At 45.3% G+C, this 576,716-nt stretch overlaps 1 protein-coding gene across 10 annotated transcripts; it reads right to left on the bottom strand.

The window, feature by feature from the left end:
* Nucleotides 1–78,639: 78,639 nt before the first annotated feature.
* On the bottom strand, nt 78,640–348,689 carry PCMTD1 (protein-L-isoaspartate (D-aspartate) O-methyltransferase domain containing 1). 10 transcript variants are annotated; one of them, XM_069220145.1, is made up of 9 exons: nt 348,514–348,689; nt 325,913–325,976; nt 322,415–322,522; nt 310,802–310,905; nt 241,857–242,291; nt 171,630–171,732; nt 162,226–162,397; nt 134,209–134,332; nt 78,640–81,375 (listed from the first exon to the last, which is right to left on the bottom strand). In XM_069220145.1, exons 5-9 carry the CDS (start codon nt 242,161–242,163, stop codon nt 81,005–81,007), a joined length of 1,077 nt encoding a protein of 358 aa, XP_069076246.1. In that variant the 5' UTR covers nt 242,164–242,291; nt 310,802–310,905; nt 322,415–322,522; nt 325,913–325,976; nt 348,514–348,689; the 3' UTR covers nt 78,640–81,004. The 10 variants fall into 10 exon arrangements, with proteins under 10 accessions (XP_069076246.1, XP_069076247.1, XP_069076251.1 ...); XM_069220146.1 differs by having other exon boundaries at nt 325,904–325,976; XM_069220150.1 differs by lacking the exon at nt 325,913–325,976.
* Nucleotides 348,690–576,716: the final 228,027 nt, after the last annotated feature.

Raw genomic sequence — 576,716 nt, forward strand, 5'->3', positions numbered from 1 at the left:
GACAGGCGGCTACCATTTAACATATCCAATGTATAATGTGTGTGAAAGTTTGTGCGTCATGGGTGACATATGCTGGCTTGCGGCCACATCAACATAGTCTATGGTGCACGACATTTAACCAACTCTCTCCTGTTCCCAGGTACGATATAAGGTTGAGGAGGTGGAATGTACTGTGTACAGGCCCCTAGTTGACCTTGCCCCCCTAGAGGAGGGTCACATCATCCAGACCTATCATCTGAACTGTATGACCTTAATGGAACTAGTGGCTCAGTTGGAGCCAGATCTGTTGCCTGCTATTCACAATCCCAATGCCATACGTCCCGCAGTGCAGGTGTTGTCATTCCTCCGCTACCTTGCCTCAGGCTTCTTCTAGGTCACAGTGAGCTTCACAAGTGGGATGTTGCAGCCCATGTTCAGCAACGTCCTGAGGGATGTACTATCTGCCCTCATAAAACATATAGCCAGCTACATCGGGTTCCCCGAATTGCAGATTTGTCCACTGTAGGAGGCTGGCCTGGTTTGTAGTGGGTACCTTGGGTACTTACACCATATACCAGGTCCAGTTATCTCTTATTAGTGAAATGTAGTAGTATTCTAGCAGCTTAGGCTGATAGAGGTAGCTGACCTAGAAGAGGGTGCAAAAGAAGAGTCCCCAGTTGGACAAAGACTACAGAAATGCACTAAAGGAAGATGGCTGCTTGTTCTTGCGTGTTGCAATGGATGTCCCACGATGAGATGTTGGATGCAGGCGAGTTTCGGCACTGGATTCGTCCAATTAGCCTTGGTTCAAGCAAAGTTGCAGATTGCGTTAAAGTGGCGCTGCCTGCACCGAGGAGGGACCTGGGGGCCTGAACTTGGACTGAGGAGGCAGAAGGGGCTCCCAACACTGGAGGGAACCCAGAGATGACCAGGCAGCACCCATGGAAGTCCCAGGACATGGGGAAAAAGAAATGACAAATTGCGGTTGGTGCAGCACTACAAAAGAAGGTCCCACGCCACCGGAGGACAACTCAGCGAGTTGAGAGTCGCAGGATAGAGTACTCGAGACCTGGGCCAGGCTGTGCACGAAGGATTCTTGCAAATAGTGCACAGAGGCCTCAGGAGGTGAAGATGATGCGATGCACAGGGGTACTGTCGCTAACGGGGAAGGCAAGCTCTTACCTTCTCCAAATCTGGACAGCAGGACCTTCAGACAGTCTATGTCGAAGGGGTCCACCTCCTGTGTTCCAAGGAGCACGCTCATCACCAGTGGAGGAGTGCAAGAGAACCGGTCGTCGACTTAGAAGGTGCCTGCAAGAGTGGGGAAGTGACTCCGTCACTCCACGGGAGATTTCTTCGGTTCTTCTGGTGCAGGGTGAAGACAGGGAGTCCCCAGAGCGTGCACACCATGGACACTGTTGCAGTTGCTGGCTGAAGTTGCAGAGAAAAAGTAGCCCTTCTGGATACTTTGTTGCTGTTACAGCAGTTCCAGGAGCAGTCTGCAGTCGTTCCAAGGTTAGAGGATGAAGTAGTAGTTGCAGAGGATTCCTGAAGGAAACATGCAAGCAGAATCTGAAGAGAAACCCACAGGAGGGGCCCTAAATAGCCCTGAGAGGGGGATTGGCTACCTTATCAGGTATGGACCCATCAGGAGGGGTCCCTGATGTCACCTGCTGCCACTGGCCACTCAGAGGCCTCCAGAGTGTCCCCACACCTTGGAAAAGAAGATGGCTGAAGTCTGGGATACACTGGAGGAGCTCTGGGCACTACACAGCGGAGTGGTCACTCCGCTTTCCTTTGTTCAGTTTCGCGCCAGAGCAGGGACTGGGAGTCCCTGAACTGCTCTAAACTTGCTTATGCAAGGAGGGCACCATCTGTGCCCTTCAAAGCATTTCCAGAGGCTGGGGGAGGCTACCCCTCCCCAGCCTGTAACACCTATTTCTAAAGGGAGAGGGTGTAACACCCACCTCCCAAAGGAAATGCTTTGTTCTGCCTACCTGGGACTGAGCTGAACCCCGTCTGTGAGGTGGCAGCAGCTGTAGCCTCATTCCAAGCCTCAGAGAGCTGGTTTGGCAGTACTGGGGGTCCATGGGTTGCATGGAATTGGCTCCCCAATCCCAGATCTGGAATGGGGGGACAATTCCATGATCTTAGGACACCTTACATGGCCATGTCCGGAGTTACCATTGTGAAGTTACATATAGGTATTGACCTACATGTAGTGCACTCATGTAATGACGCCCCCGCACTCACAAAGTACAGGGAATTGGCCCTGGACTGTAAAGAGGCACCTTTGCTAGTGCAAGGGCACCCTCACACTCAGTAACTTTGCACCTAGCCTTCAGTAAATGAAGGTTAGATATCTATGTGACTTATAAGTTACTTAAGTGCAGTGAAAATGGCTGTAAAGTAGTGTGTGCACTATTTCACGCACGCTGCAGTGGCAGGCCTGTGAAAGGGTTTGTCCGAGCTCCTTATGGATGGCAAAAGAAATGCTGCAGCCCTTAAGAATCTCCTGGAACCCTAATGCCCTGGGTACCTAGGTACCATATACTAGGGACTTATAAGGGGGGTCCAGTGTGCCAATTGAAATTGGTAAATTAAGTCACTAGCCTATAGTGACAAAGTTAAAAACAGAGAAAGCATTAGCACTGAGGTTCTGATTAGCAGAGCCTCAGTGACTCAGTTGAGCACTATTCACAACACACACATTAGGCCACAAACTATGCGCATTGGGGTCCTAACCAGCAGGATCCCAGTGAGACAGGCAAAAACATACTGACATACAGGTAAAAATGGGGTAACATGTCAAGAAAGATGGTACTTTCCTACATCTACTGTCAAGGCTGTGTTCTGCGATGTGATACACATCCCACATGTCTTTGGGGCCGTTGATGGCACCCGCATTGCCCTGGTGCCACCTAGGAGGAATGAACAGGTGTACAGAAACTGCAAAAATGTTAATTCAGTCAATGTGCAGGTGGTGTGTCTCGCAGACCAGTACATCTCCCAGGTAAAGGCCAAGTACCCTGGCTCTGTGCATGATTCCTACATCCTGCGGAACAGCAGCATCCCACACATGATGGCACCACTCCAGTGGAACCAGGCCTTGCTCATCGGTAAGTACACCTGCATACGTGTGCTCCTCAGCTCACTGCACCCTTGTGTCCCTGCCCTATTGCCCTCACGGTCTTGACATGGCTCTTCCATCTATGCACACAGGTGACTCTGGCTATCCCAACCTGTCCTGGCTCCTGACACCCGTGAGCTGTAAAACTTCAGCTGCAGAGGACTGTTACATTGAGGCCCACGGTCGTACCAGATGGGTCATTGAGAGATTCTTCAGCCTGCGGAAGGCCAGGATCCGCTGTTTGCATGTCTCAGTGGGTGCCCTGCTCTTCAACCCACAGTAGGTGTGCCAGATCATTGTGACCTGCTCCATGCTGCACAATCTGGCCCTGAGGCATCACATCCCATTGCTGGATGCAGAAGAGGGTGTAGCTGTGCCATGGCTGATGAAGGGGATATGGGGAGTGAGGAAGAGGAGGATGATGAGGATGCAGGCGACTCCATGGAGAAGCTGATTCAACATTACTTCCGCTGAGATGCAGGTATCTGAACACTGTGTGGTATGTGTCCATACAACTGTCTGCCTTGTCCCTGATGCCACCTGTTGTCTGTGACCACTGACGGTATTGGTTGCAGCTCTGTCTCTGAGTGGGTTGGGGGTGTCACATGTGCCCATGACTGAGGTAGTCACAGTGTACAGGTCAGGCCTATGGTCAGGCAGGTGTTGTCCTGGTGCACTAGTGCCATCAATGTGTATGTAGAATGTTCCCTGAGTTGCCAGTACAAGTGCTACGTGTATGCCACACACGGATGTTGCATCTGTGCAGCATCCATCCTCGGAGTCAACATTGGGTGGCAGTGCTACATTGTTGTTGGTGGCAGTGGGTATGGTGCCTGGTCTGGCGCTGGGTGCAGTGAGGGTGGGACCATTAGGTTGGTATGTGTTGTATATGTCTGTTGGTACTGGCCATAAGGTTGTGGACCTGACTAGCAAATCTGCTTTGGATACCTGTTCCTACAGTGCATTTGTGTGGAGTTGGCATCTGTGACTCCTACAATGATTGTTGTTCCTGTCTTGCTTTCCTTTCAGGACAATGTTGTGGTGTTCCGTGGTCCCTGCCTGGGCTGTTGCCTACGTTGACACATATCTCCAGCCACTGCCTGCTCCACATTAGACATCCCGGCATTTTGCTCTTCCTCTGTCACCCTCCCATGAATGTGCTGGGTGATGGGTTGCCACTTGTACACATATTGGCAGTTCCATTCATACACATGGCAAGTAAACATGTAGACATGGACTGTGCTCAATTGTCATTTATTTGGGATGTACAAGTGTGAGGGGTAATGGGTGGGTTCATGGCGGCAGAGATCATCAGAATGCTAAGGCCAGCTGTAGGTAGTCCAGGTCCAGTCTGCTGGCCATGGGTAGACGGAGACATGTGAGTGCACAGTTGACAGGGTGTCACAGTCACAAACAAGGGAAAATGTTCAGGCGGGGGTCAATTCCTGGTCGTGGTCTGGGCATCATGTCCAGCTGAGTGTCTACTTGGACATCCTCACTTGCGTGGGGGATCCTCAGCTACAGAGGTAGGGGTGCTGGTGTCCTGGAAGTCCTGTGGTGGGGCCTCCATGCCACTGACGTGGAGGGCTGTGATGGGATGTGGCCAGTGGTCAGGGCCTGCTTGTGGGCAGTGGACAGTGGTCAGGTCCTTGAACAGCCCTACTATGGAGGCCATGGTGGTATTGTGGGCCTGCCACTTTTGCATTGCCTCCTGATGGTTTTGCCCCGGCAGACACAGGGTCTCCTGCACGGTAGCCAGAATCTGGGCCACTGTGTCCTGGGTGTGCTGGTATACACCCAGGACTTGCTTGAGGCCCTCCTGGGCAGTCAGTTGGTGTGGCTGTCCCGACCCCGGGCCACAGTTTCCCTCACAATACCCCTGCCCCCCTGTGCCCCTGGCACAGTGTGCTCACTCCCAGTAGCAGCAGGGCTGTCATTGTCTGGGGTGGGTGCCCTTGACTGTGGCCGCTGTACTATGGGCACATCTCTGATTAATGGGTTCCTGGGGCACAGGTTTGGGGTTCAGGGTCTGGCTGTGGTGTTGTTGCCACATGGGTAGGGTCTTCCTGTGTGTCCAGGATATGTGTGCCGTTGGTGGACTGTCCAGTGGCCCCAGATGGCCCAGGCAAGTCGTCCTCATCCAGACATCCAGTGGGGCCTTCATCCTGGGAAGGGGTGTCTGAGCCTGGCATCCTCAGGGTGTCAGTCGCAGGGGTACCTGTAGATGGATACGGTAGATGTTAGTTGTGTGACTGTTGTTGTTATGTCCCTGTTGTGATTCATGCAGTGGCACGACTTGCTTTCCAGTGATAGCAATCACAGCTGCTGCACTGTAGACTTTGGTTTGGATTGGATTGTGGGAGCTGTGGTTCTTCACATTGTGGTTGATATCCGTGCATTCGGGGTGTGTGAGTAAGGATGCTGGGAGTGGGGTGGGGTGGCGTGGCATGCAGAGGAAGGGTGTGGGTGTTTGGGATGGGGCAATGGGGTGGGTTGCAGTGGGTTGGAGAATGGTGTGGAGGTAGATTGGCATGGGTGGTTGGTGCTTGGGGGGTATTGCTGACTTACCAGTGTTGAGCCCTCTACTGATGCATGTCAGGCCCTATACATAATGTCAGGACCTTCTCCTCCCAGGTTGGCAACTGAAGGGGAGGAGGTGGGGGGTCATCGGCAGTCTACTTACTGGCTATCCTCTGCTTGGACACCAAGAAACAGACCTTCCGCTGAGGTTGTTCCACCTGTTACTGATGTCCTCCCTTCTGCATGGGTATGTGCCGACTGCATTGACCCTGTTGATGATCCTCTGCCATAACTCTGTTTTCTTGGCTATGGATGCTTGTTGTACCTGAGTTCCCATGAGCTGTGGTTCTACTGTGATAATCTCGTCCACCATAACCTGAACATGAACTCATTGTCGGTGAACCATGGGGGCTTCTGGCATGACATGTTGTGGGGGGGCATATGTTGTGCGTGTCAGGTGCAGTACGGGGTGTGTGATGGTGTGGGGGTGTTTGGCAGTGTGTGCTGGTAGGCTGTGGTGTTGATTTGTGCAATGTGTGCTGTGTGATATTTGTTTGCTGTATTTGGGGTGTGCTTAGTCTCTTGTGTAGCTGTGGCTGCTCGTATTTGTTGCAACAGCTTGTTTGGGTGGGGTTTATATGGTGGCGTGGTCAGGTGTGCATGGTGTGTGTGTATGGTTATCAGGTGTGGGACAACTGAACTGGCCAATGTGGTGTTGGCTACTTTCCGCAGTGCCTTTGAGTTCCACAGCAGGGCGAACCGCTCTCGGTGTCCGCCGTGCATGTTCTGCTGCTGTACTGGATTTTGATTCATAATGTGATGGGAATGGTGTTGGCATGGAGGGGCTGGCAATTGATCAGTCACTCTTTTGGCGTGGGTCGGCCTGGCAGTGTTTGTTTTGTGTCTGTATTTGGGCAGTTTGTGTTTAGTGACTCGTAATCGGGCGATCGCTATACCGCCACTGCTGCCAGTATGGTGGCACCATTTCGCATGGCGGTTGCCCGAAAACTGCCAAAATCTTAATGAGAGCCATAGGGCCTGATTACAACTTTGGAGGAGGTGTTAATCCGTCCCAAAAGTGACGGTAAAGTGATGGGCCTGATTACAACTTTGGAGGAGGTGTTAATCCGTCCCAAAAGTGACAGTAAAGTGACGGATATACCACCAGCCATATTACGAGTCCATTATATCCTATGGAACTCGTAATACGGCTGGTGGTATATCCATCACATTTGGGACGGATTAACACCTCCTCCAAAGTTGTAATCAGGCCCATAATCTGGAGAGGAGCTATAGTATCCTTATCTGATGAGTCTTCAAGGTGAAAATTAAAGTAACTTAAGACCGTAAAATCTGAGACCAGAATATTAGCTTCAACCAGGCTGCTGAGCTCCTGGGCAAAAGCAGCTCAAGGACCAGCTGGACAATAGATGAGCATGCCTTTAGAAGTCTGTATAGAAGAGGGAGTTATACATAAAGCCAAAGCTCCGCAGGTCAATGAAAGAACAGGATTGCATCGGGCCCCTAGTTCCAAGTCATAAGTGACAGCCAGACCGCCACATCACTTCCCATATCTGTTGTGTTGAAAAATGGCAAAGTCTGCTAGAAGGGCCACCTGAAGATCATACCATATAGCGGGGTCAGCCCAGGTTTCGGTAACAAAGGCCAGTGCAGTTTTGTAGGTCTCCATCACCAAGAGAAATTCAATGGAATGTTTTACTAGGGAGCAAGTATTAACAAAAAGGCAGTTTAACGTTTTCTTAAGTTTGCTCAGCTGTACAGGTGACAAAGAAGATTCAGTAACCAAGGTGGTGAGAAGGCACTGAGCAAGAGTGAGGAGCCAATGAAATTGGTGGCCACAGTGCTGACAAATAATAATGTCTGGAACAGTACAGGTTCTAAGCACAAGCTTAGCACAGCCGCTATGTTTGCCTGCATGAAATGACGGAAGGGCCTTGAAGGAGTAAATCATTGTTTGGTCCATATCCAAGTTGAAGGTGGCAGCGGGACTGGCACTTTGCGCAATCCAGGTGCTGATGGGCACAGACAGAACTGCTTTAGATGCGTGTTTGGCACACCATTGGTGCACTCGCTGCGCAGACGTACTCTCCTGCCTTTAATATCATCCGCCATAAGTGGGTGGCGTGGCCGGAGGCATGAAACAAATCGCTCTGTAGCACAACATCAATTAAGACGAGGTGGGTAACTAAAAACCGAGCTGGGGTCCAGAAGCCCCTGAATCCTGTCACAGCGTCCCCTGTGATAAGTTACTACTGGAAAAATAAAGTGAGGATAAAACATAAGTGAGAAAGTGAAAATCATAAACGTAGTAAAATGAGGAAAGTAACCTCATAATATGGCTGCCATGCAGAAGGGAACCAGGCACCTCCCAAAAAGTGGCAGCAAGCTGCCTACAAGGAAAAAAAAGTTGAAACACTCATGGAACCATCAGGTATGCAGACGCGCCCACCTGCCCTAATATTTTCTGCCATAAACGGGGGGGGTTGCTGGGAAACGTGGAACAAATCACTTTGCAGCGTGACATCAATTAAAACAAGGTTGGTAACTAAAAACAGAACCGGGGTCCAGCAGCCCCTGAAACCTCTCAAAGGCTCCCTTGTGATAGGTTACTACTGGAAAAATAAAGTGAGGACAAAACATAAGTGAGAAAGTGAAAATCATAAACTGAGTAAAATGAGGCAAACAACGCCGTAATATGGCAGCCGTGCAGAAGGGAGCCAGGCACCTCCCAAAAAGTGGCAGCAAAGTGCCTACAAGGAAAAGAAAGCTGGAACTCACAGAGCCATCAGGAATGCAGATGTGCTCTTCTGCCCTTAACCCCTTTGCTGCCAGGCCTTTTCCCCCTCCCGTGCCAAGACTTTTTTTGGCTATTTGGGGAAGTTCGCGCTTAGGCCCTCATAACTTTTTGTTCACATAAGCTACCCATGCCAAATTTGCGCCCTTTTTTTCCAACATCCTAGGGATTCTAGAGGTACCCAGACTTTGTGGGTTCCCCAGAAGGAGGCCAAGAAATTAGCCAAAATACAGTGAAAATTTCGTTTTTTTCAAAAAAATGGGAAAAAGGGGCTGCAGAAGAAGGCTTGTGTTTTTTTCCCTGAAAATGGCATGAACAAAGGGTTTGCAGTGCTACAATCACCAGCTTCCCAGCTTTCAGGAACAGGCAGACTTGAATCAGAAAACCCAATTTTTCAACACAATTTTGCCATTTTACTGGGACATACCCCATTTTTACGATTTTTTGTGCTTTCAGCCTCCTTCCAGTCAGTGACAGAAATGGGCATGAAACCGATGCTGGATCCCAGAAACCGAAACATTTCCGAAAAGTAGACAAAATTCTGAATTCCTGAACGCTGTTTTCCCCCGCTGGCCCAGCAGAACACTCCAAATTTGGTTGGCAAAAGACCTCCATTACTGGCGCCCTTTTCCCTTCAGCGGCTTTGGCAGTCCTGTGAAAGGACCGCCTAAGTCGTAATGAGGCCCTAAGTGTATATTAGTATTTGGTACTTTTGTGCATGTGTGAGAGCTCTTTTCAGTCATATTTTCACTATGAGCTTTGTCAAAACCTTGCAAGGCCTAATTAACATGTTTTTTTGTTGTATGAAAGTTTAAAAAGTTCAACTTTAATAACAAGCATTCTTCCTTCAGTGGACATGCAGCCACTCCTTGTGCTTACCGTACTTACAGCTCAGAGGTGGGTACAACCACTTGATACTATTAGCGAGGAGGAAGAATCCATCACCAGCAGAGCTAGTGTGCCCACCAGAAGAGTAACCGGATCGGTCTCCAAGAGATTCTGGGTGAAGGCTGAACCATCACCTGGCCGGGGATGGGGTGGGAAGGAGAGTAGTGGATGTGGGCACCAACAGCCGGAGGGAAGAAGTTATTGGTTCTCCCCCTGGCCTTCAGCAAGATCAAGCTATGGTGTCCCAAGAGCAATCCCCAACATCATCTGGGAGTTACCCCAGCCCTTCCTTAATTCCATTCCTTCAGGGCTTTCAGAGGCAGTGCCTGCATCACCTCCTCCTCCCAGAGTTCACCCACTAGAACTTGAGTCGAGGGACACTTAAGCCCCCGAGCCCCTCTTGTGCTGCCCAATCCATCTCCAAGAATATACATCAGTGGTGCTTTTAAGGAGCTCATGACACAAACTCTAGAGGTTCCTGAAGCACTCTCCTGGTATATATCTGAGACTTAATTAGGAGAGGCTGAAAGCTCCAAGAGACTCTGGGTAGCTACAAACTTTATGTGGCAACATTGACAGGAGCTCTTTTGTCTTATTTACCTTCCCAGCCTGACCCACCTCTTGTAGTTCAATATTCCAGTTCATCTCTCATCCCTGCTTCACCTGCTACCCTTCTGTTTCATTTTTCCTATGGGGTGCATGGTCCTGTCACAACCAGCTAATTTACACCTGTCAGATTAGTATCTCCATATTATGTCTAAAATGGAGAGTGAAGATGGCCAGTGAATTTTGCCCCTAAGAAAGAAACCTGAGTTGAACACATCTTCTTACTTAGGGGGTCTGACTTTATTTTTAATAGTGGACTCTTGAGTTTGGACCGTTTATGGGCTTCTTTTTTTCCCCTTTGCATATAGGCTGATTACCTTGATGCTTCTTGATGTGTGTTTATTAATTGCCCAACTCCTTCCAAGTTAGCATTTCCCCCTCTGAGGTAATTCTATCTATCTATCTATCTATCTATCTATCTATCTATCTATCTATCTATCTATCTATCTTACCTAGTGGTACTTGCCACTAGGTAGTTATAATTAGGAGCTAGTTTCCATAGGAAGAGCCTTTTTTTTGCCTATAACTTTTTTGTCATTTGATGAAGCTTCACCATATTTTCAAAAAACTTATACTTTTGCTTAGTTCATCTTCTGTCTTGAAAGTTTGTGGGTGATCTGTGAAGCGGGGCGAGAAAAAGAGGGGGTCCCAAAACACATTTTCCTCATTCATTTTTCCATAGGACCTTTAGACACACCTACAGCCCAAACTGCTGAACAGAATGACACCAAATTTGGTCACGCTTTTAGTGGTTTGGTGTAAATCCACCTAGTAGTTTCAGAGTAATTTAAGGCCAAAAAATAATGGGCTTCAAATGCCAGAAAATGTTTTTTTATGTTTCCCGAGATCTGCTGATCAACCTGTAAGGCCCAGAGCAGCCCCGGTGTAAAGCCACTGGTGGATCCACGAATCTCATGAAAAGTCAGAAAAAGAACACTCTATATTCTGACCGAGACACTCTCACACACACAGAGACACTCACACCCAGTCTGACATCCATGCAGACACTGCCACACCCACTCTCACTGTTACATCCTCTGACACATCTACAAAGACACTCTTACACTCACTCTCATACTCAGAGAGACACTCTCACACCCACCCTCACATCAAGGTAGACACTGTCACACTCCCTGTCACACCCAGACAGAGACTTCCACACTCAGGGGGTTATTCCAACTTTGGAGGAGGTGGTAATCCGTCCCAAATGTGACGGATTTACCACCAGCCGTATTACGAGTTCCATAGGATATAATGGACTTGTAATACGGCTGGTGGTATATCTGTCACTTTACCGTCACTTTTGGGACGGATTACCACTTCCTCCAAAGTTGGAATAACCCCCTCAGTCTCATACTAACATAGACACTTTCACATGTAGTGTCAAACCCAAAGACACGCTCTGACACGCACCCTCACACCCAGACAGCTACTCCCACACCCAGTCTGACATACAAGACGCTGTGGCACCCACTCTCACACCTACAAAGATGCTGTTACATCTGCTGTCACATCTACACAGACACTCTCACACTCACTCTCAGAGAGACACTGTCACACCCACCCTCACATCCAGGGAGACACTATTACACTCCCTCTCACACACAGAGACGCTTATGCTCTGTTACTTTGGACCTCGTGAATAGATAAGTAATTGGATTCAAGCTGCGGATTTTTGCTTATTTGGCTCTTTACAACAAGGAGAAGATGTATGGACACTCGAGATATGGACACTAATACTTTATTTACACGTAGTGCCTTGGAATATTTGTGTTGTTCTTTGATATTCTCTCAGGAGAAATTTGGAGGAGTTGGGAGGACCCCCCTTCCAGGAGCACCGTGTCAATATTGGTTCAATTATGAATTAAGGGTGTAGTTGCTGTGAGCGCCATCCCTATATTTCTTTTTCTCCCCTCTTTTTAGACCCACTATAAGCCAGGCCAGCCTCCTACAGACAGCTACTCTCACACTCAGAGAGACAGTCTCACACCTAATGTCCACTAAAGATAAGACTTGTACACTCAGTCTTACATTGAGGCAGACACTCAAGAGCAGAGTTTGACATGAAAGGATACTCTTAGACACAGTCTCACAGCCAGATGACATTCTCACACATATTAACGACAGAGAGAAACAGTCAGTGGCAAAGGGTCTGGGGTAATATGTGAACACTAATGTGTATAAAGGAGTGAGGGTAGGAGTTCCCTGGCCACATAGGTTCACATAAATATTGCTTATTGATTAAAATGTGTGTAGAATATTGAACATTTATTTGTTTTCTTTTTGGAGATCAGACATTTGAAAAAAATAAGTATATAGAAACAGATATATATGTATAATATAAATGCATAATGGATTGGCTCTGAAAAGAGACTTTGGCCCTCATTACGACCCTGGTGGTGAGTGATAAGGTGGCGGTAATACCTCCAACAGGCTGGCGGTAACTACCGCCAAATTATGACCATGGCGGTGACAACTCCCATAAACAGCCAATGTACCGCACCAACCGCCAGGATAGAAACAACATTCACCACAGCTGTAGCCGCCAACAGCCAGGCGGGAGACAAAGTACTGCCCACCATATTATGACACTGCAAACCACCACCTTTTCCGGGGCAGTACCAATTCCATCAAAAGCATGGTGGAAACACATCACTGAAGAGAACTGACTCACCATCGGAGACACAGGAAAGAACAAAGCCGCCATGGAACCCAAACTGCAAGTTTTCCTGAGGATCTTCTACGTTATGCTCCACCTGGAACACCAACGCCGAAGAAGACGACAACGGTGAGTACAGCCACCTAGCACACAAAGGAGAGAGGGAGGAAAACAAGAGTGACACACACAAGCAGGACACACACCCAACACACACACACCATACACACAACCAGCAGCACACGAAAAACTATTTGCACCCAATACATGGCAGAATAATCCAAGGACAACAGGAATGCACCAAAATGAATGTATTAATTCCAACAGCTAATAAATATAGAATTGTCAATGAAACAGATATAAACACATGTATACAAAGGGACACTGCCCAGTCCAATGTTCAAAGGTCCCACATGTCCACAGGGCACAGTCTAAGGCCCAATTCAAATCCTGGCTTCGTCCGGATAGAACAGTTTGCAAGTGGGCAGGCACCTCAGGGAGAAGGGGAGGGGGGGCACCTCAGCCAGATTCTGGAACAAGTCCACTGGTTCTGGATGGGGCAACATACCCATTGTTCTGTCCTGGAGAGTGCAAGGCCACAGTCTCTCAGGTGGGTGACCTTCCCACTGGTTCTGGATGGGGCAACATGCCCAATGCTCTGTCCTGGGGAGTGCAAGGCCACAGTCTCTCAGGTGGGTGACTTGCCCACTGGTTCTGGAGGGGGCAACATGCCCATTGCTCTGTCCTGGGGAGTGCAAGGCCACAGTCTCTCAGGTGGGTGACTTGCTTACTGGTTATGGAGGGGTCCCTCGTACAGCAACCCCTGGAGGGTAGCCTACATGGCGTCCGCTGGTGGTGATGGCTGCGGTGTGGTGGCAGATGGAGGTGCCTCCAGGGCAGCCTCTGCAGTTAGTGTTGGCTGCAATGTGGTGACGGATGGAGGTGCCTCCTGGGCTGCTTCTGCAGATGGTGATGATTGCAGTATGGTGGCAGATGGAGGTGCCTCGTGGGCAACCTCTGCAGTTGGTGATGGCTGCACTTCCTCAGCTGGTGGTGGGGGTCCGTGACCACTGGTGGTGGAGGTGTCACCCTGACAGCCTCCACTGGAGTAGAGGGCTTTGTCCCATCCATGACATGGGGCGTAGATTCCTTACCCTTCCTGGCAGGGTGGATGGCTCCTTCCCCTTCTTGCCTGGAGGTGCAGGCTCTTTCCCCTTCTTGCCAGGAGTTGTGGTATCCTTACCACCTCGAGTAGGTGGTGCCACCACTGTCCCCGTGGACTGTTTGGCTGAGGTGCTGGGCTGGGTCTTTGGTATCCTGATCATACGGGCAGGATGGGGAGGGAAGAAGTCAGGTTGGGCAAGGAAAAGCTTTTTTAGGGCTGGTGAGGCGGGGGAGGGAGGAGTGATGGGAGTGGAGGTAGAGGGAGTGGTTATAGGAGGTGTATGTCTGCTGGATTTGGGTGCAGATGCATGGGCTGTATGGTGATGTGAGGTGGATGGCTGTTGGGTGTGTGAGTGCTTGCGTTTGTGTCCTTTAGGAAGGGGGACAGAGTGTGGGAGAGGACACTCGTGCATGGCTGTTGTGGAGGTGTCTGCTACTGAGGTGTGTGTGCTGCTTGGTGTGGTGATGCTGGTGGTAGATGTTGATGTAGTGCATGCAGGTGTGAGTGTGGACATGACTGGGAGGGAGGTGGAGGAGGAGGAGGGGAGACAGTGGAGGCAGTGGATGTTGTTGTGTCTGCAACTGGATGGTGTTTGCATGAGTGCTTGTGGGATGAAGTGTGGTGCTTGTGTTTGCCTTTGCCACTCTTGGGTGTTGTCTTGTGTGCATGCTCATCTGAATGTGTGCCTGGGAAGGGTTGAGGTTGAGGTGAATGGGACTGGAAAGTGGTAGTAGGAGGGGGGACAATGGCTGCTATCAGAGAGGAGGCCAGAGCCTGAATCGATCTCTGTTGGGGTGTCAAACCACTGTGAATGCCCTCCAGAAATGCATTGCATTGCTACATCTGCGATGCCAGCCCCTGGATAGCATTCACACTGGTTGACTGCCCTACAGAGATTAATCTCAGGAGGTCAATAGCCTCATCACTTAGGGTAGCAGGGCTTACTGGGGCAGGGCCTGAGGTGCCTGGGGCGAAGGAGATGCCCACCCTCCTGGGTGAGCGGACACGAGCAACTCACTTAGGGGCTACTTGGAGGGCGGTGCTGGTATGGGTGTGGTGGCTGTACCTGCTGCTGGGGAGGTCACAGAGGTGTCTGCCACCACCATTGAGCTTCCATCGGAGGAGTTATCTGAGTCTGTGTTGTCACCTCCAGTCTATGCCGTGGTGCTCCCCTTGCCCTCTGTCCCATGGGTTCCCTAAGCGTTGGTGGACTCTGCCTCCTGGGTCCTGTGGGATGCAGCTTCTTCTGTCACCGGTGCCCCTGCTCCTCTGCCAGATGATGCTAATGCACACAAGGACAGGATGACAAAACAAGAAAGGGGGGGAGAGACAAAGGATACACTGGGTCACTGACTGCACCAACACCACAGTTGTCATACACAGCACGTCACACACAGGGAACAGGCTTAAGCACTATGCATTGCACTACCAGTGATATGGCTAGTTACTAAGGCAAGATGAGGGCCACACACCGCCAACTGCAGCACTCCTGGGACCCATGATGCCCTGCCTGAAATGGACTGCTAACAAGCTAGGTTACCTGTATTTGCCATACACCCATTACCCTTAAGATGACCCACGCTGCAATGTCTGGCCTGGCCTAGGGGCACCAACTAACAAACATCCACCAGCCGGATAACCCCCCACCTGCCAAAATATGTAATGATACCCACTGTACTCGCCCCCTTGTGGCTTCTGTGATTCCCTCAAGGACCCATCCAGCTCAGGGTAGGCCACCGCCAGTATGCAGGCCATCAGGGGGGTCAGGGTCCGACAGGCACCCCTTCCTCGTTGGGAGGCCATCCCCAGCTGGGCCTCCGCGGTATTCTGTGCCCAGCATCGCAGGTCCCCCCAACGTTTCTGAAAGTGGGTGCTTCGCCTGCCATAGGCCCCCATGGTCCACACGTCCTTGGCGATGACACGCCATATTCCCTTCTTTTGATGGGCGCCGACCTGAAGAGACAATACAGACAGGAGAACCCCATTAAACAAACAGTCCAGCTTGTCACACAAATGGCCCACATACCCGTTTCCATCACCATTGGCTGACATATCACCCAGAGCGCACCATGTACACCGCTACAAGACATTTCCCCTACCCCCCCTACACGATGCTTGCACGCACATCTCCATGCATCCTTCCCACATGCATCGTACCCAAAGTGTACTCACTTGTTGGTCTGGAGGCCCATACAGCAGTCCGTACTGGGGGAGGACCCCATCCACCAGTCGCTCCAACTCCTCCGAAGTGAAGGCAGGGGCCCTTTCCCCGGTTACATGGGCCATGGTAGGTTCCAGACACAGGTCACAGCAGCGCATGCAGTGTAGGTGTTCTCCTGTTAAAGGTCAGGAAACAAGTGAGGAATCAGATTGAAAATGGCGGTCACGTCCACGGCGGTGTACACCGTCACCGCCGGCACAGACCCCCATTGGCCACTGTACTCCACAGAGCCCCATATTATCCAATGAGGAATTGCACGGCGGTCCAAGACTGCCTTCCGCCACAATGCCCAACGTTGGTGGAATTGCCTCACTTTCCCCTGTCCCTACATACAGGACAGGCTGTCGTCATTTCAGGGGGGGAAAGAGTAAACAATAACTTTGTGACAGATTAGATTGGCACATACCTCGCCATTAACACTGTCCCATTTCATAAGTACACCATGTAGACTGCAGTTGCTGTTCCATTGTTCCAATTGTGACAGCCTACTCAGTCTTGTGTCCCTTAGATACCTACCGCTGTGGATGAATAGGAGGTGGGGACATACCCCCTTGTACAGACCCCTGGTGGACTACACCTATAGACTGGACAGGGCCACAATCACAGAGCAGTGTGCCGATTGGGGCCAGACCTGATCTCATTTATCCATCATCCAATTGAGATCCCCCCTCTTGTGTAAGTGCTATCAGTGCTCCATTTCTTGGAAACTGGTTCCTTCCAAGTGACGGTGGGCTTGGCAGCAGGAATGTCACAGCCAATGTTCTCAATCGTGCTGGCAAGAGTGTTGTCTGCCCTGGTAAAACACATGTGCAGCTACATTTCTTTCCCCCAGGTGGAAGAATTGGCCACTGTGAAGGCCGGATTCTATGCAATGGGACATACCCCAAATATTATTGGGGAGATTGACGGTACAAATATTGCGTTTGTTCCCCCCGACAGAATGAACAGGTGTTCAGGAATCGGAAGAGTTTCCACTAAATAAATGTGCAGATGGTGTGCCTGGCGGACCAGTACATCTCCCATGTCAATGCTAAGTATCCTGGGTCAGTGCATGATGCCTTTGTTCTGAGGAATAGCAGCATCCCAAATGTGATGGCCCAACTATAGAGGTACAGGGTGTGGCTAATAGGTGAGCCCACTGTATGTTAGTGTATGCCTCTGGTGTTAACCTCATAGGATTGTATGAGGCTAAATGTGCTCCCTCAATACTTGCAGGTGACTTTCTACCTATTGTAGGTGCTAACCCCTGTGAGGAATGATAGGACAGGGACTGAGGAACGTTGTAATGAGGTACATGGGCGAACCAGACGGATGATTGAGAGAACCTTCGGCCTCCTGAAGGCCAGGTTGAGGTGCCTCCATCTAACAGGTGGATCTCTGTGCTACTCACCCGAGAAGGTCTGCCAGATAGTAGTGGCATGCTGCATGTAGCACAACCTAGCCCTCAGATGCCACGTACCTTTTCTGCAGGAGGAGGAGACTGGAGATGCCCCTGTGTCAGCAGTAGACCCTGAGAATAGTGAGGATGAAGAGGCTGAGGACAACAGAACATCAGTTATCTGTCAGTACTTCCAATGACACACAGGTGAGACAGTGAAACTGCACATTTCTATGACTATTGGTGTATTCTGTGTGGCTGTAGCATGATGGTATGAACTTCTTTTTTATCTCAACTTACTGTCACCTATGATTTGTCATTTTACAGATGTTGGTGATATATCAACTGTGTACTGAAGTGCTGACTTCAGCCAGCTACAGGTCATTATTTCTACGCTCTCACAATGTACAGTCCATTTGCAATGGAAGTGTCTGTTTCCATAAATACACATTTTCAAAACATAAAATACTAGTTGTCAAGTTGTGTTCAAGGGTGTTTATTGTAGTGCTAAAAAATTGAGGGGAAGTGCAATGCAATGGGGTGATGATGGAGGAAATTCCCGGGTGTTGTTCCTGTCTGTTTGTAGCACAGGTGCAGTGTCCAAGGGGCCATTGGAAGAGGAGCAACGGCAGTTCAAAGTGGACAAGGTGACTGAGTGGGACAAGAGGGGGACAATCAGGAGAGTCTCATTTCCTGGCGGGGGTCTTGGCAATCGTCTCTGGCTTCGGTCTGGGTTGCAGGGAAAATTTGTGGGGTGGTTCACCTTTTTCAGGGGGAGGGATGCTGGTGTCCTGTGGCGGGGCTTCCTGCCCTCTAGCTTCAGCGGAAGTGGAGGGCTGGTCAATAGACTGGCTAGTGGCAGGGGCCCGCTGGTGTGCTGTTGCCACCCTCATGATGTTGGCCATGTCTGCCAGCACCCCTGCTATGGAGATCAGGGTGGTGTTAAGGGCCTGCAAGTCCTCCCTGATCCCCTGATACTGTCCCTACGGAAGCCTGTTCTCCTGCATTTTGTCAAGGATCTGCCCCATTGTGTCCTGTGAATGTTGGTAGGTTCCCAGGATCTCGGAGAGTGCCTCTTGGAGAGTCGGTTCCCTGGTCCTGTCCTCCCCTGGGCGCACAGCAGTCCTCCCAGTGCCCCGGATGGCCTGTGCCTCTGTCCCCTTAACGGTGCGCACACTGCCACTGACACCAGGTCCCTGATTGTCTTGGGGGTGAGGTGTGGCCTGGGGTCCCTGTAGAGGTGGGCACACTGATGATTGATGTGTCCTGGGGACAGAGGTGTGGATACGCTGGGTGGGTGCTGTGGTGTTAGATACTGAAGGGGGAGGCTCTGTGGTGGTCTGTGAGTGGGCTTGGGTGACCGGCTTCCAGTAGTCCCTGATGGGCCAGGTAGGTCATCCAGATCCTGAAGTCGAGAGGTACTGTCATCAGTTAGGGCATCTTCTGTTGGGGGACTGGATAGTCGTGGCACCTCCTGTCCACTGGCATTGGCTGGGGTACTGGTGGGGATGTAAGTGATATATTATGCTTCATGTGTGTGACATATTGTACATCCCTGGCTTCCCCTCTATCGTTGGTGTTGCCCTGACACCTTTTGCTTGTGTTTGGTGATGTATTGTGGGATTGTTGGTTTCCCTATGCTGTGCATGCTATGGTGATGGGTGTCCATGCAGGGCTGGGAGGGCAGCCCATGCATTTGTATAGCATGCTGGGCTTGGCATTGGTGTTAGTTTTATGTGTAGGTGCAGTATGTGGGATGGGGAGGAGTGATGGGAGTGAGGGATAGGGTGTGAGATGGCATGCAGGTATAGGGGGTGATAAGTGGTAATTGTTGACTTACCAGTATCCAGCCCTGCGGCTACTCTTGTGAGACCCTCAGGATGCAGTATTGCCAAGACTTGCTCCTCCCATGCTGTGAGCTGTGGGGGAGGAGATGCGGGTCCACCGCCAGTCCTCTGTATGGCGATCCAGTGCCCTGCTGCTATGGAATGTACCTTCTCCCGTAGGTCGTTCCAACTCTTTCTGGTGTGGTCCCTTGTTCTTGGGTGCTGTTCCACAGCATTCACCCTGTCCACCATTCTCCGCCATAGCTACATCTTCCTTGCAATGGATATCTGCTGTACCTGTGCCCCAAACAGCTGTGGCTCTACCCTGACAATTTCCTCCACCATGACCCTTAACTCCTCATCAGTGAAACAGGGGTGACTTTGTGGGGATATGGGTGTTGTGTGGTGTGTGTTGGTGAGAGTGTGTTGAGTAATGCGGTGGGGTGTGTGATGTGGGGTGTGTGAGGGATGCATGGGTGTAAGTGGTGTGTGTGTCTAGTTGTTGCAGTGGCCTTGGTGTCAGTCTGGTGGCAATGATTTGTATTCGTATAGGGTTGAGGGTAATGTGGATGTTTGTGTTATAGTAGTGTGGGTGTGGTGTGTGTACGAGTGTCAGGTGTGTATTTTTAGTATTGGCCAATGTAGAGTTGTTTTGTATTTGGGTGTCCATTCTGAGCATAGTGGAATGTACAGCCAACGGTTTACCGCTGTTGAATGTCCGTCGTGGTATTTGTGGGACCTCCACATTTTCACTGACCTTTGGGGTGGTAGATTTGTGTATGTGGCTGTATACTGTCGGACTGGTGTGTGTGAGTCATAATATGGCGAACGGATATTCGCCACCGCAATGGTATGTTGACGGATGTCACCGTGGCGGCAAGTGGCATTTACTGCCTATGTCATAATAAGGGCCTTTGTGTTTTTGATGTGTAGGTGATTGCTACATATGATAGAGGATGCAGTCTCTGAAGTTATGCAGGAACACCTTGCTGCCTTTCTCCTGTTAGGTGAACTTCATCATTTCTGTATATGCCCTCAATATCAAATCATAAGGTGTTGTGGTATATTGAAAGCATGTTATGACCCCTGAGGAATGCAGAAACAGTTTTATTAACATGTTTCCTAGATTTGTCTATTTGTGGGCAGAATTGAGTTGACCAGTTCCACTTCTACTTTTTGCAAATTTTGAAAAAACCAGGGCAGTGTGCAGGAAGAGTATCATTAATTTTCCAAATGTATCCTTCATTAGGATGTCCAAACCAAACTCCTGTGACTGCACCTAGGTCACTGCCACTGGACAATCATAAGGTCTGGATGTTGGCAATACTTAACGGTTTCAACCAAAGGAAGTAATTGATGCAGTTGAATTTAACTCTCTCTGGCCAATCCAAGTAATATCCACATTAGTCAAACCTAGGTCCCTGCCAATACCACTTCTTTTTGCACTCTTTCTGGCCCAAAACACAAAGCAGTGTCCCACAATCCACACTCTGAGCATATTGGAGGTAATTTGGAGAAGCACACAGAAGATGGCAGCAGCTGAATGAGGTTGGTTTGAAATTCAATTTAGTTAAGGAGGAGGTTAGTGGGTACAGAGTGGAAGAAGAGATTCAATTGGCTGTTGTAGATATGTTTTTTGGTGAAGGTAGGTATTGAGGTTATATAAATTGTGAGTATATGTTGGATTGCCTTTACAAAAATTGGAAAACAGCAAAAGTAGCTGTGATGTGTTCATTGTGAAAGATTCAACCACACCTCTAAAGATGGCTTAACAATAAGCATGCTCTATTCAGAAACTGTTATTAACTTGTGATATGCTGCAGCAGAATATTGTGGACTGTGTAACCATGGTAACAGAGCTACAGGAGCTACATGCATGAGAGTAGCAAAAGAAATACTAGACTGTGCCTTTGTTTTACAATATATAGAGGCAATAATTATTTAAAATGTTCATCCAGTGTCATGATTTGGTTTTGTGTCATAAAAAGTGTTTATATGGATGTGTATTTCTTTATAAGATCAAAAATGATTTCTTAACTTCCCCGTGGACCTCACAGATCTACCAGCAAATTTACACAGGGGTTGTGCTGAACGCCGCGGTCGATCAGCGGATCCGATGAAACTCCTTCCGTATTGGGCAACTTTTGAGGAGTACTGCAAAGGGAGAACTATTGAAACCAGTCACAAGTTGTAGAACAGTATATTAACATGAAAGGGAGATTGTGATTGGTTTAGTGATTGAGTAACCTTAAAAGCAAAGTTGAAGAGGTTGCCATTACTGGTTACCTACTATGAGAGTGGACTTCCATTCTTGTGGTTGGTTTTTTGAACATTTTCCAGTGAGAAGAAATTCTAACTCATACTCAAAGAGAAACATATAGTACAACAAAGACAATCATCAGGTATGTGTAGTGAAATTTACTTTACTATACAAAGTATTAGTAAATTAACAAATTAATATTAGGTGAAAGAAAGTGAGCAGTGCGTTAACAAAATGCTATAAAAGATATAAATACTAGGTTTGTGATTTATGTAAAGAAATTATTCAATATAACACACAGGTATTTTGCTGAACTTGGTTAAGAGTTATAAATGTTTCCAGTTTCGTTCAGTATATTAATCTGATCCCTGATGTATGTTGAAACTATTATGGACAATGCACTGATGATTAATTTAATGATTAAAAATCTTCTATTGAGTTTAAAAAAAAGTTATGCATTTGTCTATGCAGAAATGGGTATGTAAATACAATGCTGAATTAATGCAGAGAGTCAGACATGTATTGAGAGATGATAGAGGTTATTTTACTATCAGTTAGACATGGATATGAGTGAATTATATTACTTGAAAATCTAGAAAAAAGATTTGGTGAGAACACCTTGAACTGTTTTTTTTTTGCTGTAGAAAGTGAAGGAGTCAGATATACTGTATGTAGGCTGAAGACGAGGTTCTCACATCTATAGAAGAGAAAAAAAAATTTAAGCTTTATTGTCGTAAACCTGCACTTTCTATGTTAAGGTATACATACAGTCTCTGATGCATAAGGCTGAGCAGATACAAAATAATACAAATATAAAAGGAGGCTCATAATCACACATAAACAACCACTTGTATATTAATGTGACTTTAAAGTATGTAGACTGCAGTAAGAGATGTATTTGGGATGTAATATAGTGAATGCAATATGTAATTTTCAATATTGATAATATTGATTATTGTTTATATAAATTGTGGTTTAAATATGGTTTAGGCTACTAGTTGTGACCCTAGGCACCCAGTTGTATTTTTAAGTTCACTTGGTATTAAAATATGTGTTTAAGTAGGTTTATACAGTGCTTTGTGAGGAAACTCGCCCTTCACATGAGATGCATGTAGAATATAGAAGAGTGTGTATTTTTATTAAAAGATGAAACATGACTTCCTGAGTTTTACTGAATAAGATGAAAGGTTGCAGAGGGCTATGCCCAGGTATATATAAACTCTACTAAAACATATGGTACGTATATAGCTAATATAAAAAAAATAAACAGTTGTGTCATATCTAGTGAAACAGTGAGAAAGTCACCTTTATATTCACCAATGCATACACTATCATATTGAGCCATACAACAAGGGTCAAATAAATAGGTTCACTAACAGAATGAGGAACAGACTGATGCATACAGTGACATATCTAGGCACGGACTGATCTGTACACTGACACACCTATGCACACTGTGATGTATAGACTAACATACCCCAAATGTATAGTAATCAGTAGAGTGACACATCCGAGCATGCACTGTTGCATGCACTGATACCCAGGTGGACACTGATGCATTGACTGAGACACCCAGGTACACTGTAATGCATACACTGGAATACCCAGGTGACAGTGATCTGTACACTGACACATCCAGAGACACACTGATATATACACTGAGACACTTAGGTATGCAGTAATACATATAGTGACACATCCAGACACACACTCTTACATATACTAAGGCTCCCAGGAATGCAATTATACATGTACTGACAGATCCAGGCACTCATTGGTGCATGCACTGACACACCCAGGTGCACGCTGATTCATTCAAAAGAAACAATCAGGTGTACACTGATGTATATAGTGAGATATCCAGGCACAGAGAGATGCATAGAGTGATACTTAGACACCTAGGAGCACAGTGATGCATACAATACCACACACAGGCACACACCAATGCATACACTGCTACACTCATGCAAATATATGGATATACTGGGACACTTAGGTGCACACTGATATTTAGAGGTATACAGCTAGGCACACACTAAAACATACACTGAGGGACATATTGATGCATACACTGAGACAGATAGGTAGGCACTAATGGATGAGACACCCAGGTATACAGGTATACACAGACTGATACACCCAGCCACATGCTGATGTACATACTGATCCACCCAGACCTAAATACTGTCAAACATCTTGAGAGAAATGTATACATACAGTGAGAGAGAAAGGTAGGGAAATATGCATGAAGTGACACATCAGGCAGGACATCGATCCATATCGTAAAGCTTTGAAGAAGATAGTGATACATATAGTGACATGAACAAGGTAACAATTATAAACACTGTGACACAGTCAAACACACAGTGTTACATTGACTGGTAAATCATGCTGAAAGTCTTGCATTCACTGAATCGATAATACACAAACTAAGATATGGCCCTCATTACAAATCTGGCGGACTTCTGACTGCCAGACTTGTGGTGACGGGCCGGTGAAGACCGTCACATTACGAGTGTGGCGGTTTGGCCTTTGTCAAACCGCCACATCCCTGCTGCTACCGCCAGGCGGGTCGGACCGCCGGACCGGAGATCAGCATCTCCGACCCAACAGTCCACTGAAGACCGCCGGCAGTATTACAAGTAGCACCGCTGCAAAAACCCTGGCGGAAAAGCTGCTGGTGACAGGAAATTACTTTCCTGTCACCGGCAGATGACTCCCCGAAATCCCCCCACAACTACAATACCCTGACCCCACCTTCCATGTCAGAACCCCACTCCCCATCCCCCTACTATGTCAGCACCCCCTTCCCCACCCCCCTTCCATGTCAGCACACCCTCCCCTGACCCTCCCCGCATACACACACACCCACACGCACCCCACATTCAATCATTCACCAACACTTACAAACACGCATTAACACACACGCATATATACACTCATTCACTTTTGCACCAACAGACATGCATTCATACAACCATTCCAGCATGCACTCACTTCAACAATCATACATGCATTCAAACATACATTCAAACTCCCATACACACACACATTCATACACACACGCATGCAAGCTTACATTCACACATGCACACAAAACACCCCGACCCCCTGCTCTCCTTACTCAGCTCCCCACCCCCCAGCAGATACGCACACATTCACAACACTCACATGCACACATTCACAGCACTCCACCTTTCCCCCATCCACACATCCACGCACACAATCACAACACCCTCCCCCACCTTCCCCCCTTCCCCTGTCAGATGATTACCTTACCTGTTGCATTGAGGTGGTCGTTCTGGAGGGAATGGGTCCTAGCACTTCCACCGCCGCCAGGGCCCACAGGACACAGCCACGCCATATTTCATATCGAAATCCAGCGTGCGGAGTCCTGTTGGCGTGGCAGTGACGGCAGTGGAACCGCCATTACGACTGCTGGAGGTTTTCCACCTGACGACTAGCGGAAAGCCGCCAGCAGTCGTAATATGGCAGTATACCCCACTGAAGTCACAATCACCACCATAGTCTCACAGATACAGTTACAAATTGATGTTGTGTACGTTTGTAAATTTACTATCAAATAAACTTTGTATTAGAAAATGCTGTTCTTAACTTTTTTCCATATGGGTAATTGTATACTTTATTTGGTTCCCAGGTTTTGATTTCTCCCTGAGTAAGAAGATTCACAATGCCCAACAAAAGAGAAACAAGGTAAAAAAAAACAACTGTACTACCTACTTAAAACTGACATAAAAAAATAAGGTGTAAAATGTGGAGAAGAAGAGAATATACACTGTATTTGTTCTAAAAACAAATATGCAGTAAAATGCAAAATGATAGAAAGACGTTAGTTAAAAGTGAAATTTGGAATTTAGTAATAAACTGGAATGGATGGATGTTATAAGACTTAGGAAATCCAATAAGAAGCCACAGACTTTCAAAGAGCAACAATGTAAGAAGTTGAGAGTAATTTTTTTTCGAAACTGAGTAATTTTAAATTTGTGGAAGAAGACGAAGAAGCATAAGAGGAGAAGTGCTAGTATAAAACAAAAGCATCATATTGAGAATGTAATTGAGAAAGAATTTGTTGTAAACAGGAAACATTTAATTTTTATATTGAATAGGATGAAAACACTAGATAAAACAGTCATCCCCATGAGGAAAAGAAGTTTAAGAAAGAGAATTATTAACAAAACTAATTTTTGCAAACTTTTTAAAGGTGAATGGATGCACACATTAATACAGAACCATTTTTAATGGAGAGAGTTATTTACAGAAGAATACGTCAGTAAATACAGTTGACACAACTGGTCATTGTTATGAAGTAAAAGATGGTAATCATGTAGAAAAAAGAACAGATAGTTGCTAGGAATGTAGATGAAATGATAGCTGAATAACTACAAGGAAAACATAAACAGACTCCTGTGTACAAGTGAAAGTATTAAGTATTTGTATTGTCTGTTAGGAATCAATCAATACATTGAAAACATTTTTAAGAGAAGTTTCATGGAGAAGTCTGAAACAAAAAATGTAAATGCTTCAAGAAATAGATCCTTGAGAGTTAGAAAATACACTAACTTACAAGAGCACTGATTAGCATGTCTTTCAAAGAAAGTGTGTCAAAGTACTTTTCATCACTTTCGAGTGCTACCTGTGCATCATTCAAGAATGTTAAATTTGGCAAGGAGACTATATTATGTTAAGACTCCAGCTCTAGGTTTAGGAGATATGAATAGGCTCTTTTACATGGTATTATAGCAGAGGTCATGAAAGTTTCTGAAGACATTCAGTTCCGTTTCTTTGGACCTGAAGAAGAGAATAGGGAGAATAACCAGGTACTGACTGCAGCTGTAGAGGAAATAGACACAGAAACTAAAATTGAAAAATTTAATAAAAGAAAAGAAACAGACAAGTTCAATTCAGTGTGTTCTGAGAAACCAGAGTATGTTTGTGGTTCTTGTTGACGTATTCACTTCAAAAAATAAACTCATTATGTAGACGTATTTTCTAAAACTGAAGAAGACGATAATAATAAGTGGCAGGAATTTGGTGCGTATCCATTTGTAGAAGAAAGCTTTGATTTAGGTTAGCTAGTTATGACAAGTTACAAGAGAAGAAACTGCCAGCTAGAGCAATTCATAACAAATTAGGGTTGGTACCCATGCCACATGAACTTAATCAATTAAATTTGTATGAATCAATTGTAATACACTGTACATCCATTTCAAGCTATTGTTTGAATGGAGCCAAAAACAGGGAAACTGCCATCAACAGAACTACAAAAAGGTTTAAAGTAAAGAGTAGTGTATTTACCTCTAGATTTTTTAAAAAAAATAATGATACTGGGGGTGTTGAAAAAGATGTAAATGAACCACTGATTATTCAAGTAAATGGAGTTCCCACGAAAAGTAAAACAATCTGGCAAGAATTAATAGATGTCAATAATGTTAAAAAAGCTACAATTTATTTGACAGAAAATACTAATGTTGATATTACTGGAGATGTAACCTGTGGTGAAGATAAAGTAGCACAATCTAGTGGACAGATTGAAAGAGTAGACAAGCAGAAGTCATAAGAAATATATGAACACTATAGTATTCATCTACTACATTCCAAAGATGTTGTAGGGGATTCTATTGATTTGTTTCAAATGAATCAAGCTAGAAGGAGTGTCTAGGGAAAATGGTTTAGAGGCTCGTTGCTTTCTACACCTATTTCCTACAGGAGTGCGCGGCCGTTATGATGACCGACATGTACAAATACCAGCAGCTGAGCACAGCTCAACAAGGCTAAATTCAGAGTATCCTAGTTTTCGACTACATTTTCCTTTGACATCTGTTATTTGAGAGTGATTTTTGATATGCTGTTAACTATATTCTTAAGACTGGAGTAAATCTCCAAAATCTTTCTGAAGAGAATTTGTAGACAAGATACAAGGAAAAGATGAAAATTTAGAGTACAACTTAATTTGATGGCTTGTCAGCATGACACTATAGAGTACTGGTACCATCATCGTGGAGAAGTCAAATTTATGGTATGCAATCTAGGTCTTCTTACTTCGTTTTTAATACTTAGTTGTGCAGAGTATGCATGGGATGATTTACTAACATTTCAAAGAGTAGCAAACTCTAACATAAAGGATACCCATTTGAAGACAGCAGGAGAACTTTATTCTTTGGATCCTGCTAACTTTTGTAGATATTCAAATTACAAGTTTCAAGCTAGGCTGGCTTTCATTTGCAATAAAACAAATCCTCCTCTTGGAGAAGTTTCAGATTTATCTTGGAGAAAAGAATACCAAGCAAGAGGAGCTCCTCATATACACATGCTGTTATGGATAAAGGGTGCCCAAAATTTTGAAATTTACACTGATGTCTGTGTTCTGTCTTTTATAGAGACATGTGCCATTCCATATGACAATAACAATAAACATTCAAGACAGGAAGTTCTACCTTTCCAAACACATAAGTGTAGCTAATATTGTCACCAAAGATACAGAAGCAAAGGAAAGTTTGATACTAGATGGGGTTTTGGATTTCAGTAAGGCACACCATGACAAGAAAACCACCAAAAAATACATATAATCTGAAAAGAGCAGAGGCTTCCAAATAGATTAATAATTATAATCCTGTCATCCAGGAATGTAAATATTGACAGTTTGTTGCTGACAATTCAATTGTGGTTGCTCGCTATGTCACTTCATACATCATTAAGTCAGAGAAAACAGAGGTGAAGGAAACATAGGAAGACATATCTGAAGAAAAGTCTCTATCAAAGAAATTATACAGTTTCATCTTGAAAAATGCTGTCACACAGAGAGATAAGCTTGTATGAGTGCTGTGATAGATTGAATTCAGCTAGCTTGTTCTCAAAGTCTAGAGAAATTGTTTGGGTTAGCCTAGGCCCTGCCAACAGGCGAAACAGAGTTTTGAAATCTTATCCAGAAACTCAGTACTTAGCAAAATTTGATCCAGAGAGTGCAGATATTCTGTAAACAAATATGTTAGACACACACTATCCAAAAAAGTGGACACCTTGAGAATATGTGTCTTTATGAAACTCTGCAACACTATAGGTACAGAAGTAATGTTTCAGAAAACCTTTATGAAGGCAAGTATAGTGTAGCTGGTTGTGATGGCTATTTAGTTTGGCATGCAAAGGGTAACTTAATTAACCATAGAAAACTTACTTGTCAAACTGCTGAAAAAAGGGAATTGTTCTACTTGGCACTTCTCCAGATATCCAAATCTTGGCGAACTGAAACAGAGCTACTTGGACAATTTGATTGCTATAAAAACTCTTTCAATGCTGTGAAATACACTATTCAGTGTCCAATATTTCCAAGCTATCTGAAAATGTTAAATGAAAAAATTGAATAAGAAGAAACAATTGCTACTGAGATTTCAAAGGAAAGTTCACAAAGCAGCCAAAGTTCTGCACCTCTTAGTCAAGATCCTCTTAGACAGCCAGTAATAGAAAACGAAGCAGCTGCCATAGCAAAGAATAAAGTGGAGACAACAATGAAGCAAGTAAGAGAAGAAAATGTTACGTTGGAAGAGTTAGTAGGCCAACCCAATAATCAGCAGAAAGAAGTATATATGAAGTCAAAGAAAAAATAGACCTGGGTTACTGCATGAATAGAATCAATGAAGCTGTTCAGGTTTTAAACCAATTCTTTTGTATGTCAGTGGGCAGGTGGGCGCTGGAAAAAGCTTTCTAAAACAAGTTCTAACCACATAGCTACAGAAGTCTACAGACTCCATTTTGCCATGTGTAGTAAGGCTCCTACTGGATTAACTGCATGCAATATACAAGAAATTACCTTGCATCATCTACTAATGCTCCCTGTTGAACACAACAATAAACTTGCATACCAAAAGTTATCTGGTGAAACTTGCCACACAGGTTCCAGGCTTTTGAAGGAACTAAAGCTTATAATTATCGATGAGGTGAGCATGGTCTCAAACTTAATGCTTGCCTTTGTGCATTTGAGAATGCAACAGATATGAACGACTGACTATGATGTGCTCTTCGATGGAAAGCATATGATTGTTTTTGGTGATTTACTACAAGTTACTCTGTGAAAGGACAACCTATATTTAAGACTCTATCACATGAAGAAACTCATTTTTCTTTAGGAAGTATTGGAAATGTAATCATTTGGATACATTTAAAATATGAGAAACTGATTACAAACATGCATCAAGCATCAGAAAAGCAATATGGAAGTATTTTGAAGGAAATTAAACTTGGAAAACTGTCAAATCAAATCAGATCAGATCAGGATTTATAGAGCGCTGCTACTCAGCCATAAGGGTCTCAAGGCACTGAGGGGGTTTGTCCTATGTGCTTCAGTTGAAGCGGTAGGATGGTGACTGCCTGAGTTGCAGGGGAGGGTGTTCCAGATCTTTGCCGTGAGGTAGGCGAAGGCTCTTCGTCCAGCCGAGGTCTTCTGTAGATGGAGTACAGTGGCTAGTGCCTGTTGAGTGTAGCAGAGAGGTTTGGTGGGGAGTAGAAGGTGATGTGGTGGTTGAGGTAGATGGGTCCTAGGTTGTGGAGGGCCTTGTATGCGTGGATGAGGTTTTTGAAGTTTGTTCTTCTCTCAATAAGAAGCCAGTGGGGGTCTTTTAGATGATTGGTGATGTGTTTGTGACAGGGAACATCAAGGATGAGTCTGGTAGAGGTGTTTTGCATATGCTGTAGTTTCCTCTGGGTGGTGCTGGTGTAGAGGTCATTGCCATAGTTGAGTCTGCTGGTAACTAGGGCATGGGTTACTGTTCTGCGGCAGTCCTTTGGGATCCATTTGCAGATCTTCCGGAGAAGTCGGAGTGTGTGAAAACAGGAGGATGTGACTGAGTTGACTTGGCAGGTCATGGTAAGTGATGAATCCAGGATGAAACCGAGGTTGCGTGCATGGTTTGTTGGGGTTCAGGGGGTTTCGGGGTTGGCTGGCCACCAGAAGTCGTCCCAAGTTGATGTGGAGGGTCCCAGGATGAGGATCTCCATCTTGTTGGAGTTGAGCTTGAGGCAGCTGTCCTTCATCCAGGTGGCAACAGCTTCCATTCCGTTGTGGAAATTCTTCTTTGCAGTTGTGGGCTTTTCGGTCAGTGAGATGATTAGCTGGGAATCGGAATAGAAGACGATGTTCAGTCTGTGGTTTCTGCCAATGGATGCGAGCAGGGCCATGTAGATGTTGAAGAGTTTGGGGCTCGGGAAGGAATCCTATGGAACTCCACAGCTGATCTCCGTATGTTCTGACGGGTAAGTAAGGAGTCTGACTCTCTTGTGTTCTGCCAGACAGGAAGGAGCGTATATGTTGAAGGTCCTTTCCGCAGATGCCAGCTGCGTGGAGTCTGGAACAAAGGGTAAGGTGTGAAACCGTGTTGAAGGCGGCCGATAGGATGAGGGCTGGTGTATAGCCACGGTCAAGGAGTGAGCGGATGTCATCTGTGGTGGCACGGAGGGCAGTCTCCATGCTGTGGTTGCTCCTGAAACCTGATTGGGAGATGTCCAGGATGTTGTATTCCATGTTAGCTTTGTTGATAATGTGGTGGGGACAGGGCTCAGCAAGGGCTCAGTAGTGGATGCTGCTCATGATGGAGCGGGTCTCGTCCGTGGTGAGGGTGGTCAGGCGGGGAATCTAACGATTTGGAGGGTTGATGCTGGGGGGCTGTCGGAGGGCTAGGAGGGTCTTGGGGCTCAAAGCTGTTATATATGTCTTTGATTTTTCAGTGGCATACGTTGGCTGGTCTGTCACAGAGAGCCTGACATGGGGGATGTTTGCCATTTCTGATTGGGGTTTGGCAAACTCTTTGACTACAGCAAAGAGCTCCTTGATATTGTGAGCAGTGGTGCTGATACGGTCCTGCAGGGCGGCTTTCCTGGTGGCTCTGATGAGGTGGTGGTGGGATTTATTGGCAACTTTGAAGCCCTTGAAGTTTTCCAGGGACTTGCTGTTTCTCCATCTTTTCTCTAGCCATCTGCAAGTCTGCCTGGACTCTTTCAGTGTGGAGGGAGTTGCAGCTGAGGAGCTCCCAGTTGGTGTTTGATGGCTCAGTGGCTGGAGGGTAAAGTACTTGGCGCAGAGTGAGGGTGTGGTTGCAACAGAGGCAGGAGAATGGTTCAGGGGTGTCTCTGGATGATGCAAAATGGCAGGCGTCGGAGCATCCTGTGTTCAGTGTGTGGAGAGTCTCTGCACTGTAGCAATGGAAGGTTGGAGGACCAGGGTTCGTTTGGCTGGGTGCAAACAGGCATAGGTGGGCTTGTCTTGGCATGGCCACCATTAAGAAGGGGAGGGAGGCAGGACGGTCCAGTAAGCTGGGAGGTGGAAGGTGGAAGGGTAGGAAAGCGATTAATGGGAAGGGAGGGGGTGGGGCGGCAGCAGCAGCAGGAAACAGAACGTGGGGAGAGTGAAAGGCTAAAAGGAGAGAGAAAGAGATAAGAAATAAAAAGAAAAGAAAAAATAAAGATAACAGGAAAATAGGCAAAAGTAAAAGTGACAGCAAGATATTTACATACAGATGGCTACTAGGCCACCAGGGATGAGGCACAGATTGGAGCCCGAGGGTGGGGGTGGGCCTCTAACTTAGAGTCAGGCATGCTCTCACTTTGAATGGAGAAGAGGCAACAGCAGCAGCAACAGGTGGAGCTGCGCAGAACAGATCGAGCAGACACTGACTAGGAGGTCAGAGGAGTTACCCTCTCAGTGCGCAACATCCACCATTAAGAAGGGAAGGGATGTGGGCGGGTCATGTCAGCTGGGAGGTGGGAGGGAGGGAAAGAGCTTGGCAGTGAGGAAGGAGGGTGAGCCACAGAAAGGGGCGGAGCCGCAGTGTCAACTGCTAGGCTAATGTCGTTGTTAATGCACTGTTCTGCTTACCTACTCTGGTCCATGAACTTAAAGAGATAAGGGAAAAACAAGTATGCTCTGCCCCGTTGACTTTGTTAGAAGGGTTGTGCAGTGATAGAACAAAAACATACTCTACATCTTGTATTATAGATATTGTAGATATGTGCCCTGGATCTGTACACTTTAGACAAAAAAACTCAAGACTATGCACAATCATTTTTGATGGTCCTATTAGGTATTTTAGAAGAAGAGATGGTACCCATTGATGACCTGTTTGGACTAAGTTACCCATGGCCGCATGACTGTGAAAATTGTTCCTTTTGTTCAACAACAGAAATAGATTCAGAATGATTTATCTACTTAACTCTAACAGATTCTAAAACTGTCAGTTTTGAAAAGTTGTTTAAAGATGCTTTACAAAATAATACATGCATGAAATGCAACTCAGACCTCCTTTCAAGTTTGAACATAAGAAAAACTGGGAATTACATCATCTTAATGCTATAACAATGCCAAGCAGATGGAACTAAATTGGAAACTCAAATCACACATTTTAAAGCAGGACAAATCTCAATGTCTAGCAACATATTGTCTGCAAAGCCCTTATTTTCCATGAGGGAGTAATTGTTACATCTGGCCATTATGTCATTTACATAAAGAATACAAATAGATGGACTGGAGTGTAATGGTAATAAGCTTACATTTAAGCAGAGATTACCATATAAATTGCCAAATTCTTACCTTATGTTTCTTCAGCGAAAGTTCTAAGGAGGATTAATACTGGAGAAATAGAACAGTACATGTATGGGGCTTTCAATAGTAGAACATAAGACATCATACGGCCTCACAAGGGTGTAGGAAGCTGGACTGGTGTATGGTGTGTATCTATGGTACGTAAACCTTACACCAGGTCCAGGGATACCCTCTTAGTGAATTGTAGGCAGTGTCTAGAAGCCAGGCTCTCTAGAGGTATCTGTGGATGAGCAGCCAAGGCTTATATAGGAGACATGCAAAGCTCAGGCAATAGCACAGAAGTCACACAACACCAACACACATGAAAGAAAACACTCAGTTGTACAAAAATAAAGGTACTTTATTTTTGGAACAAATCACCACAAAATACTAGATAGGTGACCTGCCCTTAGGAGGTAATAATACACTCAATATATACATTAGCATTCAGAAACAGTCATAGAAAAGGTTAGAAAACGGTGCAAATAGCAATAACTAAGAGTGACCCTAGGGGACGCACAAAACATATACTAAATAAATGGAATGCAAACAAGTTACCCCCACCTAGGTAAGTGAAATGTGTAGAGGGGAGCTTGGAGTACGAGAAAACCACAGAGGTATGTAACACAGTACCCCCAGAGACCAGGAATGCAGGAGTAAAACACTGGATTTTACCCAAACCACCCAAAAGGAGGAAAAGAAGAAAAAGAAGAAACCCAGAGAAGACTGCAAGAAAACCAGCAGTGGATTCCGGAAGAAAGAATACCTGTGGACAGAGGAAACCAAGCCCAAGAGTCACAGTGGAGTCCAGGAGGAGTAGGAGGTACTACAAATCCAACTGTGGATGCAGGAGTTGGTCGACAGTGATGAAGAACAAGTCAGCACTGCAGCCCTGGAGCCAGAGAAGCACTCTTGATGGATGTAGAAGATGTCCCACGCCAGGAGGAAGATAGTAGATGGGTGTTGGTGCAGGATTTCCACCAACAAGCCTTGGCAAAGGCAAACTCGCAGTCAGTGGAAAAGAGGTGCTGCCGTGGACCAGCAAGGCCCAGGGGGACTTGACAGGAGGGGGAGTCACATAGGACCCTCAGCATTGCAGAGAGTCCACAGGAGCAGAAGCAGCACCTACAGGAGTCCCACGGGACAGGGACACAGGAGTCATGGAAGGAGCCCATGCAGCACTACAAAAGTGGATCCCATGCTGCAGAAGAACCATGCAGGAGGCTGTGCTTTGCAGAATGGAGTGCTCAGAGCTGGAGCTACACGTCGCCTGAAGATCTCTTCAAGGAGATACAAACAAGCCTTTGCAGCTGCAAGAGACATGGTGCACAAGGGTACTGTTCTGCTGGGGAATGCAAAGGCTCACCTCCACCGAAGTTGGACAGCTGGCAGAGAGGACCAAGAGGACTACTCCAAAATGCCACCCGTGATGCAGGATGAAAGCAGCTCAGCAGGAGAGGAGATCCACGCAGCCAGTCATCGCTTGTAGGAGCCTGCAGTTGCAGGGGAGTGATTCCTTCACTCCAAGGGAGATTCCTTCTTCTTCTTGTGCAGGCTGAAGAGTTGCAGTCTTCTGAGTTGCAGTCTACGGGCCAATCTCCCTCCTCCCATTCCCAGCCAAAGTAATCGAGAAAATCATGAACAGCCAACTATCCTGATTCATGGAAGACAGCAAGGCTCTCGACATCTCCCAATCTGGATTCCGCAAACACCACAGCACCGAGACTGCACTCATCGCTGCCACAGACGACATCAGGACCATGCTCGACAAAGGAGAAACAGCAGCACTCATCCTCCTGGACCTCTCCGCAGCCTTCGACACGGTCTGTCACCACACTCTCCGCACACGCCTCCATAATGCCGGAATCCACGACAAAGCACTCAACTGGATCTCATCATTCCTTACAGGCAGAAGCCAGAGAGTCCACCATCCACCATTCATATCAGAAGCCTCCAGTATCATCTGCGGCGTCCCCCAAGGCTCATCTCTCAGCCCCACCCTTTTCAACGTGTACATGGCCCCACTCGTCAACATCGCACGAACACTACACATCAAGATAATTTCCTACGCAGACGACACTCAGCTAATCCTCTCCCTCACAAAAGACCCTACAGCTGCAAAAAACAACCTCCACAACAGACTCCAAGCCATCGCCAGCTGGATGGAAGCAAGCCACCTCAAACTAAACACAGACAAGACAGAGGTCCTCATCTTCGGAGTAAACCCCTCAGCATGGAACAACTCCTGGTGGCCCACCTCCCTAGGATCAGCACCACCCCCCACCACCCACGCACGCAACCTGGGATTCATCCTGGATTCCACACTCAGCATGACTCAGCAGGTCAACGACATCTCCTCTTCTTGCTACAACACCCTGCGGAAAATCTTCAAGTGGATTCCCGTCGAAACCAGGAAAACTGTCACCCACGCCCTGGTCAGCAGCCGACTGGACTACGGAAACGCCCTATATGCAGACACAACAACCAAACTCCAAACAAAGCTGCAAAGAATCCAGAACGCATCTGCCCGACTCATTCTGGACGTCCCTCGCCACCACCACATCACCCCCCACCTCAGAGACTTACACTGACTAAAAATACCAAAGAGGATCACCTTCAAACTCCTCGACAACACACACATGGCTCTCCACAACACAGGCCCAACCTACCTCGATTAAATACTCACTTTCCACACCCCCACCCGCAACCTCCGCTCCGCCAGCCTCACCCTTGCCTCCGTTCCCCACATCCGCCGCACCACTGCCGGAGGAAGAGCCTTTTCCCACCTGGCTGCCAAGACTTGGAACTCCCTACCGCTCCACCTTCTCCAGACCCAAGACCTCCTAACTTTAAGGAAACACCTTAAGACATGGCTATACGACCAGTAGCTTCCCCCCCCAGAGCCTTGAGACCCTAAAGAGTGATTAGTGCGCTTTATAAATCTCATGATTGATTGATTGATTGAGGATGCACGGCGAGGGAAATGTTGCAAAGCTGGCAGGAACCCTGGAAACAATGTTGCTAAAGAGTCCTTTCTTCTTGAAAGCAGCTTGGGTCCCGGGAGGTTTCAGTCACGGTCCCGAAGGCCAGAAGTCATAGCAGAGGTTGCAGAGGAGTCCTGCTAGAATCTTGCAAGCCGAATCTGAGGACCTACCCAAAAGAGAGACCCTGAATAGCCCTGAAAGGGGGATTGGTCACCTAACCAGGTAAGCACCTATCAGAACGGGGTTCTGACGTCACCTGCCTGGACTGGCCAATCGGATGCCCCTAAAGTTCCTTACTAGCCTTGGAAACAAGATGGCAGAACCCAGGGACCCTCTGGAGGAGCTCTGGACACCTACCCTTGGATATGATAGACAGGGGAATGGTCACTTCCCCTTTGCATTGTCCAGTTTTGCGCCAGAGCAGGAACTGGGTGTCTCTGAACCGGTGTGGACTGGTTTATGCACAGAGGGCACAAAATGTGCCCTTCAAAGCAAACCAGTGGTTTGGGGAACCACCCCTCCCAAGTCAGTCACACCTATTTTCAAAGGGAGAGGGCGTTACCTCCCTCTCCCAAAGCAAATCCTTTGTTCTGCCCTCCTGGACTTGATCAGATCCAGCAGCAGGAGGGCAGAAACCTGTAGGTGGGGTGGCAGCAGCTGGACTGACCGCAAAACCCTGTAAGACTGGTTGTAGCAATGCTGGGGGGCCTCTAAGGAGCCCCCAGCGTGCATGGAATCATACTTCCAACACTTGCAACAGTATTGGGGTATGATTCCGACATGTTTGATACCAAACATGACCAAGTTCGGAGTTACCATTATGTAGCTGGACATAGGTAGTGATCTATGTCTAGTACACACGTAAAATGCCTTCCCGGCACTCGCAAAGTTCAGGAAAATGGATCTGGAGTTTGTTCGGGAACCTCTGCTAGAGCACGGATGCCCTCACATACAGGTACCTGCACCATGCCCTCTGGAATGAGAGGGTCTACCATAGGAGTGGCATAGTGACCTGGTGTAGTGATCTATAGTGAAAACGTGTGCATGCACCTGTTTCACACAGGCTCAATGATAGGCCTGCAGAACCCTTTGCATGGCCCCCTCTATGGATGGCAGAATAACTGCTGCAGCCCATAGGGATCCCCTGGAACCCCAATGCCCTAGGTACCATATACTAGGTACTTACATGGGGGGACCAGTATGCCAATTGTGGGAAGAAAACGTTAGTAGCAACCAAATTTAGAGGAGAGAGCATAATCACTGGGGTCCTGGTTAGTAGGATCCCAGTGAACACAGTCAAACATACTGACAACAGGCAGAAAATGGGGGTAACCATGCCAAGAAAGAGGGCACTTTCCTACAAAGGGTGATATATTTCTAAGGAATTCTAAATGTAGAAATGTCTTCATATTGGATGGAAATTAGAGACATAGGCCCTCATTACAACCCTGACGGTCGGTGTTAAAGCAACGGTAATACCGCCAACAGGCCGGCGGAAAAAAAGAATGGAATCACGACAATGGTGGAAACCGCCAACATAGACAGCCACTTTAACACTCCGACAGCCACAGCGGTAGAAACAAACACCGCGGCGGTAACCGACAACAGACAGGCAGAACACAAGGTTCCGCCCACTGTATTACAACATGCCTATCCACCACCTTTTCCGGGTCAGTACCAATGCCATCAAAAGGACAGCGGAAACAGGACTTGGAACGGAAACTACTCACCTTTCGACACTTTACGAACAACCAAGACGCCATGGAGCCCGAGTTACAGGTCCTGCCCATGCTGGTCTACCTCCTCTTGTATCAGGAGCAGAAAAGACGCCGGCGACGACCGTGGTGAGTACTGCACCTAGCACACAGGGGAGGGAAAAGAGAGTGACACAAACACGCAACACCCCCACCCCCACCCTCACCCACAACACCATACACACAAATATATGCAGCAACATTACATATACACCCCATCACCCCCTGGAAGAACGCAAGGACAAAATGAAATGATTGTAACAAGTGTAAACATTGAAATATCAGATAGGCCAAATTCAAATATCTGTATATACAAATATGTACACCAACTACACAAGTCCAGATATTAATGAAATCATTGTCCGTGGATCAGTGTCCCAAAATGCATGGGCAAAGCCCACCCAAGATACCTGACTCGAAACGGAGAGAACACTTCAGGGGCATCAGATGGAAGATAAACAGGCACCTCAGGGGGAGGGGGGCACCTCAGCCGGATGAACGGACGATGCCACTGCTCCACTCGGGGGCTCCATGTGCCCACTGATTGGTCCTGGGGATTGCAAAGCCACAGTCTCTCAATTCTCTCCTGTGGGTGATTTGCCCACTACTTTATCCTGGGGAGTGCAAAGCCACAGTCTCTCAAGTCTCTCCATTGGGTGGGTTGCCCACTGCTTTATCCTGGGGAGTGCAAAGCCACAGTCTCTCAAGTCTCTCCAGTGGGTGGTTTGCCCACTGGTTTTCCTGGGGAGTGCAAAGCCACAGTCTCTCAAGTCTCTCCAGTGGGTGGTTTCCCCACTGCTTTATCCTGGGGAGTGCTAAGCCACAGTCTCACAAGTGGATAACAGTCTCCACTGGTTCTGGAGGGGGCATTGTGCTCACAGTGCTTCATCCTGCGAAGGACTGAGGTAGTGGATGTCTTTCTCCACTTGTTCTGGAGGGGCCTTTGTGCCCAGAGTGCTTCACATGCAGTGTGGCAGGTCCCATTCCCTCACCTGGGTGTGTGTGGCACAAGATTGCCTGGCAACAGGTAACATGATACTCAATGGAGGCAGAGACACACTCCACCCTGCTGCGACTTCGCCTGCCACCTGCAGGTACAAACAGTGCCGGGAGTCATGCCTCATGTACGCTGGGCAGGGTCAAGGACGTCTCCTGCAGCCTCGGACGGCTAGCCACTGGGGATGATTGCCATGTCAGCTGTGTCGGCACTGTCTGAGCACGTCGCGGGGCTGGTGGAGGTAGTTGCAGCGGTGTCTGTGGTGGAGGTGCTAGCGGTGGTGCATGTGTCTGCACCTGTTGAGGGACACAGCAGGACGTCTCCTGCAGCCTCGGACGGCTGCCCACTGGGGATGATGCTGGGGACTTTTGCTGAGGCAGCAGACCTGCAGGTGGCAGTGCAGGTGGCGGTGTCCAGCACCGTACAGGTTGATGTTGTGGTTGACAGAAGAGGTGACTCTGGTCCCTCAGCCGGAGCCTCCGTGTCCTGTCCTGACCTGCTCTTCAGCCTGTGTTCCTTCCCTACCGTTGACGTCGCTGCTGGTGCCCTGCTACTGTCCCCTTTTGGCTCGGAGGAGCCCTTGCTTGCTGGTAGGTGCGGCTTCTCCCTCCAGCATGTGGGCACCTTCTTCACCTTGGCAGGTGGTGTAATGGCCTGCTCCTTGGCCTCGCTATCTGGCACACTGGCAGCACTAATGGGTGCCGCCCGCAATGTGACCGGACTTGCCGAGACCACTGTGCTGGAGGATTTGGTAGCTGAGGTGATGGGCTGGGACCTGGAAAGCCTGGCCCTAGGGGAAGGACGGAGGGGGAGGTGCAGGGAAGAGGTCAAAGTTTGCGAGGAAGAGTTTCTTAGACACACTGAGACGGGAAGATGGAAGGGGTTTGGGAGTGGAGGAAGAGGTAGTGGTTGTAGGAGGTGTACTTCTGCTGAATTTGGGTGAAGTTGCATGGGACGGAGGCTGTTGTGGGGTGGATGGCTGTTGGGTGGGAGTGTGCCTGCGTTTGTGTACTTTGGGAGGAGGGCTCACAGACACACTGGGAGAGGACACAGAGGATGTGTGAATGGTAGTGGGGGTGGTGATTGCACGTGTGCGGTGTGTGGTGATGGGCGTGCTGGTGATGAAGGTAGTGGATGAAGATGTAGTGCATGCAGGTGTGAGTGGAGATGAGACAGGGAGGGAGGAGGAGGACGTGGAGGAGGGGGGAGACAGTGGAGACATTGGATGTTGGTGTGTCTGCATGGGGATGGTGCTTGTGTGAGTGCCTGTGGGATGTGTGGTGCTTATGTTTGCCATGTCCACTCTTGTGTGTTGATGTGTGTGCATGCTGGTCTGATGGTGTGCTTCGGATAGGCTGAGGTACAGGGGATTGGGTCTGGGTAGAGGAAGTTGGAGGAGGAGGCTGGACACAGGGACAATGACTGCCATCAGTGCTGAGGCCAGAGCCTGAAATGCACTCTGTTGGTCCGCCACGCCAGAATGAATGCCCTCCAGGTATGCAATTGTTTGCTGCAAATGCCTCTCAATACCCTGGATGGCATTCAAAATGGTTGATTGCCCAACAGTGAGGGATCTCAGGAGGTCAATAGCCTCCTCACTGAGGGGAGCAGGGCTGGCTGGGGCAGGGGCTGAGGTGCCTGGGGTGAAGGAGATACCCACCCCCCTGGGTGAGCGGGCATGGAAAACCCGATGAGGGGCTGCTGGGAGTTGCAGTGCTGGTAGGGGGTGACAGCTGTACCTGTTGGTGCGGTGGGCACAGAGGTGCCCGCCACCGCAAGGTAGCTCCCATCAGAGGAGGAGTCGCTGTCGCTGGTGTCTGCTCCTGTCCCCGTCGTGGAGCTCCCCTCGCCCTCCGTCCCACTGGTGCCTTCTGACTCCGTTACTTCACCCTCCAGGGCCATGTGGGATGCAGCTCTCTCCTGCTCCGGTGCCACTGCTCCTCCGCCAGATGATGCTAATGCACACAAGGAGAGGGTGACAAAACAAAAAGGGGGGGAAGACAGAAGAGACACATGGTCAATGCCTGCAACACCACTACTGTTGGCGGACACAACACACAGGGAGCAGCCCTATGCACCAAGCTATGCACTGACAGGGCAGGGGAAAAGCCCATGCTCATAGGGGACTCTGTCGAGAACTATTTTATGCACAGCTGGAATCCCTACGAGCCTGACTAGGTGTAGAGGGCAAATACCACCTTTGGGGTTGGACTGGGACTGAGGCTGCAAATTGATGGATCTACCTTTGTGCATCTGCCCTGGCCTAACGGAACCCACAGCCCACCTCACCCACCCAGACACCTCGTAAAGCACACAGAGTCAGCTGAATGAGAGTGTACTCACCCCCTTGTGGCTGCTGTGATGCCCTCAGGTGCCCATCCAACTCCGGATATGCCACCGCCAGGATCCAGTACATCATGGGGGTCATGGTGCGACGGGCACCCCTTCCGCGTTGGGAGGCCATACCCAGCTGGGCCTCCGCCATCTTCTTGGTCCACCGGCGCAGCTCCTCCCATCTTTTCCGGCAGTGGGTGCTCCATCTCTGGTAGACCCCCAGGGTCTGCACTTCCTTGGCGATGGTACGCCAAATACGCTTCTTCTGGTGGGCGCTGACCTAGAGTAAAAGTGAAGTGAAAATGGATGTTATTCCCCCGTACATTTCTTCTCACACATTGGCCAAAAACCTCCCACCCTGGCCCAGAAATACATACACACACCATCCTCACATGCTGGCCTGTCCCCCCGTCTCTTCCATCCACGACACTCCATACAATCATGTGCCATCCACCATGTACACAGTTTACTCACCTGTCTGTCTGGAGGACTGCACAGTTGCGTGTACTGGGGGAGGACCCCATCCATTAGTCTGTCCAACTCCTCTGAAGTGAAGGCAGGGGCCCTTTCCGCAGACACTGTAGCCATTGTCGCTTCCAGACACAGGTCACAGCAGCACTTGCAGTGTAGGTCCTCTCCTGTTGAAGGTCAGGTATCAAGTGATTGAACAGATAGAAAATGGCGGTCACGTCCGCGGCGGTGCGTACCATCACTACCGGCGTACATAGTCATTGGCTCCTGGGACCCATAGGGCCCAATGATAACCAATGCTGAATTGCACCGCAGTCTTCGACCGCCTTCCGCGACGGTGTACAACGCCAGCGCAGTTACCTCATTTCCCCTTGTCCCACCTTACAAATCAGGCAGCCGCCATTTTAAGGGGCCACATGGCAGGCCAAATAACTGCATCACACCTATTTAGGCCAGGAATACGGACAGACAAAGGCACATAGAGAAATGTTAACGTTTGTGCTAAACAGCCTTGTGAAACCTATGTGTTGTATGACCCTCTTCTCACCGTTCTCCTCCATAGGGCATGTCCGCTGGTGCAGGTGATGAGATGGCAGCATCCTCCAGTGTACAGACCCCTGGTGGACCTGTCGACAATGGAAGACAGACACATACTTATCACTTACAGACTTGATCGTGCAACAATCCAGGAACTGTGTGCCCAGTTGGAGCCTGACCTGATGTCAGCTATCTGCCATCCCACAGGAATACCCCCTCTTGTGCAGGTCCTGTCAGTACTCCATTTCCTGGCCAGTGGGTCTTTTCAAACAACAGTAGCCATGGCATCAGGGATGTCCCAGCCAATGTTCTCTAACGTGTTGTCCAGAGTGTTATCTGCCCTGCTGAAACACATGTGCAGCTACATCGTTTTCCCTCAGGTGGAGGATCTGCCGACAGTGAAAGGTGACTTTTATGCCCTGGGACATATCCCCCACATCATTGGTGCCATTTATGGTACACATGTGGCTTTTGTCCCCCTCCCCCGCAGGAATAAACAGGTGTACAGAAACCAGAAAAGCTACAATTCTATGAATGTGCAGATGGTGTGTTTGGCAGACCAGTACATCTCCCATGTGAATGCCAAGTATCCAGGCTCAGTGCACGACGTTTACATTTTGAGGAATAGCAGCATCCCTTATGTGATGGGGCAACTCCAGAGGCACTGTGTGTGGCTAATAGGTGAACCTAAAGTCCACACAGTTTCATTTGCTGTCTGGGTATGGGAGATTCCCTAATGTTTGGAGGATGTCTAACAGTTGTCCCTCAATATTTGCAGGTGACTCTGGTTACCCCAACCTGTCATATCTACTGACCCCAGTGAGGAATCCCAGGACAAGGGCAGAGGAACGCTACAATGAGGCACATGGACGAACTAGGAGGATAATAGAGTGCACCTTCGGCCTCCTGAAGGCCAGATTCCAGTGCCTCCATCTGACAGGTGGTTCCCTATACTACTTACCAAAAAAGGTGTGGCAGATCATCGTGGACTGCTGTATGTTGCACATTCTGGCTTTGCAACACCAGGTGCCTTTTCTGCAGGAAGATGAGCCTGATGGTGGCCTTGTGGCAGCTGTGGAGCCAGTGGACAGTGAAGAAGAGGAGGCAGAAGAAGAAGATGTTGACAACCGAAACAACATCATCATGCAATACTTCCAGTGAGACACAGGTAAGAGGGTGGAACTGCTTCCCACTTCTCATACTATTGTAGAACCTAGCATGAATCTGCCTTTTTACCTATGTCTATGGACCCTGACCTGTCACTTTGGCTTTCCATATCACAAATCTGGGTCCAACTTTGTGCCCTCTGCTATGTTTACTGCTGGCCTACAGCTGTGTAACACTGGTAAGTGAACAAGTACATTGACATTGCTATATTCCAGAGATGTTGCAATTACACATTTGTGAAAGCACAGACTGACTCCAGATTATTTTATGATTCAAGGGTGTTTATTTCTGTGCTAATAAGTGGAGGTGGGTGTGCAATGGATTGGGGTAATGGTGGAGGATTGTCCATGGCAGAGTCCAGTCTCTTGGTCTCACAGGTGCATTGTCCAATGGGGCACAGGAAGGGGAGCAATGGCAGTTTAAGGTGGACAGGGTGACAAACTGGTACAGAAGGGTGACATTCAGGAGGATCTTATTTCTTGGCGGGGGTCTTGGCATCGTTCTCTGTCTTTGTCCTGGATCTCAGGGACCATTTGCTGGTGTGGTGGTCCTGTGTCAGTGCCTCCTGACCATTGACCCCAGGTCCCTGATTTTCTTGGGTCGGTGGGTTTGCCTGGGTTCCCTGTAGTGGTGGACACACTGCTGATTGACGTGTCCTGGGGACAGAGGTATGGGCCCACTGGGCTGGTGTTTACAGAGGGGGGAAGCTCTGTAGTGGCCTGTGACTGTGTCAGTGGAACCGACTGTCCCGAGGTCCCCGATGGGCCGGGCTGGTCATCTAGATCCAGTTGGAGAGAGCTGCTGTCATCACTGTGGGCCTCTTCTGTTGGTGGTGTGGACATGTGTGGACCCTCCTGTCCGGTGACGTTGGGTAGGAGTCCTGCTTGGGTATAAAAGGATGTTTATTACATCTGTGTGTGCCATGGTGTGCAATGGGTGGGTGACCGTGTACCCAAGTGCTTGCATTCCTGTGTGGGACCTTGTGTGATGGTGTTTTAGGGGGGTGTATGGGTATGTGCAGTGGCCATGCTTTGGTGATGGGTGTCCATGCTTTGGTGTTGCATGCAGGGCTTGGTGTTGGGATGGGTGGTTTGTGATAGTGGGACATTTGTGAGGAGCTGGAGTGATGGGGGTGAGGGTGATGGTGGGGGTATGTGATGGCATGCAGGTAGGGTGGGGGATGTAATAGTTAAGATTTGTCTTACCAGAGTCCATTCCTCCATCTACTCCTACGAGGATCCTCAGGATGCAGAATTGCCAAGACCTGCTCCTCGCATGTTGTTAGTTGTGGGGCAGGAGGTGGCGGTCCGCCGCCAGTCCGCTGAACTGCAAGGTGGTGTCTTGAGACCACGAAACGCACCTTCCCCCGTAGGTCGTTCCACCTCTTCCTGATGTCATCCCGATTTCTTGGGTGCTGTCCCACTGCGTTGACCCTGTCCACTATTCTTCGCCGTAGCTTCATCTTCCTAGCTATGGAGGTGTGCTGCATCTGTGATCCGAATAGCTGTGGCTCTACCTGGGTGATTTCCTCCACCATGACCCTGAGCTCATCCTCAGAGAACCTGGGGTGTCTTTGCCGTGCCATGGGGTGGTGTGGGTGAGGGGTGATGTGTGGGGTGGTGTGTGTAGTGATAAGTGGGGGGATATTTAGTGGTGTGTTGTGTGAGGTGCGTGGAAGTTCTGTGGGTGATGGTATTGTGTGCCTGTGGATGCTTGGTAGTTGTTTGTGGTGTCTCTCTCTGGCCTTCCCTCGGTAATTGTGGTCATAGGGGTTTGTGGGTGATGCGGGTGTGTGTTTTATATTGTAATAGGTGTGTGGGAGTGGTGTGTGTATGTGTATCAGGTGTGTGTGTTTCGAATTGTCCAATGTGGCTGTGTTTTGTAAAAGTGTGCGTATTTTGAGCACGCCGGTGTTTACCGCATGGATTCGTGTGTGCGTGATAGTGTAGCCATATTTCTGTTGGCGTGACGGTGTCGGTTTTGTTATCATCAGTTTATCACTGACCTTTGGTGTGGCGGACTTGTGTGGGTGTCTGAATTCCGAGCTGTGGGTCATAATAGCTGTAGCGGATTTCCGCAGCTGCAGCGGTGTGTTGGCGGTCTTCTGTACGGCGGTAATCGGCTTTTACTGCCAATGTTGTAATGACCCCCTAAAGGTGAAAACAGCCATTAGAAGTCTATAGCGGTAAAAAGGTTACTGGAGGTTGTGAAGGACTGGTACAAATCCAAAATCCAGGCCTACCACAGTGGAGGGGAGGACGGTCGCAGAACCCATGTAGGGTCTACTAGACAGTACCTTTGTTTGGGTAATGAGTTGATGGTGAGGACATGATGAGTCCTTATTTCTGCAGCACATCGGGTGACGCATTATCATCGGGCTCTGTAGAAGTAGATATGCTCTTGCGGGCTGTGCACAGTGTTGTTGTTGGATTTTGCAGTACGTGAAGTTGCTGTCATCGGGTAGCTGCTGTGTCGCTGCTGGAGATGTGTCTTTTTTTCTGTCGCACTTGGGGTAATACATTGCTTTTGGATGTTTGTAGCTAGAGAACCCACTTCTGAGGCTCAGAACTATGGAGGGGCACCTCAGGCACGGGTGGGACTCACAGATGTCAGAGTCCAGCAGCACCAGGAGATTTGCAAGCAGTCTTTGATATCCCTGAGAGGCCAGAAGAACAGGGGGCAAGTCAACAAGCCCTTGGGTACTCTTGGATTCAAGGATGTGTTAATATTGGACAAGTCGATGTACACCATGATACAATCACATATACCAACAGAATCACATCACTATTAGCTAGTCCACTGACAAGAACTCTCAATCAATCCAGACTCCAAGATACATAGTCAGGCAGGCTCTGAAACCTAGGCCTGAGGTAACTGACTAACAGGTCACAGGTGGGGCAGCCCGTAGCCAGCAAATAAATGCCCAAACAGAACACTCAAGATTTGTCCCACAGATAGGCGCAGCAACACCACAATGGTCTGAGGAGATTGGCCCCAATAAACGGCACAGGGTCAGAAGGATACACGCATTCCCAAACACCATAAAAGTCAAATGCCACACACTGTTAGGAACATTTAGCCAATCAGACACAACACACACTGTAAACACAGTGATCACATGTTCCTCAGTCCGGACATCTGGACATGTTACTCACTGGCCCTCACTGTGTCCACGTCAGATCAAGTCCGACCTGCATATGTTATCAGGACCTTATTTATGACTCCAAGACAACCGTTCACATTCTTCACCTCAAAAGGAATGTTGTAGTTACTTTATGTAACTCAGAGAAATATTTTTAAAACACACTCAGATGTATTGTACAATGAGAGGCAGTCCTCAGGCCCCGTTTCCGTAAGTGCTCTACCGACCATAATGTTCAATTAAATGAATCGTGCCTGTTTTGCAAAACGTCTCCAGTCTTTCCTTTTTTTCCCAAGGTAAATTCACAATTGAACAATAGATGTGGAGAATAAGTCTAGTCCTTCTCAATGCAGGACAGGAGCAGCAGCAGCAGGCAAACTTAGCAGAGAAAACAGCAAAGAGGCTGTCCTTCCTACAGCACAGCACACAGCAATTGTACGCCAACACAGCAATGCAGTTGCAGAGTGGCAGTTCCTCCTAGCAGCACATAAGTTCTTTTTCCTAGTAGTGTGTCCTTGATTCCAGTAGAAGATCTGATTTAGTGGGGTTTGGGGTCCAATATTTATACTGTGTTGCCATGGAGCTGGATGGGGGATATACTTCCAGGCTTTTTTCTCAGGTCCACAAGATCCCTGTCCTGCCATCACGGGCTCCAGACACTCTACAGAGAGTTATGCAGCACTTTATGTGATGAGAGACACAGCCCTATTCAGTTGTGAGGCAGTGCTAAGCTCTGCCTCTCCCCATCTAGCCAGTTAATGGCACATGAGCCTGGTGTTCACAAGTGTGCATAGGAAGTCTACAGATAGAAATAATTCCTTACTGATCAGTATTTGCCATCCTCCATCATTAAAACAACTTCTTCCACTGTCAGAATTCCTTCGTATTAGGAGGATTACCACAGAAAATGAAGTTTTTAAGAAAAATACTGACTATGTATGCATCCAAGTTTAAGCAACATGGTTATCCTGATCATGCGGTAAGCCAAGCAATGAGAAAAGTGCAAACCATGGACTGTTTCTCGATGTTACAACATAAAACCACTAAGCAATCTTCGAGAGAGGTATTTGTTTCACAATTTTCCACAACATCCGCTATCATAAAATGCATCATTTGTAAATGTTGGGAAATACTCCAAACTGAACCTGATTTCAAGGGTCTGTTTGCTAATAAACAGTTTTTTTGGGTATATACATTTAAAAAATGTGAAGGAGAATTTATCCTCTCCTACTCAAAAGGTTGACATATTGCATAAAGAGATGAACAGTTGTCTCTTTTGCATACACTGTAATAATGTGATTGAAGATAGGTCAACAGGTATGAGTGCCTCATACAACATATTGCAACACATCAAATTTGATTTACACTAATAAATGTCTTTTTGGTCGCCTTTATGTAGGTAAGACAGAGCAGAAAATAAAGATTGGTATGACAGAACATAAAAGCAGGATTAGAAACAAGAATAGAAACTGGTGCTTGGTGTTTCATTGGCTTGACCACAACCACAGTACTGCTCAATTAAGGTTTATAGTGTTGGAAGCAGTAACGTTGAATCTGCACAGCAACAGCTACAGATGTTTATCTCAACAAGAGACCTTTTGGATCAAATATTTAAATGGGCTGAACAATAAATTAGAGACGTCTTACTTCCTTTAGTGGTTTTCCACACAGTCATATATTCTCTTTAACAAAAGTGGCACAGTTGTCCTCTCATTCATTCATTGTTGTCAAGTCTGCATTGGGCAGTCATTCTACCAAACCATCTCTATCATGAGTACTTATCTTATAGACCTGAATATTAAACTTTTTGGGTAAGTCCATTCTTTTTGTTTATACATTGCATGTACACATTACTAATATGTGTTGTACATTTACGCCGGAAAAATGCTTGTTTTTTTATGTTCTTTCGCAGTTTGTTATTTTGTATTACTATATGGCAATTTTTTTTTGTTATTGCTGTTTCTCATCAATCGTTTTGCTTTTTTGCAATGTGTTGTATATGTTACACAGAAAATGTTCACATGTATTTTGTCATTTATTGGTGTACACTGGGTTACATCTACTTGTCATGTATTTTTTGTTGCTACAAACAGTATGTCACATTTATTATGATTTTTCAGACCAATTGCACTCTGGTTATCGCAATTACAAATACACAACAACTTTGGATCTGTTTCTTTCTTCCCCTGTGCACCATGGGAATTCATGTTCTAGTCACAGCGTCACATTCTTTTTTCTGTTTCATTGACAGATAGGCTACAGACATCTGAGTTAAACGCTAAGCATTACTTCAGGTTAGAGTTCACTTGGGGGTCATTAATTTGGCTGTGTTTATAGCAGCAGTCAGCTCTTTTAAGGTACGTCGAGTTATTGTATGTTTCAGCTTGTTGAGTTGAGCATTTGTTGCATGTTAGCGGGCGTTGGCCCCTTACGTTTATGGCACTTATTTTCAGTGTTCCTCTTCGCCTGATCCTCCAGCTGGGACACAAGGGCTTTTATTCTAGAGTACTCCCTGTTATCCTCCAGGGTTGAATTCCCAGAGCATGTATATTGAAGCAAAGAAGTAATTCAGTGAGCGTTGGTGTCTTTTTTAATTTTTAAGATTGGTACATTTTAGCCGGTTTTCTAGCACCATGGGAACTGGCACTTGCTTGCTCAGGTTCAACTGACTGGGTTTTCACTTGGTATGTGCACAGATTTGGTTGTCTTGAAATTTCTTGTTTGTGCTTTCCCACTATTGATATACTCTACAGTCAGCACACATGTTTCAACATGATTTTCATGTGTGATTGGGAGAACAAACCACTTGAGATACTTGTAAATATTGGGGCACAAGAGGGGAGTAAATCAGGTTGGGGACTAGGATGTTTGGATTTTATATTGTATGTGGTCATTTGGACAGACAATGCATGTTGAGGTGAACACTCTTGGTCTTCGTAGTACCTCTAGTTGGTTTGCCTGGACACTAGTCACTATTATTCATTTGAATGCCATTGTTGGACTGGTGTGTACACAAATTCAAGATTCTACAATTCTTTTCGCAACTACGCAGACGAAGGGTTCATCTTGAATTTCTTTGCATTCCATATAACATCACAAGCGATTTTTGCACCAACACAAGCTCAAGTGTGAAATAACATTTGGATTGTACGTTCTTTGAACTATTGTACATGTCAGAATCAAAAGGAGGGTTTAAAAAATATGAGAAATTGGGAACTTTGCTAAACAGGTGGAATCTAATTTCTCAATTCACGAGACCTAGGGGATCATAGCAGTGCTTTCTGGGACTAGTATACCATGTTAGGTGCACCAGCATTATTGTGAAATTCTGCACAGACACAGGCAGTATCTGTTCCAGCAATGCACACAGTATTGTTTTAACTTGTCAATGTTTTCCTCAAAATATAAGTCTGAGTGCACAATATCATAATATTTGTAAAGTGGGTATACTTGTCAGGTTGAAATGCAGTTTAAAACTGCACACACAGGGTCTGCAGTCGCAGGCCTGAGACATGTTTGAAAGGCTACTGTAGTGGGTGGCACAATCCGTGCTGCTGGCTCACTAGTAGTATTTAATTTACAGGCCCAGTTTTTCACTACAAAGACATATAAAACTTAAAGCTTCATGTCCTACCTTTTACTTATATAGCATCCTACCCTATGGGCTACTTATGGCCTATCTTAGGGGTGGCCTATATGTAATAAAATGGGAGTTTAAGGCTTGCCAAGGGGTTTTAAATGCCATGTCTGAAGTGGTAGTAAAACTGCACACACAGACTCTGCAGTTGCAGGCCTGAGACATGTTTGAAAGGCTTCTGTAGTGGGTGGCACAATCAGTGCTGCAGGCCCACTAGTACCAATTAATTTACAGCTCTTGGCTACATATAGTGCACTTTACTAGGGACATATAAGTAAATGAAATAAGCCATTGTGGATAAGCCAAAGGTACCATGTTTTAGAGAACAGAGCACCTGCACTTCAGCACTGCTCAGCTGTCGTAAAGTGTCCAAAATCCTACAAACCAGAAAAATGAGTCAGAAAAACAATAAGAAGGCGGCAAAATGTCGGGGGACGACCCTGCAGAAAGGGCCATTTTCAACAACTCAATGCTATCCTTTGCAGCATTGAAAGATTCTTTGTGGCAGTCAAACTCTGAGTAATTCAGATTGAGAATGCCAAGGTTTCAACAGTTGTGGAAGTGCCAAATAGAAACACTCTCTTATCTCCGGAGTTTGGCAACTAAGTTTTCTGTGGTTAATTAGAGTGCCTTTCATGTGTCGTACCAAACACCCATTGCAACTAACTACCACAAATGTACCTTCATCTACATTTTCTGTTAGATTGTTTCTATATCTGAAGTGAACTTGAAAGATTTCATAAAGACGCATATTTTCAAAATGTGGCGTCCTTTATGGATAGTAAGTGTCCTTCATGTTTGTTTGGACAATGTCTGTACTTTCCGGGTCAAATTCCTCAAGGTACTGAATTTCTAGAAAAAACTTCTACACTCTATTTTACGTATATGCCAGACCTAGACTAACCCAAACAATTCCTCTTAACTTTGAGTATAAACTAGATGAACTTAAAGGATCATAGCACCAAAAAGATCCAATTTCTCTAAGTGAAAGGATCTTCAAAGTGACGCCGCACAATTTCTGGGTTACAGACTTTTCAGCAGAAATCTCCTCCCACATATCTTTCATCTCATTTTCTTAGATTTTGTTATGTATGAAGACACATAACAAGCAACAGCTATGGAGTTGTCTGCCACAAATTGAATATCCATATTGGCTTTCCACATTTTCAGAATGACAGGATTGTAGTCATCAATATATTTGGAAGCCTCTGTTCTTCTCAGATTGTGTGTGTTTTGTGGTGATTTTCGAGTAAGTATATGTCTCACGACAGACAAAAACTGTCCTCTCTTCCTTTGAAAATTACAGGTCTTGGAAATCCAAAACAAGACTTTCTGTAAAATGTTCCTTTTGCTCTAATTCCAATGACCGTATTTTCCACATATATGTGATTGAAAGCACACAACATGCTGTCTTAGGCCTTTTTCATCACTGTCTTTTAGGATAGTACATGTAACATACTATTCTATGAAAAAAGGTACAGCATGATCTGTGTCAGTTACTTTAGCTTGTTTCATCTGATAAAGATCAATGGCATCCCCCATAACGTCTTTTGAATGCAGTGGATGGATACTGTAGTGTTCATATATTTTTTTTACATTTACTTCTATTCACTATTTCAATCTGTCCACTTGAAGGTAACATTTCATTCTCCATACAATTTAAATCTGCAACATCTACATCTTTGTAATAAACATTTTGTTTTAGGTATAATGTAGTTTTTGGACCTTATTTACATCCACTAGTTCTTGTCAGAAATACTTGTTTTTTGTGGGTACACCATTCACTAGAATTATAAGTGGTTCATCTATATCTCTTTCTACACCTACAGTTTCAATATTGCATTTAAAATCTAAAGGTAAGTACACAACTCTACCTTTAAGGCCTTTCTGTAGCTCAGATGGTGGTAATTTCCCAGAGGGTCTCTGGGTTGCTGAGAGCCCCCTCTGGCTCCCCCTCCATACAAACTATTACTTGAAAAGGGTGAATAGATTGTATTGGTATTGTTTCATAAATATCTAAATGTCCTCTGGAAATTGAAACAACTCTAACTGGTTAGGTAATGCTCTGGCAGGCATTTTGTTGTTCTATAATTTATCATAGCAATACTTACATATAATGTCCTGTGTTGACAATCAAAGCTTTCCTCCACAAATAAATACATAGCAAATTCTAGCCACTGATCTCCGTTTTCTTGTTCAGTTTTTGAGAACAAATCAACATTTCGAGTTTGGCTTTTATAGTGGGTGAGTCGACAACAAATACAAACACAGTTTGGTTTCACAGCAGAAACCACATTAAACTTTTGAATTTGTTGTGCAAAGTTATCAGTATTAATATCTGTGTTCTGTTCCTCTACACCTGGACATACCAACTACTCATTCACTCTGCACTCCTCTTCAGGACCAAAGAATAGTAACTGAACATATTCACACACATTTTCTACTCAGAGTGTAACATACAACAGTGCTTCAAAGTAAAGTCTCCTGAATACATCTTGCATTTCAGAATGATTAACAGCCAACATTCGAAAATGATGAAAGGTGCTTGTATACAATTTCTTGGATAGATAAGCCCAGTGAATGCCCTTGCAAATTACTATCATTCCTTTTTCTGTATGGATCTAATTCTTGCAACATTGCGATTTTCTACGTCACACTTCTATCTGCAAATTGCCATAGAAAATGTCTTAATATATCAATTGATTCCTGGGCAACACTACAAATACTGATACAGTCATGTCTACGCCTCGTCAACTATCCCTTCCTCTAAATTTCTAGGAACCATCACCTCTTTTGCAATGGCAGTACCATCTTTTACCTCATAGCATCGACCAGTAGTTTTACCTGCATGCACTAATGTGTTCTTTTGTAAATAACTTTCTTAATTATAGAAAGGCTGTGTGCTAGACTTGTGCTTCCATTCACCTTTAAAAATGTTATAAAAAATATTTTTATTAATAAGCTTTTTGGAGCTTTTTCTCTACATAGACTATACTGTTTTATCCAGTATTCTTATTTTGTTCAGTATCAAGGTAAATAGTTTCAGCTTCACAGCAAATGTTCCATCAACTATACTCTCAATATATTATTTTTTTACAGGGCTGCACTTCTACTACATTTCATGTTTCACATGAAATTCTGACCTACTCAGTTTCAAATCATTCTCCTTCTTATTTCTTTAAATTGTTTGTCTCCTTGTCAAACTACCTGTTTTCTTAACACATTTTTACTTTCAATATCATTTACTCCTAGTCCTTTGAGTTGATTTCAAACCTCACTTTTTATTTGCAACTTTTCCATATTTTGCATTTTTCCACATGTTATTTTAAGAAACTCATTAGTGTAGTGGGTACCTGTTTTGCTTCACTAATGACCGAGCTGAAACACTCATGCACTGACCAAAAACTCTGGAATGTGCTTCTTAGTCTAAAGAAGACATTTATTAATTCACTTCGCAAGGTTCATAAAGGAAATTAACATGCTGAAAACACACATTTAAAAATGGTCACAGCAATTAAATGAAAACATGTACAAATGATTCTCCACTGCAATATACATAGCAAATATATGTATCTATATTATAATGCAAAGCAAATAATTAGTTCAAAAATATGCATCACCATGAGGCACGGGCACATCTGCTTCATCTCCCTCCTATCAGCCTAAGATTGCCAGATCCCAGAATCAATCATGGAGAGAGAGAGATCAATTATCCTCACGGGAAGGATGACACACCTCAGCGTCCTGAGCATGTCTGAGATCTGAATCACGCCCCGGTCCATCTGGTCTCGGCCTCTTATACTTTGAACAAACAAGAGAGGGAAATTCTAGAAACTCCCTCCTCATAAGTTTATTATTAAAAAAAATGCTGATTACTTTAGGCCAGCTTTGAAAAGAACATGTTGGGACTCGGCCAAAATCCCAAGGTGCCCCTAATCAGAACAAAACCATTCCCTGCCTTCCTAGTACGTTCTTATCAGCCTAAGCCCTTGGTGGGAAAAGAACATGCAGCCACGCAAAATAAAAACATCAGCACATTGTAAAAATTGAGCATGGAAAATTACTTGCAGCTTTTAACGTGGCGGTGGCTAATGCTAAAATAAAGTCAATAGGCAAAATGAAACTGGTGGTCACTAATGTGACGGTGTGCTGCTAGGTTAATTGCAACGTGGAGTTAGTGGTCAAAACACAAATATCATAACAGTACCTAAGGTACTTACACTTTATTCCAGGTCCAGTTATCCCTTATTAATGAAATGTAGGCAGTGTCTATAAGCCAGGCTCTCTAGGGGTAGCTGTAGCTGAGCAGTCAACGCTTATCTAGGAGACATGAAAAGCTCATGCAATACCACGGTAGTCACACAGTACTCACACACATGAAAGAAAATAATCAGTGTTACAAAAATAAAGGCACTTTATTTTGGTGAAACAAATGCCAAAAATACCATAGCGAGTATACTCCCTCAGGAGGTATATAATACACAAATTATAGACACTAGTATGCAGAAATAGCTGTAAAAACAGTTAGAAAACAGTGCAAATAGTGAAAATCACAATAGTTAGAAATGGGCCTGGGGGAGACAAACCATATACTAAGAAAGTGGAATGCGAATATCAGTTTCCCACCTAGGGAAGCAAAATGTGTAAAGGGGCACTGAGAATATTAGAAAACACCAAAGGTAAGTAATAGAACCCACCACTGAGCTCAGGAAAGCAGGAGTAAATCACAGTAACTTTCCTAGAACACACAAGAACCCGAGAAAGAAGATATTGCAAGAACCAGAAGAGACACCAACAGTGGATTCTTGGACCTGAAGGCCTGTGGAAAAAGGGGACCAAGTCCAAGAAGCACTAAAGAGTCCAGGGAGAACAGGAGCCCCTGATAACCTGGATGAAGGTGCAAAAGAGGAACCACCAGTGAAGAACAACAGTCAGAACTGCACCCCAGAAGACGGATGCGGGTTCCTGTTTGGTGCAGAAGATGTCCCACGCTGGATGGATGATTGCAGTCTGGTTTGGGTCACTGGATTCCATCAGCAAGCCTTGGCACACGCAAAAAATGGCGCTGCACAGGACCAGAAGGGACCTGGTGGACTTTACCCAAGACCAGGCAGCATGCACAGGAGTCCCACCGCATGGGGACAAAGAAGGTGCAAAAGAGGCCCATGCAGCACTACTGGAGAACCACACAGGAAGCTGTGTGTCACAGGATAGAGTGCTGGGGGCCGGAGCTGCACAGTGCATGAAGGACTTCATGGAAGGATGCCAACAAGCCTTGGTAACTGCAAAACACGCAGTGCACGGGGGTACTGTCTTGCGTGAGGAGGCAAGCTCTTACTTCCACCAAAGATGGACAGTAGGAAGTCAGGACCGTCGGTACCACTTCAGCCCATCACCCGTAAGGCAGGATCCACACAGCTCATCAGGAGAGGGGACTCTCGCCGCCAGTCGTCGTTGCAGAGAGGTGCCTGCTGAAGCAGGGGAGTGACTCCTTCACTCCAAGGGAGATTTCTTTGTTCTTCCAGTGAAGGCTGAAGACAAGCTGTCCTCTGAGGATGCACAACCAGGAAACTGTTGTAGTTGCTGGCAGGACCTGAAGATACAATGTTGCAGAAGTCATCTTTGCTTCTTTGTTGCTGTTTGTAGAGTTCCTGGAGGGTCCAGATACAGGTTCCTCTGTAAGAAGGTGAAGTAAAGGATGCAGAGGATTCCTGCTGGAGTCTTGCAAATAAAATCTAAAGAACCACCCAAGAGAGAGACCCTAAATAGCCCTGAAAGGGGGATTGGTCAGCTAAACAGGTAAACACCTATCAGGGGAGGGCTCTGAAGCATCTGCTGGCACTGGCCTCTCAGATGCTCCCAGAGTTCCCTGCCAACTTGGAACCCAAGATGGCAAAACCCAGGGACCCCCTGGAGGAGCTCTGAGCACCAACCCTGGGGTGGTGATGGACAGAGGAGTGGTCATTCCCCTTTCCGTTGTTCAGTTTTGCACCAGAGCAGGCAATGGGGGTCCCTGAACCAGTGTAGACTGGATTATGCAAGTAGGGCACCAAATGTGCCCTTCAAAGCATTTCCAGTGGCTTGGGGAGGCTACCCCTCCCAAGCCTATAACTCCTATTTCCAAAAGGAGAGGGTGTAACACCCTTCTCCCAAAGGAAATACTTTGTTCTATTTTCCTGGGATTGAGCTGCTCAAGCAAAAGGGGAGCAGAAACCTGTCTGAGAGGTGGCAACAGCTGGGGCTGCCTGGAAAACCTCAGAAGGCTGGAATGGCAATACTGGGAGTCCTCTAAGGAGTCTCCAGAGTACATGGAGTCATACAACCAATGCTTGGAAAAGCCTTGGGGTATGATTCGGACATGTTTGATACCAAACATGCCTATGTTCGGAGTTACCATGATGTAGCTGGACATAATTCACGTGTAACTGGATAAAGGATATGTCCTCTGCCCTTTATCTAGTTACACACGTAAAATGGCATCCCTCCACTCACGAAGTCTGGGAAAATGGTCCTGGAGGTCGCGGGGGCAACTCTGCTAGTGCAGGGGTGCCCTCACACACAGGTATTCTGCACACTACTCTCAGGGCTGGAGGGCCTGCTCTAGGGGTGACGTGTAAGTGACCTGGTGCAATGTAAATGGCAGTGAAAGGGTGCATGCACCTTTTTATACAGGCTGCAATGACAGTCCTGTAGACACCTTTGCATGGACTACCTATGGGTGGCAGTAGATATGCTGCAGCCCATAGGGATCCCCTAGAACTCCAATTCCCTGGGTGCCTACATACCATATACTAGGGACTTATAGGGGGGAACCAGTATGCCAATTGTGGGTGAAATACTGGATTAGCAATATGCAATAACCATAATTTAAGGGCGAGAGCATAACTACTGGGGTCTTGATTAGCAAGATTTCAGTAGACACAGTCAAACACACTGACAAACAGGCCAAAAGTGGGGGTAAGCAAGCTAGAAAGAGGCTACTTTCGTACATCTTACCAGCAATTCTTTTTTCCAAGCGCATTCCCACATCATGTTCCTTTTAATTCTGAGTTTTAAGCAGATAGTAATGTTTCTTGTTTTTTCCTTGTCTCTTTTCTGCCATCATAAATTCATCTCAATAAACACAAGTAGATATCGAGAAAGCAAATAAAGAATAAATGTATGTTTACAGTACATAGTACTACATTATATACTATAAGTGAGTAAGTAGCTACAAAAGTGGTTGTCTCACTGCATAACTGGTTATATAAGTCTCTCAGTATGGATGTATAAATGTGTATATGAGTTACTGTATGGAGGATTGACTAGGTGTGTCAGTACTTGAGTCAGTGTATCAGTGCTTACCTGAGTGTGTGACTGGATGTGTAACATACTATGTTGTTGTGTACCTGGCTATCTTATTACATCTTTGGGTCTCTAAATGGCTATGTAAGTGACCTCGTATATGGTAAGGTTCTTTGTGTTGATTACCATCCTCTCACTGCAAAGTCCTCATGTCTGAGACGTGTTACAGCTGCTGTGGGCACCGTATTTATGGGGCGTATGGCCGTACAGCTCTGCCATGCAACGTAGGTGGAGTTTTTGCTGAACTTTGCACTCCAAGCGGAGCACAGAGTCGCAAAATCTCAGTAAATGTCACCGGCGGAGTGGAGTTTGCCACCCACCCCTAGTTTTGGGCCAGAGAGAGATTGCTATAAAGAGTAGTATTGACAATGACTTGGGTATACCTAATGCAGACATTACTTGGGTTGGCCCGAGAGGGTTAATGTGCAATCATTTGCTGCCTTTGGGTGAAAGCATTATGGATTGCCAACATTCAGACCTCATGATTATGCACTGTGGTGGCAATGACCTAGGCAAGTTACTAGGGCAGGACTGGAAATTAATGAAGGATGCCTTTGGTAAATTAATGGCACTTTTCCAACATACTGCCTTCGTGTTCACCAACATTTGCCAAAGGCAGAAGTGGAAGTGGTCAAACAAATTCTGTCCAGAGATAGACAAATCCAGAAAACATGTCAAAAACAGTTTTGGCATTCCACAGAGACCACAACATGGACTCTTTATACCACAACAATTTACCTTTTGATACAGACAAAATATATAGAAACAATGCAGTTAATTTAAACAGTGAAAGGCAACAGAGTGTTCCTCAACAACTTGAATGACTGCATCCTGTTATGTTTGTAATAATCATCTACACAGCATAAAAACAAAGGCTCTTTTCAGGGACAACTCTATTTCCAAACTCTACTTTAATTTTGGATTTGTGGATCTGTCACAGATACCAAACCAAATCACGCATTCATCACAAAATTAGTAATACATTTCAAATCCACAATGAATCTGCGGATCCCTCCTTAATCCAAACTATTAATGCAAAACACCAACACAACTGTAGATATTTGTATTACCTACTGGTGGTTGCCAGCAGTTAGCTATAGTTAGGACCTAGTTTCCATAGGAAAATAATTTTTTGTTTTGCCAATAACGTTGACTCCCTTTGGCAAATCTTCACAAAGTTTTTTAAACTAGTTTGCCAATCACTTCAGGTGAAGTCTTGAAAGTTTTGGGTTCATCCATCAAGCAGGGGCCGAGTAAAAAAGGGGGGGTTCCAAAACACGTTTTCCCCTATGCAATTTCCCATGCAATTTTGAACAGGACTACAGCCCAAAACGCTCCATGGAATTACACCAAATTTGGCAGAAACCTAGGTCTTGGTTCACAAAATGTCACCTGCACTTGTTATTTTTTCAGCCCCTGATTAGGCCTCGTCCCAGGAGCATGCCTTAATTAAAGATAAGGGAAAGGGGTGCATGCAGCTCCCCTCCCCAAGGGCAGTTTACCCCAGGGACCACCAACCCCTAGGGTAGAGTTGTATAATTTAAAAGGGGGTAGGGGGAGTTACAAGGCTCCCCCACCTCAGGCCCACCTCAGGACCATCATCTCCCCAATGCTGGTCATATAAAAAAGAGGGGGGGCCGTGTGGACTGCTCTCGGAGTTCCAAAACTACCCCAGTGACCACTACCTTCTGGGAGCAACAAAGTACTCAAAAAGAGGCAGAGGTGCAGCGTGGCAACCCTCACGGGCAATATTTGACCCAGGGGGCCAGCACCTCTCGAAGGCATGGCAACTTTCACCCAGAGGACCACCACCTCCTTGGCTGGCCCTGTGCAAACTAAAGAAAGGGGGGCATGCAGTCCCCCCTCCTACAGCCATTAATGGCCCTGAGGACCGCCAACCCCCAGGGTCGGCTCCTTACCTCCCAAAGGGGCCTAATATAGCTCAACAATATGAACTCATCAGCTCCAGCCACACATATGACTAGTTTTCAGAAAGTTAGCTGCTGAGCCCAGGGCCTTGTAGACGGTGTTTCCAAGTTAAGTCCAGAACCAGCAGATATGGAGATAAGATTCAGGTTGGATTGATATTGTCAATCTATGTAAGTTATCATGACCATAAATGTATATACATGGGAGAAACACATCATGAAATACATCTTTAAACATTTTATATACTAACAAAAAAGAGTTAGTGAAAGGACAAATGATTAGATATTAAAGTTAAAAAGATAAACTCCCAGTCTTACCTGATGGCCAGATGGTGTCTAAGATGTCCCTGATGTCCAAGTTGAGGATGTTTTGAAGGTTGACACTAAGAGCTGTTGTATGACTGAAGCTGACAGGAGATAGAGACATACATGGGGTTAAGTCACTGTATATCAAAGAAGATACTAGGTACATGGTTTACTACCCATTTTGAGAGGCACACACACACTGCTATTCTGTTAATTAAAACAAGACAACACTATTGCCAAATTTCAGGGCAAATTTAGATGTGAATGAAAATATGTATAATAGACTGACATTTTGAGAATTTTGCCAGCAGGGAAGTGTGAAAAATACAATTGGTTATCCTGTCAGTAATAAATAAAGATACAAAGTCCTTCAGGTAAAGAAGCAGAGATTGAACTTGCTAGTGTATACCATTCACCTGCTGTGTGGTGAGAGTCCCAATGTTGTAGCACTGTTAGGAGCAGAGGTTAATGTTGTGGCAGGTTTGGATGAGACAAAAACATAGGCACTTCAAACTTAAAAATAAAAGTGTTATTATAGATTAGTATACTAGTATACATAAAAAGCTTAGATGTGATTAGAATTCATTATGGATAAAAAGAAGTGAGAACAATCCACTAATCTAACTGTTATTGGGCCTGTTACCATAAGGTTATATCTGTCTGTAAAGAATTACGCTATTACGCCAGCATATAGCACATTTTTAAAAATAACCTATGCACACAACAACATCAGGTACAATACGTGGCCAAAGATAAGCTAGGAGACATTGCACACAACCATTACTCTACAATAAAGGCAATAAGAATCTCTGTCTAAAAGGAGCATAAAACCAATAAAAAAATAAAAGAGCAAAATGAAATAATATCTGTGGAGAAACCCCATCAAACGGGCAGATCTGAATAGATTTTGGATCATACTGTACGAGCAGGAAGCACACATTACATCTAATTGAACCTAGACAGAAACGAGTAATGAGTACCCTTTCCCAAACATTTTGAACCACTAAAAGATACACCTCAGGGCAGCCTGCATCTTCAACAATAAAAAAATCCTTCATGAAGGCTTCATTAGTTCCCCAACCTCCTATTTCTTCTCATCATTTTACTAAATTTCTCCTTCACCAAACGCTCATCAGCACATTTTAAATGTTGTGGGGCATTAGAGATCTCAGGGCGGCCAAAAAGCATGGCAGACTGTTTAATATAAGCTAATCAAGGGATAGCCAAACCTTGATCACAAGCCTGGCAATCATGGATCACCTCCCTATTCAGGGAGGCACAATCATTTTTCCACAGAGAGATCCATAAAAGGAGAGGCGCAATCTTAGTAGTTTCACCCACAAACTCCAAGTTCAATTCCCCATTCAGACAATACCCAGAAGTATTTGGCCCGACTCCGAGTAGCCTTCTGCAAAAATTATATTGTTCTTTTTGGGGAGCCGAGTAGCCGCAAATTGAGGTCCCATACGAAAGGACCTGGAGGCATTTGCACATACGCCTCAAGCAATGGTAATATAGGCTTGTTTCCCACCCTGGCTGTGAAATCAAAAGTGGCACCTACTGCAGCATTAAACTGTGCACACCGCCTAGCAATACAGGACACCCACAAACCTTTATTGTCAAAAGACACTTCAAGACATAGAAACTCGTACACACAACTAAATTGTTGGTCAGTTAATTGCCACAACCCTATGCTCAGTGGTTTACCACACCATAAAATGGGTTTTACTAATATTGACCTCCAAGTCTGGGTCAGACATTCAGTCCACATAAGCATTGACCGCAACACAGCGGCCATTCATAGTACGGGCCGATAGCATCACATCATCCGCAAGGATGGCACATTCAATCCATTAATTTTGGGGACATCCTTGCATCCATCTACTAAAAAATTGTGCAAGCCATTCGTATACAAAATAAACAGGATTGGAGCAAGAATACAACCCTGTCTCACTCACCTATTTAGATTAAAAGGCTCTGTGAATCTCGTACCTCACAGAAGCATTAGTTCCAGAATGGAGGTATTGCAAAAACTTGCTGATTGGGCTCTCCAGACCCATCGTAGATAACAACCCCCATAGTTTCCTATAATTTACCTTATCAAAGGCACTGCTAAGATCCATAAAAGCAAGCTAAAGGGTACCCCCCTTCGCACATGTGCATTTGCCAATCAACAAGAGTAAATTCAAACACTGTTCCTGAGTCCCCAGCCCTTCCCTAAACGCATACTGCACCCTACTCATTAAATCGTGCACTCTCACCCACTCCTCAATGCACCCTAAGACAATGCGGCCCATGATTTTCACATGAGAGTCTATGAGTGAGATAGGGCGAAAGGAGTTGGGGATCACTGCAATTACCCTTTTTAAACACTGGAACAATGCGGGTGGATTTCCAAGAGGGGGGATTCCTGCACTCATTGCCTCATTCAAAACATTCACAATAATAGGTGTCCACAACTGCAAGTTATAGATCCATAGGAATCACATCTGGCCTGGGCGCTTTGTGCCTCGGACTCTCCTGCAGGGTGACAACCACCTCCTCCAAGGTGAATCTAATGGAAAGGCTTGGGCGAGGGTCCTCAAAATCAGCCACTTCTTCGCCAAGGCTCTCTACTGAATAGACACTATGAAAAGGACTCACACACAAATCAGGTGGAATTTTACAGCCCATCCCCTCAGATGTACCTGTCTCAAGGATGCCTCTATTCATAATCTTCCAGGATAAGCCTGAATTCTTAGTGCGCCACGCAAACTCCAACTCCTCCCATGCCTGATCTTTAAGCTGCTGCTTCCTCACCTTCAATGCAAGATTATACTGTGCCCTCATACTACTCGCACATACCTTATCTCTAGGCTGCATTTTCAAAGCCCTCTGCAGGGTTTGCCTTAGCACACAACAAGTTTTGTCAAACCAAACGTCCTGATACTTAGAAGAGGACACTGCGTTAATATTCAGACTAGATCTAATGGAGACATTTGTTATAGCAGTAGCCACAATCATATCTACTGCTAAGGGGGTTTCTACCAGGAGAGTCCCTACTATCAAATTAAGGTTGCTGCTCACCAAGCTCATGACCATCTTTGGGATGTTAACCTCCCACCAACAGATCCTACGTACCTGCTCTTTTGCTCTGTGGCCAACTGGATCTATAACTGCCAGTAAACGCCTGTTGCAAGGGAAATTCAGAGAAATTGTAAGGGGGTTGTGGTCACTATTATTCTGCTTTAGAACCCCCCTGCTGGACCAGGTTGCGCACTGGGGCAGCCACAAAAACATAATCAATTATAGAACCCACACCCCTACCCACAAAGGTGTTGGCCGGCCAGAAAGGGTCCCCAGGTCAAAGATAGTAGACAGCCCCATCTTTGGCAGCCCCTAAATAGGGGTCCTACCCCTAGCCTCCTGCTGACCCTTACAGATAAAAAACCTGTACTCCCGCTCAAAAGGATTATCAACAGTGATATGACCACCAATCTTAGCATTAAAATCCCTGGCCACAATCACATGAAATTTGTTTAAATAGGCCTCCATCCTCCCTTTTAATATCTGCAACACAGAAAACAAACGGATTCCCACGATGCATTATAAACATTTACAAAGAGAACATTATACCTATTGGGAAAAAAACACAAATGACGGGAATTCCCTGATGACTACATCTAATGTGATAAACTCTGTAGATCTTGGAAATACAGACCAAAGTGACTAGGTCCCCCCTAGAGCAATGGCTTGGCATATGCACAGCAGGAAACTCATCCCATTCCGCGGTCTCCTCTGACCTTGTCTCTTTGAGTAGGATAAAATCAAAACTAGAGATAAACCCTACCCATTGCGTGTCTTGTAGCTTAGCATCATACCCAGCCACATTCCAAGAAATTAAAGAAGACAGAGGCGACACCTCTCTCACATCAGGAACATTAGGAATTAAAGGTATGGATCTCGTTATATCCGTCTGGTGATTCCCCACCTGAACGGAAACGCTCACCCGTCTTACCAGTCAGTCAATGCCCACTAAATCTGAAAGGGCTGGGAGTCTATTGCTCAAGTTAAGCGGAGGCAAGCTGTCCCGCAAACTGGAAACACCATGGGCACAAGACCATGCTGTTCTTCAGCAGCTCACTGCATTCACATGAGTCTGGAGATAGTGGAGGTGCATTTGTGAGGATTTCCACATAGGGAACACAATCTCCAAACGGGGGTAGACGGCACCAAGAGCTGAGCTCAAATTCCATCACCCCTCCACCTGCTCTGGTATATGAATAGTTTCCTGGACATTCCTGCTTGAAAGTCTCTGCACAAGTCTGCCCCCACCCCTTAAGCGTATAGAATTTTCTGGGGTCGCCACCACATGTCAGTGAAAAAGATTTCCCTTATTAGTATGAAGTCCCTGAGAAGGCTGGCAGCACATGCCCTCCTGAGAAGCCAAGGTAATCCCCCAAGGAATTTCCTTCACCGGGATCGGGCAATGACACACAGGCTCCAAAGTATCACACACTTGGGCTGAACAGACCCCTACACTTGAGGAAAACAAAGAAACTGCTGATTCTAACGCCTGCAAATTTTCCTGTAAGGGCATCAAGCAGGATTTAATCAGTTCTTTAAAATTTACCCATTAAGTTGTCAGCCCAAAAAACTTGGTTCTGCTCAGTACAAACACCCTCCTGGGTACAAGTGTGGATCGTTGAGTCAGAGGGTGCAGCTTTAGGATTTTTCCCAGTTTTTTTCAGTGCCTTTTTCCTCTCATTGGGAGAGCTGCTACAGCAGGGGGGGGGGGGGAGAAATCGGAAAGAAGTCCACTATCCAGGAGATGCCCACTCACACTTGTGACTCCATCTGCCAGAGGGGGCCTTGATATATCAGCCTTTGTCACTGCTGGCATACTATCTTTCACGTCAGTGATCACAGAAACCTCTGCATGGGTGGATGCTCGTTGCCAATCACGCAATTCCATTGAAAGACATCTCTCAACCAGGACTATTTCCTTCGATACTACCCCCACTGCATGGTCCAAGAGAGAATCAAGCGTGGAGTTAATCGGCTCCCTGCCCCCTGCTGCTTGGTCTCCACATGTGTCCTCTTCTTGCCATTTCTGAGCCACCTAAACCTCCTGACAGTGAACTAGAAAAAGACTTACACTCGGGTGGCCCTTCAAGCAACCCACCTTCAACTTAACATTTAAAAAACAAGGGGGAGGCACCACTCATCCCATATGGCCAAACCAATGCAAAGGTCCACTGGCAATCAAATCTTCAAGGGAAGGGGCCAGCACAGCCACTGCCGGCTGTGGACGGGCCCGCTCTTGGCCCAGTCTTTGCCCGGGCACTTCCTGTGCCACGGTGTACCCGCCTGCCTTGAGCGTCACCGGCTGCCTGAGCGGAATTCTGGGAAATGCAGTCCTTGCAGTCTGTCCAGCCCAAAACCGCTGACGACAATATTTTCATACATGAACAAAGTTGCATCACCTCTGTTAGATTTCTGCGTCATGAACTTGCCATCAACACCAGCATGTAGTTACATGGTCAGGCAGGCTGTGCAACCCACGATGAAGGTTAATGACCGACAGGTCAGAGATTGGGGGTAACACTTAAGTGTCAGCCAAATGCACATGAAAGGAAAACTTAGATCAGATCCCACAGATAGGCAGCAACACTACAAAAGTCCCCAGAGATTGACCCCAATAAACCGCACATGGCCAGGGGGATCCATGCATTCCCTAAACACCATAAAGTTAGATGTCACATTTAGTTAGATACACTTAGTCAATCAGGACACAAAACATGAGGTGACCATGCACCCCTCGGGCCGGACATCTGGACACTTACTCGCTGGCGCACAGTGTCCACGCCAGTTCGAGACTCACCTGCATTTCCAATCTGGAATGAACTTTTTCCTAGGATTGTGATTCTACTTGTATTTGTTTGTTAAATGTGTATTTTGATGCATCTGTGATTAACTCTGCGCTCTTTAGATATACAAATCCACATTTGTATATTCTCCAACACCAGATTAGATCCGTTAACCCCTTGTGTATGTGCTGCTACTGGAGCAGGTCCAGTAATATCCTTGTACATATTTCCTGTCACCAGAGTGAAATTCAGAAATCTATACAAACAGAAAAGTAGTAACTTAGAAAAAGAAAACCCTATAAAAATCGAAAATTAAAAAACATATAAATTAAAAATTTCCCTACAAAACATAAAGCTATATGAGTAACTATCAACTAAAGTACTACCTAAATTCCACCATGGAATCTCCTTTAGAGCACATGCAGAGTACATTCCCCACTCAGGCTACAAAGCTTAGCAAGTTCTGCCATGAGTTACACACACATACATACCAAGATGCACAGGTTCCAATATCCAAAAGAGAGAGCTTTCAACACCAACATCATTGAACACACGAGAACATGCGTACAAGCAAAATACACAGAGCAAAAGAAAGACAAAAGGGAAGGTAGAACTACTGGCCATCTTTAGGAAGTACAGGCCAATAGCATTGGCCCACCGGTGGCAAGCAAGGGGCACACGCCTCCCCCGCCATATGTGGGATCCTTTGAACCAGAAGACATAGCGACTATGGAAAACTGCATCCAGCAAGGAGTGGGAGATCCTAAGTGGCACTTACCTTATATGCCGAAGTGTCTGGGGAGATGGGAATGCTACGTAGAGGGAAAACCAGTGGAGACGATTAAAAAAGGGGCATATGCCCGCAACTACAAGAGGGCGCATCAGGGACCATCTGTGTGCCATGGGCTCATATGGACAAAGAGAGGCTACTAGCCAAACTGCCACTATTGTTCGATGGAGCCAGATGTTGACCAGCTTGGAGCATGATGGGCCACATTTAAATCATACAGGCACCAGATATAGACTGACATGAGGTAAGTATTCCCTGACTGCCCAGATGTAGGTGAGTTGATGGAACCATGAAACCTGGGTAGATCATAACAGGCTTCCTAGACAGGATGAAGGAACAAAAGGGATAGGAGACCGGACAGTCATGGACAGATACGTGCCCACAAGTTGTTTTCTTTCAAAACATCCTCAAAAAGGAGTTGCCCACCGAGATACAAATTGGTTTGGGTAGCTTAAAAGGGCTACACACTAAAACCTGGCGAGAGATACAGGTGCACATACTGTATTTCCACAAAAGGAAACAGGAAAAGTAGGAGAAACAGGAGCAGCCCCAGAGGGACAACGCTAAGTTGATCCAACAAAAGGTAAGAAAGACTGCCCTTGAGGATGCCTTGTTGGCCACAAGCATGAAAATAGCACCATTTATTAAAGCATTCCACCGCAGGACCCCTGAGGGTTCCAAAATAGCTACAGTGACGGAAACCAGAGTGGTTGGAAGTAGCCAACCCCCATACAGTGCTACTACTGCCAAAGAATGGGCCACATGGCTGACAGGTGCTGACTAAAGGCACACCATACACAGAAGTCAATGAGCCAAGGCCAGGCCCTGCTCCCATCCACAGAATCAGGCCCAAGGAAACATAACCGCACCTTATATTCAGACACATGGAAACCAGTCCACTACCGTGCTACCACAGCAGGGGTCAGTTAGCTGGACCAGCACATGGCAACAGCAGTCACAGCCACGGAACCCAGCCCAGCATGGGCCAGAGCCACAGCCATAGCAGGGAGGGGTAGCTGTTTGGGGAAGCAATGCCTTCATCCAGTGTGCAGTAAGCCTTAGTACCCCAGAACAAAACACACATTCTGCACATACCTGAACAGAATTCACCACAGTAAAACTTAAGAGGAAAACTCAAAGTTGCTGTGTGGCTGTTGACCGGGTGTCCTCCTTATAATCAGCTATCTAGGTCTGCTGTATGGCTGTTGATCGGGAATCCTCACCAAAGTTCACCATTTAGGGTGACTGTGAAAGCCTAGTCCCCACTCTGCTGCTAGTCCTATGGGGCCAGGCTAACTGACCATGCTCCAGGGGAAGGGCAGTCTGACGGGGAGGGGCAGGGTGGCTTCCCAACTGCTGCTCAAAAGGCAGGTACCCAAAGTCCTCGAATCCCTAATCAAATGGGACGGGTTCCTATTACCAAGTTAAAAGGTCCCATTCTTGGGCCCCCAGACCGGACCAAAGTGTCTTTTTGCCCCAACAACAATAGTGCCTCCAATGTCCCCTAGCCAAATGGGGGGCCCCCTTTTTGTTCCAAAACTAAGCTGTCCTCCAGTGTTGGGAGCCAGACTCCCCATTCATTCAGGGTAGCCAAGACCACTTAATGCTCACTGCAAATACATGGGTTTCCAGCGGTGCACCGCAAAGCATCAAATCAGTAGAAATAGAGTTCACCAGGACATTCAGCCACCCCTGTCCATTCCTGTAATGCGGGCAAACTCCGAGTCCCTGGCCTAGCCCCAGACTCTCGACCCTGCGAGGTCTTTTCCCTCCTTCTTACCCACAGCAGCCAGGAACTGTAGGCCCAAAAAGACATGGTCTGAGGGAGGGGGGTTTGCAGGAAGGGAGTCCAAAAACATGCATTGCAGCTCTTAGCAGAGTACAATGTGAGAGTAAACTCAGCCCCAAAACTGGTCTAGCAATAGGATGATATGCATGGCCTCACACTGTTTGAAGAGGGCAACAGTCCCAATATTGCACTCTGCAAATCAGACACACCAGGGACACAGAGCCTCACTCCAACCCCTACTAGTACACAACAATGAAAATCAAAAGGTCTGGGGAAACGCCCAAGAGCCCAAAGGAAGCATAGAGAAAAGGGCTTACTTAGGACACCTAGCGCCACTTGAGAGGGTCACGTAGCATGCCACATGCTGGGACCAGATGGGTGCACAAGGGACCGTTGGGAGCGTTGTGATAGCAGACCAACATTCAGTGTGATACAGCTCCTCTTTTACATCCCCCTCACATGTGTAGGCTAGAAACACAACCCCACACCGATGACACCCCCATGCACACACCAGGGAGCTAGCGGGCTGGCAATGCCAACATAGCACCAACTAAAAGTTAAAAACTACCTGTATACAAGAGCATACTGTTCAAATGTATACTTATAACCTACATTTGCTAAAAAGGGTTTGGGTAGAAATAAATTGTTATTAGTAAAGTCAACCCTAATCACTGTATTAAGTTCTGAATATTGAGCTTATGCTTCCCATGACAAAGCACTCTTACAAAATGCCTACCAATATGGATGATGTGTGAATCCTACACCTTGTACTCCTCTTTGTCAACATTTTGTATACACTGATTTACAAATGCATGATTCATTGTCTGTGGGTGTGTGTGTGTGTGTGAGAGATGTAAAGAGCTCCAACACCCTATGCTGGTAAGAGAGGCACTATAAAGCAAAAAAAAATACACACAAGAGAGGGGCTATGGAGAGATGAGAGGCACTATTAATGGGTGAGGAAATCATTGAAGAACCCCAATAAAGACTGCTGTATTCTGGTGCACTATATGGTCATCATTTATTATGCTTTAAAAACTAATACTATTGAATATATAACGAAAAATGTGTTGTAGAATGCACTGTTGTTGCCAATTTTTTCAAATTTTTCTTGAGGGAGGGACCACTTATAGTGCTCAGGCTTGCTCGCTATTCACCCTGTGGCGGCAGGTTTGACAAAAGTTGCCAGGGCTGCTTTGGGTTCCCAGTCCAACCCTGGTTTCTCTCTTTAATGCAATATTCTTGAACTACAAAAAAGACTGCCATGCATATGTTCCGTTTCTCCACGCCAACTTGGATCAGGTTAGTTTATGCCCCTTATGCTTCTACTACTGTTATTAAACATGCAGAATAGTCCTACGTAGTTTATTATAAGGTAAATTGTGTAGGTCCTATTTAATGTGTTAGACTTGCCATCCTTGGCGTGGTCTCACCTGTCTTTTTTGCCTCTGCTGCCCATGTTTTGAATGTATGCTGGACTCTGTTTTTTCTGTTTTTGGTACTCTGGGCACTTTACCACTGCTGACCAGTGCTAAAGTGCAAGTGTTCTCTGTGTGAATTCAATGTGTAACTGGCTTTTCCATGATTGGCACATTTGATTTACCAGTAAGTCCCTAGTAAAGTGCACTAGAGGTACGCGGGCCTGTAAATCAAATGCTGCTAGTGAGCCTGCGTGCACTGGGTAGCCCTGTAACCATCTCAGACCTGTCACTGTAGTGTCTGTGTGTGCAGTGTTAAACTGTCAATTCGACCTGGCAAGTGTATCCACTTGTCAGGCCCAAACCGTCCCTTTTTATACATGTAAGGCACCCTAGGGTAAGCCCTAGGTAGCCCCATGGGCAGAGGGGGCAGTGAATGTTAAAGGTGGGACATGTAGTGATGTGTTTTATAAGTCCCAACAGTGAAATACTACCAGATTTGTTTTTCACTGTTGCAAGGCCTATCTCTCACATAGGTTAACATGGGGGCTGCCTTTAAATAACTTTTATGTGCAGTCTCCCTTTGGGAGCAGATGGAGCTATGGATATGGGGTCTCTGAACTCACAATTTAAAAATGCGTCTTTTGGTAAAGTTGGTTTTCAAATTGTCTGTTTGAAAATTCCACTTTTTTAAAGTGGGCATGTTCTTGCTTAGACCATTCTGTGACACTGCCTGCTTGTGTATTTCCTGTCTGGGTCAGACTGACAGTTGGGCTGGTTGTGAATCTCCACTAGACAGTGACACAGAGGGAGCTGGTGTGTAGCCTGCATATCCTGATGGGCCATCTGGGCTAGAAGGAAGGAGTGGTCACTTACACCTGAACGGGCTGTGCCTGCCCTCACAATGCAGTCTCCAACCCCCTGGAGTGTGTCTGTGGCCAGGCCTGGGCAAAGCAGGATCTTGTGAACCACAGAGACTTTCCTTTGAAGTCTGCCCACTTTAAAGGCAGAAACGGGTATAAATAGTGGACCCAAAACCCCAGATTTTCAGATTACTTCTGGAACCAATAGGAACTCATGCCAAGGAGAAGAGCTGAAAAAGGAGTACTGCTCCTTTGCTTGTGACTGTGCTTTGCTGGTTCGGCCTTTAGTTGCTGCTTCTGCCTGAAAGAGGACAGAGATTGGACTTTTTGGTATATTCCTGCCTGTGAAGAATCTCCAAGGGCTTGGACTGAGCTTGCCTCATGTTTTGAAGTCTCAGGGCCATCAAAGACTTCCTGTGCCAGCACCTGGACTCCCTGCTGAGACTCCTGCCCTGCCAAGGGGTGCCCTATCCAGTCCCTGGGCCCTTAAGAGGTGAAACTGATCGAAAAAGGACTGAAATCCACACACAGGCAGCTGTTCGCGTAAAATTTCAACGCACCACCTGCAACGCAGCTGTAAATACGATGCGCCACCCGCCTCGCAGCTGAAATCGAAGGGCCACCAGCATCGCAGCTGGCAAGTCACTGCACCACCTGCATATTGGCTTTAGAAATGCCGCAACACCCCCTGGGCCATTAGGTGTTATATATCAATATATAGGCATAAGCAGAAGAACCTCACAATTTGCCTTGCATCTCCTAAACCTCTTAGCAGATTTTCACCAAAACAAGAAACAAGCAAGCACTGTGAGATATGAAACTCATGGCAAAAAAAATAACCACCATCCTTTCAGTGATTACAAACATATGTCAAGAGAAAAATCTCCAATCGAAAATCCCATTATACTAGCGATAAAAAATGATTTCGATCCCACTTAAAAACATTGGAACCATTCTCTAATCTCTGTCAACTTTGGCAATATCTAGGTTACCTTCTGATACATTATTTTTCCAACATTTGGAGCAGATCGGTCAAAGAGGTGCAGATGCACAAACACCCCTATATATATCTATATATAATCTATCTAAATATATATTCACCTATACATCTATATATATTTATTTACTTTTAGGTGACCTTAGGCTCCTATAATAAAGGATGTATGGCTTCCATTCTGGTGAAAGGAGAGGATCTAAGAATCTAAGCCCATCCTCTAAGAAAACTACTTAAATGGTAACAATGAATGAGAGGAGGTGAAGAGAACAGAAAAAAAGAGCAAACAGATCCAAGTAAGTGAAGGCCTGATTCCTGTAATCAAGAAAAATACCAAAAGACATAACATGCCAGAACGTACGTAGTTTGACAAACAAATTTACAAGTCCAAAGTCCTCCTCAAGAGTAAAATAAGAAGCTGCTGACTGTTCCACGACAATCAATACAGTAAACCTGTTTTGGTTAGCTATATTTGAAGGAAAAGTCAAAATGAAACACCATTCTGGCATGATTCAATTATGTGATTTTTAATATGAACATCTATAGTTGTACAGTAAATCCACAACAGATTTGGCTTGTCTCAGTTCTTTGTACAGACAGAAGTGAACACACATGCTGATGGCTGAGTGGATGCATATTTCATAAATGAATTCTGCATAGATTCTTTACAAAAAGGACCAAGAGCAAGTAATCATAAACATTAACACATACATTACTTTGTTTTATTGCAATACTGTCCCAATTCATGGTTAATAAATGCAGGATAAGTATTACATTATAATTTGCTTTAATAATTCTATATTTTCAAGTCAACAATGTAAAATGGAACATGAAAATTCATATTTTGAAAGACAACAGTTTTTGTAAAAAAAAATCTCACTTAGGCATTAGGAAAACAAAACATCTTCCATTTTACCATACATGCAGTAGAATTAATGAAACTTCAAGAAAGTAATTCTTCAAAATTATCTCATACAAAAGATCTCCTAGAAGAAACCATAAAACTCTTTAAGCTACCTGGGAAAGTAACATTGTAAGTCAACATACATGCTGCTTAGGTAGTGAAAATCATGAATCTTTATGAACTTTAGGTATCCTACCCTTTACAATAAAACAGCTGTATCAAAAGTATTTTAAGTAATAATGGCCACAGTTCTTTATATCAAACAGACCTTATTCTGAACAGCATCTTCAAATTTGCTTGCGGAATAACCGCCATAAAAGTAGTCAGCTGTGACTCTTTATTGATTCGGAATTTACCTTTCTCCAAGATCGGGGTGAAGTTGCTGAACAGCATATAAACTGAAGAAATAAAATTCACTCTATAAGTGAAATGAGTCCTGAAAACATGTTTAATTCAAAAGGACATAGATGAAAAACTACCCATGACAGCCATATAATTTAAAGCCATTATGTAGAATCTCCTGACTCTACCTATACTATGATAAAAATGCACTGGGCATTTTTGAAATCTTTAAACACAACATATTCAGAGCTTTGAACTACCAACTATGTGTAAAGGTAAAAAACAGCATTAACTTCACCTGGGGACTAAAGTGTGGTATTAGGCCAATGTACAATTTATGTTTGTTAAATGAGTTACTTACCTGTCATAAACAATCCACAACTTCATTAGCCTTATACTTTTGGTCAAATATCCATTGCAGTGAAGTGAAGAATCATGGTTAATTCTCACAAAAGCTGTACAGATTACTTGACTTCATTCAGGCTACTAATAATCATCTGTGTAAATATAGAAAAGCTAAGAAGTCAAATGTTGCTAAGTTATTATAGCATATGTCAAGTTGTAGATCAGAATGAGGATGACATGAATCTATGGAAGATGCCTAAGATAGAGAAATATTGTAATGCTAAGTAATGCTTTCTACTCCTCCATGGTGAGATCTATTGATTAACATGATTGTTAGAATTAAATGCAAGTTAGTAAATGCAGAACAGGATAATGTCACTATAGGAATAGATCTTCACCTGAACAGGTTTTTGAGAATGTATTTTGCTGTGACCAAGGAAACTGCTTTCAAAAGGGGCAGGAGGATTTAAAAGTATGTTTGTGAATTACAACAAAAAGGATAGAATCCTTATGAACAAATACATTACTGTAATGGTGCCGTCGCTTGTACTTTAAACCCTAGAATGATATGGAATTAGCTGATTGTCTTTCTGGTAATAACGTCTTTAAAACATCTAAACTTTAATCAACCAGTATTTTTAGTTACTTTCCTTGAATTGTTTGGCCACAAAGAAATATATACTTTGTTTGACTTGACAAATTTAAAAATACTTCTCATTTGAAGCAGCAAAAATCAAGAAGGTCAACTTGAAGACAGAATTTTTGATTAACATAAAACCTTGCTGATGACAGAAGTCGATGTAAGTAGTAGTTTAGGAATACAGCAAAGCAACTTTTTCGTGAATAGAAAAAACAACAAAAAATCACCTTTCCAGTAAGTAATGTGACGGTGTATGTGTGCCTGGACTGAAAAATAAGACGTTTTGAAAGCAATGCCCTAATAATGTTCCTTTAGGACATTCAACAAAACATTACACATCAGTACCTTAAAACCAAACTTTTGACTATGCCTAGCTTAACAGACCATTGCAGCTAACATATGGACTGCAGTGTAAATATAATGAACATACAAGTGGGATGAATATCTCACAAACTCGCTGTAATAGATGAAAATCGATAGAACAGTATAAAAGGCTGAATAATTGCCAAATAAAGCTTTAACAGTGTTAAGGAACATACATTTGCATTTTCTGGACACACACACCCACACACACTGATCATTTTGTCTGCAAAGAAAATACCTCTAGTTCCCCTCATTAAGCAAGCACTGTCTATCAAGTACTTTCAAGTGAGGTGTCTAACATAATAGGAGGAAGGTACATTGTGGGTCCCAGTTGCTCTAGTTTGCTCCACAAACATCTGGCACAATACACATTCAAGTATGCATTAACTCATAAGTTCACACAATATATTGGAAGAAAAAGGTGGATAAATATTAACTATTCTTCAAAATAGCATTAAAGTGTGATCCAGTATTTAGTCACAAGAATTTGTAGCTTTAGTATTTTCATGCATCGGTAGACTTGTACAGTTTATAAATGGTACATGAAAAATCTTGGTTTAGATGCTAATTATTGCATTTCAATGTTAGTACTGTAAAGTATTCAGTATATATTTTAGTTTTCTGCTGGGAAGGTCAAATCTGTGGTGCATATTAGTCCAACTTGTGCATGATGTACTTCACTGTTATTGAATATTATCATAATAAGTGCAAGAGTAATAAACATTACCATTCACTAACTTGAAAAAGAGCAGGACAAACACCTGCCTACAGGAAGCTTTGAAAGCATACTCCCTAAATTGAGTAGCTTTCATACCACACACAGTCTTCAATGCAAAGGAGGCAATGTGAAATCAATGTGGCTTGTGCACCTCTTCAGCCAACCTGGTTGATTTTTTTTGTAGAACTTTTTAGGGGCCATGCTGGAGCTAGAAGCATGAACTGTACAATGAACATGCTTAGATTGCAGTGATAGGCAAGCAGTGCATGAGTATGGTCCATGGAGGGATGGGGCCTGGGGAAGATATCACCACTGCTTGAAGTGAGACAAATGTACATCAAGTCAAGAACCTGCATCCCAAGACATGCTTGGTGCTCATCAAACTCAGTGGGACCTGGCTGGCTTCCACCTAATAAATGAACCAAAGGAGACAAACATGCAAAGGTGCAGAAGAGATAAGATGTGTCATCCCTCAGGAATGGGGAGTAATGGCATAGTAATAATTAGATTTTTTTTTGCTCACCTCCCCCTACATCTTACCCCCTATTAGTTAGACATCCTGACAATTCAAATATGTTTTTACGTTTCATGTTTCATTAGGAGTATGGTAACTAATCACAACTGGGAATTGCTTTCTAAGCGTTTGATTCACACATGATGCGTTGATACATTGGACCATGTTTTATAGCATCTTAGTGACACAATCCACTATTCTTGCTAGGAGCTGGAGTATTTGGCATAAATTGGACTACTACAAAACATTTCACCAATCCTAGAAGGGAAATTATGGTTGATCTGTTTACTCCGCCTGACCCCCTAGCTTAATTGACAAACAGAAACAGTGGAATTACTGAGTTTTATAAGACAAATTTGAAGTGTGCTTTTCCAGTGCAGACCACCCTCAATTTCTTTCCCTTGTTGCTTTGGACGTTTGATTCTCATTAGTTTTATGAAATATTTCTATGCCCCTAAGCACTTAGGCCATTTTTACACTGTATTTTTCAGGGGTATCAACTGGCTTCTGGATAGCAAAAGAGATGAAAAGTCACAAAACTATGCGAATGCTGAAATCTCGACACTAGTCAAATGTCAGTGGAGCACTATTCACATGCTAGAAGAGTAAACTAATAAGTGTCTTCAGCTAGGCAGGTGTCAGGTAGATAGTTGAAACGGAGAAAAAACAAGACTGGTACATAGCCTTAAACCAATAACTGTATGAATCATCAAGGGACTTTAATATTATGCCTTTTGAGAACATTTCAGCTTTCTCACTTATTGGTCTGTTTGTATCCATTTTGCACACTTGAAATGTATTTTGTGTGACAATGATAAAAGCTCTTTTGTCTTATTTATGAAACTTCTAGGTTAACAAACCATTTTACTTGTCATCAGTGCTCACGCCTTGGAGCGTAGCTGAATTCTACAGCAGTTGCTCTCCCTTGGCCTTCCTTTGTGCTGCTTGTATAATATCAGTTTTCTTACCAATTCATCCCTATTTTGTTTCTATTGGCTCTACCAATTTCCTATTCTGTTGAGCATCTGGTCGATATAAGTTATACTATTTGTTGTAGTCTTTTGCACAACTGAGGTACTGTAACTGTATTGGCTCCCTTGTGACTATTGTGCCACCTAATTCAAACTTGTCTCCTAATGATTATGGGTGTTTGAAAGTCACATAAGACCTCTCTGAACAAAGTAGAATGAAAGTTTAAGACACTGAAAGACAATCTGTTGAATTCTGTGGTCTGAGGAATGCACTAAAATGTTGGCAAGATGCACTTTTACCTCCACCTGCCCAGTGTGTGCCATCATATCTGTTCCATTCTCCAATCATGCTCCTTCCTGTGCCCACTGTCAAGGAGGCTGGGAATCACAGACCTACAACAGAATAGAACATTTAATATTTTCTTAGCCATTTACGATTATGATGCACGTTTTACATGCCTTGTTTAATTGTTTTCATATTTTTGTCATGGTAAATTGCTAGTGGGTTTCCCCCTGTAAATGTTCAATTATAAGCTAGTTGGTCAAAAAATGTGGATACAAAATGAAAAAAAAGAACAATTGGCTCTCATATGTGCAAACATGTCTTAAGAGAAAAGCATCTATCTCTATTGAGTTACATTTTATGCAATATCTTTAATAGATGCTTAATTTAACTATTCTCATATCCCTGAAAAGCAGCCATCCTGATAGGCTGATGTGTAACTAGAAAGATGTCAAAAAAGTTAAACTTAGTAGTCTTTTTGAAGTTTACCATTTCAATGAAAATACTGAATAATTGATACCATATACTGGATAATTTAATGTAATATAAAAGGAGAAGCTATTTTATTACTAAAAGTTTCCAGTAAGCATCTTTAAAAAAAAAAAAAAAAAAAGAGAATGTACCTATGTTAAGAAGCAAATCAGTTTATCACTGATGTTCCTGTCACCCTCACAGTTTGCAGCAGTTGGTAATCTCAAGAGCCTGAACTAGCCAGTTATATCAGTAACGCAAAACTTCTAAAAGCCCTAGTCTAAAAAGGTGTATTGCTTTAAGGGATAGTAAGAGCAAGAGAAGATATTACTTGTGATTTACTTACTGGAATGTAGAGGGCAGCTTTTGCCAAGAAAGTTTTAGCCTACAATCTGTTTATTTGGCATTCAGCACTCTAATTTCCAATGGATTTATTTGAAACATTTAAAATGGACCTTTGGCTTTTTTTTTATCATAACCAGAGTAGTTCAGTACATCCTTTTAAAAACTACTATTTACAGAACTAATACTAGCATTTTTCTGACTCAGAGGATAACAATTACATCTGAGTAGAGGTTGGTGGTTTGGTCCTCACATATAACGTTGCTTACAGTGGAGGAGTAGATGTAAGTCTTGTATTCCTTTCCGAGGTTGTGTAATGCCTTTAGACTCATTTTACCAAAGTAGGGGCTTGGGAAGGTCAACTCATGTATTTCTTTCTATTCCAGAATGTTTTTTTGGAACCTGACTTTTTCCTTGCCCAGGACACACAGTTATAATGGAAATTTGGACATGCTCATAAACAACTCTTTTTTTGGAGGGACTGCTGCAAGCTTCCAGAGAAACCTTTTTTTCTATTACTTTTTCCAGAGCATTATCAAAAGGATTACGAATTAGTGCGCAACCCTGAAATATCAAATTCGCTCCTTACAAATGTGCCTGGGGTTAATTTTTGGTCATCTGGAAAACATCTGTAACATGTTCTATTTTGCTGAAACTGTCTCTTAGTGTACAAACATGGCATTATGATTTGCAATGCCATACCGTAAAGAAGTCACAGAGGACATTTTATTGACATAGTCCAACTTCCTATTTTCCCTCAGAGGGGTAAGGGTCAGAAGAAAGTGAAGGAGCAGATCTGCAGTTTACAAAAAAAATAATTTGGCACATGTTTTCAATTACATACATAGGTGTCAAGTTTGGGAGCATGCACGCCTGTGACAACATCTGTTGACACAAGGGGGCTCTGTAAAATGCCGGCAGATGATCATTAGAAGAGGGCTTCAGGGAAGCAAAGTAGACTTCAATAAGAGATTGAGTCATACGACCATGGCAAGTTCCTGGAGGTTCCTAGTAAAACTATTGATTAGGTTTTGTTTCATAGTCTGAAAACCTGTTTCTGGAACATTTCTCTGGTGACACGGCAACAATAGACATCAACTTTGTGTTAGCTCCAACATCAAAAGCCTCAAAGGTGAAGACGACTTCAGAGGCACATGTTGTCAGGAGGGCAGCAACTGTGTCAGGATAGTTGCTACCCTGAGTGCTTAATTAAGTTCATGTATCAATGTGTATTTAGACATCAGATGTTCAGGAGTCTGTTTGAACATTAATGGTTTAGAAGGAAAGCTAAAGGGAGAGAGAGACTTTGTGAGTCAGTCAATAAAATGGGTCATTTCTAAATGTCTTATAAATCTGTTTGCTTAAATGGAGTATATGTATAGAAAGATTTGCACAGGAAGTAAGTCCACCAAGGTTGATCAAAAGTTTTTCATCCTTTATTTAACAAACAAAAATCATGGAAAATACTGTATATAAATAGGATCTGAAAAGAAGAATCATTTATGTTTGTAGTGAAGGTCCTTGAGGCACCTATTTGGCATCTAAATGTCTAAGCAGAAAAAAAACCCACATAGATACAATCATCCTTAATCCATTCAAAAGCCAAATGTTTAATTCTTCTAGTCAGACAGTCTTGAACCAACAGTCTTGGTAACATACAAGATTGCATCTTTCTTATGTGGAAATTCTCAATTGACTACCATTTCAGGGAGCAATTGATATAAGTAGGCTTCATGACAACTAAGATTGAATTTTCTGAAATAGAACACAGGAGAAATTGGCAGTAAAAAAGAAAAATTAAAATTGCGGCACTGATTAAAAATACAATAAACAAGAATAGAATATAAAGTGCCATTTGGCCACCAATTGAAATAGTAGTCTTTTTTACTTCTAGTAAAAAGAACTTGAAAGTTCAGACTCACAATAATTGTCAAAGCACGCACTTTGAAAAGAAAAACAAGGTCATGTGATTAACAGCCTACAAATAGTCTTGCAAGAATATTAATGCAATGTGACAAGGAGTGGGAAGGGTACAGACTAGTTCTATTATAGTCTATCCAATATGATAGGAGTCTACTCGAAGCCATCGGCTGTAGAACATTATTTTTCATGATAGAGCTTCAAGATCCTTACAGTGGCACAAAATGAATTCTACGTCTAAGATAAAAGGTGTAAGCCTTTTTCCAGATTATGGCTTGTTATTGCTTTAATCTAAGAATTTGACACTGAATGTGACAGCATTTTACACTTAAATTGTGCTGGTGATTACTGTACCGCAAAAGGAATGTCTTTTGCCACTGTTCCATTTAGAAAGTATTTTCATTTGGAAATCAACAGAATGTCAGGCCAAATGCCAACCATACTTTTATTTCACTAAAGTGTAAAAATACCAGCCAATTAGGCATGACAAAGCACACATAAAAGTATATAAATAAAAAGAAGCGTCACAAAAATTACAGGACCAGTGTGATTGGAAAAAGTGGTTGCCAAAGAACTGATGAGCACTGTGACCGTTCCTCATCAAAATAATGTTATACCCTTTACTTATCTTTCAAGTACAATTGTATATACATAAGATTTAACATCAAACCTTTTCAGTGCTAAGACAGATTGCCCCTAATAAAAGAAAATGGGTCAGTTCAGTTCAGTCTTAACAAAGGAAACATATTTTAATTAAGTACGAAACCCATCCACTAAAGTGCATCTGAAAATACCTTAGTAAGTGCTGCTTCTACAGTTGCCCATGAAAAACAAAACATGGTTATTACCTGAATCAAATTCTATCTTATTGAAGTAGCAAATATATTTATCACTGAATAACTCTCAAATTTAAACAGGTATTCACAAAGTGCAGTGCGTACGACATGGGGGAGGGGAGCTTCAAATTTTGGCGAGAAACACTGAGGTTTAAAGGGGACGGGGAGAGAAAGTTAGAGTTTCTGAAATACCTTTCTTTAGGCTTCTATTTCAAGAATCTCATCCTATTTTCATGGAGAGCTCATTAGACTATACAAATACTTCTTCAGGACTACGGCACAGTCAAATGTTAAAGCATCGCAAACCAAATGTATTGAACTGCTACAAAAAAGTTGAATTGCTTTTATCACCAACTAGATCAGTTGCTGCTGGTATTGTTAATGAATTCATGTAACCAAATAGGGTTGATGCAAGTAGTGCTACCTTATTCTTTTTTAAGGGACTTAATTATTCAGAATAAACAACTTAGTAATGTCAGACTATATCCCCATAGAACTATAGCACTTGGGTATTCCTTACAATACCTCAATACATGACATAGAATTGAGGAGCACAACACAACCATATCAAAAAGAACAGAAAAGCTATGCCCACAATATCAGAATATATATGGTTTGCATGTGTAATGCTTTCCCAGTGTTAAGAAATGCAGACAGTGTTAATTCAAGTTCATTCATCCCTCAACCAGCCTTACGTACAAAACATTTGGAAATTTGACTTGCCTTTTACCAGTACCTATCTACTGTAAATCAAAAAAGATGTTCCATGCGCAAGTTTGGTTAATGTCACATACCAAATCAAGTTGTTTCTGTAAGTTAAAACAATGTTAGTCATTGCTCAAGACCCAAAAGAACACTAGGACTTTTGAGATTTGAGTCTATATGCAACCAAGAAAGGATATATAAGATTGTTTGTAGTTTGAACACCAGTGAAATCTGCTGAGCTAAATTATTTCCTGATAAATGCTACATTTTCATTAAGGAATGAAACATCAAAAGGCATCAGTTTCTAATTCAGGCACGTTATTTGTCTCTGTAGTATGTCAGGTATGCCTTTAAAGATTCTGGTAGAGGCAGACTCATAATTTTTTCTCTGAGTAAATTCAGCGGTGATTCCTCTGGCTTCAAGGTTTCACTGTGTTCTTTTTCCTCTTCCTCTTTGTTATCCTCCTCCATCTTTTCATCATCATCACTGTCCAGCGGTTGGGGAATGAGCTGATTTCCTACAAACACATAGGTGCTAATTCTACGTCTACGACACCTTCTTCGCTTTCGTTTTGGTGGTGCTTTCTGAGGGATACCCTTGGCCTGCATTTCTTCATTAATGAAGTTTCTTAATGTACGCCGGATGTAGATTCGGGCCAAGTCTTGCAGATTTCTGACAGCACATTCAGCTGAAATAAAGAACAGATGTATTATTTTACTAGTCCATACAGATGTTAAATGTAATTTTAGTGCATTCTTAACTTTGCATTTATGTAATGTTGGTGCGCAAAATATATTTGAAAGATATTGGTACACCTTCTGCACCACTCAATTTCACAGAATAGGATAGCTATTAGGCTAAGTTCATTAAGTGTGCCCTACTGTAATCATAATGTGTTACCAAAACAAAACACTAGTTCTCATGACACACCGGCACAAAACATTGTAATCAACCCAATTTGACAATACTACTGTGTAAAAGTATATTTGCCAAAGCTGAAGAAAGGTGACCCTGCCCCTTCAAGCCATGCCACTTTGAGCCTTGATACAGTCATCCAACACTGAGTAATATATATTATTTAAACCCGATATCCCACCAGTTAAAGAAGATGAATATTTCTGTTTTATGACAGATCCACCATCCTGCAACTTTGTGTTAAACTTCCCTCTAAGTTACCATGATCAGGAGACAATGTTTCAGGAATTGACACCAGCATTTGACCCAGAAGTCCCATTTAAACATGAAATTGCTGTTGACACCCCTTTCCCTTCAGAGCTGCATTAGTCTAAGGTACTCCTTAGCGGGAAGACTTGCTTATGGAGGACATTCAAATTTGCCACAGATTTACAACTCAAAAAAACAGTAAATTATGAAATAGTGAATGAGGTATGCTAATAATCCACTAACCACACCCAACTGCCTTTGGGCTAAGTTCCATTTACATGGATGTCAGGAGATGAGAATTCCAAAAGCAAGTAGTACCATTCCGTTGTCTTCATATAGTTTCCCTTTGAATCTGCACACTCATATTTTAGACTTTAGGGAAAAGAAAAATAGAGTTGGAATAAAAAAGTGACAACTCTTTCTCTAAACATTTAACTACTGGTGTGTATTTGAATACCAATAATTATGATTAACACCTCTGCTGGACGCACTGTTAACATCTGGTGTGACTAGCACGTCACAAGTTCGACTCACGGCATGGTAAACAGAATTTCACCCTGCAGATTTTGATAAACTGAATCCTACTCGTTAGAAATGGGTTCTCTGGTTGGTAGTCAGTTGGTACTCTGTCCAAGCAGGGACCTTCACTCTAGTCGGGGCAAGGGAGATACACACTTAGATAACCCCTGCTCATCCCCTTGGTAGCTTGGCACAAGGAGTCAGGCTTATCTCAAAGGCAATGTGCAAAGTATTTGTACCAACATGCACATTAATACATTGAAAGCACTACAAAATGGACACCACACCAGTGTACAAAAATGGGCAATAGTTATCTAAATCAAACAAGATCGAAATGACAAAAATACAACACAAAGAAGTCAAGATATGCATTTTTAAAAGAAAAACAGTATTTTTCACTGGCAGAGGTCCCTCTTGAATTCAGAAGTAATCTGTCTTTTAAGTGGGTAAACTTCAATGGAAAGTCTCTGTTGTTCACAAGATCCTGCCTTGTCCAGGACTGGCTCCAGACTCACACCAGGGTGTTGGAGACTGCATTGTATGAGGGCAGGCACAGCCTATTCAGGTGTATGGGACCACTCCTCCCTCCACCCTAGCTCAGATGGCCCATCAGGATATGCAGGCTACACCCCAGCTCCCCTTGTGTCACTGTCTAGAGGGGATTCACAACCAGCCCAACTTTCAGCCTGACCCAGACAGGGAATACACAAGCAGGCAGAGTCACAGAATGGTTTAAGCAAGAAAATGCCCACTATTTAAAAGTGGCATTTTCAAACTGACAATTTAAAAACAAAAACTTTACTAAAATATGTATTTTTAAATTGTGAGTTCAGAGACACCAAAGTCCATATTTTATCTGCGCCCAAAGGGAAACTGCACTTAAAAAATATTTAAAGGCAGCCCCTATGTTAAACTATGAGAGAGATAGGCCTTTGAACAGTGAAACCCTAATTTGGCATGTTAGGACATGTAAAACACATGAGTACATGTCCCACCTTTAACATGCACTGCACCCTGTGCATGGAGCTACCTAGGGCCTACCTTAGGGGTGCCTTACATGTATAAAAAGGGATGGCTTGGGCCTGGCAAGTGGGTACACTTGCCATGTCAAACTGGCAGGTTAAAACTGCACACACAGACACTGCAGTGGCAGGTCTGAGCTATGTTTACAGGGCTACCCATGTGGGTGGCACAACCAGTGCTGCAGACCCACTAGTAGCATTTGATTTACAGGCCCTAGGCACCTCTAGTGCACTGTACTAGGGGCTTACTATTAAATCAAATGTGTCAATCATAGAAAAGCCAATTACACATACATTTTACCCAGGGAGCATTTGCACTTTAGCACTGGTCAGCAGTGGTAAAGTGCCCAGGGTACCAAAAACAGCAAAAACAGAGTCCAGCACACAGTCAAAACATGGGAAACAGAGGCAAAACGACAGAGGGGACCACACCAAGGATGCCAGGTCTAACACTACTGAATAGCAAAATAGTAACACTGCACTAAGAAACACCTACATTATGATACAAAAGTATGTGTGAGGGTACTGGGTATTTCAATGTATGACAATGTGGGTATTTTGGATTAGCTGTTTCCAAGTCAGCATGTTCTCTACATTCAGCATATAACAGGTAACCTGAGAGTCAACATCCTCAGTGAGAGGTATTTGGTCGAAGTGCTTGCTCTGATGTCATCTAAGAGAGAAAGAGGGACAACCTGTGTGAGCAACATGACAGATCCTTTATTTATAGCTAGATCTGTCATTCCTGATCAAAGAACATTTTGTTTTGCTCATAACTTTAGTGTAATTTGATAAATCTGCATAAAACTAGTTGAAGTTAAATACAGTATTTCACTTCGGCTTAAACATTATTATTATTTTTTTTCAAACAAACGTTCTATTAAAGCACTTTTCAGCAGAAAGCATTATAGATCTTAATCATCTATGGATTATCGCCCATTACACAACAAACCATATTCAAAGAGGAAGACCCAAAAGTACAAACTCAAACTATATAACCCTCAGGCAGGGGTGTGCAGAATGAGTAAAAATGCTAAAACAAAAAACATCAAGAACAAATCAACAGTCCTGTATTCTCCAGGTGTATCAATGAGTTGCAACATCACAAAGCGACATAGGATAATCTCACACGTATTGTAGGTATAGGACCTTCCCAGATTTCTCTGGCCTCTAATCAATCACAAGCTGCTCTTAGATGGATTAAACACAAATCGCTGAGCTCAATTTCAATTTGGCCAGGAACAATAGTGAGACTTCAAATTTATGAGAAATTGTATCTTGTTTAATATTCTACAGTTTCTCTCTCTTTTTTATGAGGCACTTGACTAAACGCAGGAAAAAAAAACAGCTAATTTACTTTGTGTTTCTGGTCCTTCCAGCTACTCTACTCATTGTATCTCTCTGAGCCGGATCCCCCAGCTCAACCATTGGCGTTCCAGCACTAGTTGCCCTTGTCTGTGGGTCTCTAGTTTGAATCCTTACTTCCTTCCACATGTCAAGTTGTACCTTCAGGTCATCTCTAAGATCTGCATCCTAAAAAATGAGTGACATCTCTCATATATACACCCTTCAGCAGAGACAGCATGCACAAGAGTTTCACAGCTCTTGAAAACTTATCTAGACTCTCCACTGCCTTCTCCCACCGCAACACCAATGTGACTGCACAATCTTAAAAGTCTTCACATGACGGCGTGGCCTCCCTCTGGGACCTCACTTTGCATTTTAGACACTGAAGTCTCTAATATATGTCCAGGACCTGTTTCTCCTTCCGAATAGCTTTGCCCTCATCTCGTTCAGCTTCAACTCCAAAGACCTTCCTGTTTATCAATGTAGGTTCATCTTTCATCTCCTGCACTAGATGGCATTGCAGGGATTCCATCTGACACAGAGGTCACACAGTGGTTTCAATCTTCCTCCACATCTTAAGTGTGGCCACCGGTAGAGAAATAGCATGCTTTAAAAACAAATATTTTACCCTTATATGTTGTTCATTTTCCATTGAGGCAATGCTTCCAGAGGTGGTGTTTAGGCCCTGGGCAGGAAGGCAGATGAGCCCCAGAAGCATTACTGTTTTCTCAGGTTCAGAGTAAAACATACCTGAGGTCATCCAGTGGAGGGCAGCCCAATGGTCCCTTTGCCTATTCTGATAATACCTTGCCCAGCAAACACTGGGTAACAGCCCACACCATGAAGGACTGTTGCGGTGCAAACTGCAATTTTACAAAAATAAAAAAAGAGCAGAAAAGGAGGAAACTCAGGGCAGGGGATCACCTCATAAGCTCTCACAGCGCTAGAGAAAGAAGCACCCTAGAAGCCAGAGGGGCCCTCACAAATGTGCACGTCTCTCTTGGTGCCCTAGGAAGGGGCACCATCAAAATCAATCAATGTTTGTGGTGCTGCCAGGAGTGCAGTAATCCCCACAAGTACCCTCACAAAGTTTCCCCGAAGTCTCTCAATGGGCTTACATTTATGTCCGGGAAGACATCTGCTTTACTGTCAAGCACTGCTGGAGCTTGAGCATTTGCCCATAAGCTTTGGAGTTAAGGGAACTCCTGATGGTGAGTACTATTTTGCAGCATTTTAAATGTAAGAGAAAGACATGCACACATTTTGTTGAACGTTGCAATTATTTATTGATAACCTTTTTTGGCAGTCGTAGAAATGCTATACTGACAATGACAAAGTGAACAATAAGACATTACATGCTCTAATGAAGGTCATTGTAAGGCAGTACCATCCTTAGTGATTTTAATGATGTAGCATTGTCTTGTGACATATTTCTGTTCCTAATAATGTGGTGACACCCTCACAAAGCCACAAGATTGTTGTGTAGAGTTTTTCATTTTTTATTTGTGTTGTTGGATCATTAGATAATTCATTTTGCTTGGGTAGACACTGCAGATTCGGGCCCATTTTTGGGGAAAACATTTTTTTAAATGGCAGGTCTGTTGCAGTGATAATGTAATATTTCGGAACCATGGGACATATATACTTTCTTTAGGTGTCACAACATAGTATTATGGAGGTCAACTAGTCCTATAGAGACAGAAAATAACTCCTCAGAGCAACCCTTCTGCCACTTTCCAAAATGGCAGCTATAATAGATGAAGCAGAGACGTATAAAGAAATTAAACAAATAATAATGTTTTTTAATCCTTTTATGTATACACCAAAGAATGTTTATGATCTGAATATGAAAAAAATAATGTTATCACTCCTGTTTTTGATACACTTTCATAGTTCACTATATATATTTTGGCAATCGCTTGTGGTACATTTGCAGGAATGTTGAGCATTTGAACAGAGCATATCAACAGGGAAATCTTTTTGTAGCATAAGTTTTGCAAGTACGTGTACGTGTAAATTCTGTGGGTAGAGGCTTTAGAAATTTTGCAGGATTTATTACCTCATCAATATCTTCCCAACCAAATTCTCACAGTTCTTCGTCCACATGTGCATGATCCAAAACATTTACGCGTCATCTGATCAAGTACAATGTTCTTTTAATGTGTCCTCGCACAGAATATGATGTCGGTGAAACATATGTATGCAGGCACCAACTCCTCACTGACCATCATTTCACTTGCAATAATTGGAAATTCGGTTTTCACTGAAGCATCAGTAATGTTTTGGTGAGTTAAAATCTCCAAGTTCAACTTGTTCGATGTTGATGACCAGAATTTATCAAGTTGCACAGGTATAAGTATCAATTTTTTTGATGCAGGCAAGGTCAATTGTTCTACCTGCAGACATTCATCTGATTTTCTCACATTCTTTGACAGAAAGTCAATGTGCAGTTCCTACAAGGTGTGCTCTGAACGACTTTTCCAAAAATTTGCATGGATGAAATCTTGACCATTCGCAACTGTGACATATAGGCGGTCATTCCAACCGCGGCGGGCGGCGAATGACCGCACCGCGGTCAAAAGACCGCGGCGGTCATTCTGGCTTTCCCGCTGGGCCGGCGGGCGACCGCCAAAAGGCCGCCCGCCGGCCCAGCGGGAAAGACCCAGCAACGATGAAGCCGGCGGAGTTGCTGGGGTGCGACGGGTGCAGTGGCACCCGTCGCGATTTTCAGTGTCTGCAAAGCAGACACTGACAATCATTATGGGGCCCTGTTAGGGGGCCCCTGCACTGCCCATGCCAGTGGCATGGGCAGTGCAGGGGCCCCCAGTCACCCGTTCCCGCCATCCTGTTCCTGGCGGTAAAAACCGCCAGGAACGGGATGGCGGGAAGGGGGTCGGAATCCCCATGGCGGCGCTGCTTGCAGCGCCGCCATGGAGGATTCCCTGGGCCAGGGGAAAACCGGCGGCAAACCGCCGGTTCCCCTTTTCTGACCGCGGCTTTACCACCGCGGTCAGAATGGCCCAGGAAGCACCGCCAGCCTGTTGGCGGTGCTTCCGCGGTCCCCGGCCCTGGCGGTCATGGACCGCCAGGGTCGGAATGACCCCCATAGTCCACAACAACAGCAGTTTTCAATGAGGACTCATTTTTTAATTTAAATTCTTCAGGTAAAAGTTTTTTTTCGAGCTCTTCTATTACATTGTGCTTCACTGGTTTGGTTGCAGCATCTCCATGAAATAAGACATTTGTTGAAAGAAGATTATGCAACAGAGTGCCCTTAATAAATTCACCTTTCTAATGTTACATCCATGGACATAACTCTTAATATGGCAATTAAATCATGGAAATTTAGGTTTAGTGATGTCAAATATATTTTTCTCTTTTAATACATATCTCTCCTGCTTCAGTTCTGCTCATAGTTTTGGTCCATGTTGTAGGACTTCTAGTAGTTTGTATCTTTATATCATTATCCACATATTGGTTTGTCATGAAGTTGTTTAGCCGCACAGGGTCAGTCATTTTAAAGGGGTTTCTTTGCTGCTGCATGAAATGAAGGCTGTCAGCATGCTTATTAAATTGCTCCTCTCTTTCCCACAAGTTCATGGTGAGGAACATTTTCATGATGGTCCATTAATTTTGAACTTGTCCTCTCTCTGAAAACATTGCAAATAAAAAAGGACTTCATGGTAAACTAGATGCCTTTGAGCAACATATTCACTTTTACGTGCCTGACCAACAATTTCCTTGGAACTTTGTCTGTCCCAGTTTCATATCTGGAGCCACAGCATTGAACCTTCCCTCTCTGTCTTTTACCACAAAATGTCTTTGGATGCATTTTCTCTAGAGGTATGGTTTTTCCACCTCTAGCTTCTTCACTCTTTCCCAAACACCAAGACCCATATCTGAGGTAGTTTACACAATCAAAATCACAAAACATAGTAATAAGTGGCTCCACAGTCTTCATGTGCAGCTCCCAATCACCTTCCTGATCATCATGCACCAAGTTTTCACTAGAGCCTTAAATATTTCCCCAATATCTGCATAGTTCAGATTTTTCTTCACATTCTTTGACAAACTATGCAAATTTGGTTTTCAGGTTTTGGTTTTCTCATTTTGAACTGAGTGTACTGAATATTGCCTGGCTTTGCATTGTCTTTTGAATGAAATGCACCCTGTGCCTTGTTCACTTCTGAGATAAAATATACAAAACCTAATGTGTCATTTTTGCTCCAGAAAGCATTCCAACGCAATGTTTCTACAGCCTCAGATATGAAGAGCATACCTTGTAACGAACAAACATAACGAGTTCCGCTCAATAGACTTGACAATTTTGCTTCCAAAGATTTTACCCTCAATAAGTAAATTGTCTATGCCACATCCACTGATATAATTTGCTGCATACCACAACGTAATTTTTGTCATGTGGAAAACGCCCATCACTGGATAAAGATCATCAAATTCTACTAGATTGTTCATAAAAATGTCAGCTACAATAGAGAAAAACCCTTCAAAGTAGAAAATTAACAGGATAGGCTGGTACTCAAGCTGAGCACGCACATTTTACAATTTTGTTTTAAAGCTGTGTATACTGTTGCGTAGTTTGTGACTAGAGATGGTATTACTAGTAAAAACCCAACCTTCTTCAGTGGGACGGTATTCCCAGCCCATGGAGGAACTGGCTTTTCTTCATTCTTCAGTCCGCACCAAATAAGCAATATGATAAATTCAATTGTATCAGCTTTGTGGACCACAGCATCAAGTAGAAGAAGATCCAGGTCCTTAGCCCACTTCGAAACTTTCTGGTAGGCTCAGGTGTATTGATGGCTTATAGTGATTTTGCACAAGTTGGCAAGGCCGTTGGGTTATAGGTTTTGCAGCTTTGTTTGTTTATGTCTACAGCTAACACAGCTTGTTTTCCAGTAGCTACTTCATTGATACAGTCTTGAAAAATCCCCATGGCAGTATTATGTGTGCTGGATGTTCCAGACAAAGAACAACTGTCTTCAAAATCACAATTGTCAAGAGCAGCAATTGTGAAGCCTTTCCTGGTAAAGTGACTTGGAAGTGGTGAGCTTTTGCTTTCACAAGATTTTAAAGAACAAGCTGCTAACGAGTTCCTGCTCCATACTATGTCATTATAACTTGTTGATACACCAATCCCTTATCATTTAAGTGATTAACTCTCTACTTTTGCATTTGTCATAGATTGTGTGGACAGTCATCATGTGTAGCAGAGTTTTCTTTTTGCCGTGATGTAATTCATAAAACATGATTTGGAAGAGACAGTATATTTGCATAGCATAATCCTGTCGGTTCATGGGATTGTCTCAATTTTTTCGCGTATATCTTCAAAGCCATCTTCAATGTTGACAGCTTCTGTTCTGAACTCAAGAAATTTAGTTTGTAACAGTTTTGCTTCGCTGTTATTAAATAATGATGTAAAAAATGTTAAGAGAAGAGGCATTCTTCTTGACTCCAATGATTTGTGAAGCGCTGGCGCATCACAAAATTTGTAATCAAGTCTAAAATCTAAATCTTTCAGGACATTTCCTAAAATGGTTCCTGAGGATTTTACTGCATCCTGTGATTTTATTTTAGCAGGAAGAACTTCAGGAGTAAACTCAGCTGAAAATACCGTAAGTGGCTCATTTGTTTTGTTAGACTGACAGAAATGAATTTTGTCACTGTACATTCTCAGCAGATAAATCTTAATTTCATTATTATGGATCAATACAGTTTCATCAATGTTGACCATTATTTCTCTGATCTCATTGAATGTGAACCTGTAGCCAACACTCAGGAGTGGCTTTAAAACTTAATTAGCTTTTTCAAAGAGTGCAAACTTAACGGAAAGCTAGCAGTTCCAAATCTGCTGGGAGCTCACTGCACATTCATATTTTTTAAAGTATGCATGCATGCAGTTCAGATGGGAATCAAAATATGCTGAAAATACATTCACCTCGCTGTTTAGATCAGCTACTTGACTGAACACTTCAGCTTGGAAGAAACTAGCTCCAGATAAAAACATGCTTGACCTTTGAGACTCACATACTTTATTCCTTTGTCAATCCCTTTGGCCCTTGTTCTGGCAAAGCCACAGGTAACACATTGAAGATCCTCTGCTTTCTGATCAGTTGTTTCAGGTGGATGTGGGGTAGCCATTGATCTTCTAAGTGGATGGGCATTGGGTTCGATTGTTGTCACTTTATTAGAAGACTCGGATTCTTGTTGTGATTCACCTGTTTCTGCTATCTTTTAAGAGTTTTTCCAGGCTTTTTTTCCATTTTATACGACTTGTAGCACTTGTTGTTACAACAATAAAATATTTGATCCTCTTCACCCATCAGTTCCAATCTCTTGAGAACTTCGTTTTGCTGTATTTCTGCAGCATCTCAAACTCTCTTCTGCACAGCACATATTTCTTTGTTGAAGGAGTCCTCAGATTTTGTAGTCAGCAACATTCTGCAAGGAGGTAAAGCTCCTCTGCTACCACCAGCTTTGCTCATGTTTATGAATTTTAATCAATGGAAAGCCCCATACAAAAACAATATTAAAATAAATAACCAATACGATGGCTAAAGCACACCGTTATAGTGCTGCCTTTTTTAAATGGCAAAAAGGTTGCTCTGATGAGTTATCTTCTGTCTCTATAAGACTACTTGACCCCAAAAACGTATGTTTTGACACCAAAATGAAATATATAGGTCTCATGGTTCCTGAAACATTACATCATCATTGCAACACATTAACCATTTTTTTAAATGTCATCCAGAAAAATATTTTCCCGGACTAGCAATGTCTACTCAAGGTAAATTACTTCTCTAATGATACAAGTACACAAATCAAAAATGAAATTCTGTAGACAAACTTTTTTATGGCGGGCCAGGATTAATTTCATTGTGTCTAGTGCATATGGGAGGCATTTTGGTTAAAGGGTTCAGGGCTTTCTAGGGCTTTAAACTGTTAGGAGGATGCCACCAGAGGTGCTTCCACCTGGCATCATGCATATCTTTTAAATAAATATATAGCATTGAGTAATGTGTTTAACAGTATACTTTTACTTTTCATAAGTAAAAGCACTGCACAGAAAATGATTTATTGGGGGCTGCATCCCGAAAGACTAGGGTACTAGACCACACCAACCCCACTAAGGAGTCTTCAAGTGCAACAGAGTGGTACTTGGTTCCCTATAGATGAAAAGTTGGGGACATATCTTTGCAAAAGATACATCTCTCGCAACTAATAACCCACTTTCTTACAATAAAGAGTAATCCACCTGAATATTCTCAGCTTTGACAAGCAAAATCCTTTGTTTGTTTGATCTGTTTTCCTAAACTTTTACCTCTGGTCATTGTAAAATTGTAAATGTCTTAACATCTAGTAAGCTCATTCAGCTGCTATGAATGGTAGCAGGGAAAATGGCTGCAAACTAATTTTGCATGCAGTCAAAACTTTTAGGCTAAACCCTGGATTGGTTGACAAGGGTACCCTGTTTTTGGCTTGAATTTCTCCAAATCTTCATGCTGATATTAAAGCCAGATGTTTTCCTTGATAACATCTGCCAGGACACTATGGGGGTCATTACGACATTACGACCCTGGCTGTCAGTGGTAAAGCGGCGGTAAGACCGCAAACAGGCCAGCGGGAAAAAAAAATGGAATTATGACTGCGGCGGTTACCGCCGTGGTCATCCGCCACTTCACCATTCCGACTAACATGGCAGTGAAGACCGCTGGGCTGGAGATTGCGGTCTCCAGCCCAGCGGTCGTCACTAGACAGCCGACGGTATCAGGACCATGCATACCGCCATGGAATTCTTTCCCTGGCACTGATAGGGATCTCCTCCACCCCCGCTACCCCACAAATCCTCTCCCCACACCACCCACACCCCTGCCACCCCCCAAAGGTGGCACAACCCCCCTCCCCACCCCGAACATGCACATATACACACCCCTACACGCACACACCCCGAACATGCACATATACACACCACTACACGCACACACCGCCAACATGCACATATACACACCCCTAAACGCACACATACACCCCGACAACACATACCCGCACTCATACAAACAGACATGTACACCGTCCGACCTGCACACATTTCCCATACACACAACACCCCCGCACGCATACACTCACTCACTCACCCCCTCTACACTCTCACACACACACCTCCATGCACGCACACAACACACAACACCCCCCCAACCCCCTTCCCTAACGGACGATTAACTTACCTTGTCCGTTGATCCTCCGGGAGGGGACGGGATCCATGGGGGCAGCTCTGCCACCAGAACACCGTCACCAGAACACCGTCACCAGAACACCGCCACACCGAATCATGGGATGTGATTCAGTGGGTGGTGTTCTGTTGACGTGGTGGTGGAGGTTGAGCAACCTCCACTTTCCCGCCGTCCGCCAGTATGGCGGCTTTCCATACGAAAAAGGACGGCGAGCTGCCAGCGGTCATAATACGCGGCGCGGAAGACCGCCACCACTGGCGGTCTTCAGCACGGCGGTACCTCGGCGGTCTTGCGAAAAGACCGCTGAGGTCGTAATGACCACCTCTATGTATTGGTTCAAATGGCTCTCTGACGACCATACTTAATTCCTATGCGGTGTACTTGTGCACAAGTGCGCAAAAGACCTTGCATTCATTCTATTACTACTCAAATGGAAAACCTGAGTTCTTAGGTCTCCTGAAAAAGCTGCCAATTGATCCTTAGCAGATAAACAACACAACTCCTCTTCTGTTAGACCAGTGATTCTCAAACATTTTCGAACTATTACCCACTTTTTAGAATGACAAACTTCCAGGACCCACCTACTTTAATGGACATGGAGAAAGGCAATTTTTTAGTATTACTAACGTTTTGTGTGGTAGAGCATTGTCATTTACAGATAGCACATTTTCTACTGAAATGGGCAAACTTTGCACAGACATACAGCTTTACTGCTAGAACTATAATTGGGAAGAAACTCTGGGTGCTTTAAGGATGTTTCTATAAGAAAGTGGCATTTTAAAGGCCCAAACCTTAGGTCTACAAAAGCTGGGCACACAAGTATTGAGACACTAAGCTTTGACACAAACACTGACTCTGGGCATGATTTAGAGTTTGGCAGACGGGTTACTCCGTCACAAACGTGACAGATATCCCGTTCGCCGTATCACGATCTCCATAAGCTATAACAGGATCGTAATACTGCAGACAGGATATCTGTCAAATTTGTGACAGAGTAACCCCCTTCACCAAACTCAAAATCAGGCGCTCTGTTTCCTGGATAACAAAAAAGGGGTATGAACTGAAAGGTCCCAAAGGTCTTTGAACCAGAACTGTTTCACACATATGATGCTATTATGATTACTCTGCCAGGTTCTCTCTTCATTTTCTGCAGGACCCAGGGGATGAGCAGTATCAGGGGTGAAAGAGTAAATACATTTCCCTAACCAGGGATCCTAAAGTGCTTCCCCGATCAAGCTAGCTGCAAGGTTTCGACATTTAGTGTTGGTCGACATTGCCAATAGATCTAATTAGGGTTTGACCCACTACTGGAATAATATACCATAATTGAGTTGAACTCTCAAATCATGGCAGCCTACATATTTCCTTGCCTAGGGTGTCTGTTGTCTCTTTCTGCAAGTCAGGAGCATGTTCCACAGGCAACTTGATGTTGAGCTGCAAGAAGCAATGTCATCGTTTATGTGATTCCCTCAACAACTATTTGGATTTCCCTCCCTTGTTCTTGGATTTAATATAACATTGTCATGTTGTCCATTCTCATCTTGACATCCATTTGCTTTATGGGGGGTACAAATGAGTTCAATACAAGTCTCATCACTCTCAAAACTAGCACATTTATGTATAGCTTTTGCTTCCTATAGACCATAGTCCTCTTGCCAAAAGGTTCTTCAAGTGTGCCCCCAACATTTCATAGAGGAGTCTATTGTCAAATGGAAGTAAAGTATGACCTTGTTGTAAGAAACTGGGTTACTAGTTGTGCAGGATATGAGGCCTGCACAGGTAATAGGTCCACAATCATTTGCCTACTGGGGACCAAGTATCCAAATGTAGCACTGGACTCTACAGGTAGCGAAGCAGATCAGTCCAAGGACTACTCAGGGGAGCTAGTGTGAGCAGGCAATCTCCATCCACTGGAAAGCAACAAGAACACTCACTAAATGATTGTCCAGTCAGTGCTTTTCACAAAATCACAACCTCCGCCCCCACTTTTAGCAGACCTTGGAGCTGCTCTTTTGTTGTGTTGGTAGGGGCAGAATTCATCACCCTTACTGCCTCAGGGCCCCAGGAGGGGTCCTTGTAACTAGCTGCACCTGTTTGGGAGAAGCGATATAAAGCACAACTGTGTTCAGTGCTGTTTGGGACCTGGGAGATTCTCTTTCATTGTGCTGCAGGGGCAAACTTCATCACCTATTCTGCCTCAGGAGACAGCCCTTGTAACTAGCTGCATCTGTCTGGGAGAAGTGCTATAATGCATGACTGTGCTCACTGCTGCGTTGGACACGCCTAGGAGAATGCCCGGATGAAGACTATGCCAAGAGTCAGCCCATCTGCGACCCTCAGTGGCCCGATGAGACTGGACTGGGCCCACTCTCTTGGTCGTGGTTTTTATTTCAGATCTGCTTTTGTATGTATTTTCTGGGTTCCCCTGAGTTGTACTGACTATACAGCACCTGACTGGGTCTTGCCTTTTGAAGCAAGTTGATATTCACTCACAGGAACACTGTGCTTGGACTTACCCTTCTGTACCCTCAGATTTGCACCTCCTGCTGTCTTGGTCTATAGTTCTCAACAAACTTGTGCATTGTACTCTTAATCTAATTAAACCCGAGAGCATTACTGGATGCAGTGGGTAAAAGGAAAAAAGGAAGGATGGAATCACTTAGCAGGCAACGGATGCAAAACATACAACTATTGAATCTTCCCTTGCCAGAACACTTGGAGTAATTTCAAAAGAAACTGACTTGGCAGAGCGTCGCTTGTCTCTAGGCCTTGCTGGATCGATTGGACCCTTGGGGGTTGCAGATGGGGATACCAACAAGTCAGCAGTGATTCAGCTTGGGGATGTGAATCAGATTAGGGAGCAGGAAGAACTTGAGAGGCTCAGCCTCAGCCTTATTGTGGCCCCAGATGGGCATTCCCCCCCCCCGTCCTCCCCCATGCTAGTCGTAGCACCATCTCTCATGGCCCCCCTTCCTTGGCATGTTCACCTGCTGCAAAAAACACAAATGGAGAAGAGGGTTGGCTGCCAAAGTCAACACAATTATATTAGGCTCGGTTAATGGCATCGTAACTACCACTGCTCCTCCTTATGATGATACTCTCTGGGCTGCAAAAATTGGTGAACTCTAAAAGATTTACTGTCACCACTTTGGGAAAATTGGCAAGTTAAAGGGAGAAATTTGGAAAATTGCTACTCTATGTCAGAACCTAGAAAACCTTATTGTTAGGGGCCTCTTCTTTTGACCTTGGGTGTTAATACTGCCTTAACTTCTGGATCTGTCCGACCTAGCTCCAGGACACTCTCTGAGGGTCTGAGTCCTGCTGTGGCCATATCTGCATCAGCCACAGTGTGAACAGTGGTTAGCTCAGTAGCACCCAGTGAATCTGCCCTTCAAGAGTCTCATGTGTCTCAGGGGCATGGCTTGATGCAAAGGAAAATGGCTGCTTTTGCCAGAGCTCCATCTCCTCACCACCGCATTCCCTCTCAAAGAATGAGCTACACACATCAATGACTTATTGCAATACCGGGGATAGGAACCGGAAAATGAAGAGCTTGTTACTAGATCCTCGAAAGCCTTCCTTAATTCATCTACGGCTCAAGTAGCCTGGCATTTCCCCTGCAAACCAGTTTCCGGTAATGAGACACAGCCCACCATGACTTAGGATCGTTAATTGACTGGCATCATCCCTGCCAACGAGGCAAAGCCCAGCAGAATACAGGACCGTTGCAACCAATGCACCACAACCTCTGACAATATCTCTCAGAAAACACAAGTAGCTTGCAGCATATGCACCATCAACACCATTGACGGCCGCTACAGGCTATAGAGGGTTGAAAGGTTATGAGCTCCAGATTGCGATCAGTATTGAGAGCAAAGAACACTCTAAGTGGCCTAATACCCCCACCACGTTAGGCGGTGAGTACAAACGCGCTTTGACTCGGGCCTCATGGTAAAATACTTTGTACTACCAGTAACTCTACATTGGGTGTTCGCCATTTGCCTGGTTGAACTGTCTATTACCATTTGACATGTGTTCCACCATCTGTTGTTACTTACTGATATTTTTTATTGATGAACTACCTTAAACATTTTTGGTCAATGTTGCCAGACAGCATTGTTGGTTTCCTCACCATGTACGTTCTTCAGGCTAGGTCTTGAAGCTGCGCTCAAATTTTAACGATGGCACCCTTTCTTCTAGCTGAAATCACATTGTCTTTATTATGTAAAATGGCACCAATAGTCTCTTATGCTACAGCACATAAAAGTAGCCCATTTACTCATAAACAAGTATACAGTGCGCGTCCTGGAGATGGTCAGTCTCCTCATTTGGGTCCCAAGTATTTCCTATACCTGGTAGGGAGAGTGAGGAGTAGGGTGGGTGGGAGAGTTTTGGGTTAGGAAGTAGGTGAGTTCCAATTCTTTTGCTCTGTCTGTTTTCCTGTTTCTGTCCTCTTTCCCTCATCAAGATTGCTTCAATACTCTACATAAACTCGGATGGATCCTCTGTCGCAAAGGAGACCATTTAGGGCTCATAGGACTTGTGGGAGAAGGCCAAACCTGCCTCATGATGCACTCCTTAAGAAGAACTACAAAAAACAGTATACAATAACATATCAACCCACGCAACCCCATGTCAAAAAGTTACACTTTACACATCTTATCTCTCAACAAGAAAAGGGTGAACCACCCTGTCAAGAGGAGGGAAATCATTGAAGATATTTACAAATTCAAAAAAGATCTGATCCCCCTACTAAAATCTAAACTCTTCTCCTCAAACACATCCTCCTTTAAAGCTCCTTGATTTTCTGAAGAGTTAGGTTCACCTGCGGTGAAAAACAAAAAATGGGATGCTCACCATCATTCCTAAAAAACCTTGCACCACAGTCCTGGATACACTCTCTGACCAAAACAGGAGATGGATACTCAACAAGTTATCTAAATATGGTAAATAATTCAACTTTCTGAATTTGTATGTCTGAAACAGCAATGTCACCAACTTCTGAAGACAAATGGAAGACTTAGTAGCTGATCTCCCAAATGACCAATGCCTGATAATAGGGGGAGACTTTAACCTCCCCTTTGATTTAATCAATCAATCAATCAATCACAACATTTGTAGAGCGCACTACGTACCCGTTAGGGTTTCAAGGCGCTGAAAGGGGGGGGGGGGGGACTGCTGCTACTGGTCGAACAGCCAGGTCTTAAGTCTCCTGAAGGTGAGAAGGTCCTGGGTCTGCCGCAGGGAGGTCGGGAGGGTGTTCTAGGTCTTGGCGGCAAGGTAGGAGAAGGATCTGCCACTGGAGGTCTTGCGCTGGATGCGGGGAACGATGGCAAGGGCGAGGTTGGCGGAGCGGAGTTGGCGGGAGGGGACGTAGAAGTTGAGTCTGTTGTTCAGGTAGGCTGGTCCGGCGTTGTGGAGTGCTTTGTGAGCGTGGGTGAGGAGCTTGAAGGTGATCCTCTTGTCCACGGGAGCCAGTGGAGGTCTTTCAGGTGGTGGGAGATGTGGCAGCGGCGGGGTACGTCGAGGACCAGTCGGGCGGAGGCGTTTTGGATGCGTTGGAGGCGTCGGATGTCTTTTGCTGGGATGCCTGTGTAGAGTGCGTTGCCGTAGTCTAGTCTGCTGCTGACGAGGGCCTGGGTCACCGTTCTTCTGGTTTCTGTCGGGATCCATTTGTAGATTCTACGGAGCATGCGGAGGGTGTTGTAGCAGGAGGAGGAAACTGCGTTGACCTGCTTGGACATGGTGAGGGCGGAGTCGAGGACGAAACCCAGGTTGCGTGCGTGGTTGGCTGGCGTTGGTGGGGGTCCCAGCGCGGTGGGCCACCAGGAGTCGTCCCAGGCTGAGGGGGTGCATCCGAGGATGAGGACCTCCATCTTGTCGGAGTTCAACTTCAGGCGGCTATTTCTCATCCACTCGGCGATGGACTTCATTCCCTCGTGGAGGTTGGCTTTGGCGGTGTGTGGGTCTTTGGTGAGGGAGAGGATGAGCTGGGTGTCGTCGGCGTAAGAGAGAATGTTGAGGTTGTGCTGACGGGCCAGTTGTGTGAGGGCGGCCATGTAGATGCTGAACAGCGTCGAGCTTAGTGAGGAGCTTTGGGGTACGCCGCAGATGATGATGGTGGCTTCGGAGCGGAAGGGTGGGAGTCGGACTCTCTGGGTTCTGCCGGAGAGGAATGAGGAGATCCAGTTGAGGGCTTTTTCTTGTATTCCGGCTTCGTGGAGGCGTGTTAATAGGGTGCGGTGGCAAACCGTGTCGAAGGCTGCGGATAGGTCCAGGAGGATGAGGGCTGATGTTTCGCCGTTGTCCATTTGCTGTCTGATGTCATCTGTGGCGGCGAGGAGAGCAGTCTCGGTGCTGTAGTTACGTCTAAAACCGGACTGGGAGGGGTCCAGGATGGAGTTGTCCTCGAGGTGGTGGGTAAGCTGAGCGTTGACGATCTTATTGGTGACCTTCGCCAGGAAGGGGAGGAGGGAGATCGGACGGAAGTTTTTGAGGTCGTTGGGGTCTGCCTTGGGTTTCTTGAGGAGGGCGTGGATTTCGGCGTGCTTCCAGGTTTCTGGGAAAGTTGCGGTTTCGAAGGATAGGTTGATGACCTTTCGAAGTTGGGGGGCAATGGTGGAGTCGGCTTTGTTGTAAACGTGGTGGGGGCATGGGTCTGAAGGGGATCCTGAGTGGATGGAGTTCATGATCTTGCAAGTTTCAGTGTCGTCTACGTGGGTCCAGGCGGTCAGGCGGTTGGTGCAGGTGGAGTTGTCGGGGGTGGGGTCTGAAGGAGGCGTGGTGTTGAGGCTGTCGTGGATGTTGGCGATCTTCTGATAGAAGAAGGTGGACAGGGCATCGCAGAGTTCTTGGGATGGTGGGATGTCGTTGACGTTGGCGCTGGGGTTGAAGAGCTCTTTCACGATGCAGAAGAGTTCTTTGCTGTCGTGTGGGTTGTTGTTCAGGCGTTCTGTGAAGTGGGATCGTTTGGCGAGTCTGATTAACTGGTGGTGCTTGCGGGTGGCCTCCTTGTGGGCTGCAAGGCTGTCGGGTGTGTGTTCGAGGAGCCATTTCTTCTTTAGTTTCTGGCAGACGTGTTTGGAGGTGAGGAGTTAGTCAGTGAACCAGGCGGCTTTTTTCTTTTCTTGGTTGTCGGTGGACCTCTTGAGTGGTGCGAGGGTGTTGGCGCAGTCGTTGATCCACTGTCGTAGGTTGAGTGCGGAGGTGTCTGGGTCGGTGGAGTCGGTGGGCGGGTTCTGGGCGAGGGTGCTGGTCAGCTGGTCTTCGGTGACTTTGCTCCAGCGGCGGTGTGGTGGAAGTTGGGTGCGGTGGTGTTCGATGAGCTTCTTGAATGTGAAGTGGATGCAGTGGTGGTCGGTCCAGTGAAGTTAGGTGGTGTGGTTAAAGGTGACGTGGTTGCTTGCGGAGAAGATGGGATCAAGCGTGTGGCCGGCGATGTGGGTGGGTGTGTTGACCAGTTGTCTGAGGCCGAGGTTGGAGAGGTTGTCGATCAGAGATGTGGTGTTGGCGTCGTTGTTGTTCTCCAAGTGGAAATTGAGGTCTCCAAGGAGGATGTAGTCCGTAGAGGTGAGCGCGTGGGTGCTTGTGAGGTCGGCGATGGAGTCGCTGAAGGGTGCTCGTGGTCCTGGGGGTCGGTAGATGAGCGTTCCCCTGAGGGTGGTGTTGGGGTCAGTGTGGATCCGGAAGTGTAGGTGTTCGGCGGTCTTGAGGGTGTCATCCATGTGGGTGTGGATTTTGAGAGTGGATTTGTGGGCAATGGCTATTCCTCCTCCGATTCCGTTGAGGAGATCCCTTCTGGTGATCTTGTAGCCATCCGGGATGGCTATGGCGATGTCAGGTGCTGAGGAGTCGTTCCACCAGGTTTCGGTCAGGAAGGCTACGTCTGGGGCGGTGGTGTCGAGGAGGTCCCAGAGCTCGATGGCGTGCTTGCGTGCGGAGCGTGTGTTGAGGAGTATGCAGTGGAGGTGGTTTGTTGCGGTTGTTGCAGTTTTCCTTGTTCTGTCGCAGGTGAAGTTGCAGGCAAGGCAGGAGAATAGTCCCTTGGTGTTCTTTGGAGATGACTGGAAGCATGTTGTGGAGCGGCCGGGGTTGAGGACGATGAGTTGGTTGGCCGAGTAGTGGCACTGGTGGTGCGGGGTGGCGCTGGGTGCAGTCCAGGCACGGACAGGCGCAGACGGGCTTGCCTCCGGCGCGCCAGCGGCGCTCCCGCTGCGCGGACGCGCAGCACCAGCCATTAAAAAAGGGAGGGGGGAGGGGGAGGGAGGAGCAGCTGGGAGGCGGGAGGGAGCGGCGAATGGGGGCATGAGGGGGGCGGGCCGCAGGGAGGCAGCGGCAGGGAAAAGCGGCAAGGGAGAGCGCACAAGGGGCGAAAAGCGGTTACAACAGTCTAAAAAGGCACAAATGGAAGCAAAAAAGCAAGGCACAGAATACAGAATACAGTCACAAATACGGTGAAAACGGCACAATGCACACGAGTCTAGCGACGCTTACCAGAAGCCCACTAGACACCAGGGATGAGGCGCAGGGGATGCCTGCGGGTGGAGGAGGGCCTCGAACACGCTCGCAGCAGCGTGGGCGGGGGTCAGGGACACGGACACAGCAAAGTGGTGCTGCGGACGTGGGGGTGCGAGCTCTTGACCGAAATCACTGACCGTAGCTCCAGGGCTAACTATAGACTGACTACCTCACACAAAATACTCCATAAAATATGCTCTAACCTTTCCTAGTAGACACATGGCACATTCAACACCCAGGTGCAAGTGATTACATCTTTTTCTCTGCACCCCATCAATCATTTACCAGAACAGACCACATCCTAGTATCAAGCACTATGGGTAGCATGATCACCCACTCTACCACAGAACCTAGAGTGATTTCTGACCACTTGGCCATAACAGCATCCCTGACTGGGTACCATCCACCCCCAAAGGTAAATCGTGGAGACTCAATGAAGACATCTTGCAAGACAGACACCACCTAGATACGATCTGACAAGTCATTACATTTTTTTTCTCCATAAAATACTTCTGGAAAATCCCACCCTAATAATCATTGGCAACAGCGCACACATTAATAAAGAGGCTAATGCTCAGCCACAGAAGCTAGAAAACTAAATATAATTACTTGAAATTAAGCATTACTCAACAAAAGGCAGAACCCTGCTAGATGCTATAAATAGGAAAAAGTATGAGTACAATAAACCCTTAAGTACCTGCGCTGGTCAATAGGTGCCGAAATTCAACTCATTAAAATTATGTACAGGTAATACAGCTGGGAAACCTTTAGCCCAATATCTAAAAAACAAACAAATCACTCAGATTGTGAACTATTTATTACCCATGTCACGTATCCTTTGTTCAGATGACTTCAATGTTAACTTAGACCGCCATCTTAATACATTTCTGTGGGTCTCTAAAAAGCTGCGTATTTCCCTAAAAAAACTATGCCTACGGAAACATTTAGGAGGCAACAATTTGGCTGACTTCAAGAGATACCAAGTGGCTTTCCCGGCAACCCAAGGAGCAAAATGGTTCAGCAACTGGTTTCATACCCCCTTGGCTCTCACTAGAACGATCCCTAACAGATAATCTTCCATCACCATGCCTCTTAACAATCAACAAAGATCATTCCTTTCTCAATAATGTTACCCTAAATCATACAAGATGCACCCTCCTCGATGCTCACCTCTCTGACATAAAAATCAGACACTCACTACAAGCCTTCATTTGGTTCAACAAAGACATCAAATCCGACTCTAACGCCACCTCGGCCCACATATGGAATTCAACAGGAATCTCCATGATAGGTGTTCTTGGTGCTAGCGCTCACCCCCTATCGTTCTGTGATATTTCATTAAAATTTAACATACCTTCCTCCAACTTGTATGACTTCCTTAAAATACAAGTTGCAATATCTAAGCATGGAGCATTACCTTTCCAACCCGCATCACTACCAATACTACTCTCCAAGTACAAGAGAGGTGGCCATGTGGCATCACAGATCTATGCCAAGCTTAACCCTACATCCACCTCCACGAATCCTTAAAACAGAAATCGAGAATGAGTGGTCACAGCACAGGGTGGTGTACAAAAGCTTCTGGAGATCAGGTGGCTGAAACTCCAAAAATAACTCCTAATCTTGCCCAGAGTAAATTTTTCATCTTACACAGGGCATACTTCATATACATCGACTCACTACACTAGGCCTCTTAGACAACAGTAAAAGCTGGAGCTGCAACTCGTCCCATGCCGACCTTTGACAAATGTTATACGACTGCCCCCTCTTAGTGAACTTCTGCACTCAAGTCAATGAAACTATTGATACCATCTTCCAAGCAAAATTCCCAAGGAATTTCTCGTTTTCGATCCGCAGAGTATATCAGCTTCATATTGTATGAATCAATAATAACTCTTCTTGGCTGACCTCCTATATACCACAGCACACAAATCCATCCTCTCATCATGGAAAGACAACGTCTCCTATAATGCTTGGTGGGAATGGCTCAGATACACTAGAGGGGCACATGCAATTTTCTCCACCCAATATCAATGGATTTCAGAGAATAAGACACTATGGAACAATCTTGCCCGATAGCTGGAATTAATTGACTCCCCCCTCTAAATGTATATTACGACTTCTGAAGTGACGTGCTAGTCAATCATCTCCACACTGTCCATCATTAGTCTCGACGTAACCTCTATCCAAGGCGAGGCGATCACCTCTTTATCCCTTCCCCGTCTCTCCCCTCTCCTCCTTCCCACTACTTTTTTCTATCTTCTGTTAATTCTCATACTTGTTGGATTTTTCTTTCCCAACGGTTGTGCATAGTATAATCTACAGCTAACTGCATTACATATACCTATGTAAGAATCCATGATTTTAACATGACTAATGCAAGTCATTCATACTCTACTTGTGGAATGTTATATTACCACTGTTGATGTACCAACATTTGTAAAATCTGTTTCTCTAAAAAGAGTTTAAAAAAAAAGAAGAAAAAAAAAAAAAAGAGTCCCACATGTCTTGTACCACATTGTGGCCAATTATTGACCTTCCTCCCACCTGCTGCACCCTATAATGTAGTTTTGGTCAGTGTCTTCTCCCCCCCACCCCGGTGAAGGACCCCACTCTAGAGACCTTTGATCAGTTTCGCAAAAAAGTGTTTCACTGGTTTCGCAGTCGCTCTGCATTTGATCCTGGGAACCACCAGAACATCTTTATGGTATGTTGTGTGGCATGGATTGGGTCTTCCACCAAATGCAATTCAAAGGGACTGTGTTATCATTAATTTTAGAGAACCTGCTCTAGCTAAAAGAATTCTCACTTCAGGGCTCCAGGGTCGAATTGCGGCAATAATATCAATATTTTACAGTTTTTTTTTGTTTTTTTAAGACCTTCTCACTTGTCCCGTAATCCTCCCTCATCATTGGACTTGGTTGGAAATAGAGCTCTGGAAGATCAACTCTTCCTATCTGAATTAAACGAGCTAGACAGCCTTTGCCTGAACCTTAGGATCCCATTTAGGAATCTCAACCTGGTTATTCTAGTAGGTGTGGGCGTAGCGGTTCTACTGTAGGTTGTAATGTCATTGCCTCACCATAGGTTACTTCTTTTGTTACATCGCAGGCTCCCTCAGAGGCCATGTGTATGGAGCCACCGTATTTGTCTGCAAATGGGCATAGAGAATCTATGCATAGGTGTAACCTGGGGCGAGGGACTGGCCTCTGTGGGAGTACTGCCCTCTAATTTATTATCTGTTATTAGTTGGAATGTGGCAGGTCTTAAATCTTAAAGATAAAGTATTGAATCCCAATTGGGTTTCCTTTATCTGCAAATATGACCTGGAAGACATGCAGGAGACCTGGGCTACTTTGGGATTCTTGTAATATTGTATGCAGGGGCTTCACATGTTACTCAACCTCTGCAGTGGTTTCCTCGCATGAGAGGGCTTGGGGAGGGCTTGCCATATGGGTAAACTTGAACCTCAGGGTGGAGGTTTTAAGGGGTTACATTGCTAGACAATTGTTTTAAGCTCTGCTTATTAAGGGCAAGCTCAGTGCTTTCTGTTTTTATTAGGTTAATTTTTATAGCAAAGATATTTTTAGTCCTTTTTACAGCCTGTTTGATGGTCTTTTGGATTTTATTATGGGTTTAGAACCACTGGGAGGGCAATTTTTTCCAGACGTGGCTCATGTTATATGGGACTTTTAATGCTAAACTGGGGGATGGACCAGAGCAGTTTGTTTGATTTCAGCCACCAGTGCCCATGGAGATGCAAGGGTGCAGGAGCAGAGGAGATTGATCGCCATGTTGGATCTGGAGGATGGTCTACAGTTCTTTCAGGGCACTGGGTCCCGCAAGCCCACATTTAGGGGAGGAGGGCAGGGGTCTGTAATAGACTACATATATGCCTCAATGGCAACTGCCTCAGTGGTGTCTTGCCGGGGAGGTAGTTGAAAACCAATAGGGTGATTACAATGTCCTCTCAACTGTAAATGCCTTCCCTTTGCATAAATATAACCATCGTCCAGAGTAGGATCATATCAATAAGCATTCTAGGGATGGGCTAAGAGTAGTGTGGCTCTTTAAGCAGCCTGAGGCCACATTGGGTGCTTTACTTCAAAGGGATTAGTTGGTCTTTAAGGATTTTCTAAGTAGTGCCTCAGGTGATAATCTCACAGATTGCTTTCAGTTAATTTGCAATTCTATTAGGGGCCACTTGTTGAAACCTGCCATCCCAGTGCCTGAAAATCCCTGTTGCTTCAGGCCCTGACGGGATTCTCATGGACTTATTTAAATGTAATCTTGACCTATGGCCTTCTTTTGTTGATAAACCTCTTTAATAATTCTTTGTGTACCTGGATCCTGGTGTCCTGGACCCATTCCACCATAGTGCCTTTCTTTAATAAGGGGGACAGAGGCCCCGCTATGTGTTATAGACCAATCTCTCTTATTGACACTTCAGTGGAGATCCTGGTGAGGGTCATTTTCATTCGCCTTTAGGAGTGGGCCAATGACAATAATATTCTGTTTCCCTAACAGTACAGCTTTTGCCCAGGGCTAGTTACAGTGCAGCAGTGCTTGAACTTACATCTGATAGTGAGCAAATATACTACAGCGGTACGGCCAAGCTGGAGAACTCTCTGAGGTCTTTTCCTTAGCTAGTGGGGTGCAGCAGGGATGTGTTTTGGCACCACTTGGTATTCATTACTTACATTAATGACCTTTAAACTCAGTTATCTGCCTCAACCAAGATGTTCTTAGGATTGAAAACTCTCCTGTTCTAGCATTATTATACGCTGATGATGAGGTATTAATGGCCAGCACTCCCCATGCTCTGCATTTCCTGGTTGACACATTTGTCAGTTTTATAGGTAATCTTGACATGAAGGCGACCTTTGGAAAATCCCTTACAACGGCCTGAGACCCGGGCTGGAAAGAACCTGTTTTCCCAGGGGATGCAAGAGCAACATTTAGGTTTGGAGCACAATTTGTGTTGCAAACAATTCCTGGCAATTGCAGGTTACCACCTCAGCAATGAAACTGGGAAGAATGGCAGGTTCTCTATCAAATCTTTCGTGAAAGGGTGATAGGGGCACTGACTTCCCATTTTTAAATATCTACAGCCTGCAATGTGTCCCCATAGTCACCTATGAGGCAGGGGTGTGGGGCTATAATAATTCTTCCACCAGACAGGCTGGGGAAAATAGGATTTGTAGGCGATTATTGAATATGCTGCTCTCCAGTTCTAATTTTATTCTGCACTCTGAGCACCATCTGGACTACATTTCTGACCTTGACCTTATTAGGCTGGCCCCTCTACTGCTGTGGGTGAGTGTATTGTCCACTAATAATGCTGCTTTTAATAAAAAGGCTGTACGCGATTGCTTCAGTCAGGACAAGGTCTTGTCTGTTTGGTGGTTATACTAAATACACAAGTTCCTTGTGGGCATAGGTCTGGGAGAGCTGTTAGTTGTGCGAGAGTCCATTTATAAGGCTGACAAGAGGAGGATTAGGCCCTGTTTTGAAGAGATGACTATCCCAAAGAACCGATGATGCTCTACAACAGAATTCTGTACGTAATTTTGTAATCACCCTCTCTATATGGAGAACCTGCCCCAAATTTAACCATGGAGCTCACACGTTGGGAGAGGTTACTTCTTTTCCACTTCAGGTCATGCGCAGTGTGGCTGCCCCTGTGCTTTCCTGAAGGGGATAAGGTGTGGGAACAAGCTGCCCCCTTGTGATGGGATGGCAGCATAGTCATTGTTGCAGGTCACTTTTTTTGTAGGTTTTATAATAATCCTTATGTTAAGCATATTGTGAAACCGATGGCTTTTAACAAGTGTACAGCTTTGCTGTACTTACAGTTGCTAGGTAACCAGCAGATTTGTTTTAGTGTTTCTCCCTCAATCACAGTTGGATGTCCATGGAGGGGTAGTTGCTTTCAGATGCTCAGAGGGTTGTGTTCTTTTAACAGCTGTCAATGATATGGTTGGGCAGCTGCATTATGAATTTATATGCAATGTGATGACTTGTTTTGTCTATTTTGTTTTAAATTATTTTTGTATATTTTTATCTATAATGTTGTTTTGTATTACTTTTATCCTGTTTTTTATCGTCTTTTCAAAGATCGAATAAAGATTTACTGAACTATACAAAATGCAACATCACAACATAAGGAGGTGCCATTTAAGATAAAAACAGATCTATTACCTTTGTCACTGGGGTCTCCACAACACCACAGAAGGCAAGCCTATTGACTGTGTCAAAAGGTCACCAAATTAAAATAAATGGGATAATCACAGATAAGAATTCAACCAGTAAATACAATGGCCTCACTAAACATGCATGTATGCATTCACTCTCAAGCATTGAATTGTTCACCTACATTAGTTGTAAATAAAGTATCTGTATTCAAAACATTAAATGCTTCTTTCTTTTACCAAAACAGCCACATAATGCAGCCATAGGGCCAAGCACTAGCAGCCCTTGTTTTCCTAAGCTAAAGAGAATCAAGCCCCAGCTCTGGGAATGCGTGAAGTATGGTGAAAAGTCGTCTCCCCAGGTTATGTGTTCTAGGACTTGAGAGACATGGGATTAGTTTCCCGAATATATCCTGGGAGGAGGTGGCTGCTGCAGCCCCAGCAGCACATACATTTTACAATGATGATGAATCGTTAGGGGAGTGTAGTGAGCCCACTCCCACGCTGGCCAGCCTGCTCCCTACCCAGCCAACACTCTTCCTTCCTGGTGCAGGAGCCGACGTCAGTTTCCCCACTCGCACTCTCACAGATGGGGATGGGTTGCTGCTGTGTTCTGTCTTCACACTCCCCCCATTCATGGGCACAGAAAGCAGAAGGCAGCATCAGCATTTGGTGTAGTGTCTACATTGCAATGAGCCACAGGGAGTGCTGTCTCCAGGACAGTAAGAGCCTCTGGGGAGGAGACCCCATGCATGCCCCCTTCCCATATGAAATATGTATATAGGTTTTTGCCGACTCCTGGGGGCTAGGCCCTCCATAGGCAGAGGACTACACGCTCATTAGGGCATTAGATACATGTAAATAGGCAAATCTTCTAGGATACATAACTCGGTCCCCACTGCGCAGATTTTGAAGATCTTTGTCCCACTGTACTTCGGGTGGTGACCCCTACCCACCAGGACCATTTGCAAACAGCCCTCCTAGCCTCCAACAGACACACTGTTTGGGGAGCTGGTTCAACTGGCTCCCTGTCCAATCTTCTCTCCTGGTTCCTTTTCTACCTATCCTGCTGGATGGGGCATCTTGCACAGCCTCTTCACTCAGAGACAACAGGCCACCTTCTCATGCCTCAGAGCCACCTGACTGTTTTGCAGGGTACTTGGAGTGGCAGTTGAGACAAGAACATTCTACAACTGACCTCAGGAGGATGAGGGGCCAGCACCACTGGCCCTAAAGAGACCCATCTAGTCCTGGGGGGTCAGCTTCAGACATTCCTTAGTCCATCAGGGGGCTTGTCTTTCCTGCTGTCCATTATTCTAGTGTCTGTGCCATTCAGGTCTGAGATCTTGCTCGCTGTCTCTCCCTTGTGCAGGCGGTTTTAAGTGTGGGTAGTAAACTCTAGACGCCAGACACCCGGTCCAATCGTAGGCAGGGGGTAGCTAGTGAATCCTAAAAGTGGTGGGGTGAAAAGTTCCAATTCAAATTGAACGAGCAAGCATGCAAATCTGAAATGAAGGAGGATTGTGAAGGGGGTTTTCTGTTGACAAACACACAAATACACAGTAGCGGCTGCTGCCAGGAAGGGGTAGAGACGGGACTGCACGAGGGGCATGGGGTGTGGGGGGCACTGTGTGGCGTGGGGGGCGCCTGGGGAAACGGGGGTGCAATAAAAAATAAAAAAAACTTATCTGCTGCCTTTGTGTTTTGCCGCTCCAGCTGCCTCTTGTCTTCTTCCTCCCTCCTTACCCAATACCGTTGCTTCTCTCATGCTGTTAGCAGCATGAGAGAAGTGGTGCGATGGGCCTGAGCAGGCAGAAATGCCACTCATGGAGAGAGAGGGACACTATGCTTGATCTCCACCTGGCTGTGCAACACAGCTGGGTGGAGAGTTTTGAGTGTGCATATCAGTTTGGCCTCGGACGGCCTGCCAAACTGACATGTGCACTTAGAGGCACCTCACCACTCCTCCTCCACTTGTTGATGTGGAGGATGCTGGCTCCAATCCACCCTACGAAAGTGGAAAAATAAAGGGATAATAAAATAATTGTTATTATCCCTTTATTTTTCTGCTTTCAGTAGCGGGGTGACGCTTCTTCACCATAGCGGAGGGGCCGCCCATGCAAATACATCACTAGGAGTTGGCTTCTTTCACAAAGTCAAAGGGTTTAGCTGTGAAGCCCAGGATACAGCCACAGGCCAGCCTTTAAAAGAATTTAAACTAGTTTTAGAAATAATTCATCATTTCACCTAAGAACCACAGGGGAGAAAGTTTGAAAATTGCACAGAGAACACACACTTTAATTTCATACGATTCCTTCCAAAGTACCTGTAATCAAAGAAAGCTAAAACACCGTATAGTATCTGTAGTTATACTGCAAGTTTTTTTTATGACGAGTTGAGTGAGTCGGTTTGGTTCGATTTATAAAAACATGACAGAATAGCAATGCAAATCTGGCAAAATATGTGCATGTAAGTATAGGTTTTTTTAACTCAAAAGGGGCTCGTAAATGTGACAATCTTAATAGTATCTCCATGAAAGGAAATGAGGGTCAAATAAACAGATTTGTTTTACAATTCCCTATTTGTGAAAAACAGTGAATGATTCAGAAACAGGTTGTCACAAATATGTACCTGCTCTAGAAATCATTATTTAGTGATTTCCAAATAGCGTTTCATCATTTGTGAATGGGTATTAGTTGCAAATTGCTGATCAGCAATTTGAAAACCCAAAATTAAAACTGAGGAAGTGGCTCATGATGATGACAATACGGGCAGGAAGAAAGTGACATCTAAAACTAAATAGCCTGGGAGAGGACTGTGCAGAGTTGTTGTGAGCCCACAAAGAGGTAATGGGCTTTCAAAATGGCTATGCAGGAAGAAGAATGGGCCAGCAAAAATGAAAAAAAAATAAGTTTAGTGATGCAGAACTGATGATATTAGTAGAAGAGAGTGGGTCTAATTATTACAAGCTCTTCAGAAAATCATCTTTCACAGTCCCTGAAACAACTAAGGGGTATATGGCAAAAGATGCAAAAAAGAATTAAAGCGGTTGGAGTAACCAGAAGAAGCAGCCGTGGAATCCTGGTACAATATACACAATACCATACTAAGAAGAGGGTTGCGAGCAGGTATCAGTTGGCAGTCCCAACAGTCCATTATCACAGCAATCACCAACCCCAGTGGAGGAAGCAAGAGAGGAAAATATGTTACTTATCTGTAATCGCACTTCTCCAGTATTAGTATCTTTCATAGATTCACATGCTTGAATCATTCCCCATCGAAGTAGGAGTTTCACAGTAGCTTAATAAATCAGTATATATATATGTATATCACTATCATAGGCTACAATGGCGAAGAAAAGGTCAGCTTAATAGCCTATCCATGTCTTTCTTTTAAAAAAAGAACCACATTTGAACTATAACCAATCAGGTGACAGCACCCTCTAGAACACTCCCAACAGAGGCTGAGTCCCTCAGATTTTCAAGCACAAGTGGGAACAGATAATCCCAAACTATAAGGGGAGCCTCTCTGGGGAGGAGGGTGGGTCAGATGCGAATCTATGAAAGATACCAATACTGGAGAACTGAAGTTACAGGTAAGTAACTTATTTTCTTCACCAGTATTGGATCTTTCATAAATTCACATGCTTGAATCAGAATAGCAAGCAGTTACTGTATTTGATAGTATTAGCTCAAATAGTGGATGGTGAGTAGCAAATATATACATTACATCATTTATTTATATATATATATATACACACACACACACACACACACACACACACACACACACACACCATAAATTAAAATCTGCATGAATACATAAACAAATGGAATAAAAAGAGACTACCCTTAATGAAATAAGTGGTATAGTAAAGCTAATGCAAATGATGTATGATTGCACTGTGCCGATTCCAGGTAATAATGCAGCATGAATTATCTGCACACTTTTCCAAGTCGCATCACAACATTTCTTCTCCAGAGGTACTAATGCAAACAAAGTAGTTGAAGTAGAACTGCCACAGTTGAATGCACCCTACTTTTCTCAAGTGAGGGGATTGCTAGTCTTTTAGTGGCAGAACTGGATTGCAACTGAAACTCATTCAGCAATGGTTGCAATTGTCTCTGGAGCACCCTTACGAGTGTGACAAACGGAGTCCAACAGTTGGTCAGTTCACATGAGTTGTTTAATGCGATGTAAGTAGAAATTTTAGATATCACTTGATACCTACAGTATGAATAGACCTCTCAGCTGGTGATGTTGAATTCAGGAGAAAAGTCTGAAATATTATAGGTTCATTGAGGCAAAACCTGAAGGAACTATCGGAATAAATCTGTGAATTGGTTCAGAGAAGTACTAAATTGCCTGTCAGGCACAAGAAGGCTTTTGAGTTGGGAAAGCCTGCATCTCCTCTACCCTACTTTTCTGGGTGAGCGCTAATAACAAGACAACCTTCCATGTGAGATATGAGGTGTGCTCTGTGAATGGGCTCGAATGAACCCTTCATGAGTTGAAATAAAAGTATGTTCAGGTGCCAGCCTGAGATAGCATCACATTCTGTAGGAAAACACTGAATAAATCTTTTATGAACTGTTTGATGATTCTGCAAGATTAGAGGGAGAAAATGTAATGAACAGCTATATCCTGTTATTGCTATAAGTTGTACCTTAATGGACGCATGTACCAACTGTGACTGATCTGGTGAGAGGAGATAGGAAACGTATTTGCCAGATAATGTTAGTAGGGGATGTAGGTTTGATTTTCTAGCGCTACAGACAGAAATGTTTCCATTAATATTTTTATGTCTTTATCCTGGCCTCCTCCTTGAATTGGAGAGAATACACCTGCAGACTTGAGGAATATTGAGATCTTTGAATTGATGGAATTTTAGAGCTGTGAGCCTAAGAGGAGAGAAGTCAGGTCAGGATGAAGTGCCTGGCCTTAGTTTATCGTCAAAGGTTTAAACGAACAAATGCTGTGCTAGCCACCTGGGGCTATCAGGACAAGAGAACACTACTTTGCTTTCCTCTTGGTGGGGATCTTTGTTATTAAACGTACTGGGAAAAAAGGTAGGTATAGATCCTGGACCATCTGTCGAAAGGCCTTACTCCAAGATCCTGGATGTGGTTGGCAACTTACATTGAACTGGCATTTAAAGGTTTTGTTTGTTGCAAAGGGATGTAGAGCCAGTTTGCCTACAAAGAGAAGATCATATTTAGAGCCGAATTATCAAATTCCCCCTCTTGGAGGCTGTTTCTGGTTTTGTTTAGCATGTCTGCTATGAGATTTCTAGTGCAGAGAAAATGTTCAGCCCAAAGAGTTATCCTGTGTGTCATTAGCCGACTCCAGCTTTCCTGGTCTTCCTTGGACAGCGCCAAAGATCTTGTGCTGCTTTGTTTATTCACGTATTGCATGACGGTTTTATTGTCCTTGCGAACTAACATTGAAGATTGCTACATTGGCAGGGAGGTTTGGAGCCCAAACAGATGGCTTTGAGATCTAGGAGAGTGATATGTATGCTCTTCTGGAGCAGAGACCACTTTACTCGAATTAGAGGTTCTGTAGATCACTGCCCCAGCTTTTAAAGCGAAGCATTTGTAGCCTGAGACTACCAGACTAGATCTTCCATCATACCTATGTGAAAATTCACCAGGCACTCAAATAATTGATTTGATTGAACCTATTGTTTTTGTAGCTGCTTCTGTAAGACATTAATTTTCAGGTGTACAGGAGGAATCATATTGATCGCTAAGGACCTGACGGGCAAAAGCTAATTGAACAGACAGTATCTTCTTTGACGGAGGAGTAGATTAACTCTGAAAATTCACAAAGAGACAGTTTTTGAAACACCTTTAGGCAAGCCTCTGTGGCCTTGGACGCTTGAAATGCCATTGGTGCTTTTATCAATGAGTTGTTGAAGCTGAGGAAACCCTTCCTAAAAAAAGCTGATCTGAAGCCAAATGGAAGAACTGTGAGGAGTGGGCGGGAATGCAAAAAATATAAATCCTGTGCTGAAGGACACCATATAAACGGATTGTTTCTGGAAATACTTGTTAATTTCTGGAGGTGTGTGATGGATGGACACTTCTCTGTTTTCTGGTTTATGAAGCAAAACCAACAATAGAAGCCTATTCCTTTCTGAGCATGTGGGCATTCGATATGGAACCTTTGGTTGGCATAGCACTTCCTTCTGAAGGAGATGGCGGATTCTGGGTGAACTTCAACGACGTGAACTATGTGACGAGATCCAGGACTTATTTGTCCAATGCTATTTTCTGCCATAGATTACAACATTTTTGGGACAGTTTTTTCCACTGGATGGTGTAATCAGCGCCAGAATGTTGTCACTGTAGGTAAGCTAGCTTAAGGGCTACTAAGAGGTTTGCTAAGTCAGATACTTATCAATCGATAGGTGTCTTCTTTGGGTCCCTCTAAAGATTGTTTCATTCAAAATTGTAATGCCCCAAAAGATCATGCAGTGTCAAGAGTCAGCCTTGACTGCTTGCATGGAGTTGTCAAAGTGCTTGGCAAATAGAGCGTTGGCATGGTACTATAAAACTCTTAGATATATTTGTACCTCAGATTTTAAATGTTGTGGCCTTGAACTATCGCATCCAAGGACCACTGAACCTGCCAGTTGTGGGAATCCTACTGAAGCTTTATCTATAGCACAATCTATGATAACATCTCACCCCCTACAGCTGCTTTTATTTTTTCCATCTTCCGGCAAATATTTTATTTATGTGCCCATGTCTGACCACATCTGGTGGCTAAACCTGCCCCGAATTGCCAGTGGATTGGTAGCCCATACAGTAGTCTGGACCTAGATGAGAACGTGTCCTTGCTGCTAAGGCAGAATTATGAATGACCGGATTTTCCATGATTGTAATTCCTCCTGGATATACCAGCAATTGGAATAGGTTTTACAGCTTTCCTATTTAAAATCAAAGAAAATAATTTCTTGTTTGCTACAGGAAGCTGTAAGTGTTTGGCTGCTCGCTCCTAAGAGTATGGAAACCACCAAAATTGATCTGGTGGGGGGAATCCACCAGTTGCGGGTGTAGTATGCTTTGAAGTTTTAGTACTAGAGGTACATGGACCTGACTCATGCTATGCAGTTGGAGGCAGAGTGATGTAATTGCTCCGTATGTTGCCCCTCTATATATTGACTGTTGAGGACATGCTCATATTGGTACCTTAAGGCTTCACACTAAATTATCCTGAATTATATGTGTTTTGTTCTTGTTGATAATTACATGTTTTCGTCTTAATTTGTATTGTGATCAAGTTGAATGAGGCGGATGTAAATGACTAGGCTGATGTTTGTTGTTGATGAGGCCTTCACCACACATGAGTCCGTCGCAGAGGATGCAGTCATAGACAAGGCCGTCTTCGACAGAGCATACAGAGACGAGGCTGTCATAGCTGTGGTTCCTCTGGCTAGGTCATTGTAGGCTAGGCCGTTGTAGCAGACAACCATCAGAAGAGGCTGTAGCAGAGGAACATTGTAGATGAGACGGTCATGGGTGACTATCATAGATGAGGCCGTCATATATGGCCGTCGTAAACGACCATCCTAGATGAGGTTGTCATAGACAACCATCGTCGATGAGGCTGCTGTAGACGACCATCATAGATGATGCTGCCATCATATATAAGGCTGTCGTAGACGGCCATCATAGATGAGGCTGCCGTAGACAGCCATCATAGATGAGGCTGCCGTAGACAGCCATCATAGATGGGGCTGTTGTAGACAGCCATCATAGATGAGGCTGTCATATACCACCATCATAGATGAGGCTGTCATATACAACCTTCATAGATGAGGCTGTCATATACAACCTTCATAGATGAGGCTGTCGTGGATGACTGTCATAGATGACCATCGTAGGCAACCATCAAAGATTAAGCTGTTGTAGGCGACCGTCGTAGATGAGGCCAGTGCAGGCGACCGTCGTAGATGAGGCCAGTGCAGACTACCAGCGTAGATGAGGTCATCACAGACTACCATCGCAGATGGGGCCATCGCAGACGACCATCGTAGATGGGGCCATCGCAGACGACCATCGTAGATGGGGCCATCGCAGACGACCATCGTAGATGGGGCCATCGCAGACGACCATCGTAGATGAGGCCTTCGTTGACCACCACCGTAGACAGTCGTCGACGGCCAATGTAGACGGCCGTCATCGATAGCCAATGTAGAAGCCCGTCGTCGACGCCCAATGTAGACGCCCGTCATCGACGCCCAATGTAGATGCCCGTCATCGACGACCACTCAAGATGACTGTCGTAGACGATCACTCTAGACGACTGTCGTAGACGATCACTCTAGACGACTGTCGTAGACGATCACTCTAGACGACTGTCGTAGACGATCACTCTAGACGACTGTCGTAGACGACCACTCTAGACGACTGTCGTAGACGACCACTCTAGACGACTGTCGTAGACGACCACTCTAGACGACTGTCGTAGACGACCACTCTAGACGACTGTCTACTCTAGATGACTGTCGTAAACAATCACTGTAGATGACTGTCGTAGACGACCACTGTAGATGACCGACGTAGATGACGGTCATAGCTGAGGCCGTAGTAGATGACCACCGTAGATGAGGCCCTTTGCAGATGAGGCCATCATAGACCACTGTAGATGATATCGTAGATGAGGCAACAGTAAATGAGGCCCTTCGTAGATAAGGCCATCCTAGACGATGCCCTTCGTAGATGAGGCCATCATTGACAAGATAATACTAGTAGACATGGTCATCAACTACATCATCCTAGTTCCTGTTAATAATGGTTTTACAGGTGGTTTTTAGCAGTCCCATTGTAAGGTTAAAGGATCTCTCTAATGTAAGTTAAAGAGGGAATTGAGGGTCTTTTTCCATTTTTTTTCTCTCTGTGAGAAGTGCCTTATGAAGACTCATGGTAAGTCTTTTTATGGCATTTCTGTACCCCTTCTGGGGAGCCTGGAGCAACGTCCCCCTCTGACCTCTCCTGTGAGGTGAAGGAATCCTCACTGTCCTCATTATTAGTGACAGATTTAAGATTCTGTAATCCCAAAAATTGACTCATCTCTCAGAACATGACAGTTTTTGAGGAAAAGGTTAGACATCTTTATGTAGTCGTTTACCTTGTTTTCTGCTACTCTGACATATTAGTGCCAGAGTCACAGAATTGAAACAGGAAATATAATCTTGGATGATCCAAAAAGAAGTAAAAGCTGAAGAACTGAGCAGAGCTCAAAGAGACTCCCTTCACACGATGTGCGGTAGAAAATCTGAGGGACTCAGCCTCTGTTGGGAGTGTTCTAGAGGGTGCTGTTGCCTGACTGGTTATAGTTCAAGTTTGGTCCTTTTAAAAAAAAAAAAAAAAACATGGATAGGCTATTAAACTAACTTTTTCATTGCCATTGTAGCCTATGATAGTGATATATATATATATCTATATATATATAGTTTGCTTTATTACGTTACTGTGGGACTCCCACTTCGACGACAGGGAATGAATCAAGCATGTAAATCTATGAAAGATCCAATACTGGAGAATTTACATTTGCAACCGAGGCAACTGGAATCAACAATATCTACACCATTATACTGCCACCAGCAGGTAACTATTTGCACTATAGTGTACTTTTTACACCCTGTATGTATTAGAAGCATGAGTTGCAGATTAACCGCTGATTTTTATATTCCATTTCCTATAATTCAGGATATCATTGCAAAATACTAAGGCAAATATAGTTCTGTTTTTGGAGAAAAAAAAATCAAAATCAAGTCCTATGCTCACTATGCCACTAGATTCAAGCTAGCCTGGATAATGAGGGGTGATACTCCAAAACTGGTCCCAAGATGCTTGTTTCTGGTCCAGGGAGGACCTGGCCTGGCAGTCTGGGCTGGACTGCTCTCACGGGGAGCAGGTCAAGACTGATTTGAATATAGCTGGATCCAATCTAGGGTGGAATGGTGAGCAAAAAAAAAAAAAACTATCAATTTAACCCAGATCTATGACTGGGGGTGAATGTATGACAATTTTCCACATTCCATCATCATCTTTTTTGTGTTAAAAGTGACTAGTGCATCAGTACTGATTAATATTCAAATGGCCTCCAGCACTATTAGTACCCATGCAGAGGAAGGTAAGGAGTAAATAGTGTCCGACAGTCAAAGTTTGAAGTGAAAAAGATCTCACAGTTGGGAACTATTTGAGCAAGGTATTTTATATACTGTACTAAGAGGATTCACAAGGAAGAAAGAAACATTAGACAGCCATTACATTATTAATTAACTTTTTGTTTCATTTTAGATGTTTAAAATACTTTGTTTTGTGGGTTTCTGTCAGCAACCATACATTGTTTCATTTTTCTTTTTTCAGCTGTTACACCTGAAAAAAGGGCATTATTTTGTTAAAAGAGAAAATATAATCATATAATATCTGTCAAAATAAAGATGCTGTTTCTTATCTCTGAAGTGGTTTCGTGTGATTTCTTTCTTGTGTTGCCTTTCCTCAGCAGCCATTGCTTCATCCTGATGTGGATGGGGTGGTGAAGTAAAACTATTCTACTTGTGGTATGGAATGCAGACTGCAGAGCCCCTCCATTCTTTTGCAGACATCAAAGTTGTCTTTCAAGAACGTCAATTGTGGGTTCGATAACTGAATGGTTGTATCTGTGTTACGGTGCACACTGTTTCAATGGGAGTATGTGTGCATGAGTGTAAAAAGTATCAACTATGTTAAAGCATATGCACTGTCACCTGAAATGGTAAAGTACCACATATTGTAATTATATGATCAAGAAGTGTCTATATTGTAACCTACCCAATAAGTAGTTGTCTCCAAAATTCCCTTTGGAAAGATAGCTACAGGATCCACAGAGGGAACATGTGTGAATTGTGGGTACTCCCAGAGTATATAGCAACTAGATATGTGATTAAATAACCAGATTAAGATGCAACTGCAATGCTGAGCGAATGTATATTTTCCTAGCTTTTTCAGATAAATAGGTGTGACTGGATATTCTGGAAAATTCTACATCAAGGAAATGATGGAAAACCCTTGAGTGTGCACTATACAACATTATTTCTGCTCTTAGAGCAAAGTCCTGATAGCTTTGAGATACTAGATGGTGCTGTGAACATAATACTGGGCCATGGGGGGGTATAGAGATATTCTTTGAGTGTTCGGGATTATTAGTGGTTACAGCTCACCAATAAAGTCCAGTAGAATCTGGTTAATAAGGCTATACTTATCCTAGGTATCCTGCTCTGTCTCATCAAACGTTGCGATTCTAACACAAAAAAAACTTTCATTGCAACTCCTTCTTCTCGACTGCATTGCCAATAGACTCATCGTTCTGGCCATCACACACAGTGCTGCCGTTATGAATAGAAAAACCATTGGCTTCTCCATTGTAGTTTGTACTTGGTTATCACATGTAAATTAGGAAGTGCAAAATGACTATTTTGTACTTTTCTCAATTTGTACATGGTTGGTACATAACTCTTGCGATCAGGTAAAACCAAATACAAAATTAGTATTAGGAGGAAAAAACAACACATTACTTACTTTTGTTAAAGCCTGGTCTGTCAGACTCTTTCTAGCTGCAGATTCCTTACCTTAAGAATTATTCCTAGGTTTGAGACTGAACTCAGGAATTATTTTGTGAGCAGTACTCTGGCATCGGTAGGTGGCTTCGATCGGCTTCATATGGCATCATTGGCACCAGAAGTGCATGCGCAGTGCCTATATAGGCACTACCCCGGAGTGCTGGTGTCAGTTTCTTTTCACAGCTTTCTAAACCAGGAGCACGCAGTCATTAAGAACACTGGTCAATGGTGTGTGATTTATAAATATAATTATACATATCTAAAAATACGTGCACAGAGCAGGGATGATGGGTGAGTCAGTAATAAATCTCTACAACATAAGGCATTATTGGCGGTAAGTAACTTGTTTATCTGATAGAGACTTCCAGCCGCAGATTTCGTACCTTAGAATAGATACTCAAACAATACTTTCCCAGTGGAGGGTCTGTGAACATGATTTAGACCAGAAAGTCCTGGAGGACATAAGAAGCAAAGTACCCATCTCGACAGACCTGACCGTCCAAGCAGTAGTGCTTGGTGAACGTGTGCAGCGAAGCCCTATTTGCTGCCTGGAAGATGTCCAGGCCTGGAACTCCATGTGATAATGCAATGGTTGAAGCTGTTGCTCTGGTGGAATGAGCACGCAAACCTCCTTGGGGTTGCTTCTTGGCCAATGTGTAGCAGACCTTAATGCAAAATACAATCCAACGGGAGAGGGCTCATTTCTGCATGGCCTTTCCCAGCTTGGCTGTGACATATCCCACAAAGGGTGGGTCATCCAACAGGAACAATATTGTGAGACAACATAGAATCACAACGCTTTCTGGGTCCAGCTAGTGGAGATTCATCTTCCTTAGAGGGATGAGGCGGAAAGTAAAAGTAAGGCAAGTGTTTGTCTGGCCTACATGGAGCAGTGTGAATAACTTCGTTAACAAGGCTGCTTGAGTCTGAACAAAAAGTTTGTCTGGAAAGAAAGACATATGACAGCTAAGATAAAAGCAAATGCAGTTCATTGATCCTCTGGACAGATGTAATGGATACCAGAAAGGCTGTCTTGATGGTGAAGGGCCTAAGAGGGCAGGTTTGAAATGGCTCAAAAGGAGCATGTTAGCGAGATAAGAACCAAGTTAAAGTCCCATTGAAGCATAACAAAGGGAGCCTGAGGAAAAAGTGCCTCAGACCTTTAAGGAACCTATTTACTGGGACTTAAAGGAGGAAGGCAGCCACATAAAAGTGGATATGGCAGATAAATAACCCTTCAACATGTCAAATGCAGGGCCTAGGTAAGGGTAAACAAAAGAACTTAGGAAAGGGATGCCTATAAAGGATCAAGATGTTTGGCTGTGTACCATGCCACAAACCTGTTCAACTAGCCAGCATATATCATAACAGCATAACAGACTTTGGGCAGAAGGTCGAAAGCTGTCAACTGTCACTGCTCAATCTCCATGCATTGAAGGCAGAGCACTGACAGGTTGAGGTTGAGAACCCTCCCCTGTTGCTGTGACAGAAGATCCTCTTAAAAGGGCAGCTTGATCGGAGGACCGATGGATGTGCTCAAATGCTCAGGATACCTGACTCTCCGAGCCCAGACCAGAGCCACAAAGACGACTTGGACCTATGCATTTCTTATCTTCTTGAGAACTCTGGGAAGGAGTGGTATGGGCAGAAAGGAGTACAAGATGCTGAAGCTCCACACGAGACAAAAAGCATCTCAGAGCAAGAGCCCACTTAGGAACTCCAAAACACAGAACTGCCAGCATTGGGTGTTTTCGGCAATGGCAAACAGATTTGGCCAAGGCTCTCCCCACTGCTAAAAGAGACACTGTCCCACCTCTGGTTGGAGATGCCATTTGTGATCCACAAGGTATCTTTGGCTGAGTTTGTCTGCTCCAAAGTTCAGCGAGCATGCCAATTATTGAACCATCAGGGAAATACCCTGATGTTTTAGCCATGTCCATAGGCTCAGGGCCTCTTGAACCAGGATCAATGACACCACTCTGTCTGTTGCAGTACCACATGGCGGTGGTGTTGTCCTTAAACACCTGCACAAGCCTTACCTTGGTGGAGGGTAGAAAGGCTTTCAATGTCAACTGGATCACATAGAGCTTCAACAGGTTAGTATGAAGTCTGGATTCCTCCGGAGACCAGACTCCTTGGATCTCCACTTCTTCCAAAGGGCTGCCTCATCCCATGAGTGATGCATCTGTCACCACCGTCAGATCTGTTTGGGGAAGGAGGAGGAACCTGCCACTGACTCAATTGCAGTCTGTCAGCCAGCACTGCAGATCCTATGCAGTGCCCTACAAGATTTGGAATATGTCAGAGAGATTTGCCTGATGCTGTGCCCACTGGCACTTCAGGTCCCACAGCAGGCTCAGTGTATGCCAATGGGGACGCTTCACTAGCAGGAGGCCATGAGGCCAGCAGCTTCATAGTCAGTCTCACTAAAAACTAGGATAAAGGCTAAGACTGAAATATCGGTATAATAGCCTGAATATCCTGAACTCATTGTTCAGGAGGATAAGCCTGCAATTCCATTGTGTCCAGAACATCTCCTATCAAAGGGAGCATCTGATAAAGGATCAGGTGTGACTTTGGCTCCAGCAAGTGCAGGAGGTACGCAATAGTCTGGAGATGGGAGGCGACGGCCTGAGGACACCAAAGTGTTTGTGGCCTTCCCTGGCCCGAAGTTAACATCTTTGGGGAGGCAGGGCGGGAATGTGGTTTTATGCATCATGCAAGTCCAAAGCTACGATTCAGTCTCCCAGATTCAGGGTAGGTAGGACCTGAGCAAGTGTGAGCACTATGAATTTTACCTTTATCACTGTCACTTCCTGGAAGAGTAAAGAGATGTTGTCCTCCCTCAGCTTGTCGCAAGTAGGTGGCATGAGCGAAGAGGTAGTCACAAAGGGGAGGGGGCAGCTCCTTTGGACAGTCCAGAGAACTCAGTGGTCAGATCCTACCGACTTCCAGTGGTGCAGGGGATGGCATATCCTGCCTCCACTGGAATCCCATGATGGAAAGAGGGCAAACTAAACAAATGTGTAGGCTGTGGCTGCTGGGGGGGGAGGGGGTGGTGGAATGGCCTTAACTTTGGCAACCTGTCACCCGAGGTTTTTGGGTACCGCGTCCTCTGCCACGCAGGGGCTTGGAAGCCTGTGGACTGTAGTGGCTGGGCGAGTAGAGACCCAGCTCGAAGCCCATTCCGTGGCCACAAAAGGAGCAAAAGGTAGTCTGGGTTGGTGAGGGACCACAGAAAGTTCTAAGGACCTACCCGTAGCCCTGCTGCCCTTGAAGTGCTCCATCACTGAGAATGCCTTTTTTCTGAAAAGAGACAGGAGCCATCAAAGCACACGTCTATGAGTGAGGTGTGGACATTTACCAAAAATTCAACTATGTGTGGCACCTAAAGGATGTTGGGTGAGGAAGTTGGGCCCCCTGGCGCGGGCCGATGGCGGCAGGCAATTGATCAATTCACAGAAATCCCTGTGCAAGGCTTGGACTACGCCCAGAATAGGAGGTCCTTGATGGTTTCAGTAAACGGGAAAAGCAGTTTGGGTGGGATCATTCCCAGATGAAGCCCCCGCATCAAGACATTCCCCAGATACTCACACCAGGTCCTCAGTGACATCTGGGGGCTGGTATTTATCAGGGTCCTGTGGCTCCTCCCAATCATCTCCAAGTTGTAGCCCTTATAGGAATAGGAGAGGAAGTAAATCCTCCAGTCTGCACCAAAGTCAGCATCGAATACCCCCATCTGGCTCCATGTTTGAGTTGCAGATTATTATGGGGATGGCGCTGCCGGGGGACGTTGGCGATGGAATCAGTGCTGAGAAAGGTCAAAGTGGCTCAACCAGCATTAGTCTAGATCTGTCCATGGATTCAAGGGACCCGGCTTGTTTCAGGGGCAAACTTGCTGGCATAAATACAGTAGGTGCCCCTTCTCTCTTCTTATGTTTGTGGGACTTACCGGAACGCATCAACAACTTCCAGTGATACGGTGAGTGTTTGGAACGGCTTTGCAACCAATCCTGGGACCTTAATCTTGACCGGGATCGAGATCGTTCATTCATGCATTTAGCAGCAAGAAGCCTGAGGGAGCACTATCTCAAGGTTTTGGGGTGCATGGTGCAACAGTCAATGCAGGTCTCAGCGTCGTGGTTGTGCTCGAGGCACCAAAGGCCGAGAAGGTGTGGATGCATCACCAACATTTGTTGGTGACAGGCGCCACAGGGCTTGAAGCCAGCTGTCCTAGTAGACATCCTTGTCACACCAGGAGAAAATGCCTCAAAATATTTGTAATGGGTTCTTTATCCCGAAACAAATAAAGGGGATATTGGAATAATTGACAGGCGCAGAAGGTGAGGGTTTAGCCAATTTATTCTTGCTTTGGTTGTAAGGATGGAGCTTTTTTTATCCCATGTTTCTTGTTCACAAGGATAACGCACTTGTAGTCCAAAGAAATTAACAAAGTTTCCTTTTTCTTCTCTTTCAGGGTTTTGGTGATAGTCCATAAGTGACCGGTCCAGCTTTGGGAAGGTCTCCGATCTTCCTATACGTCAGTGGGCCAGGCTCTCAAAAAAAATAGAAGAAGGACAACAACACAGGTAAGTGGGATATATATATTGTCAGTATATAGGGTTAGTAGGGTGGTGGGGGAATAGGTATGAGTGACGGAAAGTGAGGGTATAACTGTCCTTTAGTTTGTGGTTTTCCCTATAGGTGTTCTCAGACATTTCCTTCTTTGCAGAAATCCTCTGGCTGTCGGTTTCTTTGTGAGGTTAGATTTACTTTACTTTAGGGCTCTCTGTCATATAGTCTCCCCTTCCCTGCAGGACCTCCCTCTCTTTCCCTTATCCCCCCCTATTCCTAATAACCACCCTCTCGCGAACCCCCAGCTGTGGTACGAACGTACCTGAGGTGGCCACGCCCCTCCAGGGACGCGGCCGGCACTTTGGCAGTCTCCCGGCTTTTCTCTGACGGGGGCGGGAGGGCCCCGGTGCTTCTCTCTCTCCTGCGGATCTCCCGATCCTTCGACGGGCTCCTTCCTCTCCGTCCTCGGTGTCCGGGTTTCCTTTTCTTCGGGTCGCGCTTGCCGAGCGTCTTCCTCCGTCTCTCTCTCTCCTTTTCCTTTTGGTCCGTCTTTTCTTTCGGTCGTCGTCCAGACGCCGAAGGCGTCTGACGTCATAGGCTTGCGTTGCTCTCGAGTGTGTCGGGCCCCATCGATGGCGGCCGTCACAATATTTTGAGGACCGGCGTCCGGAGACGTCCGGTTACACATCCCCTCCCTTGAATGGGGCTGTTCGAGACCCAAAGGTCCTGGGAACCGGGACAAATAGTCAGCCTGTCCCATAAGATCACCAGGGAGATGGCAAACCTGGAAGGAGAAAGGTTGAAGCTCCATAAACCATCTCAATATGCGACTGTTAGTATCTTTATATCTCGAGAGCCAGGTGAGGGGAGCGTGATCCGTATATAATAGAAAGGATCTTCCTAGGAGGTAGTATTGGAGGCTTTCAATCGCCCACTTGATGGCGAGACATTCTCATTCTATAATGGGATATTTTTGCTCCCTGGGAAAAAGTTTACGACTAATAAAGACCACGGGGTGACTAATATCTCTCTCATCTTTCTGAAAAAGTACGGCCCCCAGACCCACGTCTGAGGCATCCGTTTGGAGGTGAAATGGGATAGTGAAGTCAGGACATTTTAAAATTGGTTGGGTAGTGAGATATCTTTGCAGGGTATGGTAACTATGGGATTGTCCTGGGTTTAAATTCGTGATATTTTTGGGTTGGCCTTTCCTCAGGAGATCGGTTAGGGGAGCGGCCACGGTGGAATAATGGGGTATAAATCTTCGATAGTACCCTACCAAGCCTAAGAATGACCGGACCTCCTTTTTCGTTGTGGGTGTATCTATCCGTAGGATGGCTTCAACTTTATTCATTTGTGGTCTAAGTATACCTTTCCCTATATGATATCCTAGATAAGAGATCTCATTGAATGCCAACCGGCTTTTGGAGGCGTTGGCTGTTAATCCAGCCCCTCGTAACGCTGTAAAGATTTTGTTTAAATGTGCCAAGTGGTCTTCCCAAGTCTTGCTGTGAATAACGATATCATCCAGATACGCGGCAGCGTACCTGGTATGAGGTCGTAGAATGGTGTCGATGAGACGCTGGAAGGTGGCGGGTGCCCCATGTAACCCGAAAGGGAGAACATTAAAATGATATAGCCCAGAGGGAGTAGAGAAAGCCGTTTTCTCTTTATCTTCTGGCGTCAAAGGAATCTGCCAGTAACCTTTGGTCAAGTCGAGTGTAGACATGTACTTAGCTTTTCCCAACTTCTCTAAGAGTTCGTCCACCCTTGGAAGGGGATATGTGTCAAACTGGGATATAGAATTGACTCGTCTAAAGTCAATACAGAAACGTATAGACCCATCGGGCTTTGGCACTAATACCACCGGTGAACACCAGGGACTCTGGGAAGGCTCTATAATGCCTAGGTCTAACATCTTTTCTATTTCGGTTTCTACCAGGATCTTTCTCGCTTCAGGGATACGATATGGCCTTAAGCGTATGACCTTGCCAGGTGGGGTTATGATTTGATGATGCACCAACTTGGTCCTGCCTGGTATCGAGGAGAACACATGGGCATGATCATGGAGGAGCTGGGTTAATTGCTCACTCTGTTGGATCGAGATTTCACTATTTATGGGAGGCATCTCCTTTCCGCTAGGCTGCTCAGTGGGACACCACCCTATCTCCAATTCCTTAACGGTGTTAACTAGGCATCCCCTGGTGGGTTCTCCCTGTGGTTCTTCCCACTTTTTTAATAGATTGACATGAAAGATCTGTGACCGGTTGGAACTGTCTGTGAGCTGGATCTTATAGGTCACGGGTGTTACTACCCCTATTACTTTATAGGGTCCCTGCCACTTTGCCAGCAACTTGTTGTCTGAACTGGGGAGAAGCACTAACACCTTATCACCTAAGGTAAAGGTCCTTAATTGAGTATTCCTGTCGTAATATCTTTTCTGCTTTTCTTGAGCCTTCTCCATATGTTCCCTCACGTTTTCCCACACATTTTGGATGTTGGTTTTTAACTCCTGGGTATATTCTAAGAGGGATTTTTCTCCATCCTCCTCCTCCCATAACTCTGCAGCCATATCTAACAAGGTCCTGGGCTGTCGTCCGAACAATAATTCAAATGGACTATGGCCCGTGGATGCTTGCTCATGGGTCCTGATAGCGTATAACACTAATGGGAGTTTTCTATCCCAGTCCTTACCTGTCTCTGAAATAGATTTCTTTAGTAGAGTTTTCAGAGTGCGGTTATACCTTTCCACCAAACCATCCGTTTGAGGATGATAAACCGCTGTTCGCAACTGTTTGATCCCCAGAAGTTGACATATTTGTGACATCAAGTTAGACATGAACTGGGTACCTTGGTCTGTTAAGATTTCTCGGGGAAAACCTATTCGAGAGAAGAACCCTATCATTGCATGGGCTACGCTCTTGGAGTTAATACTGCTGAGTGGGATGGCTTCTGGGTATCTGGTGGCATAATCTACCAATACTAGTATATAACGGTATCCTCTGGAAGAAGGTAGGAGAGGGCCTACAATGTCCATTCCTATTCTTGAAAAAGGGATGTCTATAATGGGAAGCGGTTGCAAGGGAGCTCTTCTTTTGGGACCCGGATCAATCATTTGGCATTTAGGACATTGCTGACAGAATCTCCTAATTTGTGAAAAGACCCCCGGCCAGTAGAACTTCCTCAACAGATATTCTTCCGTTTTCTCTCTTCCATAGTGACCCCCCCCGGCTGGCTATGGGCTAGGTGTAGGACTTGTGGTCTATAAGGTTCGGGGACTAATAGCTGCTTCTTTTCTTCTCGGTTGTTACCAGTGACACGGTATAATAGATTTTTGATTATGGTAAAAGAAGGGCTTTTGTCTTGGGGGTTCCGGGGTCGTGCGCTTTTCCAGGCATGGATCAAACTCGGATCTTCTCTTTGACAACTACGGAATGGGGGAAGGTCAGTAAGGGTAAGGACCTTTGTAATTACCCTAGTTGGACTCATGTTTCCTTGGGCGTAGACTTTTCTGGTTTCTCTTTTTTCTTTTCGGGAGGGTCTGTATCTAACCACCGGTGGTGTTATAGGCGTACTAGAAAAAGGAGCTCTTTTCCACCATGTACTCATGTCTTCAGAGTCTTTTGTACTGTCAAGAAGTTCCGAAAAGTCAGGGAAGTCGGTTCCTATGATAGCTTCTTCGACTAGCCTTTCCACCACCCCCATCCTTATGGGGACTTCTTTTCCATCCCAGGACAGGGTTGTCCAGATTAGGGGGTATTCTTTTGTATCTCCATGAATACAACATATGGATACCGTAAGTCCTGAAGTAAAAGGGGGGCTTTCCAGTAAATCAGCACGAATTACAGACTGACTGCAACCTGAGTCAATGAGTGCCACTGTGGTTCTTCCATTGACAACAAGTCTCTTCTTGTATCGGGTTTCCTTTCCGCCTGTATAGAAGACTCTCCCCCTAGTGACTCCTATTTCCATCGGTTCTGATTTTTCCGTTTTCAGCGTGCAAACCCCGGCGATATGTCCCCACTCTCCACAGCTAAAACACTGTGGTTGTTGCATATAGGATCTTTCTAATCCTCGCAATTTTCCCGGATCCTCGGTTGGTTTCCGCCCCAGGGATGGGGAGGGTCCGGGGTTCTGTCGGATGGGGTTAAGTGTTGGCCGTACGGGAGGGATTTTGAACTCGAGGGAGCGGTGAAAGGCACAAGCTAATTCAATAGTGGTGTTAGTATCTGGACTTGGGTGTTGCTTGATCCAATTACGGGTATTGGTAGGTAAGGCGTCTAGATATTGTTCTAAGAGAACAACCTCAATGATATCCTCCCTATTGGTCCCAATGGGACCTAGCCACTTGAGTCCCAAGTCCTTAATCCGGAAATACAGGGCCCGGGGATTCTCTGAGGGTCCCCATTTGGCTTTCCTGAACCGGACCCGGTAATGTTCGGTATCAAACCCCACTCGCTCTAGGATACTCTATTTAATATCCTGATAGGGTGTCGTTCCGCCTGGGTTTACCGCTTGATACGCCGCTTGGAGAGTTCCTGTTAATAACGGGGCGATATATTGGCCCCACCTATCCTGGGGCCAGGTGGCCGAAGTAGCAACCCGCTCGAAATTGGTGAAAAAGGCATCCGGGTCTTCGCCTTCCTGATATCGCTGCAGGACCGAACTGGGTACGTTCGGATGCACCCGGGTGGCGGCAATAGTGTCCGTGAGGTTTTTGATTGCAGTCTCATGGACCAACTGATTGTTGGCCATGATAGTGGCCTGACTTCTAAGAGCGCTTTGTAGGGCCTCCCTTTCCACTTTAGCCTCCTTCTGTTGCTCTTCCCACACTACTTGTAGATGCCTCTGCCCTGCGGCTAGCTGCTGCATCATCTCTGATAGGGTGGGTGTACCCTCCATCGTTTTAGGTTACCTGTCGTTGTTCCAATATCCCACTTCTGACACCACTGTAATGGGTTCTTTATCCCGAAACAAATAAAGGGGATATTGGAATAATTGACAGGCGCAGAAGGTGAGGGTTTAGCCAATTTATTCTTGCTTTGGTTGTAAGGATGGAGCTTTTTTTATCCCATGTTTCTTGTTCACAAGGATAACGCACTTGTAGTCCAAAGAAATTAACAAAGTTTCCTTTTTCTTCTCTTTCAGGGTTTTGGTGATAGTCCATAAGTGACCGGTCCAGCTTTGGGAAGGTCTCCGATCTTCCTCTACGTCAGTGGGCCAGGCTCTCAAAAAAAATAGAAGAAGGACAACAACACAGGTAAGTGGGATATATATATTGTCAGTATATAGGGTTAGTAGGGTGGTGGGGGAATAGGTATGAGTGACGGAAAGTGAGGGTATAACTGTCCTTTAGTTTGTGGTTTTCCCTATAGGTGTTCTCAGACATTTCCTTCTTTGCAGAAATCCTCTGGCTGTCGGTTTCTTTGTGAGGTTAGATTTACTTTACTTTAGGGCTCTCTGTCATATAGTCTCCCCTTCCCTGCAGGACCTCCCTCTCTTTCCCTTATCCCCCCCTATTCCTAATAACCACCCTCTCGCGAACCCCCAGCTGTGGTACGAACGTACCTGAGGTGGCCACGCCCCTCCAGGGACGCGGCCGGCACTTTGGCAGTCTCCCGGCTTTTCTCTGACGGGGGCGGGAGGGCCCCGGTGCTTCTCTCTCTCCTGCGGATCTCCCGATCCTTCGACGGGCTCCTTCCTCTCCATCCTCGGTGTCCGGGTTTCCTTTTCTTCGGGTCGCGCTTGCCGAGCGTCTTCCTCCATCTCTCTCTCCTTTTCCTTTTGGTCCGTCTTTTCTTTCGGTCGTCGTCCAGACGCCGAAGGCGTCTGACGTCATAGGCTTGCGTCGCTCTCGAGTGTGTCGGGCCCCATCGATGGCGGCCGTCACAATATTTTGAGGACCGGCGTCCGGAGACGTCCGGTTACAATATTGTTGATAAACTCCGCCCAAAAAACTCATTCAAAAAGTGACTGGATGTAGTTCCTTACTAGATTTGCGCTGACTGGCACAGAAAGTAAATAATTGATGTCAGCATGCTGTGCATGTCACTTTCGGTGCAGATGCTACTGCTGCTGCCACCACACAGAGCCTAAAAATGCCACCTACAGGTGCACATGGGTACTGCTCACAAAAACAAAATATGGATCCAGTCTGACACCTGCGAATAACTCTATGGTAAGGACTCTGTGGCTGGATGTCTCTATCAGATATAGCGATTTATTAGTTTTTTCAGTCAGTGTGCAAAAACAAGAACTGAACCTTCATAATTCCATAATATATTCCAATGTGCACAGTTAGGGGTCGCAAATCAGTTTCCAAAAGAAATTATGTTTTAGACCTAGACTGATAAATAGCTCTAGACTAATCTATAAATGATTTCAGAATCCCTTATGTTTCTCTCCTAACTTCTTGATATGTCATTTCTATGTTTCCTTTTGTGGTCTACCTTATAGTATTGTTAATTTTCCATTTATATCCTAACTTATTTCGAAAGCTACGTTGCCTACTGGACATATTCCTCTGACAACTAAAGAATATTCTAATAGACTTGTAGGCAATGTTCTTTTGTGAAGACTATCCTGGAAATGTTTATACTGTATAAAACAAGAGCATCACCTTCAGTGAACTGTTCAAACCTAACAAAGCTATCATCCCTAAACCAGTTTAATCTGGGACTCTTGTGCTAGAGAGTGACCACCAACAGTCCAACTTTTGATATGGAATCTTGGGTGGTCATTGGCTCACAATATCCTCTGGAAATGAAGAGGGTGCTAGCTGTGCTCAAACCACTCCTACAATATGGGGCTGTAACCTGTGTGGTAACAGTCCTCAAGCTCACTAGCAGGGACACACAGGGTAAATGGGCTCGGGGAAAAGCATTTAGGGTTAAAAATGATGGATACATTTGAAAAGCACTAATTCAAATAATAATTATTGTATTTAGGTTCAGTATGACAAATAAGTTACTTCCCTTCGTAGATCGTCTTTCTGGTAGAGATTTTATCTAACCACAGTTTCCTCACCTTTTAAATATTCCTAAGGCATCAAACTGAAACTTTTGAGCAGTATCTCTGCATGCCAGTTAGTGGCACCATGCAGCTCTGCACTGACTTTGTTCTGCTCTGGAAAGGACATGCGGGCCAATAAATGTGCCACTCCCATGCGCTGACATCAGTTGCTTTGGAGGGTGTGTGTGCTCCCAGGAGTCCCAACAGCAAAAGAGAGCAGATTCCTAGACTTGGGATCTTTCTATGGACAGCATCCAGTACACAGAACAGGGAGAGTTGGTGAAGAATCTGTGGTTGCACAACCTTTACCGGAAAGAGCATTACCACAGGTAGGTAATTTGTTTTTCCCACAGAGACTTCTAACAGCAGATACCCCACCTTTTAAGTAGATACCAAAGAAGTACCTTTTTTGATGTCGGTCTGAGCATTTACTCAAATCAAAAAGTCAGAGCAGGTAAGTGGTCTCTCTTGGTGAATCTGGCCATCCAGACAGTAGTGCTCATGAAAGTATGGAGCTGCCTAGCAGATGTCTGGGACAGAAACTCCAGGTGCTAGCGCTCTGGTAGCAGCTTAGTCCACGTAAAATTAAATTGCAAACCTTCCAGAGGTTGGTTTTTGGCCAGTGCATAACAGATCTTAATGCAGAGCATGCTCCAGCTAGAGAGGATCCTTTTCTGCATGGCTTAGCGTTTCTTCACTTCCGTGTACCCCAAAGGGCTGATTATGCACGGAGTGGTCTATGGTACGATGTAAAATCTCAGTGTTCTTTTGGGGGCCAAGCAATGGAGTCTCTTCTCCTTAAAGGGGTGAGGTGCAGAACAGAAATTAATTAATGTGATGGTTGGACTGAGGTGGAACAGCATTTCTCATTTTTGATGAAAGTATGACAGAGTTTGAGAACCAGTTTGCCTGGGAAGAAGGTGAGGTATGGTGGATTGCCTCACAGAGCTTGAAGAATACTTACACGCCATGCCGATATTATGGTAAAGAGGAACACCATCTTTAGGGTGAGAAGCCACAAAGAGCAGCAAATATGTGAGGCCCAAGTTAAGGTTACAATGTGGCATGAGAAAGGAAGAGGAAAAAAACTTACGTTTTAGACTTTTCAAAACATGTATCATGATCCGGAACTGCCGAAAGGTACACTGGGCCCAGAACAAAGCCTTGTCAGGGCAAAACGTTAAATAACTTTGCCTGGAGGTGGTCAATATGCCAAGTGCTGCATAAAGCCACAAATGTATCCCAACAACAGGCTTTTACTATCTTTGTCCAGGGATGCCTGGCAATCAAGATAACATGAACCAACTTCGGAGGAAGGTCGAAGGTGTTCAGCTGTCACTGCTTAATTTGCAAGCATGAAGGTGGAGACTGTGTGGGCTCGGGTGCATGACACTGCTCTATTGCTGTGACAACAGATCCTCAAGGAGAAACAGCCTATTCAAAGGACAGATGCTCATGCCCATGAGCTCTCAATTTACTCTCCATGCCCAAACTGAGACTTGGGGAACGCTGGGTGGAAGGACATTTGTGGCTCCTCTCAGATTCCAGAACTTTCTGTCACCGAAATGTGAGGAAAATGTGTTTTTTTAGCCAAATTTTGAGGTTTGCAAAGGATTCTGGGTAACAGAACCTGGTCAGAGCCCCACAAGTCACCCCATCTTGGATTCCTCTAGGTCTCTAGTATTCAGAAATGTGCTGGTTTGGAAGGTTTCCCTAGGTGCCGGCTGAGCTAGGGGCCAAAATCTACAGGTAGGTACTTTGCAAAAAACACCTCTGTTTTCTGTCAAAAAATGGGATGTGTCCACGTTGTGTTTTGGGTCATTTCCTGTCACAGGCGCTATTTCTACCCACACAAGTGAGGTATAATTTTTATCGGGAGACATGGGGGAATATAGAATAGCAAAACAAGTTTTATTGCCCCTTGTCTTTCTCTACATTTTTTCCTTCCAAATATAAGAGAGTGTGTAAAAAAGACGTCTATTTGAGAAATGTCCTGTAATTCACATGCTAGTATGGGCATCCCGGAATTCAGAGATGTGCAAGTAACCTCTGCTCCTCAACACCTTATCTTGTGCCCATTTTGGAAATACAAAGGTTTTCTTGCTAGCTATTTTTTACTCTTTATATTTCAGCAAATGAATTGCTGTATACCCGGTATAGAATGAAAACCCAAAGCAGGGTGCAGGTCATTTATTGGCTCTGGGTACCTAGAGTTCTTGATGAACCTACAAGCCCTATATATCCCCGCAACCAGAAGAGCCCAGCAGACGTAACGGTATATTGCTTTAAAAAAACTGACATTGCAGGAAAAAGTTACAGAGTAAAACGTGGAGAAAAATTTCAGATTTTTTCACCTCAATTTCATTTTTTTTTTTTTTCAGTTGTTATTTTCTGTAGGAAACCCTTGTAGGATCTACGCAAATTACCCCTTGCTGAATTCAGAATGTAGTCTACTTTTCAGAAATGTTTCGGTTTCTCGGATCCAGCATTGATTTCATGCCCATTTCTGTCACTGACTGAAAGGAGACTGAAAGCACAAAAAATCGTAAAAATGGGGTATGTCCCAGTAAAATGGCAAAATTGTGTTGAAAAATTGGGTTTTCTGATTCTGGGAAGCTGGTGATTTTAGCACTGCAAACCCTTTTTTGATGCCATTTTCAGGGGAAAAACCACAAGCCTTCTTCTGCAGTCCCTTTTTCCCATATTTTTTTTAAAAAAAACTAAATTTTCACTGTATTTTGGCTAATTTCTTTGCCTTCTTCTGGGGAACCCATAAAGTCTGGGTACCTCTGGAATCCCTAGGATGTTGGAAAAAAAGGACGCAAATTTGGCGTGGGTAGCTTATGTGAAAAAAATGTTATGAGGGCCTAAGCGCGAACTGCCCCAAATAGCCAAAAAAAGGCTCGGCACAGGAGGGGGAAAAGGCCTGGCAGCGAAGGGGTTAAGTAAATTTATAATTGCAAACAACACTATTAAAATGTTAAGAAGTCGCATTTCAGACCCAAAAAGAGAACGGTTACAAAGCAGAACCAAGTCAGAGAGGTAAGGACTGCTTCCGGGGATACAGTTTATAATAGAGGTATTTTTATTGCAGCACTTTCTGCGGCCTTTGGTCTATTTTTAAACATGATCACGTTATCTAAAATATTGTAAAAAGGTTCAAGACATTACATTTCGAGTACAAGGTTACAAGTAGAAAAAAAGCAGACTTGTATAGAATTATTACGATTATTACAATACATTTGATTTATTAGGACTACAATTTATTCTATGAAAACAAAGCAATATATTTTATAAACATTATAGACTTACGTAATCTAACGGAGTCAGTCTTGTTGTTGTCATTCTTATTTGGTTGCACCAAAGGAGCAAATGACACAGCCAGGATATTTTTACTTTCCCAAGTGCTCTGCCCAGTTCTCAAGATCTGAGTCAACTACACAAAAAAAATAGTACAGGAACTTAGAGACGCGGCCACATAACAGTAATGGTTTGTTATTACCCTCTCACGACCGTGACTACTTTTGTTAGCATAAGTGTTACTAAGAGGGCAAAACTGAAAACACTATCTATCGCAGGCGAGTAAAGTATGTTTTACTTCATGTTATTTCATTTGAGATTAGTTTTAGGCATAACTGCTTGAATGAGGGCTGGTGGGGAGCCTGAAGAAAGTGCTCCTTATGGTGGCCTACTTCTCAAATTGGGACTCAGAGCCATATGTAATACTGTACACTTTTCATAAGTGCTAATTCAACTTCAGCAGATAGACTGAAAACACAGGTTCCGCTATTCTGTAAAAAGGTTAAAATAGCCAATACGCTGTACACAGAGATTCAGTAAGCTCGAAACATGAACTAATCAATATATTGTAGAGATTTGTGAGGAACTGTCTTGGAAGCCTCCTAACAAGGGCACTTGGGAATAGATTTTCGTTTGGCAGAGAGGGCCAGAACCTCAGATGGATTAGATGTACTACCACAACTAGCATATTCATACGCAAAATATATCTTAAATGGATCATCATTCTAGTTGTATCAAATGCAGCTACCTGTGCTTTGTCCCTTGAAAAAGATAAATCCTAGCATTCACAATTCAAATATATCCCCAATACAGCTCAGTGGGACTGTACTCCATCCACATCCTTTGTCCTGGTCCACGAAGACGAGATGAATTGTAATTAAGTGAGTTTCAAGAATCAATGTCCAGTTTGTAGATTTGCTTTTGGTTATCACTAAATCGCAACTTAAAGGCTCTAAAAGTGACCACATCAAGAATACACCTGCATCTCAGGTTAACTTGTAATATAGCTTAGTAGCCTGCTGTAGCAGGCTATATCAGCCTGTAAATGTCAGCTCCAGCGTTAAAGCCCCGAGCCGAAGGCGATGTCCATTAACAAGGGAACAAGCCTTCAATGGCCGGTATAGCCAAGCTATGGCAGTCTATAAAGCTTTTAGAACATTCCACCACATGAGGATAAAATGTTCTCATTAGTAAAACGAAGGCCTCATGGAGCCCAAGGAAGTTTTAATCTGCCTCAGGCTCTGAGGCCTTTAATCACAGTTGTTGCTGTGAATGTTCTAAAGCTAACAGCTTGCGCAGGGTCATGACTGTTAGCTGTTGAACATTCAGAGCAAGAGCCTTGAAAAGGGACTGAAGTCAGTCCCTGGGTCTCCCTGGCTTGGCTGAACAGTGTTTTATAGTTCAGGCAAGCCAGGGAGATTCAGGAGCTGAGCAGCATTCACCCCTCCCTCCTTCTGAAACCCTAGTGACACTGAGTTACAGGAGGAGGGAAGGGTGAAGGCTGCGTATGTCCTCCTGCACAGCATCTGCTTTTCCTTTGCTCTGCCTGAATAATATATTTTCGAGAGGCAGGGGAAAGAGCAAGGCATATGCTCTTTATTAGGACATTGAAATGTTGAGAGCAGTAGGCGTATAGAAGTTCATATAGGCTGCTTCTGCTTCATTGTCTTCAATAGAGCTCTCAACATTCCAATGCTTTAATATTATTTCATAGACAAAATAGATAGCTAGATTACAACAGGTAACTGTGGAATATGGTCCAATGTATCCATAGAGGGGTTCTGGTGACATCATAAATCACAAGCCTGATGACGGAGTGCCTCAGTACCTTTTATGTATTATTGTTTTATATATCACACATTTATTTGGGGTAGTTAGCTTGATTTTTTGTTTCTCAAAGAGGGTTGTTTGTTGATAGAAGGCTAAACACTAGTGTTTCATTTTCTGGAGGAAAAAGTACAATACTTAATTAGATAACTTAGATTAAAGACTTACAAAAAATAATTTTCATTAAAAAAAAAATTAAAAAAAAAACATTTTGTTTGACGACAGGACCAGGCTGATGAAGCTGATCTCCACAACGTGCCTTGAACAATGGACATTGATTAGAATTAGAATGCTTAGGTTTTATATGCCATTCATGGACAATGATCAGAGACTGTGAAATGATGCAATTCTTTTGCTGTGCCACTTACAGCACAGTAATAGACTGACCACATTTGCCATATAATTCATAAGTATCAACAGAAATGTTCATTCCAGCTCAAATAGATCAAAATAAATCTGACAGTCCGGCTGGCCACATGAGTTACATTTTTATACTACGTATGTCACTCTTGCATTACCAGGCACCCTTGTTAACAAATCAGTGCCGACTGATCCTGTTGTTCTATCCACCATGTACAGAATGTCCAATGCATACAGTCACAGCCCACTTTATAAAACACTTGTTGTCCACTACTCCCATTAAATCATTATTCAATAACCTCAAAATAACCTCAACACAATATTTCACTAACTGCTGCTCCAATCTCTTTGGAGTGAAGATCCTCAGAAAAGCTGATGTAAAATATATTCTTTTTTGTTTAGCAATTCTTCATTGAATAATCAGGAGATCAGGGTACATATATAGGTTGATACAGAGGTAACCGAGAAGTCAAAAACAAGCAGTGACTGTAGTAAGAAGGGAGGGAGGGAGGGAAGGGCAAGGGTGGGGGCGTGGAAGGGGAGGGTAAACGAGGGAGTGAGGGGAAAGAAGGAGGGAGAGCGGTAAACAACATTCACAGCAGTATTAAATATTCCCATAGGTAGAGATGTGAGAACGCAAAGTGGCCACGCCCAATAATAACAAAGAGCCAAAAAAGAAACAGGGGTCCCTGGAAGCATGTATATTGGTGTGGTGAGCAGGGATGCAGGAGGCGTGTTGGGAGGGAATAAGATACTAGGGCAGGAGGTGGGTTGCGTCTAAATTGGTCAGGGGAGTCAGTAATGAGCTGGTATAAGGCGAGTTAAGCTGGGGCAGTGTAGAGGGTGTAGAGGAGCACCTGAAGATACAGGAGAAATAGGATAAGTCTGAAAGAAAGAGAAGACTGTCGTTAGCTTGACAGGTCTGAAGAGGGGGGGAGGGGAAGGGAAAACTGGGGAATGGGAAGAGAGGGAGGCAAAAAAGGGGTAGGGGAGGGACGGGTGGGTTGCCAGTGTTGTTGCAGCACCTCGTGTGAGGTGGAAAAGCAGGGAGCAGCAGGGAGTACTCAATCTAGAGGGTTGTCTCCGAGGAAATTAATTATTAAGAAAGGGTCTGACAGATAACCGCCACTGTTAATTTGGGCTGCTGGGCTGTCATAGAGCAGACAAAACTTGGCTATCAATTGGTCGCCCAGATCAAACGTTTGCAGAGTAGCAAATAAAGAGTCCCACTCCACGGGTGGAACGTTTTTCAGTGTTATAAGATGGGGCAATAGCTTTGCTCGGTAGATCTCTAGCCTCCCAAATGGCATGGGTCAGGGTACGAAGATGATTTCTAGAGGTGCGCCCCGGAACGAAGCCCACTTGTGTATGGTGTATTAGAGATTGTAGGACTTTGCGGAGACGGGCAGCAAGGATGCTGGCAAAAATGTTCACATCCCCATTCAATAGGGAGATAGGTCTATAACTGCCACAGTGGAGGGTGTCCTTCTCGGGTTTGGGGATCACCACTATCACAGCTATGTTGGAAAGAGAGCCTAAGTAGCCTTCACACCTAGCCTCCAGAAAGGCCCCATGGAAAGAGTCAATTAACTTCTCCCCAGCCCACTTGCAAAATTCAGCAGGATAGTCATCTTCCCCTGGCAACTTATGATAGGGGAGGTTGGAGATAGCCTGTGCTATCTCGCCTTTGCTGATGTGCTCAATCAGCAGAGCCCGTCATTCGGTGGACAACTGGGGGAATCTCACACCCTCTAGAAAGGTTATTTGTTGGGTACGGGCCATTGTCTCTGGGGTACATAGACGCCGGTAGAAAGCAGCTAATTCATTGAAAATTTCCTGTGGTTTGTAAGGACCTCTCTGCTCAAGGAGCAAATAGCAGGGATGGTATGTGCTGCTTCCAGCTGTGGCAACTGTGCCGCCAGAAGGCAGCCAGCTTTGTAGCACTGTTTTAGTGGCCTGTTTTGCGTCATTGAAACGCATGTTCTGCCCGGAGTTGAAGCCTGCCCTCGTGATTGTTGATTCACAAGTGGAGGCTACTGCATTCTGCGAGACCAGGAAATAGTCTAGACCAGTGGGTGCCATGAACAGAGGACAGACAGGTGTATTACCTATTTACTGGATGGGTAAGCCTCCAGTAGTCAACCAAGTCATGGTCAGAGGTGATAGCCCTCAAGAGAGCCCTGCCTGAATTGTTGCAGACATTGATGGAGCCAGACCTGTCAAGCACTGCATCCCAGACGAGGTTCCAGTCACCTACTATGATGTATCAGGAAGCTCCTATCTCAATGAGAAGATGGTTGAGGTAGAGCAGCAACTAGTGTTTAGGTCCCGTAGGTGCATAAACAGACCCTAGGCAGAGTGTGCTGTCTTCTACTTTCAGTTTTGCAAAGGTGTATCTACCCTCAGAGTCAGACCATGTCTTGATGATGGTGGTGGACAGGGTCTTCCTGAAAAGGAGAACACCACCACACTTCCTAGTGATCTCACTCAGCGATATCGATTAGGCCGGGTAGCTACTGTGGATGGCCCTTCCTATCCAATCTTGACGTAGGGTTGTCTTGGTGAGTCTCTTGCAATTGTAGGTGGGACAGAGCTTTCTAACGCTTCACATAATAAGTTAGTCCAGGGACATTCCATGAGAGAACCCAGAGCAGATGAGGGGCGCGATGAGTTGGGGCAGTGGTTGTCACACGACGTGGGGAAAGGGGATTAGAAAGGTGGGAGGCCATAGGATCTTGTGGGAAGGGGAACGCTGGGCAAGGAGAGAGGGAGTGATGGGGGAAAGAGGAAGGGTATAGCAGGCACAAGCAGCAAGAGAGGGAAGGGAGAGGGGGAATCCTACAGACCTAGGCCAATAAGGTGACAAGAAGGCCACTGACAGATCCTTAGATAGTACTAGAGTAGATAGTGGAGACTTAAAGGAAAAGAGTGTGCGGCAAAGAGATGAGTGGGGGGGTGGCACAGGGCAGAAAGAAGGAAGGAGAAAGGTATGAAAGGAGCTGGGGAGGAAGAAAAGGAACAGAAAAGAACTGAGAGTGGGGATTCGACACTAGCTGAAGCAATGCCTCAATGGCTTAGATCTGTTAGCCACGGGTCCAAGCTTGTAAACTCCGCACACCGGTTGGGCCAGTCCAGCAGGGAGGGCACTTAAGGGAATAAGCAGGGTGGTGGAAACACAACAAGGGTGCAGGGAGAAAGGCAAGGGTGGAGAAGGACGATCCCATCAAGGGCAGCTGAGTAGATTGGTATTGGCAGGCACCGAACAGCATTGCTGGGAAAGGACCGGACAGGGGGTTCCCAGGCCCAACCAGAGGCAGTGTAAGGGCAGGGTCTGGGCATTATGACTGGAGGGTCCCTGGTGGAGGGTTTGGGAGAGGGTGGGACCATAAGGGAGGGTGGGTTAGATACGGGAGAGCATAGGAGGGAGATGTTTAAACAACTGCAGTGAACAGGGAAGAGCCGCACAACTGGCAGTGAGAGGGGCGGTCCACAGGGCAATAAGGCAAAAAAGTATAACAGTGTATCAGCCTAGCGCCACAAACATTTGCAATCAGCATAACATTAATCACATCAGAAAACAACATATAAGCTTATTATGAGCACATTAGTGGCTAGTGGTCAGCCTCTACCGCAATTAAGGGCAGCAGCATCATAGAAAGCATTTCCAGGCTTTTAAGGTGGAAGTCTAACGCTGGAGGGAAAGGGAAGGGCTGGGAAGAGGTCCCTGACTGAGTCAGTGTACAATCCTCATTGGGCAGTGCAGCCATCTAGCACAGCGGCAACCAAAACAGCGTGCTATATATGAGGCCTGTCACACGTATAAGCATGCAACAAAGTACTTATCCATTTGTTGGGGTGAGTGCACAAAGTGGATGTCAGATCCCTGAGATGTAGGCAAGGCCAGAGGACCAAGGGTGGCAGGGAGTTCACTCGGGTGGTGGTGAAGGCTTCACGGGTGAACCGGATTTATCCATGTCCTGGGATTGGGTAAAGTGTGTCCCCGTCTGCAGGGCGGCCTGGACTCTGTCAACCAGAGGTTGTAGTCTCTCAGGGTCCCTGATTCTTTGATAGGAGCTCCCTGCTTTGTACCAGCGGTCAATTATGGGGGTCATGGCAGGGCAGAGACATTAAAGGGGTGGCAGCAGATAGTGATAGGGAGGCCGGAGGACCTGTGTCCATGTTCTGGGACAGAAGGTTATCTGATAAAAGACCGAGGTCCTCAGGGTTAAACAAATCTCTGAGTTGCCATTTTTGGTAATCCACATTTGTGCCAGCTCAAACAGCTCATATTTAATGTCCAATTGGCAGAGCCGGGGCCACAAGGACAAGAACGCCTTACGGCGGTCATTGGTCTCCTTAGAGAAGTCTGCTGTGATGCGGATCTCTTGCCCCTCCTTCAGTAGAGTCCATGAGGGCGGGCCGCAGTAAGAAGCTGGCAGACCTGCTCCTGTCGCAAGAAGCAGGCAACGATGGGAGGAGGCCATATAGCCCTGTCGGCCTGCTTCAGATCCATGCAGATTGCTAATTGAAATTCCAATGGAGGGTCAAAATTGAGGCCCATGAGGGTATTACGGAGGAAGGCTGCAATGCTTGTTACTTTAATTTGCTCCGGAAACCCGAAGAAGTGGGCAGTGTCCCTTTGGCTCCTGTCTTCGAGGTCAATTACCTTGCTGCGTAGGGAGAAGAGTTCCTGATCCCTACCTAGCACTGCACGGAGACGGCTCTCCACTGTCGAGACACGTTGTTCCAGGCCTGTGATGAGATTTTGGAAGCCTGCAAAAACCAGAGGTACAGATTGTGTCTCGGCTGCCAGAGCAGAGATACCAGAGTCTAGCCCCTCCAGCCGGCGGCCCACAGCCATAATTTCCTGAAGAATACATCCCCTTGTGGTTCCCTGCGTAGTACCAGGATGAGCAGAGGAGAAATCAGGAGACCGAGCGTCCTCGTAGCCATAAAGTGGGGTAGATGAAGAATTTCTGAGGAGTTGGCGCATGGATTTGCTCGAATACTTGCCTTGAGATTTACCAGTGGGCATCTCCCAGTTTAATTCTGGGGTTGTGGCTTTACAGAGAACCACAGAGAAACCCACTGCGAGCGTCCGCAATGGGAACTAAACGAGGAGGCTGCTCACGGGGTCAAGAGGCAGGAGTAGGTTGAGGGAGACCAAAGTCAGATCTCTGTGTATCCTGCAGCGGTCGCTGGTCCTGCAGGCACCTGTAATTAATTTCCAGGTGTGCCCCTAAGTGCATTGAGAGAACCCGGAGGATCCTCAGACCAAAGAAACAGCAAAGGGTCAGGACGTTGTCCAGGTGGAAGAAATAGCAGCCCTCAACGTGGGCACCACCTCCCTAGGTTCACTGGGAAGAAGATGGCCCGGGCAGAATACTGACCATTCAGGGCTTTAGTGGCTCGTTAATCTCCAGTAGCTGCAGGGTTTATTTATGCACCATGGTGCGAGATACCAACTTCTGGGGCAGGGGCTAGCTTTTGGACAATCCTCTCCTGTCAGTAAGCCATCCAGTCCAGATCGCTCTACCTCACCCAATATCGATGGTACACAGAGGCCCCAACACGCGACACTGCGTCATCAGAAGAGTGCTCCCCAGCCCTGGATGCAATCGGGCTGGACCATCCTGGACAATGCAGGGGAGGATGTAATGTTTGGTGGAGAGGGAGATCTGGCTGCGCACAGGCCGGTGCGTACCCCCTCCCCCCTCAGAAGCGAGTCTATCCAAGGCTCCTCCAGTGAATGCCTGTCAGGCCCAGAGGGGGGCACTCAGAAATGTGAATGGCGAGGAGACGGGGCGTAGTAAGGGGAAGATGGGGGGCACAAGTGCCCTCGGAGCGCGCCCGTTGGCCTGAAGGTTGCCCGGACCCGCCGGTCGGGTGTGGAGCCGCAGTTCAAGGCCTAATCAGGGTGAAGCCTCTCTGCCAAGTGCAGCAGGCCTTGCAATCTCAAGAGCGTCAAGCCGGGCCAATAGGCGGCGCAATGACCCCCCCGCAGGCTGCCACTCCCAGCCCCCAGTCAGAGACAGTCTCCGAAACATTCGAACTTGTATTTATGGTTCATTAATGCAAAGCCTTTATTATTAGGGTGAGAGCATGCTAAGGAAATGTAGTAAGCTCAGACAGCACTACTGATAGTAATTCCAGAATAAAAATATCCAGAATGCTCTCTGATTAGATGCAAATATTTGAAGAAGCTTGAAAGCAGTACTGAGTATTCTTTTATTTCAAAATCAAAACATTTATTAAAAAAATGAAATGAAGAAAAAATATTTGCTAAGCTGCTGTGAACGTTTATCTACTATTTCTTTGAATCATTATTTAGTAAAATGTGTTGATGCATGCTAGAACTGCTAAAAAATAAGGGTCATATGAGGGTAAGTAAAATTTTGCGACTTGCAATTTGCGAGTCTGACCGACTCGCAAATTGCAACCCGCAAAACCATATGCAGAAAGGTGTCTCAGACACCTTCTGCGACTCGCTATGGGGTCGCAAAGACCCACCTCATGAATATTAATGAGGTGGGTCGTAGTTTGCGACCCCATAGCGAGTCCATGCACTCACAGGGATGGTGGCCTGCTGGAGACAGCAGACCTCCATGTCTGTGGCTGCTTTTTTAATAAAGCAGCTTTTTTTTTTTTTTACTTTTTGCAGCCTGTTTTCCTTAAGGGAAACGAGTTGCAAAATGAAAAACTTCCGAAACCATTTGGTTTCGGTTTTTTCAGAGTAGGCAGTGGTCCATAGGACCACTGCCTGCTCTGATTTTCTTTTTTTTTTTTTCGGCATTCACAAAGGGGAAGGGGTCCCATGGGGACCCTTTCCCTTTTGCAAATGAGTTACCACCCACTTCAAGTGGGTGGTAACTGCGAGTTGGTTTGTGACCGCATTCGAGGTCACAAAGCAACTCAGCATGGCGATGCGGTCGCAAATAGGAAGGGAACACCACTTCCTATTTGCGAGTCGCAGCCTCAAATTGCGAGTCGGTACCGACTCGCAATTTGAGGTTGTGCATCGCGTTAAGCCTTTTGCATGCCGCAAACTGCGTTTTTTGCAGTTTGCGACGTGCAAAAGGCTTCCTACATCTGGAACCTTGATCCATAACGGAAAAATCAGTGTAATCAGTTTCAATAAGATTATGGTAAACATTTAAAATAAAGAAGCATCGTCAAAGTCAGTAGTTTCGACATTGGTCATCAGCCTTTTGGTTTGTCAATGCATGTCTTGTTTTGACATGTTTTTTGTAAAACTTTTTTTGTTGTGGGAAATGCCGGGCCCTCACTAATATAACAAACATTGGAAAATGGAAAATGCAAAATATTTTTAAAAATATTTTTAGTCTCAAAAAGCACACATTGCCACAGTAGCAGTAGTTCCTGATACTGAGCAAAACTATTTTGTGTGCGGATAGGCTCTTTGTGAAAGAGCACAATGACAATGCTGTCACTCATAGTGAAGCCAGCCAATACAGAGAGAGAGAGAGACAGAACTGTAATAAAAACAAAATGTCTTGGTTACTACCAGACCTAATTAGGGGCCCAATTCTTAAAGGTAGTCACAAAAGTGGACCCATGGTATATGTCTATGCATTAGTGCATATTTACAACTCCTGAATTACCAAGAATTTACGGAAGTAGGCCAGGAAATGGTATTCCTAGAAAATACTTGTGAGCTACGTTTTAGCTCAAGCAAATATGTACGTCTACAATTGCTCATGCAGAAATTTATTGAGCATTTACATGTTCACTTTCCCTCCAATTGCTTTTTTCCCCCAACTGTAAAGAATAAATGTCAATGCTTTCTCAGTATGGAAAACAATTAGAGAAGAGTTTAGTTAAAACCCCCAAAAAAACATGCAAGTACGTACGTTTGCACAGAATCAAAAGGACATTCCAAACCTGCAACTTTTGCTTACTGCTACCTACAGCTTAAGCAGTAATGTGGAAAGGTGACAAAATAAGGGATTTGCTTGTATTCAGACCCTACGATAGTATAAGCCTTGGCATAATCAGAGAGGCTATTATCACAGCCCTTATGTAATGAGATTGCTGCCATGGTTTGTCGCCACACTGCATGTCACCAAAGGGACAAGTCGATTTTGTTACAGTACACATAGATTTATGAAGCAACCTGTCCCATGGACAAGTAGATATTTTATTAAATTCCACACCGATGTACCCCCCATCTGGAGTACCTAATGCTGAATCTCAAACCTGTAATGAAAAAACATTACTTTGTCTGCGTTCTCTTTAATTAATCCACGTCAAACATACCCTTCCATAAATGACAATTCCTATGAGGACCTTCACAGAACTCTATGTGCTATGAACATTCTTCCAGGAGTTAGCCAAACCTATACCCCTACCAACAACGCCCCTCCAGTCATGGTATGCATAAACATCCAAGATGTGTTAGCTACCACTAAGATGGAGATCGCAAACATGAAACAGTCAAAACCACTTGTTCTTGAGGCTACATATATTTGCTCTTAGTACTCAGTACTAAATTAGCTCAGTAGTATATATGTATGTTTGAGAGTCACTGGAGCAATCAGGTGGCATTTTTGTTCCATCCAGATCAAGGACAATTTCTAATCCCGTGATAGTGGTGGTATGGGTGTTTATCTGTAATCTCTTTTTGGTCACTGACAAACTCCAGTTTACAATGATTTCGTAAGCATTTCCTGGAAGGTTCCTTGGTAACTATTCAATATAATCCAGATGTGACAAAAGCATCAGTCAGAAAGGAGATGAATTTCCTTGCCCAGTTCCAGGTCCCTTCAAGAATCATACCTGTAGGTAGAACAGTGATTCATGTGTTTCACTCTTTCCTAGCATCTACCATCAGCCCAGTACTTTCCCTCCTACCATACCGTCTTAACCAACTAACCAAAGAAATGCGGGATAAGGGGGGCGTGGAAGGGGGACTCTGTTAAGTATTTTTCTGGTACAAACTCTATCCACTTGCACATTTTGTAACTTGTTACTATACCCAGACATCCGACTGAAGCTGGATTTTGTTCAGCAATTCTCTCATGTTTCTACAGGTGGCGTCAGATTTGTCCCAGCCTGGATGTGACATTGAGCCCCTACACAGTCACCACCTCTGCATGATGACGTCAGTTTCTTTCTGATATCTGTCTGCACTGTCAGATATGGGGCCTTAGTATCAGACTGACCCACTGTGCAGATCTCTAACATGGAATCTTCTTAGCACTGACTAGAAGAGTCCATTTAAAAGAGCGGGAAAGACGGTGGATCGGTGAGGAATCTGCAATTACAGTACCCACCAAAAAGAGTGTTTACTGAAGGAAAGTAACTGATAAGTACTTCTAGATGCAGATTCCTCACCTTGTGAATAGATACCAAAACGTTACCTCCTCAGGTGCTGGGTCTGTGAAATCCTGCAGGACATATTGCGCACAATACCCCTCCCCTGGACCAGGCTACCCAGGTAGTAGTGCTTTGTGAATGTGTGAGCTGACGCCCACATAGCAGCCTGGTACATATCCAAGACTTCAACACTGCTCACCAGTACTGGTAGAATGAGCATACAGAAAGAGTGTATAGGACTTCCGGAAGCTGCTTCTTGGCCAGCCTGAGGCAGATTTTGATACAAAGGACAATTCATCTAGAGGAGGTTCTCTTTTGTACAGCTTTTCCTTTTTTTGCCCCAGAGAACCCCCAAAAAAGCTGATTGTCCACCTGATGGTTCATGGTGTAAAAATGTAGGTCCTGATTTAGAACTCGGCAGACAGGTTACTCCATCACAATGGTGACCAATATCCCATTCACTTGAAACCTAAATACCATTCTATCCTATGGGATATAGAATTGGCAGATGGGATATCCGTCACTATAAGCTCTGAGTGATTACCAGCGTCTGAAAATAATTCAAGCATTCTAGCCATAACATTTTATATACTTCAGTGCAATCACATCTAACAGCTTCGTGACTGTCCTCATCTTCAGAGCTTGTGATGTCTTATAAAGATAAACCTGTCCTGGGATTGCTTGTACCTTCTTCAAGGTTGGGTAAGGTATTGCCCTGGCTGTGTCCACATCTGCTCCCGAAAATGTTTTTATTGTGCCTTTGATGAGACATGACCTTACTAATGTATAGTGAATCATAGCTTGCTTAACAGTGATAACCCCTCTGTGAGTTTTTGTTGACATCAGTAGTAGGTACTTGCCCTTACTCGCCAGTCATCTAAGTAAGGGTAGTCATGTGTGGTTTGTCTCCTCAGGTGTGCTGCCAACATCGCTAGTGTCTTTGTAAACATAACAAGAGTTGATACAATGAACTGGCAGTTTTCTCCATCAAATCATATACCTTAGGTATTGTCTATGTGAGGCATGGATGGGGATGTGAAAGTATGTGTCTTTGAGATCTTCTGTTGCGAGGTAGTCTCCTCTTTAAAACAATGGAACAGCATCCTGCATTGTTGTCATTTGTGTGTTTGTATGCACCTATTTAGGAATCTCAGGTCTAGGACAGGCTGCATGGTTAAGTTCTGCTTGGAGACTAGAAAGTAAACCGAATAAACACCTATGTTAAGGTTCTTTTGTGTGAGACCTTCTCTACAGTATCCTTTCGCAACAGTTGTTGCACCTCTGCCTGAAGGATCTTCAATGAGTCTTGTTTTTACCCCTAGTGTTTTGGCAGTGGTTGATGGCTTTTTCAGAAGGTATATACAGTATTGATGTTTTTCAATATTAACAACCCACATGCTTGTGGAGATGGACAACCAGGTGTCAAAGTCCTTTATACCCCCCCAACTTATGCTTTGTTTTCTGACAGGGGCTCAAAAGCGAGTCCTTTGGAGGAGCTAAAACCAGATCCCCCTAGGATTTGTCATCCCATGGTTTTCCTCTGCCTCGAAAAAGGGGTATTTGGTGGGGCTGCAGCTGCCACTGTAAGAACACTAGAAACTGGTTACTTCTTGTCTCCCTTTAGAGTTGTGTAGCGAAAATCTCCCTTGGCCACTTGTGCCTGGTGGAAGTAATCTTATAAAACATGGTCTGTAGGCCTGCAATGGCCCCATGGCATTTGCTGTTTTATTTGCCTTCTTCATTGCTTCTCAGGAGTTATCTATCTGTTAGAACCATGTCAATAATGCTGGACTGCAACTGTGGTTCAAAACCGAGATGTGCAGCTTTGCATGCCGTCTTGGGACCACGATCATTGCCAATTGTCTGCTAGTTGTATCAGATGCATTTAATGCAGACTTAAGACAGTAGTTTGCAATATTCTTCCCATCTTTCAACAGGTTCCTCGCACACTCTGGGATTCTTCTGGGAGGTGAGAACCAAGGTCCTCCATGACCCCCCAGTACTGATGTGCCAAGTCTGATGATGAAGATTTTTGTTAGTTAATTAAGACCATAAAACTTTTCCTTCCACATAATATTTAACAGAACAATATTAGTGCAATAAAACAATTACAGTGCAATAAGGTCCTGAGCTTTAAATGAGATGATGTATAAAATTTCCCTTCCACATGAGAATTTAAACAAGAGCAATATTAGTGCAATAAGGCATTAGTAATAATAGGACAACAGAGCCATATTAGTGCAAATAAGGCAATTACAGTGCAATAAAAGTCCTGAGCTTAAAATGAGTAACACATAAAATGTCCTTCCACATGAAAAATTAAAAAGAACAGCGATAGGACAAAGTGGCAAGAAGCCTTCTATCGATTTTATTTATCCCTACTTAAGTCTGATTGTTGGTACCAGACTTTATTACGGCACAGGCTAAGCATTGCAACAGACTACCTAGAGGCCTTCCCTTCTTTAAGGTGTTCAGAAAAAATTGAAGGGATTTTGTTATCATTTCCGCCCTCCCTATGACTGGGTATGTTTCGAGAAGCTGAGATTTTGAGCGAGAAAATTTCCAAAAATTGCACCAGCCTTATGTTCAATATTGTATTTTGTGGATTAAAAGATTCAATTAATGCTTGTCTGCAGGATCTAATTCTTAAATTGTTTATTTATTTTTTCAGTAAAAGTCTTCTTTCAACCGCCAAAGCTGGACAAATGCAGAGAACATGCACCAAGTTTTCATCTGCTAGATGACAAAGACGGCACTCCTGGGAGCCTACTAGACGCTCCTTCTTCCATTTAGGCATGAGGTCTAACGTTGGGACTTCACCCAGCCTGAGTCTGAGAAAAGATTGCTTGATTTTCCGTGAATAGGGGCCAGCCATAAGTAATGATTCTTTAGGTGTTTTATAGGAGTTGAGGATCAACCAACTATGCTCCCTTTTAGTCAGAAAGACCCTATCTTCTAGCAAACTCTGTAATTTACTTGCTTTATTCACAGCTTTGTTAAAAGCTGTGATGAGTAGAGAGTGATCCCATACCTCATCTAAGTTCAAAAGGCTCTTGCTCTTTTCTAGATACCTTATGAAGTTGCAGTTCCCTCTTTCCAGGAGAATTTCCTGCCAGACTAAATTAGCCAAAGACCCTTTTGAGGCGCGGCTCAATTTATAGCAGCATTTAATATATGCCGCGGGTCGAGCTAGCGACTGTTTGACCAGCATGAATTCCAGTCTGACCTGGGCTGGCGAGGCACGAAAAACGCGCTTATAGGTCTTTATCTGAAGCTTATCCAAAAGACCTGCTTCCATCCCCCTCATTATTTCTGTCCCATAGGTGAGAGTTGGAAGTAGTTTCGCTCTCATTACAGAGGTTAGTGGGCTCAGGGCAGGACCACAGATTGAGTTTGCTAGCTTACAAAAGGCGTAAGAGCCTGCAACTTGTTTTTTATTGCTTCTTTTTGTGGCGTGTAATTACCTCTGGCGTCCACCACAAATCCTAGGTATCTATATGACCTTACTTCCTCTAGGGTCTTCCCATTCACGTGGCATTTACATTGGCTAGTCGGCCTGCGGTTTAGGGTAATCATTTTGGATTTTTTATGATTGATTTCTAATTCATTAGATCCTGAATATGCTTCTAAGGCATTTAACACTTTTTGCATGCCTATTCTGGTATTACTAGTTAGGAATAGGTCATCTGCATATAGTATATTGGATACTGGTTGACCACCCAGTGAGGAAGAATGGGATAATTGATCATTTAACTTGGCGGGGAGATCTGCTATGTACAGGTTGAAGAGTGTTGGGGCCAATACACAACCTTGCTTCACACCAACTGTTGTTTTAACTGCCCTGGATAGATGAGAGCCTTCCCCCAATTTAACCTTCACCCAAGTATCAGAGTAGATCATTTTGATGGCGTTTAAAATAGAATGTGGCAACCCTACAGTAGTAATTTGGCCCACAATTTGCCGTGGGGGACACAGTTAAAAGCAGCTTTAAAATCAACAAAACATAAGTAGGTCAGAGTCCCCTTTGCTTTTTCTCTGTTGATGATTAGTCCCAGTGCCATAAGATTTGTTAATGTTCCTTGGTGAAGCCGGTCTGATTTAGGGGTAGAATATTATTATCTGTAACCCAGGCTTCTAAATGTTTTAGCACACAGGATGAAAAGTACTTGAGGTCAACATCTAAAAGAGCGATTAATCTGTAGTTGCTTGGGGAAGCCACGTTCCCACCCTTATTTATGGGGTGGATTATAGAGCCTTTCCAGGATACTGGGACGGTGCCTGTTATAAGCACATCATTGAACATTGCAGCCAGGAAATTGGCCCATTTTTCCGTTTCCTGTTTAAATAATGCTTGCGGTAAGCCATTAGGGCCGGGGGCTCAGTCCATTCGTGACTTTCCAATGATTTTTAATAGTTCAAATGCCGTAAATTTCAAATCTTCAGGGACATTGGGTTTCCAGTTAATCATGTGCCCCTGGATTTGAGGGCCTTCTTCGGTTGTCGTTTTTTTTTAGATGGGACGTTAGATGGGATGCCCATACTTCCTCTGTTAGATTTGCATTATTCCCTGCTTTTGAACCATTGTCTATTGTATTGATGATTTTCCAAAATCTTTTGGAGTCAGAGGACTCTGGTTACCCCAAACTCTCATGGCTACTCACCCCTGTGAGGAATCTTTTGGAGTCAGATGTTTTGGTCGCAAAATGTAGTTTGGCCCAAAGGGTCTCATGCTGGCGTTTTTTAAAGGTCCATTGGTCCCTTTTGCACAATTTCCTTTGCACTCGCAGAGTGGCCAGTATTGATCCATTATTTGGGTGTAACCTTAATAGTTTACCTACAGCTGCTTTCCTTCTGCGCACTGGCAGTGGTAAAAGTGAACGTTGGCGGTGATTCAAATGTGCTCCCTTTCTTGTGTTACCTAAGGAATCATTTTTTATGAGGTCGTGGGCAAAGTTTTCCCAGACTGTTGTCAACTTAGCCCCACTTGTGGTCATTGATTCTAGCTTTTGTAGGGCCTCTTCTGCCAGACTTTCAATGGTGTCGGAGGACCATTTGAGTCGCTTTAGATTTTCAGTGCCCATTGCCCCGTTAAGGGCTGCCACTTTTTCTGGCTTTTGTGGTGATGCACAGATCCCAAATACCAGTGGCTTATGATCGCTTTCCGTGCGGTACATGATGGTGAAGGCATTTACTAACGTATACAAAGCAGGGGACACCAAAGTATAGTCTAGATGGGAGACCGTTTTACCGGAGAATCTTGTCCATGCCGGTGGGATATCGGGTGACTTCTGCCCGTTTAGCACAAAGAGGCCTAGTGATTCACAAGTACATATAAAACTCTCCCCTATTTTGTCTTTCCTTTGTTTTTTTGGGAGGGTTTGGCTGGGCATTCTTGCCACTGTTTGAATGTGGTCCTCACTGGGGTTGTGGAATAGGCAGAGATTGAAATCGCCCGACAATAGCCAAAATGCCGAATTTACTGTGCTTTTTATCCTTAACAATTGAGTTTGTTTGCCTCAATTTTTTTATTTTTTGGATTGATGTAAATATTGACCAGGATCAATGGTTCCTGTGTATTTTTCCCTCAATCGTCCAGCCGGAGTAATTGAAAGGGTTGGTCTTTCTCCTTGTGCTCTGAAATTTCTGGAGAAGTGTGGCACAATGGTTAGAGTGGCAGACCCTGAAGCAGAGATCTGGCTCAAGACCACGGTTCAAGTCCCGCTTCGGCAGGTCTTGGGCTCAATTCCCTTGGACCAGATAATTCTCGCCTCGGTGCCTAATCTAATTAATGGGTCCCACTCTGCAACTCTGGGCAATAGCTTGCTTAATATCCACAACGGCCCCAACAGCGCTTGGATGCCTGGCTTCACCCTGGGGGTGCCCAGGAGTGGGCACCTCACAGGGAAAAGCCAGGAGGGGTTCCATAGCGGTATGAGTACAGCGCCTTGAGACCCTAACGGGTGAGTAGTGCGCTATACAAGTGCAAAGTTTACAGTTTTTGCAAAGTTTACCAAAATGCTTGTACTAACATAGATGGCTAGGCCTCCCTTCGGCCTACCGGGCCTACTGGTTTTCGTAGCTGAGCTGAGATATTCTGTGAATCCGATTACTGGTATTGATTCCATTGCCCAGGATTCCTGAAGGACTAAAATGTCGAAGGAACTAAAGAATTTTGTTACTGCAGGGTCCTCCAGTTTTGCCCGTAGGCCACCAACGATCCAGGAGCAAATGGATAATATGCCTTTTGTGGGATGATCATTACCTGTTCAACTGTTGCCCAGCGGTCCTGGGGGTATAGCCCTTAGTGCCCATTCCCTTTCCGGATGCCGTTGTTGACCCAAGACCACTCTTCCCTCCCTTCTTCTCTCCATACTTGGACTCTCAGTGGGTGGTGAGATGGTCTTCTCTTCCTAGACCTTTCTTCAGTGAGTTTGCTGACCTGATGTACTCCTTTCAGAACCGACCATGTGCCTTTAGATTTTACCAGGTATTGCAAGTCTAGTAACGGGGTTGGATATCTCTCTCCTTTGTAGATGGTCACCTCAATGCCCCAGGCCATGTCTATTCAAGAGGGCATTAGAATTTGTTATTCACCATAGCAAGGCAGCTGCTGCTTCTGTTTTCCTCCCTACTTACTGTGCATCTTCCTTTCTTTATCACGCAGAGGTCCCATGGATGTTTGTGACAAGGCCCTTTTTATTGCTGTGGTTACTGTTAGTGACTCTGCTTCAGTGTGCCCCTGGACATATTTGGGGTCTATAATGGATGCTCCTTTCCAATTTGAGCTGTCATGGCCTTAACAGCAGCTGGCCTATTTAACACATTTCTACCCTGCTGTATTATACTTCCGAGCATGTGTAAGTTTCTGTATACTCAGTTAAGGGATGCCAGAAGAGAGCATGCGTCCTCCTTTTCCATTTCCATCTCCACCCAAAAAGAATCAGCTGCCTTCTTAACAACCCATGTACACTGTGATGTCAAACATGGGGGAGTGGTAGTTGTGGCACCAAGGGATATGTGTCTGTTTCTTCCTGTGGTGAGCCTGCCTCAATATCCACCCACAAACTATCTTCCTCAGGGATGTGAGACCCCAAGCAATTCGATTCAGTGTGTGATTTTGTGTTCCTCCTCCACTACGTCCATGTCGTGTTCAAAATCCTGCTCTGTCTCCTTTTCTGTAGTTGGTTCATTGTGGTCTTTTAATACCCAACTCCCTAGGTTCTCTGAGAGGAGCCAAATATCCCTAGAGGGCTTTCTTTTTTTCATTTTCCAAAGTCCTTTTCTTTCTCTGTTTCAATGTCATAGGAGGTTTTGCTGTTCCCTTGGAACTTCCATTTGAAGGGCATCTGTTCCTCCTCCCCTTTTCACCCTCAATCTTCTTACAAAGTTTAGGTGATACACTTTGGTGTATACTTAACAGTACTCGTCTCATCCGGAAAGAAGGAGGCATCTTAAGCTTCTCCAACTGCAGTTTTTTGGGGCATTGAAGGCTTGACATAGTTTCACTTGAAACCTTGTGTTTCTGCATCTTGACAAAAGAATGGGAGTCTAATCTTTGAATCTCACTGATGACTTTCGGGCAAGGCTTCGGGTCAAGCTGTATGACTTCTTGCTGATTGTCTTCGACATTTAACCTTGTGTAGTGCCCGTGAGTTTGCTCAGCCTCAATGTCTTAAATCCATCTGCTCCATCTACAGAGTGTGTTTCTTGGGTCTTTCTAATTCCAACAACCTACCAATGTGCTTGAAGAATCTTATCTCTGTGTACCAGGGTTTTGGACTTTAAAACAGAGCATGTGAAGCAATCCTCTTACTTTTGGTCTATTGGGAGGCAAAATAATGTCTTTGTTTAGAGCAAACTTCCTGTGACAGTTCGGGCAGAATTTGATGAGCGTGCTCATGCTCTAAAGTAGTGTCAAGGAATCCCAGGGATCCCCTTTCCAGACCTAACCACTAGATGGAGGAATTGTGCAAAGTATGTCAATCTGGGAGAGATTTCATGCTGCAAAACGCAACCATTGACAAGCCACCTTTGACTGACTACTGAGTGTAGAGGCAAACAAACAGATACTGTTCTCTTTTTAAGTCGCATAGTTAATACAGGTCTATGGTAGCAGTTGTCAGACCACATCAGATATTGTAGGATCAACCTAGTGATAAGGACTAGTGCAATTACCCAAATAATCCCTGTATTGATCACTGCATTACCAAATCCCAGGTCACAGTAATCTAGTTCTTTCACAAGGCGCTAGAAACCAACCACTGGCAATCTTTGGACTACAAAATGCTTTGGAGACCCTCTACCATTGGTGTATTGTCCCTGTGCCATTGGCGTCCATCCTGCACACAGCTCCCCGATCTATAGTAGAGAAACAGACACCCTGGTTATTAAGCATATGCACCCAGTCAGCCACTTTATTGTCCGCTGCCCTAACCTGCTCATTCACCACTTATCAATGCATTGACAGATACCCTTGAAACCACTGCATTGTCATACATTATACTGCCCTCTAATCGACCAAGCACGATGCCTAAGCCAGCAAGACAGCTCTTTTTCACTGAAGCCTTTTCAGGAAAGACCCCCAATATCAAACACCAAGCACACTGCACTGGAAAGCATTCTGAGTTAACCTGCAGCCTTAAGGAAAACAATGGCCACATTGGAAGATAATGCAACAAACAAGTCAGCAGCAATCCCCTCTATGAAGTCAGATATGGCATCCTTCAATGCTCACCAGCAGAGGACGGAAGACTGACTCGCACAAGAAGAGTGGAAGGTAGCATCCTCAATGACAAGGAACAGGATCACTGGCATTTCCAAAGAACAACAGAGGAGCTGGAAGACAGAAATCGCCGAGAGAACCTCTGCGACTCTAGGATACTGAAACAAGTGGAAGGTCTGGACATGATAACTTTCTTGACTCGCTTCATACTGTAAATCACTAACCTAGCATTTGAACCACCACTAGAGCTGCAACAACCTTAGAGTTAGGGCTAGACATACCACAGGCAAAGAAGGCCTACGCCAAGTGAACTTCTGCTTTCTTGGACACCATAATTTATGACTTAATATTACTGAGGCAAAATTACTGGGTTCCTTTAAGTTTGGAAAACATATCTTTGACTTACAAGACTTATCACAGGAAATTGTACAACGCAACAAACAATTTCCAACACTAATGCCCGGTCGGGAGAAAATGAGCACCCAATACAGCTTATTACATACCTCAACCATGCTGCTTATATTTGAAAACAAAATTGAGGAATATGACGATCCAGACCAACTAGAGGGTTTCTTAGTCTCCATTGAAGACTCAGACTTGGACGTGTCCCAGAGGCGACAAGATCAGGACTCTCATACAACTCAAAAGTTTCATCTTGATCTGAATCACAAACTGACTGGAAACAATTAGAAGATACAAGGCAATGGTCCACGGAGACAAGAGCTAAACATGTCAACAAATCACCCCCACATGAGACATATCACTTTTCCCTTTGTAACGCTCGAAGACATTCTTCCGGGGCACCAGCCAACCATCAGAACATTCCAATTGACACAGGAAATAACTGAACCTCCTTAGTTTATCCTGTCACTGAAGGTGGGAGAGCATTGTACAGGGAGGTAGTACTGCCTCTCATAACAGGGGTGACTAAACAGCCCATGGTGATGACACACTACCCCCTTATACATGGTCAGGAAGAGAAGTAGAGAGAAAAGCCTTTGGAAGCAGGCCAAATATTATGCTATTCAAGGCTACTTATTGCAACACTTGGAACATTAGGTACCGTAACCTGTATACTTCAGCCTCTAATGTCTCCCCCTAAATCTTAGGCACTACCAAACATGGGCAACGCCTCACTTATTCCACAGCCTGCCCATGCAACAGGCAGAATTTTGAACTGTGTTTCGCTTCCTGAGAGCGGATGTCGTCCCGAAGGACTAATAGCTCAACCCAACTAAAGTACAAGATAACTCCCTTAAGGGGGTCACTTCAACCAGTTTTATACATCTGCCTAACACCTCTGGAAGAAACACTGTTACATTTTACTCAAGCAAACAGTTGTCGCCCAACTCCCCAATACCTGAGATTGTATATACCTTTGAGTAATACTAATTTCTGCTTGATCACATGTAATTCAAGCATCGATAGATTTCATGAAAATACATTAACTTAAAACCCCTTTAACCCTAGACAATAACAAGAAAAGCCCTTCCAGACAATGTTACTCAGATAATTATGTCTTAACATAAACGAGAAGCCACTAAATAAACATCCCACATAATCTATTGGTGATTTCACTCTACCTGAATGGTATCACCCATTTCATTAAAAAAAGAAGATCCTCCACTATCCAGATTCACACCGGCAGGATATTGCTCTCATTCAAGAACTCCACCTACCTGACACAGTGAGTCAAAAACTTAGAAGAGACAGAGTAAGTAGGGAATACCATGCTTTTAAAGGCAACCTATGCACTGACACTCATCACACAACCAGGCAGTTCAGGTTGGACTGTTCCCCTGGGGAAAAGGGTCAAGACTGATTTGTATGTGACGGAGTCCAAACTGGGGTGGCGTGGTGAGCAAAATAACGATGGATTAAACCCAGATCTGTGAAAAGGGGTGAGTGCTGAAAAGTTTCAGCACTCCGTCCACCATCCTTTTGTGTTGATGAAGGACTTGTTAACAACTATAAGGGATACAAGAATGATACTTGAGGGAGTAAATTAAAACAATGGCTCTGGATCTTAAGCTGATACCAGCAGACTTTCCGAAACTCTCAGCCAGGGTAGTAACCACAAAACACACCCGACAGGACCACATTGGATCCCTGCAATTATCGCACAGAGGCAGAGCATCTCACAGGCATTCTGGGACGCCTGCCCACAAGGGCGAAGGATGCAGAAGGAGGACCCCGGCATAATAATATTATCCACTTAATTGGCCTCTGGAGTGATGTGAGGGTACAGACGGTTCCTGGAATACTTTGTCAAAACAACCATCTGTCCCAAAGACCTATCTCCTAATTTTGTAACTGAGCAGGCACAGTGTGCCAGGAGTGCCGCCTAAATCATGGGCCAGGGCACCACCCCTCAGCGCAAAAATCATGAATCACTCGAACCGGGATATTGTTCTCCGGGCAGCATGAAAGCACGCCCCCCTCCACTTTGATAACCGGACAATTATAATATTTCCTAATTAGAAACAAGGAGGCCTTGTAAAGAGATGCTCCTTCGACAAGGTAAAGCAGGAACTACGACAATGAGACATACAATACATGATGATTTTTCTGGCTAAACTGAGGGTCATTACTGAAGGAAGATCCTGGTTCTTCACTACACCGAAGCCGCATGGTCGGATGTCTGGTGGCCGGCAGAACGTGGGTGGAAAGGTGGATGACAAGGGATGGAGAGGAACTGAGTCCACCCCTTCCCACACCCACTGGTAGGCTGGGCACCTCAAACAAATGATGAAAGTGAAGGAATAGCACCTAACCAAGGGATAGAATGATGCACCGACTGTAGACCAGACAGACCAATGTGTGACACAAGGGACTAAGAGTAGCTGACTCATCAGATGGAGGACTTCCTTTTAGTACAAGACACACCACCTCATCTGCCAGAGGGAAACACAGACCCACACAGGAGCACAGCTCTGTTAATAAATGTTTAAGGTAATGTGTTGTTTAAGGGGGGGTATGGGAACAGGCGACTCAGGCATTAGGGAGGTGACCATTTCTGTGGTCACAGCCTGAGATTGTAGGTAGGGCAGAAATGGTGGTGGGGGGCAGTTAGAATAGGACACCACTGGGATATAGAACAGAACAATAACTTTCAGGTCTATTACAGTATGACAATGGGACCTGTAGGTAACTTCTTTCCCGGAGCTGATAAGAGCCCATCATTTTACACTTAAAATACCTACCTAGAATTGAAACGGCTTGGGAAACAAACTAAAGAGAGGAATTGTAAGTTCCTAATCAGACAATTCTAATATAATCCTGCTAAAGAAAACTCACTTTTGGACAATAAATGCAGTGTCCTTAGCAGGTGAATATATATATAGAATACTGGCACACTCTGGTTATTTAAACCTGTGCTCACCTCTGGTATCTTGGCACACAGAAGTCATGCTTAGCTCAATAGGCAATGTGTAAAGTATTTCTGCAATACTTAAACTACAGTAACACAGAAAAAGCACCACAAAAAGACTACATCAGTTTAGAAAAATAGAGAATATTTATCTGAGTAAAACAAGACGAAAATAACAAACATATCAAACAAATCAAGATATGAATGTGTTGAAGAATAAACTGCAACATGGAGCTTGAAAATCAGTGGTGCTAAAATGTTACTTGAGGTCGCGCTAGACTGAGGTAAATACAAAGCTCAGGCTGACCGTGATAGAGGATAGACTGGCTAGAGGACTTATGCAGGACTCGCTGAAAAAGTATTTTGGAAGGGGTGAGTGTTGTCGTCAAAGACTCAATTTGTCGGTTCTGATTTACAAAGTCGGGTAGATGCACCGTCATTGAGCGGGGTCCTGCGTCATCATCAAACCTATTTTGATGTAGGCGCTGCGTCCTTGACGAGCTGGGGCCTATGTCTTTGAATCGGTGCGGAGTCGTAGAGCTTCGCAGACAGGACCCGTGTCGTCATCAAATGGGAACTGCGTTGGCATCAAAGGGCACTGGGTCAGTTCCAATCAGCGCAGCAGTCTTGATGTGTCGGTTTTTGAAGCAAAACAGAGGCAGAGTTCACTCTCAAGGCCCAGGACTGGACTGGCACCTCTTGGTAGGGCAGAACTCACAGTGGACAGAGTCCAGCAGTTGAAGTAGAGTTGGGGGAGTCTTTGATGGCCCTGAGGCTTCAAGAACAGCAGACAAGCCAGCAAGCCCTTAGAGAACTTGGGTTCAAGGATGCAGGGTGCAGGTCCACTCCTTCTCACTCCCAGGCAAGAAGCAGCAGGCAGCAGTCCCAACACAGCAGAGCAGGTAGCAAAGTGGCAGTCCCTACCACAGCACTGCAGCTCTTCCTCCTGGAAGAATGTCCTTGGTTCCAGCAGAGTTCTGATTTGGTGGGACTTGGAATCCAGTACTTTTACCCAGGTGGGCCATGAAGTGGAGGGGACTTCAAAGAGATGCTTGAAGTGCACAAGCTCCCTGCCCTTCTTTCCCTGGCTCCAGATACTCTACAGGGGGTAATGCAGACTTTTGTGTGGGGAGAAGTACATCCCTGTACAGATGTGCCAACTCCTCCCTCCCATCTAGCCCAGGAAGGCCTATCAGGGATTTTAAATTGTGCGTCCAAGACACCAAACTCTAACTTTCTATCTTTTCCCAATTGAAAGTTACACTTAAAGGTTATTTCAAGGTAACCCAAATGTTAACCTGAGGGAGATATAGGCTCTGCAGTAGTGAAAAACAAATTCAATCCAGGACAGGTTAGACTTAAAAGTACATATCAACTTTGTAAATACATTGCACCCTTTTTTCTTGTTGTGATCTTGTTTTACTCAGATGAATGTTCTATATTTTTCTAAACTGGTGTGGAGTCTTTATGTGTTGTTTTCACTGTGTTACTGTAAATTAAGTGTTGCATAAATAATTTAAACATTACCTCTTAAGTTAATTCTGCCTGCTTTGTACCAAGCTACCAGAAGGTGAGCACAGGTTAATTTAAGCTGACTTACCCAGACAAGGCTTGTGGTCCCTACTTAGATAGGCTGTATACCTGCTTTGCTTTCTGCTTTGCTGTGATGCCTGGGAGGGAGAAGGACTGGACCCACTCTCTACATCCTTGAATCCAAGTTTCTCCTAAGGCTTGCTGGCTTGCCCCCGTTCTTCAACTCTCAGAGATATCAAAGACTGCCTGCAACTCTGCTCCTGCTACTGGACTCTGCCATCTGCGAGTCCTACTGTTGTCTAAGGTGCCCCTCATCAGAAGTGTGTGGTCTTCCAAATATACTGAATACTGAGTACGGATTAAGAATAGTACTCCGCCCCCTAAGGGCCTAAAGGAGAGCTGGGAGATAAAACATGGGTAGGCTTGAAGACAAGGACTGATGGAAGGCACAGCAGTATCCAAGAGTCGCTTCCATTAAGGCAGGCTTCACACTGGTGAAACTGAAGATGGTCCACACAGCGGACTTCATGCATTTCAGGTTGCTTACTATAGGGAGAACTGCTGATGACAAATGCCTCTGTCACTATGGGCAACAGAGCTCGCTCATGCACACGTTGTGGCCTTGTCCACACCTTGGGCCCTTCTGCGAAGTACTACAACACAGCCTGTCAGAGACGGCAGGGACAGAAATAAATATCACAGCACAGCTGACTCTATTTGGTGAATGGAGAGAACAGACTCACAAAATATGACATCCTCTTGTGCAATGCAGTTCTGATAGTGGCAAAGCGAGACCTAGTTAAGCTGCGTAGAAGGGAGAACTTACCCACAGTAAATAAAATGGGCTCAAAACATAGACTGGTGTATGTATGCAGAGAACTCTGTGTACAAAGCCACAGGTTGTCCCACAAAATTAAATAAAATGTTGAATAGATGGAAGGAGCAGCGTTGAAAACCGACAAGGGTCCTAGATATCTGAATATACCACACAGTGAACCAAGGACTGGATGACTGGGAGGAGGAGGAGGCGAGATGTATGCAAACTTGGGAAGATACAAAAGGTCCTGTAATAGAGGGTCGATGTTACTACTAGGTGCAGGTCACAGTTGTGAAGGTTATGTACAGACCTGGAAATGTTTATATGTATGTGCCATCTGTGCCATGATATTAATGGTTTGTGTTTTCTTTTACTCAGCTCAAACAGATTTTTTAAAAACAGAAAACACAGTGTGTGATGTAGTGCAACTAGCTTCAAGGCGAAGACTAATGGTGTTACTAATCCCACTGCTATCATACTTTTGATTACAATTAACTTGTTAACATTTTGGAATCCACATGTGTTTAGCAAATACAGAAGCTTTATTTTGAGACAGTACACTCAACATGTTGACATATTATTATCTGATATATTTAAAGTTTTAGTATCAGAGTTACTGAAATGGTCATTAATGTTTGCTGTTACCCTGCTGGAAGACAAACTGTTTAACATCTTTCTTTACTCCAGTCTTGTGAGGTATGCAGTTCTGCTCAAAACGTAACTAGAATCATGGCGTAAATATGGAGCTGGACACTAAGGGTCTCATTATGAGGCTGGTTGTCTTGAGACCGCCAGCCTTGCAGTGGCGGTCAGACCACTGCATGCCAGGTGGTCCAACTGCCACATTACGACCCTGGCAGTCAGACCGCTTCGCCCGCCGGGAACATAGTTCCTGACGGGTAGACAGCAGTCAGAGTCGTGGTCAGTCATGGAAGCGCTGACTTCAGTGCAACCGTGCTGATCATGAATCCAGTTTCTGCCAGCCTTTTAGGCTCTCAGAACCAGTGCTTGGGCCCCCCCCGCCCAGCACTCTCGGAATGTGCACTCTCTGCTATGGCATACAGTGCGCATTTATAGGGTGCTGGGGGCACCCTCTGTGTGATGGCATTGGCCTCGGCTCCAAGAGCAGTCAAGGTCAATGCCGCCCCACAGTTTTCACTGGGCTGACCGGCAGGAATCTCTGATTTCAGAGGTTTCCAATGGTCAGCCAAGTGAAAACCTTCTAATAGGGCCAGGAGAGACTGCCAGCTCCACCACGGGGCTGGCGGGCCCATAGTCAGCCCGCCAGCCTTGTAATGAGGCCCTAAGAGTTCAAAGGGGAACTGCAAGACGTAAAACAGGCAGCTTATATCTTCTATCAATACATATGTACATACGACTGTTGTACAAATTGTATTGCTGTAAACCTCAGTAGCTGAAGCTATTATGCAGTGCCAGGCTACTGGTTAACAGAGTGTCTACAGTTGTACCACGTCACCACAAATGCACATGAAAAGTTAAACAGATCTATGATGCCTGCTGGAGAGAACAGAGAAGAAATGACACACAGGTCCTGTTTCTGGGCAAATTAAAATTTAAATGTTCTTCATTTTCGTTAAACTACCCTTTGTCACTGCATGTAGTAGTATATTTAAAGAAAAGATTTGAAGCACTGGCACTTGTAAGGGCTACTTTGATACATATTACCAAACTACCTTCATTTCAGACAATGTTCAATGACTGGAATAACAATTACAATAATAAAGGCGGATTCTCATGGCTTTCTTCTAATTGGGACTTACAAACATGGCACCTAAAAGCTGAAAAAATTCTCCATGATGTACAATCACATTTATTCTGTTACACACATCTACGTCACTGTATACCACCAAAATATACACCCTCAAAAACATAACTAAATGCATATGAATTACCATGCAGCTGGTCCTCAAACAGTGTATTGCTGTAGTTTTGGAGATTTGTTCCCTGGATAAAGGTCTAATTATGTATGCCCGCAAGGAAGGGAGATGCCTACTGTGTAATCCATCTGCATAAAACACAAGCGAAAGCAGTGTAACAAATCACCTGATCTTCTATAGGCATGACTAAAATGCCTCCAACTTTTAGTAGTATTTTCATGTAGTTCTCATGGTCCTTCTGCACACCAGCTCCACAGTAGATCCGATCATACTGATGACTGTCAGATGAAATCTCCAGGCAATTTCCTACCACAAACGCTGGTTCGCACAATTCAAACCTATAAAACATGTACAATGTTTTTGAAGCAAGGAGCAATATTAACAAAAGGCAGAATTCAAAGATAACTGTACAACTCTAAACTCATGTATGAGCACACAACTTTAAGTAAGGTACAAGCCTTAGGGCACCTAAAAAACATTTCACTCTTATTCATGATCTGTGTTCTCTTACAACTGGATGTGATGTCCTAGAAAATGGGTTTTTCTTTGTACAAGTAAACTTTTCAGAATTTGAGATTCGTAATATCACAAGTCTGGAAAGTAACACTTTATATGAACAGAATATTGTCCAATATTTATAAGTGTCAACAATTGCAAAAATCTGTCATTTTCTAAATGAGATTTTATAGAAACAAATGCTAAAAACGATCAGTTTAGTGCACTCTTTTGCTACAGCATTTAAGGAAAAATATAGAACTTTGGGAGAGCAGTATATATAATGGGAGGTTTGACATCAACACTTATCCCGGTCAGGAAATTACTGGGTAACTACCACAGATCAACAGGATACTCATCTTCCACAGACTCACTAGATTTAAGTCTTACTTTCAGGTAAGGTGTGAAGTTTCTATATATTTAAATATGTAGTTAATAGTTTTCAAAATAATTATACCACTCATTTCAATAGGATATTTTCAGCAGCAGCATACAGGGGAATAGGCTTCTATCTTCACCCCCTAAGGATATCTTAGATTCTAAGAAGAAGTGCTTTCCATGAGTCTATGAAATATAATATAGAGAACTTTAGATATGTTTAAATGCCCTCACCTCTTTGGCAACAAACGTAGAAAGGCAGGCTTGTAGAACAGAACAGAACATATACATATATACACGCATATATACATATATATATATTTTTTTTTTCAAGACAGAGTATACTGCCCCGTCATTCTGTTCATTTGTTTCTGCGCTATCACTGTTCAAAATCCCTAAGGAAAAATTAATAGGGAAAACAAGTTTTGGGACCCCCACCTCCCCCTTTTTCTCAGATCACCCTGACGGATCATCCCAAAACTTTCAAGACAGAAGCTGAACTTAGCAGAGTATACGTTGTGAAAATTTAATCAAAGTTCAGCTTCTGTCTTGAAAGTTTTGGGATGATCCGTCAGGGTGATCTGAGAAAAAGGGGGAGGTGGGGGTCCCAAAACTTGTTTTCCCTATTCATTTTTCCTTAGGGATTTTGAACAGTGATAGCGCAGAAACAAATGAACAGAATGACACCAAATTTGGCAGAAAGGTAGCTCTTGGTCCAGAAAGAGCTCTTTTTGTTATTTGGTATAACTCCTTTTAGTTGTTCTCTAGCTATTAAATGAAAACCAAATTTGTATATATAGGGCGAGGATCCTCCTTTGATTCTCCTTATATCCTCCGAGGATTCGGAGGAAAGTAAGGCCCTGATTGGCTGGCCGCAACCTGAAAGAAAAGTTGCAGACGCCATTTTATTTCTCGCATTGCCTGTGAGGTGGGGAAAAAAACAGTGTAAGAACATATAAGAGGTCAGGATACAACTATCCTGACTCATAGGGAACCCTCATGGCCAAAAAAATTGCTCTTGTTTTTTTTTTTCCAGCCAATCCGCATGTTCGCTGGTATTTGCATGGTGGGACCATGCTTGACTAGGGCCCTTGGCGCAGAGCTTTGATTCTAACCACCACACACATGATTTCTGGCAGTGAGCTCAAGTCCTTCAAGATACTACAAGGCGAATGTGAACTGCTGCATGCTCAACAATGGAGCTATTCACAATTACATTAGTGTCTACTGAGCAGACTGGGTCCCTGACCAAGGACCGTCCCCCTGTTCCCTTAACACTTGGGGTCAGTTTAAAGGTGTGATGTCTGGGTTCTACAATCTTCTGTTTTGCCACCTCTGCTCACAGCCACAACTGGCTAGCCTCAGGGTGACTTGGCAGGCTCGCCTGCAGGTAGAATATGATGAGGAGGACAGGCCAGAAAACTTGGAAGATATGGAACGGGGAGTCTGGGAAGCACGGATGCAGTTCAGTCTATTTAAGATTCTTCAGGGATGACACTCGACCCCGGCATGGCTTCAGATTGCAGGGTTTCTCCCTCAATCTGCCTGCTGGTGATGTGATCTTGCGCCATTTGATATAGTTCACATATATTTTAGATTATCCTGCCATACATCCCTTGTGGACAGCAGTGGGGTCTATGCTCTGGGAATCCATGGATTTGTCCTCAGCGTTTCCGGACTCAGTAATTCTACTCCATGACTTATCAGGCCTTTCTAAACTGACCCACTACACCCGTCATCTGCTAGTCACTGCCCTTACAGCTGCCAAGATCTGTATTCTATGAGACTGACATTCTTCAAAACTGCGGTCGCATGACAATGGATCGCAGAAACGTACAAGACAGCGTCCTACTAAAAGGTAATTTACAATTTAATGGACAAAGCAGGTATTTTTCTTCTCAAGTGGTCTCCCTTTTTGCAGGATGCCCCTACCCTCAATTTACCATGACTCTTGATTCTATTTATAATATACGTAATTGTCACTGCACCGCCCCCTCCAGCATTATGATACTTGGGCTTCACCTGAATGATCCATCTCTCTACCCTCTCTCCCCTGCTTTGTAGTTTGGTCGTGCCTCCTTTTTTTCATCCTGTCCTTTTTCCTTTCTTTTGTCTCGCCATCTTATAGCTTATTTTTTCACTCCTATCAACCTTTTTCTTCCTTTCATATATTTTAGTTACGTTTGGTATTGGTGCATATACTGCTAACAGCATTTTTATCTTACCAGGAGTTAGACCTGACAGCCTTAGGATGGTCATTCCCCAACGTTTTGACTGCCTCCCTCCACTTGTATGACACTGTTTTGCTGGTTTTAGGACTCTGCACACTTTACAACTGCTAACCAGTTCTAAAGTGCATATGCTCTCTCCCTTAAACATGGTAACATTGGTTCATTCCCAAATGGCATATTTGATTTACATAAGTCCCTAGTAAAATGCACTACATGTGCCCAAGGCCTGTAAATTGAACGCTACTAGTGGGCCTGTAGCGCTGGTTGTGCCACCCACATAAGTAGCCCCTTAACCATGCCGTTGCAAGGCCTCTGTGTGCAGTTTAAGTGCCACTTCGACTTGGCATTTAAAAGTATTTGCCAAGCCTTAAACTCCCCTTTTTCTAAATATACGTCACTCATAAGGTAGGCCATAGGTAACTCATTAGGCAGGGTGCTATTTGGGTAAAAGGCAAGACATGTACTTGAGTGTTTTATATGTCTCGGTAGTGGAAAACTTCCAAATTCGTTTTCCACTACTGTGAGGCCTGCTCCCCTCAAAGGATAACATTAGGGCTTCCCTCATTTACTCTTTGAGTGGTAAGATTCTGATTAGAAAGGGGTAACCAGGTCATGTTTAGTTTGGCCAGAACGGCAATAGAAAATCCTGCTTATTGGTGAGGTTGAGTTTTATATTACTATTTTAGAAATGTCACTTTTAGAAAGTGAGCATTTCTCTGCACTTAAAATCTAACTGTGCCTTACAACCTGTCTCCAGTACACGTCTGGGCTAGACTGGTTGACAGCTTTTTTGTGCATTTTACCCAGACAACCACAAACACAGGATACTCAGTCACAACTGCACTCATCTGCATACTGAATGGGTTTCCTGGGCTCGAAAGGTGGAGGGGCCTAACACATTTCAAAGGCTAGTGGCCTGCCCTCACACAATAGACTGTCAAACCCCCCACTGGGACCCTGGCAGACAGACCTGTACTGAAAGGGGACCTCGTGCACTTAAAAACCACTCTTTGAAGTCTCCCCCACTTCAAAGGCATTTTGGGTATATAAACTGGGTCCCTGACCCCACCAAGTCAGACACTTCCTAGGAAAGATACTTCTGGACCAGATCCTGCAACCTGTCAAGAGTAGCTGCCTAGCTGCCCAAGAGACTCATCTGGACTGCTTTGCTGTGAAGGACTGCTGCCTTGGTGTTGCCCTGCTGCCTTGCTGACCTCTGACTTTGATGAGAAGTGCTGTCCAAGAGCTTGGATTGAGCTTGCATCCTCTTTCTGAAGTCTCAGGGCCAAAAAGACTCACTCTCTTCAAGGAAACTCCTTGTGCGGTGAAAATCGACGCACAGCCTGCCAAAAACGATGCACTGCCTGCCCAGCGACGAGAAAATGGTTGCATACCCGAACCGGAACAATGCAGCCCAGCTCCCAGAACAGAGAGCGACGCAGTGCCTGAGTTGCGACCGGAACTTCGACGCACAGCCATACCGGATAGACACACCACCGAGCCAAATCCTGACTTCTTGACTGAAGAATAGACACAGCACCTGCCATGCGACAGGAACTCCAACGCATCACCCACCGGATCGACGCAGTGCCTGTGACTTCGTCCCGCACGCCCAGGATTTTCACGCATCGTACCTGGGTGTCAAAAGACCATGCATCACAGTGAGAATCCAAGGCTGCACACCGGAAATTGACGCAAAGCCCTTGCAGCGTGGGAAGAAACAACGCATCGCCTGTGCAGTGTCAGGAAATCCACTGCGGTCTTCAGTCACATAATTTTGACGCAAACCAGGTACTTTGCGCACACAAGAGACAACTGTTGATTTTTGAAGACTTAAGACTTTTCTTAACTTTGCAAAAGTGATATTTCAACTTGTGCTTATCAAACCTGGATCGTTTTTACCTTAATTTAACTAGCTAAATATCTTACATTTTTCTAAACCTGTGTGGTGTTTCCACTGTGTTATTGCATGACTTACTGCACAAATACTTTACACATTGCCTTCTAAATTAAGCCTGACTGCTCAGTGCGAAGCTACCCGAGGGTAGGCACAGGATAATTTGGATTGTGTGACTTACCCTGACTAGGATTGTGGTCCTTACTTGGACAAGGGTGTATTCCTCTGCCAACTAGAGACCCCATTTCTAACAAAGTGCATTTCAAATATCCTCCTGCATCAAAGGACCCAGAGGGGAACCCCTAAGGGAGACTGAATTTTTAAGCTACTGACACACTGATTCCTAGAGAATCCATCATCTTCAGATACTTTATAGAGCAGTACATACGACACCTGTCATACTCCATAGAGAGCAAAAAGGTCCTCTTGATGCCAATGCCATTTGACAAAAATCATGGCAGCCACCGCCTACTAAAGTTTCCATTTGTGACAGACAGAGATCTACCTGTTCTATAAGTCTACTTGCATGTTTCATTGGAAACCCCAAATCCTCGTAGCATTTTTAATGACTTGCAAAGCAGAAAACAATGTATTAAGGAGGTGTTATTTATTACTGTTTGCATTTATTTCACTTGAAGCTTTGAGACAAAAATCTTGAGAGCCAACATTACAGCTACCTGCTGCAATGGAAACATATAAAACCTGGACTCAAGGTCAGACCACTTTTTTTTTTACAAGAACAACCTTGAAATGAGTTTCCCAGTCTAACAGGGAAGAATCTGTTATCCCCGCCATCTACAGCCAAGCAAACCTGAACAAATGACTCAAAGGTAGTTTATGAGGCAAGTCCACCAACTGGAAAGAAACTGCAAACTGATAGGAATAAAAACTTCAAAATTACTGCAGAACTGATTGCACTGATCTTGAAGAGACCACTGCAGAGAACATATTTCCTAGGTGTGCCAGAGGTACTAGAGAAATATTAAGAGCAAAGAGCCTGAAATTAAAGGATTGGCCCTGCTGTTTACCTTACATCCATGGCACACAATAGCACCATATTTACTGTCTGACCTCTTGTGAGGCTGAAACACACATTTTATTTGATTGTTAATATTGACCCCATGTTCTTGACCTCCTGAATAGGAATCCGTCACAACTTCATCGCTTCAGAAAACATAAGACATGCAGAAGAATCCAGAAGAAGATATGTACACTTTGCTTTTATGAACCTGTTATGTAAGTATTGATAAAGATGTATTCCTATGCAATGCAGATGTGCCACCACATCTGCCAACACCTTGCTGAACAACCACAGAGCCAACAAACAAGCTGAATGGCAAAACCACATAGCTCTCCATTTACCAGAAATCTCCGGTATGAGGTACTTTTTATTTGTATTTGGAAGTAGGCATCCTGAAGATGAAAAGACATCAGCTAATTCTGCTCCTGCATAGTGCGCATGACTTATTGTAAAGTAACCATTCTGTACTTATGCATGCTCAGAAATATGTTCAACAGCAAATCAAGAATAGGATTGATACCATCAATCTGTTTGGGAATGATAACGATGATGCATCAAAAATAATTACATTTTCCTCTCTCTGAATGTCAAACTAACTCTATAGTTCTTTTTTGAAGAAGTGTTTGACTAGGGAGAAAGGGAGTGGGAAATGGTATTGGGAGCAGGTGGAGAGTTTGTTAGAAATGAAGAGTAAAATCTTCTTCTGCAAACTAAGGGCTAGTGGGGAGCTCTCTCCATTCCTGACAAAACAACAACCAAGCCTCACCTGGTGTCAAATGCTTTTTCTGATGGAAAAGAGTGGATTTGCATTGATAAAGATGCTGAGAAAGTTGTGTTTAATAGTTTAATTTATCTAATGCTGGACTTCTTCACTGATGAAAAACTAAAGAGATTTTTTTCAGAGGCTGCCATATTTGACTACCGAATTCGTTTTTTAACAACATAAATGATAGCATAGGATAGGCCAGGAGAAGCTAAACCCAATGCCCAAGCAGTTGCTCTACTCTACACCCAACAGCCACTGGTTATCAATGTCCAGCAACATAACAGCTGACCTGAGGGAAAGTGAGACTGGATCAACTGTTTTTAGGGTCGAGCACAAAGCGCTCTGTCCCTGTGTAATCTCTCTGTGGGCTTTTAACCACACCCATGTCAAGCCCATCAGTTTGGTTGGTACGTGGGCTTGCCTTTTAGAATTAGCTTGATTTAATTAGAGAAGGGCATGCATAGGTTGTGCCTTTTCCAGTGTTTAGCCCGCCTCGAGCGCACCGGCCAAGTACTGAAAACATACGAGGCTCCATGTTTTCCGTATGGTTTCACTACTTTTTCTCTTTATTTTGTAGGCAATGCGGCCTCGCTGGACAGTAGTCGAGTGCTTTGCTGTTACATGGATATTTGCACTTTTGCCGGTTATCTGGATAGTTGCACTTTTTGCGGGTTACATGAAAATTGCACTTTTGCTGATACGTTTCACTGTGAGCGAACATCTGTTTCCTTTTGTGTGTTTGCTTTGTGCTCGTGGCGGCCGTCGGCTCGCTTATGTGAAACTGTTTTACTTTTCAGTTTATGTGGCAAGAAAAGTCAGGTTACCAGTTTAAAACGCTAATAGCTTTAACTCGAGCAAACACAAGACCCATTGCATTGCAAATGTTGTTTAACCAGTTTGTATTGTCTGCTTTGGAGTGTCCACAATGTTCCACAATACCTCTTTACATGACTCTCAATAAAAGACGAGCCCATTAGAGACCTTCATGAAAGGCAGCTCATACAAAACATTGGAATATCTAGCCATGACCAGACTCCATTACATACACACAACGTCAAACTGACTCAAGCAAACATTTTTACATCCCTACTAATCCATCCTCTTTGATTTTTTCACAAGAAGCACTGTAGGGAATATGGGTTACCTCAACATAGTCAAATAAGTCTGAACCTCAAGAGTCTCTAGCTTGGATGCAGTGACAAAAAAGTGGATTAGATGGGACAGACTTTTGCTTACTTATTGATACTGATACCAGTTCTCAAACCCGAACACACAACTAATAGGTCTCTCATAAGGCACCACCAACATGAGCTCACACACCATATATGAAACCCATCCTAATTCCACAACCAGCCCAAACGTAAGAGTTTTTTTCTAGCACTCAAATACAATGGCATCAAAGGATTAATCTTAGACACTGGTCTGAAACTCAAAGTAAAAGCTGCCAACTCCATGCCATCTGACCCATAGCATCAATTAGAAATTAGGAGCAACCATGAGCATTGCAGAGGGTTGGTGGTTTGAAAATATTGCCAACAAAGCCTGTTGAAAGCCCTGCACTTTCTAAGAAACAACAGCAGTGTGCAAAAAATTAACTGTTCTTTAGACTTTAGTTTCTTCAGAATCTGAAGAGGTTCAGACAATGAGGAGTTTGTATCCTCCTTGGCAGTTATCTTTTCTTCATACCGTTTTCAGAAGGAGTAGGAAGGTTACTGGTATTTTTTGTACTTGTCCATGAGTGGGATGTGGCTTTGACTTGTCAGACAACAAGAGAAGCCCTTCCTTGTGCTCTTTCAGAACCTTTGAATGCACTGCATACTGCTTCATCAGACACTGGCGTTTGATTCCGGTTCCAAGAACGGAATTTAAACCCAGTATATTTTGGGGAGACAGAATCCCAAAATAGGTGTACTTCCAAAATATTGAGCTTCTCACATTGATAATAAATATACATCTTCACGGTACATAACTTTTCAGCAAAGAACAGTACATCTATGCAAGGCTACCTATGCTTACTTTGAGAATATATTGGTATTTGATAGCCTGCTGTCGATATTCTTGTAGGTCGATATCTGTGACCTTGATATTGTGACATACAAGCCTCATATATGGAAACATCATCAACAACGATTAAGAAATTGACTCCATAGTGTAAGTATCAGTTAGTGCATGGAAAAACCATGAAAGTGACATCACCTGGGCGTTGACACTTTGTATAACATCATGGATCTGTAGTGGGGATGAGCAACGCCACCAAGAGCTAATGGGGAAGTGCTACTACAAAAAATGTCTGTATCCAGTCTTGGCACCTGCTGGAGTTAACATAAGAAATCTGTGGGAAGGAGTATCCATTACAAACTTCATTAAACCAGAAAAATGTCTGCTGGTATCAGAAAACATGCTAGTGAGTTCCGTCACATTTTCATCCTGAACCATACACTCATTTGACCTCTAGGTTTAATGCATCCACCCTATTTACTGCAGACCTATCTGAAATTGTATGCAGGTAGCGAATTTCTGATTGAAATGAGTCAGAGGTAAAATAACTGACTGGTGATTAGTTTGTTATTTTGACATTTTACGTATTGCTAGTATATTTGCATACATTTGATCAGAGGTATATTCTGGAACTTTAAAACGTGCGTATGTGTATTTCTAACAAGGTGTTTACTGTGTTTTCTAAATTTCTGTGGCGTTTTACTTGCATTCAGTTTAATAAGTTCTATTTTACGAATGTTCACGATATTTACTTACTTTTAATATTAAGAAGAAATGCACTTACTTGTCAAAGCTATCGCTATTTTTTATGAAACTCTCTAGCTTCTCTTTCGCATACTCCACTACATCTGAATGAAGTTCAATACCATGATTTATGCCAAAAGGACCTGGAGTGAAGGAAGAATAAAGTCACATTTAGATTTAGACTGGAAAAAATGCAGTGCACTTAGTCTTCTGAGTTTTCAGTACCATTGTTAAAGAAACCATAAAAACACAAAATAACTAATTTGCATAAACATTATCCATATGTAATTGCCACATTTACAACCAAAAACAATTAAAAGTTTAAATTGATCGACAGGTGACAGAACTTTTGTAGAAAGACCTAACAGTTCAATGAGCTTGCTCTAACTATTCATTATAGAAAATTACATTTGAAAACGTTCTCGGAGTATGACAGTTGTACAAATATTTGTTTAAACTAAGTAACCAAACGGCCTCTTGGCTTCTTTCATTGATGCATTTTCACATCTTAATAATAACATGTTATCATAATCATGTGGTAATAATAACGTGGGTTCTTGTAAATAGTTTGTTACAGCGTATATCTGAGGTTGACAATATTGCACAACAACATATAACAGCAGGGTCCTAGCCTCACCCTGGAAGCAAATACCACATACTGACAGTGTCCCACAGTGTCAAAAGGTCCCTGGTGCCAAATCTCCCACTTGCGAGTTGAATAAGTAACCCATACAATTTCCGAGCCTACCAAGTTTAAATTAAATGGAGTCAAGTGATCAGCTGGTGAACTATCAAATAGTCAGAATTTCATGGCTTGTCCACACAGAGACTCGTTTTTTATGCACAACATACAAATTGCAATGTCTGCATACAGCAAGATCCACGAGTTCTTTATGAGAGAAATTAACCCCTTCGCTGCCAGGCCTTTTCCCCCTCCTGTGCCAGGCCTTTTTTTGCCTATTTGGGGCAGTTCGCGCTTAGGCCCTCATAACTTTTTGTTCACATAAGCTAACCAAGCCAAATTTGCGTCCTTGTTTTCCAACATCCTAGGGATTCTAGAGGTACCCAGACTTTGTGGGTTCCCTTGAAGGAGGCCAAGAAATTGGCCAAAATACAGTGAAAATTTCGTTTTTTTTTTAAAAAAATGGAAAAAGTGGCTGCAGAAGAAGGCTTGTGGATTTCCCCCCGAAAATGGCATCAACAAAGGGTTTGTAGTGCTAAACTCAGCAGCTTCCTAGCTTTCAGGAACAGGCAGACTTGAATAAGAAAACCCAATTTTTCAACACAATTTTGGCATTTTACTGGGTCATACCCCATTTTTGCAATTTTTTGTGCTTTCAGCCTCCTTCCAGTCAGTGACAGGAATGGGCATGAAACCAATGCTGGATCCCAGAAACCTAACCATTTCTGAAAAGTAAACAAAATTCTGAATTCAGCAAGGGGTCATTTGTGTAGATCCTACAAGGGTTTCCTACAGAAAGTAACAGCTGAAAAAGAAAAATATTGAAATTGAGGTGAAAAACACATACATTTTTCTCTATGTTTTACTCTGTAACTTTTCCCTGCAATGTCAGATTATGGAAAGCAATATACCGTTACGTCTGCTGGACTCCTCTGGTTGCGGGGATATATAGGGCTTGTAGGTTCATCAAGAACCCGAGGAACCCAGAGCCAATAAATGAGCTGCACCCTGCAGTGCGTTTTCATTCTATACCGGGTATACAGCAATTCATTTGCTGAAATATAAAGAGTAAAAAATTGCTATCAAGAAAACCTTTGCATTTCCAAAAAGGGCACAAGATAAGGTGCTGAGGAGCAGTGGTTATTTGGACATCTCTGAATTCCGGGGTGACCATACAAACATGTGAATTATAGGGAATTTCTCAAATAGATGTCTTTTTTACACACTCTCCTATATTTGGAAGGAAAAAATGTAGAGAAAGACAAGGGGCAATAGCACTTGTTTTGCTAATCTATGTTCCCCCAAGTCTCCCGATAAAAATGATACCTCACTTGCGTGGGTAGGCCTAGCGCCCGCGACAGGAAACGCCCCAAAGCGCAACGTGGACACATCGACAATTTTGGGAGAAAACAGAGGTGTTTTTTGCGAAGTGCCTACCTGTAGATTTTGGCCTCTAGCTCAGCCGGCACCTAGGGAAACCTACCAAACCTGTGCATTTCTGAAAACTAGAGACCTAGGGGAATCCAAGGAGGGGTGACTTGCGGGGCTCGGACCAGGTTCTGTTACCCAGAATCCTTTGCAAACCTCAACATTTGGCTAAAAAAACACATGTCCCTCACATTTCTGTGGCAGAAAGTTCTGGAATCTGAGAGGAGCTACAAATTTCCTTCCACCCAGCGTTCCCCCAAGTCTCCCGATAAAAATGATACCTCACTTGCGTGGGTAGGCTTAGCGCCGGCGACAGGAAACACCCCAAAGCGCAACGTGGACACATCCTAAATTTTGGAAAAAAACAGAGGTGTTTTTTGCGAAGTGCCTACCTGTAGATTTTGGCCTCTAGCTCAGCCGGCACCTAGGGAAACCTACCAAACCTGTGCATTTCTGAAAACTAGAGACCTAGGGGAATCCAAGGAGGGGTGACTTGCGGGGCTCGGACCAGGTTCTGTTACCCAGAATCCTTTGCAAACCTCAAAATTTGGCTAAAAAAACACATGTCCCTCACATTTCTGTGGCAGAAAGTTCTGGAATCTGAGAGGAGCTACAAATTTCCTTCCACCCAGCGTTCCCCCAAGTCTCCCGATAAAAATGATACCTCACTTGCGTGGGTAGGCCTAGCGCCGGCGACAGGAAACACCCCAAAGCGCAACGTGGACACATCCTAAATTTTGGAAAAAAACAGAGGTGTTTTTTGCGAAGTGCCTACCTGTAGATTTTGGCCTCTACCTCAGCCGGCACCTAGGGAAACCTACCAAACCTGTGCATTTCTGAAAACTAGAGACCTAGGGGAATCCAAGGAGGGGTGACTTGCGGGGCTCGGACCAGGTTCTGTTACCCAGAATCCTTTGCAAACCTCAAAATTTGGCTAAAAAAACACATGTCCCTCACATTTCTGTGGCAGAAAGTTCTGGAATCTGAGAGGAGCTACAAATTTCCTTCCACCCAGCGTTCCCCCAAGTCTCCCGATAAAAATGATACCTCACTTGCGTGGGTAGGCCTAGCGCCGGCGACAGGAAACACCCCAAAGCGCAACGTGGACACATCCTAAATTTTGGAAAAAAACAGAGGTGTTTTTTGCGAAGTGCCTACCTGTAGATTTTGGCCTCTAGCTCAGCCGGCACCTAGGGAAACCTACCAAACCTGTGCATTTCTGAAAACTAGAGACCTAGGGGAATCCAAGGAGGGGTGACTTGCGGGGCTCGGACCAGGTTCTGTTACCCAGAATCCTTTGCAAACCTCAAAATTTGGCTAAAAAAACACATGTCCCTCACATTTCTGTGGCAGAAAGTTCTGGAATCTGAGAGGAGCTACAAATTTCCTTCCACCCAGCGTTCCCCCAAGTCTCCCGATAAAAATGATACCTCACTTGCGTGGGTAGGCCTAGCGCCGGCGACAGGAAACACCCCAAAGCGCAACGTGGACACATCCTAAATTTTGGAAAAAAACAGAGGTGTTTTTTGCGAAGTGCCTACCTGTAGATTTTGGCCTCTAGCTCAGCCGGCACCTAGGGAAACCTACCAAACCTGTGCATTTCTGAAAACTAGAGACCTAGGGGAATCTAAGGAGGGGTGACTTGCGGGGCTCGGACCAGGTTCTGTTACCCAGAATCCTTTGCAAACCTCAAAATTTGGCTAAAAATACACATGTCCCTCACATTTCTGTGGCAGAAAGTTCTGGAATCTGAGAGGAGCCACAAATTTCCTTCTACCCAGCGTTCCCCCAAGTCTCCCGATAAAAATGATACCTCACTTGTGTGGGTAGGACTAGCGCCCACGAAAGGAAAGGGCCCAAAACACAACGTGGACACATCACATTTTTTTATAAAAAGCAGTGCCTACCTGTGGATTTTGGCCTGTAGCTCAGCCGACACCTGAGGAAACCTAGCAAACCAGTGCATTTTTGAAAACTAGAAACCCAGGGGAATCCAAGATGGGGTGACTTGCGGGGCTCTGACCAGGTTATGTTACCCAGAATCCTTTGCAAACATCAAAATTTGGCCCAAAAAACACTTTTTCCTCTCATTTCGGTGACAGAAAGTTCTGGAATCTGAGAGGAGCCACAAATTTCCTTCCACCCAGCGTTCCCCTAAGTCTCTCGATAAAAATGGTACATCACTTCTGTGGGTAGGCCTAGCGCCCACAAAAGGAAATGGCCCAAAACACAACGTGGACACAACATATTTTTTCACAGAAAACAGAGGTGTTTTTTGCAAGGTGCCTACCTGTGGTGTTTGGCCTGTAGCTCAGCCGGCCCCGGGGGGGGGGCAGAAATGCCCTAAAATAAATTTGCCCCCCCAACCCCCACCCTCCCCCGCCGGGAGCGACCCTTGCCTACGGGGTCGCTCCCCCTGCGTGACATTGGCACCAAAAATCAAATCCCCGGTGCCTAGTGGTTTCTGCCCCCTTGGGGGCAGGTTGACCTAAACTCAGCCAATCTGCCCCCAAGGGGGGCAGAAATGGCCTAAATACAATTTGTCCCCCAGGGGAGCGACTTTTGCCTGATGGGTCGCTCCCCATCTCTAAAAAAAAAAACAAAGAAAAAAAAGAAAAATTCCCCTGGCGCCTAGAGGTTTCTGCCCCCCCCCCCCCTGGGGCAGATCGGCCTAATAATAGGCCGATCTGCCCCCCGGGGGGGCAGAAATGGCCTAAAATAAATTTGCCCCCCCAAACACCCCCCCCCCCCCCCCCCCGGAGCGACCCTTGTCTACGGGGTCGCTCCCCCTGCGTGACATTGGCGCCAAAAAACAAATCCCCGGTGCCTAGTGGTTTCTGCCCCCTTGGGGGCAGATTGACCTAAAATTGGCCAATCTGCCCCCAGGGGGGCAGAAATGGTCTAAATACAATTTGGCCCCCCAGGGGAGCGACCCTTGCCTGATGGGTCGCTCCCCATCTCTAAAAAAAGAAACAACAAAAAAAAAAAAACACAAAAAAAAAATTGCCCTGGCGCCTAGAGTGTTCTGCCCCCCCCCGGGGGCAGTTCGGCCTAATAATAGGCCGATCTGTCCCCCGGGGGGGCAGAAATGGCCTAAAATAAATTTGCCCCCCCAACCCCCCCCCCCCCCGGGAGCGACCCTTGCCTACGGGGTCGCTCCCCCTGCGTGACATTGGCGCCAAAAAACAAATCCCCGGTGCCTAGTGGTTTCTGCCCCCTTGGGGGCAGATTGACCTAAAATTGGCCAATCTGCCCCCAGGGGGGCAGAAATGGTCTAAATACAATTTGCCCCCCCCAGGGGAGCGACCCTTGCCTGATGGGTCGCTCCCCATCTCTAAAAAAAGAAACAACAAAAAAAAAAAAAAAAAATTGCCCTGGCTCCTAGAGTGTTCTGCCCCCCCCCCCGGGGGCAGTTCGGCCTAATAATAGGCCGATCTGCCCCCAGGGGGGGCAGAAATGGCCTAAAATAAATTGCCCTCCCCCCCAGGGAGCGCCCCTTGCCTAAGGGGTCGCTCCCTTTGCGTGAAATTCACGCAAAGAAAAAACTCCCTGGTGTCTAGTGGTTTCTACCCCCCTTGGGGGCAGATTGGCCTCATCAAAATAGGCCAATCTGCCCCCAAGGGGGGAAGAAATGGGCAAAATATAATTTTCCCCCAAGGGGAGCGACCCTTGCCTAAGGGGTCGCTCCCCACCAAAAAAAAAAAAAATGAAAAAAAAAAAAAAAAATGGTCCCTGGTTCCTAGAGGTTTCTGCCCCAGTAGGCCGATCTGCCCCCAGGGGGGGCAGAAAAGGCCTTCCCGAAAATATGCCCCCCCTGGGAGCGACCCTTGCCCAAGGGGTCGCTCCCTTTTGTCAATAACAATAAAAAATAAAAAAAATCCCTGGTGTCTAGTGGTTTCTACCCCCCTTGGGGGCAGATTGGCCTCATCAAAATAGGCCAATCTGCCCCCAAGGGGGGCAGAAATGGCCAAAATATAATTTTCCCCCAAGGGGAGCGACCCTTGCCTAAGGGGTCGCTCCCCACCAAAAAAAAAAAAAAATGAAAAAAAAAAAAAAAAAAATGGTCCCTGGTGCCTAGAGGTTTCTGCCCCCCCTGGGGGCAGATCGGCCTAATAGTAGGCCGATCTGCCCCCAGGGGGGGCAGAAAAGGCCTTCCCGAAAATATGCCCCCCCTGGGAGCGACCCTTGCCCAAGGGGTCGCTCCCTTTTGTCAATAACAATAAAAAAAAAAAAAAATCCCTGGTGTCTAGTGGTTTCTACCCCCCTTGGGGGCAGATTGGCCTCATCAAAATAGGCCAATCTGCCCCCAAGGGGGGCAGAAATGGCCAAAATATAATTTTCCCCCCAAGGGGAGCGACCCTTGCCTAAGGGGTCGCTCCCCACCTCAATAAAAAAAAATGAAAACAAAAAAAAATGGTCCCTGGTGCCTAGAGGTTTCTGCCCCGCCTGGGGGCAGAAAAGGACTTTTCAAAAAAATGCCCCCCCTGGGAGCGACCCTTGCCCAAGGGGTCGCTCCCTTTTGTCAATTTCAAAAAAAAAAAAAAAATCCCTGGTGTCTAGTGGGGTTTCAAAAGCCGGATTGCAAGCAATCCGGCTTTTGAAACCCTCGGAGGGACTTCAAAGGGAAGGAAATACTTTTCCTTCCCTTTGAAGCCCCTCCGGGCCTCCCAAGTGATTGAAAAAGAAATGCTTTTGCATTTCTTTTTCAATCGCGCTGGAAGCAGAGCTTCCAGCGCGACGAGGGAGGCCCCTGTGACACATCAGCGCGCGCGCGCTGTCACAGGGGGGTGTGGGGGGGTCGGGGTGGAAGGGGAAGGTCTTCCCCTTCCATCCCCGACTTGGGGGGGGAAGGGGGGTGCACGGGGGGCGCGCTAGCGCGCCCCCAAGTTCCCCTGTTCCATGGACGAGATGATCTCGTCCAAGGCACAGGGGAACTGTAGCCTTGGACGAGATCATCTCGTCCAAGGCACCCAAGAGGTTAACACACTGAGAGTGAGGAAGCTTTCAGTTTGCTCCAGAAAGTTTCTGCGCATGCCCGAGACTGATGACTTGAGCGATTGCACAATGGGTACTACAAAACTGCAATGTTTATTATTTGGGTAGTTCGGAAGCTTACAGATTGTTTTTACAGAGGCCCTCTGGAAACATTTAAAGTGGTACCTTTACAGACACAATCAGAACGCAATACAGTGAACTACCTGCAGCGCTAGGTAAGAATACATACTATCAGGATTATGGAAGCTTGCAAGGCAGAGAATGCTAACATACGCATCATGAGACCGTGCACCTTGAAGGCTGTACCAACATTGTTTTATGGGCCCAGACTACTTTCAATGTTAAAGTACTTGACCTATTTGTGTAAAGGTGGGTCATCTATGCTTGACCCTTAAAAATTTCTGACTCCATACAAGGAACAAAACTACTATTACCCTCAGATAGGTAACGCACTTTTTTTTTGACTGACTTGCTAGTTACTAAACAGTGACTTTTTATTGTATATACTTAAGGTAACTCTTCTGAGCTCTTTGAAAAACATTGGTTTGGGACGCCCATGCTTGCCACAGTAGTCATTTTTGGTCTTGTGCCTAAGCTGTTGAACTGGATTAAAAATCCAGTTACAACATTTGCCTATGAGTAGTGTGATACTGGGCAAATCACTAAATTTCTCTGTGCCTATATAGGTTGTTAAACGTGGCCTTCTTTGCAGGGTCACCACAAACGTTTTTGGTTTTACCACTCCTTTTTTCTGAACCTTTGTGTGTTGGCATTAGGACTCCGCATATTTTACCACTGGTAAACAGTGCTAAAGTGCTTGTGCTCACACTTCTAAACATGGTAACATTGGTTTACACTCAAATGGCACATTTAATTTACTTGCAAGTCCCTAGTTAAGTGGTACTACCTGTACCCAGAACCTGCAGATTAAATGCTACAAGTGGGCCTGAAGCAACTATTGTGCCACCACTTAAGTAGCCTTTCTAAACATGTCCCAGGCCTGCCATTGCAGCCTGTGTGGTGTGCAGTTTTAAACTGACATTTCAACCTGGCAAAATAATCCTATTGTTGGACATGCACATCTAAATTATACATGTACTGGTAGTGAAACATTCTTAAGTACATTTTACACTACTTCAAGGACTACCTTCCCGCAAGATAACACTGGGTTACCTTATTACATTTAAGACGTCATAACCTTTGCCTGGGAACAGGAAAAAAAAATCACATTTGGTCTGTAATGAATTGTAATTTTAAACCCTTTTTAATGGTGAAGTCAGCTTATAAGTCACAATTCTGAAAATGCCACTTTTAGAATGTTGACATTTTCTTGACTAACTAGCCTGTGCAGCCTCTACCCTGGGGCAGAAGACTAGGTGAAGCTGGCAGTTGGCCTTTGGGTACCCTCCCAGACAGTGAAACAAAGGGGTACTAGGTGTTGTCGGGACGGGAGTGGCAGAGCAGTCACCTGCCACACTTGCACTTCAAAGGGGCTGCCTCAGCACACTCACAAAGGACTTCACATTAGTCTATTGTCACCCCATGCCCCTCCGAGCCAGAGCAGGGGCTGGCATGCAGCATGCTGGACTTTGTTTGCCTATGCAGGGGCATCACCAATCTTTTTGCCTCCTGCCTCCTAATTTTTTTCTGACCTGTTGCTGTTGGCTTTTGAACTCTGAGCACTTTAGCACTCCTAACCAGTGCTAAAGTGCATATGCTCTCTGTGTAAATTGTATGGTTAATTGGTTTATCCATGATTGGCATTTCTGATGTACTAGTAAGTCCCTAGTAAAGTGCACTAGGGGTGCCCAGGGCCTGTAAACCAAATGCTACTAGTGGGCCTGCAGCACTGGTTGTGCCACCCACATACGTAGCTCTGTAATCATGTCTCAAACCTGCCACTGCAGCGTCTGTGTGTACAGTTTTTAACTGTAAATTCGACTTGGCAAGTGTACCAACTTGCCAGGCCTAAACCTTCCCTTTTCTTACATGTAAGGCACCCCTAAGGTAGGCCCTAGGTAGCCCCAAGGGCAGGGTGCAGTGTATGGTTAAGGTAGGACATATAGTAATGTGTTTTATATGTCCTGACAGTGAAATACTGCAAAATTTGTTTTTCACTGTTGCAAAGCCAGCCCCTCTCAAGGGTTAACATGAGGGCTACCTTTAAATATGATTAAAGTGTAAATTCCCTTTGGGAGCCGATGGACATGTGGAGTTTGGGGTCTCTGAGCTCACAATTTTAAAATACATCTTTCAGTAAAGTTGATTTTAAAAAATTTGTGTTTGAAAATGCCACTTTTAGAAAGTGAGCATTTTCTTGCTTAAACCATTTCTGTGTCGCTGCCTGTTTGTGGATTCCCTGTCTGAGTCAGTTTGATAGTTGGGTTGGTTGCACCTCTCTCTAGACAGTGACACAAAGGGAGCTAGGGTGTAGTCTGCATTTCCAGATGAGCCATCTGGGCTAGGAGGGAGGGGAGGAGTGGTCAATCACACCTGAAAGTGCCTGCCCTCACACAGTGCCATCTCCAACCCCCTGGTGTGTGTCTGGGGCCTGGCCTGGGCAAGGCAGGATTTCACAAACAAGAGATACTTTTCTTTAAAGTAAGCCTACTTCAAAGGGCAAAATGGGTATAAGAAGGGCACCCAAAACCACAGACTTTAGAACACTGCTGGAAACCAAGAGGAACCTCTGCCTGGAGAAGAGCTGAAGAGCTGAGGAAGAAAAGCTGCCCTGCCTGTGACTGTGCTTTGTGGAGCTATCCTGCAGTTACTGGTTCTGACTGTGTTAGAGGACAAAGACTGGACTTTGTGTTGCCTTCCTTCTTGTCGAGAACTCTCCAAGGGCTTGAATTAGAGCTTGCCTCCTGTTGTTTGAAGTCTCAAGGACAGCAAAGCCTTCTCTCTGCCAGCATCTGGAGCCTCTGGAGAGACTCCGACTCTGCCAAGTGATGCCCATTCAGTTGCTGGGGCCCTGAGAAGAGAAGCTGGCAGCCCAAGAGTGAGAAATCCACGCACAGACTGCCATGCGGGGAAAAGATCGCGGCAACTCCAATCTGCGACTGAAAAATCAACACGCCGCTGTGTTCGCGGCTGAAAAATCGGCGCTCGCCTTCAATGCGACCAGTAGATCGCGCCCGTGGCTGGAGAAACGACATGCAGCATCGCTGATGGAGGCTGGTGAGATCGCAACCCGCGCTGGGTGGTTTTCGGACTATCGTGCAGCTGAATTTCTGATGCAAGCACCGCTGGGCGTGTAAAAACGACGCAAAGTCTGCCCGGACCCGAGAATGCTGACCGGATCGATGCATCGCTCTCCTGCGGAGAGGAGAAATGACGCACGCCCACCCAATTAAAGGAGAAACAACGCAAGGTCACGCTCGTGAGTGAAATCGACGCATCGCAAGCCTTTTTTGACGCACACTCACCCGTGTGGGGTTGTTTTTGACACACCCAAGGTACATTTTCACGCTAACAGCGTTAGCGTTATGTTCAAAATTATATGAAGACTCTTTTTGCATTTTTAGTGATAACTTGACTTGTGTATTGTGCATTTTTTTCATTTCGGTCTTGTTTTGTTTAGATAAATATATTCTATTTTTCTAAACATGCGTTGTGTCATTTTGTAGTGTTTTTATTGAATTACTGTGTGTGTTGGTACAAATACTTTACACCTAGCATCTGAAGTTCAGCCTACTGCTCATGCCAAGCTACCAAGTGGGTAAAAGCAGGGGTTAGCTGAGGGTGATTCTCTTTTACCCTGACTAGATTGAGGGTCCTTGCTTGGACAGGGGGTAACCTGACAGCCAACCAAAGACCCCATTTCTAACACAGCATAAAAGGAAAAATTACTTAGTTTGGTAACATCCTTTCTGGTGGAAACTTTAGACTCCTCACCTTAAAAATACCTCAACAAGCCAGCCTGGAACCGAAGATTTGTCTCAGCAATTTCCTCCCACGCCAGTAGGTGGCATTCTGCAGCTCAATACGCTCTGGAAGTGATTTCTGGGCCACATTTAACCACATCTCCATGCACTGATGTCCGTTTCTTTCTGATAATTGTCTGCATTCTCAGACGCACAGCCCTCATTAACCAGAATTACAGTGTGCCGATCAATAAATGGGACCTTTTAAGATGGAGAAAGAAAAAAGCCCATTTCACAGAACTGGGATGTGGAAGGATTGGTGAGAAATCTGTGCTTAGAGTGTCCACCAGAAAGTGTGTTACCAAAGTAAGTAACATTTTCTTCTTACGGATACTTCTAACCATAATTCCCCATCTTAAGAAAAGATACGAAAGCAGTACCTTCCCAGGTGGTGGGTCTCTGGAAGGGCTCAGACAAAGAAGTCCTAAAGGACATAACAGTCAAAAGCCCTCATTACAACCCTGGCAGTAAATCCTGCTTTCTGCTGTGCAGAAGACCGGCAACATACCGTTGCGGCAGCGGAATTCCGCTACAGGTATTACGATTCACAGCTCGGAATCTGCCACAATACAGACACCCACACAAGTCTGCCACACCAAAGGTCAGTGATAAACTGGCGATACCAAAACCTACACCGTCACGCCAACAGGAATACGCCCACAGTATCACGACTCACGAATCAACGCAGCGGTCTTTCAACCGCAGTAAACCAATGGCGGTACACACGGCTGCGCTCAAAATACACACACATTTACAAAACACAACCACATTGGACAATTCAAAATACACACACCTGATACGCATACACACACCAAACCCACACACCCAATCCAATATAAAACACACACCCACATCACCCACAAACCCTTACAACCAAAATTCTGAAAGAAGGCCAGAGAGAGAGACTACCTAACACAACACCAGCATCCACAGACACACATCATCACTCATACAACATCCACGCACCTCAAACAACACACACCAACACATCCCCTCACACATCACAACAGACACCACCTCACACATCACACACACCACATCATGGCACCTCAAAGACACCCCAGGTTCTCTGAGTAGGAGCTCAGGGTCATGGTGGAGGAAATTGTCTGGGTAGAGCCACAGCTATTCGGATCACAGGTGCAGCTGACCTCCATTGCAAGGAAGATGGAGCTATGGCGGAGAATTGTAGACAGGGTCAACGCAGTGGGACAGCATCCAAGAACATGGGATGACATCAGGAAGAGGTGGAACGACCTACGGCGGAAGGTATGTTCCGTTCTATCCAGACACCAGATTGCTGTACAGAGGACTGGCGGTGGACCCCCACCTCCTACCCCACAACTAACAACATGGGAGGAGCAAGTCTTGGCGATCATGCATCCTGAGGACCTCGTAGGAGTAGCAGGAGGACTGGACTCTGGTAAGGCAAATCTTTACTACTTTATCCCCCCACCCACCTGCATGCTATCACATACTCCCACCCTCAGTCTCACACCCATCACCCCAACAACCCACAGATACCCCACTACCACAACCCACAAATCCCGAAATCAAGCCCTGCATGTAACACCAATGCATTGACACCCATCACCAAAGCATGTCCAGTAGAGAGACTCACCCATGCCCCAAAATCACCAATCACAAGAGGGCCACAGCAATAATGCAAGCACAGGAGGGGAGGGTAACCCACTCATTGCACAAGATGGCACACACAGATACAATAACTATGCATTTACACCCCAACAGGACCCATACCCAACGTCACCGGACAGGAGGTGCCAGACATATCCAGTCCCCCCACAGAAGAGGCCCACAGTGACGACAGCAGCTCTGCATGCCTTGATCAAGATGATGAGCCCGGCTCATCAGGGACCTTGGGACAGTTGGTTCCCCTGACACAGTCACAAACCACCACTGAACCTCCCCCCTCAGGAAACACCGCCACAGCACCCACCCAGCGGGCCCATCCCTCTGTCTCCAGGACACGTCAATCAGCAGTGTGTCCACCACTACAGGGAACCCAAGCAACCCCACTAACACAGGACGATCAGCGACCTGGGGGCAGTGGCAGGGGGCACACGGTTCAGGGGACAGAGGCACAGGATAACAGGGAAGCTGGGAGGACTGCTGTGCCACAAAGGGAGGACAGGCCCAGGGAACCCACTCTCCACGAGGCACTCTCCAACATCACGGAAGCTTACCACCATTCCAAGGAGACCATGGGCACGGTACTGGCCAAGTTTCAGGAGACCCAGCGGCTGCAGGGGGGAACACTACCTGGGGGCTAAGGGAGGACTTGAAGTCCATCAACACCACCCTGGTCAGCATTGCAGGGGTGCTGGCAGACCTTCTCAACACCAGGAGGGACACAGTGGCACACTAATGGGCCCCTGCCACTAGCCTGGACGATGAACAGCCCTCTACCTCCGCTGGCGCTAGTGGACAGAAGGCACCACCACAGGAACACCAGGCCACCAGCACCCCACCCCCTGCAGATGGAGAACCACCCCACAAACGGTCCCTGAGATCCAGGAACAAGACAGAGAACATTGCCAAGACCCCCACCAGGAAATAAGAACCCCCTGAATGTCACCCTTCTGTCCCACTTTGACACCCTGTCCACATTAAACTGTCACTGCTCCACTTCCTATGCCCCATTGGACAATGCACCTGTGAAACAAACAGACTGGACTCTGCCATGGACATTCCTCCACCATCACCCCAGCCCATTTTACAACCCCCTCCACTTTTTTGCACAGAAATAAACACACTTGAATCACAAAACAATCTGGAGTAAGTCTGTGCTTTCACAAATGTATAATTGCAAAATCTCTGGAATATAGCAATGTCAATATACTTTTTCACATACCAATGTAACACAGCTGTAGGCCAGCAGTAAACATAGCAGAGGACACAAAGTGGGACCCAGATCTGTGAAATGGAAAGGCAAAGTAACAAGTCAGGGTCCATACACTGAGTGAAAATGGCAGACTTATGCTATCTCCAACAATAGTATGAGATGTGGGAAGCAGTTACATCTTCTTACCTGTGTCTCACTGGAAGTATTGCATGATGATGTTATTTCGGTTGTCGACATCTTCTTCTTCTGCTTCCTCTTCTTCACTGTCCACAAGCTCCACAGCTGCCACAAGACCACCATCTGGCCCATCCTCCAGCAGAAAAGGCACCTGGCGTCGCAAAGCCAGGTTGTGTAGCATACAGCAGGCCACGATTATCTGGCACAACTTCTTCGGTGAGTAGTATAGGGAGCCAACTGTCAGATGGAGGCACCGGAATCTGGCCTTCAGGAGGCCGAAGGTGCGTTCTATAATCCTCCGATTACGCCCATGTGACCCATTGTAGCGTTACTCTGCCCTTGTCCTGGGATTCCTCACTGGGGTCAGTAGCCATGCCAGGTTGGGGTAACCAGAGTCACCTGCAAATGTTGAGGGACAACTGTTATACACATACTACCCCTTAGGGACAACTGCATAGCCAGAAACCTATGTCAACTGTGTTGGGACCTTGGCCTCACCTCACCACACACGGTGCCACAGGAGTTGCCCCTTAACATAAGGGATGCTGCTATTCCTCAAAATGTAAGCATCATGCACTGAGCCAGGATACTTGGCATTCACATGGGAGATGTACTGGTCTGCCAAACACACCATCTGCACATTCATCGAATGGTAGCTTTTCCGGTTTCTGTACACCTGTTCATTCCAGCGGGGGTACAAATGACACATGTGTACCATCAATGGCACCAATGATGTTGGGGATATGTACCAGGGCACAGAAGTCCCCTTTCACTGTGGGCAAATCCTCCACCTGAGGGAACATGATGTAGCTGCGCATGTGTTTCAGCAGGGCAGACAACACTCTGGACAACACGTTAGAGAACATTGTCTGGGACATCCCTGATGTCACGACCACTATTGTTTGAAAAGACCCACTTGCCAGGAAATGGAGTACAGACAGAACCTGCACTATAGGGGAGATTCCTGTGGGATGGCAGATGAATGAAATCAGGTCTGGCTCCAACTGGGCACACAGTTCCTTGATTGTTGCACGATCAAGTCTGTATGTGACATTGATGTGTCTCTCTTCCATTGTCAACAGGTCCACCAGGGGTCTGTACACCGGTGGATGCCGCCATCTCATCACCTGCCCCAGCAAACGTGCCCTATGGAGGAGAACAGCGAGTAGAGGGCCATCCAACACTGAGGTATCACAATGTGTTACTTGCTGAAATGTTGGTAATTCGCAATGTGCTGGTATCTGTCTGTATTCCCGGCCTAGATAGGTGTGACGCAGCTTTTATCCATCCCATGTGGCCCCCTGAAATGGTGGCTGCCTGACCTGTAAGGTGGGACAAGGGGAAATGAGCTAACAGCGCTGGCTTGTACACCGTCGCGGTGGAGGTCGCAGACCGTGGCGTAATTCAGCATTGGTTAACATTGGGCCCTATGGGTCCCAGGAGCTAATGACGATGTACGCCGGCAGTGACTGTACGCATTGCCGCGTATGTGTCCGCCATTTTCTATCAGTTCCCTCACTTGATAGCTGACCTTCAACAGGAGAGGACCTACACTGCAAGTGCTGCTGTGACCTGTGTCTGGAAGCGACGATGGCTACAGTGTCTGGGGAATGGGCCCCTGCCTTCACTTCGGAGGAGTTGGAGAAACTGGTGGATGGGGTCCTCCCCCAGTACACGCAACTGTACGGGCCTCCAGACAAACATGCAAGTACACTGTGAGCATGCTGCATGGGCAATGCCTGTTTTGAGTGGTGTGGATGGAAGATACATGGGGGGGGGGGGTCGGAGGCCTGCATGGGCCTCCAGACAAACATGCGAGTACACTGTGAGCATGCTGCATGGGCAATGCCTGTTTTGAGTGGTGTGGATGGAAGATACATGGGGGGGGGGCTGAGGCCTGCATGTGAGGATGGTGAGTGTATGTGCGTCAGGGCATGGGTGGGAACTGGTGGGCAATGACTTTGAAGGTCCGGACGGGTGAGTAATTTCCTTTCCTCCTGTACCTTTCCTCTAGGTCAGCACCCACCAGAAGAAGGGTATTTGGCATGCCATTGCCAAGTTCGTCCAGACCCTGCGGGTCTACCATAGACAGAGCATCCACTGCCGTAAAAGATGGGAGGACCTGCGACGCTGGAGCAAGAAGACAGCGGATGCCCAGCTGGGAACGGCCTCCCAACGTGGAAGGGGTGCCCGTCGCACCATGACCCACCTGATGTACCGGATCCTGGCGGTGGCCTATCCGGAGTTGGATGGGAGTTGAGGGCATCACAGCAGCCACAAGGGGGTGAGAGTACACTCTCATTCAGCTGACTCTGCACGCATTACGAGGTGTCTGGGTGGGGGAGGTGGGCTGTGGGTTCCCCTAGGCCAGGCCGAACTTGGTAGGCAAGGTCCCTTGTTAGGCAGGCTCTGTGGCACCCCAACCCCACTAGTGGTAATAGCCATCTACACCTAGTCAGGCTCCTATGACTTCCAGGTGTCCAGCAGTTGGGCTTAGGCCTCGTACCCCATGTGTAAGGAAATGGCTCCCTGTTGCAGTTACCCCCCCACTTTTTGCCTGATACTGATGCTGACTTGATTGAGAAGTGTGCTGGGACCCTGCTAACCGGGCCCCAGCACCAGTGCTCTTTCACCTAAAATGTACCATTGTTTCCACAATTGGCACACCCCTGGCACACAGATTAGTCCCTTGTAAAAGGTACCAGTGGTACCATGGGCCCTGTGACCAGGGAATGTCCCGAAGGGCTGCAGCATATGTTGTGCCACCCAAAGGGACCCCTCACCTAACACATGCACACTACCATTGCAGATTCTGTGTGTTGGTGGGGAGAAAATGGAAAAGTCGACATGGCATCCCCTTAGGATGCCATGCACACAAAATACTGCCTGTGGCATAGGTAAGTCACCCCTCTAACAAGCCTTACAGCCCTAAGGCAGGGTGCACTATACCACAGGTGAGGGCATAGCTGCATGAGCAATATGCTCCTACAGTGTCTAAGTCTATTCTTACACATTGTAAGTACGGTTGTGGCCATATTAAGTATATGGTCTGGGAGTTTGTCAAAAACGAACTCCACAGCTCCATAAAGGCTACACTGAATACTGGGAAGTTTGGTATCAAACTTCTCAGAATAATAAACCCACACTGATGCCAGTGTTGGATTTATTAAAAAATGCACACAGAGGGCATCTTAGAGATGCCCCCTGTATTTTACCCAATTGTTCAGTACAGGACTGACTGGTCTGTGCCAGCCTGCTGCTGAGAGATGAGTTTCTGACCATATGTGGTGAGGGCCTTTGTGCTCTCTGAGGACAAAAACAAAAGCCTGCTCTGGGTGGAGGTGCTTCACACCTCCCCCCTGCAGGAACTGTAACACCTAGCAGTGACCCTCAAAGGCTCAGGCTTTGTGTTACAATGCCCCAGGGCACTCCAGCTAGTGGAGATGCCCGCCCCCTGGGCACAGCCCCCACTTTTGGCAGCAAGTCCAGGGGAGATAATGAGAAAAACAAGGAGTCACCCACCAGTCAGGACAGCCCCTAAGGTATCCTGAGCTGAGGTGACCCCTGCCTTTAGAAATCCTCCATCTTGGTTTTTGAGGATTCCTCCAATAGGGATAGGGCTGTGCCACCCTCAAGCACTGTAGCCATTGGCTACTGCCCTCCCAGACCTAAACTCACCCCTAAATTCAGTATTTAGGGGCACCCCAGAACCTAGGAAACCAGATTCCTGCAACCTAAAGAAGAAGAAGGACAGCTGACCTGAAGCCCTGCAGTGAAGACGGCAAGTGATTTGGCCCCAGACCCACCGGCCTGTCTCCCTACTTCAACGAAAACTGCAACAGCGACGCATCCAACAGAGACTAGCGACCTCTGAAGCCTCAGAGGACTGCCCTGCGTCCAAAGGACCAAGAAGCTCCCGAGAACAGTGGCCCGGTTCAACAAACTGCAACTTTCTGCAACAAAGAAGCAACATTAAAGACTTCACGATTCCCGCCGGAAGCGTGTGACTTTCCACTCTGCACCCAACGCCCCCGACTCGACCTGCGGAAAACTAACACTACAGGGAGGACTCCCCGGCGACTGCGAGCCCGTGAGTTGCCAGAGTTGACTGCCCTGGTCCCCCACAGCGACACCTGCAGAGGAAATCTAGAGGCTCCCCCTGACCGCGACTGCCTGTAACAAGGGACCAGATGCCTGGAACCAACACTGCACCTGCAGCCCCCAGGACCTGAAGGAACCAAACTCCAGTGCAGGAGCGACCCCCAGGCGACCCTCTGCCTAGCCCAGGTGGTGGCTACCCCGAGGAGCCCCCCCCCCTGTGCCTGCCTGCATCGTTGAAGAGACCCCCGGGTCTCCCCATTGCTTTCAATACAAAACCCGACGCCTGTTTGCACTCTGCACCCGGCCGCCCCTGTGCCACTGAGGGTGTACTTTCTGTGGCCGCTTGTGTCGCCCCGGTGGCCTACAAAACCCCCCTGGTCTGCCCTCCGAGGACCTGCTTGCAGACTCGAACCGGGGCATCCCCGTTTCCATTGAAGCCTATGTGTTTTGGGCACCTCTTTGACATCTGCACCTGAACGGCCCTGAGCTGCTGGTGTGGTAACTTTGGGGTTGCCTTGAACCCCCAACGGTGGGCTACCTTGGACCAAACTTTGAACCCTGTAAGTGTTTTACTTACCTGTGAACTTAACAATTACTTACCTCCCCCAGGAACTGTTGATTTTTGCAGTGTCCACTTTTAAAATAGCTTATTGCTATTTTTGTCAAAACTGTACATGCTATTGTGATTATTCAAAGTTCCTAGAATACCTGAGTGAAATACCTTTCATTTGAAGTATTACTTGTAAGTCTTGAACATGTGGTTCTTAAAATAAATTAAGAAAATATATTTTTCTATATAAAAACCCATTGGCCTGGAGTAAGTCTTTGAGTGTGTGTTCCTCATTTATTGCCTGTGGGTGTACAACAAATGCTTAAGACTACCCTCTGATAAGCCTACTGCTCGACAACACTACCACAAAATAGAGCATTAGAATTATCTCTTTTTGCCACTATCTTACCTCTAAGGGGAACCCTTGGACTCTGTGCACACTATTTCTTACTTTGAAATAGTATATAGAGACAACTTCCTACACCATGGCCATGTGAATTTGCTAGGAACTGTTAGTGCATGGCTTAGTGTAGAGGGCTGCTCCCTGTGTGTTGTGTCCGCCAACGGTAGTGGTGTTGCATGCACTAAACATGTTTTTCTTCTGTCTTTCCCCCCTCCTTTTTGTTTTGTCTCCCTGTTCTTGTGTGCAATAGCATCATCTGGCGAAGAGCAGTGGCAGCGGAGCAGGAGGGAGCTGCAACTCACTTGGCCCTGGAGGGTGAAGAACAGAGTCTGAAGCCACCAGTGGGACGGAGGGCGAGGGGAGTTCCACGACTGGGACAGGAGCATACACCAGCGACTCCTCCTCTGATGGGAGCTCCCTTGCGGTGGCGGGCACCTCTGTGCCCACTGCATCAAAAGGTACAGCCACCACCCCCCCTACCAGCACCGCCCTCCCAGCAGCCCCTCAGCGTGTGTCCCGTTCCCGCTCACCCAGGAGGGTGGGCATCTCCTACGCCCCAGGCACCTCAGCCCCTGCCCAGTCTGTCCTGCTGCTGTCAGTGAGGAGGCTATTGACCTCCTGAGATCCCTCACTGTTGGGCAATCTACTATTTTGAATGCCATCCAGGGGGTCAAGAGGCATTTGAAACAAACAAATGCATAGCTGGAGGGCATTCATTCTGGGCAGGCGGCCCAACAGAGAGCATTTCAGGCTCTGGCCTCAGCACTGATGGCAGCCATTGTCCCTGTGTCCAGCCTCCCCCCTCCAACTTCCTCCACCCGACCCAATCTCCCATACCTCAGCCTATCCCAAGCACACCATCAGACCAGCATGCACACTCATCAATACACAAGAGTGGACATGGCAAACATAAGCACCACACATCCCACAAACACTCACACAAGCACCATACCCATGCAGACACAGCAACATCCACTGCCTCCACTGTGTCCCCCTCCTCCACGTCCTCCTCCTCCCTCTCTGTCTCGTCTCCACTCACACCTGCATGCACTACATCCTCAGCCACTACCTCCATCACCAGCACGCCCATCACCACAAACCGCTCACGTGCAATCACAACCCCCACTACCATGCACACATCCCCAGTGTCCTCTCCAGAGTGTCTGTGAGCCCTCCTCCCAAAGTACACAAACGCAGGCACACACCCACCCAACAGCCATCTACCTCACAACAGCCTCCGACCCTTACACCTTCACCCAAATTCAGCAAATGTACACCTCCTACAACCACTATCTCTTCCTTCACTCCCAAACCCTCTCCATCTTCCCATCCCAGTGTGTCTAAAAAACTTTTTCTGGCAAACTTTGACCTCTTCCCTTTACCTCCCCACCACCGTCCTTCCCCTAGGGCCAGGCTTTCCAGGTACCAGCCCAGCACCTCAGCCACCAAATCCCAAGGCACAGTGGTGCCAGCAACTGCGGGGTCATCGAGTGTGCCACCCATCAGGCCTGCTAGTGTGCCACATAGCGAGGGCAAGGACATTCTGCCACCTGCTAAGGTGAAGAAGGTGCCCACATCCCGGAGGGAGAAACCGCACCTACCAGCCACCAAGGGCTCCGCCAAAACAAAAGGGGACAGTGGCAAGACACCTGCTGCACCATGAAAGGTGGGGAAGGGACTAAAGCAGAAGAGCAGGTCAGGACAGGGCACAGGGCTGAGGGACTAGTGTCACCCCTTCTGTCCATGACTACACCAACCTGTACGGCAGCGAACACCGCAACCTGCCCCGCCACCAGCACCGCCACCTGCACCGCTACCAGCACGTCTGCAGCCTCAGCAACAGTCCCCAGCATCTTGCCCAGTAGGCAGCCGTCCGAGGCTGCAGGAGACGTCCTGCTGTGTCCCTCAACAGGTGCTGACACATGCACCACCGCCAGCCCCGCTACGTGCTCGGACAGTGGCACCACCGCTGACATGGCTACCATCCCCAGTGGTCAGTCGTCTGAGGCTGGAGGAAACTTCCTAGCCCCTGCCCAGCTTCCATGAGGCATGATTTCCACCTGCACCTGCAGGTGGGAGGCGTAGCCGCAGCAGTGTGGGGTATGTCTCTGCCTCCATGGCGCATCATGCTACCTGTTCCTAGGCAATCCCGTGGCACACACACCCAGGTGAGGGAATGAGACCGGCCACACTGCATGTGGAGCACTCTGGGCACAATGCCCCCTCCAGAACCAGTGGAGAAAGGCATCCACTACCTCAGTCCTTGGCAGGATGAAGCACTCTGGGCACAATGCCCCCTCCAGAACCAGTGGAGAAAGGCATCCACTACCTCAGCCCTTGGCAGGATGAAGCACTCTGGGCACATGGCCCCCTCCAGAACCAGTGGAGAATCACATACACTAACTCAGTCCTTGGCAGGATGAAGCACTCTGGGCACAATGCCCCCTCCAGAACAGTGGAGAAAGGAATCCGCCAGGATTGTAATGAGGGCCAAAGTGTCCCTTCTGCTGGAGCTAGCCAAGGAGATAGAGTGTTTTGTGAGCATGTGAAAGGGGGCCCACACAGCAGCCTGATATATGTTTAGGACAGACATTCTGTGCGCCAATGCTGTGGTAGCAGTCTTGGCGTTAGTGGAATGAGCATACAGGCCTTCTGTGGGCTGTTTGTTGACCAACTGGTAGCTGATCTTTATACAAATGACAGTCCATCTGCAGAGAGTCAGTTTCTACACTGCTTTACCCTTTTTTGTCCCACAGAAGCCAACAAAAGGTTGATTATTCCACAATTGGTCCCTGCTGTTATTAAGATAGAAACATTTTGGTTTCTTAGGGTCTAAGAGAAGTAGTCTTTTTTCCCCTCTTTTTTACGGACAAAGCAGGGCATAGAACACCAGCAGGGTAATAGACTGCCTGATGTGAAAAATGGCACAACATTCAGAAGGAACATTCCTCAGTACTAGTTTGTCCCAGAAGAAGGGGGTGTCTGGTTGCTAGATAGATAGTGCTTGTAGGTCACTGAAGTGGTGAGCTAACGTGTTAACTATAAGGAGCACTGTCTTCAAGGTTTGCAATGTTAGAGTGTAACTGTGCACTGGCTCAAATGAAGTGTGCATAAGAAATGTGAGAACAGCACTTAGATCCCACTGGGACATCATAAACGATTTTTGTGGAAACATGTGGGTCAGACTTTTTAGAAAACCCTACATGCGAATGAAACAGAGATGGATGAACAGATAACCAAAAAAAAAGCTGATAATGCTCACAACCTTTAATAAAGGCCACAGCAAGGCCTTGATGGGTGATAGTAAGGAAAAAAGAAGGATATCAGATAACTGGGCTTGCAAGGGCTGGTTATTCCTAGAAGAATGCCACAATTAACTTCTCATAGTTTGGTTTGGTGGAGGGATGCCTCGCTCCTAGAATAATGGGGAGATCAAAAGCAATCAAGCGTCACCGCTCAAGCACCAAGCATGGAGGTGTGAGATGCATAGGCTCTACTGCAGGACCATGCGGTGCAGCTGTGACAGAAGATTCTCCTGAAGAGGGAGCTGGATCGGTGGACAGATACTCATGGCCATAAATTTCAGGTATACATGTGTCTTTTCTGGCCTAATTTGGAGCCACTAGGATGATTTAGGCAGGGTTGTTTCTGATTTTCTTCAGAACTTTGGGTAGGAAAGGAAGAAGTGGGAAGGCTTACAGGAGTCCAGAGCTACAGTCCAATTTAGCCTTGAAATTTCCAACCTGCAACAATTTAGACACTGCACATTCTCACCAGTGCAAAAGACTGATCCAGGGTTCTCTCCATTGCTGGAAGATGCCCTGCACCACCTCTGAATGCAGTTGCCATTTGTTATCCATAAGGCAACACCAGTTGAATCTTTTTGCTCTGGTGTTAAAGAACCTGCCAGGAGTTTTACAGCCAGGGAGATGCCCTGATGACTCAATCTATTTCAGAACTGCAGAGCCTCCAGCAACTGGCCCCACAACCCCACTCCACCCTGCATGTTGCAGAATCACAATGGTGTTGACCACAAGGGCCAGCATCCATTACCCCTTGATGGATGGAAAGAAAGCTTTTAATGTCACCCGCAACTCCAACAGAATGATAGGAAAGTGGGTCTTCACCAGAGACCAGAGGCACTGGATCTCCACCTCTCCAAGATGACCTCCCCAACTTAGCAACAATGGATCAGTCACGACCATTAGTTCTAATTGGGGAAACCAGTGGGGACTGTCTTCTGGTATAACTGCAGTCCAGCAGGCACTACTGCATATCTTTCACAGTCTCCTCCGACACTTGGATGGAATCTGGGAGCTTCCCTTGGTGCTGAGCTTGCTGAGACTTCATATTCCACTACAGAGCCTGCATGTCATCTGCAGTTGCGGCTCTCAAAACACTGAAGAGGTGGAAAGTGGGGGAGGGCGGGATTAACAGGGCAAGGGAGTAGGGGATTAAATAAAAAATAAAAGTAAAAAAGAAATCCACTTACCTGTGCCGCTGCCACCTTCACCGCCACGTTACTCCTCTCCTCTCCTCTCCCTGCAGGCACAGGCTCCCAGCCTGCCCAGCGCCAATCCTGACGCTGCTCAGAGATTGTCTGGGACTGCCCAGCCAGGGCACCCAGGCAGACTGGGAGCCTGTTCAGGCTCTCTCCAGCCCAGCAAGACAGCCCTGTGACCATGTGTGTTTGGCCAGCCCAAGATGGCTGGCCAAACATACATGTGCTCTGAGGGGGAGTCCTGAGCACTCCCCACTCGTCACCCCCGAGGCCCCACCCATTTTCCACAAAAACGATAATAAACAACGTTTATCGTTTTTGTGGAAAAGGATTGCAGCTGATGCTCCGGGAGGGTGGGTGACACTCCTCTGCCCTTATGGAGGAGCCGCCCCTGGTCATCTGTCAGGATATACTAGCAGGATGCAGGAGAACAAGATAACAAGAGGCCAAGAAGCCTCAGAGCTGCTCTCACTGAGACCCAGGTCAACAATTAAATCACTGGCATCACAGCCTGAATATTCTGGACTCATTGATGCAAGGGGAAAGCATGGAATAGCAACATATCATGGATGGGTCTGATGAAAGTGAGCCTCTGTGAAGGAGTCAGGTGTGACTTCTCCTCATTGATAAAGAATCCCATTGATGTCAACAGGTTGCCTGTTGTCTGGAGGTGGCTGACAACTGTTTGAGGCGAGCCCGGCTTCAGCACTGGTATTCCCACCATCCACCTCCACAATCATCAATTTTATTGACACCAGATGTGCACTGGTAAATCCAAAGGGGAGCACGAAGAACTGAAAGTGTCCGAGGCCTACCAGAAACCGCAGGTAGAGCCAGTACATCTGCAGGACCAGAATGTGAAAATTCACATCATGCAAATCCAATGCCACGAACCACCTGGATCCAGGACAGACAGAATTTGGGGCATAATGAGCATCTTGAGCTTGTTCTTTATGAGGAAGCAATCCAGAAAGCAAAGGTTTTCTTTAACACTAAAAAGAAAAAGGGAGTAGCAGAAAGTTCTGACCTCTGATGTGGATACCCTCTCTATGGCTACTTGTACAAGAGAGCCTGGACTTCTTTCTATGGGATGGACAGGTGGTCTTTCAGAAGGTCTGTTGTGTAGGCAGCATGTTTTGGAGGGGTAGATTGGAAGGGTAACATATCCATTGCGGCTAATTTGAGCTACCCATCTGTGGAGTGTGATGTTTCACTCCATGTGGAAGTAATAACTTATCCAGCCTCCAGCATGGTGACAGTGCACCACTGAGGGTAAATTAAAAGGGGAATTGCCGATGCTGTGGCAGGAACTAGGGTATGTTTCTAAGTAGTGCGATGCCTGGAGGAGGAGGGGAGAGGCAGGGGGTTGGTTCTCGGTCAGAACACTGACCTCAGCCATGAAAGGCAGATGTTAACATTGCCTCTGTTGGATGACCCTTCTGAAGCATAGAAAGGGGCAACTCTGTAGAAGGAACTTTTGTACAGGTGATGTAAGGCCAAGAGCGCTCACCATAGTTTTACTTTCCTTAAAACACTTCAAGGTTGAGTCTGCCTTGTCCCCAAAGGGACAGATGCCATCTACTGGCATGCCCAATAATGATGTTTGTACATCGCTTGAAAAGCCTATAAAGCACCGCATTGGTACCAACTGCTCTACCCAAGCACTGCACTACTTCCACCACTTTTTCATCCTCTGGAGCAAGAAATCAAGGGATGAAGACCAACTGCCTGAAACTCAATACTGTATGGATAAGACGGAACTGCTTTCTTTTGGGAACAACACCTCTCTCTGGAACGACACATGGCGGCCCTCCAAACTCTGGACCCACATCCATACCGACAAACCATTTCTGCAACCTTGGCATCATCCTGTACAGCTAACTCACCATAAAACGTCAGATTAACACAGTCACCTCTGCCTGTTTCCACACCCTTCGCATGCTCCGAAAGATCTTCAGATGGCTCCCCATCACCATCAAGGCCTGGTCACCAGCCAGCTGGACTATGGCAATGTGCTCTACACAGAAATAAACACTCAACTCCTGAAGATACTTTGAACAATACAGAATTCAGCGGCCAGTCTCATCCTCGGGCTCCCCAAACAAATCCAACATCACCTCCCACTTCAGGAACCCCCACTGGCTCCTTAACAATAAAAGATGGCAATTCAAGATGGCGATACACGCCCACAAGGTCCTCCATGCCCAACGACTGGATTACGTCAACCACCGCATGAACTTCCATTACCCCTCTAGACACCCGCGCTCTGACTTCCAGATCTTTGCAAACACTCCACAAATCTGTTCTTTAACCTACCACACCGACAAGTCCTAGACCAAGGTTCCCCTTCACCTCATAACATCATCCTCTCCCCCACAATACAGAAAAGGTAATAGGCCCTGGCTTTTCCACGTATCCCAGCTTGAACCCAGCGCCTGTATACCTTCACGGGTGATTAGTCATGATTTACAAATGATTGATTGTTTGATTGAAACTTTCAGTAGTAGTCGGGATAAATCGCATGATGTACTTCGCCCCGTCTTAGCCATCCTGTATTGTTTGTTGGAGGTTGGCTCAAAGATTGCCTGGACTGTGAGCAATATGTCGCTCATCGTGTCCCACAACCAGTGAAAGTAGTGCCCAAGGAAGGAACTTAACATTCACAGGAGTGAGGGCAGGACTAGCAGAGGAGAACATCGGCTTCCTGAATGACTCCATGCGTTTGGACTCTATTTGGTGGAGTAGTGGGAAACTAATTTGGGTTTAACCTCCTAGGGGAGGCTTGAACTACTGGACACTCCATAGCTGGGTACTGGAGAAAAAATGTTAGGCCTCTTGGAGCTGGCCTGTGTCATCTGGCAATTTATCTACTAACAGGGCGGGCAAGATCCTAGTTTCACCTAGGTACCCAGGAGTGTTAATGAGGGCTTCATTAAATGAGAGGAGCAGCCCAGAAGTGGTCTACTCTAGCTCCATGACCTCAGTGAGGACATGGATTTTATCTACACTGAAGGTAGCTGGAGGTCGAGGACTTTTGGCAATCTACTGATCTCCACTGCCAAGGATGATGATTCCTCTGTGAAGATACCAGGTGGACATTTGAGGCAAATGTCCGGAAGAGTGTCCAGGCCACTGGCTTCCTGGAGGTTTAAAAATGATTCTCATCATAAAGATGTGAGAATGGTGTCATCATTGTTTAGCTCCGGGTCTGAAACATTTTGTGCCAATGGAAGCATTACATCTGAGAGTGATTGAGGTTTAGGTCAAGATGGGCACAACGTCTGCTGAGGTTGCATGGGATTCACTCCCAAGTTTGACAGGACTACAGGTTCTTCATCCAGCAGAATAGAGGATAAGACCTGGCTGTAGGAAGCTGGCCTGGCTTATAGTGGGTACCTGATGGTACTTACACCTTGTGCCAGGTCCAGTTATCCCTTATTAGTAGATTAGTAGTGTTCTAGCAGCTTAGGCTGGTAGAGGTAGCAATAGTAGAGCACCTTTGGCTGAACTAGGAGACATGCAAAGCTCCTACTATACCACTTATATCATATAGCTCTATATCACAAGAAACACAATACTCCGAGTTACTAAAAATAAAGGTACTTTATTTTAGTGACGATGTGCCAAAAATATCTCAGAGGATATACTCCCTTAGGAGGTAAGTAGAATACACACAACATACACACAAACCAGAATCAGGTAAGTAAACAGTTAGAAAAGTAGTGCAAACACTGTAGAATACAATAGGATGCAATAGGCCTAGGGACAACACAAACCATATACTAAGATAGTGGAATGCGAACCACTTAGGGACCCCAGGCCTAGTGTAGTGTGTAGAGGGTCACTGGGAGTGTAAGAAAACACTATGGGTGTCCAAGATACCCCACCCCAAGGTCGTGAAAAGTAGAAGTAAAGTTACCCTACTTCCCCAGAAACACACTAAAGTCGTGATAGGAGATCTGCAAAGTCCACAACTGACTGCAAAGCACTGAAGACGGATTCCTGGACCTGAGGACCTGTAAAGGAAGGGGACCAAGTCCAAGAGTCACAAAAGTGTCCGGGGGGGCAGGAGCCCACTAAACCCCGGATGAGGGTGCAAAATGACTGCTTCTGGGTGGAAGAAGCTGAAGATTTTGCAACAACGGAAGATGCCAGGAACTTCTCCTTTGCACAGAAGATGTCCCATGGCATGGTTCAGGATGCAGAGTGGTTTCCACGCAGAAAGAACGCAAACAAGCCTTGCTAGCTGCAAAGGTCATAGTTGAAGAAAATGGGTGCTGCCTGGGCCCAGGAAGAACCAGAAGGTAAGCCCTTGGAGAAGGAGACAGAGGGGTGCTCAGCAACACAGAGAGCCCACGCAGAAGAAGGCAGCACCCGCAGAAGTACTTGAATACGGGTTCGAGAAAACTGAGCACGGCGGTCGTCTCAACACTAAAAAGGAGGGTCCCACGAAGCCGGTGGTCAACTCAGCGAGTTGAGCAATGCACAACGGAGTGCTGGGGACCTGGGCTGTGCTGTGCACGCAGGATTCCTTGCAGAAGTGCACAGAAGCCCTAGCAGCTGCAGTTCACGCAGTACACAGGATTACTGTATGGCGGGGGAAGGACTTACTTAGCCAAATTTGGACAGATGGACCACTGGACTGTCGGGGTCACTTGGATCCAGCACTTGTGCTCCACGGACCACGCTCGTCACAATGAGAGGGGACCCAGAAGACCGGTGAACCAGAAGTTTGGCGCCTGCATTAGCAGGGAGAAGATTCCGTTGACCCACAGGAGATTTCTTCTTGGCTTCCAGTGCAGGGAGAAGGCAGACAGCCCCCAGTGCATGCACCACCAGGAAACAGTCGAGAAGGCCGGTAGGATTAGGCGCTACAATGTTGCTGGTAGTTTGCTTGCTAATTTGTTGCAGTTTTGCAGGTGTCCTGGAGAAGTCAGCCGTCGATCCTTGGCAGAAGTCGAAGAGGGAGATGCAGAGGAACTCTGGTGAGCTCTTGCATTCGTTATCTGAAGAGAAGCCCGCAGGAGAGACCTAAATAAGCCTCAGAGGAGGATTGGCCACCTAGTCAGGTAAGCACCTATCAGGAGGGGTCTCTGACGTCACCTGCTGGCACTGGCCACTCAGAGGCCTCCATTGTGCCCTCACACCTCTGCATTCAAGATGGCAGAGGTCTGGGACACACTGGAGGAGCTCTGTGCACCACCCCTGGGGTGGTGATGGACAGGGGAGTGGTCACTCCCCTTTCCTTTGTCCAGTTTCGTGCCAGAGCAGGGGATGGGGGATCCCTGAACCGGTGTAGACTGGTTTATGCAAGGAGGGCACCATCTGTGCCCTTCAAAGCATTTCCAGAGGCCAGGAGAGGCTACTCCTCTCAGGCCCTTAACACCTATTTCCAAAGAGAGAAAGTGTAACACCCTCTCTCAGAGGAAATCCTTTGTTCAGCCTTCCTGGGACTGGGCTGCCCAGACCCCAGGAGAGCAGAAGCCTGTCTGTGGGTTGTTAGCAGAGGTAGCTGCAGTGAAAACCCCAGAGAGCTGGTTTGGCAGTACCCGGGGTCCATGTTGGAGCCCCAGGGATGCATGGGATTGGCACCCCAATACCAGATTTGGCAGGGGGGCAATTCCATGATCTTAGACATGTTACATGGCCATATTCGGAGTTACCATTGTGAAGCTACACATGGGTATTGACCTATATGTAGTGCACGCATGTAATAGTGTCCCCTCAATCACAAAGTCCAGGGAAATTGCCCTGAACTATGGGGGGGCACCTTGGCTAGTGCCAGGGCACCCTCACACTTAGTAACTTTGCACCTAACCATCACTAAGTGAGGGTTAGACATATAGGTGACTTATAAGTTACTTAAGTGCAGTGTAAAATGGCTGTGAAATAACGTGAACGTTATTTCACTCAGGCTGCAGTGGCAGTCCCGTGTAAGAATTGGCTGAGCTCCCTATTGGTGGCAAAAGAAATGCTGCAGCCCATAGGGATCTCCTGAAACCCTAATACCCTGGGTACCTAGGAACCATATACTAGGGAATTATAGGGGTGTTCCAGTGTGCCAATCAGAATTGGTAAAAATGGTCACTAGCCTGCAATGACAATTTTAAAGGCAGAGAGAGCATAAGCACTGAGGTTCTGGTTAGCAGAGCCTCAGTGACACAGTTAGGCACCACACAGGGAACACATTCAGGCCACAACTATGAGCACTGGGGTCCTGGCTAGCAGGATCCTAGTGAGACAGGCAAAAACAAACTGACACACAAGTAACAAATGGGGGTAACATGCCAGGCAAGATGTTACTTTCCTACACTGGTGCCAGTATTGGTGCAGTTATGAGGAGTTGCTATCAGCTGCAGAGTCAGGGCAGACCCGGACTGAGGTCAAGTGGCACAATTAAAAGATAGGTACTGATCCGCTGGCAGTACCCCAGTTGAAAACCTCTTCAGACCATGGGACCAAAGGTGTACCAGAAGGATCCAGTAGGGTACCAAAAATTCAAAACATGGCTCCTTTGATGGCCTGAATCTGTTTTAGCATTGCTGATGAGCCAGGAAATCCACCAGAATCAGAACTAATTTGGAAATCAGTTCTGTGGTCACAGATGAAAACTGAGACTGATGAGTGGCAGGAAGGAGGGGAGTCACACTTCGACAGCTTATTTTTTCTTTGATCTTGATATACGAGTGGGACGAGGACATCTCCAGGAACGGCTCTGGGAATGAGACCATGTCCAAACCCTCGACTTCGATAAGAACTACACCCAGCAAGCTTTCCTGCAATGCTGAGCAACACAGAGTTAAGACTCACACTCCCAAGTGGTCTTCATATTCATCTGAATGTAGTCACTACTCCCTGTCTTGGGAGGTGACATGTCCCTTGCACATTGGAAATACATTTTGAAAAAGTAATCTGGAAAGTGACAGAAAGTGAAGGAGCGAGCTCCTGGTTGCTGGAGGTCACTCAGGTACTCACCTCTGGTGGTTCCTAGTTCTTCCACCTCCCCTCTAACAACCCCACATCCTTGGGTGGGGGACTGCCTCTTGCATTCCACTTTCTTAGTTTATGGTTTGGCCCTCCCGTAGGGCCCCTTGCTATTTTTACTAAGTATTGCCAATGCTTGTTGTTTCTATGCTATTTTCCGACTGCTAATGTGTATATAATTAGTTGTGTTACTATAATAAAATACCTTTATTTTTGTAACACTGTGTGGTTTTTGCATGTTGATAAGTTGCTGTGTGACTATAGTAGTATTGCATTAGCTTTTCATATCTCCTAGATAAGTCTTGAGAGAGCCTGGGCTTCCTAGACACTGCCTACACTTCACTAATAGGGGATACCTGGACCTGGTATAGGTGTCAACACCATAGGTGTCGACCACACACCAGGCCAGCTTCCTACATACATGGTACATATTATCAATCATGCTCAATGTCAAATACAGACACAGAGATTAACAAATCTATTAATCATTGCACACAATCAATTTATCAATCACTGTAAAAAAGAAACAAAACAATACATGTCCAGTTGTGAAGTAAAGCAATCCCAATGTCATCTCATTTGGTTACCCAATGGTGTGCTTACTTTTCTTGTGAAGTGTCAGTGACGTGAAGAATGCCAATATGGTTCCTCTTCACATACTGTATTTGGATAATGCACTATGCCTTCCAATCTGTGCTCACGTTTTTTCCTTTTTCACAGTTCTTCCCTTGGTAATACTACACTGTGGGTGCCTTACTCTTAAGGCACTCATTCCACTAACCAAGTTAGATCAATGTGCTGCTAGTTTTTTTCTGTAATCAATGCCCTAATTGATCCAATTGGATCCAGATTGACCGAGGTGGCCTTCTTTCTTCTCTTGTTAGCACAGGACAGGCATAAATCTACTCACAAATGCCTCCATGAAGGCATAATATACCTCATGTGGCGGTTAATTCATACATGTAAATCTACTGATGGAGTTTAAATGTGGTAGCGGCAAGACAAGTGAGAAAATAATGAGAAATATTGCCTCCAAAATGGGAAGAAGGGTTAAAAAAAAAAAAAAAAGAAAATTAAGAATCAAGAAGTGACACACAGGGGGCAATGCAAATAAAAGCACACTCCTACAAAAGTGCCAGTCAGAAATAAAAGAAAGTCAGACAAACATAAAAAAGTTACATGCACATGAACAGTGCTACAAGTCAAAGAGGCTCAAATCAACTTTAGCTCAGTCTTGAAATAAGTCAAATACCACACTGAGCCACTCTGAGACAATGCACCAAAACCATACAGAAACAAGCTGAGCACAGTCACAATGTTAAACTTAACCAGCATGAAGAAAAATAAAAATACATCTGGTTCACTGTGCCAAAATCTTTCTAACATCACATTTTGTATCAAATCACTTTTTTAAATGATAAGGGAAATGACTATACAAACATTACACCATATATGCATACATCGGTGTTCACTTTTTTTGTATTTATTTTTTAAGATAGGTGTTTATAAATGGAAGCCGAGTGAACCTTAACACTGCTTCTATCTCATTCTTTTTGATTTACATATACAAGCATTACATCCAGCAGCTATGCATCGTCAGACAAACAACTAAATCGCTCACGGACCCAGAGGGGAGAGCGAAAAGAAGTGTGTGATCACTCTCTTCAGAAAGTCTCAAGAAGTGGCAGTGGCAAGATACCACTTTAATCCGGATGTGATCCTGGATATACTAGCAGGTGCTCCGTTAACAAACAGCCTGCTCACATGACGTGACAGCGCTCATTTGTAAAAGATTGAGTGCAGGTGCACAACGCTCCGCACTATTAAATGTCGGCGCGCCGAATGCCAAGGATCCACATCATGCTTCTTTAATCCACTACCAGGCAATCGCTGCGCCTTTGTCCCACTCTTACAGGTTCCTGTGCTCTTCTTTTATGGCTGTTTTCAGTCTTTCTCTCCCTCCTTTTTACGTGGAGTGTTTTCCTTCTTTTGCTCTCAGTAAATGTTTGATGAGGCAAAATAAGTGGCAGTCACCAAAAGTACGTGCTAATGTGCTCCACCGCCAACCACTGGCTCAAAATAAGTACTGAATTCCCTGACCGTGCTCAATTCTGGTTGTGCAATACTTTCTGCCACTAGATCATTAAGGCAGACCAGTCGGGCCACATTTGGCATCACATCATTAAACCAAAGACAGCACCTGAACTAGATATTGATATGCATCAAAAGCCACCCTGACACAGCCACTGCATAACAAATGTGTCAAGGCACATCTATGCCATTGCCCATTACTCCAATATGCTGCGTACCACTGACTGCGCAAATGTGGCACGCACCTCCATGGTCCAATGAGCACTACTGTCACAATCAAACTTCTAGTGCTTGAACACGTAAAGTGTCTGAGATTCAAGGGGTTACTTTGTTTACATGTCGACCCTGTATCATGGTTCAGCACATGCTAGCTCCATGTTCCTCCAGTCAATGACTTATTGGAAATCTGCTGGAGATCACAGTGATATGTGGCTGCTCAGTAAGTACTGCAAACTAATATTTGATAGACATGTGCCCCTGGGACATTGCATTACCCTGAATATTATACATTACATCCCCCCTCCAAAAAGATCCATGATGACACTCGGATTTCATTCCTGTCTGGAATATTTGTTAATACCAACTGTGGTCAAATTCTACTTGTACCTATTGCAGGTGATACATGCGGCAACAGTATTTATCTTAAATACGGTGCAGGAAAATCCTAGCCTGTTGCATACTGCACAACATCGCCTTGTGGTTGGGCATACACACAAAGGTACTATAGTAGGACAGTGTTTAGTCTAAGATGAAAGTTGAACTATGCCACTGTCAACACTTAGGGCATGATTACGACCTTGGCGAATGAGATACTCTATCACAAGCATGACTGATATCCCGCCCACTGTATTCCAAGTTCCATTAGATTTTACAGAACTTGTAAAATGGCAGGCGGGATATCTGTCACGTATGTGAGAGAGTATCCCATCCGCCAAGGTCATAATCAGGTACTTAATATCCTGGGACACCACAGAGGACCACACCATGTAATAACACCCACACATATTCATATTAACGCACAACACATAAGAACACATCTCAATTACATAGTTATGAGCAATTGTTTAATGGACACTTTCAAATAAAAATTTTGTTGTACCCTTGACCATTGTTTGAAAATTTCACTCCATTAGTTACGTGAGGTTTATCAACTTGTAAATTTACACCCACGTGCCAGACAAACAGATAAAAATGTGTTACAAGTGGTCGTTGAGTAAAGTACTGTTCCATACTTCCTCCTTTCTGTCTTCCCTGTTTTTGTTGCTTTTTCAGAATCTATGCAGTGTACAATTACATACATGGAACGAACTGCATAAGTGTAACAACATCCAGGGTATTTCACTCCAAGGGACGCATTCAAGCCCATCCTGCTATTGTTTTCATTATTTTAACAAGTCTGTATCAATCATGTTCTGCTAAATGAGGTCATGGAGAAATGGTATTTAATGTTGCCCTAAAATGTGCACTGTAGCTTAGCAAAACTGCCTGTAACTTTTGTCTCTTTTTTTTTTTTTAATCAAATTGCAAATAAGATTTTCGTACTTTTTATTTTCAAAACATTTTATTTTGAAAATCATGAATCCTACTTTCATTCTTCTGCATGTATGTGTATATAATCAAGAAACATTTTGGATGCGCTATAAATAGTTAGAGATTGTTCAATTTGGCAAACATGTAATTGTTTTTGTATTGCAACCACTGCATGCTAAGCTTACAGCTCAACGCATTTCCTTAGAGAGCATGCTCGCATCAGTGGCATAACAATAGCCCCTGCAGTGCAAGGGGAGCCCGAACACCAAGGGGGCCCCTCCCACACTGTGTACGGGCAGCAGGCCCCCCTATGTATATTTTGTAGGACAGGGGGCCCCTCAAGTTTCATTACGCCACTGACTAACAGTAGATTAGCATTTATGAACCATATATGCAAGCTGAACATCTCATTCATACTGATTCAAATCTTGAACTATCAACAATATTCTTTCTCATACTGCACACTAAATTGCCAGCCAAAGTGTTTGTGCTGCAGAAGGCTGAGCCTACTTGTCCAGTGAACAAAATAAACCTGAACCATACAATATGTCCCGGGCATCCAGCAACAGAAACTGAACACACCTAGTAACTGTGCAGCCTGTTATAGTCAGCGGCGGCTGCCGCATATGTTGAGAGGAGTGGGAGGCTGAGCAAGCAGATAAAAAATTAAAAATAAAAAGGATAGCAAGCTATTGTTTTATTTTTCATCTGCTGGCTCAGCCAGAGGGGTGACGCCCCTCTGTCATTGTGGGGGAGCCGCACCTGGTGATAGTTCCCACACATTTTCAGAACCAACCCCATTAAAAACAGTTTGAGCATTTAGTTAAAGTTTCATTATTTTGACATTTGAAACTGAACAACATTTTAATGTCAGTCACTGAAATATCATATGTACAGTTTGAGACTGAATTTTACTAACAAACAGACAACCATTTACAGAGTAAAGATTCCCCCATGAAGCCCATCTTACAGTTACTTTCTCAAGACAAGAGGCACGAACGTCTATTACCTTCATAATATTCCCTACGATTTCTTTTGAAATGAAAATGCTCATTGCATAAGAACTGTGTGAAAAGACACTCAAGTCTCACGTAAACAAAGCAAATCCCATATTGATTTTTCTCTGTGGCCGAGGTTGAAGTCTTATACTGTTCAACTTGTAAGGAAATAGATTCCATATGAGTTGCAATTTTGTTTTCATTAAACAACAAGTCAGATTAGTAAAACATTTGTGATTATGCTTAATAAATTGCCAATAAATCATCTCTTGGCAATGGTTACAATAGTAATTTGACAAAAATCATTGCTTACCTTTTTCAAGACTTTTTGAAACAGCGTTATTGCATTTTGGTGATTTCCACAAGTGAGGCCCCCAGAGGCAACAAAAACCATGCCTGCAAATGGAGCACTGTCTGCAAGGCAACATAAGAAAGCTCTCTCCAATTTAGGGCTTGTTTACATGTATACAAAGTTACTTTACTACAACCATTGAAGAGGGCATTGTAAAGTATGGCTGTAAAGAGAGTGACAACAAAATGACAATACATTTTCTTCTGACTAAATACTGAAGAAAGTCCTCTGCTGGATATTTTGGAGAGATGAGAGTAAAACAAGTTATCACAGCTTGACAGACTAGAAACCCTGCCAAAACTAGCCTAAGGGCAGTTTTCAGTTGTATGGTCGGAGGTACATCAAAATATTCGACTTGAAAAATGTCAGCTTCTAGACATTTGTCTAGCAGCAGACCAACACTGCAAGCCACCTGATAATCTATATCCCACTTCCATGTAATCCGACGTTTTTCCTTCCTGTAATATCTTCATGATGTAAATGAACAAGTTACTTATCTTCAGTAACACTTTGTCTGATGGATACATCATCTACCTGTGAATTCCTCAACTTTTGAATACTCACATGCAGCAGCATTCCACAAACATTTTCTTGATGGCTCTTCCACATGGACAAGGGCTTCTGAATCTTCGCAACTCCACATACAACTATGCGTTACATCACTGGAGCCATAAGGAGCTTCCTTCAGCATGCTGACATCAGTTTAGACTAATTTTGTTACGTGCCTTCGAGGCAAACAGATGGAACTGTCTTCAGAAATGCAATTACAATTTACAAAACTCTAAATCAAAAGATTTACATACAAAATCATATACATATGCAAAAACAGACAAAGCTCTTGGTATATGCAGAGAAGCAATGGGGAGACAGATGGGTCGGTGAGGAATCCTCAGGTAGATACTGTATCGACCAGAAAAAGTGTTACTGAAGGTAAGTAACTTGATTTTCTGATAGATACAGCCACCTATAGATTCCTTACCTTTTGAATAGAGTGCCCAAGAATGCTCACACTCGAAGCTGAATGCAAGTCTATACCAAAGAATTTCACAAAACAGAAGTGAGGAGGGATGGTCACTTCACTTGTTCTGAGCCCAAACAGTGCTTTGCAAAAGTGTGAAGGGAGGCCTAGGTCGCTGTATTTCAAATATCTGCCACAGGACTCTAACTAAAGTAGAGGTGGAAGATTTAGCTATGGTAGAATAAGCACAAATACCTTCTGGAGGATTCTTGTGTGCTATGGCATAGCAGATCTTAATACAAAGGACCATCCATCTTGACAAAGTCCTTTTGTGGATCGCCTTTCCTTTCATTTTGCCAACATAACCCACAACAAGCTGGTCATCCGGCCTGAAATCATGTGTTCTGTCCACATAAAAACTGACAGACCTTTTTGGGTCCAGATGTTGGAGTCATTTCTCCTCTTTGGATGGATGGGGAGGAGGATAAATAGTAGGAAGAGCTATGGACTGACACAATTGGAAAGGAGTAATCACTTTCAGCAGGAAGGCAGCCCTGGTTCTCAAAACCAACTTATCATGGGCAAAAGTTGTGATTGGGGGCTTTACACTTAAAAGCATGCAGCTCACTAACCTGTTTCTTAGACATTATGGAAATAGGAATAACTGTCCTAAAAGTAAGAAATCCTAAAAGACAACTGTGTAAATGTCTGAATGGAGAACACATCAAATGTGTAAGAACTAAATTAAGATACTACTGAGACATAATGAACGACGTAGAAGGGAATCTAATTATAAGTCCCTTAATAAACCTTAACACTATAGGAGACTTAAACAAAGAAGGCTGATCTGGTAAACAGAGAAACGCTGAAAGGGCAGACTAATAGCCCTTAACTGTAGCAACCTCACAGCCTTGCTGCGCCAAAGAAAGAGCAAAACATAAAATATCTGACAAATGAGCCATTAAAGGATCTACAGAACTATCACTGCACCAGTGAACAAATTGTGACCATCAACCAGACTGAACAAATATAGTGGTGTTTCTTCTGGATGACAAAATAACATCCAACACATCAGGAGGAAGCGAAAATGAACTCAGGTTTCACAGTTCAATCTCCAGGTATGTAGGTGCAGGCTCCAGAGGTGGGGGAGAAGAATCTGCCCCTGCAGCAGTGAAAGGAGATCTGCCCTGAGAGAGAGACCAAGCAGAGGGCACAGGGAGAAGTGAGGAAGGTCTGTGTACTACACCCTTCATGGCCAATCTGGGGCTATTAATATGACTTAGGCCCAGTCTAGGCAAACCGTCCTAAACATCTGAGGAATCAAGGGTATGAGGGAGGAATACGTAAAGCCACTGGAAGCCCCAGTCCAATTGAGCACATCCCAATGTCCCCTGCACAGGATACTTGCAGCTGCAGAATGACTGGCAGTGTGCATTCTCCCAAGTGGCAAAAAGGTCTATCTGAGGATTCCCCCATAAGCATAAAATGTACAGAACCTATTCGGGATGGAGACGCCACTAGTGATCAACAGACTGTTCGCTCGCACAACGCACATTGAGAACTCCGGCTAGATGACTTGCACCACACAAATCTGATGATCCTGAGCCAAGGACCAGGTTCACAGAACTTCTCTGCAGAGACGATCTGACCCTAATCCCTCTTGCTTGTTAACGTACCACATCACAGTAGTATTGTCGGTCAAGACATGTATTGACTGACCACAAATGGAAGGGAAAGGGAAAAGGCTTCAAGAGCCAGACGTATCACCTGTAATTCCAACAGATTGATATGAAGCAATTGTTCATCTGGTGACCAAAGTCCTCTGACCTCATGATCCCCTAGATAAGCTCCCCACCCTAAGGTGGAGGCATCCATTATAACCGTGGTTACCGGAGAAGAGAGATGAAACAGCTTCCCCTGAGTTTGCCAGACCCCTCCAACATTGCAAGTCCACTGGAGTGTCTCTGGAGATCTTGACAGTCACCTGGAGATCCCCGTTGTGTTGAAATCACTGCCTGCAGAGGCACTACCGAAGGGTCCTCGGTGCAAGCATGCATGGTTGACCAACAGAATGAAGGAGGCTAACAGACCTAACAGGTGCAAGACCTTCATGACTGATATTATTGCTCCATTCTAAAACATCAGAGTCCGCCTGGATGTGGAACACTCTTCCCACCCACCTGCGTCATACCAAAGACCTCCTTACCTTCAGGAAACTTCTCAAGACCTGGCTGTTCGAGCAGTAGCAGCATCCCCTCCCCTTCCTCCCACCTCAGCACCTTAAGACCGTTACTGGTGAGTACTGCGCTTTACAAACTGATTGATTGAATGTTCAGAATCCTCTGAGGAGGAAGGAAGGCTCGACTCACGGTAATGTACAGTTCTGCCGCTTTGAACAGGGTGCGCTGAGAGGGCTTTAGGTGAGAGTTGGGCTTGTTGATGGAAAAGACCAGTTGAACAACCACTGAGCCATCAACAGTATTGCAACACCAGCCCTGGAGATTTTGCTTTGATGAGTCAGTCGTCCAGGTAAGGGAATGCTCCTATTCCAAACCTTCCGAGATGAACTGCGACCGCTGTCATCACCTTCGTGAAGACTCGAGGAGCAGAAGTAATATTAAATGGGATCACTGAAAACTGATAATATTGAGATACCACAGTGCAGCGGAGATACCTCCTGTGAGACTGCAGAATAGGGATGTGAAAGTAGGCATCCTGCAAGTTGAGTGAAACCATCCAATCTTGTTTCTCCAGCACAAGAAGCACCTGAGCTAGAGTCAGCATCTTCAACATTCCCTGCTTGAGATACCAGTTAACATTTTCATGTTGATAAGGGCTATGGAATCTTCACAACTCTGCACATGACCCCGTGTGATGTCACTAGAGCAATAAGACACCCACATCAGCGTGCTGAGGTCAGTTCCCTTTTTCTGTGCCTTTGATGCGTAACAGTTAAAAATTCCCAGGTCTAGGATGGGACTCAAACAGTTGTCCTTCTTGGGAATCAGGAAATAGCTTGATAACATCCTTGATCATATCCTGCTTGTAGGAAGCTGGCTATCTAGGTTGTGTACCAAATGTAAGGGTACACTATGCAGATTGTACAGGTGACCCTTATTGGTTTGCAGGGGTAAAAGTAAAAATCCCCAAAGTTCTCTTTTGTGGTAGTGTGGGTGAGCAGTTAGGCTTAGCATAGAGTAGTGCAAAGCATTTTTCTTACACACAGTCAATAAATGAGACACACACTCAAGAAGGAACTCAAGACCAATGTTTATGAAAATAGTTACTTTGCTTCTATAATGTTTCAACACCAGAAAACTTCAAAGAGGATTTGTATTGTTATAGTTGTATTGATTTAGCAAGAAACTCTTGTATTCAAACATGCTTTCACATGGTAAAGACAGAGTACTTTTATTGCATAGATGCACTCACAAACAGTTCTCGGGGGCTTCCTGTGGATTGTACTGTGCTTGGGGTGCAAGGTCTCAAGCAAGACCAGTGATTCAGTTTTACCTGCCCTAGGGTATCTGGGTGAAGTGGTGCTAGTCAAGTTGTGTGCCTGGGGGTCAACTAGAAAGAGACCGCAAGGGAGGACTTGCGGACAAGTTGGGGAGCTCTCAACAGGGGGCTCTATTGGTGGGGGTCCTGGGAGCATGGGAATTCTGTCGGAGATCTGGGCCGTGGAGCTCAGGTGAAGCAGGGTCGGGACATCCCTCGACAGCTGGCCTTCTGATTTGCCGTTGGAATCCGGATTAGATCGCAACAAACCCTGGCTGCTGCAAGCGGTCGGTACTCCAGGTACTGGTGCAGGATGGCTCCAGTTGGTCCTGATGTCTTCTCACTTGGAAGGGAGACAGTTGGAGCACAGTGATCTCCTCCAGGGCGGCTGCTGCATCTGAGGACCCTGTGGTCAGCAGAACAATGAACCGGACATTCGGTTGGTGGAACCCTTCCTTGAGCGTCCACTTCAGGAAGCCCACCATAGGGGTGTGGCTAACCCAAAGGTGGAGCACACCTACTGCTTAACACATTTTCCCACCTAAACTGGTGCCAGTGGGCCTCCGGGCAGGAGGTGGCACTCCCAGGTCTGGGGAGGCGGGGGTCACATACCAAAGGTGGAAGGGTCTTTTAAGTCCCCGGCCTTTGTATGCATAGTCACAAGCCAAAATGCTGGGGTAGGTGAAAACACCCTCTTCTGGAGTAGCCTCTGGGAGCACGGTCTCTCACCTCCAAAGGGTTCAGAAATATGTCTGTTGTGACAGGCTGGTCGATATCAGTAGGTTTCAAGGGGCACCTCTAAGGCGCCCTCTGGGTGCACATCATAATAAATCCAAGGCTGGCATCAGCCTGGATTTATTAAGATGAGGTGTTTGATACCAAACACCATAGGTTTCAGGGAAGCTATGATGTAGCTGGGGAACTCGTAATGACAAGTATCCAGTACATACCTTAAGATGGCTTCCCTCTAGACTTGCAATATCCAGTAATCGAACTAGACATCACATAGGCATATCTGCTCATGCAGATATGATCTCACATCAAATATAATGCACCCTGCCTTAGGACTTTAAGGCATGTAGTGGGGTGACTTACATATATTAAGATGCAGTAAGTGTATCATGGCACACAATGGGTGTGCTATGTTGTGTTTTCACCTGGCTTGCACCAGGACATGCATTCTGCAATTGGTAGCTGTGTGCAACTTTTTAGGGAGTCCTTGAAGTTGGCATACTGCATGCTGCAGCCCTACGGATACTGTCCAGTACACAGGCCCTTGGTACCAGGGGTACATTTACTAGGGCCTTACAGAGGTACAGGAATGTGTGCCAATTGTACACATTTTACCTTCATTTAGGAAAATAGCACTGGCACTAAGAACCTGTTTGGCAGAAATCCAGTTCACCTCAGTCGAGAAACCTCAGTACAAGTGAGCAAAAAGTAAGGGTGACCATGTCCAAAAGGGGCACTTTCCTATACTTCTCTGGAACCAACTCAACTTCATCCTTTTGAAGCAAGGATTGGACCTCCTGTTGGAGGAGCTGGAGATGGTCCGAGGAAATGACATTTTGTTGGGGCAGAAAAGGTGTGGGAAATTCCTGGAAGGGTAGAGCATACCCCTTTTCAACAATATTTAACACACACTGTTGTTTAATGTTATGGACCTTCACTGTTGTAGAAACTGGGACATCCATCCTCCCACTGGTGAAGCATGCTTTAAGATGGGAAAACTAGGGCTGCTTTTCTATGATGTTGGCAGTCGAGGAAGAAGTAGTGGAGGAAAATGGGGGAAGGGGAAATGCTCCCTGTCTACTCCTCCCACACCCTCTGTAATTTCTATAAAGGGGGTTGGACCACTGCTGTTGCTGCTACCGATACTGCTGTTGTCTACAAAAAGAAAAACATCTTGTAAAACCTCAGAACTTTCTAAACTGTCTGTAATTCTTGGGCTGAGAATGAAGACCCAGGGAACGAGATGTTGCCTTACTTTCCTTCACTCTTTCCAAGGCAGACCCCGCAAATTCATCAAGGCATTCTACACATCGTGGGACAGTCCACAATCCCGCAAACAAGTGTGTCTTCTGGTGGTTATCAAATTTCCCATTGTTCTGGCCACTGGAATCTGCAGTCTCTAAACCTGATTGTATGACCTGATCCATCGTTCAAGAGTTCATAGCATTTAAAAAAACTGGAAGGATCTGTTCCTGGAGCAGGAAGGGCTGGATACACCCACTGAGACTGAGGCACTGGATCCAAGACCAGTGTTGCTGCCGGATGTCCAGGTGAAGATGATGGTGGAGGCTCCAGAGGAGAAGGTGACACTGAGAAAGCAACTGGGGATGGAACTGGAGTAACTTCTCCTTGGTCTTCTTGTAAAGCCAGGCTTGGGGACACCAGCCTCACAACTTATCTCTGGAAGAACGACGTTGAAAAACATGATGTTCCTTCTTCTAATGCTTTCTCTTTGCTGACTTCAAAGAATGGGGAGATGGAGATTTGGAATGAAGACCAGATTTCCAACGACTTCTCTTCTCATGCCTTCGCCATGACCATCTTTTCCCTCCTTTCCTTCAATGCCTTCAGATTCATTTTTTGACACAAAGAACAGGCTTTGACATCCTGATCCAAACCCAAATACCAAAGACAAATATCATGAGGACTAATGATAGACATCTGACCCTCACAGTCATTACAGGGCTTAAACCGAGGTGGAAACATCTTTTCGGCACCATGTAACGACTCTAAAAAAAAATTCAGAAAGAATTACCTTTCTTTAATGGAGAGCCATCAAAAACTGTTACGCATCAAAGGCACAGAAAAAAAGGAACTGACCGCAGCAGGCCAATTGCTCTAGTGACGTCACACGGGGTCATGTGCAGAGTTGTGAAGATTCCAAAGCCCTTATCAACATGAGAGAGCTTCAGAAGAACGTTACTTTGGCATGCTGGTGCATGGGGGTATTCAAAACTTGAGGTGGTATTCATCAGAAAGCATTTTTGAGCAGAACAGAACTCCCTATCAGTTGATCAATTCTACAGTTGGGCTCCAATGTCTAGATTCAGTAAATGTAGATTTTTACTGGCATCCTTTAAATAGCCATGACAAAGTTTATTGTTAGGATGATTTTTCATTTGAGAGTTCACAGTAACAAGTGACTTGCAACCACATGCAGGCCTTTTATGCATTTTTATACTAACTTATCTACTTTCCACATCGCTTATTCCATTAATCTTTGTAAATCTGGAAAAAACGGTGGGTGGCCGGGCAAGACGGCCATGAAGACATATTCACCAGAGCTTCACTCAGTGAGGTGAATATCCTGGAAACTAGCCTCCTCCCAGCGTACTCCCAACACCATCTATAGTGCCAGAGTTGGGCTGAGTGACTGCTGTTTCTGCGGGTTTGCTTCATTGTCACCCAGTGACTTTATGTGTATTTGCAAGTGGCTCACACTCCTCTCTGATAAGCCTACGGCTGCTAGACCACACTACCCCCTAAAGGGGCACCTTTGGCTTGGGAAGAGAAAGCCCCTGTTCACTAGTAAGGGAACCCCTGGACTCTTTGCACAATATATCTCATTTTGATATATCATATAAAGAGCAAGCTTTCTACACGAGGCACTGCAAATTTAGCCAGATACCTGTCGGATCACACCCCATTAACAATCAATGACTCTTGTAAGATGGTGGGTTCTACATAGGGGACCACTTTTGCACCTCCACACGGAGACGCTGATGGATGTTGCATTCTTCAAGGGGCTTGCAGAGTTAAGCCAAGATTATTTCAAGACAAAAAGGAACACGCCTAGTTGCAGGGCAGTGAAATGGGAGGCCAGAAAAGTGGTGGTTAGCATTGAATGCAAGTCACAGATGAAAATGATTTACTTACCTGTAACTTTAGTTCTCCAGTATTGGAATCTTTCTTAGATTCACATGCTTGAATCATTCCCAGTCGTCGAGATGGGAGCCCCCGGTACAATTACACAAGTAGTGTTGAAACATATTAATACAAGGACCCTAGGCCTCTTCAATTTAATAGTCTATCATAGTCATTTTAAGAAAAAGGAGCAAACTTGAGCATCCACCGATCAGACGACACCACCCTCTAGAATCCTCCTGAGAGAAGCTCCAGCACCTCAGATTTTCCAAGCACAAGTGCATTAAGGACAGGAAAAAAGAAAGAAAGAGACATATATATATATATATATATATATGTATAAATATATATATATATATGGGAGGCTGGTGGGTCGCATGTGAATCTATGAAAGATTCCAATACTTTTACTCCAGTATTGGAACTTTCATAGATTCACATGCTTGAATCAGAGTAACGAGCAGTACTTATGTACATTGGAACATTGTGCCCATGTACGTCACAAAACACCTGCATATTTATTATATATATATATATATATATATATATATATATATATAACAGGACATAAACAATGTGCATACCTGATCTAGGATGGAGGGATGAAAGAGATGGTTCACCTTTACCTGAAGAGGTTCCTGAGGACTGCCTGACCCACTGCTACCTCTCCTTGAGATAGTGCTTCCAACCAGTAATGTCGTGTAAATGTATGGCAGCTTTTCCATGTCGCTGCTCTGCAAATGTCTTGCAGAGGAACCCCCAGCAAACAGTGCCGCTGAGGAAGAAACTGCACGTGTAGAGTGAGCACAGACCGATGAATGCATTGGTTTGCCCGCTGCTTGATGGCAGAAACGAATAGCTGAGGATATCAATCTGGCTATACTCTGCTTGGAGAGCGGTTGACCTCGTCTGGGTGCACTGTAAGCTACGAACAACTGATCGGAGCGGCGAAAGGACTTAGGGCCTGATTACAACTTTGGAGGAGGTGTTAATCCGTCCCAAAAGTGACGGTAAAGAGACGGATATACCACCAGCCGTATTACGAGTCCATTATATCCTATGGAACATGTAATACGGCTGGTGGTATATACGTCACTTTACCGTCACTGTTGGGACGGATTAACACCTCCTCCAAAGTTGTAATCAGGCCCTCAGTCCTATCCAGGTAGAGTTTAACACATCTCTTAATGTCAAAAGAGTGTAACGCTCTTTCCGCAGGATTAGATGGATGTGGAAAAAAGGTTTTAAAAACTAAGGGCTTGGTCATGTGGAAATCCGAAGGGACCTTCGGTATGAAATGCGGGTTTGTGCGAAGTAGTAATTTGTCTTGTTTGATCTGCAAGAGCGACTCCTGTATGGAGAGGGGATGTATCTCACTGACCCGTCTGGCTGATGTGAGAGCCACCAGTAAAGCAACCTTCCAAGAAAGGTATTTCAGAGAAACACGATGGATCGGTTCGAATAGATGCTTCTTTAACTGTGCTAGAACAATATTCAGGTTCCACGAGGGAGGAAGAGGTCTGAATGGAGGAAAAACCCTGAAAAGTCGTTTAAAAAACCGTTTGATTAGTCTAGACGAATACAGCGACGGTGAAGAGTCTGAACGTCTGTATGATGCTACTGCCGCCAGATGCACCTTTATGGAAGAATGTGCCAGGTGGTGAGGACAGTCGATCAATTTGCCGCTGGTGGCACCAGAAACAAAATCTTCTCCATTTGCAAGAATAAGCCTCATTAGTGCTATCTGCTCTAGCTCTGGACAAAATGTCCCTTCATTCCTGTGGGATATTCAGATGTGCGAACTCCCTGTGTTCAGGAGCCATGCTGACAATCGCATCGACTGAGGATCCGGGTGCGATATTTGCCCTTTGTTCATTGTTAGTAAGTGCAGAGACGGTTTCAGCTGAATGTGAGGCTTCATTGATAGAAGAAGAAACTCTGCGAACCAGTGTTGGCGAGGCCAGTACAGAGCTATCAATATCAGGGTGCACGGCTCTGTTTTCATCTTCATGAGTACTCTTGGGATCAGTGGAATTGGAGGAAAGGCGTAAGCAAAGATGCCTGACCAAGCTATGGAAAACGCATTCCCCCAAGATCCCTTTTGGAGATGCCAGCTTGCGAAGTACTGGTATTTGGCGTTCCATTTGCTGGTGAACAGGTCGATTCTGGGCATTCCCCACTGCGAAAAGATGTAATCCACTGTGGGCTGGTCCAGCTCCCATTCGTGGTAGCTCAATCTTTGTCTGCTAAGTGAGTCTGCTATCTGGTTCTCTATCCCCGGCAGATGCACCGCTCTGAGTCTGATGCGTTGCTGCGAGGCCCAGTTCCAAATTTGTTGGGCTTCCCTGGAGAGGGTGATAGATCTTGTGCCTCCTTGTTTGTTGAGGTAATGCATCGTACTGGTGTTGTCTGTTCTTATTACTACATCTGACCCCACTATCTTCGGAAGAAAAGCCTGCAAAGCGAGATAAACTGCTCTGAGCTCTAGCAGGTTGATGTGCATCGCCCTCAACTCTAGTGGCCACTTCCTTGAAGATGTTGCAAAATGCCTCTCCAGCCCTCCAGAGAGGAGTCTGTAGTGATAGTCCACAGAGCTGGACGATGTAGAAAGGAAAGGCTGACAGACAGATGATGCTTTTGAGACCACCATATCAGAGCTTTGACTATTGCTGGGGATATGCTTATCCGATCTTCGAAGCTTCCCGAAATCTGGAGCCATTGAAGGTTGAGTTGCTCCTGTAGCGGTCGCATATTTAGTCTGCAGAGGGAAACCAGAGGTATGCATGATGACATCATGCCCAACAAGGTTTTGAAAAGGCGAACTGAAACAGAGTTTCTTCCCTGTATTGACTTTGCTAGAGTCAGTAACTTCTGTTGTCTCTCTACTGTGGGACACGCCATGGTGGATTAAGTGTCCAGGTTCGCCCCTAGAAAGGTAATACTGCGAGATGGTAGAGGTTTGGACTTCTCCCAGCTGATGGTGAGGCCTAAACTGTTGAGTAAGGGAACGCACCTTCTAGTTGATCTGCGCGCTCCTGCGTAGGTGTTTGCTTTTATCAGCCAATCGTTGAGATATGGAAATATCTGGTGTTTTCTCCTCCTGAGGAAAGCTGCGATTGGCGCTAGGCATTTGGTAAATATCCTGGAGCTGACTTTAGGCCAAAAGGGAGGACACGAAATTGAAAATGGCTTCTGGCTACCATGAATCTCAGGTACTGTCTGTGGGTAGGGTGGATGGGAATGTGGAAATATGAGTCTTTTAGGTCTAGTGAAGACATTAAATCTCCCTGGCTCAGTCGCAGGAGGACATCCTGTAGGCTTATCATGCAGAACAACTGCTTTTTTAAGTAGATGTTTAATTCTCTTAGGTCGAGGATCGGCCTCCAGTATTTCCACTTCTTGCGAATGAGAAAGAACCTGGAACCTTGCTGTTACAGAGGTACTTTCTCTATAGCTCCTTTGAGGAGCATCTTGCTGATCTCCCTCTTGAGTTGTTTTGGATACCTTGATGGAGTCCTGTGAGCAGGATTGGAGGGAGGTAGCTGGATAAACTCCAGAGTGTGGCCCTGTTTCACTAATTGGAGGACCCACTTGTCTGATGTGATGACTTGCCATTGCTTGAGAAACAGGGATATCCTTCCGCCTAGAACCAGAGGAGGAGGGTTGGATGTAGCTGGCACCTTGGATGTATCAGGCTCTACGAGCAGAGTCCTTAGCAGGACAAGTTGAGAGTCCACTAGTGCCGGATCTACCATAAGCTGCTTGTGGTGGTAGTCTTTGCGGGTAGTATTGACAAAATTGCTGAGAGGATGAAGGATAGGTTGAGTATCTATATTACTGATAGCCTCCTCTATATGAAGGCAGTCCACGTCCTCTAGCTCGAAAGTAAGGCTTCCGAAACTGGAGAGTCCCTAATGATCTTGCTGTATTCATGTCGGATTTGATAGATTGTAAGGCCTCATCAATATGTTCCACCAAATAATGCCTGGCCATCGAAAGGTAGGTCTAAAATCTTATTCTGTACCTCAGGCCAGAATGATGTAGCCTTTAGCCAGGATTGTCTCCTAAGTACAGCCGCACCTGCGAGCTGGCGAAATGCAGTGGTGGCTATGTCCATTGCACAGTCTATGAGCTCAGCTGAAGTGCACTGACCTTCCTGCAACGTCTTCCTTGCCTCTGATCTTCCATCCTCCAGCAACTGGTCAATATGAGGGGCGATGTCTGCCCAAAGCTGTCTATCATACCTGACTAACACCGCTAGGGAGTTAGCCGCTCTTATCACTAGGCTAGCCATCGACGAGAACCTCTTTCCAATACTGTCCATCCGTCTACCTTCTTTGTCAGGAGGTGCAGAAATCGGGGCAGATAGATTCTTGGACTTCCTCTGTGCCGCCTGGGCCACCACAGAGTCTGGATGACCAATTAGACATGCTGGGGCATCGTCTGGTGCCTTGTATTTTTTATCTAGTCGTGGCAGTACTGCTGTGACAGTAGCAGGGTTGTGCATCACTTTTAACCCTTCTTCCCATAAGTAGCTGACCAGTGGAATAGAGCACACAGATTTCTGGAACGGCTCTTTAAAATCATATAGGAAGCAATCTGTTTGCTTGGACGGCATTGGCAAAGCCAAACGTTTAGCTGCTCTTTTCAGAAGATTATGAAATCCCCCAATGTCGCCTGGAGGGGATTCTACCTTTGACTGTGAAGGACAAGGAGGAGGAGGAATAATGTATTCATCCCACTCTGAATGAGTGTCAAGGAGCACCCCTTCTTCCTGATCCCCTTCCGACATGTCAGTGTCCTGAGGTAAAGTCATATCCAGCGTGGTCATATTTGTTAGTGAAAATGAGGTTGGTTTCTGACGTGGAGTGGTAAGCCCAGAGATGGGCGATGGCGGAGGTTGCTCCCCTTGAAGAGGAAAACGCCTACTGTAATCAGTTAACATTGCCCAGAGGTCAGATAGCAACGAGGTTGGAATGTATGCCCCTTCCTGATATTGTTGATATCCTCCACAGTACTGAGGGTTATAAGTTTCCTCAAATTCGTCTTCGTCCTGATATTTGACGTTCAATTGAGAGGGGCTATGGGCTGTTCCAAATGGACCCTCGTCATCAGACTCTTCATCCCCCTCTAACAAGTGAACTGGTATGAGGGGGTCACCTTACTAGGTGAGGTGTGCTTTGGGGTAAGTCTTTCTAGTTTTTTATGTTGTTTTTCCCCTCGTCAACGGTGTCGTCGACGGCGCAGATATAGTCTTCGTCGAAGGTGGAGTCGTCAACGACGACGAACGCATGGAGATTTTGATTGCCGACAGCCTTACCGAAGAGTCAACCTTCGACGAGGCTGTCGACGATGGCAAAGCAGATACCGTTGTTACCGTCATCGACGATGATGAAGTGTAGATCTTCATCGACGATAACGTCGTCGGCGCTGCTCTCATCGACGGTGGGGTACTCGTCTACAATGATGTCGTCATCATAACTGTCGTTGGAACAGTGGGAGTCGTCGTCGACGGTGGGAAAATACTCACTGGCAGTCTCGTCGACAGCACATTCTTAGCCGCAGAAGTAGATGAGGGCCTTTTGAACAGCATGGTGGTACAGAGGATCATTTCTTATGCCTTTCAGAACTGCTGGCATGACCTCTCTCCCCTTTCCTGGAAGATTTATGAGATGAAGTAGAGGGACTGCGGCCCTTGTAAGACCCTGAGGCAGTCTTTTTGTGGGCTTTCCTTGATTGTTGAGAAGGAGATCTTGTGTCTGATCTCACCCTTCTTGATGACTTTTTGGATGTTGAAGAGTCATCACTATCGGAGTCAGAGAATGGATTATCTCTGTACTTAAGTTTCTGCAGCCAAATTAATAATCTGCCTTCTCTATCCTTAAGAGTTTTAGAGGAAAAGGTACGACAAACCTTACAGTCCTTGGCTGAGGGGTCTGGATAGAGGCAGTATATGCAATCCTGATGAAGATCCTCAGAATGTAGTCTTTTCTTACCACAGGTTTAGCAATTTCCGAATAAACCCTTCTCTAATCAGGAATCTTTTACTTGAAAAAGAGGCCCTTTTGGCCCCACTAAGTAGAGAAGAGTTTTTGGTGATCATAAAGGAGATGCCAAAAACAAAAACCCTGGGTGGGGAAGGGCAACCAGTGGAGTTTTATCAACAAAACTGAGCCCTGGTTGTTGATAAACTGCAGGGGTATATAAAGAGGCTAACGAGGTGGGCCTACTACCAGCTTTAATGAGAGAAGCTCAAATATGTTTGAATCCTAAGCCAAATTGGGACCCAACCCCTGTCATATTGTATCGCCCACTCTCAATGCTAAATGTGGATGTTAAAATATTAAGTAAAGTGCTTGCTAATCACCTGCATGTCGTCCTTGCGGGGCCGGTGCACGAGGACCAATGCAGTTTTACACCACAGGGAAGCACTATCCAGAATATCTGTCCAATAATACATACTTGATAAGACGGGTAGATCTGAACCTGGCCCAACTTGATATCAAATAGACCTTTGATTGAGTCTGTTGGAGGTACTGGGGGAGGTTCTGGGGGAAACTGATTTAGGGCAATGTCATATTAAATGGATTAAGCTATTGTCCATGAAGCCACTGGCACGATTGGTGCCTACATTATGGGGGAAGAGAGGGTAGCTTCGTAACTTTATATAGTTCTCCCGAGGGTGGGAGATGAAAACATATGAAACAATGTTTCATAGGTTGGGCACAGTACTAGAGAGGAGAAACATTGCTATCCATTGGATTAGTCCAACTGCGCTACTTGGGAGGCCTGAATCTGACATATATTGTAGTGGGCTGAGGAGTTACACATGCAGAAATTTGGAGAGATGATAAAGTAGTAGACAACCTGATAAAATTAGCCGGCCTGATACAGGCCCTTTGGACCCTGCCTGAGGAAAGGAGATGCACTTTGGTGATTGTAATACAGAACGGGGGTTGAACAGAGTGCTGCTGCAACATTCTTATTCATATCAGGGACATTACCTGGGCGGGGGTTCATTGAAATGGTTCAGCAGATGTATGTGCTTGGAAAATCCTCACTACAGTGGAATAAGTAGGTATTGTGGAACACAGCTTGCAAAGAGAAAGGGATATAGGAGGAGGGGATATCATAGCATGCCATAGAGGTTGATATAAACTATGCTCTGATCTAAGGGGATGGACAAGTTTAAAACCAGATGACAACCAGGGAAACTACGTGGGAATCACCTGCCTGATATGTTGGCTTGCTATTTTAAGGTTATGTCTACATACCTAAATGTGCAAGTGTACACCTTGCTGTTTTGCCTTACTAGCAGTTGTAAAACCAATATATATTTTTTTAAACAGAAAAAAACAAACTAGGAAAGAGGTAGGCATTGTAGCAAACTACAGATAATCAATAAATGCATCCCCTAGATATAAATCCCTGATCACCTAGTCCCCTAATTCAAATCTGCTAAGTGTATTCAGATGACTGAATCTGTGTGGCAGCTGTGGGACATTTCATAGTGAACTTAAATCACATCCAACAGGAACCCTCAAACCTACTTCATTTAAACCCATTTAAAATGTCTCAGAAAAATCTATTACTTAATTTCCTTAAAAAGCTTTGGTATGCTGTAATCCGTAGCTGGCAGAACGTTATTAATGAAATATTAATGAAAAATGACTGTTCTTCCAAAACTTTAAAATCTCTCAAAATTTCCCAATTCCAGCAATGCAGATCTTTTCTGACCTATTACGTACAATGGTTGATGATCCATCTAGTGTGGGCAGGGCGTAAACCTTAAGTAGCCTAGAATAAACTTATTTTGCCTTTTAGTGGGGAAGGGGGTTCAGGCCTGAACTTTGAAATTTACTACTTAGTAGTTGAGGTCTAGTTTGTCTCTTGGTATCACAGCATGAGACAACCCCATATCAAGATCTAGAGATGGGCTGGGGTGCCCCAACCAATTGCGTGCAGACATAATGATTGCAGCCAGACGACCTACTAAGAAAATTCACACAAGATTGTACGATTTGGTCCAGACTAGCAGGACTTACACAGTAAGAGACACCATTTTCACTACACCTTCCTCTGATCAGTACCTCTAGATTACTGATGATGGATGAGAAAGAGTTAATTAAACAGATGTGAGACAGAGAATTACAGAACATGGGTGACTTGCTTGTTAATGTCGGTTTTAAAACTTCTGAGGAATTCATAAGCGGAAGTAACCCCACATCCATGGACACCCTGACATAACCGCGATTATGCAGCTCGCTGGGGGAGGCAGACTCTACGATGCTGACTGAACCCACTGAATGGAGTTTACTTAGATTATCACAGTCCTGAATCCTCCTGAAATTAATAACTAGCATCCATAATACAGTCCTGGGTAAGACATCTTAAGGGAAAATGGGAACTAGATCTGGGACATGCGATCAACGATACAGAATGAGTATACTGCTTTCAACAGATCAAAGATGTATCCTCGAATGGTAGCTTCATGATGATTCAGCTCAAATATATTCATAGAGCAAATTATACACCTCTGAGTATGGTGAGATATGGCGTGTCTGACAATAGGCATTGCTGGAGGTGCAATGTCTCAGTGTTGATTTGGTGCATATAACCAGGGCCTGCCCTGCACAGTGTCTCTACTGGCAAAAATCACAGACACTACTTAAGAACCTCAATATAGCAAATTTGGATAGAACACCGCTCATGGTCAATTTGGAGCATGTGAAGAATGTCCCCAAACACTAACACAAATTTGTATCTTGCTTCTGGGCAGACTCACGATGACCTACATTGGTGGAGTAACACTCCCCTGAATTATGACCAGTGACTTAAAGAATAACTACATTTATTGAACATTTAAAAATATATGCTTCAATCCCCCTCCTCTCATGCATGAGACATCTGGTTTATTCTCCACACATTCCTGACAAGTGCAAATGTGCAACCTTGATCTATGTCTACATCTCCTGAGTTACTGTATGTACCCTGTCTTTTATTTTCTACACCTATTATGTATGACGTGCTGACTAGAAATGATCTACCTTACATCAAGAGCCGATAATGTACCCAGTTATGACTGGAATCTATACTGTGTAATGATGTTTCACTATGAATATTATTCTCAAAGGCAGAAATAAAGGGGGTCATTCTGACCCTGGCGGTAGACTACCGCCAGGCCAACGACCGGGGATGCACTGCCAACAGGCTGGCGGTGCATCCATGGGCATTCTGACCGCGGCGGTACCGCCGCGGTCAGAAACGGAAAACCGGCGGTGTCCCGCCGGTTTCCCGCTGCCCTGGGGAATCCTCCATGGCAGCGCTGCAGGCAGCGCCGCCATGGGGATTCCGACCCCCTTACCGCCAGCCTGGCTCTGGCGGTTTTGACTGCCAGAACCTGGCTGGCGGTAACGGGTGTCGCAGGGGCCCCTGGGGCCCACCAAGATTTTCAGTGTCTGCCAAGCACCCGTCGCACCCCTTCCACTCCGCCGGCTCCATTCGGAGCCGGCATCCTCATGGAAGATGGTTTCCCGCTGGGCTGACGGGCGGCCTTCTGGCGGTCGCCCGCCAGCCCAGCGGGAAACTCAGAATTACCGCGGCGGTCTTTTGACCGCGCAGCGGTATTCTGACGGCAGTACTTTGGCGGGCGGCCTCTGCCGCCCGCCAAAGTCAGAATGAGGCCCAAAGTCTTTAAAAAAACTTTTGGATGGAAAAAAAATGTTATTGCATTTCATGCTTCATTAGACAACAGGCTGAGTACTTTGGATCTATGTCTTATGTATCTTGTGTAAGTATAGCCTTCTGAAAGTACATTATTTCTGACGTGACTGCAATTAGAAAGGGAAAAGATACCTGCTTATGTCAAAACCTTTCTGAGGCAAAAATCAGTTCAGCAGTGAAGCAACGGACAATTCAGTGGCACCAGGGCAACTCCCATCCTCTAAATCTCTGATGCTGTGAACCACAGTGATTACAAAAATATAAAAGAGATTACAATGTCAAGAGCATCCTGTAGTTTTTTCATAACAAATCATAACAGCATTATTCTTCTTATCCAGTGTCCTCCTGACAACAGCTGGGAAAGTGTTTCGTTGGAATCACTTTTGGGTAATGGGGTCTAGACCCACACAATAAGCAGTGAACTGCTGAGCTTTGTTCCCTTTCCTTTGTCGTCTATGGCTAAGTTTAGCAATTGAAGTTTCATGTACAGAAATTGAGGTCAGGTATCACATACAGCAGTGATGGGGGTCAACACTGATCTTAGATTCTTGCCTATGGAAGAAGTTTAAAGCAACTGTAGAAATAAGTCACAACTCTGTTATTGAATCCATGTAATGAGAATATTAGGTTCATAGCGAGAAAATGAACAAAAATGATAATCTGAAGGATGAACTAAATACCAAGACAGCCTCTTGAAATACTTTGCTAGAGACAGCAAATGTTTCAACATTTAGAGGCTAACCAGGTGAAACATTCCTGTAAGAGGACAATATTCTACATAGAGATCCATGTTAATCAGTGATAAGATGGGAAATGTGGATAACAGATTGGAATGTCACAAGACAGTCACTTATGAATATTAGGATCAAGAGCTTGAGAAGGGCTAGATGTCAATATCTAAAGTTAGGAGAAGATAATATGCAGACACCTCTATGATTTATGTAATATGACAAACAAATTAGTGCACACTGACAGAAAATTAAGAAGGATGTGCAGAAATAACATTGGCAGTTTGTCACTGTGAATGGTAACCATGGATACGGAACGTACTAAGCATACAAATCCATATTGGTTACTAACTGATTGGAATTCAATGACCAAATCAAGAATTAGAAGTGAATGACAAACTTTAGGACATAAAAAGTGATTTACCTCATCATTTGTTTCTATATACTAGGGGCTATGTAGGGGAAAATGGCGGAGAGATGAGAGCATGTTTTATGAACATTAATTAGCCAAATGAACTAAAAAACATACTGTAAGTTTGGTATAACTTGGTCTTGAGTTGGGTAAAACAATGAAAGAGTTAAACCTATTCTTGACAAACAGCAAAGGGGTGTGAAGAAAAATTGGACTGCTGAGGAATCCTTGTTGATATTTACTTATCGGGTGTATGAATCTTGGTTAAATGAAAGGACTTCATTGGAAAGTTCATTTACCATATTTGGTTGATTTACTCCTTTTTAGGGTCGAGCCTGCGTTGCATGCGCTCGCGCATGCGTATCGCAGCGAGGCGCTTTAGTATTTAGAAAAGGGCTCGGAGCCCTGTCAACTTCAAGTCAGTGTTTTTTATTGGTTCGTGGGCTTGCCTAATAAAATATGCTTGCTTTCATTAGTCGAAGGCACGCATACGTCATGCCTTTTCCGGTGGCTAGCTCTCCTCGAGCGCAGCGACCAAGTACAGAAAACATGCGAGGCTCGCTGTTTTCCATCGGGCTCTTTTTCTCTAATTTACGAGCGCGATCTCGCTTGGCAGAAGTTGAGCGCTTTACATAGTTAATTTCACTTTTTCGGGTTATGTACATAAATGCACTTTTGCCCGATAGGTGAAACGTCGGGTTAGGAGTTTACAACGCGATCAGCTCTAACATGAGCAAACGCGAGACCTGTTACATTGTAAATGCTTGTTTGTATTTGCATTTGAGGATTACAGTTTTCAGGAGCTGGATTAACTATGTAGCTGATAATTGTGGACGTTCAGTATCTTCCATAAGACTGTCAAGTAGTTATTTCATGCTTTTCTTCTATGAAGTTTCGGTATCTCCCACCTTTTGAGTAGGTCTGCAATTATTTTCATCAGTTATTTCAATATCTATTATTTGTACAATATCACATTAGTGCTGCATTCAAGCTAGAAGCCACATATTTGGGCTGAAAAAATTGTGTTAAACTTTTGAGGGATGGCAGGAATTACTCCTTTATTGGAATCTTAATATTTACATTCAATGGCAGTTTTGTCTATGGATCAGATTATATGCCTCATATACCAGGACTTCCTAAATTAACTGGAATATGGTTTAGATGCTGGAAATTAAATTTGAACTTCCAACCTCTTTGGGTTAATATGTTACATGAGGACACCAGACATCAGCTGTAAAGCTGGTAGCTAGCTGTTTTAAATCCTTTCGCTGCTAAGCCTTTCCCCCTCCTGCTCAGCCATTTTTGGCTATTTGGGGTAGTTCCCGCTTAGGCTCCCATAAATATTTATCCACATAAGCTATCCTTGCCAAATTTTTTTTTTACCCCAACATCCTGGGAATTCTAATGGCATCCAGTGTTTGTGGACTGCCCTAGAAGGGACTGAGAAAGTAACCAAAATACAGCCAAATTTGGGGGGTTTGGGAAAAATGGAAAGAAAGTGCTGCAGAAAAAAGCATCTGTTTTTCCCCTGCAAGTGGAATCAACAAAGGGTTTGTGTTACTAAACTCACCATCTTCCCAGCATTCAGGAACAGGAAGACTAGAATCAGAAAAACAAAATTTTCAACACCTTTTTGGCATTTTACTGGGGCATACCCCATTTTTCCTATTTTGTGTGCTTTTAACCTCCTTCCAATTAGTGACAGAAATGAGTGTGAAAACAATGGTGGTTCCTGGACAGCTATACATTTCTGTGAAGTGGACAAAATTCTACAGATAGTAATAGTTGAAATAAAAAAATATTGAAATTGAATTGAAAAAAAAAACAGTCATTTCTGTCTACGCTTTCATCTGTAACTTTGTCCAGCTACGGCAGACTTTCGAAAGCAATATACTGCTAAATCCGATGGTCCCTGCTGGTTGCCGGGATATATAGGGCTTGTAGGTTCACCAAGAACCCAAAGTACCTACAGCCAATAAATGAGCTGTACCTTGCAATGGGTTTTCATTGTATACCGCGTATACAGCAATTGATTTGGTAAAAAAGAAGAGTGAAAAATAGGCATCAAGGAAACTGGTAATAACCCTCTTTTCCACCAAAAACTGAACCTTTTTTGCCAAGTGCCTAGCTGTGAATTTTGGGCTCTAACTCAGCCAGCATGTAGGGAAACCTAGCAAACCTGTACATTTCTGAAAACTAGACATCTAGGGGAATCCAAGATGGGGTGACTTGGGTGGCTCTCACCACATTCTTTTACCCAGATTCTCTTGCAAACCCCTAACTTTCACAAGAAAAACAAATACTCCTCATATTTCTGTGATGGAAAGTTCTGGAATCTGAGGGGAGCCACACACTTCCTTCCACCCAGCATTGTCCTTTGCTTTGTGATGAAAATGGTACCTCACTTGTGTGGGTGGGCCTAGTGCCCACAATAGGAAACAGCTCAAAACGCAAGACGGATAGATCAAATTTGTCCACACAAAACTGACCAGTTTTTTGCAAAGTGGGTAGCTGTGGTTTTTGGGCCCTACCTCAGCTACCACTTTGGGAAACCTAGCAAACGTATACATTTTTATAAACTAGACACCTAGGGGAATCCAGGGTGGAGTGACTTGTGGGGCTCTCACCAGGCTGATTTACCAAGAATCATTCGCAAATGTCAGACTTTTACTAAAAACACATTCAACTCACACTTCTGTGATGGAAAGTTCTGGAATCTACACATAGCCACAAACTTCCTTACACCCAGCATTCCCCTACATCTCCTGTTGAAAATGACATCTCCCTTGTGAGGGTAGGCCCAGTGCCCTTGACAGGAAATTGGACCAAAATGCAACATGGATACATCAGATTTGAATCCCTTTTAAAACTCAAAATTTGTCTACATGTCACATTTCTAAGATGGAAAGTTCGGGAATCTGAAGAGAGCCAAGAATTCCTACCACTCAGCAGCCTCCCAATAAAAATGATACCTCACCTGTGTAGGTGGGCCAAGTGCCTGCAACAGGGAAAAGCCAAAAATGTGCAGATACTGAGGAGGAACCAAAGAGGGTTCAAAAGGGCATTTTTTGTGTATGTTTTTATGCTGACTGCTTTGGGCACTCACACAAGTGGGCAGAGTTTGAACTAGTTCAGATGGGGCAATGCTGGGTGGTCGGACTTATGTGGATTCCGCAGATTCCAGAAGTTTCCATCACAGAAATGTAGAGAAAATTAGTGATTTCAGGCAAAGCTAGAGGGTTACAGGGCATGGGGTAAGAAAATGGTGTGGGGTGCATGTGAAGCACACCACCCTGGATTCCCCCAGATGTTTAGTTTTCAGAAGTGTTTTCCAGGTGGAAGCATATACAAGTTCAAAAAGTACAGCCGTTCACCATTGCAAGTGGGACGATATTGAGAGTTAGCCAAGTTTTCTTGGCCCATATTTGAAATCAAAACCCAAAAGAGCACAATGTCTTCTTGCTTGCATTGGGATGAGATGATTTAGTCTACAGGGGGCAAAAAACACTGTTGCCACCTTCAGTTGGGGTGGCCATGCCCATGATGGTGGCCAGCCCCCACCCCTGGTGTCTAATGGGTCTTATGCCCACCCTGGGGGGTCAGATCAGAGGTAATAATCCCCATCTGCCCCAGGGGCAGAAACACTGTGCCACTGTGCCCATTTCTTTGGCGATGGGGACATTGTTATGCCCATTCTGGGCAGCCCACACCCCTAAAAAAAAACAAAAAAAAACTCCTTGGTGCCTAGTGGGCTGTCTGACCCCCGGGGGCAGACTGGGGACTATTGCCTTCGTCTGCCCCCGGTGGGCAGAAAGACTGTGCTTATACTTTTGAGGGTAGGGAGTATTGCAATCCCCATACTGGGCAGCATTCACCCCTAGATGAATAAAAAAATCCCTAGCGCCTAGTGGGGTTTCTGTCCCCCTCGTGGGGGCAGATTGGGTGCCTTTTCCCCCAAGGGGCCGCTTCCCTCTCCCTGGTGCCTAATGTGCGGATCCCTGCTTGGGTATCTCCCTCCTCCGGCAATTCCCAAGCAGGGATCCCCTTTCCAATGATACCTCCCCAGTTTTCCCCGTTACCCCTGAACACAGAGACAGTGAATGCGAAATTCTCTTTCAGTTTCGGTGAAATTAAGTCAGCATGCCAGGTGCACTGATCGTCATTTCACTGAAATCATAGAAACAGCGTCAGGAGATGGGAAAGCTCTCCCTCATCTCCCGAGGCTGTTTCTTTCTAAAAGAAATCCCTCTGGTGCCTGTAATATAGGGATTTCAAGTGCCATGTGTGAAGGTGGCCAGAAGCCATCCAACTCACATGAGCACTGTAGCGTTGGATGGCGCCCGGCCATCCGATGCACCAAACCGTTTAAGGAGAATGTGAACATTTCTTGTTCTATTTTGAGGAACGTTAAGTATGAGGCTGGATGAGTTCACAAGTGAGTTACAGGCATGGAGTCTATTATAATGATACAGAGTAACACAACTAAGAAAGACTGAGAATTGTTGAAGGCTTCAAACTATTTTAGAAATATGTATCCATACATGTGCTACCAAGATGATAATGAGCCTGGATTCTCAATACAGAGGTACTACTCTGTATTGTAGAACACAACTTTTATGCACTGTTTGTGTAAAGGTAAGTTTATGGTATGGTTTATGCTCTGTACTCAGTGGGGAATTTTGAAAACACATGCTTTGAGAAAACAAGTGTAAGCTCATTTCTATTTAATGAGCTACTGCCTGTGAAAGATAAAGGTCACATGTTTTTTCTCTCTTGAAACACTACTGAGATCGCTGGGTAATATTACATATATAACTGACATATCAAGTGAGTTCCATGACCTTATGAAAGAAATCGGCCTTCAGCCCTGTTCCTCTATATATTTATGAAATACTCGGTGACTTGCAAGATCCTTTTAATGAACAGCAGGGGGTACTTTATCCCATACAATATAGACATTTATTAAATAAATTACTTTGGTCACTACCTTATTTGTTTCTGTATTTGGGCTTTGTTCATGGTCTCTCTTTCTATGGATTCTTGGGTGAGATAGTATTGAATATAGATTGACTTGTATCCCACTACAAATTTCAACATTTTTCTTACTTATGTAATGAAGCATTATTTAACAGATTTATCATGACAGTGGATTATAGTTCAATAACTTGGACGGGCATACATATATTTAATTTTATTTCATATTATAACATTTATTGTATGTTGATTTTTTTTTTAACAGAATCTCTTGGAAAAACGATTTGGCGTTTTTCCTTTACCTGACCTGTTTATAAATGGAGTGTATCCTTTAGAAGGAGTTAAAGACAGCTTTGAACCCTCCAAAATATGTGTGATGTTTTATTTAGCATGGTTTAGTAGATGAGGACCACAATGCACTTAAGCCTTAAAATTAAGGACCGTTCACCAAGAGGGACCTTACGTGTACTAGATATATTGATTGGGGTGGGGGTGTAGAGAGAGGTATAGGGGAATGGGCTTTCCTGAGTGATGTAAAGAAGTATACTTTGCATACTTATAATAAAAAATCATTTTTGTAAGAGATTATTCTGCTTCATGGATGGAAACAACTTATAGAATTAATGAAATACTAAATAGAACCTACGGGAGGTAAGATGTTGAGGCTTTCTTCCTGTGAGCAAGTACTGACATTTTTCTAAAATGTATTTTAACCCAGGGGGCAGTTCCAAAAATGGGGAATCTGCTGGATGAACAAGTTACTTAACTTCGGTAACGTTTTTTCTGGTGGATACAGTAGCTATCTGTGGATTCCTCACCTTATGAATTCTCCCAATGCGCCAGCATTCAATGGAAACTTTCTTTCCAGCTCTTCACGTCGACGAGGATGACAATTGTACAGCTCCGAACGTGACTCCGTCTGACGTCATTGTGGCAATAAGAAGTCCTCGCCGGTGTGCTGACGCCAGTTTCACTATTTTTTACGTGCCTTTGAGGCGAACAGGTGAACACCGACCTCACAAGAACAACATATATATACCAATCCAAATATAAATCACAATATTTGTTTATATAAAAACACCAAAAACGTATATACATATATAATAAAAGAAGTCTTGGTATGATTAGACAGGCAACGGGGAGGCGGGTGCAACTGTGAGGAATCCACAGGTAGCTACTGTAGCCACCAGAAAAAGCGTTACCCAAGGTAAGTAACTTGTTATTCTGATGGATACAACTACCTGTGGATTCCTCACCTTATGAATAGAATCCCAAAGCAGTCCCGCACTCGGAGGTTGGTGCCTCGTCGGTCACACCAAGAAATCCTGCAACACAGAACGTGCAAAATGGTCTTCCCTCCTAACTTCCGAATCCAAGCAATAATGCTTTGTGTAAGTGCGGAGGGAAGTCCAAGTTGCTGCCTTACAAATATCAGCAACTGGCACACCTTTAGCCAAGGCCGAAATGGCAGCCTTAGCCCTGGTGGAATGGGTCTAATACCCTCAGGAGGAACCTTCTTTGCCAGTGAAGAACAAATATTTGTGCAAAGAATGACCAACCGGGAAAGGGTTCTCTTGTGGACGGCTTTGCCCTTTATCTTGCCCACATATCCAACGAAGAGTTGATCATCAATACGAAAGTCTTTTGTCCTTTCAATGTAAAAACTCAAAGCCCTTTTTGGATCTAGGCGATGAAGTCTTTTCTCGTCCTTTGAAGGATGGGGAGGAGGGGAAAAGGAAGGCAGCATTATAGATTCCCCTATATGAAGGAGAAACAACATTGGAAAGAAAAGCCGCCATGGTTCTCAGCACCACCTTGTCAGCATGAAAGGATGTAAAAGGAGGTATCACACTAAGAGCCTGGAGCTCACACACACGCCTAGCAGATGTGATAGCTGTGAGGAAAGCGGTTTCCAAGTCTAACAGTCTCAAAAGACAAGAATGCTTAGGCTCAAACGGTAAATCCATTAAAAAAATAAGAACCAAATTCATATCCCACTGAGGCATGAGAAATGGAGTGGGGGGGAAACTTGTTAGTGAGGCATCTCAAGAACCTATTAACTATAGGAGACTTAAATAAGGAAGGCTGATCAGGAAGGCACAGAAAGGCCACAGCGCTGATAAATAACCCTTCACAGTCACAACTGCACAACCCTTCTGTGCCAAGGAAAGGGCATAAAGCAAAACATCAGACAAATGGGCCTTCAAGGGATCAATTTGCTTCTCTCCACACCAAGCAACAAAGTTTGCCCATCTGTTAGCATAGACAGTCTTGGTGGAGTGTCGCCTTGCCGATAAGATAACATCCACCACTTCTGGAGGGAGAGAAAAAGAACTCAGATTGCACCGTTCAATCTCTAGGCATGTAGGTCCAGGCTCTGGAGGTGGGGGGTGTAAAACCTGCCCCTGCAACTGCGAGAGGTGGTCTGCCCTGTGAGGGAGACAGAGCAGAGGGCACAGTGAGAATTGGAGAAGGTCTGAGTACCACACCCTTCTTGGCCAATCCAGAGCTATTAAAATAACTTGGGCCCCATCTTGATGAATCTTCCTCAAAACCTAAGGAATCAAGGGTATGGGGGGGTGAAATGCGTAAAGCACCAAGACATATGAAATGCGTCCTTCAATGCTCCTTGCACCGGATACTGAAGAAAGAGGGGCAGTGCGCGTTCTCCCAAGTGGCAGACAGGTCTATCTGCGGAAAACCCCACATCTGGATGATGTGAAGAACCAGGTCTAGATGGAGACGCCACTCGTGATCTGCCGAGAAATGTTGACAGACTGTCCGCATGTACATTGAGAACCCCGGCCAGGTGGTTTGCTACTGTGCAAATCCGATGGTCCTGTGCCCAGGACCAGAGCCGTAGAGCCTCTCTGCAGAGAAGGTAAGACCCCACTCCTCCCTGCTTGTTGATGTACCACATCGCGGTAGTGTTGTCCGTCAAGACCTGAACTGATTGATTGCAAAGGGACGGGAGGAAGGCCTTGAGAGCCAGACGTATCACCTGTAATTCTAACCGATTGATGTGACACATCTGTTCCACTGGAGACCAACGACCTTTTATCTCCAGGGCCCCCAGTTGAGCTCCCCACCCTTGAGTGGAAGCATCAGTTATGACCATGGCCACCGGAGGTGATCGACAAAACGGCCTTCCTTGGGAAAGGTTGCCCTCCACAGACCACCATCGTAGATCCGTTGCAGCGTCTCTGGAGATCGTTATCAACTTCTCGAGATCCCCTTTGTGTTGAAACCACCGCTTGCGGAGGCACCATTGGAGGGCCCTCATGTGCCAAAGTGCATGAGTGACCAACAGAATGCAAGAAGCGAACAGCCCTAGCAGATGTAGGACCTTGAAGACCGGAACAACTGCTCCATCTTGAAACGCCTGAATGTCCTGAAACTGCTGAGGTGGAGGATAGGCCCGATTCAATGTGGTACCCAGTACTGCCCCTATGAACAGGAGGCACTGAGAGGGCTCCAGGTGAGACTTGGGCACGTTTACCGTAAAGCCCAGGTTGAACAACAACTGTGTTGTCATTTGCAAGTGATGCAAATGACAGCTCTGGGGACTTGGCTTTTATTAGCCAATCGTCCAGGTAAGGGATTACAGATATTCCCTTCCTTCTGATGTCCGCTACAATCAACGCCATCACCTTTGTGAAGACCCGAGGTGCGGAAGTAAGACCAAAAGGAAGGACCGCAAGCTAGTAGTGTTGCGACCCTACCACAAACTGGAGAGTCTTCCTGTGTGACTTCAGAATGGGGATATGAAAATAAGCATCCTGCAAGTTGACAGACACCATCCAGTCTTCCTTGTTCAACGCCAGAAGTACCTGTGCTAGAGTTAGCATTTTAAATTTCGCCTGTTTGAGGAACCAATTCAAAATTCTCAGGTCCAGAATAGGCCTCAATCAACCATCCTTCTTGGGAATCAGGAAATATCTCGAATAGCATCCCTGACCCCTTTCCTGCTCTGGAACCAACTCCACTGCACCCTTTAACAAAAGGACTTGTACCTCCTGCTGAAGCAACAGGAGATGATCTTCCTAACAAAAGTAATGACGGGGAGGGATGGGAGGAGGAAATTCCCAAAAAGGAAGGGCATAACCTTTCCCTAAAATATTTAGTACCCAAGAGTCCGATGTAACTAGCTTCCACTCATGGAGAAAATGAAATATCCTGACCCGTATGGGAGAAGCAAGATCCAAGATGGATAGAAAACTAGGGCTGCTTTTCTTGTTGGGTTCCCCCAGAGGAAGAGGAAGAGGCAGGATGTTGCTGGGCGGCTCCTCATGTTCTAACCCTCTCCTACCCTCTAAAAGACCTATTGAGAGGGCTGGCAGGCTGCTGCGTATTGGACTGTGGCCTTCCACGGAAAGTGGATCCACGGGCAAACCCCCTAAACCTCCGAGGGTGTGGATGCTGAAGCCTGTAGCCCCAAAGATCTTGCAGTAGCCCTGCTGTCTTTAAAATGTTTCAAAGCAGAGTCGGCCTTGGACCCAAAAAACTTTTTGCCATCAAACAGAAGGTCCGACAAAGTTGTTTGAATGTCCATGGAAAAGCCAGAAGACGTAAGCCATGCAAGCCTCCTGGTCCCCACCGAAGTGCCCGTTGCTCTGGCCACTGAATCCACTGTATCCAGACCTGACTGGGTAATCTGTTTGGCCGCCGCTTGAGTGTCCAAAAGGAGCTCATCAAACTGCCCCTGCACATCCTGAGGCAAGCTCGGCACCACAGCTGTTGCCGTGTCCATCAGCGCATGAACATACCTCCCCAGCACACAGGTAGCATTGACCGATTTCAGGGCCATACTACATGAGGAGAAACCTTTCTTGGCTGCTTGCTCCATTCTCTTAGACTCCCTGTCCGATGGAGTAGCAGGAAACGAGCCAGGTGCAGATCGGGCAGAACAAGAAGCTTGAACCACCAAGCTCTCAGGATTCGGATGTTAAGACAAAAATTGAGGATCCCCAGGAGCAACCCTGTACCTCCTAGCCACAGTCCTGGAAACCGCTGCAGTCGTGACAGGTTTTCTCCAAATGTCTAAGATGGGCTCAGTAAGGGCATCATTAAAAGGGAGTAGGGTTCCACGGAAGTAGAGGAAGGATGCAACACCTCCGTCAAAATGTTTGTCTTCGTTTCCGATGCCGATGACAGAAGTTCCAAAACATCAGTAGCATTCCTTATAACTGTGTGATAAGATGCTGCCTTCTCTGTAAATTCACCAGGGAATGAAAGATCCCACTCAGGGGAGGTATCCAGTCCACTTGCATAGTCCAGACCCTGAAACTCCCCCATAGGCTAAGGAATCTCTCCTTCCTCAAACAGCTGTTGCTGATATTCCTGCTCCTCCAAGAGCCCCAAGGCTCTCCTCCTTGATCTCAATATGGCCTCCAATCTCGGCGTCAACAGAGTTAGCAGATGTCGACGACGACGGCTTCAAGGAAGATGGACATGGTGGAGGACATGGTAGAGATATACTGTGTCCCGACCGGGATCCATCAGGCGCAGGCATTGAGTCCATCGGCGCCGTCGGTACCTTCATCTGAGGCAACAACGTTATCGGTGCCGAACCAGCACTCTCAGCCAGATAGAAGGGTACAACTGGAGCCGGTTTTGTATGGTGCTGGCGAACCCAAAGAGAACGCTAAAGGACCGGTGGGACCAGCCAGTGCACCAGCAAGGGCCATAGCCTTTTTGAAAATGCTAAACATTGCATTAAGGAAAGTTGCTGGATCCACTCCCGGAGTCGGGAAGGCAGGAAACCTCTGCTCATCTTGAAGTACTTGGGTTGCATCCGAAACTTGCACCACCGGGTCTGAGTTAACACAGGTGAAAAGTGAGTCGGACGACTTGCTGGGGACTCGACGACCTCAATCAGTGACGGGCCCGCAGAAGCCTGTTGACTCTGAGGCTGGGGAGTGATAGTTGGACTGACCTCCCATGCCGTATGACGCTGTCTTGGACGGGACCGAGACCGATCTCTGGAATGATGGCGCCGAGAATTGAGTTGTGAGAGGAAGAGCCCCTTGCCTTAGATCTTTCATGACGCTTGTGTCCCCTCTTAGCTTTTGCTAAGAAGAGCTTAGCCTCTCTTTCTTTTAAGGGCTATGGGTTCATCCTCTGGCAGGACACGCACCCCTTCACGTTGTGGTACGAACTTAGGCACCACGAGCAGTCTTCATGAGGATCTGTGACTGAAATTCGCCCCCGCACTCACAAGGCTTAAAACCTGATTTCTCTGGCAGATACACTGTAACGAGTACAACAAGACACCTTTGAATCAGTAGCTGTTCGAGAGCCAGGAAAAAACATTAGCGTTCAAGGTGTGGAAAAAAGGGAACTGACATCAGCTCGCCGGCGAAGACTTCTTATTGCGACGATGAAGTCAGACGGAGTGGCGTGCGGAGTTGTGCAATTGTGAGCTGGGAAGAAAGTTTACGTTGAATGCTGGTGCATTGGGAGAATTCATAAGGGGAGGAATCCACAGGTAGTTGTATTCATTAGAAAAAATATTCACTAGAAATATATATTTTTTGGTACGCATTGCATATTGGGATATGATCGTAAGTAGCCCCTAATTCAAAAGAGAAAAGAAAATGTACTTTTAAGATATGTCATTGAATATTAGGCAGCATAGTGATCATTCTGAATTCTCCTTCCAACAGGAATCTATCTTTTACCGTCTGAAATACTAGTATTTGTTTGACTTTTTTTCCTTACTAAAAAGTAATGCAAATTAACTCTTTGACAACACATTTTTGTGTCTTGCGGTCTTTTAGTAGCAAAAACTTCAAGAACAATTGAGGGGTGATAACATCAGGTTTTTATAAAGTTATGATTGTGTCTTCATCTGGTTTATTCTAAAAATAGATTCTTCAGCAAGATGCCGATTTCATGATTTGTCTCCATCTCCTACTACATTTTTGTGCATGATAGAGAGTTCAAAGGCACGTATTACTGGTTTGATTTGAATAGTTCTCTTGGATTGGTTATTGACAAATACCCATTTGTAGGTCACAGTCTACCAGACAGCGGAGCGGTCTGGTTTGCAAAGGACATCATGGGGATATTCAGAAAGCAGACCTAGGAATGCATTCTGACTACGGTTTGCCACTGGATTTGTATTTTGTAACACACATTTTCTTGCTTTCCTTTCGCTGGCTTTATTGGTTTTAGGATGTCCAGCTTGAGTTCATACTTTCACTTACCAAACCTTATTTACTGAACTCTTCTGAGTGTTCCCTTTCTGTAAACAGGTTGTAAATCTTGTTCTTATCTCATCACATTTGCTGTGCGTTCATAGACCAAGGTCAAACATCAGGCACTTTCTTCCGAAGGTGCCTGTTTACTTTTCTTTCTATGACTTCAAAGTGAGAGGATTTATGTGGTAATCTTGCAACAACATTTAAATGATCTGTGTAAGCATGTCAGACTATATTTTGCTTAGAAACACGAATGAAGCACATTTTTGTTATTTCTGAAGTGTGTTGGAAACAAATACTTTAATATGATCAAAACAAATCATTACACTAGCGGATGCAATTTCAACACATTTTCGTCTGTGCACTGTATACTTTTATTAGTAGAACTGTACGTCTATGCAAACGCAATGGTAATTTCAATTGAAAATGTGTTGTTTGTAATGGCAGTGTGCTACCACAACATAAATACTCCACACCACTGAACTGTACTCTCCACCCTCTCTTTAAAACCATTCAACACCCCTATACTCTGCACCACTCCACTTTACACCAATTCACGCTATACCTCTCTGCTATACCTCTCTACTCTACCATGTGCCACTCAACTCCATGCCAATGCACACTTCGCCACTCTACACCACACCAATCTACTCTGCACAACTCCACTCTAAGCCACTATGCTTTACGCCACTTTGCAACATTCCACTCCGTGCCACTGCACTCTATGCCAATGCACTTACTCTGTAACACAAGACTATGCCTCTGCAGTCTACATGAAACCCATGTACGCCACTCTAATCTGCTCTGCACCACCACACTCTACACTACTTTACTCTACGACACTACACTTTATGCCACTCTACGCAACTTCACTACACCCTGCACTTATCCACTCTATGCCACTTCACTCTACTCTGAAACAATATACCTTGCGTCACTCTATCACTCTTTGTCATGCTACTCTTAAACACTGCAATCTGCACCAATGCACTTTACTCTGTAAAACAAATCTATGCCCCTGCACCCTCCACCAATACCCGGTATGCCACTCTAAGCTACTCTGCACCACTGCGCTCTACAACACTTCACTCTACCCCACCGCATCCCTCTATGCCACTCTACACAATTTCACTAAACTCTGCATCACTCCACTCTACTCTGAAACAATATACTTTACGCCACTGCTCTCTACACCACTCTACTCCACACCACTGCACTGACACTCTACTCTGCAACAGTGCAATCTCCACCACTGAGCTCTGCACTACTCCACTCCACTGCAGTCTACGCCACCGCACTCTACAGTACTAGCCTAAACTCTTCTCCATTCTATGCTACTCCACACAACCCTATGCTACTGCACTCCATGCCACTCAACTTTACACCACTTCCCTCTGTGCCACTCAAATCTTCTCTGCACCACTGCCTACACCACTCCACTCTGCACCACTCTACACCTGTCTACTCTACACCACTGCACACTATGCCACTCTACTCTATGCCACTCCACTCTGCTATGCAGCACTCTAATCTACGCCACTGCATTCTACGACACTGTATTGTACGCCGCTGAATTCAATGCCACTGCACTTTACGGCACTATACTCTGCAACACTCTACGCCAATACACTCTACACCAGTCCACTCTATGCCACTTCAGTATATGCCAGTGTATGCGACTCCACACTATGCCACTCCAATACATGACATTCTCAGCCACTCCACTCTTCTCCATTCCACTCCAGCACACTACATGCCACTCTTCTCTACGCCACTATCTTTTACCCATGCTGAACAACAGTCACGCTGGTGTACAACATGGCTAAAACACACTGGCAAAGCCAATAGCTCTTGCACATGCAAGACCTATTGGCTTTGCCAATGCATGTTTATTTCATCTATTGTTGCTACTGCTACAAATACTGCAGGACTTAAACTGCTGCTCAGGGTATGGTTTTTGCAAACAGGCACTCCTTTCACTTCCTCTAAAGGGTATGCTTGGCAGCATAACAGACTTTCTTTCAGAATCGGTTTAATTTCCTTATTTGTTTTAGCACCTAAATGTATGGTCCCCATGCTTTCTATACGCACAGACCCATCTGCTGGCACCGATCAATCTAGACCATAACCGCCTGATTCTTTAAAACAATACAGGCACCGATTAGCTTCTGGTAAGAGTGTGTAAGCCTAAAACAACCAATCATTAAGATTTTACAAGGCATAGAGATAAATGTCTGCTTATTTTACCTGGATTGTAAATGTAGAATTATTTGGAAGCCAGAGGTCTGCAGACATTAATACACAATTTTAGAAATATGTTTTCTCTCCAGTGCAGGTCGGCCACCTTAATCTGCGACCAACTGTAAAGCTTTTAATGGCAGTCAGTGAAGGCTTTTATTTCCAGAAAATACACATTTTTTACCACGGCCAGTAGCAGAGTAAGAGCAGGGTAAATGAAAAATAACATTTTAAACTAGAGAAAGTGGCTCAAACAATCAACGGACTAGGCAGAAAATCTGACTAACCTTAACGTGCCTGAAGGGTTGTGTTATACTAGCAACAACAATCTATGTTTCACACCAACTATTTTTTTCCAAGGAATTCGGCAATGGCAGTCTATTAAAAAACATGTTCACATTATTTCACAGAGACAGAATCAGCAACGGTGAGCGAGCAATACTCCATACAGTATCTGTCGAATCGCTTCGGTCTTTCTCCTCAAGAAAACATCTAGGTTTTGCCTTGGGTCAATTTTTGCTAGTATTTACGTGCTGCACAAGTCACAATAGCCATAATAATATTAATACTGTGCCTTACAATTTATAATTTCTTTGCTGTATAACAATAGATTTTGAGTCCTAATTTATTACTGTCTCATCATATTGTTCACACAACCTTGGTTATTCAACTACTCAAAAAGCAGATTTAGTAGTACAACTGTAAGTGCAACTTTGTAGTTACCGCCACACAATTACATGACATAACCTCACACAAATTACATTTGAACACAGACACACATACTTGTGTGCGATTCATATTGTTATTTATTTCCTTGCTTATAACCCCCCCCCCCCAGTAGTACTTGGTGCCATAAACAAAATACAGAGAAAACATTAATGCTGTTGGGTATGTGCAAATGGTGAGTGTACTCAGAAGAGATGGGTGGAGTGTTTCAAGTTGTGTATACAACACAAGTAGCAACTGTAGTTCACATTAATTTTTATGCAAATTATGTAATGTCACAACACCTGAAACAAATGCCTGTTCTTTACATACTAGAACTTAATATTAAACATATATGAATATAAGTAATCAGCATTACCTAAGATTAAGCCCACCATCGTGCTCAAATACCCGGTTCCGCTGCCCAGGTTGAGGAATGACAATCCGGGTTGAAGCTTCAGTGCCTCCATGACTTCAGAATATATGCAAGGGGCTGATAAGTGTATATTCCCATGCTTCCAGGCCAAGTCTTTGTACGCATTGTCCCTGTATCCTTCCAAGTAGTAATCCCCCCGGTCAATTGCTCTGAAAGCTTGTTCCACTCTTTCAGTACGAATATACTGTGCTTCTTTCAGGTTGTCTATTAAATCATCATTGTCTTCCCCAGCGCTTACTGCTCCCCCCATATCAACGCCAATGGATGTTTCAAATAACTCCAAAATCCATCAGCAGGTCTGTTTGAAGAATTCAATTCATGTCAGCAGAGTGATTTTCCTTATTTCAACAATATAGCAGATCATCCGCAACGTGCCACCTGGGAGAACAAAATAGTAATGAGAATTGATAGAAATGCATGGAAATCAGTGTCACGATGAATCTCAGATACAGATATACGTTTTATTGACTAATTAACAACTTTTATTCTGGTTAAAAATCCCTTAACCGTAGAATGCCACACTGTGTCCATCATGGTTGATAGTAAAGGGGAATATTCGAGGCTGATACAAAAAGATTATTAGGTGACAGAACATTTACCAATTGATATATTCAGGGTTGTGATAATGTCTATGCACACGATGAAATCATGGACTTATCTCACTTGGGTCCTGGGGTGTGTCGAATTCATATTAGTTATGGGGCCCCAACACCTATTTTAGTAAGCAGCACCAATCAATACAGACTAGGTACTGGTTAAATATTTTTTGATTGTTAACCGATACTGTCAACTCAAAACAGAAAAAGAAACCTGACAAAAAAATCCTATAAAAATACATATAATAAACCATCTAGTAACCGCTTCGTGCTCAATATAGAAGTTAAATACCATCATACAGATCGTTTGATTAAGAACATATCAAATACAGTGAGACCAAACCACAAAAGTATTTTTGAGTAAAGGACATAGGGGGTTATTACAACTTTGGAGGAGGTGTTAATCCGTCCCAAAAGTGACGGTAAAGTGACGGATATACCACCAGCCGTATTACGAGTTCCATAGGATATAATGGACTCGTAATACGGCTGGTGGTATATCCGTCACTTTACCGTCACTTTTGGGACGGATTAACACCTCCTCCAAAGTTGTAATAACCCCCTAAGTATTGCAGGATCATTCTTTAACATACTTTTACATGCCTTTTATGAATCTGCCCAGAAACGTCCAACTCTGTTACTGGAAGTGCAACGAGGGCTTCAGCAATTTCTATTTTTGCTAATTGTGTATGATTATGAGAAAAAAATACATTTATTTCCACACAAAAGGTTTGTAAAAGCATGTAAAAGAATACTACAAGAGTGCTCTTTTACGTACTCTACCAATAAGTAGGAAGGATGCCATTGGCTTTGTGCAAGCAAGAAAAAAAGGCTCCTTTGAGTGCTGTTGAGGTAGTAAAATATAGTAATTATCAGGATTGAATGGGCCCCTTAGGGCCGTGGTGTTACTGCAACTACTGCACCAATAGTAATTATGATCTTGACTCTTATGTCTTTGTGAATAAGCCCCAAGGGCATTCACAGCCTACAATCGTATCTGATAGGGCAATGTAAGTTTGATCACAGGTTGGAGAATACCAATGCCTTAATGTACACATGAACGCAGTCTCCGTTCAGATCTAAACACTCCCAACATCCCCAATATCTGTAGGATTGTTCAGGTAGGGTGTTTCTGATACTCATTTTAACTCTGATAAACATTATTCTCCACTACAGAAACGTTTTTAATTGCTAGTGGAAACAATATACTTAGGGCCTCTTTTCGAGTCTGGCGGACAAACTCCCGACAGGGTGGCTACCACCTACGTGTCGACCTCCCCGCCAGATTCATTATGAGTTTCCCAACAGCTCATCAGGCAAAAACCGGAGTTTCCGTCCACTGTGCTAGTGGGAAACAGGCTACACCATTGTCTCTGGCACGTAATCGAGCCGGCGGCAATGCTGTAGCCAGCAGGGTGCACCAACACCCTTGCAATGCTCTCTGTCTGCAAAGCAAACAGTGAACATTGCAATGGTGCTGGGCGGGGAGGGGGGGTTCTGCACTGCCTATGCAAGGAGCATGGGAAGTGCAGGAGCCCTCCTGTGCCCCCCTGCACCTATTCTCCGTCAGCTTTTTCATGGGGATGCTACTGCCATGAAAAGTCAGAAGAACAAGGTCGTTATCAGCTGCCCAGGCGGATTACGATCTCTGCCGTACGGACCGCTGCAACCACAGAAGTCCTGACCGCCACCACGAGTGTGGCGGTTTTAAAGACCGCTACACTCGTAATGACCCCCTCCTCCCCTAGTACTTAGCTTCTGCACCCTCACCTCTTCCCCTTTAACAAATATTTATATTTTTAGCTATTATCAAAATACAGAGTACTAGGGTAGATTTTCAGCTATTATCAACATACAGAGTATTTCTGTAAATTCTATTTCAACCCAGAAAGGTCAACTTAGCCCCGAAAGGAATCCAACACATTAGCACCCTTCTAGTTCTGTGGACTAGGTTGAACAGTTTAACTAAGAATCTTATAATATATCTATATATTGATTGCAATCAGAAAAGAACAATTATTCACGATGCTCTCTCAAGAAGGTGAAGCACAAAGTTTACTACTGTACAGTGGTAAACTTCGTACTTCACCTTCTTGAGAGAGCCTTGTGAAAGAGGTTTCTTTTGTGATTGGAATTGATAGCCAGGTTACACTGCTGCCATGGACGCTCCACCCCCGCTCCCCATGGGCTCGGACTCCAGTAGGAGCATTTGGTTTGTTGGATATATAATTCTTACAAGTCACTAGGACAGGAAGCTTTCTTTATAAAGAATGAAATTACCTAAAACATTACTCTCGACCGGTAGGGATTTTCCTATGACCAATGTGTGAGTTCCCTGTCACCCTAAAAAGCAGTTAGAAACTGTTTATGAAAAGACAGACAACAACAGCATTAAAAAGGCATTTCTGTGCATGTGTGTGTGCATAAATAACATGAAATCATGCAGCCCTTCCCTCATTTGAGCGTGCACCATCGGCAGCTTCTGAATATGACCAAGGAGAAATGGAATAGCAGCACAGAAGTCATATAAAGATATGGCTCTCTCCTTTTCCCACCTCGTGGGTAAACTAAAAAGCATAAAGGATCAAATAAAGAGAGGAGCAAAACAGCAGGACCTGGCAGCCAATGGCATAATCACATACCTTTTATTAACCATCTTGATCAATTCTGAACACCCTGTAGGGTAACACTGACTGTAGTGCTGTTAGAGTACATGAGGAGTAGTAGGGATGTAGCTGGCAAGTAATACCTCAAGGATGGCAACATGACTGGAAAATCTGAAGAACCCTTCTTAAGAACTTTCTTTAAAAGTGGTGCCCACTGTAAGATTAACAATAAAAAAATAGGGAGATACTCCTGGCAATTGTAGTTTTAGTGCTAGGCTCACCGCTTTCAGACCACAGTGACAAAAATCTGGCATGGAAAACGTCTCCATCTCAATCCAGTTACAAATTAAAAGTGTACGGACATAGATATTTTGCTTCAAATCACCCAGCTGAAGAGTGAGGCTGCAGAATGTAGATCGAGAGTTCTCGCTACAAATAACATTTTCTACACAGACACAAAAGAAGAGCGATTAAAGTACCATCTTCTCCCAGCGCACAATGGGGTTTGGTTCTGAGGTGCTTAGTGCACAATGCACTCATACATCTTGTACAAGTATGGACCATAATGAAATCTGTTTTCGATGAAAGTCACTTCAAGCCATAGGAAGAACAAGTTTTAGGTCTTCCTTGACAATGGAACTTGTCACTGGAAGCAAATAAAGCAAAATATCAGTCAAATGTAGTTCATAGTTTGACTCATTGGAGGTGAAGGATGATTTTTCTGACCCATATCGGAGGACCCTCTGCCCACCAAAGACTTGCATGCATCACCTCTCCAGGTACCTGAAAAATGACTGACTGTCAAACACAAGGAACAAGCAATGGTTGACACCCTAGAAGAAGGCCTGGAAGAAGCACTAGCCTCCTTCTTTTGTACATGCAACTGATTTTTCCCACTTCCACCAAGACATTTACATTGTCAGACAAGATGTCAAGGTAGGTAAGTGCTACAGTACTTTTCAGGAGCCATTTCATGGTTAGGAGAGTCACAGATGTACCGGAGTCTGGCTGCCTCTAGTCTTGTATATGATCTGGACTGCATGGTTGTGCTCCATTCATGGGGCAAGTGAATTAATCTGCTTAGGCTGCCCACTTTCAGACTAATAACTATGGTGATACAAGGGGACAGCTAAGAACTAGTGCTGGGAATTGTCCCACTTCCATTAATACACTGCCAGCTAGCAAAGTTGTGGGTGAGACTGCCCCCTGCTTTGTGATCTAGAAGATATATGTAAAGTGTAACAAATTGAGTTACTGGTTGAGGGGGTGGAAGCCCCGCTGAGGTAACAACCACAATTCTTGTCAGGGTGAACCCCAAAAGTCACTAAATTAAATTGTGCTTAACCCTCTGGTAACTCGGCACAAAAGCGGTCAGGATTAACTAGAGGCAATGGGTAAAGCATTTATGCAGCACTCAAACAGTAATAAAGTTAAAACAGCGGGATTTGAAGATGGTGTGGGTTGTCATGGGATCCCAATGGAGGTCCATCAGGAGGAAGGTTATGTGATCATATCTTCTCATGCCATGGATGAGATGTGCTGTGTCATGTAGGATACCCGTAAAGGTACCAGTCAGAAGTGTGGGAGGTCATGGGTCGAGTTACAACCATCCAAACTCACCTTTTTAAAGAAAACTACATTATAATTCATTAATACAACAGATCGAACAGCAGTTCTGAAACCATCTTCTGGAAGAAACAGTTTCACTTTCTTTAGGAGAGAGGGTTGGTACCAGGCAATCTTTGCATTTCTGGCAATGTGTTCATTGAGTGAGAGGTTGATGTCAAGGCTGAATCTAAGTGAATTGCCATTCAGTTAAAGGTAGGGTTAAAAGCGAGCAAGGTTCCCGCCACTAAGACAGGTTTTTACAGTTTGGCAGATAAAAGAAATTCTGTCTTAGTTGGGTTGAGCTTCAGATAGGCACTGGACAGCCAGTCTGGATGATGTGCAGGCACTGTTTAAGGCACTGAGGGGGTGATTCTGACCTCGGCGGTAAAATGCCCTTACCGCCGGTCAGAAGACCGCCATAACACCGCCGCGGCCGCGGTCAACCGCCACGGTCATTCTGACCCACAACAGCCAAACCTCCAAAAATCCGTCCTCCACTGCAGCCCGCCACATCGGCGGGCAGCGATAAACTGGAGATGACCAAACCTCCACCGTCACGCCAACAGAAATACGCCCATGCCATTACGACCCACGAATCCACACGGCGGTCATTCAAACGCGGTATTCCATTGGCGGTACACACCGCCGCGGTCAGAATACACACACATCACCAAAACACAGCCACATTGGACAATTTGAAATACACACACCTGATACACATACACACACCACTCCCACACAATCAACCAACTATAAAACACACACCCACATCACCCACAAACCCCTGCGACCAGAATTACTGAGAGAAGGAGAGAGAGACACAGCAGACAATTCAAAGCAAGACACGCTGAGGCACACTACACCATCACACACACCACATAGTAGCACAAAGCACCACTCACCAACACACTCCTCATCACATACACCACCCCACACCTCACCCACACCACCCCATGGCACCCCAAAGGCACCCACGCTTTTCGGACCAAGAACTCCGGGTCATGGTGGAGGAAATCCTAAGAGTGGAACCCCAGCTCTTCGGCTCGCAGGTGCAGCACACCAGTATAGCCAGGAAGGCGGAGCTATGGCAGCGGATCGTGGACAGGGTCAACGCGGTGGGACAGCATCCCAGGAATAGGGAGGACATCCGCAAAAGATGGAACGACCTACGGGGGAAGGTCCGATCGATGGTCTCCAGGCACAACATCGCGGTCCAGAAGACTGGCGGCGGACCCCCACCCACCCCTCCCGAATTTACATCGTGGGAGCAAGAGGTCTTGACCATCCTGCATCCTCAGGGCCTCGCAGGAGTAGCCGGAGGAATGGACTCTGGTAAGTCCCATCTCAACTACTATATCCCCCCCACCCCACCAGCATGCCAACCCACACCCCCACCCTCACCCCCAACCCCCCAGCACATATCCTCCCTGACAATGTCTCACCAGCACAACCCACCCATCCCAACACCAACTCCTGCATGCCAACACAAATCATGGGCACCCATCACCTATGCATGACCACTGCACTAACCCCTCCCCCCCACTAAATACCCTCACAACACCTCCCTCAAGGGAATGCCTGCACTGGGGAACAAGGGCACCCATAACACGCACGCTATTGCACACACAGAAACAATAACCAAACTCTCTTACCCCATGCAGGACCCGAACGACAACACACCAGCCAGGAGGGTCCAGAAGTGTCCATCCCACCACCGGAACAGGCCCACACTGAGGATAGCAGCTCTGTCGACAGTGAACCTGATGACCAGCCCGGACCATCGGGGACCTCTGGGCAGTCGGTTCCCCTCAGGCAGCCACAGGCCACACCAGACCCGACCCCCTCTGCCGACACCAGCACAGCTCCCACCCAGCGGGCCCATGCCTCTGTCTCTAGGACAGCTCAATCAGCGGTGTGTCCGCCACTACAGGGCACCCAGGCTAACCCAACACCCCAACAACAACAGGGACCTGGGGGCAGTGGGAGCGGGCACACCGGCCAGGGGACAGAGGCCGGGGGAAACCGGGCAGCTCGGAGGGCTGCTGTGCGACAGGGGGGGGAGGAGAGGCCCAGGGAACCCACTCTCCAAGAGGCCCTCACCACCATCATGGCAGCCTACCACCACTCCCAAGAAACGATGCCGACGGTACTGGGCAGGTTCACTGAGATCCAGGCACAGCAGGAAGAACGCTACATGGGGTTCAGGGAGGAGCTGAGAATCATCGGGACCGCAATGGGGACCATCGTCCTGGCCCTCCACAGGATAGAGGACGCGTTGCGGGACCATGGTGCACCACACAGGGCCCCTGTCACTAGGCCGGACCAGGAACAGCCTACCACCTCCGCCGGCGCTAGTGGACAGGAGGTCCCAACACCTCGACAGCCCCCCAGAACCCCACCTCCTGCTGAAGAACAACCACCCCGTAAGAGGAGCCTGAGACCAAAGAAAAAGACAGAGTAGGATGTCAAAACCCCCGCCAGCAGGACATACCCCCTGAACTCTTCCCACTGTCCCACATTGCCACCCTGTCCAACCATGAACTGCCTATGCTCCATCCTTCCACAGGCAAAAGAACAATGCACCTGTGAGACTGAGAACTGGACTCTGCTATGGATATTCCTCCACCCCCACCCATCACCCTTAGAATCACATGTACCGATATCTAGCACTGTAAATAAATCACATTTTGCACACAAATCTGTTTTGAGTCATGCTGTCTTATTAACAAATGTATTACATATTACTGTTCAATTTCTGTTCTGTCAATTAGTCATGACAACATACCAATGTCAATACGCTGTATTTCATGGGCGAACCAAGCAGAAGTCAGGTACTGAGTCAGACAGCACTGAGAAGGGAAGGGAAAGGCAAAAATTACTGAAAAACATCTGTGGGGAACTACAGAAAGTACAGATGCAGGAGGCTAGAAGCAATTGGGAAATGGCGTGGGTGATTCTTACCTGGGTGTCACTGGAAATACTGTTGTATCACTCTATCCCTATTGTCTGTGTCGTCCTCTGAGTCTTCCTCCTCTTCACTCTCCACAGGCTCCACGGCTTCTACAACACCACCATCTGGACCATCCTCCTGCAGGAAAGGCACCTGGCGTCGCAAAGCCAGGTTGTGAAGCATACAGCAGGCCATGATGATATGGCACACCTTCTTTGGTGAGTACATTAGGGATCCACCAGTCATATGCAGGCACCTAAACCTGGCCTTCAGGAGTCCAAAGGTTCGCTCAATCACCCTCCTAGTACGCCCATGGGCCTCATTGTAGCGTTCCTCTGCCCTTGTCCGGGGATTCCTTACTGGGGTCAGTAGCCACGGCAGGTTGGGGTAACCAGAGTCACCTATTAGCCACACACGTTGTCTCTGTAGCTGCTCCATCACATAGGGGATGCTGCTATTTCGCATCACATACGCGTCATGCACTGACCCTGGGAACTTGGCATTTACATGGGAGATGTACTGGTCAGCCAAACAGACCACCTGGACATTCATCGAATGAAAATTTTTTCTGTTTCTGTACACCTGCTCATCGTCTTTTGGGGGTACCAAAGCCACATGGGTCCCATCAATGGCACCAATGATGTTGGGGATATGTCCAAGGGCATAGAAATCACCCTTCACTGTAGGCAAGTCACCCTCCTCGGGGAAAATGATGTAGCTCCGCATGAGTTTCATCAGGGCAGACAACACTCTGCTCAAAATCTTAGAAAACATAGGCTGAGACATTCCAGATGACATGGCCACTGTGGTCTGGAATGACCCACTGGCCAAAAAATGGAGGACTGACAAAACCTGCACCAGAGGGGGAATCCCTGTGGGTTGGCGGATGGGGGACATCAGGGCTGGCTCCAGCTGGGCACACAGTTCATGGATAGTGGCACGGTCAAGTCTGTATCGAAGTATTATATGGCGTTCTTCCATTGTCGACAGGTCCACCAGCGGTCGGTACACGCGAGGATTCCTCCTTCTCATCGCAAGTCCCAGCGGACGGTGCCTAGGAAGGACAACATGGAGCACAGAGTCAGCCAAACCACAGGTACGTACAGACAGCTTGCACAGTTAAAGAATGGCAATGGGTTGAAAGGCGTGTATGTGTGGCAATGCAAGGCCTAGGCCTGTGTGTCGCAGTTAAAATTAAGCCATGTAGGCCCTTGAAATGGCGGCTGCCTGACCTGTGAAGTGGGACAATGGGATGTGAGGTCAATGCGCTGGCGGGGCACACCGTGGCGGTAGGCGGTCGCAGACCGCGGCGCAAAGCCGCATTGGTTAACATTGAAGCCTATGGGTTTCAGGAGCCAATAACGAAGTGCGCCGGCGGTCGCGGTACGCACCGCCGCGGTACGCACCGCCGCGGATGTGACCGCCATTTTCTATCTGCTTAATCACTCGAGACCTGATCATCCACAGGAGAGGACCTATACTGCAAGTGCTGCTGTGACCTCGGTCTGGAAGATACAATGGCTGCTACGACTGGGGAAAGGGCCCCTGCCTTCACGTCTCAAGAGTTGGACAAGCTCGTGGATGGGGTCCTCCCCCAGTATGCGCTACTCTACGGTCCTCCAGACCAACAAGTGAGTACCCCGGGTGCTAATGGAATGGGCTATGCCTGTGTGGATTGGAGTGGATGTAAGTTGGTGGGGTGGGGGGCGAATGAGGAGTGCAACGCCCGACAGATGAGAGCATGTGCCATATGGCAAAGTGGGTGTGGGGGGGCCAATTACATCTAACATGCAGGTCAATGATGAGTTCCTCCTTTCCACCCTGTACATGTCTAATAGGTCAGCGCCCATCAGAAGATCGACATTTGGCGTGCCATCGCCAAGGAAGTCCGGACCTTGGGGGTCCACAACAGACGGGGCACCCACTGCCGCAAGAGGTGGGAGGACATCCGCCGCGGAACAAAGAAGACCGCAGAAACACTGCTGGGGATGGCCTCCCAACCTAGGAGGGGTGCCAGTCGCACCATGACCCCCCTGATGTCCCGGATCCTGGCGGTGGCCTACACTGAATTGGATGGGCGCTTTAAGACATCACAGCAGACACAAGGGGGTGAGTATCAGCACATTCTCCTATCTTTCTGCGCAGTGGAGGCGTCTGGGTGGGGGAGGAGGGCTGTGGGTGACATTAGGCCAGGGCGCTTTCTGTAGTGTAGTCCTCTCCCTTAGGCATGGCCCTGTGCCCCCGGCCCCCACCTCGGTAGGGTGACAAGTACAGCCATTGAAGGTCCAGCATCTCCCATGTGCGCGTTTGACGTCTCTTGGCCTGTTGTCTTAGTCAGTAGTACTGAGTAGTGTCCCACGAATGCGCGGCTTAGTGCATTAGGCACCTGTGTCTGTCCTCTCCGCCAACGGTGTTGACATTGCATGCACTCAACCTGGTCTTCTTTTTTCTCCCCCCACCCTTTCTCTTCATCTTCTTGTGCATGTGTGCATTAGCATCATCAGGCGGAGGAGATTTGGCATCGGAGCACGAGGGAGCTGCAGGACACAAGGCCCCGGTGGGCCCAGGAACAGACACCGAGGGCACCAGTGATCCGGAGGGCGAGGGGAGCACCACGACGGGGACCGCTGGTGAGAGCAGCGAAAGCGACACTTCCTCGGATGGCAGCTCCCTAGGGGTGGCGGCAACATCCGTGCCCCCTGCCTCTACAGGTACAGCCGCCACCCAGCGCACCAGCCCCGCCCTCCCAGCAGCCCCTCAGTCTTCGCTCCGTGCCGGTTCGCCCAGGAAGGCGCGCGTCTCCTTCGCCCCAGGCACCTCAGCCCCTGCCCCTGTTGCCCCTGCTGCCCTCAGTGCGGAGCTCATTGACCTGGTAAGGACGCTCATTGTTGGGCAGACGACCCTTTTGAATGCCATCCAGGGTGTGCAAAGGGAGGTGCAACAGAGCAATGCGTACCTGGAGGGCATTCATTCGGGTCAGGCTCCCCTTCAACGAGCGTTCACTGCTCTGGCCTCAGCACTGACGGCAGCCATTGTCCCTGTTTCCAGCCTCCCTCTTCTGACTGCCTCCAGCCTGTCTCTGTCTCCTGTTCCTCAGCCTATCCCATCCACACCATCAGACCAGCCTGCACACACCTCAACACCCAAGAGCAGCTCATCCAAACACAAGCACCACAGATCCCGCAAACACTCACCCGAGCAACACCCAGATGCAGACATGCCAACAGCCACTGCCACCCCTGTGTCCCCCTCCTCCTCGTCTCCCTCCTCCCTCCCTGTGACGTCTACACTCACACCTGCATGCACCCCAACATCAGCCAGTGCTTCCATCACCACCTCACCCTCCAGTACAGTCCACACTCGTGCAGTCACCACCCCCACTGCCATGTACACGTCCCCTGTGTCCTCTCCCACTGTGTCGGTCACCCCCTCTTCCAAGACACACAAACGCAGGCAGCCACCCACCCAACAGCCATCCACCTCACGACAGCCTACAGCACCAGCACCTTCACCCAATGACAGCACACCTGACTCTCCTACAACCACCTCCTCTACCTCCACTTCCATCTCCACTTCTCCTACCCTTTACCTTGGCCCTAAAAAACTTTTCCTGGCTAACCTTAACCTCTTTCCCCCCGATGACCTCCCCCATCCATCTTCAAAGAGTCCCAAGAGCACCGCAGCCACCACCAGCCCAGCTTCGGGTGTCACTGTTGTGCCTGGGTTCTGGAGCCCACCCTTTGCCAGCAGTGACACATCGATCAGCAGCAAGGACACGTCCAGCCCCCCCCCCGGCAAGAGGACCCGCAAAACCAAGGACCGCCGTGCGAGGACCGACAGGGCTGCCCCCAAGGAGCAATGTGCGGCCACTTCACCACCCACACCATCTGGGGGAGGCAAGGGCCCGAGAGCCCCATCAAAGGAGCGGAAGGGCAGCAGGAGCGCGGAGAAGGTGGACCCCACATGCCACATCCCAGCTGGGAAGGAGGACACTAAGGAGGCCAGGAGTCCGTCCCCGAAGGGTCCAGAAACGTCACGGTCCGAGGGCGACTGAGCAGGGAGTCGAGGCCAGGTCTGGCTCCCTTGACCTGCTGGATGAGCACCGCTGAACAGGGCCCCGCCGTGGAGAAGAGCACCGCTGAACAGGGCCACGCCGTGGAGAAGAGCACCGCTGAACAGGGCCACGCCGTGGAGAAGAGCACCGCTGAACAGGGCCACGCCGTGGAGAAGAGCACCGCTGAACAGGGCCCGCGGTGGAGAAGAGCACCGCTGAACAGGGCCCGCGGTGGAGATAGGCACCGCTGAACAGGGCCCGCCGTGGAGATAGGCACCGCTGAACAGGGCCCCGCCGTGGAGATAGGCACCGCTGAACAGGGCCCCGCCGTGGAGATAGGCACCGCTGAACAGGGCCCCGCCGTGGAGATAGGCACCGCTGAACAGGGCCCCGCCGTGGAGAAGACCACCGCTGAACAGGGCCCGCGGTGGAGAAGAGCACCGCTGAACAGGGCCCCGCCGTGGAGAAGAGCACCGCTGAACAGGGCCCCGCCGTGGAGAAGAGCACCGCTGAACAGGGCCCCGCCGTGGAGAAGAGCACCGCTGAACAGGGCCCCGCCGTGGAGAAGAGCACCGCTGAACAGGGCCCCGCCGTGGAGAAGAGCACCGCTGAACAGGGCCCCGCCGTGGAGAAGAGCACCGCTGAACAGGGCCCCGCCGTGGAGAAGAGCACCGCTGAACAGGGCCCCGCCGTGGAGAAGAGCACCGCTGAACAGGGCCCCGCCGTGGAGAAGAGCACCGCTGAACAGGGCCCCGCCGTGGACAAGAGCACCGCTGAACAGGGCCCCGCCGTGGACAAGAGCACCGCTGAACAGGGCCCCGCCGTGGAGAAGAGCACCGCTGAACAGGGCCCGCGGTGGAGAAGAGCACCGCTGAACAGGGCCCCGCCGTGGACAAGAGCACCGCTGAACAGGGCCCCGCCGTGGAGAAGAGCACCGCTGAACAGGGCCCCGCCGTGGAGAAGAGCACCGCTGAACAGGGCCCCGCCGTGGAGAAGAGCACCGCTGAACAGGGCCCGCGGTGGAGAAGAGCACCGCTGAACAGGGCCCGCAGTGCAGAAGAGCACCGCTGAACAGGGCCCCGCCGTGGAGAAGAGCACCGCTGAACAGGGCCCGCGGTGCAGAAGAGCACCGCTGAACAGGGCCCCGCCGTGGAGAAGAGCACCGCTGAACAGGGCCCCGCCGTGGAGAAGAGCACCGCTGAACAGGGCCCGCGGTGCAGAAGAGCACCGCTGAACAGGGCCCCGCCGTGGAGATAGGCACCGCTGAACAGGGCCCCGCCGTGGAGATAGGCACCGCTGAACAGGGCCCCGCCGTGGAGATAGGCACCGCTGAACAGGGCCCCGCCGTGGAGATAGGCACCGCTGAACAGGGCCCCGCCGTGGAGATAGGCACCGCTGAACAGGGCCCCGCCGTGGAGATAGGCACCGCTGAACAGGGCCCCGCCGTGGAGATAGGCACCGCTGAACAGGGCCCCGCCGTGGAGATAGGCACCGCTGAACAGGGCCCCGCCGTGGAGAAGAGCACCGCTGAACAGGGCCCGCGGTGGAGAAGAACACCGCTGAACAGGGCCCCGCCGTGGAGAAGAGCACCGCTGAACAGGGCCCGCGGTGCAGAAGAGCACCGCTGAACAGGGCCCCGCCGTGGAGAAGAGCACCGCTGAACAGGGCCCGCCGTGGAGAAGAGCACCGCTGAACAGGGCCCGCGGTGCAGAAGAGCACCGCTGAACAGGGCCCTGCGGTGGAGATAGGCACCGCTGAACAGGGCCCCGCCGTGGAGAAGAGCACCGCTGAACAGGGCCCCGCCGTGGAGAAGAGCACCGCTGAACAGGGCCCCTCCGTGGAGATAGGCACCGCTGAACAGGGCCCCTCCGTGGAGATAGGCACCGCTGAACAGGGCCCTGCCGTGGAGAAGAGCACCGCTGAACAGGGCCCTGCCGTGGAGAAGAGCACCGCTGAACAGGGCCCTGCCGTGGAGAAGAGCACCGCTGAACAGGGCCCCGCCGTGGAGATAGGCACCGCTGAACAGGGCCCCGCCGTGGAGATAGGCACCGCTGAACAGGGCCCCGCCGTGGAGATAGGCACCGCTGAACAGGGCCCCGCCGTGGAGATAGGCACCGCTGAACAGGGCCCCGCCGTGGAGAAGAGCACCGCTGAACAGGGCCCCGCCGTGGAGAAGAGCACCGCTGAACAGGGCCCGCAGTGGAGAAGAGCACCGCTGAACAGGGCCCCGCCGTGGAGAAGAGCACCGCTGAACAGGGCCCCGCCGTGGAGAAGAGCACCGCTGAACAGGGCCCGCCGTGGAGAAGAGCACCGCTGAACAGGGCCCGCCGTGGAGAAGAGCACCGCTGAACAGGGCCCCGCCGTGGAGATAGGCACCGCTGAACAGGGCCCCGCCGTGGAGATAGGCACCGCTGAACAGGGCCCCGCCGTGGAGAAGAGCACCGCTGAACAGGGCCCGCGGTGCAGAAGAGCACCGCTGAACAGGGCCCCGCCGTGGAGATAGGCACCGCTGAACAGGGCCCGCGGTGCAGAAGAGCACCGCTGAACAGGGCCCCGCCGTGGAGAAGAGCACCGCTGAACAGGGCCCGCGGTGCAGAAGAGCACCGCTGAACAGGGCCCGCGGTGCAGAAGAGCACCGCTGAACAGGGCCCCGCCGTGGAGAAGAGCACCGCTGAACAGGGCCCGCAGTGCAGAAGAGCACCGCTGAACAGGGCCCCGCCGTCTCAAGCACCGCTCCGCTGGGCCCTTCTTCTCAAGCACCGCTCCGCTGGGCCCTTCCTCTCAAGCACCGCTCCGCTGGGCCCTTCCTCTCAAGCACCGCTCCGCTGGGCCCTTCCTCTCAAGCACCGCTCCGCTGGGCCCTTCCTCTCAAGCACCGCTCCGCTGGGCCCCGCCGTCTCAAGCACCGCTCCGCTGGGCCCGCCGTCTCAAGCACCGCTCCGCTGGGCCCTTCTTCTCAAGCACCGCTCCGCTGGGCCCTTCTTCTCAAGCACCGCTCCGCTGGGCCCTTCTTCTCAAGCACCGCTCCGCTGGGCCCTTCTTCTCAAGCACCGCTCCGCTGGGCCCTTCTTCTCAAGCACCGCTCCGCTGGGCCCTTCCTCTCAAGCACCGCTCCGCTGGGCCCCTTCTTCTCAAGCCCCGCTCCTCTGGGCCCCGCCGTCTCAAGCACCGCTCCGCTGGGCCCCGCCGTCTCAAGCACCGCTCCGCTGGGCCCTTCTTCTCAAGCACCGCTCCGCTGGGCCCTTCTTCTCAAGCACCGCTCCGCTGGGCCCTTCTTCTCAAGCACCGCTCCGCTGGGCCCTTCTTCTCAAGCACCGCTCCGCTGGGCCCTTCTTCTCAAGCACCGCTCCGCTGGGCCCTTCTCCTCAAGCACCGCTCCGCTGGGCCCTTCTTCTCAAGCACCGCTCCGCTGGGCCCTTCTTCTCAAGCACCGCTCCGCTGGGCCCTTCCTCTCAAGCACCGCTCCGCTGGGCCCTTCCTCTCAAGCACCGCTCCGCTGGGCCCCGCCGTCTCAAGCACCGCTCCGCTGGGCCCTTCTTCTCAAGCCCCGCTCCGCTGGGCCCCGCCGTCTCAAGCACCGCTCCGCTGGGCCCTTCTTCTCAAGCACCGCTCCGCTGGGCCCTTCTTCTCAAGCACCGCTCCGCTGGGCCCTTCTTCTCAAGCACCGCTCCGCTGGGCCCTTCTTCTCAAGCACCGCTCCGCTGGGCCCTTCTTCTCAAGCACCGCTCCGCTGGGCCCTTCTTCTCAAGCACCGCTCCGCTGGGCCCTTCTTCTCAAGCACCGCTCCGCTAGGCCCTTCCTCTCAAGCACCGCTCCGCTGGGCCCCGCCGTCTCAAGCACCGCTCCGCTGGGCCCTTCTTCTCAAGCACCGCTCCGCTGGGCCCTTCCTCTCAAGCACCGCTCCGCTGGGCCCCGCCGTCTCAAGCACCGCTCCGCTGGGCCCTTCTTCTCAAGCCCCGCTCCGCTGGGCCCCGCCGTCTCAAGCACCGCTCCGCTGGGCCCTTCTTCTCAAGCACCGCTCCGCTGGGCCCTTCTTCTCAAGCACCGCTCCGCTGGGCCCTTCTTCTCAAGCACCGCTCCGCTGGGCCCTTCTTCTCAAGCACCGCTCCGCTGGGCCCTTCCTCTCAAGCACCGCTCCGCTGGGCCCCGCCGTCTCAAGCACCGCTCCGCTGGGCCCTTCTTCTCAAGCACCGCTCCGCTGGGCCCTTCCTCTCAAGCACCGCTCCGCTGGGCACCGCCGTCTCAAGCACCGCTCCGCTGGGCCCTTCTTCTCAAGCCCCGCTCCGCTGGGCCCCGCCGTCTCAAGCACCGCTCCGCTGGGCCCTTCTTCTCAAGCACCGCTCCGCTGGGCCCTTCCTCTCAAGCACCGCTCCGCTGGGCACCGCCTTCGCAAGCACCGTTTATGGTTCACTGTGCCTACCATGCCTCCTCCTTGACCAGTGGAGACTGTCATCCACCTGATGGACTGTGGCTTTGCACTCCCCAGGATGGTCCAGTGGGCAGCCCACCCACTGTAGAGACATTGAGAGACTGTGGCTTTGCACTCTCCAGGATGGCCCAGTGGGCAGCCCACCCACTGTAGAGACATTGAGAGACTGTGGCTTTGCACTCCCCAGGATGGCCCAGTGGGCAGCCCACCCACTGTAGAGACATTGAGGGACTGTGGCTTTGCACTCCCCAGGATGGTCCAGTGGGCAGCCCACCCACTGTAGAGACATTGAGAGACTGTGGCTTTGCACTCCCCAGGATGGCCCAGTGGGCAGCCCACCCACTGTAGAGACATTGAGAGACTGTGGCTTTGCACTCCCCAGGATGGCCCAGTGGGCAGCCCACCCACTGTAGAGACATTGAGAGACTGTGGCTTTGCACTCCCCAGGATGGTCCAGTGGGCAATCCACCCACTGCAGAGACTTGAGAGACTGTGGCTTTGCACTCCCCAGGATGGCCCAGTGGGCAGGCCACCCACTGTAGAGACATTGAGAGACTGTGGCTTTGCACTCCCCAGGATGGCCCAGTGGGCAGTCCACCCACTGTAGAGACATTGAGAGACTGTGGCTTTGCACTCCCCAGGATGGTCCAGTGGGCAATCCACCCACTGCAGAGACTTGAGAGACTGTGGCTTTGCACTCCCCAGGATGGCCCAGTGGGCAGGCCACCCACTGTAGAGAAATTGAGAGACTGTGGCTTTGCACTCCCCAGGATGGTCCAGTGGGCATGGTGGCTCCTCGTGGATCTGGCGTCGTGGACTCATGTGGCTGTGGTGCCCCCCCCTTCCCTTCCCCCTGAGGTGCCTGTAGTTTTTACATCTGATGCCCCTGCAGTGTTCTCTCCAAAGGACTCAGGTCTCCTGTGTGGGCTTTGCCCTTGTTTCTCAAGACTTTGGCCCACGGACATGCTGAAATCGTAGGTTGTGCAGGACTTGGTACTTCAGTTATACACTGATGTGTGTGTCATTAGTTTTGTTGTGGATATCTTTCATGGTTGTACGCTAATTTTCTGGAGCTTTTTGGTACATAAATATTTATTCAAAATATGATTATGTCCTAGCATTTTTCAGGGGTGTTTGGGTGGTGTCACTGTGACTTGGTGCGCTGCATTGGTGAGTACATAGTTGGGGGGGTGGGGGTCGCATATGTGTGTGCCCGTAACCTTTCGTCCTCCCCCTCCCGTGTGTCGTAGGTGCAGTACTCACCGTTGTCGTCTGCGCCGGACTTCGTACTCGTGGTAGATGAGAAGGTAGACGAGAGCAGGTAGGATGTTTAATTCGGGTTCATTGTTGTCCTCCGTCCTCGTGGAGTGCATAGAGGTGAGTGTTTTCCCGTCCGTAGTCTGTTTCCGCCGTGTTTTTATCGGCGGTGCTCCCGCCCCGGAAAAGGTGGCGGATTGGTGAGTTGGAATAGTGTGGGCGGTACATTGTCTGCCGCCTGTCTGTTGGCGGTGACCGCTGCGCTGTTTGTACCGCCGTGGCGGTCGGAGTGTTAAGGTGGCTGTCTGTGTTGGCGGTTCCCGCCAGGGTCAGAATCCCATATTTTTTACCGCCAGCCTGTTGGCGGGTTGGCCGCCGCTTTAACACCGACCGCCAGGGTTAGAATCACCCCCTGAATGTTTAAATCAGAGGAGAGCAGTGGAATTGTGTATCATTGGCATATTGGTGAATCTTTGTGTTATCTGTGAGTAGAGCACTAAGCGGCTTTATGTAGAGTTTGAAGATGACAGGAGTTCGCATGGAAACCTGGGGGACTTCGCATGTGATATGAATCTCTGGGACGTGGCACTGCTCATGTGAACAAACTGGTGCTGGTTAAAAAAAAAAGTAGAAGGTGAACCAGTGAAGTACATTGCTGGTGAATTCCATTCAAGACTCCAGGGCGCACGTGAAGGTGGGATGGTAGACTGTCAAATGCAGCAGAGTTCCACCACTACCAAGAGGCAGGGGTCATCTCCATTTGCATCCATAGAGCATTATCTAGGATGTGTAAGACAGAGTGCTGCAGCATGACCGGAAGACAGAATGGTAGTTGTGGAGGATATGTTAAACACTGATTTGATCTAGGAGTAAAAAATGTGTGCTTTATGAAGGATCTTGCCAATAAATGTTAGGTGAGTGATGGGCTACTAGCTGGCAAGGTCATCAGGGTCCAGTGAAGGTTTCTTTAGAAGAGGGAGAATCTAGAAAGTCTTGAGAACTTCTGGGAAAAGTGCTCTGATTGACAGAGGCATTGACAATTGGGAGTAGGGTAAGAGAGCCTACCCAGACAGAGCTTTGATTAAGGATGAGGGTAAGACAGCATCTTCATAAGAACTGGCTTGAAGGGAGTTGAATAGGTTGTCGAGATCTGCCAGAGAGCCGTTTTACATCTTCTGTATTTTTGCCAATGAAGAAGAGGTTGATTGCACTGCTCTTTTCTGTGGAGTGAGGAATAGATGATTTTGGAATGGGGGTTGATGCAGTGCTCATTTCGAAATATGTTCTGCTTCTATTGGTGACTTCATTGATGGCGTTGATATTGCACTTTGATTTAGATGTGGTCAGCTGTTTACATGTTGAATAACAGACTTCAGAATCATGAGGACATCAGGAGTTCTGTTTTTCTCCCATTTTCTTTCCTATCTGCAGAAGTAATATTTATAGTCAACAAAGTCTTTAGAGTACAGGGGAGCTTGCACTTCCATGTTTTTATTGGGGCGTGGGTGTTCACAGTTTTTCAAAAAGGTGTTGAAGTTGTTTAGAAGGGTGTTGGCATCGGACATGGAGTCGAAGGAATAAGAGAGTTCAAGTATTAGGTTGTCTAGGGAGATGTCTCTGAAGGATCTAAAGGTTTGGCCTTCTCTTCCATGCTGACCTTGGTGTGTTGGTAGGACGCTAAGCAGGGAACTCGGGAACAGAAAGTGGTCAGTCCAGTCAAGAGGCGTGGACTGTTTACATTGGACTGCTGGTGAGGTTGAGAAAACAAGGTAAAGGACATGGCCTTTGGAGTGAGTTGGTTGTGCAATGCTGTACCAAGAGGTATGTCTATATGAGGTTGAAGATATATATATTTATATTTTTTTTACACTGTGTTGGCTGGGAGATTGAAGTCACCCAAGAGGATAGTACAGGCATGTCCGATGGACAAGTTGGTAAAGAGCTATGATAATTCATTAACTACGTTCCTGTTCTGAGGTCTGAAGATCAGATGGAAGTTGGAGGTCTGAGTTACAGACAATGGGAAATGGCATGTTAGCAGCTCTGTGGAGTTGAATGCTACTTGCTTGCATAGAGGGCTGGACCAGGAGGACTTACGGATGACAGAGGCCTACTACACTGTGATGTGATGTGAGAAGTCCACACAATGGATGCTGTGGGCTGAGAGAAGAAGGATGTCTAGAATGTGCGAGGATGTACATGTGATTAATAATCATGAGTTAGAAAGTGGGCCTGGAGGTTTTAGGTTGTGTAATAGTTAGCGGAATTTGTACAAGGTTGGGTCTACGTGTTTTGTGAATGGCATGAGAGTGTCTAGGCTGTCTAGATCTGGGGAGTGATTGTAAGGATTGGCAGTGTAGGGTGATGGTGAAATACACCATTTTATCTTGCCCTGTAGGTTTAGAATCACTGGCTCAGGCCCAAAGCCCTTCCCGACTACAAAAGGCCATGAACTAGTGATGCCTTGCCTCTGTCCACTTTTTGATAGTGACACATGGGTGACTGGATGTCCCGAAGTGCAGGACAGAAGGGAGAAGGCAGGAAGCGATATTACTTTCTGTGCAGATGATTCGATTCCAGTGATGTTCCTTCCTATAGGATGGATGATGGGAGCAGTGTTGTTGATATATATTGCTACCACCTAGGGCCTGGTGAACGACATTTTTTAAGGAAGGAATACAATGGGGCAGAAGCACAAAGCTATTTAGCACTTCTGTTGACTAGCACATGCCAATGTCAATTTATTTCGGAGTTCAAGGCATTCACCAACTGTCATTAGGCAATCATTTACTCAAAAGACAAAATTACCCCAGGATGGTGTATACTTTGACTAAATATCACTCCATGGAAAAGCAAGGCATTCCCGGAGGGGCATGGGTACAGCAACAGATATACTTAATGGTAACAGATTTACTTCACAATTCTTGTAAATCACAGTACACCTATATCAGCAACTGATGCCTGTGTACTCTGAGATACCTTTTTTGGTGAACTAAAACAGTAATACTATGTGGAGTGATGCATAAGATCAATCTCATAGAACAATTATGGAGAGGACACCGCAAAGTGAACCGATCTGTACTTGGAAGAATACTCTGAAGACTGGGAAAGTAGAGATTGCACAAACATATTGGTAGCACTGGTCCATGCTCTTAGGGATGGAAGAGGACAGTGACGGAATAGGATAGGTTTGGACTGGCTGCCCTGGAACAGACCCCCAGATTCTTACAGACGAAAGGCAAAGAATGCATTTGTAGCTTGACCTGGAGAGTCAGCCTTATGCTTAGAAACAGCAGCCAGACCCACAAGGATCTTCAAAAACAAAAAAAACAAAAAAAAAAAACATTTAGCTGTGAAGAGATCCACTGTTCAATGGGCTAAGGTTTCTAACTCTGCGGGAGGAGGAAAACCCCTTGTAAACCTATGGTCTGTGACTGAATATTTTCTGGTGCCATTTCAGTAAGCTCACAGCTTGAGACTGAAAATGATACAGAGGATCAGGATCTGGTTGGATATGGCCTGGTCTCTGATTAGGACCATCACTAAGCAATCATCCAGAAAATTGTAACTATGGCCATTACGCAACTGCAGAAAGGTTTCACCAGGATGGTAATTTTGTAAACATGCAAAGCCATGATGAGTTTATGTCAAACTCAACTGTAAATGCAGGTCTCTTTCAGAGACTAAACCACCTGTGACTTTGGCACAGAGAAATATAAAAGTAAGCCTCCTGTACATATAATGAACACAATCCGGTGTCCTGACTGCTGCCAACACCTGGGCCAGAGACAGTAGCTTGACAATCCCACTGAACAGAACTGGCTGACACGGCACAAATCCAGAATTTAGTTGGTTCCTCACTCTACATTTTTCACCATAGAATACTAGGAGTTGTAACTTTGCCATCTTCAGGGAAAGGGACGGATCCTTTGGCCCCAAAGAGGACCCTATCCCCTTCTTCCAGAAGTACTTAAGACGCCAACTGAAACAAAAATTACCCTGGCAATGGTAGCTGGAGAGTCTACAAATTGTTGACTAAAAACATTCAAGTCGTAATGATCCTGGTGAAAAACTGGGTGGTGGAAAAAAGCCTGTTCCACTTCACTTTATCTTCCACAAACATACTGCGGTGGCACGTGCCTACTGAGATGACAAAGGGATAAAATATATGGACCAGGGGTGTGGAACTTATTAAAATATCTATTTGCCCATGGGACTGGTTGCTTCTTAAATCTACTTGTCTTGGAAAAAAATCTACTGGTGTCTTTGGTGCCATGTAGTGCGGTGACAAATTATGCCTGCAATCTCATTATGTAAGAGCTCTGATAATAGCCTCTCCGATTGTACCAGGGCTATTGCTATAGTAGGGCTTGGATACTTGCCATTTCAATCCCTACTAAAGCAATTTCCTTATTTTGCCACCTTCCTGCAGATCTACATACTGGGGCTGGAGGAAACAGTGAGCAATAGTTCCACAGCTGGAATGCCTTTGAATCTGCAAACCACCTACTAACTTCCATGTTTTAAGGATTTTCACCAACTCTTCTCTAATATTTTACCCATAATGAGAAAGGTTGGAAATTTACTCCTGACAATGGCAGAAGTAGAAGTTCTTCCAGGGTTGCGGAAAAAAAGTGGTTGGAGGGAAAGTGAACTTGTAAACACTCAACAGATTTTTACATGAGCAAGGTTACACATGCATATTTGCTCGTGCTAAAATACAGTTCACAAATATTTTCTAGTAGTACGATTTCCTGGTATACTTTTGTAAGTTCTTATGGATTCACAAAAGCCACTATTTTGAAGACGTATACCAGGGGTGCACTTTTAGGACTTTCTTTAAGAATTGAGACCCTAATTAGGTCTGGTGTTAACAAGGACATCTTGTTTTAATTAAACTACTATTTTTCTCTCTATCGGCTGGCTTTACTGTGAGTGATCGCATTCTGCTCTTCCACAAGGAGCATATTGGCACACAAAGTAGTTTTGTTCAGTGCCAGGAACTACTGTGACAATCGGTGGCATAATGAAACTCTGGAGGATCCCCCTTGCAAAGAAAATGGAGCCTCCCCCCACCACCCTCCAGACTCACTCAGGGCAGGTGCTGTGCTAAGGGGTCCCCCTGAAGGGGGGCTGCTGGGCCTTTATTACGCCACTGGTGGCAAGATGTGCTTTTTGAGACAAAACGTTTTTTTTTTTCCTTCTTGCCAGTGTTTGTTACAATGGTGGGGGCCTGGAAGCTCCCACAAGAAAGCATTACCAAAGCCATGTCAAAACAAGACACACATTGATGAAACCAAAAGACTACCAAAAAATGTCAGATTGGTTGGCTTTGCCAGTGCTTGTTTATTTTCATGCTTCCCACAATCTTGCTGAAAATGGTTACACTGATTTTCCATTAGGAATATTTTTGGGAAATACTAGCGTGTACCAACACATTTTACTGAATGACGCTTCAAAGAAATAGCACCTAAAAGTTCATAGTAGCGAAACGTTTTTCTTTCATACTTTTGAACATTTTATTTTGAAAGCAAAGAATCATGGCTCTTGCTTAGAAGCTTCTGCTAACATTTGCATCTAATCAGAGTGCATTCTGGGAGCATTATACATAGCCTCATATTGTTAAACGTTTCGAACGTGTGTACACTGTTTTTTTGTGTTTTTTACTGGAACCAATGTCAGTAGTAGTAGTAAGGCAGTGTGACCTTAACATATTTGTTTACAGCGCTCACTCTAATATATATATATTTTTTTTTATTGAACCATAAATACAAGTTCGAACAGCATTGACACATGGACACACATTGTACCTCAACTGCAGACAGACCCCTCTCTGTAAACTGGCAGCCAAAGGGTTTGTGCTGCAGGGGGTTGGGCTGGATAAAATAAACTTGTTGCCTTTGACCCCAAACAATATGTCCCGGGTGTCGGGCAATAGGAATTCCACATCCCTGATGGACTATAAGAGAGCTGCTTGGATTTTTTTTCTCCATCAAGATAGGTGGGGATTAGGGGTGGGAGATGGGAGCTTGATTTAGCAAAGACGTTTCTCCTCATGGGCTTAAGTCATAAAAGGAAGGACTACCCAGAGGCTTGGGGACAAAACAAATTTTTGGCTTGAAACACTAAGAAAGGTTACTAACTGAAAGATGTTTTGGGGTCTAGCTGGTGCCACTCGGTCTCAAACCAGCAATATGATTACAAGTGTGTCTGTTTCTTTACTGTGGGAACACCTAGTCCATTAACAGATCGAAGGAGGTTACTGTCACTAAATGGCAATTATATTACCTGCTCGTGGGTCTTCTTTTTCAATTTCAAAGTCAACAATCAATTCTGTCTCTTCGAGGAAGGACTAGTGTATGTAGTGTTTTAGTAGTTTCAATGAAGTCTCTGGCAAGATTTGCTCAGTAACCTCTTTGATCGAGTTGAGCAGAGACGGATATTCAAGGATGCCTGAGCCAGTAGAAAGCTTGTCATCAAACACACTGATAAATGACCTTCTCCTAGTACTGAAGACATCTGACACCTTGTCATTGTAGGACAACAACCTTTTTCCTTTCAGAATAGTTGTCATCAACAGTACAGCTGAGCTGAGGGCAAAGATTTCCACAAACAAAAACAGTGCCATCCCCAAGTTGGCTGGATGTGTTGTCAGAGATACAGTTGCAACAAGGTCAAAATTCAACAATCCCAACATTTCTGCTTGGGTACCCAGGGATCCATGTGGAGAAATGGGCTCTTGGTCCAACAGCTGACCTTATCCCCATAGCTGCTGAAGCTTTTCCACCTCCCAGTGCTGCGCCTTTTAAGGGCTCCATTTTTTTTTTTGTACAAAAACGTTTACAGGCCAAATGTAAGCCCTTTTTTCCACCATACCCTGAGGATGCTAAAGCTACCCAGGGACTGAGGATTCCCCTAAAGGGAACAGAGAAAGCTAAAATTCAGAACATTTTATTTTTTGCTGGATAAACTGGAAAAAGTGATGTGTTTTGATGCATATGTTTAGCATCGACAAAAGGTTTCTGGTGCTAAAATCATTCTCTACCCAGCTTTAGGTAGCAAACACAGTTGTAAAAGAAAATTTGTTTGTTTTTTCCCACAGTTTTTGCAACTTTTAACAGATATGTCATTTTTACTATTTTTTCTGCTTCAATCTACTTGCAATGTGTGGTGAAAACTAGTGTGAAACCCATTGATGAACCTGGAAAACTATACATTTCTGAAAACTAGAAAAAAAAGAAATCAGAATTCAGTAAATGTTTGTGCAGATTGCTCAAGGTTTTCCAAAATTAACTAACTGTTAGATAGAAACCATAATGAAAACAAGTAAGATTGTGCCCTGATGACAGAATTACAAAAGTAACATACCATTACTTCTGGTTGCGAGGATATATATTGTTTGTTGGTTATCCAAAAACATGCAATACTTCAAGCCAATAACGGAGCTGCTGCAGCTTGAAATGATTTTTTGTTGCATACCAACCATGCAAGACATCATAATGTAATATTTAATGAATGAAAAAGGAATATGAAGGTAACCTATATATTTCCTTATTTTAGGAAAGTGGTTATTTGTACACTGCAGGACTTGGGGTTACTCATCCTATTATGTGATTCAGAGAACATTTTCTTTATCACTAGATTATACTTTGAATTCAATAACGGTGCCCTGTAAATCTCAAACTCGGGCTAAAATCACACATTTTCCTCACATTTCTGCAAGGAAACTTTGTGAAACTTCTGGAATCTCTGAAAATCCACACAGCGTTCCCACACTTCTACATATCAAATTGGTACACTGTTCTTGTAGGTTGGCCTTGCTGGCACAATGGGAGAAGTTCACTCCCACTCCACCATGTTTTTATTTTTCCAGACCATGTTTTCTATGCCCAGGGAAGAGCTCTCCCCCTGTCAGCCTTAAAGTAGTTAATAAAAAAATCCCCAGGTGGACTAGTTGGCTTTCTGATCCCGAGGGTGGAGCATACTGGGTATAGACAAACCCTATCTATTCCTTTGCCTGAGTCAAAGGCTGCTGTGCCTGGTGTGTGCTTTCTGGCCCCCAGAGGGACTGCCGGGGTATAAACACCCAATATGCACCTCAGGAGGAACAGAAAAACTCCTGTGCCTGGGGGTGGGGGAGAATGATAGGCCCTCACCCCAGAAGGAGGCGGCTCACCTCAAAAAGAAAATAAAAAAACATTGCCTTGTGGGTACAGGGATTTGACTAAGGTGAACACCTCTCTATTGCCCCTTCCCCCTTCCAGGAATACATGCTTTACCCCCACAGGATGATACCACATATGCTTTTACCACATAGGTAAGTTAACCATAGGTCTGTACTTTACCATGCGCTACTTTACCATGCAGGTAAGAATTTGTTTTTTAATGACATTGTTATGTCATTTAAAACCAAAAAGAGTATTTAAGGATTATAGGGTAAGGGTTAGCAGTTAAGGCTGGTAAGAGTTTTAAGGTTTTTTTTAGGGTTCATAGATAACTAAGGATATGGGGTAATAAGAGTTTTTTTTTTTTTTAACAGTTTAGGTACGGACAAACATAAGTGTAGAAAGGGGTAAATGTAAAATAAGTAGTAGAGAGAGAAACTATATAAACAATATATATATATATATATATATATATATATATATATATATATTTATATATATATACATATATATTTATAAAGAAAGAAAAAGGGGGATTAAGGAGTTTTCTCTAAATTTTATATATTTCACTAAAGATCAAGGTTACATTTTCAGGACACGGAATCCCTTTAAGCCCAACCAGAGCACCTCTTAACATAAACTTCTCAAAAACGGCTAAAAGGATTCACACCACATCACAAAAAGCACCCTTCCTGAGTAAAGTTTTCACTTTTCACCAAAATCAGTCTAATTCCGTTTCTGTGTCTGAAAGCAAAGTTTCTTGTGGAAATGAACAAGTGAAATCAAGGTTTGAGAACCCAACCCCTTTTTCTTGGCCCCCTTTACAGATCAACATAGAACTTTCCAGGAAAGAGCTTAGGTGGATGACCTTTTTTGAAAGGTTTTGTGCACATCAGTCAGACAGCACCAAATTTATTAAAGAACCTATGAACTAACTATAACTACACAGTTGAGACTGCCACTGTGTAATATGTGTGTTATTATCAGTCAATACCGCTGTAATTGTGGGGTAACACGTTTTAATGTCTGCAGGGTAAAGGCATACATGGAAAAGATGACCAAGTTACTTACCTTTGACAACGCATTATCTGGTAGAGACTATCTAGCTGTAGATTCCTTACCTTAGAATTTCCTGGTACCACCTTGGAATCGGGAGGTTTTTCTGAACAATACTCATGCATGCGCCATCATTCGGATCTGCGTGGTGTCGTTGGAGCCGTCTTTGACATCACAGTCACCTATAAAGGCACCTGCCAGGCAGGCGCACGTCAGTTCCTTTTCCACTAACTTCCACGCCAGAAGCACAGAGCCATGTCAAGAACAGTTTGTCTGTGCAAAAACTAGGGCCCTGAAAGGGACAATCCCTGATCATTTCAGTTCTGTCCGCAGACGTGTGCGCTGGGAAGGAAGGCATAGGTGGGTGTAAGGAATCTGCAGCTAGTTACAGTCTCTACCAGATAATGTGCTACCGAAGGTAAGTAACTTATTCATCTGATAGAGACTTCTAGCTGCAGATTCCTTACCTCAGAATATACACCCAAGCCATAACCTCCTGGTAGTGGGCTACAGACAGATGTCCTTAAAATAGAAAGTCCTGTAGGACCGAACGGGCAAAATGCCGTCTCTACAGACCTGATTGTCGAGGCAGTAGTGTCTTGCAAATGTTTGCAATGATGTCCACGTTGCTGTCTGACAGATATCCAGAACTGGAACAGCTTGTGCTAGCGCAGTGCTAACAGCCTTGCCACTGGTGGAATAAGCCCTCAGGAGGCTGCTTCTTGGCCAGTGTGTAGCAGATCTTAATGCAGTGAACAACCTAGCGTGAAATGATTAGTTTCTGCACTGCCAGACCCTTCTTTGCTCCCACATACCCCACAAAGAGTTGGTCATCCACCCGGAACTCCTTTATGTAGTCAAGGTAGAACGACAATGCTCTTTTTGGGTCCAGATGGTGGAGTCACTCCTCTTCTTTAGAGGGATGCTGTGGAGCAAAGAAGGTGAGCAGGGTGATGTTTTGACCCAGGTGAAATGGGGTCACCAACTTGTCTGGGAACATAGTGAGATACAGCGGCTTGGATGAGAGAGGCTGCATCTCACTCACCCTCCTGGCAGATGTAATTGCCACTAAGAAGGGTGTCTTGAAGCTGAGCAGCTGGAGGGGACAGTTATGTAGTGGTTCAAAGGGAGCACACATGAGAAATGTGAGAACTAGATTAAAGTCCCACTGAGGCATAACAAAGGGCGGAGGGGGAAACATATGTACAAGACCTTTGAGAAATCTATGTACAGTCGGTGATTTGAATAATGAAGGCTGATCAGGCAGCCGAAGGAATGACGATAAGGCGGAAAGATAACCTTTGAGAGTCCCATGGCAGAACCCTTCTGGGCAAGGGATAAGATAAAGAAAAGAATGTCAGAGTGAAAGAGGATCAATAGATCTTTCTGTACAATAATTTAAAAATTGTTTTCAACCACAGGAGGATGCCGTCTTAGTGAAGGGACGCATGGCTGCTAGAATAACTTTACAGACTTGGGGAGGAAGGTCGAAGGATGTTAAATGTTGCCACTCAATCTCCCCTGCTGCTGCAACAGAAGACCTTCTCGAAGGGGCGGCCAGATCGGAGGACTGACACTCATTGTCAGATGCTCGTGATACCAGACTCTTCGTGCCCAGTCCACAGCCACCAGGATTACTTGGGCCCTGTCGTTCTTGATCTTCTTGAGAACTCTGGGCAGAAGTGGTATGGGCGGAAAGGCATTCAGGAGGCCTAGAACTCCACTCCCAACAAAAACAGTCACATGCGAGTGCTGCCTTGGAAACTCCAATGCGCAATACTGCTAACATTGCACTTTCTCTGCGGAGGCGAACAGATCTAACTAAGGCTCTCCCCACTGCTGAAAAAGTCCTTGCGCCACCTCTGGGAAGAGACACCAGTTGTGATCCGCTAGGCATCAACGGCTGAGTTTGTATGCCCTGGCGTTCAGAGAACCTGCCAGTTGTTGAACCGCCAGGGTTACACCTTGCTGTACTAGCCATGTCCAGGTATGCAGGGCCTCTCGACAAAGGGTCCAGGACCCCACACAGCCCTGCTTTTTGCAGTAGCATATTGCAGTGGTGTTGTCCACAAACACCTGCACCATCTTCCCTTTTACAACTGAAAGAAATTCTTTCAATGCTAGTCGGATCAACCAGAGCTCCAGTAAGTTGATATGGAGTCTGGAGTCTACCTGAGACCAGAGGCCTATGATCTCCACCTCTCCCAGGTTGTGGCCCCATCCCAGAAGTGACGTATCTGTCAGTACTGTGTACTCTGGTTGGGGAAGGGAGAGGAGTCTGCCTCTGACATAATCCCAGTTCACTAACCACCACTGCAGATCTTTTGCAGTTCCCTCCGAGATCTGAACTGTGTCAGTGAGATTACCCTGATGCTGTGCCCACTGGAACTTCAGGTCCCACTGCAGAGCCCTCATATGCCATCTCACCGAAATCCACGATAGAGGCCGAAACAATGGAATCATAACATGAATATGACTCGTATGACAGACTGTTGACAAGGGGTCATTGAGAAGCCCAAGGACTTGGCCATAGCCCGGGAGTCCTGAAAGTGCTCCAGCGCCAAGTCTGCCTTTTCACCAAAAAGGCGGGACACATCGAAGGGCATGTCCATAAGGTTTGCCTAGACATCTGGTGAAACGCCTGATGTATGAAGCCAAGCGTAACAACGAAGGGCCACGGTCGACGAAATCGCTCTACCCAGTAAATCATTTGTGTCCAAACCGCACCTGATAGTAAACTTAGCTGCATCTCTCCCATCTTTGACTGCTTGTGAGCGAGTGTCCCGCACGCCCTCCGGGATCTGAGGCAACTCCTGCACCATTGTATCCCATAAAATATCCAAATAGGCTTGAGGTGTTTACTGACCTCAATGCCAGGCTGGAGGAAGAAAACATCTTCTAGCCAAGCCGGTCCAGCCTTTTGGATTCCCTACCCGGGGAAGGGGAAGGAAAGGTGCCATGGGAAGTGGAGGCTTGGAACATCAAGCTCTCAGAGGTGGGGTGGTGTGTGAGGAAGCGAAGATCACTTGGAGCTGGGCGATGGCAGAGGCAATTGTCCAATTTACAGGTGCCCCTGTGGTAGGTGTGGATCATGTCCCCAGCATGACATCCGTGAGGGCTTCATTAAAGGGTAACATCTGTTCTGATGTGGAAACCCCCAGATGAAGCACCTCAGTCAGGAGGTTACTCCTGACCAGCAATGCAGGCAAATCTAGGTCCAGGACCTCAGCTGCCCTACGCACCACCATAGCATACGATGCTCCCTCCTCTGTAGCCACCGTAGGAAGTGGGGAGTATGTCAGTATTTGGAGAGGTGTCCAGTCCACTGGCCTCTCCTAACTCCTCAATCCAATTAATTTGATCCAACTGAGGCTCCAGAGGGTCCTGAGACCCCTCCCATCCCTCACCAATGCCTAGCTGATCACAGAAAGGCTCAGGCAATGATTTGGCACCTGTTGGCACTGTCAGCATCAGCGTCTTGCGAGGCCGTTCCAGCTTATCGGGTATTATAATGGGGCTCGCGCTACCAGTGGGCGCCGGTGGCGAGGGCAGCATCGACGTTGGGAGCAACACTGGAGGAGGCAGACTATGTGGATTCGGCATCGTTCCGGATCCAATATTGGCTCCAAAAGACCCCATCACTCCAAAGCCACCAGCGTGCAATCTGATGGGGCCCCTGCTGACCCCACAGGGCCCAATGGCGCACTGGCAGGGCCAGCCTTTTCAAATACGAGACGCATGGCCACGTAAAACTCCGAGTTGCGCGGGGATCGCTTTGGCTCACGGAAAGGAGGGGATGCTTGAAGTCAGCCCTGGCAACAGTTCCAGAGAACCGTGCCTCGAACGTCCATGGTCCTGAAATGCCTTGTCGGCCAACAGGCGAGGTGAAGGTGAAGTCCACTTGGACTTCTTCTTGTGCCTTTTCCCCATGTACTCGGAGGACCTCAAGTGGGACAAAGAGGATTTTCCTTCTTGACCGTGAACGTGACCTCCCAGGAGTCGCGTCAGCTGATGTTGACTGTCAGGCCGCCATGAGCTTTAGGGACCGCTAGTTTTCAGAGCCATTGCCCGGCAGTCAGAACACAACTTCGAGTTGTGGTCTCGGTCCAAACAACAGAAACTAACCTTATCGGGGTCCATCACTGACATGGTGCGGAGGCAGGTGGAACACGGCTTGAACACAGTCTTCCTAGATGTCATCTCTCACAGACAGAAAAAAATCTTCGACAAAAAGGTCAAAAAAGGTCTGTCAAAAAAGAAAGAGGGTAGCTCGATTCCGGATCTGCGCTTTAACTGGCACGGAAGGAAAAGAATTGACGTACGCACGCCTGGGTGGCAACTGTGACATCACAGATGGCTCCAACGACGCCATGCAGATCCAAACAACGCCACCGAAGGGCGAGCACAAGCGTATTGCTCAGCAAAACTTCCAGATTCCGAAGTGATGATAGGAAATTCTAGGGGATGAGGGAATGTCTTGTGTCCAAGGGTGGCAGGGAAGCATGGACCCATGACAAGGGAGGCCTTCGGCTCTCAACGGTAGCCTGTGTCCAGTGGAATGGAACCAAACTTGGGAATCATATGTTTGATATAATCCCCAATCAGGGATCCACTAGGGAGAGAGCCCCTAGAAAGGGTACATTGTCCCCTTTTTAACCCTGCCTCTCCCTTGATCATCTGTTTGGTGGCAGACTTATGCTCTCAGCTAGCACCAAACAAAAGTAAAACACAGCATTAGTACATTCTGTTTCACTTTAGTTTCCCTGTGACATCAGTGCGCTACTTGTCATATTAAAACGAAAATCATAGAGCTCAGGACACGAGTCAAGACTTTGATTTCAGAAAAGAAAGCCTTTCTAATATTTTCACCATAGCTATTTTGGACGTCCACCTCACTGTGAAGGTAGTGCGGTGGACGTCAATGGGAAGTCCAGCTCACTAAAGGAGTTAACCCTTGTGTCCAGATGGTAAGTCAGTGTGAGGCTACTTCTCCAGGTTGTGGGAAAGTCAGTGCTTATTCAGCAGTTTTTGGGGACATCTGTGTACCGGGGTTCTCTGGGAAAGTCAGTGGTTATTCAGCAGGATTGTAGTGACTTCTGTGTCCCTAGGGACTAGGTTACTGCTTCATTCCAATTGAAAAAAACAAGTAGCTAAACAAGTAGTTTCCTCTGCACTCTTGAATCTCTAAATGCAGCTAGGTCTAGAAACATTTACACACTCACACATAAACATACACTTCTTCTGTTGACTGTTGTTAACAGTTCCGAATAGCATCTAAGGACTAAACCGTTTTCAGTTTGAAATAAGAATCAATTCTAAAACTAATTTAATCATTTTCCACCTCTTCATTCCGAAGCAAGTGTGAATCAGTTGCCATTTTCCTAATAGTAATAACGAGTTTGCATTTAACAAATACATGCAATTGATGAGTTACAGAACCTACCTGATATGTGATTAAGTGGAACACTGCTTCATGTTCATAATGGTATATAATAAGGGTATATGTTAATATGAACTTAGTCTTATCTTCATAAATTCATACCTTAATTGTGAATCTTTTGAGATATTCACGTGCATTCCCAAAGTATACAATCAATAATAACCAAAATGTGAGAATAAATCGCCTTTGTCACAATAATACTATAACGAGCCTCAACCTGCACTGCAAACTCAGACATTCACTTTATTCATTTTTTAACACTGCAGCAGTGAACTGAAAGGACATTGAATTCTAATTTACGGTTCACTTATCCAATCAAAATAAAGGCGTAGGGCAACCTACGTATCATAGACTCTATGAAATTGATACTGTTTTACCATGAAAGGAAAGGTATGTCTAAAGATATATGATGTTCCATGTAGCCATGACAATACCAAGCAAATGTTAATGGTAGCAATATGCACCATGTTGATTTAATATTGAACTCTCTCATAATGATCTCAATTGTTAGAGATTGAATTAAGCAAAAAAAGTCTACTTATGTGGATACTTCAGAGGCATCCACAGATATTATCATATCATATATGTTCAGGTACACCATAAATTAACAAGACCACAAACTATAATTTTGTAAGATCACAGTACTGGCTCCACATTATTAACTCCATCCCATGCGCTGAAACCTTCTAACAAGAGCATCAAATACAACTTTGTAATATCACAGTACTGGCTCTACAGAATAGCCTCCATGGCATGCGCCAAAACCTTTTTAAGGCCTTCACAAACACCTGTGCATTTTTCTTTTTCAGCACGATTTGGACACAAATGTATTACTTATCACAAGTCCCAAAAGTTTACAGCTGGTTACTCTAAATAGTTTGGTTGTATTAATAAAACAATTCCTTTTCCTTTTCACTTGGCTAAAGTAAATTATTTAAGCTCAAATTTACTGTACGAACATTAGATTTTTCAAGGTTGTATACAGTGAATAATGCAATCCAATAAGGGTGTTATACACAGGCATGTGGAATTCCTATCTTGTTTGGGGTCAAGGGCAACAAGTTTTTATGTTCACTTTGCCCTTGGGACAAGTAGGCCCAACCCTCTGCAGCACAAACCCTTTGGCTGCCTGTTTACAGAGAGTTCCACTCTCTGCAGTTGAGGTAATGTGTTTCCAAAAGATAATGCTGTTCGAACTTGTATTTATGGTTCATTATTTGAAAACCTTAATTATTAGGTTGAGTGCTGTAAATAAATGTTTTAAGGTCACACTTCACTACTGACGTTGGTTCCAGTACAAAAAAAAAAAAAAAACGTGTATACACATGTTTGAAAAGTTTAGGCTATGAGGCTAAGTATAATGCTCCCAGAATGCTCTCTGATTAGATGCAAATGAAGTGTCAATTAGTAAAATGTTTTGATGCATGCTAGTATTTCCCAAAAATATTTCAAATGGAAAATCAGTGTAACCATTTTCAACACAATTATGGGAAGCATGAAAATAAACAAACACTGACAAAGCCAACTGATCTGACATATTTTTATAAGTCTTTTAGTTTCATCAATGCGTGTCTTGTTTTGACATGGCTTTTGTAACACTTTATTGTTGTGGGAGCTACCAGGCCCTCAACATTGTAACAAACACTGGCAAAAAAAAAAAAAACGTTTTTGAACTCTAAAAGCACACGTTGCCACCAGTGGCATAACAAAGGCCCCGCAGCCACCCTCCAGGGGGCCCCTTCAGCACAGCACCTGCCCTGAGTGAGTCTGGAGAGGCGGCTCCTCCATGTTCTTTGCAAAGGGGCACCCTCCAGTTTCGTTACGTCACTGATTGCCACTGTTGTTCCTGACACTGAACAAAACTACTTTGTGTGCCAATATGCTCCTTGTGGAAGAGAAGAATGCGATCACTCACAGTAAAGCCAGCCGAAAGAGAGAGAAATAGAAGTTTAATAAAAACAAAATGTCTTTGTTAACACCAGACCTAATTAGGGACCAAGACCCACATGTAGGTAGCTTTTTGCATGTCGCAAACAGCGACTTTCGCTGTTTGCGACGTGCAAAAAGCACATTGCGATGCACAAACCCCGTTTTGCGATTCGGTAACCTGGTTACCGAATCGCAAAACGGGTTTGCGACTCGCAATTAGGAAGGGGTGTTCCCTTCCTAATTGCGACTCGCAGTGCAATGTAGGATTGTTTTGCGAACGCGGGCGCAAACCAATCGCAGTTTGCACCCATTTCAAATGGGTGCTAACACTTTCACAAAAGGGAAGGGGTCCCCATGGGACCCCTTCCCCATTGTGTTTTTGTTTTTGTAATGCATCTCGTTTTCCTTTAAGGAAAACGGGCTGCATTACAAAAAAAAACCACAAAAAAAAACGGCTTTATTGAAAAGCAGTCACAGACATGATTATTCATGAGGTGTGCATTTGCGAAGCCCTTGCGAATCACAGATGGTGTCAGGGACACCATCCTACATTCGGATTTGCGACTTGCAATTTGCGGGTCGCAAATCTGAACCTACCTACATGTGGCCCCAAATTCTTAAAGAAAGTCACAAAAGTGCACCCAAGGTATATGTCGTACCCTTATAAAATATTTGTGAACTGTATTTTAGCATGGGTAAATACGCATGTGTAGATTTTCTCATGTGAAAATCTATTGAGCATTTGCAAGTTCATTTTCCCTCCAGCCACTTTCTTCCCAACCCTGGAAGAAGTTCTAATTCTGCCATTGTCAGGAGTAAATGTCCAACCTTTCTTATTATGGGAAAATATTAGAGAGAAGCTGGTGAAAATCTTTAAAACATGCAGGTTAGTATGTTTGCAGACTCAAAGGCATTCCAGCCCTGGAACTATTGCTTACTGCTTCCTCCAGCCACAGTATGCAGATCTGCAGAAAGGTGGAAAAATAAGGAAATTGCTACAGTAGGGATTGAAACTGCAAGTATTCAAGCCCTACTATGGTAGTAGCCTGGCATAATCAGAGAGGCTATTATCAGAGCTCTTACATAATGAGATTGCTGCCATAATTTGGCGCCACACTACATGGCACCAAAGGGACAAGTAGATCTTTTTACAGGACAAGTAGATTTGAGAAGCAGCCTGTCCTGTGGACAAGTAGATATTTTAATAAATTCCACACCCCTGTATACAAGTAACAGATCGTCTGTATAGAATCTGCTAAGTACAGAGCCCTAGTTAGAGGCACTTTCCTTCAAATCATCATAGAGCAACTCTTCAAAATAACAGGGGCATGTGACCACAATTTTAAGTTATGTGCCCTCTGAACTGCGCTCTAGGTGCCATTTTAACATTTATCAGTTTAATTTGTCCACAGGTACAGGGATACAAGTCACTGATGTTTTGAGCAATTTCTCTCAAGGCGCTGTTAGAATTTGTTTGTTCCATAGACTTAATCTACTGGCGCTGTCAAAAGCAATTGCCTAGTCCATAAAGAAATGCACAGTGCAGTGGTGCCTCTCCCACCAAGATTTCAACTAGGTAACCCTTTCCGTTGCGTTCCTTTCCTGCAGACAGCAGGGAGTGGTCTGACGTCATAGTGCTTGTGTGAGTCAGATCTCCCCCAGCCGTCCTCACACACTGGCCAGGAAATTCCTCTGGTGTGGGCACCAGAGGTATTCCCTCTGGCTCGGGAGTTGGGGACAGCTTCCCCACCTCCCGACGAGGGTTTTGTTTTTCAGGGAAGTGATGACCAGTTTGCACAGAGCACTGACGTAATTTCTCTGAAAACTATAGTGAAACGAGCCAATCAGGTAATTTCACTTTCTCTGCATCTGTACTATCTCCGCCCCCAGCACCGATCCAGATGGGAGAAGTATTGTTGGAGGGGGGAGAATCCCCTCTCTACAATGGTACCCCTCCCAAGTAGATCCCTGCTTGAGGATCATCCAAGGAGGGTGATCCCCAAAGATGGACCCACTCCACTAGACACCAGGGAGGGGGAAGCGGCCCCCTCGAAGGGGATTTTTCTCCCCATTTTTGTTTTGGCCCATTTTCTGTCTTGCTGGCGCCCTGGGGGGTAGCCTCGATCTGTCCCCCTGGGTGCAGAAAGCCCACTAGACACATATAGGGGTTTGGGGCTGCAAAAAATAGGCAAGGCAGTGTCCCTACCCTTCCCAAACACAAATGGGTAGTCTTTCTGCCCTCCCTGAGAAGCAGATGGGGGTTATTACCTCCAATCTGCCCCCCCCCCCACAGGGAGAGGAGGGGGAGAAAGCCCACTAGACACCAGAGACTATTTTTTTGTTAGTGTAGGGTGGGGCTGCCCAGAATGGACATGGCAATGCCCCCACCCCTAAAAGATAGGCCACAGTCTTTCTGCACCCCTTGGGAGCAGATGGGGCTTATTGCCCCTGATCCACTCTCTGAAAGCCCATTAGGCACCAGAAAATATATATATTTTAAAAATATGGGGTGGGGGCATGGCCATGTTCCAACCCCAAGCAAATGGAGACAAGGCCCCCCTTGTGAGACAGATGGGGTAATTACCCTTGATCTGTCACCTGTGGAGGGGGGACTCAGACAGCCCACTAGATGCCAGGAAAAAAAAAAAAAATAGAGGGGGTAACAGTCTTTCTGATCCACCCCCGCAGACTAAAGCATCTCATTCCAATGGCAAGCAAGAGGACATTTGACTCTTTTGGGTTTTGATTTTACATATGAGCCAAGACAGTTCGGCTAACTCCCAATATAGTCCCACTTGCAATGGCAAGCAGCTGCACTTTTTTAACTTGGGTATGCTGCCAGCTGGAAAAACCTACCACACCCAGACACGTCTGAAAACGAAACAGCTGAGGGAATCCAGGGTGGTGTGTCCTGCAAACCTCCAACTTTGCCTGAAATCAAGCATTTTCCCTACATTTCTGTGATGGAAGCCTCTGGTATCCACATGAATTCACAAAATTCCAACCACCTAGCATTGCCCCATCTGTACCAATACAAATGCTGCCCCACTAGTGTGTCTGCCCAAAGCAGTCAGCCTGAAAACATATGGAAAACAAAAACGACCCTTTTAGACCTGCTTTGGTTCCCCATCAATTTCTACATGTTTGTGGGCATTCCCTGTCGCAGGCACTTGGCCCACCTATACAAGTGAGGAATCATTTTTATCAGGAGACTGAGGGAAACGCTGGGTGGTAGGAAACTTGCAGACACAGTGACCCTACACAGAAATGTGAGGAAAATGTGTTTTTTTTTAAAGTTAAATTTGAGGTTTGCTGAGGATTCTGGGTAAGAAAGAGTTGGGAATCTAAGCAAACCACACCTCCCTTGACTCCCCTGGGTGTCTAGTTTTCAGAAATGTCTGGGTTTGGTAGGTTTCCATAGATGGACCCCAAACACAGGACCAAAAACGCAGGTGCCCCACTTGCAAACACAGGTCAATATGTTTTGGCCCGTACCCTGTTGCAGGCACTTAGCCCACCTACACAAATGAGGTATCATTTTTATCGGGAGACTTCGGGGAATGCTGGGTGGCAGGAAATTTGTGGGTCTCCTCAGATTCCAGAACTTTTCACCACAGAGATTTGAATCAAATGTGTATTTGTTGACAAATTTTGAGGTTTGCAAGATATTCTGGATAACAGAACCTGGTGAGTGCCCCACAAGTCACCCCATCCTGTATTCCCCTAGGTGTCTAGTTTAAAAAGAAATTATAGGTTTTCTAGGTTTCCCTAGGTGCTGGCTGAGATACAGCCCAAAATCCACAGCTAAGAACACTGCAAAAATGGGTCCGTTTTTATTGGAAAAATGTGCTATGTCCACATTATATTTTGGGCCGTTCCTGTCACAGGCATTCGGCCTACCCACACAAATAACGTACCATTTTATTGGGAGACTTGGGGGAACAAAGAACAGTAGAACACGTGTTGTTGTCAATTGTCTTTCTCTGCATTTGTGCCTTCTAAATTTAAGACAGTGTGTAAGATGCCCTCTAGAGCTAGTATGAGTACTCCCAAATTCAGAGATATGCAAATAATCACTGCTTCTAAACTCTGTATCTTGTGCCCATACCAGAAATACATAGGTTTCCTTGATACCTATTTTTCATTCTTTATATATTACCAAATGAATTACTGTATACCCAGTACACAATAAAAACCCACTGCAAGGTGAAACTCAAGTTATCGGCTCTGGGTACTTCAGGATGTTGGTGAACCAACAAGCCCTATATATCCCTGCAACCAGAAGGTTCCAGCGGACATAACAGTATATATTGCTTTTGAAAATCTGCCATGGACAGAAGAAGTTACAAATCAAAATATAGGCACAAATGGCTGTTTTTTTAACTCAATTTGAATATTTGTTTTTTATTTCAACTATTACTTTCTGCAAGAAAACCTGGAAGGATCTACACAAATAACCCCTTGCTGAATTAAGAATTATGTCTTGGGATCCTCTATTGGTTTCACATCCATTTCTACCACTACCTGGACTGAGGTTGGAAGCACAACAAAATGGAAAAATGGCCAGTAAAATGCCGAAACTGTGTTGAAACATTTGGTATTCTGATTCACGTTTTTCTGTTCCTGAAAGCTGTGAATATGGTGATTTTATCACAGCAACCCCTTTGTTGATGCCATTTACAAGGAACAAAATGGGGGCATATTTAGAATGTGATGTTGGAAAAAAAGGATGTAAATGTGGTGCGGAGTCCAATCAAATCAAGTACATTCCAGAGGAGGTGTAATGAGTAAAAGACGGACACCTGGCTGCTAAACACAAAGCATGGACCCTGAATAACATGTCTATCAAAGGCTATACACTTAAAAGTGGAATTATGTAGTCTTGTGCCATGCTCAGGTAACAGGTTATGCAAATCACTTTTACAACTCAATCCATAGAAAGAACCGAAACAATGCCCGGAGAACAGGGTTAAAGTGTTGCCGTAGGCAGAGGAAAGTATTCCAGAAGCTGACCTCATATGGTAAAAAAGAACAATCTGATTCTATAACAGATATTTGATGCGTTTGTGTGCAGTGATTTCGAAAACCATTAATTTTGGTTAGGTATATCTCCAGACCAACAATGTAAAAGGATACAGAATTTAGCAGTGAATGTTGCTGTAGCTTCCATCTCTGCTGATAGGATGTGATGTTGTCATAAACAAAAGAATTGTGTAAAATTCCAAACCTCACAAAAATTGGATGGGCAGTCCCTCGAGGTACGCAGTATTTGCCATGTCCCTGCTAGTAACCACACAGACGGAGCATGAAAATAATATGTGCAGTGGGTCAGTGGAGCATTGCATCTTCAGGAAAGATTATTTGTGCTCAACTCTGCTCTCTATAAATTAGAATGGGACAAGTACCACTATTTTAAAATTTAAAAATAAGTATATTTCAGATGGCTTTGCGTAATTCCAAGTCATGGGTGGTATGTAAAAATGCCCAGTTGCCCTGTATAACCCAGACAGAACTCCACTTGATTTGTCCATTCAGTGATGCAAGTATTGAGGATTCTGGGAGGGGGAAGGTGCCAGGTCCAGACACACAAGTTAAGGAGTGCACCAGTTGTTGGAATTTCCGACACTGATATCGCAGCAAGTGAAATTTGTGACGTAGGGTGTCAAAAGATTTTAGGAGATCCCTGTGTATCAGGTTGATGTGTGCAGATATGCTTAACAATGTCCATGTCTCCCACTTGAAAAAGCAGCCCCAACTCACAGGTCCTACATTGTGCCAGGTAGGTGTGCCTTGCTTTGGATACGTTCATGCACCATAAGACATTTGCGGAGCAGACTCCAGGGGACCAGCATTGTTTCTGACAGTGGGAGGTTGGTTAAATCAAGGAAGCTGGCTTTTGTAACTTAGGCCTAGAAGACCTAGCATGTATCCAAGCAAGTGCTTTCAATGGTGGTCCACTTTCAGGGATTTTCACAGTCATGAATAGAGTATGATAGGTATAAAAGCAGATGCACCAAGATGTAAGAGTACAGGTAAAAAATAATGTCCTTTATTTGACTGTGCATTGTTTTCAATGTCAAAGTTGAAATCAAGCGGGGTGACGTCCTGAGCAGCTAACTGTAACACAGGACATCTACCAATTTGAATATTTGTACTCTGGCCTATAGCGGGCTGTGGTGACGACCACTGAGTATAGTCACTGTCCATCTGGGATGCAAGTGGCCTGAAGTTGCCTAAAACCATGTTTTCCAAACCTTTACTAAGAAACCTCTGAATTTCAAATTACTAAAGTGCCATTTAAGCCCATACCCGCAACTATCTTTCTAGTACCTCTAGACAAAGGAGGTAGTTAATCTTTGGCCTAAATAATTTTGTACCACACGAACAAGAAGTAGTTGACCAACGACAGCAATCTGGGAGTCAATGAGTTGGGACTTTTAAAGTAAAACATAATGTAACCTGTCTATACCATGATCTTGTAGAGCCTTGCAGTGGTGTCTACTCCCCCAACACAGTTCAACTGAGTAACTGCACTGAGACTGAATAAATGCCAAAGCTTCTAAGATTAGAGGGAATTATGAGGGTTAAAGTGGGCAGCACCTCCTCCTTCCATGGATGGACAAATGTTCTGACATGAAATTCCCCACAGTCAAGCTAGATCACCTGCTTTTAATAATATGCACTGCCTTAAGTAACTATTTTATATGTGTTCATGCAATGCACGGTTTTATATATAATGATTTTAATTAATCAAACATGAATTAAATAAAAGAAAAGTTAGGCTACCACATCACCATACAGCCATTTCACTTTTGCAAAAAAGTTTGAACACAAGTCTGTCACTGTTTGCTTTCCAAAGAGAAATTCCTATATGAAATAGATGAATGCTTTCTCTGCCAGCTGCTGTCTCGGTTCTCCTCAACCTGCCAGATGATGTCAGGTAGCACTCTTAGAAGGTTTCTGGATTTTCAGGCAGGTATGATGTCTACTTGGCAGACAGAAATAAGACTAGGAATAACCTTTCTGAGGTGCTTTACCAGCATCTTTGCTGACATCTTTATAATGCTGCTGTTCAGAAAAAACAGTGCAGCTGAAACAGAGTAGTGGATCTCTGCAGGGCCTAGATAATAGTGGCAGCTGCTCTACTGCAGAATATCCCAAACTGTTGGTCAAGAGCCACTAGTGGTCCGCAAGACTGTTTTTAGTGGGTCACAAATGTCCTAGTCCATATGTAATACTTAAAATGATTAGCCCTGTTTGTGCACCAGTGCAATAGTACTGAACAATGTACCCAAGTCCAGTTTTAAAACAAACTCTTGCTATTCCCAAGCAAGGCTCAGGCTGAATCGCTGATGCTATTTTTACTTCACAAAGCCATTTCAAATGAGCATGTGCTCACTGTACTTGCCCATACACAACCACACCACTTGTTTAGGACTTTCAAAACATAAACAGACAAATATAGATGTGGCCGAATGGTTAGAGCTGCCGACTTTTGATTTTGGGAACCAGGTTTGAGACCTGGCGTTGGCTCAACATCCTTTGATTCTGGCAAATCACTTAATCTACTGTGCTTATAATAAAATGAATCTGACCTTGTGCAATGTACCCTGGAGCTCATGTAAAATGCTCCAATGCTCTTGGGTCGTGTTGTTTGCACTTATTTTAACACAAAAATGCATATGCGGCCTTACCCCATATTCTTTGCTAAAATCACTAGTATCAAGACCAAGACTATTCAGATGCTTTGTGATCATAGTTCTTTGTGATCATAGTTAACAGATGCTACAGGCCAGCACCCCACTCTGGAAAGTGTTCTACTCCAGACTCCGGCAGAGTTCACCATCTGCCACTTTTATGGGCATATTAATGTTTTGGTCATAGTCAGATATTGAAGCGTGTGGTCAAGATCATCACATTTACATTCAACTGAAGCCACACATCATCCATACTATATTCTGTTTGATGCACCTGCACTTCTTCCACAAATCAATCTGAGGATACTAATGGCATTTTTTGCCTCCAATTTCAAATTGCTTGACATTTGAAGTATGTTTTAAAATATTCAAGTGTGCGGCTAGCCACTTTACTTATATACACTTTATTAATCTGTTAATATTATTAAATTTTCTAACCAGTCACAGACTCCCTGAAGAGGCTTTGTGGAACCCAATGGGTCCTGGGACCACAGGTTGGAGACCACTGTTAAAAAGTACTGGTGAGATTAATGTTTTACACCACAGAGTGAGTCAGTCTTATATGGTGGCAATGGTGGTCTGGGATCCTCTCTGCCTTAGTTGGTCTGCAAGGAGACAGCCTGCTTTCTCACCTTACTCATAATAGCACCACAGCAGATGGGTCAGGTTGGGATAGAAAAGTTCTCTGTATGGTAACAGATGTGCACCTTAGCCTAGCGTGACCCAGCTGCATGTGGATCTGGAAACCTGGTCACAAAACTGGGCATGCGACATGCACGGATCAGGAGTGCATGCTGTGACCTAGCCCTACTTAGATGGACTGCAGTCTCCCACAGACAGAGACGGGTAACTAAAATGCTTCCCTCAGAAAGGGCTGGGCTACTGCTCTCACCTAGACATGCAGAATACAAGCAGGTGGTGGCAGCATACCAGTTTTGACAACAGTAGAATGACCGGGCTGTTTTCAGTGTCACAGGATGGGAGCCTACCGGTCCACTCTGTTGAAGTGGCGCAGCTGTATCTGCAACTCCTGTGACCTACGTGAGAGGACTGTAGCACAGTGAAGCACACACATTTATGTGTGCTAGAGAAGGCATATATGTGCGTTTGTATGAGTACATAACCTGTATGCATATGGGATCCATTTTGAGAAGCACAGGGCCTAGAAAATCCTAAGTTGGTGGTATGGACTGCACACCCACACATGCTATGTAGATTGCTGATATTTCTTGGGCTTGGCGGAGAGCTACACTGGGAGGGGAGCAGAGAACCTCCTGTGCACATCAAAAGCATCTTATGATTCAGGAAGGGTGCTGGGAAGGAAGGACAAAGCAAACTGTTTATGGCAGATTGCTGGGCTGAGAAGGTACACACTACAGGAACACAGAATCAAAAAGAAGATTGACAGCTTAATGCTCTGAAACTCTGAGAGGAATATGTAGGTGAAGGCTGACACCCAGATGTAAACCTTTGCTGCATCCATGACCTGGGTTGTGGATCCATCAGTTCTGGTGCCACCCTTCCTGAGGTAGACAGACCACTGGAAAAAGAAGAGAACCAAGGAGTAGGTACTTCAAAAAGCCCAACACCCATAACACAAACTTTAATGGGCCGGGCACTAAATCACATTTATGTCTGGAGAGACATTTCATAAAAAGTGGAAGCAGACAACCCACTTGTTATTCAGAGATGTGACAAGATCATCATGACTTGAGCTACTGCAACGAGGACCAGGGATCGAGGTCTTCTGTTCTTCTAGCTGGGCAGGGGAATACTGCCCAGGACGCCATGAACACTTGTCCTGAGCTTGTGTCGCCAACATGCCTGCCAAGACTAGTGTGCCCTGTAAGAAGGAGGAGGAGGATGAGGAGGAGAGCTTGGAGGGAACGAGGACCAGCTGGGATCCAGAAATGAGGATCCCGGTGAGCAAGGTGCAAGACCAAAGGTCCACTGAAACAGACTATGGGCCTAATTTATATCTTGGTCGAATTGGCTACTCCATCAAAAAAACTGAAGGATATCCCGTCAACTGTATTATGATCTCCATAGGGTATAATGGGATCGTAATACGGTGGACGGGATATCCGTCATATTTGTGACGGAGTATTCCCCTCCGCCAAGATCTAAATCAGGCCCAATGTTGTAACATGTTGCAGTGTACAGAGGGCTTTTTGCCTGTGCTTGGTGGGACCATCAGCATCAATTGGGAGCCATTGGAAAACCAGACCACTTACCAAGTGCTTTATCTGGGCCATCGTCCAAGGAGCCAAATGAACTTGTGGGGACCCCCCCCCCCACTCTGTCAGACAGGGGAGAGTCCCTGCTCCACTCTGGGGTCACAGTCCATGACCCTGAGTGCCCACCACCAAGCCCAATGACCCCAAAGGCTGCTTACCTACCATTTTCCCAACGGACCGCCGACTCCTGCAGAAAGTATGTCTCCACTGCGTCGCTGAAGGTACTCTGCCAGATGTCAAGCCGCAGCATGCCTTATCCAGCTCTGTAATCACTGGAACATGCGCAAGAGCATAGAGTGGGACTATTACATCATTGCTACCTCTTGGGTAGTAGACTTTGAGCAGGAGCTCATTAAGACTTAGGGGGTCATTCTGACCCTGGCGGCCGGTGACCGCCAGGGTCACCGACCACGGGAGCACCGTCAACAGGCTGGCGGTGCTCCCAAGGGCATTCCGACCGCGGCGGTTCAGCCGCAGTCAGAAAGGGTAAACCGGCGGTCTCCCGCCGGTTTACCGCTGCCCGATTGAATCCTCCATTCATTCAGACACCCCCTACCGCCATCCTGTTCATGGCGGGAAACCCGCCATGAACAGGATGGCGGTAGGGGGTGCCGCGGGGCCCCTGGGGGCCTCTGCAGTGCCCATGCCAATGGCATGGGCACTGCAGGGGCCCCCGTAAGAGGGCCCCACAAAGTATTTCAGTGTCTGCTTTGCAGACACTGAAATACGCGACGGGTGCAACTGCACCCGTCGCACCCCTGCAACTACGCCGGCTCAATTCTGAGCCGGCGTCCACGTTGCAGGGGCATTTCCGCTGGGCCGCCGGGCGCTCTTTTGGAGAGCGCCCGCCGGCCCAGCGGAAATGTTTGAATGGCCGCCGCGGTCTTTTGACCGCGGTGCGGTCATTTGTCGGCGGGACCTTGGCGGACGGCCTCCGCCGTCCGCCAAGGTCTGAATCAGGCCCTTAGAGACTAAGGAGCAATACTCTGCATGTGAGAACTGTGTAAAAGACTTGTAAGCACTTGTTATGACCTTTAACAAAAGCCTAGAGCAAAAGGGGTTGCACTTTTGGGAGACTTTATTGCTTCACACTTGAAAATATAGTACACAACGCTACAGGAACTTAGCACTCTTAATATGAAGTACTGTATTTATTAACCCCTTAACCGCCATGGACGTAATGGCTACGTCCAGTGATGCCACGTGGAGGTGCCACAGATGTAGCCATTACGTCCTTCTACTGGCCCTTGAGGGAAGCATTAGCGCCCCCTAGGGGGCTCCCCCCCACCCGCCCCAGGGCAGGGCTGGAAAGGGAAATCACTTCCCCTTTCACCCCCTACCCTCCCGCCCCAATCAGCCCAGTGACATCTGATGACATCAGCGCGTGATTGAGGCCTAACCTTATCAGAGGTCGCCTCCCATTGCACTGGAAGAATGCTTCCAGTGTGATCCGAGGAGAAACAGATTAGTTTTTCCTACGTACAGGGGCAGGGGAAATCAGGAAGGCATGAAAAGGAAAGGAAAGGCTTTTCCTTTCCATGTTTCTCTGAGCATTCCTGCAGCACGATCATAAAGCAATAGTTTTGCAGTAATTGCAAATACCATGGAATATAGCAATGTCAACTTACTTGTGCACATACCAATGTAACACAGCTGTAGGCCTGGAGGAAATATAGCAGAGGGCACAAAGTGGGACCCACATCTGTGAAATGGAAAGGCAAAGTGACAAGTCAGGGTCCATACAGTGAGTGAAAATGATAGACCTATGCTAGCTCTAGAAAGTGTATGAGATGTGGGAGGCAGTGACATCTTCTTACCTGTGTCTCACTGGAAGTATTGCATGATTATGTTGTTTCGGTTGTAGATATCCTCCTCTTCTTCTACCTCCTCTTCTTCACTGTCCACAGGCTCCACAGCTGCCCCAAGACCTCCTTCTGGACCATCCTCCTGCAGAAAAGGCACCTGCCGTCACAAACTCAGGTTGTGCAGCATACAGCAGGCCACGATTATCTGGCACACCTTCTTTGGTGAGTAGTAGAGGGAACCACCTCTCATATGGAGGCACCGGAATCTGACCTTCAGGAGGCCGAATGTTCGTTTGTCCACCCTGCTAGTTCGCCCATGTGCCTCATTGTAGTGTTCCTCTGCCCTTGTCCTGGGATTCCTCACTGGGGTCAGTAGACATGACAGGTTGGGGTAACCAGAGTCACCTGCAAATATCGAGGGACAACTGTTAGACACACACTAACCCTTCGGGGCAACCCCATACCCAGACACCTATTCACACTGTATAGGGTCTGGGCCTCACCTATTAGCCACACACGGTGCCTCTGGAGTTGCCCCATCACATAAGGGATGCTGCTATTCCTCAAAATGTAAGCGTCATGCACTGAGCCAGGAAACTTGGCATTCACATGGGAGATGTATTGGTCTGCGAAATACACCATCTGCACATTCATAGAATGGTAGCTCTTCCGGTTTCTGTACACCTGTTCACTCCTGCGGGGGGAGAGGGTGTACCAATGCCACATGTGTCCCATCAATGGCACCAATGATGTTGGGGATATGTCCCAGGGCATAGAAGTCACCTTTCACTGTGGGCAAATCCTCCACCTGAGGGAACCTGATGTAGCTGCGCATGTGTTTCAGCAGGGCAGACAACACTCTGGACAACACGTTAGAGAACATTGGCTGGGACATCCCTGATGCAATGGCCACTGTTGTTGGAAAGGAACCACTTGCCAGGAAATGGAGTACTGACAGGACCTGCACTACAGGGGGTATCTCTGTGGGATGGGCGGATAGCTGACATCAGGTCGGGCTCCAACTGGGCACACAGTTCCTGGATTGTTGCACAATCAAGTCTGTATGTGACTACTATGTGTCTCTCTTCCATTGTCGACAGGTCCACCAGCGGTCTGTGCACCGGAGGATGCCGCCATCTCATCACCTGCCCCAGCAGACGTGCCCTATGGAGGAGAGCAGCGAGCAGAGAGTCAGCCAACACTGAGGTATCACAAAATGTCATTTGCACACATTTATTAATCCGCAATGTGCCTGTAACTGTGTGTATTCCAGGCCTACATAGGTGTGACGCAGTTATTATTCATGCCATGTGGCCCCCTGAAATGGCGTCTGCCTGACCTGTAAGGTGGGACAAGGGGATATGAGGTAACTGCGCTGGCGTTGTACACCGTTGCGGTGGGCAGTCGAAGACCGCTGCGCAATTCTGCATTGGTTAACAATGGGCCCTATGGGTCCGGGAAGCCAATGACGATGTACTCTGGCGGTGAGGGTACGCACCGACGCAGACATGACCGCCATTTTCTGTCTGTTCACTCACTTGATACCTGACCTTCAACAGGAGAGGACCTACACTGCAAGTGCTGCTGTGACCTGTGTCTGGAACCTACCATGGCTCATGTGTCTGGGGAAAGGGCCCCTGCCTTCTCTTCGGAGGAGTTGGAGAAACTAGTGGATGGGGTCCTCCCCCAGTACACGCAACTGTACGGTCCTCCAGACAAACAGCTGAGTACACTGTGAGCATGCTGCATGGGCAATGCCTGTTTTGAGTGGTGTGGATGGAAGATACATGGGGGGGCTGAGGCCTGCATGTGCAGACGGTGAGTGTATGGGCGTCAGTGCAAGAGTGGGAGCGGGGGGCAATGAGTATAACGGTCCAGAGAGGTAATGAATTTCCTTTCCCCCTGTACTATTCCTCTAGGTCAGCGCCCAGCAGAAGAAGGCTATTTGGCATGCCATCGCCAAGGACGTCCGGACCCTGGGGGTCCACCACAGACAGAGCACCCACTGCCGTAAAAGATGGGCGGACCTGCGTCGCTGGAGCAAGAAGACGGCGGAGGCCCGGCTGGGATGGCCTCCCAATGTGGGAGGGGTGCCCGTCGCACCATGACCCCCCTGATGTTCCGGATCCTGGTGGTGGCCTATCTGGAGTTGGATGGGCACTTGAGGGCATCACAGCAGCCACAAGGGGGTGAGTATACTCTCCTTCAGCTGACTTTGCACGCATGACGAGGTGTCTGGGCGTGGGAGGTGGGCAGTGGTTTCCCCTAAGCCAGAGCGATCTTGGTAGGCAAGGTCCCTTGTGAGGCAGGCTATGTGGCACCTCAACCCCACTAGTGGTTAGAGCCATCTACACCTAGTCAGGTTCCTGTGACTTCCAGATGTGCAGCAACTGGGCTTAGGCCTCGTACCCCATGGGCATGTGACCAATGTAGGAACTATAAGTGCATGGCGTAGTGCAGAGGGCTGCTGTGTCTGCCAACGGTAGTGGTGTTGCATGCACTGAACATGTCTTTCTTCTGTCTCCCCCACCTCTTTTTGTGGTCTCCCTGTTCTTGTGTGCAATAGCATCATCAGGCGGAGGAGCATTGGCACCGGAGCAGGAGGGAGCTGCATCCCACTTGGCCCTGGAGGGTGAAGCAACGGAGTCTGAAGCCACCAGTGGGACGGAGGGCGAGGGGAGCTCCACGGCGGGGACAGAAGCAGAGAACAGCGACTGGTCCTCTGATGGGAGCTCCCTTGCGGTGGTGGGCCCCTCTGTGCCCACCACATCAACAGGTACAGCCGCCACCCCCCCTACCAGCACCGCCCTCCCAGCAGCCCCTCAGCATGTGTTCCGTACCCGCTCACCCAGGAGGTTGGGCATCTCCTTTGCCCCAGGCACCTCAGGCCCTGCCCCAATCAGCCCTGCGGCCCTCAGTGAGGAGACTATTGACCTCCTGAGATCCCTCACTGTTGGGCAGTCTACCATTCTAAATGACATCCAGGGTGTTGAGAGGCATTTGCAACAAACAAATACATACCTGGAGGGCATTCATTCTGGCCAGGCAGCCCAACAGAGAGCATTTCAGGCTCTGGCCTCAGCACTGATGGAAGCCATTGTCCCTGTTTCCAGCCTCCCGCCTCCAACCTCCTTCACCCAGACCCAATCCCCTGTACTTCAGCCTATCCCAAGCACACCATGAGACCAGCATGCACACACATCAACACACAAGAGTGGCTCAGGCAAACATAAGCACCACACATCCCACTGGCACTCATACAAGCATTGTACCCATGCACAAATACCAACATCCACTTCCTTAACTGTGTCCCCCTCCTCCACGTCTCCCTCCTCCTTCCCAGTCTCGTCTCCACTCACAGCTGCATGCACTACATCTTCTTCCACTACCTCCATCACCAGCACGCCCATCACCACACACCGCTCATGTGCAATCACCACCCCCCACTACCATTCACACATCCCCAGTGTCCTCTACTAGTGTGTCAGTGAGCCCTCCTCCCAAAGTACACAAGCGCAGCCACACACCCCACCCAACAGCCATCCACCTCACAAAAGCCTCCAGCCCATGCACCTTCACCCAATGTCACCAAACGTACACCTCCTACAACCACTACCTCTTCCTCACTCCCAAACCCCCTCCATCTACCCGTCCCAGTGTGTCTAAAAAACTTTTCCTGTCAAACCTTGAACTGTTCCCTTCAGCTCTCCCCCCATCCTTCCCCTAGGGCCAGGCTTTCCAGGTCCCAGCCCAGCACATCAGCCACCACATCCCCAGGCACAGTGGTGCCAGCAACTGCGGGATCATGGAGTGAGCCAACCATCAGGGCTGCCAGTGTGCACACATGGAACAAGGGCAAGGACATTCCGCCACCTGCCAAGGTTAAAAAGGTGCCCACATCCCAGAGGGAGAAGCCGAAAACACCTGCCACCAAGGGGTCAGCGAAAACTAAAGGGGATAGTGGCAAGACAACTGCGCCACCATCAAAGGTGGGGAAGGACAAAAAACTGAAGGGCAGGTCAGGAGAGGGCATGGTGGCACCTACTGAGGGACCAGTGTCACACCTTCTGTCCACGTCCACGCCAACCTGTATGGCGGCGAACACCACCACCTTCACCGCCTACGGCACGTCGACAGCCGCTGCAACAGTCCCCAGCCTCTTCCTCCGTGGGCAGCCGTCTGAGGCTGCAGCAGAGATCCTGCTTTCTCCCTCAGCAGGTGCTGACACATGCCCCGCCGCCACAGACACCGCAGCCAGTATCGCCGCCACAGACCCCGCTGCCAGCACCACCGCCACAGAACCTGCAGCCAGCACCGCCGCCACAGAACCTGCAGCCAGCACCGCCGCCACAGACCCCGCAGCCAGCACCGCCGCCACAGACCCTGATGCCAGCACCGCCACCACAGACCCTGATGCCAGCACCGCCGCCACAGACCCCGCAGCCAGCACCGCCGCCACAGAACCCGCAGCCAGCACCGCCGCCACAGACCCCGCAGCCAGCACCGCCGCCACAGACCCCGCAGCCAGCACTGCCACAACTTACACTGCCGCAAGCACCGCCAGCGGCCCGCAACGTCCTCGGACAGTGGCACCACCACAGACATGCCTACCATCCCCAGTGGTCAGTCGTTCGAGGCTGGTGGTGAGTTCCAGGACCCAGGCAGCTTCCATGAAGCATTACTGTCATCACAGTTGTCACCTGCATATGGAATGCGAAGCCGCAGCAGTGTGGGGTATGTCTCTGCCTCCATGGCGTATCATGCTACCTGTACCTCGGCAATCTTGTGGCACACACACCCAGGTGAGGGAATTGTACCGGCCACACTGCACGTGGAGCACTCTGGGCACAAACCCCCTCCAGAACCAGTGGAGAAAGGCATCTACTACCTCATCCCTTGGCTGGATGAAGCACTCTGGGCACAAAGCCCCCTCCAGAACCAGTGGAGAAAGGCATCCACTACCTCAGTCCTTGGCAGGATGAAGCACTCTGGGCACAAAGCCCCCTCCAGAACCAGTGGAGAAAGGCATCCACTTGAGAGACTGTGGCTTTGCACTCCCCAGGACAAAGCAGTGGGCAAACCACCCACTGGAAAGACTTGAGAGACTGTGACTTTGCACTCCCCAGGATAAAGCAGTGGGCAACCCACCCACTGGAAAGACTTGAGAGACTGTGGCTTTGCACTCCCCAGGATAAAGCAGTGGGCAAACCACCCACTGGAAAGACTTGAGACTGTGGTTTTTCACTCCCCAGGATAAAGCAGTGGGCAAACCACCCACTGGAAAGACTTGAGAGACTGTGGCTTTGCACTCCCCAGGTTACATCAATGGGCAAAGAGCCCCCTCGTGCAGCATTGGCATCAAGCGTGCATCTGGCTGAGGTGCCTCCCCCCCCGAGGTGCCTGTTTCATTTCGATCTAATGCCCCTGCAGTGTTCTCTCCATTTCCATTCAGGTATCTAGGGTGGGCATCGCCCATGCATTTTGGGCCCAGTGGTCCACGGACAATGATTGATGCACTATCCGGACTTGTGTAGTTGGTGTACATAATTGCGTTTACTGGATTTTGAACTTTGATAATGAGATTACACATGATTACATTTGTTCAAATCAATTCCTTTTGTCCTTGCGTTCTTCCAGGTGGAGTGGGGGCGTATGTGTACTGTTGCTGCATGTATTTGTGTGTATGGTGTTGTGGGTGAGGGTGGGGGTGTTGCGTGTGTGTGTGTCACTCTCTTTTACCTCCCCTGTGTTGTAGGTGCAGTACTCACAGTGGTCGTCGCCGCCGTTGGAGCTCCTGATAGAAGAGAAGGAAGGTAGGTTGTAATGAGAGCCTAGCTCTTTTAAGGTTGAAAATAGCCAGGAGTTGGGAATATCATTGCTGGAAGGTGGGACAATCCTCATCAAGCCAACAAGATGCTATACACAGCCATGGCAATAAATATAAATCTATGTGATTCTGCAGGCACACTGTTGTCACCAATTTCCAACAGTATAAGATGTGGGGTCAAATCTAAATCAAGTTTAAGACTCACATACAAGAACTTTGCAATCTCGCTCCAAAAAGGTTTAAGGTCCCGACACCAACCAAACATGTGGGAGGCATCAGCTTTAAATATTGACACCAGGAACAATAAATACCATCCCTCCTACCCCAGCTGGCAATTTTCCTTTGAGTATGGTACAGATTGAAAATAGTCTTATAATGCTATACCTGTAAATTAGCTGATATTAAGAACGAGCACCCAAGTTCCAGTGAGTTAGAGAAAGCCTGTTCCTATGCCCCTAACACACCTTGCCACTTCTTGATATATATACCCAAATCGTTTACCATATATGACTCAGAGATTCATAAAACTGGCTGATAGAGCAGGATCCCCCACTAACCAGATAATCTAACAAGCCACAGTTCTGAAACCATTGACCCCACTCACCTTTCGACCTCAAGGGTTCTTCCATCAAGTTTTCCATAGTGGTGTTGGTTTTCCACACAAAAGCTTAAAAAAAAGAGCAGCTGGTGGGACAAACTGTGTTTAGGCCAGTGGCAAGCAACAAGGAGGAGTAGATATTGCCAGTATTAAGGGGACACCATCCCCAAAGTCCTACAGTAAAGTACCCTTGCCTGCAAAGAAATAACATTAGGGTATTTGTTTATAGTGCACAAATCCATCACATCCTCTTAATAACTGAAAGGGGGACCTTGCTTTGTAAAGGTACTTTGTAGGGCTCCTTGGGTCTCCTGAAGAGAGTGTTTTGGGATGTGTGGCAAAAGAGCAGGACCACTGACAATCCAAGGCACATTCTCACTTCACCCTCGGAGGCATGAAGAAGCTACACAGGAGTTCTCACGAATGGTAGATGGGGTACCGGGTCGATCTGAGAGCAGTGTGGTGTGGCATTATAAACCGTGAGCATCAGATCGCTACAGTCAGGAGGACCGCTATGGTGTGAGTCATGGACTCAAAGATGGTACAGTAGCTCACTGAAGGAAGCATGACTCCTAGCATTATTTTGTTAAAGTATTGTCTTTACGTAGAGGATCCAAGTAGGGTGGCGGGCGATTACCTGTGTGTAAATGCTCAGTGCTCCTAAACTGCTTCCTTGTGGGAGCAGGGATAGTCGAGTACAGTGTGGTCTGCGCTGGCCTGGAGGGTTCTCAGGCAGGGAGTAATCGTCAAATGTGTGCCTCAAGGATCCACCGGAGGTCGTGCAGTCAACAAGTGGTGCCATCCACATGGCACAGACCACAATCTCATTGAACAGTAGCAAAGGGCCCTGCTGCGCTCAAGAATCTCCTCTTTGGCTCCTGTGGTGTGCCCAAACATCTTCCATCATGGGCCAATCAATGGTACCAATTGTGGGGTGGGCAAGAAAAGAAGAGGTCTTCCTGCAGACACCAGTCCATAGCAGGAGGCCCAGACAGCTGCAGCAGAGTTCTCTGCGGGGTTGTGCATGGTCCTCATATCCATGAAATGCCCTAGGGACGCCCTCCGAGATGTCCCCACCTCAGCTATTGGACTTCAAGATATGTGTCCAGCAGCATATAAGTGCCTAAGTGTTTGCAGGGTTCATCAGACTGCGCTGGGTCAGGGAACCTCAAATGTATGTGCCAGAATAATGCAAATAGACAGCTGGATGAGCTGGAGCTCTCAGCAAACCTGTCCCCGACCATCCTGACCCCAGTTAACCCCAGCCTCCCAAGAACGGCATTTTACACATCCATTCAATTTACTAAGGTGGTAATTACACCATTAGAGCATTCTACTGACATTGAATAGCCAGGATCGCAACTGTTGTTTAAAAAATATAATTTCAATAGATGAACTATGGCCTACTGTAATAGTGTTTGCACACTTCTTCACTAATTTTCAATCTAATTCATTATGTTAAAACTGTATTTTCTTGATATTAATAGCAGTCTTGTATTCTGCTTTTGAGATTTTGCATCTACCCTAGTACAAGAATCATTAAAATTGAAAATGAACAGCAGATTGTCAGTAGTATAGTGTGATAAAATGATAAAATGTATTTACCAAACTAGTATTATATTTTTGTTTAGATTGCCACAAATGGCACATTATTGGCAAAACATGTTTTTATATCTTACTTTATAATTTCATAAAACCCTCTAAATCCATATTTCCCTGGGCCATATCAGAATATTTTCAGGTTAGCAATATGGGGACAATCTACTGTTTTTTCAAATCTTGCTACATATTCATTCCACCAACACAGTGCAGGAATCTACATGCTACTACAATCGCCATTTTCCTCTTATAGGTGACCAAAAAGCACTGAATGTACTGGCAGCTCTCAATTACCTCAAATAAATATGGACGTATTCACAATTTCTTAAAATTTCCAAGAGACAAAATGGTATAGTATATAATTGATCCTTTTAGCGTGACCATTGGAACACGTCAAATAAATGGACTTATTGTGTGTGGCAGTAACCTACTTACTTATCTACCAACTCCAAGTGCAATCTTAACTGGATCCCTGTATGTTCAAGGTGGGATTCTTTGTAACACTTTCACTAGAGTGTTTGTGTTGTTATTATTAAATTGACTACATGTTCAGAATGGTAAACTTTGTAATCTCCACAATACTGAATTTGCCCTTCTTTGGATACCAAGATATACATTTGTTACACTCCTCTTTAAAAGTCTGAGATACACTGAAATTACATTGAAGTATTTAAAGACAATCATAACCTAGCAATTATTCAAACGTATACTTTTATTCTTGAGGTTATTATGACTTGAGCTTCAATGCTCTTCACATTTTAGCATGGCCTTGCATTGGTGTGTCGCTGCAGCCTCATTAGTGGGCTTTCTCTGTTGCTGTACATAAACCACATATCTCCTGTTTGTTTCAGTAACTTGTGCCTCCATTAATTTACAAAATGTCCCTCTTCCTGCAGAACTTGTGGCCTTCATTTTGCACCACTTTCGGAAAATTCCAGTAACTAACCAATCCCAGTCACCAAAACAGGATGGTACCAATATTCAGGGGAACTGGAAAACCAAGCCAGATACAGTTAAGGGTTTTCGCACAGAGATTTTAACTGTTTTCAGCAGCCAGTGGCCTTTTGTAAAATCCGAGAACTCTTAATTCAAATCAGTCTGTTAAATCAGGTTACTGGCCCCAGGGAAATTCACAGTTAGATCCTTACAAGGGTAGCTGTTTCTAATACACCAACTTAAATGTACTGCTAACGTAATATATTTTCTCCTATCAGCAGGACACAACGGATTTAGTTGCTCTTCTATGCAACTATAGGAAACCAGCCATTTTTACAGGGTCACCTTAGATTGTTCGCCTTTTCCTAGACCTACATGTTTGCTGGCAGTAGAACTCTGTGCACTTTACCCCTGTTAACCCATAATAAAGTGCCTGTGCACACACTTCTAACATGTTTAAAATGGTATACACCCAAATGGCATACTTAACCTACCTTAAAGTTGCTAGTATATGGTACAAAGTGTACTTAGGGCCTGCAAGTTGAATGCCACTAGTAGACTGCAGAACTCACAGTGCAAACACTGCTGCAGGCCTACGATTTGTAGCCTGGTTGTTTCAGGTTTAAACTGCAAATGTGACCTGCCAAAAGATCACCTCTTGACAGGTCAAAATTTTCCTTTTGAAATATTTCTAAGCCACCACTAAGGGGGCCTTATTGCCCACAAGCAGGATACAGGGCATTTAAAAGTAGGACACATAAGCATTTAAGGTTAGGCATGTTCTTACAGCGAAAACACTCCATAATTTAATTTATTTTTTTATTTTCATTACAAGGCTGCTGGTTGGTCCAAATGAAAATACTTGGTTGCATTATTCCATTTAATAATGTTAATTTTGGTTCAGAAACAGAGAATTAAACAACTGTTTAATAGTTATTAACAACGCAATATTTATTAACAATCTAATTTGCTGGTGAAGTTGGGTTTTAAGTATCGTTTCCATTTCTAAAGCCTCCGGAAGTCCCTTTGCATTTGCTCTACCACATCTGCCAGCCAGTAATTAGTATTATAATCGGTATGAAATACCTCCCAGGAGAGAACAATAGGCAGACCTGAATGGGTAGAGATAACTCCTTTGAGAGGACCGAATATGCAGGATGGAGCTGTGAGCATCATTTCTGACAATACATTGCCAAATCCTGCTTGAAAGCCAAATCTTGCCTGTCTGATCTGCTGTAGTTTTACAGATAATACTTATGGCACACTTCAAAGAGATGTTTCCTGTTGCAGGCAAATGGCACAGGGGTAGGGCCCTTCCTTTGCCCTCCCCACTCCAGTCACAGTGTGCCTCATTTTGACATTATAGTGTTAATTGACAGGTCTTCTGGGAATTTACATGCAACCCTTGGGGCACACTTCAGACGGTGAAAACATGATTCCAAAACAATTTTTGTGTATCCACTGTCTGGTTACTGGAAAACCCTGCCTTGTTCTACCAGATTTCTTTTATTATAGGTGCAGTTAGAAACTCAAACTGGATTTTAGTTTCAGAGGTGGAAGGACAATAGGATCACTATAATACACTTCAGGGAGACAGACAGACAGACAGACATCCCCACCCACCCCCCCCTTAGGACCACAGAAGTAGCATGGCTGAAAACATTCACAAACTTGAACATTCCCAATGTGGATATCTTTAACCCTAGGAACTCTTAACGTTTACCCCATTTGTTAAAACATGTCCAAGAGTCATTCCCACCCACCAGCTCATGTCAGCTTTAAATTTGGCACCTCCAGCACCCACTTCAGCACAACCTGGACCTGAGGAAGAACGGAAGGGGACAGACCTGCTGTCTGGCCTCAGAGGAGCCCTGGAAGACTGCACCTGCTCCCTCTTGCACACAGGACTAATAATTGGACAAATAATTGGATTTCAAGGGTCACATCTCTGACCTCCTGTTAAATCTACGAGGACACAACAAGCTAGAAGAGGCCTTTTCCTGCTAAAGCCAGCTGACCAGTGGCAAATGAGTCATATTACCAGAAATATGCCCAGGATACCTTCAGGGAAAATCTCTTTGCAGTGTTTGGACTGGAATGTGAAACCAGCTCAACAGGTCTGCTTTTTATGAGGCACAGTGGTTGCTTGATTCCCTGTGGTGGTATACTAACCGGTTTGTACTCTGTCATTTAAGACACTAAATGACACGTCTCAATTGATATTCTGAAATTAAGAAGTAAAGAGCATTTCCTTTCAATCAACTCTGTACCTTGTATACAATTCTTCATTCTGTAAGCTGTTCACATGAACAAAAGAAAAGTGTATTCGGTTGTTTCCAAATTCCCGAGATGCTGAAAACTTCTTTAGTCAGTCAGTCATTCATTCATTCATTCATTATAGATTGCTTCTATAAGTGCTCTCTTTCTGCCCTACATGCTTTAAGAAGTTCTACTGCATACTTTATGTTTACATTTTCCTTATTTCACTCATCTCCGTAGTCTTCACCCTCACAAGAGCACTTTTCATGTTAGCTCTTCTGAGGCCTCCACGCTTATCATCCATATTCACAATCTTGAATTTTCACGTGCTTTGGAACAAGCATTGAGGATGAAGTAGCATCTGTTTTTTTTTTTAGCTATGTAAACATTTTCCCTTCCAACTGGGTGGGGTTCATTACTGACACATCTTTCCTGTCTATAGGGAGTTAAATGCTGGTCATCTTTCTTTTTGCCATTTTGGATGCGTACTCTTCCCTTTTGGTGGTTGGCTCCTCAGTCTTGCTCTTCTACATTATTTTCAGGGCACACTCTTTCCAGAACCAGAAGGTAGACCAAGCTGCTATTATGCCATCGACCATACATATTGCATCTTGACAATCATACCAGCCAGTGATCTGTATCCAGGATGCATTTTGCAGCCTTTTGCATTTCCACACTATGAGGAAGACATATTCAAAACAACACAGCACATTTTCCATGTGCTCGCTGCACAATGGAACAATTTGTGGTCTCTTTCAAAACACAGCACGGCAGGTTGCCTCAACAAGGACACATGAGTGAACTGGAGCCTCCCCCAGTTCCAGGTGTTTAGCTCTTACCTAAAGAGGTCTCTACTTACTGTGGTCTCACATGCATCAATGCTTGTCACTACAGTGGGATAGCCAGAGTTTCAGTCTGTTCATGCACTGGGCTTGGCTGGTATCTCCAAAGGCACATATACTCTACTTATTCTAACCCAGTCATTTTGAAACTGTAACCACTGGCTGCTGGGAAGTATAGTTGGGCATTCACCTACTGACCATGAAGGCGAAGTGCTAATGGATGGAACACCTAGGTGGCCTCGAAAGAGTTTCTTGGTCAGCGAATAAGCATTTACCACTTCTCCTTAACTTAACAAAAATTTGAGATTGGCTAACAAGCTGCTGGTGTGGGTGCTTCCTCTTATTTGTGACTCAAAGCATAATCTTTATCTTCAGTTAATCCTGTAATTTGGTACCAAAGCACAAGAGAGCCCCAGCAGTCCTATTGCAACAGCATGATCATGGTGAAAATTGCATCATGCTAGGTGGTGGAGATTACCCCTTCAGGTGCCTGGTCGAGGATAATGGCTACTGTGTACCGCTCCCCTGAGTTCTATGACCATGAGAACATGTCAGGACCTCTCATATTGGGCAATAAATGTGGAGCATGGCGGGCATGCAGCAGCCTCTTGAAAGTAGTCCCGGAGAGAATGTCACACTGAATGGAAGTTCCCAGTTCTGGGAGGACATGTTCCAGTCACTGTGTGCAGCCTACTTCTCCCGTCAAATGAAGGTGAGATATAAAGAGAGAAAACTGTCATCCGGGACGCAAATAAGGCAGAAAGGAGTAACAAGCCACCCCTAACTGTAGTGTATTGTGGGTTTTCATTGGGGTAGCAGTGGCAGAGGTGGAGATTGCGGCTGCAGACATTTTGCTCAATGATACACAGACTTGCAAGGAGGTACTATCACCTTTTGAAGGTCAACTCCATTGTACTCAGCCACTAGCACCACCAATCATTGAATACAACGGAGATCGAATATATAGCCCCCATATCCAATGGCCCTCTGTCTAAGGTGGATTGTTTTCCTGAGGTTTATACTCACCGAGGACTATCCAGAATGTTAACCAACTACTAAGAGAAACAATTCTTGACTCCAAATAAAGCTCTCAAGATTTTAAAGCTTTTAGTACTACCCAAAAGCTAGTTTAAGGAGTTCCCGGGCCTCGCTGATATGCTACTGGCATGAAGGTAAGAAACAAAGCATCATTTGACATTCCCTAGGTTTCTCTCTATTCTTATTCTCAAGAGTCTTTTCTTCCCTTAGTTGCCTGTTTAGGGCTGAGTGTCTATGGGTTTTTAGCACTTAAAAGGTTAAATGGATAGAAAAATAATTTATAGGTCCTCAATGAATAGACACAGAAGAGTGGAAGGATGAGTCAGCCTTACCAGGACTGATACATGAGAACGGAAAATCACAGCACATCATAGGCAAGCATTAACTCATTGAGCCATTTGAGAGACTGATTAACAGAATAGAAAGTATTTCTGCATGTTATGTTTTTAGGTGAGGAAGAGTAATGCATTTTTTAAAATAGCCTTTTTATGTCTTGTCTATAGACAGCTTTAGCTGTTCACCAGGCTCCTATTTTCCAAAATACAAAAAATAAATAATAAAAACACACAAACACACATAAACATACACACAAATAAACACACTTTCAGTCAACCCTCTTTTCATTCATTGGCTTATTCAAATGACATTCACCTTTGCTTCTGCCCACCCACAGCCTATAGCATGGGGTTGTGTGTCAGCCCTATTCAGCCACTGTCTCTCTTCACTGTGAATGAGGACATTTTGCTCTTGCATGTGTGAACATTCACCTAGAAAGCAGTCCTCTTCAGTGCAAGGGATGGTAGGCAAAAATATGCTTTATTTGCGTGGCTTTCCTTATTTATTCCTGCTTTATTTGCGTGGCTTTCCTTATTTATTCCTGCTAAAGTTAATTTTATATTTACAATTATGGACACCATTGTTAAGCAGGGGTGTTTTTAATTCTTAATATTGTTACACTTCAGTGCAATGGGAGTGTGTCCTGCATTGTGTACGCTGTGTACACTTACCCTGAGGGCCTAATTGAGAGTTTCTGGTATCGGATTTTGACTCTAACCTTACACTACCTGTCTGTGCAAAGTGGGCATCAGCAAAGTCCTGGACCTCTTTTGTGACCTGTAGGGGTGCACCAAATAAGCCCTCATTTTTAATGACGAACATAACTCCTCCTGCATGTAAAGTGGTGGTGTCAGTGTACCATATTTTGTGAATCCACAGTTGTGACCAGACCTTTTTTTATCTGTGTCAGGAGCGAAGACCTAATGGACCACTCTGCGTTAACATCCCAAGTGTATGTTGCGCATGTTTGAATATGTGGCCTGTATCGTATATGCACCGTATATGCACAGTGTGTCTATAAGTGAGGCGGACTAATGGAAGCCTGTGGGTTCCATTTTAGAAGCTCATAGCCCACTTGCTGTGCACAAGATAGAGGCGAGGTTGTTTTCCCAGACAGTGGAATCATAGTGCTGGCATGCCAGAAGCTGCCAGAATGAAACCTAAACAATAAAATAAGGGAAGAAACAAGGCTCCTTTTGAAATTCACTTCTCACTCTTGCTGAAAGGGGATGCTGAATAGTCTTCTTGCAGCTCTGCCATGTGGTAGATGATGAGAGTGAAGGGTGAGACTGAAGTCTCTGTTTTAAGACAAAAGGGAGCTCCTTAGGTGAGGCCACTCTTTTGCCTCCACCTGGATCACTGTTCAGTGGGGCTGTGGACAAATGCAGATAGCTCACGTTTCTTTGTTCATCTGCTGCAATACTCCAGGCTGGAGGATGCCATAGAGTATCACCCTACATAAAGGCTGTCTGGAAACAGACTTAGAAAGGACTCTTGAAAAAAGAAAAACATCCCAAGTTGGTTCTGAAAGTGCAGACAATGAATCCATGTCCCCCATTTGCTTGGACTTTATTAGATGGGAGGCATTGATCCACCTGTTTTTCAGGTTGCAAGTTCTCTTTGACCAAGGAAGAGAGTACGCCAGAGTGCTCAGAAGGCTGCTGTACAAAGAGAGGTCGTGCCTGCCTGACTGCCAGTTTCCCAGAGGTGAGAGGGCACTACCTGAAGTCTTGCCTTGCTGCAAGAAGCTATTCCTCTAAACCAGACTTCTCCATTGACCCACTTGTAGGTCGCCAGCTACATGTAAGTAATTCTCCTGTGGGCTGCCTACTCAACTAAAATAGAATATTTTGCTTTATTGAATTAGTATATGTATCCCAAAAAATGAAAACCCTGTAGTCAAAACGTAATGATTGTTTTTTTTCTTTCTGGAAATATAAGCTGTTTGGCGGGAAATAGGTGAATTTCTAAAATATAATTAAAGCTGATATTTAAGTGATGCTGGAGAGGCTTATTACAAATTTTACCTTGGAGCTAGGGGAACTGCAGCTACCACTATCATGCATTAGCCTTGTACAGGCATTCCAAATTAATAAAGCGTTTTTCACATTCCCTCTGGTAATGCTGCTTAATGCACAGAGGCAATCATTAATGGTAAACCTGCATTTGCTGGACACCTATGTAATCTTTTCTGACTCACTATTACAACTCTAATAATATTAGTAGTTCAGGATGATTTTCATTGAACATATTTCTCTCATTACAAAAAAAGGCTGGAGATCTCTGCTCTAAACTGATGCGCTTGGAGTCCAGCCTGCCTTCTGAGAGAAGAAAGGAGTCTGTCAATCCTGCAGGTGGTGTGACTGCCCAAGGTGCACCAAAGCAGTTTGTTTTGCGGTGGTTACGGGTCCACCAGAAGAAAGGAAACTGTGGAGATTTTTGTGCATGCACGAAGGGCATGGCAGCCATTCCTCCAACCTTGCCCTTGCATGAGGGAATCGTGGATAGCAGTTGTCACCACTGTGGACAAGAACTATGCCAGGGTAGACTGTGCCAGCCAAATCAAGAACTGTACTAAGGCCGATAGGATTGCCACAACAAAGGACCCAAAGAGATCTCTGTTGGTGCAACCAAATACCATGCCGCACCAGCCCTCGTGCCAACGTGATGGTTAATCTTTGATGACCCATCTGCTGCATCCCATCAGAGCCCATAAATGAATCCACTGACTGCTGTAGACATCTACTCATTCACAACTCAGCAACCATCTGAGTCTCTGATGTTCTGCTGCAGGCCTCCTCCAGGCTGCAGTACGTACCTCCAGCCGGTGCACCTTTTCCCAGAAGCAGAAGCGAAGAGAGACGCGTGCTGTAGGTCCCTGGCAGCCTCCAGGAAACTATTCAGATGTCTGCGGTCTGGTAAGACTTTGCTTAAAGGGGACTTTTTGATTAACTGAGTGCTAAGTACTGAACTAAAGGTAATCGGCACCTAAGCCTTGATACATGCCCAAGAGAACGGTAAACCCCGGAGTGGGAACTTTCTTAGAATTACCCAAGGAGGGAGGACACCTGAGACATGGGGCAAGGTGAGGGAAAGTCCAAGGCGCAGTAGTCCAAGTATTTTTGTACCAGTCACCTATTCTGTAGATTTTAAGTGTGCAGATTAAAGTACTTTTCTTTTACTAAAGTAAAACACTGGTTTGGACTATCTCTTATTGAGCTGCTGGATGACTGTTGTGTGTTCAGTGTACATCTCCCCCCCAAACTACCTTCCTGAAAAGCTTGTGACTGACTGTTCACTATCGTCACCACTGATATTCAAGTGCTGAAGATTTGTACTTTGCCTAGTTTTGCAGTGCCCTTGTAGGACAGCCCCCGGGAAACTAGAGGCAAATGACCTCAGTCCCCCACAGTGCCAGACACATATTTATATGTCATTTACCATGTGTTTTCAAACAAAAAGAGGAAATAAAAAATGCTAATTTTTCAAGGCCAGACCTATTGACTTTGCCAATACTTGTTATGTTGCGTTCACATTCGCAATTTTGGGCACTGTTTGTCCATTCTTTGGAGCCTTGTAAGCTCTTGACTGAAAAGACAAAATATGAAAAAAAATTAATACTAAAAAGCAAGATGATAAGTTCCCTCACACCAGGGATGTGGAATTCCTATCGCCCGAGACATCTTGTTTGGGGTCAAGGGCAACAAGTTTTTATGTTTACTTTGTCCTTGGGACAAGTAGGCCCAACCCCCTGCAACACAAACCCTTTGGCTGCCTGTTTACAGAGAGTGGAATTCTCTGCAGTTGAGGTAATGTGTTTCCAAAAGATAATGCTGTTCGAACTTGTATTTATGGTTCATTATTTGAAAGCCTTCATTATTAGGGTGAGTGCTGTAAATAAATGTTTTAAGGTCACACTTCACTACTGACATTGGCTCCAGTACAAAAAAAAAAACGTGTACACACATGTTTGAAAAGTTTAGGCTAAGAGGCTAGGTATAATGCTCCCAGAATGCTCTCTGATTATATGCAAATGAAGTGTCATTTAGTAAAATGTGTTGATGCATGCTAGTATTTCCCAAAAATATTTCTAATGGAAAATCAGTGTAACCATTTTCAACACGATTATGGGAAGCATGAAAATAAACAAACACTGACAAAGCCAACTGATCTGACATATTTTTATAAGTCTTTTAGTTTCATCAATGCATGTCTTGTTTTGACATGGCTTTTGTAACACTTTATTGTTGTGGGAGCTACCAGGCCCTCAACATTGTAACAAACATTGGCAAAACCCCCCCAAAAAGTTTTTGAACTTTTAAAGCACACGTTGCCACCAGCGGCATAACAAAGGCCTCGCAGCCGCCCTCCAGGGGGCCCCTCCAGCACAGCACCTGCCCTAAGTGAGTCTGGAGAGGGGGCTCCTCCATGTTCTTTGCAAAGGGGCACCCTCCAGTTTCGTTACGTCACTGATTGCCACTGTAGTTCCTGACACTGAACAAAACTACTTTGTGTGGCAATATGCTCCTTGTGGAAGAGCAGAATGCGATCACTCACAGTAAAGCCAGCCGAAAGAGAGAGAAATAGAAGTTTAATAAAAACAAAATGTCTTTGTTAACACCAGACCTAATTAGGGACCAAGACCCACATGTAGGTAGCTTTTTGCATGTCGCAAACAGCGACTTTCGCTGTTTGCGACATGCAAAAAGCACATTGCGATGCACAAACCCAGTTTTGCGATTCAGTAACCTGGTTACCGAATCACAAAACGGGTTTGCGACTCGCAATTAGTAAGGGGTGTTCCCTTCCTAATTGCAACTCGCAGTGCAATGTAGGATTGTTTTGTGACCGCGAACGCGGGCGCAAACCAATCGCAGTTTGCACCCATTTCAAATGGGTGCTAACACTTTCGCAAAAGGGAAGGGATCCCCATGGGACCCCTTCCCCATTGTGAATGTCACTGTAAACATTTTTTCAGAGCAGGCAGTGGACCACTGCCTGCTCTGAAAAAATGAAACGAAAACGTTTCATTTTTCGTTTTTGTTATGCATCTCGTTTTCCTTTAAGGAAAACGGGCTGCATTACAAAAACAAACACAAAAAACGGCTTTATTGAAAAGCAGCCACAGACATGGTGGTCTGCGGTCTCCAGCAGGCCACCATTCGCGAGGGGGTCGCAAATTGCGACCCACCTCATGATTATTCATGAGGTGGGCATTTGCGAAGCCCTTGCGAATCACAGATGGTGTCAAGGACACCATCCTACATTCGGATTTGCGACTCGCAATTTGCAGGTCACAAATCTGAACCTACCTACACGTGGCCCCAAATTCTTAAAGAAAGTCACAAAAGTGCACCCATGGTATATGTAGTACCCCTATAAAATATTTGTGAACTGTAGTTTAGCATGGGTAAATACGATGTGTATATTTGCTCATGTGAAAATCTATTGAGCATTTGCAAGTTCATTTTCCCTCCAGCCACTTTCTTCCCAACCCTGGAAGAAGTTCTAATTCTGCCATTGTCAGGAGTAAATGTTCAACCTTTCTTATTATGGGAACAAAATTAGAGAGAAGCTGGTAAAAATCTTTAAAACATGCAGGTTAGTAGGTTTGCAGACTCAAAGGCATTCCAGCCCGGAAACTATTGCTTACTGCTTCCTCCAGCCCCAGTATGCAGATCTGCAGAAAGGTGGCAAAATAGGGAAATTGCTACAGTAGGGATTGAAACTCCAAGTATTCAAGCCCTACTATGGTAGTAGCCCTGGCATAATCAGAGAGGCTATTAATTGCTGCCATAATTTGTCGCCACACTACATGGCACCAAAGGGACAAGTATATCTTTTTACAGGACAAGTAGATTTGAGAAGCAACCTGTCCCCTGGACAAGTAGATATTTTAATAAATTCCACACCCCTGTCACACATTTACTCTAAATTGTGGAGACCCACTAAACAAGTATGAATAAATATTCTGTTTTGTTAACTAGCTTCCTACGACTGGGTGAAAGGTAGAGAGTGGGTTAATCTTCTTAAGCCTCTTTCCAATGATGCCCCAGGCAGCCGATTAATTAGGGCTATTTGAAAGAGCGGAGCATTTCGCAACAGGCAATAGGTTTAATCCTCTGAAAATTATAATGCCTATTTGGCAAACTGGAAGAAGAGATACTGTTTCTCTACTTGTATATGCCATGTAACAGCTGGAAACATAGCTGCCAAGTGGCTCAGTGTCGTGTATAAGTGCATTCTTAAACCTTTTACTCTCCTTACATGGAATTTCAAGTTACATTATGCCTTCCAAACAACAACCTGCAGTTGCTATGTTGTTTCAGAAGTCACTCTACCAAGTGAGCATTTCACCCACAACTACCAATGTCATTTTTACATAACCTAACATGGCAGTGGTATGACTCACAATCACAGCGCTCGCTGAGCAAAGCAGGAGGCTACTCCACTTCTTACAGCAGGTAGAAATAAGCAAGATCAATGTCAAAAGGATGAGAAGCAGTTGTTCAACACTACAATACAAACATCTACTCACACCCCGGTCAGGGAGTTGAATCGGCCATTTGTTACTGGTCAGAGCCTTCACAGATGGGAATGCTGTGATCATCCTCACTCTTCTGTCTCAGGGTCCAGGAGCTTGTTGCTTATGCTTTGCCATACTTGGAGATCTCCCTCCACCTTGCTGTCTTGTCTAGTCAGCCTCATATGAATTTCCTCAGCCAACAACCATTCCCATACATCCCTGTGTCAGTGTGCTATCTCTGGGGCACGCTGTCCCATCCACGAGATGGCCCCCCTTTACCGGGCAAGTACTAATGTTAATTGCAAAATTTGTATGCCATCTTCCGGCCTTTGGGCTTTATGATGGTCGCTAACAAGCAGCACTGCGGGGTCGCCACCACCCAGAGGGAGGCGACTCATGCAAGCTCGTTTACCACCTGGCTCCAGAAGACCTTTACCGCTCGGCAGTCCCAGGCAAAATGGTGGAAACCTGCTCCCAGTCATCCACATCGGGGGCAATTATCAGGAAGAGTGCATAAAATGTGATTGAGAACCCTGGGTGGTCAGGTCTCTGCAGTGCAAAAAATTGTAATGTTCTAGTTTAAAGCAGCCACTGCTTGAAACTGTCTGTGTGAGCCCGCAGACAAATGTCCAATCCTCATTCCCCAGGGGTGCTTCCAGGTTCATATCCCAGGCCCTCAACTGGGATCCTGCCACATCTACACTCAGGGCCTTGTAGAGCAGGGAAATCAAGTGCTTATCTGATCCGCAAAACAAAGTCCCCAGGGCACTGGAAGCCCCAAACGCCAAAGGATAAGTGGGCCATGTCTGTTTGACTATCTCCGCCAAGGTGGCGTGGTTCAAGAAATGTCCCAGCACCGGCTCATACTCTGCACACGAGTCCTCAAAGGTGATGAAGGTCTCAATAGGACACAAATCTCCCAGTAGTTCTCAGCCCCCATCCCTCCATGCCTGGAAGGACATATTTGTAGCCAATTTTCAGACCGGCACCAGTATCCACACTGGCAACTCCCAGTGGAACATCTCAACACCATATTAACGAGTCATTGTCATATTTATGCAGTGTGTCTTACCACAAACTGCACATTGTCAGGCACCCCTGCTCCCTCTATTATCATCAACAGCAGGAGACCTGCCTCGACCATCCCTGCCACTCTGCACTTCTCCCAACTGTCCCCAGGCTCCAACAAACGTGCTGCTTGTGCATGGCATAGAAGTACAAATCCAGTCGTGGCACCTCTACCCCTTCTCCCCATATTGTCTAATCATCGTGGGCAAGGACACTCTGCTGCATCTACCGGCCAAGAACAAGGATTGAGTCCAACTGCCTGAACACTCAAGCCAGCAGAGGATAGAGAACTTTCTGGGAGACATACGAACAGCACAGCAGGAGCACCATCTTGGAGATGGCCAATCTGTCCATCAGTGAAAGTGGGAGTGTGTTCCAAAAGGTTACCATTGCTCTCAGTGCACCATTACACAATTTATGTTTAGGCGCAGCTGCTGTGCCCGAGTGTGCGCCACCATGATTCCCAGGTGCTTAGAATGGGGAAATTCCCAGTGCAGACCAATGTTAGGAAACATCTCCCCTGGAGTTCCAATAAGGGGGAAAAAGCAGGGACTTTCTTTAATTGATCCGGAGCCCCAGCAGGGTGTCCCGGGGGAAGCGGAGATAAAACAGCATTTCATCCATGTATAACGATGCGATGTGCTGGACATCACCCAATCTAATAGCCCAGTCCCACAATTCCTGCCTAGTTTAAACTTCCATGGGCTCCATGACAACTGCAAAGAGAAGTGGGGCTAGGGAGGGGCAACCACTCCTCGTCCCAGGACCCACTTCTCAGACCGACACCGGCCCACTCACATCCTGCTACTGGGTTCTGTGTGAAGCAGCTGGACTCAGCCGCAAAACTGTGGACCAAACTCCGTGACCTGCAGTACTTCAAGCAGGTATCCCATGTTCATGGTATCTAAGGCCTTTTCTATGTCAATTGAAACTAGGGTCATTTCGTCCCCACAATGCTTGATCTAGTGCATTACATGGGACAATTGCTGTAGGTTCATTCCTGTGTTGCGACTCAGAATAAACCCACACTGGTCCTTGTGGATATTAGCCAGCTACTTGCACAGGACCTTGAATTCTGAATTATTCATAGTGAGTGACCTGTACGCCAAGGGGTTGGTCATGTCTCCGCCCAGTTTCAATAATATGCCAATGTCTCCCTCACAGTAGGTGGCAGTACCCCCGTTTCCCTTGCTTTGAGGAAAATCTCAAGCCAACCCTGGGTGAAAACAACTGAGAACTATTAAAAGAACTTGACCATGGCCTTGGCACGCAACAGCATGTGCAGTGCAGAGTGCACTTTTTTCTAGTTCAATGAGCGCATCAAGTTCCCTGACAGGCGCCTCCCGAGTACTGGCAGTACTAATCCCACCAGAAAGGTCATATATTGATCTGGTGCAATACCTGGGTCAGCGGTGTATACCCATTTCAGATGGTCCTGAAATGCGGCCATAATTCCCACCTTGATTATAATATTAGCACCATTGAGTGGTCACTAAAAGCATTGTAGGGGTTGAAGCATGCTTTCTGTGCAGAATCCAAGCCAGCAGCCTACCCTACTTGTCTCCCTCTCTGTGTAGCTGATGTCTATACTGCTTTAAGGTGTATTTGTCTAGGCAGTCCCAAAGGTCCACTATCTACCTGCTAGTCTCCAACTCTCACCTGTGTATATCAGAGTCAACCTGGTACTTCGCCAACAACTCATCCAAGTCGGCAACCCCATCCTCAGCTCTGCGTGAAGTTGTTGCAGTACCCCACAAGACAAACCCATGCAGTTTCTCCGCAGCACCTCCCATTCATAGCCTTGTGTATTGTTGTGCCCCAGTGTAGGTCGAGCAGCAGACTAGGGAGTGATCAGACAGGAAACGTGCCAGGTGTGTCACCTCAATGCCCTGTGGGATCCCACCTACCGGGATTCTTTCCATCCTGCTTTACGTACAGTGTGTCAGTGGGTGGCACATGTACAGCCTGCGCATGGGATATCAGGCACGCCAGACATCCACCAGGCCCATGTTTATGCACAGTGAGCATACCTGTCATGTGGAGTGAAGTACCCTTCCTGGCTGTAGTTCTGTCAAGGCCCCCATCAAACACGCAATTGAAGTCTGCCAGCTACCAGGCACCACCAGGTCCTGCACTGTCATAAAGAAGGAAGTGTCATCAAGATTAGCGGCACATATGTTGAACACAGTCAGCGGCCTCCTATCTACAGTCCCATGCAGTAAAAGACACAGCCCTCCACATATGCTAAAGAGAACGGGGTCCCAGGGGCCCCTCTGGCAAACGTAGAATAGGAAAAATGAACAACCTGACCCCTCAAAGTCCTGGCCAGGCGTGTGGCCCCTGCATCATCGAGATGAGTGTCTTGTAAACACGCAACATTGATCTTATGCCTCTTAAAGAAGGCAAGCACCTCGTATCTCTTTGTGTATGATCCAAGGCATCTAACATTCCAAGTCAGAAGTCTAATGACAGCCCCCATCATCAGGGCAGAGGTCCTGTAGATGCCTCCCCTCCCTCCACTGCACAATGCAATCCCAAACACTGCATTAATGAAAATAAGACAAACCACTTAAACCAAACAACCTCCTCCCATCCTCAGACAAACATACTGCATCACAATGACTACATATGCCCATCCACTGCATGTGCCAGGACTTGAACAGCATCCCAGCAACACCAACAAACTCAAGCAGCTTCCCAGCCAGCCATGCATCCTTGCTCACAAAAACTGGAACGTGGCCATGGAGCAAGATTCGGCCCATAATTTCAAAACCAAGTATCAGTCCAATTCTGATCTGACACCTGTTGCACACCTCTATGCACTCCAATACAGTTGCATCTTATCTTCCCAGCAATACTTGTACAGAAACATTACTCTCTTATATATTTCTACATACAAAGAATCAAAACATTCTAGACAAAGATTTTCACATTTCACCAAAATCAATTCAACGAATATATGGTCTCAACACATTTTTTTTTCTCTTTGTTGTTTGATAAGACCTTATAACAAATAATTTAAATACAATCACATTAGAAATATCAATACATTCAATTCTTGAGGCCAGCTTTAATCATAATGCATAAAGTCCTTAAGCCAGCCACAAAACCCATCTCCAGGAGTTGGAGGGACTGGTGGATGGGGTCCTACCCCAGGACACGTTACTCTACGGTCCTCCAGACAAACAGGTGAGTACACTGTGGGCATGATGCATGGGCCATGAATGTATGGAGTGTTGTGTGTGTAAGCCACATATGGGTGGGCTGAGGCATCCTGGCCAGAGTGCTGCATGTATGGTGGTCAATGTATGTGCATCAGGGGATGGGAGGGATATGGTGGGCCATGAGTGTGACGGTCCAGACGGTTAACTAATTCCCTATTCTGCTGTCTTTTTCCTGCAGGTCAGCGCCCATCAGAGAAGGGGGATTTTGCATACCATCGCCAAGGAGGTGCGAACCTTGGTGGTCTTTGACAGCCGGAGCACATACTGCCGCAAACGGTGGGAGGATCTGCGCCGCTGGGCAAGGAAGATGGTGGAGGCCCAGCCGAGGAAGGGGTGCCCGTCGTACCCTGACCCCCTGATATTCCGCATCCTGGCAGTGGCCTATCTGGAGTTGGATGGGCGCTTGAGGGCATCACAGCAGCCACAAGGGGGTGAGTACAAATTCAGATTCATTGTGCGTGTTAAGGTTTTACCTGGGAGTGGATGTGGACTGTGGGTGCCACTAGGCCAGGGCGAACATGGCAGAGTAGGTCACTTGTTGGGCAGGCTCTGAAGCACTCCAACCCCAATAGTGATAGTGGGCATCTAGTACTGGTCAGGGCCCTGTTTGTTACAGGTGTGCAGCTGATGGTGTTAGGCATTGTACCCCAAGGGCGGATGACTAGCATTGTAACTGGTAGTGCATGGAATAGTGCATAGGGCTGTTCCCTGTGAGCTGTGTTCGCCAACGGTAGTGTTGTTGCTGGCATTGACCAATTGTATCCTGTGTCTCTCCCCCCCCTTTTTGTTTTGTCACGTTTTGTCACACTGTCCTTGAGTGCATTAGCATCATCTGGCGGAGGAGCAGAGGCACCGGCAACGGAGGGAGCTGCATCCCACATAGGCCTGGAGGCCGAATCCACCGACTGTGAGGGCACCAGTGGGACGGAGGGCGAGGGGAGCACCACGACGGGGAAAGGAGGGGACACCACAGACAGCGACTCCTCCTCCGATGGAAGCTCCCTGGCGGTGGTGGACACCTCTGTGCCCACCCAAACAACAGGTACAGCCGCCACCCACCTACCAGCACTGTCATCCCAGCAGCCCCTCAGCGTGTTTCCTGTGCCCGCTCACCCAGGAGGGTGGGCATCTCCTTCGCCCCAGGCACCTCAGGCCGTGCCCCAGTCAGCCCTGCTACCCTCAGTGAGGAGGCTATTGACCGCCTGAGATCCCTCACTGTTGGGCAGTCAACCATTCTGAATGCCATCCAGGGTGTCAAGAGGCATTTGCAACAAACAAATGCATACCTGGAGGGCATTCACTCTGGCGTGGCTGCCTAACAGAGAGCATTTCGGGCTCTGACCTCAGCACTGATGGCAGCCATTGTCTCTGTCCTCAGCCTCCCCCCACCAACTTCCTCTACCCAGTCCCAATCCCCTCAACCCCAGCCTATCCCAAGCACACCTTCAGACCAGCATTCACACAAATCAACACACCGAAGTGGCTCAGGCAAACAAGCACCACAATTCATCTCACAGGCACTCACACAAGCACCATCCCCATGCAGACACACCAACATCTACTGCCTCCACTGTGTCCCCCTCCTCCTCCTCGTCCACCTTCCTCCCAGTAGCATCTCCACTCACACCTGCATGCACCACATCCTCATCCACTACCTCCATCACCAGCACACCCATCACTACATACCCCTCACTGGCAGTCACCACTCCCACATCCATGCACACATCCCCTGTGTCCTCTCCCACTGTGTCTTTGACCCCTCCTCCCAAAGTACACAAACGCAAGCACCCACCCACCCAACAGCCATCCACCTCACAACAGTATCCAGCCCATGAACCTGCACGCAAACTCAGCTGACAGACACCTCCTACCACCACTCCCTCCTCCTCTACTCCTAGACAATCTCCCTCTTTCTGCCCAAGTGTCCCTGAAGCTTTTCCTGGCAAGCGTTCACCTCTTCCCTACCCATCCCCCCGTCCTTCCCCTCAGGCCAGGGTGACCAAAACCCAGCCCAGCACCTTTGCCACCAAGTCCACGTCCGCTGTGGTTCCTGCAGCTGTCAGAGCCTCAAAGGGGGCACCCGTCAGCCCAGCCAGTGTGACACCACCCCTGCCAAGGCAAAAACCATTCCGCCACCTGGCAAGGTGAAGAAGGGGATGGCATCCAGCAAGGGGAAGGAGCCACAACCACCCAGCAAGGCCACCTCAAAGACTGCAGCTGCCAGACCCAAGGTGATATTACCATCTGCCAAGGTGAGGAAGGGGCACAAATCACCAAGCAAGGCACTTCAGCCGTGAGGCTGCAGGTGTAGGCCTAGCGACTACCAGCACAAATGCCAGCACCGCTACCTGCACTGCGGCCAGCACTGCCAGCAGCCCAGTCGCTAGCACCGCCGCAAGCACCACTACTGTCAGCAGCATCAGCCCCAGTGGGCAGCCGTCCGAGGCTGCAGGAGAGGGGCTGGAGCCTCCCCCCACCACTGGCAGCACCTGCACCGCGGGCAGCACCGTCACCCACACCGCCACCTGCACCGCCGCAAGCCCCGCCACCTGCACCGCTGACAGTAGCACCACTGTCAGCAGCATGAGTCCCATGGGCAGCCGCCCGAGGCTGCAGGAGAGGGGCTGGAGCCTCCCTCCAGCACCGGCACTACCACCACTGTGCAGCCGTAGCTGCCCCCGGATGGACTCTAGCCCTGCCTCCAAGGACTATCAGGCATCCTGGTCACTGCAAATTTCGTGGCTCAGACACCCAGGTGAGGGGCTGTGAACTGACAAACCCCAAGTGTTGCACCACTGGGCACAAAGCCCCCTCCAGAACCAATGTAGAAATGCATCCACTCACCCTATCCTTGGCTGGATGAAGCTGACTAAGCACAAAGCCCCCTCCAGAACCAGTGGAGAAATGCATCCACTCACCCTATCCTTGGCAGGATGAAGCTGACAGGGCACACAGCCCCCTCCAGAACCAGTGGAGAAATGCATCCACTCACCCTATCCTTGCCAGGCTGAAGCACACTGGGCACAAAGCCCCCTCCAGAACAAGTGGAGAAAAGTACCCACTTGAGAGACTGTGGCTTTACACTCCCCAGGACCAGGCAGTGGGCAAACCACCCACTTGAGAGACTGTGGCTTTGCACTCCCCAGGACCAGGCAGTGGGCAAACCACCCACTTGAGACTTGAGAGACTGTGGCCTTGCACTCCCCACGACATCGCTGTGGGCATGTAGCCCACCTCCAGGAGCAGTGACATTGCCCCATCTTCTGGATGAGGTGCCCCCCCCCTTCCCTGTCCCCCTGAGGTGCCTGTGTGTTTTTGACCTGATGCCCCTGCAGTGTTCTCTCCGTATTGAGGCTGGAGTCAGGTGTGGGCTTGGCCTATGAGTTTTGGCTCAGTGGGCCACGGACATTTTGAATGGACAATGTACCGCCTTATGTACATTTTGTATACAGTATATTGTAAACACTGTTTTTGCATTTGTAACATATGTCTGACTATTTCCAACATGACACTCAGTTTACTCAATTCCTTTTGTCCTTGCGTTATTCCTGAGGGTTACAGGATGTATATGTAATGTTGATGCATGTGTTTGTGTGTATGGTGTTGGAGGTGGGAGGGGGGGGTGTTGCGTGTGTGTCACTCTCTTTCCCCACTCCTGAGTGCTAGGTGCAGTACTCACCGTGCTTGTCGCCGCCGCCACCACTCTTGGCAGATGAGAAGTTACACCAACATGGGTAACACCTGTAGCTCGGGCTCCATGGCGTCCTGGTTCTTCGTTGAATGACGAGAGGTGAGTAGTTTTCCTTCTGTGTACTGTTTCCACCATGCTTTTGATGGCGTTGGTACCACCCCGGAAAAGCTGGCGGATGGGCGGGTTGTAATGGGGTGGGCGGTACATTGTCTTCCGTCTGTCTGTTGGCAGTTACCGCTGCGGTGTTTGTTGCTACCGCAGTGGAGGTCCGAGTGTTAAAGTGGCTGTCTGTGTTGGCAGTTTCTGCTGTGGTTGTGATTCCATTTTTTTTTACCGCTGGCCTGTTGGCGGTATTACCGCAGCTTTAACACCGACCGCCTGGGTTGTAATGAGGGCCAAAATCTGCTACTTTTCTCAGGTCGGCTCAAAGGAGATATATGTCAATGGAAACAGTACCAATTTTGTGCTCACAAATGGTCTGAGAACTATGTATGGCTGCCAACATCTTGGCCCTGGTCGACTCCTGATCCCTTTCCAGAGAACCTTCCATCATGCTTGTTCCACCCTGTCGCATGAGTCTCTGAGACTGTTGATGCAGCATTGTATACTGTGAGATAGTGCTCGCAGGGTGGGAGCGTGCAAACCTGTCCTTGCTCATGGTTGGTTCTCCCCCTTCCAGGAGTGTCCTTTCAAAGTTCAGCAGCTGGTTCTAGTGTGGGTAGCCACTGAGAGTACTCCTCATGCTTCCTGATCCCAGTTCCCAATTCCAGGGCGTGCCAAAAGCCGTCAGTTGAGCACACCGGATGGTCCTGCCCTTGCACGGATCTGCTGGTCCCAAAAAGCAGTCCCCTCCAAAGCATTAACCAGTTCACTGGGTGCCTCTGCTCCTGCCACCCAGCCCTAGCAGCCACAGGGCCTGTCCTACCTACCTCACCAGTGCCAGTGTATTCCACTGGGCGCCTCAGCAGCAGGGGGTATTTTTCCATTGCTCCGCACATCTTTGCAGGTCAGTGGCTCCTCCCCAGGTCCTCCACGGTTATCTTCTCAGGACACCCCTGCAGCGGGCCCTTAAAGCCCCCATCCGGACCTTAAGCCACCCTCTGGTCTCCACCAAAGGGTTCCTCTCAGGCAGCCATCAGCATCAGTCTATGCACTCCAGGAGAGGGCGCTCTACGGGCGGCCTCCCCTCAGTGTCAAGGCGCAATGGTGCCTGCCGCCTGGCCCAACATCCAGACCCAAATGTGAAATCCCAATCGAGGTTGTACTCCACCTACCGTAGCTCGCGACTGAAGGCAGGGGTGCAATGGAGGGCATAGGGAGCCCCAAGATGAAAAGAAGTTGCAGGGCACCCAGCTCCCAGTGCCATGAGTGCTCTCGAGGGGCCCCTCAGCCCAAGCCCAGGGCCCCCACGTACTGTCAGGGAGACTCCAATGGAGGACCCAGCATTCTGCGCTGTGACCTCTATCGAGAGCGCGGCACCCGCGGGTGATTGAAGTTCATGCCTGCTGCTCAGCTATCCCTCCAAGAAGCCTGGCAGTGCTCCTCTCTTCATGTCACGTTACCTGGGCAGGCAGCGGGTCAATCAGGCTGCTTCCTTGGTGCAGTGTTGCAGGTAGGTCCAACTGCTTTCCTGGCGCGGCTCAGCACCACGGCCGGGTTGTCTCTAGATGGCTGCACCAGCGCTGACAGGGGCTCCAGGCAGCGGCCCACCAGAAGCTCAGTGCCACTTTTGATGCGTCACCCCCCAGGGAAGGCAGCTTCGAGTTCCCGTCCTCAAGTAGCCTTGGTCACGGCTCTCGCGATCCACGCTGCAGGGCCGCCATGAGCAAGGTGGCGCCTCGCACCAGTGAGGCGGCAGTGGCCGGCCTTGTTCCTTCACAGCGTGGGCCCGCCTCCTCGCTGTCCCTCGAAGCTTCTGCTGTGTGGCTTGTGGAGCTTGGAATCAGCATCCGTCGTACCCCCAGGTATGTGCGGTGCTTCAGGGGTGAATATAGCGGCCTTTTCAAGCTGTTTGTGCAAGGATTGTGCAGGATTACGGCACAGGCTGGTTGGGAGCTTGGAGGTTCATATCCCGTCGACCATGTTGCTTGGCCCTATCCCACTTACAATCATCTGTTAACCCAACTGACAAAAAAAGTGTCACTGTAACACTACACAGACTGGTACCAAAGCTAAAAAGGGACACTAACATGGGCAACAAATTTACAGTGCAATACTTTCAGAAGCCTGGCAGTATCTTGCAGCTGTGCAACACTCACATATCACCCACAAGCGACTATTTAAATGAGTTAATCAGATCAGATCAGAGCGACTAAGCTCAGCTTTCTCTTGTACACTCCCGATGTTAATGTTAACGTACTTTAGAAATGGGAAGAATATTAAACGTATGACCACAAGCAATTTAAAGCTTTCCTAAGAAAAGCTAAAGTATATGGACGCATCCCAAAAGGCTTGAAAATAAGTTGCATTCAACTGTGAGCCTTCTGGTTAGAGCACATCTAGAGTACTGGGCCCACGTCAAGAGACAGCATTTACAGAAGGATAAAGCCCGACCACATGATTGAAAGAAAGGCTACAAAAACAATGCAAGGTTTAAACAATAAGTCAAGCAACTCTTGACATCTTTGCAGTCCTTTATCCTGCCTAGAGATAAAAAAAAGGCAATCTACATAGTCCCTGACAAAAAGCAGATCACAATGTGACCCACATTTGGTGGATCAAAGCTGTGCCAACTGAACTGCAATGAACATCACAACGCAGTGCTTTAAATGGGCCGGTACTGTCTGGTACTGAGTACCGGCACTTTTTTATTTTGAGAGGGAGAGTACTGGCACATCTCAAGAAAAACTAAATACTTTCAATTGAAGAGCACCGGCACTTCTCACTTCCCTTCATAGGCTAACATTGGGGCTGCCCTCGTACATTGTTTGAGTGGTAACTGCTGATCTGAAAGGAGTAGGAAGGTCATATTTAGTATGGCCAGAATGGTGATATAAAATTCTGCTGACTGGTAAAGTTGGATTTAATATTACTATTTTAGAAATGCCACTTTTAGAAAGTGAGCATTTCTCTGCATCTAAATCTTTCTGTGCCTTACAATCCATGTCTGGCTGGGTTTAGTTGACAGCTCCTTGTGCATTCACTCAGACACACCCCAAGCACAGGATACTCCGTTTCACTTGCATACATCTGCATTCTGAATGGGTCTTCCTGGGCTGGGTGGGTGGAGGACCTGCTCTCACACAAAGGACTGCCACATCGCTATGCGCCCCTCTGCCCTCCCCCAACCCTCTGAACCATCTTCATGAATGGGTGAAACTTAAGAAAATGAGTATCTACAGGGTGCAGTGTTTTGGAAGGTATTAAGGTTTTGAACATCGTGATCAGAAAATTGGGGTTTACTCAGCAAAAGGCGCTAAAGTCCACATTGTGGGTTTAAATCTAATGGGTTTGCCCAGTTGAAGTTAGTGCAAGCCCCTAATGCTGGAAAGATCTGATCTTTGGAAGTAAGTTGCATTAGTACAAAAGCAGTACCATTCTGAACATGCTTTGACCTATATACAGCACAGACTACCTGGCAGAAGTACAGTCCAGTTGCATAATAAAAATGCTTCACCAACTTTAAATAAAAACTGCTCCACGAGTAGCAAAAAAGGAAGTAAAAAGTATACACGTCTGCGAGTAACTGCAACTCCCATGAATATCAGCCGTGGGAATAAACTTACAACTTTCAATAACATCACTTCCGCTGAAGCAATTCTTCTTTTTTTGGTGCAACTCAGAAATAATCTAAACCTAGTAACTGATTTCTTTATTTTGCATGGTATTTACTATCAACACCCTCTTAACCTACTCAAGTCTTTCCAGGTTTACATACATTAAACCAAAATTGGTTTTAAGGCGGGTTGGATCAGGGGAAAAACATATTGCAACATACCATTGCATTATTTGAACCCAGTATCAATATACAATACACCTAAATTACTTTCAAAGACCTCCATTCATTACGAGAAAGACAGTATCACCACCACTTTTCCATAAGAGGTGACAATAATCACCTATTTGTCTTTAACATAATCCAGACTACTAACAGATAATCGAGACTTTCTTTAATTGGGTTAAGATAATCGTTTTTCCACTGCAAGCCATGAAGGCTCTTAGAATGCTATCTCAAAGCTCTATTAACACCTCAAAAGCCACTCCCTCAATTGGTTTAAAATAAAAACCCTAAAACACAGATTCATCTGAGTAGGCATATCCTGCATAAGGTCCATTAGAAGTGCACCTAGCTCAAATGGTTTTGACACCATTATCTACCTTGTGGAGGGCTTACCAAAGCTTTCAATATTAAGCCTGTTTATCGTACTACCCCCTTAACACACCTGGACAATGTGGGAGACACTACAGCTTGAAAAAGAGGCTCGTATTTAGGAGCAACTGTACCGTAAATGTAAACCTTAATGCCTTGTTTCTCTTCTTCTATTACTAAAACACTTAAATGCATGATTTCTACTGCACTGGAAAAGTTGCAATTAAAACTGCTCTAACATTTGTTTTAGCTCTGCTAGAAAGAACTCAACTCGTACTTTCTGGCAAAAAGTCCATCCTGCCAAATCAAAGGTTCAGATATCTCAAACTCTGCGACAAGATAACAGACTGAGTTATATCACCTGCTTCCTCAGCTGTTCTTTAACCGATATTCGATGGGCATTTTAAAACAATGGGAATGTCTGGTTAAAATCCCAGGAAGACGAACACCTGTGCTGGGGAGTAACTTACTGCTTGACTCTTTTTAACAGCTTGCACACCAGAAGTATTCTCTCACTTGTGCCTTGTTAACAGATGCCTGCTCTGCATAGAGGGTTGAATGGAACAAAATTGCTGTTTGCGTTTTTCTCTTGAAATAACTGCTGAAGTTGCATGCGCCCCTCTTACAAAGACCTAGTAACATTAGATTCACTAGACTGTCCTAGAACTCAATAAGGGTTACCTGGCGCCAAAGACACCTTACTGAGATTCCCCTTTGATGCCAGAAATGTTTCACACCACTAATAGCAGCGGACCCTCTTCCACAAAAAGATGAACATACCCCTCAGTATTCGTCAGAAGATGAGGATCCAATGAAAGAAGGATTGGAGAGGCCCTGGAAAGTTGAAGGATATTCAGAAACCAGGTATGCATTATCCACTTCAGCATTGTGAGAGTCAATTCGACCCTCTGCTCTGCCTCCTGACTTGCATCACAATCTAAAGGCCATCCAGAAAAACATGAAAGTATTATTCCTAACCTCTTGGGGGGTTTAAAGAAACCGGTCTGTGCCATTCGCTTCTGGCTTGAGTCACCAACTTAAAAATCTGACCATTCGTCTGACGAACTGGGAGATGAAAAGATCCAATGGTCACTGACCCCACTAAAACTAATCACTCAACATTCCTTTCCATGAAATTTTGAGTGCACCAATCTACCTCTTGCTCAGCCCAGAAGATATCCTGCTACCACCAATATATTATGATTCTGGCAAAACAAGTCTTCTGCTAACTCTGGCAATGTCGGAGATTGGGTAACTCCCAAATGATTTCTGTACCAAAACTGCAAAAGCTAACCATTTTTAACAGCACACTTCACTGTACTTCGCCTGCCTTTGTCAGGGCTTTTATCGCAGAACTCAACAATAGATAACATCCAGTCCTTGTTGAATACTTTGTGTCCCAACTATCTTCAGAGACAACTGCATCTTTTCTAGGGTGGTACAGGTTACCACAAACTATGATATTTCTTAATGAAAGTGATCCTCAAGCAGCTGAACATGAACCAAAGAGCTGGTTGCTGACAAACCTCCCAAATTGGGGCTGATTTTGCACAATTCACGTTACCTAAAAAGCAGATGGCTCTGTTTGGGAAGGCAACTTTATCTACTACATCCGGAATTCTTGCCAAAAGCCAAGTGGTCATAGTATGTGTGAAACACTCTGGCTAGTCCCTTACTGCAGCTTGGCATATTGCTTCATAACGTATTTTGTACCAACCTCTGGTGTTGCAGTTACCTTGCAGTAAAATGTTCCCACTCTCAACTTATTGCACACGTCCTTTCCAAGAGTTTAGTTACCTAACGATATCTCTCTCTGCTGTTTTGATGAGATATGCTTTGCGTAACAAGAATTGAGAATGTGATATAGAGCAAACATTTTCATCTTGCATCTACAGACTGGTGATCATTTCCAGCTAATATTTTCTTGATAACTTCGAATTTCTTTGCGATTTGGTGCGCAGGTCTGGTTCTGCAGGGGCTTTTTCATGTCAAATCTAAGAGCAGTCAGGGTCAATCTGGAATGCCTAGTTGGCTCTATGAGTTGATTCTGTTTGTGTTTTTCTGTTTGGAGAATTCCTCCTGCAGATCGGTCCCACACCTCAAAGGGGCATTTTGAGCACCTAGGTCGAGTCTTTCGGTTTGTTCATGCCACTATTGCCTTCCACTCAGTGAAATACAATGAGCCACCCTTCTATATTAATCTGTGAACCGCTCTCTCTGACCCTTTTCCATCCACCGCAACTCTCTGCACCAGCGATATCCTTGCTTGGCCTGCAGAAACCGTCAGGGGACATTTTTATCCAGTGTCTGAAGAAATAGCTAGGTGCCTTTCTTGGCAAAGTATGTAATGTGTTAAGAATGGGCCACATGGTCTCTGACACTGACATATTAAACGAGTTACCCATGGATGCTCTCTTACTTCTTTAAATCTAGGAGAGGAGTGTGGAGTCCCATTCCTCTGAATAACTTTTTGTCCCCTGTGGTAGACTTGAAATAGGGAGTTCTGCAGTTACAGACTTCACAACACCTGGAAGAGAAGGAACAGTGAAAAATCAATACAAAAGAACCGGAGTTTGCCTCTAGATTACCCCTGCTAGGGAAGAGCTACCCATAATTCAAATTTTTATCCTATGCTCTCCGATTCCAAAAATGTAGTTCAGCCCACAATGTCCCTGTGCACTCAGACTTGTATGACATGGCTGTTCATCGAAACAAAGAGGGATGTTAAATGTAGACCCCATGCATCCACGTATAAAGAATTGTTTATTTGGCTTTGGAAAAGCGTTGCAAATTCGAGGCTGAACTTAGTACACTTACTTGGCAGCCCCCCAACTGACTGCCCACTGAGTGTAGGGATCCACTGGCCTGTTCAGGCACGTAAGCTGTCAGTTACACCCACTCTTCCATCTCAGACTGAACCAGTAGGTGTGATCATAATGAGAAATGAAACGGATAGGTGTTTTGCAGGTAAACATCAAGGAAAACTCCAGGCTTAAAGAAAATGAACTGAAAGAGGTCACAATTGTGAAGGTTTTGTGTTCCAATATAATTATAAAAGAGACAAATAATCATGCCTGTGTTGAGAGAAAAGCTGTCTTTTTCAGTAACACTGATTTTTATCCCAAAGGGATATACTTGAAGAGTCGGGTTTTACAGTAAACGATGATGCACAATTAAAGCTCATACATCCAGTAAATAATTAATCTAACTGGCTGCAATGACTGCCAATTATATGGCATTTATCTACAAATGTGCAAGATACATTATACAACAGAACTCAACATGTTCCCTGTCAAGCATCCACCCCCACCCCTTCATGGTGCCACAGGTGGGATCCCGTGAAATAAAACAAGAGCAAGTGCGAAATAAATCATGAGACAGTAACAGCCAATATCTCTCGTTTCTCAAGCATGCACATGAACTTGAACAATTGCAGAGCTGGCAATGGATCCCTGCTCCAAACACCTGTGCTCAGTTGCTTATTTGAATTCTGGTCATGGTGAAACCATAATAAAGTGAAAGAAACATAAGCAAGTAAGTTAGGGGTGACAGAAAAAGAATTATAGCAAAATATTGAGTACTGATGGAGACCTAGCTAACTGTAGTTTAAACGAGATGCTAAAGACTTCTTTAAAGGGATATAATATAGGCTAGACAATCTCTTTATGGTGCAAGCCTCTGGTGGTCAGAAAAACAAAATATTGGGAAGGCGAAAATATGTTTAGAAATGAGGAACCTAAATACAATAATTTGTATTCATTAGCACCCCTCCTAATACAAATGAAAGGCTGTCACCAATCAAAGTGCAAATGTTTTCAGTGAGGGACTTTTCAGATGTCTACTGTCATGCACACCTGCACTCCTAGCCCAGATAACTGAAGTCCTTTACTTTACAAGTCTTTCATTACACCTGGACAAGTGTCCCAACAGACGTTTATTTCTTCCGACATTGACAACAACGTAAGTCTGGCATCAAAGTGAAGATATTACCAGACCTTATCTAATCATGAAAAAGGAGCTTTTAGGGCCCTAATGAGAGGAGTTTAGGCCCCACCAATATGTCTGCTCTCCTGAAAGCAGAAATTCATTGGGCTGAAGCTGCGTGCTTCCACTAAAAAGAGTGCTTCTATTGCATGTTTGGAATTGTGGCAAAGCTTACACTCAATACAGAAGGACTGATGTTATTAGTGGCAAGCCAATCATTATAGCTATAAAAGGAAAACAAATGAATGATAAGAAAGAAAGCAATGATCTAGAAGAAATATTGGCTGTATTGTATTATGTTTTACAGATTTTGTAATCCCCGCACGGAAACAGAAGAAATCTTTTTAATGTCTATGGTCCTCAAGAAAGTGGCATAAATAAATAAAACGTCTGAAGCGTGGGTTGACCACATTTTAGTGTGACTCAAGGATACGACCCTGTCATGTAGAAGAGATACATATGTACTCTCCTGATCTGAAGGACAAAGGGATGTCCATAAGTGCTGCATAAATTGTTGTGAATGAATGCATGGTGCGAGTGATGTGTATGTTTGAGTTATGGATGTGGGTCTTCCGACAATGAATTATTATTATTATTGATATACTTGTGACTATTGAGATGTGTAAATTGTTGGTTTTATGTTCTGAGGAATGGTATTTATATTTGTTACAAAAATAAAGGAATGTACTTTTTAATATATATTTGGATTATTAGTGGATGTACTCCCAATTAGAAGAAATACAGGTTGAATGGGAATTTTGGTGATATTTCACTTTCTTACCCCTTTCTCGAACCTACAACAACCTTTGTGTAAGTGGAGTATCATTTACACTCTACTTCCATCCACGACAGAGTACTGAAGGCTATAATAGTTCAGTCAACATCAGTCACTGGTTCTCTTGCCCCGTGAATGGTGGGATTTTCTGAGCATACGTGTACACCCGCCAGAAAATATGGCTCAATTACAGACAGGACTGGTTGGCTAGTCCTTTACTTTTTAATTTCTTAATTTCACAATTTCCCTTTTTAGGTCAAGCGTGCAATCGCCTTGACCTGCTGTAAGTCTTTTGAGCTTTTAACTACGCCCACCACACGCACATCACCTCCACTCGTTCGTGGGCTTGCCTTTCAAAAATCTTTTGTTATCATTGGTAAATGCTTTACGTTTGTCCGTCCTTGGGGAGGTTTTGTTACCACTTTGCAGACTGACCCTGTTACACAGATAATTGCACGACTGCCGATACATTTGACTGCAAGCAAACTTATTTTTAGGTTGAGCGTAAGCATTCAACCGCGTGTATACGTATGGTTTAAAGTGATTACATTTGTTGGTTGCAGTGTCCTTTAAAAATTCTTCCTCGTTAGTGGTCAGTTCTGCCTTTTTCTCCCTCCTTTTTCTGTTTCAGAACAGTGACCAACTACTAAATTATTCCACTTTGGTTTCTTTACTTGTTGCAGTGACGGACTGCTTTGGCATTTCTTTAGTGCTTGCTTTTCACAGTGGTTTTTTAGGCTTGTAGCTGCCAGCATGTTATTGCAGCATTCCATTCCTCCCACCTCCTCCCATGCAAGCAACAGAGGTTTATTCCAGTGCTGTCCTCACCTGTCCTAAAATAAGCTTATTTTACAACAGAAATGTCCTGTCATTTAGCTCACTGCTCACGAAAGCCACAACATGCCCTTACTGGTATAATGTAGCTAAACCTAGAAGCAATGATGTGAAACTTGCTTAGCGTTGCATCTGGAGTCTCTCCTCCAGAGTCCCTTCCTGCCAGCACTCAGGACATTGCACACAGGCTTTGCTAATCTCCTTTATTGGGGCCATAAATCTTCTCAGTCTGCTCGGCTATTGTTAACTTCATTGTTAAAATGCAAGGCAAGAAGGCTTGCAAGACTTCATTCTGTTAAAATAAAAAGAAAATACCTGTCCAACCTTATTTTCCATCTTCTCTCCTCAAGGACGTGTGATTTCTGATGTCAGTAGCAGCCAGTGACCACTAAAATATGTCAGGTAAAGACAAAATTATGAGACAGAGTTGACCACTTTATACAGCAAGAAAAGTCCAGTTATGAATTTATAGTACCAATAGCTCTAACTCAAGAAAATGCAAGACCTATTGCACTGCAAGCGATTGTTCGTTTTGTCTCTCTCCTTCAGGCTCATGCTCATGGAGGCCATGGCGCTTTGAATCAACTCACTTACGTCAACTGTTTTATTTTTCATTTTCAATTTAAGTGGCAAGAAAAGTTCAGTTAGGAATTTACAAAGCTAATAGCTCTATCTCGAGCAAATGCGGGACCCATTGCATTGCAAATGCTTGTATTTATTTGGTTCTCTAATACTTTTTCTTAAGCTCAAACTATAGCTCTCCATGAAATGCTTAAGGGTCACTTGCTTGCCACTCATTTCATCTGCATGGTTATTTCCTCTAAATCAGATGACCATTATGGAATGCTGTTGTCCATAGTGTATCTTTTCTATTTTACCATTTCAATACAGCCAACACATTGGCCATAAACGGGGTGGCCATGCTGGAGCTTTAAAATAAAAAAAAGGCTAATTACATTACAACTGCAAGACAGACACCTGCTGTTAGGTTTAAGTCACTATTGCAAGCACATTCCCACCACGTTTTAGACAAGAGCATGTTTGCTTTTAACTACTTGTATTCCTTTATTTTATCTTGCATAGGTTGTTTATGTGTGAGTTCTGTTGTAGTTGTGCCAGTGGGTAAATGCAAGAATGGGCCACTGAATCGATAAATGTATCTGAGTGCAAAGATGAGTGAGAGTGCATGCATGATGAGTTAATGAGTAGTTAAATCCATCAGTGACACAAAAGGTACTTTTATTCATAAGCCAGCCCTATTGGCATTGCCAATGCTTGTTTACCATTTACTGTACAGCATGCTCGAGGGGATGGCTGTCATCTAATATCTTCAAGAGGAGACATGAACTAGTGGCCGAGCTGCTGCTTTTGGAACCTGGAGACCCAGGTTCGAAGCCTGGCTTCAGTGTTAAATTCAGCGCTGTCAGATTCTGTGCAAATCAGTTATCTCCCAGTGCCTAAATGTGTATAAAATGTAGATCATTTCCCAACCCCTCATGTAATGTACAGTATTCCCTTGCTTCACAGCTAGGTTTGGGTTATACAAATATCAATACATACACACAGGGTGAGTGTGAAGTTCATCAACAATTCATGGATTAAAGCGGATCTGAGCAAAGTGGAAGAAATAGGATTAACTAATGAATAATATTCAAACAAGTTGGAAAGAAGATTAAAGTATTTAATCTGCATAATCTTACTTAAAATGGTTATAATGTCGGAACATTTTGTGAAAACGGCAAAAGACACACCTAAAGCAATAATGAAAAACAATAGTTCAGATGTTCACTGTTCACTCCATCTTTTGTGAACAAAAGAAGTACAAATGTTGCCAGATGTATATATAGCACCTCTTGAGGTGTCTTTTGAATCAGACAGCATGGTTTGGGTGATGTGATGAATTCCAGAAAGCTTTTCATTAACAGAAGTACTGGTGAAGCCAGCCAGCAGTTATGCCCATGGAAAGCGGGTGCAACTGTTACATTCCTTTTCATTCTATATTACAAGCATGTGCCACAAAACTGAAAGGAGAAAAAGAAACAAATCATGCTACAGCCTAAATGTGGGGACCATATGTTCATAATAAAAAAAAATGAAATAAACAAACATTGCAATTCATTTTAATGGATCAATGTGAGCCCAATAAGCAGTTATACGTAATGCACATCATAGACAAGTAGGATTCTTATTGGTGCAAAAATAAGGTACTATTTTCTTTGTATTAGAGCAACCTAAAGACACAGTTCAAATAAACTAGAATGAATAAAAGAAACTTGTGAGGCAGTGGATTGTTAGTAGATTTTAGCATTCAGTGCAAACTCACTGTTAAATGTCCAGCCATTTGACAGATGTTTTTAAAATAGTACGCAGTGCGTTTTGTTTTTAACTTTATATGAATTGATTCCGATGTATAACGTGATACTGTATGTGTCCAATTATTTAAACTTTCCTTCATATTTGTGCACTTTACCACTTTATGCTGTTGGCACTTTAATGGACTTGATTGTCTAAATAAAGAATTTTCAAAATCAAAATATTAGTTGGGGTGATTCTGAGACTTCTCCAAGTAATAATGTCACTATTGCGCATCAGGTCCAGTTTTTTACATTATTTGAACCTTAGCTCAGTACTGGGCACCTGTGGTACAGATGAGCCAGGCTTAATTCAGAGGAAACAAGTGTAAACCATTTATCAGTAGCAAAAAGTTTAATAGGTTGAGAACACAACACAATAAAAATCTGACTCCAGTTTATAAAAGTAGTATAAATTTTACAGAGGCACATACACCAAAATAAAAAATAAAAAACAAAATCGGGTCAGGGGATCCGGAGATATGATATTTAGGAGTTTCTAACACAAAAAAGTGCCAAGTGTCAACCATGGGTATCAGCTTACACTAGACTGGGACAAATTCAAAAGTTAAGGCTGACCATGTTAGAGAGTGGGTCCGATATGGGGACCAGGTTCATCATTAAGGAAAGTTTACCATCTGACTTAGTGTATCTGGATAAAAATGTTCTTGACAAGTTTGTGAGGAGGTCAGGCTGGCCGGAAAAGCCTGAAGTTTGTGCCCAGGAAGGTCTTGTTGGCAGTTGCCTGTTTCTTGATGTCAGTATCAGTGGAATCCCTCTACTTTTGGATTGGAAGTCACACTGCTTTCAGCGAGGCCAGATAGCTGAACGACACAGGTGATTCATCATCATCAGTCTGGTGAAAACCTCTGGTTCTTTTTTCAAAGAGTTTGAAAATGTTTCCAAGTGTCCACTTTTGCAGTTTTGAGGGGGAAAGAGTACACTCTAACACCAGCCAAGGGCACAGGACCATTTGGGCACCACTTGGTGGTGACTGAATATCCCAGAAGCCAGCAGCACGGTCTAGGGCAAATCCAGTTGGAACTAGTCAGATGGGCTCTTTTGTTGCAGGATTCCTTCAGCTTTTTTTGTTTCTGGAGCTTAACAGGAGACTACTCAACTAGCCCTGGAGACAACTTTTCAGTCCTGGGTTTAAATGGCAGCAGGCCAGTCTTTGGTGTTTCTCTCTACAGGTAAAACAGCAGGCTCAATCCTTCTTCTGAGTTCTAGTCTTTTGGTTAAGCAGGTGCAGTCCTGCTTCAGTTGTCCACAAGTCCAACAGCGTTCTGCGAAAGGTAGCTAGGGGGGCCAGTTTTATGCCTAGCACTAGCTTGTGAGTGGGGGTGACTCCCTAACCAATAGAAAAATAGGAAAAGTTCCCAAGGGCCCCATCTGGTCATCACATCCTGGCGGTCTGGCCCTATACAATCCCACAGTGCCCAGCTCTGCCAAAATCTAACCATGGCAGAATCTTCCCTGGGTCAGAGTTATGGATGTCAAGTGAAATGAGAAACTCCCCTTGCAAAACCAGTTCTGGGACTGGGCCAGAACCCCTTCCCCACCCCCCAATCCCCCTGATCTCCTCGCCGGGCTTGGTGCCACTGTGGCTACTTAGACAATGGCAGGGGCATTGTAAAGTTGGTGGCCCCATTCCCCATATGCCACCCTGACAGGAGAAGGTTACGCCTCGTTCCCTTCAAGGCTCTTTTGTTCCCTATCCTGAGAGGGATTCCCACATCCAAGCAGGCTACCTGGCGACAGTGGGAATTAACTCAAAGTGCAGCAACAGGATTTAGGCAGAAAAATGTAAGCTTTCTAAAGTGCCATTTTCAAGATAGTAATTTAAAAGGTCACCTTACCATCAGATTGGCTTCTATATTGTGTCTAGCTATTCCCACGCCAAGGTTATACATTATAAGATTTTATAAAGTATTATAAAGTAAACTAGTACTTTGTCTGGAAGAGCCAGCCTTGTAATAGTGAAAACAACGTTGGAGATATTTCATTACCAGGATATGTAAAACTTAAGTGCATATGTTTCATTTTTCAAGTACAATGCACCATGCCCTTGGGGCACTCAGGTACTACCTCAAAGGTAGGTTTTGGCCTGGCAAAACGTTTATTTTGCCAGGTTGAATTTCAGTTCCAAAACTGCACAATCAGACTGCAGGGGCAGGCCCGAAGATATGTTCTGCAATGTCCCTTCAGTAGTTGCACAATAGGGGTTGCAGTCCACTAGTGACATTTAAACTTACAAGCCCGGAGTCCCATAGTACCATTTACTAGGGATTTACAGTCGAGTTAAATATGCCAATCAGCAGTAGCTAATTCTACATGTTTTTAGGGGTCAGCTCAAATGCAATGGGCACTGGACATCAGTGCCCCAGTTTTAAGAGTCAGTAAACCAGCACTACATCTAGCAAAAGGGGGGGGGGGGCGGGGGGTGTAGGGGTGATCATGAAAAAAGGGCTTTTCTCCCAAAAATTAAATACAAAAAGGACAAGAAATGAAAAGGGTAATAAAAAAAAAAGAAGAACTACTGTCATTGCAGCGCCACCAGTCTTGACACTAAAGTTCACTTTGTTTTCATACTTACCAACATTCTTTGTCCAAAAGAGAAGGCTTTTCGTCTTTCAATATTATTCATTAGCACAACAATGCCACCAGAAGATGATACAATATGGGCTTTTTCTTATCAGTCTAAGTAGTTAATGGCAAAAAGCCAATGTTAAAAAAAAGTATTCCATATTGGAAATTCCTCAATTTATTCTCATTTATCTGTTACACTAAATATAATATAAAGCTGCTGTGCAGCATGTCTCAACCTCATTAAGTGCCATGGCGTTTTTGTAAATAGAACAAAACCCTGCCCAAACTCCCTTCAGTTCCCAACGATTATGGCTGACACATGCCTTATTAGTTGTAGTTCCTACCAGTGCCAGTGGGCACACGCATCAATGCTGTTGTGGTGCATGGTGGTCCCGGGGATAAGACAATGATGTGCCCCAGAGGTATGATCAGCAGCTCTAACTATGGAACTAACCCACTGGCTCCAGAGGTAGCAGGGTAGCAACTGACAGACAGATCAGATTGCTTATAAGTCAGATCTGTCGCTGTTATCTATAGCTGTACCTAGGTCTAGGCCAGCGTCTTTCTTTTTACTTAAGCGAAGAGCTCAGAAAGCTAATGCACCGGCACTGAAGAAAATGTTATCAGATTGCAGGCCAGATTTAAAAAGCCATAGGAATGCGATGCAAAATCGGTGCTCAGTAGGAATCGTGAAAATGTGTTTGCATACTGCTGAAATCAGTAGGTTTGCAAAGTTTGCTTTTTAGGTGGATGTGCCAATATAACCAGACAAAATGTCACCACTCGTGGTGCAAGAAGTCAATAAATAAAGTGGGCTGACTCATGGTGTATGCTGTGGTGGGTGGAAGCAAAATGTGATTGACAGTTTAACAGACCAACAGAAGCAGAGGTCTGACCCAAAGCACCTACATAGACTGTAGAGATCTTCAGGGCCATGCATTTTTTTAATGTTACTTGTGTTATCTGCATAGTTGTAGCAATTGGCGTTCAGTGACCGAAACAAGTGTGGAAGGCGGGTTAGGGAGATGGTGAATAATAGAGAACAAGTGATGGACCCCTTGAAAGGCGCCACAGACTTGGGCATGAGGAGCTAAGTGATGGGTGGTAGGTATACTACAAACTGCCTTTTTCTGAGAAGAGTCAAGCAATGTTAGAGCATTTTCACATATTCCAAGATGATGGAATCTTGGTAATAAAGTGGTGGACAGTATCAAAAGAAGGCATGGGAAAAGTTGTATTTACGCCAGAGTAATTGTGATAATTGTGCATTACTTTTGAGACACAGAATTACTGAAAACTACACAAGTATGCCCATTTACGTAATTCTGCAAAATTTCAGGCAAAAATGCCTACCCAACAGCAAAAGAACAAAGCTGAAGCAGCTGCGGCTGCTGCTGTTCTTAAAAGCTTAAAGCGCCAACTGGGGCAATTGGTCGCACTAGATCAGGGTACACCAAACGTTCTGGCCGACTGCAATGGAGCACGGGCCCGCTATAGGAGTTAACCTTGTCCCACTGAAAGACTACATTGACATCAAAGATCCAGTGCAAAAAGCATGCCTCTCCTCTGTTTCCTTGTGCAATGGAGTAGAGGGGTGCACTTAAAGTCAGATTACTCAACCGGAGGGATATCCGAAGGATGGCAGGCTGGTCCAGCCCTCTACAAAACAGTTTAAGTCAGCGATCCTATGGTGTACAGAGGGAGAGGCAAAGCAAGCTCACTCCTACATTAAAATCTGCCCAATGGCCTACTTATCTGGTGTCCCATTGTAGCTCAGTGGAAAAATCCTCTTAACCAGCAGTGAGAGTGAGTAGGATAGAAACTCAACTATTTTTCTTTGCCAAAATTAAGTCAAGTTTGGGGGCTCAGTAGGGGAGCTGTGACTTAGGGCACATGATGAGACGTGTGATGGTGGCATAACATGGCCTAGTATGGAGCAAAGAGGACAGGGCCTAAAAAAAACAGTATGATAATGGACTGAACTGAGTCTATGTGACTGGGGATGAACCAGCGGACTAAGTAAGTGGCAAGAGTATTACATGGATCAACAGCATTCCATTGATGATGGAGCATTGGTGTTGGGATTCAGGGCGAGAACACAAGAAAAAGCTAGAGATGTCATGACACAGACCAACGAAAGGTCGAAGGAGCAGTCTGCAATGTTGGTGCCTGTAGTGACAAGTGGGTGCACTCTTCAAAGAGCATGGGATTTACTGGCTGCGCTGCTCAAAGATCAACTAGGCAGCAGGGAGGTCACCCAGATTCCCCTGCATGGAGACAGATGGTGCAGTTTCCCACAGCCAAATTTGAGACAAGATGTGACCCAGCTGCCTAGAAGGCGCATGTATCTCCATTTCCATGCTAAGCAATGGAAAGTTTAGAAAAGATCTTGGCCAACAGATTTTAAATCTGCTTTGAATCATGAGGATCAGTCCGGATTCATGCCCCAGAGGTCAACAAAGATGATCCTTTAGAGACTTTACAACTGCGTAAATTGGGTGCCTAATATTAAGGAGCCAATCAAATTCATTTAATTGAACACTGTAAAAATGTTCTACTATTTAAAGTGGCACTTGCTGTTGTAAGTTTTGTAAAATGGGAACTATGGCCTAGGCCTTCTGAGGTCAATTAAAACTGCAAAACAATTGTGTTTTTGCTGGCCAAAGAGCTGGCTGTGTGATGGGTCGGGATAGATCCACAGGTACATATTCGTAGGTGGAGAAAATACTGCCTTTAACTCTATGCAAATGGTCTTCAAACTTTTTAATGCAATGCCCCACATATAAAATAATTTCACTAGGTCCCCCAGAATAACAAACTTATTTTCTCACAATACTTCTATTAATATCTGCCACTCTGAACATATTTTAAAGCATTCAAACATTGCAGACATGTGTAGTTTACCCTTTTTTTTTTATTTACAAACAAATACATGATTTCCAGCATCCTTTTGGCAACTCAGTATCCCCTAAAAGTGTAGACGTATCCACAGAGCAAGGGACTTATGAGGGTTACTTGGATCTCCCCCCCTACCCCACACACACACACTCTTTAACACCTCTAGCACTTCAGCAATAAAAAATATTACTGATGGCCCCTTACAGAGTGACTCACTGGCACTGAGTTTTTGTTCACTAAAAACATAGCACTATATCCCGCATGACATTTGCCTTGGCTGCCCAGGGCCATCATAAATGCCCCTCTTGTCAAGGGACCCGCGATACCCATTCCCGAGATCAATTCGGGCACAACCAGGGGAGAGGGCCATGCTTTAAGACCTTTACTGTATGCTGTGAAGCTTCGGACGGCGTCTAATTTAAAATGAAAGGAGTTTTCAAAATATCTGTAGGCTTGCCATGCCCTGGACAAGCATTTGGGGGAGAGAGTTCGTTAACCCTGGAGCGTTTTGAATAAGGATTGTTGATAGTTGTAGTCAAGAGCCATTTTCAAAAGATGTACAAAACCTTAATAAATATTTCAGCAATCCCCTATAACAAAACGAAGGGCAAAATAGTAAATAAACCTGTGGCAAGCAGAGGAAACTGATCTTGAATTGGGGACAATGGATGAGGAGAAAAAGCTCTTATGAATTCTGGAAAGAGTGCAGTAAAACCAAGTCGTAGCCTGGTGCAACCCAAAATACTCCACAGGGCACACACATGTGGGTTAAGATATTTTTAAAAAACATTAAAAAAGCGTGGTTGGTCAGGTATGTCCAAGAAAATTTGACAAAAATGCATGGGACTTCAACACTGAACCTTTATTTGGACTGCTAAATAAAGAAACCTAAAAGTAGAACTGTACTGAGGCATAAGGGAGGCAGTGGTTCCTTAGAATGAGGTTGATCTGAATGGAAAACAACCACTTAGGTGGGAGACTTCTGAAGGCCTTACACTTTGTGGTTAATAAGCCATGACTCACAAGATAGGTTTCTGTTCCTTGATTGGAAGGAGAAAAAAAAAAAACGTCCAGGCTTTCCCAAGGGGCAAGCTCCTCTGGGGCTGATGATTTTGCTACTGCGGTGATGCACAGTTGGCATTCTCAACGTTTTAATAAGGCTAGCTACTGGGGCTAAAAACTAAATCTTTTTATTTAGTCCCAAGTCAACAAACACGTTGCAAATCATAGAACGAAAGTTGCTTTACTTTAGAATCAAAGCTGATTCGCACCTCTAGAGTGAATACTGTCTTTAATTGTCTAATTCTGGCACCAGGAATTTCCCTGCGAGCCATGGAGGCTGGTTTAGGATCTGGTGCAGCCATCCCACCACCATGACGAAGCCTCTACTTTCGAGCACTCTGGGATTAATTTTATTGCTGTATAGAGGGCATTCTGCTGTATTGCTAGGGATGGCTGCTGATCCTAGTGGCTTGGCCTACTCCTCATTCTGGTAGACAGGCCTGCCTGTGCTGCAGCACTGGGTGACAAAAGACACGTTGGAGGCCATTTGGGGCTGGAGACCAGATGGCTGTCCCTCCTCATTTACACCCCTCCACTGGTAGCCTCGTTTAAGGTGCTGCAGCACTGCATGGCCACATTCAGAGACACAGGGCTGGTGAGACTTGAGATGGGCAGTTTGCCAGAAAAGTGCATTGACAGATCCAGGCCATGGAGCCAGATCAGAAATTGAAAACATTTAAAATGATATGTAGATATATCATTGTTAAACACAGTCACTGTCGGATCAGACTGGACAGCAGTACCCTTGAAAAGGATTGTGGCATTGTTCAAAGCCACACCAATCGGGCTCCCCTTCATGTGCTGGTGGGGGGGGGGGGGCAGAGGGGGGTTTGCCATGCATGAGACAGAACTCTGCCCAGCACCAACTCCCTACGCATGCCGAATGCACCACTCTCATGCTGCAAGTTGTACCCAATCAGTCCATATACTCATCTTAAATCTACTAATCTTTTTATATTCTGGGTAAACAGGGCACTGCCCATTGGAAGAGCACACTACCCAGGTCAGCAATCGGGACAGAAAATCATCTTGCATGCTGTGGACTTATGAGGATTGGCACACTGCAACACCGAAAGATTCAGAAATGCCAACCTTTGCCCCAGCCTGCAAGAGTATTGGTTGTGACTCTTGTGTGAGTGTGTCTCAGGTAAGCAATGGTGACTCTCAGATCCCCAAGAATCTGAGACAATAAAAATATCAATCGGACATCCTCCTGTCACGTTCGAATCCTAGCTTCAGTAGCCTTCTCTAAACTAGAACCCAAAAAGTACCTCATGTTTCAGATACTCATGTAGTTATAACAACATTCTCTGCAGGTACTCTACTGTTCCTTGGACCATGGTCCAAAGAAATAGGTCATGATATCTTTTTCAGCAAACAATGTATTCCGTTTTATGCTTTTCACTTCTGTTAAAAACTACTGAGTCATTATAACTAAGGGGTCGATAATGACTTCAGCGGATGGAAAAGCCCATCCACCGTAGTCCCGACAGATAGGTTGCCGCCAGTGCAGCTGCCTCCCCGCAGGTCCCAAGCCACTGGGTCTGCAGAAAACAAACTACAGCTTGGTCTCCGGCTCACAATAGAGCCGACTGTAGTACCTCGGGTGCACCACCAAAGCAGACAGTGAACACCATGACAGGACTGGCCAGGGGGGCCCCTGCACTGCCCATGCCAAGTGCATGGGCCCGCTGGGGCCCCCTGCACTGTCTCCGCCAGCCGTTTCATGGCGTAATGAGTGCTTAAGTGTCCTGGGCCAAGGGATCCATAATAAGGAATTGCAATTTTGTCCCGAATTGTTCTATCATCATCTTTTTTTTCATCACTAGAGCATTCTAGCAATTACAGACCTGGGCTCTGCCATTTCTTGCTATTGCCACACTAACGTAGTCCATTTAGTATTAGTGTTAAACTAATGTTTTTCATGCAAATGGTATTATAAAATGCACCATTTAAAAAATATATAATTTGAAAAGAAGAAAATAAAAAGGCATTCATCAGGGAAAAGGAAGACTAGTTGCATGACGAATGGGATTAGGTGGAACAATCCCAGCTTTGTTTTGGGTTACGGCCCACCTCCACGAATGTGCATCTCCTTAATTTACCAGCCTAAATTCCAATTTCCAATGTAGTCATTCTACTCCACCACATCTTCCTCCACCACTAGGGACCAATTACAGACAAAATTGTGTGCTTGACTTGCCTAAAAGAAGTATATGATTTGCTAAAAAGTATATTACTGAAAGCCCACAAAATGCAGTTTTGGTTATATATACAGTTTATTATTTTCATTCCTATATGTTGGCAAGACTTTGTCACAGGGTGTGAGATTTTCATTTGATTCAATGGATTATAATTTTACATACTGTACCATACAGCAATTGTAGCACTGTAACAGGTGTTTCATTGTCAGAACTTTATGGCAAAAAATAAAATAAAAAAAATACTATGAACCCCTGAAGGATGAAAGGCTGAGCTGATTAAGTTCAATTTCAAATATGAGACCTGCCAGTGTATAGATCGAAAATGTTTATAATGCCCTTGAGAGAGCAAAAAGGTATATTAAATGGTGTTTTAAAATAAGGTGTTTTTAATGCGGAGAAGCTTAATAACTTTGCACACATGGATGTCATCAGGATATGTCAACAGGATATGGCTCATCAAACCTAGGAGCCAGAGAAATTTAAAAAACTGCTCATGACTATGCTGCAAGGGACAATAAACAATAAAACATATGATTGTATAGCAATGTGTTTACTTTTATAGACTTTAGATATTACAATTTAAACTTCTTATATAAATGTTTTCAGTTTGCACAAATCACATGAGCTCGAAGGTTCTTAATATTTAACCCCATATACTCTAACAGAGAAATTTATAGTTGGTTTAAGAAATTGTTTATTTTGGGGGAGGATGGATTATTAATACTTAAAAGAGAGGGTCTAACCTATCAACAGGGTTCGAAAGGGTGAACTGCAGTATTTTGACAGCTACAGTCAAGCTACAATGGTAGGTCTGAAGCAATGTTCCCACGCCGACTGTAATGAATGGCACAGTAGGAGCTGCAGTCCACTAGTGGAATTTAACCTCCAAGCCCTGGTTACATTTTGAACCACATACATGTGACTAATAGGCAAGTTAAATATACAAATTAAGAGTATGCCTATTCGATCATGTTAAAATGTAGAGCACAGGCACTTTGCCAGTGGTTAGCTGGAGTAAAGTGCACAGAGTTCTAAACCCAGCAGAAATATAGGGTCCAGCAAACGGCAAAAAATCCAGAGTTACCAAGAAGACAAGGCCAAGATCTTCCCTGATCAGGTGGTAGAACAAGGACAATATGCTGCCTTTGCAGAGGCGTTTGTTTGTTTTATGTCTCTCTGAACCAAGCTGTGCTCCTCTGAACCTAGCTGTGCTCCTATATCAATATCTGCCCTAGCCACTTACCCTTCCCATAGGGAAAAATTCTACTCACCTGCTGATCCTATGAGGTGACTAACCTAGCTTGCTCACAGTGGGTGCATACCAATAGGCCAACAGTACCAATAGGCCAACAGTACCATCAGGCCAACAAAGGGATGAGACCCATTCTACCCCCAGGTCAGACTTCTGACCACAACCTAGGCAGCCACTACCCAATAGGCTAACAACCAACAGAGGCCACTGAAAACTATCAGTGTTCAGAGGCTGGGTCACTGGCCATCCACTGCCAGGTGGAGGCTCCAATATGGGGCCTCGGGTAGAACTCACTCTGCTGTGAGGTTGACAAGAAGTCACGCACTTGCTACCAAGGCCTCTCTGGCCTATTAGGCTCCTCAGAGTTAGGAGTTATACCTTCAGGTGCTAGATACACTCCTTATGCTCTTTCCTCTGCAATCTCAGGAGCGGCACCCTGTAGACAGCCTTTTAGCTCAGGGCCACCTTATATGCTGTCATTCACCACCACATAATTAGGTAACAGGTCTTTGTGGATGTGGACTCTTACCTCTCCTAGGCCCTTCACTGTCACCATTATCCCTGGACTCAGAGGTCCTCTTGGCCTTTAAGTCCAGTCCTCTCTAGGTCCTCCGATAGGATAGCAGGATCTTCTCCTCCAGTGCTAAAGTCGCTGCTGCCTACTTCACAACAGCCACAGCCGAGGTGGCTAGCTGCAACTTGAAAGCCCTACCTGCTTCTCTATCCTCCATTTTTGATTGGGCAAACTGCAAGGAAGACACACTGCTCCCTTCTATGGACAAAGCAGGTGATGCTGCTCCATGGGGAATATGATCCTTTGGCACTGCAGCCTCTAAAATGTAATCTTCCTCTTCACCCTCCATATTGCCCATGTCCTCGTATTCACTTGCTACTGTGGGGTGGACTGAAGTGTATGTACTTCCTCTCAAGCTCTGAGGGCAATCTGGTAGTCCCCTTTCTAAGAGTCACTCACTAACCTCAACCATCTCTCCCTGCACATACTCCTCAGACCAGCCATGCTGAGGCTCTCAATGCTGCTCAAATCTACTTCCATTGTTTCAAACATCACAGGTGCAAAAACGGAGGTTAGGAATGGAATTTAGGAAAAAAACAACCAATTAGTAACCAGAAGTCAATTAAACATAAAAAGTAAATTTTAATGTAAAATACAAAAGGGATTTTGATTTTAAATAAACCAATGAGCAGTACTGCAAAACAAAAGTCTTGGATCCCACCACTGAACAACAAAGAAAGAAAATGAACTCTTTGTGGGTGGGTCGGTAGGTGGATGAGCGGGAGTTTTGACCTGTCAAAGGGTTATTTTGATAGGTCAACTTGCATGATTTAAACTGCCATAGGCAGGCTACAATGGTAGGCCTGAAGCCATTTTTGTACTGCCACTATAGTGTGTAGCATAATATTTGCTACAGTCCACTAATGGCATTTAACTTCCTAGCCCCAGATACATTTTGTACCATATACTTGGGGCTTATAAGCAAGTTAAGCATACCAATTATGAGTATGTCAATTTGACGGGGTTCAAAAGAGTGAATACAAGCACTTTAGCACTTATTAACAGGGGTAAAGAACACGGAGGTCTAAAAATCAGCAGAAATATAGGGTCCTGCAAAAGCCAACAAATCTGGTGCGACCATGCAGGAAAGGCAGATTTCCTATACTTTGTGTTGGTGGTAGACAGATCTACTGTATACAAATATGCAAACAGTTGATGTAGATAAAATGTTCTAGATATGGCCCTCGTGTGTGAGATGTATGATGTGTGTGGATGCATGCAATCACTACTAGCACAGGAAACAATGCATAAACAAGATTAGAGCCTGGTGTGCTAACCGGAGACACGCTTTGTAGCCTAAGGCCTACTAAAGTGGGTTGAGAAGTTGTGCAACACCTTCTAGACAAGTTGGATCTGTGACAGGCCATAAACAAAATCATTGATCAGGAGCTAGAACCTGCCACAGACAGTAGATAATTTCCAATTAGATATACTTATATTGTGCAAAAACATGTAAATCCCAGTTTGGGTCTGGGTGATTATCTGATGTGAACAGCTGTTACTGATCAACATATGTTAAGTGCCCAAAAGGCATAATGTAGACAATGCTGTCACAGCTGTTCACATCAGATAATCACCCAGACCCAGGCTTATCTATCCCACAAGATAAAATTGTGAATACCTTATCATTACACTTTATAAATATAATTCCAAATTGTGAAGAGATGGACCTTTCAGGTTTGGGGTCTATGAAATTACAATTTAAAACCCAAACATACAGTGAAGTTGGATTGTAAATTGCAGTTCTGAAAATGGCACTTATAGAAAGTAGCATTTTCCAACTTTAGCCATTTGGTGTCTGCTGTCCGTCTCTGATCACTTGTCTAGAGTCGGTGGCAGCTGGGCTTTGTGTATTCTCCATAGACAGCCACGTAAAAAAAGCCTGTGTTCACACAAAGGACTGCATATCCCCTGTAGTCAGTCTGGAGCCAGAGCAGGAAGAGTAGGACCTCTGTGCACTCCATAGGCCTGTCTTTCAAATCTTCCCCTTTTCAAAGGCCCACCTGTGTATAAGTATTGGACCTCTAACACCCCCAGTTCAGTACACTTCTGGACCTGTGAATACTCTGCCAGGAATAAGGAATGATGTGCTGCTGAAAGACTGCCGTTCTGCTGGACTGCTGCTTTGCTGGACTCCTGCCTTGCTGTGCTGGCCTGCTGCCTACTGTTCCCCTGCCTGTGTGAGAAGGACTAGACCTGCATCACTTGAACGCAGAGTGACTCCAAGGGCCAGCTGGCTGGCCTCCTGATCTGAAGTCTCAGGAACATAAAAGACTTACAACCACCCTGCTTCTGCACCTGGACTCTGCCCCCTTTGAGTCTACTCTGCCAAGTGGTGCCATCCTAGGCCTGGACCCTTGGAAGTGGGCCTAAGGTGCTTTCTCAGTAGAAGTGACACATCTGCTGCTGAGTGCTGCATCCCTAAGCAGAACCAGAGCATCTCCTTGACTGTGTGGCGCATCTTCAAGCATCGCCAATGCATAGCTGCTGTTCCATGGACTGGATGAGTCACAACAGAATGACATTGCCACAGCAACCTGCATTTGGGTTCGACCCATTGCCCTTGGAGCCGCCACTTCACAACACTCTTCCCGCATCACATCCCCCATCGATGGCAGCCTTGAAGATGGAACTCTGCATCACTGCTTCACCGCAAATTGGAACAAACCCATCACCTCGACTACACAAGCATCCTTGACACCAGCCTTTGCATCGGACCCCCCGTCAACAGGATCCTAGACATCAACACAATAGGATCTCGGACTGCAGCCTTGCTGCATCTCTGAACTGCCACATCACCTTGGCTGTGTGGTGCATTTTTGACACGTATCCATGCAACACTACGCAACCATGATTCAACACAATATCTAACATTTGGTGGCAGCGGTGGGATAGGACTTGTGTTTGTGCAGTACCAAACAGTGATTTGGTATACACTATTATTCCACATCCTAAACCAATTCTTATTTTAAATTCTCCATGATTGGCATTTGCCATTTTTATCAAACTCACATCTGTGGCTGCTGGATCTATACGCAAAAGCATGGGACTTGAGCTGGTCAACATAGAGCAATACACTGTGTCCCAGCTCAGAGACGTCTGCAAGGAATATGGACTTCCTGTCAAGAGCATCACCAGGAAGATGGAGTTGCAAAAGGCGTCGAGGGCCTGGGCAATCGCTCACTCTGGACAATATGATGACAAAGAAGTGAATTATGGATTAGGACAGCCTGTGAATGGCTCTTCAGAGGAACTTCTTGCAGTGGTTGAGGGTGACATCCCTGAAATGGAGCTCCCTGCAAGGGCAGAGAGTAGTGTTTATTGCTGCAGTCTATCCCCTGAGGAACTGGCAGAGAGGAGGGAGGAGAGATAAATCAAGCTACAGATGCCAACATTTAGAATGGAGGAGAAGGCTGAAAAGCAATGGAGGAGAAAAAGATGCTATTAGCTCATGAGAGGAAGGAGCTTAAAGGAGCTGGACATCAAGGTCAGACAGGCAGATTCCAGCAGAGACGGTGGTAGCATAAACACAGTACCTGAGGGACAGAAAAGAGTCTGCATACCCGAGGATATGGCGCCCAGTTATGTGGTGGGAGATGACTGGTTTTCTGCTTATGAGGTTGCACTGAGGGTCTACAAGGTTCCTGAGGAGCTCTTGGGATGTGTTCTGTGGAAACACACGTCTTCTCTGAGAAGGGACATACTTCTGATACTAGAGGTTGGGTACCATACCAAGTATACCCCTATTAAGGCCCTTCATTTTGCCAAATTTGTGCTGACCCAGGAAAAGTATTGACACAGATTCAGGGACAGCCAGAAGCTCCCCAACCAATACTGCATAGATTTTGCGGACTACTCCAGCAAGGCAGTGAATGGCTGAGTGCTGGGCAGCAACGTTATTGAATTTGTTGGGTTTACGCATTAATCATGAGAGACCACATGCTCAGTGTCTGTTTTACAGTGATGTGCTAGCAAAAAGTGTAAAAATATGATGGTCTCTTCAAAATTAAAAAATATATATTTAATTAACATGTAGAATCTATTCACCTTAGTACATCAGATTATAACAGTGCATTAAGAAGTATTATTTTAAAAGTTATAGTTTTCACACATGAATTTAGAAATTATAAGTCTTGCCCCCACACTGACCATACTCCCACTGATGAGCCAAGTCAGTGGTAATGTGCACTCTTTGGGTGACCTGAGTTCCTATTATAAATTACCAACATTATACTTTATTAAATCAAAAACAGTAGAATGTTTTGTACAGCACACATTCTTAAGTCATTTATTTCGAGGTCCTCTTATTTATGATAATGAAGAAAAGTGAGGGAAAGTGAAATTTAACAACTGCCTAGGATCACACAATTTGATAAAGTGGGGAATCTGGGATTCATTATGGTTTCACATTGTGCAATTCAGCCACTAGAAATATATGCTTTTCTTCCCCTACAGCCACTGTGTAGCCATTTTAGTTATAGCTTCATACACGTTATTTTAGCAAACTAGGCCTGCCGCTGTGCACTTTAACACAGATATATTGTATTCAAACTTTGTTTTATTATTTTAACAATAGCCACATTTGGGGTCTTGTTTTATTTTTTCTATCTAGCTGTTCTTTGCCTAGGCCAGCACTGCGTTCTTAAACAAGACATTTCTTTCATTCTGCACTTTTCTCAAGGTTGTAGTAAGATAGGGTGCTGGCAAACGTGGCACGCTTTGTCTCTAATGTTCACAGAAAAATACACACTCTTATGTGGAACATCAGCTGTTTTAATATAAAAACACTACTTTGACCCATGTACGTTAGAGGGAGATTCCAGACAGATGACCACAACTGTATGCTGATTGCTTCACTGCAGCTGCTTATGTAGACTACAGGCCTCTTGCTCAGGTATGAGGGATGTTGGCTTCCCAGGGGAACATGAAGGGCAGAATTAGAGCTTAACATGCTGTGCTCTAACATAGCCTAGGTAGGGCTATTCTTAACGATTGTAGTGACAATATGGTAGCGTTATTTTTATGTTTCACTCTCCTTGTCACAATTGTAGTCGTGCCATGCTTCATCTTCCTAGTTATTGCAATACATGCTTTATTACCTAAGATGCAATCGCTTCAATAAAAACCTTATTGAACTATATTCTGCCTCTGACTGTCCTTGCATTTGTGAGACTAATGTAACTGAGAGAAACGGATAAGATCTGAATGACCACTATTTCCCTGCGGAGTCAATTGTGTCATGCGCTTGGTTGCCCAATCATCCCTACTCTCGGGTGGAGATGAGGCACTGCTAGTTAGTCGGAACAAAACCCAGATTAAGCCAACTGGTGTCACCTGTAGTGGGTTCAGACTCAGTCCCCCACAGCGCAAGTGATTCTGCCGCTCAAATCCAGTAGTCTCCTTAGGGTAACGAGAGCCTTTGTGACACCACCTTACCGCCAACTCTCCCCACCTAACCACCACCCCGCTGGCATCAATGCGGCCATCAGTCCTATCACAGATCAAACTTATTGGCTGAAGTATGTTCCATGCTGTATTTCTACTTCGCACATTGTTATTTAATGTAGTTATGTATTCATTTCTATGAACTGACATAAACTTTCTAATTTGGATCCCTGGCTGCTCCAGGTTGTTCTAAAACATTAAGGCAGTTATTCTGACTTGCCGTTCTTGGAGCAAACCGTGATTCAGCTGTGGTTGTGGGTCCTAATTTTAATAAACGATTATTATACCCATGGGAGGACAACTTGTGTTCTTTGCCTGCCTGTCAGTTACTTCACCACTCCTCTACATCCTTTGGTACCAGAAGTGGGGTTTGACAATGTTGCTGCATTGGGTTCCACCGACAAACTTTTGTCTGCCTATCCCAATAAAAGGTCATGTTCCTGTTACTCTGTGGAATCAAAGTGATTCACTGACATTTGGTGAGTCCATTTATGGAGCTGCTGTTTTACATTATTATAGACTATTACCTGCCTTTCTTTTCGGGCCAACTGTTGATTTCAGCTTGCGACTCCAGGCTTTTGTGAGGAACTTAAGAGCAACGCAAGATTCTTCAGGCTACTGTGGTGCAGAGTTTGAGCCATCATTGCCATGCATGACGACACACGGCAAATCACTGAGGAGGTTGAGCTTGTCACACTTTCAGTCCAGCGTCTGACAGGCAACGCTGGAGCCACGATGCTTCACTGAGCTTAAGCCTTAGGAGGCCATTCATTGGACACGCTGGCCTGGGTCTGACGTTAGACGCTGTGGGCCATAACGAATTGGGCCTACAACGCGTTTCGAAACAGTTGCTTGATCCTTTACTCTACTTTGCTGGCGTTTTTTTGCATTCTGCATTGTTTTCTTCCAGTACCGTTTTTTAATTACACTGGGCCTTCAATGCGTCGCTCCAACTCTGCAATTCTGGTAACGTTTGAAGACAATTTTTTTCCTTGGGCCTACGTTGTGTGTAGCATCTTCTATACACATATTGATATTATTTGAACTAATAGGAAAGAAAAACAAATGTTCCTTATTGGTGACTCTTTGCTTTGTTAGTGACATCTTCATTTTCGATTTTGAAGCAGCTCTTGGAAATTGTTAAACGTCCTACGCTTTAGCAAAGTTATTCCTTCAACCTGGCAACTAGTCAGGGTGTGGTGTAACCACCACCGTTTCTACAGAAACCAGGGAAACCTGAAATCAAACTGAGTGAGTGGCTGTGAAAATTTGAAAATTATTTAACAGCCACAGAAGCAAACAGTTATGAGCCGGCAAGGAAACTAGCTCTCTTGTTCAACCATTTGGGAGTAGAAGAACAGTTTTCAATAATCTACCTCTTAAGACTGGCACCAACAGAGGAGGGTGCACCCTGAAATATCTACTTAGGAGGAATAGAAAGGATTTAAAACCAGTACCCAGAACAATCCAGTGTTCTTTTGAAAAGGTTTAATTTCTTCAAATGCAAACAGTTGAGTAATGACACAACTGAGGAGTACATAGCCACATTGAGAGGGGTAGCTTCAACGTGTGACTTTGGGACCAAGGTAGATATGTATATCAGGGACCAGTTTGTTTTTAACTGTTATGCAGAAAAAAAACAGAAATCCGTCTTTATCTGAAACTATGGATGTGGCAAAAAGCATTGAAAAATATATTACCACACGGGTTATGTCACATCATTCAGGACAGGCTCCCGTTTGCTTTCCTACAGATGAAAATTCAGTTTGTACATTTAACACTAAATACGGTAATGGGATAAAAGGGCCAGAAAGTGCAACCTTTTGCTCAAACCCAAATGTGTTACCGTTGTGGTTAAAAAAACTCACATCAGCAATAATCCTTCTGGTCTGGCTCGTGGTAAAAAAACGCAACCGATGCCGGAAAATTGGCCATTTTCAAGGTGTTTTAGGGTGCAGGGTGCAGGTGATCAAAGTAAGGGGGGTAATAAAGTTAAAATTAGAAATGTTTGCAACTGTGAGGTTAGGGATGGCACACAGGAGTGTATTAGTAGGTTTGCAAATGTTCTTATTACTGTTGACATGCCCAACATCTTTTTCACCCACAAACCTATTCAGGAGCCTTCGTGTCAAGCCACAATCGATGGCAGAACCATAGTCCATCATCTAATGGCTTGGTGGAAAAGGCCAATCGAATTTTGAAAAACGGTATTCAGACTGCCCTTGAGGCTAATACTGATTTTGCAGGCTTCCTTCAAAATAAAAAAAACTACACTATATTCAACCACGGGAGTTACCCCTTTTCAAAGCTCAGAAAGGAAGGGAAGCAAGACCTAAGTTGTTACATGATTGGCTTGCTGAGAAGTATCTTTCTGATGAAATTGAGCATGAAGTCTCATTAAGGAAACAGGTTCATTCAAAACAGTAGGAAGAAAGAGAAAGAGGTTTCCATTGCTGTACGTGATTGGGTGCTGATTAAGGAACCTTTCAGAGTCAATAAAGGGGAATCTAGATTTGCTTTGCCTGTCAAAGTGATTCGTGTTGGCAAAGCTTCTGTCCTATTGGAAAGGAAAGGTTGGTGGAATTGTGACAGTGTCATTCCACTGTGATTACCAAGCAGAACTATTTCCCTGCACACACACTTAAGGGGAAGCAAAGGATTCCATGTTAATGTCGGATGTGATGTTCAATTATGTCTTATGTTGGTAATAAAGATACTAGTAAGACTTACTAGCATTGCTGCTTGCACTAGTAATCCTTTAAGCACTGATATTACTGCTTGCACTCAAAGTTCTTTCCCTAGTTCTAGTGATGTTCAGAATGCTCAAGAAACAGTGATGTGCAAACTAGGTGTGATGAGTCGGCGGTTACAGTTACCAATTATGATGATATTCTCAAGAAACCTTCTCGCAAACGTAGGTCTCGTTTAGTCAAATTACCTGCTAAACTGCAAGATTTTGTTTGATCTTAAATCCTGTTTTTTTTATGTTGTTTTGTTTAAGGGTAGGGGGTGATGTAATAAGTTGCGTGTTGTATTTATTTCTAATGTGTTCAATGTTATTTAATGTAGTTATGTATTCATTTCTATGCACTGATATAATAGTTATATTTTGGATTCCTGAGTGCTCGAGTGGTTCTGGAACGTTAATGCGGTTATTACGACCAATAGTTCTCGAAGCCAGCTGTGTGTCACCGGTCGTGGGTCCTGATTTCAATAGAGCAGTATTCTACCTTTTGGATGGCCGCGTGTGCTCTTTGCCTGTCTGTCGTTTACTCGCCCACTCCTCTACAGTGGCCCCGGGGGAAATGCTTGCGAGTACCGACGGGCCAGGCCGTCGCCAGAGTTTCGGCTATCCACCTACGACAACTCCATATACCATTGACCAAAATAGAAAGTGGTTATCTTGAAAAAGCTAGAAACTATCTTGCCCGCAGAGGCCTAGGCTAAACACCTTTGCACTAAAACCCCGTGATAAGAAGAGAGGACCTTTAGAAATGTGGTGGACAAAAGATTATTTTGTGCTATATTTACTGTCAATTAGTGTTGTATTTATTAATTTTAAAACAGCTCGGTAACTCAAAGAACATCGCGTCGCTGACGAGAATTTGTACCTGAACTAAAGCTGAAGGGAGATAGACAAGGCATAATGTCAACTTAGTCCTAGTGGCTCTTAAATTACCTTTTTACGGTTACAAGTACGAGAAAAAATGCTGTAAAAAGGAAAAGTAATGTTGCGTATTCGCCGTTGTCTTGTGTAGGTGTTAAGTTATTCTTAAGAATACCTCGTTTTGGAGTGTTACTCTAATGAAGTAGCTAAGGCAACTTGCGTGGGAGCCCGAAAGGACCGTTTCTAGAAACAATTTCCAGCAAAATGCCACCATGGTGAGGATTGGGTTGTTGGACTATTATGGGTTCTGTTCTGCCCATGCATTACACTACACGGTCTCTTTAAGTTACACGGTACCTGCTAGCAAAATGGCCCCCGCAGGAGTACGGACGGTTATTTGTCACAGCTTTGGTACAAGAGAATGGACCTCTAAGACACAGACTATAACACTTGATACAAAGACGGTACAGAACACTGGCAGCAGACACTGGAGACAGCGCTAACGACCGCCACAGACATGAAAACGCGTAGATGGAGCTGCATCACAAACACTGGGCTACGGGCAGGGCTTATAAGAAAGCACATTACACAAGTCTGGAGCGCAGCCAGGTGCAAGCTGTCTGGCAGCACCACCATACGCCTGCTGAGGCCCATAACTCAAAACACACCGGCTCCGAGCCCCACCTCCATGCATAATGTCGTAAAAATAGAGCTCCACTGCAGGTAGGGTTCATCACCTGTAGTAAACAACATTGGGCAGGTATGCGAAGGCAAGACAGTTACGTTGCCAACGAAAGCTCGGCTAAGGAGAAACAGTCAAAGGACAGCTGTCTCGCTCTAGGGAAGAGAGCAAACTCCAGTCCCATGCCTCCCCCGCATAAAAATATTAGGTGACACCATTGTAGTTTCCTTTTCCCTGAATTGCCTGACCGCTCCACGTTACCTGTAACTCCGGCGAGGCGTGAGCCTGTCAGTCCATGGCCGTGTAGACGACACCGGCAGTCCCTGTACCTCAGCTCTGCCTCTCACAGACGAGATGAAAAACATAACCCTGGGGAGGAGGCAGGGCACCACCACTCTGTTTACAAGACTCAGCCAATGGCCGCCCAGCGTCACCAGGGAGAGAGGGCGGGACTCAAAGTACGCACTTCCGGCAGCTGAGCTCTTGTCAACATTGGGACGATTTTACCCCCTCCTTTGTCTGCGAAGGAAAAGCTGTCTTGCGGGCGCGTGGGCCCTTGTTTTGAAGGCACCGGAAGTTCTGTTTCCCACAGTCAGAAGCTTCGACTTGCCTAACGGACTGCAAAGTAGGTACAGCAGAAAAGTAGAATTCTTCTTTTCTTAGCTGTGTATGAAGGAAAGTAACTACTTTCTCACCAAAAATAGTAATCTGGCAACCGAAGATAACTTTTTGAATACGTCGTTAACCCCTGAAAGTGCATAGCTGCTGAATTTCCCAGTTCCACGAGTGACTAGGGTGGCGAAGCGCTGTAAATAGCAGAAGCGTGTCTGCTGAAACGAATGATGAGAAGCCGAAGAAGGTTAGAAATCCTTTATTAACCCCTTCGCTGCCAGGTCTTTTCCCCCTCCTGTGCCGAGCCTTTTTTTGGCTATTTGGGGCAGTTCGCGCTTAGGCCCTCATAACTTTTTGTTCACATAAGCTACCCACGCCAAATTTGCGTCCTTTTTTTCCAACATCCTAGAGATTCTAGAGGTACCCACACTTTGTGGGTTCCCCAGAAGGAGGCCAAGAACTTAGCCAAAATACAGTGAAAATTTAGTTTTTTTCAAAAAAATGGAAAAAAGGGCTGCAGAAGAAGGCTTGCGTTTTTTTCCCTGAAAATGGCCTCAACAAAGGGTTTGCAGTGCTAAAATCACAAGCTTCCCAGCTTTCAGGAACAGGCAGACTTGAATCAGAAAACCCAATTTTTCAACACAATTTTGGCATTTTACTGGGACATACCCCATTTTTATGATTTTTTGTGCTTTCAGCCTCCTTCCAGTCAGTGACAGAAATGGGCATGAAACCAATGCTGGATCCCAGAAACCACAACATTTCTGAAAAGTAGACAAAATTCTGAATTCAGCAAGGGGTAATTTGTGTAGATCCTACAAGGGTTTCCTACTGAAAATAACAACTGGAAAAAAAAATGGAAATTGAGGTGAAAAATCTGCAATTTTTCTCTACGTTTTACTCTGTAACTTTTTCCTGCAATGCCAGATTTTTGAAAGCAATATACCGTTACGTCTGCTGGACTCTTCTGGTTGTGGGGATATGTAGGGCTTGTAGGTTCATCAAGAACTCTAGGTACCCAAAGCCAATAAATGACCTGCACCCTGCAGTGGGTTTTCATTCTATACAGGGTATACTGCAATTAATTTGCTGAAATATAAAGAGTAAAAAAATAGCTATCAAGAAAACCTTTGTATTTCCAAAATGGGCACAAGATAAGGTGTTGAGGAGCAGTGGTTATTTGCACATCTCTGAATTCCGGGGTGCCCATACTAGCATGTGAATTACAGGGCATTTCTCAAATAGACGTCTTTTTTACACACTCTCTTATATTTGGAAGGAAAAAATGTAGAGAAAGACAAGGGGCAATAACACTTGTTTTGCTATTCTATGTTCCCTCAAGTCTCCCGATAGAAATGATACCTCACTTGTGTGGGTAGGCCTAGCGCCCGCGACAGGAAGTGCCCCAAAACACAACGTGGACACATCCCATTTTTTGACTGAAAACAGAGCTGTTTTTTGCCAAGTGCCTACCTGTAGATTTTGGCCCCTAGCTCAGCCGGCACCTAGGGAAATGTAGAGATGGCCAATGATCACACAGGAAAGCGATGACAGTGTAATGATAAGTTTAATAATACAACGCCCCAGCCACCTCACATCACAGTCCTTGTCACCCTCAGATCTCCTCCAACAGTCTCAGCTCTCCTCCTGGAATCCTGGTGGGAGAGCCCATTATGATAAGGGTCAGAGGGGACACCTGGGCCAGGGATGAACCAACACAGGAAATACAAGATACCACACATCCCCCTTTCATTACAGAAACAAGTTAGTTACCGATGATCACAGAGTAGGGAAAAGGGGTGAACAGGGGAAAGAACTAGAACTTAATTAAATCTTAAAGGAACATGTGATGCTTTTTAACCATATGTGTAATACATCAAATAACCACGGCTGTTAACATATAATGAGGAATGAAGGAAAACATACAATAGACACCCTGCACAAATCAGAGAATAATCTGAGGTTCTTTTTAGTTACAGACATAGGGGGTCATTCTGACCCTGGCAGCCGGTGGCCGCCAGGGCCACCGACCACGGGAGCACCGCCAACAGGCTGGCGGTGCTCCCACGAGCATTCTGACCGCGGCGGTTCAGCCGCGGTCAGAAGCGGCAAGTCGGCGGGCTCCCGCCGACTTACCGCTGCTCGGGGAGATTCTGACAGCCCCTACCGCCATCCTGTTCATGGCGGGAAACCCGCCATGAACAGGATGGCGGTAGGGGGTGCCGCGGGGCCCCTGGGGGCCCCTGCCGTGCCCATGCCAATGGCATGGGCACGGCAGGGGCCCCCGTAAGAGGGCCCGCTAAGTATTTCAGTGTCTGCCTTGCAGACACTGAAATACGCGACGGGTGCAACTGCACCCGTCGCACCCCTGCAACTACGCCGGCTCAATTCTGAGCCGGCGTCCTCGTTGCAGGGGCATTTCCTCTGGGCCGGCGGGCGCTCTTTTGGAGAGCGCCCGCCGGCCCAGAGGAAATGTCTGAATGGCCGCCGCGGTCTTTTGACCGCGGTGCGGTCATTTGGCGGCGGTACTATGGCGGACGGCCTCCGCCGTCCGCCATAGTCTGAATCACCCCCATAGTCCATTAAATATTTCGGTGGTCGAACGGGTCGTGTTCGTACTCTACAGGGATATCTCCATGAGGTGTCTTCACTTTCACGCAGTGTTGACGAGGATTCCACAATTCCATGTGGTTTGTTTTTGTTTGATCCTCCTTTACAGGCATTCTGGGTTGTAGATCCAATTGAGGAAGGCTTGATTATAGCTATCCTCCCTAGGTTCCATATTCTGCCATCATCAGTTTTAACAGCATTGCGGAACAATTTGACCACTCTCATTGCTCTTGTAAATTTCGAGTCCTTAGCGCTTCCCGTGGGAGCCTTGACCTTTACCCAGTCACCTACCGAAACCTTATTGTCTTTTGTGTGATTATCTCTGTCCTATTTCTCCTTTCTCCTCTCCTGTTTTCGGATTTCCTGCTGTCTCCATGGCTGTTTTGTGTTTATAGTGACCCATCCTTTTCCCCGTTTCATCCATGATGGAAGTAGTTGTGAATGGGGCTTTCTCCCTTTAAGTAGTTCAAAAGGTGTTTTCCGAGTGCTTTGGTGTGGAGTCAGGTGATATTCAATAATTCTTTTGGCTATTTCCATCTTCCAGTTGAGGGAATTTACTTTAGCAAGCTGAATGATCTCTTTTAAAGTTTTGTTAAATCGTTCAACGGCTCCATTGGTCTCTGGGTGGTATAAAGCTGAACGACAATGTGTTATGCCATTCTCTTTCATGTATGTTTGCATTTCATTTGAGCAGAATTGGACACCATTGTCCGTTTGTATTGATGATGGTAATCCTTCTCTTGCAAATAGTTCACTTAAAAAATTTATGACACTACTGGAGCTGATGTCGGCTGTGATTTTTATTTCAGGCCACCTAGAGTACAAATCAATTACAACTATGATATATGGTGTGGCCTGTTCACCTTGTAGGGACCCTATAATGTCCAGTGCCAGTTCATCCCAGGGGTGTTTTGGGAGTTTACGCAACTGCATTGGTGGTTTTCTTGTAATTAGAATTTTGTCACTCTCATTGCAGGGTACACACTCCCTTATGCATCTTTCAATTTGGATATCCATACCAGGCCACCAAAAGTCCATTCGTATTCTCTCTTTGGTTTTGGACACACCCAAATGACCCTCGTGAGCTCTGTTTATAAGTTTCAGTCTTAGATTACTTGGGGGTATCAGTTTTGTACCTCTAAACAAGCAGTCATCATGTTCTGCTAATTCATTCCTCACACACCAAAATGCCTTCAGTTTGTCTTTGATTTGGGTTTTAGACGGCCATTTGCTGTTCAAGTACTGCCTGACCAAATTCAGATCCTCATCTTCTCTGAGGTTTGTTTACCATTCTGCTTCTGTTATCACCCCTTCAGATATTACGCAGACATTCAAGAGCACAACATCTTCTTCCTCTGAAAGTTGTTTGTCATCCACAACACTATCTGTGCTGGGAGGTAATCTGGATAGGCAGTCTGCTGCTTGTTTTTTACACCTGGGATGTAGTCAACTGTGAATGTGTACTCCTGCAGATTGATTATCCACTTCCTAATGCGACTTGATATAGCATCTAGACCTTTCTTCTCAAATATCTCCTTTAGCGGTTTGTGATCAGTTCTGACCTTGAATTCACTACCCCAAATGAAATTTTTAAATTTTTGGAGGGCCCAATATACAGCCAATGCCTCTCTTTCTATCACCGAGTAGTTGGCTTCTGCTCCTCTCAATGATCTTGAGGCAAACGCTATGGTGACTTCTCCTTCACTATTAACTTGGGATAGGACAGCTCCCAGACCTTTTGTGCTGGCGTCTGTGGTCACTATCACTTTCCTCCCTGGTATAAAGGCACTGAGGTTGGGTGCATTCCTGAGGCACTGTTTCACATCCTGGAATTCTTTATCACACAAGGAGTCCCACATAAATTCTGTTTTGAATTTCAAAAGTGATCTCATGTGGAATGTTCTTTCAGAGAAGTTAGAAATGAACTTACTGTAAAATTCCACCATCCCAAGAAATGATCGAAGTTCATCTTTGTTTGATGGAGTTGATAAATCTATTATTGATTTCACAAGATCTCCCTTCGGTTCGATCCCTTTGCCTGAAATTTTGTGTCCTAGGTAGGATATCTCTGGACATGCGAATTGACATTTGTCCGCTCTCACTGTGAGGCCAAATTTCTTAAATCTTTTGAGGACTTGTTCAACCCTAGCTTGATGTTCCATGTTGGTTGCTCCACAAACTAGCACATCATCTTGGTAGTAGAAAACGCCTGGAATACCTTTTAGGATTTCCGTCATAGCTCTTTGGAAGGCCGAGGATGCTGAAATTAATCCAAAAGGCATACGTTTGAATTTATATGCACCCATAGGTGTGATAAGAGAGGTTAGGTCTTGGGAATCTGGGTGTAATCTGACTTGGTAATATGCTGAGGCCAGATCTAGGGTTGAAAAGACCTTTGCTCCTTTTAGGGCGGTGAACATTTCTGCAATAGTAGGTAGGGGAAATCTGTCTACTACCACTTCCTTGTTTAGTGCACGCAAGTCCACACATAATCTCACTTTATTATCCGCTTTGCGAGCCACTACAATCGGAGCAAGCCACTCCGTTGCTTCAACAGGTTCAATGACATTTTGCTTACAAAGTTTCTCTAACTCATCGCTCACAGCATCTAGGATACTTATTGGTAGTCGTCGGACTTTAGAAACAACTGGGATTGCATTCTGCTTCAGTTTTATTTTGGGAATGTATGTTTTGAGGCATCTCAGTTTCTCAGTGAAAACTTCTGGACATGTATTTACAAAGTAATTTTCTTGTACTTCTTGAACTTTGATTTGAGGTGATGCATTAGGGTCCAAGATATCTCCTAAGTTTTTTTGAACAGGCCAGCTTAAAATGTTGTCACCTCTTTCTGCTACATAGACTTTAGTTTGTGTTTCTGTTTCTCCATATTGAATAGTTCCCCAAAAGTATCCTCTCATGGCTATTGGCTGACCCCCATACCCGCCAGGTTGTATGTCCATTTCATACAATTTTACTTTGTTTGCAAAATTTCTACAAAACACCTGGTCAGAAATGATTGTTAGACGTGAACATGAATCAAACATTGCTTCAACCTCAGTGTTATCTATTTTTATGATGTCTTTGGGATTACCTTCGCCTGAATTGTTCACTTGCAACACAATTTCATCATAAACCTCAGAAACTTTGACAGTGTTATTTCTTTTATCATTTTTCTTATATCTACAACATGCGACAAAATGACCTTTCTTGCCACAACCTTTACATACTGCCCTCCATGCTGGGCACTCTTTCCAGTAGGCCATGTGACCTGTCATTCCGCATCTGAAACACTGTCCTCTAAACTCTTTATCAGGTGTATTTTGAGTTTCCTTCTTCTTCTCTTTCACCACGTTTACTTCTGCTTTATTCTCAGATGTTGCACTTTTAGTCTCAACTCTAAGTTCTTTTACACACAAAAGCATATGTTCTACCTGTTTTGATACTAATAATACCTCATTGAGGGGGGAGTCATCCTTGAGCCATAACTCCTCACGGACCCTCTCAATGTTGCATGTTAATAAGAACTGGTCACGAATGCGTTCTTCCAAGGTTTCCCCAAATTTACAGGATGAAGCCAATCTCCTTAGCTCAGACACAAAGTCCTCTATGCTCTCCCCCTCCCTCTGTGAGCGTTTGCCAAAATGATACCTCTCTAGAATTGTACTAATCCTGGGTAGGTAGTGTTTATCTAGCTTCTTCATACATATTTCATATGCATTCAAATTGTTTCCTTCCTCATCTGACAAACCTGGAAGGTGTTCTAAGATTTCCTGTCCTTCCGCTCCCTAGCAGTGTGCTAGTAGTGCAACTGTTCTCTCGACATTTATATTAGGACCACACACTATAAGGTAGTTATTAAAAACCTTTTTCCACTTATTCCATGTCATTGATGGTTCCCCTGGGCTGTTTAAGAAGAATGGAGGTTGCGTGATGTTTTGCATGGTGGGAGACTACGTGGTTAGATGCTATTCGAGTTATGTGCTTGGTCAAATCCCTGTGTACTAAACTATTTGACACATATATGCACCTACAACCTCATATTTTATCCAATTGTAGCTCTTCACTTGATTTTAAATATATATATTGATTACATTTATTTGCACTTCACATGAATATTCTATTATTAAATTCTGAAGTAATCAATACACACAGCATATGTAATTGTATTGTAATACATAAGGGTGCCTTCAATCTTATTATTTGTAATTTGAGTAATACAACTGTTGTTAACTATGCAAACATTTCTTTCCTTTGTACTCTGAATATTTCTAGTGTGTGGATCACTGTATCTCTTTAGTGCCCACTGTTCTAATATGTTCGATTCAGACACAGAGGTCTGCTGAAACCTCCTATGTTATTTTCTTGCTGCCTGACACCTTTCAAGTTTGTCCACTAGATGGTGCTAATAGCACATAAATTCTATTATGGAAAAACGGGAGCTGTATCTTGAGAAAAACGACTCGATGTCCCTTATTAAGGTTCAGTTCTATAAAATGTTACACATTTTTGAAATACAGCAGTTGTTTAAGACATATTGGCTTGAAGATTCCTTGAACTATTTGTTTCTTCCTTGGTTATACATGCAAAGTGTGTGCACTCTGCCTCAGCTGAGAGGAATTCCCTGAGGTGATATGAATAGTCTAAATGAAACGCCCAGAGTGTGCTGCAGATTTATAGCTGTTGGCCTTTGTGGTGAATTCCCCGAGGCACAATTATCGATATAATTCAGACTTAAACCACTTTACACCTTTGATTTTTAGCTGGGGAGTTATTTCCACGATTTAGCTGCTAAATATAGAGACTTCCAGGTGACAAACAGTTGACATTCGTAGCCACTACACTTTTCCTCACACTCTGAGCTGTACAGAAATAGTAATGTCCATTAATTAAATGTGGCAAGACTGCCTTAATGTTCCAGTGCGAGAGTGCTGGCTAAAAGGACAGATGGTCACTTGTGTCGTTACGCAAGCTTTCACATCCGATGACTTTACCTCTACACTGCAGGGTTACATTTAAATTTCACCATCCCTCGTGAAAAGTAAAAGACACTGCCTCACCGGAATCTGTCTCGGGACCGCAGCGCTCAATTAATCCTTCTTCACAGTTCGTATGTGCTGTTCACAACTTGCCGTGTTGGGGCATGTTCTCTTTTGCATCACAGGATCCCACCTTCGTCGCCAGTGTAGAGAGGGCCAATGATCACACAGGAAAGCGATGACAGTGCAATGATAAGTTTAATAATACAACGCCCCAGCCACCTCACATCACAGTCCTTGTCACCCTCAGATCTCCTCCAACAGTCTCAGCTCTCCTCCTGGAATCCTGATGGGAGAGCCCATTATGATAAGGGTCAGAGGGGACACCTGGGCCAGGGATGAACCAACACAGGAAATACAAGATACCACAGGAAACCTACCAAACCTATGCATTTTTGAAAACTAGAGACCTAGGGCAATCCAAGATGAGGTGACTTGTGGGGCTCTGACCAGGTTCTGTTACCCAGAATCCTTTGCAAACCTCAAAATTTGGCTAAAAAAACAAATTTTCCTCACATTTTGGTGACAGAAAGTTCTGGAATCAGAGAGGAGCCACAAATTTCCTTCCACGCAGGGTTCCCCCAAGTCTCCCGATAAAAATGATACCTCACTTGTGTGGGTAGGCCTAGCGCCCGCGGCAGGAAATGCCCCAAAACACAACATGCACACATCACATTTTTTTTAAAGAAAACAGAGGTGTTTTTTTGCAAAGTGCCTACCTGTAGATTTTGGCCTCTTGCTCAGCCGGCACCTATGGAAACCTACCAAACCTGTGCATTTTTAAAAACTAGAGACCTAGGGGAATCCAAGATGGGGTGACTTGTAGGGCTCTGACCAGGTTCTGTTACCCAGAATCCTTTGCAAACCTCAAAATTTGGCTAAAAAACACATTTTCCTCACATTTCGGTGACAGAAAGTTCTGGAATCTGAGAGGAGCCACAAATTTCCTTCCACCCAGCGTTCCCTCAAGTCTCCCGATAAAAATGGTACCTCACTTGTGTAGGTAGGCCTAGCACCCACGAAAGGAAATGGCCCAAAACACAACTTGGACACATCCCATTTTTTTTTTACAGAAAACAGAGGTGTTTTTTGCAAAGTGCCTATCTGCAGATTTTGGCACCTAGCTCAGCCGGCACCTAAGGAAACCTACCAAACCTGTGCATTTTTTAAAACTAGAGACCTAGGGGAATCCAAGATGGGGTGACTTGTGGGGCTCTGACCAGGTTCTGTTACCCAGAATCCTTTGCAAACCTCAAAATTTGGCTAAAAAAACACATTTTCCTCACATTTCGGTGACAGAAATTTCTGGAATCTGAGAGGAGCCACAAATTTCCTTCCACCCAACGTTCCCCCAAGTCTCCCGATAAAAATGGTACCTCACTTGTGCGGGTAGGCCTAGCGCCCACGAAAGGAAATGGCCCAAAACACAACATGGACACATCACATTTTTTCACAGAAAACAGTGCCTACCTGTGGATTTTGGCCTCTAGCTCAGCCGGCACCTGGGGAAACCTAGCAAACCAGCACATTTCTGAAAACTAGAGACCTAGGGGAATCCAAGATGGGGTGACTTGTGGGGCTCTGACCAGGTTCTGTTACTCAGAATCCTTTGCAAACCTCAAAATTTGGCCCAAAAAACACTTTTTCCTCTCATTTCGGTGACAGAAAGTTCTGGAATCTGAGAGGAGCCACAAATGTCCTTCCACCCAGCGTTCCCCCAAGTCTCCCGATAAAAATGGTACCTCAATTGTGTGGGTGGGCCTAGCGCCCACAAAAGGAAAGGGCCCAAAACACAACGTGGACACATCACATTTTTTCACAGAAAACAGTGGTGTTTTTTGCAAAGTGCATACCTGTGGATTTTGGCCTCTAACTCAGCCGGCCCCAGGGGGGGGGCAGAAATGGCCTACAATAAATTCCCCCCCCCCCGCCCGGGGAGCGACCCTTGCCTACGGGGTCGCTCCCCTTGCGTGACAACGCAAAAAAAAAAAGATCCCCAGTGCCTAGTGGTTTCTGCCCCCCTTGGGGCAGATTCACCTAAAATCGGCCGATTTGCCCCCAAGGGGGGCAGAAATGGTCTAAATACAATGTGCCCCTCCAGGGGAGCGACCCCTGCCTAAGGGGTCGCTCCCCATCTCTAAAAAAAAAAAAAAAACACAAACAAAAAATTTGCCCTGGCGCCTAGAGGTTTCTGCCCCCCCAGGGGCAGATCGCCTAATAACAACAGGCCGATCTGCACCCAGGGGGGGCAGAAATGGCCTAAAATAAATTTGCCCCCTCCCTCCCCCCCGGGGAGCGACCCTTGCCTACGGGGTCGCTCCCCTTGCGTGACGGCGCAAAAAAAAAAGATCCCTTGTGCCTAGTGATTTCTGCCCCCCTTTGGGGCAGATTGGCCTAAAATCTGCCAATCTGCCCCCAAAGCGGGCAGAAATGGCCTAAATACAATTTGCCCCTCCAGGGGAGCGACCCTTGCCTAAGGGGACGCTCCCCATCTGTAAAACAACAACAACAACAAAAAAACCTGTGCCTAGTAGTTTCTGCCCCCCTTGGGGGCAGATTGGCCTAATTAAATTTGGCTGATCTGCCCCCATGGGGGGCAGAAATGGCCTAAAATAAATTTGCCCCCCAGGGGAACGACCCTTGCCTTAGGGGTCGCTCCCCTTACGTGAAAAACGAACACAAAAAAACAACTCCCTGGTGTCTAGTGGTTTGGCCTCATAAAAATAGGCCAATCTGCTCCCAAGGGGGGCAGGAATGGCCTAAATATAATTTGCCCCCTAGGGGAGCGACCCTTGCCTAAGGGGTCGCTCCCCACCTCAAAAACTAATCAAAACAAAAACAAAATATATATATATCCCTGGTGCCTAGAGGTTTCTGCCCCCAGGGGGGGCAGAAAAGGCCTTAAAAAAAAATGCCCCCCCTGGGAGCGACCCTTGCCCAAGGGGTCGCTCCCTTATGCCAGTTTCATTTTGCAAAAAGACATCCCTGGTGTCTAGTGGGCGTTTTGACAGCCGGATAGCTTTACAATCCGGCTGCCAAAACGCAGAGAGAGACTTCAAAGGGAAGGAAATACATTTCTTTCCCTTTGAAGCCTCTCTGCCTCCGCCACGTGATTGGAAGAGAAATGCTTTGCATTTCTCTTCCGATCATCGCGCTGGAAGCTGAGCTTCCAGCGCGAAGGAGAAGGCATTGTGACAATCAGCGCGCGCTCGCGCGCTGACGTTCCAGGGGGGGTCGGGGGTGGTAGGGGAAGGGCTTCCCCTTTTATCCCTGACTTGGGGGGTTGGGGGGAACCCCACAGAGGGAGCGCTAGCGCTCCCTCTGGGCTGGGTGCCCAGGACGTAATGGTTACGTCCTGGGCACAGCAGCACTGTGCCACAGGACGTAACCATTACGTCCTCAGCACAGAACCGGTTAACGAAGAAGGCCCCACGACTGCACCACAGACCAGCAGGCTAGAGGAATAACGGGCAGCCGACCGCTCGCCCATTATTCCAGAACCTGCGCAATGCCCATAGTCCCAAAAGAGAACATATTAACATGTTACGGGAATACACATTTAATTACGAAGCAATTACACAACACGCAGAAAGCAATGAACATGATTACATGCTACATCACCCCTTTACTTACACAAAACAAATAAAACAATTTACACAGTTTAAAATATAAGAATATTATGTATGAATGAGAGCAGAAACAACATAAAATAAGTACCAGTCAAACTAATTAATGACATAATCACGTAGTTTGGAAGGTAATTTGACTATACTTTGTGAGTGCACACAGGTACCACCAAGTGCGAGCGCTGAAATTCACCACTAATAATAATCTAATGTATTTCTGTATTTGATTTTGCATAGAAAATTAATTAACATAGAAAATAACTTGCCACTTGAAAATGTCCCCCTTGAATTTCTGCCATCTAATACGAAAATGTTTTATTAAAAATATATTAATGTTTATTCAAAGCTTTATGAAAGTGAAAATGCAGTAATGTGTCATTCTTATAGTTAAACCTTATGCATTTGTTTATATTAACTGTAGGCCTCATGTTAGCGAGGTCTAGTCCTTGATGCACAGCCAAATATTGAAAAATGCAGTATCAAAATAAAATGATCTCATGCTAGCTGAATAATAAAGATGCATTGTATTAACTGAAGGCTGACCAGGTCTTGTAGAAACAAAATGCTATTGTCGTGAGGAAATGTGTGTAAACCTGAATGTTCTCAAATTGTTACAAATGTTAACTCGAAACGTATGGGAAAGCAATACTCCCAGGAACTACAATGGATGCACTGACGGAAGGATGTAAACATTGATTCTTGATGCATCAAACAAGATGTGTAAAAGAAGAAGAACCAATCATCAACCTGTGAAAAACAGTATAGTTATATCTTAGATTTGGAAAATAATTTTTATTGGACTAATGTCTATCGCATGATTCTCTTTACTAATAACTAAGTGGGACAACTTTAGTTTACCCGCACTGCTTTCGGAGTTCTCAGTTCAGTTTTTGACACTCTTTCATTCCTTTGACAAGAAGATTCTCTTGACATTCGCCAGTCATTCTGGTATTTTTCCGCCATAGTTTACTTTCCTTATGCTGCAAGCGTGATGCTGGTGCTTACCTTTGCACTCAATGCTTAGAGCCTGTAGCGCTTTGCTGTCTGTCCCAAATGTTTCTTTCAAATGGTTAAGAGAGAGCGTAAAGCCCCCGGATTCTGAACCGTTACCCCTCCCCTGTCATGTTCTGAGGCTAATGTCCGTCTGACGAAGGCCAACACAGCTTGCTGATCTATAAGGACATGTATATCGGTATTTGCAAATGTCTCTTGATGTTTTGTCTTTTGTTTCTAGGTACCAACTGCTGCTTTTTGATGGAGACATAGATAGATGTTTTCCAAATTTGTGTCAACTAAACCTTTTTGCATGAAGCCCAACATGCTGATGCTAATCTGGAGTTAATTAGGTTTTCGTCTACTCCCCTGCCTAGCTATCTGATGTCATTCAATTGTTGAATTCAAATGTATGTTATTTCCATTGCGCAATTACTCTTGCTATTAATTTGTACTTTGGCTTTAGAAAGCGTAGGTATCAATGCACTAATTACGTTGAGATTATTTAGAAGATTCGGTTAACCAGTGTTATTCTTATACATTTATCATTTGCTTTTTTAGACTAACTTAAGTGATACTAGCATTGCTAATTTAGGGAAATAAAACTGCTAACTGATACTAAAGGTGTGGTTATTCATGACCAAATGGGTTATGGTGTGTGAATTTTACTGACTCTAATAACATTTCTATTGTTTATTTTATGATGTTGATGGAGTACATGGACTAAGAGTGTGATCATCTTAACGGGGTCAAAAGGTCCATCAACCCCATCAGCGGGTCCCCTTGCTAAATTAGCCAGGGAGAAATAAGGCCTGACGCACTGCAGCACAAGCACTTGATATTTGTAGAGTATGACCTACCATTCACATCTTTAGTTGCACCGGTGACAGACTCCATGCTCAACTTACTATTTTCATTCATATGTTAATTGCATGAAGGAATATTGATACTGTGCTCTGATGAGGGCAACTCCACAAACTGACTGCTGTGTAACATTGTGTTACTGTTAGCAACACCATCAGATCTTATATAATTTTAAATGTTCTTGTAACGCACATCAGTAGTTAACGTGCGTGAAAAATGAAGAAAGATGAATCCAAATATGTGTGAAATCTGGTCCTTTATTGGAGCATCCCATCCACAGCACAACTCAACTCTCCTTCTCTCAGCTCTGCTCAAACCTTACTAACATTCCATATTCTACATGATGTCAGGCTATGACATCAGACCAAAAGCAGAGCAAAGAGAACATTCCACTGTGGTTTTACAATAGAGTATATACCACACACCTCCCTCCTTAAAGAAAGAATGCTCTAGGTAACTATATACAAAATTTTGAAAAATTCACAAAGAAATAAACAAACACAATGCATAAGCAAAAAACACCATTCTTAACAATTTCCTATACATTTTAGAATTCTATTAAGATTCCATATTCTACCATCTCTTATCTTTACTGCATTTCTAAAAAGTTTAACAACTTCAAAAGGTCCCTGAAATTTACTTTTATCTTTACTCAATGTCGGTTTTTTAATCAATATCTGGTCTCCAATCTTTATATCATTTTCATACACGCCCTTCTTGTGGTCATAATACAATTTCCTCTTTTGTACCTTAAGATTCTCATGTACAATCTTCTCATCCATTATGTCTTGTTCAATTACATTCTTTCTCCAACAAACCCACTGTGTTAGCTTTCCGGCCTCGGAAAAGATCAAAAGGAACTTTTCCTGTTGTGGAATGAGGAGTTACCCTATATGCATAAAGAACATTTTTCAAACCTTCCTTCCAGTCCCTATTCGAAGCATTTTCTAGTTGTATGCATTCCTTCACGCACCTATTGAATCTTTCAACTATTCCATTTCCTTCAGGATGGTAAAGAGAACATCTTTTGTGCTTTATGCCAAATTTCCCAAAGAACTCACTCATTTCTCTTGAAATAAACTGCGGTCCATTATCCGTGACAACAGTATTGGGAAAACATTCACGCCCAAAAATGTCATTGAGGAACTCAATTATTTTTTTAGTTTCCGTACTGTGACATAAACCAATTTCAGCCCATCTAGAAAAATGATCAATTAGCACTATCAAATAAGTGACACCTCCCCTACCATGTACAGGACCCACAATGTCTACTGCAACTTCTTGCCATGGTTTTAGTGGCATGTCTCTTACACACATTGGAGGAACTCTTGTTTTATACACTTTGTCACTACTGCAACAATCAATACATTCTCTCACTACCCTCTCCACTCTCAAATCCATTCCCGGCCACCAATAATCCAGACGAATTCTAGCCTTAGTCCTGCTCATACCTTGATGGCCATCATGTCCAAGACTAACAATTTTATCTCTTAAAACCATAGGAACTACTAGTCTCAGACCACGTAACAGTAAACCATTCTGAATCGATAATTCATCCTTCACCTTCCAATAGCCACACAGATCTACATCCTTTTTAGTATCATGTGTCCAACCACGCTTGATCTTCTCACACACTCGTTGCAAAACCTCATCCTCTGCAACAGCCTTCTTCCATTCATCCTGTTCTACAATACCACCAGTCACACTGCACACGGAAACATCCCTTAAACCATACCCACTCGAACTTTCCTCAGCAGTTGAACTCAATCTAGAGAGACAATCCGCAACTCTATTATACGAACCAGGGACATAATGTACAGTGTAATCATACTCCTGTAAACTAATCACCCATCTACTCACCCTTCCTGAAATAAAGTCTAACCCTTTCCTCATAAATACTTCTACTAATGGTTTGTGATCCGTAAAAACTTCAAATTTTCTTCCCCACACAAAGTTCCTAAGTTTGTTCACTGCCCAATGTACACACAAGGCTTCCTTTTCAATCGTTGAGTAATTGAACTCTGGTCCACGTAACGTTCTAGAGAAAAACACTATGGGTTTGCGAATTAAATCATCATCCTCTTGTAACAACACAGCTCCCAAACCCTTTTCACTCGCATCAGTCATGATTACACTTTTTTTCTTGGGGTCAAACGATTCCAAACACCCCACGGAAGATAAAAGAGCTTTGATGTTTTCAAACTCCTTTGAACACGCATCATTCCATACAAATTCTACGTTTTTCTTTAAGAGCTGACGCATGCACACAGTTTTAGAAGCAAGATCTGGTAAAAACTTTGCGTGAAATTCCACCATTCCCAAAAAGGACATCAACTCATCTTTTTTCCCCGGTGTACGAAGATGTATAATACTATCTACTAACTCCTTCTTAGGATGCAAACCTGTTGCAGTAATCTTGTGACCTAAATAATCCACCTCAGTTTCCTTAAAATGACACTTCTTCAATTTGAGTGTGAGTCCATGATCTCTGAGGATAGTAAGAACTTTCCTAACCCTCTCGTCATGCTCAACCATTGTGCTTCCGTAAACTAAAATGTCATCTTGGAAACATTTGACACCAGCCATGGAACCAAACAGATTATACATCAATCTTTGAAAAACTGCAGCCACAGAAACTAACCCAAAAAGCATTCTTAGGAATCTATACGTACCAAAAGGGGTGATAAATGTGGTAAAATCACGCGAATCAGGATGTAGCACAACTTGGTGATATGCTGAGGCCAAGTCAAACTTCGTGTAGAACCTAGACCCAGCTAGTAAAGTGACCATCTCTGTGATGTTGGGCAGAGGAAATTGATCACTGATGACACACTTACTAAGATTCCTCAAGTCCACACATAACCTCAGCTCACCAGATTGTTTCCTCGCCACCACAATGGGTGAAATCCACTCTGATGATTCTACAGGCTCGATGATACCTTCATTACACAACCTCTTAATTTCCTTTTCCACATCTTCCTTCAACGAGATAGGAATCGGTCGCACTTTAGCGGTAACAGGAACTGATCCTTTCCTTAATTTTATTTGATGAACATAACTCTTCAAACAACCCAACTTCGAACTGAACACTTCTTTAAATTCATCAACAAATTCTCTAACAGACTCCTCTCTTCCCGTACTTATTTCACATACTTGACCAAAAGTTTTAACATATTCATCTTTTACCATCACCGGAGAAGGAGAATTAGGATCTAAAATGACTCTTAAACCAGCCTGATGAGGCCAACTTATTACACTGCCTCTTGACCGGAACGTAAATTTTCTCAAAGATTGTGTTGGATTTATAGTTAATCTCCGCTTCAAAATATCCCCTCAGATCAATGACCTGTCCACCATACCCACCAGGAACCAAATCAGGACTTTTCAGATTAACCTTGTGACTAAAATTTTGGTCAAAAAACTCATTAGAAATCAAAGTCAACCATGCCCCTGAGTCAAACAACATCTCTGTTGATTTTCCAAAAATGGTTACAAAATCCTTAGGATGTTTTTTCCTCTCTGTAGTCAGTGAAACAGACAAAATGCAGTCTTCAACTGTCTTCACAGATGTTTGATTTTTTGCGGATTTGCAACACTTAGCAAAATGTCCTTTTTTATTGCAAATTCTACAGGCAGAGTTCACAGCAGGACATTTTTTGTAAGTAGCAAAATGTCCCAAATTCCCACACCGAAAACATCTGGTACTCTTATACCGATTTTCTACAGTTTGATCAATTTTCTCATTCTCACGCTGAGCTACATTACCCTTTGCAAATTCTCCTTTCATCACAATTTTATTCACCTCTACTTTCCTTTGCTTTTCTAATTCCTCAACACAAGCCAATGTATGTTCAACACCTTTGGCCAAGATGATTACCTCATGTAATGTAGGGTCATCTTTACTCCATAACTCCTGCCTAATCTTATCACTCGTACATCTCAGCATAAACTGATCTCTAATTCTTTCTTCAATTGTACTACCAAATTTGCACGTTGACGCAAGCTTCCTAAGAACTGTAACATATTCTTCAATACTCTCACCTTGTCTCTGTTCCCTCATCCCAAAGTGATAGCGTTCCAATATAGTGCTCACTTTGGGTAGATAATGTAAATCAAGTTTTTTAAGACAGAGCTCAAACTCATTGAGGTCCGTAGCTTCTTCACCTGGATCCGGAAGACTCTCAAATATTTCTTGACCCTCACACCCAAGACAGTGCATGAGAAGTGCAGTCTTGCGTTCATTTGTTAAATTAGAACCACAAACCCTGGCATAATGTAAAAAAGTCTTTTTCCATTTGGACCACTTTATCAAAGGTTCACCAGGTGTCGTTAAAAAGAAAGGTGGTGGAGTAACACTTTGCATAATGCCAACACCAAACCTAAAAAAAAAACAAGAATACAACAAAAATACAATAGGATAAAATATTATAACAGTATAATAAAATTTTCCCTAAAGTATGTAAAACTTGTAGAAAAGTCAACTTCGTTTAGTAACTGGTAGCAATTAGTCCAACTTCTAAAGGAAATAGCCCTTGTTTCTCAATACTTTTGGTACACTTCTAATAGAACCTGCAGAAAATGTCTAGTTGAGTTGTCTTTTGGATTAACCTAAATTCCAGTAATGCCTATACCAAACGATTTAAATATCTCACAGAAAGAAAGAAATATTTTGTTCAGCGGCGTGTTGTAATAAAAAAAAATAACGAATGCACGTTGACATGAACTGATGAATAACTGCAGGAGCGCTGTTCTCCTCGCGCTACAAACACCCAGTACAGTACAGTAAATTTAACGCTCCTTTGATGTCAAATACAATTGAAATGAAACTTCAACACAGCAGTCCACAAATCTTCATGCTCTCCTGATCGTGAAAATTGACATAAACACGGAACACCTCAAGCGTGTTTTGAATGTGGAATCCTGCTCGCGTTGAAATGAAATAATGAATAACTGCAGGAGCGCTGTTCTCCTCGCGCTACAAACAGCCAGTACAGTACAGTAATCGTAACACCCCTTGATGTCAAATCTTATTGAAATGAAACTTCAGGTAGCAGATAAAAAAAAAAACTTCACGCTCTCCTGATCATAAAATTGAGATAAACACTGAATACTTCAAGCGTGTTTTGAACATGGAATCCTGCTCGCGCTACACTGAGCGCAATCCAACTGTAAAAAAAACAAACGTTCAAAACATTATGCCCTCCTGAGCATAATAACTAGAACAAATTAATGAATCTTCACGCGCTCCTGAGCATATATGTGAATCAAAGTTGAAAACTGAACGAGCTTAAAACCGCTCGTTCAAGGAATCTTGCTCACGCTCTCCTGAGCACAGTTAAGCAGTAAGTAAGTAAGTGTTCCGATTCAAACAAAGCACGGAAAATGTTCAAAACATTATGCTCTCCTGAGCATAATAACGTGAAACAGATCAATGAATCTTCCCGCTCTGCCGAGCATAAATGTAAAATCAACTTGAAAACTGAACGAACATAAAACCGTTCGTTTGTTTAGTTTGTAAAACAAAGCATTCGGCTCAGCTGGAGAATTAATCAATAAATCTTCACGCTCTCCTGAGCGTGAATGCAAAACAGAATAAAAAATGTATTAGAATAGATTTGGTAGAGTAGTTGAGTTAACACAACAACGAAAAAAAACACACGTTTGAATAAACGCGTCAAAACATGATCAGCACGACGAAAAAAACAATAGCTGATTACTATGCAAGAATTAAGGTAAAACAAAATTTTTACCTTTAATTTATCGCAGGGCAGGATCTTAAAAGCACAACAACCTGCAAAAAAAAAAAAAAAGACAAATAGTCACAAAAAATAAAAAAATAAAATCCAACTGGTACAATTCAGCACGAAGTAGCCACAAAGAAGGTGTTAAGATGCTCCAGATGATCCCATGCGTGCACATCCCATCCTCGTCGCCAGTGTGAAAAATGAAGAAAGATGAATCCAAATATGTGTGAAATCTGGTCCTTTATTGGAGCATCCCATCCACAGCACAACTCAACTCTCCTTCTCTCAGCTCTGCTCAAACCTTACTAACATTCCATATTCTACATGATGTCAGGCTATGACATCAGACCAAAAGCAGAGCAAAGAGAACATTCTCCTGTGGTTTTACAATAGAGTATATACCACAACATGGAATTGGCAGAATCTCTGTGAGAGTACATGCACAGAAAAACGTCTGCTTGTGAATCAGAAAAAGGAACTACACTGTCTTTATTCCACCATCCATTTCCTTCCAATAATACAGAAGCTTTGCCAGATTTAACTACTTTTACTGGTAAGGAAAACTTGGATGCTCCCTTGCTGAATCTGCATGGTTTCCTGATCAACATCCATACATTAACATCAACTTTAACCTCTCTGACACATTTTCTGTTATCATAATAACTCTTCTGTGCTTGTTGTTTCTGTATTGCTCTTTGTTTCATAATATTTACATCAATGTCATTGGGCACCACACCTTTATTCATCAACATTTCTGACATCCATTCTGGTATTAGTTTACTCCTGGGATCTCTGCCCCTGAGAAGTTTGAAAGGAGTGACCCCTTGTGGAATGGGGAGTGATAAAACACACCCAAATTTTATCCTGAAGAAACTGAGAAACATCAGTGTCAGCTGCTATCACAAGTTGAATGCCTTCTTTCAAATTGCGATTAGTCTTCTCGGCTAAACCATTGGAAGAAGGACTACATAAGGCTACTCGTGTGTTTAATGTTAACTGTTCTTAAGAAATCTGTCATGAGTCTAGAAATGAAATGTGTACTATTGTCACTTGCAATAATGCTGGGAGAACCCTCAATTCTAAATATATTCTTTAGGAAAGAAATCACTGTCTCTGAGTTGGCATCCTCTTCAAAGAAGTAATAGGTCAGTTTTGAGAAATAATCGATAACTACCACAAGATATCTCTTGTTTCTAGGTAATAGGTTGAATGGCCATGAAAAATCCAAAGCTAGCTTCTCCCAAGCTTTCTCAGGAATAGGCACAGTAAACAAAGATTTGGGGGATGTCCGCCAATGCTTGTCAGAAACAATACATTGAGAGCACTTATCAATGTAGTTAGAAACTTGTTTGTCTATATCAGGTCACTAATATGCTTGTCTTAATCTCTTCCATGTGTCTATCATGGGCTATTTTTATGATTTTGTCTCTGAGTTTAGTCGGTGGAACAAACACATCACCTCTTAATCAAATATTGTTCTCACGACAATTCACTTGCTAATTGTCCAAATCACCTGAATTCACTGATAAGATCCTTCTCAGAAGGCCATCTTGTTTTAATGAACTGTAAGACTTTCGATAAAATATAATTATTAGCCATAGCTAGGTACCAATCACTCTCTGTAATATGTTCACTGGAAATTGACAACACATCTACCAAACCCGCTATACACTCATTTTCCTGCTCTATATCCAAAATACCATTATGTTGCAATGGCTGGAATATTTTTGCCTCATTGGCTATATTTAATAACTACATAATATTCCTGTAATTTGGACAACAGCCACCTTTACCACTTAATAATTACATCAGTTGTTTATGGTCCATATACACTTCACATTAATTGCCGGAAATGTTGGTTTTAAATTTCTGCACTGACCATACACATGCCAAAGTCTTCCTTCCTATTGTGCTGTAATTACCATGGTCATCAGATAGTGTTCTGGATGCAAAAGCAACTGTGTTTTGATGTCCACCGTTCAAATACTGCACCCAGTCCATTAAAACTGGCGTCACCAGCAATGTAATTCCTGTAGGAATAAAGGATTGCAATGCAGATGCGTTGAGTACCAATTCTTTTTCATTTTCAAATGCAGTACGAGCTTGATAATTCCATTCATGCTTGTTACCTTTTTTCAGAAGTGTTCTTAAAGGTTGTAGAGTCAGTGCATACCATGGTACAAATTTAGCGTAGTACTCACAAAGCCCCAAGAATGAATGTAGGGCATTTTTGTCAGCAGGAGGAGGAGCAATCTTGATGTCTTCTTGGTTACAAAACATTGGTTTTATGCCCTGCTCCGAAATTGTCTGGCCTGAATATGAACCGAGAGTTTACACTTACTAGGTTTCACTGCCATACCTCTAGATTGTAAGACATGCCACACCTTTTCCAAGACCTTCATATGTTCCTTTTGTGTCTGTGTGAAAATCAAAATAACATCTTGAAATGCTTGAACATGAGGCATATCTTCAAAAAGAGCATCCATCATTTTTTGGAAAAAGCTTGCAGCAGATGATAGTCAAATGGCAATCATAAATATTTGAAAGCCCCATATGGAGTCACAAATGTGGTCAAAGTTTGGGAATATTCACTCAAAGGAATTTGGTGATATGCTGAGTGAAGGTCTATTGTTGAGAAAAACTTTGATCGGCCCACATTGGCAATCATTTCATGTATGTGAGGAAAAGAATGACAATCCACCAGAATATTTTGAATAAGGGATCTCAAATCCACACACAATCTCGGGTCTCCATAACATTTGTAAGAACAGCAGGAGAGACTCATTCAGAGGAATCTGTAGGATCTATAATCCCTTCAGACTAATTTAGTTAGCAACTCTTTCAAATCTTGTCTAATGCTCTATGGCACTGGCCTAACTTTGTGTATAACTGACACTGCATTTTTCTTTAATTTAATCCAGTGTTCAAATCCTTGCACAGTACCCACCTTATCTTTAAATACATAAGGAAATGACATGATCATGTGATTCATTACTACTCCAGTCACATCAACAGACAAAACAGATTCACATACATTCGGATAAGGCAAGTCTTCTAGAACAACAGGCACATCATGCCTGGGACGCAAAATAATTCCCAACTTGGCTAAATGCTTCCCGCCCACAATGTATCTACAGTTGATAGCGACATAAACTTTGGTAAGAGTAAGACCTTCCTAAGCACTCCAAAGTGGATCAGAAATTCCCCAAAAGATCAATATCCTGGTCCCCACAATCTTTGGGACTGATGTCAGGTGGAATGAGCACAAACAACTTAGGCCATAACTTGTTATGGGTATGATCAGTTAAAATTGTAACTAGTGCTCCTGAATCTGCCATTATATTAAGATGTTTACCATCCATGATTGCTTCACACAAAGATCCCTTCATATGCCTCATGGAGGCACTGCAAAGATCCTCAGGTATATCTATAGTCAATAATACATTAGAGAATTTGTTGACGCATTACTGTGTCTCATCACACAAATCATTGGTGTACACATTACTGATTCTAATTTTACTGGTACCACTGTATGAGTTTGGAACACTGGTATGATTATTTGAGTTTGCAACACTCTTACACACTCCTTGAAAGTGCTGACTTTGCAACACTGATTACACCTCTTACCAATGGCAGGACAAGAAGGTTTATTACCAATGTAGTTTCTAGAACCACACTGCTATCACATTTGTTGTCCTTGCGCTTGCAATCCTCTTTTCATTTTAAAGGATTTATTGTTCACAGCACACACCACATCTTCCTCAGCTAAGCAGCTTGCTGATGGTTATCCTGCATGGTATGCCAATACTTTAGAAGTTATAATGGACCTTTCAATACTCTTACCCACGCCTGAAGTCTTTGCTAAGGTAGGATTGCCACACGTTAACAAGTGTTATTGAATATTCTTAGAAAAACAATAAAATACAAATTGATTATGTATATAGATATCCACATTGATTCCAAAATCAAACTTAGATGCTAACACATGCAAAGTAGCAATATACTCTTCCACAGACTTGTCACATGTTTGCTTACACATAGCAAAATTGAACCTTTCTAACAAAACAATTGAATCATCTTTATACTGTTTCTTCATCCTTTCTTTTCCTTCCAAGTACACACCCCACAGTGAATCTTCTCCCTGTGGTGCTGAAATACGAGGCAAGTTGTCAAAACACGCTGAGCAACTCCCAAGTGATTAAACAAAAATACCAATTTTCTGACTGATCCATAGCCATTAGCATCTGTTGCCGTGAGATAATTCTAAAAAATGCGCAACCATTCACATCACGTTATTTTTGTTTCCCTGTTTTTTGTAAAATTGGTGGAGGTTGTACTCCCCCTTGGCTCGTTGCCATTGCAAATCTAAGAAGATGAAGAAATCAGTGTATGAAAATGTGGGTTAAAAACAAGGTTCCCTTAAAACAATGAAGGATAGCAGTTATCAATATGAACGTAAAGTCCAATACAATCCTGTATGCAGTTACCTTAAAGTTGCTGTTCCATATATTGTCACTGTTAGACTAACACTGAGCTTTACATAGTAAACACCACAGTGTGGTGCCGCCTGTCAAATCAAATATGGTGACCTGAATCATACGTTACTTAACATAACGTCATGATGACACTCAAAAATGAAATATTGCTCTGCTCCTTGTAAACGTGGCTTTGTTCGTTGTAAGCGTTGCGCATTAATGACAAAATGTGTCTCACCATTCCCTAGAGATAACATGAACTCCTCAGCTATGACACTGCTCTGCCTAGATAGCACGTCACCAACAAGCGTCTCAATTCCTAGGAGACGACATCAATTCCTCATTTCTGAAGCTATCCCACCTGGATGACACATCACCCAGCCAGTGTCCCTTAAGACCCATGTCATCGTTCTTTGGTGACGGCGTGGAGTGGAATGCAGCATGGCTGCAGAATTGTTTGTGACACAATGCTTTGAAAAATGGCAATTTCTAAACGACCACTGAGATGCCAATGGACAGCAGGGGAAATATCGATGTAGAAATATCAAAATGAATTGCTCTCCAACCAGGCCAAAGTAGAATATCCAGCACCAATTTGAAACACCAACTTGTAGGAGAAAAACCATAATAAAAATAAGGTGCTGCCAGTGGGTCCTCAGAAATCACGATCACTCCACTCCTATTACCAATATATGGTAAAGCACTGTAGATAGCAGGAGCGTGTCTGCAGAAACCAATGATGAGTAGGAGACCCTTTATTAAAGAAGAAGGACCCACAACTGCACAACACATTCATAGGTTACAGGAACAACAGGCAACTGACCGCTCGCCCAGCATTCCACAACCTACACAATGTCCGATGTACCCATAGTTTCAAAAGAGAATGTATTAACATGTTACAGAAAAACACATTTATTACTAGGTAGTTACAGAAAATGCAAAAAGCATTACATATGATTAAATGTTACAACTAGTTAGGCCAGTTCTGTCTTTTTCTTAGAATTCTAAAGACCAGCAAGCTTAAAAATAAATTTCTCCATCTGAGACTGGGACCTGCCCTTCAGTGGGGATTTCTGCTGAGGTCTGTCTGCCTCCGTGCCCTGCCCACATTAACAACCGTACCCCGTCAAATAAAAGAAAAAACACAAAAGTTGCTGTGGCAGCAGGTGTTTTCCTAGGGTGTTTTCATACCTCCTAATGGACATCTCTGCTTACAGCCTCGAAAGAGGAGCTGAAAATCCAAACTAGTTTCCAGCTCCTTTTGCCTGCCACTGTGTGATTTTGGCTCCTAACTGGGGGACCGTGTGATGAGAGCCAAATAGTGTGACACTCAGTGGCACCGTGTGAGTTGGCAGGTCTGACTAGGACTTGTAGTCTTATTTAACGCAGTATAAAACCTAGAGTACCAGTCTCAATGTTCTAATTAAAAACAGGGAATTGGCCTAGTCGCACATGGACCTGGGGAACTTGACAGCGTAAGCATTGAAGCTTTTCCTCTCCAGTGAGGTAGGTAAAATGATTTCAATGAAAATACATAATTCTATTAAGAAGGTGTGATTAACCTAATTAATCTGAGATATTGAGAAACTGTTTAACATTAATAATGGATGGAGGCTTTGATTTCTGAATGTTTGTTGCAGTCAGCATGCATCTCCCTTTGCACATAGTTAGCTCTCTGTCATTTCCCCACCATACACTCATTACTCAATTGATAATTTGTAAATGATGTTTGAAATACCTTCTCAACTTTTATTCTCTTGCTGTGTTAGCATAGTGAATGTTTTATCAGATTCTCACTTATTGGGACTGTGATTCTCGTGATATCTCAACCATCACTTGTAGCATAATTTGTACTAAATATAAGGGTGTCACAGGAACACTGGGGTAGAAAATATGAATCAGTGGGACAGTGCTGACATGGAATTTTAAACTGTATCATTCTTTCCTAAAGCTCATTAGTGGGATTTTGCATTCTTTGCAATTTCACACCAATTGTATAATCATTGTTGCATTTTACCCTGTAAAATGAGCCTTACTTAGAGAGTGTTGTGTTCACTCTCCTCTCATCTTTAAAAGGCGTTACTGTCAGTCTGCACTCAGATTTGTGACTTATTTACTGAGCTGAATTATATACTGTTCTGCTATTTTGTATATTACATTTTATTCTTAATAATTATTTACACAGTGAAAAACACAAAATAATCTAAATAGGCAAAGAAATGCAACTGTTGCTTGTATTTCTGTCAATCGCTTAAGTACAATATGTGGTTTACTATTTTGTCAGGTCAAAATTATTGTTTTTAAAACTGCATTACAGGCTGCAGTCACAGGCCTGAGATGTTTTAGAGTGCTACTTTAGTGGGAGGCACACTTGTAGCATTACATTACCAGGCCCTTGGTACATGTAGTACCATTTACTATGAACTTAGAAGTAAATTAACTGTGCCAATCAGCTGTATACCAATTTTACCATGCTTGGAAGCGAGAGCACAAGCACTTTACCACTGATTAGCAGGAGTAAAGTGTGCAGAGTCTGAAACAGAAACAGATTCAGCAAAAATAGGGTAGTGAAAATCTGGTAGAAACCACCTACAAAATGGTAATTTCCAGCCTTTGTTTATCTGCCCCCCACTGAAATGGAGGGAGAAACACCTACCCTCATGAGAGGTCTCAACGCTAAGGCTGAAAACCCCAGAAAGACCATAAGCATTGGTGTGGTCAGTCCCAGGGCGATCAGCCACTGTAAAGTCTATTCTCTGTAGGGAGATAGACCACCTCAACAGTTTGGGATACCCACCCCTCATCCACATCACCCTTCATCTGCATCAGCCAACAGAGGGGGTACGTGGCCTGTTTGAACTCTGAAGTTATTCCGAAGCTTCTATGTCTTAAAGTCTTCTGGGCCCAGACCAATGCAAAGGCTTCCCTTTCAACTGCTCTCCACCTTAGTTCCCTGGGAAGTAGCCTTTAGGCTACAAGTTGGTCCACATGCTCATCATTTAGCTGTCACAAAACAGCCCCAATGCTATGCTTGGAAGCATCTGTCTGCACTAACAATTCTTTGGAGAAGTTGGCTGCCTTGACCACTGGTACTGAGCACATCGCTTCCTTCAAGGTGTCAAATGCCTTCTGGCACACTGCCATCCGGACCACCTTCTTGGGCTGTTTCTTAGAAGTTGATTCAGTTAAGGGGATAACAATGGTGCACTTCACTTTAACATATCTCCTGTAATATTCAGTGAGGCATAAGAAGACACTCACGTCAGTCTGGGTCTTGGTTGGTTTGCAAGCCAGGATCTTGGGCTGGAATGCTTGCACCTTGAACCCATCAACTTGGTGGCCCAATTGCTCAATGGATCTATGCCCTGTCTGGCACTTACTGGCCTTGTTAGTCAGGCCTGCCTTTTGCAGGGTCTGAAGTACTGCTGAAGGTGATGGAGCTGGTTTTCCCAGCTACAGCTGAAGACAGCCATATCATCAAACTAGACAGCACTGAAGTCCTCTATCCCAGTCAGGACCTGGTTGACCAACCTATGAAAGGTGTCAGGGGCATTCTTTAATCCCAAGGGCGCCACTTTAAATTGAAAGTGACCCTCTGGGGTGAAGAATGCTGCTTGGGGAAAAAGCAATCTGTCAATACTCTGATGTCAAATCAAAGGTATTCAGGTGTTTGACAGCTCCTAACTAATCAGTGCACTCATCAGCTCTATGGATGGTGTGAGCATCAGTCTTGGTGATTGAATGTAGGCTCCTGTAATCTAAATAGAACTGCAGACCTGGAGGGTTGCTTAGAGGGGCAGCATTGGGTACCAGTAACACTGGACTGGACTAGGGACTACAGAAGGGCTCACTTACCCCCAAATCCCCATCTTGGACACCCCATCCTTAATGGTGGCTCTCACCTTGTCAGACAGCCAATACATTTTGTTTTTGACAGGCCTGCTGTCCTGTGAATAATTTGTGAGTTCACCAATTAGTGAACCCAGGGTCAGTGAGGAGAGCAAGGAGAGCTGGCCCGCCAAGTGACAACAGTCCGTCAGTTGCACTGGAGTCAGTGTAGGGGATCGGACAATCCTTCCACTGACTCATCTTGCTTCTTTGCAGATAGGGGGTCTGGGATGGTTTTGCTGTCCTCCTCACCATCATCTATCACTAGAAGCATAGTGACTTTGAACCTCTCAAAGGTGGTCTTGACATGGTTCACATGGAGGACCCCGAAGGAGTTCCTAGATGTTTTTGGGGCCTACTAGGTAGGTAACATCCCCATTCTGCTCTTTATCCTTATAAGGCCCAGTCCACCCATCCTTTAAGGTCCAGGACTCCACAGGCTCCATCACCCACACCTTTTTGGCCAAGCTGACACTCTACCAGAATGGCCTTCTGGATGTACCAGTATTTCACAATTTTCTTGCTGACCGCTAGGTTCTCATTGGCTTCTTTTGAGAAGCAGTTTGTCTGAGACCTGAGGGCCAACATGTAGCTCACTACATCTTGCAGGGGTTTCTTGCTAGCTTGCTCCCACCCTCCTTTACAAGACTGAGAGGTCCACTAACAGGGTAGTTTAATAGAAGATCAAAGGGACTCAACCCCACTCCCTTATAAGGCACTTCCTGGTACTTGAAAATAAGGTGGGGCAAGAAGGTTTCCACTTACACCTCATGGTTTTTGGTTTGCACGTAATAACCCCCTTCAGTGTCTTGTTGAATCTTTCAGCAAGCCCATTATATTGGTTACCGGGTTACCCTAATCCTCCCACATGAACTTTATTTAGGCAGACATGAAGATTGTGCCCTTGTCAAATGCTGCCTCCTTGGGGAAATCCGTGTTGGTAAATGTCCCCATTATTGGCCTGGCCACTGTGGGTGCTGTCACCATCCTTAGGGGTATGGCCCCAGGGAACTTTGTGGCATTGTCCACCAAGAGCAGGCTTAACCTGTTGCCTAGGGCAGTCTTGGAGTCAAGGGGCCCAACAATGTCATACCATGCCCTTTCAAAGGGAGGGCCAATGTGTCAAGTAATGGATAAGAGTATAGAGGACGGGTGAGGCTTTGAGATATACTTACTCATTTTCCTTGTTTTTTGGTCCAGATATTTGATTATATTGTGTTATTATAATGTCTTAGAGCAGTAGTCCATTTATGTTTTTTCTCAGTAATTTTTAAATGGAATTTCACTATTCTTACTGCTGCAGTGCTAGGAATTTTTAGAGGGTGTGGATGGGCTTGAATGCATGTAAAATGTAGTATATTCCTTTTGCCTGCATACACATTTTGGTGTTTGAGGGCTTCAGAAGTCCTTGCCTAGACATCCAGCAATGTTTACTTTGCTCCCAGCCACCTTCTTCACCTGGTGCTTGTCCATCATTTTGTGTGTGAGATGGTTGATTAATTTGCAGTTCTGCATTATTTAAGTTATTTAGCTAAGGTAATCATTGCCTAGAGATGTTTGACTGTGTGGCATTTTAATATTTATTTTAATCATTTTTTGGGTGTGTCTAAGAAATATGTTTTTATCTTAATTGATGTTTTACATTCTTGTTGCTGCTTTGCAAGTGGTGTGTGCATCTGTAAATGGGCCAATACACATTTTAGTACAATTGATGGGGTGTAATGCTGGGGAAAAACGGCGCTCAAGATACTAGTTGACCAGAGTATAATAGTTATTGTGGGGTGCCTGCACAAGGGAAAACACCCATCCCTTCCAGGTTTAAGCTAAACCCAACACTTGTGAAAGCAATGTGAGGCCCCCCTCCCAATATTCACATTTAGACAAATCCAGTTGTATTAAAACTCCAGTGAGTATTGTTGGCGAAGACACATCCTTGAAATTTAACACAAGTTTTGCAATGTCCACTCCACTCCAAAAGTTTATTGAAACAAATCTTCAAATCCCACGGCAGCCATCCATGGAAATACACTCCAAGGCAGCCAACACGTGTTTTGTCATGGGAAACTCTTAAGTCCCAAACGACTTCTTCAGGGCTGGAAATCGTAAGCAAATTATTTAAGTTAGAAACCAAAATGCTCAAACTCCATAATTAAATAAAGTGTGACAATCCCAATTGAACCAGAACTAAATCCCCTAACCACGTGAGAGGAAATAAATTTTGTCTAACAGTGAAGAATTATTAACTTTACCACAATAAAATAATAATACACCTTAATTACAAAACATAAGTCACCAATCGAAACCAATAAACGTGCTCCCAGTCACCAAGTACCCACCAAATTTCACATTCGATCCCAAAATCATGTGAAAATATCAAATGCCTCTAATCTATAAATATACATCCGTTGTATCATGCTGCATAAATCCCACATGTATTGCATACGCACTAAAATAGTGAATTGGTGATAATTATTTCGTAGCTAGTGTCAATCAATCCACCAAAGTCCCTGACCGTACCTTATACACGCGCAATCCAAAACAACAGAAAATCCTCCCCGTTTTCGTAGCTACTGTCACTAATGTGACAGTTCAATATAATTTATTCACGCCTAGTCCAAAACGGAAAAGAAAAAGAAAATACATCATAGTTGATAGTTAATAATAGTTAATTTCAAACACTCTAGAACCACAACATAAATCCTGACATGAAATACCAAATAAATGTGACCACATACAAGACATCTCACCTCAATTTGAAGACCCTGCTTTATGTACGAAAGTTTGAAGTATAATTGTTTTCATCCAGGTGCTATAACAAAACAGAAAGCCACCATTTAGTGCAAAGACCTTCAATTTCTAACCGTATCATATTGCTCCTTCAAAACCCATTCCCCCAATCACTTACCCATCAAAACGAATCCGCTTGATGGCGGCATTCACTTATTCGGAACACGTCTTGCGAGTACGCCAACACGCGAGCCCGATCCCGGAAGTTAAATAGACTTCCGGGAATATCATCGAAGCTTAAACTAAACAAAAGTCTGTTGCTATAGAAATGGGACCGAAGGTTCCCCAAAGTGTTAAAAACACCACGCAATCCATCCAGCTCAAATATTGCAAATATATAAATGCAGCATGAGAAGCTCCAAAACTGAAATAAGCATATTAAGATTGTGACTCTAAGCATCTAACCTGATCATATGAGATATCAGGCAAAGTCAATCCTATTTTCATAACCTACTGATTTCTAAAAAGAAGACTCGTGGTAAAAGGAGTAAGAGAAGGCAACTTGCAAGAAACAACTGGTTTCAGTCTTTAAGAGGAAAGGAAGAAGGAATGATGACATAAAAAACACATTTCTGCTTGTTGACAGCATCCATAAACTGGTCAATAGATGAAGATGACATTTGTAGTCCCTCTGGCATATGTCATTTGCCACATTGAGCCCGCATATCTTGTAGTTTTGATGAAACAGGTGGGTTGATAACCATCTGGTCAGGTGGTAAGGGTCCCACGGATGGTCCAGCTCCTGATGATGCTGTGCTACCTTCCCTCTCTCTGATCCTCTTCTTGTACATCCTTGTATGTATGGTTCTGAGGCGCTTCCATATGGAGGACGTGCCATGCGAATACTTCTTCCTCGTACCTCTCAACAGTTTTTAACTGCATATATTGCATTAGAAAATGTGTGCAACTACTTTCTTTTCTCCTGAAGGGATAAAGAACTTTTCTAAAAGTCAGAGGCTTTCTTTTGAGTTTGGAAGCTTTCTTCTTCTTCATGCTGCTCTTCGCCGTCTCTTCTATCTTCAGCGGAAGACAACTTGACTTTCAAATGCTGTTGTTATGAAGGAAAGCCAAAAAATGATGGAGCCAGTGGCTTTCAGTCTGTCTCCAGAGTGAAGTGAAACCCAAATAATTGATTTAGGGTGTGGTTTGCAATATGCATAGGTGGGGATTGTATCCAATGAGAAGTTGAGGTTTGGGTGTGTTCCTCACATCACTGCGGATCCACTATACCATCGCGGCGGACCCTCACTTTCACCAAACTCATAATAGTAAGTATATTGTGAAACACAGATAGACTTGTAATTATTAATAAATGTATATAGCTTCTCTGTTTTAAGTATTAAAATTTGTGTGGCCTGTATATGTTATTTATATGTTTTTAATGCTTTGCTAAATCCACTGGTCCACTGCTATTTCCTCACAGGAACTAGTAACCATAGAGTTCTCGTATGGGCTCCTTTCTAAAACTTGCAGCGGATCCAGGAATGTGGAAGATGATTTAAAAAAAGAGAAAAACATGGTGTATTGCATTTATAGAAAGAATAGATAAGTTACTTTATCTTGATTTGTTAATTGTTTTAAAATGTCTAATAGGAAAAAATGTGTGCATAAAATGTATTTATAAAGTAGTTCGAAATAGCATTAAAAGACCGTAGAAATTCACTAAAAAACCAAAGGTTACAGGGACATTATAGTTAGGAAATTGAATTAAAAAAACCTTAGAAACTCACTGAAAAAACAAGTTACAGGGACGTTATAGTTAGGTTCCGATTTTATACACAGAAAATCATAGAAATTGAGCAGTCCTAGTTACCTGAGCTATCTATAACTTCTGCCCTCTGCAATGCACTGCCTATGACCTCACATATTACATCACTGATGACATGGTCAGTGACATCACTGATGTTATTGTTAATTATATCACTGATGACATCACTGATTTTGAACTGAGTACTTCTACGTTATCCTTTGCAAGTATTAGAATAGACAGAATGGCTGTCAGGAAATAAACGCATTAAAGTTGTAAAAGTTGTTTTCATTTCAATTTCTGTTTTTACACCAGTGAGGTGTCTAGTATCATTCCCTCCACAAATAATTATTTTGACATGGGGAGGCTCACAATTAGTAAGTGATGTATTCAGAGGTAGGATGTTATCCCACCTTAAATTTATTTTAGCCACCCATTTGATTGCAACATTTGGCATACCAAAATTATACTCAATTCCTCTTTTCTTGGTATACTCTCTTGCCAAAAATACATAACTGTGTCCAATTAGCCACACACAAAGCATCTTCTTTGAACCCAGACAAAGACTTTGAAAAAGCAGCGAGTGAATGCAGTAAAGTGGAAGTTGTATTTAGTAGCTTACACTGTGTCCAATTAGCTTCTACATTATATATAGTTATAAAAGAAACAGACTGATTGGTTCAATATGATGTTGGGCTGGTAATGTAGCCCAAAGAGTACTTGAGAAGCCCATTCCTTTGTAAAAAGAATAGACTGTAACTTTTAACATACAACAGTATGCATACAGCATATTTCAGTAGATGTGAAGGGCATATGACCATGTCAACCAATGGACTACACTACTAGAAATATAGAAAAGTAATTATTTGGAAAGTACTTGGTGGTTTATTGAAAAATAAAGACAAAGTGAACCTAACTTTAGTCACATGACAAAAATAGACAACAACATGGTTTGTTATACATAATATTTGGATGTAACAGAAATAGCTATTGATTACATATACCAGTAGGCTACAAACATAGCCCAATACTAGTAGGGCTCTGCAAACAGTATTCACATTACTTATTTTGCTGTATTAGAACTGTAACTGAAATTAAGTTTGGAAATATACTTATTTATTTGAAACTGTTCCATTTTTAGGAAACCAATAGCTGTGTTTATTTGCATCAAGGATAAATAACAGAAAAGTGGTATTTTATTCATTATAAAACCAATATTACATCTATAGTTAATGTTTTATTTATACTTTACTGTAATAATTACTTTTCATGTATTAGAGAAAAACTACACACAACACCAAAAGGACAAGGTGGAAGATCACAAAAGGAAAATGGTAAAAGTAGTATTGCATGTTTGCAAAGTAAAAGACATGTTTACTCTGATAATATGCTTTTGCATGCAAATAATGAACCCAAACATGCAAATATATATAAACACCATACTTACAAAAACAAATAGGTGAATTGCCCTTTCTTGTGTATTATTACAAGAATGGAGGCTACTAGAAATATTTTCCGGGAGCATTTTAAAAACAGAGTACTTAGAAATTTACTAAGTAATCCTTCTTATAAAAATCGTACTGCTAAACCTAATCATAATACAACATAAAAATATGTTCAGTTAATTGTGGAAAAAAATACAGTAAAAACTATTTTCATTTTAATAATGAATGGCATAAAAAAACTCATGTTTCATTTGAACTTTTTGACTATGTGTTAGGCAGAAAAAGTTTTAATCGCTTTAATTTTTCTAACATATTTGGAGACTTGTAGAGACATATGTCCAGTAGTGAACCATACTTTTCATGAAGAAGGTCATGATACATATACTAATTGTGTCCTATTTTTAAACAATGAGGGACATTGCTATGAAGGTATGCATGGATCTGTTGTTGGTTTAAAGAAAAAGTGACCAATGTCATTGAGCACTCACAGAAGCGTTTTGTGGAAAAAAGAAGTAAAAAACCTGCTTACCAATGGAATTGCACATCAGTATGTAAAAATTGAGACACACTATGGAAATACTTTTAAAGATTATAAGTATTTAAAAACATTCGCAAGGTCAAATTAAACCTTTGCAAACATAGGACAACTGCCTATTTTGCAATATTGCACAACTGCAGGGCCATATTTTACGCTGCCTTACAAATAATGTGTGTCATTCCACTTTACAATAAAATACTTTCAGTTGATCATTCCACTATGCGAAAGCTTGTAAGAAATGTATATTTTGTTAAAGGGCCTGCACTGCAATTGGAGCTATTTAATCATGCAGTTGTGTACCTCTAATACTGAAAATGTACTACCAATTACAAAGTATACAGAATCGAAATACTTTGGTGGTGAGTCTGAAGATGACGACTCCACACATATGTTATCCACTGAATGTACAATGGATGATAGAAATATGGACTTGAAACAGTATTATTTGGATATTTTGCTATTTCAGGAAACCATTTGCTGAAATTCCAATTAAAGTGTGCATTTGCTATAGACGCACACATCATGGAAAACAAATAAAATATGTAATTTAAATTCCAAATAAAGTGTGCATTTGCTTGCTGTAAATGCACATATTATGGAAAAAAAGTAAATATTTGATGTACTGGAAAAAAAAACAGAAAAAGTACATAAAGTAGCTTGGAGAAACTTGTAATGAATCCTATTGTGGAAAACAGATATGATGTTTGTTGTGATCAAACTGTATGGTATTATTGCTTTGGGAAACTTGACCATATCTTTATGCCTTGACATGCAATTTGAAATAATTTGGAAATTGACCTTCATATACCTGCAGAATTACAAAATCTGAATTTATGTGGGAGTATTTTTGTCCAAACTTTACTTTCTTTTCAAACTAACTATTATTAGAATGCAACCTAAATCAAGAAAATTTCAAGCTCAAAAATGAATCCCTGCACTGAAAGGAAAGGTTGTTTTTCTACTATTAGATTAAAAAAAATATATGCACCGAAAATTAATAGAGTTCCAACAAAAGATAAAAACATTGGTAAGAATTAAAAAGCATTTAAAAAATACAAGATGCTTTTTCATACTGGTTTGAAATTCACATTCACTACCAGAATTTTAAAGTTAATGACTTCATAGCCACAAATGACCTTCTACTTCCAGATGAAACTAATCTACGCCAGTTTCAGAAAATTACTAACGAACAATCAGAAGAAATACACAAGCACTACAGTATACACTCACTTCATTCAAACAATTTAATGGGTAATGCCTTAGCACTTTATCAAATGAGAGAGAATACACTGGATCCTGTTAGTCTTTGGGGGAAAAAAACTTTAAAAGCTTGATGCTATCCATTTTTATTTTCAACACAAAAAGGAGGGTGATATGATGATCGTCCTATGCAAATTAATGCATCAAAATATCTTTCTACAAGACTAAGGCCCTTATTACAACCCTGGCAGTCGGTGTTAAAGCGGCGGTAAAACCGCCAACAGGCCGGCGGTAAAAAAAATGGAATCACGACCGTGGCGGAAACCGCCAACATAGACAGCCACTTTAACACTCCGACCGCCACGGCGGTACAAACAAACAGCATGGCGGTTACTGCCAACAGACAGGCGGAAGAAAATGTACCGCCCACTGTATCATGAGAGGCCAATCCGCCACCTTTTCCGGGGTAGATTCACCGCGAAGAAAAACACAGCGGAAACAGGACTTGGAAGGAGAAACGCTCACCTCTACACAACCCATGAGGAACCAGGATGCCATGGAACCGGAACTCCATATTCTACCAGCCATTGTCTTCCTGCTCCTCTACAGGAGCACGAAGGCGGTGGCGAAGACCACGGTGAGTACTAAACCTACGACACAGGGGAGGGGGGGGGAGGGAAAAGAGAGTGACACACACGTGCAACATCCAACACCCCCACCCCCACCCTCACCCACTACAACACACACACAAATACATGTTGATACATTACATTTACACCCCCCAACCCTCCCCGGAAGAATGCAAGGACAAAAGGAAATTATTGTAACCATTGTAATCATGAAAAATCCAGTACTCAAAAATATATATACACTATTAACAAATATATACACCAAGAATTCAAGTCCAAGTACTGCACATACATAGTCCGTGGACCACTGGGCCCAAAATGCATGGGCGAGGCCCACACATGATACCTGATCAAAACGGAGAGAACACTGCAGGAGCATCAGATAGGAATAAAACAGGCACCTCAGGGGGAAGGGAAGTGGGGGCACCTCAGCCGGATTGGTGCACAATGCCAAATCCACGAGGGGGCTCCATGCCCATTGATGTATCCTGGGGAGTGCAAAGCCACAGTCTCTCAGGTCTTTACAGTGGGTGGTTTGCCCACTGCTGCATCCTGGGGAATGCAAAGCCACAGTCTCACAAGTCTTTACAGTGGGTGGTTTGCCCACTGCTGCATCCTGGGGAGTGCAAAGCCACAGTCTCACAAGTCTTTATAGTGGGTGGTTTGCCTACTTCTGCATCCTCGGGAGTGAAAAGCCACAGTCTCACAAGTCTTTACAGTGGGTGGTTTGCCCACTGATGCATCCTGGGGAGTGCAAAGCCACAGTCTCACAAGTCTTTACAGTGGGGGGTTGCCCACTGCTGCATCCTGGGGAGTGCAAAGCCACAGTCTCACAAGTGAATAAAAGTCTCCACTGGTTCTGGAGGGGGCTTTGTGCCCAGAGTGCTTCATCCTGCCAAAGACTGAGGTAGTGGATGCCTTTCTCCACTGGTTCTGGAGGGGGCTTTGTGCCCAGAGTGCTTCATCCTGCCAAGGACTGAGGTAGTGGATGTGATACTCCACTGGTTCTGGAGGGGGCTTTGTGCCCAGAGTGCTTCATCCTGCCAAGGACTGAGGTAGTGGATGTCAAACTCCACTGGTTCTGGAGGGGTTTTGTGCCCAGAGTGCTTCATCCTGACAAGGACTGAGGTAGTGGATGCCTTTCTCCACTGGTTCTGGAGGGGGCTTTGTGCCCAGAGTGCTTCATCCTGCCAAGGACTGAGGTAGTGGATGTGATACTCCACTGGTTCTGTAGGGGGCTTTGTGCCCAGAGTGCTTCATCCTGCCAAGGACTGAGGTAGTGGATGTCAATCTCCTCTGGTTCTGGAGGGGGCTTTGTGCCCAGAGTGCTTCATCCTGCCAAGGACTGAGGTAGTGGATGTCAATCTCCTCTGGACGGGGCTTTGTGCCCAGAGCGCTTCATCCTGCCAAGGACTGAGGTAGTGGATGCCTTTCTCCACTGGTTCTGGAGGGGGCTTTGTGCCCAGAGTGCTTCATCCTGCCAAGTACTGAGGTAGTGGATGCCTTTCTCCACTGGTTCTGGAGGTGGCTTTGTGCCCTGAGTGCTTCATCCTGCCAAGGACTGAGGTAGTGGATGCCTTTCTCCACTGGTTCTGGAGGGGGCTTTGTGCCCAGAGTGCTTCATCCTGCCAAGGACTGAGGTAGTGTATGTGATACTCCACTGGTTCTGGAGGGGGCTTTGTGCCCAGAGTGCTTCATCCTGCCAAGAACTGAGGTAGTGGATGGGAATCTCCACTCACGGTGGGCCTACATGGAAACTTTCCAGGCCCCTAAAAATGACGACCAGCTTCGTACAACTGACCACTGGGGATGGCAGCCATGTCTGCGGTAGTGCCACTGGCAGTGGATGTGGCATGGCCGGTGGCGGTGCTTGTGGCGGCCTCAGTAGCGGCGGCGCTCATTGGCCTGCGGTGCTGGTGGGTGGCTCAGTGAGTGTGCTGGTGTCGGCGGTGTCCTTGGCAGCGGTGCTGGTGGCGGCGGTGTCCTTGGCAGCGGTGCTGGTGGTGGCGGTGTCCTGGGAAGTGGTGCTGGTGGCGGCGGTGTCCTTGGCAGCGGTGCTGGTGGTGTCTTTGGCAGTGGTGCTGGTGGCGGCGGTGTCCTGGGAAGCGGTGCTGGTGGCGGCGGTGTCCTTGGCAGCCGTGCTGGTTGCAGCGGTGTCCTTGGCAGCGGTGTCCTGGGAAGCGGTGCTGGTGGCGGTCTTGTCTGCTGTGCAGGTTGGTGGCGACTTCCCTTTCTTTCTGTGCCCCTTCCCCACCTTCGATGGTGACGCAGCTGTCTTGCCACTCCCAACTGTAGTCCTGGGTGTGCCCTTGGTGGCAGGTGTTTCGCCCTTCTCCCTCCGGCCTGTGGGCAACTTCTTGTGTTTCTGAGGTGGGTGACGGTCCGTGGTCTGGCTCCTTGGCAGACTGGCTGCCCTGCTGCTTGGCGCACTCCAGAAAATGGTTACTGCTGGCACCACTGTTCCCGGTGATGTGGTGGATGAGGTTCTGGTTTGGGACCTGGAAAGGCATGCCATAGGGGACGGAAGGGGTCGGGGAGGTGAGGGGAAGATGTCAAGGTTTGACAGGAAAAGTTTTTTTGACACACTGGGATGGGTAGATGGAGTGGGTTTGGGAGTGGAGGAAGTGGTTGTGATTGTAGGAGGTGTTCATTTGCTGACTTTGGGTGAAGGTGCATGGGCTGGAGGCTGGCGTGAGGTGGATGCCTGTTGGGTGGGTGTGTGACTGTGTTTGTGTAGTTTGGGAGGTGGGCTTACAGACACACTGGGAGAGGACACAGGGGATGTTTGAATGGTAGTGGGGGTGGTGAGTGCACGTGAGTGGGGTGTGGTGATGGGCGCGCTGGTGATGGACGTAGTCGTAGTGCATGCAGGTTTGAGTGGAGACGTGACAGGGAGGGAGGAGGGAGACGAGGAGGAGGGGGACACAGTGGAGGCAGTGGATGTTGGTATGTGTGCATGGGTATGTTGCTTGTGTGAATGCCTGTGGGGTGTGTGGTGCTTATGTTTGCCAGAGCTACCCTTGTGTGTTGAGGTGTGTGCATGCTGGTCTGATGGTGTGCTTGGGATAGGCTGAGGTACAGGGGTTTGGGTCTGGGTAGAGGAAGCTGGAGGGGGAGGCTGGACACAGGGGCAATGGCTGCCATCAGTGCTGAGGCCAGAGTCTGAAAAGCTCTCTGTTGTGCTGACCAGAATGAATGCCCTCCAGGTATGCATCCGTCTGTTGCAACTGCCTCTCTACACCCTGGATGGCATTCAGAATGGTAGACTCCCCAACAGTGAGGGATCTGGGGAGGTCAAAGGCCTCCTCACTGAGGGCAGCAGGGCTGACAGGGGAGGGGCTGAGGTGCCTGGGGCGAAGGAGATGCCCACCCTCCTGGGTGAGCGTCCACGGGGCACACGCTGGGGGGGCTGCTGGGAGGGCGGTGCTGGTAGGGGGGGAGGCAGCTGTACCTGTAGATGCAGGGGGCACAGTGGGGCCCACCACCGCAACGGAGCTCCCATCAGAGGAGGAGTCTGTGTCGCTGGTCTCAGCTCCTGTCCCCGCCGTGGTGCTCCCCTCGACCTCCGTCCCACTGGTGCCTTCAGACTCCGTTGTCTCGCCTTCCAGGGCCATGTGGGATGCAGCTCCCTCCTACTCCGGTGCCACTGTTCCTCCGCCTGATTATGCTATTGCACACAAGAACAAGGAGACCACAAAAAGGGGGGTGAAGACAGAAGAAAGACATGTTCAGTGCATGCAATACCGCTACCGTTGGCGGACACTACAGACACAGCAGCCCTCTGCACTGCGCCATGCACTTAGAGTTCCCTCATTAATCACAGGGCTATGGGGTACAAGACCCATGCCCGATTGCTGCACACATGGAAGTCACAGGAGCACGACTAGGTGTAGTTGGCTCTTAACACTGGTGGGGTGCCACATGGCCTGCCTTACGAAGGGACCTTGCCTACAAAACTTGCCCTGGCCTAGGGGTACCCACAGCCCACCTCCCCCACCCTGACACCTCCAATTCACGCAGATTCAGCTGAATGAGAGTGTGCTCACCCCCTTGTGGCTGCTGTGATGCCCTCAAGCGCCCATCCAACTCCTGGTACGCCACCGCCAGGATCCAGAACATCAGGCGGGTCATGGTGCGACGGGCACCCCTCCCACATTGGGAGGCCATCCTCAGCTGGGCCTCCGCCGTCTTCTTGCTCCAGCGGCGAATGTCCTCCCATCTTTTCCGGCAGTGGGTGCTCTGTGGTGGACCCCCAGGGTCTGGACTTCCTTGGCAATGGCACGCCAAATGTCCTTCTTTTGGGGGGCGTTGACCTAGAGGAATAGTACAGGGGACAAGGAGAAGATATAACCGTCCGGACCGTCACAGTCATTGGCCCGCGTTCCTACCCTTGCCATGACGCACATACACTCACCGTCGTTCCATGCACGCCTCATTCTCCCCCCGTATCTTCCATCCACACCACTCGACACAGGCATTGCCTATACAGCATGCTCACAGTGTACTTACCTGTTTGTCTGGAGGACCGTAGAGTAGCGTGCACTGGGGGAGGACCCCATCCACAAGTTTCTCCAACTCCTCTGTGATGAAGGCAGGGGCCCTGCAGTGTAGGTCCTCTCCTGTCGAAGATCAGGTATCAAGTGAGTGAACAGAGAGAAAATGGCAGTCACGTCCGCGGCGGTGCGTACCGTCACCGCCGGCGTACATCGTCATTGGCTCCTGGGACCCATAGGGCCCAATGTTAGCCAATGCAGGATTGCGCCGCAGTCTTCGACCGCCTACCGCGACGGTGTACAAAGCCAGCGCAGTTACCTCATATCCCCTTGTCCCACCTTACAGGTCAGGCATCCACCATTTCAGGGAGCCACATTGCATTAATTTTAAATGTGTCACACATATCTAGGCCATGCATACACACTAAGACAGGCACATAGCGGATTGAAAAATGTGCCTGTTGTGTTTTCGTACCTCAGTGTTGGCTGACCCTCTGCTCGCTGTTCTCCATATAGCACTTCCGCTGGGGCAGGTGAGGAGATGGCGGCATCCTCCAGTGTACAGACCGCTGGTGGACCTGTCGACAATGGAAGAGCGACATGTAATTGTGACCTACGGACTGGAATGTGCCACAATCCATGAACTGTGTGCCCAGTTGGAGCCGGACCTGATGTCAGCTATCTGCCATGCCACAGGGATACCCCCTCTAGTGCAGGTGCTGTCAGTACTCCATTTCCTGGCAAGTGGGTCTTTTCAGACAACAGTGGCCATAGCATCAGGGATGTCCCAGCCTAGTTCTCCAACGTGTTGTCCAGAGTGTAGTCTGCCCTGCTGAAACACATGCGCAGCTACATCGTGTTCCCTCAGGTGGATGATTTGCCTACAGTTAAAGGTGACTTTTATGACCTGGGACATATCCCCAACATCATAGGTGCCATTGATGGGACACATGTGGCCTTGGTCCCTCCCTGCAGGAGTGAACAGGTGTACAGAAACCGGAAGAGTTACCATTCAATGAATGTGCAGATGGTGTGTTTGGCTGACCAGTACATCTCCCATATGAATGCCAAGTTTCCTGACTCAGTGCACAACGCTTACATTCTGAGGAATAGCAGCATCCCTTATGTGACGGGGCAACTCCAGAGGCACTGTGTGTGGCTATTAGGTGAGGACATGGACCCTATACAGTGTGAATAGTTGTCTGGGTCTGGGGTTGTCCCTAAGGGTTAGTGTGTGTCTAACAGTTGTCCCTCGACATTTTCAGGTGACTCTGGTTACCCTAACCTGTCATGGTTACTGTCCCCAGTGAGAAATTCCAGGACAAGGGCAGAGGAACGCTACAATGAGGTACATGGGTGAACTAGGAGGGTTATAGAGAATACCTTCATCCTCTTGAAGGCCAGGTTCAGGTGCCTACATATGACGGGTGGTTTCCTATTCCACTCACCAAAGAAGGTGTGCCAGATCATCGTGGCCTGCTGTATGCTGCACAATTTGGCTTTGCGATGACAGGTGCTTTTTCTGCAGGCGGATAGTCCTGAAGGAGGTCTTGTGGCAGTTGTGGAGCCTGTGGACATTGAAGAAGAGGAAGCAGAAGAAGAGGACATCAACAACAGAAACACCGTTATCCAGCAATACTTCCAGTGAGACACAGGTAAGAAGACATCACTGCCTGCTACATCTGATACACTTGTTCTACCTCTCATCTGTCTGTCACTTACACCCAGTGTATGGACCCTGATTTGTCACTTTCCCTTTCGATTTCACAGATGTGGGTCCCACTGTGTGATCTCTGCTATGTTTCCTCATGGACTAGAGCTGTGTGACATAGGTATGTTGACAATACAATGGATATTGCATTTTTCATCAGTTATTGCAAATACACTTTTGTGAAAACACAGACTGACTCCAGATAATTTTGTGATTTAAGGGTGTTTATTTAAGTGCAAAATAGTGGAAGGGGGTTGTAAAATGGTCAGGGGTGATGGTGGAGGAATGTCCATGGCAGAGTCCAGTCTATGTGATTCACTGTCAGAGTCACCAGATCCTCGGGGCCTGTGCACGTTCCCAACACTTCCACCAGAAGACAGCTCCAATACTCTGATTAGAATTGTCACAGAGTCTAGGAGAGTCCAAGAGGGGAAAAGGGGAATAGGAAGGGAACAGCTGGGAAGGAGACCTGTAGGAAGCAAAACGGTTAAAACACACAATATCAAGATTATATCATATAAATCAATTCTAGGCTATGACTCTAAGCATTGTCATTCTGAAAACATGGACAATCCAAGCATAGACTTAAAATGACTAGGCTTCAAGATGACTGGATACCTGTGAGGGAATCAAGAAAGGTTAAATGCATCTTTCAAATTCAAGTATTATCTTTTACATGAGGATCAGGAAATAATCTGAATGATTTCTAAAACCATTATATGAATCGTGTTTTGAGAAACATATTATGTACACATAACATTACATCTAGACCTCTAGTTTTTTTTATTCTCTCAAATTGCCGGAACATGAATTGCGCACATTGCAGATTTTTACATAGGTTGTAAATACCATAGAATGATTGTGCACAATGAATAACACAAATTAGACTTGAGAAATAAATCACTCGTCTTGCCAACTCGAAAGCCACCAAGTAAATGCCTTAAAATGGTAGTGCATAATAAACACTGTGATTTTAAAACACAGAAAAGGAATCGCGCGGCTTGCCGATTCGAATGTCACCATATGAATGTCAGGGAATGGTAGCGTACAATGAATAACATGAATTACACACAGAAAATGAATTGTGCATCTTGCCGATTCGAATGCCACCATGTAACTGCCAAGAAATGGTAGCGCACAATGAACATCAAGGGTTAGAGCACGAGAAAAGAATTGCGCGTCTTGCCGATTCGAATGCCACCATGTAACTGCCAAGGAATGATAGCGCACAATGAATATCAAGGGTTACAGCACGAGAAAACAAATTGCGCAACTTGCTGATTCGGATGCTACCTTGTAAATGCCAAGGAATGGTAGCGCACAATGAATAACATGAATTAAGCACGAGAAAAGAATCGCGCGTCTTGCCGATTCAAATGCTACCTTCCAAATGCCATAAAATGGTAATGCACAATGAATATCAAGAGTTAACACACACGCAAAGAATCATGCGTCTTGCCGATTCGAGTATCAGCATGTAAATGCCATGAAACGACCAAGCGCACATTCACACGCACAAGAGTAAAATTGTTTATCATGCAAAATTAGGCCCAAGAACTCGAAAGTCTTCGATAACGGGATCGGGGGCCCAGCCCGACCTCCGTCTTACCGCCCTGATCAAGGATCAGGAAATAATCTGAATGATTTCTAAAACCATTATATGAATCGTGTTTGAGAAACATATTATGTACACATGACATTACATCTAGAACTCTAGCTTTTTTGTTCTCTCAAATTGCCGGAACATGAATTGCGCACATTGCAGATTTTTACGTAGGTTGTAAATACCATAGAATGATTGTGCACCATGAATAACACAAATTAGACTTGAGAAATAAATCATGTGTCTTGCCAACTCGAAAGCCACCAAGTAAATGCCTTAAAATGGTAGCGCACAATGAATATCAAGGATTTAAGCACGAGAAACGAATCGCACGTCTTGCCGATTCGAATGCCACCATGTAACTGCCAAGAAATGGTAGCGCACAATGAATATCAAGGGTTAAAGCACGAGAACAGAATTGCACGTCTTGCTGATTCGAATGCCACCATGTAACTGCGAAGGAATGGTAGCGCACAATGAATATCAAGGGTTACAGCACGAGAAAACGAATTGTGCAACTTGCCGATTCGGATGCTACCTTGTAAATGCCATAAAATGGTAGCACACAATGAATATCAAGAGTTAACACACAAGCAAAGAATCATGCGTTTTGCCGATTCGAGTATCAGCATGTAAATGCCATGAAACGACCAAGCGCACATTCACACGCACAAGAGTAAAATTTTTAGCATGCAAAATTAGGCTCAAGAACTCGAAAGTCTTCGATAACGGGATCGGGGGCCCAGCCCGACCTCCGTCTTACCGCCCTGATCAAGGATCACCCACTAAGTGAAAAGGGCAAGGCCTGGAGGATCAATGTAGGCCACCGGAACAGGAGCTCAGGAAGTTGCTGCTGCTCTGCACCGGGACCTCTGAATAGTGAGCACGTGGAGCTGGGCTGGCTCCCTTATATAGAGTCTTGGCCCAGCCCACAAACCACACCCAGGCATGCTGCAGAGAAGGCTTCTAGAAGGCCCTGGAAGGGGACCACACCCTGACACAGTCTGAAAGCCTGCAGCAGTACATCACATGTGAACAGTATTTATATGCATGCTGAACATAAGTCTTCAAGATTAAACTCTGCAATGCAAAAGGTTAAGCAACATCATATCAGCACAATGCATAAATTATGTTAGCTTGAAATTGTTAGGTTTTTGCATTCTAGTCGCCCGTAGAGTGCGTACTGCCCTGATGTTGACAATACTCCCCTCTCCCAGACGCGCTCTAGGGCCTGGTTTGTCTGGATTGAGACGATGAAAACGTCTCACAAATACTGGAGCATGGATATCAGATGCGGAAACCCATCAGTTACTTTCAGGGCCATAACCTTTCCATGAGATTAAGTACCATAGGTTACGCCCTCTCAGTTTAGAATCCAACACTTTCTTGACTTTGTATTCTTCTTCCCCCTGTACTAGAACTGGAGCTGGATGAGGGCGGACCTTCTGGACTGCCTTTTTCAAGAGGGAAGTGTGGAACACTGGATGAATCCGTAATGATCATGGTAATTGCAGTTTATAGGTCACCGGATTGATTTGCTGAAGGACAGTGTAAGGACCTATGAATTTGGGGTTGAACATGTGCTTCTTCTTGAAGTCTATGGTGGTCATTACAACCCTGGCGGACGGTGTTAAAGCGTAATCAGGCCGGCGGACAAAAAAAGGGAATTATGACCGTGGCGGAAACCGCCAACATAGACAGCCACTTTAACACTCCGACCGCCACGGCGGTACAGACAAGCAGCGCGGCGGTCACTGCCAACAGACAGGCGGGAGACAATGTACCGCCCACAGTATCACTGCCAATCCGCCACCTTTTCCGGGGCGGATTCACCGTGGATAAAAACACGGCGGAAACAGCTTTTGCAATGGGAAAATGCTCACCTTAACACACTCCACGAGGAAGGAGCCCACCATGGAGCTCGAACTACAAATAATCCCTGCGCTTGTCTTCCTGCTCCTCTACGATCACCAGCAATGTAGGCGTCGAAGACAATGGTGAGTACTGCACCTATGACATAGGGGTGGCAAAAGTCAGGGGGACACACACGCAACACCTCCACCCCCAACCCAACCCTCACCCACTACAACACACACACCAATGCATTTCCGAACATCACAGTAACAACCCCCAGCCCCCCCGGATAAATGCTAAGACAAAAGGAAATCAGTTCAACCATTGTAATGTATAAAAAATCAGTAAGCACATATATACATCAATATATACACATTCCAAATATATACATCACGATTAGTAGTACAGGTATGCACATTTCAATGTCCGTGGACCACTGGGCCCAAAATGCATGGGCGAGGCCCACACACGACCTGTCCTGGAACGGAGAGAACACTGCAGGGCATCAGATAGAAATACAACAGGCACCTCAGGGGGAAGGCAAGGGGGGGCACCTCAGCCGGATGACAGCACCACGCCAGATCCACGACGGGGCTCCATGCCCATTGATGTATCCTGGGGAGTGCAAAGCCACAGTCTCTCAAGTCTCTACAGTGGGTGGTTTGCCCACTGTACCATCCTGGGGAGTGCAAAGCCACAGTCTCTCAAGTCTCTACGGTGGGTGGCTTGCCCACTGTACCATCCTGGGGAGTGCAAAGCCACAGTCTCTCAAGTCTCTACAGTGGGTGGTTTGCCCACTGTACCATCCTGGGGAGTGCAAAGCCACAGTCTCTCAAGTCTCTACAGTGGGTGGGTTGCCCACTGTACCATCCTGGGGAGTGCAAAGCCACAGTCTCTCAAGTCTCTACAGTGGGTGGTTTGCCACTGCTTTATTCCGGGGAGTGCAAAGCCACACTCTCTCAAGTGGATGCTGGTCTCCACTGGTTCTGGAGGGGGACTGGTGCCCAGGGTGCTTCATCCTGTGAAGGACAGAGTGGATGCAGGTCTCCACTGGTTCTGGTGCCCAGAGTGCTTCATCCTGTGAAGGACAGACAGAGTGAATGCAGGTCTCCACTGGTTCTGGAGGGGGACTGGTGCCCAGAGTGCATCACGCTCCCCGTGACGGTCCCAGTTCCGTCACTGTCCCAGCAACACATGGGCTAACGATGCTTGATTTGGCGGTGCCTTGCCCTGTTCAGCGGTGCTTGCCTTTGCTGTCTCTGACCTGTTCAGCGGTGCTTTGCCCTGTTCAGCGGTCTTCACCATGGCGGTCTTTGCCCTGTTCAGTGGTCTTCACCATGGCAGTCTTTGCCCTGTTCAGCGGTGCTTGCCTTTGCTGTCTCTGACCTGTTCAGCGGTGCTTTGCCCTGTTCAGCGGTCTTCACCATGGCGGTTTTTGCCCTGTTCAGCGGTCTTCACCATGGCGGTCTTTGCCCTGTTCAGCGGTGTGTGGCATTACGGTCCCTCAGTGCCCAGCGGGGCTCTGGCTGCCGGGGCCCTCCAGGTCACTGACGCTGGTGGTGGTCTCCGGACCAGTGACGATACTGTTGCCCTCCAGGGCACTGACTCTGGCGGTGGTCTCCGGAACAGTGACGATACTGCTGCCCTCCAGGGCACTGACTCTGGCGGAGGTCTCCTGACCAGTGACGACAGTGCTGGCGGTGGCATCCCGGCCGGCAGGGAGGATGGCGGCCTTCTCCACCGTGCTGCTCTTCCCAGACTTTGGAGACTTGTTCTGCCCCTTCACCACCTTGGGAGGAGTCACAGCTGACTCAGCAGTCCCCCCGGGACCCTTGTGAGCTGTTTTACTGGCAGGAGTCTCACCCTCTCCCGTCGACCACTTTCGAACTTAAGGTGCTTTCCAGGGGGTGGACTGGCAGTGCTTTGGCTCCATGTCACACTGGCTGCCCTGGTGGCCGATGCACTCCACACACCTTTAACACGCACCACTGGTACCGGACTTTTTTTGGCTGAGGTGCTACTACGGGACCTATGAATTGGAGGGATGTGGGTGATGGGAAAGAGGTCAACGTTGCTGAGGAAGAGTTTCTGACGAACACTGGGGTGGGTAGCTGGAGGGGGTCTGGGAGTGGAGGAAGAGGAGGTGTAACTTTAGGTGATTTGGGTGCAGGTGCAGGTACTGGAGGCTGTCGTGAGGTGGATGGATGTTGGGTATGTGAATGCCCGCGTTTGTGTACTTTGGGAGGGGGCATCACAGACACACTGGGAGTGGACACAGGGGACGTGTAAATGGTAGTGGGGGTGGTGAGTGCAGGTGAGCGGGGTGTGGTGCTGGGTGTTGTGGTGCGAGTCCTAGTGCCTGTAGATGTAGTCCATGCAGGTGAGAGTGTAGACGACACTGGGAGGGAGGAGGGAGACGAGGAGAAGGGGGACACAGTGGAGGCAGTAGATGTTGCTGTGTCTGTATGTGGGTGATGCTTGTGTGAGTGCCTGTGGGTTGTGTGGTGCTTATGTTTGCCTGAGCTACTTTTGTGTTTTGAGGTGTGTGCATGCTTGTCTGATGGTGTGCTTGGGATAGGCTGGGGTACAGGGGACTGGGTCTGGGTGGAGGAAGTTGGAGGGGGGAGGCTAGACACAGGGACAATGGCTGCCATCAGTGCTGAGGCCAGAGATTGCAGGGTTCGATGAAGGGCAGCCTGACCAGAATGAATGCCCTCCAGGAATGCATTACCGTGTTGCAACTCCCTTTCTACACCCTGGATGGCATTCACAATGGTAGACTGCCCAACAGTGAGTGACCTGAGGAGGTCAATGGCCTCCTCACTGAGGGCAGCAGGGGTGACTGGGGCAGGGGCTGAGGTGCCTGGGGCGAAGGTGATGCCCACCCTCCTGGGTGAGCGGGAACGGAGCGAAGGCTGAGGGGCTGCTGGGAGGGTGGTGCTGGGGGGGGGGGGGTGGCGGCTGTACCTGTAGAAGTGGGGGCACAGATGGTGCCGCCACCACAAGGGAGCTCCCATCGGCAGAAGAGTCCATGTCACTGTTTGGTGATCCGGTGACTGACGTAAAGCTCCCCTCGCCCTCCGTCCCACTGGTGTATTTAGAGTCTGTGGTGTGGCCCTCCACGGCCATGTGGGATGCAGCTCCCTCGTGCTCTGGTGCCACTGTACCTCCGCCTGATGATGCTGATGCACAAAAGAACAGGGAGAGCACAAAAAGGGGGGGGGGACGTCAGAAGAAAGACAGGTTGAGTGCATGGCTTACCGCTACAGTTGGCGGACAATACAGACACAGCAGCCCCCTGCACTACGCCGTGCTCTTGGCCTCTACAGATGCAATTCCTGGGATCTGGCCTACATGGCTATGGTGGACATCTGCACACATAGATGACACAGGGGCATGTATACCTGTACTTGGCACTCTACAGAGGTGGGGTGGAGTGCCGCATGGCCTGCATTACAGAGGGGCCTAGGCTACGTAACTCGCCCTGGCCTAGGGAAACCCACAGCCCTCCTCCCCACCCAGACCCCTCCGCTGCGCGCAAAGTCCGCTGAATGATGTTGTACTCACCCCCTTGTGTCTGCTGTGATGCCCTCAAGCGCCCATCCAACTCAGGGTTGGCCACCGCCAGGATCCGGAACATCAGGGGGGGTCATGGTGCGACGGGCACCTCTCCCACGTTGGGAGGCCATCCCCAGCTGAGCCTCCGCCGTCTTCTTGCTCCAGCGGCGAATGTCCTCCCAGCTTTTACGGCAGTGGGTGCCCCGTCTCTGGTGGACCCCCAGGTTCCGGATGTCCTTGACAATGGCACGCCAAATGTCCTTCTTCTGGTGGGCGCTGACCTACATGACATGTACAGGGGAAGAAGAGAAGTCATTACCAACTGCACCGTCGAAGTGAGTGGCCCCCATCCCTACTCTTGCAATGTGGCACATGCATTCACACTCCTTCATGCTCGCTGAACTCTGCCCCCTTCCTTCTCACAATCAGCACTCTCCACACAGGCATAGTCCATACAAGGTGCTCCCTGTGTACTTACCTGTTGCTGTGTAGGTCCTCTCCTGTCGAAGATCTGGTATCAAGTGATTGAACAGATAGAAAATGTCAGTCAGGTCTGCGGCGGTGACGTCCGCGGCTGTGCGTATCATCCCCGCCGGTGCACTTCATCATTGGCTCCTGGGACCCATAGGGTCCAATGTTAACCAATGCAGCATTGCGCTGCGGACTACGACCGCCTACCGCTAGGGTGTACAACGCCAGCGCAAATGCCTCACATCCCATTGTCCCAGTTTAGAGGTCAGGCAGCCGCCATTTCAGGGGCCCACATGTCTTTATTTACTACTGCATCACACATACCTAGGCCTACACTCAACACACATACAGGAAGAGTTTTGTATTTGGTGTCGTGTTCTGTGTAGCTGTGGGTACATACCTGGGAATTTGTTGACTCTGTGGTCTTTTCCGGCAGTGGGTGCCCTGTCTCTGGTGGGCCCCCAGGGTCCGGACCTCCTTGGCGATGGCACGCCAAATGTCCCTCTTCTGGTGGGCGCTGACCTACATGACATGCACAAGGAAAGAGGAACAGTCATTACCAACTGCACCGTCGATGTGAGTGGCCCCCTCCCTACTCTGGCCATGTGGCCCATTCATTCACATGCATTAATGTTCTATGAACTCTGCCCCCTTCCCTCTTCCAACCAGCCCTCTTCACCCAGGCCTAGCCCATACAACGTGCTCCCTGTGTACTAACCTGTTGGTCTGGAGGACCGTAGAGTAGCGTGTACTGGGGGAGGACCCCGTCTACCAGTTTCTCCAACTCCTGTGCAGTGAAGGCAGGGGCCCTTTCCCCAGACGCAGCAGCCATCGTCGCTTCCAGACCGAGGTCACAGCAGCACTTGCAGTGTAGGTCCTCTCCTGTCGAAGGTCAGGTATCTAGTGATTGAACAGATAGAAAATGGCGGTGACGTCTGCGGCGGTGACGTCCGCGGCGGTGCGCATCATCACCGCCGGCGCACCTGTTCATTGGCTCCTGGGACCCACAGGGTCCAATGTTAACCAATGCAGCATTGCGCCGCGGTCTACGACCGCCTACCGCGACGGTGTGCAACGCCAGCGCAGTTACCCCACAATCCCATTGTCCCAGTTTAGAGGTCAGGAAGCCGCCATTTCAGGGGCCCACATGGCTTCATTTACTTCTGCGTCACACATAGCTAGGCCTACACTCAACACACATACAGGAAGGGATTTGTGAGTGGTGTAGTCTTGTGTGTAACTGTGGGTACATACCTGGAGGAATTATGACTGATTCGTCGCTGTTGTCCTTCGTAGGCACCGTCAGCTGGGACATGTGAGAAGATGGCGGAATCCTCCGGTGTACTGACCGCTGGTGGACCTGTTGACAATGGAAGAGCGACATGTCATCGTCACCTACCGGTTTGACCGTGCCACAATCCAGGAACTATGTACCCAGTTGGAGCCAGACCTGATGTCACCAATCCGCCATCCGACTGCAATTCCCCCTGACGTGCAGGTGCTGTCAGTGCTCCATTTCCTTGCAAGTGGGTCTTTTCAGACAACAGGGGCCATGGCATCAGGGATGTACCAGCCTATGTTTTCCAACGTGCTGTCCAGAGTGTTGTCTGCCCTGCTGAAACACGTAAGGAGCTACATCGTTTTCCCTCAGGTGGAGGATTTGGCTACAGTGAAAGGTGACTTCTATGCCCTGGGACATATCCCCAACATCATAGGTGCTATTGATGGCACCCATGTAGCTCTGGTACCCCCACGCAGGAGTGAACAGGTGTACAGGAACCGGAAGAGTTATCATTCGATGAATGTACAGATAGTATGTTTGGCAGACCAGTACATCTCCCAGGTAAATGCTATGTTCCCTGGCTCAGTGCATGACGCCTACATCCTGCGGAATAGCAGCATCCTGTATGTGATGGTTCAACTCCAGAGGCACCGGGTGTGGCTATTAGGGGACCTGGTTACCCCAACCTGACCTGGCTATTGACCCCATTGAGGAATCCCAGGACCAGGGCAGAGGAACGCTACAATGAGGCCCATGGGCGGACTAGGAGGGTGATCGAACGCACCTTCGGCCTCCTGAAGGCCAGGTTCAGGTGCCTCCATATGACAGGTGGTTCCCTATTCTACTCACCAAGGAAGGTGTGCCAGATCATCATCGCCTGCTCGATGCTTCACAATCTTGCTTTGCGACGCCAGGTGCCTTTTCTGCAGGAGGATGGTCCAGATGACGGTGTTGTGGCAGCTGTGGAGCCTGTGGACAGTGATGAGGAGGAAGCTGAGGAAGAAGACATAGACAACAGGGAGTCAGTCATACAGCAATATTTCCAGTGACACACAGGTGAGAACAATTATTTTACTATTACATTCACTTTCACACTTCTACCTCTATCCTGTCTGTCAATTAGTAGCAGTATTTGATAACTGAGTTGTACATTTCCCTTACGGTTTCACAGGTGTGGTTACCAACGTGTGGCATCTGCTTGCATCCTTCATGGACTTGTGATGTGTGACATAGGTATGTTGGCATTACATTTGAAAACGCATTTTGTCACTGTCATTGCTAATACACATTTTCCAAATCACAGACTGACTCCAGATTGTTTTGTGGCTCAAGGGTGTTTATTGAAGTGCTAATTATTGGAGGGGGTGGCAAAATGGTGATGGGTGATGGTGGAGGAATGTCCATGGCAAAGTCCAGTCTATAAGTCTCACAGGTGCACTGCCCAAATGGGCATAGGAAGTGGAGCTGGGGCAGTTCCAATCTGGACAGGGTAACAAAGTGAGACAGTGGGAGGACAATCAGGGTGGTCTCATTTCCTGGCGGGGGTCTTGCCATCTTGCTCTGTCCTGTTCCTGGATCTCTAGGCCCGCTTGCGGGGTGGTTGTCCGTCTGCAGGGGGTGGGGTGCTGGTGTGGTGGTCCTGTGGCGGGGCGTCCTGTCCACTAGCGCCGGCGGAGGTGGTGGGCAGTTCATCGTCCATGCTAGTGTCAGGGGCCCCTTGGAGTGCCACGGTGTCCCTCATGGTCTTTTGTATGTCCTTCAGCACCCCTACGATGGTGCCCAGGGCGGAGCTGATGGTTCTGAGCTCCTCCCTGAACCCCAAATACTATTCGTCCTGCAGGCGCTGGGTCTCCTGAAACTTGGGCAGGACCGTGGCCATCGTCTCCTGGGAGTGGTGGTATGCTCCCATGATGGAGGAGAGGGCCTCGTGGAGGGTGGATTCCCTTGGCCTGTCCGCCCCCTGTCACACAGCAGCCCTCCCAGTTCCCCTGTGTTCCTGTGCATCCGTCCCCTGGACCGTGTGCCCACTACCACTGCCCCCAGGTCCCTGTTTTTGTTGGGGTGGTGGGTTACCCTGGGTTCCATGTAGTGGTGGACACACCGCTGATTGACGGTCCTGGGTACGGAGGTATGGGCCCGCTGGGTGGGTGCTGTGCTGGTGTTACCAGAGGGTGGAAGGTCATTGTTGGGCTGTGCCTGTGCAAGGGGAACCGACTGTCCCGAGTCTGTGGGTGGAGTGGAGATGTCTGGACCCTCCTGTGTGGTGACGTTACGTAGTGGTCCTGCAGGGGTATAAGAGCATGATTATTGCATCTGTGTGTGTCATGGTGTGCAATGGGTGGGTGTGCGTGTACCCCAGTGCAAGCATTCCTGTGTGGGGGCTTGTATGATGATGGTTGGGGGGTTGTTATGGGTATGTGCAGTGAACATGCTTTAGTGCTGGGTGTCCATGCTAAGTTGTGTCATGCAGGGCTTGGTGTTGGGATGTGTGGTTTGTGTTATTAGTACATTAGTGAGGAGTTGGAGTGATAGGGGAGGGGGTGAGGGTGGGGGGTGTGTGATAGCTTGCAGGTAGGGTGGGGGAAATGATAGTTAAGATTTCACTTACCAGTGTCCATTCCTCCACCGACTCCTCCGAGGCCCTCTGGATGCATGATGGTCAAGACCTGCTCCTTCCATGTTGTTAGTTGTGGGGGAGGAGGTGGGGGTGCGTCACCAGTCAGCTAAATCGCGATGTTGTGCCTGGAGACCACTGACCGCACCTTCCCCCGTAGGTCGTTCCACCTCTTCCGGATGTCCGATTTCTTGAATGCTGTCCCACAGTGTTGACCCTGTCGACGATTCTTCGCCATAGCTCCATCTTCCTGGCTATGGAGGTGTGCTGCACCTGTGCTCCAAATAGCTGTGGCTCTACCCGTAGGATTTTCTCCACCATGACCCTGAGCTCCTCCTTGGAAAACCTGGGGTGTCTTTGGTCGTGACATGGGGTGGTGTAGGTGATGTGTGGGGTGGTGTATGTGTTGATGAGTGTGGTGATATGTGGTGGTGTGGGGTGTTTTGAGCGTGGATGTTGTATGGGTGATGGTGTTGTGTACCTCTGTGTGATGGGGTTGTCTATTGCTGTAGTCTCTCTCTGGCCTTCTTTCAGATTTTTTGGTCATAGGGGTTTGTGGGTGATGTGGGTGGGTGTTTTATATTGTGATGGTTGTGTGGGAGTGGTGTTTGTATGTGTGTCAGGTGTGTGTATTTTGAATTGTCCAATGTGGCGGTGTTTTGGAGATGTGTGTGTATTATGAGCGCAGCGGTGTGTACCGCCAATGGAATACCGCGGTTGAAAGACCGCTGCGTGGATTCGTGGGTCATGATAGCATGGACGTGTTTCTGTTGGCGTGACGGTGGAGGTTTTGTTTTTTCCAGTTTATCACTGACCTTTGGTGTGGCGGACTTGTGTGGGTGTCTGAATTTCGGCAGATTCCGAGATGTGGGTCATAATAGCTGTGGCAGTATTCCGCGGCCGCGGCGATGTATTGGCGGTCTTCTGCACGGCGGTAAACGCCTTTTACCGCCAATGTTGTAATGACCCCCTATATGTTTTGTGGAAAGCCACACTTTATCACCTGGTTGATTCTGCGGTCCTTCACAATGTTTCTTGTCATAATGCTTTTTGTATTTTGTTTGGCCTTTTCTAAATGCTGTTGAATCAATTTCTGGGATTGATGCAAATGTTGAATGGTTTCTGACAGAGCTGGAGTAAGAGAACTTTCTTGAGGGATTGTGATGGGCAAGGTGTCAGGATGATAGCCAAACAAGCCACAAAAAGGTGTAATGCCAGTAGAAGTGTGGAATTAGGTATTGTAGGCTAACTCAGCTAACCAGAGCATTGTTGTCCAAGAATGAAGTGCTTTTTCAGCATAAGCATGTAGGTATTGCTTCAAAGTCTGATTTAGTCTCTCCGTTTGACCATTTGTTTGAGGATGGTGGCTAGTAGATAGTGTAGATGTCACTTGAAGTGTTTTACACCATGTCTTCCAGAAATTGGAGGCAAATTGCGACCCCCGATTGGAGAGGATCATTTTTGGCAGTCCATGATAACGAACCACTCTATTCAGTAAAATAGTTGTGAGTTCACTGGTGGTGGGCAATTTCTTACAGGCAATGAAATGTCCATATTTCGTGAGAATATCTACTACCACCAGAATTACTGAATGTTGTTGAACCACTGGTAGACCGGTAATAAAGTCTAAAGAAATGTGCTCCCACGGATGACTTGGAGTTGGGAGTGGATGCAACAACCCTTTCGGTTTTTAATTACTTGTTTTAGTGCGAGCACCGACTTCGCAGTTGTTTACCATTGCTTTTACATCTTTTGTTAAGGTAGGCCACCAAGAATAGCGTTGAATTAATTCAAGAGTTTTAGGAGTACCTGGATGACATGCCATAGGTATAACATGCAACCAATGAAGCACTATCTTGCGAAGTTTGGTAGTGGGCACGAACAAACGAGCGTCATGAAAAGGTAATCCTTGCTTGGTTGACCTTTTGGGATCTGTTTGGGCCCATGTCTGCCATTTCTCAATAGTGAAAGAATTGCGGATGTCTTCAAAGAAATCTTCAGTTTTTATGATACATAGGACTTTGGAGCAATGATAGCTCTGGAGGTTTGAACTGCAGGCAACGTGGTAGACTCTTGGCGGGACAAGGCGTCAGCTTTGAGATTGTCTTTACCAGGCCGGAAGGTTACAACAAAATCAGATTCGGCAAAAAACAGCATCCAGCGTAATTGCAGAGGAGTCAAAAGTCTGGCTGAACCCATGAACTGAAGGTTGCGACGATCAGTATATACAGTGACAGTGAATTTGGCACCCAACAAATGATGTCTCCATTCATTAAAGGCGTCACAAATTGCCAGAAGCTCTTTTTCAGCAATGACATAGTTCTGTTCGGCTTCTTTCAACTTCCGAGACATGTAAGCTACAGGATGAAGTTGACCAGTGTCCTTGTTTCGTTGTGACAAGACTGCTCATATTGCCACATCTGAAGCCTCAGCTTCCACTATGAAGGGTCGATCCGCGTCAAGATGAGTCAGGACTGGGGCAGTGGAGAAAGCTTCCTTCAAAGTTGAAAAGGCTTGGTCAGCTTCTGGGGACCATACAAATTTCTCCTTCTTTCTTAATAACTTAGTGATTGGAGCCACTGTCTGGGAGAAATGATTTATGAACCTCCGGTAAAAATTTGCAAACCCCAGGAAACATGGTACATCACAAACAGTCTTTGGGGTGGGCCAATCAGATACGGCCTTTACTTTCTTTTCTGCCATCACCATACCTTGAGGGGTAAGGATAACCCCCAAAAACTCAACTGTGGTAAAATGAAACTCACGCTTGGTTAATTTTCAATATAAATGGTGCTTTCGAAGGGCCGCAAGAATTTTCTTGACATGTTGGACATGTTCATTTTCATTGTCTGAGTAGATCAAAATGTCATTGATGTAGACTATGGCAAATATGTCGAGGTACTCTCTAAGAACATCATTCAAGAAAAGTTGAAATGCTGCTGGAGCATTACACAGACCAAAAGGCATGACGGTGTATTAAAAAAAGCCATATCTTGTCTTGAACGCTGTTTTCCATTCGTCGCCCTCTCTCATTCTGACCAAATGATAAGCACCTCGACGATCAAGCTTCGTGTAGATTTTTGCTTTCTTTACTTGCTCCAGCAAGACCGGAATTAGAGGCAAAGGATATTTATTCTTGATGGTGACTTTGTTCAATCCCCTATAGTCGATACAAGTTTGAAGTTCTCCATTCGCCTTCGGAACAAAAAACAAAGGAGAGGCTGCAGGAGACTTAGAAGGCTGAATGAAACCATTCTACAGGAATTGATCTAGATATTTACGTAAATGTTGATTTTCATGTTCTGACAGGGCATATACATGACAGTTGGGAAGTATCGCACCTGGAACTAGATCAATTTGACAGTCATAAGATCTATGAGGAGGTAAATTCTCTGCTTCTTTCTCATCAAATACATCTTTGTAAGATGAACACTATTTGGGCAATTTAACTTCTTTCTCCGCTGCAGTAGCTATGTAAGAGTTGCAAACTTTTGATACCTTAATCTTTTGGAGGCATTGTTCTTTACATAGTGCAGATGAAAACACGACCTTTCTTTCTGCCCAATTAATCTCTGGATTGTGATGAGTTAACCATGGTAATCCAAGAATAATTCCATACTGGGGCGCATGGATCACGTCAAGGATGAGTTCCTCTTTATGTTTCTTTCTTTGATTCTTATCTTCACAAATCACCACAAGGGGACAGTCTGAAGAGTTACCGGACCTCCAGTAAAGAGTTTCCATCGACTGCCTGGATGATTTCTGGGGCCTTTTTTTCAATACATGGGAACCCCCATGCACAAACCAATTGGGCGTCAACAAAGTTCCCAGTAGCCCCAGAATCGACTAGAGCCTTCTTGAAATAGGTCTTTTTCTTTACCTGAACTCTTATTCCCAGTTTGAGATGTCTAGATTGTGAAGGGTCCACGGTGACACCCAAGAGCAACTCTTCTCTGCATCTTGGGTGCTTTAGTTTTCCGACTCGACTTGGCATTGGCTGCAACCTTCTGAACTGGACCTTGTTTGCTCTTTGGTTTGATTGGACATTCTTTGGCAAAATGACCCTTGCGCCCACAATAGAGACATTGTCCATTCTTTCTATGTAGGTCCTTTTCATCATTGGTCAAGGGTCTCCTGATGGTTCCAATTTCCATAGGTTCTGGAGTTCTTTCTTTCGGAGTTCTTGAGTCTCTATTATCGTGAACACGCCAGGAATATTTTTCAGTCTTTTTGCGTGTTCCTTTTCGTTCTGTTAAAAGATGATCTAGCCTCAAGACAAGGTTTATCAATTCTTGACAGTCTGTAGGTTGCGGGTCTATTTGAGCTAGGATATCTTTTAGCTCCTCTTTGAGTCCCTGGTAGATCAAGGCCGCTTGTTTTTCTTCAGGCCAGGATGCCTCAGCGACCAGCCGATTAAAGTTGGCTAAATATCACACTAAGTCCTGATTCCCTTGTCGTAAGTCTAATAATTCACGATCTGCTGACAGTGTTACAGTTCTACAATCAAAAACTCGCTCAAACTCGCGAACAACATTTCTCCAGTTGTACAGCAGGGGACTATCTTTACACACAAGAGGAATAGCCAAGGTAGCTGCATCTCCAGACAGATATGATGACAAGAAAGCTACTTTGGACTAGGCATCGGGGAAAGTATGTGGTCTGCAGTTGAAGTGTAATTCCACTTGAACCAGGAAAGATTGCGCTTTCAAGGGGTCGCCTGAGAAACGTTCTGGGGGAGCTAAAGGAATGGCTGAAGGAACATTGAGGGAAATGTTTGTCGGATTACCTCCAGAAGTCTGAGAAGAAGTACCTGACCAAGACACACCTGTGGGACTTTGTTCCTTCTTCTCTACCTTATCCTGTAACTGACTCTCTCTCTCAGCTAGGCTAGTTGCCAAATCTTTTGATGATACCACCTCTGCTTGGAGCTGAGTTTTATAGCCTTGACTAGCTCATCCAGTGTGGCCATGTTGAGAACATACACAAACCAGGAGGATAATAATTTGTGGGCTCACTATTCTGTCAGAGTCACCAGATCCTCGGGGCCTGTGCACGTTCCCAACACTTCCACCACAGGACAGCTCCAATACTCTAATTAGAATTGTCACAGAGTCTAAGAGAGTCCAAGCGGGGAAAGGGGAATAGGAAGGGAACAGCTGGGAAGGAGACCTGTAGGGTAGCAAAAAGGTTAAAACACACAATATCAAGATTATATCATATGAATCAATACTAGGCTATGACTCTAAGCATTGTCGTTCTGAAAACATGGACAATCCAAGCATAGACAAAATGACTAGGCTTCAAGGTGACTGGATACCTGTGAGGGAATCAAGAAAGGTTAAATGCAACTTTCAAATTCAAGTATTACCTTTTACATGAGGATCAGGAAATAATCTGAATGATTTCTAAAACCATCATATGAATCGTGTTTGAGAAACATATTATGTACACATAACATTCCATCTAGAACTCTAGCTTTTTTTGTTCTCTCAAATTGCCGGAACATGAATTGCGCACATTGCAGATTTTTACATAGGTTGTAAATACCATACAATGATTGTGCACAATGAATACCACAAATTAGACTTAAGAAATAAATCATGTGTCTTGCCAACTCGAAAGCCACCAAGTAAATGCCTTAAAATGGTAGCGCATAATGAACACCGTGATTTTAAAACACAGAAAAGGAATCGTGCTCCTTGCCGATTCGAATGTCACCATATGAATGTCAGGGAATGGTAGTGTACAATGAATAACATGAATTACACACAGAAAATGAATCGCGCGTCTTGCCGATTCGAATGCCACCATGTAACTGCCAAGAAATGGTAGCACACAATGAACATCAAGGGATAGAGCACGAAAAAAGAATTGCGCGTCTTGCCGATTCGAATGCCACCATGTAACTGCCAAGAAATGGTAGCGCACAATGAATATCAAGGATCAAAGCACGAGAAATGAATTGTGTGTCTTGCCGATTCCAATGCCACCATGTAACTGCCAAGAAATGGTAGCGCACAATGAATATCAAGGGTTAAAGCACGAGAAAAGAATTGCGCGTCTTGCCAATTCGAATGCCACCATGTAACTGCCAAGGAATGGTAGCACACAATGAGTATCAAGGGTTACAGCACGAGAAAACGAATCGCGCGACTTTCCGTTTCGGATGCTACCTTGTAAATGCCAAGGAATGGTAGTGCACAATGAATAACATGAATTAAGCACGAGAAAAGAATCGCGTGTCTTGCCGATTCAAATGCTATCTAGCAAATGCCATAAAATGGTAGCGCACAATGAATATTAAGAGTTAACACACAAGCAAAGAATCATGCGTCTTGCCGATTCGAGTATCAGCATGTAAATGCCATGAAACGACCAAGCGCACATTCACACGCGCAAGAGTAAAATTGTTTATCATGCAAAATTAGGCCCAAGAACTCTAAAGTCTTCGATAATGAGATCAGGGGCCCAGCCCGACCTCCGTCTTACCGCCCTGATCAAGGATCACCCACTAAGTGAAAAGGGCAAGGTCTGGAGGATCAAAGTAGGCCACCGGAACAGGAGCTCAGGAAGTTGCTGCTGCTCTGCACCGGGACCTCTGAATAGTGAGCACGTAGAGCTGTGCTGGCTCCCTTATATAGAGTCTTGGCCCAGCCCACAAACCACACCCATGCATGCTGCAGGGAAGGCTTCTAGAGGGCCCTGGAAGGGGACCACACCCTGACACAGTCTGAAAGCCTGCAGCAGTACATCACATGTGAACAGTATTTATATGCATGCTGAACATAAGTCTTCAAGATTAAACTCTGCAATGCAAAAGGTTAAGCAACATCATATCAGCACAATGCATAAATTATGTTAGTTTGAAATTGTTAGGTTTTTGCATTCTAGTCGCCCGTAGAGCGCGTACTGCCCTGATGTTGAAATTCACAGGTGCAGTGTCCAAATGGGCATAGGAAGTGGAGCTAGGGCAGTTTAAAGATGGACAGGGTAACAAAGTGGGACAGAAGGATGACAATCAGGGTGGTCTCATTTCTTGGCGGGGGTCTTAGCATTGTTCTCTGTCTTTGTCCTGGATCTCAGGGACCGCTTGCGGGGTGGTTCTCCATCTGCAGGGGGTGGGGTGCTTGTGCCGAGGTCCTGTGGTGGTGCCTCCTGTCCACTAGTGTCGGCGGAGGTGATGGGCAGTTCATCGTCCAGGCTAGTGTCAAGGGGCCCCTTGTTGTGCCACAGTGTCCCTCCTGGTGTTCACGAGTTCCTTCAGCACCCCTACAATGGTGCTCAGGGTGGTATTAATGGATTTGAGTTCCTCCCTAAACCCAAATACTGTTCCTCCTGCAGCCGCTGGGTCTCCTGAAACTTGGCCAGTACCGTTGCCATCGTCTCTTGGGAATGGTGGTAGGCTCCCATGATGTTGGAGAGGGCCTCGTGGAGAGTGGGTTCCCTAGGCCTGTCCTCCCCCTGTCGCACAGCAGCCCTCCCAGTTGCCCTGTGTTCCTGGGCCTCTGTCCCCTGAACTCTGTGCCCACTACCACTGCCCCCAGGTCCCTGCTGTTCTTGGGGTGGTGGGGTAGCCTGGGTTCCCTGTAGTGGTGGACACACTGCTGCTTGACGTGTCCTGGGGACAGAGGTATGGGCCCGCTGGGCGGGTGCTGTGCTGGTGTTTCCAGAGGGGGGAGGCTCTGTTGTGGCTTGTGCCAGTGTGAGGGGGACTGACTGTCCCGAAGTCCCAGATGGGCCGGGCTGGTCATCTAGATCCAGTTGGACAGAGCTGCTGTCATCATTGTGGGCCTCTTCTGTGGGTGGAGGGGACATGTCTGGAACCTCCTGTCCGGTGATGTTGGGTAGGGGTCCTGCGGGGTGTAAAGGCATAGTTTTAGTATCTGTGTGTGCCATGGTGTGCAATGGGTGGGTGACCCTGTACCCCAGTGCTTGCATTCCTGTGTAGGACCTTGTGTGCTAATTGTTTATGGGTCTGTGTGGGTATGTGCAGTGGACATGTATTGATGATGGGTGTCCATGCTTTGTTGTTGCATGCAGGGCCTGGTGTTGGGATGTGTGGTTTGTGATATTGGGACATGTGTGAGGAGTTGGAGTGATGGGGGTGAGGGTGGGGGTATGTGATAGCATGCAGGTAGGGTGGGGGATATGGTATTTAAGAATTGACTTACCTGAATCCATTCCTCCAGCTACTCCTGCAAGGCCCTCAGGATGCAGTATAGCCAAGACCTGCTCCTCCCATGTTGTTAGTTGTGGGGGAGGCGGTGGGGGTCCGCCGCCAGTCCTCTGAACCGCGATGTGGTGTCTTGAGACCACAGAACGCACCTTCCCCCGTAGGTCGTTCCACCTCTTCCTGATGTCATCCCGTGTTCTTGGGTGCTGTTCCACTGTGTTAACCCTGTCCACGATTCTGCGCCATCGCTCCATCTTCCTAGCTATGGTGGTGTGCTGCACCTGTGATCCGAATAGCTGTGGTTCTACCCAGATGATTTCCTGCACCATGACCCTGAGCTCCTCCTCAGAAAACCTGGGGTGTCTTTGCAGTGCCATGGGATAGTGGGGGTGATGTGTGAGGTGGTGTGTGTTTTGATGTGTGGGGTGATGTTTAGGGGTGTGTAGTGTTTTGTGCGTGGATGTGTATGTGTGATGGTGTTGTGTGCCTCTGTATGGTGGTGTTGTCTTTGCTGTGCTGTCTCTCTGGCTTTTGTCAATATTTTAGGTCGTAAGGGTTTGTGGGTGATGTGGGCGTTGTTTTATATTGATTTGGGTGTGTGGGAGTGGTGTGTGTATGTCTATCAGCTGTGTATATTTTGAATTGTCCAATGTTGTTGTGTTTTGTAAGAGTGTGTTTATTTTGAGCGCGGCGGTGTGTACCGCCAATGGAATACCACGGTTGAAACACCGCCGTGTGGATTCGTGGGGCATGATAGTGTGGGCGTATTCCTGTTGGCATGACGGTGGAGGTTTTGTTATCGCCAGTTTATCACTGACCTTTGGTGTCGCGGACTTGTGTGGGTGTCTGGATTTTGGCGGATTCCGAGCTGTGGGTCGTAATAGCTGTGGCGGAATTCCGCGGCCGCAGCGGTGTGTTGGCGGTCTTCTGCACGGCGGTAAGTGGCATTTACCGCCAATGTTGTAATGAGGGCCTATATTCTGAAGACCCACATTTCGAGCAAACCATACCTCACATTTTCACTTTACAATATGAAAGTACATTGCATCCAAAATGAAAGATGACTGCAGGTATGATACAATTGCTTTACTGAATCATTTGGGAAAGAACGGACATAAAGTGTTCCCAAAGAAGCTACAGTACTGTCAGAAACAGGTGAAGTACTTAGGCTATCTGATTTAGAAAGGGTCAAGGAAAATCTCTAAAGAGAGAGTGACAGCCATATTGCAGATGAATCCCCCGACATCCAAGAGAGACGTGAGGATATTTTTGGGAATGGTGGTATACTGTCGTCAGTGGATTCCCAACTTCTCGATTATCTCTAAGCCTTGGTGAGGTTGACTGTCAAGGAGATTAAGGATGGCCTCGGTACCCTGAGTATGTCCGAGAAAGAAATGAAGGCATTCATTGAACTGAGAGACCATGTGCAGGGCTCCAGCTTTAGGTATGCCTGACTACACAAAGCCGTTTGTACTGTTTTGTCATGAACGTGATGCTTGTTCTTTGTCTGTCTTGACGCAGGTCCATGGAGGTGCAAACCGCCCAGTAGCATATGTTTCAGCTACTTTGGACCCAGTCACAGCAGCCTTACCGGGTTGTTTGCGTACAGTTGCAGCAGTTGGTCAAAGCCTCACTCAATATGAAGGTTTAGTGATGGGACATCCCTTAACAGTAATGGTCCCACACTCAGTCGAGATACTACTGACCCGTACTAAGACCCAGCATATGACAAATGCCCGCCTGACCAAATATGAAACGATTATATTGGGGTCACCTAATGTGTCTTTGAAAAGATGTACTGTGTTAAACCCGGCAACTTTGCTTCCTAATGAGAATACAGATATTGATGATGCTGAGGAAGTAGAACATGATTGTCTTGAGGTAACAGAACTGTGCACCAAACTGAGACCTGACATTAAAGATACTCAATTAGAAGAAAATTATTACAATATCTTTAATGATGGTTCATGCCTGAGAGACTCAGTAGGAGTACTGAGAGCCGGATACTCTGTGTGTACAATAACAGGTATCCTAGAAGCATCTTGGCTCGAACGAGTGTATTCTGCTTAAGTGGCTGAATTGATTGCTATTACTAGAGTGTGCCATGCTGCTGAAAATTTGAAAGTCACTATCTATACCGAAAGCAGATACGGATTTGGAATTGTTCATGATTTTGGCCAATTATGGTCCTGGAGGGGTTTCCTGACCTCTTCTGGTTCTCCAGTGAAAAATGGCGAAAGAATAAAGGATTTGTTGCACGCGATTCAGTTACCTCTTGAAATTGCCGTGGTGAAATGCACTGCTCATGTTAAATCGTAAGACTTTGTGTCAATGGGAAACGGATTTGCAGATCAAGTCACAAGGTTTTGTGCATTGAACTGTATATCGTTCAAAGATCAGTGGGAATTGTTATCGGAAACTGAAAAAGAGACATGCACAGGTTATGCATTGAGGGTGGTTGACACAATGGAAGAATTAAAATTGTTGCAGGGACGTGCCAGCAAAGAAGAGATATGTCCTTGGCTCAAATTGCAATATGTACACAGACCTGATGATTTGTGGGTTTCAGAGGAGGGGAAAATGGTTTTGCCAAACAGTCTCTTGTCACAGTTTGCGAGGTTTTAACATGGTCAAGCACATATTGGGAGAGACGCCATGATCAGGTTGTTCAAAATCGATTGGTTCAATCCAAAATTCAGACAAGCAGCAGAAGTAATTTGTCACAGGTGCATCATCTGTCAACAGATGAATGCGGGAAAAGGGACCGTGGTGAATTTGAGCCACATTGGGAGAGCAGGAGGTCCATTTAGCAAGATGCAGATGGATTTTATTGAGATGCCTGTGTGTGGAGGTCTGAGGTACATGTTGGTGATTGTGTGCATTTTCAGTCACTGGATTGAAGCTTACCCTACACGTAGGAATGACAGTCTCACAGTAGCGAAGTTGCTGCTTAGGGAGTTGATACCTTGTTTCGGGTTTCCGATCTCTTTAGAATCAGATAGGGGAAGTCACTTCAACAACGAGGTGGTTAAGCTCTTGTGTGCCGCTCTGAACATTGAACAGAAGTTGCATTGCAGTTACCGCCCTGAAGCATCAGGGCTAGTGGAACAGATGAATGGTACCTTGAAGTTGAGAATGGCAAAAATGTGTGCAGCTACGAATTTGAAATGGCCAGATGCATTGCCCTTAGTGCTAATGTCAATGAGAAATATGCCCAACAAGAAAACAGGATTGTCTCCGCATGAAATTTTTATGGGCTGAGCCATGAGATTACCCGCAGTGCCTGCAAATGCTCTTGTGAATATCACGGATGATATGGTGTTGGACTACCGCAAGGGTCTGGCTGACGTGGTCCGCTCTTTCTCTCACCAGGTGGAAGCTACCACGCTGCCACCGATATATGATCCAGATCAAACTCTGAAAGTCGGTGACTGGGTTGTTGTCAAGAAACACGTGAGGAAGTCGTGTTTGGAGCCACGTTGGAAGGGGCCATATCAAGTAATACTGACAACTACTACTGCTGTGAAATGTGCAGGAGTTCCAAATTGGATCCATGCCAGTCACACAAAGAAGGTGACGTGTCCAACTGATGAGGAACTTGAGTTGTCGAGAAAAACAGCTACAGAAAAGGAAGTCTCAGGGCCGGAGAGTAATCAAAGGGGAACTGAGACTGAAGGAGGGCCCGTTGAGGACGGCCAGGCCACTCAAACTGCAAACCAGATCCAGATGGGTGACGGTGAGCCTATCTCAACTGAGGCGCCAGGAAAACCAACACGAAGAGAGATTCTCCCAGAAGCAGACGGATACGTGTTTGAAGTTGAACCCCTGACAGACCCAGAAGGCGAAGGAGGTGAGACAGAGGAAAGTCAAAGTGCTCAGACTCCTCCTGAGCCGCTTGCAGATCCATCAAGAGAAAACACCTAGCACAAGAGGAGGGCACTGAACAGCAACCTGAAAAGACAAACAGCAAAAGGAAACCACTTAAGGGAGATAAATGACCAGAGCCACAAGTTGCAAAAGAGAAAGTGGTAATAGACGAAACAATAGAGGAAGAAGTTGATACCACAGGGAGGGAGGACCTGAGTGAAGGAGAATTGCAGGGTGATCGCAAACTAAAAAGAAAGAGAATTGCAAACAGAAGGTACGCAGGTCCTGAATGGGCATATGCAACATCAGCTGAGTGGAAACAAGAATTCTTGGTATTCTGTTTTGATCGAATGATTACAGGTCAATACTACGGCACCTGAATTTCACCTCAGAGAAGAGAAGTTGTGTTAAAATTTAAAGTAAAGCTGAAAAGCTGAGAGAAAAAGAGACTGATAAATTACCGGATGTGACACTGTTAACCTGAATTGACTTTTGAAAAAACTGATTTGACAAGGATCCTGGGAGTGAGTGAAACGCTGTAAATACTTGCTAAAGAAAGACTTTGCTAAAAAAAAAAAAAAAAAGAGCTTTGGACCTTCCTCAGTTGATTGTTTGCCTTTATATTGTTCTGCTCTCTGAATCTTTACAGATCATGATTAACACTAGAGATGACAATAATAGGAGTAGGATTTGTAGATGGCTGAGTATTATTTTGGGTGTTGTGTGTGCGATAGTGATAATAGCTGTGATTGTGGGAATGCCATTGGTGGATAAGAGTGGGACTAAAAATGCTTCAATTCCCGAGACTGCTACACTAACACCATGGGAGAGATTTGAGCAGGATATGAAATATTTGCATGAGGGAACTAACACAAAAGGGGAACTATCTACTAATGTTTTCTATCGCTTGTTGTATGAGTATGTTGAAACAATGGATGCAAAGAATTGTTATGTGTGCACGAAAATTCCTTAGTCAGTACAAGAAGGGGTTACTTATCATAGTTTGCCACTAACTTACAGGATAAGTTATAGTTTGTTAATAACAAGGCTTTATGATCAAGAATATATTCAGTACTTCTATTCTAATCTAGATGTAGTGTTTTCTTTTGTGCCTATAAATGAATATTTGAGTAAGATAGCTAGAGATCATAGTATAAAAATAGTTAGGGGTTTCTTTGAGCCCACACTGACATTTGGTACAGTTTATATGCATCGCAATAATCCAACCTGCTTACTAACGCCTGTAGAAAATTGCTTTTTAAATCACACTGATGATAGAAGAAAAGCGTTAAAAGAAAAGCTAGAAAAGGGATTAGAGAAACTAATGTTTGCAAATGATTATGCTTATAGTGCAATAAAGACACAAGGCAAAACAGCTATAGATGCATTACATCTAGGAAAGCTTTGTATATATAGGCCAAAATCTGATCATGACACTTTATTTGTGGGAACGAGTGAGTGCAGACATGTGTTTTTGTTTCAGAGTAAGTGGACGTTCATGTTAAATGGACAGGATCCAGCTATCCTGGGGATCTATTACATATGTGGACTTAATGCTTATTACTGTCTTCCAAAGGGATGGTATGGGACATGTTATTTGGGAATAGTTTTTCCAAAGATTTACCAATTTGATGACTTAAGGAAGTTTCCTAAAGTGTCTGAATTACATCATACTAGACAGAAAAGAGAGACAGCTGCTGCTGTCGTGGGTGATATATTTGGAGCAATAATTCCTTCAGTGGGAGTTATCTTAAACTCCATAAAGATTCGAAAGTTGTCTACTATTGTGGATAACATGCTGACAAACTTCACAGGGGCTATACTCCTGATGGATACTGAACTTGCTGCGGAGAGGGCTATGACTCTTCAAAACCGGTTTGCTTTAGACAGTCGTCTATATGTTAAGGTTTTGCTAATTAATCACTAGGCCTTAGTTAGCATGAGTCGGGGCCTAGCTGCCTGGTTTCATATTAAATGTGTTTTTCGAACGTGCAGTGTGCTGACTTGCTGAAGGACATGTAGTTGTACTTTTCCAGAAGCTAGAAGATGAGTGTAACCGTAGTAGATTCATTCACATGAAGACTCGACTTGCTCAAGGAGACATTCTTGCCGAATGCAACAGTGTAAACTTGTAATAGGTACAAGGTCGCCTGAACTGGTATAGACAATGGAACTACTGACTGAGCCTGAGAAAGTATAAGTTTGTACCTGACATTCTACCCGTTGGAGACGTCAATCACAGGAGCCAATAAACTACGTGAGAACTGTTATGGGGTGACAATCTTAATGAGGCGAGACGTAAACCCTTGGATGGAGATGATGGTGAGCCAAAACTTGCCCAATTGGAAATTAGGGGACTGTACAACAAGTTTGATATAAAATTCTTGGACACAAGGAGAAATCTGCCATTAGATGCCATTCCGAGCCAATCTATGCTGCCCTTTTTCCATTACAAGCCATTGCGTGTTTTTTTGCTATTGCCCAGCCACTTTGTTACTCTGCCTAAAGACTTTGCTGTTTGATTCTTCAAACCATTCTTACTTTACCTTACCCGTTCTATACTTTTCCTCCTTATGAGGGAGGTATTCCCTTTTGCCCGGTCTTGCTGAACTTTGCTGTGTTTCCTGGTTGATGGTGAATCAACTGCTGTCCTGAGGACGAAGACTGACTCTGTATGCTGACCCATTCCGGAGGGTAACTATATGATGATGAAATTGTAATTATCTGTTTGCTTTTCCTTTCTAGGTACCAACTGCTTCTTTTGATAGAGACCTTAGTTAGATGTTTTCTAAATTTGTGTTGCTAAATTGTTTTGCATGAAGCCCAACGTGCCAATGCTAATTCGAGGTTAGTAAAGGGGTTCACTAAACGAACGCAAATAGACAAATGACTGAATCTATGCTCTGTTGAACAATGCGCTAATGATACGCTGCTAAAGTTAACCCATGTTGACATTGTGCTATGTCCTAATGTTTATGCTCTTTGCTTTGATGAAATCTTATTCGAGTTGCTATATTCTTACAGTTCTGATGTGTTTTCTGGTATTGGGACTAATAAACTTGCTAGTAGAGTGTAATCAATAGGGAATAAACATTATGGTGGTCATTACAACCCTGGCAGACGGTGTTAAAGCTGCGGTAGTACCGCAAACAGTGCGGCGGATAAAAAATGGAATTATGACCCTGGCGGAAACCGCCAAAAAAGACAGCCACTTTAACACACCGCCCGCCACGGCGGTACAGACAAGCAGCGCGGCGGTCACCGCCAACAGACAGGCAGAACACAATGTACCGCCCATAGTATCACAACTCGCCAATCCGCCACCTTTTCCGGGGCGGATTCACCGTCGATAAAAACACGGCGGAAACAGTTTCTGCAATGGGAAAACGCTCACCTCAACACATCCGAGGAACGAGGACTCCATGGACCCGGAACTCCAAATACTCCCTGCCCTTGTCTTTCTGCTCCTCTACGACCATCATCTACGTAGGCGCCGAAGACAATGGTGAGTACTGCACCTACGACATGGGGGAGGGGGGAGGCAAAAGTTAGGGGGACACCCACCAAACACCACCAGCCTCACCCCCAACCTCGCATAATACAACATACACACCAATGCATCCACAAAAATCACAGTAACAACCCTCAATCCCCCCGGAAGAATTAAAAGACAAAGCGAAATCCGTTCAAACATTGTAATGTAGCAATATACATGTCTTACAAAAATATACAGATATATACGAAATTCAGTCAGAAATATATACATTACGAGAAGTAGTGCAGATATGTACATAACAATGTCCGTGCACCAACAGTCCAAAAATGCATGGGCGAGGCCCACAAAAGATACCTGACCGCAATCCGAGAGAACACTGCCGGGGCATCAGATAGAAATACTACAGGCACCTCAGGGGGAAGGGATGGGGGGGGCACCTCAGCCGGATGAGTGCAAAGCCAGATCCACGACGGGGCTCCATGCCCACTGTTCCATCCTGGGGAGTGCAAAGCCACAGTCTCACAAGTCTCTACAGTGGGTGGGTTGCCCACTGTGCCATCCTGGGGAGTGCAAAGCCACAGTCTCACAAGTCTCTACAGTGGGTGGGTTGCCCACTGTGCCATCCTGGGGAGTGCAAAGCCACAGTCTCACAAGTTGATAACATTCTCCACTGGTTCTGGGGGGGGACTTGTGCCCAGACTGGATGAGTATCCCCGTGAAAGTTCCTGTCCTGTCACTGTCCCAGCTGCACATGGGATAAGGATGCCTGATGTGGCGGTCTATGCATTCCTACCCGGTGCATGCCCTGTTCAGCGGTCTTCACCATATCGGTCTTTGCCCTGTTCGGCGGTCTTCACCATTGCGGTCTTTGCCCTGTTCAGTGGTCCTTTGCCATGGCGGTCTTTGCCCTGTTCAGCGGTGCTTTGCCATGGCGGTCTTTGCCCTGTTCAGCGGTCTTTACCATTGAGGTCTTTGCCCTGTTCAGCGGTGCTTTGCCATGGCGGTCTTTGGACTGTTCAGCGGTCTTCACCATGGCGGTCTTTGCCCTGTTCAGCGGTCTTCACCATGGCGGTCTTTGCCCTGTTCAGCGGTCTTCACCATTGCGGTCTTTGCCCTGTTCAGCGGTGCTTTGCCATGGCGGTCTTTGCCCTGTTCGGCTGTGCTTTGCCATGGCGGTCTTTTCCCTGTTCAGCGGTCTTCACCATTTCGGTCTTTGCCCTGTTCAGCGGTGCTTTGCCATTGTGGTCTTTGGACTGTTCAGCGGTCTTCACCATGGCGGTCTTTGCCCTGTTCAGCGGTCTTCACCATGGCGGTCTTTGCCCTGTTCAGCGGTGCTTTGCCATGGCGGTCTTTGGACTGTTCAGCGGTCTTCACCATGGCGGTCTTTGCCCTGTTCAGCGGTCTTCACCATGGCGGTCTTTGCCCTGTTCAGCGGTCTTCACCATTGCGGTCTTTGCCCTGTTCAGCGGTGCTTTGCCATGGCGGTCTTTGCCCTGTTCAGCAGTCTTCACCATTGCGGTCTTTGCCCTGTTCAGCGGTGCTTTGCCATGGCGGTCTTTGGACTGTTCAGCGGTCTTCACCATGTCGGTCTTTGCCCTGTTCAGCGGTCTTCACCATGGCGGTCTTTGCCCTGTTCAGCGGTCTTCACCATGGCGGTCTTTGCCCTGTTCAGCGGTGCTTTGCCATGGCGGTTCTGGTACGGACATTGGTGTGTGGCATGACGTTCCCTACACTGGGCATTGGTGTGTGGCATGACGTTCCCTACACTGGGCATTGGTGTGTGGCATGACGTTCCATCATAGCCCACCTGGGCTGTGGCAGCCGTGGCCCTCCTGGGCTGTGACTCCGGCGGTGGTCTCCTGACCAGTGACGATACTTGGGCCCTCCTGGGCTGTGACTCCGGCGGTGGTCTCCTGACCAGTGACGATACTTGGGTCCTCCTGGGCTGTGACTCCGGTGGTGTTCTCCTGACCAGTGACGATACTTGGGCCCTCCTGGGCTGTGACTCCGGCGGTGGTCTCCTGACCAGTGACGATACTTGGGCCCTCCTGGGCTGTGACTCCGGCGGTGGTCTCCTGACCAGTGACAATACTTGGGCCCTCCTGGGCTGTGACTCTGGCGGTGGTCTCCTGACCAGTGACGACGGTGCTGGCGGTTGTGTCTCGACCGCCGGGAATGATGGCGCCCTTCTCCGCCGTGACACTCACAACAGGCTGGGCAGACTTCCTCTGGCCCTTCCCCACCTTTGGTGGAGTCACAGCTGACTCTCCAATCCCCTTGGAACCCATGTGAGTTGTTTTCCCACCAGGAGGCTTCACACTTTCCCGTCGTCCAATCTCTAATTTTAGAGCCTTTACAGGGGGTGGGCTGCCAGTGCCTTGGCTCTGGGTCACACTGCCTGCCCTGGTGGCCGGTGCACTCCACAAACCTTGAACAGGCACCACTGGTATTGGAGGCTTTTTGGCTGAGGCGCTACGATGGGACTGATGAATTGGAGGGGGGGGTGGGAGCAAAAAGGTCAACTTTACAGAGGGACAGTTTCTGATGTACACTGGGATGGGTAGTTGGAGGGGGGCTGGGAGTGGAGGAAGAGGAGGTGGTTGTCGGAGGTGTCACTTTAGGTGTTTTGGGTGCAGGTGCAGGTACTGGAGGCTGTCGTGAGGTGGATGGTTGTTGGGTGTGTGGGTGCCCGCGTTTTTATACTTTGGGAGGGGGCGTCACAGACACACTGGGAGAGGACACAGGGGACGTGTAAATGGCAGTGGAGGTGGTGAGTGCAGGTGAGCGGCTCGTGGTGCTGGGTCTCCTTGTGCGATTCATGTTGCCTGTAGATGTGGTGCATGCAGGTGTGTGTGTAGACGAGACTGGGAGGGAGGAGGGAGAAGAGGAGGAGCGGGACACAGTGGAGGCAGTGGATGTTGCTGTGTCTGTACGTGGGTGAGGCTTGCATGAGTGCCTGTGGGTTGTGTGGTGCTTATGTTTGCTTGAGCTACTTGTGTGTGCTGACTTGTGTGCATGCTGGTCTGTAGGTGTGCTTGGGATGGGCTGGGGTACAGGAGATTGGGTCTGGGTGGAGGAGGTTGGAGGGGGGAGGCTGTACACAGGGACAATGGCTGCCATCAGTGCTGAGGCCAGAGATTGCAGGGTTCGCTGAAGGACAGCCTGACCAGAATGAATGCCCTCCAGGAATGCATTACCGTGTTGCAACTCTCGTTCTACACCCTGGATGGCATTCACAATGGTAGACTGCCCAACAGTGAGTGATCTGAGGAGGTCAATGGCCTCCTCACTGAGGGCAGCAGGGGTGACTGGGGCAGGGGCTGAGGTGATATGGGGCGAAGGTGATGCCCACCCTCCTGGGTGAGCGGGCACGGGGTGAACGCTGAGGGGCTGCTGGGAGGGCGGTGCTGGTAGGGGAGGTGGCGGCTGTACCTGTAGAAGTGGGGCGCACAGATGGTGGCGCCACCACAAGGGAGCCCCCATCGGCGAACGAGTCCGTGTCGCTGCTTGGTGATCCGGTGGCCGACGTGAAGCTCCCCTCGCCCTCCGTCCCACTGGTGCATTCTGAGTCCGTGGTGTGGTCCTCCATGGCCATGTGGGATGCAGCTCTCTCGTGCTCAAGTGCCACTGTACCTCCGCCTGATGATGCTGATGTACAAAAGGACAGGGAGAGCAGAAAAAGGGGGGAAGACAGAAGAAAGGGAGTTTTAGTGCATGGCATACCGCTACCTTTGGCGGACAAGACAGACACAGCAGCCCTCTGCATTACGCCGTGCTCCTGCCCTCTGCACATGCAATCTCTGGGATATGGCCTACATGGCTATGGTGGACATCTGCACACATGGATGCCACAGGGGCAACTATACCTCTGCTTGGCACTCTGCTGAGGTGGGGTAGAGTGCCACTTGGCCTGCATTACGGAGGGGCCTAGCCTACGAAACTCACCCTAGCCTAGGTACACCCACAGGCCTCCTCCCCCACCCAGACCCCTCCACTGCACGCAAAGTCCGCAGAATGAGGTTGTACTCACCCCCTTGTGTCTGCTGTGATGCCCTCAAGCGCCCATCCAACTCTGGGTAGGCCACCGCCAGGATCCGGAACATCAGGGGGGGGTCATGGTGCGACGGGCACCCCTCCCACGTTGGGAGGCCATCCCCAGCTAAGCCTCTGCCGTCTTCTTGCTGCAGCGGCGAATGTCCTCCCATCTTTTCCGGCAGTGGGTGCCCTGTCTCTGGTGGGCCCCCAGGGTCCGGACCTCCTTGGCGATGGCACGCCAAATGTCCCTCTTCTGGTGGGCGCTGACCTACATGACATGCACAAGGAAAGAGGAACAGTCATTACCAACTGCACCGTCGATGTGAGTGGCCCCCTCCCTACTCTGGCCATGTGGCCCATTCATTCACATGCATTAATGTTCTATGAACTCTGCCCCCTTCCCTCTTCCAACCAGCCCTCTTCACCCAGGCCTAGCCCATACAACGTGCTCCCTGTGTACTAACCTGTTGGTCTGGAGGACCGTAGAGTAGCGTGTACTGGGGGAGGACCCCGTCTACCAGTTTCTCCAACTCCTGTGCAGTGAAGGCAGGGGCCCTTTCCCCAGACGCAGCAGCCATCGTCGCTTCCAGACCGAGGTCACAGCAGCACTTGCAGTGTAGGTCCTCTCCTGTCGAAGGTCAGGTATCTAGTGATTGAACAGATAGAAAATGGCGGTGACGTCTGCGGCGGTGACGTCCGCGGTGGTGCGCATCATCACCGCCGGCGCACCTGTTCATTGGCTCCTGGGACCCACAGGGTCCAATGTTAACCAATGCAGCATTGCGCCGCGGTCTACGACCGCCTACCGCGACGGTGTGCAACGCCAGCGCAGTTACCCCACAATCCCATTGTCCCAGTTTAGAGGTCAGGAAGCCGCCATTTCAGGGGCCCACATGGCTTCATTTACTTCTGCGTCACACATAGCTAGGCCTACACTCAACACACATACAGGAAGGGATTTGTGAGTGGTGTAGTCTTGTGTGTAACTGTGGGTACATACCTGGAGGAATTATGACTGATTCGTCGCTGTTGTCCTTCGTAGGCACCGTCAGCTGGGACATGTGAGAAGATGGCGGAATCCTCCGGTGTACTGACCGCTGGTGGACCTGTTGACAACGGAAGAGCGACATGTCATCGTCACCTACCGGTTTGACCGTGCCACAATCCAGGAACTATGTACCCAGTTGGAGCCAGACCTGATGTCACCAATCCGCCATCCGACTGCAATCCCCCCTGATGTGCAGGTGCTGTCAGTGCTCCATTTCCTTGCAAGTGGGTCTTTTCAGACAACAGTGGCCATGGCATCAGGGATGTCCCAGCCTATGTTTTCCAACGTGCTGTCCAGAGTGTTGTCTGCCCTGCTGAAACACGTAAGGAGATACATCATTTTCCCTGAGGTGGAGGATTTGCCTACAGTTAAAGGTGACTTCTATGCCCTTGGACATATCCCCAACGTCATAGGTGCCATTGATGGGACTCATGTAGCTCTGGTCCCCCCCCACAGGAGTGAACAAGTGTACAGGAACAGGAAGAGTTATCATTCGATGAATATTCAGATGGTCTGTTTGGCAGACCAGTACATCTCGCAGGTAAATGCTATGTTCCCTGGCTCTGTGCATGACGCCTACATCCTGCGGAATAGCAGCATCCCTGATATGATGGGTCAACTCCAGAGGCACCGTGTATGGCTATTGGGGGACTCTGGTTACCCCAACCTTGCCTTGCTATTGACCCCAGTGAGGAATCCCAGGACCAGGGCAGAGGAACGGTACAATGAGGCCCATGGGCGGACTAGGAGGGTGATCGAACGCACCTTCGGCCTCCTGAAGGCCAGGTTATGGTTCCTCCATATGACAGGTGGATCCCTATTCTACTGACCGAAGAAGGTGTGCGAGATCATCATTGCCTGCTCCATGCTTCATAATCTGGCTTTGCGACGCCAGGTGCCTTTTCTGCAGGAGGATGATCCAGATGACGGTGTTGTAGCAGCTGTGGAGCCTGTGGACAGTGATGAGGAGGAAGCTGAGGAAGAAGACAACGACAACAGGGAGTCAGTCATACAGCAATATTTCGAGTGAGACACAGGTGAGAACATTTTCATGTTTGACATTACATTAACTTTCACAGGTCTACCTCTATCCTGTCTTTCGGTTTCAACCACTATTTGGTAACTGAGTTGTACCTTTCGATTACTGTTTCACAGGTGTGGTTACCAATGTGTCATCTGCTTGCATCCTTCAAGTACTTGTGATGTGTGAAATAGGTATGTTAGCTTTACAATAGGAAACACATTTTCACACTGTCATTGATAATACATATTTACTAAATCACAGACTGACTCCAGATTGTTTTGTGTTTCAAGGGTGTTTATTGAAGTGCTAATTATTGGAGGGGGTGGTAAAATGGTGATGGGTGATGGTGGAGGAATGTTCATGGCAGAGTCCAGTCTATTAGTCTCACAGGTGCACTGCCCATCTGGGCATAGGAAGTGGAGCTGGGGCAGTTTAAGTATGGACAGGGTAACAAGGTGGGACAGTGGGAGGACAAACAGGGTGGTCTCATTTCCTGGCGGTGGTCTTGGCATCTTGCTCTGTCCTGTTCCTGGATCTCAGGAACCGCTTGCGTGGTGGTTGTCCGTCTGCAGGGGGTGGGTTGCTTGTGTGGTGGTCCTGTGGTGGTGCCTCCTGTCCACTAGCGCCGGCGGAGGTGGTGGGCAGTTCATCGTCCTGGCTAGTGTCAGGGGCCCCTTGGAGTGCCACAGTGTCCCTCAAGGTCTGCTGTATGTCCTTCAGCACCCGTACGATGGTGCCCAGGGCGGAGCTGATGGTCCTGAGCTCCTCCCTGAACCCCAAATACTGTTCCTCCTGCAGGCGCAGGGTCTCCTGCAACTTGTCCAGGACTGTCGCCATCGTCTCCTGGGAGTGGTGGTATGCTCCCATAATGGAGAATAGGGCCTCGTGGAGAGTGGGTTCCCTTGGCCTGTCCGCCCCCTGTCGCACAGCAGCCCTCCCAATTCCCCTGTGTTCCTGTGCCTCAGTCCCCTGGACCGTGTGCCCACTACCACTGCCCCCAGGTCCCTGTTGTTGTTGGGGTGGTGGGTTAGCCTTGATTCCCTGTAGTGGTGGACACACCGCTGATTGACCTGTCCTGGGTAGGGAGGTTTGGGCCCGCTGGGTGGGTGCTGTGCTGGTGTTACCAGAGGGTGGAAGGTCGGTGTTGGGCTGTGCCTGTGCAAGGGGAACCGACTGTCCCGAGGCCCACGATGGTCCGGGCTGGTCATCAGGATCCAGTAGGGCAGAGCTGCTCTCGTCACTGTGGGCCTCTTCTGGGGGTGGAGTGGTGTTGTCTGGACCCTCCGGTGTGGTGACGGTACTTCGGGTTCCTGCAGGGGCATAAGAGCATGATTATTGCATGTGTGTGTGTAATGGTGTGCAATGGGTGGGTGAGCGTGTACCCCAGTGCAAGCATTCCGGTGTGAGAGCTTGTGGGATGGTGGTTTAGGGGGTTGTATAGGTGTGTGCAGTGGGCATGCTTTAGTGCTGGGTGTCCATGCTTAGTTGTGTCATGCAGGGCTTGGTGTTGGGATGTGTGGTTTGTGTTATTAGTAAATTATTGAGGATTTGGGGTGATAGGGGAGGGGGTGAGGGTGGGGGTGTGTGATAGCATGCAGGTAGGGTGGGGGATGTGATAGTTAAGATTTGACTTACCAGTGTCCCATCCTCCACCGACTCCTGCGAGGCCCTCAGGATGCATGATGGTCAAGACTTGCTCCTCCCATGTTGTTAGTTGTGGGGGAGGAGGTGGGGGTCCGCCGCCAGTCCGCTGAACCGAGATGTTGTGCCTGGAGACCGTTAAACGCACCTTACCCCGTAGGTCGTTCCACCTCTTCCTGATGTCCTCCCTATTTCTTGGGTGCTGTCCCACTGCGTTGACCCTGTCCACGATTCTTCGCCATAGCTCCATCTTCCTGGCTATTGATGTGTGCTGTACCTGTGAGCCAAATAGCTGTGGCTCTACCCGTACGATTTCCTCCACGATGACCCTGAGCTCCTCCTCAGAGAAGGGGGGGTGTCTTTGGCGTGACATGGGGTGGTGTGTGTGATGTGTGGGGCGGTGTGAGTGTTGATGTTTGTGGTGATGTGTAGTGGTGTGTGGTGTTTTGTGCGTGGATGTGGGTTGGGTGATGGTGTTGTGTGCCTCTGTATGGTGGTGTTGTCTTGGCTGTGCAGTCTCTCTGGCCATCGTCTCTAATTTGTGGTCGTAGGGGTTTGTGGGTGTGTGTTTTATATTGTGTTGGGTGTGTGGGAGTGTTGTTTGTATGTGTATCAGGTGTGTGTATTTTGAATTGTCCAATGTGGCGGTGTTTTGGAGATGTGTGTGTATTTTGAGCGCGGCGGTGTGTACCACCAATGGAATACCGCGGTTGAAAGACCGCCGCGTGGATTCGTGGGTCGTAATAGCATGGGCGTGTTTCTGTTGGCGTGGAGGAGGAGGTTTTGTTTTCGCCAGTTTATCACTGACCTTTGGTGTGGCGGTGTTGTGTGGGTGTCTGAATTTCGGCGGATTCCGAGATGTGGGTCATAATAGCTGTGGCGGGATTCCGTGGCATCGGCAGTGTATTGGCGGTCTTCTGCATGGCAGTAAGCGCCTTTTACCGCCAATGTTGTAATGACCCCCTATAAACTTGCTAAATTCTGGCGTGGTTATTCATGACGGAAAGGTCATGGTGTGCTTCAATTCTTATTGATGTCATTGATTAATTTGATTGATTTGCTATTGTGAATATTTATGAGGTTATTGACTTAATGATTGACATGTTGATTAGTTATCTTGCCCTAAGGTGTCTTCAATCAGGGTCAAAAGATTAATCGGCCTAAAACGAGTCCCAGAGTGAATAAATTATCTACATTGGGACGCGTTATCAACCCCCTTCATATTGATGGACACTAAATTGTGCATGACATGTGATGTTGCGATAATACCCTGTTTGCCTACTTCATGTCCTGCTGTATCACTATGAATAAGTAGATACAGTTGGTATGGTATATATAATGTTAATTTTGTTATGGAGATAATATTTATGTTGATTATCATGGTATTAACTTTTGCTTTTAAATTGTGCATTGGTTTCCACTTATATATTGCACGTTGTTTTCAGCTTATACACGAATATCACCAATAGATGGGTGATGTAATTACATGTGAGGATTACATGTATTACAATGGTAGTTGTTCTCTGTTACTGTCAACCCTGATAAAGTCGTAGGGATACACCCTAAAACAACAAAACATGTGTTGGCTAAACGCTGGTTGAAGGCTAAGAAAGAAGGCTTAAATAAGAGGCCAATCTGGCCGAAAATAAACTGCCACAAAAAAACATTACTACTTACGACTGCATATTGTACTGCTTTGTGTACTGATTAGCATGTGCCTTAAAATTAATATGTTTTGTTGTCAATCTTTGGATTGCAGTTGGGGGAGTTGGTTGAATCTTCCCCTTTAAGAGCACCGTGGTCGTGGGACCAGTTTTTCCTAGATTGATTGTGACTTTCCAGTGAGTGCCTAGGTCCTATCAAGTCACCCATTTTTATGATATATATATATATATATATATTATATATATATATATATATATATATATATATATATATATATATAAACCTTATCCTGATATTTGCACACACCATGTTGTAGACTCATACTGTTTGTCATACAACAAAATGTTAATAAAATCATTTTGAAAAAACACTGCTAAACAAATTACTCTTGTATGAACATTGAAACTATTTGAATGTGGCAAGACCTTAGTGGAAACACATGCCAATTAAAGCTTCATTCAAATGGAGCCTCCTCGTCAGCTGAAACCACCCTTGAGAAGGCAACTGATGTTTAGAAACAAACAATACTGCCTGCACCTTGCACTCTGCCTGAACGCCTATAAACCAGCATTAACAAAAGCAAATGATACAATTACACTAAAAAAAATATCTAAAGCTCTGTAATTCACAGCATAACAGTAAAAGGTCCTACAAACAATTAATTTTAGTAACAAGAAAATAGTAAGTTGGTTATGGACAGCCGCTATACTTTATGGTGTCTTTCTTTGTTGTTACATCCTGCCCAGGATAGCAGTACTGTGGAAAATCTAGTGTGCTTTAAATGTGCTACATAAATGAAATAGCAGATCTGAGATTGCATAATCAAGCTTGCTGTCTAGTAATAAAACTAAACCTCACTATTGTAGTCCTAATGGACACCAGTGAGGGAGTAGGCCATGCACCATCAACAAGGACACAACTCTGTACTGGTATGTAACGAGCCACAAGCCTGCCAATTCCTTTTATTACTGTATATGGCTGAGTTAGCCATTGAGTGCATGTGAGGTGCAAAGGATGCCCAGAGACATTTTAAGCCACCTCCCCCCCCAAGCTAAGCTTTTGTAACAGTCCCAGGCTGTCAAGATTTCTCAGCTAATCAGTTTGCTAACTTACCTTTTTTTTAAGCCAGCCAAGGCTGATTCTGGTTAGATTCAACAAGCACTTTAACCTTTTAGAGATCAAAGTCCCAGTTCAACTGTGCAGGCCTTTGCCTTTCTGCGGCATATGGCACTTAATGTGTATTGGAAATTGGCATTTTATGCTCCCTTTGTCACTGCATCGCCGTTGTAGATTTCCTGCCAATCTAGTGTGATCACAGTCTACTGCTGCCTGACTCCAAATAAAAAGGCCCACGGAGCTCATGCAGTGCAGCAAACAAAAGGACCTGATCAGCAATGTATGCCTGAATGCTGATGAGTAGGTGCACCACAAAAGGCTTGGCCGGGTCACTATTCTGTCTCATTTCTGGCACATTCTGACTGGATACTGCTTCAGCAAGGTAGGGCCCCAGGGCATGGCAAGTGCCACAGTGAAGTGCAATGCAACATCATATGCTCTCTCCATGACTGAACAGTCCATCTGGTGCCACTGCTGGGTAGGGGCGATCACGGTCTAGTACCACCCGACTGTGTCCTTATTCCCCATAGATCTGAAACAGAAGTGAAGTCAACATATAAAAACACCCTCTCTATGCACAGGCCGAAAAGTGAGACACCAGTCTACATGCAGTGTTAACAATGATTCTATTAATGAATATTCATGTATTTGAGTGTTGAATTTGCGTAGAAAATTTATTAACTTAGAGAGAAATAATGCACACATTTGAAAGTGCTCACACCAGAGTGGCCGTCAATGTTCATGAAGTGTACTTATTAATGGCTTATTATTAAGAAATGTTGAGCTTATGTTTGATTAATGTCGTATTAGGTCATATTAAGGGTTATGCATTATTTATTAGCTTTCTTTAATGTAGTCCTAACTTAGCGAGGTCTTGGCCTAGTTGCACGGCCTCATGTCAAGCTGCATTTCTTAGATGCTTTATAAACTGGATGCTTGGAGAATTAAACTGTGTTCTTCCACTGTACTGACCATGTGCTCATAGCTGAAGTTCTTTCTCATGAGAAACTGCTTGGTAGAAGATGCTGTACTTACTGGTGAAACAATGTTTAATGTAATGTGTGTAAGACTGACCTTCCCCGGAGTAGACAATGGATGCACTGACTGGAGTATAAGCTGCAACAATATTGATACCTGATGAGCAGAATGACGGGAGCGTGAGAAGAGGAGCCAATCATCGATATGTGAACCATGTAGTATTAGAAATGAAGATTTGAGATTTTAGTTTCATTGGACAAAATGTAAAGATACGATCCTATGACCAATTAGGATGTGGGAAGTAGTTTTACGAAATATAACTTAGCCATACTGCACAGGGAGGAGAGAGGCCATTAGCTATATTCTTTCGAACTGCTTAGAGAGACTTTGCTTATTCTGAACTTTAATGCTGAATCCTAATGTCTTGGTGACCGAACTGATGTCCTATTGACAAAGACTCACAGCTTGCTGAACCATAATGAGGACAGGTATACAGACAATGATACTGATTGTTATGTCTGTTTGCTTTATTTTCTAGATACCAACCGCTATTTTAATAGAGCCATAGTTAGATTTTTTGCCAAATATGTGTGACTAAATTGTTTTGCATGAAGTCCAAACATGCTATTCTAATCTGATGTTAGCTAGGGTTCTCACTGATGAAGTTTGCTACATGTAATAACAGCTGATGTCTTTTCTTTGCTGAACCAAAATATGTTATATCGTTTGCGCAGTTATTCATGCTATTAATTTGTAATGTAACATTAGAATGTGTAGTAGTTCAAGCTTCAATTAGATTGCAGTTCTTTTGCTGCTTTGGCCAGCCAGTATTGTTTCTGTATGTTTATCATTTGATTTTGAGACTAAGTTACGTGACTTTAGCATTGTTAATGTAGGGAAATAAACATTCTAACTTTTACATAAAGATGTGGTTATTTATGACTGTAAGGTGTGTGAAAAGTACTGACTCCTATTGGTTATAGATGTAATTGATAGTTAATGTTATTGACCTGTATTGGTATGGGATATATGTTGGGAATAACTTGAAACGCAGTCAAAAGGTCCATCAGCCTTTTCGCGAGTCCCTTGTAAGTTTACTTAATAAGGTCTGACGTGCTAACAGAGAAGGTAGCAGAGGATGTTTGTCTCCTTAAGAGCCCATCATAAGTGCCCGGTACATGGTTTGAATCCTTAACAGTCCAGAGATAAGTAGAAGAGTATTTGGTCCCAGAGATTGTAAGCAAGAAATAACAGGTGTACCCAGAGATGACAGTAGGATAAGGGTTAATACCCTACAGAGAGCAAAATAATTAGCAGATTTAGAGAAATTGGTGAAATTCTGGATCTTTCTAGATTCGATGATACAAAGTGGAAAGAAAATGTGCCCCTAAGTACCTAAAATGACTTTCCCAGAATTTTGGAGCTTGCCTATGATGGTTTGAGGATGTTTTCGGCATTCTAGTGACAGTGTGAATGCAGTAGTTTTTGCGCTTGCACAGCTTATGCAAATCGTAGGTGAATTGTGATGTTTGTGAGGGTTTAGGGCGTTTGCGTACTCCAAATGAAGTTGTAGAAGGAGTCTGCATACTCTGAAGTGTGAGAGTAGGGAAGTCGTCGAGCTTCACATATGTGTGGCACTTTGTGCTAAAATAAATGCCACGTGGTTGTTGATGTACGGACCCTGCGTGGTCTAAGACTCTGGAGTATGTTAAAACGTGTATGAAACACTTTGTTTTTGTTGTAATTTGTCTGGTTTAGTAGGTCAATTGGGTGTGTTCGCCAAGTCAGAGTGTAAGTCAAAGTGAGAGAAATAATTTTTCGACCGAGATCTGTCAAGTCCTATGTGCACCAGGACAGACCCACTGATCAGTTGAGAGTGAAATTTGGGGGTCGAATTTTGCTTGTGAATCAGGGAAACTGAGAAAGAAGGAGTAGCTACTAGAGCGAAACACTGTCAGTGAAAAATCTGTTATGTTTTTGAAGCGATTGTGTTACCCTACCTGTAGTAAATGGACAAATTGGGTTTTGATTTTGTTTAGTGCTCGTAATTAATTGCATTCTTTTTGTGTGAATCTTAATTTAGGAGGACAAGCCGCAAGACTTTGTCAGCTGCAATACGCGTGAGTGTGACATCATTGGAGCCGCACTGGTATAGGTTGGTTAGTGAGAAGGCTCGCTCACGGATTGGCAGCCGTCCGTGAAGTGCAATTGGTCGAGAAGGTGGGTGAAGAGAATTCTGGGATTAAAAGTCACTTCCTGATTTGATATTGAATAGCATAAAGATCGCAAAAATGAAATTTTTCAGAGCTTTAAAGAGTGCTTTATGAGGAGATATGTACATTACAACGAGTATATAGGATATTGCACCGCCAGAGAGTACACCAGCTTACATTGTGATTGAAGAGCGGGTTGTCGCGCCATGTCCTGGGTTGAAACAATGGTGCAAAGTGACAGAGAAAGATGGGAGCTTAGCGTTTCCAGCCCATGGAACATTTAATTTGAAGAACTTAGAGAATCTGAGGAGGGTGCTGTATGATCTGAAACCCCCTCTGAGACCAGAACAGTTTGAGGCATCAGCAATCTGGGAATTAGTAGCCAGACAGCAACAGCAACAGAAATTTGAGAGGAGAATGAAAAAGACAGAATAGACACTAGCGGAGGCAAGATAGACAATGCTCAGAAATTGTGGAGAGTCAAGACCTTACAGGGGATTAAAATGTTTCCAGCAATTACACAAGACAATCGAGAGAGAAGGGAGGAAAGCTACCAGAAAAACAAACAGGACCCCTTCCGAGAGTAGGGAGTGGAGACCAAAGGAGTCTAAAGGATCATTGACATTTGAGGAAGAATCAGACGATGAAGAGTTTATTTTGCAATTATTGAAAAATCATACTCCACCGTATGCAGCACAAGAGAATGGTCCAAGCACTAGTGTAAATCCTTCAGCTCCGACCCAGGTTTACATGACTAAGGAGTTCAATGCAGGTTAATCCTAGCATGGCACAGAGCCCAATGCAGAGCAGTCTCAATGCACCTATTACTCTGGTAGCACGGAATCAGGTACCACAGTCAAATATCCTGAGGATTTACCCTAATGTACCTGTAGTGGAAACTGCCACAAACCTAATATTGCCAACAGAACAGGTTTTCCAAAACCAATGTTTGTTCAGGCAGAGCCATCTCCACTTTTACTGCCTTAAGTGCAGTCACAAGCAATGCCAAAGTACACTCCAATAACAGGGACACAGACAGATATGTCAGTACTGATGAGCCAGAATATGGGAACTACGCAACCACAGAACTTGAGTAGCAGACCAAGGCCAGATGCTGTGTCTGTACCTGTAACTATTGGTCCGATTGTACCTTTGTTCGCACCAGAGAAAAACGGTGTGGATGGACTGTGAGTTCTGAGTCAGAGTTCAATGCGGGAAGGACTTAATGAGAATATCCAAGTAGTCTCTCCTGTGGGACAGACCTTTGACGGATTGAGATCATTGCTAGACCTTAGTCCATTCGGAATTCCTCCGGATACTGTGATAGGGTTTAATATTAGTCAGAGACTGAAATTACTGACACCGCAGACCCCGAATGCAGCTGTGCAGCAAGTGCCACATGCCCAGGCTAATAATATTTTGTTGCAAGGTTTGACTGCCCAACAATTGACTGAATGGTTAGACAAGCTGAATACCCCACACAGTGCTCCCAGGGGAGAGGAGTACTTGAATTATATGAGACTAGGAGTGGAAGTGGGTGAGCTCATTGAAGGGACTATTGGTGTGAACAGATTAGAGTCCTATACAGAAACAGAACTGAGATATCTGTGTCCAAAGTTACAATGGAAGTGAGCAATGTGCATCAAAGGTTAGCAGACCTGGCAGAGAAGTATGGCATAGGAATAGAGAGAACAAAGCATTTGAAAAGGAGTTACAGTTTAGATTTTGATGCAAAGGATTTCGAGCACATGAGATCTGCAGGGATGAAGGCACACCTTAGGGAGTTACTCCAAAGTGCCCAAACATGGGGAGCCATAGACAAGTGGGAAGGCAGATGGGGAAAGAAAAGAGATAAAAAGAAAAGGAATTATGCAGAGCTGACTGCAAATGGGCAACTGGGCAGGGATCCAGTGAAAATGTTACCAATGAGATAGATTCCAGGAAGGAATTTTGCTCATGTCCCTTGGAGCAGAAGTGACATTCTGTCTTTCACAAATGCAAAATGCCTGTGGGAAGACTTGAACACTCTATTAGAGATAGTAGTCCCAGCTAATCTGTGGTTGGAGTGTAAGAGGAGTATAGATTGGCCAACAAAAGAACCAGAGAGAAATCAGGTTACAGGTGCGGCATCTCCTGCAGTAATGAAATATTACTACAAAGTGATTGAATTTCTGAAAATTAGAATTTCACCCAAAACATTGACTGGCAGAGAATAGACAGGACAGCCAAGGAAGCAAAGGAGTCTATACTTATGAAAGATTGTTGCAGGTGTTTAAGCATTACAGTGGTACAGAAACAAATACGTCGAAAGACGTGATTTATTTTGTGTTCAGATTTGTGGAAGGATTGAGACCTGAAATCAGCCAGATGATTAAGAGCCATCTGATTTGCTGGCAAGCAAAGCAGATTGATAAGGTGTTGCAGTATGCAAAGTATTATAGTGATGTTATTGAGTTGAAGCAGAGAAAGTTGAAGGGAAAGGCAATGGTGATGCAGATTAAAGAGGCACAAACAGGGATGCAGGGGAATTTCCCACAGCAGCGGCAGGGAAATGTGGTGTTTCAAAACCAGATGAGAAGTAGAGTTCGTGGAGGAATTGGTAATGGAAATCGTAGTCCTGATTCGAATACTGTAGTGGTTCAGAATGATGTGCAGGGAATGAAGAGAGTGTTGCCTTCTTATGCTTGCGGAGCGGTCAGACATTGAAAGCGGGAGTGTCCGATGATGGTGCAGGAAGGTGTTGTTCAGCAAACAAGTGACATCAGTTTGTTTCAAAACATGAGATGACTGAGAAAGAGAGGTCATAATCTGAATTTTCATAATAATGTGAATCAAATGCAGAATTTTCAACCCGTACAGCCATTGCAACAGCAGGTTCAAATAGTACCTAGACAGCAAATTCAGATACCTCATCCCCTATGGAACAGCAGCAGGTGATGCTTCCTCAACAGGTCACAGGTCAGATGTGTAACCAAAATAATGACACAGTTCACCAATTCCCGTTAAACAGTGAGGCTGGAATAAACAATAATTGGGTGAGCGAGCGTTCGGATGAAGAGAAATGTGTGCTCGCAGCTTCTCTAGAAGTAGATCGGAAAGGCCCATATGTGAAGGGAAAGGTGTCACAAGATTTCATTCTTGGTTGACAAAGGAGCTACACGTTTTACAGTGAGAACTGGAGAAGTTCCGAACTTGCCCCAGTCAGAAAAGACAGTCCAGATTGTAGGAGTAGCGAATCAGTATTTGACCAACCCAATTACAGAACCAGTTCAGGTTAAAATTGGTAACTTTAAAGGATTGCACAAATTCATAGTCTGTGATTCAAGTCCGGTATTCCTTCTGGGAAGAGACTTGCTGTGTAAAACCAGGTGCTCGCTTACTTGTTCAAATGACAGAAACGAAATACAGATGGACAGTGATGAAGAGGATGATCCGGCACCAGAGACAGAGTGTGAGACGATAAATGAGAAGTACCTCCTGATTAATTTCTTTCCAGTGCTCACAGTGAATGAGTTTCAACCTGACTTACAGGAAACGGTTAAGGAGAAAGTGTGGGATCTGACAGGGAAAGAGATAGGTCTGATAAAGGGAGTTGAGCCAGTTAAAGTTCCTGTAAAACCGAACGCAATTCTTTCCTCAGATTTCCCAGTACCACATGCCACAGGATATTCTAATAAAGGTTTCTCAAATAATGGCCGAATTTGTGAAACAAGGGGTCTTGAAAGAAGTGTTGAGCAGCCCATGTAATTCCCTGATAATGGGATTGAAAAAGCCCTGTGGAAAAGTCAGAATTGTCCAGGATTTGAGAATAAAAAATGACCTTGTGATCAAATGTTGCCCCGTGGTGCCAAATCGAGCTGCGATTCTGTTTCAGATTCCATGTGATGCTGAGTGGTTCACTGTCACAGAATTATCACAAGCCTTATTTTCTGTTCTTCTTCATGAGGACAGCCAATTTCTCTTTTGTTTCAAATTTTTAGACCAAGTTTACTGTTGGTGACAAATTCCTCAAGGGTTTTCAGAGTCACTTTCCATATTCAATCAGATCTTGAAAAATAATGTGGAGTGATTGAAATTACCTTTCCAATCGACTTTGGTACAGTACATTTATGACTTGTTGATTGCATCCAAAACAAGGGACGAGTACAAGTATAAAACGATTGCCTTGTTGAACCATTTGGGAAAGAATGGTTATAAGGTGTCTCCACTTAAATTGCAGTACTGTCAGAAAGAAGTGAAGTACTTGGGTCAACATATTGAGAAGGGAATATGAAAAATATCCAGAGAAAGGGTCACATTCATATTGCAGATGAGCCCCCCCCGACCACACAGAGAGATATCAGAATTTTCCTAGGGATGAAAGACTATCATCGCCAATGGATTCCCAATTTTTCAGTCATTTCCAAGCCATTGCAGAAGGTGACCCATAAGGAGATTACTAATCCCCTAGTGTTAGACCAGGCTTGCATGAAAGTGTTTACTGAATTGGGAGAGAGTCTGTGCAAAGCTCCGGCTTTGGATATGCCTGACTACACAAAGTCTTTCACGTTGTTTTGTCATTAGCATGATGCATGTACTTTGTTTGTCTTGACTCAGGTCCATGGAGGTGGAAACTGCCCAGTAGCATATTTTTCAGCTACTTTGGACCCAGTTGCAGCAGCTTTACCAGGCTGTTTGAGTGCAGTTGCAGCAGTTCAACAAAGCCCACATAGTCTGAAGGCTTTGTGATGGGGCAATAATGGTCCCTCACTCAGTTGAAGTTTTACTTACCCGCACCAATACCCAATACCTGACAGGTGCAAGATTGATACGCTATGAGACGAGTATTCTAGGGTCACCAATTGTGTCATTGAAAAGATGTACAGTGCTGAACCCGGCAAGCTTACTTCCAAATGAAAATGTTGGAATTTAAAGTTTGGAAGATATTGAGCATGATTGTCTTGAAGTAACCGATCTGTGCACAAAACCGAGACTTGATATAAGAGACACCTGATTGGAAGAAAATGATTCTTTTTGTTGATGGTTCCTGTTGATGGTTCCTGTCTAAGAGACAATACAGGAGTATGGAGAGCAGGATATGCTGTGTACACAATTATTGGTATACTGGAAGCGTGTTGGCTTCGAGGAGTATATTCTGGACAAGTAGCTGAACTGGTATCCCTTACTAGAGCGTGCCATGTTTCTGCTCAGCTTAAAGTTACCATCTATACGGATAGCCAGTATGGATTTGGAATAGTCCATGACTTTGGCCAGTTGTTATCACAGAGAGGCTTCATGACCTCTTCTGGTTCGCAGTGAGAAATGGAGAAAGAATTAAAGAATTGTAGCAAGCTATCCAAATGCCTGAAAAAATTGTCGTGGTGAAATGCAGTGTACATTTGAAATCGCAAGATTTTGTGTTAATGGGAAATGGATATGCGGACCAAGTCGCAAGGTTTTGCACATTGAACTGTATATTGTTCAAAGATAAGTGGGAATTGTTACCTCAAGAAGATGAAACATGTCCAAGTTTTACATTGCAAGTAATAGATACATTGGAAGAATTGAAAACATTGCAGAATAATGTTGCCAGAGATGAAACAAGATCATGGAGCAAAATGAAATGTGTACAGCAACAGGATGAATTGTGGGTTTCAGAGGAGGGTCAATTAGTTTTGCCAAACATTCTGTTGTCTCAAATGGCTAGATATTATCATGGTCAAGCACATGTTGGGAGGGATGCCATGATTCGCCTGTTCAAACATAATTGGTTCAATACAAGGTTTAGACAAGATGCTGTAGCAGTTTACCATTGTTGCGTCATTTGACAACAAATGAACGCGGGAAAAGAGACAGTGGTTAATTTGAGCCACATTGGAAGAGCAGGAGGTCCATTCAGCAGAATGCAAATGGATTTTATTGAGATGCCTGTGTGTGGAGGTTTGAGATATGTGTTGGTGATTGTCTGGATCTTTAGTCATTGGATTGAAGCATACCCTACACGAAGAAATGACAGACTTACAGTAGTGAAATTACTACTTAGGGAACTGATAATACATTTTGGGTTTCCAATCTCTTTAGAATCAGATGGGGAAAGTCACTTCAACAACAAAGTAGTGAAATTACTGTGTGCAGCATTGAGCATTGAGCAGAAGTTGAATTGTAGTTACCGCCCTGAAGCATCAGTACTAGTGGAACAGATGAATAGTACCTTGAAATCAAGAGTGGTGAAAATGTGTGCGTCCACTAATCTGAAATGGCCAGACACACTGCCGTTAGTTCTGATGGCAATTAGAAACATACCTGACAGGAAGACAGGATTGTTACCGCACAAAATCCTCATGGACAGATCAGTGAGGTTGCCAGCGGTTCCTCTAAATGCACTTGTGTACATTAAAGATGATATGGTATTGGACTACTGCAAAGGTCTGGCTGATGTGGTTCGCTCTTTCTCTCAGCAGGTGGAAGCCACCACACTGCCACTTATCCAAGATCAAGGACACACCCTGAGGGCGGGTGACTGGGTGGTGGTCCGGAAACACGTGAGGAAGACGTGTTTGGACTCTCGATGGAAAGGCCCATTCCAGGTAGTTCTGACCACTACCACAGCTGTGAAGTGGGCTGAAGTTCCGAATTCGATACACGCAAGCCACACGAGAAAAGTGGCATGTCCTTTGGATGATGAAGAGGAGTTGTTGAGAGTACCAACAGTGATCAGACAAGCCTCAGAGCTAGAAGGAGAAGAAAGAGAAACTGAGGCCGGATCAGAGCATATTGAGGATGGTTCAGTCACTCCTGTGAGAGACGAAGGAGAAGATCTCCAGGAGGGGTGACAGTGAGCCAATCTCGATTGAGGCAGCAGAAGAGTCTAATCAGAGAAGGACTCTTCCACAAGTGAATGAATTTGAGAGACAAACAGAACAAACGCCAGACCCCGAGGGGGTAAGAGTTGAGGCGGATCAAAACCTATGTGATCTGACCCCTCCTGAACCAGTTGCAGCTCTGTCAAGAGGAAATCTTGGAGAGCAAGAAGTTTCTAGTTCAACACTGAAAAGAGCATTGACCAAGGGTCCACTGAAAGGAGATAAGTGGCCGGAATCCCAAGCAAAGAGAAAGGAAGCAGTTGGTGTGACAACAATAGAGGAAGAAGTAGATACGACAAAGAGAGAAAACTTATGTGAAGGAGAATTGAATGGAGATCGAAAATTTAAATGAAAGAGAATTGCAAGTCGAAGGTACGCAGGTCCTGAATGGGTGTATGCAACTACAAGTGAATGGCAAAAAGAGTTTTTGTCTTTTTGTTTTGATCGAGACATTCCAGGTCAATATTTTGGCACTGGAAAGAAGCTGATGTACTGAACTGTTGAGACAAATTTGAGGAAAGTGTAAAGCGAAGAAGAGACTGTTCAAAGTAACCGTAAAATATTTTTGATAACCTGATTTGGACAAGATAAAGTGTTTTTGACAAGCTGCTAAACCGATTTTGACAAGCTTACTGATTTTTGACAAAGGATCCTGGAAGTGAGACTGAAAGCTGTAAATATCTGCTGAAAGAAGATTCTTGTTTTTGATTTTTGCTGCAAAGTTTCGAAATGTTTCTCTTCTACTTTCTGATTCTTTACAGATCCTGGGTAACATTAGCCAGCAGGGTAGGACGAACTGGTGCTGTAAATACATGAGTGTTGGTTTGGCAATTGTGTGTGTGATATTGATTGTGGGTATGACTGTTGTTGACCAGAGTAAAGCCAACCATACTTCAGCTTTAAAAACAACTACTGCATTAACAGTGATAGAGAAGTTTAGGTTAGATGAGAAGTATCTACACTTTTATACTGCTCAAGGGGAACTTTCTTCTAATGTATTCTATTGCTTATTGTGTGAGTATGTTGAGACGATGAATGCGAAGAATTGTTTTGTGTACGCAGATTCCTTCATCAGTAGAAGGAGTTACCTATCATAGTTTGCCTCTTACTTATGGGATAAGCTGTAGTCTGTTACTAACAAGATTCTATAACCAGGAGTACATTCAATATTTCTACTCCAATCATGACATTGTGTTCTCATTTGTCCCCATAATTAGGTACCTGAGTAGAGTAGCCAAGGAGAATGACATAGTATTAATGAGGGGTTTCTTTGAGCCTACATTAACTTTTGGGACTGCTTACACACACAGGAATAACCTGACATGCTTGCTCCTACCTTTAGAAAAGAGCTTCTTAGATCACACAGATGACAGGAGAAAGGCATTAAAGGAGAAGTTAGAAAAGGGCTTAGAGAAAAGGACATTTAAAAATGATTATGCTTATAGCGCAATAAAAACACAAGGGAAATTAACTTTAGATGCACAACATGTAGGGAAGCTTTGTATAGATAGACCTAAATCTAGTACTGACCCTTTTTTTTGTGGCAATGAGTGAATGTAGACATGTGTTTTTGTTTCAGAGTAAAAGGACATTTATGTTGAACAGACAGGATCCAGCGATTACTTGTATATATTACATTTGTGGACCTAATGCTTATTACCATCTTCCAAGACGATGGTATGGCACATGTTACTTGGAGATAGTTTTCTCAAAGATTTTCCAACTGGTATTCTTTTGGCTTTTCTGTTGCCGACTAGACAGATAGACTGTTTGTTTCAAGAATGTGCCCAAATGGAGCCTGGCCAAGAAAGGGAGCTCACAAAGAACCAACCATAGTTGAAAGTCGATAAGTTTGGAGTTATTTAGTGCCGCCCCAAATTGTTTTCACCTGGTATCCCCAACATCCTTAAGATGTCCCATGACGTCCCGGCTCAGCAGCTGGGTGGCTCACTACAGTCTGTAGTGGGGCAAAGGTTTAGAAAATGAAAACGATGTTACATGCATCACAGGTGTGACGAGGGATATATATTCAAAACAATGTTCGCTCCGCTTTCAATTTACAACAAGTTTGTGACCTCCAATAAAATAAGAGGGAAATTAAACAATAATTTTCACTTTAATACAGTTCTGCACCTTGTTATTTCACGTGGCAAACAGATGGGTCATTATTGTTATGATGTCAGACTGTCAAAATAAAATGAAGTTTGCCCACGTTTGGTGGAGCTCTTTAACATAATGCAAAGACGGACATGAATTAATAAGAGTTCTCTTTGAAGTCCTGAATTTAATTTACTTCGTTTTGCTAACAACATTCGAGATTCAAGAACGCAGTTTAACTTCACCCAGTAGGTGGCAGTGTATACTTGTGTTGTCGGAACATAATCCCAAGGAAAGGATTTTTTTTTATTATTTTCTATTTCGGTCGTGGTGGAATTGTAGTGTGTTTGTCGGATGATTAGCAGACAGGAACGGCTGTACAGCTATAAAAGTAGGATCTGTTTCCACAAAAACATAGGATGTTTTTTCGTCTCACTGTTCAGTTTTAAAGCACCCCCGCAATAAATGTATTTTCTTATAAATAGTTTGGTACAGGTGCTTTAAATCGTGTTTTGGGAGATGTCAGTCGGATTTAAGCAGGGATTTTTATATGTAGACAGTCAAAACGGGCACACACACTCTTAAAGTCCTCAAAAGTATCGGTTTGTTTACAGAATATTTTGATTTCTCTCTTAGTACTCCTACCAAACCGCATTCCTCTTACTTTCCACTGCTCCTTAGACCCCTCTCATGCTTGTTGTAGGATGTATTTAAATATATATGTCTTCCTGATTGTCTGAAAATCTGACCATTCTACGCCCCTGGACGCAACCTTGACAGGTAACAGAATACTTATGAAAAGTGCAAAGAAGACCTAGAAATTTGTGTTGTCAGTGCTTAATTTTGTGAAGAAGAAGAGCCAGTGTCCAAGTTTGCTCAGAAGCCCGTGTCGGGCACAAGCACACAGAATATCAAGGCTGCATAGCCTGGAATCGACCGCATGCCTCTTTAACTGACTTTCAGACATCTCCCGCCCTTTATCTTTCTCTTGCAGGTTCCTGCTTTCTCCCTTTATGACTGTTTTTCTTTCTTTCTCATTCTCAGACAACAGGTGTAGCCTATGCAAGAGCTAATGGCCTTGACAATGTGTTTTTGCCTTTTACACCACTGTGGCTGCTGTTCAGCATGGCTAAAAGTTAGCGGCATGGAGTATCATAGAGTGGAGTGGGGGCGTAGAATGTCTTAAAAAATGGATTTTTTGGATCGAATTGGGGTGAAGTGGATTGGAGTGGTATGGATTGTATTGGAGTGAAGTGCAGTGGACTTAGTGGGGTGGATAGGATAAGAGGGTGTGGATTATATAGGTGTGGGGTGGAGTGAATTAGAGTGGGTTGGATTGTGGTGGACTGGACTGTAGTGGGTTGGAATGGATAAGTGTGGGGTGGATTAATTTGAGGGGTATATTGGCTTGTAGTGGGGTGGATTAAGGTGGTTTGGAGTGGGGTTGATTGGAATAGGGTAGATTACATTTGACTGGAGTGTAGTAGATGAAGGTGGTGTGGATGAATTGGATTGGAGTAAGGTAGATTATGTTGAGCTGGACTTGATTGGAGCAGGGTGGAATTGATTTTAGTGGCTGGATTGTGTTGGATTGGATTGGAGTGTAGTGGGGTGAACTAGACTGGGATGGACTAGAGCGGGGTGGGTGGGTTGACTGGGGTAGATAGGGCTGGGCTGTATTGGGATGGATTGGAGTGCAGCAGATGGCAGTGGGCAGATTGGTTTGGATTGGAGTAGGGCAGATTGTTTTAGATTGGAGTGTGGTGAATTGGAGTGGGGCAGTTTGGAGTGTGGCAGGTTAGATTGGGGTGGGTTGGGAGTGTGGGTGTTCCGAAGCATGCACCCATTAATTTTGTCACATTTCCAGATTTACCATTAGTGGTAGACTTGGGAATGTGTCAAAATGCTACTTCTCCCCAGGGGATGCGTAACAGGGACAAATTCCTCCTTGTTGCTTCCTCTTTGGATTGTTTTTGTGCAGGAAAGTGTCCCTTCCTGCACAAAAACAATCCTGCTTACTATGCAGGCACCCTTGTGAAGGCAAGGGCACCAGTGCAAGGAAAGGACAGGAATGCGCCGTATAATATTAAATATGGTGCAATGCTCCCCTTTCCCTTTCATGCAGCGCAGCAAGGTGCCTTGCTGTGTTGTGCTGCATGAAAGTATGAGAAATATGCCCTAAATGTACAGAGGAAGAAAAGAAAGGAATGCAAGTGCTTTTATCTCTTTCCCACCTCAGTCACAAATATAAAGCAGGGATGTTCGAACTACAACAAAAGACAAGGTCTCATCAGAATTTAATTAAGAGAGGGAGACAGCAATTAAAACAGGCATTTTGGGAAGGATTTTTCACTTGAAATAAAAAGTGAAAAAAAGTGTACAAAATCTTTTACATTATGTTCACTGTTTTACAATTGCATTTATATGTGTAATACAGCAAAATGCATTACACAAAGAAGCCTGAATGAAAAGGTAAACTCAAAACATAGACCGACACCAAAGTCTTATTTCGCTAAACCCACATATATCGTATATGCATACTTATTTGACATGGACACTTTTACTGAAAACAAACCTTATTTTTTCTAAAGTAGGAATAAACCCCTGTACGTTTTTTAACAGAGGGGAGGCACATGTGAGCACACAGGACAGCGCTGAACATTACAGGGAGAGGCACTCTAAATCTTTGATCTAGGGTTTATTTTGCATTGTAGTAGAATACTCTCATACTACATTTGTTAGGCCTGTCTCCATGGGTGCATCATTCTGGGTCACTCAAGAATTTTTTTTTTTTTTTTGTTGCATAGTTTACATGCAAACAGAATCACCTCTAGGCATTCTAGCCTTTAAACTAAACCACCAGTTCATTGCCTTGATAAGCACAATTTGAGTGTAAAAGCCATGACACTATGAGGTGGAAGTTACCCCACACTATGCCCTATAAGGTCTGCTTTATATATCATCCCTTTCTAAAATGCCACTGTGGGGCATTTTCAACTTGTATTAAATCCCTTCATTGGCATGTAAAAATAAACTTCATAAAATAAAGTGGCACTTTCAGCAAATTTCCAAATTCAATAAAAAAAATCCTGTGAACAAAATAAAGTAAAAGTAATTAGGGAAATACTAATCAAACACGTCTTAAGAAGGTAGGTCACCATAGCCTTCAACGTGGCTCTTTCAAGCCAGTTCAAGAGAAGGGTGAAGCAGAGTGATAAGAAACAGAAAAAAAATAACTAAAACATGATAGACGCCCTATTTCATCCCTCTCAAAAGTGTCCCCTTTCCTTTGGCCAGAACCAAGTAAATCGCCAAACCTAGGGAAAACTCAAGACATTGAGGGCCGTATTTATACTCCGTTTGCGCCGAATTTGCGTCGTTTTTTTCGACGCAAATTCGACGCTAAACTAACGCCAACTAACGCCATATTTATACTATGGCGTTAGAGGCGTATAGCGCCAAAGTTCCCGGAATGTGCGTCATTTTTTAGCGTGAACCCCTTCCTTGCGTTAATGATATGCAAGGGAGGCGTTCCCGTCTAAAAAATGACTCCCAGGCCTTTACGTGGTATTTATACTCCCGGGCAAAAGAGACGCCCGGGAGTGGACGTGGCTAAAAACGGCGCATTTGCGCTGCTTTTTAACGCCTGGGTCAGGCATGGCGTTAAGGGACAAGTGGGCTCAAAATGAGCCCAGAGTGCCCTCCCCTGCCCCCAGGGACCCCCCCTGCCACCCTTGCCACCCCAGGAGGACACCCAAGGCTGGAGGGACCCACCCCAGGGACATTCAGGTAAGTTCAGGTAAGTATTATTTTTATTTTTTTTTATAATTTTTTTTGGCATAGGGGGGCCTGATTTGTGCCCCCCTACATGCCACTATGCCCAATGACCATGCCCAGGGGACAGAAGTCCCCTGGGCATGGCCATTGGGCAAGGGGGCATGACTCCTATCTTTACAATGATAGGAGTCATGTTGATGGGGGATGGGCGTCGTTAAAAAATGGCGCAAGTCGGGTTAAGACGATTTTTTTGCCTCAACCTGACTTGCCCCATTTTAAGACGCCCTAACGTCATTTTTGCCCAACGCCGGCGCTGCCTGGTCTACGTGGTTTTTTTCCACGCACACCAGGCAGCGCCGGTCTGCTTGCGCCGGCTAACGCCATTCCATAAATACGGCGCCCGCATGGCGCTTCAGAATGGCGTTAGACGGCGCAAAATTTTTTGACGCTAAACTGCGTTAGCGCAGTTTAGCGTCAAAAAGTATAAATATGGGCCTGAATCACCCTCACTGTATTTGGACCGGGACCACACTATTCAGCTATAGTAAGACACATAGGGGGTCATTCCAACCCTGGTGGTCATCGACCGCCAGGGTGGATGACCACGGAAGCACCGCCAACAGGCTGGCGGTGCTTCATTTGGGATTCCGACCGCAGCTGTAAAGCCGCGGTCGCCCAGCCGGTTCCGGTGGTTTCCCGCCGGATTTCCCCCGGCTGGGAGAATCGCAGCGCCGCCATGGGGATTCCGACCCCCTTCCCGCCATCCTGTTTCTGGCGGTTTTTACCGCCAGGAACAGGATTGCGGGAACGGGTGTCGTGGGGCCCCGTAACAGGGCCCCAGCATGATTTTCACTGTCTGCATAGCAGACAGTGAAAATCGCGACGGGTGCAACTGCACCCGTCGCACCCCTGCAACACCGCCGGCTCCATTCGGAGCCGGCCTCTGTGTTGCAGGGCCGGCGGGCGCTCCTTTGGCAGGTGCCCGCCGGCCAAGCGGGAAAGCCAGAATGGCCTCCGCGGTCTTTTGACCGCGGAGCGGGCAAATGACGGTGACCGCAATGACCGCCATAAAGCCATCCTGGTCCTAACCGTAAGCTCCCTTGAAATGCCTTTGCAGAGTCAACCCATGAAAAAATAAACCTCTTTCCCCCATGGTCAATCCTTAGACAGAGAGTGAAGCCACATGAAGCTGTATGCCTTCTGGACTCCATTGTCATATAACCTTTAGTAGGGCCCTCTACCTCGTGAGTGTAGTAGGATGCAAATCCTTGGGAAAAAAAAAAAAGAAAACATTTTCCTCCAGCAGAACTATTTTCTATAGGGTTGCCGCACACAAAATCCCATTTTTTCAATTATTAGATCCCACCACTACTAACACATCTTCTCTTCTACTCATCATTTTCTTGACTTATTATAAAAACATATTTGTATTCCAGGCTACTTAGTGGACCTTGGTAGGTGACAGGTTCAACACATTTAACATCAATGGTGCTGGGAGCTGTAGTCCTAGAGAGTATTGCTAATTTGGCTACAAACCATGGGGAAACTGTGCCACCTCTTATTGCTGCTCCTCCTAGCATGCTCATGTGGAACACCTCAGGGCTAGGCCACATTCCCATTCAAACTGTGAACACAGTTCTGTCTGCACTGCCTTGCAACACTCCCCAGATGAAAGTGGTCTTGATACTTCTTCTTTTGCCCCAACTCTTGTTAGGGTACTAAAAGTGATCTTGATACTTCTCCTCCCACCCAACTTATATTAGAGTATCACCTACACATGGACTGCAACCACTGGCTCAGGTTCAGTCAGCACTGATGTACATGAGGTGGCCTCAAAACATTGGTGATAGGGAGAGGGGTGGGAGAAATAGAAAAGAGGGACTAAGACAGAGGAAAGGAAAATAACACTAGTGGGAATGAGAAAGGTGCCTTGCTGATGGAATTTTCTCCCACAAATCCAAAGACAGTGTGTTTCATGAGTATCCAGCTATAGGAGTCTGACCAGGAAACAGAGAGGGAAGAAATAGGTGCAATAATGCAGATAAGGAGAGTGTAGCAAGAAGAGGAGAGGGAAAGAAGTAGATGAGTGGGATACAATCAGGGAACTACAGACATGTAGACATTGGTGCACTTTTCATGAAATACTAGGGCAGATAGGAAGCCACTGGGAGCCAGGAAACAGTCGATCTCCTTCCCTTTGTCAAGAGTGAACTCTCTCATGATTATCCATATGACCTACATTGTGCTCAGTGTCTACAGCTGTAAAAGCCTAGGTAGACATCGAGCTAGGGAGTAATAGTGATCTGGTCTTCTGGAAGCACAGAGGGCATCAGGGCTGTAAATGTTACCTCTTTAATTATGCTTATCAGCGCTATGGGGAGCAGCTAAGGTAAGCAAAAGGGCATAATTAAAATAGAAAATACTAAGTGAAGGTGTCTAGTGACTTGGAGTACTTGCTCCGAGGTCAGATAAGGCATTCCTCTACCTCTGACAATCAGATAAGAATGAGATTAGGATTGTTGGGGCTGTTTCGAGTACCCACTTTCCATAACCCCTTGGGTGCCCAGGATGTAATAGTTATGTCCTCGTTTGCACCACTGAGTTACATCCTGCTATGGGCCCTCAGGGGAAGCACTAGCTTCCACCCGATGGCTTGGCACCCCCTCCCATGAGCAGGGATGGAAGGGAAATCACTTCCCCTTCCACCCACACTCCCCGACCTCCCCATGACATCTGATGAGATCAGCGTGCAATCGTGTGCTGACCTCATCAGAGGCCGCCCCCACCGCAGATCGGAAAAGAAGTGCAAAAGCACTTGATGTGAGGGTAGTGACCCCTTGGGCAAGGGTACCTCCCCAGTGCGGGCAAAAATATTTTAAGGCCCTTTCTGCCTCCCCGGGGGCAGACCGGCCTATTATAATTAGGGTGCTTTGCCCCAGAAGCCATTAGACAACAGGGATGTTTTTTTTTATTTATGTTTATAAGGGAAGCAACCCCTTAGGCAAGGGTCACTCCCCAGGGGGGCAATTTCATTATTAGGCCTTTTCTGCCCCCCCGAGGGCAGATCGGCCTATATTAATTAGGCCGATCTGCCCCCGGGGAGGTGGGGGCAGAAGCCACTAGACACCTGGATTTAAAAAAAAAAAAAAAAATTGGCATAAGGAGAGCAACTCCTTTGGCAAGGATCACTCCCAAGGGGGCAATATTTTTATTAGGTCTTTTCAGCCCCCAGGGGATCAGAAGCCACTAGACACCAGGGATAATGTTTTTGTTTACATTTATAAGGGGAGCGACCTCTTAGACAAGGGTCACTCTCCGGGGGGGGGGAAATTGCTTTTAAGCCATTTCTACCACCTTGGGGGCGGATCACCCTATTTTTATTAGGCCAATCTGACCCCAAGGGGGGCAAGCAGAAACCACTAAACGCCAGGGATTTTTTTTTTTGCGACAATTTTAAAAAAAGAGAGCGACCCCTTAGGCAAAGGTGGCTCCCCTGGGGGTCTAATTTATTTAAGGCCATTTCTACCCCCTTTGGGGGCAGATCAGCCTATTTTAATTAGGCCGATCTGCCCCTAAGGGAGGCGGAAACCACTTGGCACCAGGGATTTTTTTTAACAGAAGGATCGCTCCACTGAGGGGAAAATTTATTATAGGGCATTTCTGTCCACCTTGGGAGCAGATCGGCCTATTTTTCCTAGGCCAATCTGCCCCCAAGGGGGCAGAAACCACTAGACACCAGGGATTTTTTTTTTGTGCCAATTTCATGCAAGGGGAGAGACCCCTTAGGCAAGGGTCACTCCCGTAGGGGGCATATTTACTTTAGGCCATTTCTGTCCCCCTTGGGGGCATATCAGCCTATTTTTGTAAGGCTAATCTACCCTCCAGGGGGGAAACAGCCCACTAGACACCGGGGAAGAATTTATTTTAAAAAAAGAGGGTGGGGGTATGGCCATACCCCCACCCCAAATAAATGGGGACACATTTGTTCTGACCACCGGCGGGCAGATGGGGCAGTTACCCCCAATCCACTCCCTGAAGGGGGGGCAAAAAGCCTACTAGCTGCCAGGAAATAAACAAAAATAGTGGGGTGATGGCTACAAACCAGTTTGGACATGATTATGTCCCCACTCCGACTGAAGGGGGTAACAGTCTTTCAGCTCTCCCCCACACACTAAAACATCTTATCCCACAGCAAGCAAGAGGGTGGCCATGAGAGCTTGTCTAACTCTCAAAATCGTCCCACTTGGAATGGTGAGGGCTGCACTTTTTGGACTTTGGGACACTGCCATTTAGAAAAATCTACGAGACCTAGACACATCTGAAAACTGAACATCTGGGTGAGTCCAGGGTGATGTGCTTCACATGCACCCTGCACCATTTTCTTACCCACAATGCCCTGAAAACCTCCAACTTTGCTGGAAATGACATATTTTCCCCACATGTTTGTGAGGAAACATTCTGGAATATGCAGGAACCCACAAAATTCGTACCACCCAGCATTGTCGCATTTACACCGATAACAATTCTGCCCCACTTGTCAGCCTAAATATCTTTTTTCCAAACTGCCCTTTTGGACCGGCTTTGGTTCCCCCAAATTTTTTCCATGTTTTTGTCTCTTCCTTGTCACAGGTGCATTGCTCACCTACACAAGTGAGGTATCATTTTTACTGTGAGACTGAGGAGAATGTTGGGTGGTAGGAAGTTTGTGCCAGTGCAGTGATCCCACGCAGAGATGTGGGAAAAATGTGATTTTTTTAGATGAATTTGAGGTCTGCTGATGATTCTGGGTAAAAAAACACTGGGGGATCCACACAAGTCAAACCTCCCTGGACTCCCTCGGATGTCCAGTTTTCAAAAATGTTTGCGTTTGGTAGGTTACCCTATATGGCTGCTGAGCCCAGGACCAACAACGCAGGTGACCCCCAGCAAAAATAGGAAGTTTTGTATTTGATCATTTTGATGTCTTCACATAGTGTTTTGGGGCATTTTCTTTTGTGGACACTAGGCCTACCCACACAAGTGAGGTACCATTTTTATCAGGAGACTTTGGAGAATGCTGGGTGGAAGGAAGTTTGTGGTTCCTCTCCGATTCCAGAACTTCTTGTCACCGAAATCTGAGGAAAAAGTGTTATTTTTTTGCCAAATATTGAGGTTTGCAAGGGATACTGAGTAACAGAACCTGGTGAGAGCCCCACAAGTCACCCCACCTTGGATTCCCCTAGGTGTGTAGTTTTAAAAAAACGCACAGGTTTGGTAGGTTTTCCTAGGTGCCAGCTGAGCTAGAGGCCAAAATCCACAACTAGGCACTATGCAAAAAACAGGTAATTTTTCATTGGGAAATGTGATGTGTCCATGTTGTGTTTTGGGCTATTTCCTGTCGCGGGACTAGGCCTCCCCACACAAGTGAGGTACCATTTTTACTGGGAGACTTGGGGGAATGCTGGGTGGAAAGAAATTTGTGGCTCCTCTCACATTCCAGAACTTTCTGTCACCGGAATGTGAGGAAAAGATTTTGTTGGTCATATTTTGAGGCTTGCAAAGGATTCTGGGTAACAGAACCTGGAGAGAGCCATACAAGTCACCCCATTGTGGATTCCCTTAGGTGTCGAATTTTAAAAAATGCACAGGTTTGGTAGGTTTTCCTAGGTGCCAGTTGAGCTAGAGGCAAAAATCCACAGCGAGGCCCTTTGCAAAAAACACATCAGTTTTCTTTGGGAAAATTTAATGTGTCCATGTTGTGTTTTGGGGCATTTCCTTTCACAGGCACTAGGCCTCCCCGCACAAGTGAGGTACCATTTTTATTGGGAGGCTTGGAGGAACGCTGGGCGGAAGGAAATTCGTAGCTCCTTTCAGATTCCAGAACTTTCTATCACCGAAATGTGAGGAAAAGGTTATTTTTTGCCAAATTTTGAGGTTTGCAAAGGATTCTGGGTAACAGGACCTGGTGAGAGCCCAACAAGTCACCCCATCCTGGATTTCCCTAGGTGTCTAGTTTAAAAAAATGCACAGGTTTGATAGGTTTTTCTAGGTGTGGGCTAAGCTAGAGGCCAAAATCCGCAGCTAGGCACTTTGCAAAAAACAAGTCATTTTTCATTGAGAAAATGTGATGTGTCCATGTTGTGTTTTGGGGCATTTCCTTTCACAGCACTAGGCCTCCCCACACAAGTGAGATACCATTTTCATTGGGAGACTTGGGGGAACGCTGGGTGGAAGGAAATTCGTGGCTCTTCTCACATTCCAGAACTTTCTAACACCGTAATTTGAGGTAAAGGTTATTTTTTTCCACATTTTGAGGTTTGCAAAGGATTCTGGGTAACAGGACCTGGTGAGAGCCCAACAAGTCACCCCATCCTGGATTTCCCTTGGTGTCTAGTTTTAAGAAATGCACAGGTTTGATAGGTTTCCCTAGGTGTCGGCTGAGCTGGAGGCCAAAATCCACAGCTAGGCACTTTCCAAAAAATATGTCCGAATTCAATGTAAAAATGTGATATGTCCATGTGGAGTTTCCTGTAGCAGGCATTAGGCCTACCCACACAAGTGAGGTACCATTTTTATCGGGAGATTTGGGGGAACACAGAATAGCAGAACAAGCATTATTGCCCCTTGTCTTTCTCTTCATTTTTTCCTTCCAAATGTAAGACAGTGTGTAAAAAAGACATCTATTTCAGAAATGCCCTGTAATTCACATGCTAGTATGGGCACCCCAGAAGTCAGAGATGTGCAAATAACCACTGCTTCTCAACACCTTATATTGTGCCCATTTTGGAAGTACAAAGGTTTTCTCGATCCCCATTTTTTACTCTTTATATTTCACCAAACGAATTGCTGTATAGCCAGTATACAAAGAAAACCCATTGCAAGGTGCAGCTCCTTTATTGGCTCTGGGTACCTAGTGATCTTGATGAACCTAGAAGCCCTATGTATCCTGCAACCAGAAGATTCCAGCTGACGTAAAGGTATACTACTTTTGGAAATCTGACATCGCAGGAAAAATTGCCTTTTTCCCCACCTCTATTTCAATATTTTTTTATTTCAGCTGTTATTTTCTGTAGGAAAACCTTGTAGGATCCACACAAATGTACTTTTGCTGAATTCAAAATGTTGTCTACTTTTTGGAAATGTTTAGCTGTCCAGGATCTAGAATTGGTTTCATACCCATTTCTGCCACTAACTGGAAGGAGACTAAAAGCACAAAAAATAGTAAAAATGGGGTAAGTCCCAGTAAAATTGTGTTGAAAAATTAGATTTTCTGATTCAAGTCTGCCTGTTCCGGAAAGCTGGGAAGATGCTGATTTTTTCACTGCAAACCCTTTGTTGATGCCATTTTCAGGAGAAAAAAAACACAAGCCTTCTTCTGCAGCCCTTTTTTCCAATTGTTTTTTAACAAACCTATTTTTGCTGTATTTTGGTTAATTTCTTAGTCTCCTCTAGGGGAACCGACAAACTCTGGGTACCTGAAGAATCCGTAGGATGTTGGAAAAAAGGACACAAATTTGGCGTGGGAAGCTTATGTGGACAAAAAGTTATGAGGACAAAAGCACTAACTGCCCCAAATAGCCAAAAAAAGGCCTAGCATCTGAGGGGGAAAAGGCCTGACAGCAAAGGGGTTAATATCATACATGGTAGACCATGCTGGTCTTTTTTCTTTATGCATGACAAAATATATTTTTCTATTGTGTACCGCAGTACCCTGATTCTTGTCCAGACTGTTGTATGGACAGCTGCACCAGCCTGTTATCTTATGCTATACAAAGTTGATACATTGTGATGTATACTGTATTGCTACTTGAAATGCCAATACAGAAATATTTTTTAGAAAACCCTGGTGGGACCCTAGTATGTAGTAGCTCTCTTTTCCTTGCATGGATTACTCTTGTTGATCCAAAACTCTTTTAATTTATTTTCTCTTATTAGGCCCTAAGAAGTTTGTTACGTAGTTACTAGTCATGGACATAAGTCTTATTTCATGATAGCACTACCCCGTACAAAAAATCATTCTGAAATACCATTACAGTGCCGTCAGTAAAATATTTGTAAATAATTCACAGACCAACCCAGGCACTCCTAACACACTGCTGGTAGACATTTTAAAAAATTCTATTATATTCTGCTTCTAGCAATATTCATTGGCATGTTGAAATGTTATGTAGCTGGTCTTTGCTGTGTGGGCACCGTGAATATTCAGTCTCGGTGATAACTTTTGATGCTTTGCGTTGTTGTACAGCCACCTTTATGCCAAGTGTGGGTTGGATCTCAGGCATACCTGTTCTAAGAATATTTGATGCGAGCTGGATCTCTGGACTGCTCTGTATTATGGAGTGCAAATTCAACATCCTATATGTGACAATACAAAGACATGAGATGCCCTTACCATGACAGGATGAGACGTCCTGTGTTCTGTGTTCAAACATCCTATTCTGCAAATAATTTAAGGGAAATGTGTGCACATAAATGCAGTATGAACAGAACATTAACTAAACAAATGTAGTTAAACTTAAACATTAGCCACCAATTTTCTAATGCAGCATGGAGGGAAGGGGATTAGTCAGATCGCTTCAAAATATGTTTTAAGTTTTGTTGTGCTGCAACCAATTCAACTGGGCCCAAACCATCTGCTAATTGCTCCAGAAACTGGAACAAACACATGCAGTTTCACTTCCTTCAAGGTTTACTACCACCATGTGCCCTAAAATGCAACACTGAACAGTGTTCAGTTACTAATGGGAGTGACCATCAATAATATTGACTCAGCCACTGAAGTTCGTTCTGCCCCAACTCTTCAATATCTTAGCCCCTCCTCCGAGGTCTGGGTCCAGTTGCGCCCGTGTGTGTAGTTGGTGCTGTGCACTAGAACCATGCTCCGGTCCGTTCTTCTGTGGCAGTCACATCAATGTGACAGTGGTTTTTTCGGAGACTGAGACTTGAGCCTCATTACTCCATTTTCACATAGGATTTTTATAAGTCGCAATTTACATTTCTTGTTGATCTGTGACTTACCGTCACAGGTGACCTGGTTCATGGGGTGTGGGTAGTGGTCAAAGGGATTTCCAGATATGTCAGGAAGATTTTTATCAGTGGGTTTTCCTTTTGATCTAGTCCTTTGTAAACTTTCTCATTGAGTTTACGAAAATAGTCATCCAACATCTCAATGCCCAGTCACTGTGGAGGCCAGCTGTTTTGTGGAGCAAAGAGCACCTGCTGCAATCTGATTGGCCTGGTTCTGTCGTTTCTTTAGAGATTTCCGATTCTACTCCTGGCTACTCCAGGTTGTTTGTGCACACCTTGCTCCGCATAGGCATTGACTTATTTCTAAGAAGAGGGTTCCATGCAGCCAGTTTAATTGATGCTTTCTGGTGAGTTTTCTTAATGTGTTTTTCCAGCAGTTTTTGAGTTTGGAGTCAAGTGTCTCCCCGAGGAAGGAACTGCTGGTGTTGGACTTTATACTTGTTCCATTGAGGCAGATCTGTGGATGTTATTTGATTCTCATTCTGGCAAATAATGTTGCTGTTGTTTTGCTTCTGTTGAGGTTTATCTACAAGTTCCTACACCATCCAGAGATCATGTTAAGTGATGTTTCAAGGCTCTTAGCCAGTTTATTTTTACAGAAAAACTGGATATGATGGCAACATTATCAGCATTGTGAGGGTGTTCATTTTCTAATATGTTTATTAATGATTTTGTATAATTAAAATATGTAATAAATTAACGTGTAAAACGAGTGACTTTTGAAAATGATTACCAATGTTAATTTTCTGTTCCTAACTAAGCAAAACTCTAACTAAATGTTGTGGTTATTTTCCATAATTCAAAGCTTACATAAAAGTGCTTTCGAAGTTTGAGTAGATGTGTCCACAGCTACCCCTAGTGGGTTACTGCATTATGTCTTACAAGGTCATGTTTTAACTGAGCAGTGCATAAGTTGAATGTCCTATTGTTTGAGAATGTATACTACTTTCTTTTTTCCTATTATGGTCTATGGGCTCTTCCCAATTCAAGATGGCGTTCTTTCCCTTTCCTGTGATGTCACTTTCCTTTTTCTCAGTATATAAGTCAGTCAGTCTTGTTCTACCTTGCGATGCAAACACCTCCTTCTGCTGTGCTCTTCGCTCCTGTTTTTTGTTCCAGCTTTTGCCTTGAGAAATTTTGCCTATTTTTGTTCCTGTTGTCAAGTCCTGTTTTTTCTTATGTTTCTTCAGGAGTTCCTGTTAGAGGTTTTTCCCCAGTGTTGTTTTTTTTTTCCCTGTGGGACTTTTTCTGAAGGGTACGGTCTGCTTTGGCATTGCCTGTCAAGCTGCACCATGGCTACTAGAAGGGGTCGCCCTTATCTGGGAGTATCCAGAACTTGTAGAAGACCAGGTATATTCGCCAACCCGGTATCCAGAGGCGAGAAGTCCAGCGCAGTACGTAACAGTTGAGGACTAAGCTGGTTGAGGAGTGCCTTTGCTACAGCATATCATCACTTACTAGGTCTAATAACTGTCTGCTTCACTTGTGGATTGTAAAAGTGGTTAATGACTTTAGGCAACACACTCCCTTTATCCTACCTGTGGTTGATGTCAACTTCATTCTCCCTGATTGGGTCCTCCTCATACTGCTTCAACCCTGCAATGTTTATGGTGACCTTGATGGAACCTCTCCTGGCTGTTACAATAGTTCCAATCATAGCTGAGTTTCAGTGGGTAACTTTAGCTTCCTGTCTCAAAAATGACCCTCCCTGAGTACTTGATTGTCTACAGTAATGGTCAACTCCCACAATTTTTGCTCATAGCTCATCAGGTTGATGGTCTTTCTTCCATGGCTCTCCAGCTCTCCCTTGTCTAAGTTATTAGTATCCCATGTGGGAGCTGTGGGTAGGACCACTTGTATTGTGTAGCATAAGGGAACAGAAACTAGGTTGACTTGAGTAGTGGACTGGTCTGGAGGAATGTCCTCATGTTCCCTCGTGAACCAAGATTTTCCAGTTTGACTGTCAGAATTGATTAGTTATGATGGATGCCACAGTCATGCCCCTTGCCTCCCAAAAATTACTAGTATTTTGTTTAGGAAGTGTACTTTGTATAGTACCAAAGGGAATTAGTGTGGAAGAGGTAGGAAAGGGAGAGACATTTGTCATAGCTAGCCCACACTTCAAAGTAAATCCACCATTTATGTAATAATATACACAAACAGGGCTTTGCCACTGCTTGTTTGTGAGAAAGTGGATTTGTAGTTGTGGCGAATGGTATCCCACCACAAGTAGCAATGGCACTATTCTTGTTAGGTCCAGTAAATGTGTAATTTAAACCTGAGCTCAACCCCTAGTAGCTGTGGCACAGAGCATAAAGGCCTAACTTAAGAAAATCCACACATATGTTAGAAGTTCCAAAACAGTTAAAAAGTCAACAGTGCAACACAATAAAAATCCCACTCCAGTCAAAAACTAGGAATATTGTAATGAATGGAATAACACCAAAACAAAAAAAATCCAGTAAAGGATGGTGTTACTTTTTAAGCTTTATAGTAAAATAGTGCCAAAAAGAACAAGGCCCCAACCATGGTCACCTGGTCCACGAAGCATAGGTTGGATACAAAGACCAGGTTGGTCCTGGTCAAAGAGTTACCTTAAGATTTTACATTTTTGTAGAAGTTAGATTCTTCAGCGGGGCAAGGCAGCAAGCTGGGTCTGAAGTCGGAGTCATTGATGATGGTTTGCCACTGTATGAAGCCCTTTTGAAGCCACTGACCAAGGTGGGAGAATCTCTGAGCAGACTGTAGCTGAAGAGGGTTTGATATAGTTGGATGCTGGGCAGCATTTGTCCCACTGAAACTGATTTTCTGCTGTGGAGAAGAACGTAGCTGAAGCTACAGTGAAGTTAATCCAACTGATGATGCACTGACTGATTGGCTTTTTAGTCTGTGTGGGTCTTCTGTCCGTTCTTCAGACAAAAAGTCTTTAAAAAGTTTCTAAGTCCTCGGTTTTATGGCTAGGCAGAATGAGTGCACAACAACACTAGCCAGGATTCCGTGACCTGATGAACAGCACTTGGAGGTCAGGACCCACTCCAACAGAAGCCACTGGCAGGGTGCAAGGCAGATCCAAATGAAACTGTGTAGCTGGGCTCTTTCAGAAAAGTGGGATTCTTGCAACATTTTTTACCCTGTAACTTAATGTGAGGCCAGTTAACTGACCCTTGGAGTCAACTTCTAAGTCCTGGGTACAAACGGGAGGAGGTCCAGCCCTTTCTCTGTCTTCTAACATTTCAGCATTAATCTGAAGAGGACATCAAAGGGTGCCACATTTATGCACTTCACAAGCTTGTCGGTGGGGGTGGCTCCTGGCCCCTTTCAAACCAAGAAGAAAAAAGTTATCTGGAGTAAACCTACGCCTTTTGCAGCAGTTCATGTGTGCTCACAGTGCCCTCTCCCCCCAAATCCATCATGGCAGAACTTTTCTTCCCCTGTGGCGAGCTCTTGTTTCCACCCTAGATGTGTGGCATGGAATCCCTCCTCTGTGATCCTTGGGGTAGATTATCTCCCACTGGGATCAGTGTCTGGCTGGCTAAAAGAACAAAAGAGGGGCAGGCCCCAGAGTTAACTAAATCTGCCTGTGACGGGACAAACCTCTTTGAAGATAAATATATTTCACAGGCACTGACTGCCCTGATGGTCATCCTGCTAGAGGACAGATATCTTCCCACAACACCCAAGGCCTTTGTCTCAGTTCATATGTAACCAATGCTTTTTTCAGATCCTTGGTGTCAGTTGGAAGCCCCTACAAATGTATTTCTATAGGCTTTAGTCAGGCCAAAGGTGATATTTTAAAAGTACTGTGAAAAGTTGGGTTGTTGGTTGACTAGGGTGTGAACCCTGGTCAAACAACACATGCAATCACTGTCAGGGTGAACTACAAAAGTCACTGAAATACCCTGTGTTTAAATGACCGCTTGGAAGGAAATGAGTCAGGCTTGTCTTAGAGGCAATGATTAATGCATCACACAAACTGTAATAAAGGGAGAACACAAGGAAAATCCCACACCAATTTAGAAAAATAGTGTAAATTTGAATAAGTTATTTGATACCAAAAGAACAAAAACACAATGAGTAGAACTGGAGTTATGCATTTTTAATGTTTAAGGTAAAAACTAGTGCCTAAGCGATCAAAGCGCTATCCGTGAACATCTAGTCATACAAGACCAGGTCAAAGTTGAAAAATATGGCTGACTGCAATGGAGCACGGGTCGGAACAAAGACTGCATTGGGCCTGGTTGATGAATACCTTAAGATTTAGAAGAAAGTTCCTAGAAAATGTTCTGTAAAGGTAAAGTACGGTGGGACAAGGTTGCAGGCAGTGTCCGAGGAGGAAGCATTGTCGTCAAGGAGATACTGGACAAAGTTGCATTAGGATTACTTTGTTCGGACTTAGGGCCTGAGTTAGAACGCAGCGGATGGGTTACTCCATCACAACGGAGACGGATATCCCATCCGCCAAAATCTAAATCCCCCAGGACATAATGGGAGTTAGATTTTGGTGGATGGGATATTCATCACCGTTGTGACAGAGTAACCTGTCTGCCGAGTTCTAAATCAGGCCCTTACTCTCTTTTTTGGAAGTTGAAAATATCCAGCGGGGCAAGGCAGGAGCCTGAACCCGACAAGAGTTCCACAAGGCTCAATACCCCTTGTGCAAATGACTGTTGAACAAAATTTGCTGCTGTGGAAAAGAACATAGCGGGATCTATTGCAAAGTCAGGCCATTCAGTGATGGACCTTGGGGAGATAAAGAAGTGTGTTGGTCCTAGTCCTTTATGGGTTCTCAAAATAAATATTTGCCAAAAACGTTCTAAGTCCCAAGTTTTGGATTTCAGCTAGCTGGGCACCTTTAACACTACCACCAAAGATGCAGATTTGGCGGGATACCACTTCTCCCAGGCAGGTCCAGGTGCAGGTTCAAGATAGTTCGAGCCTTTTCTGTCCCTGAGGCTCTGGCCAGGAGGCCAGCCAACTAGCCCTTGGAGTCCCACTGGTAGTCCTGGGTTCAACTAGTGAAACAAGGCTCAAGCTTCAGGGCAGGCATCTGAGGGTCCAATGCAGTCTTCAAGTAGCAAAGAAGTCCTTCCAGGTGGAGCAAAGCAGTGTTAAGGAGTACACAGCAGGCCACAGCATCAGCAGTCCTCAGAGTCCTTGCGCAGATCGAGAAACTGAACTGAAGAGTGGGTCTCAGGGTCCTCTTTTAATATATGGTGTCTTCTTTGGAGTTGAAGTTTCAATAGCATTTCCTTTGAAGTCCTTGCAGTTTCATGCTTCCACTGCCCTGTATCCAAGCTGGCTGCATGAATAATGCAAGGATGACAAGTACTTTATGTGAGACAAATCACAGCCCATACAGTTGCAAGTAGGCCTGTGTCCAGCTCCCTCTCCCCTATCCTGCCAGTTGATGGCCCGCCCAGGCACAACCAATTCCTCCATTGCATGACTGTTCAGTAGATAGAAACAAAATGCAACTGGCAAACACATCTAATCATGTGACCAAGGACAGGCTGCAGACACCAGATAGCTAGGGAAATGCTAACTTTTTAAAGTGGCAGTTTTAAAATTGTAACTTAAAATCCAACTTTACTATTGAAGAGGATTTTTAATTACAATTTCTCAATCAAGCAAGAAATGTTTACCCATTCCCAATCAAACGTTAGCACGTATTAAATGTATTGAGGAAAACCAATGTTATCCTATGGGAGCGGTAGACCTCACAGTAGTGAAATATTAATTTAGGAGTTTTTCACTAACAGGTCATGTAAAATGTAAGTACATCTCCAACCTTTTAATTACAATGTATCTTGTCCTACCCAGGGCCCACCTTAGGGGTGATGTATATGCAATATAAGGGGAGTAGGCTTGGCAAGGGGGTTATATTGTCAAGTCGAATTGGCAGTTTAAAACTGAACTGTATAGGTCGGCACACTGTTGATTGACGTGTCCTGGGGACAGAGGTATGGGTCTGCTGGGTGGGTGCTGTGGTGTGGGATACTGAAGGGGGAGGCTCTGTGGTAGTCTGTGAGTGAGCTTGGGTGACCGGCTGTCCAGTGGTCCCTGATAGGCCAGGTAGGTCATCCAGATCCAGAAGTCCAGAGTTACTGTCATCACTGAGGGCATCTTCTGTTGGGGGACTGAATAGTTGTGGCACCTTCCCTCCACTGACATTGGCTGGGGTATCTGTGGGGATGTAAGGGCCAGATGTAGCAAAGGTTTTTTCCCATTCTGTGTCAATGGGAAAATGTGTTCGTACATATGGCCCTAAGTGATGTATTATGCTTCATGTATATGAAAGATGTACATCCCTGGCTTCCCCTCTTTCGTTGGTGTTGGCCTGCCACCTTTTGCTTGTGTATGGTGATGTATTGTGGGATTATTAGTTTCCCTGTGCTGTGAAGCTTTTGTGATGGGTGTCCATGCAGGGCTGGGAGGGCTGTCCATGCATTGGTATTGCGTGCAGGGCCTGGCATTGGGGTTAGTCATATGTGTAGATGCAGTATGTGGGATGGAGTGGAGTGATGGGAGTGAGGGTGAGGGGATGTGATGGCATGCAGGTATGGGGGTGATAAGTAGTAAATGTAGACTTACCAGTGTCCAGTCCTCTGGCTACTCCAGTGAGTCCCTCAGGATGCAGTATTGTGAAGACTTGCTCCTCCCATGCTGTGAACTGTGGGGAAGGAGGTAGGGGTCCACCACCAGTCCTCTGGATGGCGAGCTTGTGCCTTGCTGCTATGGATAGTACCTTCCCCCGTAGGTCATTCGACCTCTTCCTGATATTGTCCTTTGTTCTTGGATGCTGTCCCACGGCGTTCACCCGGTCCACGATTCTCTGCCACAGCTCCATCTTCCTTGAAAATGATATCTGCTGTACCTGTGCTCCTAACAGCTGTGACCCTACCCTGACAATTTCCTCCACCATGACCCTTAACTCCTCATCAGTGAAACAGGGGTGCCTATGTGGGGACATGGGTGTTGTGTGGTATGTGTTGGTGAGAGTGTGTTGAGTAATGTGATGGGGTATGTGATGTGGGGTAAGTGAGGGATATATGGGTGTAAGTGGTGGGTACCTAGTTGTCGCAGTGGTCTTGGTGTCAGTCTGGTGGCAAAGATTTGTATTCATAAAGGGTTATGGGTAAGGTGGGTGAGTGTTATAGTGGTGTGGGGGCGTGGGTGTGGTGTGTGTATGAGTGTCAGGTGTGTGTCTTTAGTATTGGCCAATGTGGTGTTTTGTATGTGGGTGTCCATTCTGAGAGCGGCGGTATGTACCACCATTGGTTTACCGCCGTTAAATGTCCACCGTGGTGATTTGTGGGTTATAATGGGATAGGTGTTGTTTGGTTGGCATAACGGGATGGGTGTTGGGACCGCCACTGCGGCTGTATGTTGGCAGCTGTCAGCGTAGTGGTAAGCGGCATTTACCGCCAATGTCATAATGAGGGCCAAAGTCTTTCTGGCTCCGAGACTTCAGAAAACAGAAAGCAATCTCAATCTAGGCCCTTGAAGAGCACTTCTCAGCAAGGTCAGAGGGCAGCAGGACAGCAGTGCAACAGCAGAGAAGCAGTCCTCCTCAGCAAAGCATTCCAGATGAGTACTTTGGGCAGCCGGGCAGTTCCTCGTGACAGGTTGTAGGTTCAGGGGGAGTCAGGGACGCAGTTTATATACCCAAAAATGCCTTTGAAGTGGGGGAGACTGCAAAGAGTGGTTTTGAACTGCACAGGTTCCCCTTTCAGTATAGGTCTGTGTGCCAGAGTCCCAGCTGGAGGTTTGGCAGTCCATTGTGTGAGGGCAGCCCACTAGCTTTTGAAATGTAAGTGTCAGGCCCCCTACCCTTCCATCCCAGGAAAACCCATTCAGTAAGCAGATGAGTGCAGTGTGACTGAGAGTCCTGTGTTTGTGGGTGTCTGGGTGAAATGCACAAGGAAGCTGTCAACCAGCACAGCCCTGACGTTGATTGGAGACAGGCTGTAAGGCACAGGTGGTGTTTAAGTACAGAGCAACGCTCACTTTCTAAAAGTGGCATTCCTAAAATAGTAATATAAAATCCAAATTTACCAATAAGCAGGATTTTCTATTACCATTCTAGCCATACTAAATATGACCTGGTTAACCCTTTCTGACCAGAATCTACCACTCAAACATCATATGAGGGTAGTCCTAATGCTATCCTATGAATGGAGCAGGCCTCACAGTAGTGGAAAATGAATTTAGGAGTTTTGCAGCACTACCAGGACATATAAAACACACAGGTACATGTCCTGCCTTTTACCTACATAGCACCCTGCCCTATGGGCTACCCAGGATCTAGCTTAGGGTGACCTATATATAGAAAAAGGGAAGTTTAAGGCTTGGCAAGTACCTTTAACTGCAAAGTCGAAGTGGCAGTGAGACTGCATACACAGGCCTTCCAGTGGTAGGCCTAAGACATGGTTAAGGGGCTAATTATGTGGGTGGCACAACCAGTGCTGCATGTCCACTAGTAGTATTCAATTTACAGGCCCTGGGCACATGCAGTGCACTTTACTAGGGACTTTCAAGTAAATAAAATATGCCAGTTGGGTATGAGCCAATGTTACCATGTTTTTAGGGAGAGAGCACATGCACTTTAGCACTGGTTAGCAGTGGTAAAGTGTCCGGAGTCCTAAAGCCAGCAAAAACGAGGTCAGAAAAAGAAGAGGAGGAAGGCAACATTTTGGGGGTGACCCTGCAGAGAGGCCATTTCCAACATATGCCATATATGCAGGACCTGTAAATGAAATGCTATTAGTGGGCCTGCAGCACTTATTATGCCACCCACTTAAGTAGCTCCTTAAACATGTCCCAGGCCTGCCACTGCAGCCTCTCTAATCCACTGATACTGTTCGTCCTGCAGCCGCCTGTTCTCCTGCACGCTGTCAAGCATTTGGCCCATCGTGTCCTGGAAATGTTGGTAGGCTCCCAGGATCTCAGAGACTTCCTCTTGGAGAGTTGGTTCCTTGGTCCTGTCCTCCCCCTGGTGCACAGCAGTCCTCCCAGTGTCCATGTTGGCCTGTGCCTCTGTCCTCTGAATGGTGTGCCCATTGTTACTGACCCCAGGTCCCTGATTGTCCTGGGGAGAGGTGTGGCCTGGGGTCCCTGTATAGGTGGGCACACTGCTGATTGACGTGTCCTGGGGACAGGCCATCAACACCACCCTGACCTCCATAGCAGGGGTGCTGGCAGACATGGCCAACATCATGAAGGAGGCAAAAGCACACCAGTGGGCCCCTACTACTAGCCAGTCCATTGACCAGGCCACCACTTCCGCTGCCCCTAGTGGACAGGAGGCCCCACCACATGACCCACAGGCCATCAGCACCCCTCCCCCTGCAGAAGGTGAATCACCCCACAAACGTTTCCTACGACCCAGACAAAAGCCAGAGACACTTGCCAAGACCCCCACCAGGAAATAAGAGTCACCTGATTTTCCCCCTTGTGTCCCACTCAGTCACCTTGTCCACTATGAACTGCTGTTGCTCCCCTTCCAATGGCCCCATGGACACTGCACCTGTGCTACAAACAGACTGGAAAAATACCCTGGACTTTCCTCCATCATCTCCCCATTCCATTGAACTTTAACCTCAATTTCTTAGTACTACAATAAACACCCTTGAACACAACTCGACTACTAGTAATTTATGTGTTGAAAATGTGTACTTATGGAAACAGTCACATCCATTGCAAAATTAACTGTACACTGTGAGAGCATAGAAATAATGACCTGTAGCTGGCTATAGTCAGCACATCAGTGCACAGTTGTTATATCAGCAACATCTGTAAAATGACAAACCATAGGTGACTGTAAGAAGAGAGAAATTGAAGTTAATGCCATCATGCTACAGCCACACAGAATACACCAATAGTCATAGAAATGTGCAGTTGCACTGATTCACCTGTGTGTCATTGGAAATACTGATGGATAACTGATGTTCTGCTGTCCTCATCCTCAGCCTCTTCTTCCTCACTGTCATCAGAGTCTACTGGTGCCACAGGGGCATCTCTTGTCTCCTCCTCCTGCAGAAAGGGTATACATGGCGTCTGAGGGCCAGGTTGTGCAACATGCAGAATGCCACTACTATCTGGTGGACCTTCTCTGGTGAGTAGCACAGGGATCCACCTGTCAGATGGAGGCACCTGATCCTGGCCTTCAGGAGGGCGAATGTCCTCTCGATTATCCGTCTGGTTCACCCATGTGCCTTATTATAACGTTCCTCTGCCCCTGTCCTGGCATTCCTCACAGGGGTTAGCAGCCACGATAGGTTTGGGTAGCCAGAGTCACCTGCAAGTATTGAGGGAGCACATTTAGCCTCACACAATCTTATGAAGTTAACACCAGAGGCAAACACTAACATTCATTGGGTGGGGACCAAGGCTCACCTATTAGCCACACCCTGTGCCTCTGAAGCTGGGCCATCACATTTGGGATGCTGCTATTCCTCAGAACAAAGGCATCATGCACCAACCCAGGGTACTTAGCATTGATGTGGGAGATGTACTGGTCTGCCAAGCACACCATCTGCACATTTAGTGAGTAGAAACTCTTACGATTCCTGAACACCTGTTCATTCTGCTGGGGGGGACAAACGCAATATGTGTCCTGTCAATCGCCCCAATAATATTGGGGATATGTCCCATTGCATAGAATCCGGCCTTCAGTGACCAAATCTTCCACCTGGGGGAAAGCAATGTAGCTGCACATGTGTTTTACCAGGGCAGACAACAGTCTTGCGAGCACTTGAAAAAAAACCTGTTGCCAGGACATGCAGGAAATGGAGAACTGATAGCACTTGCACAAGAAGGGGGATCCAAGTTGAATGACGGATAGATGAGATCAGGTCATGCTCCAATTGGGCACACAGTTCTGTGATTGTGGCCTTGTGCAGTCTATAGGTGAGGATAATGTGCCTGTCCTCCAGTGCAGCTAGGTCCACCAGGGGTCTGTACACAGGGGTATCCCTCCACCTCCTATTCATCCGCAGCGGTAGGTATCTAAGGAACACAAGAGTGAGTAGGCTGTCACAATTGGAACAATGAAACCACAACTGCAGTCCACATGGTGCGCTTATGTATTGGGGCAGTGTTAATGGTGAGGTATGTGCCAATCTAATCTGTGACGCAGTTTTTTGTCAATATGACTGCCCCCCCCCCGAAATGGCGACCACCTGTCCTGTATGTAGGGACAGGTGGAAGTGAGGTAATTCCACCAACGTTGGATGTCGTGGCAGAAGGTGGTCTTGCACCGCCGTGCAATTCCTTGCTGGATGATATGGGGCTCTATGGAGTACAGTGGCCAATGGGGATCTACGCTGGCGGTGACGATATACACCACAGTTGACTTGACTGGCATTTTCTATCTGATTCCTCACTTGTTTCCTGACCTTCAACAGGAGAAGAACTACACTGCGTGTGCTGCTGTGACCTGTGTCTGGAACCTACCATGGCCTGTGTGGCCCCAGCCTTCACTTCGGATGAGTTGGAGTGACTGGTGGAGGGGGTCCTACACCAATACGGACAGCTGTATGGACCTCCAGACTAACAGGTGAGTACACTTTGGGCACGATGCATGTAGGAAGGATGCATGGAGATGTGTGTGCAAGCATTGTGTAAGGGGGGTGGGGTGAATGTCTTGTTGCGGTGTACATGGTATGCGCTGGGCTATGTGTGTGTGCCAATGGTGATGGAAACAGGTATGGTGGGCCATTTGTGTGACAGGCTGGACTGTTTGTTTAATGGTGTTCCTCTGTCTGTATTGCCTCTGCAGGTGAGCGCCCATCAAATAGGGGAATATGGCGTGCCATCGCCAAGAATGTGTGGACCCTGGGGGTCTATGGCAGGCGGAACACCCACTGTCGGAAAATGGTGGGAGGACCTGAGATGCTAGGCACAGAAGACCGCAGAGTCCCAGCTGGGGGCGGCCTTCCAATGAGGAAGGGGTGCCCGTCGGACCCTGACCCCCTTGATGGCCCGCATACTGGCGGTGGCCTACCCTGAGCTGGATGGGTGCTTGAGGGAATCACAGCAGCCACAAGGGGGTGAGTACAGTGGGTATCATTACATATTTTGCCTGGTGGGTTGGTATCCAGGTGGTGGATGTGTGTTAGTGGGTGTCCCTAAGATCAGGCCTGACATTTCAGCATGGGTCATCTGAAGGGTAATGGGTGTATGGCAAATACAGGTAACCTAGCTTGTTAGCAGTCTATTTCAGGCAGGGCATCGTGGGTCCCAGGAGTGATGCAGTTGGCGGTGTGTGGTCCTCATCTTGCCTTAGTAACTAGCCATATCACTGGTAGTGCAATCTATAGTGCTTAAGCCTGTTCCCTGCGTGTGACGGTGATGTGTATGCCAATAGTGGTGTTCGTACAGTCATTGACCCAGTGTATCCTTTGTCTCTCTACCCCCCCTTTCTTGTTTTGTCATCCTGTCCTTTGTGCATTAGCATAATCAGGTGGAGGAGCAGAGGCAACGGCGACAGAGGGAGCTGCATCCCACAGGACCCAGGAGGCAGAGTCCACTGACGCCGAGAGAGCCACTCAGACAGAGAGTGAGGGGACCACCATGGTGGAGACTGGAGAAAACAACACAGACTAAGATACCTCCACCGATAGGAGCTCCCTGGTGGTGGCGGACACCTCTGTGATCACAACAGCTGGAGGTACAGCCGCCAACCCCATATCAGTACCACCCTCCCAGCAGCCCCTCAGCGAGTTGCCCATGCCCCCTCACCCAGGAGGGTGGGCATCTCCTTTGCCCCAGGCACCTCAGACCCTGCCCCAGTTAGCCCTGCTGCCCTGAGTGAGGAGGCTATTGACCTCCTGCAATCTATCTTTGTTGGGCAGTCAACCATAGTGAATGCCATCCAGGGGCTGAATGCCCATTTGCAACAAACAAATGCATTCCTAGAGGGCATTCACTCTGGCATGGCGGCCTAACAGAGATCAATCCAGGCTCTGGCCTCCTCTCTGATGGCAGCCATTGTCCCTGTATCTAGCTTCCCCCCTCCAACGTCCTCTACCCAGTCTGTATATGTTCCGATAAAGACTTGCAAATGTTTAATAACAGTTCAAGCTTCAGCTGATCATTGTGGCCATACCCATAGAATTCTGGACATGAGTTGACAGCAACTAGAATGTATTTGTATGCACCATCAGGTGCCAGGGGACCACAATGGTCCAGTTTTATACAGTGTAGTAGATTGTTTGAAATTAGGTGGGGTGGGCATTTAACGTTGGACCCTTTTATTTGCTGACAGATGTCACAGCAAAGGACATATTGTTTTGTCTGTTTGTATAGACCTGGCCACTGATAGAGTTTTTGAAGTAAAGAAATAGTCGCCCCACACCTGCATTGGTGGACGTAACTCTCTTTTTTGATCTTGGCTGGGGATCACATGATTACCCACCCCTGGTATTGTTACTAGGGCAGTATTTAGACTAGTTATGAGGTAGGACAATCTGGCAGGATATGCCTTTGGTAATGGCTTGCCGTCAGCTGACGCTTTCACAGCATCAAGTGTTTCATCATCCAACCTCATTCGTGACAAGTTATTACAGCAACAGAAGCCACTGGTGACTTGACAGCTTCATTACCCAAGGTATTTCCTTCAACGTGTGCTCCTACACGTTGATGTCCTAGTGTATTAACTATGTGAGCACTGGGTAGAGTTTCCTTCAGATCTGCTACTTTCCCCTACAGTAACCTGTTTTGATGGTGTTGCCTTTTGAATCTCTGAACCCATTCTGACACTAGTAATGCAGATATTCATTGACAGACTGGACCCAGTAGTGTGAATCGCAGACTATTAACCTTAGCTGTTCTGCATACGTGTGTTCCGTGTGCCAGAGCCTTAAGCTCTGCTAATTGTGCAGTGCAGCCTCCTAAGGCCTGCATGCAAGTGCTTTGTGGATGGAACCATCTTTCATGTAGCCACACGCAGCCTTGCAAGCGGTGAAGTATTGATATTTTGTGCCTATCGCTGGTTGGGCTGATCCATCAGTGTAAATAATTGTTCGATATTGATCAATTGGCAATGTGTTTGCCAGTATTGGATATTCCTTTTCGTATTGAAGGAATTCTTGAGTTTGTAATTTTGGGTTGAATATATAGTCAACATCAGTTGCTATCAGGGACGTTGCCCATTGGATCCAATGTGGATGTAATGCCTTAGCGTTCAGGGCGCTGGCCTTTGTGACAGCCTCGAAGGCTGGGATAGGAGACACAACAATGATGCGTTTCACTTTAGCCGGAGGTCTCTCCTTAAAGACAGCCATCTGAACAGCAGTCAGAATCTGTTCTTTGGGAGCCAAACATTGTTCAGCTGTGTAGTGCAAATGTGATGTGTATTCAATAGGGACGGTATCATCCTCATTAAATGTTACATAGGTGACACTGATGGCACCAGCAATTACTCTGATGACCAAATGGGTTTTGTTGTCTCTTGTGTGTAAATGTTTTGCTGTAAGCATGTCTTGTTGTAATGCTCTGAGAATGCATCAGTTTTATTGTCCAAAATTTGCTTGAAAACTTGGGGCGTATTAAATCATATAATGGTTTAATGGGTTGTCCATAATCTGGAATGTAAGTTCTGCCAAAGTTTAAAAAGCCCAAGAGAGACTGAAGCTTTTTATGGTATTTGGTGGTTGCAATTGTGCACACTTTTCTAAAAAGTGGGGCACTAGGCTCTTGCCTTTATTTGATAACAAATATTCCAAAAATAAAACACAGAGAAAGGCATTTTTGTCTTACTAAAATTGGATTTGGAGCTGAAATCGGCAAATCCTAGAACAATGTGGGCCACCCGCTTCAGGTGGTGAATAAGATCATTATCCATTAGGTAGATGTCATCAACATAGGACAGCACCTCATGTTTAATGTTGTGTAAAATGGATATTTCACCTGCTAAAAACAGTTGAGGACTGTTTTATACCCCTGTGCGAGCCGACAATTTTTTGTATGCAAGCCTAATGCGCTGAATGATGTTAAATCCCTGCTTTCAGGCGTTATATTTTGCCAGAAGCCGCCCTTGGAAATATCCAACATCGTTTTGTATTTTTTTGCACACTATATTGTTGATGAATGCTGTGCTATGTGCATTTTGAATAGCAAATGTGTGTGTATGCCTGTTTAAATATCTGTAGTCTAAGACTACACTGTTTGAATGGTCTAGTTTAGCAAAGGGAAATAGATGATTATCCATTGATGATAAACAGGGCTCAACTACACCCTGGTATTTTAACTGTGCAAGAATTTCTCTCACAGGCATTTTAGCCTCATGCCTAATAAGATATTAAGGTTGAGGCTGTGGTTGGGACCTAATTGGTATTATATGGTATGGAGAATCTTTATCTGACCCTAAATTATTGTGATATAGCACAGGGGACTGTGCCAATGCCCAAACAAATGAGTGTGACTATTAATTCCATAGGAACCAGGAGCACGAAAGAAGGCTCAATGATCTCTTACTCCTGCGGGACTTCACAGTCAAATTCTGGTGGCCAATCTCTTTTGGCCAATACAATGTCATAAGTGCCAGTCAGTCGTTTCCAGAATATTACATCAGCTGGGCACTCACTGTCCCCCTTTAATTTATTTCCATTTTATACACCCTATGGGGGGGTGCGCATGTCCTCAGTCTCAACTTCCATGAAGTTGTCAGTTGCTTTCACCTCCAGATGCTCCAGAAGATTCCGGATAACTATTGTGACCTCTGTTGTGCTTTCTAGCAGAGCCAGTGCCTAGTTTCTGTTCTTCAAAAAGACTCTCGGCTTGCGTGACATTTTGTGCAGAAATAGCTGCCACCTCCTTCTTTTTGAATTGGGTTTTTTGTTGTGAAAGTTTCTCTTCTTTTTCAACTGAAACTTCTGCTGAGCATTGTGAATCTTTTTTTGGTTTCACATACTCTCTTAATTGTTCTGACGGCCCACCTCTCTCACTACGTTTATCTGGTGAGCCCTGAAAGGAATGAGATTGGCGTGTATCAATTTTTTGCTATCTATCAGGCATTTTACATTATCCCTAGTTCTTCAATTATAACATTTCTCAGGGGCTGCCAAATGTGGAGATTCTCCACTTTCTTTCTTAAATATTTATTTTATTTTATCCCAGTGTTTTTTAGAACCCTCAGTTGCTTGCTTGGTAGAATCCTTATTGTATCTACCTTGTAATTTTGGTTTACCAGGTCTGACTCCCAAACTATCCCGACTTACATTTGAATAGGTTTCGGCAATAATTTAAGGCAGCTCGCATACTTGATCCTGTGTAGAAACATCCTGGATCTGGATGCACACGGCTAGTGTTACTGCATCCCCTTTAAGGTTACTGAATATTATTGAGGACACTGTAGCAAAATTGCCCTTTAATTGCATCCGCAAATCCAGGGCCGGGGCAGCCTTATAATCATCTTGAATTTGTTTTAATACTTCTGTAAGATTGTCCAGTGTGGATGTATTATGTGCGATAGTGTAGAGCATGGGAAATACCATGCCCCAAGTGTAGCTATCCTCTGTGGGAACCATTTCAAATGACAAGCACATGATGAGAATTTTGTGGGGAAACACAGCTTCCTTGTCTGCCCATTAGATTGAGGTGTTATACGTGTTACACGTGTTACACGTTGCTGGCAGATTTTGTATAAAAATCTGTAAATGTCATGCACTTGAGAAGGGTGAATGTTGTCTCTTTTGAATTAGTTGAGGCATCCAGGGATGGCAAGCATTCTTTCCATTTTGGGATTCACTATAAAGGCTGTAGTCAAGGAATTACATTTACAGATATTTTGTTGTTCATGAATGATGACCACTAGACATCTACCATTTGGAGTGAACCACATATCTGCAGTTATTTGATTCCATGGAGCCTAGCATAGTTTCTATTATAAGTGATAACCTTTCTGAGAATGCAGTGACCTGGCACATTAGATATTGTCCTACTTCTACTACCACAATGATTTCCATTCTAACAAGTCTTACATTTTCTCACTGATGAACTTTTATTTTGACTCTACCTTGATGACCATTTTGGGCCAGCTGGCCGTCTCTGGCCTCCGGGTACAAACATGACACTATGTCACCTTTCTAAAAATTAGCGCTTATGGGCAAACAAAGATTTCTTAATGGATGATCATGATTATTTACAGATTAAGCTTGGCTGTGGGGGTGTTGTATTGTAATCACTCTGACTTCCATCAATTATATTTGATTGCTTGCATTTTTTGTGCATGCTGACATCTCAGGACAACTGTCTGGCTACTTCTACAATGGATATCTACTAAGGCATGGCTGTTTCTGCTACCAATATTATAAGCTTCTCTGTGGCATGGGCAGGTTTAGGGTAGCATAAGTAGTTGGCTAGACTGCTAACCAAAATATGTATTCACGAGTGATGTAGTATTACTTCGGTTGGAGAATCCATTTTTTCTATTCGAGGAGGTAGATAAGAGGATACCACCCACCCAGAACAAAGGGCCCAAATGTTTATGGTCCATCATCAGTTTCAGTGAGTGTACACATATATAGATGTGGAAGCATATCTCCAATGTCTTCCTTCTCTTTGTGTAAGTATCTTGCTGCGAGGGCTCTCCTGGTGCATGGCAATACTGTGCCATTTATGCCGCATTCCTGTACTACACCAACAGCAGGTCTGGAGGAAATCATGTACTCCTAGAGATTATTGTGGCCAATCAAAGTATACTTAGGAAGTGTCACCTTGAAATTTGCCTTTTGTATTCTACAATATCTCTGAATGTACTTACATTACATGCCTATTTTACCTGTTTTTTTATGAGCTCCTGTTATGGGCTAATGTTTCTCTTAATATGCTATTGCAAACAGTGTTTCCTTTACTTTCGTAATTCCACTGCAACATTTTACAATGGGCATTCTAGACTCAAATTCATTTATGATTTTAATCGCGTGAAATCGAAGAAGGGGAGTTTGTTGCTGGGTCTCCTCTCTTTTGTACAAACCTTGCCACATACTTACTGACTTGTCTGTGGAAATGTATATTTATGGGTGATGATCCTGGAACCCAATCTCCGAATGGAGGAAGCTTCACAGTGACCACTGGCTACCTTATTCTGGCTCTCTTGTCAGCGCCTGTCAGCACCACTCCAATTTCATCAGCCTGATTCTGGTTTTAACCTATAGAGTGCTACACTGTGATGAGAAGTAAAGTCATCTCTTTGGTGGTTGATGCAATGGAAGTAGGAAACAAGTAGATGCATGTCAAGTGCTTCCTCTTCAAACTAACAAAAACAGTTATGTGCATGTGCATGTAGGCAGTAGCATAACGTTAAAGTGTACTGTGGAGTGTGAGTAAGAAGAAGTGAGTACACTTTGGGCTAACAGACAGACATCTGAGATATTGGGTATACACCCTTTCACACAAGTGACAGATGAAGGTGATGCATAGGTTTGGTGTTTTAGATGTGGTACAATGGCCTCATTTCTTACGCAAGATAAGTTGTGTAATTTGTGGAAAATAGAGAAATCTATAATTGAAGAATACACAGATTACTTTAAAATTTACATTAATAGTTACAATTGTCATGGTTTACTGAAAATGTGTATGCGTCTTCACTGGAGAGAGACTGTTGTCAAGTAATTGCCAGGAGATAAGTTCACTGCATTTATAAAATGCATAATGCAAATTCACCAACATAACTTTTACCAGTGTTGAGGATATCAAGATTGACATGGAACCAATGGCATAAGATATTTGATAACTATTTGATAGCTTTAGGTGGCACCCAGTTTGATCCAATCAAATATAATGTGATGGTATTCAATAGCTAAGGCACAGAGGTGCAGAGAATAACTGACCATCGACCTGAGCTGGTTCCAACTTCTCCAGTCATGTGACGGGTATTCACAGAGGCAGTAGATAGACTTGAAAACTATTTCAAATATGCTCCCAGCAGACACAGATTATATATATAAAAACAACAGCATAAATCCATTGGCAGGTTTTTGTAGCAGAAATGAGGATTTTAGCATCAACATGTACATTTGATGGAACACTAGATAGGTATTTAAGAAGTCAGCTGGTAGTCATTGTTTTGATAGCAAGACACAATAATGAAAGATTGTGTTGTAGAAACCCTACTCTTGAAAATACTCTAGAGATCTCAGTGGCAAAGAGAGGTCTATGATGGCCTCAAAGGAATTGGCAAAATCATACCGACTTGAGAGATGGGGAGGGTGGCCACAGTTACTTTTAAGACTAAGAGCAATATGTTCTCTGCCAAGGAAATCGATCAGAAAACACTGGAGTGAATAACACTGACCTATGTTATGGATGTGGATCATATAGCTGTGTGGCAGATTATGATTTTTGCCTGGCAGTAGGAAAGACATGCAATGAAAAAGTTTGGACACTTTGCCAAAGTGTGTCATAATATGTAAAAAGTATTTTTAGTTAGCAAACAGCAAACAGAGCATCTGGGTAACAAATGTAAGGAGGACAGAAGGGGGAAGGGAGTAATGCTATTAATTAGGGTAGTAGAGACAGAACCCAAGTGCTTAAACATGATCAAATCACTCTCAACTTATGTTCACCAGTCACCGCTGTGACAGATAGGATATATATTGAAAAATGGTCCATAAAGTGTTATGGCCACCAGATTTTCACAGGTTGACATTTGGTGGTTTTGAAGTAGATATAATGGAGTATTACGAAAGGATGACATACTAAGACATTGAAGTTTTTATTAAAGTTTAAGTAGCCAAGAAAGAAAACAATAATTTAGGACGTGAGGACCAGAGTATTTGCCTTGGCCTAAAAGCCAGGCACCCAGCATTCCCTTTCCTTAGTTGACATCTCTTATCTTCAGTTAAATTCAGTGAAGGAGCCTTTGGATATGCATACAACTATATTTGCGAATAGGCTAAGAGCTATAAAGGGATTTACAAAAAAGGTTGTCCTAAAACCTGATGCTGTTCCATTTGTACATAAGTTATGTAACATTCCATTAAGTGCTATAAGCCATTATAAGAACAACATGAGAAGCTCTGTACAAATAAAGCAATAGAACCAGTAGACTCCTCAAAACAGGGATGAGCTGAAGTTGTTTGTAGATCTAATATTGGTAAGCAAATACATTTTAGTGGATTGTTTCCCTCTATTGAAAATCCAAGAACTGTTGGCACAGTATGGGGAAGCAATGGTATTTTTCTAAGGTGTACCTAAGGGCAGCTTATTATCAGGTGGAGCATAGTGAAGATTTAAGGTCATTAATGGTTACAGTATCCCCTCAATGCCATTCTCCTTAGCGGTTGCAACAGTTGGACCTGGCCCTTTTTGCAGGGCAATGCCCAAATGTTTTGCCTTCATCCTCTGATTTTTTCTGATTTGATGTGGTTGGCTGTAGTACTCTGTGCACCTTACTACTGCTAACCAGTGCTAAAGTGCATATGCTCTCTGTCTAAAATGTATTAATGATTGGTTTTTCCATGATTGGTATATTTGATTTACTAGTAGGTCCCTAGAATAGCGCACCAGGTGTGCCCAGGGCCCGTAAATCAAATGCTACTAGTGGACCTGAAGAACTGATTGTGCCACCCACATGAGTAGCTCTACAAACATGTCTCAGGCCTGCCATTGCAGTGCCTATGTGTACAGTTTTACACTGCCATGTCGACCTGGGAAGTGCACCCACTTGCCAGGTCCAAACCTTCCATTTTACTACATGTAAGTCACCCCTAAAGTAGGTCAAAGGCAGCCCCATGGGTAAGGTGCAGTCTATTTAAAATGTAGGGCATGTACTGGTGTGTTTTAGATGTACTGATAGTGAAATACTGCTATATTCGTTTTTCACTATTGCAAGGCCTATATCTCTCATAGGGCAACATTGGGATTGCTTTGAAATATCTTTTAAATGTAATTTCTTACTATAAACCGATAGAAATGTGGAGTTTGAGGTCTCTGAACTCACAATTTAAAAGTGAATCTTTTGGAGAAGTTGTTTTTTGAAATTCAAAGTTTAAAAATGCCACATTTACAAAGTGGGCATTTTCTTGCTTAACCATTCTGTGCCTCTGCATGTTTGCTGAATACACGTCTGAGTCAGGATGACAGTGGGGCTGTTTGTTTATTCACTCTAGACAGTCACACAAAGGGAGCTGAGGTGTGCCCTGCATATCCTGATGGCTCATCACCAGGCTAATAGGTCTTCCTGAGCTAGAGTGTTGGGAGGAGCTGACACTTGCTCCTGAATCAGGCTGTGCCTGTCCTCACACAATGCAGAGTCCAAACTACCTAGAGTGTTTCTGGGGCTGGGGCAGGGAAAGGCAGGGTCTTGTGCACTACAAAGACTTCTCTTTGAAGTTTGCCTACTTCAAATACAGAAATGAGGATAAGTACTAATTCTGACCCCACATAGATAGAAATCTCCCGGATGGAGGACATTCTGCCAGGAAGAAGAGCTGGATGCCGTAGGAGGGACTGCCACTCTGCCTGTCACTTTGTTGTGCTGGCCTGCTGCTTGCTGTGACCTGAAGGAGAAAATCCAAGTAGTGACACTCCATGGCTGAAATCCGAAGCAGTGCCTCCTGAATTGACACAGCTCTTATTTCACGGTGGTTCCAGCATCACAGGGCGTCTCGATTTTCCATGCATCATCCCTGGACATCAGATTCTCATCAACCCCAGACCGCAAAAAGGAATCAAGGCTGTGGTCTAGAAATAGATGCATGGCCTTTCCTGCAAAGAAAGAATCAACGCATCACCTCCCCTGCTACTAAGGAGCTGTCACATCGCCTCACTTGCGAGGAGAGAATCAACACATCACCTCCCCTGCGCAGTAAGGAACCGACGCATGGCTTCGCTTTTTTGGCACCTCACCTCGTCTGTGACCCGCATCATCTTTGCTTTTGATGCATCTCAGTTACTTTGTGCTAAAAAGATACAACTGTTGATTCCTATCTATTAAGACTCATTTAAACTTTTAAAAAGTGATATCTGTACTTGTGTATATTGGATTTTTGTTGTTTTGGTTTTGTCATACTCAGATCAATATTGACTATTTTTCTTAACTGGTGTAGATTTCTTTTGTAGTGTTTTCACTGTGTTAGTGTGTGTGTGTGCACAAATACTTTACACATTGCCACTGATATAACCCTGACTGCTTGTGTCAAGCTACCAATTGGATAAGCAGGAGCTACCTTAGCTGTGTGGCTCCCTTACCCTGACTAAGGTGAGCGTCCCTGCTTGGACAGGTTGCAAACCACTGCCATCCCATTTCTAACACTGAGGTTTATGAAAACTGTAGAAGTACATTATAAAACCCTGAATACAGTTTTAGAGATTCTGGATTAGTGTAATAAGAGAAAAGAGACACTTTGTTGGGACAAGGTAGAACATTTAGGACATTATGTATCGGGAGAGGGGATTAGGCCAAATAAATATTTTATAGAAGCAATTAGAAAAAGGCATGTACTTATTGATAAAGACAAGTTACAGACATTTATTGGGCCATGTGAATGCTATTATCATTTTATTGATAATCTTGCATTGCATATCAAATCTTTAACAAGCTTAACTGGGAAAATAGATGAAGTATACATGGGGAGATGAAGAAATGGGGCTTTTTAAGACAGGAAAAAAGCGATTATAAATGCACCTTCTTTGGAGCCTATCAAAGAAAATTTCAAAAGTATTATCGCAGTGGATGCTTGTGCAGTGGGACTTGGAGCAGTGGTGAGTTGAGACATTTTTGGTAAAGAGAATATTACGGCATTTGCAATAAGATGATTGTTCAATGCAATTTCAGTACGGTTGTGAAAGAGTCACCAGCATTTTTCTGGACAGTCAACCATACTGTGACATAGTGGGGAAAAGTATTTGGGGTGATCAGACCAGAAGTCCTTAGATATTGTTTAAGCAAACATGGCATGGGCAAAGCAAGTCCAAGCCTTGTCAGGTAACTGTAAAAAATCAAGAATTTAATTTCAAGATGAAACATATACCTGGGGGAAATAACTTGAGGACTACTGCCTGTCAAGATGTCCTCTGAAGTAGACATAGGGTCATTCTCTTGGCATGGAGGCAAAATGGTTTGTTGGGATGTTGGACTGTGTCTTTGTCCCAAAGGTTGTAATAACTCAACAGGGATAGGAACATGAGTGTGATAAGTATGCATTTTTGTCTTCAGTTAAATACATGATTGTGCCTATGTGATTCAGGGAAAACTGTATTGGGAATGAATAGATTAGTTTTTCAAAAGTGAAAGAGGAGTTGAGTCATGGAAGATTAATGATTATCAGAATAACAAATTAGTTCCTATAGTAGAACTGAGGAATTGCTTGATCAATTTTGCTTACTATGGTCGCTTAGTTGCGACTGGCACAGGAAAAACCTAGGGCCCAATTACTATTTTGCCAGTGAGACTGCCAGACCTCTGCGACAGCAGGACCAAGTAATCCGTCGAGCAGCAAGCCCTACCGGCTGCCATATTACGAGTTTCCCTCTGGACTGGCTGTTTCACTGCAGTGGTGACATGACAGCAGTACGTTTCACCCTTCTGTTGGTTCAGTGAATGGACATGCATGCCTCAGAATGTGAATGCAGTCAGTCGGGCGTACTTTAAAATAAATATATATCAGGAGTTGGATATAGGGCAAACTCAACCCAAAACCATTGCAGTACTTAACATATGATGTTCAACATGCGCATCAGTGACAGAACACAAGGGCACACTCACCCTCTGCACAATATTTGGCCGCATTTGCTGCCTTTCTGCCGACTCGCACATAGTGGTGTCCCCACCAGGAAAAGATCAGTGGGAAGGCAGGTCATGATTAGCCCAGTGGAAAGCTTGGTGGGAACACCTCCATGGGCTGCCTGTCCCTCTCGCATTGCAGCCGCAGGAGCAGACGTATCAGCGGTGGTGGTGGTGTCACTGCACAGATCGTAATTGGGTGGTCAGACCACCTAGGAGGTGGCAGACGAACCTCCGACAAGGCAAAAGCGGGACACTTACATCTTCGTAATCAGGCCCTAAGACCGTTTTACTGATGGCAAGGAACAGATTCCAAAAGTGACTTATGTTTTTCTTAATTTGCTATTGTTAAGAGGCATTTCCTTTAATTTGTTTCTTTCCATCACAACATCTTTCACCAGACTCAAATTATTTTATGATTTTGAGGCAGGAGTGACCACTGAAGGGATGTTGTGTGCTGTTTCTTTGCGCTTATGTAATAAACCTTTGCCATACTAACCGACTGATCTATCCAAGGAAGCTTCATTCAACAACTCCACAAAGGGGTAGAGTAACTTTTGCACAGTAATTGCCTATTTCCAGCCAGTACAAAATTTCAAATACATTTTGTAACAGACCAGGATGTTTCCTGCCTTTCACTCTTCTTGGTATTGATAGAGTGTAGTTTAAATATTACATATGCTAAACGTGAAATGCTTATATCAATGATTAATGATGCCGCATAGAAAACGAAAATAATTAGTGTTCTGCTTAAACACGCATCTGAATTTGACTATAATGTGTGTGGTCACAAATATATACGTGAGCTAATAATGATAAGTAAAACTGTTCATGCTATGATTTATATTAACATTCACGATATTGCATTGTATTAAAAATCTCATAGGCCTTAAGTTAGCTTGAGTTGTAGATTCGGATGCCTAGCTCTCATAGTAAAACATTTTCTCTGTTTTCTAGTGTGCTGACTCGCAAAGGGCCATGACCCTGCATTTGTTCCTTTCCTTCGTTTTATGTAACAAACCATATTCCGTTCTCATCCGCATGCTAGCTGCCTTAGTGTGAATTCAAATACAATTTGAAACAAAAGTAGATTAATCTATTGTACAAGGACATTACACCATGGACAAAGGAACTCATGACCCGAGAAGACGTCCCAAGTGGTGAAGAAACCCACCGGATGTGCCACCTCTGAAGACGTCAATTATGAAGACCAATCAAAGTGTTATAAATTATTGTGGTGTGACAATTGGGATTACCTAATGTATAATTTGATAGGTTAAAGATAGTGGGGTATAGTGAATGTCCAATAGAATTTTGGGGGAAGGTATTACAAAAAAGGGATAAAAACTCATGTCACAGAAGGGACGTGAGAACTAGGTAGGGAATGCTATTGATTTCATCCAGAAACTCTGTCACTCTGTTTGGTGACTTTGAGACTTAATAAACCATCCTCACCCTTATACTGCCCTTTACGCTTCTCCTCCTTATGAGGGAAGTGTCCCCTGTCTTTTAGACGAGGTTAGACTGATGGCGATTTGACTGATGTCCTGAAGACGAAGACTGATCCTGTGTGCTGATTTAAGCTTTGGAGGGTAATTATGACAATGTGATTTGTAATTTGTCTATGTGCTTCTCCTTTCTAGAGACCAACTGCTTATTTTTATAGAGGCCATAGCTAGATATTTTTTCTAAATTGGTGTTCTAAATTATTTTGCATGAAGCCCAACATGCTGATGCTAATTGGTGGTTAGGATAGGTAATCTCTCTGACTGACAAATATAGACAAAAAACTGACGTTGCGCTATGCTGAACTGAGACTTAAGTGATATTCTTGTATTCTGATCTATGTTCACGCCGTGCTATGTTCTTATGTTTATGATTCTTGCATTAATGAAATCTTATCACAGTGCCATATTGTGACTATGCTCTTATGCTTCTTGGTTTTGAGATTGACACTTTTGCTAGTAGATTGTAATCAATAGGGAATAAAATTCATAAAATTCTACCAATAGGTGTGGTTATTCATGGCTGAAAGGTCATGGTTGCACCGACAATTTGATTAATGTCTGTAACCAAGGTAAAGTGTATTTTGGTGGTGAATATCGATGACATCATTGATATTTTGCTTGACATATTGATCAGCTACCACGTCCTACGGTGTCTCACCACTGGGTCACAAGATTCATTGGCCTAAAATGAGTCCTAATGTGTATAAAATTGACATAAAGGGATGCGTTAACAGTTCTGGTAGCAGAGCGACGGTTTGGCCCTTGGGGGCCCTAGGACGGAGAATCATTGTTTAATTTGTTTTTCTGTGTTAATGCAAATTGGAGGTATGATGGGTTTCTAAGTTCACCATGACTTTCCCGGGATCTTGGAGCCTGCCCAAGTGAGTTGGGAATGTTCTTGGCGCCATAATGTAAGCGGTTTAGGGTTTTGCGCTTGTTTAGCTTATGCCTTTTGCAGGTGATTGTGAAATTTGTGTGTATTTAGGCCAAGTAAATGTTGTTTTAGGAGGAGTGGGCATACTCCACAGTATGAGAGTAGGGAAGTCGGCGTACTTCATATGAGTGTGGCACTTAATGCTCAAAATTATCCACGTGGTTGGTTGTTATGTACGGACCTGTCGAGGTCTAAGACTCCAGAGTATGTTGACAAGTGTGGGAGACACTTGGGTTTATGTTGTAATTTGCGAGGTTTAATAGGTCAATCGGGCGTGGTTGACAAGTCAAGTTTGAGTAGATGTATGTGTGAAACCTTCGATGGAGATTTGGTAAGTTCTAAAGTGCACTAGGATGAGCCATTGACAAGTCGAGAGTAGAATTTGCGGGTCGAATTCTGCTTGCGTATGCGGGAACTGACAAGGAGAAAGTAGCGGCTGAGGCTTCAAGTGAAATCTCTGTAAAGTTCTGAAGCGAATGTGTTAACGTTCCTGTAGTAAACCGGCAGATTTGTGTTGTCATTTAAGGTGCTTGCAATAATTGCATTAGTTTGTGTGGGTTCGTGTGAGTTCAGTGAAGGAGCGGACGAGTCGCAAGACTTTGTCAGCTGCAGTGTGTGTGAGTGTGACATCAGTGGTGCCGCGCTGAGATAGGTCAGTTGTCGAGAGGGGTCGCGCACGGATTGGCTGCTGTCCGTGAGAGGCAATAGGTTGAGAAAGGTGGGTGAAGAGTGTCCTGGGAACTAAGTCACTTCTGATTAAATACAAAACAAGAGAAAATCGCAAAAACGAATTTTGTTAAAGCATTCAAGAGTGCTCTGAAGGGAGACACATATATTATAGCAACTGATGGGGAGTCTATACCACCCGATGGTACTCCAGCTTATATAGTCATGGAAGAAAAAGGTGTTGCTCCATGTTTATGGATGAAACAGTGGCGCAAACTAACAGAGAAGGAGGGATGTTTAGCGTTTCCGGAATACGGTAAGTTTAAGACGAGGATTCTCGGAAGATTGAGGTGGATGTTAAGTGAACAGAAACCACCTCCGAGGCCAGCTCAGTATGAGGCGTTAGCGGTTTGGGATCTAATGGCTCTTAAACAGAGGCAAGAAAAGTTTCAGAGAAGACTGAGAAGGGCAGAAAAATCTTATGCAGAAGCTAGGTGGGATGATGAGAGCAAAATGTGGAGAAGGGGAATTGTTGATGGATTAAAATTATTCCCAGCAATAACACAGGGAGAAGAAACACAGGGAAAGAAAGCCACCTGTAAAACAGATAAAGACTCAGGCAAATCTAAAGAGAATAAAAGACCTTGGGAATAGGAAGATGATTCAGATGATGAGGAGTTTATGGACAGGTTGTTGCACGATCGCCCACCACCTTATGCGGTGAGCGACAGTGTTCTGAGTACTAGCACGGACCCTGGGAACCAGACGCAGAACAAGGGAGTTGCTGATACGGTACAGACTAGTGATACGGCTTTGATACAAAATGGTGTCAGTGTACCCACTGCACCAGACATACCAATACAGTTGCAACCTCCACCGCAGATACAGAGAATCTACCCAGACGTTCCAGTACTGGAGACTACTACAAATCTGATAGTGCTGCCAGACCCGATATACACGAAACCAAAGTTAATACAGATTGAGTCAACTCCGAAACTACTGTCCCAACCACAGCTACAGCTGATACCAGGGTATAACCCTGTAGCTGGTCAGCCATTAGTACCTGTTCCGGGTACTTTGGAACAGACCTATGGAGTTACTGCTCCACGAAGTCTGGGACCAGGTCAGACACCTGCCGCCATATCATTGCCAATCACCGTCGGTCCACCAGTGCCATTGTATGCCCAGGGTAAAACTGGTGTATCTTATCAGGGAGTGATGACTCAAGACGTGACAAGAGGAGGGTCTATGGGAACCCCACAGATAATGGCACCAGGAGAGCAAGCAGTTGAACAGCCGAAGTATTTAATGGACCTTAGTCCAGTGGGAGCACCCATCGAAGCAATGCGTCAGGCAGGGTTAGGAGTTTTAACTCCACAGACAATGAGTACAAATACCTCACATTCCCCAATGATGCACGCAGGGAACATTTTGTTACAGGGTTTCACAGTTCAACAGCTAAATGAATGGTTAGAAAAGACTTATACTTCACAAAAGGCTGCAGTGGTTACAGTCGAACCAGAAAAAGAAAAACAAGATGAATACCTGAACTTAGTAAGATTAGGGGCAGAAGCTGCTGAGTTAGTGGAAGGTACAATGGCAGTGAATAAATTGGAGTCATACACGGAAGCAGAATTAAGATTCTTATGTCCCAAAATTACCAAAGAAGTAGGCAAAGTACATCAAAGATTAGCAAACCTGGCAGATAAATACAATATTGATATCGGAAATACTAAACATCTGAAAAGAAGTTACTGATTGGATTTTGATTCTAAAGACTTCAAGCACATGAGGTCTGCGGGAATGAAGGCACATTTGAAAGAATTATTGCAAAGTGCACAAATTTGGGGTGCACTGGAGAAATGGGAAGGCAGGTGGGCAAAGAAAAGAGATAAGGAAAAGGGTGACAGTCCAGGATCTAATCAAGCTAAGGCCTCACCCGATCTGGAATCAGTAAAAATATTACCTATGAGAGAGACAGCTGGCGGTGTTTTAGTCCATGTACCGTGGACCAGAGGAGACATCCTATCTTTTACTAATGATTATCCCAGACTAAGAGAGAAACCGATCGAGTGGTATCAACAAACAGACAGGTTTGTGAAACTTGCAAAGTGTCTTTGGGAAGACCTGAATAGCTTGTTTGAGATTATTGTTCCGCCTGATTTGTGGCTTGAATGCAAGAGAGGGGTAGATTGGCCGACAAAGGAGCTGGCAAGAGACAAGGTGACCGGAGCACCCTCTGAAGAGGTGACGAAATATTATCATAAGGTGATTGAGTTTTTTAAACAGAAGGTGTCGCCGAAGGTGACTGATTGGCAGAAAATTGATCGGACCTCTCAAGAGGTTAAGGAATCAATACATGCTTACTATGAAAGGTTGCTAAAGGCATTTCAACATTATAGTGGTACTGAAACAATTGAACCGAAGGACATGAATCATCTTGTATTTAGATTTGTCGAAGGATTGAGACCAGAAGTTAGTCAGATGATTAAGAATCATTTGATTTGTTGGCAAGCAAAGCCGATTGATGAAGTGTTGCAGTATGCGAAATACTGTAGTGATGAGATTGAATTGAAGCAAAAGAAACTGAAAGAGAAAGTGATGGTGATGCAGATAAGGGCTGCACAGGCAGGAATACAGGGAAACGGAGTTCAACAGATGATACAGCAACAACCGCAAATGAATGGTGTGTTTCAGACCCAGCCGAGGGGTCGAGGTCGAGGGTTTGTGAATCGCGGTCCAGACTTGAATACTGTTGTGGTTCAAAACGATGTGCAAGGGGCGAAAAAGATGTCACCATGTCACGCGTGCGGGGGCGTGGGGCACTGGAAACGGGTGTGCCCGAATATGGTGCAGGATGGTGTTGTTCAGCAAAGTGCTAATGTCGGTACATTACAAAATGTACAGGGCCCGAAAATGAAACATCAAAACCCGAATTTTCAGAACAATCTAGTACAAATGCAAGGGGCACAGCCCATGCAACAGATACAAATGCCGCGTTTTCAGTCAGTGCAAATGCAACCAGTACAACAGCAGATTCCTATGGTACCTAGACAGCAAATGCAATTACTGATGGCTCCGATGGGACAGCAACAGGTGATGCTTCCTCAACAGGTCACAGGTCAGGTAACAAATCAAAATAATACAGTACAACAATTCCCATTACGAGGCGAAAATGGAATGAATGAGGAATGGTCAGACGATAGCTCAGACAGTGAGGAATGCAGGCTTGCAGCATCCTTAGAGGTGGACCAGAGAGGCCCATATGTGGAAGGAAAGGTAATGGGTTACAAGGTCTCGTTCCTGGTTGACACAGGAGCCACACGCTCCACAGTTAGAAGTGCAGAGGTTCCAAGATTGCCTCTTTCAGGGCGTACCATAAGAGTGGTTGGAGTAGCAAATCAGTATCTGACAAACCCAATTACAGATCCAGTGCAGGTTGAGATCGGCAACTTTCAGGGGCTACATAGGTTTGTAGTCTGTGACTCGTGTCTGGTATCCCTACTGGGAAGGGACTTACTATGCAAGACAAAATGTTCAATTACCTGTTCCAATGACGGAATTGAAGTGCAGACAAATAGTGACGATGAAGGAGACGAAGGTCAGTTTTTAGAGGAAGAAACAGGGACAACAAATGAAGATTACCCTTTGATTACTCTGTTCCCGATGCATACCTTGATTGATTTACCTGTCGAATTACAGGGAACGGTAACAGAGAAAGTATGGGACCTGACTGGAAAGGAAGTAGGACTAATAAAAGGGGTACAACAAGTTAAAGTCCAGATAAAGTCAAATGCGGTGTTCCCTCAGGTACCACAATATCATATGACACAAGACGTTCTCATCGAAGTGTCACAAATAATTGCAGATTTTCTCAGGCAGGGAGTCCTGAAAGAAGTTTTGAGCAGTCCGTGCAACTCTCCCATAATGGGTTTGAAGAAGCCTTGTGGGAAAGTTCGAATTGTGCAGGATTTGAGAAAAATAAACGAAATTGTGATAAAATGTTGCCCTGTAGTGCCCAATCCAGCAGTAATCATGTTCCAGGTTCCCTGTGATGCTGAATGGTTTACTGTTGTGGACCTATCACAAGCCTTCTTTTCGATACCTCTTCATGAGGATAGCCAATTTTTGTTCAGTTTCAAATTCCTGGATAAGGTGTACAGTTGGTGTAGAATTCCTCAAGGATTTTCTGAATCACCGTCCATCTTCAATCAGATATTGAAAAAGGATTTGGAGTCCCTGGTGCTGCCTTTTAATTCAACTCTTGTGTAGTACATTGACGATTTGCTGAGTGCGTCCAAAACTAGAGACAGTTGTAAATACAATACCATTGCATTGCTGAAGCATCTGGGAAAAAATGGGCATAAGGTATCACCCAGAAAGTTACAATACTGTCAGAAAGAAGTGAAATACTTAGGGCATTTGATCGAAAGAGGGTCCAGGAGAATATCGAAGGAAAGAATAACAGCCATTTTGCAAATGAACCCTCCAGCGACAAAAAGAGATGTCAGGATGTTTTTGGGAATGGTGGGCTACTGTCGCCAGTGGATACCCAACTTCTCGATCATTTTAAAACCATTGATAAGGCTAACAGGCAGAGAGATCAAGGATGAGCCATATACCATAGCTTTGTCTAAGGAAGAACTTGAGTCATTTATGGAGTTAAGAGAATGCATGTGCAGGGCACCAGCATTAGGAATGCCTGATTATACGAAACCTTTTCTGTTGTTCTGTCATGAACGTGATGCTTGTTCTTTGTCTGTCTTACCACAGGTCCATGGAGATGCAAATCACCCTGTAGCATATTTTTCAGCTACCTTGGACCCTGTTACAGCAGCCTTACTGGGTTGTTTGCGCACAGTTGCAGCAGTTGGTCAGAGCCTTACTCAATGTGAAGGCATAGTCATGGGATACCCCCTAGCAGTAATGGTTCCGCATTCAGTTGAAATTCTGTTGACTTGAACTAAAACTCAGCACAAGACAAATGCTCGTCTCACTAGGTATGAGAAAATCATACTGGGATCACCAAATGTCTCACTCAAACGGTGTAACGTATTGAACCCAGCAACCTTACTTCCTGTTGAAAACACTGAAATCAAAAATGAGGAAGAATTTGAACATGACTGTCTTGAGGTAACTGAGCTATGTACCAAACCTCGTCCAGACATTCAGGACACATAGTTGAAAGAAAATTACTGTATCATGTTTGTCGACGGGTCCTAAGAGACTCCTCTGGAATATTAAGAGCTGGTTATGCGGTATGCACTATAGCTGGCATCGTTGAAGCCTCCTGGCTCGAGAGAGTGTTTTCCGCTCAAGTGACAGAATTAATTGCCCTTACTAAGGCATGCCACGCAGCTGTGAATTTGAGAGTCACTATCTATACTGACAGCAGATACGGATTTGGGATTGTACACGATTTTGGCCAACTTTGGTCACAGAGAGGTTTCATGACCTCATCTGGTTCTCCCGTGAAAAATGGTGAGCAAATAAAGGATTTGTTACATGCAATTCAGTGACCTCTTGAAATTGCCATGGTGAAATGCAGTGCTCATATTAGATCACAAGACTTTGTGTCCATGGAAAACGGCTATGCAGATCAAGTCGCAAGCTTTTGCGAATTGAACTGTATATCGTTCAAGGAGCAATGGGAACTATTACCACAAACTGAAAATGACACATGTCTGAACCTTGCATTGCGGGTAGTTGACACATTAGATGAGTTAAAAACATTACAGAGTCGTGCAAGCAAAGAGGAGAAACCGTCTTGGCAAAGAATGCAATGTGTACAAAGGGCTGATGATTTGTGGGTCTCAGAGGAAGGGAATCTAGTCTCGTCAAACAGTCTTCTATCCCAGTTTGCCAGGCTATATCACGGACAGGCTCACCTTGGAAGAGATGCAATGATCAGGTCATTTAAAATCGATTGGTTCAACCCAAAATTCAGACATGCCGCAGAAATTACCTGTCACAGGTGAATAATCTGTCAACAGATGAATGCCGGAAAAGGAACCGTGGTAACTTTGAGCCACATTGGGAGAGCTGGCGGTCCATTCAACAAGATGCAAATGGACTTCATTGAAATGCCTGTCTGTGGAGGATTGAAGTACGTGTTGGTGATTGTGTGTGTTTTCAGTCACTGGATTGAGGCATATCCCACACGCAGGAATGACAGTCTGACAGCTGCACAATTACTACTTAGGGAACTGATACCAAGGTTCGGGTTTCCGGTCTATATAGAGTCAGATAGTGGCAGACACTTCGACAATGAGGTGATTAAACTACTGTGTGCCGCACTTAACATCGAACAAAAGCGGCATTGTAGCTACCGCCCGAAGCATCAGGACTAGCAGAACAAATGAACGGTACTTTGAAATCGAGAATGGCAAAAATGTGCGCAGCTACTAATATGAAATGGCCAGATGCATTACCTTTAGTGCTGATGTCAATGAGAAACACTCCAGACAAGAAAACTGGATTATCCCCCCATGAAATCCTCATGGGTAGAGCTATGAGATTACCAGCAGTACCTGCAAATGCGCTAGTGAATATTACAGATGATATGGTGTTGGATTACTGCAAGGGTTTGGCTGATGTGATTCGCTCTTTCTCCCACCAGGTGGAAGCTAACACATTGCCACCGATTGGCGATCCAGGCCACTCTCTACAAGCTGGTGACTGGGTGGTTGTCAAGAAGCACGTGAGAAAGTTGTGTCTAGAACCACGTTGGAAAGGGCCATATCAAGTAATCTTGACAACTACTACTGCTGTAAGGTGTGCCGGAGTTCCCAATTGGATACATGCCAGTCACACAAAAAAGGTAACGTGTCCTGCGGAAGAGGAACTCGAAGTTTCCGGCACAACAGCCCCAGGAAGAGAAGTGTCAGGGCCAGAAAACAGTCAAGAAGAAACCGAGACTACCGGAGAACAGCCTCGTCCCTCAAGCAGTTAATGAGTTTGAGAGAGGTGACAGAGTGCCTATCTCAGTAGAGGCGGTAGGAGAACTAAATCAAGGAGAGGTTCTCCCAGAAGTAGACGGAACTTGAACACGGTACAGACCCAGAAGAAGAAGAGGAAGAAGAAGAAGGAGAAATAGTAGAGAGAAATCAGAGCGAGCCAGAGCTTTCTGAGCCAGCTGTAGGTCCATCAAGTGAGAACGCCATATCACAAGAGGAGGGTGCTGCCCAACGTCCTGAAAAGACAAATCGAAAGAAGACGCATAAAGGTGATAACTGGCCAGAGAAAATGCTCTTTAAGATAAAAGACACACCAACCGAAACAATAACAGAAGAAAACAATACATCTCGAGTGGAAGACTTAAGTGAAGGAGAACAACAAGGTGAACGAAGGCTGAAAAGAAAAGGAGTCGCAAACAGAAGATATACAGGTCCTGAATGGGCGTATGCTACAACATCTGAATGGCAACAAGAATTCCTACCATTCTGTTTTGATCGAGAAGTACCAGGCCAAAACTACGGTACCTGAACGAATCCAAGGAAAACTTGGTTAAAATTGAAAATCTGAAAACTGAAAGAGAGACTTTATAACTTACCGAAAGTGACACTAGAACCTGATTGACTTTTAAGAAACCTGATTATGACAAGCTGCTAACCTGATTTGACAAAAAGGGGGTCCTGGAGTGAGTGGAGGCGCTGTAAATACACGCAGAAAGCAAGAGAATAGTCTAAATCATCCTCAAGTTGATTGTCGATCTACTGTCTGATTCTATACAGACATGGCTTACAATAGAAGTAGTAACAAGGGAAGTAAAGTGTGTGGTTGGCTAGGACTTATAATAGGTGTTGTGTGTGCAATAATAATTGTAGGAGTGATTGTGGGAATGCCATGGATAGAGAAAGAGACCATTAATGCTACTTCAAAACCTGAAACTACAACACTAACACCGTGGGAGAGATTTGAGCAAGATGCAAGACACTTGCATGAGGAGACTATTCCAAAAGGGGAACTTTCTACTAATGTCTTCTATCGCTTGCTGAATGAATATGTGGAGACCATGGATGCGAAAGAATGTTATGTATGTACTAAGATTCCTTCATCTGTGCAGGAGGGAGTTACTTATCATAGCCTCCCTCTTACTTATGGGATTAGTTGTAGCTTGCTACTAACAAGGTTTTATAATCAAGAGCACGTGCAATACTTTTATTCAAATCTGGATGTTGTGTTTTCTTTTGTGCCTGTGATTGAATTTTTAAATAAATTAGCTAAGGAACATGATATAAAAATAGTTAGAGGATTCTTTGAGCCGATGCTTACATTTGGAACTTCTTATGCACATCGCAATAATTTGACTTGCTTATTATCACCTGTTGAGAAAAGCTTCTTAGATTACACTGATGATAGACGCAAAGCATTGAAGGAAAGATTAGAAAAAGGGTTAGAAAAACGCACGTACTTAAATGATTACGCTTACACTGCAATCAAGACACAAGACAAATTAGCTATAGATGCATTACATGTAGGTAGGCTTTGTATATATAGGCCAAAATCTGAGCAGGACAATTTGCTTGTGGGAACGAGTGAGTGCAGGCATGTGTTTTTGTTTCAGAGTAAATGGACTTTTATGCTGAATGGACAGGATCCAGCGATCCCTGGAATCTAATACATCTGTGGGCTTAATGCTTATTACCGTCTCCCTAACGGAAGGTATGGGACATGTTATTTGGGAATAGTATTCCCAAAGATTTACCAGATTGATGACTTAAAACAAATACCTAAAACGTCTGAATTACAACATCCTAGACAAAAACGAGAATCAGTGGCGACTGTCATCGGTGATATATTCGGAGCTATAATCCCTTCAGTGGGGGTTATCTTGAATTCTATGAAGATTCAAAAGTTGTCTACTATTGTGGATAACATGCTGACAAATTTCACAGGGGCTATACTCCTGATGGATACTGAACTTGCTGCAGAAAGAGCTATGACTCTTCAAAATCGTCTTGCTTTAGACATTCTTTTAGCAAAGAGTGGAGGGGTCTGCAAGATGCTCAACAAGTGTCATTGTTGCTCGTTCATTCCGGATAACAGTAAAAAGATTAGAAGTATGCTTACTAACCTTACTAGAGATAGTACAGATTTGAAGGATTTGAAAGAACTTGGTGTCTGGGAGAAATTTGGAAAGGGAATTGCCAGAGTAGGGAGCTGGTTTACCAACATTTGGAATGGGGTACTTGCAAAAATATTAATGGGTCTATTAATTGTTCTGGTCTGTCTATTAGGATTCTGGGGGGCATGCAAAATAATTAACAAAATCAAGAAAGATTGGACTAAAAGAACCAGAAGAAATGAAGAAAGTGAGAGAGAGAAAATGCTCAATGAAATTTGGGAAAGTTCACATAAAGGGCAAGATGTTGAAATGCGCATTATGCGCAAGGTGAAAAATTAAAAGTGAAAGGCCAAGGGAAATGTTGGTGTGATGACGAGCGTCATCAGAGGAGGGACTGATAGAGCGTAGTTTAAATATTACATATGCTAAACTTGAAATGCTTATATCAATGATTAATGATGCCGCATAGAAAACGAAAATAATTAGTGTTCTGCTTAAACACGCATCTGAATTTGACTATGATGTGTGTGGTCACAAATATATACGTGAGCTAATAATGATAAGTAAAACTGTTCATGCTATGATTTATATTAACATTCACGATATTGCATTGTATTAAAAATCTCATAGGCCTTAAGTTAGCTTGAGTTGTAGATTCAGCTGCCTAGCTCTCATATTAAAACATTTTCTCTGTTTTCCAGTGTGCTGACTCGCAAAGGGCCATGACCCTGCATTTGTTCCTTTCCTTCATTTTATGTAACAAACCCTATTCCGTTCTCATCCGCATGCTAGCTGCCTTAGTGTGAATTCAAATACAATTTGAGACAAAAGTAGATTAATCTATTGTACAAGGACATTACACCCTGGACAAAGGAACTCATGACCCGAGAAGACTTGCCAAGTGGTGAAGAAACCCACCGGATGTGCCAACTCCGAAGACGTCAATTATGAAGACCAATCAAAGTGTTATAAATTATCGTGGGGCGACAATTGGGATTACCTAATGTATAATTTGATAAGTTAAAGATAGTAGGGTATAGTGAATGTCCAATAGAATTTTGGGGGAAGGTATTACGAAAAAGGGATAAAAACTCATGTCACAGAAGGGACGTGAGAACTAGGTAGGGAATGCTATTGATTTTATCCAGAAACTCTGTCACTCTGTTTGGTGACTTTGAGACTTTATAAACCATCCTCACCCTTATACTGCCCTTTACGCTTCTCCTCCTTATGAGGGAAGTGTCCCCTGTCTTTTAGACGAGGTTAGACTGATGGCGATTTGACTGATGTCCTGAAGACGAAGACTGATCCTGTGTGCTGACTTAATCTTTGGAGGGTAATTATGACAATGTGATTTGTAATTTGTCCGTTTGCTTTTCCTTTCTAGTTACCAACTGCTTATTTTTATGGAGGCCATAGCTAGATATTTTTTCTAAATTGGTGTTCTAAATTATTTTGCATGAAGCCCAGCATGCTGATGCCAATTGGTGGTTAGGATAGGTAATCTCTCTGACTGACGAATATAGACAAAAAACTGACGTTGCGCTATGCTGAAATGAGACTTAAGTGATATTCTTGTATTCTGATCTATGTTCACGCCGTGCTATGTTCTTATGTTTATGATTCTTGCATTAATGAAATCTTATCACAGTTGCCATATTGTGACTAAGCTCTTATGCTTCTTGGTTTTGAGATTGACACTTTTGCTAGTAGATTGTAATCAATAGGGAATAAAATTCATAAAATTCTACCAATAGGTGTGGTTATTCATGGTTGAAAGGTCATGGTTGCGCCGACAATTTGATTAATGTCTATAACCAAGGTAAAGTGTATTGTGGTGGTGAATATTGATGACATCATTGATATTTTGCTTGACATATTGATCAGCTACCTCGTCCTACGGTGTCTTACCACTGGGTCACAAGATTCATTGGCCTAAAACGAGTCCTAATGTGTATAAAATTGACATAGAGGGACGTGTTAACAGTTCCAGCCTTTGTTTGAGGTGTTTTATTCAAAGAATTCTAGATGTACTATCAGGAGCTCTCACTTGCTTTTGTGAAGGTCCATCTTTATGAGTCTTTGCAACAAGACCCTCAATCAACAGAATGTTTCTGTACCATTTTTGCAACCTGCACTTCATATTGTTTCACTGTCTGGGCAAAACCTGTTAGGTGTAAATATTTTGCTGTGCTATAACTGATCACAGTTCCTTTTTACACTTTGGTGTCAAAGACCTTAGAGTCACCTGTTTAATTTTTGTAAATGAGGGGGTCCCAAAGCATATTGTTGCAACGGAAATGGATCTTGGCACATGTTTGCAAGGGTGAATGTAACCAAAACCGGGTTGTGGGTATTACAGTGACCGTCGATCATCAACCTTTCCTAAAATGGACTTCTATCTCAGTTACACACATTAATGATATTTAATTATCCATAATTTAAAATTATATGACATCTGGCAGCAAATGCTTTTTTGGGTCACCTAGAATGACATTTGCAAACAATATTGAAAATTAAAACAATGCAACATATAAAGGATGATTCACCAAGGCAACACTTTTGAGTAATTTGCACTTTTGAGTAAGTTTACTGCTTTTGATTACTTACAAAATCTAAGTGTAAGTTACTACAAAAGAAATAAAACAACAGTACATCCAGCATCACACATGGCCAACCAATTGGACTGCAATATTTTCTTATAGAAAATAATGGGACTAAGGAATTAAAATAAAACCCATAGCAAATAATTTTACAGTAAAAATAAATAAATAATTTAAAATAGTTAACAATATAAATAAATATAATTTAATTGCATTAAGTATAACATATTTTAGTGTAAAATGTTGAACTTAAACACTAATGTAATACCTTTTTATTAAAATATAACTAAATGAATTTTTATTAATTCTATACATTATTTTTCAAAATTGTGCATGCACAATACATTTATTTTTAGGGGGATTTGTTTTTTTAGTTTAAGCAACAGAAAAATATTTTTAATTTGATATAATATATTTCTTTCAAAATTAAGCTAATTGTACTATGATATTGATTAAAATGTAGTTCTACATTTAAAATAAAAATATAACATGGATTTACATTCATATTTAATAATACAATAAATAATATTTAATATCAAAGTCTATTTAACATTTACTTTCAAGTTAAATAATTGTTTAAAAATGTTCCTATACTTCATCATAGTGAGAGACCACAGTTAGGGTGGAGAAAACCTGAAAGGAGTCCAGAATAAGTGGCCACCATACTAAAAACATGAAAACTAACATTTTCCCACATATTAATAGCCGAAGAGCTTCAATATCTTTGTAGGAGAATAGTCGATGGTGCAGTTCTTGGCACCATTTCAAAATGGTTACATAAAGGACTAATACCGCCAATTGAGTGTTGTTTCTGCTACACTCGCACATCTGCACAGAGCAATCAGGAACTGAGGGCCAGGACAGAAAAGAAACAACGCCCTAAGTACCTGATGCATTCTGCAGCACACGTAGGAATAGCAAAAGGAAATAAATGATTGTTTATGTGCAGAAAGGTGACCCTTTCTGCACACAAACAATCATTCAAAAATGACGATTGTGCATTACACATAGAAGTGCCAAATCACCATTGTAAATTGTTTATGTGCAGGAATGAACACTTTCCCGCTCATAAACAATGAATCCCCTCAATGCAGACACCCTTCCACTATGGTGCAAAGGTGCCTGCGTTGGCAGCTAAATTTTGCGCTGGTGCAGGGGGAAACACAGGGTTGTGCTGTATTTTAGTTAATACAGCGCATCTCTGCATTTCTAAAGTGACGCGGCGCTGCAAATTGTGACGCAGCACCACCCTGCCCCACTTTTTAGTAAGTCTGACCCTATAAGTGCTATTCACAAACAAAAGTGTGGAAATATCTACTTTCCCCGCTCCTATCTTTTCTATGCAGAGATTTCCACCCTATGTGCAGAGATGTCCACACCCATATGCATACGTTTTTACATTAAGGCCCTAATTACGTGTTTGACGGACAAGAAAGCCAGTCCATCAAACTCTCAACAGGGTGGTTGCAGTGTCAGTGACGACCTCTCCGCCAGACCTATTAGGAGTTTCCGTTAGACCTAGGGCCAGAAACCCCAGTTTCCACCCATTGGCCTAGCTGGAAAAAGGCAGCAGCATTGTCTCCGGCTCGAAATTGAGCCATTGGCCATGCTGTTGCTGGCAGGGTGCACCAGCACACTTGCCCCTTGCTGTATTCACTGTCTGCATAGCAGACAGTGAACACTACGATGATACTGGGCAGGGGGACCCCTGCACTGCTCATGCTGAGTGCATGGCCAGTGCAAGGGCCCCGTGACTGCCTGAACCTGTTCTCTGCCAGCCTTTTCATGGCAGTGAAACCGCCATAAAAAGGCTTGCGGAGAACGAGGTCGTATTCCGCAAAGCTGCGCTGCATGCATCGCTGGCCTGGAGGATTAGGATCTCTACCTGCCGTCAACCTGTCAGGATCACCAATCCCGGCGGAAATGACAGAACCTTGGCAGTCTGACTGCCAGGGTCTTAATGTAGCAGCCACAGCAGAGGTGGTCCTGACCACCACAGAGGGGCTGGCAGTCTAAAGACCGCCAGCCTCATAATGAGGCCCTAAGTGTAGGAGAGACAGAGGAGTGGCTGGATGGGGAATACTTACCACTAAATGGGAGGGTGTTCTGAAAGAGTAAAGAGGGTTTAAGTGAGGGACAAACACCCACTCGCAAGGAGTAAGCCCACTGCTACTCATAAACTGCACTTCTAATTCTACTGCTGCCCAAAAGTACCCAAAATAGTAGTAAATGTCCTTCAGCTTAGCCTTGGAGTAAATCCATCACCACACAAGGCCAGTTACAAATAGTGACTGGCAGATTTCTATAAAAATATGGGAGCCACCTAAGACAATAAAAATAAATTGAAAAATAAAGGAACTTTATTTTTTGTAAGATCCGTCATTTTTAAGCAAATCCTGTTGAATTTTATAACAAGGCTTAGTTTCTTTTTTAAGAACTATTTTATTTTCTTTAAAGCTAAACCTCTTGAATTTTGAACGCATACAGGTGAAACAAACTGCAACACCAATCAATCACTTCCAGAATGACCACATAAGATATTAACTCACAAATGAAACATCTTTTCTACCTTGACTATGTTAGTGAATGTATTTGTTGCTTTGGCTCAGATTTTGAGGAATAATTATTTGAGGTGGAGACAAAAGGTTTCAAGGCAAAGGAACAACAACTTTGGGCTATTCATGTGGGTGGCACAATCAGTGTTGCAGGGCCGCTAGTAGCATTTGATTTACAGACCCTTAGCACCTCTAGTGCACTTTACTAGGGACTTACTAGTAAATCAAATATGCGATCATAGAAAAGCCAATTACACATACAGTTTACACAGAGAGCACTTGCACTTTAGCACTGGTCAGCAGTGGCAAAGTGCCCAGAGTACCAAAACCAGCAAAAACGAAGTCCAGCATACAGTAAAAAAATACAGGAAGCAGAGGCAAAAAGACAGGGGGAAATCACACCAACTATGCCAGGTCTAACAGAGTAGGAGCTTGTTTCACCTACAGCCACACCCAGTATATCTATGTCTATGTTCAAATACTGAGGGCCCTCCATTTGATTGCCACGGGATTCTCCTAGAGGGTCAGCTCTGACAATGTGGGAATCTCACAGGCAAACCAGGTTCAATGCTTGCATCAGGTACGTACATGCATCAACAGAAGAGTGCACTAGTTTATCACCATGGCACAGTCACTTGTGAAAAGGCAAAGGGTGGCAAGGGAATTTTATGCCTTCATCCACTTCCCTCCTGTGGTAAGTGCCATTTACTGGACCCATTTGGCACTTTAGCCAACTCACCACATCAAACACCTTTACTGTAATGGAAACACCTGGCACTCCATCAACGTGCAAGCTGTTTGCTATGCCATATGCCATTTAACTGACATGTATGCTGTCATTCCTGGAAGCACAAATGACACCTACAGCTTTTATCAGTCACCTCCTGCACATTGCTTGGTTGCTGCGGATTTTGTTGCCATGTGGCTCATTGTTCAGAACATCTCACACTGGGGCTGCATGTGCATCTGGGGGTGGGATCTCAAACATGTTAATCTATGTAGACTTGATACTTTACACCACAATGTTTGGCGACTCCAAATCCCAGGATTCCCTGCTTTGCCTGCTGCTGGAGGGGAAAGGAGGCTGGCCCACAATCAAGTAGCACTATTTAGCCATCAAAGCTGCCTGCTGTGCAGGAAAGAGACCGCCACATTTGGGGACACCTAGGCCCAGGATTCTGTGCTTTGCAGCTGGTGGGGGAAGGATCTGGGCCCACAATCTTTTAGTGCTATTAAGCGCTCAAAGCTGCCCTGCTGTGCTGGACAGAGTCCACGATGTTTGGGATCTCCAAGTACCAAAACTCCCTGCTTTGCCTGCTGCTGGTAGGAGGAGACTGGCCCACAATCATCTAGTAGTATTTAGTGCTCAAATCTCCTCTACTCCCATGTGGGACATGCCTGGGCAGAGCCCAGGTCAAGAGTAGGACTGTCATTACCCATCTGTGACAGAAACAGGCAGGGCCACCCCCTCTTGTCCCTACTATAGTGGGCCTGCTGATTCTATTAACCGCAGCTCATTTTTGGTCCCCAGCTCTCAAAGTTGTTATTACCGAATTATGGACATAAGGTACACCTGTTTAAATTTGCCTTGTTTTTCAAATTCACGATGCGATCAGCCTCCTAGAGGGATTGTTTTTATTAACATGGATAAAATAAAGGCTACTGAGAATCCTGCTGGGGTGGTTGCTCCAAACAAATCTACTAAATAAAATAAGGAGAATTCTCCCTTTGGATACATAGATCTTCTTATAGAGGAGGTAGAATCAATCCTTAAAAATAAAATGTTCTAATAATCCTTCGTAGAGGAGAAAGTGAGGGGGGTTGTTGCCCGTGTCTTCTGCAACAGGCAAAAGTCAAAGTTATCTATAAATTCCCCCAATTTGGATCATTGGCCTTATAGTTGGTACCATACGTTTCAACTTGCCAGAGTAATGTTTCTGGATGCTTTAAATATGCCATCTCTACTATGGTCATACAGGTTTCCTTGGGTAGTATAAGTGTTTTTGAATCAGTATTTGAGTTCTAGCATAGTGATCTCTAATGTATTCATCTTGATACCTAGCAGGGTTTCCTATTATGGTGGCCAGTCGGTCAGCCCCTGCTTGATTCGATTCCTCTTGCAGGAGACATTGGCAATAACCCCCCTCACTTCGGAGATCATTTTGAAAGCTACTATATTTCAGCTCAAAATTCCAATGAAGGTCAGGCCTCTGGTGGTTTATGTACTTGGTTTAAAACTAACTTGGCTCTTAACACGGATCTGCCTCAAGTTCAGAAACGTCTCCTGATTAATGTATACATTAGAATCACTAATAAGTCTGCTGAATCTCAAACACTGCAGGTTCTAGTTGATTTTGTAAACATTGACTACATATTCTTGTACCTAGGATTGTGGGTTGAAATTATTGAAATGAGAGTGCTCCAATCTTTTGATTCTTTACCTTAATGGCTTTCCGTTTGACATGCCACATGATCCCTCTCAAAAAGAAATAGCTGATTTGACAATTTCCAATACAAGAAGGAACGTAAATTGGGAACAGGTATCTACATTTCTATCTGCTATTGCAGCTATGTATAGGAGTCTTGTTACTGTTATCCACTCTTTTGGTCAAAATATAAAGAATGCACGTACACTTCTGACCACTAATGCTACATATTCCATACCATCCTCTTTAGATGGAACTATTTCACCTGGAAATGGTTCTGTCAGGCCTATAAGCACATGCCCTCTCATATTCTCAATCACTGATACTTAGGTGGATGTGTGCTGCCAGAGAGCTGGGAAGGCACCTGGTTTAGGTAGAATTCCTGCTGGTTTATATAACACGAAGTCCTTGGTTTGGGTTCCTTATATTAATGCCCTCTCCAATGCTATTTCTGCAGGAGCACCTGTTCCAAGTACTTAAAAAGGTATGGCAATCATCCCAATCCACAAGAAGGATTGTTGTAGTATGCCTGGTAACTATTGTCCAATCAGCTTAATTCACAGCTTACAAAAGATCTACTGCAAACAAGTCGTGGATAAATTATCCACCTGGATGTTAGAAAATGTTATTCTTAGTGATTTCCAGGCCAACGTTATACAAGGACAAGCACAGTGGCCAAGGTATTCTGCTTTCTTATGCTCAGGTGGAAGACCGTGGATATCAATCGGGGCAGCCTACATAGCTTTTGTTGAACTAAAGGCTAGCCTTCAATCTGGTCCCAAGAGAGAAGCTCTAGGAGATTCTGAAGGAGTTGGGTGTTCCATCTGTACTACCGTAGTTAATAATATGCCTGTCTACAAATAACTTTGACCAGGTGCACTGGGCCCAAATGGAGAGCTAATCAAGACCATTCCAATCAATAAAAGCATGCGGCAGGGATTTGTCTTAGCCCACACCCTTTTCTTTCTGTTTATAAATGTTTGTGTTGAATACTTGAAAAAGTGTGCAAATGATTCTTCATATATGTCAGGTTTGAAAACTCCTGTATTATTGTTTGTGGACACACACATCTGGCATCCGGTTCATCCATAGGGCTCCAGATCCTCCTAGAGAGATTTACCTCCTATTAGCACCATCAATGGTCCAGAGATAAATGCACTTAAAGTGTATGGTTTCAAATCTACACACGTTCTTTAGGGGTGCGCTGACACTAGGGGAAACATTACTGGAGAGAGGATTGGAATATGACTGAGGTGCTAGGCTTTGAGACTGCAAGTTTTTTCCTCTCAAATTACAAAGAGTACTTTTTTACTGAAATACAAAGCAGCTGCTATTATGAGGTTCACCAGCCGGTCTGTTTTTTACTCAGCATCTCCCGTCCTAGAAATGTTTAGAGATCATGCCCCTAGCACTGGTCCAAATTGGAGGAGCATTGTAATGTGGACACTCTGCGAGTGGCTGGAAACAACTTTAGAAAGATCTTTATTGAGACTCCTGTGAAGCTCCCTGTTAACACCATTGAGAACTGAATTAGCTTTATAACCAATAGTTGGAAAAGTTAAACTAAATATATATCATGCAATAGTTCTGTATATAGTCCGCTGTAGAACCCGAACCCGACATTAAAGACTTGAGGAATATCTTAGAAAGTCCTGTTGCGCCTATAACACCATGCCTGGGAGATAGTAAGAGTTCTTTATCTGGATTAGGATGAGTGTTTATTGGTAAAACACCTCCTCCATCACTCTCAATCAACTAAAATCTGCGTAAGAAAGATTCTGGTTATGAGAATGGGCGAAATTCCATATGATCACACCAATGTGAAGTCCGAAATATGACTTTTTGTTAACGAAATATGAACCAAAATTTGAAGAATTACTCTACTACATTTCACCCATTTCATCTATAAGTCTGTATCTTAAACTGAGGTTAGTTCTTTTATAAATAGATGGCAGACAAAATGCACTAATTCTGGACAGTGACGAGTGTGCCAGACTCCATGGGGGAGGGGCTGAATCTGCCTTCAAGCAGATTGGAAAACGGAGGACAGCTATTGTTTTTTTATTTGGCCAATACAAGGCAAAGGACTCCATGGATTGAACCAGTATGGGTGTAAGACATTACCACGAAGCCCTTAGAATTTTTAAATACAAGACTATTCCCTTGTGGTGTTTTCAGTCTCAAAATACCTAAAAGCAGTTTGGCATGTGAGATCTAGACTCATGACAACTACCAGATAAGGAAACTAGGAGGTTACTTGTGTGTTCTTAGAGCTATAAAGAACTACTGTTTTGTACTTTGTTTTGTTAACTGGTAAGAAATAAAGGGCCTGTTGCAATGATGTGTGGAACTGCAGAGCACCCATCTTATCCTTTAGTACAATTTATGTTCTTGACCTTCTTTCTCCTTTCTATTTTGCCTTATCTAGAGCCGAACACTTTTTTGATTTGTTAATATGGCTTTTTATTATACACTGATAAACTGGGTTTGTAGTAGCCTTGAGCTTTGTTTTAACTATTTTAACTGATCGAGCCCTTTTAAATAATTTGTAACCATGAATTTTGGATCAGATGATGGGCGTGTTTTTTATTATTATTTGTAGTTTCACAATTAAAGCCATTACAACAATAAGAAATAGCTGCATTGACATGTGAAGTACAATCATTATTATGGAATCAATTTGGTGCTGTCTGGGGAAGTAAACATGCAATCACACTGCAATTCATACAGAGCATGGGGGACAACGGTAAAACATATACGGCAAGAGCTCATCACAATAAAGGTAAAGCCATAAGCACATTAATAGGTCAAGTAGATTGTTAGGGATTCGGGACGATGAGTCCAAAGGCTGCGTGAGCAGATTCTCCCGAAATTGCCCCCAAATGTATCTGAGCCTCCTAGAGTGGGGGAGCTTAAAACAGTACAATTCTAATTGTTCTTGACAGAACGCCATATCTATCAGCCAGTCTTGAGTGGAGAACAACCACCCTTGAACCCACACTCAGGTCACTCTGCGTTTAGTGAAGAGCAACACCAGGGCAAGACACTTTTTATTATCATCTTGCATTTCCATTGGCAGGCATAAGAGCGCCAATCCCAGTGATCGGGGAAGGCAATAACATATAGTATCTGAAAGGATGGCGAAGACAGCCATCCAGTAAGCTGAAACTGGAGGACAAGACAAGGCAAAGTGCATAAATTCAGCCCCTCCCCCATGGAGTCTGGCACACTCGTCAGTCGTATGCATCTTATAAGTATACAGCTTATACAGTGTGTAATAGGAAGGGCACCTAGAATTATGGGGCAGGAGAAGGCCAAATTATGCGACAGGGTTGAGGAAATTATGGGGCAAGAAAAGGCAAATTATGCGGCACAAAGAGGCATATTACTTAATTATTTTGTCGCTTTTAACCCTAATAACACTGTCTGGGCATTGGTTGCACCTCATTAGGGTCATTTTAACACCCAGATATAGCAATAAGCAACAAAAGGTTGACACGTCCAGCTTGGCAAATTACCTTTTGCTGTACAGCAACACTGCATTTTTAGTAATTTTTGGACCAGATCGAGCAAGTTTAGCAGTGTGTTGGTGCTGGTAGTCAATCTCTGACAAAATTGCTCATCAGAAAAAAGACCATCCATCTCCACCACCCCCCAAAGTGACACCCTCTGGGCCACCAATCTCTCCTGTAGTATGGAATGCAACAAGGAGTGTTCTATTGACTGTGTCAAGAGCGGACTGGGATCCTCAGGAACAACACCCTCCCAGAATCCCACCTTTTAGCAACTTTGTCTCTGCCTTTTATATAAACCACAGAAAAAGGTGAGTAGCTAAACGGGGGAAGGGTACTAGAAAGAGTCAGTTGGGAAGGAGATCTACAAAAGAAGCAACACAGATCAAGTAAATAGAGGGGGTTATGGGACACAGTTGAAAATCAATAACGCTCCAAAACTCTGGTCATCAATAAGACTGCACTTCAGAATCTAAATAAATGCACAAGGGGTATCATACATTGCCCGCAGAAACATAGTTGTTCCCCTCTGGCTCCTTGATACAACATCTCAAGGGGATGAAATAGCTTGAAACATGAATTTCCCACAGCATATCATTGGAGCTTCTCTCTTATCTTTAGAATAAAGAGAACCTGTTAAGTAATGTTGCCAAGAACTAAAATGCAAAGGAGTCGCAGGGATGATTAGTTCAAAAGGACCCTACACGGCTGCACACCTAGCCAACAGGTATCTCAAATGCAGCATGCCAGGTAATACTTCACACACCACAGTTATGTGAGGAATTCCACAAAATGAGTACAATAAATTCTCTTATCTTACTGGCCATCATCATCCAATTATTCATAGAGAATCTAAAAATACATGTGCCAAAGTCTATGGGGGGTATTGGCCCTGAGGACCCCTGCAAGAATATTGGAAGGCTGATGCCAACAAAGAACATGTGAGATGCATGACACGCGAGGTGGCTGCTAGAGGAAACAAACAATATTGCCGCCCAACCTCAGGGGTAAGAAGAGGTCTTCACTCTTGTTAGCTCATCAGACCTTAATAAGTAAACTTAAAAGGGGACTCGAATAGGTCGATGAACCTTTTGACTCGTTTAAAAAGTTCTCACCATAGCTCGAGTACATGAACCAATAATCAATACACAATAGTCAATAATCATTAGTAATCAATAAAATCAATAATCAATGAAGTCAGCAAATGTCACACTCCATGACCTTTCAGTCATGAATAACCACACCTTTAATAAAAGTTTAGTAAGTTTATTTCCCTTATGTTAACAATACTAAGTCATGTAGATTAATCTCAAAACCAATGGAAACACACATGTGAACAATACTAGTTATCCAAAATGGTAGAATAAACTCAATTTAATTAAAGCTTAGATCATAACACATTCCAGACCGACAGTGCAAATCCATTAGCAAAGTTAGCTGCAACAAAGTTAACCTTCATTAGAACTTCAGCAAGATAACTCGTCAATCATTAGTCCCAATAATTTGTCAGTCAGTTTTGAAAGTCATTAACTAACGTCAAATTAGCATCAGCATGTTGGGCTTCATGCAAAACTAATTTAGAACACAAATTTAGAAAAGCATCTAACTGTGGATCTATCAAAACAGCTCAGTTGGTACCTAGAAAGAAAAGGGCTAAAATGTATACCAGTCACAATTCGCCATATTTACCTATCCACGGTATGGGTCAGCAAGCAGAATAAGTCTTCGTCCTCAGGTCATCAATCGATCAGCAAGCATCAGGCTCTCAGTCAGAGAGTATGAGCCCAATGACAGAATCTCAAGTCTCTTCGAAAGTCTCTTCTTCTCTCCAACATCACAGTAATTCTCAAATCTAATAATCTCTCTCTCTCTCCAGTCTGGCGTCTAAAAGAATTCTCCTATGTCGCCATATTATATCAAAGCCACCTAAACTATCCCCTAATTCTCTATTGGTTAGTCAATCGTATGTTTATACTTTATCCAATAATATTTCTATACCAAATCTATGAATTCTAATATTTTGCTCGTCACATGAAGTTGATTGGTCTACATTACAATGTCCTCATCATCTGGCTCCTCAGGTAACAATATTGTTGCATTCCCTCTCCAGTCAGTGTCTTCATTGTTCTCGTCCTTAGAATGTACATCTCACACACATTACACAAACTTTGTTACACTAATAGGAACATCATCTTCTAGCACTCGGTTCTCATGAAAAGCTTCTATTAAGCACTTTTAACAAGACAATGGACATTTCAGAATTAGTTCATTCTGTCGGCATTTTTTTTAATTAAATGCTAAGAAATACTGCTTCTGCATGAGGCCTGGCAACTAGGCCAAGACACTCACTAAGTTAAGGCCTACAATTAATAAAGCTAGAGCACACTTCATAACCCTTAATATGACAGATTACTACATTTATCTAGTACATTTTCAATATTTCATATGTATTAATCATTAATTAGTACATTTCATGAACACTGGTGGCCATTCTTCAAGGTCACATTTTCAAACGTGTGCATTATTTCTCTATGTTATTCATTTTCTATAAAATTCATTATTCAAAATACATAAAAACTCATTAAAATATTTCAAATTAAGACACCTGCTTCCGCACTCTTGATGGGCGACTGAGTCTCATACCCTCGGCTGGCTGTTGGGACACCAACCACCAGTGAGGATAATGGGACTGATAATCGGCAGCAAGCCGTCCAATGCAAGAGGGAAAGCACTGCCAATTCTAATGGACTCATGAGCGTTCCCAGAAAGAGAATCGGTCGGCAGTTGCAAACTCGAGCCGTCACATTGCAGCAGCAGGATAAGCGGAACTATAGAATAGCAGGCATGGCCGGCTCCGCGATTCAGTCCTTTATCCCATTGTGGACCAATCACAATAGGGCAATGGTCGATCAGAAAGTCTTTATGGTTACTCCTGTAATTGGGGGGGCCATCTTGAAATGGTCCTGAAAACATTATTTCTCCCAGCAGGTCACCATTTGTGTCTTACTATGGCTGTGTCTTTCCACGTACTGCTATGCCAGTTCTACAGGGAATAAGAGAGAATGTAGTACTGAACGCGGTATGGGCCATAAAGACATGTTTCTTGACAGTATTCCCCCTTCTAATCCTATACCGCTTGGGCACATGTGTTTGTTGTGCCAGATTATGTGGTGCTTTAAGAAAATGGGCTTGTTCCCACAAATCATTTTCTGGTCCATAACCAGCCCATGAAACTAAGTACCATACATGTCCCCTTTTTACCTGCATATTCTTGATCGTTTTGATCTGATATTCTGGTATTCTGTTGACTAATATGGGAGGTGGACGAGGTCTTGCTCTGCAAGAAGCAGGTTTTAAAAGGGACATATGTAAAACAGGATACATCTTCATCAGTCAAGGTCATTGTAATTTGTAGCAGACCAGCTTGACTTACTGGATGATTTTAAATGGCCCAATAATCTTTGGTCGGAGTTTTTGTTGCACTTTAAATTTCAGATTCTTGGTTGACAGCCAAACCCATTCACCTGCCTTTTACATAGGTCCTCGCTGTCTTTGTCGATCTTGAAAGAATTTATATTTCTTTCTGGCAGCAATTACATGTTTCTTTACCTTTCCATCCATTTTAGTCAACTCCTGTATATTCTTAGTTACAGAAGAAACGTTATTTTCACTTGGAGGAAACAACAGGGGTAAATAGTGTGGATGATAATCATAGTTGGCATAAAACAGAAAGAAGCATGTGGAGGTGTGGGGAACCACATTATAGGAAAAGTCAGCTAGCCAAAGCTTCTCTTTCCATATCCTAGGGTTATCTTGTACATAACAACAGAAGCACTGTTTAATACCTTGATTGACAGGTTCAGTTTGGCCATCACTGTGAGGAATTGAAACTTGTAGATAACCATGGTTGCACTCTCAGTTGGGCACCCCAAACCTACCAAATTGTAAAGTAAATTGAGTGTCTCAATCAAATTTATTGTTTTAGGAAGACCATTTAACCATCTACTAGCAATTGTGCTACTTGAGGATCTGCCGGAATACCCCTGCATGCGATGAAGTGAAAGAATTTAGACAACCTGTCAACTACCACCCTAACGGTGTCATATTGCTTGCAGGAGGGTAGTCCTACAATAAAGTATAATGAGATGTCCTCCCACATTCTTTTGGGCATACTTAAAGGGAAAAGAAGTCCCCTAGGCTGTGAGTGGTCTGCTTTGGCTTGACCACAAACGTCACATTGAGCTCCATATTGTTTTACATCATGAGAAAGCGTGGAACACCAGAAATGTCGTTTTACAATCTCTAGGGTCTTTGTGATCCTGGATGTCCTAATAATGGGGAATCATGACACCATTTAGTGGCTTGTAGTTGTAATGGCTGAGTGGGGACATGTATCTGAGAACCGTGGAAAGGCTGACATTCGTGAGTTTTCTTATATGGACCTTGAGCCACCCATTTTACTAGAGCAGTCAGGGATACAGCTTGTTGGATTTCATCCAAAAAGGTTTGGACTATATATGTGCCTATAATGTGATGTGAGTGGAGGATGAGAGGTGACATGCTAGGTTAAATTGGGTCAGCTGTTTCTAAATATTTAGAAAAAGAATCAGCCTTCCTATTTCCAGCCTCAGGTCTATATTTAACTACAAATTTTAATTCTGAAAGGAACGAGGAGCAGCGTAACTGACGGGGTGTTAAGGCTCTAGCAGATTTTAAAAACTGTAAGTTTCTATGATCTGTAGAAACCGTCATGGGAAATCCAACATCTAACAAATAGTGTCTCCACTCTTTAAATGCAGTTTGTATAACTAAAAGTTATGTTTTGGAAATGGTATAATGTATTTTTACAGTATTGAATTTCTGGGCTATTGGGTGTAATTGATTAGTGTCTGAGTTTCTTTGTGATAGAATTGCTCCTACGGCTTCATTTGAGGCATCAGCTTCTACTATGAATGGTTTTGTTATATCAAGATGAGTCAACACCAGTGCTGAGGTGAAAGCCTGATTTAATTCATTAAATGTGGTATCCACTTTGACTGACCAAATAAAACTGGTGTTCTTTCTCAATAATTGGTGTCACTATGCCTGAAAAATGGGGGATAAAGCAACAGAAAAACTTGCAAAACCTAAGAAACTCTGCACTTCTGAGGTGTAGGCCACACTTTCACTGCTTGTATTTGTCATTCAGACATTAGTAGTCCTTTAGGTGATATAATAAACCCTAATAACTCCACTTCATTGATGTGAAATTCACATTTCAACAGTTTGCAATACACGCCATATTGTCTAAGAGTATGTAGCATTTACTTGACATGAGCCAGGTGTTCCTCTGTCTGAGAATAAATTAATATACCATCAATGTACACTGTGGTCCAAATAGTCTTTCGAAACATCATTCACGAAATACTGAAACGTGGCGTGAGTGTTACAAAGCCCAAAGAGCATCACGCAATACTCGAACAATACCTAATTGGGTCAGCAGGCAGTTTTCCACTCAGCTCCCACTCTGTTACGAACCAAATGATAGGCTCCTCATAGGTGTAGCCAAGTTTATACGTGGTCAGAGACCTAACTTGGTCTAAAAGGACAGGAACGAGAGGGAGAGCATGATAGTTCTTCATGGTGATGTTGGTCAATTCCCTGTAATCAATGCAAGCTTGCAAGTCTCCATTTCCTTTTGATATGAAAAACAGGGGTGAGGTAGCTGGGGACCTTGATGGGCTTATGAAACTGTTTGCCAAATATCTGTCTAAATGCTATTTGAGATATTGATTTTCTTTCTCAGTAAGGGCATAAATATGGTTACAAGGAATCTTATCCCTTGGTACCAGGTCAATGTGGCAATCGTAGGGTCTATGCGGGGGAAGTTTCAGCCTTAGTCTGACTAAACACATCCAGAAACATCTGATATTGTTGTGGCAAGACTGTCTCCTTTTCTGCTGCTGTGGCTATAGTATGATGTAAATGCGTACCTCGCTGATGTTTGTGAGGTTTCAGACTACAAATCTGATGACAAATTGATGACAAAAAGACAGCAGATCTTTTCCCCCAATCTATAGTTGTGTTATGAAGCGTTAACCATGGGATTCCTTGAACATGTTTAAACTGGGGGACATCAATTATGTCGAAATAGATTTATTCCAGATGGTGCATGTCTGAACCTACACAATGCAACATTACTAAGGCCATTTGTTTAGTGATGGAGACAGAAGTTAAATAAGTCCCATCCTTAGCTCATACTGCTTCAGGGCACGGTTTTCAGCAAGTTGGAAGTTATATATGTTTCACATATTTGATGTCTATGAGATTACCTGTGTGCCTGAATCAATCATTCCCTCTACAGAATACACCTGTTGATCGAATGTCTCTAGTTGTGCCTTCAAAATCAAATGAGGCACCATGCACTGCAAAGTGTTGGCTACGCTCTGTTCAGGAGATACCTTCACTTCTCCCAAAAATGTCTCCTGAGTCCATTTCGGGCTTTCTAGTTTCCTTATTTCTTAACTCAAGGGTTTTTAGGATGCTTGTGACAGTCCCTCATGAAATGTACCTTTTTGCCGGAATACAAAGACCAGGCTTCTTATTCCTCCTTACGCAGCGGTCCCCTGACCTCTACAACATCCATTGGCTCAGAAATCTCAGTAGGGGGAAAAGATTTAGGCCCTCATTACGACCCTTCTCAGTGAGTGATACAGTGGCAGTAATACCCCCAACAGGCTGGCGGTAATTACCATCAAAGTATGACCATGGCACAGAAAACTCCCATAGGCAGCAAATGTACTACACCAACCGCCAGGGCGTTAACAACACTCACCACAGCGGTAACCAACAACAGCCAGGTGGAAGACAACGTACCGCCCACCATATTTTGAACCTTCAATCCGCCACAATTTCCGGGGCGGTACCTATGCCATCAAAAGCCTGGCTGAAACACATCACAGAAGAGCAAAGACTCACCATCAGAGACACAGGGAAGAACAATCCCGCCATGGACCCGGACCTGCAAAGACTTCCCGATGCTCATCTACGTCATGTTCCACCTGGAACACCAACGCCGACGAAGACGGTGAGTACAGCCATCTAGCACACAAGGGAGGAAAACGAGATTGACACCCACACATACAACACGCACCACTCACACACCATACATACAACCAGCTGCAGATGAAAAACAATGGCACACGATACATGGCAGAATAATGCAAGGACAACAAGAATGCAGTAATGAGAATGTATTGATATAAACAGCTACCAAATTAACCAATTGTACGAAAACAGATATGTACAAATGTACATGAAACGCCAATGCCCAGTCCATTGTACTAAGGGCCCACATGGCCACAGGGCACAGTCCAAGGCCCAACTCGAATCCTGACTTAATCCGGATAGAACTCTACAGGGGAATCAGTTTGCAAGTGGGCAGGCACCTCAGGGGGATGGGGGGTGGTGGTCACCTCAGTCAAATACAGGAACAAGCGCACTGGTTCTGGAGGGGGCTCCATGCCCACATCTCTGTGCTGGGGAGTGCAAGGCCCTGTGCTGAGGAGTGCAAGGCCACAGTCTCTGGAGTGGGTGACTTCCCCACTGGTTCTAAAGGGGGCTCCATGCCCATTACTCTGTCCTGGGGAGTGCAAGGCCACAGTCTTTCAGGTGGGTGACTTTCCCTCTGGTTCTTGAGGGGGCTCCATGTCCATTACACTGTCCTGGGGAGTGCTGCAAGGCCACAGTTACTCAGGTGGGTGACTTTCCCATTGGTTCTCAAGGGGGCTCCATGCCCATTACACTGTCCTGGGAAGTGCATGGCACAGTCTCTGGAGTGGGTGACTTTCCCACTGGTCCTTGAGGTGGCTCCATGCCCATTACTCAGTCCTGGGGAGTGCAAGGTCACATTCTCTCAGGTGTGGAACATGCCCACTACTCCTGGAGGGGGCCCCTTGTACAGCAGTCCCTGGAGGGTGGCCTACATGGCTTTCACTGGTGGTGATGACTGCACTGTGTCATCTTGAGGTGAGGGCTGCACAGTGTCAGCAGGTGAAGGTGCCTCCTGGGCAGCCTCTGCTGGAAGTGAGGGCTGCATTGTCTCGGCAGATGGAGGTGCCTCCTGGGCAGCATCTGCTGGAGGTGAGGGATGCATTTCCTCAGGTGGTGGTGAGGGCCCCGTGACCCCTGGTGGTGGCAGTGGTGGTGTCACCCTGACAGCCTCTGCTGGAGGCGAAGGCTGAACTGTGTTGGCAGGTGGAGGTGGCTCCTGGGTAGCCTCTGCTGGAGGTGAGGAATGCACCATGTTGACAGGTAGAGGTGCCTCCTGGGCAGCCTCTGCTGGAGGTGAGGGATACCCTTCCTAACCTGGTGGTGGGGGCCCCGTGACCACTGGTTGTGGTGGTGTCACCCTGACAGCATCCGCTGGAGTCGAGGGCTTCTTCCCCTTCATGCCAGGAGGCGTTGGATCCTTACCCATCCTGGCAAGGGTTGAGGGCCTCTTCCCCTTCATGGCAGGATGTGCGGGTTCCTTAGCCTTCCAGGCAGAAGTAGAGGGCTTCTTCCCCTTCATGGCAGGAGGTGCGGGCTCCTTCCACTTCATGGCAGGAGGTGTGGGATCCTTAACCTTCTTGGCTGGTGCAGTGGGATTCTTCACTGACTTGCCACCACGACTAGGTGGTGCCACCACTGTACGGATGGACTGTTTGGCTGAGGTGCTGGGCTGGGTCATTGGGACCCTGCTCTTACAGGTAGGACAGGGGGGAGAGAAGAGGTCAAGTTGGGCAAGGAAAAGATTCTTAGGGACAGTGGGAGGGATGGGAGTGGAGGTTGAGGGAGTGGTTGTAGGATGTGTATGTCTGCTGGATTTGGGTGCAGGTATATGAGCAGTGTGCTGAGGTGATGTTGATGACTGTTGGGTGTGTGAGTGCTTGCGTTTGTGTCCTTTAGGAGGGGGGCAGACAGGGTGGGAGAGGACACAGGGGATGCATGCATGGATGTTGTGGATGTGTCTGCTAGTGAGGTGTGTGTGCTGCTTGGTGTGGTGATGCTGATGGTGGATGTTGATGCAGTGCATGCAGCTGTGAGTGTGGATGAGATTGTGAGGGAGGTGGAGGAGGAGGGGGAGACAGTGGAGGCAGTGGATGTGGTTGTGTCTGCAACTGTCTGGTGTTTGCGTGAGTGCTTGCGGGGTGAAGTGTGGTGCCTGTGTCTGACTGTGACACTCTTGTGTGTTGTCTTGTGTGCGTGCTCATCTGTATGTGTGCATGGGATGGGTTGGGGTTGAGGAGACTGAGACTGGGAAGTGGTAGTTGGAGGAGGGACAGTAGGGACAGGGACAATGGCTGCCGTCAGAGAGGAGGCCAGAGCCTAAATCGATCTCTGTTGGGCCGCCAATCCACCATGAATGCCCTCCAGGAATGTATTGCATTGCTGTATCTGGGATGCCAACCCTTGGATGGCATTCACTATGGTTGACTGCCCTACAGAAATAGATCTCAGGATGTCAATAGCCTCCTCACTCAGGGCAGCAGGGCTAACTGGGAAAGGGCCTGACGTGCCTGGGGTGAATGAGATGCCCCCCTTCCTGGGTGAGTGGGCATGGACAACTCATTGTGGGGCTACTGGGACGGTGGTGGTGGTATGGGGGTTGGTGGCTGTACCTGCAGCTGGAGTGGTCACAGAGGTGTCTGCCACCACCAGGGAGCTTCCATCGGAGGAGGTATCTGAGTCTGTGTTGTCACCTCCTGTCTCTGCCGTGGTGCTTTCCTCGCCCTCTTTCCCACTGGTTCCCTCAGCGTCGGGGTACTCTGCCTCCTGGGTCCTGTGGGATGCAGCTCCCTCTGTCGGCAGTGCCCCTGCTCCTCTGCTAAATGATGCTAATGCACATATGAACAGGATGACAGAAGAAAAAAGGGAGGCAGAGAGGGAAAGGAAACACTGGGTCAATTACTGCACCAACACCACAGTTGACATACACAGCACCGTCACACACAGGGATCAGGCTTGAGCACTATGCATTGGACTGCCAATTATTGGGCTAGATGCCACAGCAACACGAGGGCCACGCACCACCAACTGCACCCCTCCTGGTACCCAAAAAGCCCTGACTGACATGGAATGCTAACTAGCTAGGTTACCTGCATGAGCCATACAACCATCACCATTGAGTTTGCTTGCACTGCAATGTCTGGCCTGGCCTTAGGGGCACCCACTAAGTCAAATCCACCACCTGGATCCCATGCCACCTGCCAATTATTGTAGTAATGCCCACTGTACTCACCCCCTGGTGGCTGCTGGTATGCCCTCAAGTGCCCACTCAGCTCTGGGTAGACCACCGCCAGTACACTGGCCATCGGGGAGGGGGTCAGGTTCCAGCAGGCACCCCTTCCTCATTGAGAGGCCATCTCAGCTGGGCCTTTGCGGTCTTCCGTGCCTAGCGTCTCAGGTCCTCCCACCGTTTCCGACAGTGGGTACCCCGCATACCATAGACACCCAGGGTCCGCACTTCCTTGGTGATGGCACGCCATAATCCCTTCTTTTAATGGGTGCTGACCTGCAGAGGTAATAAAGACAGGAGAACACCATTACACATACAATCCAGCCTGTCACACATATGGCCCACCAATCCCATTTCCGTCACCACTGGCACACACATTGGCCGGCGCACACCATGTACATCACCACAAGACATTCCCCCCTGATGACACAATGTTTGCACACACATCTCCATGCATCCTTCCCACAAGCATCGTACCCACGGCGTACTCACCTGTTGGTCTGGAGGCCCATACAGCAGTCCGTATTGGGGTAGGACGTCATTCACCAAATGCTCCAACTCCTCTGAAGTGAAGGCGGGGCCCTTTCTCCGGTCAAATGGGCCATGGTAGGTTCCAGACACAGGTCACAGCAGCACACGCATTGTAGGTGTTCTCCTGTTGAAGGTCAGGAAACAAGTGAGGAATCAGTTAGAAAATGTTGGCCACGTCTGCGGCGGTGTACACCGTTACTGCCGGCGCAGATCCCCATTGGCCACTGTACTCCATAGAGCCCCATATTATCCAATGAGGAATTGCACGGCGTGCAAGACGGCCTTCGGCCACGATGCCCAACGTTGGCGGAGTTACCTCACTTCCACCTGTCCCTACATACAGGACAGGCGGTCGCCATTTCATGGTGGCGGACAACAGTCATATCAACCTTAACTGCATCACAGCTAGAATAGCACATACCTCGCCATTCCCACTGTCCTATCACATAAATGCGCTGGGTACACTGAGGTTGGGGTTGCATTGTTCAAATTGTGACAGCCTACTCACTCTTATGTCCCTTAGATACCTACCACTGTGGATAAATAGGAGGAGGAGACATACCCCTGTGTACAGACCCCTTGTGGACTTGGCTACACTGGAGGACAAGCACATTATACGCACCTATAGACTGGACAGGGCCACAATCACAGACATGTGTGCCCAATTGGAGCCTGACCTGATATCTGCTATCCGTCATCCGACTGGGATCTCCCCTCTTGTGCAAGTGCTATCAGTGATCCATTTCCTGGCAACTGGTTCTTTCCAAGTGACAGTGGGCTTGGCAGCAGGAATGTCGCAGCCAATATTCTCAATGTGCTGGCAAGAGTTTTGTCTGCCCCGGTGAAACACATGTGCAGCTACATAGCTTTCCTCCAGGTGGAAGATCTGGCCACTGTGAAGGCCGGATTCTGTGCAATGGGACACGTCCCCAGTATTGTTGGGGCCATTGACGGGACACATATTGTGTTAGTCCCCCCTGCCAGAATGAACAGGTGTTCAGGAATCAGAAGAGTTTCCACTCACTGAATGTGCAAATGGTGTGCCTGGCAGACCAATACATCTCCCAGGTCAATGGTAAGTATCCTGGGTCGGTGCATGATGCCTTTGTTCTGAGTAATAGTAGCATCCCAAATGTGATGGCCCAACTACAGAGGCAAAGGGTGTGGCTAATAGGTGAGCCATGGTCCCCACCCACTGTGTGTTAGTGTCTGCCTTCGGTGTCATCCCCAAATCATTATGTGAGGCTAAATGTTGTCCCTCAATACTTGCAGGTGACTCTGGCTACCCTAACCTATCACAGCTGTTGACCCCTGTGAGGAATGCCAGGACAGGGGCTGAGGAATGTTATAATGAGGCACATGGGCGAACCAGAAGGATCATCAAGAGGACCTTTGGGCTCCTGAAGGCCAGGTTCAGGTGCCTCCATCTGACAGGTGGATCCCTGTGCTACTCACCCGGGAAGGTCTGCCAGATAGTAATGGCATGCTGCATGTTGCACAACCTGACCCTCAGACGGCACGTACCCTTTCTGCAGGAGGAGGAGACTGGAGATGCCCCTGTGGCAGCAGTAGACCCTGATGACAGTGAGGATGAGGAGGCAGAGGATGAGGATGAGGACAACAGAACATCAGTTATATGGCAATACTTCCAATCACACACAGGTGAGACAGTGCAACTGACTATTCCTCTGACTCTGTGTGGCTGTAGCATGATGGCATTTACTTCCATTGCATCTCAACTTACTGTCACCTATGGCTTGTCATTTTACAGATGTTGGTGAGATAAGAACTGTGTACTGATGTGATGAGTACAGACAGCTACAGGTCATTCTTTCTATGCTCTCACAGTGTTCAGATTATTTGCACTAGATGTGACTGTTTCCATAAATGTATATTTTCAACACATCAAATACTAGTAGTCAAGTTGTATTCAAGGGTGTTTATTGTAGTGCTATGAAATTGAGGGCAAAGTGCAATGGAATGGGGTGATGATGGGGGAAAGTCCAGGGTATTGTTCCAGTCTGTTTGTAGCGCAGGTCCAGTGTCCAAGGAGCCAAGGAAAAGGGAACAAAGTCAGTTCAAAGAGGACAAGGTGACAGGGTGAGACACAAGAGAGACAATCAGGAGACTCTCATTTCCTGGTGGTGGTCTTGGCAAGTGTCTCTGGCTTCTGTCTGGTTTGAGGGGACGTTTGCAGGGTGGTCCTCCTTCTGCAGGGGGAGGGCTGCTGGTCGCCTGTGGGTCCTGTGGCGGGCTCTCCTGCCCACAAGTTGCAGCGGAAGTGGAGGGCTGGTCAATGCATTGGCTGGTGGTAGGGGCCCGCTGGTGTGCTGTTGCTTCCCTCATGATGTTGGCCATGTCTGCCAGCACCCCTGCTATGGAGACTAAGGTGGTGGTAATGGCCTGCAAGTCCTCCCTGATCCCCTGATACTGTTCCTCCTGCAGGTGCCTGTTCTCCTGCACGTTGTCAAGGATCTGGCCCATTGTGTCCTGGAAATGTTGGTAGGCTCCCAGGATCTCAGTGAGTGGCTCCTGGAGAGTCAATTCCCTGGGTCTGTCCTCCCCCGGTGCACAGCGGTCCTCTCAGTGTCCCTGTTGGCCTGTGCCTCTGTACCCTTAACGGTGTGCCCACTGTCACTGACCCCAGGTCCCTGATTGTCTTGGGGGCGAGGTGTGGACTGGGGTCCCTGTAGAGGCGGGCACACTGCTGATTGACGTGTCCTGGGGACAGAGGTGTGAGTACGCTGGGTGGTTGCTGTGGAGTTGGATACTGATCGGGGAGGCTCTGTGGTGAACTGTGAGTGGGCTTGGGTGACCGACTGTCCAGTGGTCCCCGATGGGCCAGGTTGTTGGTCCAGATCCTGAAGTCCAAAGTTCCTGTCATCACTGGGGGAATCTTCTTTTGGGGACTGGACAGTCGTGGCACCTCCTCTCCACTGAGATTGGGTGGGGATGTAAGTGATGTATTATGCTTCATATCTGTGACATATTGTACATCCCTGGCTTCCCCTCTATCATTGCTGTTGCCCTGCCACCTTGGTTTGTGTATGTTGATGAATTCTGTGATTGTTAGTTTCGCTATGCTGTACATGCTTTGGTGATGGATGTCCATGCAGGGCTGGGAGGGCTGTTCATGCATTGGTATGGCATGCAGGGCTTGGCATTGGGGTTAGTCATCTGCGTTGGTGCAGTGTGTGGGGTGGAGTGGACTGATGGGAGTGACGGTGAGGGTGTGTGATAGCATGCAGGTATGGAGGTGATAAGTGGTAAATGTTGACTTACCAGTGACCAGTCCTCCGGCTACTCCAGCGAGTCCCTCAGGATGCAGTAATGCCAAGACTTGCTCCTCCCATGCTGTGGACTTTGGGGGAGGAGGTGGGGATCCACCACCAGTCCTCTGGATGGCGAGTTGGTGCTTTGCTGCTACGGAATGTACCTTGCCCTGTAGGTCGTTCCACTTCTTCCTTATGTCGTCTTTGTTCTTAGGTGCTGTCCCACGGCGTTCACCCTGTCCACGATTCTCCATCATAGCTCCATCTTCCTGGCAATGGATATCTGCTGTAGCTGTGCTCCAAACAGCTGTGGCTGTGCCCTGACAATTTCCTCCACCATAACCCTCAACTCCTCATCTGTGAAATGGGGGTGCCTTTGTGGGGACATGGGTGTTGTGTGGTGTGTGTTGGTGATAGTGTGTTGAGTAACGTGGTGGGGTGTGTGATGTGGGGTGCTTGAGGGATATATGGGTATGTGTGGTGTGTGTGTCTAGTTGCCTCTGTGCTGTTTGTGTCAATCTCCTGGCAGTAATTGTTGTTTGTAAAGGGTTGAGGATAATGTGGGTGTGTGTTTTTTTCTAGTGCTTTGGGTGTGTGTTGGTGGTGTGTATATGAGTGTCAGGTGTGTGTTTTTGGTATTGGCCAATGTAGTGTTGTTTTGTAGGTGGGTGCCCATTCTGAGCATGGTGGTATGTACCACCAGTGGTTTACCGCCATTGAATGTCCGCCGTGGTGATTTGTGGGTCATAATGTGGTGGGCGTTGTTCTGTTGGCATAACGGTATGGGTGTTGGTACCGTCACTTTAGCACTAACCTTTGGGCTGGCGTATTTGCTAATGTGGCTGTATTCTGTTGGATTGGTGTGTGTGTCATAATATGGCAAACAGATATTCATCACCGTGGCGCTATGCTGGCAGCTGTCACTGTGTCGGTAAGCGGGATTTACCACCAATGTCATAATGTGGGACTTAGGTGGTCATTCTGACCCTGGCGGTCTTTGACCGCCAGGGCGGAGGACCGCGGGAGCACCGCCGACAGGCCGGCGGTGCTCCAATGGGGATTCCGACCGCGGCGGTAAAGCCGCGGTCGGACCGGCACCACTGGCGGGGTCCCGCCAGTGTACCGCCGCCCCATTGAATCCTCCGCGGCGGCGCAGCTTGCTGCACCGCCGTGGGGATTCCGACCCCCCCTACCGCCATCCAGATCCCGGCGGTCGGACCGCCGAGATCCGGATGGCGGTAGGGGGGGTCGCGGGGCCCCTGGGGGCCCCTGCAGTGCCCATGCCACTGGCATGGGCATTGCAGGGGCCCCCGTAAGAGGGCCCCTACATGTATTTCACTGTCTGCTGCGCAGACAGTGAAATACGCGATGGGTGCAACTGCACCCGTCGCACAGCTTCCACTCCGCCGGCTCGATTCCGAGCCGGCTTCATCGTGGAAGCCTCTTTCCCGCTGGGCTGGCTGGTGGTCTGAAGGCGACCGCCCGCCAGCCCAGCGGGAAAGTCAGAATTACCGCCGCGGTCTTTCGACCGCGGAACGGTAACCTGACGGCGGGACTTTGGCGGGCGGCCTCCGCCGCCCGCCAAGGTCAGAATGAGGGCCATAGTCTTGTAAAATGTTCTTAATTCTGTTTTCTTCTTTTCTGCTTATCTTTCTACCAATCGGTGGTCAAATATCGGTGTTAGGTTGATCATATCTATACATGTAGTGGGTTGAGGATCAATAAGAGCTAGGGTATCTTTAAGTTCATTTTTTAACCCTCGATAATAGAGTGGAGCTCTCTTTTCAGTAGGCCAATTTGTTTCTGCCACAAGGTGATTAAATTGCAAAAGGTAGGTAACAAGATCTTTATTGCGTTGTTTTAGTTGTAATAACTCTCAATCAGCTAAACTCGTTATGGATCTTCAGTCAAATACTTTTTCATACTTCTCTCGAAATCTTGTCCAGTTATACAGTCAGTAACGTGTGATCTTCATTAGCCAAAGGTGTTGCCCAAGCAGCTGCATCACCCCCTAGATAAGATATAAAAAAGGAAATATGAGATTGAGCATCAGGGAACGACTGTGGGTGAACTATGACGCGCAATTGAACTTGGGTGAGAAAGGTCTGAAGCATATCTGGGTCCCCAGTAAAACCTTCTGGGGCCACCAAAGGAACTGGCGATGGGACTCTTACAGAAACTACAGATGGCAACAAAGGACCCTGACCTCCCTCAGCCCCTTCAGAGCTGTCCCCAGTTGACTGTCAGGTTTCCAGTTGTGACTGTAATTGATTGACTCTAATGTTTAATGCAGCAGTCTCAGCTCATGAGACTGCAATGTCACTTTTCAGATTAGTCAACATTGTGCACAAATCATCTGGAGTGGTTATCCTGAGGGGCACTGTCCAGGAGGATCACTCTTCCGTGGGCCAACTATTCTGTAAAGAGCGGACTGGGATGCCCAGGAACAGCACCATCCCAGAATTCAACCTTTAAGCAACTTTTTCTCTGCCTTTTATATAACACAAAGAAAAGCAGAGTAGCTAAACGGGTGGAAGGGTATTAGGAAGGGTTCACCTGGGAAGGAGATCTGCAAAAGAAGCAAACGTAAACATGCACAGGTTAAGTATATAGAGGCAGTTATGGGACACGCGACTCCAAAACTTTGGCCGTCAATAAGATTGCACCTCAGAATCTAAATAAATGCACAAGAGGTACCATATATTGCCAGCAGAAACATAGTTTACCTCCCACCCCATCACTTTCTTGATACAAAATCTCAAGGTGATAAAATAGCTTGAAACATGAATTCCCCACAGTATATCATAGAAGCTTCTCTCTTATCTTTAGAATAAACAGACCTTCTCAAGTAATGTTGCTAAGAATTAAAATGCAAAGGAGTCTCAGGGCCAATTAGTTAGTAAGGACCCTACATGGCTGCACACCCAGCCAATAAGTATTTTGAATGCAAGTATGCCAGGTAATTGCTCACATACCGTCATTATGTTAGGAATTCCACAAAATAAGAACAAAGAATACTCTTTCCATACTGGCCATCACCATCTGATCATAGTCATAGAGAGTCCAAAAATACATGGCTGATGCCAACAAAAAAATTGTGAGACGTGTGTCACGTGAGGCAGATGCCAGAGGAAACAAAAAATATCACCCCGAACTACCCGCCCGCAGCAGTGAGGAGGTCTTCACTCTTGATGGGCCACCAAGTCTCCTACCCTCGGCTTACTGATAGCATGCCAACCACCAGCAGGGGTATGGGGCGGATAATGGGCAGCAAACTGGAAGTTGTCCATTGCCAGCGGGAAAGATCTGCCAATCCCAACGGGCTCATGAGCATTCCCAGAAAGAAAAGCAGTTGGCAGTTGGAAACTCCAGCCGTCCCATTTTAGCAGCAAGATGAGCGGAACCATAGAATAACAGGCATGGGTGGCTCCGGGATTCAATATTTTATCCCATCCTAGACCAATCACAACAGGGCAAAGATCTACCACTAAAGGCTCAATGGTTACTCCCATTATTGCCACCTTGTAATGGTCCTGAATAGATTATTTCCCTCAACAGGTCCACCATTTGTGTCCTCCTACAGCATGTGTCTTTACCCATATTGCTATGCCAGTCCTACATGGATTCAGAGACAATGTAGTACCAAATGTGATATAAGTCATAAAGGCATGGTTCACGATAGACTGCCTGAGGGAGTATTGCGTCTGGTGTCCAAGCCTAGCTTGTAACCAAACCCAGGCTTGTTGTGTACGCACAACCATTTCTACTTCACCATGAGCCTTATGTGGGGACATCAATGCTGGAAGAGGGGTGGGGTGTCTACCAGCAAAAACGATGATGGGTGGAATGCTGAACATTTTCAAAGATTAACTCCCAATCACAAATCTGACTTTAATCCATCAAAATCTTGCTCACCTCCAGTGGCAGTTGGTGGCAAATCACATTGGAGGGGCACAAAAAATATATACATAAAAAAACTACACATAATAATACACACAATAATATACACAATAATATACACATTAATATAAATATGAACATTAAAAACATCACTCACCTTATACTGCTGCTCACTGTTCTGCAGCACGTTCTCATTGTTCTGCAGCACATCCTCTGAGCACGAAGCCCATAGCCAACTCTCTCATCCAACCAAGAAGCTGTTCTCATGCTCTCCAACCCAGCTGTCCAATGCAGCCTGGTTAGAGAGGTTTAAATTGTGCATGTCGGTTTGTCCTTAGCAAGGTAGCCGGCCAAATCAACACGCTCACTTCAAACTTAAGTGATCACTCCTCACTGCTGCCAATCATTGGCAGCAGTGGTGCACAGGCCCCACTGTGCCCTCGCACTCTGTTTGCTGTCTGAAAGCGTCAAAAATAAAATGGTAATAAAATCATTTTCTTACTATTTTTTTATGCTTTCTCCACAGCAGTGTGGGGGGGCAATGGTCCTCTGCTCCCACGGAGGAACCACACCACCCCGGTTTGGTCCCTGCCATATGCAAATCAGTCTTGACCCTCCTTTCCATATGAACAGTCCAGCTCAAACTTGCCAGGCAAGGTCCTCTCAGGACTGGGAACAACCATACTGGGACTGATTTCAGGGTTTCACCCAGGCTAGCTTTAATCCAGTGGTACAATGAGTATCGGACCCATGTCTTGGCGTACCCTTGTCAGGGCAACTATAGCAATACAAAACGATAATGGACGGAATACTGAACATTGTCAAACATTCACCCCCAGTCACAGACCTGAGTGAAATCTATTGTTTTTTACTCACCACACCAGTCCACTCTGGACCTCGCCATATGCAAATCAGTCTTGACCCTTCTCCCCATGGGAACGGTCCAGCCCGAACTACCGTCCTCCCTGGACTGGAAACAAGCATCCAGGGACCTGATTCAGGGTATCACCCCATATAAGCCAGGATAGCTTGAATCTAGTAGCACAGTGAGCACGGGACCCACGTCGGGTCATACCCCTCCCACGTAGGTCAACTATAGCAACACAAAAAGATGATGGACAGATTGCTGAATATTGCCAAACATTCATCCCCAGTCACAGATCTGGGTTAAATCCATCATTTTTTGCTAACCACACCATCCCAGTTTGGACCCCTACATATGCAAATCAGTCTTGACCATGCTCCCATTGGGAACAGTCCAGCCCGAACTGTCAGACAGGTCCTCCCTGGACCAGAAACAAGCATCCTGGCATCAGGATCAGGTAGCACCTCTCATCAGCCAGGCTAGCTTGACTCCAGTGGCACAGTGAGATCAGGACCCATGTCTGGGAACACCCTTCCCACTTAGGTCAACTATAGCAACACAAAGGGATGGGGTGGGTGTATCTTATCGTGCTCAGGTGCAAAATGTGTCAGATAAGGAGCCAGCACTGGGCAAATGAGGCTTGAGCACAAATGAGTCATGGCTGTCACCCAGCCCATGCAAGGCACACCATAAAGGCACATAGCACATAAAAGACGTGATGTGGTGGAGAAATAGGTATGTTCATAAAAAGATAAAGCAACCTCATGAGAAAGACCATCTTCTTGACAGCTATGCGTTCCATCAAGAAGAGAGACAGCGTGAGCCAGCTGTGGATCTGATCTTCCAATGTGGATAACGCCACTCTCTAGTTTTTCAGTATCGCTGCTTGTTTGCTTGCACTGACCCTAAACCCCAAGTATTTTAAAGAGTCTGTTACCCATCCTAGGGGCAGCGAGAGCGGGTAGCCGAGGTAAGGGGGAAAATAGAGGAGATGCTCCAATTAATTGCCACGCTAAACACCCCTCAAAATAACAAAAACTTGCTAAAGACTAGGGCCCTTATTACGATTTTGGCAGTCAATTTCATTGAGCACCAAAGCCAAACCTGCCAGACGACCGCCAGTGCTGGTGGTCAGCAAACCACCATATTATGAGTGATGGCTGCTCTCCACCATTATTGAGGCGGAAAGCAGCCATAATTTGTTCTTGCAGTCGGCGGTGCAGAGGCTGTTCCCTCGCTGGCACCACCACGCCAGCAGGACTCTGCCCGCCGTATTACGAGCAATAATACAGCTCAGCAGTGTCCTCCTGGCATAGTGGTCGCGGAGAGGGAAGGCCTCTTGAGTCAGAAGGTAAGTGAGCATCCGAAATGGGAGGGGGGTGAGGATCTGTGTGTTTGGGGGCGTGTCTGCGGGGGGTGGTGAAAGCGTGCATGTATGCGAATGAATGTAAATGAGTGTGTGCTTGTAAGTGCAAGTGTATGGGGGTGTCTGAGAGGATGCATGAGAGTGAGTGGGGGTGTCTGAATGGATGCATGTGAGTGAGTGGGGTGTCTGAGTGGATGCATGCGTGTGCTGCATGTGTGTGTATGTGAGTGCATGCATGCATGAAGGAGAGGTTTGTGAGTGTGTGGTTGAGTGGGTGGTGTGTGGTGACGTGTATATGTGTGCACCGGCTACAGGATTGAAGATTCCTGTCAGCGGGTGCGTGACCGCCAGGGTTTTCGTGGGAGGGTGACCGCCACGGAAAGCCTGGTGGTTTGCAACCTCATAATCTGGTCGACGGCCTGAGTCCTGCCACCGGATTGGAGGAGGTCACCGCCGGCCGCGGAGGTGCGACCACACCGGCATGCCAGGCTGGGTAGTGGAAGTTTAGCTTCAGCCAAACCCCACAACTCGTAATATGGTGGTCTTCACTGCCAGCTCTGCGACGGTGAGACAGCCACTGTGATGCTGGTGGTCTCATGACCGCCAGGCTCAGAATGAGGGCCCAGGTCTAGGTTCACACTTGGATTACTCAAAGATAGCGTAGTATTATCCTCATAGAGCAAAATGATAATATTACAACAGGAGAATGCGAAACACCTATGACCATGAAGCTGACGAACAGCCAAGGCCAAGGGTTCCGTCACCAGAGCATAAAGTAAGGGTGGCAAGGGGCAAGACGGGTACCTCTGCCAAGTGGGATGGGTCTGACAACAATCCATTAACATAGATTCTCAACGAGGGGGTTGTGTAGAGCAACTGGATTAGGCACCAGTGAGGATCGGGGATACTGAGGCGGCACAGAACCACAAAAAGATATACCCACTCAAGAGAGTCTAATGATTTGGTGGTGTCAAGGAGACAGTCACCGCTTCTTTGTCTGGCTGCAGTTTGTGGAGGATGGCAAAAAGTGATCAGAGGTTGTGGGAAGTAGAATGACTGGAAATGAACTTGGACTTTTGGCTAGCACCTTGGTGAGTATATTAGTGTCAGTATTCTTTAGTCAGAGGGACCGGTAGGAATCTGGAAAGTATGAAGGTTTGTGTGGCTTCAGAAGAATTATGAGACTACTTTCCCATAAGGTAGGGGGGTAAAGTGCCTGTTTGTGAGGCTTCTTCATGTACCTGCAAAAGGGAGGGAGTAAGGAGGGATGAAAAGGCCTCATGGAATTCTGACGGAAGCCCCTCTACTCCCTGGGATCTCATCCAGAGTTATGTGCTCAGCTAGGAATGCTCTGGGGGGGTCTCTGTAGCCAGATCAGAGTGAGTCAACTAAGTTAGGCTGTGTATTCTGTCTGTGTGATTTTCAGGGGGTATATATGTGAACATAGTAGTCTGCAAAGTTTTTCATGATATCTTCAGCTTCTAGTATCATTCTACCATGGTCTCGGATCAGTTGGGTAACAACTGAGGGGGGCTGCTGCCGGCACAATACGTGGGCCAGTGTCCAGCCTGGCCGATCGCCAACCCCATAGGCACGTGCAGTATCATACTAGTGTAAGTGTTTGGTGCTCTGCCTGCCAATGCACTGTAGTCTGCAAGGGTCGTCTGTAGCTCTGCGGACAGACACAGCTGAAATGCTGCCTCTATTTCATGCTCCAGCTGTTGGAGAGAGAGTTCCATTAATTCAAACTGATGCCGATATATCTTTCCCTTAATGCACACTTTAAGTGTTTCCCAAACCGTCCCCACTGAATCCACCGAGTCCTCATTAGTCTCAAAGAATTCGGTGATAACACTTTGAATATCAGATCGAAAGACCAGATCCAAAAGTGTCTAGGGAGAGAGTTTTCATGCAAATTCAGTGTACTTGGAAGCAGGGAGGGCAAAGGTGAGTACTACTTGGGGACGATCTGAAAGGGTCCTAGGCAAGTGCACTATATGTGTGATCCAACCACAGAGATTGTGGGAGTCTAGCCAGTAATCCAGCCTAGCAAGGATTTATGCACCATTGATGTGTATGTGCCCTCTTTGACCCCTGGGTGGCGTACTAACCACAGGTCGAGCAAATGTACTGCCATTTGTTAAAGTTTGTTTTGACCAATGACTTTGTGTTTCACCACTGCGCATATTAGTTGCTCAATGTTCACCAGTAGCACATGGTATGTTTTGTTCAGTTTAGCCGCCTATGGGCTTTGACATTGCATTAGTCATTACATTCTGTATTCTGCCTATTGGCTTTGACATGGCATTAGCCATTACTTTCTGTATTCAGTTGAGCCGCCTATGGGCTTTGACATTGCATTAGCCATTACATTCTGTATTCTGCCTATTGGCTTTGACATGCTGTATCCAGTCTAGCCGCCTATTGGCTTTGACATTGCATTCCTATTGGCTTTGACATGATGTATTCAGTTTAGCTGCCTATTGACTTTGACATGCTATTAGATATACTGCCTATTGGCTTTGACATGATATCATATATTACATTTTGTATTCAGCTCCGCTGCCTATTGGCTTTGACATGATATCATATATTGCATTTTGTATTCAGCTCAGCTGCCTATTGGCTTTGACATGATATCATATATTACATTTTATATTCAGCTCAGCTGCCTATTGGCTTTGACATGATATTATACATTGCATTCAGCTCAGCTGCCTATGGGCTTTGACATGATATAAGACATTGCATTTTGTATTCAGCTTAGATGCTTATTGGCTTTGACAAGACACTAGACATTGCATTTGATATCTAGGTTAGCTGCCTATTGCCTTTAACGTGGAGTTAGACATTGCAGTTGAGAATCCAAGCTGTATTTTTCCAAGCTGTGTTTTTGCACCAGAGAACCAAGATGTTTTTCTCACAGTAGACTAGACATGATAAGAGAGAGTACATGGGTGTTGTTTTTTCTTCGCTTGAGCTTGGGAACAGGAGTAGTCTTGGAGACCTGGCCAGTCTCCAAAAGGCTTGCTCAGTTTCCCAGGTTGGAGAGGAGGGGGCACACCTTTGTAACGAATGTAACAGGCTGCAGAGGGTCAGATTCGAATCTGCCGGACCTCGTGCTGGAGCTTGGCGCAGGCTGCCAGCAATCCCGTGTCGGTAGATGAATCTCTCTTTCTCGCGGCTGACAGGGGTCATCAGCTTGCAGACCTTAGAAAGATGAAGCTGTAGATAGTTCCCACACGGTGAAGTATTTGTTTTGCTTTGCATTCAATATCTTATAAATATAACCTGCTGTGTATATTGCAAACTGATATATTTTGTTTGATTAACGCAGACTTGAAAGCTACTAATTCGTCATTCATAAATATTGTGGTTGGGGAAGAATTAACAACAATAAAAGTCTTCTTTGACCTCAGAAGTGCATTTCTGTTGTGTTATGTTAGTGCTTAGAAACTAAATAAGAGGAAAGCACTACAATTGGTACCAGAAGTGGGGTCGGTCATTAAGAGGTGATTAAGAGGGTGTTGACGAGTTGGTAGATTTCTAAGTGCACACTTTAAAAGTGTAATTGTTTTTGTTGTTTGGAGAATTACAGAAATTGTTTTTTTTGGAGAATCACAGTAGCACGGCAGACCATGTCTGAGAATTCATGTGTTGATAAACTGCCTGATGGTGCTAAGAAAAACTGTGAATTGTTTTCTGTTTGGGGAATTACAGAAGAAAATGCATGTGTAGCTAAAATGCCTGATAATGCTTTGAGAAATAATTTCTGTTGTACATATGTAGAAAACGTGTGTTTTGGAAGTAATGATGACAGAAAGGTCTGGATACCTTTATCTGCTTACAGAGAAATGCAGGAGAAATGTAGGAAGTTGGAACATGAAAATAGGAATTTACGTGAGCAAATTAGCCCGACTGAAAGTTATAAAAAGGCTGTTTTTGAAGAATCTTTCTTGTCCCATTCCAGTAATGAGGGGGTTAAGACAGCTCCGAGCTGCACTGAGTTTTCGTGTGAGCCAGGGTTTTTGGCAGACAAAATACATTCCTTAACTGATAACACGGACGAGAGACCAGAATGTGATTTACGAGTTACCGTTGCAAAATGCACAAGTAAAACGAAGGATTTTAGAGCAAGACACCCCGAGTTTCATTAGCTTGTTTGATTTTTGGAAAAAGAATAGCCCTCATTTGTGAGAAATCCTAACACTTTTGTATATGGTCACTGTGAAAAATTATATGCAGTGGCGCGCTTGTGATTTGGCAAATGAAATAATGCAGACTTTTGGTTTTTGCGCAGTGCAAGAAGGAAATACTTATGTACATGTAAATCAAGAACAAGGAAAGAAAATAGTGCCCCTAGCTAGAATCATACAATGGATCTGGTACTTGCAAGACAGGGCTAGAGTACCACAGGTAAAAGAATTACCGGTGAAATTGTGTGCACCATTTGAACTCGTGTCTACTGAAGATAAAAAGCATGTTTGTTTTACTAATGATTCATTGACTGAAATGTTGTTTTCTGGCACCGTAGAAGGAACAGCGTTGTATAATGTGTGTCAGATTTTAAAGCAAGAGCTACGTGAGATGTGTCATTTTTACGCTGATTTTTGGTTCATTGCTAATGTTTTAGCTGCTTGTTTTTGCATATGGCTTGTACCTAACTGGTTCAATTACCTTGCAGATGTTAATGAGAAAAATTCAGAGAGAGAAGTGTACACCCAGAATTCTGCCTTAGTTGGGATGGCTAAGTGGGTGCCCCAGAAATGTGAACAGCTGAGAGAAAAAGCCACTTACAGGTGGGCAGAGATGAGAGAGATGCACATTCCCCTAGATTTGATAAAAACTGTGCAGCACGCACAAAAGCAATCTGTCATGCAAGCAGTCACAGAGCAGTTGGGGAGAGGAAAGTTACCAGGACAGAAATGGCAAATTGATCAGGTTTTAGGGAGAGTGATTGCTGCAAATTACCAAGGAAAAATCGAAATTATGCTGATACCTAGAAAAGAATCTGATTCATTCATACAAATTGGAGACAGAATGGCCCAACTTGGCAAAAATGCAGTGAATGGAGGTTTGTTAAAGAAGGAGTCTGCCCCAGCCCTTCTGACAGTGCAAGAAAAGGGAAGCTGTGGTGCAGCAGATAAAAACCTCAGTACTGATGTGTGGGCTGAAGCCCCAAGTGATCCTCCAGAACCTGCAGTGAATATAACAAAGGGCCCCAAAAACGTCCTGCTGATTATAAAACAGGGAAAGAAAGAGGAAGGGTGCAGTTTAAATGAAAAATGTTATTTGCAAGAAAAGTCATACTTGTTTCTTTTGCAGATCCTACCACGTTTCGCCACTGTCCCTGAGTGTGCTGTGTGGTCCCCCTTCCGGTGTGTGCGTGTGGGGTCGGGGAAGGGACCGAATCCCCAACCTGAACCTGGCTGAGTAAAGTGCCAGCACCATGGATCCATTTTGCGCAAACTGCGCCTTCAGTTCAAGTTCAACTTGTTTGATTGCATTTTTCCACTGGACCTAAGCTGTGTGTTTTTTTTTTTTTTCCTCTCGTATGGAACTCTGACTTTTGCTTATCTTCCAGAAAGCCTTTCAGGTGGACCGTGCACCTTTACATGAGTAGAACTCATGCCACATCAAATTGCTAGCACTGTTGAATTAGAGACTCACTCAGAGTATAAAAATTGCCCAGTCTTTTCTGTATAGATGTATCTGATGTGAAAGGTTATGAAATCAATGTGTTAATTCACTTCTATTGCTTTACAGGGATTGCTTTGATCTGATGTTTTTTTTGTTTTTGTTTGAAACAAGAGATATGTGAAACAAAAATTCATTGGTCAAAGGGCGGAATGTACTGCCATTTGTTAAAGTTTGTTTTGACCAATGACTTTGTGTTTCACCACTGCGCATATTAGTTGCTCAATGTTCACCAGTAGCACATGGTATGTTTTGTTCAGTTTAGCCGCCTATGGGCTTTGACATTGCATTAGTCATTACATTCTGTATTCTGCCTATTGGCTTTGACATGGCATTAGCCATTACTTTCTGTATTCAGTTGAGCCGCCTATGGGCTTTGACCTTGCATTAGCCATTACATTCTGTATTCTGCCTATTGGCTTTGACATGCTGTATCCAGTCTAGCCGCCTATTGGCTTTGACATTGCATTCCTATTGGCTTTGACATGATGTATTCAGTTTAGCTGCCTATTGACTTTGACATGCTATTAGATATACTGCCTATTGGCTTTGACATGATATCATATATTACATTTTGTATTCAGCTCCGCTGCCTATTGACTTTGACATGCTATTAGATATACTGCCTATTGGCTTTGACATGATATCATATATTACATTTTGTATTCAGCTCCGCTGCCTATTGGCTTTGACATGATATCATATATTGCATTTTGTATTCAGCTCAGCTGCCTATTGGCTTTGACATGATATCATATATTACATTTTATATTCAGCTCAGCTGCCTATTGGCTTTGACATGATATTATACATTGCATTCAGCTCAGCTGCCTATGGGCTTTGACATGATATAAGACATTGCATTTTGTATTCAGCTTAGATGCTTATTGGCTTTGACAAGACTCTAGACATTGCATTTGATATCTAGGTTAGCTGCCTATTGCCTTTAACGTGGAGTTAGACATTGCAGTTGAGAATCCAAGCTGTATTTTTCCAAGCTGTGTTTTTGCAGCAGAGAACCAAGATGTTTTTCTCACAGTAGACTAGACATGATAAGAGAGAGTACATGGGTGTTGTTTTTTCTTCGCTTGAGCTTGGGAACAGGAGTAGTCTTGGAGACCTGGCCAGTCTCCAAAAGGCTTGCTCAGTTTCCCAGGTCGGAGAGGAGGGGGCACACCTTTGTAACGAATGTAACAGGCTGCAGAGGGTCAGATTCGAATCTGCCGGACCTCGTGCTGGAGCTTGGCGCAGGCTGCCAGCAATCCCGTGTGGGTAGATGAATCTCTCTTTCTCGCGGCTGACAGGGGTCATCAGCTTGCAGACCTTAGAAAGATGAAGCTGTAGATAGTTCCCACACGGTGAAGTATTTGTTTTGCTTTGCATTCAATATCTTATAAATATAACCTGCTGTGTATATTGCAAACTGATATATATTGTTTGATTAACGCGGACTTGAAAGCTACTAATTCGTCATTCATAAATATTGTGGTTGGGGAAGAATTAACAACAATAAAAGTCTTCTTTGACCTCAGAAGTGCATTTCTGTTGTGTTATGTTAGTGCTTAGAAACTAAATAAGAGGAAAGCACTACAGCAAATCCTCTAGATTCATCAGGTCGTGGAGAGCGGTGGCCCAGTGAGTCCTAGATTTCGGATTAGAACATTCCATATCTCGCCCCATAACACACTAGCGGGGTTTAATATCCAGGCAGCCCAAACAAAGTCAGGGTCATCAATATTGGGCCCATTTGTTTCAAGATAACGTATTTTCCTTGCTGATCAGTAATCTCCGCTACCAGGCAGACCAGGACGCCTTTCCAAACTGTAGAGAGCCACCCAGCCTCTCCTATAATTTGTAACCAGTTCCGCATGTCCGGACGGAACGCGGAACTGAGATGGTTAAATAAATGAGGGACTGCGCTGACGCAGTTTTCCTACAGAATAGATACAGAGTGCGCGTGTATTCTTTATGTGGAGGGCTGGTCGTGGCCTATTCACCAACCCTACTGTGGCGATGAGTGGGCCATCTGCAACCCTGCGTCGTCTCCAGAGCGGAGAAAGACTGAAGGTGACCGGGGCTGTGACTCCGTGCCCGGCGTCGACAGTATCTGATCTCCAGCAGGAAAGTGGCGTGCGGCGCTCCGATCTGTGAGGCACGCCCCGCCTCCTTACCGATAGGGACATTCTGAGTCCCGGTGCCCCGTCAGGCTGCTGTGCTGTCGCCTGGAAGGTGCGCGCGCAGCAAAAGGAAGCTGCAGGCGGCAGCAGAGAGAAAAAAAAAACTGGACAGGAGGCAGCGCTCCAGCCCGGCAGCACCACGTGGGGCATGTGCGATTCCTGGCACACACACCCCCACCTTTAGGCCGCTCGGTCTGTGCTCCCCAGGGAGGGGAACACAGCACAGGAGCCGGAGGGGCAGGAGCCCCACTAACGTGAGTAAAGAGGGCAGGAGGCCCTGAAGAGAGAGGAAGGAAAGGAAGGAAAAAAAAAACACAGCAAAGAGAAAAAAATTAATCAAAGACACACACACAAAAGAAACAAAAAAAAATATAGAAGGGGTGGAAATAAAATAAAAGATAATACTTGAATAAATAAATAACCCGGAACAAGAAAGAGAACATCAACAAACAAGTGCAGCCCCAGTGAAAAAAAAAGAAGATAAACATATGCAGAGGTAGTGGCAAAAGTACCACCATAAGAAACCTAAGCACACCATGAGTGCCCCACCACAGGAAAACCCCCAGGCGCCAGTGCAAGTAGGCCCCAGTGCCCACTCGTCAGTAACACCACTGCCACCATTTAGCCAACTGATTGACCCGGCCACAGCCTCGCCAAGATGGCGCTTATGGCTAAACCGATTAGAGAATTACTTCTGCGCCACGAGAGAGACAGATGGGGCCGTGCGCAGATCTCTCATGCTGTTAATGGGAGGAGATGAGCTGCAAGAATTGTTTGATGCGCTCCCCAACACTGGCGATAAGTCGGACTTCAATGGGGCGGTTGAAGCTCTGAACAAGCATTTTGACCCACAACTAAATTCAGACTTTGAGCATTTCAAACTTCGGTAGGCTCAACAAACTGATGTTGAATCAATGGACATGTTCTACGCCCGATTAAGGAAACTAGCAAGCTTGTGCGTAGGCCTGAATCAACAAGAGGAGATCAGAGCGCAGATCATTCAAGGATGTCGTTCAAATGCGCTAAGGAAGCTCATCCTACGCCAGCAGGGTATGCCCCTTGATAACATTCTGGTGTTAGCGTGTTCACATGAGTTATCAGCAGTGAGAGCGGATGCCATGGCGGCAGTAAGGGGACAGTCCTTGGCAGCTGCGTCAACCGCACACCCGGTCCAGGTGAAGGAAGAGCAGGTGGAGGCCATCCAAACTCGTCAACCATCAGGACGAAAGGTGAACTTTGGCAGACAAAATGCACGCACCTGCCAAAGCTGTTGGTATAATCACAAACCACCCATGGCGTGCCCCGCGAAAGGAAAAACATGTGACAAATGTGGCAAAGACAACCAGTTTGCGAGAGTATGCAGGTCCGGCAAAGGCTGGCAAGGGAACCAGAGAGGAAGAGACACCAAGGTCAGAAGTGTGACCACAGAGGCTGATAATTCTAGTGAGACTATGGCTCAGAAAACCCCCGTCTTCGAAGGGGATGAAGACGAAGAAATTTTTGTCATCTCGTTCACTGGTGGGAGGCAACAGAAAAAGCGACCTCCACCCATAAGCAATGTCCACATCAACGGCAAGTCGGTGACAGTGCTCATAGACACAGGTGCATCGGTGAATGTGATGGATGAGACTCTGTTCAAACAACTGACCCCTGCACCATTGCTTTCCCCAACTACCACCAAAATTTACAACTATGGGGGCATAGAACTGCTTCCTCTGAGGGGCACGGTGGAGATGTCAGTGTCCAGCGAGCAGGTGTCAGCACTGGCAAGGTTGTATGTGGTGGCTGAAGACCGAGGTACTCTGTTGGGGTGCCACACCGCGGAGGAGCTTGAATTAATATTTTTCACGCGACAAGTATATGACTCTCACGCTGAACGTCTAGTTAATGAGTTTCTTCGAAGGCCTGGGGCGATTCAAAGGTAAAAGTGTCAAGTTACACATAGATCACAGGGTTACACCTGTTGCTCTCAGACACCGACGAGTTCCGTTTCACCTACGCCCGCCGTGGAAAGGGAACTACAACTGCTTGAAGATCAAGGAGTGATCGAGAAGGTAGAAGGGCCCACACCGTGGGTGTCGCCGTTATTAATAGCGCCGAAACCTAAGCAACCTGGTGCTATCTGCCTATGTGTCGACATGTGCCTGTCCAACAAGGCGATTAAAAGAGAGCGGCATATAACACCTACAATGGATGATATCATAGTGGATCTGAATGGTGCACAGTGGTTCTCGAAATTGGACCTTAATGCTGGGTATCATCAGCTGGAGCTGGAGCCCGATAGTAGAAATATCACTACCTTTTCAACGCATGTGAGACTTAGGCGATATAAAAGACTGAGCTTTGGGGTATCCTCGGCCACTGAAGTATTTCAAAACGTGATCAGGGAGATGCTCTCAGGACTGCAGGGGGTAATCAGTTTGAGTGATGACATCCTCATATATTCCAAAACCCGAGAAGAACATCACCGACACCTAAGAGCTACGCTGCAGAGGTTATCAGAGGCAGGTCTAACACTCCACAAGAAGAAATGTGCGTTCTATCAGACGTCAGTAGAGTTTTTCGGCTATATCTTTTCAAAGAATGGTCTGCAAGTGGACCCTCGTAAAGCGGATGCTATCCGTCAAGCACCGATTCCGAAGAATACCACAGAAGTGAGAAGCTTCCTGGGCATGGCAACATATTGTGGAAGGTTTATCCCGCAACTTGCGACCATGGCAGAACCCCTCAGACAGCTCACAAAGACTGGGCATCGGTGGGAATGGAGCCAAATGACGGACAAAGCGTTTGCTGACATCAAGACAGCGCTACTAGACAAGTCAACAATGGCGTACTTTAACCCTCACCGACGAACTGAGGTCGTGGTAGATGCTAGTCCAGTAGGGCTAGGCGCCGTTCTTCTACAGGAGCAAAACCCGCAGGAATGGGTTCCGGTTGCATATGCCAGTACAGCATTATCGTAAGTTGAAACACGCTATGCCCAAATAGAACGGGAGGCTTTGGCGATTCGGTGGGCGTGTAAACATTTCCACTTGTACCTGCATGGCCAAGAGTTCTGGATGGTGACGGATCACAAGCCTCTGGACGCATTGTTTGCCGTCTGTCCTTGTCTGGCACCCCCGCGGATAGAATGGTGGACTGTTTTGTTGCAACCTTACCGGTTTATCATCGTCTATCGTCCAGTACTGAACAACCCTGTGGATTATTTGTCTCGTCACCCGTCACTAACCACGACCGATGACTCTCAGGAGAAAGATGAGGAGAGTACAGAGATATTTGTCAACATGGTGGTGCAATCGGCATGCCCCAATGCCCTGAGTGTAGAAGACATTGTGGATGCCTCCAAGGTTGATGCAACCCTCAACCAGGACAAAGAAGCACTTGATCACAAGAAGGGGAAGCTGTTCCTGGAAAGAACTAAAGTAGCCAATCATGAGTGTAAAGCAGCGATGCAAGGAATGTGGAGGGTGCGAGATGAATTGTCCACGGATGGACAAGGACTGGTCCTGAGAGGAAGGAGAATTGTGCTGCCCCAGAGTCAGTGGGCCAAAGTAGTGGAGCTAGCACATCAGGGCCATCAAGGCGCTGCAAAGACTAAGGCAATATTGCGGGCCAAGGTATGGTTCCCCGGCATGGACAGTCAGGTGGACGAACTGGTGGGAAAGTGTCATTCCTGTATCATCACCTCAGGGGAGCCACCCTGTTGTCCCGTGGTCACGGAGCCAGCGAGTGTGAAGCCGTGGACAAAAGTGAGTATGGACTTTGGGAGCTTCCCGGATGGGCGGCTGACGGTCGTCATCATTGACTCTTGCACAAAGTTCCCCGTTGTGGATGTCGTGTCTGCCACGGCGTTTGAGAAAGTGAGGCCGGTACTTCAGAAAACGTTTGCCATGTTTGGCCTCCCTGACGAAGTCAGAACAGACAACGGCCCGCCCTTCCATGGACAGGAGTTTCAGTCTTACCTTGAAGGTTTGGCCATACGTCATCGCAGGGTTATGCCCTATTGGCCGCAGGCGAATGGGAATGTTGAAAGGTTTATGCAAACTCTAAACCGAGCCCTCAGAATAGGTGTGGAACAAAGAGAAGACAGTGAGAAATGTCTACAAGAGTTCTTGAGTGCTTATTGCCAGACCCCTCACAGTACTACAGGGTGTGCCCCGGCCACACTGATGTTCAAAGTCCCTCCTAGGGACTGCATTCCGTCTGGTCCTCAGTGGATCGCACCTGAGCTCGATGTTGAAGCCACTCAACAATGCAGAGAGTGTACTAATTGTAAAGCCGCTGAGCGACGGCGAAGTAAATATCGAGGTTTTCAAAAAGGAGACTAAGTGGTGGTGAAGAATCGCCGGCAAGGAGGAAAATTCCAGACCCCGTTGAGCCCGAACCCTGGCAAGTTGTCAGTGTAAGGGGTGCCATGGTGACAGCAGCTCGAGGCAGTCAGAGGGTCACTAGAAATGTATCACACTTCAGGAGAGCAGGAACTCCAGTCATGAATCAGGAGGATGAAGAGGTCGATGACTCCATGTTGGAGTCCACTGCTGATGAGGCCAGGAACGGGGACGCTCCGGTGGTGACGCCAAGTGCCCGACACCCTCTGGGTGAAAACGATGCCCCTGAGGGATCCCTGCTTAGGGGCGGAGGTTATCATCTGCACCCCAATCCGGTGCCGAACAGTCAGCTCCGAGATTTTGTATGTAAGCTGGGTCCATAGGAAGCCGTGTTGGGTCCTGGATGTTTTAACATCAGAAAAGTTTCGTCCTCAGACGCTGCATTCCTCCTAATGGTGTTTTGACATTTTTTGTGTTCGCATGTACCCTTTTGTGTTTTTTGTTTTGGTTTGTTTCTCCTCTTCAGTGTGAAGTAAAACATGGGAGGGATGTACAGAGCCACCCGGCCTCTCATATAATTTGTAACCAGTTCCATGTGTCCAGACGGAACGCAGAACCGAGATGGTTAAATAAATGAGGGACTGCGCTGATGCAGTTTCCCTACAGAATAGATACCGAGTGCGCGAGTATTCTTTATGTGGAGGGCTGGTCGTGGCCTATTCACCAACCCTACACGAACCACCAGCACCACCCTCCAGTCAAAGGCTGAGTAACTGGAGTAGACCACATGGGCAGCCCAAGACCCAGCAAAAGACACCTGTGTCGGGCTTAATGTGCATTTCTTGTAACAATGCGATATGAATATTATGACGTATCAAATAGGCTAATACCACCCACATTCCAAGTTGTAAAGGTAACAGCAATCGTCTGATTGACAGGTGGTGACAAGAAGGTGTGAAAAGGTGATATGATTAAGAGCCTGGTGAAATTGAAGAACCGACAAGGTTTGACAAGCTGTGTATCAATCCTGTACGAGCAGGCAGCCAGAGACCCAATAGTCAGCCAAAAGACAGTAATTTGTATAACTGCGCCAGAAATCTAGGCAAAAACAGAACTCCCCTCTACCCAGCCCTCACCCACACTGACCATTCCCAGCATCAGTAAATTTCTTACTACTACTGTACACTGGAGGAGTAGACATTCATCTATTAGCATATCTCTGTAGAAGTGAGACAGCAGATCACACAAAAGTATTAGTAGCAACAAACATAACAATATTGAACATCGGGCTATGAAGCCGGAGTGCTATGCATAGGGGAAGGAGAATTCCAGAGTTAAATTGTTGTGCGGTGGCAGCCAAACAGGTTGATAGTGGATAAATAAGGACAGGGATGCAGAGGCTCAAGAATCAGTACCTGTGATTTCTGAAATCCCTGTATCGCTGCCAGGGACAGAGGACTTGGGGGCATATTTATCCTCCCCCAGTGCCACCTTGCGCCACATGAGTGTTGGCCTAACTCCCCGCGCCTCATTTACAGAGTGGCGCATTGCATGCATTGCACCACTCTGTAACCCTTTGCGCTACATTATGCCTGCGCCAGGCATAATGTATGCAAAGAGGCCGTTCCCCCATTAAGGGGGGGGGAAATGGCGCAAGTAAATCTATGAGATTTTCTTGCACCATTTTTCCCGGCTCTTTTAACACCTGCTCAGACAAGCGTTAAAAGGGGGCTTCCATTATTTGCAATGGGTCCCTATGTACTCTGCAGGAGTAGCGCCAATATTTTGGCACTACTCATGCAGAGCACATCAATAGCGTCATGCACAATGATGCTATTGCCCACTACCCTGCGGCATGGCGCACCATATTTTAAATATGGCGCACACATGGTGGCGGTAGAGGGGCGATAAGGGCCGCAGGGGAAGTGGTGCTGCACTCGGTGCAGCTCCACTTTCTATAAATCTGCCCCTTGGTGTTGTGTCATTGTTGAGGTTGGGCGTTAATTGTGGCCATGATGTTATGGAGGGCTTATGCTGGTCACATGAATACAGTTATTTTACTATTCAGTTTACAGTGGAGACATGCAGGGTAAAGCATAGTGTAAGGTTAATTGTGTTCTCTGAGAAGAGCATTCACGTTCCAGAAGGCACACCGAGGTTCCTGCACTCTGACAGTTAGTTCCAGGAATACAGAGAGTTTGGAGCCCTGATAGGTGAGTGCCCCTTTCTCCCAAGCCAGCTGGACCACAGAATCTCAGTCGTGATAATTGAGTTGCCTGGCGATAATGGGGCAGTGCAGCGCATCAGGAGCAGGACTTGGGCACAGAGAATGATTGGCCCATTCCACAGTGAAGCATTTGGAGAATTAGTTGGCATCAGACAGATCACATAGCAACTTTTCAACAAACCTTTCCATCCTGCCAGTGTTAGTTGAGTCAGGGATACCCACCAAGAGCAAATTATTCTGCTGCAAGCTAGTCTACAAGTTCTGTTTTTTGGCAGCCATATTCAGTAATTCTACATATAATTTTTGATATTTTGCGGTGAAGGTTGCCTGGTCCGTCCCTAGTGCAGAGATGCGCAGCTCAGTCTCTGTGGCTTGTGTCTCTTGTTTCGTTAGGCAGGCCTCCAGTCTGTCAAGGAGGCCGCCCAGGTTATCAATTTTGTAGTCTATTCGGTGAAGGCTAGTGCTCAGCTGGAGCAACAAGGCAAGCATATTTGGTTCCATGGACGGGGGAGCAGGAGTTTCCTCTACGGTGCCAGCCTCTTCAGCTCTGCAAGAGTTTATTTTATGCTATTCAAAACTTAATTTAGGTTGCTTCAGAATCCATTTTGGCCATGATGCAGAGAGCTATGAGGGACACGGGACCCCCTGCTTCCCCTGGTAAATAAGCACAAGCCAGTAAAGCAAACATCCTCAGATTACACTCCTTGAGTCCCCTCTGAGCAGGGTTCTCATTCAACACAGCAGAAGGGCAGGTCAGGGCCAACACAAGCCATGTTCAACAGTAGCCTTCAAGACTGCTCACACATCAACACAGGTAAGGTAAAGGACATCCCCTGCCCAGTATAGAGGCTTACTAAAATCAAGGCGGTATGAAATCACAGTGAGCGAGGTCTTAGGACACCCTGCAGATAGGAGAGCAGCACCCAAATTGCCCCACCTCACCACAGTCTTGTACTCCAGTTGTAAGGCCAAGTCTCAGGGTTGTTTCATACCTCCCAGATCCCAGGAGCGGCATATGGGGCACCAGAGCTGGGAAAAAACAATTGAGCATATTGGTGTGCAGTGGAGTGGAGTCCAAGCACAACATCAATGGTGGTCTGCAGTGGTTGAAGCTCAAGGACCGTCAACCGCTCCTCATGGTGCTGATCACAGTGAAAGCACCCAGTGCCACTTCAGGCCAACAAGGTGTTTATTCTGCACCAGCAGTGGGGCAGGCAGGGGCAGTCTAGCCACACAAGGCCACCCCATGCTGTCAATGGGTCCCCACCTTCCAGGATTCACAGGTCCTGTTATTCACGCATCATGCGGCAGGGGTGCGTTGGTGTTCGGCTGCTCAGAAGGCCGCATTTATCAGGGCTCACAGGAGACATCAAGGGCTGCATGCCCACTCCGGTAGGTGAGCGTGACCTGGAAGGAACGGTGCTGGTGATGTAGGATACTGGGCCCTCAGAGTCCTGCACAACAGACTACTGCCTAGGGTGTCCCCTGGCCCCTGCCCAAGCTGGCTGCCACACGTCTAACTACCTCCTGCTCCTCCTCAGCCCCCGAGCAGTTGTGGGCACCACAAGCCAGACCCCTTGGTTTGCTGTGGGCAGATTGCCCCCAGGAGCACCTACGTCAAGCTTGCCTTCCCGCACCTCCCTGGCCAATCAGGCCTAGCGGGGCCACCTCACCTGTCTCGTCTTGCGCAACTCTCAGCTCCTGATATCCCAGACTGCAGCAGCAGCATCATCCTCAATAGGGGGATGTGGCACATTCCGTCAGGCTTCCCAGGTGCAATCCCAACCCTGTTGAAGCTCACACAGCAGTGTCGGAACCACAACCAGCATGCAGGCCTCAACTCATGAGGTGCAGGCCACAGCTCCTATTCCCAGATGTTGGCAGCCTCGGATGAATGAGGGCCACAATTTTTGGCTCAAAAGGCACTTGGCTGTCTCACGGGGTGTTAGAGCAGGAGGGATTTGAGAATCAGCCCCCAAAACCGATAGATGCCAACAGATGAAATGGGTTAGGAACTGGATCTCCTCTTTTAGGCAGCCAACTTAGATGGCTGCAGGCCACATCCCCCTGATGGGACTCATCCTGGACATCCCCGCTACTGCCACATCACAGGCCACCTGAAAAACCTGCACTGGCAGCCGGTCAACAAGAGAATCACCTTCAAACTCCTCACCCACGCTCACAAAGCACTGCACAACACTGGACCAGAATACCTCAACAGACGACTCTCCTTCTACACCCTGACCCGGCATCTCTGCTCCGCCGACCTCACCCTTGCAACCGTCCCACGTGTCCGCAGAACTACAACTGGGGGTAGATCATTCTCGCACCTCGCCGCCAAAATGTGGAACACTCTTCCCACCCACCTACGTTAGACCAAAGACCTCCTTACCTTCAGGAAACTTCTCAAGGCCTGGCTGTTCGAGCAGAAGCAGCATCTCCCCCTCACTTCTCCCCCCCTCCTCAGCGCCTTGAGACCCTCACAGGTGAGTAGTGCGCTTTACAAATTCCTGATTGATTGACTGATTGATTGATGGGAGTGTTTTACAGCAATTTTATACGTTTGAATCATATGTGAATATTGGAATTGTAGATATATGTGTGAATTAATGCACTGTTAATGGATTTTATCTGATGTGACAATAAAAGAATTAGAATTATATATTTTACATTTAGATAGAGCCTCTTTTTAAGAAATATCATGTAATTCTTGCAAGTGATTTAGGGGATGTTTTCTCTGCCTGTCTTCTCACACCCTACAAACTATGAACCTAATACCACAACAGAAGTGCAATGGAGCATACTAAATTAAACCAGACAAAATTGAATGCACTTTTGGGATCCTTAAGTCATGATGCAGATCTCTTGATCGTAGGGGGAGGAGCAGGTGTTCCCCCACAGGGTAAATGCGCACAATTGCTGAAGCTTGTTGTGTGTTGCACAGTATCATCAGGCAGTGGGGCTTTTATGTAGAGCTTGACATTGTTGTACACCCAGATCCAAGGACCCAGGGTGGAGATCAGAGTATACCAGTGTTTTGAGATTGCTTCTTTCGTGGGTGGCTCAGTTGGTGGTGGTGGAGGGCGAGGTGGTGCAGGTGGAGATGGCAGACGTAGTAGTGACAGAGGTGCTCAGTTGGTAGGTAATGACTCCCTCCTAGGTTGAGGTGCCTCTGTAGAATCATGTGCTTACACTGACCAAGAAGAATGACAATGGGGTGTTTTGCTTATTGCATCTATTATCCTCATGGCCAAGGCATGTTACCTTGCACTTTCTTCCCTAAAACTTCAAAGATGCTCTCTGTACACCTTTGCAATGTCTTGTTAACAATTTGCAATGTTATCCAGGGCATATGTCTGCCTGTCAATCATCTGAGTTACTCTGACAAAATATTTTAAAAAATGGCATGAGACACAAATATTTTGTGAAGAACATTGTTATGTCAAGAATATTATGGGATAGAATATAGAAGGCAAGAATGTTGTTTCTTTTTTGTATTTAATATCTTTTTTCAAATAAAGTTGTATATAATATTGTTTTTAATACAGTTGTTTATATATATGTATATATATATACATATGTAATGTTTTAATGGTTTGCTAAGTTTTAGCTATTTTAGTAGTATGAGTTATTAATATTTGTGTTTAACTTAGTTTGGTATATTTTACATAAAATGTGTTTGCTAATTTAGAATTGTGTTGTTGAGTTTTTGGGAACTTAAACTGGTAATACCTTTAATATGTAAATGGTTAGTTTTCACTTACAGTAATATTTTACTTATGTATTTGATAAATATTTATGATAATAATTATCAAGTAATTGTTATAATTTTGTGTTTGTAATTAATGCTAAATCAATCAATACATTTATTTATATTTTATTGCATTATTTAAATGTATATTTATTACCTGTAGTATTTGTAATTGTTTTAATTAATATTTAAAATAAAATAACAATTGATATTTGTATGATTTAGTTTTAATTGTTTATTCATGTTTGGTTTTTAGGGTTGTAGGGGGAAGTGTATTATTTGGAAATATTTTAATTTTAAAAAATATTTATTTTAATTGTTGAATAAAAGGTGTATTTATTAAATGCAATTTGCTTTATGATAAGATTATAATTTTAAAGATAATTTTAAATTATAATTTGTTGCCTATATTCAAAAGTTTTGTTTAAAATATTTAGTTGTGATGATAAATCTAACCCCTCTGGTGTCAAACATGTTCCCTACTATTCCTCTGTTTGGGGTGGGAATAGTAAATCTAAACCCCGCAGTATCCAACACTTTCCCTAGTGTTGCTTAGATTTACGTTGAATTAGAAAATCTGACCCCTACAAAGACTAACACTTCCCCACATTCACTTATGTTGGAATGGGAACAGTAAATCTGAACTCTTGGTAGTCCACCAGTGAGTAAACTTGATTCCTCTAAAGCCCAACACTCCTTACTGTTGCTAAGACTGAAGTGAGGAAAATAAATCTGACCCCCCCCCCAAAATACAACACTTTCCCTACTATTGCTTACATTGGAGTGGTAACTGTAAATATGACGCTTCCAAAGTCCAGCACTTTCCCTACGTTTGCATCTGCTGGGATGGGAATAGTAAATCTATCATATTCCTCACTGTTGCAAGTGGGAATAGTAAATCACACCCAAATTTCAACACTTTCCTTACTGTTGATCAGACTGGAGTGTGAATAGTAAATCTGACCCATTCAAAGTCCAACTCTTTCCCTACTGTTGCTAAGATTGGCATGAGAAAATGAATATGGCCGCCCTAAGGTCCAAAACCTTCCTTACTTTTGCTCATGTTGCAGTGGGAATAGTAAATCAAACCCCTGCAAAGTCCAGCACTTTTCTGATTACAGTGGAAATAATAAATGTGATTTGACTAAACCCCAACATTTTCCCTATTTTTGCAGACAATAGAGTAGGAATAGTAAGTATACCCCTCCAAAATCCAACACTTTACCTACAGTTGCTCAGATCGAAGTGGGATTAAATCCAATCCCTCCAATTCTAACACTTTCTCCACTTTTTCTTAAGTGGAAATAGTAAACCTACCCTTCAAAATCCAGCATTTTCCCTACAGCTGCTCAGATTGCAGTAGGAATAATAAATCTGACCTTTGCAAGATCCAACACTTTCCCTACTTTTGCTTACATTGAAGTAGGAATAGTAAATCTAACCCTTCCAATTTCTAACACGTTCCCTACTTCTGCTTATGTTGGAGTAGGAATAATACACCTTACCCCTCCAAGGTCCAGCACTTTCTCTTCTTTTGTTTATATTGTTTATATTGGAGTGGGAATAGTAAATCTGACTCCTCAAAGTCCAACTCATTATCTACTGTTGTTAAAATTGGAGTGGGAAGACTAAATGTGACCCCCTCCATAGCGCAACACATTTATTCTTTTTTATATTGGAATGAGAATAGAAAATAGAAAATCAAAAATCAATCAAACCCCTCCAAAGTCCAAGATGTTCTCTACTGCTGTTCAGATTGGAGTGAGAATAGTAAATCTGATCCCTCCAAAGTTCAACACTTCCTCTACTATTGCCTTCATTGGAGTCACATTATTAAATCTAACCCCTCCAAAATCAAACAATTTCCCTACTGTTGTTCTTGTTGGAGCAGAGTAGTAAATCTAACCCCTCTAGTATCCAACACTTTCCCTTCTGTTGCTTTGATTGGAGTGGGAATACTAATTCTGACCCCTCCAATGCCTACCACGGCCCTACTTTTGCTGATGTTGGAGTGGGGATAGTAATCCTGTACCCCTCTCTGACGGGGATGATATCAGCTTAGATGAGGTGTTCGCCTGTCCCTTCCTTTCTCCTTCCACGACGCGAGATGCACCTGTCTTTTTTTTACAGACTACATGGGACGTCTGTCCCTTTAAGATATCTAAAGAGAGACTTGAGGAGCGTGGTGGCCTTGAGTGTGATGTTGATCAGCCCCCTGATGAATGGTGGCCAGAAGTCTAAAGGGCAGTAAACCCAGAAGGAAGGAGTGTCGATGAAAAAGGGAGAGAAAAACACCAAAAGGAGACACCGTGAGAGACAGACAAAGGACCAGACTGATCGGCACAGGAGGACTAGATAGGCTTCAGCGCCCTGTCGGAGAATTCCAGGGAACAGGATGAGAGTTGGTGGGGTAAGCTGGGAGGCCACCGTTCTCTTGTGTTGACCCGCCATGCTCCTGTGGCTAACCCAGGTATGTTGGCATATGACAGGACGAGTAGGAGGGTGGAAAATGGGTAGCTGCGAGGAGGGGACTCCTGTCTGAGAGACATGGTCCGCTTCCTATTTAGAAGATAGAACAAGCCTCACATACTTTGTTTTCAAGTAAAAGAAACAAGCATGACAACACAGTGATGGGTTAGGGAAAATTGTGATTATCTCCCTCACCCTTCCCCCCACAACAGCAAGACAAAATGAAAGAGTTTACAATTATCTGTGCTTCTGTCCTCTTCTGTCCCAGGGGCGTGACAACCACGGTGGTACAGTCTGGTCGAGACTCGAAGGGAGAGGAAGAGCGGAGACAACCATTACAAACCAAACCACAGAGGAGCAAAGCATGAGACTTACATAGAGAAAATAAAGAGACCCATGAGTAACCAAACAAGGGGTAGAGTATTTAATTTATCCGTCTACGTAGCCATTTGCTTGCCCATGTGACACCCTCCAAGTCCCAAACTTTCCCTACTGTTCCTAATTGGGAGTAGAGTAGGTATAGAAAACGAACCCCTCCAAGTGTTCACTGCTGAACTTGGAGCGGTGATATCTATTTTCAATTTCTTGTATTGTTTTTTTACATTTTGTGTATTTTAAAAAAAAAATTATATATTAAAATATGCTATTTGGAAGCAGAGAGACATGGAAACTGTGCAAATAAATTATGTATTATCCATTACAAAAGGGCCACATAGAGACCATTTACATAGTATGCCATGGGGGAAAGGATACAGGTAAATGGTGTAAATAACTCACAGGCCTTGTGTGGGGGATCTTGAGTTGTTCACAAATGGCACATGACCCAAAATATGTCACTAAAGCAGGCTACCAAAATGGATGGTTTTAACTCTTTTGGTGACCATTCGGTGTCCTGCTGTCTTGCTGTCATGGAACTGAGACATCACATGGGTTTATAGTATTTTGCTGGTAAGTATGTGGCATGCCCCTGGTGTAGAAGTCCATCAAACAGTCAGTTTTATTTGACAGTAGTTGTGTCTCTTGCTGAAATCTGTCCGTGGTTAGAGTAGTGAGTGTTGAACGTCTGGCTGTTAGGATGAGTTGATGGGAGTTGTGCAACAGAGTCTTCTTCAGCAGTCCCTGTAATCAAACAGGACAAGGCACCCTCTTTAACTAATCCTGCCCCTGGTATACCTCCGGAAAAAAATGGTGTCCAGAGATTTTCATTTTTGGTTTGTGTTTTGGATCATTAAAGAAGTAATTTAGCACAGATAGACATTGCTGATCCAGGCTGAATTTTTCTGGACAAGAGTCTTAAAAATGGCAGATGTGTTACAGTGATGATGTATTATTTCAGGTACCATGAGACATATATATTTCATTTTGGTGTCAAAACATAGATTTTGGGGGTCAAGTATTCGTATAGAGACAGAAAAGAACTCTTCAGAGAAACCCTCCCGACATTTTGGAAAATGGCAGCTAAAATAGAGGAAGTGACATATAGAAATGAAATGAATAATAATGTTTTTTCAATCCTTTTATGTATACACCAAACAATGTTTATGATCTGAATATGAAACTCCTGTTTTAGACACATTTTCATAGTTTTCTTTACTTATTTGTTTCAGCAATCTCTCGTGGTACAGTTGCAGAATGTTGAACATTTGAGAAACGTTTTGTAGTGCAGGTTTTGCAAGCACACGTACGTGTAAGTTCTTTTGGACAAAGCCTTATAAATAGTGTAGGTTTTAGTACCTCATCTATCTCTTCCCAACCAAATTCATATGGATCTTTCGCTACATCTGCAAGATCAAAAACATTTACACATCTTTTGATCAAGTAAAACACTCTTTTAATGTGTCCATGCCTTATAAATAGTGTAGCTTTTAGTACCTCATCAATATCTTCCCAACCAAATTCATGTAGATCTTTCGCTACATCTGCAAGATCCAAACATTTACACATCTTCTGATCAAGCAAAACACTCTTTTAATGTGTCCATGCACAGAATATGAAGGCAATGGAAGGTCACTTAGCAGGACAGATTTCTTGAACATACTGTACTGAAGATAGTCAAATGTGTGACAGTCAGAACTCGTTTCCCACACATGCACAAGGTATTTTTCTACATCTTGAAAGTCACATTCGTCTTCTGTATCAGTAAATCCTTTTAGAAACTTCACAGGTTCAGCAGTTAAAGCTCCAATTTTGCTCATAGTGTCATCACCCATAAGAATATATACCTTGATAAGATCATAGGGCATCTCTGGATCAGGTTTCATGTACAGAATATGAAACGGTATTAAATGACTTTTCTTGCCTATTCCACAACATATCCATAACTCTAACAATCCTTGACTTATGAACATTGCAACAAATCTAAGTAGCACAATAATAACATCTGTATCTGTATTTGACAGTACAATGACTCAATTGGAACCATTTCCAACAGCCTACTCAACCGGTGGCATAACACGAAGGTCAGCTTCCTCCAATTTGCTGTTAAGTTCTTGAACATTATGGCCCCTATCTTTTGAATATATCTCTGCTGCCATCAACTCCTCATTGTCAATCATTCCATTTGCAATAATTCGACATTCAGTGTTCACTGAAGCTTCAGCACTGTTATGGTGAGTTAACATCTCCAAGTTCATCTTGTTCGATTAGGTGTCGAATTTTTGATGCATGCAAGGTCAATTGTTCCAATTGGAGACATTCATCTGATTCTCTCACATTCTTTGACAGATAGTTCAAGATAACAGTCAAAGACAATGTGCAGTTCTTGCAAGGTGCACACTGACTTTGATATCTGTAGAACAATCTAAACGACCTCTCCGAAGTTTTGCATGGATACAATCTAGACCATTCGCAATTGTGACATATTGTCCATAAGCAAGAGCAGTTTTTTTTAGCTCTTGTATGAGTTTGTGCTTCACTGGTTTGGTTGCAGCATCTCCATCAAATAAAGCGTTTGTTAGAAGAAGATCATGTGACACAATGTCCTTGATAAATTCACCCCCTTCTTTTGCTACATCCTTCTCTCTATGTGCATGCGAAAGTTGTTTTTTCATAACCTGTTTTGTAGTGGCTGGTGGAACGAACATCTTACTATGGCAATTAAAGTGGAAGAGTAGCTTTAGTGATTATGTCAAAAAGTTGTTTCTATTTCAATATAAAACTCTCCTGCTTCCGTTCTCTAAATAGTTTCTATCCATGTTCCAGGACATCTAGTAGACATGTCTTTATATCATTATCCACATATTATTTGCTCACAAAGCTGTGAAGTTGCACAGGCTCAGTCATTTCAAAGGGTTTCCTTGCTGTTACGTGAAATGAAGAAGGCTGTCAACATGTTTATTAAAATGTTTCCCTCTCTTTTCCACAAGTTCATGGTAAGGAACAGTTTCACAATGGTCCATTAATTTTGAATTTGTCATCTCTCTGAAAACATTGCAAAATGAAAGGACTTCATTGTAAACTAGCTGCTATTGAGCAACATATTAACTTTTACGTGTCGGACCAACAATTACCTTGGAGCTTTTCCATGATCTTTGGATCGTCTGTTCCCGTTTCATATCTGGAGCCACTGCATTGAAACTACACTCTCTGTCTTTCACCACAAAATGTCTTTGGATACATTTTCTATAGAGGTATGATGTTTCCACCTCTAGCTTCTTCACTCTTTCCAAGTACCAGCACCCATATCTCAAGTAGTTTATGCAATCGAATTTGCAAAACACAGAAATCAGTGACTCCACAGTCTTCACATGCAGCTTCCAATCACCTTCAGCTTGTACCAAGTATTTCATTAGAGCATCATGTGTAAAACATTTCCCCAGTACTTGAAAAGTTCTGTTTTTTCTTCACATTCTTTGACAAACTCTACAAGCTTGGTTTTCAGGTTTTCTGATTTTGAACTGAGTGTATTGAACGTTTCCTAGCTTTGCATTATGTCTTTTGAATGAAGTGCACTCTGTGCCTTATTCAGGTCTGAGCTAAGATATGCAAAACCTTATTTGTCATTCTTGTTCCAGAAAGCATTCCAACGCAATGTTTCTATAGCCTCAGATATGATGTGCAGACCTTGTAAAAAACAAACATAATGAGTTCAGCTCAATACTGACAGGACTGTTTTTGTTTCCAAAGATTTCTGCCTCAATAAGTGCATCATCTATGCCACATCCACTGAGATAACTTTCTGCACACCGCAACGCAACATTTGTCACGTGGAAAATGACCATCATTGGATAAAGATCATCAAAGTCTACTGGTTATCCCATAAAAATGCCAACTACAATACGGAAAACACCTTCATCACAGAAAATTGGCAGGATAGGCTGGTCCTCAAGCTGAGCACCCACATTTAAAGATTTTTTAGAGCTGTGTATACTGTTGCGTAGTTTGTGATTGGAGATGGTATTACTTGTGAAAACCCAACCTACTTCAGTGGGACAGTATTCTGGGAAATCAGAGCATGAATTCCAGCACACGGTGGAACTCACTTTTCTTCATCCTTCAGTCTGCACTGAATAGAAGATATGACAAATTAAGTTAAATCCAATTTGCGGACCACAGCATTAGGTAGAAAAAGATCCATGTCTTCAGGCACTTTGAAACTTTCTGGTATACTGGGATGTGTTGATGGCTTATAGTGATTTGGGGCACGTTGGCAAGCCAGTTGGGTTATAGGTTTGCAGCTTCATTTGTTTATGCCTACAGCTGACACATTTTCCAGTAGCTACTTCATTGGTAAAGTCTTGAAAAAGCACCATAGCAGTACCATTTGTGCTGGATGCTCCAGACAAAGAAGGGCTGTCTTCAAAATCAAAATTATCAAGAGCAGCAATTTTAAATCCTTTCCTGGTAAAATGACTTGGAAGTGCTGTGCTGTCAAATTCACAGGATTTTACAGCATGAGCTGCTAAAACGTTCCTGCTCCACACTACGTAAGTATAACTTGTTGGTACACCAATCCTATTCATTTAAGTGATTAGCTCTCTATTTTTGCACTTGTCACAGATTGTGTGGGCAGTCAACATGTGTAAGATATGTATTTCATAAAACATTATTTGGAAAAGATAGTACATGTGCACAGCATAAGACTGTTGGTTCATGGGATTGTCTTCCACTTCTTCAAAGCCATCATCAATGCTGTCCGCTTCTGTTCCGAACTCAATAACTTTAGTTTAGCTTTGCTGGTCTTAAACAATGATGTAAAAAATGTTAAGACAACACCAGGCATTCTTGTGGACTCCCATGATTTGCAGAGCTCTGAGGAATCACAAAATGTGTCATTAAGTCCAAAATCTAAATCTTACAGGACATTTCTTAAAAAGGTTCCTTCTAATTTTAATGCATCCTGTGATCTTATTTTGGCAGCAAGAACTCCAAAAGTCAAATCAGCTGAGAAAACTATAAGCAGCTCATTCTGTTTGTTAGACTGACAAAAACAAATTCCGTCATTGTATTCTCACCATTAAAATCTTAATTTCATTATTATGGATCAATACAGTTTCATCAATAATGACCATTATTTCTCTGATCTCACTGAGTGTGAACCGGAAGCCAGTACTCAAGAGTGGCTTTAAAACTTTATTTGCTTTTTCAAAGACTGCAAACTAAAATTAAGGCTGGCAGTTACATTGCTTCTGGGAGCTCATTGTACATTCATATTTTCAAATGTATGCATGCATGCAGTTCAGGAGGGCATACAAATCTACTGCAAATACATTCACCAGCTATTCGGCTAAAAATTTCATCTTGGAAAAAACTAGTTGCAGATCAAAACATGTTTGCACTTTGAGACTCACATACTCTGTACTTTGTTTTTACGTCAATACCTTTGGCCCTTGTTCTGGTTGAACCACAGATAACACATTGGAGATCCTCTGCTTTCTGATCAGTTGTTGGAGGTGGACGAGGGGTAGCCATCGATCTTCTAAGTGGATGGGCATTGGGTTTGGTTGTCGTTGCTTTCTCAGAAGACTCTAGTTGTGATTCACTGCTTTCTGCTATTTTTTGATTATTTTTTTACAGTTGTTTTTCCATTGTATACGACTTGTAGCACTTGTTGTTACAATGATAAAATATTTCATCCTCTTCACCCATCTGTTTAACTCTTTTGTGAACTTCGCCTTGCCGTATTCATAAAGCATCATGAACTTTATTTTGTCCAGCAGCAGTTGATGTTAGCTTTTCTTTTGGATTAGTTTGGCATATGACACATTTTTCTGTGTTGAAGGAGTCCTCAGATTTTGTAGTTGGCAACACTCGGTCAGGAGGTAAAGAACCTCTGTTACCAACTGCTTCGCTCATGTTTATGAATTTGAATCAGCTGAAAACTTGAAACAAAAACAATGTTAAAATAAATTACAAATATGATGGCTAAAACACATCATTATAGAGCTGGACTTTTGGGAAAAAAGGCAGAAGGGTTGCTCTGAGGAGTTATTTTCTGTGTCTATAAGACTACTTTACCCCCAAAACCTAAGTCTTAACACCAAAATGAAGTATATACGTCTCATGGTTCCTGAAATGTTACATTAGCACTGCAACACATCTGCCATTTTGAAAAATGTCTTCCAGAAAAAAAATGACAGAATTACCAATGTCTACCCAAGCAAAATTACTTATTTAATGATACAAAATGGAAATCTCTGGACAACAATGTTTTTATAGAGGTATATCAAGAGGCCAGGACTAAACCGTGCCAATAGGGGATTGGGAAGACCTAAAAAGAAGTGTGGCTACCTTTATTGCTGTGGAGTTAGGGCTCTGGCAGAAAAATCAGTAAATTCTTGTGGTTCCTATAGACTTTGTAGAATGTAATTGGGTGTCAAGCTCCTAGCAAGTAGTGGCACCACAGTTTAAATGATCTTTTTGCTGTCAGTAGCTCTTTGTCAGTAATGGTATAATTTATCTCTGATGGACTGAATGCACAGGAGAAGAAAGCTCCTGGATGTAAATTTCCTGAGAAAGGATCTGTTTGTGACAGTACGCCTCCCATGGCATAGTAAGATCCACCTGCTTCTACAATGTAGGGTTGATATGGGTATGGGTGGTGTAAACGTGGATCATGATGATTCATTCTTTCAGAAGAGATGCGCTCTATAATAGCGGAGAACTGATGGATGATCCTTCAAAAATGTGGAAATCCCAGAAAGCGCTGGATGTTCTTTACAAAGTGAGGACTGTGTCGGTGTGTAAAGGTTGAGACCTTTCCTTCATCCATTTGAACGCAAGCTGGCATAACAAAGCAAAGAAATTCAACTGCGGATACATTGAAAACACATTTTTTCAGCTCAGCATATACTTTGTGCTTCTGCAAACACAGCCCTTAAATATTGCATGTGTTCCTCTGACTTTTGACAGTTTATCATTGTATTGTTGATATAACTGCACTAAATACATCCAGGTAACTCCAAGCAACTTCACTGACAAAAAGATGTGGCCTCCAAGGCATTGCAAAGTCTGAAGGGCATGAATTAGTATTCAAACAGGCCCAACTTGGTCCTAAAAGTTTTTAATTTGCTGGAAAGGGACCTCCCTGGTGTTCAATCCTGTCTGCTTTCTTTTATGTCCAACTGTGAACATCTGGTATCAAAGTTTTTATATTTTTGGTGTACTCTAGTGTATGTGCAAAGGCCTCAGCCTGCCATTGATTTGCAGTAGGCCCTGGACATGTCCTGAATGTGCCCTGAACATAGAGTGGTTTAGCACACAAGCTCTCAGCAATGACAGAAGGACTACCATTGCTGTCACTGGTTCACAAAGGTAATATGGTTGTGAAATCATACCATGTTTTGTAATCTGACCAGGCCATTTTACCTTTGTCACCTGAATCGGAACCTATTGATCCAGTCACACAAAGTTCCACTGCTAACAGTGATCATGTAATCCTAGTGCAGAGATCCTGTGTGCATAGATGTATGCAAGTATGCTGCTGAGTTGAGGTACACCATGCATGAGTGCCTGGGTAAACAAGAGTAACAGAGCCCTGTGGGTTCCATTTGGCACAGGATGGAGGTGTGGTTGCTTTTTTAGGAAATGGAACTGTATTGCTGCAAGACGTGATGGAGGGAACCCAGACAGTGAAGTAGGGAAAGAGGAGACAGGGTTTCCCTTAGAAACTTGACTAGGTCCTTTCTGATACAGCAGGATGTTGATTAGTCTTCCTCAAACTGCCATCTGTGTTATATTTCACTGAATGTGAAATGTGAATCTTAGCAGACCGCCTCAGTTGCTTTGAGCTGACTAGGGTCCAGCTTACCTTGTAGAAACACTTAAGAAACCTAAACAGTTAGGAGCGCACCTGCCTGACATCCCAGCAATTAATCTGCCCCATTGCATCATGGTAGATGTAGTATCTTCAAAAAACGAACTCCATTACTTTTTAAATATTTCACCTTTAAGTAGGTACAGCCTTTACTGTGCATCTCTGGACACATGTGTTTCTGGGTTAGTCCCTTCTTCAGCAGAGAACATATTTGCGGGGTGCTGGGAATGCTGCCATAAATCCCCCGGTTTCAGTACCTCTTTCCTGGCATGCTGGTGCCTGCTCCAGAGCTCGTCAGCCCAGTAGCTCAAGGGAGCCTTTAAAGTCACAAACAGTTAGGAGCGCACCTGCCTGACATCCCAGCAATTAATCTGCCCCATTGCATCATGGTAGATGTAGTATCTTCAAAAAACGAACTCCATTACTTTTTAAATATTTCACCTTTAAGTAGGTACAGCCTTTACTGTGCATCTCTGGACACATGTGTTTCTGGGTTAGTCCCTTCTTCAGCAGAGAACATATTTGCGGGGTGCTGGGAATGCTGCCATAAATCCCCCGGTTTCAGTACCTCTTTCCTGGCATGCTGGTGCCTGCTCCAGAGCTCGTCAGCCCAGTAGCTCAAGGGAACCTTTAAAGTCACAAACAGTTAGGAGCGCACCTGCCTGACATCCCAGCAATTAATCTGCCCCATTGCATCATGGTAGATGTAGTATCTTCAAAAAACGAACTCCATTACTTTTTAAATATTTCACCTTTAAGTAGGTACAGCCTTTACTGTGCATCTCTGGACACATGTGTTTCTGGGTTAGTCCCTTCTTCAGCAGAGAACATATTTGCGGGGTGCTGGGAATGCTGCCATAAATCCCCCGGTTTCAGTACCTCTTTCCTGGCATGCTGGTGCCTGCTCCAGAGCTCGTCAGCCCAGTAGCTCAAGGGAGCCTTTAAAGTCACAAACAGGAGCGCACCTGCCTGACATCCCAGCAATTAATCTGCCCCATTGCATCATGGTAGATGTAGTATCTTCAAAAAACGAACTCCATTACTTTTTAAATATTTCACCTTTAAGTAGGTACAGCCTTTACTGTGCATCTCTGGACACATGTGTTTCTGGGTTAGTCCCTTCTTCAGCAGAGAACATATTTGCGGGGTGCTGGGAATGCTGCCATAAATCCCCCGGTTTCAGTACCTCTTTCCTGGCATGCTGGTGCCTGCTCCAGAGCTCGTCAGCCCAGTAGCTCAAGGGAGCCTTTAAAGTCACAAACAGTTAGGAGCGCACCTGCCTGACATCCCAGCAATTAATCTGCCCCATTGCATCATGGTAGATGTAGTATCTTCAAAAAACGAACTCCATTACTTTTTAAATATTTCACCTTTAAGTAGGTACAGCCTTTACTGTGCATCTCTGGACACATGTGTTTCTGGGTTAGTCCCTTCTTCAGCAGAGAACATATTTGCGGGGTGCTGGGAATGCTGCCATAAATCCCCCGGTTTCAGTACCTCTTTCCTGGCATGCTGGTGCCTGCTCCAGAGCTCGTCAGCCCAGTAGCTCAAGGGAGCCTTTAAAGTCACAAACAGTTAGGAGCGCACCTGCCTGACATCCCAGCAATTAATCTGCCCCATTGCATCATGGTAGATGTAGTATCTTCAAAAAACGAACTCCATTACTTTTTAAATATTTCACCTTTAAGTAGGTACAGCCTTTACTGTGCATCTCTGGACACATGTGTTTCTGGGTTAGTCCCTTCTTCAGCAGAGAACATATTTGCGGGGTTCTGGGAATGCTGCCATAAATCCCCCGGTTTCAGTACCTCTTTCCTGGCATGCTGGTGCCTGCTCCAGAGCTCGTCAGCCCAGTAGCTCAAGGGAGCCTTTAAAGTCACAAACAGTTAGGAGCGCACCTGCCTGACATCCCAGCAATTAATCTGCCCCATTGCATCATGGTAGATGTAGTATCTTCAAAAAACGAACTCCATTACTTTTTAAATATTTCACCTTTAAGTAGGTACAGCCTTTACTGTGCATCTCTGGACACATGTGTTTCTGGGTTAGTCCCTTCTTCAGCAGAGAACATATTTGCGGGGTGCTGGGAATGCTGCCATAAATCCCCCGGTTTCAGTACCTCTTTCCTGGCATGCTGGTGCCTGCTCCAGAGCTCGTCAGCCCAGTAGCTCAAGGGAGCCTTTAAAGTCACAAACAGTTAGGAGCGCACCTGCCTGACATCCCAGCAATTAATCTGCCCCATTGCATCATGGTAGATGTAGTATCTTCAAAAAACGAACTCCATTACTTTTTAAATATTTCACCTTTAAGTAGGTACAGCCTTTACTGTGCATCTCTGGACACATGTGTTTCTGGGTTAGTCCCTTCTTCAGCAGAGAACATATTTGCGGGGTGCTGGGAATGCTGCCATAAATCCCCCGGTTTCAGTACCTCTTTCCTGGCATGCTGGTGCCTGCTCCAGAGCTCGTCAGCCCAGTAGCTCAAGGGAGCCTTTAAAGTCACAAACAGTTAGGAGCGCACCTGCCTGACATCCCAGCAATTAATCTGCCCCATTGCATCATGGTAGATGTAGTATCTTCAAAAAACGAACTCCATTACTTTTTAAATATTTCACCTTTAAGTAGGTACAGCCTTTACTGTGCATCTCTGGACACATGTGTTTCTGGGTTAGTCCCTTCTTCAGCACAGAACATATTTGCGGGGTGCTGGGAATGCTGCCATAAATCCCCCGGTTTCAGTACCTCTTTCCTGGCATGCTGGTGCCTGCTCCAGAGCTCGTCAGCCCAGTAGCTCAAGGGAGCCTTTAAAGTCACAAACAGTTAGGAGCGCACCTGCCTGACATCCCAGCAATTAATCTGCCCCATTGCATCATGGTAGATGTAGTATCTTCAAAAAACGAACTCCATTACTTTTTAAATATTTCACCTTTAAGTAGGTACAGCCTTTACTGTGCATCTCTGGACACATGTGTTTCTGGGTTAGTCCCTTCTTCAGCAGAGAACATATTTGCGGGGTGCTGGGAATGCTGCCATAAATCCCCCGGTTTCAGTACCTCTTTCCTGGCATGCTGGTGCCTGCTCCAGAGCTCGTCAGCCCAGTAGCTCAAGGGAGCCTTTAAAGTCACAAACAGTTAGGAGCGCACCTGCCTGACATCCCAGCAATTAATCTGCCCCATTGCATCATGGTAGATGTAGTATCTTCAAAAAACGAACTCCATTACTTTTTAAATATTTCACCTTTAAGTAGGTACAGCCTTTACTGTGCATCTCTGGACACATGTGTTTCTGGGTTAGTCCCTTCTTCAGCAGAGAACATATTTGCGGGGTGCTGGGAATGCTGCCATAAATCCCCCGGTTTCAGTACCTCTTTCCTGGCATGCTGGTGCCTGCTCCAGAGCTCGTCAGCCCAGTAGCTCAAGGGAGCCTTTAAAGTCACAAACAGTTAGGAGCGCACCTGCCTGACATCCCAGCAATTAATCTGCCCCATTGCATCATGGTAGATGTAGTATCTTCAAAAAACGAACTCCATTACTTTTTAAATATTTCACCTTTAAGTAGGTACAGCCTTTACTGTGCATCTCTGGACACATGTGTTTCTGGGTTAGTCCCTTCTTCAGCAGAGAACATATTTGCGGGGTGCTGGGAATGCTGCCATAAATCCCCCGGTTTCAGTACCTCTTTCCTGGCATGCTGGTGCCTGCTCCAGAGCTCGTCAGCCCAGTAGCTCAAGGGAGCCTTTAAAGTCACAAACAGTTAGGAGCGCACCTGCCTGACATCCCAGCAATTAATCTGCCCCATTGCATCATGGTAGATGTAGTATCTTCAAAAAACGAACTCCATTACTTTTTAAATATTTCACCTTTAAGTAGGTACAGCCTTTACTGTGCATCTCTGGACACATGTGTTTCTGGGTTAGTCCCTTCTTCAGCAGAGAACATATTTGCGGGGTGCTGGGAATGCTGCCATAAATCCCCCGGTTTCAGTACCTCTTTCCTGGCATGCTGGTGCCTGCTCCAGAGCTCGTCAGCCCAGTAGCTCAAGGGAGCCTTTAAAGTCACAAACAGTTAGGAGCGCACCTGCCTGACATCCCAGCAATTAATCTGCCCCATTGCATCATGGTAGATGTAGTATCTTCAAAAAACGAACTCCATTACTTTTTAAATATTTCACCTTTAAGTAGGTACAGCCTTTACTGTGCATCTCTGGACACATGTGTTTCTGGGTTAGTCCCTTCTTCAGCAGAGAACATATTTGCGGGGTGCTGGGAATGCTGCCATAAATCCCCCGGTTTCAGTACCTCTTTCCTGGCATGCTGGTGCCTGCTCCAGAGCTCGTCAGCCCAGTAGCTCAAGGGAGCCTTTAAAGTCACAAACAGTTAGGAGCGCACCTGCCTGACATCCCAGCAATTAATCTGCCCCATTGCATCATGGTAGATGTAGTATCTTCAAAAAACGAACTCCATTACTTTTTAAATATTTCACCTTTAAGTAGGTACCGCCTTTACTGTGCATCTCTGGACACATGTGTTTCTGGGTTAGTCCCTTCTTCAGCAGAGAACATATTTGCGGGGTGCTGGGAATGCTGCCATAAATCCCCCGGTTTCAGTACCTCTTTCCTGGCATGCTGGTGCCTGCTCCAGAGCTCGTCAGCCCAGTAGCTCAAGGGAGCCTTTAAAGTCACAAACAGTTAGGAGCGCACCTGCCTGACATCCCAGCAATTAATCTGCCCCATTGCATCATGGTAGATGTAGTATCTTCAAAAAACGAACTCCATTACTTTTTAAATATTTCACCTTTAAGTAGGTACAGCCTTTACTGTGCATCTCTGGACACATGTGTTTCTGGGTTAGTCCCTTCTTCAGCAGAGAACATATTTGCGGGGTGCTGGGAATGCTGCCATAAATCCCCCGGTTTCAGTACCTCTTTCCTGGCATGCTGGTGCCTGCTCCAGAGCTCGTCAGCCCAGTAGCTCAAGGGAGCCTTTAAAGTCACAAACAGTTAGGAGCGCACCTGCCTGACATCCCAGCAATTAATCTGCCCCATTGCATCATGGTAGATGTAGTATCTTCAAAAAACGAACTCCATTACTTTTTAAATATTTCACCTTTAAGTAGGTACAGCCTTTACTGTGCATCTCTGGACACATGTGTTTCTGGGTTAGTCCCTTCTTCAGCACAGAACATATTTGCGGGGTGCTGGGAATGCTGCCATAAATCCCCCGGTTTCAGTACCTCTTTCCTGGCATGCTGGTGCCTGCTCCAGAGCTCGTCAGCCCAGTAGCTCAAGGGAGCCTTTAAAGTCACAAACAGTTAGGAGCGCACCTGCCTGACATCCCAGCAATTAATCTGCCCCATTGCATCATGGTAGATGTAGTATCTTCAAAAAACGAACTCCATTACTTTTTAAATATTTCACCTTTAAGTAGGTACAGCCTTTACTGTGCATCTCTGGACACATGTGTTTCTGGGTTAGTCCCTTCTTCAGCAGAGAACATATTTGCGGGGTGCTGGGAATGCTGCCATAAATCCCCCGGTTTCAGTACCTCTTTCCTGGCATGCTGGTGCCTGCTCCAGAGCTCGTCAGCCCAGTAGCTCAAGGGAGCCTTTAAAGTCACAAACAGTTAGGAGCGCACCTGCCTGTCATCCCAGCAATTAATCTGCCCCATTGCATCATGGTAGATGTAGTATCTTCAAAAAATGAACTCCATTACTTTTTAAATATTTCACCTTTAAGTAGGTACAGCCTTTACTGTGCATCTCTGGACACATGTGTTTCTGGGTTAGTCCCTTCTTCAGCAGAGAACATATTTGCGGGGTGCTGGGAATGCTGCCATAAATCCCCCGGTTTCAGTACCTCTTTCCTGGCATGCTGGTGCCTGCTCCAGAGCTCGTCAGCCCAGTAGCTCAAGGGAGCCTTTAAAGTCACAAACAGTTAGGAGCGCACCTGCCTGACATCCCAGCAATTAATCTGCCCCATTGCATCATGGTAGATGTAGTATCTTCAAAAAACGAACTCCATTACTTTTTAAATATTTCACCTTTAAGTAGGTACAGCCTTTACTGTGCATCTCTGGACACATGTGTTTCTGGGTTAGTCCCTTCTTCAGCAGAGAACATATTTGCGGGGTGCTGGGAATGCTGCCATAAATCCCCCGGTTTCAGTACCTCTTTCCTGGCATGCTGGTGCCTGCTCCAGAGCTCGTCAGCCCAGTAGCTCAAGGGAGCCTTTAAAGTCACAAACAGTTAGGAGCGCACCTGCCTGACATCCCAGCAATTAATCTGCCCCATTGCATCATGGTAGATGTAGTATCTTCAAAAAACGAACTCCATTACTTTTTAAATATTTCACCTTTAAGTAGGTACAGCCTTTACTGTGCATCTCTGGACACATGTGTTTCTGGGTTAGTCCCTTCTTCAGCAGAGAACATATTTGCGGGGTGCTGGGAATGCTGCGATAAATCCCCCGGTTTCAGTACCTCTTTCCTGGCATGCTGGTGCCTGCTCCAGAGCTCGTCAGCCCAGTAGCTCAAGGGAGCCTTTAAAGTCACAAACAGTTAGTTCGTTTTTTGAAGAAACTACATCTACCATGATGCAATGGGGCAGATTAATTGCTGGGATGTTAGGCAGGTGCGCTCCTAACTGTTTGACTTTAAAAAGGCTCCCTTGAGCTACTGGGCTGACGAGCTCTGGAGCAGGCACCAGCATGCCAGTGAAGAGGTATTGAAACCGGGTGATTAATGGCAGCATTTCCAGCACCCCGCAAATTTGTTCTCTGCTGAAGAAGGGATTAACCCAGAAACACATGTGTCCAGAGATGCACAGTAAAGGCTGTACCTACTTAGAGGTGAAATATTAAAAAAAAAAAAAAAAAAAAATAAATTAATGGAGTTCGTTTTTTGAAGAAACTACATCTACCATGATGCAATGGGGCAGATTAATTGCTGGGATGTTAGGCAGGTGCGCTCCTAACTGTTTGACTTTAAAAAGGCTCCCTTGAGCTACTGGGCTGACGAGCTCTGGAGCAGGCACCAGCATGCCAGTGAAGAGGTATTGAAACCGGGGGATTTATGGCAGCATTCCCAGCACCCCGCAAATTTGTTCTCTGCTGAAGAAAGGATTAACCCAGAAACACATGTGTGCATAGATGCACAGTAAAGGCTGTACCTACTTAGAGGTGAAATATTAAAAAATTAATGGAGTTCGTTTTTTGAAGAAACTACATCTACCATGATGCAATGGGGCAGATTAATTGCTGGGATGTTAGGCAGGTGCGCTCCTAACTGTTTGACTTTAAAAAGGCTCCCTTGAGCTACTGGGCTGACGAGCTCTGGAGCAGGCACCAGCATGCCAGTGAAGAGGTATTGAAACCGGGTGATTAATGGCAGCATTTCCAGCACCCCGCAAATTTGTTCTCTGCTGAAGAAGGGATTAACCCAGAAACACATGTGTCCAGAGATGCACAGTAAAGGCTGTACCTACTTAGAGGTGAAATATTAAAAAATTAATGGAGTTCGTTTTTTGAAGAAACTACATCTACCATGATGCAATGGGGCAGATTAATTGCTGGGATGTTAGGCAGGTGCGCTCCTAACTGTTTGACTTTAAAAAGGCTCCCTTGAGCTACTGGGCTGACGAGCTCTGGAGCAGGCACCAGCATGCCAGTGAAGAGGTATTGAAACCGGGTGATTAATGGCAGCATTTCCAGCACCCCGCAAATTTGTTCTCTGCTGAAGAAGGGATTAACCCAGAAACACATGTGTCCAGAGATGCACAGTAAAGGCTGTACCTACTTAGAGGTGAAATATTAAAAAATTAATGGAGTTCGTTTTTTGAAGAAACTACATCTACCATGATGCAATGGGGCAGATTAATTGCTGGGATGTTAGGCAGGTGCGCTCCTAACTGTTTGACTTTAAAAAGGCTCCCTTGAGCTACTGGGCTGACGAGCTCTGGAGCAGGCACCAGCATGCCAGTGAAGAGGTATTGAAACCGGGTGATTAATGGCAGCATTTCCAGCACCCCGCAAATTTGTTCTCTGCTGAAGAAGGGATTAACCCAGAAACACATGTGTCCAGAGATGCACAGTAAAGGCTGTACCTACTTAGAGGTGAAATATTAAAAAATTAATGGAGTTCGTTTTTTGAAGAAACTACATCTACCATGATGCAATGGGGCAGATTAATTGCTGGGATGTTAGGCAGGTGCGCTCCTAACTGTTTGACTTTAAAAAGGCTCCCTTGAGCTACTGGGCTGACGAGCTCTGGAGCAGGCACCAGCATGCCAGTGAAGAGGTATTGAAACCGGGTGATTAATGGCAGCATTTCCAGCACCCCGCAAATTTGTTCTCTGCTGAAGAAGGGATTAACCCAGAAACACATGTGTCCAGAGATGCACAGTAAAGGCTGTACCTACTTAGAGGTGAAATATTAAAAAATTAATGGAGTTCGTTTTTTGAAGAAACTACATCTACCATGATGCAATGGGGCAGATTAATTGCTGGGATGTTAGGCAGGTGCGCTCCTAACTGTTTGACTTTAAAAAGGCTCCCTTGAGCTACTGGGCTGACGAGCTCTGGAGCAGGCACCAGCATGCCAGTGAAGAGGTATTGAAACCGGGTGATTAATGGCAGCATTTCCAGCACCCCGCAAATTTGTTCTCTGCTGAAGAAGGGATTAACCCAGAAACACATGTGTCCAGAGATGCACAGTAAAGGCTGTACCTACTTAGAGGTGAAATATTAAAAAATTAATGGAGTTCGTTTTTTGAAGAAACTACATCTACCATGATGCAATGGGGCAGATTAATTGCTGGGATGTTAGGCAGGTGCGCTCCTAACTGTTTGACTTTAAAAAGGCTCCCTTGAGCTACTGGGCTGACGAGCTCTGGAGCAGGCACCAGCATGCCAGTGAAGAGGTATTGAAACCGGGTGATTAATGGCAGCATTTCCAGCACCCCGCAAATTTGTTCTCTGCTGAAGAAGGGATTAACCCAGAAACACATGTGTCCAGAGATGCACAGTAAAGGCTGTACCTACTTAGAGGTGAAATCTTAAAAAATTAATGGAGTTCGTTTTTTGAAGAAACTACATCTACCATGATGCAATGGGGCAGATTAATTGCTGGGATGTTAGGCAGGTGCGCTCCTAACTGTTTGACTTAAGAAACCTAAGCCTTTAAGGAAAAGAGGTATACTTTTCTACATGTGACACATTTACTTCTTGAGGCCACACTTTGAACAATGTAAAAGGGAAAAAATTGTCAACTGTTGTATTTGTAAAGTCTGAGACATCTAGTAGTTGAAAGGCAAAACAACATGACTCTCAGTGATAGGAACTTTAATGCAATTTCATTGGTCTTACAAATACAAGATGGCGGTGTTCTGTTTCCTTGAAGCTTGATCCACCGTATTTGTCTCACCCCCCTCCCACTGCACCTTAGTCCCCTGTTTTTACTATCTGTGTTCGAGTTTGAATTCTTTTGTTAGTATTTGTGCTAGTCTTTTCTTCTAAGTACTAGTTAGAATTCTTACGTTAGGGTTTTTTCTACCACTACAATGTCTCTCTTATTTAGCTCAGCTTTCTTAGGGCCTTGCTTTTTGTCTCTACACTTTACTCTTAGTGAATCTGAATAGCAGTGGTGTGATTTCTGAGGGGGGTCACCCTTATCTTCCCTTCCTAAGAGGAGGGAGAAAGTAAAAGATGTGTAATCTGCCATTAACAGACTTTAGGAGCAGGAATGTGTCTTTCTTCCTAATCATTGCCAGGTGTGGCTGTTTTTAGTGATGTGCAGACTGCTAGCACCTATTCGTGCCTCTATTGTGAATGGTCCAACCTTGAGACAACTCAACTGTGAAGAGCATTAGAAGCATTTATGAAAAAAGACTCAAACCAATTCTAAAAACCAATTCTAAAACTGCAGATAGAGGCAGAGTGTCCTTATTCCCTGTATGCCCTTCCTCTATAAGAGTGGTGGCTGCTGACCCACTTGTTCCAGTACCAAGATTAGGATAGTCCACGCAGTAACCAGAACACTATTTAACAACCAGGGATGGTGCCTGCCTGACAGAGGACATCACCTGGATTCCAATGTGGAAGAAGAGGAGCCTGACGTGTCCACAGAACTCGGGAAGGAGCATCCCAATTCTGCAGGAGTTGCTAATTGTTTTCATTGGCAAGAAGTTGACCCATAAGCAGTGGACCCTAGTGCTGTGGTCCATCTACCAGAGACTCAAAATCCTGGCATTCTTGGGATTGGAAACCAGTTTCTGAACTCCTCAAAAGAACTGCAGCACTGATAGAAGCCAAGATCTTTGATCTGTGGCCTGTGATCATGATCAGCATGACCAAGGCACTTTTAAAGCTTTGTTTGTGCAGTCCCTGCTACCCCAAAGAAGAAACTTGCAGAGCTATAGTATAGGATCTTTGATACCCCAACTGCCCTCACTGAGTGGCTAGTCCAACACTGTTCTGTTGCTTCAAGGCATTTCATGCTGAAGTATTGTCTGGCAAACATGGTGTAAAGATAAATTGCCTTGAAACTATAACATTGCTCCTGGAACCCCACACTTAGAGAAAGGACTGTAAGAGCACTTCACCTAGGGAGACCACAGCACGACTATTAATGTGCCTCACCAGAGTGGAGGAATCAGGCATGCCGAGACCGTGAGGTCCATCTGATGTCAAGAGGGGCCAGAGCCCAGAAGAGAGCTATGGCCAGAAGCCAACACTCTTGCCACTGACCTCGGAACTTATTGAGCGGCCCATGCCTGTCCAGCCTGAGGGGATCTTCTGTGTATCATGACCATAGCCCAGCAGAACTCTAGTGGACCCTCCTGCAAGCTGAAGGCCTAAAGGAACCCTCTGCTGCCAGAAGAGATGGGTGAGAGACTATTTGAGTTACTTATAATGGCGAGACTTTGAACTAAGAGAGGTGGGAAGAACTGCACCTGTTCTAGAGACTATGCTACTGACCCCCACACCACAGAAGTAAAGAGGCAGGGTATATCTCCTAGGAAACACCCCACCTTGAGGCATATTGGGCTTACACCTGTATACTAAGAATGTTAAACGTTATTGTGTAGGGTGTAGTATTGTCCTGTTTTTCCAAAAGAGAAACACTGGGCTGGGCTGGACTGTTGCTGGTCATGGTCCACCCACCTGATTTAGAGGTGGACAGACCAACAGCATTTTGATAACGGAGCCTACACAGGCTTTGTTGCCTACTTACTTCTCTAATGACACAATTTAGAGTGAGTGGTCGACCTTTTTTGCTGTCTTTAGTAAAAGTAAAAAATGAGTCCCATACCATGGGAGAAAACTTCCATGGTGTGGGGCTTATTGGTTTTACGTGTTTCAAAAACAAACTTTGCCAAACTTTTACAATATTAACAGAAACCAATGTGGCAGCAGTTCCAGACAGAGTTAAGAGATGTCCCTGGGGCCAGCAGGGATCTCTAAATTTGGGAGATGGGATTTGCTTCAAGGGGACGGAGTAATTTCCTCTGTCTCCCAGACGGAAATTACTCTATCTTCAAAAGTCTAAATTGGGTCTGAAGTGCCAGGTTTACAATAGGATAAACAAATGTTTTGTTTCTGGCATTTGTCCTTCTCTTTCTTATTAAGAGGACCCTTAAGACTGATTATTTGCATGAGATCAGAAAGGTAATTTGCTTTGGAGTCATTGTTTCTATGCAAGCGTACTATCACCAATTTATTTTCTGTTTTGTGTTTATCCAAGTGTCTTTCATGAGCTATGATTAAGCTAAATGACCAAGTCAGTTAGTTCCCCAAAAGTTTCTGGAGGATTCACTGCTTGTGCTAAAACAGCCTAAAGCTTTGTACAAAGCCCTTGAAAAATAGTGGAGGATCTTTTTCCTTCAGGCCACACTATTCGTACAATCAGGCGATTGAAAATGGTTATGCAATAAAAAGATCCTGATTTCCTTGCTTAGCAATGAGTTCTTGATCTAGGTCAATTGCACATGTTTACCATTAAAATGTTGCTGATTGCTTCATAGAATGCTCCCAGGTTATATAACGTAGGATCATCCCATCGAACCAATGTCACAAATAAGGGTATCACCTCACTCTAGGTCAGCTGTTCCCAACCTTTCGACTTCTGTGGACCCCCACTTTATAATGATTGGAACCTGGGGACTCACACTAAATTATTATTAGAATCTGGGGACCCCCCACTGAGCCATTACTGAAAGCTGAGGACCTAATCTGTTAACGTTTAATTTTCTAAGCAGTCGCGGACCCCCTGAGGAGGCTTCGCGGATACCTTCTGCATGTTGTTAGCCATATTTTGCTTCTCTTCAGTTAATTGGACTAACACACTTGACATCAGTAATTTCTATGGAAAAGGTCAGTATTGGAGAAAGTATCTGTAATGAGCTGTTTTGAGGTGGTCACCCTAGTCAATAAGCAGTCTACAGCATTGCCATCTAGGTATGAAAGAAAAAAAACTATTTTTGTTTGATCAACTAGACAGGCGGCTGACCTGCACAGGAAATGCAAATTACATTGGTTTATGAAGATTATGAATTTTGTATTATCCTCATAAAATCACTAAGGAGGGGCCAATTGAATTGGTGGTGTCTGTATCACTTGGCCTCAAGGAACAGTAGCGATTTCAGGTGTCATTGAGGAGGGAAGTGGTATGTGTGCTCCCGCAGTTGGTGGCTAGACCCAAGGACGAGGATCATAGTGCATGAGGGTTTAACACAAAATGATTTGCTACTGTTAAATAAACCTTGTTAGATATATCATGAGTTGATGAAATGTAGAATTGCCAGCATTGCACAGTGAATTTAATATTTACCAGTTTCCGATTTTGTGATTGCTTTTTGCCTTTTTTAAACTGGAAATTTGCAAACTAACACCAACTTGGACCAGGTGGTAACCAGTCATAAGTTATAAAAGCTCACCCAAAATACATTACATTCATTCACAATGACTGCACTGTATGCTACTGTATTTTTTGTATTGCAGTATTTAAATAGGTATGGTAAGGAGAACATGCATTCTAGGAGCTCAACAGCAGAGGAAAAGAATAGAGAGGATTCATAGGAACATTGTTACTATGTTTGAAGAAATTGATGAAGAAATGCAGGTTTAGTAATGAGGTGATTTTAAGTTTAATTTTAGAGGTGAAGCCTGCTGTAGGAATGTTTACCCAGCATAGTGTGGTTATACTCTTTAAATCCAATTTATATGTAGCCTTCACCTCCCTTGATCCGGGAGTTATCAGCACACAGTAATAATTCCTGGAGGTTTATCAAAGAGTGCTCTTTCTAGAGTATTCCATAATGTTATAAATGTTATGCTTGACCAATTAAATGTCCATATTTGTTTCCCTCATATTCTAGCCTCAAAGGTGGCTTTTTATTTTATTTCACATTTCCCAAATGTAACTTTGATGTGAATATGGTACACACACTCACTTTCCCACCATCATAATCAATATATAAATATATATTGGAATAGAAAATTACACCATTCCCTAAATATCCAGCAGTTTTGCAAGGCCTTGTAGCAGATATGGTAGCATAATTTCCAAGTAGCAGCCATGATTCCTATATTGTTAAAGCAGTGTAGATTATAGAAATGGCTTGCGATCCACTGCCAGGAAACCCACTAGACCCCCATGGGGGACCTCATCATTAAAACAAAGTGGATTTCCCTCTGGGGGTGCCATCCTGTCTCCTGGGGAAGGAAAATATATATATATTTAAAAAATGTGAAATTGTCAGGGGGTCAGCCTTCCTGACAAATAGGCTGACCTCCAGTTGGGCTCACAGTTTTTTGGGAAATGTGTGTTTTCCCTGTAGGCAGATTTTGAACCACAGACAAGAAACACACACTTCAGAAAACCAATATAAAAAATAAAAAATGTATATAGTAGGGGGTCGGTCCTGAAGGCAGGCATTGATCCCCTCTGGGGCCCTATTTGTTTTGATAAATGTATGTTTTCCACCGGTGGGGCGATTATGCCTCCTCCCATGGGTGTGTGTATGTGTGTGTATGTATATATATATATATATATATATATATACACACACACACACATGGCAACAATTAATAAGCATGCAGTGGACAGCACTGCACAAAATTGATGGGTCACCTTTAAGTTAGTTATTTCTTTATTTGGTTGTTATACTAGTAATACGAGGTGAAGTCTTTGCATAGGCAGTATTATCATGTTTTGAAAATACAAAATAATGAAGTATTACTATAAAAAAAAGTGTTGCATTCTATTGCATAATTAGCCTTTTCTTGCCACATAATGTAGTCATCCCTGTTGCGTAATTAAGTGCTGTCCCACTGCATAATTCCTGTCACTGTGATGAAAGCACAGTGTGTTTACGCAAGGACCATGCCTCCGCACAAATTTGCATAGGCAATTATGTGAATGTGTGCTTCTTGAGATCAAAGATAGATCTGTAGCTTTTGAAAATTACTTTTATACTGGCAAATGCCCAGCAGCTCCCCCAACAATAAAGCTTTGCTTAAGCCATGATATGACAAACGTATGATGTGATACTAGGTATATGCACACCTTTGCAATGTGTCATGCTGCGTGTTGCAGCGGCCTGACACAATGCAAAGATGTGCTTTTCCGGAGCAATTCATTTCCCTCTAAGGAACCAAGCGGCCCATTTTGCATTGTTCGCTGTGTCTAGGAGTACTCTTGTATGTGTAGGTGTGATCACTTTCTCCATACATTACATAGGTGTACTTTTTCTGACTTTATTTACCCCACCATAACTGTCCACATAACCAAGCGCCCTGGTATACATTGTAGGCTCTGTCTTAAAGTATTCTTACACATATTGCTTACAAGATGCTTTATTGAAGTTCCCAAGATGCTACTGTTTCTAGGGAAGTTAAGTCAGATGGCTTTTGTTCCGATGAGACCTGAAGACTAACTGCCGTTTGAATCGTCTACCTCCCCTCCCTAAGCTGCCTTCAAAACATATTATGGTTTGTCAGGAGATATCATATGTGAGCAGACAGGATTCCCTCTTATGTTTGTTACATAAAAAATCCTATGCAACCTTGGGATCTGGTCAGTGTCTTGTTCTATGTTGTTGTAAATATATTTGTTCACTGTCTGAGCTCTGCATCATCTGCACTAATTTGGATATATAATGAAACGGATATTGTCCTTATACTAAGGATATGAAAACAATCATAATTCAAGATATTGTGTCTGTTAGAAATGGGGTCTCTAGTTAGCAGCAGTATACACCCTTGTCCCAAGTAGGGACCAGAATCCTAGTCAGGGTAAGTCACACACAAGCAAAAGGATCCAGTGCCACCCCCGGGTAGCTTGCCACTGAGCAGTTAGGCTTAACTTAGAAGGCAATGTGTAAAGCATTTTTGCAATAAATCATACAGTAACACAGTGCAAACACCACAAAAGTATACCACACAGGTTTAGAAAAATAGATATGATTTATCTAAAAAAAATAAGGTAAAAATGACAACGATCCTAAAAGCACAAGTTGAAATATCACTTTTAAAAGGCTTAAAAGAGTCTCAGTCATTAGAAATAAACAGTTGTCGCTTTGTTTCACAAAGTACCCGGTATGCGTAAAAAAACAACACACGGAGACCCCAGAGGAGGAGATGCATGGAAGATTAGGGTGTTGCGTAAAATTTTCTGACGCAGCACAGATGATTAATCATTTCTTTCTACACTGCAAGGGGTTTGTATCATTTTTCGGCGTGCAGTCTTGGTTCCTCACTGCGGTGTGGGGATTTTTTGATGCCAAGGGATGATGCGGGAAAAATCCTTGACATGCTAGAAGAAGGCACGGGCATTGCGTTGATCCAGTAGGTGATGCATCGAATTTTCCATTGCTAAGCAGGCGCTGCGTCAAATTTGCAGTTGTGAAGTGGGGCTGCATTGTTTCCTGTCAGCTGTGTGATGATTTCTCTGTCGTAATGCAGACTTAGGCCCTCATTATAAGATTGGCGATAAATGCCGCCTACCGCCGTGGCGACGCCTGCCAAAAGACCTTCGCCGCGGCTAACATACGTCCGCCAAATTATGACTACAACTGGATTTCTGCCACAAGAAGGGTGGAAATCCGGCTGTGGCCATACTGGCGGATGGTGTTAAAGTGGTGCTGCTACCACCAGCTGCGCCAGCCAGTAGACCGCCGCCAGCCGTATGTTGACAAATAATACGGGCTGGAGGTATTCTGCTGATGTGCCCTGCTGGCAATAGCAGCGTCCCACCCCGTCCCCTGCCGGAAGACCCCCCTGGATGCAGGTAAGTTGGGTTTCCGACAGGGGAGGGAGTGTTGTGTGTATGTGTGTGTGGGGTTGTGCACATGAATGTGTGAGTGTGTGCGTGAATGCAAATGTGTGTGTAGTGTTGTTTGCATGTGTGTATGCATGTGTGAGAATGTGTGTATGAATGGAAATGTGAATGCGTGTCTGTGCGTCAGTGTGAATGTGTGTACGGATGTGTGCAAGAATGAATGGATGCATCTGTGAATGAATGCGTGTATGCCTCTGTGAGTGAATGTGTGTATGCGTGGTGCATGTCTGCCAGTGTGCGTAAATGGGGGGGGTGGAGGATCAGAAGGGGGAGCATGGATGGAGGGGGTGGGTGGCATCTGGAGAGTATTTGGGGGGTGGGTGAACCTCCTACCAGTGACAGGGAAGAAATTCCCTGTCATTGGTAGGGCCTACCGCCATGGTTTTTGTGGCATTACGAACACCACGAAAACCATGGTGGTAGGCAGGGTCAAAATGCCACCAGTGGCACAATAGTGGCCGCCAGGCTGGAGATTGTTACCACTGGCCCGGCGGTTGCATCAGCCAACCCGCCAATGTCATAATGTGGCAGTATGTACCACCAACCTGTTGGTGGTACTCCCACATTATCACTGACCGCCGGGGTCATAATGACCCCCTTAGTGTCAATTTCGGCAGGTGGTGCGTCGATTTTTGACAAACAAGGAGTTTCCTGAAGAAATGAGAACTTTTTGGCCCTGAGATTTCTGAAAACAGGAGGCAAGCTCAATCCAAGCTCTTGTAGTGCACTTTTGGGGAAGGCAGAGTCCTTCTCAGCAAAGTCAGAGGCCAGCAGGACAGCAGGGCAACAGCAGGGCAGCAGTCCTTCGGAGCAAAACAGTCCAGATGAGTCCTTTGTGCCACCGGGCAGCTCCTCTGACAGGGTGCAGATGTAGGTCCAGAACTGTCTGAGTTGGTGGGGTCAGAGACCCGTTTTACATACAGAAACATACCTTTGAAGTGGGGGTGACTTCAAAGAGTGGTTTTGTAGTGCACAAGTTCCCCTTTTGGTCCAGTCCTGTCTACCAGGGTCCCAGTAGGGGGTTTAGCATTCTATTGTGTGAGGGCAGGCCACTGGCCTTTGAAATCTAAGTGTCAGGACCTCCACCCTTCCAGCCCAGGAAGATCCATTCAATATGCAGATGAATGCATGTGTGACTAAGTGTCCTGTGTTTGTGGTTGTCTGGGTGAAATGCACAAAGGAGCTGTCAATCAGCACAGACCAGACATTGTTTGGAGACCAGCTGTAAGGTATAGACGGTTTTAAGTGCAGAGAAATGCTCACTTTCTAAAAGTGCATTTCTAAAATAGCAATATAAAATCCAATCTCACCATTAAGCAGATTTTCTATTACCATACTAAATATGACCTGGTTACCCCTTTCAGATCAGAATCTACTACTCAAAAAGGAGGACAGTTCTAATGCTAGTCTATGAAAGGAGCAGGACTCACTGGTAGTGGAAAACAAATTTAGGAGTTTTCCACTACCAGGACGCATAAAACACATCTGTACATGTCCTGCCTTTTACCTACATAGCAGCCTGCCCTATGGGTTACCTAGGGCCTACCTTAGCGGTGACTTATATTTAGCAAAAGAGGAGTTTAAGGCTTGGCAAGCAATTTTAAATGCCAAGTCAAAGTGGCACTGAAACTGCACACTCGGGTCTTTCAATGGTAGGCCTGAGACATGGTTAAGAGGCTACTTATGTGGCTGGCAAAAGCAGTGCTGCAGGTCCACTAGTAGCATTTAATTTGTAGACTCTTGGAACATGTAATGCACTTTACCGGGGACCTACAGATAAATTAAATATGCCAATTGAGTACGAGCCAATGTTACCATGTTTTTGGGAGGGAAACAGCACATGCACTTTAGCAATAGTAAACAGTGGTAAAATGTCCAGAGTCCTAAAGCCAGACAAAATAGGTCAGAAAGAGGAAAGGAGGAAGGCAAAGTGTTTGGGGTGACCCTTCAGAGATGCCACTTTCCAACAGTCATGTACCCTTTTTCAGCAACCTTGGTTTTTATACAAGTTACTAAGTGAGTTTGCACACTTTCAGAGCAAAACTGGGAGTGTTGCCTACAGGATATTTGTTTGGCTTATTACGTTAGGTAACATAGGCAGCATTCCCAAGCATGTCTGCCTCAGTGTCATATATAGATATGCTCATTCAGTTTGAGGAATGAAGCCTTGGAGACATACTCGGACACCCCCACCTTGCATCCACAAACTGGAAAGAGTTGGATTTAGCACAGTTAGTGCCCCGAAGGTGCATGACAGACACGTTTTCTTGAGCTTCAAATAGCTAGCAGCGGAAGGTATTCGTATATGTTCTCTTGGCAAGTATACAGGATTAGTTAGGACTCAGATGAGGACAGGGACATGGACAGGTAAGAAAAGATTATCCAGGGGTGCCTTCACAGGGATATTGCATAGGTAGAAGGCAGAGTTAGTACAGATAAACATGCCATCACTTTGTCTTCACCTATGGATATAAAATGCATTTGCATCACACTCGGCCCAATACTGAATTATTCCCTCACTCAACTAAACAGATGACTCCAAATCATAGAGAACACAGCAGGCAGCCTCCTCCCTCAACATCTCAACATACACACACTCAGCACCAGAAACAGATTCACTGACTTCCAATCCACAGCTATTTTCAAACTCCTGAAACACACATTGAAAGTCTTACACAGCACTGGTCCACCAAACCTTAATACAGCCTTAGATTTCAGAAACCTTCCAACCTTCCAAATACCCTTTGCTCAGCATAGGGAGCAAAAGAGCAAGGAGAAACTACTTCTCCTAATTGGCTCCAAAAGGACAGAATGGTCTGTCTCACACATATGCGCTGTCTCGAAAATTATTGCATTCCACATAATGCTAAATATTTGGCTTGTCGACTAGGGTACTCCATGGATCATTCATGACTGCTCTTGCATCGGCGACAGGATACCCTTACAAAAAACTCATACTATTACAGAGAACTCTGCACCCAACACTACAAGTATGGGTAAAATGTGTGTCCTGCATGCCATATTCATCCTCTGTCAAAACTTAGTAGATGTTTAGTTTGCTGTATTATAAGTGCATTACAGTGAACAGCAATGCATATAATGGTGGATCGGACATATTCTATGTTCTCATGGTCTACTCTGTGTGTCGAAAGCTACAGTTCTTCCTAGTTTGACGTTCTCTTTAGGGAACTTTGGCAGTATTCCCTAGCATGTTTGCCTTAGTTTCAAAGGTAGATATGCTCACATAGTTTGAGGAATGATGCCTAGGTGGCATAGTCGGACACCCCCAACTTGCATCCACGCACTGTAAAGAGTTGGTTTTACCACAGTGAGAGTGCAAAGGATGCATGTAAGACATTTCTTCCTGAGCCTCGTGTGGCTGTTATGGGAGACATTATGGGGGTCACTAGTCATGTGGTCAGTAATGTTCGGAATAGAGGTGGCTACAGGTGGACAGTTGGTAAAAATGTAGTCAGACTATTTTTTCCTTTGTGATGGCTGACTATCAACATGTTTGGGCATAAATGGGGATTCCGCCCTGTGGCTTATGAATGTGATGGACGCTTGCATGTCAGCGGTATGGTGATGTGAGCGCACTGATCTCTTGGATTGGGCCTGTGGCTGCCAGTATGAATGTCTTGTGTGTGGTGCGTGGATGGCATTTGAATTGATCATAAAGCGGTTGGTGCCTTAACACAGCTTTATGGCCCACCTTCAGTAGTCTTGGTTTCAATACGCAGATACTCTGATAAGTATTTGTGCTTTGACACTAGCATTCATGGAGGTGCTAAAACCAACCGGTATAAGTGGTGGAATAACTTTAAAAAAATAGTACCTGGTTTATATCTGTGGCGGTAGGAATACTCCGTCTCAATAGCATCAGAGTATCCTTGCTGTGAAGAAAATGTTCTGGAAACTCGATATATGTGGTCAGAGCATTGGTGTAATTGTGGAGAAGACTGCTTCATCTGTGGCATGTTTGCGCCCTTCCCATGTCCCGACTGAGTAAGGCACATCTGAAAATGACCTCTGTGTCCGCCTACCTAATTTAGATGTGCAGACATACAGGTCAGTTTTCACTGCCCGTCACCACCTGGAAAGATATGGTGGTAAGGGGCAGAAATAGCAGTCTCATGCCCCCCTTGCCATGTGAGATAACTGTCATGGTGAGAAGAGCATTTTTTTCAGGATTTTGGTGGTCATTATGACCCTGGCGGTTTTCTGACCGCCAGGGTTAACATGGTGGTATCACCGCCAACAAGCTGGCGGAAATGAACACCAAATTATGACCATGGCGGTGATCCCTCCCATAGACAGCCAATGTACCAAAACAACTGCCAGTGCGGTATGAACACCGAACACGGCGGTAGCCACCTACATGCAGGCGAAAGACAATGATCCACCCACCATATTATGACATAGCACACCACCACGATTTCCGGAGGCGGTAGCAAAGACACCAAAAGCCTGGTGGAAACAGATCATATAAAAGGAGACATTCACCTCCAGGGACACACAGGAATCCTTGTCCGCCATGGAACCTAAACTGCAAGTATTCCCGATGCTGTACCATGCCGTGGCCGTCCTGGAGCACCAACGCAGACGAAGACGGTGAAGACAGCCACCTAGTGCATAAAGGCGGGAGAGAGGGGGAAGAGTGACACACACATGCACAACACACACCTAACACACACACCACACACCCAGTAACACATGCACAGGAATAAACAGCAACAGAACCCTGGAGTAAATAAAAGCAGGACACATACACAGTTCCAACCACTGTATTCCTTTTGTATGAATATGGAAAATGAAAAAACATACACAACTGCAGAAATAAATAAAGGCAGGCCTAAAGGCCAGTCGAATGTCACTAATGCCCACAGGGCAAAGTCTAAGCCCCAACTTGACTCCTGACAACATTGGGACTCCACTGTGCAGGGGCATCATTTTGGAAATTGGCAGGCACCTTAGGGGGCGAGGGGTAGGGTTGGTGGGGATTGCAACTCATTGTGAGGGGGCTCCTAGCCCACTGGTTCTGGAGGGGGCTTCCTGCCCACAGGATGAGGAGGGGATTGGCTGCCCACAGGATGAGGAGGGGGCTTGTGGCTCACTGTTTCTGGAGGGGGATGGCTGCCCACAGGATGAGGAGGGGGCTGGCTGCCCACTGGTTCTGGAGAGGGCTGGCAGCCCACAGGATGAGGAGGGGGCTGGCTGCCCACAGGATGAGGAGGGGCTGGCTGCCTGTAGAAAAGTACCAACTTTCTTGGCATGTTACCCCAATTTCTGCGTGTTTGTCAGTGTGTTTTTACTGTCTCATGGGGATCCTGCTAGTCAGGACCTCAGTGCTCATAGTTTGTGGCCTATATGTGTTGTCCATATGCTTGACTGTGTCACTAGAGTTCTACTAACCAGAACTCCAGTGCTTATGCTCTCTCTGTGTACGGAATTTGTCACTATAGTTTACTGACCCCATATTCAAATTTTGATTGGCACACTGGACCCCCCTTATAAGTCCCTAGTATTTGGCACCCAGATACCCAGGGCATTGGGGTTCCAGGAGATACTTATGGGCTGAAACATTTCATTTGCCACCCATAAGGAGCTCACACAAACCTTCCTTCAGGACTGCCACTGCAGCCTGAGTGAAATAGTTCATACAATATTTCACAGCCATTTTTCACTGCAACGGGTAACTTATGAGTCACCTATATGTCTAACCTTCATTTACTGAAGGTTAGGTGAAAAGTTACTATGTGTGAGGGCACCCTTGCACTAGCAAAGGTGCCCCCACGTTGTCCAGGGCCAATTCCCCGGACTTCGTGAGTGCGGGGACGCCATTATAAGTGTGCATTACATATATGAAAATACATTGTATTTTCTACTGTTTGCACTACTCTATGACTGTTTACTTACCTGATTTTGGTTTCTAGTGTATATATTGTGTATTATACTTACCTCCAGTAGGAGTATTGCCTCTAAGATATTGTTGGCCTTATGTCACTAAAATAAAGTACCTTTATTTTTGGTAACACTGAGTATTGTCTTTCATTGTGTATAAGTACTGTGTGACTATAGGGGTATTGCAGGAGCTTTGCATGTCTCCTAGTTCAGCCTTGGCTGCTCTGCTACAGCTACCCCTAGACAGCCTAAGCTGCTAGACACTGCCTACATTTCATTAATAGGGGATAACTGGACCTGGTATAAGGTATAAGTACCTTACGTACCCACTACAAACCAGGCCAGCCTCCTGCACTGCCCACAGGATAAGGAGGGAGCTATCTGCCCAATGGTTACTGATGGTGCCCCTTGGCATTTGGTTCTGGATGCTGCTCCTTGGCCTCTGGTTCCGAATGCTGCTCCATGGCCAGGGATATGTGGGCCTCCTGGTCCAGGGATATCTGTGGGGCCTCCTTGTCCAGGGATTCCTGGGGCTCCTCCTTATCCAAGGATTTCTGTGTTTATTTCTTGTCCAGGGATATCTGTGGGGGCCTTCTTGTCTAGGGATTCCTGGGGCTCCTCCTTGTCCAGGGATTTCTGGGGTTCTTCCTTGTCCAGGGATCTCTGTGGGGCCTCCTTCTCCAGGGATGTCTAGGGCTCCTCCTTGGCCTTTGATGTCTTGGGAGCCACCTTGGCCTTTGATTTCTTGTGCTCCTCCTTGGCCTTGGATGTCTGGGGGGCCTCCTAGGCCTTTGATTTCTTGGGCTCCTGCTTGGCTTTTGATTTTTGTGAGGCCGTCTTGGGCATGGATTTCGTTGGGGCCTGCTTGGACCTGGGTTTTGGAGGTGGCCCCATGGCCTTGCCAGTCTGTTTGGGGGTGGCACTTTATTCCTCCATTTTTGGGGGTAGGAGTGTCCTTGGTCCGGTGGGCCAGCTTCTCAGTCAGGTGCCCCTTAGTGTCAGCTACAGACTTTGGGGGTGGAGCTGTGTCAGACTGGGTGCTTGAGGTGCTGGGCTGGGGTGGTGTGACCTTCCTCTTACGGGCAGGATGGGGGGGGGGTAAGAGGTCAAGGCAGGCAAGGAAAAGCTTTTTAGGAACAATGGGATGGGATGTGGGAGGAGGGATGAGAGTGGAGGTAGAGGGAGTGGCTGTCGGAGGAAAAGGTGTACTGGTACATCGACCTTGTGCATGTGCGTGTGTGAGGTGGATGGCTGTTGGGGGTCTGAGTGCAAGCATTTGTGTGTTACTGGAGTGGGGGCTGACTGGATGGGGGAGGACAAACATGACGTGTGGATGGATGTTGTGGTGGTGTCTGCAAGTGAGGTGGGTGTGCTGCATGATGTGGTGATGGTGGTGGTGGTGACTGCGCATGTGGTGTGTGGGGTGCATGTCTGCAGGTCTGCTGTTGTGGTGACTGTGAGCAAGGCTGTGCAGGTGGCAGGATCTGGGAATATTGATGTAGTGCATGCAGGTGTGAGTGAGGATGTGACTGTGAGGAAGGAGGAGGAGGGGGAGACAGTAGATGATGTTGTGTGTGCATCTGGGTGTTGGCTGTGTGAGTGTTTGTGGACTGAAGTGTGCTGCTTGTGTTTGTCTGTGTGAGTCCTGTGTGTTATTTTGGGTGCATGCTTGTCAGAATGTGTGCGTGGGATGGGTTGGGGGTAAGGAGACTGGGACTGGGTAGTGGTAGTAGGAGGGGGGACGGATGAAACAGGGACACTGGCTGCCATTAGTGAAGAGGCCAGAGCCTGAAACAATCTCTGTAGGGCTGCCAGCCCACTGTGGATGCCCTCCAGGAAGGCATTGCATTGCTGCAGCTGGGATGAGATGGATCTCAAGAGGTCAATAGCCTCCTCACTGAGGGCAGCAGGGCTGACTGGGACCTGGGTCTGAGGTGCCTGGGGCGAAAGAGGTGTCCATCCTCCTGGGTGAGCGGGCACGGGCAACTCGGTGGGGGCTGCTGGGAGGGCGGTGCTGGGATGGGGGTGGCAGTAGAACCTGTAGCTGCGGTGGTTCCAGAGGGATCCGCCATCACCAGGGAGCTCCTGTCGGAGGACGATTCAGAGTCAGTGATGTCACCTCCTGTCCCTGCCGTGGTGATCCCCTTGCCCTCCCTCCCACTGGTCCCCTTGGCATCAGTGGACTCTGCCTCCTGGGTCCCGTGGGTTGCAGCTCCCTCACTCGCTGGTGCCCCTGCTCCTTCACCAGTTGATGCTAATGCACACATGGACAGAATGACAGAAGGAGAGAGAAGGGAGAAAGAGAAAGGGAGCACAGGGCTAATCTCAGCACCAACAGCACAGATAGCAGACACATTACTGTCACACACTGAAAATGGGCAGTATGGACCACACTGGCATACCATTAGCTAAGTAACACAGCAGGAAGGAGCCATGCCAGCTGCACACACACTGGAACCAGCTAAGCCCTGCCTGACATGGGACGTCACCTACCTAGCTATCTAATACATGCTTTCAACCCTATTATCCTGAGCTGCAATATCTGAACTGGCACAGTGGGGCATCCACTGACTAGTACCCTGCACCCAAATCCCATGCCAGGCATCAGAGATGGTTGAAATGCACACTGTACTCACGCCTTTGTGGCTGCTGCGATGCCCTTAAGCGCCCATCCAGCTCTGGGTAAGCCACTGCCAGTTTGCAGGCCATCAGGGGGTCAGGTTCCAATGGGCACCCCTCCCTCGTTGGGAGGCCATCTCCAACTGGTCCTCTGTGGTCTTCTGGGCCCAGCTTCTCAGGTCCTCCCACCGTCTCCTGCAGTGGGTGCTCTGCCTGCTATAGACACCCAGGGTCCGCACGTCCTTGGTGATGGCACACCACAATCCCTTCTTCTGATGAAGGCTGACCTGCAGAAGAAACACAGAAGGCCGGACACCATGAACCTAACAATCCAGCCTGTCACACATATGGCCCACAAAAAGCACTTGCCCTCATCAGGCACACACATGACCCGTACCACTGCATTGATGCTGCCACCAGCCACCCCCCCACCTGACACACTGCCAGCACATACACACAACTCCATGCAGTCATGTTGCATGCATCGTACCCATGGTGTACTCACCTGCTAGCCTGGAGGCCCATACAACTGGCCATACTGGGGTAGGACCCCGTCCACGAGGCACTCCATCTCCTCCGACGTGAAGGCAGGGCCCTTTCCCCTGTAGCACTAGCCATGGCAGGTTCCACACAGGTCACAGCAGCACACGCAGTGGAGATGTTGTTCTGTGGAAAGTCAGGAATCAAATGAAGTGGTAGAAAGCAAATGGCGGTCACGTCCGCGGCGGTGAACACCGTCACCACCGGCGTTTATCATCATTGGTTCCCATACTCCATGAAGACCCATGTTAGCCAATGAGGAATTGCATGGTGTTGCGGACCACTTTCCGCCATGATGCCAACGCCAGCGGTGTGAGGTCACTTCCACCTGTCCCTGAACACAGGATAGGCGGGTGCCATTTTCTAATGCTGTACACATGTAGAGATTAATAAGTGCATCATTGTAGTTGAATGTACTCATCTACACAGTTAGAGGGTCCAAAATACAAACATGCTCTGTGTACACTGCTGTAGTGTGGTCATGGTTCCTGTTGACACTCCTTTTCTACATTTGGATCTTTTAGGTACCAACTACTGCGGAGGAATAAGAGGAGGCAAACACTGATGTACAGACCCCTTGTGGACATGGCTACATTAGACGACCCGCACATCATACTCACCTATTGTCTCAACAGGGCCACAATCACAGAGCTGTGATCAGAATTGGAGCCTGATCTGCTACCTGCTATCCGTAGGGCCACAGAAACCCCCCCACTTGTGCAGGTACTCTAAGTGCTCCATTTCCTGGCAATATGCTCCTTCCAGGTGACAGTGGGCTTGGCTGCAGGGATGTCACAGCCATTGTTCTCTATTGTGCTTGCAAGGGTTTTGTCTGCCTTGCTCAAACACATATGCAGCTACCTCACATTCCCGCAGGTAGATGACTTACCCACTGTGAAGCCTGGATTCTATGCAATAGGACATATACCTCATGTTATTGGGGCCATCAACTGGACCCATATTGCCTTAGTCCTCTCCCTCCGGCCAATGAAAAGGTATACAGAAATAGGAAGAGTTTCCACTCACTCAATGTCCAGTTGGTGTGCCTGGCTGACCAGTACATTTCCCACGTCACTGCCAAGTATCGGTCGGTGCATGATGCCTTTGTCTTGAGGAATAGCATTTTCCTACAACTGATGGCACAACTACAGAGGCACAGAGTGTGGCTTATAGATGAGCCTGAGTCCCCACCCAATGTATGTCAGTGTATGCCTTCAGGAGTAATCCCCCTGCCAATGTGCAAGGCTAATGTGTGTCCCTCACTTCTTGCAGGTGATTCCGGCTACCCAAAACTGTCCTGGCTCATGACCCCTGTTAGGAATCCGAGAACAGGGGCTGAGAATAGGTACAATGATGCTCATGGGCGTACCTGTTGAAAGGACCTTCGGGCTCCTGAAGGCTAAGTTCAAGTGCCTCTATCTGACAGGTGGATCCCTACGCTACTCCCCTTAGAGGGTCTGCAGAATCGTTGTTGTGTGCTGCATGTTGCACAATTTGGCCCTCAGACGGCATGTACCCTATCTTCAGGAGGAGGGGAGTGACAATGCAGCTGTGGCAGCAGTGGACACTGAGGACAGTGAGGAAGAGGAAAAGGATGTGGACAACAGGACACATATGATCCAGCAGTACTTCCAATGACACTCAGGTAAGACTGTTGAACTAAGCAAGACTACATTTTAGTGTTGTACTGTGTGACTGCAGCCAGTCATTCCCTTTGCATCCCACCTGTCACCTATATCTTTCCTTATTGCAGATGTTGATGATGTTGCAGCAGTGTACTACTGTGATGTGTACAGACTGCTGAGACACATTTGTTGGATGGGTCAGCATGTTACTGGACATTTACACAGGGTCATGCAGTTCATTACAGTTCGTCACATTGTACATTACCTGTAAATAAAGCACGACTACACAAGTTGTGTCCAAGGGTGTTTATTGAAAATAGTTCTACAATGGGAAGTGGAATAGAGTGGGGTGATGGTTAGGAAAAGTCCAGTGTAGTGGGCCAGTCTATTTGTAGCACAGGATCAGTGTCCAAGGGGCCAAAGGAAGGGAAGCACTGGCAGTTCAAAGCGGACATGGTGAAACAGTTGAACACAAGAGGGACATTCAGAAGGGTCTCATTTCCTGGCAGTGGTCTTTGTCTTGGCAAGAGTCTCTGGTGTCTGTCTGGGTTGCAGGGACTATTTGCGGGGTGGTTTGTTTTCTGCAGGGGGATGGGTGC

This window comes from Pleurodeles waltl, chromosome 2_2 (genome assembly GCF_031143425.1).
Source record: "Pleurodeles waltl isolate 20211129_DDA chromosome 2_2, aPleWal1.hap1.20221129, whole genome shotgun sequence".
Taxonomy (NCBI): Eukaryota; Metazoa; Chordata; class Amphibia; order Caudata; family Salamandridae; genus Pleurodeles; species Pleurodeles waltl.

Bases quoted from the DNA above. Each gene is read 5' to 3' on its own strand.
- PCMTD1 (XM_069220153.1), bottom strand. From the start codon at position 242,163: ATGGGGGGAGCAGTAAGCGCTGGGGAAGACAATGATGATTTAATAGAC. The intron at 134,333-162,225 runs GTGATTTGTTAC...TTTTTTGTGTAG, and splicing joins TCATGCCTATAGAAGATCAG to TTGACTCAGATCTTGAGAAC. The intron at 81,376-134,208 runs GTAAGTCTATAA...TCTTTATTTCAG, and splicing joins GACTGACTCCGTTAGATTAC to CTGAATGTGCTGTCAGAAAT.